Here is a 440,099-nt window from a genome sequence, read left to right as displayed (position 1 = left end):
CCTTTGCCAGAGGCGCTTCGGGAAAACTTAGAGGAGGTTAGTTGCTTCCCCTGGTGAGCACGCGACCTGGCTGCAACCAGCTCCGGGTTCCAGGGGTCGTGCAGTGAGAAAACGTCCTACCAGCCTGGCTTCCTCTAAGCCACGACGAGGATGGACGTGAAGTGCGCGCGCAGAGCGCTCCACGCCACAGTTCGCCCACTCCGCCTTGCCCACCTACGTCACGCTCCGCGGGCCCTCCCAAATCCTCCTGATTGGTGGAGAGCAAGCACGAGCGCTCCCGCCCCGCTCCCGGGCCCGCCCTCCTGCGGCACTGCCCCGCCCCCTGGCATACTGGTCTTCCAGCTCCCCGTCCAAGTTCCAAGGCGAAGGCGCGGGAGCGAGAAGGCCCTCGGGCCCTCCAAGTGTGACGGGGCCTTTGCCTTCATGCCAGCGCTCTGGCCCTCGCCCCAGGCCTGACAGTGGCTGCCTGCTCTTCAGAAGTACAGTCCCTGCTCAGCTCGGCAGCCACAGGCCCATTCCTCTCCTTAGCCCTCCACTCGCTCCCCAGGCCGGGCCCCTTATTGCAGAGCACCCGGAAATGCCCACTGCCCAGGTCCCGCTTGACGCCTACACCGCTCCCCCCTCCACGTGCCAGGAGGTTGGTCCCCGAAGACCCACAGTCCAGCACGCGGGCTCTCGAGGCCGATGCTGAAGTGGGTTCCTCAGGCATCCCACGCCTGGAGCCTCCAGCCCTGTCCGCGGACCCTTCCCCCACCCAACTCCTACTCTCCGGACCCTTCGGAATTCCCCACACTCTGGGACCTTCACCCCCGACCCGCGCACTCTTGCGTCCCCCTGAACCTTCCTCACACTCCCGAGTTCTCCCTCGCACTAGCGCCCCGAACGTCTCCGCGGGGCCGCCTCGCTGTAAGGGACCACTCTTAGCAGCCTCTATTCGCAAACCGCTGCCCTCCGCTCCACGTGACTGAGCACTCGCTTCCCGTGCCGGGATGCTCCTCACCCAGCACCTCCCCCAAGACACCCTCACGGGACCCTCCTCCCCATCCCTCGCATCTACCTCCTATTCTTCCTTCCTCCTCCGGGTAAACATCCTTCCGAGGGCCCTCCTCACTCTCCCACGCGTGCAATCTCGCCTCCGACCCCAGGGCCCTACCCGCACCCCCGCGGGCCTCTGCCTAGCCCCCGACACCCCTCAGCGCACTCATCTGCCAGACTCCTCACGGCCTTCGCACCCCAGGCCGCTCACCCCACTCATCTTCCCAGGCCTCCTGACACCCCCACACACCTCGGCCCTCACATCTACCGCCAAGACCCCTCTAGAATCCCCTACACCCCAAGCCCGTCCCCCGCACCGCGTCTGCCCAAGAACCCCTCCCGCCCTCCACCTAGCGCTTCGGTCTCACCCCGCACCCCTCTCCCCCCGGGGCTGGCGGGCAGCGCCGGCGCCGGCGGCGGCGGAGGCCGGTCCCCCGGCCGGGACACACCCACCCGCCCGCCCTCCCGCTTTCCCTCGTTCCCTCCCTCATTCCCTCCCTCTCTCCCGCCCGCCCTCGCTCCTCGCTTGCTCCTTCCCCCTCGCCCTCTCCCGCTTCCCGCGGCGCCCGGCCTCCCGCTCCGCCTCCCCTTGCGCGGCTCTCCCGGGCGCGGCTCCGGGGTTCATGGTGACGAGGCGGCGGCCGCTCCAGCCCAGAGGCGGCGGCGGCGGCGGGAGCGGGGGCGCGAGCCCGGGCCGCCTCTTACAGAGCGCGGGGCCGGGCGGCGGGCGCGCCCCGGCGGCGGCGGCGAGCGCCCCCCCGGCCCGCGGCCCCGCGCGCCCCCCGCGCCGCGCGCCCGTGCGCCTGGCTGCCGGGGGGCCGGGCCGGCGGGCGGCCGCCGCGCCGCGCACCCATGGACGGCCCGGCCATCATCACCCAGGTGACCAACCCCAAGGAGGACGAGGGCCGGGCCCCGGGCGCCGGCGAGAAAGGTAAGGAGGGGCGCAGGCCGGGGGCGTGGGCGCTCCCCGCGCGGCCGGAGTTAGCTGCCGGGCGCTGGCGCGGGCTGGGGGAGGGGTGCGTGGGTGCGGGGTGCGCAGCAGGGAGGCGAGCGGGCGGGAGGGTGAGTGTGCCCGCGCCGCTCGGGGCGCAGGAGGGGGCGTGCGCCTTTCCCCGGGTGGCGGCGATGTGGGGGTGACCCTGCGGGCCAAGAGTTTGTGTGTGCGCTCACGCCGACGGAGAAGTTGTGAGCCCGCGTGTGTTTCTGGCAGGTTGGAAGTGTGTGTGTCGTGTGTATGCAGTGGGCAGAGGTTGGAAGGCTATGTGTGCCCTTAACGGATAGGTTGTGAGTGTATGTGTCTATAGGATTCCGTGTGTGTGCACTTGTGTGTGTATACTTGCATGCTGTGGGTATGCACGGGCCAACTGAGAGATGGTAAAGGTGTGTGAGCACCGGTTTTCCTGACAGGATGTGAGTGTGCGTGTGTACATTATGTAGAGGTTTGTGTGTACCTGACTAGGAGGTTGTAGAGTTGTGTGTGTGTGTGAGTTTGTATGTGTTCATTCCCTACAGAGTTTCTGTGTGAACATGTGTGTGCTTAAAGCACTGAACTGGCAGGTTGAGTATGCTGTGCCCGTGGACTGGCAGGGTGTTATGTGTGTGTGTGCAGTTATACCTAGGAAGACTGAGTGTGTGCTGTGCCAGATCATGAACCTATGTGTGTGCCCAACAGTGAGGCTGTGTGCTTGGGTATGTTTAGTTGGTTGCGCAAGTAGGATTGGGGGGAGCATTGCTGAGCTAGCCCCCTGCTTGACTCTGCTGTCTCAGTGGCACCTGTTGGGTGCATCTGCAGGGTTTGGTGGCCCTTTTAGGGCCCAGCTCTAACGGACCCTCGGAGGAGCCCTTGGGTGCCAGGTGTGTCCCTCCCGGGAGAGCCGGCACGGTGCTGAAGCACCTGGTTTGATTCCAGCACATTTTGGCCCCATCACCCACCCCTCATTGCTCTTTTCCTTTGTGTCCCTGCCCTTCTTGGAGACCTGTTGTCCCCCTCTCTCACGTGCCCTGGTTACTGTCCCTCTAGTAAGCTGGCCTGAGTTTTGGACAGTTTTGAAGGGCCAAGGAATCTGGCTTGTTTTGTTCTGGTGACTAAATCTTCCTGCTGTGTGCCTGGCAAACACCTGCACCGAGGTCAGGAGCAGCCCACTGGGATGCTCCCCCCTCCCCTCTCCAAGCCTGGCCTTTGACTTTGGCAGAGAGTCAGATTTCTTAACATGTGTTACTAACCTTGCTGTGCCAGTCGGGTGAGGTGTGCAGCTCTACTGAGGAGTGGCATGGGGGTGGGGGAAGCACTCCATTACCTCTCCCCAAGCAGGAATCCCTGGGCAAGCCCACGAGGAAAACGCCAGAACCCACCAGAGTCACCCTTCAGATTGGCGATTTGTCAATTCATTTGCACTTTCCATAGACCGTAAACACTGTGTGTCTGCAGACTTGTTTTCTTTTGTGTAAAATTAGAAATCAGACTCCCCCAGGGATTTTTCTGTGCCTTACAGAGGGGCTGAAAAACTGGAGGAGGCTGCTCCAGATGAATCTCCATGTCTCTTTGGGGCCCAAGTGGGCAGCGCCTTGCTTGGTCTGACCTTCCTGCTCCTGGGGCTGTCAGTTCCTGGGGCCCTGGCCTGCTGTCCCAGCGCTGGGCATGTTCCCTCAGGGACAGTTTGCTTGGAGGCATCGAGGAGATTTGATGCCTCTGCTTCTCCTCCAGTCTGGATTGAGTGCTTTGTGTGATGCACAGCTCTTGTGAGGAGAGGTGTGGCAGAAAACAGGAAAATATTTGTCAGGACTTCAGCCTTACTACTGCTCCCCACCTGATTGCAGGCAGGAACAGGCGCCTCCCCAACTTTCTCTTTTCCTCTAGCTCCTAAACTTTTAAAAGTGGAGACAGTTATCCAAAATTCAAACCATGTACAAATATTCAAGGATGGTGCTTGTTCTATTCAACTTGTTTGTGTTTCTTTTCATGACAATCTTGTATTATCTTTAACTGCTTATTTTGTTTGTTTTCTAGTATCAGATTGGTTGGTTGATAACTGATTAGAGGAATTCCTTACCTGCCTCTCTGGGGTGGGGTCGGTGGCTTCTTGTAGTCAGTGCTTCTTGTTGAAGCATTAAAATCCTACCCAATTTAGTTTCTCAGTTTAAAACAAAATAATTTGGGTTAACTATAGTGTGGCAGTAAACTGTAGAACATAGCTTTGGGATACTTTCCTCAGATTCATAAACCACTAAACATGTTTAGCAATGTTTCCTGCTTAAGCATGTTGATATATTTAGACAGGCACAATGGATTTTGTATCACTCAAGTTTTAGGTGAACTCTTAATCGTTTTGGTTTTAATTATGCTACCTGAAATGTAAGATTTTGCGATAGGAAAGAAATTCTTGGTTTTAAAAGTTTGCTTTTATTTTTTGTTCTTAAAATTGGATTAATGATGACTGCCTTTGGGTTTGATTTGGATTGAATGAGATGACCTATGTTAGACTCTGCCCGGTTCACCGGTGTGTTTCGTTAGGTGGAGGTTTGCAGAGGAAGTAGTAAGCGTGGGCTGGGGCCCGGGTTGTTTGCCCAAGTTGAATTACTTTTTGACACTTTGCCACCTGGTAGTGCAGCACTCAGAGATGATTGTCCCTGTCAGAGGTGTGGCCTGTCACCAAAGATTTATTTTGTAATCTTGTTTGACTTGACTGATAGGATAAAGATACGGAGGCAGTTTTCAGTGTGAGTTTAGCCCAGGCTGCTTTACTATCTGGAAATTTACAAATCAATAAGAAAAAGTCTAACAACACAGTAGAAAAGTGGTCAAGAGATATGAACAAGAAAAATTGTAGAAGAGGAAATTTGAATGTCCCAAAAATGTATGAAATGACGCTTTACTTCCTGTGAAATTTTTCTCCTCTGTCAGCTTGTTTAAACGTTTAAATGACTGACAACATTCAAAGTAAACAGAAGTTTTGGGAAAGGAATGCTGTTAGAAACCTTTGTGAGAGAATGAAGTGAGTACAGACTTTTTAGAGAATATTTGAGTCCTGAATCTCTTAGAAGCATATTTGGCTGCAAGTAACAGAAAACCAGACTTACACTGCAGCTTAACCTGACAGAGGTTTATTCTTGTCACATAGCAAGCAGTCTGGAGGTAATTGTCGACAGCTTTAGTTCAGCAACTCATTAGTATCACAGCTGACATCACTGTGATTCCCTTAACTTTCCTACGTGTTGTAATGTGGCTGCCACCCCTCCAAACACCATAGCCACCTTCAGGGAAGGAAAAAGGTCCAGCTGTTTTTAATTGGAAACCAAAAATATTGCTAGGGACCACCCGGCAAACTTTCGGTGGTGTTTAATCGGCCAGAACTGGGTCACATAGTCACTCCAACCGTTGTTTTGGAGGCAGGAAAGAAGATGATTGGGAATAGGTGGGAACAGGTGTAGTCTCAGCCAATCAACAATATTGGTCATACCTGTAAAGCCAGGTCTACCTCTGGTTTCTGTCCTAGAGGAACAGCCTTGTATGTGCTCCAGGAGACACAAGATTTTCACCAATGTCTACATTGCTTGCAATACAAAATATCAGAGACATTGTAAGTGCCAAAGGATTAGACTGTAGTACGTCAATACCACAAAAGAGTGTAAGGCACTTAGAAAGAATGAATTAAATTAGATCTAAGGATACTAACGTGCACATTTCCAAGAGATTTTAAAGCAGAGTGGGGGTAAAGTAATTGAATAATATAAACAGTGTGATCCTGTCTATATTTTAAAAAATATCAGACACACAGACATAAAACTGTACATATGTCTAGAGACACACAAAAAATAATCTGAAAAAATACTTCAAACAAACAACAGTGATTTTCCCTGGGGAAAAGACTGAGATGGAAAGTGAGGGAACTTCGCCTTTTTGTTTAAATATTAATGAAAATATCCTTGTGTTTTACAGATGAATTTTTTTAACAAAAGAAAAGAAATTTCCCATAGCTATTTGGAGGAAAATAAGTAATTTAAGGGAGTTGAATAATAATAAAACAAAAGCCCCTCAATTAATATGCAACACTAGCAAGCACATATCAGTTCTTGCTGAATAATTATTCTGTAAGCTAATACATGTCTCTTGATGAGATTTCTGTAGGCAGGTTTGTTTTGGCAGATTTTTGGCCCAGGATACTAGGTATATTTCCTCCACATGTTTGCGACACTTAAGCTTAACTCAGAAACCTTTAACCTTTGGGCTGCTAACAAAATTACAGCAAGGAGAAGATTCTTGGAAGCAGTAGTTATTTCAGATGCTGGAACAAATTTGAAGTAGATTCAGTTTGATTAACTTTTTAATATTAAACTTTTTATTCAGAAATGACTCTTAAGTTTACATGCAGCTGTAAGCAGTCACACTGACCTCCCTACCTAGTTCCCGCTAATGTTAGCATCTTGCCAAACCTTTGTACAAAATCACTGGCATGGTCAGGACACAGAAAAATTCCATCAGCTCAAAGATCCCTCGTGGTGCTGCTTTATAACTACACCTAGTTCTCTTCCATTCCCACTCCTTCTCAGCCTATTGGAAACCACTCGTCTGTTCTTCATTTCTGAAATTTTGTCATTTTAGGAATGTGTATACATGGAATCAAACAGTGTGTGCTCTTTTGGAGTTGACTTTTTTCATTCAGCATAATTCTCTGGATTTTCAGCCAGGTTGTTGCTTATATCAGTATTTTCTTCTTTTTTATTGCAGAATAGTATTCCATGACATGAATATACCACAGTTTAACCAGTCACTCTTTGAAGAACATCTGATCATTTCTGAATTGGGGCTATTACACATAAAACTGCTATAACCATTAGTGGACAGGTTTTTGGGTAAAGAGAAGTCGTCATTTGTCCAGGAAAAGTACCCAGGCATGCAATTGTTGGATCATATGGTAGTTGCATATTTGCTTTTTAAAGAAACTGCCAAACTGTTTTCCAGATTAAATGTACCAGTTTATAATGTCACCAGCAATCCATGAAAGATCTAATTTCTCCACATCCTCACCAGCATTCGATATCACTTTTTTGTATTAATCATTCTGATATGTGTGTAGTGGTATCTCATTGTGGTTTTAATTTGGATTTCGCTGATGGCTAATGATGTTGAACTTCTTTCCATGTGCTTTTTCCTTCTGTATATCTTCTTTGATGAGATGTTCCTTCTTGTCTTTGTTCATGTTCTAATTGGATATTTCTTTCACTGTTGAGTTTTGAGAATTCTTTTCATATTCTCGATGTTAGTCCTTCATCAGTTACGTGGTTTGAAAATATTTCCTCCTTATCTGTAGCTTGTTTTTTCATCCTCTTTACACAGTCTTTTGCAGAACAAAAGTTTTTAATGTATCAATTTTTCCTTGTATTGATTGTGCTTTTGAGGTCAAGTCTAAGAACTCTTTATCTCACACTAGACCTGAGTGTTTTGTCATGTGCCCTTCCCAAAAGTTTTGTAGTTTTATGTTTTACATTTAATACCATTATCTATTGTGATTTAGTTTTTGTAAGGTGAAAGTGAAAGTGTTAGTTGCTCAGTTGTGTCTGACTTTTTTGACCACATAGACCGTAGCTTACCAGGCTCCTCTGTTCGTGGAATTCTCCAGGCAGGAATACTGGAGATCCCCCTTCTCCAGGGGATCTTCCCGACGCAGGGATCAAACCTGAGTCTCCTGCGTTGCAAGCAGTTTCTTTATCATCTGAGCTGTCAGGGAACCACAACTAGATTAAGTTTTTTTGTCTCTGTCTAATCACTTTAGCCACATTTGTTGAAAAGGCTTTCCTTCCTCTTTTGAGTTTCTTTTGCATTTAAAATCAGTGTATCAGTCAAAAACCAGTGCATCATATTTGTGTAGGTCTCTGAGTTTTCTATTTTATTCCACTGATTTATGTGTCTGTCCCTCTGCCTATACCACTGTCTTGGTTATTGTAGCTGTATCTTAAGTCTTGAGAGAGAATGGCCTGATTCTGATTCCTTCAGGTTTTATCTTTTGTTTTAGCAGTTCTAGTTCCTTTCTGTATATATTCTATATATGCGTATATGTTACAGTAATCTTGTCTATATCTACAGAAAGCTTGCTGAGACTTGATAGGAATCAAATTAAACCTGTGTGTCAGTTTGGGGAGAATTAACATCTTCACTATATTGAATCTTCCAGTTCATGACCATGGTCTTTCCATTTATTGAGATATGGTGTTCTTTGATTCTTTCATCAGGGTTGTGTAAGTTTTCAGCATACAAGTCCTATTAATGTTTTTATTAGAGACATATCTAAGTGGTTATGTGTTTCTTTTTTTTTTTTTTTTGAGTGATCTTAGTTATGTTTTTAATTTTGGTATTCACATGGTCGGTACTAGTATATAGGAATGCAGTTGCTTTTTGTATGTCCTTCTTATGTCGTCTAACTATACTGAACTCACTTATTAGTTATAAGAGACTTTGTCTATTTCTTGGGGCTTTTAACATAGAAGCCTTTTAAGATGTCGTCACATAAGAACATTTCTATTTCTTCCTTTCTGATTTGTATGCCTTTTATTTCTTTTTCCTTATTGTGTCAATGAAAACTTAGAGAAGTATGTTGAATAAGAGTTGTGAGAATGGACATCCTTACCCTGTTCCCATTTCAGTCTATTACTGTTAAGTATATTGTTGGCTGTGTGTGTGTGTGTGTGTGTGTGTGTGTGTGTGTATGTCTTTATTAAAAGGTTGAGGAAGTTCTCCTGTATTCCAGTTTTTCTGAGAGTTTTTATCAGAGATGGATGTTGAATTTTGTCTTATGTTTTTCCTATATCAATTGATATGATGATGTGAGTCTTCATCTTTGGTCTATTAATATGGTAGATTACACTGATGGATTTTAAAGTATTGAACCATCCTGTATGCCTAGAGTAAGCCTCATGATTTTGTATGTAATTCTTTTTATGTATTAATGAATTCTCATTGCCACCATTTTGTTAAGGATTTTTGCATCTGTATTCATGAGTGATATTGGTCTATGCTTTTCATTTTGAGTATGGTCTTTATCTAATTTGGTGCCAGCTTTGTAAAGTAAATTGGAAAGTATTCTCTTCTCTTTTCTGGAAGAGATTGTGTAACACTGGTGTTCATTCCCAGTGAAATCGTCTAAACCTGGAGATTTCTTTGGGGGGAATTTTTAAATGACAAATTCAGTTTCTCTAATAGTTATAGAGCTATTCAGATCATCTCTTTCACATGGGATAAGTTGTGTCATTTTTGTTTTTTGAGATTTGATCCATTTCATCCAAGTTGTCATATTTGTGTGTAGAGTTGTCCATAGTATTATTCCCTCATTATCTATTCGATGCTTGCAGGGGTTGAAGAGACAGCCCGTGTTTCTAACATCCCCACTTTCATTTGTAATATTGGTGATTTGTGTCTTCCATCTTATTTTTTGGTGAGACTTGATAGAGGTTTCTCAATTTTCTTGATCTTTAAAAAAAAAAGAGACCCATTTTGTATTTCACTGATTTTTCTCTACCACTTTTAATGTTTTCAACTCAACTGATATCTGTTCTGTTCTTTATTATTTTTCTTCCTTATGCTTGATTTGGGTTTAGTTTGCTCTCTTTCTAGGTTCTTGGAAGGGAACTTAGATTATTGATTTGAGACATTTCCTTTTCCTAACATATGCATATTGCGCCACACATTTTTCTCTTCGTATTATTTTTGCAGTCGCTCACAAATTCTGATGTTATATTTTCATCTTCATTCAGCTCCATGTATTATTTTAGAGAAAACTTCTTTTTAAATTTAGTTATTTTGTTTAATGTTGTCTGTGCTGGGTCTTGGTTTCTGCGAGTGGGGGCTGCTCTCTCGTTGTGGCGTGCAGGCTTCTCATTGAGGCGTGCAGGCTTCTCATTGAGGCGTGCAGGCTTCAGGAGCTGCGGCCCCCCAGCTCTGGAGCACAGGCTCACTAGCTGTGATGCACAGGCTTAGTTGCCCCACAGCACGTGGGATCTTCCTGGACCAGGGGTTGAACTCATGTCCTCCACACTGGCAGGCTGATTCTTAACCACTCGACCACCAGGGAAGTCCTCAGTGTTTTTTGTTGTTGTTTTTTTTTAATATAGACTTTATTTTTTAGGATAGTTCTAAGTTCACAGCAAAGCTGAGCAGAAAGTGTTCCCGTGTACCACTGACCCCACGCGGCTTCAGCTCATTTGGGTAAATACTAAGGAGCACTGTTGCTGTACTATATGGTGAGAACGCTTTTTGTTTCGTAAGAAACTGTCAAACTGTCTTCCAAAGTGTCTGTATCATCTTTAGTGTCCAGAAGTTTAGTTATGATATGTCTCAACATGGATTCCTCAGGTTTATCCTATTGGGGATTCACTTAGCTTCTTGAATTTGTAAAGTTGTCTCAGAAAATTTGGGACGTTTTCAGCCTTTATTTTCTGAAGTACTTTTTTAGCCCTGCTCTTTTCTCTTCTTCTCCTGGGACTCTGATGACACAAATATGAGGTCCTTTGTTATAGGCCCACAGGTTTATCAATACCAACTACTCTTAAAAAAAAAACCAAAAAAACACTTTTCTGTCTGCTGATCCAGATTGGGTAATTTCTTTTGTTCTATCTCCAATTTCAGTGATTTGCTCCTAGTCCCCTCCATTCTACTATTGAGCCTATCCACAAGAGTTTTATTTCAACTTTTGTTTCATCCTAGTGGCTCAGATGGTAAAGCGTCTGCCTGCAATGCGGGAGACCTGAGTTCAATCCCTGGGTCAGGAAGATCCCCTGGAGAAGGAAATGGCCACCCACTCCAGTATTCTTGCCTAGAAAATTCCATGGATGGAGGAGCCTGGTGGGCTACAGTCCATGGGGTCACAAAGAGTCAGACACGACTGAGTGACTTCACTTTCTTTCTTTCACTTTTGTTTCATTTAAAATTTGCCATTCAGGATAAGAAAGCTGTGGTACATATACACAATGGAGTATTACTCAGCCATTAAAAAGAATACATTTGAATCAGTTCTAATGAGATGGATGAAACTGGAGCCAATTATACAGAGTGAAGTAAGCCAGAAAGAAAAACACCAATACAGTATACTAACACATATATATGGAATTTAGAAAGATGGTAATGATGACCCTGTATGCAAGACAGCAAAAGAGACACAGATGTGTAGAGCGGACTTTTGGACTCTGAGGAAGAGGGTGGGATGATTTGGGAGAATGGCATTGAAACATGTATACTATCATGTAAGAAACGAATCGCCAGTCTGTGTTCGATGCTGGATGCTTGGGGCTGTTGCACGGGGATGATCCGGAGGGATGATGTGGGGTGGGAGGTGGGAGGGGGGTTCATGTTTGGGAACTCATGTACACCCGTGGTGGATTCATGTCAATGTATGGCAAAACCAATACAGTATTGTAAAGTAAAATAAAGTAAAACTAAAAATTTAAAATAAATAAATAAAATAAAATTTGCCATTCAGTTTTTTATGTCTTGTTTTTCTTTGCTAAGACTTGCTGTGTCTTTGCTGAGGCTTTCTATTTCCATTTGTTTTCAGTATCTTCCTAATTGCTTTTACCATAGCTGCTTGAAAATTTTTGTCAGGTAATTGTAATAGTTTTCTTGGTATTGGCCTCGATTGCCTTTTTTTCGTTCAGTTTGAGATCTTCTGGCTCTTGGTGTAACAAGTGAATTTGCAGTTGAAATCTGGACTTTTTCTTATCATGTTATGAGAGTCTGGGTCTTATTTAAAGCTTCAGTTTTAGTTGGTTTTCTCTGACACTGCTCCAACAGAGAAGGGGAAACACTGCCCCATTATTGCCAGGGACAGGTAGAAGTCCAGAATCTCCACTTGACCTCTCCTGACAAACTGATGGGCAGGGAAGGGAGTTTCAGCTCCCACATGATCTCTGCAGTGGGAGCGGGTGAGGGTGAAAACCCTGAATCTTCCTGTGCCTCCTCTGACACCTGGGTAGGAATGGAAGTCCAGGCTAGCCACACGGTCTTCACTGGCACCGCTGGGACAGGGTGGGACCCATTACCAGCAGTTAGGAATGAACGTCACTTCTCCCTCCATGGCTTTCTCAGCCACTGCCCCAGCAGGGTGATGGGGTGCCTCCTTACAGCCTGATCGGGGTGGAAATCTACGTACTCTTTGGATTTTGCTGACCTTGGTGGGGTTGGGGCCACAGTGTGTGTGTGAGTGGTGTTCTCTGCAGTAGAGCAGTTTTACTATCTGAAAGTTTCCTGTCTTGCCAGACTGTCCCTTTTCTGGTCCTTTGGTTACAAAGAATAGGCTTCTGAAAGTTTTTTTTTTTGTCAGCAGCTGTTGATTTTTGCCCATATGCAGCTCCTTCGGCTCTGAGTTTGGGTTATATGATGCAAAAGAAAACCCAGGGGTCACCAGCCTTGGTTTAAGCTCTCAGCTCGCTCCCTGCTCTGCCTTCTTCCCTCCACCGTTCAGTCAGCTTGTGTTTGCTCTATAAACTGGGCTTTTAGTTGTACTAGTGGACAGATTAGGAAGAATTATGTTTACTCCATCTTCTTGGAAGTAGAAGTCCCCTGATTAATTTTTAGACCTATCCAAATTGTTTTAAGGAAGACTGGAATTGCAGAGTTGTGCCTTTAAATGTTTATTTCAGCAAAGTGCTAGTGACTGATGTAAAAGTCAGATCGGGTTAGTGCTTTGAGAATCTTGATTGTCCCTGAAAAAGAGAAATGATAATGAATTCAGTGTGAAATCAAGTCTAGATCAGTGGGGCTTCAGTGACAACTGTTGTTGAGCCAGCCTTCAAAGGATGCATTCTTAAGCTTTCGTCTTAACACCAGAATTTAGATCAGCATTCTTGAGTATCCTGAGTTAGATGTATTTTTGATCTAATATTCTGTTTGATTGGCAAGCAGGTTTAAACCTGTATCTTATCTTTTATTTTGTTTCTCAATTGAGAAAGCATCCATTTAAGTAGATAGAAGTGTCTTCCTGGGGTAAGCACAATGGAGCTTATCTCTGGTTTTAGCACTGCTGGTTACTATTAGACAGAGCTCTCTGGCCAGTGTCTGTGCTGCCCTGGAGGTAGGTTTGGGGGCTTCCAAAATTTGGCTCAGACTGCACTTGACTGGAGTGGCCCATGTCATAGGGGAAGTCCATATGCAGGCGTAGGACTGGGTTTTCAGGAGGAACTACACAGCTTCAAGTTAAACTCTGAAGTATTTGTTTATTTTCAGTCCAGTTTTGTTGAGATGCAGTTGACGTGTGACACTATTGAAGTTTAAGGTATACAGTATAATGACTTGACAGACATACGTATACATATATAGTGTGAAATGATTACTACAGTAAGTTTGAACATCCATGACCTCATAGTTACCAGGTTTTTTTCTTATGATTACAATTTTTAGGATTCACTTTCTTGGCGACTTATAAATATACCACCCAGCATTCTGAACTGTAGTGAACGTGTTGCTCATTACATGCCTCTTGCTTGTTATCTTGTAATTAGAGCTTTGTACCTTATGACCACCTTCACCCAATTCCTTTGCCCCTCACCCTCTGCCAACCTCAAATCTGATCTCTTTTTCTGTGACTTTGGTTTTGTTTCAGAATCCACATATAAATGAGATCATAAAGTTTTTGTCTGTCTCTGACTTATTTCATTTACCATACTTGCCCCCAAGGTCCATCCATGTTGTTACAACTTATTTTTATGATAGAATAATATTCCTTTATATAATATATATATATGTGTGTGTGTGTGTATAAAGAGTCTTCTTTATCCATTCATCTGACAGTGGACACTTAGGTTGTTTCCATGTCTTGACTATTATAAATAATGTTGTAATGAATGTGGGAGTACAGATACCTCTTTGGGATCGTGATTTTGCTTTCTTTGGATGTATACCCAAAGTGAAGCCAATGGCTTTTTCTCTTTCAGTGAAATTCAGTGACTTTTTCTCTTTCAGCGGTTGGGGAAGGGGAATACATGATAGGGCCAATGGGTTCATTAAGTCCTTTCAGCCAGGAATTGGCAGAGGTCAAGAAACACTCTGGCCACAAACAGTTCTAGATTTACATATACGTATATAATATGTTTTTCACTTGCTTTGGCAGTAATATACGATGGTAAGGTCACTAGTGTATAACTACTGGAAAAGGGAAATGTCAGGATTCTCTTGGGAAATATTGAGGTATAATATTTCCCTTGGAACTTATTTTCCAGATTTTAAATCATGATTTATCATACATTTGAAGTTCAATATTTTTTAATGACCCAGATTTCTTTTCAAAAATCTACTTTCATTAAATAGTGTCTTTTCCTTTACTCTTTTAACATTTATTTTCCTATTTTTAAAATGAGAATGTATAGTCAATGCTTTATTTAAAGTTAACTTAGGCAAATGTTTGCATTTATGACCTTGAAGTAACACATAATGGAGCAAAGGCTTAGGAACCTTGCAGCGCTGGGTTAGGATGTGGACGTTTTTGTATTTGGGGTCAGCACAGAAACACTGGTGGCACAGCTCTCTGAAACCAGGGCCTGCTAAACAGTGGTCTTTGTGGATGCTGAGGGTGGTGTGACCACCAAAGTAATCACTCATTTTGATTCTGAGTTAAAACCTGCTTCAAGTTAAAAACTGAAAGATTTCTTTGTAATTGTAACTTGTATTAAGGCTGCTGCTGCTAAGTCACTTCAGTCGTGTCCGACTCTGTGTGACCCCATAGACGGCAGCCCACCAGGCTCCCCTGTCCCTGAGATTCTCCAGGCAAGAACACTGGAGTGGGCTGTATTAAGGCTACTTGCCCAAGATGTTTTAAAATCCTGGTACTCAAAGTGCTTTAAAAAGTGAAGAGAAGTAGCTTAGTATGTGATGGCTGATAACTGTTCTTACCTTTCATAATTAGTGTTTAACCTAAGCTTTCAGTGTTCCAGGGTATCTGGAAGAACAAACCACACTCCTTCGTCAACACAACTTGAATAAATGTCGCCTTTCGGTGTCAGAGTGAAGTCAGTGTTCCAGTAAACATGCATCCTGTAGTCAGCGTTCTGTAGATGTCTCCCTCTGTGTCCTGTCCAGGAGCCAGCTTCCATGCTCAGCGTACCACAGATCTGTTCTGAGTATTTGACTCAGTCATGTCCAGATCAGAAACCAATGACTTCAGTTCCACAGACCTCCATCAGAGCCGTATTTTCTTACCCCTTTTTTGAGGAAACAGTTCAACAGATTTAATTTTTGCTTTGGTTAAAACAAACACATTTCATGTTAGTCATCCACCAGGCATATACAGTTGGAGGAGCTGAAACTGTCAAGGGTGTGAGCACTTACTGGCGAGCATGAATTTTTCTGTCCCACAGGATACTCTGTTTCACTGCACAGGCTTGACTTCTTGAAGTTTTTAAAGTTTTTTAATAACTTTTTAAATAAGGTAAACTTATATAATAAAAATCATTCTTTTTGATGTAACCCAACGATGCTTTTCAGAGAAGGCAATGGCAAGCCACTCCAGTACTCTTGCCTAGGAAATCCCATGGACAGAGGACCCTGGTAGGCTGCAGTCCATGGGGTCGTGAAGAGTTGGACACGACTGAGCGACTTCACTTTCACTTTTCACTTTGGTACATTGGAGAAGGAAATGGCGACCCACTCCAGTGCTCTTGCCTGGAGAATCCCGGGGACAGGGGAGGCTGGTGGGCTGCCATCTATGGGGTCACACAGAGTCGGACACGACTGAAGCGGCTTAGCAGCAGCAGCAGCAACGATGCTTTTGAACTGTGGTGTTGGAGAAGACTCTTGAGAGTCCCTTGGACTGCAAGGAGATTCAACCAGTCCAATCTGAAGGAGATCAGCCCTGGGATTTCTTTGGAAGGAATGATGCTAAAGCTGAAACTCCAGTACTTTGGCCACCTCATGCGAAGAGTTGACTCATTGGAAAAGACTCTGATGCTGGGAGGGATTGGGGGCAGGAGGAGAAGGGGACGACAGAGGATAAGATGGCTGGATATCATCACTGGCTCGATGGATGTGAGTCTGAGTGAACTCTGGGAGTTGGTGATGGACAGGGAGGCCTGGCATGCTGCGATTCATGGGGTCGCAGAGTCGGACACGACTGAGCGCCTGAACTAAACTGAACTGAAAGTTAGAAAGCTTCCTAGGTGGCTCAGTGATAAAGAATCCACCGTCAATGCAGGAAATGAAGTTCAATCCTTGGGTCAGGAAGATCCCCTGGAGAAGGGAATGGCTACCCACTGCAGCATCCTTACATGGGAAGTCACGTGGACAGAAAAGCCTGGTGGGCTTACAGTCCATGAGGTTGCAAAAGAGCTTGACTCGAAGAGCTACTTAGCAATAACGACAAAGATTAGAAAGTTCTGTGAGCTCTGACAAACTCATACAGCTATGTAACCACCTCCGTAATCAAGATAGAGAACATTTCCATGATTCACAAAGTAACCCCTGTGCCCCTTAGCCATTACCTGCCTTCCACACTCAGCCCAGAACAGCTCTCTCTCCTCTCCTCTTCCTTCCATTTTCTGAAACTTCAGCTAAACAGAATCATGCAGTCTGGAGCCTTTGGCGTTTGGTTTCTTTCACTTAGCAAAATGCTTTTGAAATTCCTCCAGGTGGTTTCCTATATCAGTTGTTTGTTGGTATTTCTTGCTGAATAGTATTTGATTGTATGCATGTGCCAGTTTGAAAGTGTATGTTTAACTTTATTGTTAAAAAAACCTGCCAAGCAGTTCTCCAGAGCAGCGGTGCTATTTTGCATCTCCACCGATCGTGTCTGTCTCTTCTGGTGGCGCTGTATCCTTCTCAGCGCCTGCTTAGCGTCGTCAGTTTTTAAATTTTAGCCATTCTGACAGACAGCTAGTGGTATTTTGTTGGGGTTTTCATTTCTAGTCCCTTAACAACTGATAATGCTGATATTCTTTTTATGTGCCATTCAGATATGTGCCATTCACATTTTGGCAAGGTGTCTGTTCATACTGTTACCAATTTTTAAAAATAGTAGATTGTTTGATTTCTCATTATTGAGTTTGAAAGCTATTTTTGGTATATTCTGGATACAAGTACTTCGTTGAATATGTGTTTTGCAAATATTTTATCCTAGTCTGTGATGTGTCTTTTCATCCTCTAAGCAATGTCTTTGACTTCCCAATTTTTTTGTGGTTAAACACACTTTACATTAAATTTACTGTCTTACAATTTACTTAATAATTGTATATTCTAAAGCATATACAATTCAGTGAAAATAACTACAATAACTACCATCCGTCTTCAGAACTCTTTTCACCTTGAAACCTCTGAAGTCCTGTACCTGTTAAATAATAACTCCCCATTCCCCCGCTCCCCAGCCACTGGCAACCATCTTTCTGCTTTCTGTCTCTTGTTTTGACTACCCTACTCATATAAGTGGAATCATACAGTATTTGTCTTTACATGAGTGACTTATGTCACTCAGTATAAAGTCCTCAAGGTGGGTCCATTTGTAGCGTGCCAGAATCCATTTGCAGCATTCCTTTTTAAGGTTATGTTGAGAGAGAAGGAGGGAGAGAAAAATGCATATGTATTAGATATCTTCTTATAGATGTGGTATGTAAAGCATACCGCATTTTGTGTATTTATTCGTATGTCAGTGAACACTTGGATTGCTTCCATGTGGTAGCCATTGTGAATCCTGCTGCTGTGGATGTGGAGATGCAGTTGCTTGTTTGAGTCCCTGCTGTCAGTGCTTTGGGATGTATATTCAGGAGTGGAATTGTGGCATCACACGGTAACTGTATATTTAAATTTTTGAGGAACCACCATACCTGCTGTCCCACAACAGCTGTACCATTTTGTGTTCAAGCCCAGTACAACAAGGATGCCAGTTTCTCCACATCCTCACCAGTGCTGTTATTTTCTTTACTGATAGTAGCTGTCCTAAAGGGTTCGAGGTGTTGATGACGTCATTTGAAGAGCAGAAATTGAAGTTTGTTTGCATGTGAATGTTCAATTGTTTCCACCTCAGCTATTGAAGAAACCATCCTTTTTCTATTGTATTGCCTTTGAATCTTTATCAAAAAATCAGATGACTGTATGTGTGTAGGTCTATTTCTGGACTCTGTTCTCTCCTTAAATTTTGATCAGCCTCCTTAATGTGAAGCAGCGTTAAGCTTAATATAGTACCAGCCCTCCCTCAGAAGTAAATTTTTGGTCATGATTTAAGCAGAAGAGAAGACCAAGACATTTTACAATCTGGCCAGGCAGATTTACTCTGCATTTTGCAGTGAAGGGTGTTCTGAAAGACAAAACCTATGACTTTCTCCACGCTTTTTTAGGACCTTACCCAAACAGACTGTACATTATATCTTTTTCCAGGTTTAAAATTGGAACTGAGAATTTCTTCTATCTTGAATATCCTTCTGCAGAAAGCTAATACAAAAGTACAAGATAAGATAAACAAGCATTTGAGTTTAAAATATAGTCTCCCATAGTTATACAATAGTGTAAAAATAGTGACTATCTTGATGGAATCCAAGAAACAGAAGCATATAATGTCACCAGCACAGAAACAAATGTGCTAAGCCTCAGCTCTGCCAAGAGTACCTAGGCTCCAGAGAACATGGGGAACACCTTTCAGGCTGTGCACAGGTACCTGACCAGTCCCACACACACAAAATAAGGAAGTGTTTCTATTATCTAAACAAAAGAGAAGAGCTTGGCAGTCAGTGGGTAGCTTGAGTTCTTTTGCCACCAGGTAAATCAGGTGAATCCTACCTGAGCAAAATCTTCATCCAGGTGGTATGACCCAGTTTGTATAGAGAGCACCATCTGTTTGCCACTGATGTTAAGACATCTCTTAGAAAATGATGTTGAGATGATCAGCATCTCAGAGGTGGAAGACCAGTTCAGTTCAGCCGTTCAGTCATGTCCAACTCTTTGCGACCCCATGGACTGCAGCATGCCAGGCTTCCCTGTCCATTACCAACTCCCAGAGCTTGCTGAAATTCATGTCCATCGAGTCAGTGAAGCCATCTAACTATCTTATCCTCTGTCGTCCCCTTCTCCTTCTGCCTTCAATCTTTTGAAGCATTAGGGTCTTTTCCAACAAGTCAGTTCTTTGCATCGGGTAGCCAGAGTATTGGAGTTTCAGCTTCAGCATCAGTCCTTCCAATGGATATTCAGGACTGATTTCCTTTAGGATGGATTAGTTGGATCTCCTTGCAGTCCAAGGGACTCTCAAGAGTCTTCTCCAACACCTCAGTTCAAAAGCATCAATTCTTCGGTGCTCAGCGTTCTTTATGGTCCAACTCTCACATCCATACATGACTACTGGAAAAACCATAGCTTTGACTAGATGGACTTTTGTCAGCAAAGTAACATCTCTGCTTTTTAATATGCTGTCTAGGTTGGTCATAACTTTCCTTCCAAGGAGTAAGCGTCTTTTAATTTCATGGCTGCAGTCACCATCTGCAGTGATTTTGGAGCCCCCCCCCCCCCCCAAATAAAGCCTGACACTGTTTCCACTGTTTCCCCATCTATTTTCCATGAAGTGATGGGACAGGATACCATGATCTTAGTTTTCTGAATGTTGAGTTTTAAGCCAGCTTTTTCACTTTCCTCTTTCACTTTCATCAAGAGGCTGTTTAATTCTTCTTTGCTTTCTGCCATAAGGGTGGTGTCATCTGTATATCTCAGGTTATTGATATTTCTCCTGGCAGTCTTGATTCCAGCTTGTGCTTCATCCAGCCTGCAATTCGCCTGATGTACTCTGCATAGAAGTTAAATAAGCAGGGTGACAACATATAGCCTTGATGCACTCCTTTCGCAATTTGGAACCAGTTCCATGTCTGGTTCTAACTGTTGCTTCTTGACCTGCAGACAGATTTCTCAGGAGGCAGGTAAGGTGGTCTGGTATTCCTGTCTCTTGAAGAATTTTCCAGTTTGTTGTGATCCACACAGTCAAAGGCTTTGGCATAGTCAATAAAGCAGAAACAGATGTTTTTCTGGAACTCTCTTGCTTTTTTGATGATCCAATAGATGGCAATTTGATTCCTGGTTCCTCTGCCTTTTCTAAAACCAGCTTGAATGTCTGGAAGTTCTCGGTTCGTGTACTGTTGCAACCTGGCTTGGAGAATTTTGACTATTACTTTGCTAGCATGTGAGATGAGTGAGTTGTGTGGTAGTTTGAAGACCAGGTCAGTGGCTAAACTTCTTTTCTATCTTCCTGTCTTCTATCTGGGCCCTTGTTCAGTTCTTTCTCCACAAGCCTGCTGGATGTAAATTACCAAAGGACAGCTCTGATCATGCTCAAAGGTGTTTCTCACTGGCCTTAAGATAAAAACATGGTGTTTCACAGCCCGTAGTCCTTCACAGACTGACCCTGGGCCACCTTTACTGACTCCTGTCCAGGGATCCCCTTCCACATGGTGATGATGTGAACCCAAACTCGCTGTGCATTTTTACTCCATTGTGCACGTGCTGGTTTCTCGTATCAGATGCCTTTTCCTTTATATGCCTGATGGATTCTTCTTATCCTCCCAGATCCATCTCAAATGCAACCTTCTCTTGTCACCTTCCTGCACTGTCTGAGCAGGGTACAGGAAACACAGTATAATGTTCAAGAACACAGACTTGGGTTTGAATTCCAGCTCTATCACTTTTGAGTTGTGTGAACAAGTTGTTAATCTCTCTGCTCCTTCATTTCATAGTGGTACGTACCTAATAGGGTGATTATGAGGATTAAATATTAATAATATGTATGTGTGTATATAGTACATATCAAAATGCATAAGTATTTAATAAACATGTCATTATTATTATTATCTCCAGTTCGTTTAGTCAGCAAACATTTATTGAGCACCCACTGTATGCTGTTCACCTGTACCAGGGACTTGGGATGCACAGATAAGTGAGCCCTGGCTGTGCTTGAAGAGGAGGATATTCAGAGCCATGGAAGCTGCCACTTATTTTATGATGACTGTCAAGTACTGTACATGTGGATCTCAGTTCATTAAGATACAGGTACTGTACTCCCCACTGAGGCTCAGAGAAGTTAATAAGTAACTTGCCTGTATGATCTAGAACGTGTTGATATGTGCCTGCCAAACAGTGGAGCCAGGTGTTAAACCACTGGCTGACTCCGTTCAAAGGAAACTTAGGAAGTGCTTGGAGAATATCATAAGCCCTTTGAGATTTACACTTGAAAGACAGCAACCATATTTTTCTGAAAGATGCTTCTTTCTGCTTCTGCCAGAGGCGGCATATTTAACAGGATAAATTCTAGAGCTCACCCAAGTTGACAGGCCACATTTTCTTACAATTCATCTTCTGTTATTTATATAATAAATTCTGTTTCCTTGAGTCTCACTATTAACTCTTAAATCTCATCAACACTCTTATATTTAGATGTGAATTGTGAATAGTAGAAATGAGGAGAGTTAAAGTTTATAGTAAAGGTTAAGAATCCAGTCCATGGGGTTCTTGAGGCAAGAATAGCTTTTATCTCTTAAGATTCTGGCAGAAGTGATAGGCTTCACTATTAACACTTACACACTATGTCTAAGTGTGTAACTAAATAAAAGTGGAATGTTGAGATATTTTAGAGGGATGGGATGCTAAGAAGGCTCTTAAAGATTCTTGAATCCCGTTGTATTGGTCAGACTTCTAAATGGCAAAACACAGAATCCACCCAAACTATTCTAGACAGAAAGGAATTAGTCAGAAGAGTTTAGTGGCTTGTAGACCCTCTGGTAAGGCCAAAGAATTAGATTTGGCTGTTTCACAGCCAGAAAAGACAGTGAACTATATCTTAGAGCTACCTTGCCCTCACTTGTTGCTGGTTCAGCTCAGAAGCATCACCGCAGCCGTGCTTGTTCTCCCTGAAACTTGGTGATCATTTTCTAAGAATTATTAGAAATAAAAGGAAGCCACTGCCTGTAGGGCCACTTGATTCTCTTGAGGTATATGCTCATTTGAGGCGCTGGCCTGAGATCTAGTTAGAAAAGATCTTATAAAAACAAAATCCCAGATAAATAAATAGAGTCCTGTTCAGACAGTGAAATAATATACAGCAATTAAAGGGGATGAGCCAGAGACGCATCTTTTCACAAGGCTGAGATTTTAGAATGTGACGTTGAACAAAAATGCCGGCTCCATAATAACACATAGAGAGTGATAGCGTTCCAGAAACCTTTGAGAGCATGCAAAAATAGCCTCTATAGCGTATGCATGTATGTAAAACTACAGAAACATCCCCAGGAATGAACTCAAAATTAGTGGTGGTTTCTGGAGATGGGGAACAGGGAGTGGGACCAGGAAAGGGTACACAGGTAGCTTCCATTGTATCTTTAATGGTTTGTTTCTTATGGACTATTTTCTTGAGAGAGATACAAGCAAAATGTTAAGCAATCCCAGATCTGAGTAGTTGGCTAGCCCAATATATAGCTGTCTGCTATATTTATTCTCTCTGCTGCTAAGCTGCTGCTGCTGCTGCTAAGTCGCTTCAGTCGTGTCCGACTCTGTGCGACCCCATAGACGGCAGCCCACCAGGCTCCTCGTCCCTGGGATTCTCCAGGCAAGAACACTGGAGTGGGTTGCCATTTCCTTCTCCAATGCATGAAAGTGAAAAGTGAAAGTGAAGTCTCTGAGTTGTGTCCAACTCTCAGCAACCCCATGGACTGCAGCCCACCACACTCCTCCATCCATGGGATTTTCCAGGCAAGAGTACTGGAGTGGGGTGCCATTGCCTTCTCCGATTTAGTCTCTCTACTTCTCTGTATATTTATTCTCTCTACTTCTCGTATATCCAAGGGTTTCATAATTTAAAATGTTAATCCTTGGCTTCAGTTGTGTATTGAGGTAAATTTAAAAAAAAATACTGCCTCCTCTCCATAGAGATAAATTCAACAGAAACAGTAAAACTGCAGTTGTTGAATTTAGCTGGTTCCCTTCCTGAAAGAAGGGAGTTCAGGAAGGTATCTGAAACGTTTGGTCACTGAGCTTTCCAGAGGGAGTGAGCGGCCCTCAGCTGCAGCTCCGGCTATGCCCGGTGTGCGAGCTGGAGCTGAGTTGCACCCCAGTCCTGCCTCGTCTCTCTCAGGTGGCCTTCCGCTGGGTGTCATGAGTGCTGGGCCTGGAGCCAAGCTGGCTTTGTGCAGCATGCTGGCCACAAAAGTCCATGTTGGTTTAAAATGCTCTATTTAGAAATGCGTAGTCAGATAGCCAGGGTGTCATCAGAGGAATCATTTGCTTGACTTGCCAGCTCTACCCTGTTACTGTGGGAGTTTATTTTGAGGATAAAGGAGCTGAAATGTTGAGTCAAGTCCTTCATATTAACCAAAGGAAAATCATATTGGAAGGAGAACAAAGAAATACGTGAAACGCAAAATCAAGAGGAGTCATCTTAAAAGAAATCATTTGAAAAAGTGTTTGAAGACCCGCGCCATCCCTGGCACACACAGGCCCTCACGAAGGCTCTGAACTGATGGGATTTCAATCTGGATGGAGTGCTGGTTCCCCCATGGTCTAGGCTACTTCCAACACTGGTTTTTTAGTGCAGGGATTTCTCCTTGAGTGGTCCATGAGTAGAATTGAGGGAGTCCATCAACTTGATTAGGAAAAAATATTACATCTTAACTTTCTTTGACCTCTAACCAAAATTTACCATTCTCTTAGTTATGAAATAATTGGCAGTAAACCTGTTAATATTAACAGTGCCTGTAACTTTATCATCATACCCCCAAACAGATTGGCTTGTGATTTTTTTTCTCCTTAAATGTCCTTGTGAGGTTTTGATATCAAGGTTATACTGGCCTCAAAAAACAAATTGGAGAATTTTATTCTCTGGAAGAAATTGTGTAAGGTTGGTGTTATTTCTTCCTTAAATATTTAGTAGATTACAGTGGTGAAGCCCTTCGAGGTCTGAAATTTCTTGTTGGGAAGCTTTTTAAATATAGATTTAACTTACTTAATCTATACCTGACTATTCAGATACTCTATTTCTTCTCATTTAAGTTTTGGGAAGCTTCTTTTTCTTAGGAATTTATCTATTGCCTATGCTTTCGAAATACTAGGCGAAAGTTGTACAAAATATCCTTGTATGTTTTTAACATCGGTAGGTCATGCTCTCCTCTTTTTCATCCTTTATATTAGGAAAAAATTTTTAAACATTAACACAACTCAGAGTTCTTAAGCATTTAGGGAAATGACAACCATTGATCAATGTTTAAATTAGTACACCCTTTCTGGAAGACTGTTTTGTAGACTAGTATATTTTGATATATGAAATGTGAGTGTATTTTATCCAACTACCTGTTTTAAAGAATTTTCCATAAATAAATAATTTCACAAGTGCAAAAATACTCACCACAGCATTATCTATAACAGCCAGAAAAAAAAAGGAAAGGGAAGGGAAGGGAAGGGTCAGGGAAGTAATTGTGCTATTTACATTTGCTAGAGTACATTTGTTTTATCTTATTTTAGATTTTTTTTTTTTAACTTGATGGCACCACACAGCATGCGAAATCTTAGTTCCTCAACTAGGGATTGAACTCATATACCCTGCGACTGGAAGCAGAGAGTCTTAACCACTGGACCACCCTAGAGTACCTTTTGTAGTTACAAAACATATGACGTAGACATGGGAATGTGCTAGGGAGATATTGTTAGTTACAAAAAGCAGTCACAGAAGAATGTGTACAACATAACCTCTTCTGTGCTGAATATATAATTCTTTTTTAAAATGCATACTTCTATATGTGAATGCGTATGTAGAAGATAATTTGGAGGCATGGTCACCAGGTTTCTAACAACGATATATGTGCGTGGTAGGATGTTGGATAGCAGTTATTTTCTTTTTTGCTCTTCGGTGTTGTTTAAAATGTTTGTATGGACATGCATCACTTCTACAAAAATAGCAAAACTTTCTAAAGAGCTTGGCTGTAACAAGAAGATGAGAGGGTGGTAGGGGAGGGGAATGTCTAAGCATTTTTCTTGACTGATGGAAAACAGCCAGAGAAGAAAGAGAGCTTGAAGCTACAATAAAGAAGCGATAGTCAGTTGAAAGACAGGAGGGCCTGGACTCAGACACAGAAGTCAACCCTCAAGGGGCAGTACAACATTCCTTCCAGAAAGAAGGGAAAGATAAGAGAAGATATGGAAGAGTTCCGAGCCAAAAGAAAGGGAAAATAATGTTCATAATTAACTCACAGCTGCCAATTTCTTAGTGAAATTGGAGGTGAAACTATTTGAGTAGAGTCAGGGTCTTGAGGATAGTGGTGAGGGTCTCCAACAGGATTGACTGTAGAAGAGAGTCACTGGGGTGTGGGCAGTTGAGCCCACCTGGGGGCCTTAATAAAACTTTGGTTTAAGGGAACCCAGTGGTGTGGCTGGGCAGCTCTTCTCTAGGAGAAAAGCACAGTTGGTACCAGGCTAGGGGGTGGCTTGGGAGGCATCGTAGCACTTCAGAGGATGAGAAAATTCAGGATACTGATTGACCTTAATCCAGGATGCCTGGGAGGAAAGTGAATTACAAAGAGGACCAAGGGCTGGGGATTTATTTGGAATTTGGACATCCAAGAAGCCAGAAGACAGATGCTCAGGGTCAGGGTGGGTTTTCGGAGCTTGACATCTTATGGAAGGTCTGCTCAGTGGCCATGGGAGGACAGGAATGGTCACAGACGTTGGGAAGGTCCGAAGGTTGTGAAACTGGGAGGTCCAGTGGTCTTGCTCATGGATGTGAGCATTTCCCAGGATAATGACAGGAATTCTTTCAGAGAAGATTTTGAGACAGGTGCTAAGAGATTGGGTTCATGGACAGAAAGACTCCTCAGAGCAGGCTTGAGGGAGGGAGCTGGTAGAGCCCTGGTCTGGAGCAGCTGTGGGCCCACAGGGAGCTGATTGACCTGCTCTCCTAAGACCAGGAGACTGAACCCCAAGAGAAGCCTCCCTTCATGACTGTGGGGCTTTGCAGTCCAAAACTGGCAGAAGGAATGCTCCAGAAAAGGAGAAGGAATGCTCTGCAGACATTGCTTAGCGAAGGGACAAGATCATGGGGTACAGGTAAGTGGGTAAAGATATGAGAATTAGGGTTCTAATGAGAACGGGATCAAAAGAGAAGCAGGCTAGAAAGAGGAAGGCTGAGCTGCAAAGGGGTGGTGATTTGTTTGCTGGTTTCCCAAAGGAAATGCTGAACTATATGTTTCTTTTTCTTATCACAAAGCAATATCTGCTCACGGCTGAGAGAATAGAAACTACAGATAAGCAAAAAGTAAAAATGAGTAAAGAATCATAAGGGCCACTCACAACCCCTGGGTCCTGGAGCTTTTTCCGTTGACATGTTCTCTCCTCCTGTTCCTGCTGCCGCAGATCCAGGTCAAGGCCTCACAGGCTCTAGAACAAGCTTGTCCTCAGGGTCAGATTTCTCTTCCTAGCAGAGCTCCCAGGCCGGCCTCCTCCGGACTCCCAGCCCTCCCGTCCTGCAGCCACAGCCATCTTCCCCAAACACCCCATTCCCGCTTCCCTTTTCAGGTTCCATCATATACCATGCCCCGCTCTGGCTTTCCAGGGCTTCTATAACCTGGAGCCATCTTACCTCCCTGACTCGTTTCCAAACCCTGCCCTTTACTTAGACCTGCTTTGCTTCCCTCCCAGCTCCCTTCCCCAGCCTCCTCAACATCCAGGTCTTCATGATACCCGCCCTGTCGGGCTGGCCGCCCCCAGATTCTCCCAGTTGTCAAGGCCCAGTGCCCTGCTCCAGCCCAGACTGACTGATCTTCGCCTTTTGGATGCTTGACTGACTGCTCCTCCTAGGGCCTCGTTGGTTCTTTGTCAGTTCACGCTCAGGTATGACAAGTACACTCAGATATACTTAGAAGGAAGCACAGGATATACAGCTGGGAGGATCCTCAGTTCAAGGGAGGCCAAGAGACAGGCCCCCCAAAGTCAACCAGCAAGTTGTTCATGGAGCTGAGACTGGAACCCTGATTCTCAGACATGAACATTCCTCATTGAATTAAATATTGCTTTCTAAATAAAGCTTTTCTCTGATGCCTGGACATGAAGCCCCAGAGACGCAAAGCAGTGGTTATCAGTGATGAGAATATATCAGGCTGCTCAAAACCCAGACTGCTGCGCCTGATAGGGGGAGACGCTGATTCAGTAGGTACAGGATCGGCTCTGAGTATCTGCATTAACCAAATAAACAAAACTCTCTGGCTGATCCTGATGTAGAGAGCCCTCAGCTCACCCTTTGAGAAACAGAGCTCGCTCTTGTCTTTGGTTTTTCTTTCTTTGTTAAGTTCTCTGACATTTGCTTGTGGACACGGTTAAGCTCTCCCGAAGCTTCCCATCTCGGGAGCAGGCTTGGGTAGCCAGCCCCACACCCCATCCAGCACGTGACAGCAGGAGTCTGGTGCTACGACCTGTTCATCTTCTCAGGCCCCAAACTGGCCTGGGCCCAAGTGCCTGTCTTCCTGATGTGCACGGCCATTTGGCCTCAAGAGCCAAGTTATTTTTCAAAGTCCTTGGAGGCAATACCTTGGCAAAAGGTTGAGTGTAGTGGAATTCTTTGGAAAACATCCCCCTGGCCCAGGGTGTTTCTGAGCACCTTCTGTAGCGTGGATGCCCGGGCTCTGGGGGCTGCCAACTGTCTGTGTCACAAGGCATCCATGTAAACCAAACCCATGCTTGGGCCCGGGCTCTCCAAGCCCTGGCACATGCAGCCGGGCCAGGCTGGCAGGAGGAGGAGCCATCTGCGCGGTGATGAGGGCCAGGCTCTGGGCATGCCGCCTGCCTGGGTCTGTGCCTTGTATCTACCATTTCTAGCCACGTGACCTTTGACATCCCTTTGCTGCTGTTTCTTCATCTATAGAGAGTATAAATTACTATAATTATAATTGTATTACAAAAAAATGAATTCCTACCCCACAGGATAGGTGATGAAGGTAACAATGCATAAAAAGCTCTTGAAACAGCATTTGGCACATAGTGAGTGTTCAGTAAGGGACTGCGGTTATTATAATTATCTCATGAAAACTATGATGAAATAATGAGACTCACTGCTCTCCACCATTATCAGTCCAAGAGTTACCAGTTGCCCCTTGTTGCATGAGCGTAGATTAAAGGAATGACTAATAACATAGTAATTGCTCTTCAAAATGCTGCCTGGGCCCTCCAAGACAATTAAAATATGCTAGGTATTTCCTAGCAATAAGGTCAAGCCTTGCATAATTTAACAGCTCTACAGCAGTTCAGCATTTTGGTGCTTTGGTAAGGTGGCAGTTATATAACAGGCTGCAACCACGCACATGAGCAGAGCCAGAGGTGGGGGAGAGGGTGCTTTGAAAAGATGTGTTAAGCACAGGAATGAAGGGTGTGATAGATGAAGGACCTGGCAACAGCTGCAAGCTTCAGAAAGTTTGAGTCTGGGGGAATGCATACATGCCCTGTGCCATTTTGGCACATGTTGGCTTGAAAAACATCTCCCAATGTTAACTATCAACCTACTGCCATTCGGAGGTATGAAGTTTTGTCTTGTATTAGCCATATTTCAGGTGTTTTCTCACTCCTTGGTAATATTTCAAGCTAAAAGTATGATTGCATCAATCTCTAAAGTGACACAAAGCTGAATCAGTCTCTGAAATCATGTCTTCATCAAATTTTTATGTAAAAACTCAACTTATATTGTTGCCAAAGTATCCCCTTCCTGTATCCGATTGCCATTCTAACCTTCTTTGGTACTTCAGACGTAGTGGTTCCATCCTTCAGATTCTAAGTACAGGAGAGCCTAGGAGGGTGTTAGAAAGCAGATGCCAGTGGCTTGTTTCTGTTTTGGGGTGAGAGATGCTAGTCTTATGAGTCCTTCGCACGTGATCTCATGTGCTAACCACTAAAATACTTCTTAGACTGCCCTGTTTGAGTTGTGCAGTATTTCTTTAAAAGAAGACTGACATTTAAATAGACTGCTTGATGCTTGTCATGACATAAGGCCCAGAACCTCTAGCGACCAGAAAGTCAGTTTGTTTCTGGAACCGTCTTTAGACAAAGGTCATCCTCATCTCCTCTAAGGACCCAGAATTGGTTGCCCACATTTTTCAGAAATAATGCTCAAACCAGGGTCTTTAGAGTCATGGATGAGGAGAGAGCTATGGGGATTGCTGTCAGCTAGGCCAGGCTGAAAGCGTGCCTTAGTGGGGCTCACTGGAGAGCCTGCTATTCGCCTTAGTAAGGAGCTGCTGTAGAGTAAGTTCCTGGGAATGAGTGAGGCCCAGGAAAGCCTTGTTGGATGGCAGTCTGTAACTTTACCTGAAGTCTTTTAAAATAAATAATTTTTAACATTTACAAATAAGAGCAAAATTTTATATGAATATATTCTTTTTTATTGCTGCCTGTCCAAGCATTGTGGGAGGTCAGAGTGCTAACTTGATGACCAGGTGGCTGGCAGTAGCTTGGAGGCCTTAGCCAGCTCTAACTTTCATTTATTCACTGAATACCAGCTTAGTGCAGGCCCTGGACTACACTGTGCTGTAGAGGAAGGATGATGGCTGGAAAGTCACTGAGCATGTATATGTAAGGCGTTATTTTGAACTCCAAACTATTTGATATTTTTCATAATAAAGTTTTTTAAAAGTGAGCTAGCATATTTGATAATAAGGAGACCTTGAAAAATGAAAAAAAGAACTAGCTTAAATGCTTTTTAAATATAATAGAAAAGCTAGAAAACAAAATCAGGATGCTTCCAAAAGGCAAAGTGAAAAGATGAAGAGAGAAAATAGGGGAGAAATAGTAAATTAAAAATTTTGGTGATGCATCCAGGAGTTTGAATATCTGAATAGGAGTTCCAAGGCGAGAGAAGGAAATTATCGAAGAAGTAATACAAGAAAAATTTCAGAACTGAAGGTCAAGGAACTTTCAATCCGGAGCCCAGCACAATGAATGAAAAAAATTACCCTTCTCTGGACACACTGTCATCAACATTCACAACTCCAGGAACAATGAATTGTAACAGCTTTGGGGGCAAATGAGTCACAAATAATAGAAGGAAATCAGAATGCCATCAGAGCGCTTAACGTCAGCACTGAAAGCCAGGCTGCAAGACAAGAGAGTAAAGGTGCCAAAATGCTGCGGGAAGATCATTCTGCAGCTAGAATGTTATGCTCAGCCGAATTCTCAATAAAATCTCAGGACAGAACGAAGACATTTTAAAATCTGCCAGGATTTTAAGTTTTGCTTCCTGTGGGTCCTTTTTTAGGAAACAACCAGAATACTTCACCAAAATGAGAAAATGAAAAGGAAGGAGAACTAGAACCCAGAAGGCAAGGAACCGACACAGGGAAACAACCCAGGGGGGCCCAGCATACATGAAATAGGCCCAGCTGCTTTGAAATTCAGATTATCTGATGGACTTGACTGTGTGGAAAATAATATTTTTATATATATTGATAGTTCAGTTAGAGGGTCTGAAAAAGCCTGAATGCATAGAAAATTAAGCAAGCAAAACAAAGAGGGAAGTGTTAACTCCAAGGAAAAAAATTTACAAGGGGGAAAAAATAAACTCCTTGGCTTTTCAGTAAGCAGTTCCTTGTCACGATAATGTAAAGGAAGAAGAACTGTGGTAGGTGGCACAGAAGAGCTAAGACCTAGGCAATTATAACAGGAAGTTAATAGGTGAAGGGTAAATAGATAAACCAAGAAATGGCCATATTAACATATTACTTGAGTTTTTAAAAAAGCTAAAAGCATTAACTCGCCTCAAGGTACTGTGTTTTGGTTTCAGCATTTTTGAGCAGTTTGATTTAAACCATGTGTTTTTGTTTGCTCTGAGAAAAATGAAAATGAATGAAAAGGAGAAAAAAGTTGAAAGTTTGACCATCAGTGGGAAATTTCAAGCCTACATCATCCAAGCATTTGTCACCACAGGCATCAAGTGGCGTGGTGGATGGGAGCACACAGACAGTCTCTGTCGGATCCAGCCTCTCTGTCTCCATGTTTCTTAGCATGGGACAACCTTCCTGTCCTTTGGCAGGTGACTGGACCATCTCCTGCCAGAGTCATACCAAGTTTCAGATGCGGTTATGAGGCTGAGCAGGAGTGTGTGCATCATAACAGGAAGGGAGGAAAGAGGAAGGAAGGAAGGAGAAAATCCCCTTCATAGATGGATTTAGAAAATGATTTGCCACTTTACTGTTGAGCCAGCTTCAGGGAAATTCTATCTGAAATGCACCAACCAGCTGAATACAGCATCAGATGGCAGTTCCACTTCTTGACCATGTGAAGCTGCTGGTGTGACTCAACATGTGTCTGTTGGCCAGCTCCAGGGAGCAGTGGGTACACCTGGATATCCCATTCCCACCCCGGATCCAGGTTGGAGTTGGAGTGTGATGCTGAGGGTTCCTTATGGCCTGATCCAGTGATCTGTCCAGAGAATATAGAATGGACCAGGTTCCCCCCAACCCACACCCCTCATCCAGGGGGCACCTCTCCATCCATCATCACTGCTGCCCACAGGTAGCTTTTCGTAAGTCTGAGGCCTATCCCAGTCCAGACTAATCCATATCTGGGCCCTCTGCCTGAGTCTCGTTAGAACTGGACCTCTGAGACTATAGTGATGTTAGCGATCATCAGGCAGCTGTCCGCTTCTTATACCCTACTACTCCTGTTGAGCAGCCCTGTCTGAAAGAAGTGGTTGCTTTTTCTACTCCTACACCAGGGCAGCAGGCCAGCCATAAGCAAGGACACAGCTGTCTGTGTTGACTGGTCTGCACTGAAACCCAGTGCCTCCTCTTCTGCTCCAGGCCTGGAGGCCATTTTATAGGGGAGCCATTGTACCAGAGTCCTAGTTGGGAGGACCCCTTGCACTCTCAGTTAGTTGTGGTTTAACCTGTTTGTGGAAGTGTTTTCCTTTGAACAAAAAGAACATCTTTCTTTTACCTTCCAGGTAGTGAGCCATTTTTAAAAATCTTGATTGTTTATTATAGAAGTAACGCATGCTTGTAATAAGATTGAATCAGTATAAAACTATGTTAGGAAAAGGATGATACATATGTATGTACAACTTTGAACAACATACATGTATGTTCATAGACAACTATGATTGCACATATATGGTTATTCAGTAAAAATGAGATCTTATGCAATGCAACTTGTTTATTACTGTGACATAACTTATAGACACCTTTTAAAATTTTTTAATTTATTTTAATTGAAGGATAATTGCTTTACAGAATTTTATTTTCTGCCAGATACCAACATGAATCAGCCATAGGTATACATATGTCCCCTGCCTCTTGCATCTCCCTCCCATCTCCCTCCCCATCCCACTCCTGTTGGTTGTCACAGAGCCCTTGTTTGAGTTCCCTGAGCCATACAGCAAATTCCCATTGGCTGTTTTACCTGTGGTATTGTAAGTTTCCATGTTACTCTCTCCATACATCTCACCCTCTCCTTCCTCCCCTACCCCTGTCCAGTGTCCATAAATCTGTTCTCTATGTAGACACCTTTTTATGTCCTATAATTCTGCCTCTTTCTCAGAAATATTCTTTATACTGATGTACCCTGATTTATCCAAGTCCCTTATTGATGAACATTTATTTAAATCCCCCCCGACTTTTGATGTTAATATTAGTGTTGCAATAGCAGCCTTAACCTTGAAGTCAGACCACCTTATTTGGATCCTAGATACTCCCATTTACTTACTTTATAATCTTTAGCAAGTTATTTAAACTCTTTAAGTCTCAGTTTCGTAATCTGTAAAATGGGAATAAAGTTATCCTCCCTACCCTAAAAAAAAAAAAAAGCTAAGTGAGATAATATGTATACAACTACTTAGCATATCATAATAATGATAACTAACATTTATTGAGCACTTACTGTCAGCCAAGCACTGTGTGGGTAAACAAATACTATACTATTTCACACATGAGCCTTATAACAAGTATCTTAATATCTGAAAAGGCAAGTCCTTCATTATTATTACTAAAATGACATTAACTATTCCTCTGCATTTACTCCTCCAGGTAATTTTTTTAAATCAACTTTCCACCTACCTCCCATCAATATGACAAGCTTTTTTTTTTTTAATCCAGTTGGAATTTTGAAGGGTATCTCTACTTTTGAAGGTTGCCAGAGTAGAAAGACCCCTGGGCTATGTCAGAAGGAACTGGGTGGTCTTGTGGTGGCCCTCCAAAGCCACATGACCATGGGCAGTTCATTTAAATGCTCAGCTTCCCTACCTATAAAATGGGAGGGATGATCCTTACAGGGTGAAGGGGGAGGATATTGTAAGAAAGTGCTGGAACAGGGCCTGACACTTCATAAATATGTAACAAACGTACTTGCGGCTGAGGTAGATATTTGTACTTTATCTTCTGGCCCTTTGTCATCAGCACCATTTTCAGTGGCAGCTCAAAGACAATCTGCAGTGAAAAGAGTTTGTGTGAGAACAAGAGCAGCAGTGAGCAGGCAGGATGAAGTCTCAGGCCCCCGCTTCCTGTGCAGGGCGAGCTGAACATTTACGACCCGTTGAAGATTAGCCAAAAGGGAGGAAAGGGAATTGGGACAAACAGGCTGTTCCGCCGCGCCGGCATGTGCCACCGACCGTGGAGGGGACTTCCTGCTGCAGGACACATCTGACCTTTGGAGAGGCACTGTCCGGGTGAGGCTGCCCTTTAGCAGGACAGAACACAGCTGTTGTTTAGATATCAGAGGCTAGTTAATAACTGTGTTTGGCAGTCAGCTTGGGAAGTTAACAGTGTGAGAAACAGTCCGGTTCTAGGTTTAAGTACGGCCAGCATAAGGGAATCTTTGTGTTACCAACAGGTTGTTTGGTAATCCTTTGAACAAAAACGAACATTTAGCAGCTTTAAAAAATATGAAGGGAACTCATAAAAGCCGGAGCAGATGTGCAGGCAAGGGTCACACTTCCAGTGCCCTCTGGGGAATGGTTTCTGGACTAACACGTCCAACAAATGTGTTAATTCAGGTTGAGATTTCTAAGGCAAATATTGACTCAGTCACAGCATTTGCAGTTAATTCTCAACTTGAATGTGTCCTTTCAGAATGCCTTTGCCTGGCTGTTTTCTTTGCTCGTGTGTGTTAGTTTGCCCACCCTTCACTTTGAACCTTAGCAGGTGAGTTTTTAATGACCAGCTCTGCATTCTTTCTCTAGGCTTTGAATAATGTGTAGAGGAATAAATATAACTATTTCTTCATTTCCCTAGTGGCATAACTGTGGGGAAAGAGGGAAGAGAAGAGACAGTTTAGACCAGGAGATCCTGGCGGAATGTAAATGATTCTCAGTCTTAGGTCACATTACATAAAAATAACTTCTTACCCACGATTCAGTATTAAAGGAAAAACTGAGGTGGTTTTGTTTTTTTTCTCCCTCTTCTCAGTTCACTTGATACTTTAATTCCTGTTAATTTAGAAACATGTATCTTACAGTTTCTTTGAATTGGTGTGCAAACTGCTGCATGGTTAACCAACTTCTAGTGTAAAATAGAAAGTGTTGACTAAAAGATACAACAAATATACCATATACTTATTTTACCTTAGTGTTGGAAGATATTTTCACTGGATATAGAATTCCAGATTGAAGGTTTTTTTCCCCAGATGCTGCTATACCATCTTTGGGCTTCCTTGGTTTCTGATAAAAATCCAGTGGTTTCTGGAATCATTGTTACCTTTATATAATGTAGCATCTTTCTCTGGCTACAGTCAAGATTTTTTGTTTATCTTTTGTTTTCTTTACATTTATCCTGCTTGGTGTTCATGGAGCTTTTTGGATCTGTAAATTTAGGTTTTACAACAAATTTGGAGAATTTTCAGCCATTATTTCTTCAAATATTTTCCTATCCTATTCTTTCTTATTTTTCCTTCTGAAACTGCAGTTATACATGTGGCAGACTTTTTCATGTTGTCCTGCAGGTTTGATGTTCCTTTTCTTATTCAGTCTTTTTTTCTCTTCTTTAGGTTGGGTCATTTCTGTCAGTCTATCTTCAGATTCACTGACTCTTTAATTTTCTCCATTCTGTAAGCTCATCCAATGCTTTTTTAAAAAATATTTATATATTATATTCTTTAGTTCTAGAACTTCCAGCTTGTTCTCTTTTGTTGTTTCTTTTTCTCTGCCACAGTTTCCTATATATTTCATTTATTCTTTTAGGCCATTGAGCATAATTGTGATAGTGCTTAAAAATTCCTCTCTGTTCATTGTGACATCTGGGTTATCTTGGGACCACTATTGATTGTCTTTTTTTCTTGAGGTCGGGTTGCATCTTGCTTTATTTTTGTATACGTAATAATTTTAGAGTATATTTTGAACACTGTGCTAGTATGAATACCGTGGCTTCCCCTACATTCTGAAGAAGTTTATGGGGTGGGGAGATTGTTGTTTATTTTGGGTTTTGCGTTAGCTCTCAATTAATTGGTTGAACTAAAGCCAAAAACTTGGTCTCTTGGCTCATAACTGAGGAGTACCTCAGTTCTTGGCTCAATAATTTTATCTTTAACCAGGTTGCTTAGAGTCTGCTCTATACATGCCAGGCTCAGGAGTCAGCCAGAAATGGGGCAGAGTTTCAGCACTGAACTTGAGTCCCTCTTTGGCTCTATACTTTCTGTGATTTTCTCTTTACTTTCCAGCATCTGTAGTTGTCTCGAAATCTCTCCCCACAGGACTACATGCTTTCTGTTGGCGTTTAGCCATCTATCAGGGCATTGACTGCAGCCTGCCACCAGGCTCAGAGCCATAAAACTGAGAAACACATGTGAATCTTTTCCCTTCGTCCAGGCGTTAGCCTTCCTCTAGAATACGCCTGCTTTTTTGTCTTTCCACAGTGCCTTCAGATAGTTGTTTTTTGTATATTTTTCTCTAGAGTTTGTAGTTATTTTCTCTAGGGAAACTAGTCCAGTAGGAGCTTACTTGGCCGTATCAGAAGTAGAACCAAAAATATACTTTCTAAAGAACATTTAAATGCAAGCTGCTCCATCCCATAATTAGTTCAGATTAGCAAGTTTGAAAAATATAAGTAGAGAAAAACATGGAACTGGAAAACTTCTAGAGGAAACTGTTATTAATAGGGTCTTGGTAAACAGCAAACTACTATTAATATGCAAAGAAGCAACATAGTTCATTGTAGACTTCAGCATATTAATGAGGTACCAAAAGCTGCTTTGTAAATCTTTTCATCAGAACTTATTATTTCATTCTGGTGAAGTAAAAGTTGCCATGCAGTAACTTATTGTACATACCAAGTCCATTATTAAAGGAAGAAACAAATTTCTCTGTCAGAGTTGGAGATTTGTCCAGTCAGCAAATGATAGAAAAATTATACAAAAAAAAAAAAATCAGTAAAGGTATAGATGAATGCATAAACAAAATTGATATAGAATACTACATCCAACAGCAACAAAATGCACATTCTTTTAAAATGCACGTGGTGTGTTTACCAAGTTGGTCAAAGTAGTGGGCTGTAAAATAAATCTCTATAAAGTTTAAAAGTTTGAAATATATAGAGAATATGGGATATCCTCTGACCACAATGGAATTAAATTAGAAGTCTATAACAGAAATTTATCTAGGGAAATGCCCAAATACTTGGTAATGCAACAACACACCATACATATATATAATCCATGGTTTTTATTTCAAAGAAGAAATCACAAGGTATTAGAAACTGTTTGTAACTAAATGATAATGAAAATACAGCACATCAGAATTTGTAGGATGTGGCTAATGGAGCATATAGAGGGAATTTTATAGTTTTAAATATTTGTATCAGAAAAAAGAAAGGTCTTAAATGTGCTGTCCAATAGCACTTTGTGTGAGGATGGAAATGTTCTGTATGTTGTCTAATCTGGTAGCCACTCACCATGTGTGACTATTAAGTACCTGAAATGTAATTAGTATAACTAGGGAGTTAAATTTTTAATGTATTAGTTTAATTTAGATTTAGATATTCATATGTGGTTATTGGCTACCGTGTTGGACAACACTGGTTTAAAAATCAGTAACTGAAGGTTTCCTCTTAAGAAAAGTACACAATATAAGTAATAAGAAGAATACAATAAAGATAAGCACATGAATCAGTGAAGTAGAAAGTAGATCAAGAATAAAGAGAAAATCCATAAATCCAAATACTTGGTCTTATAAAAGATCAATAAAATTTGCTAAGGATAGAGAAAACACAGATTACCAATATCCAGGATAATAGAGGAACTACAAACACTGGGAAAATAATGGACTATTATGAACAACTGTGTGCTGAAACAGTAAACGATTGAGATGAGCTATACAAATTCTTAAAAGTACAGCTCATCAAAACTAACACAAGATGACACAGAAAGTCTGAATAATCCTGTGTCTATTTTTAAAAAAAGTCTAATTCAGCATCAAAAACCTTCCCACAACAATTTGGAACTCTCAGACAATATTGGTAGGAATATAAAATGGTATAGTCACTTTGGAAGAAAGTCTGGCATTTCTTATAAAACTAAATATATACCTCTTTGACTCAGCAATGCTATTAATAGCTTTGTCTGCAAGGGAAATTGAAACATATATTAACAAACACAAGTAAAGCCTAGGTATGCCCATCAATAGGAAAATGAATAAGCAAACAATAGGATATTTATACAATAGAATACAACTTAGCAATATTAAGAAGAAAAGTACATTCATAAGATGCAAGAACACTTATGAAACTAAAAAAATGCTGAGTGAAATTGTTAAACAGGCAGAACTAATCCATGATGGAAAAAAAGTCAAAACAGTGATTCTTTATGGAGGAGTAAGGGGGTTTTAGTCAGGTTTATATATTTGTCTAAACTCAGTGAATGTACACCTCCCACTTGGTTACATCACTGAATGTAAATTTTACCTCAAAAAAGTTATATTGAACTGAATTTTTTAGGGAAAGTCTGACATCTGTAGTTCACTTTGAAATACATCAGAAAGATTAGATGGATTGATGGATAGACAACAAAATGAATGTATACATACATATATTATAAAGCAAGTATAGTAAAATGTTAGTGGTAGAATCTAGGTGGCTGACTGTATTTATAAGTATTTAAGTATTTATTTAAACATACTTCATTGTCTATATGAAATTTTTCCTAATGTTAAGGAGAAAAAGTAAAGAAAAAGTATGCTTCCCTTGTGGCTCAGCTGGTAAAGAACCTGCCTGCGGTGTGGGAAACCTGGGTTCAGTCCCTTGGTTGGGAAGATCCCCTGGAGAAGGGAAAGGCTACCCACTCTAGCATTCTGGCCTGGAGAAATTCCATGGACTGTATAGTCCATGGGGTCTCAAAGACTTGGACACTGCTGAGAGACCCTCACTTCATTTCACGCAGAATTACTGAAATTCAGTGAGTTGAACCTTCACTGGGATCTGCTTTTTTTTTTTTTTTAATGTTTATTTATTTATTTGGCTGTGCCGGGTTGTAGTTGCAGCATGTGGAATCTTTCGTTGTGGTATTTGGGATCTAGTTTCCTGACCAGGGATTGAAGCCAGGCCCCCTACACCGGGAGCTCAGAGTCTTAGCCGCTGGACCACCAGGGAAATCCCAGGACCTGCTTTTATAGACAAGAAAACTGTGTTATGAACACATTTTTTCTGAATTTCTTGAGAGCTACTATAAACAAAGGACCATGGAATAATGAATTAATATGACTCAGGTGTTTTCCCTGTCCTCTGGAAACTTGCAATCTAATAAAGCCTGTAAAACAAACATACAAGTAATAGAGTACAGAAGGCCATACTTTCTCTAAAGAAGGTAAGGACAGGCTTGGTGTGGTTGTCCAGCAGAGTGAGAGTGTATTAGGTTGGAGAAGCCATGGCGGCTGCATGAAGGAGGGGATGTTTTACATACTAAGAGCACAGATGACTTCAGTAGGGAGGACAGTATCCCAGGTACAGAAAGGAGCCTGTGCAGATGTTTGGAAGGATGTGAAATAAAGCTGGAAAAATGGGACCAGGGCCTTGAATACCAGGGTTGGGTTTTTTTCAGTAGATAGAAAGGAGACATACGTAGGTAGCGTGTTTGGGTGAGGGAGAGAGGTGAATACTACATTGTAAATGTTCTGTATCGGTACCCAGAAATGGAGGAAGTGCAGATGAGAACCCCTCCCCCCACCTCCCACTGTCACACCTCCTTAGAGGGGTGCCGCCAAGGCCCCTGCTTCAACTTGAAGCAGTTCGATTAGAGGATCTCCAGGGTCCATCAAATTCTGTGATCTAATGACTGGAAAAAATTGTTGCATGAACAGATAAAATATTTCCTCTTGCCATGTTATATTGCTGTGTTAGCCAACTCTTTCTTCATAAAGAGTTGGATTGTACTGTTACATAACTCTCTTATATTACAGTGCCCATATTCTGGGTGTCAGAACTGTGAGCTGTTGCTGTGTGGTAATGTTGCTTTTCACAGACTGGTAACATTTCAGGCTCTTAAACTTTAATGTTGTGGGAAGAAAAATGATTGAGTCTTTAAACTGGATGGAAGTTACAGGGGAAACCTCCTGTGTATGTCACAGATGGGTCTGAGTCATCCAGACGTGCTTGCATCATTCTGATAATTCCCAAATGCAAGGAAACAAAATCTTAAAGTTTTATGTGTGTCTGTGTGTGTACTAAGTCGCTTCAGTTGTGTCCCACTCTTTGAGATTCCTTGGACTATAGCCCGCCAGGCTCCTCTGTCCATGGGATTCCCCAGGCAAGAATACTGGAGTGGGTTGTCATGCCCTCCTCCAGGGGATCTCCCTGACCCAAGGGTTGAACCCGCATCGCTTCTGTCTCCTGCACTGGCAGACGGGCTCTTTACCACTAGCGCCACCTGGGAAGCCCAGTTTCTTGTGTTGAAAGAAAATCTACTGCTGCATGAGTTTTTAATAATGGCTTTCTTGTCATCTCTTATATGTTTTGATCTTTTGGCTCAGGGGAAATAAATGTCCCCAATATATCGAACCATTGGGTAGGTGATGAGAAACTTTCATCTCGAAGCATCCAGGTCTGGATGGATATCTGTTTGTGTCGAGAATGAAGGAAAGATGCTGAGAAGAGTAACTTTCAGACCACTGGGTTCTAACGTTTGATATGAGGAAAGAAATGATATTCTGAAAAAGTGTGAGATGGGAACATAGACTCTTTGGTAGGGAAAACAGGAAGGTAACTCAGAGCCCTCTCCTTGGTATGTTTGCCTTTGCTGGCTTGATGACCGGCTTAGACCCCATTCCAGAAACACAAGTTTGATCTTTGATGGAGTGCTAGTTACACTGAGAGCTCTGTTGCAGAGACAGCATGCTTCTTAGCATTCATTCACTTTTCTTCTTATTAGGGAGAGAAACCATGCCCTGACCTCAAATGCTTCAAAACCATTTGAACACCACGCCACACCTCTCCAAAGGTCTTGTATATTTGTGCTCTGTGAACAGGGCAGAGATGGTCAGTATTCCTATTTATTGATGGAATCAGTCCAGAGAATTCCTAAGGTCTTTTAGAAAGAGGGTGTTCTCTCTGGGGACCCAGTGAGCAGCAGGGTCTCAGTTCAGAGCTGCTTCAAAGACCTATGGACTGTGGCTTCAGACCCAGCCCCAATTTAAGGGGAGGAAGCTGCTTTTCCTCTGCTGGAAACTAGAGACTACCACATCAAGACTCCTCCATTTTTAAACACTTCACTGAAATGTGCGCTCTTTGTTAGCAAACAGCATGTTTTGAGGCCAGATATCCTGTCCAAGTAATAATAATGCCACAGCTTCTATCATTAACATGCTTTCCCTTCCTCAACTTGTAAGGATTTTTCATCCAGTTGTAAAACAAACTGTTAAACCTTTTGAAAATACAGAGGAATGTAAGCCATTAAAGTCATCCATAATGCCACAACTGAAAGGTGTTAATCATTGTTAACATTTTAAGATTCTTTTTCTTCCTTTAAACTTTCTGTTACATATGTATCTACATAAATGTCATAAGGAGATCATGGGAAATATGCCAGCTGTTTTTCACATACATGAGAATTTTTCTCATGTTATAAAAAAATCCTTAGAGAATATACTTAATGACTACAGAATATTCATTCCATTTTGTGAACACAGCATCATTTTAATAGAGCCTCACTATTAGACATTTAGATTCTTTGTAATGTTCCTTTGGAAAAGTGGCAATATCCTTGGTTTCTTCTTCTGGGGAAGGAGGAGAAATATGTGGGTTTGCCTAAGTGCCTGGTGCCACAGACTAAACCTGTTTGGACCCCTTCTTGGGGCCCTGTCTGGCTTTCTGTGCGTCCAGATGGAAGGACCGGGCAGGGTGACCTCAGAGCCGCTGATCATGGCCAGGGTCACTCTATTTGTGCTCTTCTTCCTGGGGACAAGCAGGCTGTGGGCATGGGAGCCCATCCCAGTGGACAGCTCCTCTGCTTCCAGTAGTCCTGGGAGGCCAGAGGACCCACCCCTTCCACGCTCTGTCTTCCTCAAGAGAGATGCCAGTCTGAGTCCCACATGGCTGTGGTCTTAGATCTAAAACAGAGAAGCTGTACGTGGCTTGGAGCCCGCTGGGCCTAGTAATAGTGGCACTAACTGCGGCTAGTATTTAGTGGACGTTTGCTATGATGCTTCAGGTGCTCTGCACACAGCAGCTTGTTCATCTGCAGACCTCCTGCTCTGAGAGCAGGCAGTAGTGTCTCCCAGTGAAAATAAGTAGGGGGCTCAGAGCCACACAAACCTGCTTGGGGGCCCGGCTCCCTCCGTTGACCAGGAGCTCCGTGACTTGGGCAGGTGCAGTTGTTAGGCATGAATTCAGCTACAGAGATCAGAAAACTTAACCAAGAGTAACTTAGACAGGCAGGTAGTTATTTTTCTGGAGGGAGCCAGCCCAGGGCTCATGCAGTATCTTCAGGGATCTAGCCTCTTTTTTTCCCACCTCCACTATCTCCGGCTAGTGGCTTTCGCCCTTGTGCTTATGAGACGGCTGCATCTGAGGCAGGAAGAAGCAAAGAAGGAGAAAGCGAGGCAAGCCCTGGACCAAGAAAGCGGAAGCTTTCTTGGAAACGCTCAGCTTTATGTCTCAGTGGCCAGGACGCTATCACATGGCCACCTGGCTGAAAGGGACTCTGTGGGGGAAGGTTTAGCTGGGCACATTGCTGTCCTAAAGAAACCAGGGTTTGGTTAGAAAGGGAGATGAATATTTGATGGGTCAGCAGCCATCCATGTCTATGTCAGCAAGTCACTCCGTCTCTCTGGCACTCACTGCTTCCTCCTCCCTAGTCTGGTCAGGCTCTCTCAACTGACAGGAGGTGTGCCCAGTTTGCCTTGGGCTTTGGGAGATCCCCAGGGACGGGGAGACCCGGGCATGGGTTCCAGCAGCACCCTGTCCATTCCCTGTGGGTCTCTGTGCCTCCCAGCAGGCCCGCGGGCCCCTTGTTCATGAGGTCTGGCTTACTCTGTCCTGCCATCACTTCAGAATCTGGCGTCTGTGACTCTGCACCACACCCCAGGATTCTTCGTGGTGTGGAAAGCTGACCTTTCTGCCCTCTGCTTTCCCTTGCTCTCCTCCTCCCTCCACTGACTCAAGCCAGCTGCCGCCTCTGCTCCCGTGGCTGCATCTTACATTCAAACCCCCAGAAAGACAGCGTCCGGGGTGAGGAGCATCACAGTCAGGCGGAAGCTTCCTGCCCAGTGGTTCCCCCATCACTCTTTAACCACTGGACACAGTGTGGCTTCTTTCCTCACCAGAGAGAGCCCTGTAGCTGGGGCAGGTGCTGGGGGAGCCCCGGCCTCACCCCGACCCGCTACCTCAGGGAATCTCAGGGCACAGCTGCATAGCTCTTGGGTTGCCGTGCACATTGAATCCGCAGGAGTTGTTTTCCAGGAAACACTGCCTCTGGGTGGGCCTCAGTTGTTGTCTGAGACCATTTGAGATGGGGGTAAGCTTCCTGTTGTCTGGCTGTTGGAGAGACAGCCAGAGCCCCCTCATGCAGACTCCAGGGCACAGTGGAGAGTGTGGGTTTCGTGAAAAAGGTGGAGGAGAGAGTCGGGGAAAGGGGGCTGATCTGACTGCAGGCATCCCCAGGGAGGCCCTTGTGGTCCACAAGGAAGACGCCATCAGCCAGGCCCCTCATCCCAGGCTGCTGAGGGGTGAGGGCCAGTTGTCAGCACAAAAGAGGGAATGTGTGTGCACATTCTTTGAAGCTGTGACTCACTCCAGAGGCTCCTTGTGGCTGTTATTACAGCTGCTGCCGCTGCAAAACAGCTTTGAACCCTAAGGTGTGAGACCGCCTTTGGAGGTGGGGGCAGAGAGCAGGGAGGGTTGTTTGGCAACACAGGAGGTGAGCGACACGTTCCACGATCCAGGGACGGGAGGAGCGTGGGTGAGTAAGGCTCCTCTGTCTCTTGAATAGCACTTTTAGGTGGTCTGTGTGATTCTGGATGCAAGGAGAGTGCACACACCTGGGCCCTGAGGATCAAAGGCAAGATTCAGGCCAGGAGGCCCTGTTATCACGAGGCTGTCCAGGTGCACAGGGGGCAGAGGTGTGCCACACCCCCACCAGCCTGTGCTCAACCCGGCCTCTGAGCCGGCCTAGTGGCGTCAGCTTGGGGGCCCCTGGCAGAAGCCTAGGAGGCCCTCTTCTCTCATTTGCCGCGCGGTCGAACTCTGGCCCAGAGATGCTCTGGCGGGTCGAATGCTGGGCCAGCACTCGCCCAGTTCACGTGTAATTGGTTCTGACGGCTCCCAGGCTGGCCCGTCACTGCCGCTGCCACTTGGGAACTGGTTTATTCAAGCAGCACCCACCTGGACTCTAATGGTTGAAACAGAAAATCACTGGACGGCACTGCCTTCCTCCCCAGATCCCCGGCACACACTCTCATGGCCTGAGGAGCTCCCCTCCAGACTATCTGGGGCTGGAGGGCCATGGAGTCAACCTCCTCAACCTGAAGAATTCTGTAGAAGAAGCGTTGGCTCCGTGGGCTGGCTGCCTGTTGGACTGCCAGCAGAACAGCCCTTCGCTGAAACTTTGAACTTGGTCCTGTGACATTTGCATTTTAAGCTGAAAAGAAAGCCAGATTGCAGAGCAGAGCCAAACTGGTTATGTTTCTTCCTTTTTTTTTTTTTTTTTTTTGGCCGTTGAGCAAATTCTTTTGGGGGAGGGTCCTCACTTGGTTCCTTTCAGACACCTCTGTCAGAATTCAGAGCAAAGAATCCACATTAGTGAGTAGAGGAGCCCAGGTCCTGACCTCACCTGAGCTGAGAGAGCACCTCACAGCCTGATGAGCTGTGCCGAGGGAGAACCCGCTCACAAGGAGCGGTGACTCCTGGGAACAGGGCTGGGAGCCAGGGGCCCATCAACGGCAGGAGGAATCCTTCCAGCTCCCCAGCCAGAGCACTACTGCACCCCAGGCTCCCGAGAGTCAGCACCTAGGGGACCCGGGGCTCCAAGACTGGGCCCCAGGGATGGCCCTGCTCACCCTCATCTGGGCACTCAGCCTGTAGCTCTGCACACCGCCGCCTTGTGCAGAAAGCATGGGCGTGGTCCTGAGTCCCCTTCCATCCCTCTCATCTAGGACACACCTCCCGGCTGCATCACACGGGACTGGTCCCAGCCTCTGCTTCTTCCTTCCCCACATCTCTGGTCTGGAGAAGCAGTGTTCTGCCCATCCTTCCATCCTGCCTGCAGTGTGGCAGCCGCCTCCTGCCTCTGGGGCTCATTCAGCGGCATCCTGTGCATCTTTCTGGCTCAGCTTGCCAAGACACAGTGCGCTCTAGTCAGGCCCCTGTGTGGCCGCTTTCAGCACCTCCTCGCTGCCTACCAGAGGCTGGGCCGGGGGGGGGGGGCTGGCGGGGGGGAACCTTGCTTTGTGATTTGGTCGCCCTCTGCCTCTCTGAGTCGTCTTACACTGTTCTGCCCACAGCTCCAAACATAGGCACTCAGGAAACACTTAGAGATGGAATGACTGAATATAAAAACTTGAAAGCCAAACAAATTCTCTGATGTTTTTGATTTCGTAGTTACAGAATTGCCACGTTCGTATCTGCAGGAGATATTGCAAGAGTATCATTGTGATAGTCTTTTCCTGGTTTTCTTTAAATAAGTCTGTTATCCAAAGACTTGAGAAGCCGGTCTTATTTCATAAAGGGGGTGAGGTTTGTAGAATATGTAAGGAAACTTGAGAGTCAAATGACATTTTGATCTCTTGTTTTGAATTTGTAGCTCAGATAATGCCTACCAAAAGCATCTCAATGATTCACTCTTTTTTAGCCAGCCAGTTCTTCAGTCAAGTTTAAAAAGGCTTGGAAGAACATGTGATTTTTAAAATATCCTGGAGGATTTTTCCAGGCCTGGGCAGCTCTCATGGGTCAATGCACAGCTATTTCTGTGTGTGTGTAGAGTGGGCGGTGCCCTGCCTGTTCACAGAGGGGCCAGGGCCTGGCTGTCTGGCCAGTGGGGGGAGAGGGGGAGGGGGTTGGATGCAGGACTCTCTTCTTGCCTCCTCATACCACAGCTGGGCTCCACTGCAGACCCACAGGCCTGCCCTCCCCACCCCTGGTGTTTGTGTACCGGCATCTGCTGAAAGGTGTTTATTCTTATTATCTGGTCCCTTTATTCATTTTTTAAAATAATTTATTTATGTACTTGGCTGCGCTGGGTCTTAGTTGCAATATGCAGGATCTGCCGTCTTCTTTGCAGCCTGTGAGATCTAGTTCCCTGACCAGGGACTGAACCCGATCCCCATGCATTGGAAGCATGGAGTCTTAGCCACTGGACCACGATGGAAGTCCCTGAGCTGGGCCCTTTAAACTGTGGGAACCCCAACTCTGGGTCAGGCATAGCACCCAGGTATGGGCCAGATAGGTGTTGTGAGGAGTCGCTTGGGGCAAGTGTAGACTGTCCCACATAGGGGTGGCTTTGGAGTACACCATCCATACCTGTGAAACAGACACACCCCAGCTGCTTTGAAGGCCTGTTATTTTTCAAGAGTTGAGTCATGCTTAAAGGAAGAAGAGTCCTCAAGTCAAATGGGAAGCAAAGGAGTGTGGCCCAGCACCCAGGGATGGAGTGCCCAGCCCAGCCCTGAACTCAGCCTCTGGTTTTCTGGGCCAGGCCACTCCCCGGGGCACACCACCTCTCAGCTGGGAGGCTGGCTCAGCCCTGTCTCGTGCTGGATTTGCCCCTCGGACCCACTCTTTGCCCTCCTCCGCCCTGCCCTGTGCCCTGGAAGCTGATCGTGGGGACTGTATGGACGGGCCCCTGGCTTCCTGTCCCCTATCGTGCTCTTTACCCAGTGGGGCGAACCCACGGGAGATTTGAGGGGTGGGTGAAGGGGGCTGGGGGAAAGGGGGGTAGTGAGGCCAAAGTATTGACTCTCCCGACTCCTCCCTGAGGCGTCACCAGGTCTGGGCCCCTGGTAGGCAGCCCTCTACACAGGGCGCTTCTTCTCAGGTTCCATAGCCTCCTCCCTCACCCCTGTGGTCCTGGCGGTACCTGTGGCGCTGTTTCTGCTCCCAGAACACTGGGCTGTGGTTCCCCTACCCCTGCCCGCCCCTCTGTAAACGGTCCCTTTATTAAACTCTCCTCGGATTACCCAGCCTGAGAGTGCCATCTGTTTCCTGCCAGAACCCTGGCGGATATGGTTCCTAAGATCTTTTCCAGCTCTGAAAAAAGATGCCTGTAAGCAAGGGAGAGCTGGCCCTTTGGGGTTCCCATTTTTCACTGGTGCCTCCCTGCCTGGTTCCCTGGGATCATGGGAGAGAAGGCCTGGCAGGAATGTGATCCCTACAACACAGAGTCGCTAGGACAAGGATCCCAGGGGCCCTGGCAGACACAGACTGTAGGAACGCCGACTTCCAAAGAGTGGGCAGGTGTGCCGTCCGCTGTGTGGAGGGGAGAGGGCAAGGGATAATCAGAACAACTGAGGCTGGACTGTCACTCCCACCCCTCTGTGCCTCTGTGACTCTGGGCAGGTGGCCCCAAACTCAGAGCCTTGGCTCCTTCCCTGCCAGCCCCGTGTGGACTGCACCAGCCTTGGCCCACACATGATGGTTATGCAGTGCAGAGGAAGGAGTCTGTGTGGACTAACGAGCTGCTGTCATAAACAGCTTTTATTGTGATAGGGTCACAGGCAGGGCACAGAGCCCCGTGGGGACATCCCCACTACTCGTGTCCCAGCTAAACTCGCTTCATTTCATCCTTCCCTATTGTGCGCGCTTGTGGAGACGAACGTGGCTCCCAGAGTGTCAATTTCAGGATCAAAGCTTGACCTCAGAGACACCAGGTTACAGAATCATGCCATCAAAGAGCCGTGGCCGACTCCAGCCATCTCTGGAATTCAGATCTAGACCTTGAGAGGTCTTAGGCAGCCCCTGTGGCCTTTCTCAGAGCAGCTGCTTCAAAGTAGGTCTGAGAGGGGATAAGGGAAATCAAGAATATACTTTTTTAAATATGCTGCTGTTTCTGCTCAGTCACTTCAGTTGTGTCTGACTCTTTACGACCCCATGGACCACTGCCCACCAGGCTCCTCTGTCCATGGGATTCTCCAGGCAAGAATGTTGGAGTGGATTGTCATGCCCTCCTCTGGGGGATCTTCCCGACGCAGGGATTGAGCCCTTGTCTGTTACATTGCAGGCCGATTCACCACTGAACCACTGGGGAAGCCTACTTTTATTTTTTTTGATCGAATAATGTTTAATTTATGGGACTTCCTTTATTCTTTCCAAATTTCTTACAAAGAGCATGTTATACTTTTTTTTTTAATTTTTATTTTTACTTTATTTTACTTTACAATACTGCATTGGTTTTGCCATACATTGACATGAATCCACCACAGGTGTACATGAGTTCCCAAACATGAACCCCCCTCCCACCTCCCACCCCATATCATCTCTCTGGATCATCCCCGTGCACCAGCCCCAAGCATCCTGTATCCTGCGTCAAACATAGACTGGCGATTCGTTTCTTACATGATAGTATACATGTTTCAATGCCATTCTCCCAAATCATCCCACCCTCTCCCTCTCCCTCAGAGTCAAAATGTATCTAGTCTTAATTATTAAAGTTATCACAGAGTGCTTGACATACAAGAAAAATACATTCTTGTTAAAATCTGTCTTTACTTCTGGCTGCGCTCGGTCTTTGTGGCTGCACGCGGGCTTTCTCTAGTGCGGTGCACGGGCTTCTCCTTGCAGCGTCCTCTCTCGCTGCAAAGCACGTCCTCTGCGGTGCGCTGGCTCAGTAGTCGTGGCACACGGGCTTAGTTGCTCCACAGCAGGTGGAGTCTTCCTGGACCAGGGATGGAACCCATGTCCCCAGCACTGGCAGGCGGATTCCCAGCCACTGGACCACCAGGGAAGTCTGAAAGATACTTTCTTGGAAACTACCAATGTCAAGTACAGTTTTCTCTTTAAAAAAAAATAAAGACCCTTAAAGAAATGCCATCATGCTCACTTGGCACTGTGGACATTGTGTCATGCCATGTGTCAGCCAGAGGGGAGTCAAAGAAGAAGAAAAGGGCGAAGGAACGAAGGGCCAAGAGAGGGCGCAACACTGCGTGCCCTGTGGACACGCACCCCACTGTGCGGATGACACCGCCATTGGGAACTGTGCACACAGCAGCGTGGGTGATCTTAGGAACATGGTGCTCAGGGGAAAATCGAAATGAGATACGCAAACCAATATTTCCATGAGCTAAAAATAAGCACACAAGAAAGCCCATCCCACATGCACAAAGTTTGCGAGCACACATAGATACACCTCACACACGTTAAAGAATCTGACTCTGGGGCAAGGGGCATGGAAAACCAGGCACGAGAGAGAAATGGGCGCACAGAAACCCGACACTTTCGCCTTTTTGTTGTTTAGCTGCTGATTCGTGTCCAGCTCTTTGCAACCCCATGGACTGTAGCTCCCCCAGGCTTCTCTGTCCATGGGATTCTCCAGGCAAGAGCACTGCAGTGAGTTGCCATTTCCTTCTCCAGGGGATCTTCCCAACCCAGGGATCAAACCCACGTCTCCTGCATTGGCAAGTGGATTCTTTACCACTGAGCCACCTGAAAGCCCCAGAGCTTCCGCCTAATGCAGGGAAACCCGGTGCTCCTGAGGTGCAAGGCAAGTGGAAAGACAGCCCCCAGTGTTTCTTTTTAAGGTTGGAAAGAAACTTTAAAAAGCTTTTACTGTTCGATTTGCCTACTCTTCCCCACTCTAGCCCTCAGTGTAACCCCTAAACCACACTGGTTAATGGATCAAAAGTGACCTTTGTAGGGTCAGAATGCAAACACCACACAGATGCAGCCCAGAAACCACTTGAAAGAAGGGATGCTGTGAGCCGCCCTTCAGGCTCCCTTCTGGAAACAGCCCCCTGCAGTGCCTGCCAGGCGGATGAGTGTCCATCACAGCAGGCAAGAGTACCACCCTACCTGTGGTCTCTTTTGTTTCAAAAGTGCCTCCTGGAAGGTAGGTAAGTGTGTGTGAAAGATAGGGTGGGATGATTTGGGAGAATGGCATTGAAACATGTATAGTATCATATATGAAACGAATTGCCAGTCCAGGTTTGATACAGGATGCTCAGGGCTGGTGCACTGGGATGACCCAGAGGGATGGTACAGGGAGGGAGGTGGGAGGAGGGTTCAGGATGGGGAACACGTGTACACCGGTGGCGGATTCATGTCAATGTATGGCAAAACCAATACAATATTGTAAAGTAATTAGCCTCCCATTAAAATAAATAAATTTAAATTTAAAAAAAAGAAAGATAGGTAAATGCATGCGAACCCGTCAGAAGAGTCTGCTTAAAATACTTGAAACTTTACGCCCGCTCTTCTCTTGTTGGTATGTTTCCTCTTGTCATATCATGGGTAATTTTTTTGCCAAAGTGACGATCACAAATGTACATAATCACGTGTTACATAAATTGCATTTTTACATCTTTATTCCAGTTATTCTGTCCTCAGTGTTTGCATTTGGCAGTATTTTTCCATTTTGCCACATAGACTCTGTTACATCATTTTTAATGGCTAATATTTTATTAACTAAATACCCCAACACTTATCACAGTGACATTTAGGCTGCATTCCACTTATCCTCCACTTCTGAGTGATACTGAAGAGAAGGTGTCTATGCTGCATATAACTTCCTCATATTTTAGAAGAATCCCTTAGGATAGACTCAGGAAATGAAATTATTGGATGAAGGAGTGAACAAAAGCATTTACGACTCTTGGTACAAATTACTAAATTGCTTTCCAGAAGAATAGTAGCAGTTTATACCACCATAGCACGTTCTTGTACCAACATTATGCTTCATAAGTTCTTAATTGCTGATTTAATAGCTTATATACATTGATTGCATTTATTTGATTAACAGTGAACTGAAAGTCTCTCAGTTGTGTCTGACTCTGTGCAATCCCATGGACTATATAGTCCATGGAATTCTTCAGGCCAGAATACTGAAGTGGGTGGCCTTTCTCTTCTCCAGGGGATCTTCCAAATCCGGGTATCAGACCCAGGTCTCCCACATTCCAGGTGGATTCTTTACAAGCTGAGCCACAAGGGAAGCCCTATTTGATTAATACAGAGGTTGAAATTTTTCCAAGTTTGCGTTTCTGTTTATATATTATTGTACTATTGAGGGGTGATTGTTTGTTTGTTTTTTAAAAATTTTATTGGAGTATAGTTGATTTACAATGTTGTGTGTAGTTTTGGGTGTATAGCAAAGTAATTCAGCTACACATATACATATATTCATTCTTTTTCAGATTGTTTACCCATATGTTATTACAAAATATTGAGCACAGTTCCCTGTGTTATATACAGCAGGTTCTTGTGATTCAGTTCAGTTCAGTCGCTCAGTCATGTCTGACTCTTTGCGACCCCATGAACCACAGCACACAAGGCCTCCCTGTCCATCACCAACTCCCAGAGTCCACCCAAACTCATGTATATTGAGTCGGTGATCCCATCCAACCATCTCATCCTCTGTCATCCCCTTCTCCTCCTGCCCTCAATCTTTCCCAGCATCAGGGTCTTTTCAAATGAGTCAGCTCTTCACATCAGGTGGCCAAAGTATTGGAGTTTCAGCTTCAACATCAGTCCTTCCAGTGAACACCCAGGACTGATCTCCTTTAGGATGGACGGGTTGGATCTCCTTGCAGTCCAAGGGGCTCTCAAAAGTCTCCTCCAACACCACAGTTCGAAAGCATCAATGCTTCTGTGCTCAGCCTTCTTCACAGTCCAACTCTCACATCTATACATGACCACTGGAAAAACCATAGCCTTGACTACACGGACCCTTGTTGACAAAGTAATATCTCTGCTTTTCAATATGCTATCTAGGTTGGTCATAACTTTCCTTCCAAAGAGCAAGCATCTTTTAATTTCATGGCTGCAGTCACCATCTGCAGTGATTTTAGAGCCCCCCAAAATAAAGTCTGACGCTGTTTCCACTGTTTCCCCATCTATTTCCCATGAAGTGATGGGACCAGATGCCATGATCTTTGTTTTCTGAATGTTGAGCTTTAAGCCAACTTTTTCACTCTCCTCTTTCACTTTCATCAAGAGGCTCTTTAGTTCTTCTTCACTTTCTGCCATAAGGGTGGTGTCATCTGCATATCTGAGGTTATTGATATTTCTCCTGGCAATCTTGATTCCAGCCTGTGCTTTTTCCAGCCCAGCATTTTTCATGATGTACTCTGCATAGAAGTTAAATAAGCAGGGTGACAATATACAGCCTTGACGTACTCCTTTTCCTATTTGGAACCAGTCTGTTGTTCCATGTCCAGTTCTAACTGTTGCTTCCTGACCTGCATACAGGTTTCTCAAGAGGCAGGTCAGGTGGTCTGGTATTCCCATCTCTTTCAGAATTTTCCACAGTTTATTGTGATCCACACAATCAAAGGCTTTGGCATAGTCAATAAAGCAGAAATAGATGTTTTTCTGGAACTTTTGCTTTTTCCATGATCCAGCGGATGTTGGCAATTTGATCTCTGGTTCCTCTGCCTTTTCTAAAACCAGCTTGAACATCTGAAAGTTCACAGCTCACGTATTGCTAAAGCCTGGCTTGGAGAATTTTGAGCATTACCTTACTAGCATGTGAGATGAGTGCAATTGTGCGGTAATTTGAGCATTCTTTGGCATTGCTTTTCTTTGAAATTAGAATGAAAGCTGACCCTTTCCAGTCCCGTGGCCACTGCTGAGTTTTCCAAATTTGCTGGCATATTGAGTGTAGCACTTTCACAGCATCATCTTTCAGGATTTGAAACAGCTCAACTGGAATTCCATCACCTCCACTAGCTTTGTTCGTAGTGATGCTTCCTAAGGCCGTCTTGACTTCACATTCCAGGATGTCTGGCTCTAGGTGAGTGATCACACCATCGTGATTATCTGGGTCGTGAAGATCTTTTTTGTACAGTGCTTCTGTGTATTCTTGCCACCTCTTAATATCTTCTTCTGTTAGGTCCCTACCATTTCTGTCCTTTATTGAGCCCATCTTTGCATGAAATGTTCCCTTGGTATCTCTGATTTTCTTGAAGAAATCTCTAGTCTTACCCATTCTGTTGTTTTCCTCTATTTCTTTGCATTGATCGCTGAGGATGGCTTTCTTATCTCTCCTTGCTATTCTTTGGAACTCTGCATTTAAATGGGTATATCTTTCCTGTTCTCCTTTGCTTTTCGCTTCCCTTCTTTTCACAGCTATTTGTAAGGCCTCCTCAGACAGCCATTTTGCTTTTTTGCACTTCTTTTTCTTGGGGATGGTCTTGATCCCTGTCTCCTATACAATGTCACGAACCTCCATCCATAGTTCATCAGGCACTCTATCAGATCTAGTCCCTTAAATCTATTTCTCACTTCCACTATATAGTCATAAGGGATTTGATTTAGGTCATACCTGAATGGTCTAGTGATTTTCTCCACCTTTTTCAATTTCAGTCTGAATTTGGCAATAAGGGGCTCATGATCTGAGCCACAGTCAGCTCCTGGTCTTGTTTGTGCTGACTGTATAAAGCTTGTGATTAAGTATTTTATATATAGTAGGATATGGATTGGGGGTGATCTTGGGCTGTTCTTTTTAATTTGCATGTAGCCTTTGTGTGTGCATGTGTGTGGTAAGTCGCTTCAGTAGCATCCAACTCTGTGCAACGCTATGGACCGTAGCCTACCAAGTTCTCTGCTCATGGGATTCTCCAGGCAAGAGTACTGGAGTGGGTTGCCATGCCCTGCTCCTGGGGATCTTCCCAACTGAGGGATCGAACCCGAGTCTCTTATGTCTCCTATTGGCAGGCAGGTTCTTTACCACTCGCACCACCTGGGAAGCCTGTATGTAGCCTTTACCCAGTATTTAATCTTTTTCACAATTCTAGAACTCTTTCGTTTGCCCTTTAAAACTTTTTGAAATTTTACATAAAAAATTTTTAGAGAAACTGATACTGAGTCACTGGTGTTTTAATTTTGTTGAGTAAGTAAAACTCAGGATACCCTGTTGGATAAATTTGAGAAAGAATTTTTACAATATGGCAGGATGAAAAATACATCCAGTTGATGCCTTGGAAGATAGACAAAGCCAGGTTCCCATCCCTGCCTGTGATGTCCCAGCTGACCAAACCAGTCAAGCTCTGTGAGCCTCACTGCCTTCACTGATGCCAGGAAATGACCAGACCCACCTTGCAGGTGTGGACCAGGGTCATGAGCAAACACTGGCACAGAGGAAGCCCAGAAAATGTGGAGCCCTTTCCTCCCCTTGCCCTGCAGAAGCAAGTGGTTTAGGAGGACCACGCCGCAGGTCTTACCCGGCACTGCCCCTGGCCATGCTTCTTGCCAGTTGCTGGGAACAGTGGACTTGTTGTTCTGGCGTATCTGCTCACCAGCTTCCTGTTTTTCCTGGTGTGGTCATGTTCTTTTAGTCAGCAGCAGGACAGAGAGAACTAGGCTGGAATGGGTAACCTCAGTTCTCAAATTCCTCTCACAGTGAGAAAGTCTAGTCCTTTCCACCAGGGATTCTGTGATGGTGATCGTGGGGCTGTGTGAACTTGAGCGGGGCTGTGTGAACTTGAGCAGGGCTGTGATGCTGAGCCCCCAGTGTGGGGAGGTGAAAAAAGAATGACAAGTCACCCTTGCTGGGAATTCAGGACCCATGAACTCACGCTAATGGATTTTAAACATAAGCTGATTAAACTTTAAACTTTTATTTCCCACAAGGTGAATGTCTCACCCATTCCCATGCTCTTCACATTCTGGGAAGAACGGTTAAGACGTGAGCACTGGGGCCAGACTGCCTGGATTCAGGTCCCATCTCTACCGCATGCTAGCTCTGCGTGTGATGTTTGGCCCATGACTTCACCTCTCTGTACTGCAGCTTCCTCATCCGAGGAGAACGGGAGGCTCAGAGTAACTGCATCGTAGGGGTGTTGTGAGGCTCGAATGAGGTCACGTGAGTGAAGTATTAACAGAATTCGGTAGCCCGTGGTAACCTTACAGTAGTTAGCAAAAGGTCCTAAGGTTTTACTTGCTTAACTCCATCGGAATCTCTGATTCTCACAGGCTAGGCTGGATGCTTTTAGTCAAAGATCTGGAAGTTGAATTTAAAGGTAATTTTGTGAAATTCTCGGCCCATTAGGAGTAGATAGTATTTATGAAGAATATGCATCAACAGTATAGCAGATATATTCAAAAAATTAGTTGTAAAATATTATATTTTTATTGGCTTTGATTTTTTTTTTTAAATTCAGGGCTCTTTTCCTATGGAAGAAGTTTGCTTGCTGCTGAAATAGATGTCCCTTTGTCCCAGGAAAACACACTGAGACTGAATTCCGGGACCCAGGGCTGATGGGAGAGGTGTGAGCTCACCACGGGTGAATGTGGACCTGGGTGTCTGGGGGAGGTGAGGCGGGCGGGTTACAGCCCTTCTCAGGCTCCAGTGCTTCCAAGGTCAGGGCTCCTGCTGTGTGTGCCAAGTCCAGGCCTCTGCCCTGTGCCATGGCTGTACTAAGAGGTGTGCTAGATGATGGTCTGTGTCCCTCAAGGTGCTAGGGCCGTGCAGAAGTTACAGTGAGCGTGTGGGTCATTCCAGCCACTTAATGCTCCTGCTTCTTTCAGAACAGCTTGCCACAGAAGACTGACTTGGTTAATTGCTGTTCTCAGGAAATCTCAGCGAAGGTTGAGCTCCAGAGGGGTTTACACCGCTGCCACCTTCACTTTTCCACATTATGCTCTGTTGAGATGAGTGAATATTAAGTCAGAGTGTAATATTCCCTGGGGTTTACAAATTGGGGAGATGACAACCTTTGGTAGCAATTTTGAGGGTATTTGGAACTTGAGGACCGAGTCAACGATGCAGAATGACAGGTCCCCTCTTGTTGCTCAGCAAGATCTGGGAGGGAAGACCCTGGAGGGAAGTACTGCTGTGTGCCTGGAGCCCAGACGGCTTGGGGGTGGAGGGACGGTGAGTTCTTCTTCACCTGCGGTGCAGGTGGGCTCTTGCTAGTTCCGCTGAATACCCAACCAGAAGAACCTTTTCACAAGCAACAGGGATTTCAACAGAGAAAAAAATTTTAACGTTTTGGTGGATTTCCAAGATAGGTTTCAGACTCTCTTCTTGGAAGCGTTGCAGCAAGAATCAGGGTGCTGTTCAGATACCTGGGTGGCAGGTGGAACCCTCTCTACAGAGAGGGAGGAGCAGGAGTCTGATATACTTACAAGTCAAAAACTGTCCTTAGAGAAACCTCTTCAGTTTGTTGCAGTTCAGGATATTCATCTGTGACTTTGAGAACACCTTGGTTTATGGTATCTTGGGAGTGAGGTTCAGCGGTGATATAACTGTTCCAGCAGGAAAGCACCAAGAGGGCTGCAGCCACTCCTGCAGTCAGCACAGTCGGTTCCTCCCTTCCCGGCAAATGTTTTCAGGCCAGAGTCTTAAGTTCTAGAAAAGGGTTTTGTAATCCCCAGCTTCTTGTTGGTTTTGAAATATTTCCTTTATAGGGATTTTTGCATTAGTAGTCTCTCAGTACGGTGGACCCTCAGTAAATCAACTAGTTGTTAGCCTGACTGCAGGCTACTCAGGTACGAGTTGACTACACAAGGCAGAGGAGCCCTCATATACTCAGGATAGGAAGAAAGGAAAAGATCTTCACTGAGGCTAGGGGTGTGTGTGTGTGTGTGTGTGTGTGTGCTGGGGACATGGGAGCAAGCCTAGTCTTCAGGAGTGATGAAAGGCAGAAATGTATTAGGAATCTAGTTATCATTTCAGAGGGAGTCTGACACTTTAAACAGGAGTTTATGAGAGCCCAGGAATTTCCTGACTTCCCCATACCACACACACTTATTGAATACTAGCCATAGTTTAGGCACTGTGTGATTTGTAGCTGTTGTTCAGTTGCTGAGTCTTGTCCAGTTTATTGCAACCGCATGGACTGTAGCCTGCTGGGCTCCTCTGTTCATGCAATTTTCTGGACAAAAATACTAGAGTGGGTTGCCGTTTTTGTCATCCTGTGTTCATCATCACCACAGCCCCAGCACCCAGCCCCAGTATATTTTCAACAAAAACTTCCACTTAATTGTTTACTATGTACTGCACACCTTCCTAAGTACTTTATGGGCATTATTCAATTTGATCTTCACCATAACTGTCCTTTTGCCGATGAGGATAACTGAGGTTCAAAGGAGAGTTTAAGTAGTTTAATTAGAAACTTTGATAGGTATATAATGAAAATCAGCATTTTTAAACCAAGATCTGCCCATTTATCCACTACCTTGTACACCTTTGAAATGAATAAACAGTGCAAGACTCAGAGGGCTGTATTCTTTATATTCAACTGCCTGGAATCTTCTGGACTGAAATCTGTAGGTGGCAGGACACTGAGCTTAAATCACTTCTTTTGCTTTTTTCCCCAGAAAGCAGAGAGAGGATGGCTTCATGGCATACTGTCTTGCTTTCAGATGGAAGTAAGGACTGAGGACATCCTGCTAACTGGACATGCTTATTCCATCTGTTTGTTTCAACAGAATTTTGTGGCCTTGTCCAAAGAGATGTTATAGATGAAGAAACTGAGATCCAGAGAGGGGAAGAGTCTTGCCCAGGAGCAGAGCTGTTGTCCCAGGAGTCTAGCAACTTTGGTCGCTCTGAGTGTGACCATATGTACATCTGAGACTGTCTCAGCACTTTCTATTCTTGCATTGGTTTTTTTGTCTATTCTTTTGCCAACATTACCATTTCTTACTTACTGTTGCTCAGTAATGTTTCAGTATCCAGTGAGCAAGTCTGTTATCAGACTTTTACATTTCCACATAAATCTTAGGATCAGATGATCTGTTTCCATTTTCACAAAAATGCACAAACAAGAACTGCTGTGGTTTTCATGCATAGTGCATGGAATCTATAGACCAGTTTGGGGAGAATTGACATCTTTACAATACTGAATCTTCAAAACCATGAACATGGTATGTCCCTCATTTTCTATGGACTTGAAAATTTTCTTCAAATCACGTTTTAAAATTTTCTAAATACAGGTCTTGCCTTTTTCTCTGCTTATTTCTAAATATTTTATTTGGATGTTAGTATAAGTCATACCTTAAATTTTTTTTCCTTTGCTAAAGATTTATTTTTAGTGTTGTGAAATATAAGAAATATTTTCAGACCAACCTTCTTTCTTCCAACTAATTGTTGATGGTAGAAATGTGTCTGAAGATTCTTTTGGATTATTTCTGCACACAGTCACAACATCGGTGAATGAGATGTTTTCCCTATTTCTTTACCTCTCTTTTTCCACTGTGATGTTGAATAGAGGTGGTGATTCAAGCCTTTTTGTCTTGTCCTTGATCTCAGCAGGAAGCTTTCAGCATTTCACCATCAAGTATAATGAGCGCTAGAGTTATTTATAAATACCATTTAACAGATTCAGGAAGTCTCTATCTTGTCCTAGTTTGCAGGGAGTTTTATCATAAACAGATGTTGAATTTCATCAAATTATTTTTCTTAATCTATTGATATGATTTTCCCCTTTGTTCTGTTAATGTGATGAGTTGCATTCCTACATTATTAAGCTCATTTGCTTGTGACGTACTGTTACCATTTTTATTCATTACTGGCTTCATTTTGCTAATATTTTGTTGAGGATTTTTATATCTATGCTCACAACAAAGATTGCCTCTAGTTTTGCTCTTTTATAATGTCTTTGCCAGATGTTTATGTCACCGTTTAATGAGTCTCATAAAGTGAATCGGGACATGCCATAATTTTTGTTCTCGGAAATAATTTGTATAAGACTGATATTATTTCTGTGTTGAGCTTGTTTAAGATTGGTTATTTGTTCTTTAAACATGTGGATATTTTCCTTTAGTACTTTGACAATATTCCAGAGTCTTTTGGTTTTCGATATTTTTGTTAAGAAATTAAAATTCCATCTTATGGCTTCTCCTTTGATAATAGTATTTTCTCTCTCTGTCTGCTTTTAAGATTTTTCACAGCAGTTTACTATGATATACCTAAATATAGTTTTCTTTTTGTTTATCCTGTGCAGGGCTCATTTAAGATCTTATATCTGTGCTTGATGTCTTTCTTCAGTTGTGAACATTCTTGGCTGTTATTTCTTCTGCCCAGTTCTCTCTCTCCTCTCCTGTGACTCTGATTGCATATCTGTCAGTCCTTCTTGTTGCTTCCCCAAGAATCTCTTACCCTCTCATCTTTCTTTTCTATCCTTTTGTCTTGACGTTTCAAACTAGGTATTTTCTTCGGCCCTATCATTTAGTTCACTAATTGTCTCTTCAAGCTGTGTTTAAGCTGCTGTTAGACCCACTTATTGAATTCTTAATTTTAGTTATTTTTAAGTTACAGAATTTCAATGTGTTCTTTTTATTTTGTTTCCAATTCTCAGAGAAACTTTTCAATTTTATCTTTTAACTCTTTGAACAGATTAAGCATAGTATTTTTTAAAATTCCACTTCTGATAACACCTTTTTTTTTTTTTTTCGGCACTTGTGAATTTGTTTCTATAGCGTGGTGGGTTTTTTAACTTGGAATCCATTCATATTGCCTCATATTTTCATATACCTGGTTAGTTTTGATTGAGTGCCAGACATCAAAGACAGAAACTTACAGAAATAACTGGAGGATGTCCTCTTCCTGTAGGGAGAGTTTCTCTTTCCCCTGGCAGGCCCTGGGGCACCTGTGGTCTGTTGTACCGGTAACCCAGTTCCGGGGACTGAGAGGGCTCTGTCCCCATGAGGACCAGTCTGCTTGTCGTTCATCTCTCCTCTTAGGGTGGAGCACTTTGGGGATGAGACTCCAATTTTAGTGTCTCTGGTTCCACAAAGTGTCCAGAGAGACGCTGAGCGTTTCAGCCTCTTAACTAACGCTTCCAGAAGGGGCAAGCATTCTTAGAGGAAACTCATCCCACAGTGCTGGGATCACCTCTCAGAATTTCTCTCTTCTCTGAAATCTTGGCTCCGTTCTTCACTGCTTGCTAATCCTCTGTAACTTCAGGCAGAATTTTTAAAATATTTTTCTAGCTTTTCTTGTTCTCAGCAGGCAGATCAGTCCAAATTACCTAGTCTAACATTATTTCAGTGCCTTTAAATGTGGTGCTCTTATTCGCATGATGTTTGTTGTGGATTAAATTGTGTCCCGCCAAAAAATATGTTGCAGTCCTAACCCCCAGTTTCTCAGAATGTGACCTTATTTGGAAATGTTGTTGTTTAGTCGCTCAGTCGTGTCCAACTCTTTTGTGACCGCCTAGACCGTAGCCCCCCAGGCTCCTCTGTCCATGGTAAAAATACTGGAGTGGGTTGCCATTCCTCCTCCAGAGGGTCTTCCCAGTGGTCGAACCCACATCTCCTGCTTGGCAGTTGGATTCTTTACCTCTGAGCCACCTGGGAAACCCTTATTTGGTAATAGGGTCACTGCAAATATAATCAGTTAGAATGAAGTCATGCTGGAGTAGTGTGGGCCTTTGAGGCAGTGTGACTTGCATCCTTATGAAAAGAGGAGAAGAACCGCAGAGACAGAGACACACAGGGAGAAAATGGCCGTGTGATGGCTGGGGGCAGAGATTGAGTGATTCACCTACACGCCAAGAAAAGCCAAGGATTACCAGCAGACCCCCAGAAGTAGCAAAGAATTCTGCCTGCAGGTTTCAGAGGGCACATGGCTCTGCCACCACCTTGAATTCAGACTCCAAAACTGTGAGACAGTACATTTCTGTTGTGATAAGCCACCCAGGTTGCGGTACTTTGATATGATAGCCCTAAGGAAACTAATACAGCGCCTTATAGTATACAGAGTACTTTCCCATAAATATCTTGTTTGTTCCGACAGGAAAGCGGAGGGACAGGTGACGTTGAACGAGGTCAGAGTCAGAGAGGCTGAGGCCCAGAGAGGAAGCATCAACATTCTGGGTACCACAAGCCACAGGCGACGTCTGGGCGTGCCTGGGCTGCCTGCTTCTTTCTGTCCCACTGGAGATGCCATAATTCTCCAGCTTCATCACATCTTTCCAGGGTCCTGGGTGTGGAGAGGTTCCCACGTGACCATGCGCCAGTGCCCATTTCCTTGTGTGAAAAGGACAGGCACTTACTTGACTGGGCAGCACACACATTTATTTGTCCATTCATTTGTTCAGTTCAGTCGCTCAGTCACGTCCAGCTCTTTGCGACCCCATGAACCGCAGCACATAAGGCCTCCCTGTCCATCACCAACTCCCGGAGTCTACCCAAACCCATGTCCATTGAGTCGGTGATGCCATCCAACCATCTCATCCTCTATCTTCCCCTTCTCCTCCCACCCTCAATCTTTCCCAGCATCAGGGTCTTTTCAAATGAGTCAGCTCTTCACATCAGGTGGCCACAGTATTGGAGTTTCAGCTTCAACATCAGTCCTTCCAATGAACACCCAGGACTGATCTCCTTTAGGATGCACTGGTTGGGTCTCCTTGTAGTCCAAGGGACTCTCAAGAGTCTTCTCCAACACCTCAGTTCAAAAGCATCAATTCTTCAGCACTCAGCTTCCTTCACAGTCCAACCCTCACATCCACATGACCACTGGAAGAACCATAGCCTTGACTAGATGGACCTTTGTTGACAAAGTAATGTCTCTGCTTTTTAATATGCTGTCTACGTTGGTCATAACTTTCCTTCCAAGGAGCAAGTGTCTTTTAATTTTATGGCTGCAGTCACCATCTGCAGTGATTTTGGAGCCCAAAAAAATAAAGTCAGCCACTGTGTCCCCTGTTTCCCATCTATTTCCCATGAAGTGATGGGACCAGATGCCATGATCTTTGTTTTCTGAATGTTGAGCTTTAAGCCAACTTTTGCACTCTCCACGTTCACTTTCATTTGTTCAGCATGCACTTAACCAAGTTATCACCTGGTCCTGTTGAGTGAATAGTAGAGACATACAGTTCAGGGAAAGACAGATTGGAGAGGAACAGGACAAGCACTCAGTCCCTTTCCCGAGGAGCTCACAGTCCAATGGCAGAGAAGTTTCACACTTAGACTGTTGTAGCTTTTCTGCTGGAACTTTGCAGGATGTGAATTGTCTTACAGGGGTAAAATGAATTTACCACTGTGCTTTATATCAAATGAAACAGAAGAAAGTATTTGTATAGCCTATTTAATATTTATGATACATCTTTTGCCCTAAAGTGTTAGACACTCTTATTGTAATTATTTAGAAAATTATATGCTGATAAATTGTCCTAAATTGTATCCCAATATAGCTGAATAAATTTAGACCTTATTAGGTAGATGTCATCCAGTTGAAAATGTAGCCTGACAGCAAATGCCAGACCACAGTGTACTAGATACAGTTTTACTGTTAAATGTTTCTGTTTGGTACACCCTGTAACTCAGCCGTCAGAGTTTTATGTAGAACTTTGAAAGACACTTAAAGGAAGCATCAGGCAGTTTCTCTCCTCAGCCAGAGACAAACTGTAAGCGATGAAACCTTCATTCTTCCGTTCGTTCATCCTTATTAGTACGAGTGTTGAGGCACTGGGGATATGGTGTTGAATACAACATGAACAAACCAAGTATAACATTGACAGCAGAAATTCCAGAAAAGAGCTGGATGAGCCAAGAGCCCCAAAGGCATAGTTGGAATTAGAACAGAGGAGTGTGAGTTGGAGTTTTTAGAGAAGAATTTCAGAAAGTTTTTCGGAATTGGCCTTTTTAGTATGAAAGAGGAGGAGCTAGAGGAAGGCCTGGGAGTCATCTCAGGTGAGGGGAGATGGGAGCAGAGGTGGGGCAGGGAAGACACCAGAAGCTCCAGGAGAGGCCTGTGCTCCATAGACTCACTTACATGCACACTTGCTTTGTGGAATAAGAAAACAACCCTCAGGGCCCGGGGGTTCGGTACAGCCTCTCGCCTCTAACAGACTGACTTTGTGCAGGTCACTTCATTCCCCTGTGCATTTATTAAGGAACCCAAAAGTCCACCAGGTATGGAGTACATTCCTCCATGTCTGGTTTGTTAGAGTCCCTTCCGTCCCTGCCAACCTGCCCCTGCCACTTGCCTTGTCAGGCTTCGGAAGGCCCTGTCTGATTGGGCCACCTGGGTCCTTGTGGTCCTCCCTCCCCTCCTCCCGTCACGTGCTTGCTCTTCTCTCCGCTCCCTGCCCCTGCTCCAGATTGGCTCAGTACCTTCAGGGACACACGGGGATCATTCCAAGCCTTCTGGCATTTGATGTACTTCTTGGAGCCCTCCAGCATGTGAACATGGTCCATCTTTCTGTAGGAATGTCATCTGGGTTCACATTTCTAGAAGACTACAGCCCCTGCCCTGCTAGTCAAATGCTGTTTCCTTATCAGTCGGTCCTCTTAATAGTTCCCCGTCACACGTTCTCTTGATTTGATGTGGTCGCAGACTGGGTAGAGTGAAGCTTGCATTGCCTTGTGATGACACTAAGGGTGTTCTTTCATTGTGATCCAGTTGGGTTTTTTTTTTTTTTTTTTTTTTGTCTTTTTGCATCTCATTGATAGAATCTTAAATAAAGAACAGTGCCTGGAGCTTGGAAACAGTTCAGTTCATTCACCCAGCATACTTAGCTGGTTAGAATCGTGAAGAAAACACTGTTACCTTCCCCCAAGGAGCTCCCAACTCTAGAAGGGGCTTGAGCCCTAAAGAATGACGAGAATGGAACACTAGTAGAGCATCTTTTATTATAGTAGGATTTGTGTCTGTGGAAATGTTTATTATTAAAAGGAGTATATGTAATATGAACAGTAGATTGTAACACTAGTGGCTTTTCAGGTGGCCCTAAAATCCCTCTTGGGTTGAGTGAATCAGATACAGTTCTTCCTGCTTCCCTCCCTCCACATCCCCGCTTTTTCCTTTCTCTCTCCCACTTTGCCCCTTTCCTCCTCCCCTTTCCTCCTCCCCTTTCCTCCTCCCCTTTCCTCCTCCCCTTTCCTCCTCCCCTTTCCTCCTCCCCTTTCCTCCTCCCCTTTCCTCCTCCCCTTTCCTCCTCCCCTTTCCTCCTCCCCTTTCCTCCTCCCCTTTCCTCCTCCCCTTTCCTCCTCCCCTTTCCTCCTCCCCCTCCCTTCTTCCCCCCAGAGCAGCTCCTCTCAGCTTTTAGTGTTTTAGATTAGGGGTCCTTGTAACAGTTACGATTTTTCGCTGAATATCTATTGATATTTGAAAGTTTGAAAACTACGCTTCTTTCTATAAGTCACTTCACCATGGACTCCTGGACTCTTGGGAAAGTACACACTTACGGATCTTGAGAGCAGAGGATCCTTGAATCTCGGCTCCTCCAAGATAAGACCTTTCACCTTAGGACATGCCAAACAGTACCCTCAGTATAGAATTTAAAGCTTTTCCCTTTTCTGGGAAAACAGCATTGGAATTTTGCCTCATGTTGATAATTAACACAGCATGACAGGGCAGATTCTCTGAATATATTTTCACCTCCATCTTTATTTTAAAAAGTGAAGTGTGAGGTAGAAACTGGGATAGGAAATAGATGGGACAGGTGTTGAGGACCTCTTCCAGGAAGGGTTATTTAATGACAGTAGGTATTTTTCTAATTCAAAACCAGGTCCTGGAGAAGTTGAGAAATTGCTGGGTGGCTGCAGTTTCAGGAGCTGGAGAGTTAGTTAGTAGCTAGGAAGGAGGAGCCTGCAGCTAGGGAGGGGTCAGCAAGGATGGAATAGGAGGGGGGCCAGAGCTCTGCTTCCTCACGATGATGGGGTCTCCATCACCATCTGCCCCAGGTCCCCTCCTGGGTTCCGGAGCTGTGTTTGTCTGGGCCCCAGAGGCGCGCGAGAAGGAAGCTGGGTTTGCAGTGCCTTCTGCTCGGTGAGGAAGCCAAGGAAGATGCCCACAGTACGGCTGGAAAGGGAGGCTGGTGGAGTGATCAGGGGCCAGGGAGCTAAGTTAAGAGGATGGAGAGTCACGGAAGCCCTGTGGGTCCACCCTCTCTGATGGGGGCTGTATTGGTTTCCTGGGGCTGCTGTAACAAATAACCACAAAAGTGTGGCTTGAACACACACATGTGTTCTCCTACAGTTTCTGGAGGTCAGAAACCAGTTTCACTGGGGTAAAGTCACGGTCTTGGCAGGGTGGGTTCCTTCTGGAGGTTCTGGGGGAGAATTGGCTTCCTTACCTTTTCTGGCTTCTACAGGCACCTGCGTTCTTTGTCTTATGACTCCTCCCTCATAACCTCTCACTTTCATCTCACAGCTTCTACTGCTTGGCCTTCTTGGCATCCTCCAACAGCCCTGGGATTGGATTACACGTAGGGCCCATCTGGACAATCTAGGCTCTTCCCACTCCAGACCCTAACTTAACCAAATTGACATGTTCCCTTTGCCATGGATGGTAATGTTCATGGGTCCAGGGATGGGTATGTGGCTCCCTTTGGGGAGGAGCATTGTTCGGCCCTCCACAGGGCAGAGGGATTTAGCTAAAGAGTGAGGAACAATTTCTGGAATTCATGATCTGTGCTCGAGCTCTTTGAAGAAGTGCCGCAGTATCCTGTGTTGGGGGCCGGACTGGCCTAGCTGCCAGAATTGAGCTCCATCCACCTTCCTTCCAGCCAATGGAATGTTCCCTAGCATGCACAGGTCTTGGCGAGGCTGAGGACCGCGGGGGCAGCTGTCTCCAGAGACGACTCATCTGGTGCTGGAGCTGCTTAAGGAGGGAGAAGCTGCTTCTCCTAATTGGCAGCTTGCTTCGCTCCATAGCCCTGCTCCATCTCAGAGCTGCTGTGTTTCCCAGGCTGTGGAGCATCTGCCCTGCAGGGTACTATCAGAGGTGGGGGCCAGAGCAGCCCTGGCAGGAGGGGTGGGTGTCCCCAGCTCTTCTGGTCCATGGGTGGTGAAGGGCCAGGCCCTGGTGGCCATCTCGGTTTGGAAACGTCCTTGGGAGTGACATTTTCCAAACAGTGACCTTTCATGGGGGAAAAACAGCATCTGGTTTAAGATCCCACATCCTCTTGGACCCCAGGACTGTAGGGCTTTTGGTAACCCCAGGGGATTTACTGAGGGTGCGTTGCACTTGCTGTATGGAATGGAGCAGATGTTTGGGCTTGAGTGCTCGCTTGGGTTGAGAGGACCTAGTCCTTCAGGGTCTTCTGGTCTGTCTCCACCCCCAGCCCTCCTGACCTCCCTGGGCCTTCTGCACTTCCTCAGCCCCATGGGCCTGGGTCCAGCCTGTCCTGAGTTCTCTCCTCCACCCATGGCTTTTGATCAGTGCCCATTGGGCCTCTTTGAGCCAAGGAGCCAGAGCCCTCCCACCCAGACAAAGAGAGGGGTGAGAAAGTGGAGGGGCAAGGACCATCCTCCCTGCCTGTGCCTCAGACACTTGTCCCAGGACTTTGTTATCTGTTGTGTCATTTTTTCTCACAGCATCTTCTGCACGTGGCCAACACAGGACCACGTTGTTGTTGTTTTTTTCCAGATAACAAAGTTTAACTTCTGGTCGGCTAAATGCCTTGCCTGAGACAAAGGCTCTGGAGACTGGCTGCAGTCCAGGATTCTTATCACTCCCATGCCCAGGGTGGCACCCTGTCTGTGCCAGGCTGACCGTCACACCAGGGGACCCTTTTGCACTGTCTTCTCCACAGTCAAGGCAGAGGATATGCGGACCCAGTCTGCTCTGCAGGCATGTTTGACCTGGGTCCTGTTCAGTACCCTCCAGTTCAGAGATACTGTGACAGGTATTGGATATATACCTTTCTCCTCCACTGGTTTAGGAGTTTCTCAAGGACAGAAACATTCTTTTAACTATTTTTGATCTCTTAGTGTCTAATCAATATGTGGTACCTAGCTGTTACGAGAAGGCACTCCCAGGCACCACCACTTACACACACCCACATCTGCACACACATGGAGTATTTGTAGATTTCGTGCTGATGTAGACTTCCTTTCTGGGGCCTGTGCAGTCTCACGATGGTAAGGGGATATACCCCTCTACGAGAGTGGTCATTTCAACCTCTGGTCATCCCAGGGCATCCTGTGTCTTTCCTCCGTGCCCTCTTGTCTTGGGCCTTTCCTCTGGAGAATTGAAATATGCTTGAGGACTTTTCCCCAGGTGGCAAAGAAGGCAGGCTTCTGCCTGGGGGAGCAGAGGCAGCCAGGGTCCCGTGGGGAGGAGCCTGAGGGTGGCCATCCCTAGTAGCCCCTGGAAGTTACTGAGTTTGGCTCTTGAATGTTGTCCTCAGACTGAGGGCTTGCAGTGCTGGCATCATGAAGGCCTGGGTCTGTCCCCAGGCTGGGCCATGGTGGTGCAGGAAGCAGTATCCTGAGGCTCCTGAAGCAGGGGCAGCGGTGGCCAGTCGGATCCCCAGAGTGAAAGTGGATCTCAGGATGAGCATTAGCCCATGGGGAGGTTCTCCCTCCTCCACCCAGCCTGGGAGGATTGGGGTGTTATTTTATTAAAGGAGCTAGCAGGCTTCCTTACATTCAGTGTCAGATAAATCTTCTCTAAATACATCGCTCCTGTTTTTCCTTGCAAATGTGGCCATGTTGAGTTATGGGTTAAATCAGTCCTTCTGGACTAGCGTGGGCAACTTATCTCCTTATTACGTAGTATTTATGGGAAATGGTCTGCCAGGTTCCAGACAAGTAATTGGCAAGTGAGTCTTGTGAACAGGACCAGCTCACTAGCTGGGGCCTTGCCACCTCCTGGCCTGAAGCACTAAGTCTGTGTGTGTGTTTCTGCGTCAGGGCCATCTTCAAGGCTGGAGCCCAGCCCAGGCTCAGAGCCCACTGGCCTGGCAGCACTGTTCTAGTGTGTGGGTATTTGACAAGCCAGGGCAGTGTGACCCTCATGGACAGTGGAGTGTGAGTTCACCAGGCATCCTTGCTTCCCTGTGTTGCCTTATCTCATCTCACGTTGCGGCAACCCAGTGCGAGCCAGTCAGGCCGCCGAGGGGCTGCACTGGAGGAAAGATGACTCTAAAAGAGTGGGTGGGGAGAGACCTGTCATCATCAGACTTTGCAGAGATCCTAGGGGGAGGGATGATGGCATGGGCCAGGGTGATGTCCCAGGGAGAGGGGTGATGGTGTGGGCCAGGGTGATGACTCCATAGATGGGGAGAGAGCCCTCGCCTGGTGGCTGACTGACTGTGGGGGGTGCCGGAGGAAAGCTGAGCTTGGCGTCCACTTCTCTGGTGTTCTTGAAGTGACATGGAAGCAGTCCCTCGGAGGAAGGAACCCTGAGCTCTTTTGTGGGGGAACCTTAAAGATGAGGTGAAGACTTCAGGGGAGGCTGCCAGCCCAACTGATAGTTCAAGTGGATTCTTAAAATATCCCATCTTGGCAGAGTGGAACTCTGTGTAGGAAGAATCACATGGTGCTTCTTATTCCATGTGCAGTCCCAAAAATGTGATGTTTATTTAGAAATATGTGGTTTATGCTTTTTTATCTAGAAAGGTTTCTTGGGATCATTTGTTACTATTTTTCCATTTGTAAAGTTTCATACCCTAGAAAATTCCTGGTTAAGGAACAAATAACCAAAAACACTTCTTACAAAGCCATGCTTTTATAGGAATTCAGATTGTACAGTTGAAAACTCTAGGCTGTCAGCAGTGATTAGAATGTGCATATTTCCATCTGAATCATTAAACTGGTAGCTAGTTGATACCAACAAGTCTTCTAAGTATTCCTTGATTTTCTCGGTTTTTTAAAAATGAAGCAACACACTTACAAACAAATTCAAAACCCAAACAGTATTAAATCACTCACTCAGGCTGTCAGAAAAGTATGATCGTAGGAAAGAAACAAGATAAACACACGATTTGATAGAATTTTCAAAATTAACATGAGAACATCTGTCCTATCTGTGAGAAAGGTTGCCTGTTTAATCAGAGTGTTGTATGGATAAACTCTCATAGTTCACTGTTGTTAAAAGGGAAGAGTTTCTGTGTTTAAAAACCAGGGACGAAAAAAAAAAAAAACAGGGACGAGAACAAGCCTCTTGCCATATAGTCCAGGGTGAGATTTTCTTTGCCTTAAAATCCTTGAGGTAAGAATTTTCCAAGTTCATTTGGATTCAAATGAAAGCTGTTTCCATGCTGTTGCCTAAAGAGAGAGAAGGAGCACTGTGTGTCCTGTTTATATGATGAAAATAAATATTGCTAGTTGCTCTCTTGTCCCTTTTGGTTGCTGTCACAGGATTGGAAAGCTTGTTTATCCATGTGAAAAAGGAATTCAAAAGGGCTATGAAGTCCAGAGTTGACATTTGAGAGGCTGAAAAACAGAGAGGAAGGACCCAATGCCAGCAACTTTTCCTTGTCCTTGGAGACCCCCAGGGCTATGACTGCCAGCTTTTCCAACAAGGCTACCCTGGTGGGCAACGTGTCAAATGTCCCAAAGCTCTCACAGATCCTCCTGGCTCCGCAATTGCAAAATAACGACAAAAGTAAATATTTGGGGCCAGGTTTATTTTGGTCAGACAAGTTCCAGTCTGGTTTCTAAAATTAGGAATTCTGCGGGATGCACGTGGTTTGGGCATCCGGCCAGAGAACTCGGTCTCAGGGATGTGCTGTGCTCTTTGTTGTTGCTTGCTTGGAAATGCGCATCCAAACCTTCTCTGGTGTCTGTCCATCTGTGCAGACCCACTGTCCATGCTAAGAATGCTCTGTCCAGCTCACGCGGATAGGCACCCACCCCCCTGCCCTGACTGGCAGGATTCCCACTTACATAAGGCTCAGACCCCGCTGTCCGTCCCTCACAGACTGCCAGCCAAGCCTTCTAAGAGCTCAGCTCTCATCCTGTCCTTCTCCTTCTTCAGAACATTCTCTTAATCCCTGCCTCCACTGCCTTCAGGGTAAAGCCCTCCCGGCTCTGGTCCCACCTCATGGTTCCTCATCTGCCACCAGCCAAACTGGCCTCCTCATTGCCCCTCAAGCACACTGGCTGCTTGCTTGCCTTTGTAACTTGTAACTTTCCATTTCCCCCGTATAAACACCCCTACCCCTGCCTTCTGTCTATCCTTCCGGACTCAGCTGCAGACCCACCTCCCCAGGTGGACTGCCCTGCCCTGCCCAGGGGAAGCCTTGGCCAGTCACCGAGCACATTTGCCAGCATCATCTGGCATGGCTTCTTCCCCTCGAAGCCCAGAGCAAAGGAGGTACTCGGGAAACATCTCTGTTCAGCCTTGGCTTGTAGCGTCGCCTCCTGGAAGCTTTCCTTACGCTGGAGGAGGCTGCCCTCCCCACAGTGGCTCCTGGGATTATCTTTCTCCTCCTCTCAGACTCATGGAGCTCTCTCTAGAATGTAGCAAAGGCTGCTGTCACCGTAAACCTCTGACTGGGGCTGGGGTGGAGTGGCTGGGGCCTGCATTCCCAGGGCCCTCTTTGTCTTCATTTGCCCTGTTGGGTCGAATAGGAATAAGCAAGGCCAGCTTCATAGGCACGCAGCCTGTGTCCCAGAAAGGAGCTACATTTGGTTAAATGCTCTGCTGTTAATGTCTTAAACTTCTTACTTTTTTGAACAAGGGCCCCTGCGTTTGCATTCTGCACCAGGTCTTGCACAGTATGTATCTGGTCCTGGGCACAGGACAGGTGTTAACACGCAGGTCGAGGTGGGGTCACAGTCCAGGAGGAATGCTGGCTGAGGTCTGCGTGGAGGCCAGTGGAGGGCCAGGAGACTGGAGGAGATACTCAGCTCTTTGCTTGGAGGAGTCGCAGCTCTTTAAGGCAGGAGTGTTCCACGGAGGTGCTGACTTCACAGGACCTCACTTTGGCCCTAAATAGCCTTATTCAGGTCCTGTCATAAGCCTGTCATTTTTATAGTGCTGTTCCAACAACTTTCACATCTTAATCAGAGGAAGAGCCAAGTCCTTCCAGTGGCTTGCAGGCCCCCTGACCTAGTCCTTCATCACTGACCTTCTCCCCTATCGCTGTCTCCTCAATTCTGTTTCAGCCACACTCACCCCCTTGCTATTCTTGAACATGTCAAGAATGCCCCCACCTGAGGCCATTTGCACCTGCTGTGCTCTGAGCCCAGAAGGCTCACCCTCACCTCCTTCAGGCCTTTGCTCATAGACACGTAATCAGTATAGTCTTCCCCAAATATCCTATTTAAAATAAAACACACACACACACACCACTCTTTAACCTCTTTCTTCCTTTACTTTGATCTACAGTACTTATCACCAGCTTACTTACTCTCTTTTACACGTTTATTGATTTATGGTCTGTTTCTCCCCCTGGAAGGTAAGTTCAGTGAGGGCAGGGATTTTTGTAAGCTTTGTTCGCTGCTCTCTTCCTGGAACACTACCTGACGCATAGCAGGCGCTCAATAGACATGTGCTGGGCGGATTCGCTGTCCTTGGCGGCTGACAGTCCTACTTGACCCCACAAGGATGACCAGCAGTAGGTGGGGAGAGGTGTGTGAGGCCACAGGAAGTCAGAGAGGTGATGGCAGGCTGGCTGGCAAAAAGGAAGTTAAAATGTACCACACAAATAAGTAGAGATAAGGCTTAGAAAAGCCAAAGTGAGCAGAGCAGCAGGAGCTAGGAAGAGACCCTCGTTGAAGCTATTAAGGAATTAATTTTTGTTCTCATTTGTTAATAGAGACATATTTGTTAATAGAGACAACAGATGCCCTTCGACACTGTAAATAAGTCACCACCACATGGGCCTGCATCTTCTCAGCAGCTACAGAACTGGCATCTCCGTGTGAGTCCGTGCAGCCGTGTCACTGCCTGGGTTCCCTGAAACACCGACCCGTAACTTACATCCCGGCCCTTACTTAGGAACTACCCACTTCAGTGCCTTTGGAGAGCCCTCCAGCTCCAAAAACCAGATCATCACAGGAGATCCCTCAGTGATGTCCCTGGGCAGGTGGAGGCCCAGGTATGTCAGTGGGACCGACTTAGAAATGTCAGTTCCTGTTATCAGATGCACGGGCCTGACGTGCAAGTGTGGGAGGGACCTCTGATCAAGGGAAACCCCCTTGTCAGAATAACCAGATATCTTGGTCTTGCCTCATAGAGAACAGAGACTCTGGCAACAAATGACATATGTACAGAGTTGATCATTAGCAAAACTGAGGTCAGGATTGAAAACTGACTGACTGGCGGACTTGAGCTTTATTGTCTTAATTTTTTGGCCTTGGAAGTGTCTGTGCTGTGAGGGGGATAATTGAGGGCTCTTGAGGCATTATTTGAGGTGATTATCCCTTTTCTTGGGCTTCCCTGATAGGTCAGTTGGTAAAGAATCTGCCTACAATGTAGGAGACCCTGGTTCAATTCCTGGGTCAGGAAGATCTGCTGGAGAAGGGATAGGCTACCCATTCCAGTATCCTTGGGCTCCTTGTGGCTCAGCTGGTAAAGAATCCTCCTGCAATGCGGGAGACCTAGGTGCAGTCCCTGGGTTGGGAAGTCAGTTCAGTTTAGTTACTCAGTCGTGTCCGACTCTTTGCAAGCCCATGGACTGCAGCACGCCAGGCCTCCCTATCCATCTCCAACACCTGGAGCCTGCTCAAGCTCATGTCCATTGCGTTGGTGATACCATACAATTATTTCATCCTCTGTCGCCCCCTTCTTCTCCTGCCCTCAGTCTTTCCTAGCGTCAGGATCTTTTCCAACGAGTCAGTTCTTCACATCATGTGGCTAAACAATTGGAGTTTCAGCTTCAGCATCAGTCCTTCCAATGAATATTCAGGACTGATTTCCTTTAGGATTGACTGGTTGGATCTCCTTGCAGTCCAAGGGACTCTCAAGAGTCTTCTCCAATACCACACTTTAAAAGCATCAATCTTCGACGCTCAGCTTTCTTTATAGTCCAACTCTCACATCCATTCATGACTACTGGAAAAACCATAGCTTTGACTAAACAGACCTTTGTTGGTAAAGTAGTATCTCTGCTTTTTAATATGTTGTCTAGGTTGGTCACAGCTTTTCTTCCAAGGAGCAAGCGTCTTTTAATTTTATGGCTCTAGTCACCATCTGCAGTGATTTTGGAGCCCCAAAAAATAAAGTCTGCCACTGTTTCCATTGTTTCCCCATCTCTTTGCCATGAAGTGATGGGACTGGATGCCATGATCTTAGTTTTCTGAATGTTGAGTTTTAAGCCAACTTTTTCACTCTCCTCTTTCACTTTCATCAAGAGGCTCTTTAGTTCTTCTTCACCTTCTGCCGTAAGGGTGGTGTCATCCTCATATCTGAGGTTATTGATATTTCTCCTGGCAATCTTGATTCCAGCTTGTGCTTCATCCAGCCTGGCATTTTGCATGATGTACTCTGCATATAAGTCAAATAAGCAGGGTGACAACATACAGCCTTGATGTATTCCTTTCCCAATTTGGAACCAGTCTGTTGTTCCATGTCTGGTTCTAACTGTTGCTTCTTAACCTGCATACAGATTTCTCAAGAGGTAGGTCAAGTGGTCTGGTATTCCCATCACTTTCAGAATTTTCCAGTTTATTGTGATCCACACAGTCAAAGGCTTTGGCATAGTCAATAAAGCAAAAGTAGATGTTTTTCTGACCCTCTTGCTTTTTGATGATCCAGCAGATGTTGGCAATTTGATTTCTGGTTCCTCTGCCTTTTCTAAATCCAGCTTGAACATCTGGTAGTTCATGGTTCACATACTGCTGAAGCCTGACTTGGAGAATTTTGAGCACTACTTTACTAGCGTGTGAGATGAGTGCAATTGTACAGTAGTTTGAGCATTCTTTGGCATTGCCTTTCTTTGGGATTGGGATGAAGACTGACCTTTTCCAGTCCTGTGGCTGCTGCAGAGTTTTCCAAATTTGCTGGCTTATTGAGTGCAGCACTGTCACAGCATCATCTTTCAGGATTTGAAACAGCTCAACTGGAATTCCATCACCTTATGTAAGATGGCGGAGGAATAGGACAGGGAGACCACTTTATCCCCCACAAATTAATCAACGGGTCATTTGAATGCTGAGCCACTTCCACAAAACAACTTCTGAACACTGGTGGAGGATACCAGGCACCCAGAAAGACAGCCCACTCTCTCTGAAAGGAGGTAGGACAAAGTATAAAAGACAAAAAGAGAGACAGAAGAGTTAGGGCTGGAGGCCTGTCCTGGGGAGGGAGTCGTGAAGGAGAAGTTTCCACACAGTAGGAAACCCTCTCTCAGGTGGGTCTTTAGGGAGTTTTGGAACCTAACCGGGAGAGGAAAAAAACCCACAGAAGACATGCCTAACCACAACTGCAGAAAACAGAACTTTCCCATGAAAGGCTCTAACCTAACAGCCTAATGCGAAGCCTGGCCCTCTCACAGAACAAAGGATTGAGTGAATACCAAAGGAGAGCCAGCCTGTTGCTTCGAACCGGCCCCTCCCTGCCCAGAGGCAGAGAGGCAGGCTTGAAGGCAAGGGGCTGCTACAGTCTCAGCCCCAGAGATGGCATCTTCCACCAAACTGTGAGCAGGCTCCCAGGTGCTAACCCCGTCTTCCTGAGATCCCAGATGGTGGACACCCACCATAGGATCACAGCCTGAGATCATCTCTCCAGAGGAGACACCCGGCACGCCTGAGACGGTGCATAGCCAGAAAACCTAGCGGCCAGGACGGGGGAGGTGATTAAGAGGCATGATCCACCTGGGACAGTGCACTCACTAAGCACCTGGTCGCCTGAGCTGCTCAGACCTGGGAAGGGCACAAAACACATGTGCAACCCACAGAGACTGAGCCAGAACCGGGTCTGAGTGTCTCATGTGAAGGTACAGGTCAGCAGTGGCCTGCCACAGGGGCTCTGGGTGCAGCAGACCTGGGTATGGCATAGGCCCTCTCAGAGGAGGTCGCCATTAACCCCACCATAGAGCCGCCAGAACTTACACAGGACTGGAAACAGACTCTTGGAGGGCACAAACAAAACCTTGTGTGCACCAGGACCCAGAAGAAGGGAGCAGTGACCCCACAAGAAACTGACCCAGACATGCCCAGGAGTATTCAGGAGTCTCCAGCGGAGGCATGGGTTGGCGGTGGCCTGCTGCATGGTCGGCGGCACCGAGCACAGCAGTGCGTGCATGGGACCTTTTCAAGGTGGTTGCCATTATCTTCGTTACCTGCACCACAGTTTGGCCTCAGGTCAAATGAGACCAAACTCAATGAAACTGTGAGCCATGCCGTATAGGGCCACCCAAGACGGAAGGGTCATGGTGGAGAGTTCTGACAGAATGTGGTCCACTGGAGAAGGGAATGGCAAACCACTTCAGTATTCCTGCCTTGAGAACCCCATGAACAGTATGGAAAGGCAAAAAGATAGGATACTGAAAGATGAACTCCCCAGGTCAGTAGGTGCCCAATATGCTACTGGAGATCAGTGGAGAAATAATTCCAGAAAGAATGAAGGGATGGAGCCAAAGCGAAAACAAGACCCAGTTGTGGATGTGACTGGTGATAGAAGCAAGGTCCAATGCTGTAAAGATTAATATTGCATAGGAACCTGGAATGTTAGGTCCATGAATCAGGGCAAAGTGGAAGTGGTCAAACGGGAGATGGCAAGAGTGAACGTTGACATTCTAGAAATCAGCAAACTAAAATGGACTAGAATGGGTGAATTAACTCAGATGACCATTATATCTACTACTGTGGGCAAGAATCCCTTAGAAGAAATGGAGTAGCCATCATAGTCAACAAAAGGGTCTGAAATGCAGACTTGGATGCAATCTCAAAAACGACAGAATAATCGCTGTTTGTTTCCAAGGCAAACCATTCAATATCATGGTAATCCAAGCCTATGCCCCAACCAGTAATGCTGAAGAAGCTGAAGTTGAACAGTTCTATGAAGACCTACAAGACCTTTTAGAACTAACACCCAAAAATGATGTCCTTTTCATTATAGGGGACTGGAATGCAAAAGTAGGAAGTCAAGAAACACCTGGAGTAACAGGCTAATTTGGCCTTGGAATATGGAATGAAGCAGGGCAAAGGCTAATAGAATTTTGCCAAGAGAATGCACTGGTCATAGTAAACACCCTCTTCCAGCAACACAAGAGAAGACTCTATACATGGACATCACCAGATGGTCAACACCGAAATCAGATTGATTATATTCTTTGCAGCCAAAGATAGAGAAGCTCTATACAGTCAGCAAAAACAAGACCAGGAGCTGACTGTGGCTCAGATCATGAACTCCGTATTGCCAAATTCAGACTTAAATTGAAGAAAGTAGGGAAAACCACTAGACCATTCAGGTATGACCTAAATCAAATCCCTAACGATTATACAGTGGAGGTGAGAAATAGATTTAAGGGACTAGATGTGATAGACAGAGTGCCTGATTACTGTGGTTGGAGGTTCATGACATTGTGCAGGAGACAGGGATCAAGACCATCCCCAAGAAAAAGAAATTCAGAAAAGCAAAATGGCTGTCTGAGGAGGCCTTACAAATAGCTGTGAAAAGAAGAGAGGACAGGGAGGCCTGGCGTGCTGCAGTCCATGGGGTCGCAAAGAGTCGGACACAGCTGAGTGACTGAACTGAACAAGCAACAGGGAGGGAACACAGTCTTGCCCATCAACAGAAAATCGGATTAAAGATTTACTGAGCACGGCCCCAACCATCAGAACAAGACCCAGTTTCCCCCTCAGTCAGTCTCTCCCATCAGGAAGCTTCCATAAGCCTCTTATCCTTCTCCATCAGAGGGCAGACAGACTGAAAACTACAATCACAGAAAACTAACCAACCTGATCACATGGACCACAGCCTTGTCTAGCTCAATGAAACTATGAGCCATGCTGTGTAGGACTACCCACAACAGACGGGTCATGGTGGAGCTGCTGCTGCTGCTAAGTCACGTCAGTCATGTCCTACTCTGTGCAACCCCACAGACAGGAGCCCACCAGGCTCCTCTGTCCCTGGGATTCTCCAGGCAAGAATACTGAAATGGGTTGCCATTTCCTTCTCCATCATGGCAGAGAGTTCTGACAAAATGTGGTCCACTGAAGAAGGGAATGGCAAACTACTTCAGTATTCTTGCCTTGAGAACCCCATGAACAATATAAAAAGGGTTGGGAAGATCCCCTGGAAAAGGGAAAGGCTACCCACTCCAGTTTTCTGGCCTGGAGAATTCCATGGACTCTATAGTCCATGGGGTTTCAAAGAGTCGGACATGACTGAGCGACTTTCACTTTCATCCCTTTTCTCAGGTGTGAACCACTGTCTAGTGTGACTGGATAGAGATCAAATGTAGATATGATTACATTTTAATTGTAGAACCAACATAGAAGAAGCATATTCCGGGTGAACTGGTTTGCTCCTCTGACTAGTAATTCTTCTGGAAGAAGTTTGACTCAATAATAGCAGTTTTTAGTGGAATTTTATCAATGCATTGTGGCCCTTGTCCACAAGAAGAAGCAAATGCATTCATTACCTAGAAGACACTTGCACTGTTAGGCTGTGGCGGTGATGCACCAGGAGTGGACAAGCCCCACCACTGCACTTGGGTCACTCACAGGCCAGGGGAAAAAGAGAGAGAGCCCGTGGTATGCTGGTCGCAATAACAGTGGGCAGAAAGGTGTAGGCTTTGCAGTCTAACAAGCTGAGTATAAATTGCGCTTCTACCACTTGGTACCTAACTTTGCATTCTTGGGCCAAGCCTAGGTGCCTGGCTTCTAGGCCATTCAAAGGAGGGTGGTGATACCTATGTGAGGGGAAGATTGTGTCAGGCTGAGCATGTAAATTGCTCACCCAGTACAGGAGGTGTTCCTTCCATCAGTGGGAGCTGTGGCTTCCTCCCAAACCCTGTGGTTAGAAAAAAAACACATGACATGAAATCTATTCCTTAATGAATTTTTAAGCATACAGCACAGTACTGTTAACCGTATGAACGTTGCTGTACATCGCGTCTCCAACTTTTTCATCTTGCCTGATGACCTCAAGGTGCATTCATGTATAGCATATGACAGTGTTTTCTTCTTTTTTTAATCACTGAGTAGTATTCCACTACACATATGCACACACACTGCAGTTTCTTTATCCATTCATCCATTGATGGACGTTTTAGTTGCTTCTGCTGCTGCTGCCAAGTCACTTCAGTTGTGTCCGACTCTGCGATCCCATAGACGGCAGCCCACCAGGCTCCCCCGTCCCTGGGATTCTCCAGGCAAGAACACTGGAGTGGGTTGCCATTTCCTTCTCCGATGCAGGAAAGTGAAAAGTGAAAGTGAAGTCGCTCAGTCGTGTCTGACACTTCATGACCCCATGGACTGCAGCCCACCAGGCTCCTCCATCCATGGGGTTTTCCAGGCAAGAACACTGCAGTGGGGTGCCATCGCCTTCCCCACTTCTCAGCTAGTGTGAATGGTACTGCAGTGAACACGAGAGTGCAAATCTCTCTTTGAGACCCTGTTTTCATTTGGATGAATACCCGGAAGTGAGATTATTGTATCATATGGTGGTGATACTTCTAATATTAAAAATGTGGGATTTTTCATTTTTGAGGGGCCTCCACGTTGTTTTCCACAGCAGCCGCCACATTTTAAATTCCCACCAACAGAGCACAAACGTTCCACTTTTCTCCATACCCTCACCAGCACTTGGATCCTTACAGGTATGAGGTGATACTCATTGTAGTTTTAATTTCCGTTTCCCTGGTGATTAGTGATATTGAACATCTTTTCATATACTTGTTGGCCCTAGCGTGTATTCTTTAAGAGAAATGTCAGTTTATTAATCTGATTGTTTGGGGTTTCTTGCTGTTGACTTAGAGTACTTTATGTATTTTGGATATTAACCTCTTACTAAAAATATGATTTGCAGATATTTCCTCCCATTCTGTTGGTTGCCTTTTATTCTGTTGATTGTTTTCTTTGCTGTGCAGAAGCTTTTTAGTTTAATGTTATCTATTTTTGCTTTCGTTACCTGTGCTTTTGGTATCATATCTAAAAACATCATTGCCGAGAGCAGTGTTATAAAGCTTTCCCTTTTGTTTTCTTCTAGTTTTATAGTTTTAGGTCTTAACATTTAAAATCTTTAATCCATTTTGAGTTGATTTTTGTCTATGGTATAATATAAAGGTCCGATCATATTGCTTGGTGTGTGGATGTCTAGTTTTCAGAAATACCATTTGTTAAAGAGACTGTACTTTCTCCACTGTGTAGTCTTGGCTGACTCCCATGTTGAAGATCATTTGACTATGTATGCATGGGTTTATTTCTGGGCTTTCTATTTTGTTCATTTGGTCTGTATATCTGTCTTTATGCCAGTACAACACTTTTGTAATCTCTAATATGTTGTGAAGTCAGGAAATATGAGGCCTCCAGTTTTATTCTTCTTTCTCAAAATTGTTTTAACTATTTGGCATCCTCTGTGATTTCTTATGAATCCTAGGATTGTTTTTTCTAATATTTCTGCAAAAAAAAAAGCCTTTGGGAGTTTGATCGGGATTATTGATGTTGTAGATTGCTTTGGGTAGTGTGGACATTTTATCAGTAGAGTCTTCTAATCCATTAATACAGGCTATCTTACCTTTTGTTCTGTCTAATTTATTTCACCAGTCTTTTGTAGTTTTCGATGTAGAAGTTTTTTGCCACCTTGGCTAACGACCCTGTGCACTGTAGCCCACCAGGCTCCTCTGTCCATGGGATTCTCCAGGCAAGAATACTGGAGTGGGTTGCCATTTCCTTCTCCGTTTTATTCTTTTTGATGCTATTATAAATCCAATTGTTTTCTTAATTTCCCTTTTGGATTGTTCATTATAAGTGGATAGAAAAGCGACTGATTTTTATACACTGCTTTTGTGTCCAACAAGTTTGCCGAATTCATTTATTAATTATAATAGTTCTTTTGTGGAATCCTTAGTTTTCTATTATACTATAAAATCACGTCATCTGTGAGCTGAGATAATCTTACTTCTTCCTTTCTGATTTGGATGCCTTTTATCTCTTTTTCTTACCCAGTTGCTCCCATTTCCGGTACTATATTGAATAGAAGTGGTCAGAGTGGGCGTCTTGGCCTGGTCCACATCTTAGAGGAAGAGCTTGCTGTTGTTTACCTTTAGTATGATGTCAACTGTGAGATATTTCATATCGCCTTTATTACGTTAAAGTATTTTTCTTTCAATCCTAGTTTTTAAATTATTTTTTATCGTGATTCAGTGTTGAATTTTGTCAAGCGTCTCTTCTGTATCTGTTGATGATCATGTGATCTTTGTATTTCACTCTGTTATGGTGTATCACATTGATTCGCTTTTGTGTGCTGAACCATCCTTGCATCCCAGGGACACATCCCACTTGGTCATGGCATGTGATCCTTTTAATGTGCTATTAATTTTGGTTTGCTAGTATTTTGTTGAGGACTTTTACATCTATATTCATCAGGGCTGTTGGCCTGAGGTTTTCTTTTCTTGTGGTGTCTTTGTCTGGCTTTGGTGTTAGGATAATGCTGGCCTCATAAAATGAGTTTGAAGTATTACTGTCCTTCTGTTTACCTTTCGGAAAAAGTTTGAAAAGGACTGGCTTTAATGATTTCTTAAATGTTTGGTAGAATTCTCCAGTGTAGCCATTTGGCCCTGGGGTTTTCTTTATTGAGAGATTTTTAATAATTGATTCAGAGTCCTAATTCATTATTGGATTGTTTGTATTTCCTATTTCTTCTTAACTCATTCTTGGTAGGTTGTATGTTTCTAGGAGTCTGTCTGTTTCTTCTAGATTTCCAACTTGTTGGCATATAATGGTTTATTTTTTTATTTATTTTATTTTTGGCTGTGCTGGGTCTTCATTGCTGTGCATGAGCTTTCTATAGTTGCAGCAAGCAGGGGCTACTCTTTGTTGTGGTGTGCGAGCTTCTCACTGAGGTGGTTTCTCAGTGAGGAGCACAGGCTCTCGGCTCATCAGCTTCAGTCGTTGCAGAGCGTGGGCTCAGTCGTTGCAGAGCGTGGGCTCAGTAGTTGTGGCACATGGGTTTAGTTGCTCCACAGCATGCAGGATCTTCCCAGACCAAGGAAGGGACCCCTGCCTTGGCAGGTGGATTCTTAACCACTGGACCACCAGGGAAGTCTTGGCGTATAATTGCTCATAGTTCTCTCTTATAATCCTTTCTACTTCTGTGACATCAGTTGTAGTGTCTCCTGTTTCATTACAGATTTTACTTATTTCAGTCTTCTCTCTTTTTCTGTTAGTCTAGCTAAACATTTGTTAATTTTGTTGGTCTTATTAAAAAACCAGCTCAGTTTCACTAATTTTTAAAATTGTTTTTCTGTTCTCTATTTTGTTTATTTCTACTCTAATTGAGGCTGCATCACCAACTCAATGGACTAGAGTTTGAGCAAGCTCTGGGAGGCGGTGAAGAACAGGGAAGCCTGGTGTGCTGCAGTCCGTGGGGTTACAAAGAGTCAGACATAACTGAACAGCTGAACAATAGCACCTCTAATCTTTATCGTCTCCATTCTTCTTTTAACTCTGTTGTTTATTTGTTCTTCTTTTTCTTATTTCTTGAAGTGTAAAGTTAGGTTATTTACTTGAGACCTTTCTTCTTTTTTAATGTAGGTATTTACTACTATAAAATCCCTTCTTCATACTCCTTTTTCTACATCCCATAAGTTTGGGTATGTTGTGTTTTCATTTTTATTTGCCTCAAGATATTTTCTAATTCCTTCTAATTTCTTCTCTGACCTGTTGATCATTCAAGAATATGTAGTTTAATTTCCACATAATGGTGAATTTTCCAGTTTTTCTTCTGCTCTTGATTTCCAGTTTAATTCCATTGTGGTAAGAAAAGATGCTAGGTATGATATTAGCCTTAAATTTGTTAAGGCTTGTTTTGTGACTTAATCCATGATCTGTCCTAGAGCACGTTCCCTGTGCACTTGAGAAGTATATATGTTGTTCTCTTGCTGGATGGGATGTTCTGAATATGTCTGCTAGGTCCATTTGAAATAAAGTGTTGTTCAAGCCCTCTGTTTCTTTACTTGGCTTCTCTAGATGTTATCCGTTACTGGTGGGTTATTGAAACCTCCCACTGTTACCGTGTTGCTGTCTGTTTCTCACTTAAGTTCTGTCTGTTTTTTCATGCTCTCGTGTTTTTGCATGTATATGTATAATTGTTACATCTTCCTGGTGGGTTGACCCTTTTACCATTAGATAATGTTCTTTTTTGTCTCTTACGACAGCTTTTGACTTAAAGTCTACTTTGTCTGTATAAGTAAAACTCTCCTTTATCTTGGTTACCATTTGCAAAGATTATCTTTTTCTAGTCTTTCACTTTCAGCCTATGTGTGTTCTCAAATCTAAAGTGAGTCTCTTGTAGAAAGTGTATAGTTGGATCTTATTTTTTTTAATCCACTCGGTCAATCTGTGTCTTTTGATTGGGGAGTTTAATCTGTTTATGTTTATAGTAATTACTGATAAGTTAAGTGAAGTGAAGTTGCTCAGTTGTGTTCGACTCTTTGCAACCCCATGGACAGTAGCCTACCAGGTTCCACCATCCATGGGATTTTCCAGGCAAGAATACTGGAGTGGGGTGCCACTGCCTTCTCCAGGAGATCTTCCCGACCTGGGGATTGAACCCCAGTGTCTCACATGGTAGGCATGGTAGGCAGACACTTAACCGTCTGAGCCATCAGGGAAGATCAGGGAAGGTCTTACATTTTGTTAATTGTTTTCTGTCAGTCTTGTTACATTTTTGGCCCTCTTTTTCCTAGCTTTCTTCTTTGTGTTTTGTTGGAGGTTTTTTAATAGTGACATGAACTTATTCCTTCTCATTTGTGTGTGCGTGTGTCTCTTCCATAGGTGTTTTCTTTGTTGTTGTTGTTAATCCCATAGGTTGTTACCAGGGGACTTTACATAAAACATAGTTTTAACAACCTATTTTTAAGCTAATAGGTAAAGCTACTTTTAATCTTGGCACAGTTTTTATGACTAAGGTACAACAGATGGATTTTTTTAACTTTTTAATTTTAACCTTCCTTTAATTACTTTAATGAAATTAACTAAAATTAGTGGGTGTATATTTTATGAGCCTGATGTGAGTAAATCCCAGTTGTATCTTTTTTAGAACTTGGTAAAGTGATTCTGACGTTCATCTAGAAGCATAAAGGATTAGACTATCCAAGAAGTTTTTGAAAAAATAATAAATGGGGACTGATAGTATTAAATATAAAACAATAAATCTACAGTAGCAAGGCTGTATATTACTGGCACAAGTAAAGGAGTGGAGTGGGATCAGATGGAATGAGATAGGGTAGAACAGAATCCCCAAATCATTGTATAAGGATGAATTATTCAGTAAATATTATTAGTATATTTGGCTAGTCTTTTGAGGGGAAGGTAGGTTCGTATAGCCTATTGTATACCAGAATAAACTCCAAACAGATAAAATATTTAAAGAAGAACTAGAAGAAAATAGAAGTGAATAGTATATAATAGGCTGGGAAGGAATCAGGTGAAAAATATTTAGATTTGATTTCCTTAAAACTTCTGCACATATGTAACTGCTGTTTTAAAAAGTAGGAGACGGAAAGCAGAGACAATTTCCAATGTACAGATTAGTCCAAGGATTTTGTGTCTGATATATGGCAAAGAAACCTTTGTAAGTCAAAATATAAAAATAATAGGCAAAAAAAATGTATAAGCAGTTTTCGAAAGAAGAGATAGAAATGACCAAAAAGTATAGGGAAGATTGTGGAACTCAGATGGCAGCCTGAGAAATGCAAATTAAAGCAACAGCAAGTTGCCGTTTTCACCTTTCAGCTTGGCAAAGGCTGTTTCAGTGTTTGCACAGCCTACGTGGAACCCCCATGAGGGGGTGGGTGCGCATCAACACCACCTCTCTAGGTGGCAGATTGTCCATAGTTATCTAGAGGCTTGACATTTTTTTTTTCTCAAAGACTTTGGCCTTTGAAAAGCAATTATACTTCTAGGAATTTCTTCTAAGGGGATAAGTCAGATGTGCACATAAAACTATGTACGCTATGCTCCCTGCATATTATTTTTGATGGTTTAGTTTTTTACTTCTTATAATGCATGATGCACAGTATGCCATTATTATTTTAATACATGATGCAAAATCCAAAGGATACTAAAGTAAGTCTTCCTCCTTTCTGGTGAGCTCTACATTCCTCTCCCATGGGGCAACCAGTTACTTACATTAGTAAATCCTAGAGACACTCTTTCCATCAATAAGAATATGCACATGCTTGTGCTTTTTATTTTGTTAATTTATTTGATTTTGTATTTGAAGGTTGATTGTAGCACGCTGTATGTTTCAGTGTACCTTGCTTCTCTTATTTACTGTATCTCAGAATGTGCTCCGTTATCAGTAGGCTGTATAGTACGGAGGTTAAGAGCCCAGACCAGTTGGATTTGAATAAAGCCTAGTACTTACTAGCTTTGTCATCTTGAGCAAGTTTCTTAACTTCTCTGGGCCTCGTCTAGAAAATGAATATAATAATAGTCCTTACCTCATAAGATAACTGAAAGGATTGAGTGAGTCAAGATATATATAAAGTGCATGGAACACCGCCTGGTGCATCTTACATAAGAAGTGTTAGCTGTTATCAGTGCACACGGAACTGCAGCCTTCTCCTTGACAACTGTGTAATATTGCACATCTGGGATGTATTATATTTTGTCCCACATTGATAAACAACTAGACTGTTCCCAGCATTACTGTTGCAAACAAACTGCAGCATTTATTATGACACATTTTTAAAGGAAACAACACAAATATGCAAAGTTAGTGTAATTGTGGCACAGTGCACATCCATTCAGTGGAATCCAATACAACCAATCAAACTGAGGTTGTAGAAGGATATCTCATGAAATGTAGAAACTTTCAAATATATTTTTTAAGCAGAAATAAGCATTTTAAATATTTACTCAGTTTTTTCCACTATACATATAAGTAGATTATAGAAATTGAGAAGCGATACAAAAATATAAAGAAAAATTATAATTAAGCTAGTCATAGTATCCAGAGATTGCTGTGCTTACTTAGAGTGAAGTCACTCAGTCGTGTCCAGCTCTTTGTGACCCCATGGACTGTAGCCCACCAGGCTCCTCTGTCCACGGAATTTTCCAGGCCGGAGTACTGAAGTGGGTTGCCATTTCCTTCTCCACTGGTGAATCTCATATGATCTGTCTGATTTCGGAAAATGTGCACTATGTATTTTATAGAAAGCAGGAGTTGTGACCTTTACTAAACACAGCCCGGAGCCATGCGTTAGCTTCTGTGGCCGCCGCGTGTGGGCGGTATAGATTGAAACTGCTTGGAGGAGGGAGACTTGTTGTGGGCAAGAGCACTTCCCAGGAAAGGCATGCTGCAGGGATGAGCGTGCCCCTAAAGAATCTCAGAAGCTGTTCCTTAACAAATCAGTCATTTTCATTGTTCTGTGTTACCTTTCACACATTCGCTTGTTCAGTAAACATCCATTATGACAGGCCTATTTTGCACCAACGTATTTCTAGGCTTAGGAACTCAGACATGAACAACATGTGTTCCAAGCAGGTAGCTGCTTGGAACCTTCTGGAAGCTGCCTTCCCCAGCTTGTCCAGAGCAGAAGACAAAGTCACAAGCGCTGGACAGCTCAGCATCTAAGATGCCCTGCCTGACACTGAGCACATGTGCCTCCCCACGTGTCTTCACAATGGTCAGTTCTTGTGGCTGCACGACATTCGCTCCGGTTGCTGTGCGCTGATTTAATTAAGCATCCCTGCTCTGCTGGATGGTCAGACCGCTGGTGTGAGTGCAGCACGGTCTTTGACACATCACTCACCTGCTTTTCATATGACTTGTTCCAGATAATAGAGTTACCAGCAACGTGTGAGTAAATGGGCCCAGGCCATCAAAACCTTACCACCATTGGCTATCTGTTTTTATTTTTATCATTTCTGCTCATTTATTAGATCCACAACTGGGCCTTGTTGTTTAAACATTTCATTAATTTGATTACTGTTAAATGTCAACCTTTGCTTCCTCGAGATAAGTGTGTTATCTGTTTATATCCTTTGTTCCGCTACTGATTTTGGCTTTCAGTATGAAAAACAGACTCTGTACAGTGATGGTTAAGAGTTCATATTCTAGACCCACACAGACCCGGTGTATCTCCAGCCCTGCAACAGGAGCTGCATCACGTGGGCACAGGGTTTTGCAGAAGCACTGAGGCCAGGAAAGGCATTCCCAGCTGAGAGGCTTCCTAGGAAGCTGTCACAGAGTTTGATGGCCCATTCAGGGGCCAGTAGCACATCCTGTGTGTCTGGCTTCATCTAATAGGGCTGCTGGGAGTGTTACAGGTTCATTTTGGGCCTTTCAGAGTACAGTGTTTGGAGTGAAGGCAGGTGGTCCAAAGCCTCATATTCAGAGCTTCTCCCTGGAAATAAAACCCAAATCCATCAAGTGCTGGGGAGAGACATGGAAACAGGTGGGGAGGCCAGGAGCCCTACAGCCGGCTGCTCTGGCTTTGAACCCCAGAACCCTCCCTGCATACTCGTATGGACTCTGAGCCTTGATTTTCTCATCGGAAAATGGGGTGATGGTATGGGCAACTGCACATCATGAAGGCCACAGGTGAGCTGTGTCAGGGGCTCACAGAAACAAGGCACTCAGCTGATGTGGGCTATTAGGAACCAACTGTGAACAGGGGAAGCACATCCTCCCATCTCTGGAGGATGACACCAGGGTTTCTCCTGCCCAGTTCTTAGCCATCAGCCCTTGCCGGCCCCCCGCCTTGATTTCTCACTGCTAGAGGAACCACTGCCAGTTCCAGGTTGCAGCAGGAAAAAGAGCTTCCAAAGGCACGTTTCTTTCAGAGAGTGGCGGGTGTAATTCCCTGGGCAAATCGATCCTTTGCAGATAGAGTCGGGACTGATGGAACATCTCGAAAAGTGACTCAAGTCCTTTTTCTAGGAGCGAGAGATGTTTGAATTCTCAGCAGCCACATCTGCTTTTGAACCCTGCACAGTCTGTGCCCTGGCCTCTCCCCACCCCCACACCTCCCATTTTATTCCAACAGAGGAAAATTGTGTTTGTTGACGACTCGTTCAGGGTGGGAAAGGAATGTAATGTATGCATAGACTGCCCAGAATTTCCTGTTAGACACTCATTCCAAACCACGGCCCTGGGATGCATTCCGGAGATTGCAGCCCAATTCTGGAAGAGAAGAAATGGTGCATTCATTTAAAAGCCGACCCTTGAGAGGAACTCCCCCTCTTTCCTTAAAAAAGTGTGTTTAGTTTTTTCCGTGGTAAGGTGGTTGTAAATCCAGTCGTGTGGCCTCTTCAGGGTTGTAATGCTCTGACATCCACAGGGGCAGAGAAATAACCTTACTTTGGGAAACTCTGGTGTCCAGTTTTCCAGCTCTGATAACATTGGTGTCTGCATATTTTTAATATTCTGCTGTAAATAATGTGGATGACAGGAATCTACTGTGCAGTACCTTTCCCGGTTCTGCTTGAGACATGGAAGAAACTGGTTCTGAGGGCAGGTTTCGATGCTTTGACACCTTAGCCGTAGACTTTGTGTGTTAAGTCAGTTTTCTCCTAGAAATTCTGTTACACTGGGTCTTTGGCAGTCTGGACCCCGTGCCAGCACTCAGGCTGTCTTGGCACCGTGGGAATGAAAGGTGAACCTTGACCCCTGTAGCTGCCAAGGTGCAGTTTCTTCTCTTGGGGAGACACTTGAATGACTGGGGATGAATTCACAGGCCTTGGAGAAGGAAATGGCAACCCACTCCAGTGTTCTTGCCTGGAGAATCCCAGGGACAGAGGAGCCTGGTGGGCTGCCGTCTCTGGGGTTGCACAGAGTCGAACACAACTGAAGTGACTTAGCAGCAGCAGCAGCAGCAGCAAACATTCCCACCCATGTCAGCTACTTTCGTCTTGACCCTGAATCACTCTTTTGATCATATAGAGATGGGGGTGGCGGGCCGACGCTGGGAGTTATAGACCAGATCAGAGACAAGGATGGTTGGTGGGATGCTCACAGAGGATGGTATACAAAGCCCTGATCCTGGGTAGACTCTAGAGATTCTGGTTCTGCAGCCAGGGGTTCGGGATGGTTCCTAAGCCCCTCTACATCTGGAACTGAAACCAGGTCAGAACGTAAGAATTGTCAAAGGGCAGTGGTGGTGCGGCGTGGGCAACTACCACAGTACCTAGGAAACGCTGGCTTTGGGGTCTGGATACAGAAGGGAGCCAGTCAGGTCAGGAAGTAGAACAGGATGATCAGAAGAAACGCCCTTTTCGGCCTCTTACGCCCACCGGTTGTGGGTTCAGTGGTGCATTCTGCCTCTCGTCCCAGTGACGGACCAAACCCCACCATCAGCCTCGGTGGACTTTCCCCATGGCATTCCATGCTTTTAACTACGACACTTTATTTCTGATCATATTTCATGTAAGACTTCCTTGAAAAGGCCTGAATTCTAGGGCTTATTTTAAGTTTCACGTGTGGACCTGGTTCTTACTTGTTTACTTTCTAACATCATTATTATTATACAAAGAAACCTTCACTAGATAGGAGGTAGAGTTCTAAAGAGCTTCTTCACGTTCTAAGTTTAGAATTCACATAACCAAAAACAAAATGGGTCTGCCTACGTGTTTTCTCCTAAAGCCAGGCTGTCTTTGTGAGTACTGTCGTCTGGGTACAAGCTACCTTCTGTTCATAGTGCAACAATGCACTGGGCTTAGACCGAAAGTTTTTGTTGCTGTATCTTAAGGCACTGGTAGACTTTCTCTCATATACAAACATATCCTGTTTTCACTGCGTCCATGCAACAACCCTGGGAGGGTAGGTATACCCATGTTACTGGTGTGGGTTAGGTAGATGAATTCACACTGACAAACAAAATGCAGGGCTGAGACTTGAACCCAAATGTCCCTCTAAAGCCCATTTTCTTTCCATGTAACTTGTATTTAAAGTCGATTTTTAAATAAGTTCCATTCTAGGTGCACAGAAAGAGTCCACATCTGTGATTTTTAAATATCCTGGAAATCTTCTCTATGGATGGATAGCCTACATCAGTCATAATCTAAAATTTAAACTCAGTAGTTCCAATTACGGAAGTCAAAGCCATGACGTGTGGTACAGATCTGGTCACTCTCCGTGTTCATAGGATCAAATCCAGACTCATCACCGTGGTTTACAAGGGCCTTGCTGACCTCACCCCTGTCTCATACTCCTCACCACATTGATTTCTCAGATTTCATGCTCCTCTCACTTCAGGGCCTTAACACCCTGCTGTTTCCCTGCTTCCCTGCCCCCTCCAACAATTTTATGAAGCTGTTAGCCTAGTTCTCAGACTTTTTTCTCCTAAGAAATCACTCCTACTCTCCCTGCCCCAAATCTAGACCATGAGCCCTTCTCCAGGCCCCAGCCACACCCTGGGCTACCCCACTGTAACAACAGTCAATGTTCTGTGTCAGAATTGCTTATTCCCGTGTCTCTCCTCCTGGGCGTGTGTATTGTGAGGTTAGGACGGTGCCTGTGTGATTCATCAGTGTCTCTACATTGCCATGCCTAGGAGCCCACATCTTCAGGGGATAATCCTTTCCATTCCAAATAACATAAACCCAATCCATACTGGCTTAAGAGAAAAAGAGAGTGTATTCTTTCATGTAGCTTAAAATGCCAGAAAGTTCTGGTGTATTGAAACCAGGTCCACAGATGATGTTGTCTGAGGTCTCTCCCTTCTCCACACCTCAGTTACTTTCTCCCCAGTGTTGGCTCATGTGATCAGGTAGGTACTTCTCACTTGGTGGCCAAGATGGCCCTAGTGGCTCCAGGCTTATATCCTGCCAGTTTCGCAAACCAGCAAAGAAAGAACATCTCCTTCAGTAGCTGTAGCGTTGAGTCCCCGGGCTAACGTTCATTGGCCCAGCTTGGGTCACGTGCCCACCCCTAAGCCTATCACATAGCTCTGATTGGCCGGGCTGTGGCGATGCACTGAGAGTTGGCTGGGGGGAGAGTGGTGGAACTTTAACCAGAAGGACAGATGGTGGATCCTGACAAGCAAAAATGTTGCGTTTCTACTACACGCCCTGTCGGCAGCTGGTGCTTTGAAGATACTGGTTCTTGCTGCTGGGCCAGCACTCTTCCCAGAGGGATTGGGGAGGTATTTTGGATGATCCCTGTCTTACCGTGAGGACTGAAGACTCAAAGGAGGCAGCCATCTCTGCTCCCACGTCAGCTGCCCCATCTGTAGGCACTCTCAAAGCCCCTCGTCTGCTCTGCTGGAGGGTGGAAGCTCCCCAGCCCTTGGCGGAGAAAGAGAAAGCTGTGTCTGAGTGGGAAGCAGGGTCTTCATCTTCTCGGCTGCGGTGATACCAAGTCCAGCGGTGAAGAGGGAAGCGTTTGCTCTCAAAATGTGTCCCGGAAAACAGAGCCCCATGCCTGTTTGTCCTCAAGGTCACACACTCCCCATATGGTCAGAGGGCACTGGACAGGTGAGTGAGGCCCGTACCCAACATCTCCAGCTCTTTACAGCCTTTCTCAGGATTTCTCAGAGAAGCATTTCCTACCCAGGGCTGCTCAGAGAAATGGAGACGTCTTAGGATCACCCCATCTGTCCCTGCCAGGGATCTCCCAGTCCTACCCTAGGGGAGTCCATTTTCAGGGGCCAAACACCTGTATGGAGAGAAGGACAGCTGCTGGGAGCAACCGTGAGCACATCTTCCTTAGCAGAACCAAGGGAGAAAGCGGGGCAGTCCTTCTGACAGACCAGCACGCCAGGGCCTGAGGAAGACCGTCCTTCTGACAGACCAGCACGCCCAGGGCCTGAGGGAGATGGCAGAATAGACGGGCTCAGGAGGGGAGCCTGCAGGAGAGACGTGTTGGGGCTGTTGGCCTCCTCACCTGGGAGGGTGCACCTTTTGATGCACAGTGAGGGGCAAGGAGCTCCTGGGTGAGAAGCAGACGGGCAGGCGCAGAGCCCATCGGAGGAGAGCTGAGCCAGTGGGTGCTTGGACACCTCATCTTGAAAGCACTGTTCTTTTCCTAAGGGAAAGCAGGTGAACAGCCACCAACAATATTCATCTGGACACTTCACCCCTCCTTTTCTTCCTTTTTCTTTTCTCATCTCTGCCTCTCCAGTTGAGTAAACTCACTTCTGAGATTTTTCTAGTTTTGCATTTCTAAATTACAGTGTAGGTGACCAAGATCTGTCATAGTATGTTGGGCCTCCTAATTGTCAGGTGCCAGGGAACAATGTGTACCCACGGAATCCAGCCTGTGATCCAAGGTTTACCTGCAGAACCCCCACTCCTGTATGAAGCAAAAGCTTTTAGGAGACTCATGGTAATAATAAGAGCTAACATTTATGAAGCGCTTACCCTGTGATAGGCATCATTCCGAGTGCTTGGTAAGAACTCATTTAACTCTCACAATAAGCCTAAGTCTTATAACTTGGGTCCCATACCTACATTTGCTAGTCGAGGCAGTACCTGGGAAGCTGACTGCAGAGGCCACACTTAGGACCACCAGACTGTCTCCTCACTTGCTGGGCTACATCTCAGTGGGTCCTGTCAGTAGTTACTATGGGACACAGAATCGGCAGCAGTGAAACAAGCTTCACAGCTGTCGTAGTGGTCCAGAGACAGAAGGTGAGGGCCCTAGCTGGGATATGACAGAGCCGGGGCATTGTTGCGGACAGGTTTAAGAGCTGCTAAGAATATCAACGGACATGAGTTTGGGTGAACTCCAGGAGTTGGTGATGGACAAGGAAGCCTGGCATGCTGCAATTCATGGGGTCGCAAAGAGTTGGACACAACTGAGCAGCTGAACTGAACTGAAGAATATCAAAACCAGTGACTTAATGAGGGGGATAAGCATAAATGTTTATACCAGGAGATTGGTGCTCCAGCTGAAGAGGGGACCTGCTGGGTGAGGGGCTCATAGGAGGCATCCAGAGACGACATCTGTCTGGCGGGCAGGTGGATAAAGTGGCCTGGAAGTGGGGAGAGAGGAATGGGCTGAAGATGTAGCCTAGACATACACATGTTTATTGGGTAACTCAGTGGCAGAGGAATAAACCCCTTCTACTGGAACGGGCTTCTTCCAAGAGGTAGGCTTTGAACCAGCCCCTGAAGAACAGGGATGTTCTTAGGAAGTGGGGAATGAGGAAAGGAGGAGCAGAAGGTAGGGTGTGAGTGTGATGAAGAGTCTGCCTGAGAGAAACCAGAAGTCAGGCGCACATGTGGGCATGGAGAGGAGCAGGAAGATGATCCAGGGAAAAGCAGCAGAAAGCTTTGGAATGATTTTTGATGATGTTTGCCTCCTAAACTGATAAAACATGGGTATCTTTATGAAATGTTTGAGACTGATGTTTGAAGTTCCTATCCCTTTACTCCTCCAAAATGTTCTTAAACTCAGTGTGTGTATTAAACTGTCTTTTTTTAATATCTTACTGTTAACAGTCTGATACAGACCATCTTCTGGCCCCCTGGGCCACCACGAGACCTCTCCTGTTATCAGTAGGGACATTCAGAGGGGCGAGTGAAGACAGGTGGTGAGAGGCCGAGTCTTGACTAAGCAAAGAGAAGGAGCAGGGCTGCCTGTGTGTCCAGGGACGGTGAGAGGCCAGGTGGGCTGCCAGGTGAGAAAGGCAGTGGAAGCGCTCTGCTGGGGCAGGCCACGGACTTGGCGCCTTCTTTTCACACGGCCTCATCTGGTGTGGTAGGTGCGCTCCTTGCTGGCGATGTCGCCGTCTGGGGGTGAGTGTGGGCCGCCACAGCCAGGCCATTTGCCTCCTGCAGGGCTTACGGTGCTGCCCTCTCCTGCCTTTCCCTTCAAACCTCCCAGAATGGAAAGCAGAGGAATAAGTCTAAAGGGTTAAGTTTAGGAGTAGGATGTGGTTTCTCCTGAGCTTTACAAAGTTGCTGAAAGAAAGCTTAACAAGACGATTTTCTTTCTAATACGTTAGAGTAAAATATAATAACTATCAAGCATTTAGAAAAACAGAAGGAAGAAATGTAAATACTCATATCTAACAATTTCCATTAACATTGATATATATATTTTGCCAGGCTTTTCTCTATTGTAATCTCTTCGTTTGTTTTGCACAACTATGATCAAGTCATATATACAGTTATCTTGCTTTTTCGACCTAATGTTGTAAACATTTTTCCATGGCAACATAGATTTTGATTTCATACATCAACTGTGAAAGCCTTTTAGCAGAGGCTTATGAGTAAATCAAGGGCTTCTGGATTGTAGCCAGTGGAGAGGCGGCCACTGGGGTGGAAGGCAGCAGGGTCTGCCTTGACCTTTTCAGGGAAGCAAGGGTCACGGGCGGGGTGATGCTCATACTGGTCCTCAGGAAATCCATCCATTTCCCCCGCTAGCCTGCTTTTGAGAGTACCAGCCCAGCCCAAGAGTGATTAGACGATTCAGAACCCCCAGCTTCCAGGTGGTTCCTGCAGGCCCTGACGTTGACCTTATTTAGCAGGAAGATGCCCAGACCCTCCCACAGCCCTGGACGTGAGACCACTTGAGCTGCTTCACCTCTTCCTATACCGATCAGGGAGCAGAGTGAGCTGCCATTTCCCCATCGGGGGCAATGGTTTACCAAGTGACCCGAGCAAATAGTAACCCCGCAGTCCTGGTTGTGGCTGCCAAACGGGCAAGTAATCATATGGTGAAAGTTATAAGTAGCTCATGATCTCCAGAGTCAGGAATTTTTTTAATATATAGGTTAGCTTGTTAGTTTGTTAGTTATGGGGAAGATTTATGTGATCTGTTGATGAAAACAGGATCCAGGAAAGTGGGTTTTACAGAGCTATTTACTGCCCAGCCTGGGTGTTAACAGCTCATTGTCTCCAAGATAGGAACAAACAGCTTGTTTATCTGTAGAGAAATGTACTATCAACCAGAGAAGAGACAGTTTTTTCTTCCTCTGACTAAGTTATTTGAGTGAGCCATAAAAACTAAAACACCCGTAGTAACAACAGAACAGCTTAAGCAATCATTTATATTAAATATGAGTTTATGGCCATGCTTTTCTCCCCATTTGGCGTGTTCCCTCTGTCTTAATCTGACCCGAGCTGTTACAGGATTGTCTTTGGCGTGGTGCATGGGGAAAGCACGTGCTCTGGAAACAGGCCCACTTGTGTTTGAGTCCCAGCACAAGCACTTCCTAGCTGCAGTGAGGTAGAGGCGGTCACCTGTCTCCTTGAGTAGCTAGGAGGGTGGTTTGAGATAAGAATTGTGACGTGCTCGGCCCAGCGGGCCAGCCCTGGGGATAGTGGTCACTGTTGCTGCCACCTCTGCTGCGCGGGAGGTCCCTGTGCCTGGTGGTCCCCGTGGCCTGGTCTGGTTGGGCCAGGCGTGTGGAGCCTGAAATGAGAAAATGGATGCCCTTTTCCATGGGGTTGCAAAGAGTTGGACACGACTGAGCGACTTCACTTCACTTCACTTCACTCTGACATACACCTAAGGGTTCATAAGGAAAAAAAAATAGCCAGGTGTTCCAAAGATTCATGGTTCTCAAGTTCATCTTGAGTGAATGAAAATCTTTTTTTTTCCCCCGGCCACACCTTGTGGCTTGCAGAATCTTGGTTCCCAGACCAGGGATTGAAACCAGTTGCCCGCAGTGAAAGCTCCCAAGTCCTGACCCCTGGACCACCAGGGGATTCCCACTGAGGATCTTACGTTCACACTTCCTAGGCCATTTGCCCAACCCCTGGCTAGAAACCATCCAGGCCTGTCGAGCTGCTGGCAAAACAGCCTTTCTGTCCTTTTTCAGAATTTCCACCTGAATGCATTTGGTTTTACTGCTGGCAGAAGTGTGCCTGTAGACTTCCAGCAAAGATTTTGTGATCTCTTGAGAGGGTGGGTACTATACAAATCCCTCGGGTGTACAAAGAGGCATCATGCCAGAATCCCTTTGTGGGAGAGATGGACACCCAGTTACAATAGCACGTGTTCTAAACAGTTTCCTGCAGTGGTGATTTTCCCGCCAGCCCCCAGCACGGGCCCTGTGCCGGTAGCCTGTGTGCAGCGCTGCTGACCCACCCAGATGTGGCATGTGGTGGGACTGCATTCCCAGGCAAAACGCTCCTGCACCTCCAAGTTGTCAGCGTCCCTCCCGGAGGCGTGTTTCTCATCAGCACTAATTTTTGCCTTTTATTTCTGACTTGTGGCGGCTTGTCTTGTGAGCCCTGGATAACAGAAAGGACCCATCCCTCCCTCTGGAGCCCAGTCCATTGCAGGCCAGGGACTGAGTGGGTGGCACAGTGTTGCCCTGGGTCTCATGAAGATGGACTCTGTCCTGGCCAACCCTTGCATCTGTGCCATCTCTCCTGCAGTTTCTGTTTTAAGTGTGACGGAAGCGTCCACCCCTAGGCTCTCTAGGTCCAGGCTCTTATCAGCTTCTTGGCAAGTGGCAGAATTTAAGAAGAGGACTGCTTCGTGCCCTCACACATGTTATTTCTTTACCCATGAAGTTAGTCTTTCTGTGGTGAGCAGGGAGCATCCAGGAACCCAGTTTCCAAGTGAGTCTTTCTTCACACTTCACAGAGAACTGCTTCTCAGCGAGGATCAGGTCTGATTTGTGCCTGCAAGGACCTGTGTTTCGAAGTAGAGCTTGTGCGAAGGCTGAAGGACTTTATCTGCTGGGCTCAGGAATGCAGATGGCACCTGACACTGGGGATGGCTCGGCTAATGAGCACACAGCCCCCACTGGGCCAAGGTCAGGGGAGTTCTGTCCAGCCAGCAGGACTGGACTTCATCAGCCGTCCGGCCCTCTAGGAGTCACACAGCAGTCTCTCAGAGGGACGTCCTGGTACCTTTCATCTTCCAGTTGTGACTTGATCTCGGGTATCATCGCATTACAGTTGACCACACTGTGCCCTGCTTCTCTTTCGCAGCCTCCCAGTGCAACGTTAGTCTGAAGAAGCAGAGGAGCCGCAGCATCCTCAGCTCCTTCTTCTGCTGCTTCCGTGATTACAATGTGGAGGCCCCGCCAGGCAGCAGCCCCGGCGTGCTTCCGCCACTGGTGGAGGAGAACGGTGGGCTCCAGAAGGTCAGTGCAAATGCTCAACTGCCGCCACGGGGTCTCTGTCCCATCCTTGATGAACATCCTTAGGAAGACTCTCTGACAGTATGTGTACAGCCATTAACTTAAAGATTTGAAATTGCCAAAAAAGTTCATCATTTTGTTACAGGATATGTCAGTCATTCCCATTTCACAACGAAAGAACATATTTGATGCGAGTTAGAAGAGTCACTTCACATTTTTATCACATTCTGTTGTGGGAGGTTGGACGTATGAAATAGAGAGTTAAAGAACCAGGAACAGACAAAGAAATGGAAAGTCCAGAGGAGAAACAGAAACTTGGAAAAAAGCAGATAATAAATTTAAGTGGATTTAACTACCCTGTTTAGTCATAAACATTTGTTATATATTCTTTTATACATATCAAATAAAACATTTTATGTCAGATCATCACAATAGGTAAAAACAAGTTCTACCCACATGCTGTCTAACAGACATCATATTCAAAACCAAATGATTCAGAACAGTTCAAGGTAAGAGAATGAGCAAAAAAAAAAAAAATTTACAGAAGTATAAGCCAAAAGGAAGCAGGGATAACAATAGTAATCTCATGTCACGTCAGGAAAAAAAGGAATATGTAAATCACACTGGCTCTTAAAGTTTTCACTCAAAGGTAACAAGACTCATTTCAGCTTACTTTTATTGGCCAAAGCAATTCCCATGATTATACTTAACTTGAAAGAGCATGAAAGAATAATCCTACCATGTGCCCAGAAAGAGAGCTAGAATTATTTGGTAAACAGTGCTAATGACTTACAGAGCAGGTGGCTACTAGTTTCTGACCCAGCATCCAACATAAAGTAATATCAAAAAAAAAAAAGGTAGAAAATAAAGAGATGGGCAAAGTATACAAAGCAAATCAAATAAATAGAAAGCAAAAGTGGCGATGTTAAAATCAGACAAATAGAATTCAAGGCCAAAAGCATTAAACAAGAGAAAGAGGGACATTTTATGTTACAGCATCTAATACATGACATACATAGCAGCCATAAACCTTTACATACCAATCAACAGTACAGCCAGATACATAGTAGAATATCATTTGAGCATCATGAAAAGCTGACTTCTAAAAATAAACAGCCAACAACATAGGAAAATCATTGGCAGTTCTGGCTAATATATGTAATAAGATTTAAAAAATGAAACGATTGATACAAATATGGAAAAGATAGGAAGCCAGTTTTATTTGCAGATGACGTGATTATTTGCATTGAAAACCCAAAATACTACCAAAAAAGGAGAGTTCACTAAAAGCTTTTGATATGGTGGCTCTTATTTATTGAGAAATGTGCTGTGTTTCTGAATAGGAAGACTTAAAATTGACATAGAAGAAAAACTATCTAAGAATAGCTGAGAAATTTTTGGAAAAATATAATGAAAGATAACTTGCCTCAAGAGATATTAAACCTTACCCTCTGTTGATGTGGAAAAATATGTCAGTAGAATTTGTATAATGAAATTTGCCTGTAAACCCTGTCACAGCCCTGTATTCTGATATCTCCCCTCAGTGTACTTTCCTTAAACTATCAACTTGTACAGTTTGAAAGTCATTGCTGTAGAGAGTTCCTGTTAATGAAGGGAACATAGTTTGTATCCTAGGCCTGTAGAGGATTAAAAAAAACGAAAGGAGAAGAATTAGCCCAACTGGGCCAGCGCCCTTGAAGTTGGACCTGCCCCGGCCTGGGTCAGGTCACGGAAGTGACAGACCTCTGCTGGCCCAGTGACAATGGCCGTGTTTCATGACAAGGTGAAGATTGAGGACTTCCAATACGACAAGGACTCTGGGACGTGTTTCTACTCCTGCCCATGTGGGGGTAATTTCTGCATCATCAAGGAAGGTTTGAAGAACAGGGAAGACATGGCAACGTGGCCTAGCTGCTCTCTCCTTGTGAACGTGATTTATGTCAAAGATCAGTTCACGTGTGGAGAGACAGTCCCAGCCCCTTCTGCTGACAAAGAACTAGTTAAACGCTGAAGAAGACATGTTAGATTCCGAAGCCTGAACTTTGGGAAATGAGCCAAGCTGGAAAAATCCAATGCAAAGTCAATAGCTTCTTCATGGTTACAGTCATTTTGTAGAGAGAGTGAGAGAAGTCACTGCTGTCATAGTAAGTTTTGTTTAATGAATACCTGCCTAGATGAATGGCTTGAGAAGGTGGTGTCGAAGAACCTTCCTCCTTGGAAGGTTTCCTGGAACCCTTAGCTGTATCTACCAGAGAATAAAGGTCTTTAAAGGCATCTCCTGCAGCAGAGCTGGACTTACCTGGACCTAGTGTTTGTTCATGGAAATGTCCTTCAGTTGACACTTGTCAGCGTGGCTTTTTAAAGCATTCACCCTGAATAGTGCATCACTTGCATAATCCATGACCCTTCAGTGTGTGAGACCAGACCCTGTAGAAAGAGCCCATGTCAAAGTGGGGCAGCTCTGCCCTTTGCACTTGCCTAATCAGGACACTGTAACGTAAAGCCCAGGCTCAATAGATGTGGAGGCCAGTTGCAGGCCTGTCTCTACCACTGCCTCCCAGGCAGTCTCTGCCTCTTTGAGCTCAGCCTGCTGGAGGAGGAGAGAACGATTCCGTGCACCCTGTGTATTTACTGTGTCCTCGAGAAAAGCTTCTGAGCAGTGGCCTGGTGTGACAGCCATTGCAACTGTCCCGATTTCAGCCTGGACTGAAGACCAGTTGCCCCAAAATGAAAGTATGAAAGTGCCTGCAGCCCCTGGCCAGAGGCGAGGAGGAGTTGGCACTCTGAAGACTCCAATGGCAGAGACCAGGGAGGACTACTGAGGGTGAGGCAGAGTGAATGCCATTGCTAGATGCTTATTCATCCATGCACGCCCCGTGATCACACACACACGTAGACCTCTAGGGTCATTCTCAAGCTCAGATACCTGTCTAAGGTAGCAGCTTTGGTCATGGTCTGTGTTTCCTCAAGCCCTTCCAAAGTAACCTTAGTGGTGTTACCTCTCACCTCACTGATGCGTTCACTTAGTCTAAAGACGCACTTGTGTTCAGGAGCTGTTTGCCATCTCCCCAGTAGCACTTTGGTTCTCAACTGGAGATGACTGTTTCCCCTAGTAAACATTTGACAGTGTCTGGTGACATTGTGGGGCTTCCCTGGTGGGTCAGTGGTAAAGAACCCACCTGCCAGTATAGGAGATAGCAGGTTCAATCCCTGAGTCAGGAGGATCCCCAGGAGGAGGAAATGGCAATTCACTCCAGTATTCTTGCCTGGAGAATCCCCATGGACACAGGAGCCTGGTGGGCGACCATCTATGTGATCACAAAGCGTCAGATGCAACTTCAAGACTGAGCACGCACACGCACACGCTCAGAGACATTTCTGTCGACGCTCCAGGGTTTCTACTGGCATCTAGTGCCTGGGCCAGGGATACTGCTGAGCACCCTACAGAGCACAGGGCAGCCCCGAATGTCAGCAGTGCAGGGTTGAGAGGGCCCACAGTGACCCAATGGGCTTGTGAGCCTCTGGTTAGAATCTGTCCCACCAATCTCCAGATGTTAGGACCCTAGTATTTAAAAGCTTCTGAAATGTACTTCTCTGCATAAGTTCTTGAAAACTGAGACTTTATTTGATTGCACTGTTATGTTGGAGAATAGCACACCTCTGCCCTTGATGATGACAGAGGCAGTTGTGAATCCTTAAGACAAGCCCCCAGTGTCCTGAGGAAGGAAAGAACCGTCAAGAGTACGTCAGGAGGAAACAAGAGCAACTGTCACACTGCAGAGGTGATGACGAGGGGCTGGAGATAATCCAAAAGTTGCTAAATGGTTCTTGGAGCAGAGATCAGAAAGGTACCAGCCATCTGCCACTGTGTCAGTCAGGTTTGACTTCTTCTCATGAGACCCCTGTCCCCAGTGACCCCCCCTGAATAAAGAAGGATAGAAGTGAAAGTGAGTCGCTCAGTCGTGTCTGACTCTTTGCGACCCCCTGGACTGTAGCCTACCAGGCTCCTCCAGGCAAGAGTACTGGAGTGGGTTGCCATTTCCTTCTCCAGAGGATCTTCCCAACCCAGGGATCGAACCTGGGTCTCCCGCATTGTAGGCAGACACTTTACCGTCTGAGCCACAGGAAAATCCATCCCATAATATATAAATAAATCCATCCCATAATTCTGGGAGATTTTTTTCCTCCTTTGCTGAAACTTTTCTTGTTGCTCTGACTGAGCTTGAGTAATAGAAAAAAGCTCAAATTTATGGCCAGAGTCAGAGCAGGCATTATTAATTGGCCCGGTGAGGCGATAAAGAAGGATACTTTCACAAATCCTTCCATGTTGGAAGACTGCAAACGATGCACCTCCTTATCAGGGACCATGATGCTGTGACTCATTGCCTCCCATCCCATCAGCTGAAAAACAAGAAGAAACACAGAAACTGGAAATTCTCAGTGGAGATAAATTTGATTTTTTATTAGCTTTTCTCAATGATGCTGATATGAAGTGTTTCCATGGACCAAGTTTAGAGTGACTGGCATTCTGGGGATAAGGAATGGTTGAGGCCCTTTCTTGGGACCTGAATTTTCTGAACACTCCCCACCAATACAGGTTCTGTTCCCTTTCATGGGAAAGCTGTCCCCCTTGCCTGTGTCCTTGGAGGGTATTCCTTGCACCATGCCTGTCCCATCTGCCCAGTCCTCCCCTAGAAGAGGGCCAGAAGTGGCCAGGGGATCCTCAGAATCTGGTTAAACTGTCTCCATTTCCCTGTGTATCATATTGACTTGAGGCTTTAGTCTTCGGAGAAAAACTTACTTACAAGAAGCAACAAGTGAGTTATTAGAGAGATTTATGGATCAAAGTAAAGTATGGGTTTTCCTTTTTCCTTTTCAATTAAGGATTAAATTCCTGGGAGTAAAGAAGGCACTATTTAAATAAACAGGATGACTTATGAGCCTCAGGAACCTGGCCTGGTTTGTCAGGGGAAGGAGTGGCTGGGAGGCAGAGGGGAGCCTAGTAACTGAGGACTATTCTTGGGTTCCTCCTGCTCATTAAATCCCACCAAGGTGCAGCGAACAGGAGGTCATATGGCTGCAGTACTCAAGGGTACTTTGAAGTTTCTTTTGAGAATATGATCTATTTCTCTTTAAACCTGACAATGATTTTGTTTTTTCTTTCTCCTTAGGGTGACCAGAGGCAGATCATTCCCATACCAAGTGTATGTATATTTATCCAATTTTATTTAAACACTCATAGAATCTTGTAGCTTTGGGCCTACTAATATAAAAGACTTTTTTTAATATTTGACTTATATTGAGCTTTTTAATCGTGGTATAAAGAGCTCTGTTGTGTTTGGGGGGGCAGGGGAGTGAAGCTACATTTTAAACTGTTAGCAGGAAGTCCTGAGAACTTTCTCAAGAACAGCAAGGCAACCAGCATCTATTAACCAAACTCTGACCTTTCTCTCTGAGAAGGGCCTCCTGAATAAGTTTAAGGCAGCACTTCCTTCTCCCCCACACCCCATAGACTGGGAGACCATACTTTTGTCCCAAAGAGGTTCTTTGCAACAGGTTCTGTCTCAGTGGTACCAGGTTCCCAAGACCCCCCCTCCCAGGGGAGCAGGCCATTTCTGATTGCTCACGTGTCGGTAGCTTGGCTATGGCTCCATCAGAAAAATCAGCCCAGTCATATTCACAGACCTTGCAGGACCACCCCCGCCCCATTCCCTGCTTCCGCCCTGACTCTCCCAGGCTGGCTGTCCTGCAGCTCTGCTGCAGCTGGGTATTCCCTTGAGCCACCAACTTCTGTCCTGGAGTTCAGGAGACTGACCAGAGTCTGAGCCCAGCACAGGCTGTCCCCACCGCGCCTCCTCTTCCTTCTGCTCTTGCCAGCTGAGCCAGGTAGCCTGAGGCCAGCCAGCAGGAAGCATTGATCTTCAGTCAATGATCAACTCCCAAAAGAAACTTGCAGTTGAGATGCCAGTACCAAACAAGATCTTTCAAACAGTCTGTGTCCTTAGAGAAGGACTTAGGTGGGTTTTTTTTCAGATGTCCTGAAACTGGTATCCTAATCCATAAAGATTCTGATTCAGATTGTCTGATTGAAGTCTGTTCATCTGTCTTTCCTTGGGCTTTTTAACATTATTTTCTGGGAGCATCCAAGAGATACTGATCTTACATTGAAAGAAACGATGGATTTCATTAGTACAGGTTGACTCCAAATTTGGTAGTGGATATCACTTGTGAATTTTTTCCCTGAACTTTAACTCTGCATTGATTTGCAGACTGCATGAGTTTGTGGAGTGATTGTGACTTTGCCAGCATGCCTAGGGTTTAGGCTTTGTTGGGAACTGACTTGGATCAAAAAGATGGATCAGTCAGTATAGCTTCTAATCCAGTGTTTGAGTAGGGTACCCAGTGGGATTGCTACCAGGCGTCTCTTTTTAATCTTTATAACAGAGTAGTTTTCTGTATTTTCCCTGCAAGCATGTCTACATTCAACAGATGACAACAGGTGGCCTCTGTCCCCCTACCTCTGGTACTCTGATAGCTCTGTGTTTTTTTCCAGAGTTCATTCACAGCTATCTATAAAGTTAAGTGCTGAATCAAAGTATTTCTCAGGGCAAACACTCTACTGAGACAAATGACCCTTTCTCCACAAATCTCTTTCTAGAGTCCCAGAATAAAATAGCCAAGAGGGAAAAGACATCTTCTGTAATTTAGCTCAGTGTTAGGTCAGTAAACTGCAGACTGTTCCCTACATGTGAGACACTGGGTCAGGCTTTAAGAATCTGACATACTTTGCAGGAAAACAAAGCCTACCCAAAGTAACTCACATCTTTGAATGATGACCTCCAGAAAAGCAGGTCTACTGATGGAGACCATGTGACCTCCGCTGGCTGTGTAGCAGGCAAGACTGAACCCAGGCCCATCTGGAGGCCAGCTTTGCCAGAGGATTTGAGCCTTGGGGTCCCGTGCAAAATCTGCACCTACTTGTCAAAGTTTCAGGTCACATAAACAGTAACACTGCCCTGTGGTCCAGGAAGGGCAGTGGTTAGTACTGAGAGCCCCTGAGAGCTTGAAGCACTGCCCCGCAGGATCAGAAGTCCAGGTTTGTACTGAGCCTCCAAACCAAGTTCTGATACCCTGTAAAAACTTTGTCCAGCCCATGAAGACAAAGGTGCCCCCTGAGCCTATAGGTGCCCACAGGAGGTCCAGCTGGAGGCCCATCACTGCTGCTCACCTCACAAGTCCCCCTTTTGTTATTCACATGCTGTAGTTTACATGTGCAGGTTGGGTCTTTTGATTTTGTTTTTGTTTTTTACTAAGCTCGTTTTTTCATTATTCAATTTTTCATTAGCAGCTTTTAATTTTTATTTATTTGTTTGTGCAGACTTCTCTCTACTTGCAGCAAGCAGTGCTGCTCTCTGTTTTCAGTGTGCAGGCTTCTCGCTGCTGTGGCTTCTCTTGTTTCAGAGCACGGGCACTGGAACACAGGCTCAGTAGTTGCGGTAGACAGGGTTAGTTGCTCCACAGCGTAAGGAATCATCCCAGATCAGGGATCAAACCCATGTCTCCTGCGTTGGCAAGCAGATTCTTTACCACTGAGCCCCTAAGGAAGCCCTCATTCATATTTTTTCATTATTCAGAGTCATGGTTTAAAAAAAATACTAAAAGATTAAAATAGAAAAGAAAATCCCCCAACTTGATCTCACTCCTTAGAATACCCTTCTAGTATTTGTTATATATCCTTCCAAAAACTTTCTAAATCAACACAAGCATCTTTAAACAAGCAAGAGTATTACAAATTGTTTTTCGCTTTTAGCAGGATACCTTGAATGTCTTTCCAGATATTAGTCCTCAGCAAGCTGCCTCATTGTTTTACATGTGGTTGATGGCATTTACTTGGTTTCCACTTCTGTGCTCTTAAAAATAAATATTCTTGTGCTTGTGTGTTTGTGCACCTGAGTGATAGTATCTAGGTGATCGGTTCCTAGTTGTGGAAATGCTAGGTCAAAGGGTATACTGTATATTTTGGTAGATTAAAGGCAAGTTATCCTCTAAAAACCTAATTTAAATTCCCACCAAGAGTCCATCCCCTTATCAAAAATGGTAGTTAGGAAATATTTTAATCTTTGCTAATCTAAAAGTAAAGAATGGTATTGATTTATTGCTTTGTTTTTTCCTGAATGAATATGAACATATTTTCACAAGTTTATTGTACATATGTATTTCTCCTTCCCTATTCGTTTATACTGTTATCTTTTCAAATTTCAAGGAAATTAGCACTCTCCCCTAAATTTATGATATATCTTTCTGCCTTGTCCACATCATTTTGGCCACAAAGAAGTTTAATTTTGTATAGGGAAATGTGTTCATCTTATCTTTTATGGCTTCTGAACTTTACATCATGCTTAGAAAGATCTCCCCACTCTATGACTGTGACGCACATCTTCTCCTAATATTTTAACAATTTCATAATCACACTTAAATCTTTGATCCATCTGGATTATGTTGATGTAGGGTGTGAAGTCGAAATTCACCCTTGTTTGCTTTTCCAGGTAACCCAGATCCAGCTTTATTTGCTTTTCCAAATGGCTAGTCAGTTGTCCCAGCATCATGTACTGAGTAACCCATCTTTTATACACCTATTGGAAGTGACATCTCTACCTGGACTTGGTTTTAAGTGTACCACTTAGTAACATTTGTCTCCCAATTGGGAGCTGGGGCTTGCGGCCCTCTGTACATCTAATCAGAAGCCTCATGGTCTGTCTGGTACAAGTCAGGTACCGAAGGGTAAGGAAAAAGACAGAGGAACAGTTTGGAAACAGTAATGTTTGGTGGTAAGGCTGAACGTGAGCACTCAGTGCTTTGGCCCCAGTGTAGACCTAACCCCGTAGTTCCACACTCTTGCTGGAATAACAGACAACCTGGTGCTCCTAGCACCAGTGAGACAGTGCAGCTGAGCCATAAACATGTTGAAAGACAAGAGGAGAAAATTGTTTTCTAACAGTTATATTTCTGTGCTGTTGGCTTACTAAGCCTTTTATAAACAGCAAGCCTTATGAAAAGCATCTAAGCAGAGCAGCTCCTCTCACTAGAGGTGGTGCCGAGTCCGCTTTGCCCACAGCCCTGAGACTCTGCCCTTAGCTCGGAGGCGTGGGGATGGTGGGGGACAGTGTGCAGACTCAGCGCCCAAAACCTCAAGTGCACAGACCACCATCCGTGTCCCAAGAAGAGCACTGCATTTGTAAGGTTTGCGAGTGTGCTATGGGGTGAGCGCCTTAGATCAACTATTCCTGGCTGCCAGTTCATGACCAAACAGGACTTTCACTTCCACTCCCAGGAAGATCACTGGTGTGAGCGCCCTCCCCAGACCTGCCCCCTCCCTCACCCCCCATGATTTCTTGCCCCCATTCCCACCCCCTGGCCATGCCCACCCATGCTTTGGAATAAATCATCGTGTTCAGAAAAAGCTCTTTTTTTATATACTTGGTGTTTCTCCTATTCTTCAGCTTTATGATGGCCTGAGAGAAAATTTGCCTCAGGACATTTTTTAGTTAATGATTCAAGCATCACCTGAGCAGATCACTGAAGTCACAAAACACTACTGCAATTATGTAGTGTCCTTGCATGTTCCAAGGACACAGCAGCTGTCCAGAAGAATTCTTACCCTCAGTCTGAAGAATTTGCATTAATCTAAAGCTGAGCTTTCTGGGAAGCTGCGTGCATTTAGGAACCAGGCTAAGGATTAACGAAACTCCACCCACCCGCCCCCCCCCCCCTGCCCCCCCCCCCCCCGCCCCCTGCACAGTGCATGGCCCCAGCCTGGCCTAGTTCTCTGCAGCACAAATGATAAATCAATAGCTTGCTTATTATGCCTCTCACCCCACTCACTCTTTTCTCTCTTAAAATAATATGGGAAGGCTTCTTCCTTACTGGTAACTCAGAGAATGCTTGTAAAGTGTGGGTTAAATCTGCAAAGAAAGTAATTTTTATTCTTGAGCTTGGAAAATAACTGAGCCACTTTTGGCAGATCTTTGATGTTTTCAGATATGCTCGGGATAGAAGTTCTAGATCTTTATTTTCCAGGCTGGCAATTACATAAAGTTAAAATGTTGTTTTAGTCTATAAATGCATAGAAAAAGGTCTAGGCAGATACACACCAAACTAAAAACGGGGGCACCTGGGGAAGGGAATGGGGGATATGGAAGAGGGAATACTTGCGTTTTATATGTCTATATTCTTTACAATCAGAATGTGTTTTCATTACATAATTGTGAAATAGAAAAATTTTTTAAATTTTTTATTTTAGTTGCAAGTATGTTTTCTGCTATGGTCCACACAACAGAATAACCCAGTTCTGTATGTTGCGTTCATTTATTGGGCTCATTACACTATGCCTTTTTAAATCTCTTTTTGATACAGAACCTCTTGCAGGTTTTGCAGGGTTTTTGTTTGTTTGTTTCTTTGCTTTTGGCCATGCCACACAACATACAGGCTCTTAGTTACCTGACCGGGGATTGAACCCAGGCCCCAGCAATGAAAGCACTGAGTCTTAACCACTGGACTTCCAAGAAATTCCCATGGTTTATTTTCATTTTTTGAAATATAAAACTCGCTTACTGGTTTGAAATGAAGGGCAAAGTCCTTTCCATGACCCTGGATCCCACACCCAGGGTCTAAGACATGTCTTTCCCAGAGCCACACCGTCCAGGATTCTGCCTGTGAACATTCGTTAAAGCCAAGGGAGTTGGGAGGCCATAAGGGCCTTTTCTCCTGGGTGATGTTGGAGAGAATGAAACACACACGCTCGCTCGAGAGAGCCCCTGGCATTAGAAACGCGCCTGTCTCCACCTGGGGCTCATCCTGCTCAACCCCACCAGCCCTCCAGCCAAGATAATCATTGCATTTGCAAATTTACCTAACCTGTTGTCCGCCTGTGTTACATTCACTATTGAACTAGCTTAAGTCCAAAATTAAATTCCTTGACTAATGTTCAACTTAAACCAAAAAGAGAGAAAGAAAGAAAGAGCCATTTGGAAGGAAATACTTCTAGATTTCTTTTTTTTCTTCTTGTTTTATTTGATAAGCTGATTTGTCCATTCTTCAGTGGTTCGGGGCAGATAGAGATTTTCCTGTTGATTTGTTTTGCATTAACTCCAGAACAGAGATTGACCTTCCTCCAGGACAGAAAATTAGCTAGTTAATATTGGCTAGTGAATATGCCACAGAGTAAACTGAAGTGCTTAGAATCATTTCTAAAATGAAGCAAGGCCCAAGAAATAAATACTCTAAGTCAAAAATTGAGATTGGCTGAAGATATGCAGTATTTTCTTAACTCTTTATGACCTGTTTATCGTAAGATTGTCAACTACTACAAAGGTACATAAATGGGTTTTCTGGTTAACACACGGCATGTGAATTCAAGTGTGACTGCCAGGGACAGAGACTCTAAAAGGATAAGAGCGTCGCTTTCACCCAGTATTGTACCGAGTGGGGCATGCACAGCAGAGGACACTGTATGTGGGCCAGTCTTATTTCTGTTTCCTATTATTGGAGGTCACTCTGGATTGCTGGGCTCCCCTGGTAGCTCAGCTGGTAAAGAATCCGCCTGCAATGCAGGAGACCTGGGTTCGATCCCTGGGTTGGGAAGATCCACTGGAGAAGGGAATGGCTACCCACTCCAGTATTCTGGCCTGGAGAGTTCCATGGATTGTATAGTCCATGGGTAGGCTCGCAAAGAGTTGGACACAACCGAGCGACTTTCACTTTTCACTTTGGATTGCATTTTGCTGGTGGTTCTATAGTTCCTTTTAAAGGTTTTTCAGAATTTCAGTCACTTAAAAAAATACTATGGTCCAGTATAGCTCTAAAATATACTTACATACCATACTGAGTTTAAAATGAAATAGGACCCCAGAACATGGGTTGCATGGTTAGAATAGCTGTTATAATTGAACATTAATTTTCATATTGTCCATTTTAATAATAGCAATAGCTACCACACATGTTCCAGGCAGAATGCTGGATGTTTTACTTCAATTATAGCTGATAACGACCTTTTATGGTAAGTATTATTCTCCCAACTCAGAGCCAAGAAACAGAGCTGATGAAACAGAGCTGATATTCCAGCCAAACTTTGTCTGGTTCCAAAGCCCAGGCCCTCATCATAGCTTTTCAGACAGTGGCACAGTATTTGTTTGGTAAAACTTTGGTAAGCTACTTCTTCCTATTGTTTTTAATAAAATTCCATGATGCACCTAACCAGGCATTTAAATGTTTGGTTTCATTTCTAACCTCATTGACATAGTGTAACACAATAATAAGGAAATTGGTTGATCTTTTATATAAATGTAATAATATTGTTTTTTTTTCCCCCCGCTTTAGCCACCAGCTAAATACCTCCTTCCAGAGGTAACGGTGCTTGACTATGGAAAGAAATGTGTGGTCATCGATTTAGATGAAACATTGGTGCACAGTTCATTTAAGGTAAATCAACATAAAAAATGATCAATGATCTTTGTGATTTGGCCACAATTGTATTGGAAAATGGAAAACTAAAAACATGAAAGCTTGTGGTTTGTTGGCATATGACTTCACTGTTCATAAAATCCCAGTAACTGTTGGTTATTAACTCAGGTAAACATTAACTCGAGTAGTTGAATATTAACATAATTAGTTTGGGAGAAAAAAACCCACTGGGCTGCCAATATCCCTGAGACCTCATTCTTATACAATTTAAGTTTTCCAGCACTCTGCCCCCTGCAGAAATATTTTCCAGGTGGCACAAGGCAGTCAGTGCCCCAGGACACTGCTGTGTGTTTGTCTAGGTAACTGAGCACTGCATAAGCTGCAGGTTATATGGGGAAGGACAAGGGGAGGCACAGTTGAAAACTAGCAAGCAACTGACTGTCCTGGAAATTTTCCCAGACCAAGTTTTGGAAGATGCCCAACTCTGAAGAAGACTCTCAGAGTTACGGCATCTGAACAGACTCAGTCATTCATCTCAACAGCTTTCATGACAAGAGCTTGCTGGAGTTTTTCCTGAGCTTCATGGCTAAGTGTGTATCCCCCTGCATGCCCTCCCTCCTGAAGGCCAGGGGCTGCAGTACTCTCTGCGTGAGCATCACAGTCTGACTTCCATCTCCTCCCTCACGCCTCCCTCTCCATCTCCCCACCAGAAGAGCAGCCAAAATTACAAACTACCCAAGGGCCTCCATGTATGTGTGTGTGTGCTCAGTCCTGTCTCTCTGCAGCTGCAGGAACTGTAGCCCACCAGACTCTTCTGTCCGTGGAATTCTCCAGGCAAGAATACTGGACTGGGTTACCATTTCCTCCTCCAGGGGATCTTCCCGACCCAGGGATCGAATCAGTGTCTCTTAGGCCTCCTCCATTGCAGGCGGATTCTTTACTGCTGTGCCACCTGGGAAGCCTGGGCCTCCAGGGGGAACTGCAATGGCTGTACTCCTAAGAAATGAGTTAATTGATCATTTTTCCAATTTTTGAAGTTGTTTGAAACAAGCAAATGATGAAAAAGTTTGGAAATAGGGGATTGGTGTGTTGGGGGAGAAGCAGAAGGCATATAGGGTCCTGGTCCTGTTTTCCTTGGGGTGTTTCCGGTAATGGAACTGCCCTACTGTTGCTGGCCAGTTAGACCATTTTCCTCTGTTTACCACCAGCCCATGACCCTGCTTACTTTGCTGGAAGATATAAAAGCACCACCTGAGATGAAGGGTGTTTCTGACACCAGCCAGTCACTCCTTGATGGCTGTATGGGAAGTGGGAGAGAGCTATCAAATTTTCCTGCAGACCTTTCTGCCAGAAACATCCCTCTTTGGGCCTGCTTCTCACTAAACAGAATCCTCCTTAACAGGTCAGGGCCAGGCAGTTGTCCTGGAGTCCTTGGGAGTGTGGAGGAGGGGCCACACACCCTCCTGGCAGGGAGAAATGGCCTGGCTGACCACTGGAGCATATGGGTACCACTCATTCCACAGCCCCACATGGGCCTTCCCAGGATTGATCCCAGGGATTCAGTGACCTCATATCCCAACTCAACTGTGAACTGCATTGGAAGCCTTTCCTCCCCTGTGGGCAGGATGCTCAGGACTTTTTCACATCCCTGAGGAGCAAAGGCCTTTAGGGCAAAGGTCAGTTGTCATCACAGCATAGCCAGCTTCCTTGCAAGCAGCTCTGGCAGCGTGGGCATCACCAGCCAGACTGCACAAGGTTACTGAGGGCTCGTGGCTCCAGGGAGGGAGCCTTGGGAGCCCCTGGTGTCTCCAGGGCCTGCTCAGAGGGCGATTGATAACACCGGTGATGTGAATAACATGTCTTCATTTCTTCCCTCCCTGAGCTGCCTGCATTTTCAAGCAGAATATTGTATGATTTTTAGGGTTCTGGGCATCTCAAAGCCCTTTGAGAATCCGAAAGCTAAGAACTTCTCTCCTTGAAACTACAGAGCACGCAGACCCAGAGACACATGTACACAGCCCTGGCTTTGGCCCCCTTGTTGTATGTACTTTGTGGAATAGAATGTCACAATCTAACGCCTTACGAGAACTTTTTCCTTCAGCCTTTTGTTTTCTCGCCTCATTCTATATTTTAGTTGTGAAGTGATAAAGTACCAAGCTCAGCCTTGACCTTCCGACCAAAGCAGTGAAGAAGCTGTAAGCTTAAGGCTCAAGTGCTCTACTGAATGCTTAGTACTGGTTCTGTGACCCAGTATTCGCCACAGTTTTCCAGTGTATGTCTCAAAGAACAATGTGTGTGTACAGTAATGGACTTGAAGGCAGACTTTAGTTCAGATTCTTACCAGCGACTCTACCCCATGCCCCTGCCCAGGGACCATCACACCCAGTCTCCCTCCTTCTGCTCCTCTCTTCCTCATCCCAAGTGTTTGTGATCTCATGATTCTCTTGGGCCTGTTCGTTTCCACTTGATTTGTGGAATTCATTTAGAACTGTATGCGAGTCCGTCGTTGAGAATATAGCGACTGTTGAAGAATCACGTTTGAGTTTTAAGTGTCACTAATTGTGGGGTTACTTTAAATATGTAGATGTTTATATATCTGTTTGTGAGTGTGCTCGGTATTGTACCACGCAGTGCAGAACAGTCTAAGGTGTGGTGGCTCTCCCACCCACTCCACCCCTCCCCCCTCCAGGGCAGGAGACGGTGCCAGGCAAGGCTGGAAATCACTGACGCACAGGGCTGGATGCAGCCATGGGCACTTATCAGACCCATTGCTCTAACTGTCTAAGATGGGAGAAACCAAGGTCCAGAGGGGAAAGAGCCTGCCCAAGGTCGTGGTCTGTGGCCTCTGACCTCACCCCATATATCCAGTGGCCCCCATGTCTGTATTTGTGCAACTTACCAGATGGCTCCGTGGTAAAGGATCCGCCTGCAGTGCAGGAGATGCAGGTTCTATCCCTGAGTCGAGAAGATCCCCTAAAGAAGGAAATGGCACCCACTCCAGTATTCTTGCCTGGGAAATCCCATGGACAGAGGAGCCTGGCAGGCTGCAGTCCATATAACCGCAAGGAGTCTGACACAACATAGCAACTCAACAAGCACTGTCCTCTAGGGCTGTCAGGCCCTCGCCGCCTCCCCCTGGTGGCCAGCAGTGGTTCCTGCCGCTCTAGGCAAGCGCCAAGAGTTGGAGGAGCCCTGTTTCCAAGCCAGGTGCAGATGCTGAAAATGTAACAATATTCAGAACAGAAAATAACATGCTTTCCTGCTTATGTTTATTTTGAGGAACCAAAGCATGCTCCAATGTCCCCTTCTAGTCCAGGCAAGCTTTTTTGGTGCTAAAGTTTCCAGTTTTATTTTGTTCTGTCAGACATATTAATTATAGTTTCTTCTTTCTCCAGCCTATTAGTAATGCTGATTTTATTGTTCCTGTTGAAATTGATGGAACTATACATCAGGTAAGAAATCAAAGCTAAATCTGAGTTTCAGTAAGCATTTTTTTTTTAGTAATTACATTTTCTATGAACTGTATTTCTAAATTCCCCTTTCAGTAATCATTTGTTCCTGAATCAGGAGGAGGCAGACTTTATTAAAAATTTAGTGATTTTCTGCCTTTTTTTTTCACTCAGATGAATTTTGTGCTTCATTTATAAGGGAAGCTATAATCTATTTGTAAATATTAGATGTGGTTGCAAGTTCGAATAGTTCTTTGATTTGATGCAGACTTTTAGAAGTTTCCATATCCCCCACTGGCCTAGCTTGATGGTCTAATTAACTTCCCTATGTAATTGCTTCAGCTACTCTCCTAGCAGGCAACAGGGAAATGTTACAAGTCACTGACTTGCGGTAGATTCTCAGCAAAGATTGTCAAAGCTTGCCAGCCACTCCAGACTGACCTTGTCACTCCCGCATCGTGTTCTGTGAATATTTAGGAAAGCCCAACCCAAAAGGGAAAGGAGGAAGGGTGTACATTTTTGGATCAGCAGGAAGCTTTGAATAAAGATGCCCTAGTCAGTTGCCATGCATCTTTTGTTCTGATATTTTTTCCCCTTATATTCCTTTTTATTGCATGAAGCTCCTCTAGGAGTAGCTTCACTTATGAAATATTGGAAACACTATGGGAAGACATTGCAGGCTTTCCACAGGAACGCCCCAGCGTCTTCCTCGTCAGCCCCAGGCTGTAAAAGGAGAGCCTGTGGCCTCGTGTGTTCATATCCCGGGATGGCCTGGTGTGTTTATATCCCGGGATGGCCTGGCGTGTTTATATCCCGGGAGGAAAACCCCCTTGGTGCTTGAGCCGTAACGGGGTGTCTTTCCTTGGAGATGCCGGTAGTCTCTTTGGCCCTTGAATGCAGGGTGTCAGAGCTGGTGGGGCCTTGGGAGTCAACAGGTCCAGCTGCCTCACTGTCCACATGGGGGACGTGAGGCTCAGCCAGGGAGAGGCTTGGTTCAAGGTCATACAATAGGACGAGTTGACATGAGAGCGCCAGTCTCCTGTTCCTGACACAGGGCTCTTTGCCGGGTACTTGAGTGCCCCCTCCCCCACCGCTAGGAGGTCCTGCCAGCAGCCCACCCCTGGTGTTTCCACGCTTCATGCTTTGGAAAGCCATCAGGGAGCCAGAATGGCAGGCACTTGGGCATTTAACACTTGCTGAAGCATCCACAGAATTAACTCCGCATCTGAGAAGCAGTTAAGGCTTTTGCGTTTAATATCTTGGCTCGTGTGACAAGATAATGGGATGAAGGAGAAGCTGCCCACTGGCATGACAGAAATTAGGAGAGAAATTAATCCCTTCGTTCCTCATGACTGTGAGCATGGCCCTCAGGACCTGACTTGCTGTAGCCAGCCTGTTCTCAAAGGAGCTGCCCAGCTCCCCCAACCCTCCAGACTGTGCTATGATTCACCTGGTGGTACACACTCCAGAGCTGGGATCAGAAACTCTTTCTCCTGAGGGAATGAAGCCACAGGCGCCCACAGGAGGACCAAGGCCCTGGCGAAGGCCGTGGCCTCGTTCAAGTAATCCAGGATAGGCTGTGCAGGTCCCAAGGGGCCTATTCTCGGTTACTTGCACGCGGACGCGGGCCTGGACGCCAGCCTCTGGGCCCAGGACCCTCCTGTCTGTCAGAGGCACCAACGCCATAGTCCCCAGACCAGTCTCCTGCCCTTCGCATGTAGCAACGCTTGCTTTCCAAGCAGCATCCCAAAGGAAGGACCACAGGCCGCACCCATTCCTAGCACCTAGCAGCCTCCTGAGCAGAGTGTAGGCCTGGAGCTACTGCAGCCACACCCCATCCCGAGGCCTCTCCACTCCGCAGAGCCCTAGGGGCACCCATCCTGGCCATCCTGCTCCTCTGGCCCTCCCTCCACACGCCCTTTCACTCAGCCACAGGTTTCCCACCAAGACCTTCACCTGTGTGAACTCCTCTGTCAGCAGCTCTTCCTCTGTATGGAGCAGAGCCCCGTTCCCCTCTGCCCCTCCTCCTGTAGGGCATCCAGCCCGCTCCATCTGCCGTTCACAACCCATGCATACTCACCTCGACCTGCCTTTCACACTGACTCCAGCCTTTCCTATCCCCATCTCCCCCGCCTTCATCTTGGCCTCTGAAGGGCTGGTCAGCAGAGCTCTGGCCATTCTCCAATACCCCAAGTGTTTCCAGGCAGGGTCTCATGCTCAGACTAATTTCTCATCCTTATCAGCCTGGTGAACTCCTCCTATTCACCCTTCAAGGTCCAGGCCAAATGTTCCCTTTTGTGAGTCCCCCCCCTTAAGAGGGCGGTTTATCATCGTTAATTTATCCTTATGCTGCAGCTTTCATTATGCATGTTCGTTTTGATCTATTTTGCTGAATGTCTGCTCTAGACTGTGAGCTCCTCAAGGGCAAGGCCTGTGTTTCCCTCACCTTTGTAACCACTTCAGGCTGAGGCCAGAGCTGGAACTGAACGAACATGAGTCGAACTGAATTTTAACAAGTTTGAATTATTTTAGGGAAATGGCTAATTTCAAGTGAAATTTATTCAAGTTTTAATTAGTTCTTCCCTCCTCCCACCTTCTCTGCCTCCTCTTGCCAGCTCTGCCTTCTTTCCCCGCGCCCATGTTCCCTCAGATCTGTTCAGGCTTCCAGTTGGGGGCAGAGCCCAGCCACTCTAGGAAAGGCGGTTCTTTGCCCCCCGTGCTTGGCCGCTTCTGATGCCTGGTTTCTGGGGTCGAGAGTAGGCTGGCCTCACATCCCCTGAAGTATCTGTTTCTGGAGCAGACCGAAGCAGAGTTAATGTTGTGTGTCAAGTAGACCGTTTCCCACACCGACAAGGAAGGCCTTCATGCAGCTTTACTGCTCCTGTGCCTCCACCCCAGGCCTTCTGAGCAGGGGAAGGGTTCCAATCAAGTAGACAACCACCAGAGCAATCCCAGACCTGCCGGGCAGTGGGCCATGCCCTGACCTCCACCAGAAGGACCACCCCAGACCACGGCCTCTGTCCAGAAACGGCCTGACCCAGAGCATGTCCCATGAAACACACGTGAAATGAAGGCTCTGGGTCACCCGAACGTGGCCCAACCTGTCCACTCGCTGGTTCTGAAAATCCCCAGAACCTTCCACACCAGGTCAGCTTCCCTTTTCCCCTGGGCGAGGAGTCTGCTCCAAACTCAGATCTGGAGCGCACCGTGAGGGGTATCTGGTCCTAAGCGCCATGTCAGATTACACAGCCCCTCGTTCAGTCCTCCTGGGGGCAGGAGGCAGGAACCGGCTTAGGAACTCTTCCTCCCCGGGGCTCTCGGGGCCCCAGGCCTTCCTCGGTGGCAGCTGCGACTGACCTGCATGCTGTCCCTGCCGTTGCAGGTGTATGTGCTGAAGCGGCCACACGTGGACGAGTTCCTCCAGAGAATGGGACAGCTGTTCGAATGTGTGCTCTTTACTGCCAGCCTGGCCAAGGTGGGTCGTGCCCCCAGCCCTCAGAGCCCAGCCCCTCCAGCCCTGCCTCCTGTCTTCAAGCGGCCCTTTGTTAAGGTGGGGGAAGCAGTTTCCATGGTGACAGGTTCCCACCCCAGATGGGGTAGATGCAGGCCCTGTGCACAGCACCAGCCTGAGAGGCTTTTGGGTTACCATAGTGACAGGAGCATTGGGAACAAACGCTCCATAAAGCTGCTGCGTGCCGCCAGTGAAGCTGCTTGTCCACAGACCAGGAAACCACAGGCGTGTCCCGTGTGGCTGAGACAGGCGTCTGCATCTCATCTGGTGACTGGCTGAGGCCTCTGTACACTTGGGTTAGCAGCTCACCTGGGTTTCAGGGAAGGATAAGCATCGAAGGTTCATCCACCCGCGAAGGCTGAATGAGCATTCTGACTGCCCTAAAGAGCCCCAGGACCTCAAGCCAGTCACTTCACTTCTCTTGCCTCCGTTTCTTCTATGAGATAGGGATAATCCCATCTACTTCGTGGGGTGGATCAAATGAAATAACGCCCAGAAGGAGCTCAGCACAGGCCCCGACTCCTGTTCAGCAAGGGCCTGTGGAGCCCCTGCTGGGTCTCCCATGTGCTGTGCTGGGCACTGTCACATGGTCACTGCTCCTGGTGTTCATTCTTTATTATGATTATTCATGATGATAAAATAAGCCACGCATGTTTTGGCCCCGTGGTTTGATTTGAATCTCTGACCCAGCATCTACAGTGGCCCTGACCAAAGAAAGTGGTTTCTTTGCCCTTACCCACTGTTTGAGGGACCTGGCCAGTTGACAGCACTGCCTCCCACCATGTGCATGAGTCTGTCCTTTCGCAGGTGAAATGAGGTGCCTGCACTGTGTGGAAGGCCTGCCTCGCTCCTCGAAAGAGCTCTTTGGCATGTCTGTGTCTCCAACCCTGGCCCTGACGGCCAATGCCATCCATTTGTTGATGGCACCAAGAGTGTCTCCACGGGCACCTCAGGGACCCTCAGTAGCCCCAAGATGAGCTCTGCAGAGTCCAGGCTAGACGTCTGCCTGTCTGCAGACCTGCTCCAAGGATGCACAGGCAGCTTCCTCCCCGTGTTCCATCTCTGTGCAGGCTCCCTTCTCTGAATGTTGGGGACTCTGACCCTGAGTTCCCAGATGTGCTGTGCTGCTTTGCTGGGCTGGGCATTTCTGGTTTGGGCCATCTCTCTGCCATTCCATCAGTCTCATCACCGGGCCATAAAGCTTGAGCCAATGGGGAGGGAATCAAGAGCCCCAGGCTGTCTTCTTTGTGCTGAAAATAGAATGCGGCCTCAGGAAGAACATCATCTTCCCCAGTGGGTACCCTTTCAGATGAGCAGTACCCACGACTGCTGTAGTCCCGATGGCTCTTCTGACAGTGCTCTCGGCTGCTGAGGCGCCTGAAGTGATAACCAAAGAAATAACAAACAGGAAGGTTGCACTGTGCTGGGGGATTGAGAGCTGTTTTATTCCTTTGGCAAAATTGAAAGCACTCTTTCTTGGCATCATCCCCAGCCTTGCTTAAACATCCTTGTTCGGTCTCTCTTCCTGGACGGCTCCCACCTGCCCCTCCATCTGTCTCTCCAGCCCTTCTCTCACTGCTACCCCGGGCTGCCTTTGCTGAGTCAGCCCCCACGTGCTTCCTTCCAGGGACTTCAGTGTGGTCCAGTGGATTGGACTCCACACTTGACTGCAGGGGGCACAGGTTCCATCCCTGGTCAGGGAAGTTCCACATGCCATGCAGTGCATGTGGCAAAAAAAAAAGAATGTGCAGCCTTCCAGCTTCTCTCCTCCCTAGTGCCCAGCTCTGCTGACAGGGAGCCATTCCCCAGGGCTTGGCCCTGAGCTCAGCCCCCAGCCAGCACCGTTGGTGTGCAGGACCTCCTGGCCTGCTTCCCTGGGGCCTGAACAACCTCTGCTGACAGAACCTCACAGTGTTTACTTCCCCATCTCACGTCCTTCCTTCATTCACTCACCCAGCAAGTATGTCCTTTATACCTGCTGTGTGTCAGGCACTGTCCTAGGCATTAGGCATACTGCAGAGAACACGAGATGGTCCCTGCCCACGTGAAGCTTACATCCCCACGGTTGGGACTCCCAGACTAGGACACTCCCTTGAAAGATGTATGCCACCACCGTTGTTAGTGATAATGAAGAAATTAGCTAGAGTCAGCCGCTTAAAAATGACCCACATGGCACTTCTCTACCCTCACCTGGAGCCCTGAGCTCACCTCCCTTGGTCAACAGGAAACCCAGCCTCCTCCTGCACTCTCTCCATCAGGACGTCTCTGGAGAGAGGACTCACCTATGGAGCCAGGATGCTGCTTGTAGCCCTGCATCCGGCAGCCATGACGGCCTTTGCTCTGCACTCGGGGTGCTGTGCGTTCCACCACTGGCCTTCCCACTACCACCAGCCTCGGGTGCTTCCCACTCCCCCAGCAGAGCCTCTGGGCCCCTAAGGACCTCTGACTGTGCCCCTCACTTGGGTCTTGGTGCTGAGGCCTGGCCTCATGTGGCCTGGAGCTGCCACTCTTTTGCCTCCAGCCCGAGCTACTCAGTCTGGATGAAGATTTTCCCTCAGACACAACCCCTTTATTTCTTCATCCCTTTCAGTGTTCTTTGGGGAAAATTCCCCAGGCCACGGAAGATGGCCAAGCAGGATGAACCCCAGCTGTGATTGGGGCTCTAATTCCCTCCCTTAAAAGTCCTGGGCTCCAAGTCAGTGGCTGTGCTGTCTGGGCACATTCTATGACAGTCAGGGGCTGGGCTGGCCGTGCTGCTCAGAGCTCCTCTAGGGGGCAGTGTGGCCCCGTGCACACCAGCCAAATCCAAAGTCCGCACTTCCCTTTGCTGATGCAACTAGTATTTACCGAGCCCTACCAAGAGGTGGCGCTAGTGCTGAAGAGCCCATCTGCCAAGACATAAACTAGGTTGGGAAGATCCCCTGGAGAAGAGAATGCCTACCCACTCCAGTATTCTTGCCTGGAGAATCCCATGGACAGGGGAGCCTGGCAGGCTGCAGTCCATAGGGTCGCAGAGAGTCAGACCAGACTGAAGCAACTTAGCACATGCAAGGTGCTGGTGATGTCGTGGGGAACACGGCAGACAAGGCCAGGGCCCCTGACAAGATGACGGATCCGTCAGGTGGTCCCGGGTAGTGGTGAGCTCTGTGGAGGCGATGGCAGCTGTGAGGCCAGAGAGTTTCTGCAGAGGAAGGTGCAGGAGGGCTGGGAAGGTTGTGAGGAAAGCCGAGCGCTGAAAACTATCTCCACAGTTTCCGGAGAAAGTGTGTGCAGAGAAGGAGAAGTGTGTGCAGAGAGTGGGGAAGAGAGTATTCCAGCAGAGGGGACACTGATGCACAGGTCTCAACCATGTGCAAAGCCAGCATGGCTCAAGGGACTTGTGGTGGAGCTGAGAGGCAGCCCTGTGGGATCTGCCAGGGACCTGGGGCTTCATTCCAAGTGTGGCAGGAAGCCAGTGCAGGGTCTGACGGGTGTTTTCCAGCGGCCGTTCTGACAGCTACAAGGTGAGTGAGTGAGTGGAAAAGAGGCCCCAGGGGAAGTGGGAGGCTCCTCTGCAGGCCAGAGATGACAGAGGCCCGGACAAGGGAGTGACAGTATAAACAGAGAGATGCGGGCGGTTTCGAGATATTTTTGGAGAGGGAACTGACAGGAATTTCTGATGGATTCGATATGAGAAGTGAGAGAAATGGAAGAATCCAGGGTGTCAGGGAATTACCCAGGATCTTGAAACACCTGCCGTTATATAAGTCCCTTTTTAGATGAGTAGTATGGCTCTTGCTACAGGAGGTCAGGGCTCCTGAGCTCTTCCAGGCCCCCACCATTCACTGTGACGCCTGCTTCCCAGTACGCAGACCCTGTGGCCGACCTGCTGGACCGCTGGGGTGTGTTCCGGGCCCGGCTCTTCCGGGAATCGTGTGTTTTCCATCGTGGGAACTATGTGAAAGACCTGAGTCGCCTTGGGCGGGAGCTGAGCAAAGTGATCATCGTGGACAATTCTCCTGCCTCCTACATCTTCCATCCTGAGAATGCAGTAAGTAGCCCCAGACCAAAGGGACTCAGGGCTCCAGCTAAGCTCTCTTGCCAGGTAGAGCGGCTCTCTTGCCACTTCCGCACCTTCAAGAACCTGTGTGGGGGTTTCGTGGCCTTTTCCTTAGTGAAAGCCCAGCTTTGCATTGAGCAGTTACATGACATTGACCGTTATTTATGCTCACTGAGCCTCTCTGCCAAAGTTGCCCTCTCTGTCAAATGGGCATTCTAGGCATGCTGATTCGTGGGATTGTTGGAGTATCAAGTGTGGCAGTGCTTGTGTTGGGTACATGTTCAGTGAGCCTGTTACCTTCTCAGCATCTTTGGGATCATGACTGAGAAGGTTTTTGTCTGTCATCAGCCTCCTGGCTATTGCCCAGGACTTCGTGACCCCTGTAAATTCAGAAGGTCTGGGTGACCTCTTCAACAGAAGTATGAAGAATCAATAAAACACTTTAGTGAGGTCTTCAAATGAGACTACCAGGCTTTACCACCTCCTAATGATGTTTAAAAAGTAGACAATGGGAACATTTCCTGCATAAAACTCCCCAGAGCGTGGCAGCTCCCAGTGCCAAGTCCCTGGGTGCAGCACATCTCAGAGCAGGAGAGGCGCCCTCCTGCCGCTGGCCCTTCATTTCCAGGAGGCAAGGGCAGCCCTACTGGAGACTGCTCACCCTTCCACAGTGGCTGCCACACCGGACCTCAGCTCAGGCCCTGGAGAGGATGCTTCTCCCAAGACCAGGCTTCCCAGTCTCAACGAAAGCCCATACAGGATCTTTTCCTTGAGACCATAACCGCATTGCTCCTCTTACAACCAAAAACCAAGTTCAAGCTAGGTTCCCTTAGTGTATAATCATTAACTGAACAAACATTCAAAATATATTAAAGTATGCTCCTTTTGATGAGTTAAATTCAATATAATGCATTTTGTAATGTGTCTAACAGATAAGGATTCTTTTTATCATCTCAATTCCAGGCACTTCCCTGGCGGTCCAGTGGTTAGGACTCTGTGCTTCCATTGTAGGGGTCACGAGTTCAATCCCTGGTCAGGGAACTAAGATCCCACAGGCCATGCAGCACAGCCCCTTCTACCACCACCAAAAAAATAAATCCTAATCCCATTATCACGTCTGATAATACTAGCAGTTTCTTGATATTATCACTAACGTCCAGTCTGTATTCATCTTTTCCCTATCATCTAGAAATATTTTTTTATTTGGATTGTTTGAGTCAGAATCCAAACAAGGTAGGTACATACATTGCTTCGGTATTGAGTTCTTACTGTGACGTCACATCAGAAGGTATATAACATCAGATTGTCCCACTTCTAAAGACTTTAAATTGCCCTTTGGATTCAGGTGTTATCAGCCTGATCCATCCATTTTCAAATTTTCGATTGACTTTTCACCTAAAACTGTGAGCAGTTGTTGATAATCTTTGCCTACATCCACTATTTTATTAGAAATTACAAAATGGCATCTTTCTTTTGCATCTGTTGGCATCTTTCTGCATCTGTTGGCTGGAATTCTTTTTTCTTTTAATTGAACTTGTTGATTACTTGATTACCCTAAAATTCAGTTTGAACAGGGAAATCAGAGTAAAGTCTTGGTTCTTTTTCTTTATTTTTTCTGTTTTGAGAGTTATGAGATGGTGCTCTAGCAACCTCTAGAAGTAACCAATTTTTTTAGGTACCATTATGAAGCTATGGATTTCTTTATGTTATAATTTAATCTATTATCCTTTTTATGCTCAAATGTTCACCTATAGCCAGTGGATGCTCCTTCAAATAACAATAGTCTTTGATCACTTCCTGCTTTCTGGTCCAACAAGATATTCCAAGCTCATCTTGTCCATTTCTTGCTCCAGCCCTATAATCAGCCATTTTTCTATGCAACCTGGTTCCTGTGAGTGAAAATAGTATTTAGAGACCACAGTTTGGGTGGGTTCTCATTGTTATTAGGATGTCGTTTGCTTCCAGTCCTTTGTACTGGACAGAGCGAACATGCATTTATTTTTATTTATAGAATGAAGACAAAATCATAAATTCACATTGGTTTTTCCAATTCAATTGTAACAGTTTTTATTTAATTTCCTTTTGTTTTTGTATTTATGTCTCCTCTTACACTGAAACTCATGATTCCTTATTAACATCATTACAGATTTCATTCATCCTATAGTATAGTTTAACAGTTTCAAATTGCATTGTTTTAATATTATTACTAACAATAAAACAATTGAGTGCATTTAGGAATTTTTTTGAGCAATTCTACAAACAGAAAACTATGTTTCAAAATCACCTGAAATAATCCTTTCTATGGTTATGTCACCAAACTTATATACATGAAGGTTCATTTTTTTGGTTGCTTTTTTCCCTTACTGATTTAATTGCATTTCAATCATGTAACACATGTACATGGTTTAGCATCAAAACTGTCACCGAAGGTTCTCCCCTTGGCAGTCTAGTGCTTAGGACTCCACAAGCGCTTGCACCATAGGAAGGCTTGGACTTAACCCCTGCTCGGGGAAAGAAGACTCCGCATGACTCTCTGTGCGGCCAAAACTTTTTTAAAAATTAAAAACAGAACTGTCAACAAAGATACATTCAGAGAAATCTTGTGTCCATTCCTGCCCTCTCCCCTATTCCCACCCCTTCCCCTAGGAGTGGTCATTTTTTGCTCACTCCTTAGCTTGTTGATTTTTTTTTATTACGTAATGAATTGTTGGCTTCCCCGGTGACTCCGTCGGTAAAGAATCCACCAGCAATGCAGGAGATGCAGGTTCGATCCCTAGGTCGGGCAGATCCCCTAGAAAAGGAAATGGCAACCCGCTCCGGTATTCTTGCCTGGAGAATCGTGTGGACAGAGGAGTCTGGAGGGCTACAGTCCATGGGGTCGCAAAGAGTTGGACGCAACTTAGTGACTAAACCACCACCACCAGTGAACTGTTACATTTCTAAACAGTCTTTAGATTCGTAAAAGGGTCAAAAATCTTAGTTTTAAAAACATTTTTGGCTTCCCCAAATTTGTTTTTATGTCTCTTCTTTGCACCTCTTGCTACCACCCTCTAGCAGCCCTCCCCACCTCTCTATCTAAAACTGAAGGAGACTCTGTCTTTTTCTGTGGCTCAGAATGTCCTGAGATGTTATACTTCCCCTATTAACTGAACTCTGTGAAGCATGGGAGGCAATAATCCACGTCTCCATGCTGTGCAGTGACACTAAGTAGAAGCCCTCGGATACTCTCTACAAAGATGTCAGTGGCTGGTGACCTCTGACTTCAAGTGCTCTGAGGTGCAAGGAGTGGTTTGATGCAATAGAAAGAGTGTCTGATGGACCAAGGAAGCTGGCAGGCTACACAGTCCGTAGGGTCGCAAAGAGTCGGGAAGACTGAAGCAACTTAGCATGCACAGACACAAGGTAGTTATATATTCTGCGTTCTGGCTACCTTTTATGCAGCAGGAAAACAAAACAGGAAAGTGCATACCGACTGGATACACTTAACTTTGCCTTCCTGAACCACCTCCCAAACCAGACAGATTCAGGTTGATTTTAGCTGGGACGGGAGAAGAAGCAAGATGGTGATGGTGCTGGTGATTACTAGATACCTATCCTCCTTACCAAAGAAAACACTGAAGTGTGGGGACCCAGTCAGGCTGGAAGTGGCCCCCAGGCCCGATACAGCTCTGCTGCCTGCTGCACGCACTGTCTTCCAGGTGCCTGTGCAGTCCTGGTTCGACGACATGACGGACACGGAACTGCTGGACCTCATCCCCTTCTTCGAGGGCCTGAGCCAGGAGGACGACGTGTACAGCATGCTGCACAGACTCTGCAGTAGGTAGCCCCGGCCTCCGCCCGCCTCCTGCCTGCGCACCCTGGAACCTCAGCCTCGGGACCCGCCTGGCCTCTGCTCCCCCGGGAGCTGAGAGTGAGGACACGCCATGCTCCCGGCCACGGGGCGAATGTGGCCATACCTACCTGGTTTATTTTTTAAGAACAGAAACAACTATTTTAAAATGAACTCTTTTAATGAATTTCATAAAGGGACATGCATTTTACTGGATTTCCTTTTCTTAAAACATACCAAAAAGGAAAAAAAATGGGAAAAAAAAAAGCTTGGTATCTATCAGACTTCCTTTTACAACTGTCCTCCCCTCCAAGCAGACAGCCTGTCCCCTTCTACCCCAGCTCAGAGGAGCTGACCCAACTCAGAATCTTTTCCTACAGGATGAAGTGCCTTTTTGAATGTTATTTTAAGCTGAGAGTTAATTTTTCTATGCGACATATTTCCAGACATCTTTTAGTCTTTTATTGTCTTAGATTCTCTAAGAAGATGAATATGACAATTTTGTAAAACCTGGGAGGTGGGGGGGGGGTGGCAGGGGATGGGGGTGAGTCACAGGAGCCTGTCTCCCAGCAGGTGCGCTGCTCTGACCGCCTGTGGCATGCCACACGGCCAGGCTCCTGTGAGGAGATTCTGTGACTGTGTCAGTGTGTTTCTTCATTTCTGACCCAGTTTGGAATGTATCCGCAATCGCGTGGCTCAATGCTTTAGGCAACGATAGATCCTATTGTATTCTCCTTATTATTTCTGATGGTGACAGATTTGTCTTGAGGTCACATTCTTCCCCTTGAACAGTGGCATCGTGTCACTTCGGCTTTCACACGACTGCCATACTTCTGTATCTTGTTGGTTTGGTTATTGTTGTCGTTGGGGGTAGATCAGTTACAGACAACTCTCAAACCCTTGGATAGTTAAAAAAGGAATTCTGTTTATTGGTTTTTTTTTAATCTGTCCTTTTCAAAAGCTGGATACCCATGGAGCTGTTCGGGAATTTTCTTTGCTGCTACCGCGCTGCCACCAAATGGAATTGACCAGCGGCTGTTCCACTGTTCTTTGCCACTGTGCCTACGCTCAGAATCTGCTCACTGCTAAGCTGCAGACTTGGACAGGGTCAGAAACCTAGGTGTCCCACCTCACTGAGGACTGCAGACTGCGTCCCTTCTCTGGCACCAGCCTCACAGGTTCAGGAGGGAACAAAGACCAAAGGGCCGACGCACCTCATCGGTGTGGCGTTCCTTTTCAAACTGCAGTCAGCCTCAGAGCTTGCGCTAAGCTGACTGTTCTCTCAGGAGAACCTGTGGCCTCAAGCTGCCACCACGCTGATGTGGCCCGAGTCCATTTCTTGGGCTTCTCTTTTGAAGCACAGCCTGTTTCTGAGCTGAGGGTGGGGGAGATGTATCGGGATATGGGACCCATTACCCAGAGCCAGGGAAAGAAAGGGCCCCCTCCCTGAGCTGGGGCTCCTTTTGCAGCCTTTTCCAGTGAGATCTTTTAAGCAGTGCCATGATCCTCGTTTGACAATAAGACGGTCTATATAAAGTATTGCTCTTAAAGATAATTAAAAAGAACCCTTTCACGTTGGCACCATTGCCTTAGTCCTCTATGGGTCAGGCCGGAGTTCTGGTGGGAGCCACCAGCACCAAGAAGGTTGGAAAACAGTCAGGGTGGGTGGGGGGGGGGGGTGTCAAAGTAAAATTTCTTTTCTGCTTTCATTCACAAAATAGTGAAGCCAGCTGCCAATCACGTCCTCCCAACAGCACTTTGGTCTGCGGACTGCTGTGCTTTCAGGAGAGAAGTAAGTATTTAGGGGCAACCAGGTCTCCCCACACTGAGCATTCCAAATGCAGTCATCCACATGCCACTTAAAATAGAAACAGCCCCTTGCTCAGTGTGACCACAGAAAATGACAGTTATATGGCAGGTCTGTACACGCCATGCACCTTGATTTGGAAAACTAGTCATTAAATGAACCCACTGCCTTAAATGTCTTGAATGTTGCAGCCAAGTGTCTGTCACGTGTTGACATCCACACAGAAGTCAGTCCTGATGAGAGCCTTAGGCCCCTCACCTGTGCTTCCTGCTTTGTTGGCATCCCAAGGTCTTACTTGGAACAGGGGGCAGCAAGGAAATTCTAGAATATTCCAGGGGCATCAAACCTAGGAATCGTGCCCCTCTTCTGATGGAGTGAAGACACTTGGCAGGCTTGAGCCAGATCCTTCACCTGGTCGTTCCCGAGGCCGTGAGTGCCATTGCACTGGGCCGGTGCAGAGCTGGCAGGGGTGGAGCCCAGTTCCTGCCACCACAGACACAGAGTGTCTCGGGAGGGCAGCAGGCCCTCCGGGGAGTTCTGGATTCTGTGCACCTTATTCAACCACACTCCAAAATTCCGTTCTTATTTTAACCCTTGATTCTGCTTTATGTATATAATCAAAATATCTATATTGATATATATATTTTTAATCATCTACATGTAAATGAAGCAATAGAATTCTAACATAAGGCCAAGAAATGAGATGAATGTTTGGGGTTTATGTTTTTAAGGTAAATACGGGTATTGTTTTTACTTATTACCTTTTATGAGATTATGGGCTTTAAAACCTAAGGAAACCTATCTCTGTGCCATATACTTCCCATGTTACCAAAACACCCCCAACTCTTTCGCCAAATGAAAAATCTGACCTCCTGAGTTTCCATGGTCCTTTTGGTACCAGGTTAAAATACAGTCTCCTGGACAATTATTTTTCACTTTAATATCTGGAACAGGATGCCGTGGGTCATGGACTCTGGCTGGGCCTCGAGTGGAGGCGCCCAGGCACAGTGGAGGTTGTTACTGCTCTGTCTTCCATTGCTCTGGAATCCCACATGTTGGTCCATGGTCTCACCCATTAGCTGTTTGTAAACAATGCATCTGTATCCTAGAAAGAAACACCACCCGTTGTAGCTGACGGCTGGTGGGGAAGCTCCTCTGACGTGGCACCATCTTGATGAGATGATCTTGGAGACAGGAGGATGCCATAATGACCCTGCCTTGTCATGGTTGCAGCATGTGAACGCATGGTATGGAAAGGAAGTCTGTAAGTCTAGAACCTGGCAACATTCCACAGCCCTGTGGATTCAAGATGGCTGTCTCATGAAATCCAGAACCACACAGCCCTATGGTCAAACACTAGTGACGTTTGTGCCTCGCCTTTTAAAGGTGCTGTGATGGACAGTGGGCCCGCCAGGGTTCGAGAAGAATGGATGGTTTGAAGTGCTTGCCTTTACCTGTGCACAACCCACTGGCTGCCGCTGTTCCTATTTTACTGTAAATGTGATGGTGTCTGCTGCTGTTCATTCTCCAAAGAGCTTCTAACACCCCTGCCCAAGGGGTGGAGATGCTGGTGTCTGGGTAGTCATGGATTTCTGGTGGACATTTGAATGTGATAAACATCACTGGGGAAATACTACATGTGGAATGCGCACGTTTCCAGGGGCGAGCGTTGTCAGTGAAGAGATTTGCAATGATTTCCTTCCTGCCAAAAATAAAATACGTGAAACCGCGCTCTCCTGTGGGTGGACTGCTTCTTGGCGCCTCTCCTCACCGTGTTCTCTGTTCTCTCCCAGCTGTACAGCCTCACATCAGCACCTTGGGTCTCTGAAGAGCAGGGGCCAATGAGAGCAGGACAGCCAGGATCTCAAGAGCTGTGGACCTTGACTCCAAGGGAGCTAGAAAACCACTCTGCCCAGGGTTAGGACCAGACAGAAGCAATCTGGCTCACCATCCTCCCCCAAGGATTCCAGCCCTACCCTCAGGCTTCCAGGTTCAGCCTGAGGAAACCACAGCCCTCACCCCGCTCCCTCAGAGCCACAGGCATTGTGGTACCTAAACCCACAGCCCTTGCGTACGCTGGCTGAGGTTCTCTGGTGACCAGGTGAAGCATGGCAAAGGACCGGGAGGAGAATAAGGATACCCAAGACAGCTTCTCGCACTGGGACATCCAGGAAACACGGCCCTCAACCCAGCCCCTCTATACAGGAAGGTAAGGGGCTGCAAGGGTCCCCCCTCACCCCCTCCACACACACACTAGGAAGTACAGGCAGAGCCCTGGACACAGCCTCACCACTCTCAGCAATGTCTCTTCATAAAGATACCTAATTCAGATAGCGAAAAAACACTAGGGTCAACAACCTCAGCAGATCGGTCTTATCCTCGTTTTGTGGATGAGAAAACCGAGGCCTGGGCGACAATGCTCTGAAGTCTCAGAGGGTACAGGGTTCTACCAGGCATGCCTGTTCATCTGTAAGAACACAGGGCACAGTGTGCACCAGCCCAGGGAACCTAGTGTTTACTCAGAGGCAAGCCCATCCCCCCCAGATAGTCTGTGCCGGCCCCTAGGTGCCCTCTCCACTCTAGAGCACCCAGCCAGCCAGGGCAGCCCAACTGCCTCCCTGGTTCTGGATTCCTAGGCTGAGTCCCTTCCCTTGCCTTCTCTGGCATTGTCCCCATGCCCCCACCTTCGCATACAGGCAAACAAAAGGTTGAGAACTGTGGCTGCCCCTGAAGCTGGGGTGTCCCAGGGAGTGTCCACAGGTCCTCTGAATAGGCAAGAAGGGGACAGGTCATCACGAGGTCACTTGCTTGGGACCTGGCATACTGAGCCTTGACCTGCTGATGTTTTCTCGTTGGAGCACCTATCACCTCTGTATTGTAGGACCAGGGCAGGAAGCCAAGGAGGGTGGGGGAGGAGTGGCTGGGAAAGAAGACAGTCGCTGCGCTTACCAACTGTCGAGCCACTGGGTTGCATTAGGAGGCTGGCCGCACAGTCTGCATAACCTGAGATGTTTGAGTGGCACACATCTGTGCCAGTGCTGCCTGGGGATCAACAGGCTGCTCAAGGCCCATGAGCCACCAACTGGCATGGCCACCAGCCTGATCAGCAAGGGGAGCACGCTGGACCCTCAGGCCTTCAGGAGCAGGCTATGTGGGCTCTGGGTGTTCCACCCCACACCGCTCTTTCCCAGTGCCCTCTCCTTCCTCAGTGATCCTGTTCTGGCTGCCCATTAGAATCACCTGAGGGCCCTTTAGAATACAGATCCCCAAGTCCACCCCAGACCACTTAAACCTCAGTCTCTGAGGGTGGACATTCTGTTTTTAAGTGCCTAGATGACTCAAAAGTCATCTACCAGAACTGAGAACCGCCACTCCGACTAGTTGTGGAGGAAAAGTCACCCCAAACTGTTCCAGGCCTGACACGCAGGTATGGCAGACAAGCTATGGGCAGGGCTTAGGAGGAATGACATGCATTGTTCCATCTGAAAGATCAGGCATGGGTTCATTGCAAAAGAAAAAAATTCAGGAAACCAAGAAAAGTACACAGAAAACAGGATACACCAGGAGCCTTTCCCCAGGCAGGGATGAGGAAGGAGCCCCAGTAAGAGCCCCAGCTAGTTGATAGCTCCCTGCTTTTATACTGAGGTAGGGAGCAGAGTGGCTACCCCACTTCACATCAGAGCAGTAGGCCAGGCAGGTCACCAGCAACACCTCTCCTGGCCAGAGGAGTGGCGAGGGGTGGCGCCTTCCCGGCCTCTCATGTCTAACTGGCATGGGTGCTCCCACAGGGCAGGGCCAGACTTCCCCCGCCGCTGAGACGCAAGACGGCAGCCCCTTCTGGTTCTCAGCAACCTAGGCCTGTTCTCTGGGCTGCCATCGGGCTTGGACCCTCCTCCACACGGCCCGTGGGCACAGGGCTAGCTCCATCTCCTCCGGCCCTGGAGGTTCCCTTGGTGCCCGTGGGGAGTCGCTCTCCGACCATGCGCGTCCCCGTGGCCAGGGACCCTGTCACTGCTCTTCCGCGGCCTGCAGCCAGGTTTGGGGGGGCGATGTCAGGAGGAGAGGCCCCACGCGGGCCCAAGGCTACTCTCCTCAAGGGCGTGGGGCCGGACATGTCCAGACCGTGGGACCCAGGACCCGAGTGAGGCCGCCCCATCCTGGGTGCAGGTCCTGTACGCTCCCCGGAGGGGCGCACCACCAGCCCCCGCCGCGGGACTTGGTCCTCAGGAGAGGTGACATCTTGCATCTGTGGGGGAGGGACTCAAGTGAGGCCCGGGGCCCCAGGACAAGGAGCGGGGAACCAGAGAGCAGGTAACCTAGGGGCGGGGCTTGGAGCAGGCCGGCCTCCATCGCCTCCTTCCCCGCCCACTAGGCCTAAGTCAACACCGAGGCAGAGCTGGCGGGCTGGGCCTTAGGAGATAAGCCCAGGGAGTGGGGCGGGAGCACCACGTACTGCTGAGAACCCTCGGACCCTGCAGGGCGAGGGCGGAGGCAGTCAAGGCCAGAGCGGTGCTGGCCAAGGCAAACCAGGCTCAGTGTCCTTCAGACTCCAAGCCCGGATGTGTGGGAGGGTGACCGAGCAGGAGGAAGGGGTGGCAGAGCCCCCTCCTTGTTCTGGGTAGGAGGAAGAGAGAGGCCGGTACCGCCTCCTTGTAGCATACTAGCTGCCTGTGAGCACTGCTCAGGACCTCGGTGTCCTCTCCGTGTGTCAAGGGCCTGATCCCATGGAGCTTGTCCACACCAGACACAACACAGTGCTGCTCATCTAGGCCCCAGGCCAGGCCCTGGGCCCACTGCCATCTCTCTCGGCTCGCAGGTTACAGGGGAGGCTGTTCTGGAGTAGGGCAGTTATGCCCACCCAAGTTTTTCTAGGTCCCAGAGACCCAGAGATTTCTAAGGGGAGGGGTCTTGGGGAGGTCCTTGTGCCTCCCCAAGCTAAACTGCTGAGGCTGCATGGTGCCAGGTGGGCTGTCCTACCCTGCCTACAACAGGCATGGAAGGAGGTGTCATTTTGGTTGAGTCCAGAACGTGGAAAAGGAACGACGAGCAGATCAAGGAGAGAGGCCTATCGGCAAAAGAAACAAGTGCAAAGATCCAGAGACTAGAATGAGGTTGGCATAAGAGACACAGGAATTCCGTAGCTGTGGAGAGAATAGAACTGGGGAGAGAGATAGGAGATGCAGCCAAACGGACAGGCAACTAGGGATATTATTTTAGGGATGCCAGTGGAAGATCTGAAGCAGGGGAGTCGCATGATCTGATTTATGACTGAACCGTCTCTCTGGCTATGGTGGGAAGATGGACATAGGGGCCAGAGAGACTGATGGGCAGGAGCTCAGGGTACCAACTAGTGTGAGAGGCTGCCTCCCAGAGCAGGCTGGCCAGGCCCAGGAGCCCAGATGAACCAACCACTGGCCAGCCTGGTGGGTGTGAGGGAAGAAGAGGAACTTGGGATGGCTCCCAGGTTTGGGGCCTGGAGCAACCAACTAGATGTTTCTGCCCTTTTCAGAGGTTGTGAGGAGGTAGATCTGAATGAGGCCTGATGTGGATGTCCAGCGTGAAGGCGACGTGCCAGGAGAAGCGTGACCAGATGAAGGAGACGGATGGAGGCTGAGGGGGGTTGGGAAGACCGGGAGCTGGGGTCAGAAGGGACACTGGCGTTTCCATGGTGTTTGAAGCCTGGGGACAGGAACTTGGGAAGAAAATAGAAAGGCGACAAGAGCGAAGGCCTGAGCTCTGCTCCTGACACTGAGAGGCCCCAAAGGAGACTGTGGAGCAGCCGGTGCAGTGGGGAAAAAACTTGGGCTGGGGGCTGATTCAAGGGGAAGGGGTGGTCAGCAAGTCTCTGGCTGTAGGGCCCGGTGGTAAGGTGAAGACAGGGAGTCAACCCCCAGCTTTCGGACTCTGGCACCTAGGAAAGAAACATTTCCAGGGAATGAGGAACAAAGACCAACCACAATGAGCAGAGAAGTTGAGATGAGATGGGGAGAAGTGAGTGCACAGCATTTCGCTGGACACTGGACAAAAGGGGCCAGAAAACAGGTGCTCAGGTAGGCATAGCCACACTCACACATGAATGCGCTGTGCAGGTCCCAAAAGGGAACGGAGGCTCAAAAAGGCATTCTCTCACACACGGGGTCAGACACGCACAGGTATTGGCCAAGTGCCCTGTGACACAGGCCTCCATTCATACACAGGGACCCAGTAACTCTATCTGTTAAACAGTCACACACTGGCAGTACGTCCTCCCAGGCACAGTTGGGCCTAGATGTCCTGGAGTCGCCCCAACCTGTGACAGGGAGCAGTGGCAGTGAGCGCTGAATATGGAGAAAGGGTCTTGGGGTCAATGGCAGCTTTCAGCAGTGCTTCTGCATTGGAAGGGGAGTCCACGCTGGCTGCACTGTAGCTGGGACTGAGGCCACGATGACCCTGGAGTTTGTGGAAGGCTCTATTTCCACCTCCTCCCCCACCCCACAATCAGGAAGGAAAGGAAGGGGCAGCAGAGACGTGGGAGAGGCATCTTTCCTGGCAAGGGCTGGACTGGCCTCTCCCACGATGGGTATCAGGGCTCCCTGGGGAGGGCTGTGCCAGGCAGTGAGCCCAACTTAGGCTGTGAAGGACAGCGGAGGTGCAGGAGTGAGCCCTGGCCCCCTTCCCCACCTTCTGAAGTGGCCTGGGTCTCACAAAGCCAGACTGCCAACCCACCCTGCAATAAATAGCCTTGGTCCCGCTTCCTCTTTAAGTTTCCTGGGGTGGCCTGGCCTACTGGAAGTCGGGATCAGGGGCTGTCAGAAGGGAAGTCACGGTGGCTTCCACAGCCCACATCTCAGCAGAGCCCAGGCCTCCGCCCCCTGCTCTCTCTGGCCACCAGTCCAGCCGTGGCCCTGGGGGCAGGGCTGGCTCCTCTCAGAGAGCTGGGTCAATATTTGTTGACTGACTGACTGACTGACTCAGCGTGAATGCCCCCGCCCGCCAAGCACTGAGGTATGTTCTGCTGGGCCAGGCGGGGACAGGGATTGAGTTACAGTGGCGATGGGCAGAGCCGGGCCCCATGCCAAGCCCAGCACTGCCCACAGGCAGGGTGAAGGCAGGAGCAGTTTCCAGCAGGTAGGCTGGGTAGGGAGGAGACTCCCGGGGCCAGGGTGGGAGGGCTGCTCCGAATCTGGAGCACACCACGTGGGGTCACTGGGCTCAGGGTTGCCCAGGGGCCGGCAGAGCTGGGGAGGCAGCGGAGCTGGCCAGCAGGTGAGAACACTGGCCGGGGCAGGGAGGCTGCAACCAGAGCAGCTCTGGGTGGAGCGGGGTCGGGGCGGGGCTGAGGGGGGAGGGGAGAAAGTGGCAGATTTTCTGCAGGATGGGGGTGTCTGTCTCCCAGAGTCCATACCCTGAGGGCCCCAGGCCTTCCCCCGCCTCCCACTCCAGCAGGCAGCGCCCCCCCTCCTCGCTTCCTGGAAGTCAGGCAAAGTGACCTCGGAGTCCGCCCCTTCACAGGTGCCTCAGGAGGAGGAAGTTCACACCCCGGGGAGACAAGGGGCAGCAGACCCAGAGGAGGCTCTGGGTAAAGATGGGCGGGGGGCAGGAGTAAGGGGGGGATGAGGGGACCCCAGGGAGAGAAGGGGGCACCTGAATGGGAGGAGAACCCACGGGACAGACAGGGGCGTCTGGAGGGAGAAGCATACACAGTGGGGCGGGGGAGTCACGAGAGAAGGGGGCACAGAGGAGAGAGGATGTGTGGGGGATGGTGGGGCACCCAGGGAAGGAGGGGGCACCAGGAGAGAAGAGCAAGTCAGAGGAGGAACTGGGCATCTGAGAGAGAACGAGGGCCATGGGGGGACAGAGTGAGCCCCCAGGGAAGAGAACAGGGCTTCCAGCAGTAGAGGGCACTGAGTGGGGGGGGGGGGGGGGGAGAGGGTGTGTCCCCACTCAAGGCAGGTGATGGAAGGGGAAGAAGGGACATGCTTGGGTGCGAGAGCCTGTGAGTCCGAAGGGGCACCCTAGGGAGGAAGGGACCACCTGGGGGAAGAAGAAGAGGGTGCTGGGGGGAGAGAGCCCCCACCCTTTGAGCACCCCTTCTCCACCCCCCAGCACCCACGTGGAAGACAGGTGACATGGATGAAGCCTCAGGCCCTGGGAGCCTGAGAGTGTGACTCCCCAGGCTAGCATTGGATATCGGGGCACCCTGCGAGCCCCTTGGGGGTGATGCTGTCCCCCAACAGTGAAACCAGCCCGGTCCCAACTTTCTCCCCACAGGAAGCCCTGGTGACCCCTCTGCTGAGCCAGCCAGGCTTCCTGTCCCTCTGTCGCTGCTTCCCAGTTACAGTTCCTGGTCTGTCCCTCTCGTCACTGCCTGCCTGTGCCCTGGTCGCTGTCAGCAGTCACTGCTTCTGCCCGTCACCGCCGAATGTCACTGTGCCTGTCACTTGACCTCACTGCGTGTTTCCCTTTGCTTGAGACCACCGTTACACGGTCACCAAGTCTGCACCGAAACTGCCGGCACTGCCACTTTCCCCTCCGCAGTCATGGGCTGATGGACCTTCAGGGTGTCAGGCAGTGGGAGCCGGCAGTAGATGAGAAGCCCCTGACCCCGGAATCCTGTGCTCTAGAGAGGGAGACCAGGCCGTGAGCACTCAGGGACTCCAACTCGGGTTGAGGAGGCAGCTCTAGCCCCACAGGAACCCCCTTCCCCCTCCCGCCACCCCCCTTCTCCTGGGCGGCTCCCTCCTCCACCCCTCCCCACCCCACACACATCCACGGCCGCCTTGGCCCTCTTTGAGAGTGTTGGTTGTTTCCCGGTGTGAGCTCACCAGGGCCTGGGTCCGGCCCGGATAAAGACCTAAGAATGTGGGCCGCTCTCGGTGGCCCCCATCACACTATGCCTCTGATTCTGTAACTCGGTCTTCCCTGCCACTTCCTTTCCCCCTGGTCATGCTGAGTCAAGGCTGTACCTCCTGCGATATAACACGCTGGAGTGGAGCAGGGAGGGGAAGGGAGAGAGTGAACACCACACCAGGGCCATGAGAGGGGAGAAGTTCAGAAAGAAGGGACTTCTGGATCTATGAGGCAAAGCAGCAGCAAGAAGGAAGAGTTGCAGCTGGTGGGATTTAGAGGTCAAAAGAACTTCCACCAGTGAAGCAATGACAAATCTCAGGCAGGGGATTCTGAAGGAGGGGTGCAGGGAAGCCTGAGGTCATTGAGAATCACCTGCAGACATGCAACAAGATCCAGAGCTGCCTTCTTCCCCAGATCCTTCTCATTCCCCTCCTCTCTCCTGTGCGCACTGGGAACCATGGAGCACAACAAAGTTGCTGTTTGGAGAGCCAGTGGCTGTTGCAGTCTGTTTGCAAGGCTTGTTTGTAAGCGTTCAGCTGTGTATCAAGAATGTGAGAGTGTCTGGGCCTGATTTAGCCAAGCTGCTTGTGTTGGCTAAGCCTATCACTTGCTGCAGAGTCTGTCACCTTCTTCAGAGTCAGGCTGTACGTTCAGAGTCTGTCCTGGGTTTGCAGAATCTTCATCTACCCTGCCAAGCCTCTTTCTATCCTAAGCCTGTTTGGAGAATCTGAGTCTTTTTAAACAGTCTGTCCCTCTTTCCTCATGGACAAGATACTTTTTTTTTTTTTTTTTAAATTGCAAAAGCTGCCCTGCATGCAAACCTCTCCCTGTCTACAGAGCTGGTCTTACATCCTTGGCTGGGACATCTCTTTCTGCTTAAAGATACTATCCTTGTTTTCCAAGATTTGTCTGTTTTCAGCACCTGTCCGAGTCAGCAGAACCTGTTCCCTTGGCAGGAAGTATCTCTGTCTCTAGACTGTGTCCTGCTCGCAGTCTTTTCCTCTTTCAGAGCCAGGTTCTGTCTGCAGAACCTGAGCCCCGTTTGTACGGTCTGGGGTGTTTTTCAGGGCCTTTGCCTATTTGCACAGCCTATCTGAACTTGCCTGGATAGGAACTCTGTCTGCAGGCTTTACTCCTACAGAGTTCTCAGCACCAGGGGGCCCTGTGTCTGTGAACACCTCTGTCTTTCTGTAGAGCCCATCCCTGTTGGCAGAGCCCATGTCAGCCTGCACAGCCTATTCCTAATAATTGCATGTGAACTTTTTTAACAGGACCTGTTCCTATTCATGGAGTCTTTACCTGTTTCTAGAACTCATCCTTTTCTAAAGCCTGTCCCTGTTTGCAGAACCTGGGCTCTCTACAGAACCCAGCCCTGTTTCAATATCTTGCCCACGTCTGGAGCATCTGTGCTGGACCACAGAGCTGATTTCCCAGCTGGCTCCTTTCTAAAGACGTCACTGTTAACAGAGGCTGTCTGTTTGCAGAGCCTGAGTGGGCTTGCAAGACCTCTCCCTGTCTGCCAAGACTCTGTCTCTAGCAGCCTTGTCTACAGAGCCTGTGTCTTTTCACAGAGCCTAAGTCTCTCAGCAGAGCTCAGCTTGCCCAGCCTGTTTCCATCTCCCTGTGTGCAGGATTTGAGGCTGTTTCCCACAGCTGTCACTGCATGCTGAGCCTGACCATGCCTAGAGAGCTTTGGCCTGTTTCAGAGTTGCCTCTGTCTGAGAAGCACATCTCTGACTGGTAACTCTGGGCCTGTTTGCAGAGCCTTGCCTATCTGTGTGCCTGTTCATATCTGCAGAGTCTGTCCTTTCTGCAAAAAGTCCCTGTCTTAAGAGTTCGTCCCCATCCACAAAGATTTGCAAAGCCTTCCCCATTTCTGAAAAGCTCCTCCATACCAGCAGAACCCAGGACTGTTCATAGAGCCTTTCTCAGCATTCACAGCCTTTGCTTGTTTGCCCAGCCTATCTGAATTTCCCCAGGTACAGTCTGTGTCTCTTCACACAGGTCATCCTTTCAAAGTTGGTGTCTGTCGACAGAACTCATCTTTGTCAGGAGAACCTGTGCCTGTTCCATACCTTTCTTGGGTCTCAGGAAGCTGTCCCTGTTTGCAGAGCCTGTGCTTGTACACAGAGCCTTTTCTCTGCAGGTGCTGTGTCTCTGCACAGCCACCTTCCAGGTGTCCGAAAGACCTTCGCTTATTTGCCTTATGTGCAAAGCCTATCTATCTTGCCTACAGGATTCTGTCTTAATTCAAGAGCTGTGTCCCTGTTGGCAGAGCCTGTCCCTGCCCGCAGCACCTGTTGTTACTGAGCAGAGCCCTCGCCCTCTGCAAGCCTATCAGCATCCACAGTGCCTGTCTCTGGCTGCAGATCCTACAGCTGTCTGTTTTGAACTGTCTGTTGGCAGAGGTGGTCCATAGACTCAAAGCCTATCACTGTCTACCAAGCTCAGCCTTTTTTCAAGAGCACAAACACAGACCACAAGCTAGGTCCCTGTTTGCAAAGCCTCTGTGCTGACATCTGCAGTACCTGTCCTGGTTTTCTGGCACTTGTGTTTATGCAGCCCTCGTCATAAGGGGCACAGGCCATGATGAAGGGGCTTTGGAGAGCTGTGGGTGGGGAGAGCTCCTGCTTGGAGCCCAGAGGGAACGGGGGGGGGGGGGGGGGGGGGGGGGGGGGGCGGCAACCCGGGCCGGAGGACTCCAGCTCGTGTTTCCTCTCTCACTCCCTCCTGATCTAGGATGGACCCCAGGAGGGGCCTCCCTAACACTGAGAGTCACAGGGGCCTCCACATATGGATCATTGAGGTGAGCACCACAACCAGACAGAAGAGCTGGTGGCAGAGAGGGTTCGGGTCTCCGAGACTAGGCTTCCCCCACCCCAGAGGGTCATGGTTGCGGGAGGGGCTCTCCTGAGTCCTCACGAGGCACCCTCCTCTCCCAGAACCTGCAGATGGTGCCAGTCCCCGAGCCGGCTTATGGGAACTTCTTCGAGAAGCACTGCTATGTCGTTCTGCACGTGAGCACTTGAGCCTTTTGGGGGACCGAGCAGGGGGAGGGGCACAGCCCACTGGGGGCTCCGATGATGCAGATTAAGCTCCACCCTGGGAAGAGGCAGGCTGGGAGCCCAGGAATCGCACCCCACAAGGAGGCTGCTGCGCCGTTGAGACCTGTTTGCCCTTCCTTCCTCATTTTCCCTCTCTTACCTGTGGAAGCACCTGACCAGTCTCCCCACAGCCCTTGCTACCTCCTCCCCCTTGGGCCCCAGCCCACCCCGCCGGCCCCTGGGGCCTCAGCCCCCTGCCACACACACACAGACTCTCGGGCCCTAGGTCCCCCAGAGCCTGAAGGCCACGCCGGGGGCGCCCAAAGACCTGCACTACTGGATCGGCAAGATGGCGGGAGCGGGGGCGGAGGGCGCGCCGGGCTCCTTCCTGCAGCACCTGAAGGAGGCGCTGGGCGGCGCCGCCGTGCAGCACCGCGAGGTGCAAGGCCACGAGTCCGCCTGTTTTCGAAGCTACTTCCGCTCGGGAATCATGTGAGTGAGACGGGCAGGGGGCTGAAAGGGCCAGAAGCTGTGGGGTGGCTGGCAGCTGGGGCAACTGGCTTCCTCATCACAGTGTGTGGGGTGTGTTGGGGTGTGTTTGCTTTTTTTATATATATAGAAATCATACCATACAACCTACCCATATAAAATACACAATTCAGTATTTATAGTATATCCACAGACTTGTGTGATCCATCACCACAGTTTTAGAACACTTTCGTCACCCCGGGAAGAATATCCCTACCCTTTAGCATCACTCCCCGCTTCCTCCCATACTCCCTTCCCTCCGTCTGTTTAGATTTATCTCTTCTGGACATTTTACTTAAATAGAATTAGACAATGCCATGGGTGCCTCTACCACATTTTATTTGTTTTCATCACTTAATGGATATTTGGCTTGTTTCTACTTTTTAGCTGTTACGGGTAATACTGTTGTAGGTATGGGCTAGTTTTTGCCCCCATTTTTATTGAGATATACAGTACTGTATCAGTTTAAGGTGTACAGCATAATGGCTTTACTTGCATATATCGTGAAGTGATTACTGCAGTAAGTTTACTCACCATCCATTATTGTTTATAAATCTTTGTGTGGACATTTGTTTTTCATTTCTCTGGGGTGTATACCCAGGAGTGGATCCCAGTTTTGTTTTGAGTTCGCTTTTGTGTTACCATGCCCAGTATAAATATGTCTTTTGTTGTAAATTGCTTCAAAGATGTTTTTAATTACCAAATGCATTGAACCATAGGAAACTGCCAGTATTTGATCATTCTGTTGAACCAAATACATGTAAATACTGTGTACATAAATGCATGCACACATGTATACATGCACATGCAGAAAACATGCCAGCCCATATATGTCGACCTACCGTTGGGCACACATCAGTGAATATGCATGTCCACCTACACATACATACACAGTTATGTGAATTCCATGCATACACATCTATTCTCACACAGATACATACCCACATGCATACATGCATGTGTCCACATATCTGCACATGGATAAGCACATGCACAGTCCTGTCCCATATGGTTGCACACACATGTTCATACATGTTAAACAGCATGTGTGTCCCCACACGTGTGCGTGCCCATGTTCGTGTCTGCACGCACTGCCACTCGTGGTGGTCTGTGGTCTCACGTGGGACCCTGTGCTCTCCTCAGCTATAGGAAGGGAGGCCTGGCCTCTGCCCGCAAGCATGTGGAGACCAACGTGTACAACATCCAGCGACTGCTGCGCATCCGAGGGGGGAAGCACGTGTCGGCCACTGAGGTGAGAGCTGCGAGGGATGCCGCCTGACCTTGGATTCAGCTGGACTGCATGTCCTGGAGTGTCGGGAGGTGTGGGAGGGCAGTGGGGCAGTGAGGGGAACGTGGGCGGTCAGCATTCCCCAATGGCCCATCCTGATGAGGAGAGAGAAGGCAGAGCCCAGCTTCCAGCCCCACCTCTGCTGTGTCTCCTCTGACCCTTGGTCTCCTCGTCTGTCCCGGAGCACATTAAGACCTAGGACAGTGAGGCGGACGAGATGATGCACCTGGGTGGCCCCGGTAAGCAGCACCATGAGAGAGAGGATGATCTGGGGAGGTGCACGGCCCCACACTCTCATACACATCATCATTGCCACCCATAGGCACACACAGCCTCTCCCGCTGCTACCCCAGAGCCACTCGGCCTATTGAGAGCCTTTGTGCAAATTAGACCTGAGTGCTCCTTACTTCCGTCAGGATATTGATGGAAAATACTGATCTTGTGAGAACAAGATGGCCTCCTGCCATCCAGTGTGATGAAGTCAGGGGTCTGACAACTGCAATATAAACGGCGCTCCCGAATTGTGCACATTACTGTCTGCACAGTTCCGGACTCACAGGCAGTCCCGCCCAGGCTCATGCAGGGCCACCCACTGATTCAGTGACCGAACATCTGGTTCATGCAGGGCCACCATGCAGCCCGAGGTTTTGCCTGTTAGCCTGCCATAATTATTCAGAGCCCCCACTTTTACTCTCAAAAGTGCCTCTGTTGGGGTGACAACTGCCCTCAGCCCCAGATCACACTGTCCCCTACACAGGCACACAAGCACTGTCACCCAGGAGCACACACAGCTACACACATGGAGAAACGGATGCGTGAGCCCCACTCGTATCCATATGTCCACGTACACACGCACTGCTGTGGACTCGCGCCGAGAAGTGTCAGATTCAGTCATGGACACCCTGTGAAAGGAAGCATATTGTAGTCACAGACACCCAGAGACGCACCCAGCCACACCCACGCAGTGACCCTCGAGGTCTCACGATTACACCGATGCGTGTCTACATGCAGCTCACACCTACACCACACACACCACACCACACTCATGCATACTGCTAGCTGCACACAAGTGACACACCTGAGCTTTGCTCACATGGGCAGGGGCTGGCTGCGGGCCCTTCCCAGGGTCCAGGCAGTACGACCCCCTGTCTCCTCCCTGACCCTGGCCCTCGCAGGTGGAGCTCTCCTGGCACAGCTTCAACAAGAGTGACATCTTCCTGCTGGACCTGGGGAGGCTGATGATCCAGTGGAATGGGCCCAAGGCCAGCGCAGCCAAGAAGGCACGGGTCAGTGTCCACCCCAGGAACGAAGGGCTGCAGGGCTTGGGGAGAGGGACGGTCCTCCATGGGCCCATCCTCCATCCACCCCAAGAAGTGGGCATGGCTCTCTGCCCGAGAAGCGGAGAAGCACCTACAAGCTGAGTCCAGATTCCGCACTGGGGGTACCCCTGGATGCCAGGATCAGGGGGTACCTCCCCAGGCCCCCCACCTCTGGGAGCTGAGCAGTGACAGGAAGGGTCTGGGCTGGAATGTCTGAGAGGTGAAGGGGCCATGCTGGGGAGGCCCTGACTTCCAGCTCTGGTCCTGCAGGGCCTGTTCCTCACCCACAGCCTCCGGGACAGGGAGCGTGGTGGTCGTGCACAGGTCAGTGTGGTGGATGATGAGGCTGAAGCCACTGACCTCATGGAGATCATGGAAGCTGTGCTGGGCCACAGAGTGCGCAACCTGCATGCCGCCATGCCCAGCAAAAGGATGAGTGAGCTGCAGAAGGCCAATGTCCACCTCTACCAGTGAGCAGACCTTGGGAGTGGGTAGGGTGGGTGTGTCCATCGTTACTGCAGTAACATGGTGCCTCTAGGAAGGCCTCTAGGAAAGGTTCTTGGCTGTCTGGAGCAGGCCATGAGGCACCTTAGACTCAGCCTGTACTCTTGCATGGCTACCTTCCTGAGAAACTCATTGTACAGACAAGGCTACTGAGGCCCTGAAAAGGCCAGGGCACTGCCTAAGGCTTCACAGCAAGGCTGCGGAGAACCCAGCCCCCAAGCCTTCTGCCTCTGGACACAGGAGGGGCGGTGGCGGCTGGAGTAGAGCCAGGCCAGGAAGGGGCTAAGCTGCCCACATCTGCATGCCTGTCCCCTAGAATCTGCCAGAAGAGCAAGGATCTGGTGGTCCAGGAGTTGTCGACCTGCCCGCTGACCCAAGACCTACTTCAGGAGGAGGTGAGGCAGGCTTGGTCCCAGCCATCCCCACCCACTCCGTAACTCCAGCCCAGTCCGGACCACACACTGACCAGCTCCACTTCTGATCCCAGAACTGCTACATGCTGGACCAGGGCAGCTTCAAGATCTACGTGTGGCAGGGACGCCTGGCCAGCCTCCAGGAGAGAGGGGCTGCCTTTAGGAGGGCTCTGGTGAGGCTGGGGCCCTGTCTCAGAGGGTCGTTGTGCCGCCCTGGGGTCTGAGGATGGGAGACATCTGTGTCTTGGGGTCTAAAGGGAGGGGTAGTCCTGCCCTGGGACCAGGAGGGGGATACCTCGTGCCCTTGGAGCCCTGTCTGATGGAGAAGACTATAACCCGGTCCCGGGGTCCAAGCCTGGAGACCCACTGCCCTATCTGAGGGAGGAGACACTCTGACCAAAGATCCCAGGGAAACACACGGCCCCTCTCTGGGGTGCCACAGGCTTGTGGTGCCCTGGAGGCCCTGGCAGGGAAAGACCAGAGAGCATCCAAGAAGCCTTGTGTAAAAGGGAGCATGGGGGACCTACCTTGAGGTCTGAGGATTCTCCAGCACTGGGCCCGCCTTTTTTTTCCAGGAGGGGAGGCAGGGTTCTGCCTGGGGTCTGAAGGCAGTCATAGCCCGCCCTTCCGGAGGCCCGCAGTAAGGGGAACCTGGGTGTCCTCGGGGACCTAGGGGAAGTCGGTAGTGTCGTAGTGTCGGAGCCAGCTCCTTATGCGGGTCACGAGCTCAGTTAATTAATGCTGCTCAGTGCACAGCTGGCCCCGCGGATCCCGCGGGGTAGAGTAGAGCAGTGGGCCCCTGGGCCACATGCCTCACCCAACTCCCGCCCCAGAGCTTCATCCAGGCCAAGGGCTACCCGAGCTACACCAGCGTGGAGGTGATGGACGACGGCGCCGAGTCGGCCGGGTTCAAGCAGCTCTTCCAGTCATGGTCTGGGCAGCAGCGCAAGAACAAGAACCTTAGTGGGATGGGTGAGAGGGCGTGGCCAGAGAGGGGGCGGAGCTCCGAGCTGCAGTGGGCGGGGCAGGGCATAGACTATCCCAGAGAAGAGTGAGGGGTGTGGCTGGAGGGGGCTTTTTGCGTGATGAGCGGGGCAAGACACCCTCTGTCCCACCCTCAGGTAAACTGCTTCAGGTGAAGCTAGACGTGGGCAAGCTGCACAGCCAGCCTGAGCTAGCTGCCCAGCTCAGGATGGTGGACGACGCTTCTGGGAGCGTACAGGTGAGGGGCACTGGCTTGGCTGGGTGAAGATGTCTTCAGGTGAACCATGTGGCTGCTAAAGAGTCGCAGGTATGCCCTGGTGCACGTCCGCACACAATCAGGGACCCTCGGGGGCATGTGTACATATACCCACACCGCCCCTGAGCCAGCTCATACTGTGTGTGACAGTATTGTCACACACAACACACAACAATGGCCACTTGCTGGGTAACGCTCATGGCAGTCAGCACAGTAACATCTGGACAATTAATTGTGCCCTTTTGTCGTATGTTTGACACAACCGTACCTATTATATTATAGACACATACACCTTTGTCATTGCACTTATTCACAGCGAGGTACACAGTTGCAAACATGCAGCTGTACAGACTCTACATCACACGTGATCACACCCCCACACATCCAGCCTTCAACACAGTCACACCCTGGGCTCAGACAGATGTCCTGGGAGATGCAGGGTTTGGGGGCTACTTCCAGGCTCTGTACAGGGCAGGGTTGCCTCTTGACTTCCTGGGTCACCCCTGGTCAGGGCCCTTAATTTCTTCAGGACTCAGTATTTTAGAAGACTCCTTTTTTTAATTTGCAAAATGGGGCTAGATCTGTGGTACTACCTGGACCCCAGGCTGGTGTGGGGGTGCTGTGAGATGATGGGAACAGGACAGCTGGCCCTGTTTGAGGGGGTGCTAGTTCTCAAGGTTGGCCAAGGTCAGAGAAAATACTGTTGCTCCAAGGTTCCCTCCAACTTTTGCCCTGATATGGACAGACAGTGGCAATGAGCGGGGAAGAGGCTGAGAATAGGAGGACGGGGAGCAGGGAGAGAGGATGATAGGTTGGAGGACAGGGAGAGACTGAGGGAGAGGGGGGAGAAGACAGAGGAAGAAGACAGAAGCTAGAGGGAGGAGGGGATAGGGCAGAGCGGGAGGGGTGAAGGCCCAGGAGAGGAGAAAGGGAGTCAGGGAGAGGTGGGGTACCCCGGGAGAGACGGGCAGCCAGGAGAGAGAAAAGGAGAAACAGGAAAATGGAGATAAGGGCAAGGAAGGCAGGAAGGAGGGGTCTGTAGCCCAGACCCCAAGTACCAAGGCAGAGAGCGAACCCACCCACCCCAGCAGTCGGGGGACAGGCAGCCAGGGGGAGGGTCCAAGCCGGGAGGCCTGGCTGCCAGGTGAGTGCAGCTCCCGGAGGCACGGGACGGGAGTCAGCCTGTTCTGCAAGAAGCAGGATGCTGGGTGCTCTAGTCTTTTCCAGAGACTGCTGTCAGGCCTCAGAATGCCCTGATATTGTTTCTTACTACATCAAAGTGAGCACTGTTACCCCCACTTTACAGGTGGGAAAAGATTTACACTTTACAGATTCACTTCACAGGTGAATCTCAGCGTGGACTCACTGCCCATGTGGGTGACCAGGATTCGACCGAGGTCTCCCTGGCTTGGCTCCCCACAGGAAAAAGAAATCACGCTAAGTGTGACAGACTGTTTCCCTTTCAGTCTTAAAACAGGCTTTGCTTTTCTAAATGACACTTGAGAACAGGAAAATTTTCCAAGAACCCCTGGGCCTTGCTTCCGCCCAGCTTCTGCTCCCCTGGCCTGAGCAGCGAGCAGCAGTGCAGAACCTGTCTGGCCCTCGTCCGGCTGTGGCTGGCGGGCTCAGGCTGGGGTGGCCTGAAGCAGCCGGGGCAGCCTCTGGAGTCCTCCCTACTTGTTTGTCGCAGGCGCTCCACACCAACTCAGAGTCCTGGCTGTGAGCAGATGTAGGCCCCAGGGGTCCGTGGGGGGAGCACAGAGCCTAGGGTGGGTGCGCACCTCGGGGGGAGCCCCTTGCTGCACAGGTGCGGCCAGCCTCTGGCCGCAGAGAGCTTCCTGGCTGGACAGGTGGGTGGGCTGGTTTAGGTGGAGGCACCACCCGTGCCTGTCGGTCCCCTGTTCCCCAGGTATGGTGCGTCCAGGACTCATGCAGGCGGCCTGTGGACCCCAAGCGTCACGGACAGTTGTGCGCTGACTGCTGCTATCTTGTCCTGTACACCTACCGGAGGATGGGCCTCACCCAGCACGTCTTGTACCTGTGGCAGGTGTGCCGGCCTGAGTCGGGTGGCGGGCACCCTCAACCCCTGAAGCTGAGGAGCCGAGGACGGGGCCTGCGACCTGTGCTGAGCCCTCACCACTCCTGCCCACAGGGCCTCCAGGCCACGGCACACGAGATCAGCGCCCTAAGGGCCAACGCCGAGGAGCTGGACCTGTGGTACCGTGGAGCCCTGGTGCAGGAGCACGTGACCATGGGCAGCGAGCCCCCGCACTTCCTCGCCATCTTCCAGGGCCAGCTCATGATCTTCCAGGTAGGGCTCCAGGTAGGGCCTTTCCATGCCCGGGCTGCACACTTCCTCTGCAGGCCAGGGGCCAGCCTACTGCCCCTCAGCTTCCTGGTGTTTCTCTGAGGCCCAGGCGCTCCGAGGGTGACCCCTGCCTGCCCCAGTTTCCTCCCCCGTCCCCAGAGCCAACCACAGAACAGGGGCACAATGAGGAAGCCAAACAGAAGGGGAGCCTGGGCCTTGTCCAGGGTCACACACAGACCCAGCTGCTCCCCACTTTCCACCTTTAAGGCCTGGGGGATCCTTGCTCTGACCTCTCCGAGATGGGGTGAGGGATCCATTTAGAAAGGCCCTGGCCCCCTATTCCACATGGAGGGGATTTTCCCACTACACACTCACAGGGTCCTGAAAACAGAGGCAGCTTTAAGAGGGGGGCCCTGGGTGCCGAGGCAGTGCAGCCCCCACTGGGAGAGGGAGGCAGCCCAGGAGCCCTTACCTCAGCCTGAGGCCCAGTCCTCTCGTAGGGGCGCCCCAGCCACAGCAGGAAGGAGCACCCGGCACCCGCCGTCAGCCTCTTCCACATCCAAGGCACCGACAGCTACAACACCCGGACTGTGGAGGTGCCAGCCCGCGCCTCAGCCCTCAACTCCAATGACGTCTTCCTGCTGGTGACAGCCAACCTCTGCTACCTCTGGTTTGGAAAGGTAGCCCACGCCCGGGGCAGGGGCACCAGCCCAGGGAAGTCCACTCCTCAGCGGAGGCTGACTGCAAGCCCAGCCTCGGACAGGCCAGGAGGGAGGCGGCGGAGAGCCGCCTGTGCTTTCTGGAACCTGGGGGAAGTTATAACGTGACAGGTGGACAGGGGCGTCCACAGGTCAGAGCCAGGCCAGGCCCGGGCCGCCTCCCCTCCTTCTGGCCTCGTTCAGGGATCACGTCCCTCCCCAAGTGTCTTGGGGATCTTCAGCTGATCTTCAGCATAAAACCTCAATGATCTGCAAGTCTAGAGGTCTCCATCCTGTGCTCCAACCTGGAGAGGGTCCCTGTGACCTTGATCTCCTGAGGAGACAGAAGCCGGGGGCGGGGGTGCAGGGAGGAAGGGAGACACTTCTTCACGTGTGGTGGGCCACGAGCCCAGGCCTCCCGGCCCCCATTAGCGGGGGATGAGGGGCTGGAGGTGAGGCCCTCTCCCGCTGCAGGGCCTGACCCAGCTTCCTGCCTTCCAGGGCTGCAGCGGTGACCAGCGTGAGATGGCGCGGACAGTGGTCACCATCATCTCCAGGGAAGACATGGAGATAGTGCTGGAGGGTCAGGAGCCTCCCGACTTCTGGGAGGCTCTGGGGGGCCAGGCGCCCTACCCCAGCAACAAGAGGTGACAAGGCTGGGAAGAGGGGAGGAAACTGAGGCCCAAGAGGGTGGGTGATTAGTTACTGATCACACAGGGAACTAGACAGAGCCCAGGAGCCCACCCCACCCTTCCCTCTCCACTGACTTGTAGCGGGAAGATGCTGGGGAGAGCGATGCAGTGGCGCCCTCTGCTGGAGAAATGTGCTCCCTGCACGGTCCCGTCCTGGACCCTCCCGTTCGCAGAGGGCCTGGGGGCAAAGCGCCGTCCCCCAACCCTGCACTTCCCACAGGTGGTGTCCCCAGGGTACTGGGACATACGGGGAAACAGCGTGTGAGCAGTGTGCCAGAATAGTGTGCGTGTAGTGTGTAAATGGGTAAGGAAGGGCAGAGTGAGGTCTCTCAGGGCTCTGGAAGCAGAGTGCCGGTCTCTGTGTCTGTGGGACCTGGCTATTCCCCACACGTGTCCTGAGCGCCTACATTCTGCAGTCCCTTCTCTCAGTCTGGGTTCCCTCCTCGTACTCCTCTCACCTTTGGCCTGAGGCGCAGCTCCTGGGCTTCCAGCCTGGGGTGGTGCCAGCGGCTTCTCCCTCCCGGGGCAGCAGGACTCCCCCGGGCCCTCCCTGCCCTCCCGGCCTCCACACTCAGCCCGCTGCCCCCCTCCTTCCTGGTGCTCCTTCCCCGGAAAGTTCACAGGGCAGCTTGTGCTTCGGCTGCCTGTGGGTAGACAGATCACCTAGCTTCCTCCACTGAGACACGGAGGCCTGAAGAAGGGCAGGCATTTTGGGAGTGGACCCTGAGACAGGGGGAGCTCAGAGGAGGGCCAGCACCTCCTGCCCCAGGAGGCGTCATGTCCCAGCCCTGGAGGGGTGGTGGAGGAGTGCTGTGCGGAGGGCTGGCTTGGCCCAGGCTGCCAGAGGCCCGGGGGCCCCTCACAGCCTTGTGCCATGCTGGCCAGGCCCCCTGAGGACGTGTGCGACTTCCAGCCACGACTGTTTGAGTGCTCCTGCCAGACAGGGCCCCTGGTCCTCACAGAAGTAGTGTTCTTCAGCCAAGAGGACCTGGACAAGTATGACGTCATGCTGCTGGACGCCTGGCAGGAGGTGCGGTCACCTGGGTGCCCGGGTGGGGTGTGAGTGGGATGGGTCTGCGCCTGTCTGACTGAGGGAGAGTGTGTGTGGCTTTGTGTTTCTGGCCACGTGACTGCATATAAGGCTGCGGGTGAGTGAGCACCTGTGACACTGAGACCCTGAGACCCCGAGGACTGTGACCCTGTGGCTGTGGGTGAGACACCAGGGGTGACTCTGTCCCGGGCAGCCTGTGGGAGACTGTGCCTGTGTGTCTAGCACTCACATGCGGTGGAGCTGGGTGCAGGGGAGCTGGGTGCAGGGGAGCTGGGTGCCTTCCGACCGCGGGAGTCCAGGCAGCCAAGTGCCTGTGGCTGACATGTCAGTGCAGAGTGGGTGTCCATAAAGTGACTGTGTGTGTGTATACGTATGTGTGTGTAGTGGCCAGAAAGTGACAGTGTGCATATGTATGTGTGTAGTGTCCATAAAGTGATTTTGTGTGTGTGTCTGTGTGTATGTGTATGTGTGTGTAGTGTCCATAAAGTGATTGTGTGTGTATATGTATATGTGTGTAGTGGCCATAAAGTGATTGTGTGTGTGTATATGTATATGTGTATATGTGTATGTGTGTATAGTGCCCATAAAGGGATTGTGTTTGTATATGTATATGTGTATTTGTCCATAAAGTGATCGTGTGTGTGTGTGTCTGTGTGTGTGTGTAGTGGCCATAGAGTGATTGTCTATGTGTATATGTATATGTGTGTGGTGTCCATAAAGTGATTCTCTGTGTGTGTATGTGTGTGTAGTGGCCATAAAGTGATTGTCTGTGTATATGAAGAGGTGGCAAGAATACACAGAAGAACTGTGCTGTACAAAAAAGAGCTTCATGACCCAGATAATCACAATGGTGTGATCACTCACCTAGAGCCAGACATCCTGGAATGTGAAGTCAAGTGGACCTTAGAAAGCATCACTACTAACAAAGCTAGTGGAGGTGATGGAATTCCATTGAGCTCTTTCAAATCCTGAAAGATGATGCTGTGAAAGTGCTGCACTCAATATGCCAGCAAATTTGGAAAACTCACCAGTGGTCACAGGACTGGAAAAGGTCAGTTTTCATTCCAATCCCCAAAAAAGGCAATGCCAAAGAATGCTCAAACTACCGCACAATTGCACTCATCTCACACGCTAGTAAAGTAGTGCTCAAAATTCTCCAAGCCAGGCTTCAGCAATATGTGAACCGTGAACTTCCAGATGTTCAAGCTGGTTTTAGAAAAGGCAGAGGAACCAGAGATCAAATTGCCAACATCCGCTGGATCATCGAAAAAGCAAGAGTTCCAGAGAAACATCTCTTTCTGCTTTATTGACTATGCCAAAGCCTTTGACTGTGTGGATCACAAGAAACTGTGGAAAATTCTGAAAGAGATGGGAATACCAGACCACCTGACCTGCCTCTTGAGAAACCTATGTGCAGGTCAGGAAGCAACAGTTAGAACTGGACATGGAACAACAGACTGGTTCCAAATAGGAAAAGGAGTACGTCAAGGCTGTATATTGTCACCCTGCTTATTTAACGTATATGCAGAGTACATCATGAGAAATGCTGGGCTGGAAGAAGCACAAGCTGGAATCAAGATTGCTGGGAGAAATATCAATAACCTCAGATATGCAGATGACACCACCCTTATGGCAGAAAGTGAAGAGGAACTAAAAAGCCTCTTGATGAAAGTGAAAGAGGAGAGTGAAAAAGTTGGCTTAAAGCTCAACATTCAGAAAACAAAGATCATGGCATCTGGTCCCATTACTTCATGGGAAATAGATGGGGAAACAGTGGAAACAGTGTCAGACTTTATTTCTGGGGGCTCCAAAATCACTGAAGATGGTGATTGCAGCCATGAAATTAAAAGATGCTTGCTCCTTGGAAGGAAAGTCATGACCAACCTAGATAGCATATTGAAAAGCAGAGATATTACTTTGCCGACAAAGGTCTGTCTAGTCAAGGCTATGGTTTTTCCTGTGGTCATGTATGGATGTGAGAGTTGGACTGTGAAGAAGGCTGAGCGCTGAAGAATTGGTGCTTTTGAACTGTAGTGCTGGAGAAGACTCTTGAGAGTCCCTTGGACTGCACGGAGATCCAACCAGTCCATCCTAAAGGAGATCAGTCCTGGGTGTTCATTGGAAGAACTGATGCTGAAGCTGAAACTCCAGTACTTTGGCCACCTCATGCGAAGGATTGACTCATTGGAAAAGACTCTGATGCTGGGAGGGATTGGGGGCAGGAGGAGAAGAGGACGACAGAGGATGAGATGGCTGGATGGCATCACCGACTCAATGGACATGAGTTTGAGTGAACTCTGGGAGTTGGTGATGGACAGGGAGGCCTGGCGTGCTGTGATTCATGGGGTTGGAAAGAGTCGGACACGACTGAGCGACTGAACTGAACTGAACTGAACTGTGTGTGGTGTCCATAAAGTGATTGTGTGTTTATATGTGTGTGTGTGTATGGATGTGTGTGTCGTGGCCATAAAGTGATAGCTTCTGTGTATATATATGTGTGTGTAGTGTCTTCGTGTACCTGCATTTGATCTCTATATTTATTTCCTCTCTGATCTTCACTATTTCCTTGCTGGTGGTGACTTCAGATTTTGTTCTTTTTCTAGTACTTGTAGATAATAAGTTAGGCTGTTTGTTCCAGAGTTTCTGGCTTTCTTGAGGCTGGCCTGCATCACCATGGATCTCCCTCTGAGGACTGCTTTGGGTGCATCCCATAGGTTTTTGTATGGTCGCGTTTTCATTGTCATTTGTTGGTGTGCGTGCATTTGCCTGTGTTCAGACAGCTGTGTGTAATGGCTGTGTGGTCAAGGAACTGGCTGTAAGTGGCCAGACCAGCCAGGAGCAATGATGCTGTGCAAGAGAGACTGTGAAACTGGCTGACGGTATGGGTGCCTGAGTGAATGTATTCATGCGACTGTGCGATCACGTCTCAGTATGGCCGGATGCAGTGGTGTTTCCGGCCACTGTTTTCCAGGCTGTGCCATCCGGTATGACTGTGTTTAGGTGCAGCTGTGTCTGTGTGTGGGTGATTGTGTGTGGCTGTGATTTGCCCTTCTGGCTGAGTGGTGATGGACAGTTGTGTCTGTGTAGCTGTGGCCATGTGTGTGTGTGTCTGGGATGCCGTGTGAGTGTGGCAGGGAGGCCTTTGGGATCCCATCCCACTCAGAGCACAAGCAAAGCCCTGTGCCCAGCAGCCCAGATTCTCCCTCCCTCTCACTCTGCTCTGGCCGCCATGTCTTTCCGGCTGCTCCTTGAGCACGCCAGCACGCTCAGGGCCTTTGCGCTGCGTGTCTCCTCTGCACAGAGCATCCCCCACCCCCACTCCCTCAGATCTTGGCTCAAACGTCATCTTTTCGGTAAGGCTTTCCCTGACTCAGCGACCGTGTCTGCCACTTCACCACCACGACCACCACTCCTCTCCCTGCCTTGTTTTTCTCCATCTGATACTCTACATAATTTACTTATTTTTGTGCTTCCCCCAGCCAAATGAAAGCTCTGCAAGGGCAGGGATTTTGTCTGTGTCTTTTCCATGGTTGAGTCCCTCATCCCAAGACAGTGTCTTGCACACCACTGGGACTCAGTAAATACGTGTGGATTGACCGCACACATGCATGCCTGCGAACCTCCTGGCATGTTTCCGGGTGTGTGGGTGTGTGGCCGGCCTGCTGGGTGGGTCTGGTTGGCTGGGATGTGTGTGGGGAGCTCTGAGACCACCTGATGGACAGGGCTGGGAGGGAAGAGGTCAGCTCCACCCACCCAAGGCCAGGCCCACTCTGTGGCCCAGATCTTCCTGTGGTTGGGGGCAGCTGCCAGCGAGTGGAAGCAGAAGGCTGTGGCCTGGGGCCAGGAGTACCTGAAGACCCACCCAGCAGGGAGGAGCCTGGCCACGCCCATCATGCTGGTCAAGCAGGGCCACGAGCCTCCCACCTTCACTGGATGGTTCTGCAGCTGGGACCCCTACAAATGGAGTGTGAGTGACACCTGGACTCCCCATCCCCACCCTAATCCACGAGGAGGGGGCCACCCTGATACACTGAGGGGAATCATCACTCTGCCCAGGGACCTCCAGTCTGTGGAGGGAACTTGATCCCTTTGTTGCCCCTCCATCGAGCTCCCATCCTGATTCTTGCCCCTAGAGCACCCAGTCCTACAAGGAGGTGGTGGAGGGTGACCTGGGAGCAGTTTCTACCATCTCTGAGATAACAGCCGTGAGTATTAGGGCCCCCCTCCCCTGGTGGCTCAGATACTGAAGAATCTGCCTGCAATGCAGGAGACCTGGGTTCAGTCCCTGGGTTGGGAAGATGCCCTGGAGGAGGGCATGGCAACCCACTCCAGTAGTCTTGCCTGGAGAATCCCCATGGACAGAAGAGCCTGGTGGGCTACAGTCCATGGGATCACAAAGAGTTGGACCCAACTGAGCAACTAACACGCACACACACACACACACACACACACACACACACACACACACACTCATGGGTTCTGGGCTGGCATGGCCCAGCAGCCAGAATGAGCAGGGAAGGAGCCAGGTGCCGGAAGGGGCAGGAATGGCGTTGGGGGCAAGAGGACCAGGCAGCTCAGTGCAGCCTCCCGAGGGAGCCTATCCCCCAGCTTCCTAAGCCTGAGCCCCCTCTCCTGGCAGGAGATCGTCAACTTCCAGCTGTCCAGATGGCCAGGCAATGACAGGGCAGGCCCTTTGGCCCTGCGGGCCCTCAAGAGCTCCGAGGACAGCTCCGAGAGCTGGAGCTCGCTCTCAGAGCTGGGCCCTCGCGCGGGCACCGGTAGCCGGAGCACCATCAGCCGGAGCACCGTCAGCACCGTCAGCAGCGCCAGCAGCAGCAGCTACCAGAGCAGCCCCCGATCCCTGGGCAGCGGGGGCCTGCCCCAGGAACAGCTGAGGCACCGGGCTGCCAAGGACCTGCCGGAGGGCGTGGACCCAGCCCACAAGGAGGTGAGTGCTCAGAACCCCTGCTGCTGCTAGTCCCCACACTCGTGCAGGGAAAGCTGAGCTGCAGGCACCCAGGGCATGACCCACAGGTGGTAGGCCATGGGCAGCTGCCCTGGGAGATGAGTGTTCCAGATGGGGTGATGGGCAAAGAGACAGGGGAGAGGATGGCACATCGGGGTGGGTGGGACAGGGTTGTGGGCTCAGCTGACACCCTGCCTCTGCATCCACTCTCTCCTGCCCCCGCCCTGCCCCAGGCCTATCTCTCAGACTCTGATTTCCAAGATATCTTTGGGAAGTCCAAGGAGGAGTTCTACAGCATGGCCAAGTGGAGGCAGCAGCAGGAGAAGAAGCAGCTCGGCTTCTTCTGAACCCAGGCCCTGCCCTGCCGGTGCCACCCAGATGGCCCGGGCGTGGGTACCCGCCTGTGGGCACCTCCCTACAAATACCTGAGCCTGAGGAGGCCCTCCTGGCACTCCCTCCTTGGAGACTCCTGGTCCCTAAAATAAAAGCCAGTGGCTCTGACAAGGTGTGGTGAGTCAGCTTTCAGGGCTGGGTCACTCAGGTCCGCCTCTTAGGGGAGTGGGCCTCTGGGACTGGGGGGCGGGGGGGCTGTGACATTCCAAAGCCTGAGCCCTCCATGCCCTCCACCTTGAGTGGGTTTGTTTTGTACTGGTCCGTCCTGCCCAGGGGAACAGACACTCCCCACCCCCATCTTGCTCCACTGTGAAGGTAGAGAGGAGAAGAGAATGAGGTGCTGGGGCTCCAGGACTCTGCGACACACATGCACACGCATATACACACACATGCTTTACAGGGATTTTTCTGGTATCCAGGTAAAGAGACCACAGTACTTAGTTTGACGACTTTTATAAAAACCCTCAACCCAGGGCCGGGCCGGAGGATGGACAGAGGGCTGCATGTGGCCCCTAACGGAAGTGAGGGCAGCACCAGGGACTGGGCCAGCACCTGGGCTCCTGAGAGGCAGCAGCAGACAGGAGGCTGGAGCTGAAGGCGGTGCGGGGCTGCCGGCTCTGAGCGAGTGGCTGGGACAGCCCCCATCGGGCCCCCAGACATAGACAGAGGGTCCAGTCTGCTCAGGGCAGCCCTCACCAGACCCGAGCCTAGTCCCGGAGGGCCACCTTCACAAAGAGGGTGGCAGACGGGTGCTGGTCTCCGTTCTTGGAGAGGAGGTGGATGTGGCGGTATCCTGGCAGGCAGATGGGTGGAGAGGGGTGCACCAGGAGAGTTGTGTTCACTCCGGGAGGATGCTTCGAGGGACAGCCAGCCCCCACCCAAGAAATGCCTCCCGTCCCACCCCACCACCCGAATCGTTCCCCTTCCTCACAGACACTCACCCTGCTTGAGGCTTTTCAAGGGGATGGTGCTCTGGCCAATGAAGTCGTTCTTGGAGGAGGCATCATAGTCCTCCACCACAAAGCGCACGAGGGCAAGCTCAGGCACAGCCACCTCAAACTCAAACTCCATGTCCCACCATGGGTTGAAACCTAGGGGGTGCAGGCACCGTGTCAACAGCACAGACATCAGCTCTGGGAGCCAGGCTCAGCCCGGGCCCAGCACGTACCATTATTGGTGACCACAGCAGTCTGGCGGCTGGCCATGTCCCGGCTCACGCCATGGATCTCCACTGTCACCTTGGGGTCCACGATTGAATTCTTATTCTTGTTGACTTTTGGCAGCTGCTGCCCTGAGATGACCTGAGGAGAGGCAGGGGATAATTAAGCGTTCAGGATGGTAGTGAGGGGGAAAGGAGGCCCAGGGCACCTGTCCCCCGCTGTGGCTGGCCATACCCTGACATTGAGTCGTTTTGGAGTCCACCAGGGGCCCTGGGCCAGGGCACGGGAGTTGAAGGTGGAGTTAGGGTCTCGCAGGAAGGCAGGCTTCAGCACGTACCCACAGGCCCCATTGTCCAGGAAGCGGCCCTGGTATACATCCATCTCTGACCCAGGAGTCTGGAAGTTCAGGGCCACTGCAGGCAGGACAGAGTAGTCACAGGCTGTGTGTGTGTCAGGGGAGGGGGGTGTTTCAGGGGTACCAGAGCCCAGCTGGCTTGGGGTACACTGGGGCTCAGAGTCACATAGGCAGAAGCAGGGTTCAGGATCACCCCAATGCATACTGCCCTCCTGCTGCCCTAACTGGCCCCCCACACCAACCTTACATTCCATTTCTGGTGCCAGAATTCAAAGGACAAGTGCGTTAATGATGAAATTTCAGAGGCTGTATTTGCTGCCAGATTATTTCCAAACTGAGATTACCAGCTCTGAAGCCCACAAATCCGTGAATCTGGCTCTGCCTGGGTCCCCAGAGTCCCCTGGCCCTCCAGACAGAAACCCTCATCCAGGGCTCCTCCAAGCCCCAGCCAGCCCATACCGATTTGGCAGCCCCCATTCCACATCTCCACGGGGCTGTAGTTTGAGGAGTCTGTTCTCCACCCAGCGGGGTAGATCCTGCTCAGGTGATCCACGTTGTGGCGGACAAAGCTGTTTCCTGAGGCAGGGTATGAGTTGATCAGAAGCAGAGGCCTTCTGAGTGAGCCCAGGCCCCTCCCTAACATCGTGGAGTGCCGGCTCTGTGAAATGTCTGGAGGGGTGGGAGCTAGTTCTGGCCCTGGCCAGCTCAAATGGTCAGACAGATGGGCAGCAATCTAGGGGGTGGGGAGGCAGGGCCAGGTTCACCTGATTCTTGGAGCAGTCGGAGGGCGCGGTTCTCAGAGAAGGATGACATCTCATAGAAAGCCTGCCCAGAGGTGCCAGGGCTGGGGAAGCCCCGAAAGTGGACGCTCTTGCAGTAAATGACCATGTCGGAGAGTTCCTTTGCTAGCCTGAGCTTGTCCTCCTGGGGGCCATGGGGAGGCCCAGGTTAGATTCAGAGATTGGGGCAGGCGGCCACTGAGAGAGCCAGAAACCCAGACAGAGGCAGAGAGAGGGGCAGAGGGTCTGAGTGGCAGCCACAGAGCACCCGGACAAGGCAAACATCCCACAGGGCGATGGAGGGTGACGATGGGCGAAGGCCCCAGGGCTGCCCCCGTGCCCCCACAGCTCCCCCTCGAACCTTGGACTTGTGCTGCACTTGGCTCCTCACCGCCTCGTCCTCCATCTCAGCAGCCTCATCCTCGTCTGACACCACAGTGGCCTCTGGGCCGCCTTCTCCTCCAGGTGGGAAGAGCCCGCCAAGCTTCTTCCCCTTGAGCAAGATCTTCCCCCTCAGTTGCTAAGGGTGGAGGAGGCAGTTGATCAAGATCCAGCTGGCCTCCCGGCCAGTCCCCTGCCCTCTCCTCTGGGCACCGGGTCCCCATGGGGCACCTCAGGGGAAGGCAGGCTGGTGACAACCCCATCCAATGGCCGATCCAATAGCATGGGCCCCAAGAGGACGCGCAGGTGTCGTGCCATCACGCGCTGCTGCTCCAGGCTGCAGTGGTTCTCCAAGGACAGGATGACGGGGTAGGGGGATGCCTGGAGGCCCAGGAGTAGATTAAGAGGAGTCAGTGGCCCCCAAGTATCTCCCTCCTCACCCCCAGGGGCGCGCCCACCTTGAAGGCGTAGTCCCGGATGGCCCTGACCACGTCGCAGAAGAGGATCTTGGAGGTGAAGGTGTAGCCATGATAGATGATCGGCTCCTGGTTGGGCCCATCCCAGCAGTCGAGCTCCAGGCAGCGGCAGCCTTTGCACAGCGCCCTGCAGGTGGGGTGTGGGCTAGGCCCTTGGTCCCGCCCAGGTCAAGCCCGGCCCCGCCCCGCCCCGTCACGCCCCGCCCCGCCCTGTCACGCCCAAGTTGCCCTGCCCCACCGGATGTAGGCTTCTGTGCTGCTGGGACCGGTGAGCTGGTCTTCCAGCAGGTAGGTGTTGTGCGAGGACGACACCAGGTAGTGGCTGAGCGGCTGGTCCATGTCCTGGTAGACGCGCCGGTGCGCCAGGTCGAAGGCGCTGCCGTCAGCCGAGAGCAGGTACATGAGAAAGCCGTCCTTGGTCATCTGACGCTGCGCCTTGGCTGGAAGGCGGGAGGCGGGAGGGCGACTGCCGGTCAGAGCGCCCTGGGAGCAGGGCCCCCACAGCCCCGCCTCCCATCCTGAGCTGGTGCAGGGATCTCTTGGAAGGGCGTAAGTTTGAGTCTCTTGACCAAACCGTGACTATACCCCAGCATGGAGCTCTGTCTCCTCCTCTTCTGTCCCCCACTCGGTGAGGCCCCCCGAGGACAGGACCTCATCACCTCCTTCTCCAGGATTGGGCCGCCATCTAACGTCTTAAAGCGTTGTGCCCAGCATGGGCTGGGAAATATTGCCCAGGGGCCCTGGGAATGGCTGAGGCGTCCCCTGCCCTCCAGCTCCCTACTCGGGCTGCCGTCTCCGCAGGGGTCTTCCCTCCGTGTGGGGCCCGGGGACTGCAGGTCACAGGCCCTCACCCGTCTCGCTGGGTTCATAGCGCTCAATGAGGGAGAGAGCCAGTGCAGGCCCCGCCGCCTCCTCCCGCTGCTGGTGCTGCAAGAAGGTCACCAACTGATCGACCGACAGGGTCTCCTTGGAGCCCGTGGCCTCCTCGAAGGTGCGGTCAATCTCCTTCCTCTGGGTCAGTATCTTGTAGAAGGTCTCGATCTCCTCATCCTCCAGCGAGTCTGTCTGAGAGTGGTCACATTCCTGCAGAGCCAGGATGTCAGGTAGGCAGGGCTCAGAGCAGGTCCCGAGCTGTGTTCCAGACACACTGCCAGGCAGACCCAGCCCGCACTTCCTCGCTTCCTCACCTTGAAGATCTTTCGGGCATAGCTGTCGTCCACCTGGATGTTGAGCTCCTTCAGAAAGTTTTGTAGCTCTTTGAAGCTCATCTTGTTGTCCTTGTTTTTGTCAGCTTTTCGCAAGCAGGAATGAATCCAGCTGGGCAGGAAGTAAGGAAAGAACCCCAGGAGCCGTGGTACCCACTAGGTCCCAGCCAGAGCCATGGTTCAAGCTCAGGATCAGCTCCTAGGCCCAGGTGGACTGAGGGCCCCTATAGACCCAGCTCCCCCCAGGCCTGGCTGCTGGCACATCTGCATTTCAGGGGAAGACCTGGTAGCCTTTATGGAGGAAATATGACGTCCAATGAAAGAGCCTTTTTCCTACTTGCTGGCTTTGAACCCTTTCAAAACTTCAAAAATATTTATTTCCTCACTCTAAAAGGTTCATTACAGACAGCTGAGAAAATTAAGAAAAGTAAACAAAGGCCCAATAGTTCTATCAGCCAGGGGTAACTACTGTTAACATTTCAAGGTATGTCTTTTTGGTTTTCAATATATAATTATTACTCAACTTGACTAAAGCCTTTAAGGCTTATTTAGTAGGAAACAGCAAATTTCAAGCCACTGATCAAAGGTGGGGACATCACGTGCAAAAACAAAGCCTGGATCATGGTGTCATGATTGCAGTGCTTTGGTCCCCACTTCTTTCCCTCTATCTCTCCCATCAGCCTTGAACTTGAGAACTAGAGGAGAGGCTCCATACTACATTCCACAGAAAACAGAGAGCTAATTATAGAACAAGAAAATGGGAACTCATGAGCACAATGAAAACATGATAGCAGGTTTTTGAGAGAAATCAGAAAGGAAACAGCAGTATAAATCACACCATATAAACATTTTTTAAATTCTGAGGCTCAAATAAAGAAAAAACAAAGTCATCTGTCTGACAGACTGGAGGAAGCATTTGCAGCAAAGTTTTTGAAGAATTAATTAAAAAGAAGAGTATGATGACCCTAAAAACTAAAGGAGGAAGGGATGTAAACCAAACTTTTACAAACAGTGATAGTAATCAAAGATATTAACAATTTGGAAATAAGATGCAATTTCTTAGACGATAAAATTAGCAACTTAAAAGTATATTCCCAGTGCAAAGAAGGGTGAGGTGAAATGGACACTCTCATCCATCAGTTGGACAATGTAAACTGGTACAACCCTTAGGAAGGTAATGTAGAGATATCAACCTGTTTCACCAGTTGACTCAGTAATTCCACTTCTCGGAGTCCATTGATAAGGAAATACTTCGAATACTGCAAGGTTTTATGAACGTAGTCCTTGACAGTGTTATTTATAGAGGTAAAAGAATAAAAACAAATGAAACGTCTGAGAGTGAAAGAATGGATCACTAGTTTATAGTACATCCACTCAGTGGAACAGTACAGTCATTACAGCCAAGACTATGCTAACACGGGGAAATAATTATGACATAATGTTACATAATAAATGACACACATATATTAACCTTCATTATTTTTGGCAAATGCATCATTAGACGAAATGAAATGTGGCAAGAAAAGATTAAAGGGAGAACTCAAATGTCAGTAGTTTCTGGAGGAGGCAGGTTTTCTGGGCCTTAAAGCTTCATTCTAACATACCCAGATAGTTAAATTTGTATATATATATATATGTATGTTTTATGTAAAGATATGGATACATTTACATAAAAAAACATTATGGTAGAATTCCAGGTTAAAAAAAATACAAGTTCACAGTGGTCCACGCAAGCATAAGGTCCCAGTGCTGATTGCTCTTCAGCAGACTGGAATGACTTTTAAGACCTCAAGGTCTAGGCAGCAGAGGGCATGAGATTGTCCAAGCACAAGCCTGTGCAAAAGGAGTGACTATCAGAAAAGCGCCATAGAACTGGGCTGTCAGGAAAACTCAAAATTGGGCTTCCCTGGTAGAGAATCGGCCTGCCAGTGCAGGAGACACGGGCTCAATCCCTGGTCTGGGAAGATCCCACATGCCTCAGAGCAACTAAGCCTGTGATCCACAGCTACTGAGTCTGCAAACCTAGGCCCCATGCTCAGCAACCAGAGAAGCCACTGCAATGAGGACCTGCACATTGCAACTAGAGAAATGCCCCTGCAGCAATAAAGACCCAGCACAACCAAAAATAAATAAATAGATAAAATTATTTATTTAAAAAATAAAGTTCAAAGTCAGGCAGACAAAGCCTTGAGAAAAACACTTAAAAGTCCCTGAAATGCTGAAAAGCACACAATCAAGGGAATCGACAGAGTTCAAAATGTGTCCCCCAAAGGAGCTGGATATACAGTAGCAATGAGTAATCAGAAAATGAGATTAAGAAAATAATTCCTTATAGTAGCATCGAAAGGAATAAAAATACAAATTCTTTTAATGCATCCTGTATACTCTGAAAGCCACAAAACACTGTTGAAAGAAATTAAAGATCTAGATAAATGGAAAGATACCCCGTATTTGCAGATCAGAAAGAAGACTTGATACTGTTAAATGAGGAATACTCTCCAAATTAATCTACAGATTCAACACAGTACCTGTCACAGTCATTCTGGCTACTTTGCAGAAACTTAACCCCATCCTCAAATTCGTACGGAAATTCAAGGTGCCTAAAATAGGTAAAACATTCTTGAAAAAAATAAATTCGGAAGACTCACACTTCAGGATTTCAAAGGTTCCTACAAAGTTACAGTAACTAAAACGTTGTGCTGTTGGTGCAAGAATAGACATTTAGATAAATGGAATTTAGATAAATGGAACAGAGGACTTCCCCAATGGCCCAGTGGTTAGAACTCCATGCTTCCAATGCAGGGCTTATGGATTCAGATCCCTGTTGTCCCCCTGTGTGGCGTGGCCAAAAAAAAAAGGACAAATGGAGTAGAACTGAGAGTCATGCAGTAAACCCTCATATTTATGGTCAATTGATATTTGACAAGGGTAGAAAGATAATTCAGTGAAGAAAGAATAGTCTTTTCAACAACTGGATGTCTACATGCAAAAGAAATATGAAGTTGGATCTCTCATATCACACCATACACAGAATTTACAGAAACAAACTCAGAGTGGATCAGAGACCTAAATGCAAGCACTAAAACTATAAGAAAAAATATGAGTAAATGTTTGTGACTTTGAGTTAGGCTAAGCCTTCTTAGATATGACAACAAAAAACACAGGCAACAAAAGCAAAAGGTAAATGTGTTAGAGCTCACTGAAACAAAAAATTCTGTGCTTCAGAGAAACCCACCAAAATAAGAACAGAACCCACAGAATGGTAGAAATTAATTGCAAAGCATATATATGATAAGAGACTTGTGCTTATAATATTTTAAAAAAAAAACTCTCACAACTAAATAATAGAAAGGTAACTCAATTAAAAAATAAGCCAGAGATCTGAATAAACATGTCTCCAGAGGAGATACACAAAAGCACATAAAAATGGTCAATATCATTAATTGTAAAATGCAAATCAAAACCACAGTAAGATACTTACTTTAAAAAGAAAATAACAAGAGTTGGTAAGGATGTGGAGAAATCGGAAGCCTTGAGCACTGTTGGTGGAGACGTAAAGTGGTACTTGCTATGGAAAACAGTTGAGTGGGTCCTCAAAAAGCTGAAAATAGGATTACCAGATGACCTCACATTCCACTCCTGGGTATGTACCCCAAAGAATTGAAAACAAGGTCTCAGATACTCGTACACCCATGTTCACAGCAGCATTATTCACAGTAGACACAAAGTGGAAGCAACCCAAGTGTCCATGTGTGGGCGAATGAATCAAGTGTGGTGCACACACACAATGGAATATTGTTCATATTAAAAGGATGGAAATTCTAACGTGTGACAACATGGAAGAAACTTGAGGACATTGTGCTAAGTGAAATAAGCCAATGGCAAAATGACAAATACTGTATGAGTCCACTTAATAGACCCATTAAAAAGAACAACAAATGGGCAAAGGATCTGTTGAATAGCTGTTTCTCCAAAGAGATATACAAATGTCCAGTAACCACATATAAAGATGTTCAGCCTATTAGCTACCAAGGAAATGCAAATCAAAACCACAGTGAAATGCTACAGGATAGCTGTCATAAAAAAAGGCAGACAAGGATTAGTGAAGATGTGAAAAGTCAGAACCCTCATACACTGCTGGTGGGAGTATAAATTTCCTCTCTGGAAAATAGGTAGTTCTTCAGAAGTCTAAATATATAGTTACCACAAGACTCAGAAATTCTAGGTATGTATCCAAGAGAAATGAGAACGTACGTCCACACAAAAACTTATACACGAATGTTTGGAGCAGCATTATTCAGAGAAGCAGAAACACAAATGGCCATCACCTGCTGATCGGATAAATAAAATGTGGACTAGCCAGACAATGGAATATTAGGGACACAGAAGGAATAAAGTACCGATACAGGCTATGACATGGACAAACCCTGTTGTTTACCCGCTACATTGCAGCCCCATGGACTATGTAAGCCCACTAGGCTCCTCTGTCCATGGGATTTTCCAGGCAAGAATACCGGAGTGGGTTGCCATTTTCTCTTCCAGAGGATCTAAATTCCCTACCCAGCGATTGAACCCATGTCTCCCGTGTTGGCAGGCAGATTTTTTTTTATCACTGAGCCACTAGTGTGTCTCCGTAACATTATGCTAAGTGAAAGAAGCCATTCACAAAAGACTGTAGAATTCCATTTATCTAATATGTCCAGAAAGACAGAGTATCAACAGATTGGTGAGACAGAAAGCAGATTAGTAGTTGTCTAGGCCTTGGGGGTTGTGGGGAAATGGGAACTGCTAAAGAGGATGGGTTTCTTCTTAGGATGATGAGGATATCCTAAAATTCATTGGGTGATGGGTTGCGTAACTGAACACACTAAAAAGCATGGACTTGTACACTTTTACTGGATGACTTATGTGGTAAGTGAATTCTATCTCAATAAAGCTGTCATAAAAAAAGGAGTTGGTACTGGTTCCACCCTAATCCTATACACCAGAAGCCTGATTTTTTTGAGCCATAGACTAGGGCATTGTAGTGCACCTAGGTTTTGAAGTGAATTTGTTTCTAGCCCCCTGGCTGGCCTGCATACCAGGCCTGGGAGAACTTGATCACTCCCCAAAGAATGGCATAGGGGATCGGGGTAAGTGGGAGTGGACCATGGCCTCCCAAACTCCCAGAGGAAAAAAAAATGCAGTAACTCTAGGAAACATTAAAATGTCTAAGACTAGGGGACTTCCCTTGTGGTTCAGTGGTTAAAAGTCAGCTTCTAATGCAGGGGGTTCAGGTTTGATCCCCAGTCAGGGAACTGCCCACATGCTGAACAGCATGACCGAAAAAAAATCTTTAATAGATAACATTTAAAAAGAAAAAGAAAACTAAGACTGTTTTTTAAAAAGATACATAATATTTTTTTTTAAGTCCAAGATTAGGTCTCCCATTGAAGCAGGCAGCTCCCCTCAGCCTCCCCAGTCTCCCAGCTCTATGCTGGTTACAGTGAGGGGACAGGGGACATCGCGGAGCTGCCTGCTGTCTGGCCCTTGGGTCAGAGTAGACAAAAAAGGGCCCAAGTACCTTCCCTGCTTCCCCCAATTGTGTTCTCTCAATGTGATGTACTTGGAGACAGGACCTTGAGAGACTTAGATAAGACCATGAGTGGGGCCCTCGTGATGGGATCAGTGCCCATATAAGAAGACACCAGAGGTCGTGCTCACTGTCTCTTCCTGCCTCCCCCCATCCCACACCCCACCCGCCCCCTCCGTGTTAAGACAGAAGCCAGCCATCTACAAGCCAGGAAGAGAGCTCCCACCAGAACCTGCCTCTGCTGGGCACCCTGATCTTGGATTTCCAGCCTCCAGAACTGTGAGCAAATTATTTTCTGTTGTTTAAGCCACCCAGTCTATGGTATATTGGTTATGATGGCCCAAGCCAGGTGTCTTCCATACCGAGGCTGCCCTGGGGACAACCATAGCCAGTAGCCGCAGGCTGGATCTGGGTCCACTGCCCTCAAAAGGATACTGTCGCAGCTTCTGCCGCTGGTCCATGGAGCCCGAGTGGTGGATAATCTTGCCCAGGCCCTGCACCCAGTGCTGGGCATCGGCTGGTGATGGGGCAATGAGGTCTAGAGTACTGCGCTGGTCCTTGAAGACGATGGAGAAGCAGCGGTTCTCAGGCACATCCCGAGCAAACTTCTCCAGGCCCTCTGTGCGGTGCCCCATCCGCACCTCCTGGATGTCCTCGATGGAGACTGCGGGAAGGGGGCGGGGGCACAGAGAAAGCCGTGAGGGGCAGGAGGATGGTCAGAGTGGGGACAGAAAGAGGCTGGCATGGAGGAGGAAAGGGGGACACAGCTGCCGCAGGCAGAGTGGAAATGCCCGGGGAGAGGGAGGTTGACTTTAGGGCGGGAAGGGCTCCTATGGTCCCAGGCCCCCTGTTTCTATGCTAGGAGGAAGTGGGGCCCCTGGGAGAGGATCGGGGCAGGGCAGGGCTCTCAGACAGTGACTGGGAGGGGCCGCTCTGGAGCTTGGGGCCTGTGACGGAGGGGTGGCCACGTGCTTTCCTGGTGTACTTGACTTTGGGCCCTTTCCCTCCCTCCAAGACAGCCATGAGAGCCTCCAGGCTCTTCTGACCACTCAGGAGCCTGGAGCCACCCTCAGTCAGCCCTGGCCCTGGGGTGTGGAGATGGAGGTCCAACGACAGGGAAAAGTGCTTGTGTGGGGGGGGCAGCCAGGGCCTTGCCTGCATGCATCTGTGGCTCCTGATCTCAGGGAGCCCCTGGGGAGGGCTGGCGCTCCAGGATCCCGAGAGGTGGACTGGAGGGTGCCCCTGGGGATCTGAGACAACATCATTCTATCCTTGGGGACAGCAGAGGGCCCTCCTGGGGCAGCCCAGCTTTCCTAGCTTCAGGGAGCAGCAAGGCCCTGCTTGCCCCGCTTCAACCCCAAGGTGCTCTCCTGACCTGGCTGGGAGCCAGTCCCTAGAGCTGGGCTCGTGCTGGGCCTCCCATCATCTGGAGCCAGGTTCTGCCCCTGCCCCAACACCATCCTGAGCCATCCACATCCATCTTCCCTGGTTTGAGACCAGCTCTGGCCAACAGCCTGCCTGTCCTTCCTGGTGAGTGCCCAAAGGCCTCCCGGTCACCTGCAGGCCCCATGTGTGAGGCATATGCCATTCCGGGCAGCAGGCTCTGAGGTGTGAGACACACAGACCCTGGGCTGTCTGGGGTGCAGAGGATATCCCTGTTTAATCCCTCTCTAATCCCTCTCTGCAGCCTCCCCAGCCCTGCCAGGCCCCACACTGGCTGCAGCTACCCCAGACTGGGAGTGAAAACAGGAAGCCTGGGTGGTGGGGGCCAGCTCCCCACCCACTCCAGAGAGAAAGTCCAGATGCCTTCCTGACTGATAACCCTTGTCTGCCTGCGGTAACCAAAGCGGAGGGAGGCTAGTGGGGTCGGGATCAGGGAGGCAGTGGAGACTTGGGGAGCAGGAAGCAGAGACACAGAGCACTGGGAGACTGCCCCCCCTCCACTGCTCCTGGCCTCAGTTTCCCTGGGGGTGGAGCACAGGCTCACTGCTCACCAGGAAGAGGGAAGCAGATGACAGGCATGCCCAGCCCAGAGCTGTCTCTGTGTCTCAGACACTCCTCACCTGAGTGCACCTGATGCCCAACCCCCAGGCTATCACCCCTGTGGCCCTCCCTGTCAGGATGCAGGCCCTTCACCCACAGCCCTTCTGCGTTCGTATCCCTGCACCTCTGCTCATGCTGGGTCTCTGGCCTGGGAACTCCCTCCTGCCCTTCTGCCCACAGCTGTCCCAGTACAAGGTCCCCATCTTACCAGCCCAGGTCTAGCAAGGCCCAGCTCGCCTACTCCTCCGTCTGCCCCCCACCCAACCCCGCCAAGTGCTTGGCACACACTGGGAACCATGCACATGTCCTGGCTGGGAGCTGGGCTTCCAGGAGTCCCCAGGGCTTGAAGAGTATGATGCCCCGTTCCCACGGTGCCGCCAACTACCAGCATCTAACAGGAAACCCCGTATCAGGGCAGAGGTCTGTGAAGGAGCCTGGCTGGAGCCACAGACAGAGGCAAGGGCTGGGTCACTACTATCTTATGTGACCAACATGTGTACAGTGTCATTTTCTGAGAGCCCTTCTGGCTCCATCCCCTCCGACCCTGCCCTCCCCTGCTCAGACCTCCCAGGCACACAGGTCCCAGGACCCAGCCAGGCTCCCTCCATCTGACCCTGCTGCAGGCCTGCAGGTCACACCTTTTCAGGATTCTATCCAGTGTCCTGGGGCCTGGCGGACCCTCCCTTTCCTCCTCCCACCTGAGCCTCTGTCTGGTCTCATTCCCCAGAGACCTGCTTAGTGGGCTCACCCAGCCTGCACCCCCTCCACAGCCAAGGGCAGGTGATTGGGTGATGAATTTCCAGGGACTTGGACTGTGAGAGAACTCCAGCTGCAGTGAGCTTTCCGTACTACCAGCCACATGTGGCTATTCACATATAAATTAGTTAAAATTCAGTGAAATTAGGGATTCAGCTCCTTGAGTACAGTAGCCATGGTTCAAGTGCTCGAGGGCCACAGGTGGCTAGTAGCTGACATATTGGACAGCACAGATACAGAACATGTCCATTATCATAGAAAGTTCTTTTGGTTAGCTTTGGTCTAAACTTTTCCCACCAAGATTGCCGGGAGAAATATCAATAACCTTAGATATGCAGATGACACCACCCTTATGGCAGAAAGTGAAGAGGAACTAAAAAGCCTCTTGATGAAAGTGAAAGAGGAGAGTGAAAAAGTTGGCTTAAAGCTCAACATTCAGAAAACGAAGATCATGGCATCTGGTCCCAACACTTCATGGGAAATAGATGGGGAAACAGTGGAAACAGTGTCAGACTTTATTTTTTTGGACTCCAAAATCACTGCAGATGGTGACTGCAGCCATGAAATTAAAAGACGCTTACTCCTTGGAAGAGAAGTTATGACCAACCTAGATAGCATACTGAAAAGCAGAGACATTACTTTGCCAACAAAGGTCCATCTAGTCAAGGCTATGGGTTTTCCAGTAGTCATGTATGGATGTGAGAGTTGGACTGTGAAGAAGGCTGAGTGCCGAAGAATTGGTGCTTTTGAACTGTGGTGTTGGAGAAGACTCTTGAGAGTCCCTTGGACTGCAAGGAGATCAGCCTTGGGATTTCTTTGGAAGGAATGATGCTAAAGCTGAAACTCCAGTACTTTGGCCACCTCATGTGAAGAGTTGACTCATTGGAAAAGACTCTGATGCTGGGAGGGATTGGGGGCAGGAGGAGAAGGGGACGACAGAGGATGAGATGGCTGGATGGCATCACCGACTCAATGGGCGTGAGTCTGAGTGAACTCCGGGAGTTGGTGATGGACAGGGAGGCCTGGCGTGCTGTGATTCATGGGGTCGCGAAGAGTCGGACAAGACTGAGCGACTGAACTGAACTGAACTGAAAGGTGCAGAGGGAACCTCTCATTTTGCAAAATGTTTGGGGCATTCTGTGTTGGCAGAACTTGCTTTCTAAGACCTTGCAGGAGGCACTCTCCATCTACAGGCTTGAGCTCTGAATTCCTAGACCTTTTCTGAAGCTTCCAGAAAGCCCTCAGGCCCACAGCCTCGAGGGAGCTGCCCAGCCAAAGCCTCTCTATGCAAGTCCCAGCCATGCTCCACCCCAACCTGCCTGTCCTGGCTCCAGCCCAGGGAGGAGCTGCCTCCTGTGGCCCCACCTCTCATCCTGTCCACCAATACCCAGAAGGGCCTTATCTGCCCTTGGACTTTGGGCCTTACCACACCTGAGTCCTGATCCATCCGCCCAACTTCCCTCCCTCCCGCAAATGTCTGGGTGGATACCTGTGAGTGCTGGTAACATAGTTCCATTCCCTCCTTACTTGGGAGCCTGACGTTGCCCATCTGTGGCTATGGCTGTGTATCCCCACTTCGAAAAAGCATGAGCATCTCCATCTGTGGTCCATGACTGCCCTCTCAAGCCCAGACTAGGCCTCAGTTTCCCTATCAGTGATCTAACTGACTCCCTTCCCCGAGCCTGGCCATCTCAGATACCCTATACCTGATATCCTGGTTGCATGACTGACCGCTGCCCCGCCAGGCCAGGCCTCAGTTTCCCTACCTTTGGTCGTGGTCCACGATTGACCTCCAGCCCCGCCCCACCGCACCCCAGCCAGTGTCAGTTTCCCCATCAGAGCGCAGGAGCAGCACCCTGCCCCTCCCCGCGCAGCCCGGGGCACTCACACAGCTGGGATTCCGGGGTCCTCATGACCTTGCGGGACTCCTGCCAGATGGTCTTGCAGTCTTCTTGCAGCTTGTAGAAGCGTTCTCTCCGCCATGAGCTGGACTTCACCTTCAAGAGCTGGCCACCCTTCAGCAGTGCCTGTAGGTCCTTGTCATCCTGTAGGCCTAGGGGACAGAGCTGGTAAGATGCCACCTCCTCTAGGGTACCTGCTGCTCCAGGCCCCATGCCGGCTCCTTTTTCAGCAGCCTCATCCTCAGCTCTCTATTCACTTCTCCCTCCATCACCCTTGCTCCAACCTGATTCAGGAGCCCCACCTTCAGGCATCTCCGACTCCAGCTGAGGCTGTGCAAACCTTAGGACACCCACCTGTTCAAGGCCACACTTTATATGTAATGACCTGCAACCCACAGCTGAGTGGACAAAGAACACATGGTTCCTGGGTGACCAGACCCCTAGAAAATGGCCTGGCTCCAAAAGACTTAGTACGCTCCTCGCTATCACACCTAGGGGTCAGAGTGACCTGAAGGAAGCTAGGACCAAATGATCAGGCAGAGCAGGAAAGAAGAGGGGTAAACACAGGTGGAAATGGATCCCAGAGTACCATGAGTATCATGAGCCCAACAGCCTCCCAAGTCTACTGGCTTTGGAATCGTGTATTGGGCCCAGGCTAGGCCTGCTGAGATGCCTCATCCCTCCCTGTCTACCCCTTCTCTGAGTGGCCTGGGTCTGGGCCCTCTCAGGGTAGAGCAGCCCAAAGGCATAGTGCAGGCCTTTCCAAGGCTGAGGCAGCACCTGGCCTGAGGCCCCGCAGTAGAGGAGCCCTAACTGCCTGGCCCCCTCCCACCCGGCTCCTTTCAGAGATGCAGGCTGGCCTGGGGCGTGGGCTCCCACAGAGACAGTGTCCTTCATCCCACCAGACCCAAGCAGGAGACACCAAAGGGGCACCAGGCCTAGTTTCATAGCATCCCTCATCCCAAGCAGGCCCTGTGCCAACTGTGATCAAAGAGGGACCCCACACCACCATAATGACCCATCAGTGTAACTAACGGTGAAAGGGATGTCTAAATGCACATCTCAAGCCAAGCCCCATGGAGCCCAGCAGCCAGCACTATTCAGAGCCAAGAGACCACCTCACCTCCCTGCTGTCCCCCAAATGAAAATTCTGTGGCTTTTCAGCAGTCTTTATCCCGCTCTAGCAGAGTGGAGGCTTCAGAAGCCGTGCGTGTCCAGTGTGAGGGGCCTGTGCCTAGGCCTACAGGCTTTTATCTCAACCCAGATGCCCAACCCCAGATAGGTTCCCCCACTTTATCCATGACCCCACTCCCTACCCCCCAGCCAGCCTGCTCCAGATGCACACAGGACCTACAGAATCTTCTGGACCACTTCCCCAGGCCTCAGCCTCTATCCCTCCCTAGTCACCTCTTCCAGTGGGAACATAGCCCCATGCTAACACTTCCCCCTCCATGATTTTAGGCAACTTCCTTCCCTCTCTGAACGTCTATTCCGCCATGAGCACTGGGTAATGTCTGATGTGACCTTCCCTCACCTTTGTTCCAAGTCTCTCCACCCCTCTGCGTTAGTGGCAGCAGTTCCCCTTCAGCCCCAGGGGAGGCCCAGTGGAGGAGAAGGCTCCTACGGAATGTCCTCAACTGGTGGCTATGTGTGGGGGGCTCAAGAAAGAGGACGGAGAGAAGGTTGTTCCCACTACCTTCCAGAGGAGAGCGCCGCCTCAGCTCAGCTAGGGGATCCCACTGTCCCTCCTGAGGCTGAGGTCAGCTGAGAGGGACATCCCCTTGCCCTCTGCTTGCACTCCCCTCCCCCACCCCCGCCCAACTGGGGCATCTGGGGGTGCACACGCATGGCACAGATGAGAGTAGGGACACAAGGTCGGAAGCCTGTGGGAGCTCCACCCTCCAGTTCTGGAAAACACCGTAAGCAGACGACATTCATCCTGTCCTGGAGCCAGACTGCGGCCCTGTCGGCGGTCACGCAGAGATAAGTCCCTTGGCTGCCTATATGGCTTCTGGAACACAGACCTTGGTCCCAAAGGGGGTCTTGATAATAGTGGCCCTCCAGGCTGCTGGGAAACCTAAGCAGATACCTCCTTCTCTGAGCTTCATTTGAGGCCCTTTTGTTTCTGAGGCTTTTGGTCTGCCCCCAGCCCTTGCTCCCGTAGCACCCAGCAGGTCCATAGGCACCCCTTCATCCAGCCCCACTCACTCCACTATATAGCATCTTCTCCTGTGGGAAGGTGGCAAAGAGGGGCCTCTGAGCTCAGGGACTCCTGGGTTGACCTTGCAGCCTCATCAGTCTGCCCAGGCTAGTCACAATGAGGTGGCTATATGGGGAATGCAGAGAGGCTGCAGTGCTAATAGGAGGGGTGTACGATGCCAAGAGCCCTGCCCATGTACATGGGGTGATGCCTGATGAAGACAAACTGAGTCTGGGATGCAAAGCAGTGCACAGCTACACAGATACAGCCACACACACAATCACACAGTCCACCATACCCATCATATACTGCCATACACAACCAGGAAGAGACAATGGGCCACACACAGTGACACACATTTACATGGAGTCACACACAGCCAAACAAGGTACCGTGCCAGAACATCGTCATTGTCATAATAACAGTAGCCACCATAATAATAGTTCACATTTAAGTAAGATCCTGTTCTTAGCACATGTGTTTAATCACCCCAACAACCCTATGAGGAAGGCAATACTGTTCCCATTTTACAGATGATGAAACTGAGGGTCAAGGAAGTTACACGGTGGAGTTGGGACTCAGAAGCCTGCCCACAGCATCAGTGCTAGGAAACGTTACCTTATGCAGCCACCACCTGGGCATGCTGCCACAAAGAGCAACAGCAGAAAATCTATAGAACACACACAGCATAACACAGATGACAGAATCACCCAGTTGTCTGGGTCACCCGCTGTCACATCTGTCACCCACAGTCAAACATGGTGTGCAGCATCACAGTGGATCACACACTGTCACACTGGTGCCATTTGATTACACAGCATTGCATATCCTCATTGCTGCACAGTGGCCTCAAGTACCATACAAGGGACAGAATTACCACTAGGCGTGTAAGCAAGATGGTTTGAGAGTGGCAAGGGGCAGGGTAACCAATCCCCCCAGTACATGGCAACCCTGCAAAAACAGCCCCTGCGAGTCATACACTCACAGAAGTACTAAACAGGTCCAGGCCCCAAGACACACAGTCTGCGTCCTGCCCCAGCTGCCTTCCCAGCCTCCCCTGATCTCGGGGCCCCTGAATCCCTTACCCAGCTTCTGCCCATTGAGCGCTGCCACCTTGAGGCTCTGTTCCTGCAAGTAGAGCTCTCTGGAGCGGCTCAGTCTCCGGCTCGGCCTCCGGACCCCAAAGCACTGCATGACGTTCCGAAGTGCCCCTGCCGCCCAGCAAACCTGGCCCGGGACAGTGTGGCGTCCAGAAGGCGGCCGCGGACCTGGGGGCGGAACCACCTCCTTGGAGGACAGCAGGGGCGGAACCTGGAGTAGGTGGGCGGGGCTAGAACCAATGGGGCGGGGCCTGGGTGGGTGGGTGGGGCCTTGAGTCTAGAGGCGGGGCGATACAGACATCAGCGCTGAAGGGGCGGAGGCATATCCTAGGAGGCGGGGCCAATTCCAGAAGTGTAGAACCGATGCCTACGAGATGAGGGGAGAGTGGAATCAAGGCGGGGAGAGGAGGGGCCAGAGCTCAGAAGGCGGGACGCTCCGAAGGAGGAGCCGGGGCCAGGAGGCGGAGTGGAACAAATCCATAACCCAGGAAGCAGATGAGTGGCGAAAGTCAAGAGTCCAGAAAGCGGATTAGGGCGGAGCCAGAGCCAAAGCGGCGGGAAGAGGGAGGAGCCAGGTCTGGGAGGCGACGTGGGGCAGAATCAGACTCAGGAAGACGGCGGGGGGCGGAGCCAGAGTCCAGGGGACGAACCGGGGGAGGGTACAGCGATGGAAAGCAAGGCTGTTTGGGGGCACGGAGGGCGGTACCTCGATTTTGGAGGCAGTGTGGGGGCGGAGTCCGACCAAGGGGCGGAGACTGAGCCGGGAATCCTAAACACTCAGCTGGAGACTTGGCGGAGAACCAGAGGGCTGGGCGAGATTGAGCCGAGGAGGGAAGCCCGGCCCGACGGGGGCCTGGGCTGCAGGGTCTAGCGGACAGCCGGGTGGGGCCAGGCCAGGCAGAGTTGAGGATGGAGCTCCGCCGGACACCGGAGCCCGCCAAATATTTTACCTCAGTTACTCAACGAATCCATTGTGACTGAGTGGGCCGTTGCTTCACATATGAATCCCAGGTAGGCCTGTTTCCTTCTGAGGGAGTTTCTCTACCTGAGTGGAATAATCTTCAAGATGCCAAATGCGAATGGAATTCTTGAAAAAATGCCGATCTTAAAAATGAATCTATTGACACAGGCTTGCTTTGATAAATAGGTGAGGACTCCAACTCTATACGAAACTGTGCTACCAGTGTGCTCGGGAACAGTGGGATCTTTCATGTAAGTTACCACCCCACTTTCATTCATCCAGCGATTATTTATTGAGCCCCTACGGTATGCCAAGGTCAGGACATCACCCAGAGGCCTGACTCACTCCTCTATTTTACTGTCTGCCTCTGAATAGTTCCTTCATTTGCCTCACTGCAGCTCCAGTCACCAGCACTGACAGTGAGTCACTCGCAAAGCCAGTTATTAGCACAGACAAGCATGGCAATAATAACGATAAACTGAAGTGCAGAGTGACTTGCCTAAGGTCTCACCTTGGAGAATAATAACGCATGGGAACGTGTGTTAGTGAAGGTGAGCTGGAATATGGGCACAGACAAGTTGTTCTTCATTTGCAGTGAAGGGAGCTGAGGGTAAGGGGAAGCCTCTGTTTTAGAGAAACCACACAATGGTTTTCAACCAGAAGGCCAAAGACTCCTCGAGGACCTATGGATAGAACCACATCTCAATATAATTTGCTTCCTTTGAATTCTTATGTATTTTACTTTATACATTTAAAAACTTGATCCTGAAAAGGGGTCCACAGGCTTCATCTGACTGCTAAAGTGGTCCATGGCACAAAAAAGTTAAGATCAGTGTGGATTGGTGTGTGTCTGTGTTGTGTGGGCCTGGAATCCCAGGGACAGACATGTTGGAAACAAGGTGGGTAGGGGGTTGCAGAGGGGACAAAGGCAGTTAAGGGAGGTAATTTGGGGTGATGAGCTAGAAGCAGCCGGGCCTCCAGGGGAATAGCTTTGGATTGCAGGGTTCGTGCCAGCTCCGCAGGAAGGGCTGGGCAGTCAGGCACTTGAAAGGCAGGTCTCAGACAGGATGGGCCAGGGCTGCCAAGCCCATGCCACAAGACTGGGAGGTGCTGACTGAGACTCTGCATGCTCCCTCTCCAGGCAAGATACTAGGGCTGCCTAGAAACAGAGACTCCTGGAGAAGGGAACGGCAACCCACTCCAGTATTCTTGCCTGGAGAATTCCGTGGACAGAGGAGTCTAGTGGGCTACAGTCCATGGGGTCACAAAGAATTGGACACGACTGAGTGACTAAGCACACACACACACACACGCAGCGAGAGACGGGACAAAGGCACAGAGGCCACAGAGGCCCAAGGCTGGAGCCCATCCCATGATCTGAGGCTGCAGCTGTGTCAGAGGCCACCAGAGGGCTTATAGGACGTCTGAGTGTGAAACAGGCATGGAGAAGGTGGCAGTCTGCAGGACAGACAGCACTAGCTAAGGGACGATGAGAGAGAGAGGTCTCTTCTGTGATCCTCTGAGCTGCCCAGCCTCCCTGCCAGTCTGGAGGAGCACTAGGGATACCTCTGTCCTGAGGGGAGAAGAGGGGGCACTGGAAAAGGCAGGGATCCCGTGACCCAGCTGGAAGAGTTTGCCTTGAGAGCCCAGACAACTGGTATGAGGGTAACAGCTCTGGGCACTGGGCAAGGCCTCTCTGGGCCATGGGGCCCAGGTCTGAGCCAACCAGGAAACGTGAGACAGACTGGGCACTGGCTGAAAGGAACATCTGAGTCTTCCCTGAGTTCCAGGGGGTCTCTAGTGGACAGCTGGAGGGCTCTGCCTTTCCCCTTCCCATCTATTACCTCCACTGCTAGCACAGAAATCATGGTCTAGATGGACAGTTTAGATTATCCATGATTTAGACCACACAGCATGATTTAGATGGATAGGTGGTGGGCACACGTCTCGGACTCCAGGGGTACTAGAAAACAGAGGGAGATGGACTTAAGCAGTGATCAGAGTGAGAGAGGCAGGTTTGCTGAGCTGGCAGATGACCTAGGGGGCTACAGTGCAAAGCCCTTTAAGAGTGGGTAAGCCCCCAGGCTGGCGCAAAGAGATGCCAGGTGCAGGTTGGGGATCCCCTGCAGCTAGGAGACCCCCCTCCCCTCAGTCCCTGCAGTCCGGAGCCCACGGCTACTCTCTCTCCTGGAGAGGCTGCGATAGGACAAGGAGCTGGTCCAAACTGTTTCCCGGTCTTTCGGAAGAGACAGAGCTCGGGTGGACAAAGCTGAGAGCCACAGGCAGTTAGAGTAGAGACAGGAGCCTGTCTGGCCAGGAGGGTGCGCAAATGGGGGCGATCGGGCTGCTCCTCCCAGCCCCGGCGTCGCTGACCATGATTTCTGCACTGGGCAGTTACTGCGGCACGGCCCACCTCACCTCGCACACCTCCTCGCCCCACTCTTTCCAGCCCGCAACACTCACGCGCCCAGACGCGGTCCAGGCACGCCTGTGCTCTGGGGAGCCTCTCCCGGCGGCCCGGACCGGGCGGAGAGAACTTGGTTATTCGTGGATGCTGGTTCCTTCCCTCCTCGGCCCCTGCGAGCGCACCAGACCCTGGAGCCTAGCCTTCTGTGACCAGGATAAAGGAGGGCGGTCGACCCCAAGGCGGCGGGGCCGGGGGTCGTCTTTAGGGAAGTCTTCAGGCTCGCACACCCGTTTTCTCCCTACCCTCCGGGTCTGCGGGACAAGCCTGGAAACGCCCAGGGTCGCGCCCGGCAGTCGGGTCGAGATTTCCTCAATGCGACAAAAGGGCCGAGGGGTGGGCCCGGGGCGGGGCGGAGGGCGGCCGGAGGAGCAGGGGGTCCCCCGCCCTGGGCCGGGGACGGCTTTACGCGGGTGGGCCCAGGAGGGGACCCCCCCCCCCATTCCCCTCGAGAGGGCCGAGCACTCACCGTGCAGGGTCAGGAAGTCCCGGCCCGAGTCCATGCCCGACGGACGGCGTGGCGGGAGGGGTGCGCCGCGGGACACTCGTCCGCGGCGACAGCGCGGCGGCCTCGGGTCCGAGCGGAGTGTGGTGGAGGGACCCGAATGGACTGCGGGGGGCAGGAGGCCGGAGGTGGGCCCGGGACTCCGCTCCGCCCCCCGCCCGCCCGCGCCCCCGCCCCCTGGGCCCTCCAACCCGCGCCTCTCCCCGCCCCTCCTGGGGTTTGGCTGGGAGGGCAGAGGTGGGGGCCTGGAAGCCCGGCCATCCCTGGCCCAGGCCTGTGGGCGCGTCCCGGACAGAAATAGCCAGATCCCTCTGGCTTCCTCCGCCGCCGCCACCCACAGGCCGCGGGCCCTGTCATTAGCGCCGGCGACCGGGCCCCACGCCCTGCCTGTGGGCGCTTCGCCGGGTTACAGTGATGCGCGAAAGAATCTGCGTTGGGACCAGGACCGGTAACGTTCGACGCCCAGCCCGCTGGTGCAGAAGGCAGCCTTGGAGTCCAGCCGCGGCTCTCCGGATGTCTACTTTCTCTTCTGCAGAATGGGTGCATGGGCTCGAGTTAGAAGGTCCTCGGAGAGGCATGCTTGGATCTAGTCTGAAGAAGGGTCCCCTTCCCTCTCTCTGGGAAGTTTCTAACCCTGGAAGTGCCTTTGGCGGAGCCTGGGGCAGAAGCCATAAAACTTAGAGTCGGTAGTTGCAGAGAACTTTCCCTTGAGCCCCTCACACCCCAAACGCCTGGCGATCTGTACAACAAAGTGGGGGACAGAATCTAGGACATCTCCAAGGTTCCTTTTTTGGGTGGCATCCCAAGGGACTGTCTGGACAAGGGATGCCCTTGCTGCTACTCCCACAATCAACTCTTGCAGTCCTGACACACTTTTTATAAGTACCCAGAGACCCCACCCCCACCCCCAAGTCCCAGAATCCTACTGCCCACCAACTTTTGGGAAAGGGCCTTGAGAGAGCCCCAAGAAGACCTTCCAGGATGGGGGTGGTGATGGTGCTGAGCCCACCAGTGAATCCCCCAGGCTTCCTGGGCTGATGAAGCCAACAGTGAGAGTCTAGCGGAACCAGTTGGACCCCAGCCCCTCCCCCTCCCAGCAGAGGCAGGTCTGGGTGGCCTTGAATACCTCAGGAAGGGATGTAAGCCAGCCAGAGGCCAAGTCTTCCCATCCTGATGATTGAGGCTGGGTCAGGACTTTGGAGAGCCCCCCTCTGTCTGCACACCTCTCCTGCACAGAGAGGGCTAGCCCTTAATCCTGCACTCTCCCCAAATGGCCTGCCCTCAGGCCTGTCCAAGCCCTCCTTGCTTTCCCTTCTGCTCAACAAGCAAGTCCACACAAGGCCTCCCTTTGGAGCTCCAGCCTGGGGTCAGGGAGGCTGAGGGGTCCTTCTCTGTCCTCACTCTCTACCCCAGGCCAGGATGCCTGCCTCCGGACCTGCCCTCTGGGGGTCTCTGCTGGCCTTGGGGCGAGTCCTGGGACCTCTGACTTCCCCAGAGGACTTTAAGCCTCTCTGCTCAGTAGGTTAGGCCTTCCCCAAACCCTGCTTTTCCCAGGTAGCCACACCACAAAACTTAACACCAGCAGTTGGCTCGGCTTCATCTTAAGCATCATTCCTGTTTATTCATGTCACTTCCCAGCTCTGAGCCCCAAGCCTGAAACCAGGGCATGACCTGTCACCTCTCCCTCTGATGCCCTGGTGGGGGCTGCAGCCTGGCTTTTCCTTTGCACACAGCAAACCTGTCGCACGCAGGCCCTCTTCTGGCCTCTGGCTCAGGCCAGAGAAGCTGAGGCCTTCTCTGGAGCCTGGAGTTGCTGGGCTGGATGGGCATGGCTGACTCAGAGTTGGCACATGCAGCCAGGTTCAGTCAGAAAAGAGGGCTGGGCCACGCCCTGCTCAGAGAAGCCAGGCTGCTGCTCTGACCTGTAGGTCAGCAGCTCCCCAAGACTCTTCTCTCCTCTGCTGTCTGCCACTCCCTTCTACTGGGTGGGAGGCCCTCTACTTGATTACTTCTGCTGTGTGTAAGCGTGTTCAGTGTGTCTGTGTGTGGAGGGGCTGGGGGAGCCAAGCAAGAGGCTTTGCATTGAATTGCAGTTGCTGGAATCTGTTCCCTCTGCCCTAAACAACCAGGGACCTCTGTGTGCCCAGCCCTGGCCAGGTGCCCAAACTGCCCCCCTAAAATCCAGCTCTCAGTTAGTTACCTCTGCAGGATGCCCCTGAGATCCAGGGGCCATGCCTGCCCAGAGACAAGTTGTCTAATGGTGGACTTTCAGGCGTCTCACACCCCCAGCTGACCTTCCTGTCCCCAACGTGTGAGTGAGGGTGGGTGTAGGGGGAAGTTTCTGGGACGACTTGGAGACAGGCCAGACCTACCTTCCGAGCTGGTGCCCACCTTAAGTCACTTCCCTTGGCCCCTCCCACCACTACCCTGGGGAGGCAAGAGATTAACCCAAGAATGCCAACTTTCCAGACATGCTTCAGAGTCAGCCCTGCCCAATCCCTCCCCCAGAAACACAAACTTGGGTAGGTGAGGTGTGGCGGCAGCAGAGAGAGGCGGGGAGAGAAGAGTGAGACAGGCCAGAGAAGTAATGGGAGCCAAGTCCCGACGGGCCTGCTAAGGGCTGCCATTTTAACTCTGGGGAAAATGGGGAGCACTTGGACATTTTCAAGTAAAAAAGGGATGTGTTGTGATTCATATTTTTTTATTTGTATTTTAAAAATTTAAAAATGTTTTATTGGAGTATAGTTGATTTACAATGTTGTATTAGTTTCAGGTATTCAGCACAAGTGAATCAATATTATATATACTCTTTGAGTCTTTTCCCATATAAGTCATTACAGAGTGCTGAATAGAGTTCCTTGTGTTATACAGTGGGTCCTTATTAAGTTATCTATTTTATATCTATGCTGTTTATATATATATGTAGTGTGTATGTTAGTCCCAATGTTTCAATTTACCCTGCCCCCACCCCACCTTTCCCCACTGGTAAGCATGTTTGTTTTTTACACCTGTGATTCTATTTCTGTTTTGTAAATCCGTTCATTTGTACTATTTTTTTTTTTAATTTTTGCCAATATATTTGAGCACTTCTTGGATTTACAGAATATATTAGATAACTAGAGGTCTTAGAATTTGATATATTAATTATATAAAATTTCAAATGAACTGTTTAACTCTCTGCCTAAGTAGACTGTATGCATAGGGGAACATTAATCCACAGGAGCATTTGTACTATTTTTTAAGATTACTTTTTAAAATTTTTTCTTTCTCTCCACCCCACAGCTTGTAGGATCCTAGTTCCCTGACTGGGGATTGAATCCTAGTCAGCAGCAGAAGTGTGGACTCCTAATCACTGGAACTCCAGGGAGGTCCCTGATTCATATTTTAAAAGAATCACTCTGGCTGCTGGTCGGGGAGTATTGTGGAGGAAAAGGGCTGAAGCAAGGAGGCCAGGGAAGGGGCTCTTGCAATAATTCAGGTGAGAGTGAATGGTGGGTCAGCCACCAGTGGTGGGGGCGGAGGTCATGAGAAATGGGAGGAGTCTGGATACTTTCTGATGGGAGAGCCAGCAGGACTGAACAGTAGGGGCTGTGAAAAGAAGAAAAGAGTCAGGGAGGACTCTAGGTTTTTGGTCTGGACCGTTGCAAGCAGGTGGTTCCCAGAAGCTGAAATGGGGATAGCTGAGGAAGAGCGGGTGCTCTGTTGTGGACACATTACATTTGAGGTAACTGCAGACAGCCAAGGTGAGATGTCAGGTACAAGATGGATGTACAAGTCTGGAGTTTTAGAGGGGGAGGTGGGCTGGAGCTAAACTCTGGGCTATGGTTCAAAGCATGTTGAAAATGCCCATAAGCCTTCACATAGTTCTCAACTCTGGCTAATCTTTCTGAGAGGCAATTTGACAATATCTCAAATATTTAAAAATATATATGCTTTGGCCAAGCAATTTTATTTTTATAATTTTTTAAGGTTCGTATTTTCTAGTAAAAAAATATATTTATTTATTTGGCTGCTCTGGGCCTTAATTGTGGCATGCAGACTCTTAGTTGCAGCCTGTGGGATCTAGTTCCCTGACCAGGGATCGAATCTGGACCCCCTGCCTTGGAGCATGGAGCCTTAGCCATTGGACCACCAGGGAAGTTCTTGGCCAAGAAATTTTAATTCTGTATCATCTGTATATTATGTATGTAAACATTATATAAGGTAAAGTTCACTAGCAGGGACCCAGTTAACTCCTGCTTAACCAGGACTTATGCTCTCAAGTACACAGTCTAGAATAACTTGATATTTCCATGACAGTGTGTTCCCCTCCACCTTTTAAACATAAAACAAAACAAAACAATCCATCATCTTTGAGTTGCAGTGAAAAAAAGCAAATTGCAGGACAATATATATAATGTCTAATATCATTGGTGCTTTTTAAAAATTAAAAAAATCTTTATAAGTATTTCATTTGTATAGGCAGAAGCAATAGCTAGAATGATATAGAAATAACCCAAGTAAAGAGATTGAGAGGAAGATACTTTTTATTTTTTATGTATTATTTGAATTTTTACCATACTGATATATAATTTTTGAAATTTAAAAGTAAAAAAGAATTTTTATTGACATAGAGTTGATTTACAATGTTAATTTTTGCTGTTTAGCAAATTGACTCAGTTATACACATGTACACATTTTTTTGTATTCTTTTCCATTATGGTTTTATAGAATATTGACTATAATTCCCTATGCAATACAGTAGGACCTTGTTATTTATCCATTCTACATATAATAGTTTGCATCTGCTTACCCTAAACTTCCAGTCCATCACTCTCTGACCCCCTCCCCTGCCACCCCTTGGCAACCACAGGTCTTTTCTCTACATCTATGAGTCTGTTTCTTTTTTGTGGATAAGTTCATTTGTGTAATATTTTAGACTCCACATACAAGTGATAATCATATGGTATTTGTCTTTCTCTTTCTGACTTTAAAGGTAAAAAATATGTAAAAGGTCAAAGACGTGTGGGAACCCAGAGATAAACAAACACAAATTCTGGTCGGCAGAACAGGTTGTAAAGTGAAGAAGGGAAGTTCCCGTTGTGCTGGCCAAGTTCTCATAGATGAGGGGGCTGGCGCCCTTTACTACTGGTGCAGGGTTGGGACCATTCAGTTAGTCACAGAGCAAACAGAAAGTGGTTGCTGGGCACAGCAACAGGAATGAATCAGGCTTATCAGGCAGGGAGATTCAAGTAAAAGGGCGAGAAGAGGGTGGAGATGGGGAAGCACAGAAGAAAGTGGGGAGTGAGGGAACAGATTTATTGAGAGGGACCAGGCAGCCAAATACTGCTGAAAAGTCAAGGACGATGAGCACAGAGGAGTAACTGGAGCTTTCCTGGAGATCTTGGCCTGGAAAGAGCTGAGGGGGGCTGAAGCCAGAGGGTGGGAAGGTCAGAGAAAAAGGGGAGGCCTCTCTCAGGCTGGGCCAGACTCTCTGTGACCTTCTCAGAGGCTATTTGGAGGCAGGATGTAAAGGTAATGGCGAGAATCCATTGTCCTGTCATTCCCAGGGCAGGGAAGGGGGGTGGGGAGACCACCCGGTTTGGGCAGGCCCACTTCTAACACTAGAACAACAGAGTCCCCACCACCACCCAGATGGTTCTACGAGCTCCTTACTGCACAGTGGGGGCAGGAGGAGGCTCACATGTTTGTGAACAATTGGACAAACCAGCCCATTTGCCTGTGCCCTCTCCACTTCCACCCCTCCCAGCACTACCACTTACTGTAGCTACCAGTCAGCCAGGAGAGGAAGGCCTTAAAGAAAGAGCCTGCACAGGCCCTGCTGGTGGGCTCACAATGTTTGCACAGGCATGGGGCACATCATGTTGACTTCGTGGCCTCCTCACTCGGGCGAGGGTGCAGCTCCAGGAGAGTGAGAGCAGGATGCTCTCAAGTACACAGTCTAGAACAGGGGCCCTGGCTTCCCAGCTCTGAGGATGGAAGCGATACCAGAAATTAGAGGTGAAAGAGACAGGCCCAACCACGAGAACAGGAAGTAGCCCAGATACATGGGCAAGCATCCTGGGCCTCATCTCAGGAAGTGGGTTTCAGGCTGTAGGACACACAGTAGTAAGAAGAGGACGTTTGTACCACTTGTGAGCAGCAGTAGCGCCGTGGCGAGGATGAGTCACTGTGATGTCAAAGCTGCTGCCCTGGCAAGTGCAGGCTCTCCCCATCTCGGTGGATGATCTCATAACCCACCTGATCGCACACACAGGATAGCTGGGAGTCGTCCTTGGCCCCTCTTCTCTGTCACTCCCATTACACCTATCCTTGAGTCTTAAGTCCATCTTTTAGCTCCATCTCCAATCTGTTCCTCTCACCTGAATCCCAGCATCTTTCCCCTCTTTCCTGACCCCAGTGGGAGATTCCTGATCGAGCTCCCTGTTGCCTCCTATTTCCACCAGTCTTTTGCGTCCTAGCAACCACAGTGATCTCAGTACAACATACAGCTGATCACCACACACCCAGCTTCAGACCCTTGATGGCCTTCTCCTGTCCTCAGAAGAAAGGTTAAATTCCCTAACGTTGCCTGCAAACCCACTTATGATCCTTTGCCTAGGAGTTTTCCTCCACTTTCTGAGTTCCACCCCTGAACTTCTTTCATTTCCACCCATACGTGTGGCCCTCTCCTGGCTTTAGCTCAACGGGGTCCTTCTACATGGTATGCCTTTTTTCCTTCTCTCCTGGCTTACTCCTACTTGTTTACTTTTTCACTGAAAAAATTGAAATATAACTTACATACAGTAAAATTTACCCTTTTTGGTGAATAGTTCCATCCCCCCAAGAAATTCCCTCATTCTCCTTGGAGCCAACATTAGCTCCCATCACCAACTCTTGGTAACCACTGATGTGTTTTCTGGCTTGCATTTTCTATAAGTGGGTATCCTATAAATGGACTCATTCAGTATATATGTGTAGCCTTTTTGAGAATGGTTTCTTTTACTCAGCATAATGAATTTGACATTCTTCTATGCTGTCACGTGTATCTCTAGTCTGTTTCATATTTGTTGTTGAGAGTATTCCATTGCATAGATGTACAACAATTTTTATTTTTTTTCACCAGTAGAAAGAACATTTGGTTTTTTCCCACTTTGGGGAGATCATGAATATTGCTGCTATAAACATCTTTGTACAGGGTTTTGTAGGCACAAACTTTCTCATTTCACTTGGAAAAACACCTAGTTGTGTGGGACTGTTGTGTCACTTTATAAGAAACTGCCAAACTGTTTTTCAAAGTTGCTATACTAGTTTATAGGCTTCCTGGTAGCTCAGCTGGTAAAGAATCCACCTGCAATGCAGGAGACCGCAGTTTGATTTCTGGGTCAGGAAGAGCCCCCTGGAGAAGGGATAGGCTACCCACTCCAGTATTCCTGGGCTTCCTTGGTGGCTCAGATGGTAAAGAATCAGGCTGCAATACGGGAAACCTGGGTTCGATCCCTAGGTGGGGAAGATCTCTTGAAGGAGAGCAGGGCAACCCATTCCAGTATTCTTGCCCGGAGAATCCCCATGAACAGAGGGCCTGGTGGGCTACATTTGAGCAACCATGCACAGCACAGCATACTAGTTTTTATTCCTGTCACAATATATGACATTGAGTTGCCTCACCAGCACTCAGTTGGTTTGTTCACCTGTTTGTTCATTCAGTTTCTTGACATTCTACTAAGCACGTAGAGGTACTGCATTGGAGGCTTTTTTTTTTTTTTTAGTTCTTTATTGAATTTGTTACAGTATTGTTTCTGTTTTGATTTTTTTGGCCACCAGGCATGGGGGATCTTAGCTTCCAGACCAGGGATCCAGTCTGCACACCCAGCACTGGAAGGCGAAGTCTTAACCGCTGGACTTCCAGGGAAGTCCCTGCATTGTAGTTTTAATTTACACTTTCTTGATCACTAATGATGGTGAATCTACTCATTCTTCTAAATCTCTGCTTGTTATTCACTTCTACCCAAAACCCACTACTATACTTGCTTTCTCTGTAGACTGATTACTTTCCTGTCCTTTGTGGTTCCATGACAACAAACATTTTCTCCACCTTGACCATAACCCACTAAACTGCAACTGTTTACCTGTTCCCACCTACTCAACACCCTGGAGAAACACACACACACTTCCCCATACCTCACAAACCTACACACCCACTTCCCCACACTTCACACACGCATTCAGGCCACCAACTTCCCCACCCTGCCTCAAACCCCTGAGCTCTGCAAGTGTGGAAGCAGCATCTTCCTTTGGTACCTCCAGCTCCCAGCACAGACCTGAAACAGAATCCTTACACAATAAATATTAAATGAATGAATGAATAAATGCTGAACAAATTTGAGAATGGGCAGATGAAAAAGGGAGACGCTTTGCAACCAGAAGGACCTGGATGTGCCAATTAACCCTTACTCTGTTGGTCCTCAACCTAAGCTCATCTTCAGTTCAGTGGCTCAGTCGTGTCCAACTCTTTGTGACTCCATGAATTGCAGCACGCCAGGCCTCCCTGTCCATCACCAACTTCTGGAGTTCACTCAAATTCATGTCTATCGAGTCGGTGATGCCATCCAGCCATCTCATCCTCTGTCGTCCCCTTCTCCTCCTGCCCCCAATCCCTCCCAGCATCAGGGTCTTTTCCAATGAGCCAACTCTTCCCATGAGGTGGCCAAAGTATTGGAGTTTCAGCTTTAGCATCAGTCCTTCCAAAGAACACCCAGGACTGATCTCCTTTAGAATGGACTGGTTGGATCTCCTTACAGTCCATGGGACTCTCAAGAGTCTTGTCCAACACCACAGTTCAAAAGCATCAATTCTTCGGTGCTCAGCTTTCTTCACAGTCCAACTCTCCCATCCATACATGATTACTGGAAAAACCATAGCCTTGACTAGACGGACCTTTGTTGGCAAAGTAATATCTCTGCTTTTTAATATGCTGTCTAGGTTGGTCATGACTTTCCTTCCAAGGAATAAGTGTCTTTTCATTTCATGACTGCAGTCACCATCTTCAGTGATTTTGGAGCCCAGAAAAATAAAGTCTGACACTGTTTCCACTGTTTCCCCATCTATTTCCCATGAAGTGATGGGACCAGATGCCATGATCTTCGTTTTCTGAATGTTGAGCTTTAAGCCAACTTTTTCACTCTCCTCTTTCACTTTCATCAAGAGGCTTTTTAGTTCCTCTTCACTTTCTGCCATAAGGGTGGTGTCATCAGCATATCTGAGGTTATTGATATTTCTCCCGGCAATCTTGATTCCAGCTTGTGTTTCTTCCAGCCCAGCGTTGCTCATGATGTACTTTGCAACACAAGAGAAGACTCTACACATGGACATCACCAGATGGTCAACACCGAAATCAGACTGATTATATTCTTTGCAGCCAAAGATGGAGAAGCTCTATACAGTCAGCAAAAACAAGACCAGGAGTGGACTGTGGCTCTGATCATGAGCTCCTTATTGCCAAATTCAGACTTAAATTGAAGAAAGTAGGGAAAACCACTAGACCATTCAGGTATGACCTAAATCAAATCCCTTATGATTATACAGTGGAAATGAGAAATAGATTTAAGGGACTAGATCTGATAGAGTGCCTGATAAACTATGGAATGAGGTTCATGACATTGTACAGGAGACAGGGATCAAGACCATCCCCATGGAAAAGAAATGCAAAAAAGCAAAATGGCTGTCTGAGGAGCCCTTACAAATAGCTGTGAAAAAAAGAGAAGTGAAAAGCAAAGGAGAAAAGGAAAGATGCAAGCATCTAAATGCAGAGTTCCAAAGAACAGCAAGAAGAGATAAGAAAGCCTTCTTCAGCGATCAATGCAAAGAAATAGAGGAAAACTACAGAATGGGAAAGACTAGAGATCTCAAGAAAATTAAAGATACCAAGGGAACATTTCATGCAAAGATGGGCACAATAAAGGACAGAAATGGTATGGACCTAACAGAAGCAGAAGATATTAAGAAGAGGTGGCAAGAATACACAGAAGAACTGTACAAAAAAGAGCTTCATGACCCAGATAATCACGATGGTGTGATCAATCACCTACAGCCAGACATCCTGGAATGTGAAGTCAAGTGGGCCTTAGAAAGCATCACTATGAACAAAGCTAGTGGAGGTGATGGAATTTCAGTTGAGCTATTTCAAATCCTGAAAGATGATGCTGTGAAAGTGCTACACTCAATATGCCAGCAAATTTGGAAAACTCAGCAGTGGCCACAGGACTGGAAAAGGTCAGTTTTCATTCCAATCCCAAAGAAAGGCAATGCCAAAGAATGCTCAAACTACTGCACAATTGCACTCATTTCACATGCTGGTAAAGTAATACTCAAAATTTTTCAAGCCAGGCTTCAGCAATGTGTGAACCGTGAACTTCCAGATGTTCAAGCTGGTTTTAGAAAAGGCAGAGGAACCAGAGATCAAATTGCCAACATCTGCTGGATCATGGAAAAAGCAAGAGAGTTCCAGAAAAACATCTATTTCTGCTTTATTGACTATGCCAGAGCCTTTGACTGTGTGGATCATGATAAACTGGAAAATTCTAAAAGAGATGGGAATACCAGACCACCTGACCAGCCTCTTGAGAAACCTGTATGCAGGTCAAGAAGCAACAGTTAGAACTGGACAGGGAACAACAGACTGGTTCCAAATAGGAAAAGGAGTACATCAAAGCTGTATATTGTCACCCTGCTTATTTAACTTATTTAAGCTCATCTTAGTAAAGGCGATACCGCTGTGCGCATATTTGAGGATGACGGCTTCATGGCACCCTCAAACAAACGGAAAGCGGAAGAGGCAGGCCGGAAGTGGGAGTGGGGCAGGTAGTTAGCGGCGTCTCAGTTGCCATGGAGACTGGAAAGCGAGAGCGGCAGTCGGCTGAGTCTGGATCTTACGCTTTCGCTGGGGCAACGTGGACGCCCAGCCCGCGTCTGGCCCGGATCCGCAGCCCCAGCCAGTCCACCTGGCTCTCCTCCCTCGCCTACTCCGAGTCCTTCCACCATGGCTTCGGGGGTCGGCGCCACCTCGTCGCGCAGCTCTCGCTCCCGCCGCTCCCCGAGCCGCAACTGCTGCGCTTGCGCCCCACCTCTCTGCGCACCCAAGACATCTCGTACTTGCTCACCGGCGTCTTCCGCAACTTGTACACCGCCGAGGTGATAGGGGAGGAGGTGAGCTCGAATTTGATCAAGGCCCGCGGCAGCGAGGATGCGCGGCACGAGGAGTTCGTGGACCAGCTGCAGCAGGTAACAGGGTACCGCGCCCCTTTCGCTTCTCCGCGTGCTCACCCAGGGGATGGCGGGGTCGCATCTGCGGCCGTGCTGGGGACCCAGGGCGCGACTCAGCCACTCGGCAAGTGTCAGCCCCTGTCGGGTGCAGCCGCTTTTCCAGGCACGGGGTACGCAGCTGGGAAAGAGCAGACCAAGTCCGTTCCGCCCTATATCCTACGTTGTAGTGGAAGGACACTCTATACGCGCTCTTAGGCAAATACACACACTCCACACATAAGGTGTATATCTGTAGCACCTATCTCTTTACATCTCTACACAGACAATTGCACACATAAGTGAAACGACAGAAAGCAGAATAGTTGTTTTCCTGGAGATGATAAAGCTGAAAGTCACGTCCGCTCTGGGGTGCCTGTCTTTGTGTCACAAACCACAATCTTAACCACTGAGAGGCATCCATGCCCAGATTTTAGGAAGCATGCCCAGTCTCTGGAACACCAGCTCTGCTTCCTTATCTGTATAAGGAGGAGAGCAGCTGTCCTGAGTCCTCTCTGATAAGGCTGACTGCTGGCCACGCTGCCCACGACTTTCTTAAAGGAGTCTCAGCTGAATGCTTTCAAGCGGCTGAGGTGAATTCTGAAGGGGTCGACAGCTGGAGGCTTTCGACCTATCACCAGTTCACTATGCTCCCTGCAGCTGGGCAGCAAGTCCTTCTATCCTGAGTGACACAACCCTCTGTCTACCACAGGTGGTGTGTTAACTCGCATTTGGTATTTCAGAGTTTGGATGACAGACCTCTTTACTGAGAAGCCAGTAGTCAGGAGGCAGGATTTGAGACTTGGCACTGTTCCTGACTTTACTGTAAAAGCTTTGAGCCATTTCCCTCTGTGGGTCTTAGAGTTCAGATCTGTCTGGTTAGACCAGGTGGTCTTTGCAGTTCTGTGATTGTTCTGTGCTTCATGGGAAACAATGGTGCTCGGGTGAGGTTGAGTCATCTCACTGTATTTCTGTGCATCTGATCACCCACCTGCCAGATTCGGGAGCTCTATAAGCAGCGGCTGGATGAAGTTGAAATGTTGGAGAGACACATCATTCAGGCCTGTGCACGGGCCCTTGCGGAGAAAGAGCGGGCCATGCACCAGGCCAAAGTACAGTTCCTTGAGCCCTTTATCAAGATGCCTCCAGGTATGTATGATGAGCTGCTCTATGCCCTTCACCCTAACCCCCCAGTTGTTAATATATTACTGTGTTACCTCATTGAAAGAATGTGAAGTCGCTCAGTCGTGTGCGGCTCTTTGCGACCCCATGACGGTAGCCTACCAGGCTCCTCCCGTCCATGGGATTTTCCAGGCAAGAGTACTGGAGTGGGTTGCTGTTTCCTTCTCCAGGGGATCTTCCCAACCCAGGGATCAAACCCGGCTCTCCCGCATTGTAGGCAGACACTTTACTGTCTGAGCCACCAGGTAATGGATGTCATGAAAATGAGAAATTGTGCATCAAAACACACTTACCAACAAAGTAAAAATGCAACCCACAGAACCTCTCTAGTCTTTTTAAAAATGTTTGGAGAGTGGGTGGCACCAGTGTTGTTTCATTATCAGAATACTCCAGTGTGCGTGTCTCCAGAGCAGGGAATCTCACCTACATCGCCAGCACCCAGCCCCCTAAGCCAGGGAGTCAGCATTGAGGCAGTGTTATCCTCCAGTGCACAGATGGCCCGCAGGTGTTCCCTGCTGCTCGACAGCGCCCGCTTCTCCTCTGTGGTCTAGCATCCTGTCTAGGGAGCCGTGCTGCATGCCACTGTCATTGCTCATTTTTAGACTTTTCATTTGGGACCCTTCTTTGAACTTTTCCTGTCTTTTATGTTCTTGACCATTGAGTTTTCCCCCAGGTTTTAAAGTTTGTGGTAAAATGCACATAACATAAAATTTACCCTCTTAACTATTTTTAAGAGTACAGTTCAGTGGTATTAAATACATTCATTATCTTATACAAACATCATCACCATCCATCTCCATAACTCTTCATCTCACACAACTGATATGCCCATTAAAAATACCCTCACAGTCCCTCCGTCCCTCCAGCCCCTGGCAACCACCATTCTACTTTGTGTCTCTGTAATTTTGACTACTCTAAGTAGTATTCATATAAGTGGAGTCATGCAGTGTTTGTCTTTTTGCGGCTAGCGTGTTTCACTTAGTGTAATGCCCTCAAGGTTCATCCATATTGTCGCCTGTGTCAGAATTTCCTTCCTTCATACGTTAATATTGTGCTTATATATTACATTTTGCTTATCCATTCATCAGCTGATGAACTCTTGGGTTGCTTCCAGGTGTTAGCTGTTGTGAATAATGCTGCTCTGAATATGGACGTACAAATACCCCTTTGAGATCCCACTTTCAGTTCTTTGGTTTTGTGTCTAGAAGGGGAATTGTTAGATCATATAGTAGTACTATTTTAATTTTTTGAGGAACCACCATACTGGTTTTCACAGTGCCTGTACCATTTTTACTTTCCCACCAACAGTATACAAGATTCCCATTTCTCCATACCCTCACCAACACTTATTTTTCAGTTTTTTGATGGGGGGGGGGGTGTGTAGCCATCCTGATCGGTGTGAGGGGGTACCTCATTCTGGTTTTAATTTTGCATTTCCCTAATGATGAGTGATTTTGAGTATCTTTTCATGTGCTTATTTACCATTTGTGTATCTTCTTTGGAGAAATGTCTCTTCAAGCCCATTTTTTTGGGGGGTTTCACATTTCACATATTTATTGGGAGCCATTGGGGAGGGGACCTCTCCCTGTCAATGGAGGAGCTCACAGTTTCTTCAGCCACTCCAGGCTTGGGCCCCGGGGGTCCTGAGGGTAGCTGGGCATGTTGCCATCGTCTTAGAGGGGCACTGGGAACTTTTAGGGTATGGCCCATTGATCAGGACCGAGTACTTGGTGTTGGGGCTGAGTGTGGGCAGAATTACAGGGAGACCCCCACTGGTGAAGGATGCCACCAGCACCAGTTCCTTGGCACAGACATTCTTGAGGAAGGCTGCGATTCTCTCGGCCAGCCTGATCTTAGCGGCAGCGAGGGCGTGCAGAGCACTCCTCAAGCCCGTTCTTGATCCATCGTATTGTTGTTGAGTTTTAGGAATTCTCTGTATATCCTGGTTATTAATCCCTTACCAGATATATGACTTGAAAAGATTTCTCTCATTTTGTGAGTTGCGCTTTTCCTCTGATGCACAATTTTTAATTTTCATGAAGTCCAATTTGTTGATTTTTCTTTTGTTTTCTGTGCCTTTGGTGTTGTAGCTAAGAGATCATTGCTAAATGCAGTGTTGTGAAGTTTTGGCCCTGTGTTTTCTCCTAGAGTTTATTAAGTGTTGGTCTTGGATTTTAGATCTTGGATTTAGGTCTTTGATTAATTTTGAGTTACATAGTGTTACAGAATGATCCAACTTCATTCTTATAGATAAAGATGTCCAGTTTTCCTGGTATCGTTGAAAAGACTGTCCTTTCCCTATTGATTGCCTTTGACACCATTGTCAAAAATCATTTGACCATGTGTATGAGGGTTTATTTCTGGGCTTTCTATTCTATTCCATTGGTTTCTGTGTCCACTTATGCTAGTACTGTGTTCTTATTACTGTAGCTTTCTTGTAAGTTTTGAAATCAGCAAGTGTGGGTGGGTCCTCCCGCTTTGTTTGTTCAAGACTGTTTTGACTACCGGATATTCCTTGAGATTCCATAATGGATTTTAGGATGGGTTTTACTATTTCTGTCATTAAAAATGTCATTGGGATTTTGATAGAGATTTCATTGAATCCATATTTTGCTTTGGGTAGTATTGACACTTTTAAAAGAATATTTTGGCTATACTGGGTCTTTGTCCTGGCGCTCAGGCTCTTCATTGCTGTGCACCGACTTTTTCTAGCCGCAGTGAACAGAGGCTGCTCTCTAATTGTAGAGAGGCTCCTTGCATGGGCTTCTCCTTGCAGTGGCTTCTCTTGTGAGCACAGGAACTCTAGAGCGCTGGCTCAGCAGTTGTGACTCATGGGCTTAGTTGCCCTGTGGCGTGTGGAATCTTCCCGAAGCAAGAGTCAAACCTGTGTCCCCTGCATTGGCAGGTGGATTCTCAAGCACTAGGGAAGTCCCAGTATTGGCATTTTTAACAATATGAATTCTTCTAATCCATGAACATGGAATGTGTTTCCATTTATGTCCTCTTTCACTTTTTTTTCAGCCAAGTTTTGTATTTTTTGTTATTTAAGTCTTTGATCTCCATGGTTAATTCTCAAGTATCGTATCCTTTTTGATGCGTTTGGGAATGGAGTTGTTTTCATAATTTCCCTTTCAGATTGTTCATTTTAGTGTATAAAAATGCATCAGATTTTTGTGTGCTTACTTTATGTCCTGCCACTTTGCTGAATTCACTTCTTAGTTCTAAAGAGGATTTTTGTGTATGAAATCTTTAGTGTTTTCTGTGTATGTGCCTGCTCAGTCACTCAGTCATGTTCGACTCTTTGAGACCCTATGGACTGTAGCCCACCAGGCTCCTCTGTCTTTGGGATTCTCCAGGCAAGAATACTGGAGTGGGGGTTCCTTGGTGGTCCAGGGGTTAAGACTCCAGGCTTGCAATGCAGGGGCCCCTGGGTTCGATCCCTGGTCAGAGAACTAGATCCCACATGATGCAACTACTATATTCCACAGTGAAGATTGAAGATCAGACCTGGCACAGCCAAACAAGTAAAAATGAATTTTTTAAAAAATAGAATACTGGAGTGGGTTGCCTGCCCTCCTCCAGGGGATCTTCCTGACCTAGGGATCAAACTTACGTTTCCTGCATTATAGAAAGATTCTTTACTTCTGAGCCACTGGAGAATCCCACTGTTTTCAACTTATAAGATCATATCATCCACACACAGTAATAATTTTACTTCTTCCTTTCCAGTTTGGATGCCTTTTAATTCTCGCCTCGTTCTGGTTAGAACTTCTCGTATTATGTTTACTACAAATGGTGAAAGCAGGCATTCCTGCCTTGTTCCTGATCTTAGAGGAAAAGCTTTAAGTCTTTCACCACGGAGTATGACATTCGCTATGGGTTCTCATCCATGATTTTCATTATGTTGAAATAGTTTCTGGTTGTCCCTAGTTCTTTGTGTTTATTTTTTTATTCATGAAAGGATGCTGAAGTTTTTCATACAATTTTCTGTATCAGTTGAGGTGATCATGGGACTCTTTCCCCTTCGTTCTATTACTGTGGTGTATTACATTGATCGAGTTTTGTATGTTGAACCATCCCTGCATCACAGGAACAGATCGCACTTGATATTGGTGAACTGTCCTTTCAGTATGTTGCTGATATTTTGTGAGGATTTTTGCATCAGTGTTCATAATGGCTGTAATCTTCTTGTAGTGTCTTTATCTGGCTTTATATCAGGGTAATGCTGGCCTCTTGAATGAGATAAGAAGGGTTCCATCCTCTTCAGTTTTTTTTGTGGAAAATTTGAGGATTGATATTCATTCTTTAAATGCACTTGAGAAGAATGTGTATGCCATTATTGTTCGATAGAGTGTTCTATATGTCTGTTAGATCTAGTTAATCTATTGGGTTCTTTAAATCCTCTGTTTTGTTACTTGTCTTTGGCCTGTTAACTCTTTCTATTATTATAAATGGGTACTGTAGTGTCCAACTAGTATTATCATAGAACTATCTGTTTCTCCCATCAGATCTGTCATTTTTTGCTTCATTATTTTGATTATCTGTCATGAGACGTGTAAATGTTGATGCTTATTATATATCCTTGCTCTATTGGATCTTTTATTAGTATGTAATGTCCTTCTTTGCTTTCTTTGCTTCTTGTAACCTTTTTTGATTAAAAAGTCTTTTTTTTTCCTCTATTAGTATAGCCACTTCCTCTCCTGATTACTATTTGCATGGAAATCTTTTTTCATCTTTTCATTTCCAATCTATTTGAGTCATTGGATCTAAAGTGAGTCTCCTGTAGACAGCAATCTAGTTGGATCATGTATTTTTATCTATTCTGCCAGTTTTTGTCTTTGACTGGAGAGTTGAATGTATGTACCTTTAAAGTGAAAGAAAGTGTTAGTCGCTCAGTCGTGTCCGACTCTTTGCAACCCCATGAACTGTAGCCCACCAGGTTCCTCTGTCCATGGAATTCTCCAGGCAAGAATACTGGAATGGGTTGCCATTTTCTCCTCCAGGGATCTTCTTGAACCAGGGATCGAACCCGGGTCTCCTGCACTGCCTGCATATTATTTACCATCTGAGCCACCAGGAAAGCCAAAATTACATTTAAAGCAATTACTCATAAGGAGGAACTTCTGTCACTTTGCCATTTTTTTGTCTTGTATCTGTTTTGTCCCTCATCTCCTGCATTAGTTCAGTTCAATTCAGTCATGCAGTTGTGTCTGACTCTTTGCAACCCTGTGGACTGCAGCACGCCAGGCCTCCCTGTCCATCACTAACTCCCAGAGTTCACCCAAACTCATTTCCATTGAGTCAGTGATGCCATCCAACCATCTCATCCTCTGTCGTCCCCTTCTCCTCCTGCCTCAATCTTTCCCAGCGTCAGGATCTTCTCAAATGAGTCAGCTGTTCACATGAGGTGGCCAAAGTATTGGAGTTTCAGCTTCAGCATCAGTCCTTTTAATGAACACCCAGGACTGATTTCCTTTTAGGATGGACTGGTTGGATCTTCTTGCAGTCCAAGGGACCCTCAAGAGTCTTCTCCAACAGCACAGTTCAAAAGCATCAGTTCTTCAGTGTTACTGTCTTATTTTGTATTTAGTCAGTTTTTGTAGTGAAATGTTTAAATTTCCTTTTTTAAATTTTCTTTTGAGTATATTCTACAGCTATTTTCTTTGTGGTTGCCTTAGGGATTACATTTAAAAGCCCCAAATTATAACATTCTCATTTGAATTTATACCAGCGTAACTTCAATAAATACAAAATTCTTTGTTTCTTTACATCTCCATCCCCACCCCTATTGGTTGTTGATGTCACAGAATTACATCTTTATACATTGTGTGCCCAGAAATACCAACTAATCCATTAGTCTTGTAAATTATGTAGAAAATAAAGACTTGGAGTTACAAACCAAAGTCACTATAATACTAACTTTTGTGATAATACTAGCTTAATATAATACTAACTTTTTATACTACTGTATGCTTGGGGGGCTTCCCAAGTGGCAGTAGCGATAAAGAACCTGCCTGCCAGTGCAGGAGACATAGGAGACTCAGGTTCAATCCTTGGGTTGGGAAGATACCTGGAGAAGGGAGGGCATGGCAGCCTGCTGCAGTGTTCTTGCCTGGAGAATCCCATGGACAGAGGAGCCTGGCGGGCTGCAGTCCATGGGCTATAGTCACAAAGAGTCATGACTGAAGCAACTTAGCACATAACTTTGAACTTGTTTTTTTTTTTGTTTTAGCTTTAATAGTTTTTTTTTCTTTAAATATATTAGTCTCTTAAATCATGTAGAAAATTTTTATGATTATCCATGTATTTACCTTTACTGACATCTTTATTTCTTCATGTGGCTTGAAGTTACTGTCCAGTGTCCTTTCATTTCACATTACAGAACTCCTTTGAGCATTGCCGGTCAGGTCTAGTGGTAACAAACACCCTCAGCTTCTGTTTATCAGGAAATGTCTTAATTTCTCTATCCCTTTGAAGGACAGTTTTTACTGGATATAGGATTCTTGGTTAATAGTTTTCCCTTTTAGCACTTTGAATATATTGACCCACTGCCTTCTGGCTTCCAAATTTTCAGATGAAAAGCCTACTGACAACTTTATTGAGGATCTCTGAATGTGATGAGTCACTACTGTCTTGCTACTTTCAAGACTCTCTTTGTCTTTCAAATGATTAATTATAAAGTGTCAATATGAGTCTTTGAGTTCATCTTATAATTCATGAGCTTCTTGGATCTTTATATTCATGTATTGCATTAAATCTGGGCCATTTTCAGCCATTATTTCTTTAGATATACCCTCTCTGCCCCTTTCCCCTTTCTTTTCCTTCTAGGACTCCCACGGTGGGTATGTTAGTCACTTGCTGATGTCCCACAGGCCTCTTAGGCTCTCTTTACTTTTCCTCAATCTTTTTTTCGTTTTCGTTTGACTCAATAATTTCCTTTTTTTGTATCTTCAGGTTCACTGATTCTCTCTCATGCCTGCTCAGATATGCTTTTGAATCCCTTTAATAATTAGCTTTTCATTTCAGTTAGTGTTCTTTTCAGTTCCAACATGTCTTTTTAGCTTCCTTATAGGTTTTCTGCCTGTTGATATTTACGTTTTTTTTGGTACATCATTTTCTTGATATTCTCCACATGTTCTTTTATTAATAGCTCTATGAGCGTCTTCAAGAGAGTTGTTCTAAGCCTTTGCCTAGTATAACTGCGGTCAGTTTTCTCAAGGACAGTTGCTGTTGATTTAATTTTTTCCTTTGAATGGGCCATACTTTCTCATTTCTTTGTATGTTTTCAATTTTTTTTTGTTAGAAACTAATCATTGAATCTAATAATTATGTGACTTTAGAAATCAGATTCTCCCCCTTCCACAGAGCTTGCTGGTTATTTTGTAATTGTTTTTGGTTTTGTTTGTTAGTTACTGTTGGGTGTCTGTGCTGAGGTTCCGCCTGAGCAATAATCTTAAGGTTCTTTTCTGAACCCTTCCCTGAGTGTATGTGGTCATGTTCTGATTTCTCCCTAATCTGCAGTTGTTTTTGAATGTCTTAGTCTTTAATATCTGGCTTTCAAAAGAGGGAAAAGAGAAAGATGAAGGAGGGGGTGCCAGCCACTTGAAGTCCCTAGAAGTCGCTTCCACCTGGAGGAGCAGGGGCATGCCACAGTGTGGGAGGCGGTTGGTTCTTCGCCTGCACCTGTGTGGTGATTGGCAGTCAGAGCCCAGATCCCAGGTACGTGGAGGACAGGCTTTTTGGGTCAGCCAGGCTGTCACGGGTTGTGTGTAGGTTGCCCCAGAAACACATGCACAGATGCCTGCCCTGGGACTGAGAGTGAGGGGTGGGAGCTGCTCCTATGCTAATTTCACTGCAATTGCCTGTCCAGGCTTCCCCCTGGAAGTACAAGTCTTCAATAGACGCCATAGTTACAGAGTAGTTCAATTAGACTGATTCTACTAGAGCAATCTACGCCTGGGTGGAGAGACAGAGTCCCCGTGCTTTGTACGCCCATCTCCCCAGGATCCTCTCTTTTGACAGTGTTTGTTTTTTTTTAATTAGTTGTTTTGGCTGTACTTGGTCTTAGTTGCAGCATGTGGGATCTAATTCCCTGACCAGGGATCAATCGAACGCTGGCCCCTTGCGTTGGGCGCTCAGAGTGTTAGCCACTGGACCACCAGGGAAGTCCCTCCTGACAGTTCTTGAGAAGCCTTTCACTCTGTAAGGTGGTTCTAATGTTTCCTCGTGACCAAACTCCAATTAACGCTTGGCAGCAGCACCATACAGATGATGCTGGCTGCTCCAGCCCCCCAGCACTTGGCTCCTCTCACTACCGCACATCAGGAGGCACAAGTGATGTTAGCCCTGATCACCTGGTCACCTTCGTGTCTCCACGTTAAGTTCTCCATGTTAGATTGTAACTGACTAGTGTTTTGTGGAGAGGTATTCTCAGATTTGACCAGTATGTGTTTTCCTCATCAAATCCCCACACCAGCGGTGCTAAGAACTCTTTTCAGTCTACCATCTCTCTGACGATACTTGGTAAATTTTTTTTGTCAAAGAAACTGGGTCATTTTTTTCTATGCATTTGTCTATAGTCTGGATTTTGCTGATTTCACCATTGTGGTATCATTTAACCTGTTCTTATGATCCCTGTATTCCTTGCAGTTCACTAGTTATTTCTAGAGGCTTTATGAGATTTAAGTTCAACTTTTGAGAGGAGACGGGGAGAGCCCAGTTCATAGATGGTGCTGTGTGCTCCCTTCAGGAGATGCATAGTGTTTGATATCTCTTTGATATTTCATGATGCTGCCAGTTTTTGCCTCGATATATTGTTTCATTAGGGGTTACAAATTATAAAGCTAATGGTACTGCAATACTGTAAAGAGAAACTTTTCTGTGATGAGTCTGATTACCCCAAGATAGGAGCAGAATTAATTCTCTCCCTTTATCTGCCAGTTTTTAAAAATAATGAGTTGATTTCCATAACATCTTCCAAAGATGAGTAAAAAGGTTTGGTTGGTTGGTTTTTCCTCATGGATTTCATAACTAGTTATGTTTATTGTCCTGTTGATGCTCAGATTGTCCCATCTTTAGCCACTTGGGGCCTTTTCAAGCTGATGCCTGACTATTGGCATAACATTGGTTGCCTATGGTAAACTTCCTTACTTTCTGGAATGATCGGATGTTCCAGGTTCATCTTGTGTGTTTATTGCTCCAGACCTGGAATCGGCCATTTCTCCAAGAAGTCCTGGTACCTTATATTCCCCCCAAAGACTTTGATCTGTCATCCTGCATCCCTGAAAATCATCATTTCCAGGGCAGCAGAGACAGTGCTTTTAGGGTGAGGAGACCTGGCATGTCTGTGGCCTGCAGGGAGGGAGAAGTAGAAGATACAGTGGCTTCAGAAAGCTCTACACTTATGGGGTCCTGCTGGGGACCAGATGATGTAAGATGCTTCACAGATGTTATTCCACGGAATCCTTCCAACAGCCCTGTGAGATAGGTTTTCTCTCCATTTACAGGTGTAGGAATTGAGAGAGGAGCTCAGATGATTCCCTAAATTCCCACAGCTCAAAAGGGCTGGGACCCAGCTTTGAACTTGTGTCTGCTGTCAAAGCCCGTGTCTGTCTTCTGTCAGGAGGAGGGGGAAGGCCAATTTTCCATGCACAGTGTCACACGGTTGTAGATGGCTTCCCCTAGGGTGTGTGGGGCCCTGTCCCCTGGCAGGTCTGCCCTCGCTGAAGCTTAGCCCCATGAGACAGTGAGCACCCCGTGCAGATTCGATGTCTCCTGTCCCCCCTTCTCCGCAGCAGTCGTGTAGCTGCCAGACCCCATCCCTCAGTCGTGGATTCAGGCAGAGATGACTGGTGGTGGATTCTCGGGAGGATTTATTGGTTGCCTGCTGTCTGGCAAGTCCCCAGAGTCAGGTCCTATCCCTGTCTTTGGCAGGATTCTTCTGGCTAGAGATCAGGGGAGGTTACATAATTATTTGTTTGTTTGCTTTTAAGGAAAGTGGAATAAAACATTGAGAACTGGGAAATAAACATCAGCCAAGAGCATTTCCCAGTGACCTTCATTTTATTTTTTTACCCAAGATAATATTAAGTTATGGGCTTCTTAGGTGGTGCTAGTCGTAAAGAACCCCTCTGCCAATACAGATTTTAAGAGACGTGGGTTTGATCCCTGGGTTAGGAAATTCTCCAGTGGGAAATGGCAACCCACTCCAGTATTCTTGCCTGGAGAATCTCCATGGACAGAGGAGCCTGGCAGGCTGAAGTCCATGGGATCGCAGAGTCGGACACGACTGAGTGACTTAGTACGCAATATTAGGTCATAAGCAGACGTTATCCACCCTGGTTTCTCAGCCTTCTGCTGGGAAGGTTTCTCTTTTTTATTTCAGAAATAGCAGAAGTAGAGACCTCAATCCAGTTCCCTGGACACCTTTCTGGTTCTGCTTCTCAGGGTAGAGAGTGGTGTCTCAAGAACCTCTTTTGTAACTTGGATGATTGCTCTTGAAGGTGATTGTTATTTGAGGTACTGAAGTAACCTTTCTCTCTTTGCTAATACAAATGTCACAAGGTGGAAAACGTGTAAATTCTCCAGACAGAGGGAGAAAGATCAGAGTTTTGCATAATGTTCTGTGCTTTCATTCCCTTTCCTTGCTGGTGTCTTATCTGAATTATCTTTTGGGAAAGGGAGCAGCCAGTGCCTTGCAGTCCCATGCTCAGGGGCAGGGTCCATGTAGGAAGCCCACCCTTCCTACAAGAGGTCATAAGGCCAGTGCAGGGAGTCCAAGGCTCACCTGGTCCACTGTCCACGCCTGATGTGGAGAGAGATTTCCCAAAGCCCTGATAATAAGCTGCGCCCCACCAGCCCGCTCATGCAGACACGGAACTGTCCACGGCCTAGGGGAGGACCTTGGAGGGAATGGTATCAGGAGAGAGAGGATACATCTCCTTGCCACATGGCCTTTGCCGTTTTTCTGGAAGCTTTATCTTATCTTTTAATATTTCAGATAGGCCATTGCCAAGTCCTTGGGAACTGGGCTGGACTGGGTCAGTTTGGCATTGCTGCCACTCCCTGCTGAGGGCTCTGTATTGCAGAGGAGAGGCCTGGGATCCACATTTGCCCAGAATGACCCTTTCAGCTGTGGTTCTGGGATGGATCAATGAGAGGCTCTTGGTGAATTTTGGAAGGAAGCCTCTGTTCTCCAGAAACAGGAGCGGGCGGATGACTGAGCAGTTTTGAGTTTCATAGCAAGAGTCCAGATCATGTCCTAAGAGCCCCTTGCTTCAGTGCTGTGGGCTAAAGTTCTTCATGATGAACTAATTCCCTGACCTCTCTCCCACTCCGTAATCCCCTACATTCAAACAGCCTCCCCTTTATTTGGCTGCAGCAGCTTGTGCGATCCTAGTTCCCCAGGGAGGGATTGAACCTGCCTCCCCTGCAGTGGAAGCATAACCTGTGCCCCCTGCAGTCCACATAACCCCTGGGCCATCAGGAGAATCTCAGCAAGTCCTCTTAAAGCACCATGTTTGTTAACGGAACAAGCAACAAAGCTTGAAAACTTTCAAGTCTTCCATTCACCCTATTTAGTCCTTAATTTTTGTCAAAGTAGTAGTGCACATGATTCTTTTCTTTTCTTTTTGGGGTTTTTGTTTTTGTTTTGGCTGTTCAGTTCAGTTGCCCAGTCATGTCCGACTCTTGGCAACCCCATGGACTGCAGCACGCCAGGCCTCCCTGTCCATTGCCAACTCCCAGAGTTTATTCAAACTCGTGTCCATTGAAACGGTGATGTCATCCAACCGTCTCATTCTCTGTCGTCCCCTTCTCCTTCCTCCTTCAATCTTTCCCAGCATCAGGGTCTTTTCAAATGAGTCAGTTCTTTGCATCAGATGGCCAAAGTATTGGAGTTTCAGCTTCAGCATCAGTCCTTCCAATGAATATTCAGGACTGATTTCCTTTAGAATGGACTGGTTGGATCTCCTTGCAGTCCAAGGAGCTCTCAAGAGTCTTCTCCAACACCACAGTTCAAAAGCATCAGTTCTTCAGCACTCAGCTTTCTTTATGTTCCAACTCTCACATCCATAAATGACCACTGGAAAAACCAAAGCTTTGACTAGACGGACCTTAGTCGGCAAAGTAACATCTCTGCTTTTGAATATGCTGTCTAGGTTGGTCATAACTTTTCTTCCAAGGAGCAAGCGTCTTTTAATTTCATGGCTGCAGTCACCACCTGCAGTGACTTTGGAACCCAAGGAAATAAAGTCTGTCCCTGTTTCCACTGTTCCCCCACCTGTTTGCTGGGGGGTTCTGGCTGTGCTGCGTCTTTGTTGGTGCACTCGGACTTTCTCTAGTTGGAGTGAGCAGCGACTGCTCTCTAGTTGCAGTGCCACGGGCTTCTCCGTGTTGTGCATTCTGTTACGCAGCACGAGCTCTAGGCATGCGGGCTTCAGTAGTTGTGGCTCGCGGGCTCTAGAGTGCAGGCTAAGTAGTTTTGGTGCACCAGCTTAGTTGCCTCATCGTCTGTGGAATCTTGCTGGGCCAGGGATTGAACTCATGTTCCCTGCGTCAGCAGGCAGAATCTTAACCACTGGACTACCAGGGAAGTCCTGTGTACATGGTTTTAAAAAATCAAATAGTTTAGAAACACTTCTAATAAAATAGAAAAAAATCCTCACCTACATATGTCAATACACATTTGTCCAAACCCATAGACTGTAGAATACCAAGAGTGAATCCTAATAGAAACTTCAGGGTTCGTGTGATAATGGTGTGTAGTGTCGGGATCTTCAGTTGTAAGGGGTGTTGATAAAGGGGGAGGCTGTACATGTGTGGAGGCAGAGAATGCATGGGGAACCTCTGTACCTTCTTCTCAGTTTTGCTACAAATCTAACACTGCTCAAGAAGTCTGTTGGAAAAAATCCTCCACCTCACCTTTCCCAACTTCAGGCCACTTGCCAGACATGGCCATTTTTAACTCTAATTCTTCTGGAAGCCTCTCAATAATATACCTTTTCTACTGTTTCCGTGCTCATCAACCCAAGATGTTATTTATCAACTTCCCATTCTATTAAATGAGATCTCCTCTCCTGTCTGCTGGTCGGTTGGTGGTTGGCTGATCTAGCTGGGCTTAGCTGGCTAGACCAACGTCCAGCTGCACGTCCAGCTGCACGTCCAGCTGAACGTGGTTTCCTGCTGCATGTTGGGCTCAGGTCAGCTCCACGTGGATTCCTGCTGGGGTCCGGGGTGAAGGGCCAGGAGCTCTTCTCATACCGATGGCAAAGACACAAGAGGGAAGGCTCAGCTGCACAAGCACCTTTCAAAATCCTGCCAGTATCTCATGGTCAAAGCACATCATACGGCCAACATCAAGGGTGAAGAAGTGGGCTCTGTCTCTAGTAATAAGAACTGCACACTCACATGGATACAGGGAAGAGTGAAAAATTGGGGCCACCCATCAATCTACTCTATTTCTCCTAACGCTTTTTTATTGATCTCTCTGCGAGTAACCATATTTTGGCTTAAATAATACCACAACACAGCCTTGCCCAGTGGTTGGCCTCTTGTAAGTGACCAACTAAAATACTCACTGATGAGTTTCTTAAATCTCAAAATCACCACTGAAGAATTCTGTTAGGTGGTTTAGGCTGGGAGGATGAAGAAAGCTTGAGTGTAGTTTCTTTGACATCGATCTGCCTCGAAACAGCTTTTCTCTTTCCCTTCTGTGTAGTGAAGACCATCTTCAGATGGTGTGTGGACAACGAGTTGCTACGGAAGCACCATTTGATCTGCCCAAATGATTACTACAGTGATTCAGTGCCATTTTGCTCTGCACCTAAAGGTAATGCGTCTGTACTGCCTTCAAGCCTCTGACACCATTCCAGGGAAGTTCTTTAGTAGCAGGACCACAGCAGCCACCTTTGTGCCATTTCCTTGTTCATAGATCTTTTGATCGTGGCTATTGGGAGGGCCAGCTCTGAGCATGCCACTTCCTCACTAGCTTACTAACTCCTACGAGATAAAAGTCTCAGATTCTCAAAGTGATGATATCCTAGTCAGTTGCCCAACGACAAGATGTGAAATTATTTTAAAATGTAGTTGAATGAATCACGAGAGGGCAGATCTGCAGACAGACGAGCAAGGGAGCAAGTGTCTCATGGGCTCAGAACACAGACCTACGGGTTCTGCATACCCCTTACAGGCCAGGAGCGACTTTGAGTGTGGAGAGAAGGTTGGGAGCAGCGAAGGCTGTGTGTGTGTGAATGTGATACGGAGCTAGTTTCCTGCGCTGTGGGAGGCAAGACCCTCTGAGAATGAGTGGGGTGGGAAGCTGTCTTGTGGGCTAAAGCAGGAAGGTAATGTTTTGGAAGCGCCACTGGGTAGATGCTGTGACCAAACATCTGGATGGCAGCCTGGTGGTGCCAGGCTCCAAAGATAAGCTCGTCAGCAGCCCCAGTCAGTGGAACTCTGATGATCTCTTGGGGGTTTGGAGCTGAGAAAGCCTTTGGGGTAGGAGGATGGGGGTCCAGAGAATTGAGGATGTAGATGAAGAGAGAGTTTAACTGACGGCCTGGGCCATGCTGACAGGTGAGGCCAGAAAGAGGAAGCAAAACCAAGTACCTGGGATACTCAGCCACTTAGTTTCCAACCAACTTTCAAATACTATCTTAGGCAGGTAAATAAGGATGGAGTTCACATGTACTGAGGATTTCTTTTTCCCCTCTGTGAGATCTGGTTCTATTTCTTTTTCAGATCAATTTTATTGGAGTATGGTTGGTTGACAGTGTTGGGTTATTTTTAGGCATATGGTAAGGTGCGTCTATACACATACATATAGTCCACTCTTTTCTAGATTCTGTTCCCATATAGGTCATTGCAGAGTACTGAGTAGATGTTATTGAGCACTCACCTGGCACTGTGCTCGGGGACGTGATGGTACCAGTTTCACTCCTGGCAACGTTGAATATCCTCATTTAACCTTTTGGAGATGATTTTGCAGTCTACAAAGCTAATACAAGCTTTGATTTCTCATGTGAGCCTTTTAAAAGGCATGTTCGCGTGTGCGGTATGTGTCCATGTGTATGTGTGACCGTGGTCCTCTCCTGTTCCTGGCCATGTTGGACAAGTGAACAGATAATACAGTATGAACCCTAGAGTCTCAAGGATGCAGAGTAAGTTCCAGGAGTAACTGAGTTGCTGAAGGGCGATTATTTAATACATCTGGTGTGGGAAATATAAACATTTAGAAAAAGGAAGCTGGCGGTGCCTTTGATAATTTCACTTAGTCATCTTGGATGGGTCACCTCTTCCCCTGGGTCTGGTAACTTCATGTTTTTCCTGGTGCCACAGGTGTCTCTGTCCCTGGATATTCAAAACTGACATTTAGTTCTGAGAAACGTTCCATCCCAAAGAACGAGCTGACCAAGAAGCCCACGTGCAGGAAGATGTCCTCTCCGTCTGCGGAGGAGACGGACTATACTATGGAAAGCCTCACATGGGACTCGTCTTTTAAGGCCAAACTCAGATCCAGAGCAGCCATCAAGGTGAGTTTGAAGCCAGGGTGTGGTGGTGGGGGGGGAGGGCAGGGCCATGATGAGGGGGAAGGGGCTCCAGGTTATACACGTCATAATGAAGCCACAGCAAAACAGGAGAGTGTCCTTGGCCATCCGGGGTCACGGGATCAGCAAGAGGTCAACGCACGCACCCCCTCAGCCTCTCATTGACTCTATCCTTTTCTCACATTTCAAAGAAAACAGGTTTACCGAAGAATAAAAACTGGATGAACCATTTGCGGGTGCCCCAGAGGCAGCAGGAACGGCTTCGGCTTGCCAGGATGGAGAGTCGGAACCGCTTCCTGAGAAACCCTCGCTTTTTCCCTCCTAACACTCCGTGGGGAGGCAAGTCTCTTCTCTTTGCTCCCAAGAAGCCAGCACGGGTAGGAGACTTCCAGGACAGAGAGCTGGAGGAGAGGTGCGTCTTCTCCTGACTCTTCAGAGACTCGGACCCTGTACAGGAAAGCACAGAAAGAAGGTTGTGGGTCTGCTTTGGCTTCTGGAGGGTCCTCGAGGTTTGGGGCCCCAGGGTCAGGATCCAAGTCGAGCAGGGCTTCAGGGCTGCCCGCGGGTGTGGCCTCAGGACATCCCCAGAGTCCTGGCTTTGTGCTTTTCTGATCTTTTCTTGAGGAATAGGGGTTCGTGTTGGCCCTTTGCTTATATCTGAACAGCCTGGGTCAGATGGGAGGCATCTCTATAGCTGTGTGCTCCTGCCGTTACATTCATGTGTCTTGGATAATAAAAACGTTCAAATCTGCTTAATGACAAGTAACTAGTACAGATAGTGATTTTTCTTTAAAAGAGTGTGTGCGCTCAGTTACTCAGTCGTGTCCGACTCTTTGGGACCCTGTGGACTATAGCCCACCAGGCTGCTCTGCCCATGGAATTTTCCAGGCAAGAATACTAGAGTCGGTTGCCATTTCCTACTCCAGGGGATCTTCCTGTCCCAGAGGATCGAACCTGCATCTCCTTACCCACTGAGCCACCTGGGCAGCCGTTTGGCTATGTTTCAATAAGTGTCCATACAAAGGGAATGATTTGCTTCACGGGTTCATGATGTTAATGGACTTAAAATGATTAGTGTGGGACTTCCCTAATGGTCAGGGGAATAAGACTCTGTGCTCCCCAGTTCTGGGGCTCAGGTTCGATCCCTTGTCTGGGACCTAAATCCCACCTGCCACAAGTAAAGATCCTGCCTGCTGCAACAAAGACTTGGTGCAGCCAAATAAATTGAAAAGAAAAAAACACTATTAATGTTTATTTATTAGAGAAATAATATGCTTTTATTAAAAAAAAAAACAGAAAATATTTACTTAGGCTTCACTGGTGGTCCAGTGAGGAAGATTCTGTGTTCCTAATGCAGGGGGCCTGGATTTGATCCCTAGTTGAGGAACTTAAATCCCAGAGGCCCCTTGGTCCTGCCAAAAAGAAAAGAGAAAAACCAAAAATGAAAAGATTTGCTGAGAAAAAATAGCACCTATATAAACCATGCAATTAACATATTGGTGTTCGGGATTTTGTATGTAGCAGAGCAGCTCCTCGCTGTGGTCTGTTGAAAGTCAGCCCTCGACACAAGGGTTTGTAAAAGTAAAATAAATTTAAAAAAAATATTGGTGTTTAAGCTTCCAGAGTTTTCCCTGTGCTATGTGTAGCTATATATATCTTCACAAAGATTCAATCTTGCTGTAAAATTGTTTTGTGACCTGCTTTGCCAACAATAAAACCCAAAGGATGATGCGTTGCCAATCTCTTTGATGGCTTGAATGTATTTATTTTCCATGAATCACTTACAGGGATGAAACTAACAGCCTCTCTCACCCTCCCTTTCCCTCCCACAGTTGTGCTGATACTCCAGTGTTTCTAGCTAAGCCCTCCATCGGATTTTTCACAGACTATGAAATTGGACCAGTTTATGAGGTAGGAATCTGGTTTCTTTACATATCCCACTCTGCTTCCTTATTTTTAAAAAGTCTTTGCCATGGAAATTTAAAAACATGCACACACATGCAGGCCATACACAAAACTAGGGAGAAAACTGTCATGTTCCCTCTGTGCCCATCACCCAGTTTCAGTAGTTGCCTGCATCCAGCAAATCTCGTTTCATCTGTTGCCCCACTTTTTCAGGTGTGTGCATCTGTGTGCACATGCGTACATTGGAGTATTTTAAGGGAAAGCTTAGACAGCGTGTCATTCTTCAGTTAATACTTTAGTGAGTGTCTCTTAACAGGTAAGGACTTTTAAAGAGTAACCATCATCACACCCAGCAATATTAGCAGTGATTCCTTAATATCAGCTAATATCCACTCATGTCTGATTTTTATCCATTTATTTTTTTTAAGTCAATTTATAATTGGTTTCTTTAAATCAGAAATCAAATATTGCATTTGGTTAGAGTATCTCTTATTTTGCCCACATTTAAAAAAAAATAATTCCTCCATCCTTTTATTTTTTAAAATGCTGTTTGTTTGTAGAAGAAACTGTAATTTCTTACAGCCTAAATCTGGCTCATTGCTTTATTTCTCTATTTTTGGCTGTGCTGGGTCTTTGTTGCTGCGCAGACTTCTTTCTAACTGGAAAGTAGAGGCAACTTTCTCGTTGCAGTGTACTGGCTTCCCCTTGGGATGGCAGCACAGGCTCTAGGGCGCCAGGGGGGCTCAGGGCTCTAGTTGCAGCGGGGAGGCTCAGTAGTTGTGGCTCGCAAGCTGTGGCGCACAAGCTCAATAGCTGTGGTGCGCAGGCTTAGTTGCTTCATGGCATGTGGAAGCATCCTGGATCAGGGATCAAACCCGTGTCTCCCACATTGGCAGGTGGGTTCTTTACCACTGAGCCACCGGGGAAGCCCCGGCTTTACTTTTATTTTCCAGTGTTGTGTTAGCTTCAGGTGTACAGCAAAGTGATTCAGTGATACGTATACATGTATCCTTTTTCAAATTCTTTTCCTATTTCGGTTATTATAGAATTATAATATTGAGTAGAGTCCACTGTGCGATACAGTAGGTCCATATTGATTATCTTTTTTATATAAATGTGTATATGTTAATGCCAAATCCCTAATTTATCCCTCCCCACCTTTTTCTTTGATAACTGTAAGTTTGTTTTTGAAGTCTGAGTCTGTTTCTGTTTTGTAAATAAGTTCATCTCTGTAATTGTTTAGAAATCCACCTATAAATGATATGCTATTTGTCATATTTGTCTGACTTACTTAAGAGAATAATCTCTAGGTCCATCCAGGTTGCTGAAATGGCATTATTTCATTCTTTTTTCTGGTTGAGTCATATGCCATTGTATTAATACATAGGTGTCTTTGTCTTCTTTATCTGTTCATCTGTTATGGACATTTAGGTTGCTTTCATGTCTTGGCTATTGCAAGCTATACTGCAGTAAACGCTGGGGTGCATGTATCTTTTCGAATTACATTTTTTCTAGATGTATGCCCTGCAGAGGGATTGCTGGATCATGTGGTGGTTCTACATTTAGCTTTAAGGAACCTCAATACTGTTCTCCATAATGGTGTTCCCAGTTTACATTCCCACCAATGGAGTAGGAGGGTTCTGTTTTTTCTGCACTCTCTCTGGCATTTATTGTTTGTAGAGGTTTTCTGTTTTCTTTCTTTATGGGTGCGCTAGGTCTTTTTTGTTGTGTGCAGTCTTTCTCTAGTTACGGCCAGTGGGGGCTGCTCTGTCCCAGGCCAGGGGTCAAACCCATATCCCCTGCAGTGGCAGGGGGACTCTTCACCGCTGGACCGCCAGGGAAGTCCTTGTAGTTTTCGATGAAGGCCATTCTGATCGGTGAGGTGATGCCTTCTGGTAGTTTTGTTCTGCATTTCCCTAATTAGTGATCTTGAATATCTTTTCATGTGCTTTTTGACCATCTGTGTGTCTTCTTTGGGAAAATGTCTATTTAGATCATCCACCCATTTTTTGGTTTGGTTGTTTCTTTGATATTGAGCTGAATGAGTATATTTTAGGGATTAACCTCTTGTCAGTTGCTTCATTAGCAAATATTTTTTCCCATTTTGTAGGGTGTCTTTTTTTTATGGTTTCCTTTGCTCCGCAAATGCTTTTAAATTTAATTAGATCCCATTTGTTTATTTTTGTTTTTATTTTCATTACTGTAGGAGGTGGATTGGAAAAGGTATTGCTGCAATTTATGTCAAAGAGGGTTCTGCCCATGTTTTCCTCTAAGAGATTTATAGTATCTAACCTTAAATTTAGATCTTTAATCCATTTTGAGTTTATTTTTGTTTATGGTATTAGAGATTGTTCTAGTTTCATTCTTTTACATGTAGGTGTTCAGTTTTCCCAGCATCACTTATTGAAGAGACTGTTTTTTCTCCATTGTATATTCTATTAAAAAAAAAATTGTTAGACTGCACTGGGTCTTAGTTGTGGTTTGAGGGCTCTAGTTCCCTGACTAGGGGTTGAACCCAGCCCCCCTGCCTTGGGATCATAGAGCCCTAACCACTGGACCACCAGGGAGGTCCCTCCATTGTGTATTCTTACCTTCTTTGTCATAGAGTAATTGACCATAGGTGCATGAGCTTGTTTCTGGGCTTTCTATCCTGTTCAATTGATTATTTCAGTTTTTGTTCCAGTACCATATTGTTTTGATTACTGTAGCTTTGTATTCTAGTCTGAAGTCAGGGAGCCTGATTCCTCCAGCTCTGTTTTTCTTTGTCAGAACTGCTTTAACTGTTCAGTGTTTTTGTGTTTCCATACACAGTTAAACATTTTTTGTTCTAATTCTGTGAAAAATTCCATTGGTAATTTAATAAGAATTGCATTGACTCTGTAGATTGCCTTAAGTAATACAGTCATTTTGATAGTATTGATTCTTCCAATTCAAGGATATACATGGAATATTTTTCCATCTGTGTCATCTGCAGTTTGTTTCATTAGCATCCTATAGTTTTCAAAGTAGAGGTCTTTTGCTTCCTTCGGTAGGTTTATTCCTAGGTAATTTATTCTTTTGGATGCTATGGTAAATGGGGTTGTTTCCTTAATTTTTCTTTCTCATCTTTCATTGTTAGTATATAGAAATGCAAGAGATTTCTGTGTATTAATTTTGTATCCTACAACCTTACGGTATTCACTGATAAGCTCTAGTAGTTTTCAAGTAGAGTCTTTAGGATTTTGTATGTATAGTATCATGTCATCTGCAAACAGTGATAGTTTTACTTCTTTTCCAATTTGGATTCCTTTCATTTCTTTTTCTTCTCTGATTGCCGTGGGGTTAGGACTTCTAACTCTGTTGAATAAATGATGACTGTGGGTATCCTTACCTTGTTCCTGATCTTGGAGGAAATCCTTTCCGTGTTTTCCTTTCAGCAGTTTCCCCTCTATGTCCACTTAATGGAAACACTTTCATAAGTGGGTGTTCACTTTTGTCAGAAGCGTTTCTGCATCTGTTGTGAAGAGTGTATGTTTTTTATTCCTCAGTTTGTGTCTGTGATGTATCACACTGCCTAGTTTGTGGATATTGAAAAATCCCTGCACGCTTGGGATAAAGCCTCCTTTTGATCATGATGTATGATCCTTTTAATGTATTGTTGGATTTGGTTTGCTAGCATTTTGTTGAGGATGTTTGCATCTATGATCACCAGTTATGTTGGCCTGGACTTTTCTTTTTTTGTGGTATCTTTGTCTGGTTTTGGTACCAGAGTGATGGTGGCCTCATAGAATGAGTTTAGGTGGCTTTGTTCCTCTGCAACTTTTTGAAAGAGTTTTGGAAGGACAGGTGTTGACTCTTCTCTAAAGGTTTGATAGAATTTGCCTGTGAAGTCATCTAGTCCTGGACTTTCGTTTGTTGGGAGTTTTAAAATCACTGTTTCAATTTCAGTGCCTATGATTTGTCTGTCCATCTTTTCCATTTCTCCCTGGTTCGGTCTTGGAAGGTTGTATATTTCTAAGAATTTGTCCATTTCTTCTAGGTTGCCCAGTTTCTTGGCCTAGAGTTGCTTGTGGTAGTTGCTGCGTTTCTCTGCTGTCTCATTTTGTCTGACTGTCTGTGTTTCCAGTCCTTGTTGCTCAAGCTGCAGGGCTCCATCTCTCCCTGCCTCTGGTGTCTGTCCCCTGGCGTGTGAGGTGGGTCCACGGGCTTGGGCAGGCCTCCTGGGGGGAGGGACTGGTGCCTGCCCTCCGGTGGGTGTAGCTGGGTCCCGTCGCTATGACGGGCAGGCCCGTGTCAGGAGCTGTGTTTAAGGCAGCCGTGTGGTCAGGACGTCTTTCGGCGGCCTGTCTTCTGATGGGCGGGGCCGTGTTTCCATCCTGTTTTGTTGAGGGGTCCCAGCACTGGGGTCTGCAGCCTGTTGGGTGGTGTCAGGTCTCAGTGCCAAAGTGTCACGCTCCGGGAGAGATCACACCAACGGGTGTTCCCTGGGGTGTCCACCGCCACTGTCCTGGCCCCTATAATGAGCCACCGCTGACCCCCGCCTCCCCGGGGGACCCTCCGAGACATACAGGTAGGTCTGGCCCAGGCTCCTAGGCGTTGTTGCCTTGTTCTGAGTTCCAGTGCTCGCATCACATTGGTTTGTGCCCTCCAGCAGTCCTGTGTGGCTTCTGCTCTCGAGCCCCGCTGACCTTCAAAGCCAGGTGCTCTGGGAGCTATTCCTCCAGATGTCAGACCCCCAGGCTGGGGAGTCTGATGGGGGGGCGGGTGTCAGAACTCTCACTCAATTGCAATGTAATTATTTTCCAGTTTGTGGTCACCCATTCGGCGGGTATAGGATTTGATTATTATGGTGGAAGTGCCCTTCCTACCATCTTGTTGTGGCTTCTTTCTTTGGGTGGTAGAACATCTTTTTTGGTAGGTTCAAATCTTTTTTGTTGATGGTTGTTCAGTGGTTAGTTGTGATTCTGATGTTTTGTAAGATGAGTTGACCTCAAGTCCTTCTTTGCTTTCTGTCTCAGTTTGACTCTTGCTGATTGCTTTATTATGGAGATGTTCAACATATTCTTTTATCCTCCATATTTTCTGTAAACTTGTTAGACGTAGAGGCTTGATTAAATTCATGTTCAAGATTTTTATTCATTTTTTGGCAAGAATACTTCTTTGGTGGGAGTGTATATTTCTTACTGTATCCCATCAGGAAGAGTGTGATACATGGTTTTCCCGTTATCAGTGATGAATGACTTCAGGTGTTATGAGCCTGATTTACCCTTTATAAAGGTCTTACCAACCTCTCATTTAATGCTTTAGTAGCATTAGATGGCTGTTGCCTAGATCAATTTTTTTTAAATTAAGGGTTATAAAATGGTGACTTCAAATTCTACTATTCTTTCTGCATTTATTATCTGTGATTTTCTGTTTTTTAAAAAAGCCTTCCCTCAAACTTCCCTTTATTTCCCCTCTTCCTTTTACTCTCCTTACTCCTGGAGATAACTATTTCTGTTAGTTTGGGGTCTTCCATTGTTTGTTTTTGAAACCATAGGCAAATATGTAGGTATATTTGAACGCTGTCTTCTACTTACTGTCCTCAGTTCAATTCAGTCGCTCAGTCGTGTCAGACTTTGTGACCCTATGGGAGGCAGCATGCCAGGCCTCCCTGTCCATCACCAACTCCTGGAGTTTACTCACACTCATGTCCGTTGAGTCGGTGATGCCATCCAGCCATCTCATCCTCTGTCGTCCCCTTCTCCTCCTGCCCCCAATCTTTCCCAACATCACGGTCTTTTCAAACGAGTCAGTTCTTTGCATCAGGTGGCCAAAGTATTGGAGTTTCAGCTTCAGCATCAGTCCTCACTCTCCTCTGCACCTTGCTTTTTTCACTTAACAGTATATCCAGTGAGCTTCAAGAGCTGTGTATAGAGACTTTCCTCGTTCCTTTTCCCAGCTTCGCTCTTGATGCTTGCCTTCCTCCATCCTGGAGAATCAGGTCAAGACCAAGCTTGGGAGTCACCAGTTCTGTTCATTAGGTATAAGTGTAGCTGTGTTTAATGGTGACAATCCCTTCACACACATATGCACTGTACTTTGCAGTTTAAAGAGCACTTGCAAATCCATAATTCTTTAGGAGCTCTTATCCACTCTCATCCAGTGTGCAAAAGCACACTGATATGTCAGTCATTTAGGCTACATGTTAAAGAAAGCATTTGTCTACTTGAACATAACAGTTACTCTCTTTTGGACTTCTGTGTTTGGGACTTCTGTGTCTAGTCATCACATTTCAAAGATGGTGAGGTTGGCAGACTAAGAGAAAGAGAGCTAAAATTATTTCACTTTGGGCATGGAATGGGAAAGGGAGAGCTGCCAGGGGACAGACAAAAGGCATTTCTGTAGGACCTGCAGGTGCCCACTGTGGAGCCTGGAGATGAAGCAAGCACCGGCTGTGTAGGACCGTCTTCCCCTCCTGTCTTTATTCTTTCATGGCACACTTTTCTTTATCTTTCCCACCAGGTTGAAACCCATGTGGGCAGGGGTTAATTCTAGGCTTGTTTAAACCATTTTGGTATTAGTGCTCACAGATGGTAGGTCTGTTGACTGAATTACCTGAATACTGGTCTACCACTTAGCCTTGCTTACTCATAGTACAGAGTAAATCAAGAACAAAGGAAACGAGCCCCATTTTTCTGTATAAAAATATAACGTGTGTGTATGTGTGTGTGTGTGTACCTCCCAAGGGCTTTGTTTGTGGGTCGCCCACCCAGCAGGTATGGGACTTAATTTTATCGTGATTGCATTCCTCCTCCCGTCTCATTGTGGGTTTCTTTGTCTTTGGATACCTTTTTTGGTAGGTTCTAGCTTTTTCTAATAATTGTTGAGCAGTTAGTTATAATTTGGGTGTTTTTGTGAGAGGGGCTGAGCTTGCATCCTTCTCTTCCCTTTTGTCTACCATCTTCCCCAGGGGTTTGGATAAGGTGGTGAGTGACAGCTTATAAGCGGTTTTAAAGATATCTGTTCCTTTAAAAGGTTGCTAAATATGCAGATTGTTTAAATATATAGGCAAGTATATGTAAAAGAATGTTAAAATTAAAGTACAGTGTAATGATTATGAGTAGGATCTTTGAGTCCATATGGTTGGAAGAAACCACTCATTGCACAGAGAATCATATATAATTAACACATTTCAGGGAAGGACATACAGTATCATTTTTTCATAAACTTTTGTTGACACTGATGAAAACTTTTATTAATTTTCTTATTTGGGGGATTTTTTAATTGAATTATAGTTGACTTATATTGTTGTGTTAATGTCTGCTAGCAAGGTGGTTCAGTTAAACATACATGAACGTTCTTTTTGTTTTAAATACTCTGTAGCATTAAGGTTTGGAGCAGGCGATGGCACCCCACTCCAGTACGCTTGCCTGGAAAATCCCATGGACAGAGGAGCCTGGTGGGCTGCAGTCCATGGGGTCGCTAGAGTCAGACACGACTGAGCAACTTCACTTTCACTTTTCACTTTTATGCATTGGAGAAGGAAATGGCAACCCACTCCAGTGTTCTTGCCTGGAGAATCCCAGGGACAGGGGAGCCTGGTGGGCTGCCGTCTATGGGATCGCACAGAGTCTGACACAACTGAAGCGACTTAGCAGCAGCAGCAGCAGCATTAAGGTTTATCATAGGATACTGAAGATCGTTCTCTGTGCTATACAGTAGGACCTGTTGTCTGTCCATTCTGTCTGTAATAGTTTACATCTGCTAACCCCAATCTCCAACTCCATCCTTCCCCCAACCCCCTTGGCAACCAGGTCTGTTCTTTATGTCCATGACTCTCTTTCTGTTTCATAGACAGGTTCACTTGTGGTATATTTTAGATTTCATGTGTAAGTTAGATCATATGGTATTTGTCTTTCTCTAACTTACTTCACTTAGTATGATAATCCCTAGTTGCATCCATGCTGCTGCAGATGACATTATTTTTTTTTTTTTTATTGCTGAGTAGTATTTCATTGTATATAAGCACCACAGCTTCTTTATTGATTCCTTTGTTGATGGACATTTAGGTCGTTTCCCTGTATTGGCATTATTCCCTGTTGTGAATAGTGCTGCTGTGAACATAGGGGTGTACTCATCTTTTTGGATTAGAGTTTTATTTGGATATGTGCCCAGGAGTTGGATTGCTGGTAATTCTGTTTTTAGTTTTCTGAGGAACATTCCATACTGTTTTCCACAGTGGCTGTACCAACTCACATTCCCACCCACCAACAACGTAGGAGAGTTCCCTTTTCTGCCAGTGGCAGAGAGTTGCCCACATCCTCTCCAGCATTTGTTATTTGTAGAGTTTTTAATGATAACCATTCTGACTGCTGTGAGGTGGTACCTCATTGTAGTTTTGATTTGCATTTTTCTGATAATTAGTGATGTTGAGCCTATTGACCATTTGCATTTCTTCCTTGGAGAGATGTCTGTTTAGATCTGCTCATTTTTCAATTAGGTTCCTTATTTTTTTATTGTTGAGTTGTTTGAGCTCTTTGTATATTTTGAAAATTAAGTCCTTAATGGTCCTATGGTTTGCAAATATTTTCTCCCATTCTGTGGGTTGTCTATTCAAAAAAAAATTTTTTTTTAAGTTTTCCTTTGCTGTGCAAAAACTTGCAAGTTTGATTAGGTCCCACTCAGTTATGTTTGGTCTTATTTATGTTGCCTTGAAAGACTTACCTTAGAAAATGTCGATATGGTTTATGTCAGAGAATATTTTGCCTATGAGCTTTTCTAGGAGTTTTATGTTTGTTAATGTTTGTTTTATGTATTTGGGTATTCCTGTATTAGGCGCATTTATGTTGACGAGTATAAAATCCTCCTCCTGTCTTTTTTCTTCATATGGTATCTTTCTTTATGGCCTTTGTTTTAAAGTCTGTTTTCTCTGAAATGCCTTTTCTGTCCCCTTACTTTCAATCTGTGTGTTTCCTTTGCTCTAAAGTGGGTCTCCCTGGGGCAGCATATTGTAGGCTCTTTTTTTTAAATTTTAAATCCAGTCTGCCACTCTGTGTCTTTTGATTGGAGCATTTAGTCTGTTGACATTTAAGGTAATAACTGATAGACATGTATATTGCCATTTTAAACCTTATTTTCCAGTTGATTTTATGTTTCTTCTTTGTCCCTTTCTTTTTCTCTTGTAGTTTGATTTTCTTTTGGACTATACTTATGTTCTCTTCTTTTTGTTTTTGTTAACCTATTTTATGTTTCTGATTTGTGATTACCCTGTTTTTAAGTCCATTCTATATCTACTTACCTTAGACTGGGAGTCATACAGGCTCAAACACATCCTAGGAAAGGAAAAAAATCTACATTTTCTTACTGTCCTCCCCCAGATTTTATGATTCTGATGTCCTCTTTTACATCTTCCTGTTCATCCTTTTGCTGTTCATTGTGGTTTCATCACTTTCACCAAAATACTTTTATTTTTTTAAAAATCTGTGTTTTGGGCTTCCCAGGTGGTGCTAGGGATAAAGAACCCGCCTGCCAATGCAGGAGAGAGACATATTGGACGCAAATTTGATCCCTGGGTCGGAAGTTCGCCTGGAGGAGGGCATGGCAACCCACTCCAGTATCCTTGCCTGGAGGATCCCATGGACAGAGGAGCCTGGAGGGCTAGAGTCCATGGGTCACAAACAGCTGGACACAACTGAAGTGATTTAGCATGCATGTACTGGTTCATTTAGGTGATTTGCTTTCCAGTTGTGATTTTCTCTTTCCTATAGATTCTTTCTTCTTTTTTATTTAGGGAAGACCTTTCAATATTTCCTTTAGGATAGGTTTACTATTGCTGTATTCTTTTAGTTTTTGCTTGTCTGAGAAATTCTCTCTCCCCTCGTATTCTAAATGATAATCTTGCTGGGTAGAGTATCCTAGGTCGCAGATTTTTCCCTTTCAGGACTTTGAATATATCTTGCCATTTCCTTCTGGCCTGCAGCTTTTCTGTAGAGGAATGAGCTGATAGCCTTACGGGGGTTCCCTTGTAATTAGCTCTTTGTTTTTCTCTTGCTACCTTTATAACCCTCCTTATCTTTTACTTTTGCCATTTTTATTATGTCTTGGTGTAGTTCTGTTTGGGTTTACCTTGTTTGGGACTCTGTGCTTCCTGTACGTGGGTATCTGTTTCCTTCTTTAGATTTGGGAAGTTTTCAGCCATAGTTCCTTCAAATACTTTTTCGATCCCTTTTTCTCTTTCTTGCCCTTCTGAAATCCCAATTATGCATAGATGGGCCCACTTTCAGTTCAGTTCAGTCGCTCAGTCGTGTCCAACTCTTTGTGACCCCATGAACCGCAGCACGCCAGGCCTCCCTGACCATTACCAACTCCCGAAGTTTACCCAAACTCATATCCACTGAGTCAGTGATGCCATCTAACTATCACATCCTCTGTTGTCCCCTGCTCCTCCTGCCCTCAATCTTTCCCAACATCGGGGTCTTTTCAAATGAGTCAGCTGTTTGTATCAGTTGGCCAAAATATTGGAGTTTCAGCTTCAACATCAGTCCTTCCAATGATCATCCAGTACTGATTTCCTTCAGAATGGACTGGTTGGATCTCCTTGCAGTCCAAGGGACTCTCAAGAGTCTTCTCCAACACCACAGTTCAAAAGCATCAATTCTTCAGTGTTCAGCTTTCTTTATGGTCCAGCTCTCACATCAATACATGACCTCTGGAAAAACCATAGCTTGGACTAGACAGACCTTTGATGACAATGTAAAGTCTCTGCTTTTTAATATGCTTTCTAGGTTGGTCTTAACTTTTCTTCCAAGGAGTAAGCGTCTTTTAATTTCATGGCTGCTGTTGCCATCTGCAGTGATTTTGGAGTCCAAAAAATTAAAGTCAGCCACTGTTTCCCCATCTATTTGCCATGAAGTGATGGGACCGGATGCCATGATCTTAGTTTTCTGAATGTTGAGTATTAAGCCAACTTTTTCACTCTCCTCTTTCACTTTCATCAAGAGGCTCTTTAGTTCTTCTTCACTTTCTGCCATAAGGGTGGTGTCATCTGCATATCTGAGGTTATTGAGATTTCTCCTGGCAATCTTGATTCCAGCTTCTGATTCCTCCAGCCCAGAGTTTCTCATGATGTACTCTGCATATAAGTTAAATAAGCAGGGTGACAATACACAGCCTTGACGTACTCCTTTTCCTATTTGGAACCAGTCTGTTGTTCCATGTCCAGTTCTAACTGTTGCTTCCTGACCTGCACATAAGTTTCTCAAGAGGCAGGTCAGGTGGTCTGGTATTCCCATCTCTTTCAGAATTTTCCACAGTTTATTGTGAGCCACACAGTCAGAGGCTTTGGCACAGTCAGTCAAGCAGAAGTAGATGGCATGCTTTAGATTATCCCATAGAGCTCCTGTTTTCATTTTTTTCATTTGGCTTTCTGTCTGCCATCCTGATTGGGTGATTTCCCTTATTCTAGCCTCAAGATCACTTATTCGTTCTTCTGCATTATTTGTTCTGCTGTTCATTGTCGTTAGTTCAGTTTTAGCCTCGGAAATGAGTTTTATAATTTTTCTTGGTTCCTCTTTATAGTTTCTAGTTCCTCTTTACAATGTACTGTGCATTTCTGTTGATACCCTTTCTTAATTTGTTCAGTATTTTCATTATTTCCTTTTTGAAATTGGTGTTTGTTAGACTGAAGAGGTCTGTTTCATTGTTTATCCTTTCAGGGGAATTCTCTCGGTCTTATAACTGGGAGTGGTTCCCCTGCTTCTTCATTTTACTCATGTTTCTCTTGCTCTCTGAGTTTATGAAAAGCAGTTATTTACTGTGGTCTTGGAAGGCCATTTGTCTGTGGGAGCATTCCAGTGTGGCTTGTGTGGGTTTAGTATTTTTTTGGTGCAAGGACTGTTTTCAGTATGGATGGCTGTCGCCTTTTCTCAGCCTGTGTTGGCCACTATGATGCCGCAGCTGGTGCCTGGGCCTGGAGCTCTCAGAGGCAGTGGCTGCTCACATGTGCCCCCGGAACACACAGTGGGAGTGGACTCACAACGCCTGCTGGAGTTTGCAAGGGTTGTGGCAGCAGTTAGTGGCTGCTCCGGAGTCTAGGACCGATGGAGCGGGCAGCTCAAGACCGCTCCTGAAGCCCAGGGGCAGCAGCAGGAGGGGGAGGCTCAGGACCACACTCCTGTTCTGCTTCTTGAGGACTCCTGCAAGGAAAAAGGCTGCAGCGATGGGTTCCGTCCCTCCCCTCATAGTGGTGCCCGGCTTCTGATGCTGCCCAGGCTTCCTTCTCTGAGGTGCAGTTGCATCGGATTCCAGCCTCTTCAGACTGTTTCCACACAGTCCACCCCTAACCCCCTCTCTGGGTCTGATCTCTGAAACCCAAGCTTCCCCACCCAGCCCCCGTCCCAAGCAGACATGCATCTGAGACTGAGGAGTACGGGCAGAGGTACTGGCCGTCTGTGCAGGTCTCTCTCCGTTCTAGCTGCTGCAAACAAGCTGTGTTCTCATCCGAGGCCCTGAAGCGCCCCCTCTTGTCCAGACTGATCTCCCCGCCAGCAGGCGGACTTCCCAGCAGGCAGGAAGCTTTCCTCTTTCACAGCTCCCTCCCATGGCCGCACGTTCCATTCCGATTCCTCTCTCTCTCTTTTTTTTTCCCTTGCCTTTTCTTTTGTCATACCCAGTTCCATGGAGATTTTCTTGCCCTTTCAGAGGTCCGAGGTCTTCTGCCAGTGTCCCATAGATATTCTGTGAGAATCCTTCCACATGTAGATTATTTTTGATGTATCTGAAAGGAGGTGAGCTTCACGTCCTTCTACTCCGCTGTCTTGATCCTGGACCTAATGAAACCTTTTAAATTAAAAAATATACATGAGTGAGAATTAGGTTTTTCACTGTTGCAAAAAGAAGTTACACATAAGGAAAGGAGGAATGCTAGAATGAACTCTATGCTGCTGGATTGTATTTGGAAGTATAAATATGAATTCATGATTTAAAAATATGGGTGTATATGTGTGGGGAGTGTAACACACACATAATTGGATAAATACAAGAGTAAATAGAGATGGATGTCAGTGTGTTGGTTAGTACACGTATTTCCTTGCTGTATCCATTGACGGATAGAAACAACGACACCCTAGTAACATTTAGCATGCCTGCTGTCTCCAGATCTTGGTTTCTACATACTGTTCTCCCAAAACAAAAGAACACCCGGCTCCTTGGGAAACTGATTCCAGGGTTGAGGTAGAGGAAAGAGGAGATGAATGCAGAGCATCTTTTGGTGCCAGAAAGTAAGGAAATCTTAGAGGGAGAGAAAAGTCGGGGAGAGGGCATGTCAACAGGGCACAGAGCTCCCACTGGCCAGAAGAGAATCAACTCAAGCAACTAAACACATAATAACGGTATTAGATTATAACTCGAAGAATTAAATAGATATCCATGAATCCATACTAATATAAGTAAATATCGGAATAAATAAATGGAAGAAAAGGGACTTTTTGTCTGAAAGGATTATAATTAATGTAGAATGATAATTTAAAAATTGCCAGTAATTATCACACTATAAAATCTATAGACAAGACATACTAATAAATTCTAAAATTACTAGGTAGAATGTGAGCAGCAACAGATAATTTCATAGTCTCTGCCCAAATATTTAGTAGTTACAAAGGAAAAATAATAACTGTACAGTAGAGAACTCTGGAAGACACCACTCTAAGCAAGTGGTTATGGTTAACATCACCACTAATAAAACCAGTAGCATATAACCTTGATATGATATACTGGGAAGGACACATCAGCTCTGTGATATTCCTGTAAGTAAAACATAATCTCAGTCCAGTCAGGAGTAATCATCAGAGAACTCAAAACTGAAGGACATTCTAGAAAAACATTCTACAAAATAACTGACCTGTACTCTTTAAAAGGTTCAAGGTCATGGAAGGTTATGGATAACAAGGAAATATTGAGGAGCTGTCACAGGTTGGAGATGACTAAGAAGATATGACAGTCTGATGCAACTCGAGCTCCTGGGTTAGATCCAGGAGCAGAGAAAGGATGTTAGTGGACAAACTGGAAAAGTCCACATAAATTGTGTGGTCTCATTAATATATTGTACCAAGCTTAATTTCTGAATAGTCTTGGTTATTGTTCTGTTATCTAAGATGGTCACGTAAGAGGAAGCTGGGTGAAGAGTGTATGGGAGCTCTCTGGATTGTTTCTGTAACTCTTATAAGTCTAATGTCCCAAAATAAAGCATTAACAACTATCTGTGTTCTGGGGTGATGCTGTTAAAGTGCTGTACTCAATATGCCAGCAAATTTGAAAAATCAGCAGTGGCCACAGGACTGGAAAAGGTCAGTTTTCATTCCAATCCCAAAGAAAGGCAATGCCAAAGAATGTTAAGACTACCGCACAATTGCACTCATCTCACACACTAGCAAACGAATGCTCAAAATTCTCCAAGCCAGGCTTCAACAGTACATGAACCGTGAACTTTCAGATGTTCAAGCTGGATTGAGAAAAGCCAGAGGAACCAGAGATCAAATTGCCAACATTCGTTGGATCATAGATAAAGCAAGAGAGTTCCAGAAAAACATCTGCTTTATTGACTACGCCAAAGCCTTTTACTGTGTGGATCACAACAAACTGTGGAAAATTCTTAAAGAGATGGGAATACTAGACCACCTGACAGGCCTCCTAAGAAATCTGTGTGCAGGTCAAGAAGCAACAGCTAGAACCGGACATGGAACAACAGATTGGTTCCAAATTGGGAAAGGAGTACGTCAAGGCTGTATATTGTCACCCTACTTATTTAACTTCTATGCAGAGTACATCATGAGAAACGCTGGGCTGGATGAAGCACAAGCTGGACTCAAGATTGCCGGGAGAAATATCAATAACCTCAGATATGCAGATGATACCAACCTAATGGCAGAAAGCGAAGAACTAAAAAGCCTCTTGATGAAAGTGAAAGAAGAGAGTGAAAAAGTTGGCTTAATACTCAACATTCAAAAAACTAATAAGATCATGGCCTCGGGTCCCATCACCTCATGGCAAATAGATGGGGAAACAATGGAAACAGTAACAGACTTTATTTTCTTGGGCTCTAAGATGGTGACTGCAGCCATGAAATCAAAAGACGCTTGCTCCTTGGAAGAAAAGTTAAGAACAACATAGACAGCATATTAAAAAGCAGAGACATTACATTGCCATCAAAGTTCCATCTAGTCAAAGCTATGGTTTTTCCAGTAGTCATGTATGGATGTGAGAGTGAGACCATAAAGAAAGCTGAGCACAGAAGAATTGATGCTTTTGAACTGTGGTGTTGGAGAAGACTCTTGAGAGTCCCTTGGAAAGCAAGGAGATCAAACCAGTCCATTTTAAAGGAAATCAGTCCTGAATATTCATTGGAAGGACTGATGCAGAAGCGGAAACTCCAATACTTTGGATGTAAAGTATTGGATGTGAAGATGTGAAGAACTGACTCATTGGAAAAGACCCTGATGCTGGGAGAGATTGAGGGCAGGAGGAGAAGGGGACGACAGAGGATGAGACGTTTGGATGGCATCACCGACTTTATGGACATGAGTTTGAGCAAGCTCTGGGGGTTGATGATGGACAGGGAAGCCTGGCGTGCTGAAGTCCATGAAGTCTCAAAGAGTCGGACACGACTGAGCAACTGAATTGAACTGTGTTCTCGGGTGACTTCCAGTTATGGTAATGTTGCAATTAGATAGCCTGAGTAATCTACAGGAAAAAAAAAAGAACATTCTAAAACTGAAATTACTCCAGAGAAAGGCTTAATAGCAAATTAGACACAGACGAAGGGAAGACGTGCAGATACGTCAGTGGAAATGATTAGACTGAAGCAGAAAGAAAATGAAGGAGTATAGAAAATCACTTTAAAAACTATGGGACATAGTAAACAGGTCTGTGACATGATTGAAGCCCTAGAAAAAGAGAGAGAGATGTGACAAAAGCAGTACTTGAAGAAATGATAGATGAGGATGATCCAAAAGTAATGAAGACTTCACGCCATAGAGTAAAGCACTAACCACCCTAAGCAGGATAAGATAAAGAAAACTGTACCTTGCACCTATACTTATATGTTTACACATTATAATAAAGTTCTGCTCTAAACTGAAGACAGGGTTTGGGGGGAACTTAAAGCATCTAGAGGGAAAAGACTCACTGCCTTCTAACAGAAATGATAGACGCTAGAAAGTATTGGAATGGAAGCTTCAAAGCAATGAAAGACGGTAACTTGCAATCTAGAATTCTAAACCTAGTGAAAATATTCTTTAAAGATGAAGATAGGGACTTCCCTGGCCATCCAGTGGTTAGGGCCCCAGACTTTCACTGCCGAGGGCCCGGGTTCAATCCCTGGTGGGGGAACTAAGAGCTTGCAAGCTGCATAGCATCGCCAAAAAATCTCAGACAAATAAAAACTGATACTTCATTATCAGCAGTAATAATTCATCACCAGAAGACCTGAATCAAAGGAATTCTCCAGTCAGAAGGAAATTATGCCACATGGGAGTAGGGAAATGCAAGAAGAAATGCAACAGTAAGGGCAAATTTGTGGAGACATCTAAATTAATATTCAATGTAATATAACCATAATAATGTAGTTATTATTAGTAATAATATGTGTTGTTTTAAATATATGTAGGGACTTCTAATAAAAACTCAGAGGGGTAAGTGGATTTAAAGTGTTCCAAGACCCTTGGATTGTCTTACAGATGTGTAAGTGATAATTAATATGGAAACTTTAGTAATTCAAGGCTGCTTGTTGTAGTCTCTGAACTAATCATTATTCAAATAGTAAAATGTTATAAAAGTAACAAGGTAATAGAAGGAGAAATGGACATTTTTTTTTAATTTTTCAATTAATAGGAGACAAAGGAAAAAGGAACATGGTGGATGGTGTTGTTCAAGTTAAAAATAAAAACATGGTAGATTTAAACTTAAATTTGTTGATAATTGCATGAAGTAATTAAATGGACCAAGTACTTCAATTGAAAGAGAAAGATCAGGGAGTTCCGTGGCAGTTCCAAGGTTAGGATTCCTGCTTTCACTACCAAGGGCATGGTTTTGGTCTCCGGTTGGGCAGCTAAGACCCCACAAGCTTCATGGCATGGCCCCCCTCCCCAAAACAGAAAAGATAGAGAGGGATCATCGGACTGGATAGAAAAACCAAAACCAACTAAATGCTGCTGATATCAGCTAACCTTTAGAAATATGAACACAAATCTCCACTGTGATGTCTGTTATACCCAAACTGTTAGGAGTTCCTGCCAGGCTTGAAGAAAATGTTCTGAATTTCTTCCCCCTGAAAAATAAGAAAGATACTAAAGTATTGAAAATATAAGGATGGAAAAAGATATTAGACTTCAACAAAATAAATAAAAAAATAAACTGGTATGGCTATGCTAACATTAGAGAAAGTAGATGTTAAGGCAAGAAGTATTAGTAGAAGTAAAAGGGACATTTCATACTGATCAAAGGTTTAAAAAAATATTTTTCCAAAAGATACAGGTATTTAAAATCTACATATATTAATAACTCAGCCTCAAAATACATAAGCAAAATTTTATATGTCTAGAAGAAAAACAGAATCAATAACAAACATGAGGAGATTTAACATTTTCTCAGAAACTTAAAGGGCAAGTAGACAAAAATAACAGTAAGGACATAGAAGAATTGAACAATATAGTTAACAAACTATATCTAATTGAGTTATATATCACACTGCAACCAGCAATTGCAGTGTACAGTTTCTTTAAAAGTATACTTGGAACATGTTACCAAAATTGTCTTACGTGCTGGATCATAAAGGAAATAAATTTCAATGGACTGAAAATGTAGTGTTTGGACCAAGTAGACTGAACAATAAAAATATAACTAGAAACCCCCCTACATATTTGAAGATGAAGCAGTTTATTACTAGACTATGAGTCAAAGAAGTTATAATATAAATTAGAAAATAATGATCATTTTTAAATGGAACACCAAAGCTTCTGGGATGTAGCTAAAGGTATTCTTAGAAGAAAATGTATAGACTTATGTTCATATATTAGAAAAGAGACAGTCTGAAAATCAGTGATCAATGTACACATCTCAAAAATTAGAAAAAAAAAACAGCAAATTTTGCCCAAAGAAGCTGGAAGGGAGGAAATAATTTAAAAAGCATTTTAATTAAACAGAAAACAGATATAGTGAGGATCAGCAAAGCTAAAAGTCAATTCTTTGAAAAGATTAATAAAACTGAGAAGGTACAAATTAACCAATATTGGGGAAATGAAGACATCATTATGAATCCTACAGACGTTAGAAAGATAATGAGGTTTATGAACAACTTTATGCCTAGAAATTTGAAAATATATTTGAGATAGTCATAATTTTAAAAATTTTGTGAAAGTGATAACTACAATGAACAGCAGAAGGATAAAAATGAAGATGTGAAAGAAGACATCAACAAAATTTGAAGAGGGAAGTAAGAAAGTGTAGAACTAACAGCCCATGTCTCTGAGATGCGCCTGTTCCCCGTGGCGTGCTGGAGCCAGGTCACACTAGCTCATGAGGGCTGACCGTGCACTTCTCGTCCCAACTCCCTGCTCAGTGATGTCCCATTGGTCTTGAAATTGACCATATTGGGAGTTTTTACACTACTGAAATCAGCAAACACTACCAAATCAGGGCTCTCCCCACCCCAGGAACTGGCTATTAAGCACTTGCCAGCACACTACAGGGTATACTATACTCATAAATTGAAAACTCATTGACAGAGGAGTTAGTGGTCTGCACACTTATTTGATCAATAACAGCTGATACATTGTTGTTAGTGAACAAAGGCAAAGAGAGCGCTTATAACTGAGAGGGGGGAGAAAAGGACTCTAGTCTGAGAGCCCTGAATCTTTGTTGAAACTTCTGTTTATTTCTCTGGCTGCTTGCTTTTTTATGTTCGGCTGTGCTGGGTCTCCGATGCTGCTCGCGGGCTTTCTCTAGCTGCAGCGCGCAGGCTTCCCATTGCGTGGCTTCTCCTGGTGCAGACCATGCGCTTTAGGGTGCATGGGCTCAGTAGTTGCCGCGCATGGGCTTCGTTGCCCTGCAGCTTGTGGGGTCTTAGTTCTCGGGCCAAGGATAGAACTGGTGTTTCCTGCATTGGCAGGCGAATTCTTAACCTCTGGACCACGAGAGAAGTCCTGGGAACAGTGAATATTTTGCATATTTTGATGCAAAATATGCATATTTTGGTGGCAAGAAAGAGGCCAGTTGGACAGTCTGTTCTTAAGTAGTCTGAATGATGGTATCAAAACAGTTTCAGAATTTTTAAAATGAATTTCCCAGAAAATCTTGTGAAATTAATTGTGGAATATATGTGACAGGCTGCCCTTTATTGTTGTCTTTATCTTAGGTCAGGTCTGCACCGTTTTCCTCATTAAAAACTTCTCAGTTCTCCCCATTTTGGTCAGAAGTTCCTAGAGGAGAGGATTTAACCCTGAGGGCTTTAGTCTCTGATGCAGAATCGTTGTTGAATGTCAGTTTGATCTTGAGGGCACAGCAGCACTTGAACACCCGAGTGTCAGATACAATGTAAATCTTACAAGAGACATTTGGAACCTATTCTGTATCCAGTTTTTGGGTCAGTGTAGGTCCAATCAAGAGAATAAGATCGGTCAGTTTTAGTTAAGTAATTGGTTTCCCCCCCATGATTAATCAATTATTTCATTTTTTTTTTCGAAGTACATAGCCATACTGTGAAGCGTGTTGGCTGTTGTATTGTGTTTATTTTGTCGGTGCAGGCACATCTACTTAGAGCCATTGAAATTAATGAAGCTTATGTTAATCTAGCCAAAAATGAATCATTTCATTTAAAGTCAGTATCCATCTTGCCTCTGAAAGAATCCCAGATTTGTCCAGTGGGAGCCTTCTAAGTTGTCTCTGTGTTCTTTTAATGTGACCTAGCAGTTTCTTGAGCACTTCCTTGCATTCTGGAACAAGATGTTCCAGGGCTGATTTTGTACTCTGTTTTTCCCAGTTCTGGCATCAATTCCAGAAGCTCTGGTTGCTTTTAGTGGAGAATGGTGTTTAGAAACCAAGATCTAAGCACTAGATCTGCTATTTGCTACTGGGGTGTCATTGCTTCTAAGTCCTCTAAATGTTTAGAGGTGAAAATACAGCAATTTCATAGGTCTAACCACACATACACATACACACACACACATATATATAGAGAGAGGTGTATATATATATATATATGCATATATACATGCATATTTCTATATCTGCAGGCTTATATATTTAAAATCATGACTTCATGATGATACCTCTAATTCAGTCTAATTCCATCGTGCCTCCTCTCATTCCACGCCTGTAGCTCCCTCCACCCACAGTCATCTAAAGAATCTTGGAATAACATTCTATTTGTGAAAGTTTCTGCATCTAATAGTTTACTGAGCCTCCAGTTCAGATCACCACAGTGGCTATATCTCCAGTTGCAGGATTCTGAGTACTTATACAGTGGGAGTCATACAGCTCAGGTGTATTACATTCTGGGGCTTCAGAACAGCATTTGTGGTTAAAAGTACTTGATAGAAGAAAGCAGAGAAAGAGAGTACTTGAAGTCGTCTCTTCTGACATGGTTTTAAAGGGCAACTTTCATTGTAGTCTCTCTTAATATGTCCAGCGTTCCACTCTCTGTGACCACGCAGCAAATTGTCCTGACTTCACAGTGTGGAATAGCAGTTTGCTGTCTGATCAGGGGGACACAGAGAGGAGAGTTTATCTCTTCTGCGCGATGTCTGGGGACTCAGCCAAGAGACCGGAGCCGAAGTCTCCTTCACTCACGTGTGGTGGTTAATGCTGGCTTTTGGCTGAGACCTCAGCTCTTCTCCCCGAGGCTTCTCCACAGCAGCTAGGTCCTTTACGTCCTCTTCCCTTCCCCAGAGCGCAGTGGCCAGTTTCCCCAGAGCACACCCCCCAAAAGAGAGACGCAGTCCTCCACAGTCTGCTTATAGATGGAATTGTTTCTGGTGACATCTCTTAGAAATTTGCACCTTGCATCTCTTGGGCAGTAAGACTGTGTACCTAAGTTGTTTACCTTGTTTAACTATACAGTTTAAGGATAAAAACATTTTCAAATTTTCCAAGTCTTTAAAAATATGTCTCATGCACCCTTTCTCAGGAAACTTGAGGGGAGCATGCTTCCCTATATAGGTGAGTAAACCAAGGAAGAGGAAGGCTTGGTATGTGGGAAACGAGAGATCCAACATAGGAGGCCGGTGAAGGAAAGGCCCAGCTTAATAATGGTTAAGGGGCTTTTCTGTTAGTGCTGTTGCAAAACTTACCAACATTTTCTTTTTTAATATTTATCTATTTGGCTGTGCCAGGTCTTAGTTATGGCATGCAGAGTCTTCTCTCTTCTTTAAGTTGTGGCATGTGGAGTCTTTAGTTGCAGCAGGCAAGGTCTTTTAGTTGCGACATGTGAGATCTAGTTCCCTAAGCCAGGATCGAACCTGGGCCGCTTGCACTGGGAGTGCGAAGTCTTAGCCACTGGGCCACCAGAGAATTCCCAACGCTTAACAACTTAAAACAACCATTTTTATCATGCCTGTAGATTTTAGAAATTCTGACAGGGCCCAATGGGAAAGGCTTGTTCCATGGTGTTTGAGGCCTTAGCTAGAAAAAGTTAGTGCCTGTGGGTAACCTGAAAGGTGGGACTGGAGCCACCTGAGACATTTTCAGTCACAGAGTAGTTGATGTTGGCTGTCAGCTGAGTCTGTGCGTGAATTCTCTGCGTGGCCTGGGCTTCCGCCTCAGGGTAATCAGGCAGCTCAAAGTGAATGATCAGAGCTTTGAAGTGAGTTCCCTACCAGCAAGAGGGAGGCTGCATCACTTCTTATGATCTAACCTTGAAGGTTCCCTTGCAGTAGGAGAGGAAGTCATTGCATCCTCTGATTGCTATAGGGTACAAGTGAGTCTCTAAGGTTGGCCCCGATTTGAGGGGAAGCTACATAGACCTCACCTCTCAATGGGAGGAGAACTTGTGGGCATGTCTGAAACCTGCTACAGGGGTTGACCTGTCCTGGGTGACAGCAGTAGGCATAACAGGTGACCAGTCCAGATTAGCAGAGGCCAGAAAGCTCTTGTGGAGTTGACCTATGGGGGTGACACTGATCAGAGTCCCTGATACATCCAGGACATCATGAGAAGAGCCTTGTAGGGTAGTGGAAAGAGATTAAATTATTGATAAGGGAGACTTTCCAGTGGTTAAGACTGTGCCTTCCAAATCAGTAGGCATGGGTTTGATCCTTGGTTGGGGCACTAAGATCCCACATGCAGTGTGGCCAAAAAAATTAAAATAAAATTTAAAAAATTATTGATAAGTACATGGCAAACAAAATAATTGGTTGATTAACTCCAGAAGAAACAAAAATTGTTCAAGGGAGAATTTCATGCTCAGCTGTGACTATTTTTTACATAGCAACCAATAACATAAACATTAATTACTGATCTAACCATGAAAGAAAGTGATAGTCGCTCAGTTGTGTCCGACTCTTTGGGACCCCATGGACTGTATAGTCCATGGGATTCTCCAGGCCAGAATACTGGAGTGGGTAGCCTTTCCCTTCTCCAGGGGATCTTCCCAACCCAGGGATCGAACCCAGGTCTCCTGCACTGCAGGCGGATTCTTTACCAGCTGAGCCACAAGGAAAGCCCAGGAATACTAGAGTGGGTAGCCTGTCCATTCTCCAGGGGATCTTCCTGACCTAGGGATTGAACCTGAGTCTCCCACATTGGAGGCAGATTCTTTACCATCTGAGCCACCAGGAAAGCTGATTTAACCATGAGTATGACATAATTTGCATCAGGAAGATAAGGGTAGGAAGGATAGGTAGGATGGCATACGGTAAGCTGGTTATGGGCGAGGAAAGAGAATATCCGTATCATCCATAATTAATACCTAAAACCAAAAAAAAATTAGCATGCCATCTGGAGACATGGAAGTAATTTCCAAAATAATCAGCTAAAGGAGGAAAAAGTGTTTTCATCTGGTTGTGGGAAATGGTGGGCGTGGAGGCAGAGGAAGAGGGCAGGATTTCTATTTTCAGAGCTTTGTAGAACCCTTTGACTCTCTTAACTATGTGGCTGTGCAATTTGATGAAAATACCTTAAAAAGAAAACCTATCGAAAGAAACGCCATGCCCAGATCATTTTACAGGTATAGACCACCAAACACTCAAGCTAATCCCTATCTTATATAAGCTTTTAGAGACTAGAGAAAGGAGCATACCCTGATCCTTAGGTAATGAGCCTGCTATGGTCTGAATGTTTGTGTCCCTCCAAAATTCATTTGTTGAAGTTCTAACTGTCAAAGATGATGGTATTAGAAGGTGGGGTCTTGGGGAGGTGCTTAGGGCATGAGCATGAAGCCTTCGTGAATGGGACTAGAGCCTTTCTGAAGAGGCTCTGGAGAGATCCCTTGCCCCTCCCACCCCTTGAGGGCACAGTGAGAAGTTGCCAGCTGTGAATGGAAGAGGGCCTTCATCAAAACACATCCATGCTGGCCACTTGATCTTGGACTTTCCAGCCTCCAGAATTGTGAGAAATACATTCCTGTTGTTTATGATAAGCCACCCAGTTTATGATGTTTTAGACTAAGACAGCCTAGTACTACCTTGAACCAAAGCCAAATAAGGAAGTATGACAGCGAGAGCCATAGCCAGTCTTGCTTAAGAACATAGACTCAGGCACTTTGGTGGCCCAGTGGTTAGGGCTCCATGCTCTCACTGCTGAGGGTGTGGGTTCAGTCCTTGGTTGGGAAACTAAGATCCCACAAGCTGCATGGCATAAATAAACAAATAATGTATTATTGGGGTGGTGAGGGGAGAGCATGGGCCATCCCATCCTCTGTCCTTTGGAGCTGTGAGAGGACTTACCTGTCCTGAGTTAAGGAGCAGACTGGGATGTGGGCTGCAAGTGCTGGAGGCTAAGGAGTTGCGGTAGGAGTGGAGATCTATATACCTTGTAAGCCAGGAGCTTATTATGTTTCACATACTTTCCCTTTTGTTTTCTTTCCATATTTTGGTAACTTTGAAAGACGTTTGAAAGAAAAAAAAAGAGCATAGGTTCAGAAATACTAAGTAGAAAACGAAGTAAGAAAACACACATACACACGCACACACATACCCCAGGAGCAAATTGCGTGTAACCCAGGAAGGCAAGGAGTGTCTTCATGGTGGCCCTTGAACTGGCTGCCCTAAGCCCATCATTTTTTTTCCTCTGTGGCTTCCAGTGCATTTAAGGAAAGCCAGTCCCCTTCACAATCCTTGTAATTACTGTTTGCGCAGACCTTGCAACCATGCTGTAGCTACCACAGTTCAGTGCCTGACCTCCCTCCGCCTGCACCTCCTCATTTCAGTTGCCCATGGGGAAGAAACCTTAGTAATTGTGATGTATCCCAGGGGTCATCGCACCCTGCTTCCCAGCAGCTAGAGTTCTGCTCGCCGTCAGACAAGAGAACATCAACTCCAGAGTCACATCCTCGGAATCTGCTGCTTTCAGACTCTTCTGATGGCAAGCGTCACAGCCCAGATTCCCCATAAGGTAGAGTCTGAGGTGGTGAGAGTACGTGCTTTTGTTTACAGTTCCAGGGAGGACGAGGAGAGGGGGTGGAAGGAGGCAGAGCCAACACGAGAATGTGTCACTGCCCTGAACTCTGGTCAGTGCAATTGATTATTCTGTCCCACGGGACATCCCTTCATAAACTGCTCTCTCATTCGGTCAGGGGTTTGGCTGGGAGCAAGCCTCTCTAGAGACATGCCTCCGTGAACACGAAGGGCAGCTGCTGTCATGAACACCTCGATTCGTGGTGAGCTAGCCCTGTATTTGGGAAAACAGCAGATTGAGGGAACAGTTCCCAGGGCTGTCTATGCACCTATGCAGATCTGAAAAGGCAAAATGGAATTAGTGTCCTTGCCCTATGGAAAATAATTTAATCCCTACCTCACTCCATAGCCTCAACAAAATGCTTTCCAGCAAAGATCTCAAGCAAAAAGGTAGGAAGGAAATATAGGAGATATAAGGTTTCTTGACACTAAAGTCTAAACCTTGAACTGAAAGATTGATAAATGTTATGTTAAAATTTTAAAGCTGATACAAGACTCCACTTTATGGGGAACCTGGGCTGTGACATGTGGCCTCAGAAGGGCCTGAAAACAGCAGACCCTTAGGATGTGATTCTGGAGTTGACTCCCCTCCCCGCCAAATCTGACAGCAATCAAAGCTCTAGAAGGTGGGAAGTAGGGTGTGATGACCTCTAGTATAGTAAAATTTTAAAGATAATACAAGTTATAAACTTGTGGTTGTTTATAACGTATACCTTATAAAATGTTAGTGCCCAGAAAATATAAAGAATTTCTGCAAGTCAATTAAAAAAAAGTACACAATGGCAGATGGACACTGTGATCAGACATAGCACACAAGAGAACACCTAAATAACAAACAAACTTATGAAAAGATGCTCATCATCACTAATATTGGAGAAATAAAAATTATAATGTGGGTCTCTCTGATCTGGTTCAGAGCATGTGTGGATCTGGTTCACAGGTGGATTGAGGCAGTATGTTGTGCTGGCCAAAAATGGACTTAAATGTTGATTTAGGAAAAGTAAATTCACTCAGTCGTGTCTGAGTCTTTGTGACCCCATGGACTGTAGCCTACCAGGCTCCTCTGTCCGTGGAATTTTCCAGGCAAGAGTCCTGGAGTGGGTTGCCATTTCCTTCTCCAGAGGATCTTCTCAACCCAGGGATCGAACTCGAGTCTCCCGCATTGAAGGCAGAGGCTTTACCGTCTGAAGCACCAGAGAAGTCTGATTTAGGAAAGCACCCCTCTGAATAAAAGTATGAAGACATGCTTCAAATTTATGGGGCTGTTATCTGGTGTGGGGCTGGGGCCAGGCTTCATCTGTGTTTTTCATGTTTTACTTTTTAAGCTGGAAAAATGGCTTGTCATGTTATAATTCATATGTTTTTCCCAGTGTAATATTTCACAAAATAGGAGCCAAAGGTGTGTGCATGTGTGGAGTTCTTCTTCCGTGCTGAGCATTGTGCTGAGTGCTGTTGGGGGTCAGCACTGTGTGAGTTCAGTTCTAGGTGCTGAGACCTTAGGGGTCTCCCGATCTAAGGGGGAACAGAAGGCAGGGTTCAATGAGGGGGATGGGCTGAGTGATGGAGAGAGGCCCCGTTACAACCCTGAATGCAGGTAGCACCCCTGGCTGGGCCCTTGAGAAAAAGTGGCTCAAAGGGTTATGTCGGGGGACTTCCTTGGTGGTCTAGTGGCTCTGAGACACCTAGCTTCCTCTGCAAGGGGCGCAGGTTCGATCCCTGGTTGTTGGAGAACTGAGATCCTGCATGCTATGTGGTGTGGTCAAAAAAATGGATTATGTGGAGAAAGAACAGTGAGTGAGAGGCAAGGAGGCAGAGCTTCAGGGTCCCGGGCTCAGTCTCTCCACTGTTACTTTCAGTGAAGGAGGCTCTCTGAACTTTAGTTTATTTGCCCTAAAATAGAGGTAGTTCTCACCTTCCAAGAGAGTCAGACATGACTGAGCGACTTCCACTTCACTTCTTCACTTCACTTCCCTGGTCATTGGAAGTCGAGAAACTCAGTAAACAATAGCTGTGATTTTGGGGACTTGCCTGGTGGTCCAGTGGCTGGGACCCAGCACACCCAGTGTGGGGGTCCCGCATCCAATCCTTGGTCAGAAAGCTAAGATCCCACATGCCGCAACGGAGACCTGGCTCAGCCAAATAAATAAAAATAAAACAAACATTGCTGTGGTTTTAAACAGGCCAGAGGCCAGGTCAGATCTACTCCCACCTCTGTTTACCTTGTAGTTCTTTTTTTTCTAAAACCAAACAAAAGTGGGTAGAACAGTTACCTAAAATCCCACGGGCCCCTCACCAGCTCGACAGTTACCGACACAGGGCCAAGCTCATTTCATTCATCCCCCACCCCATTCCCATATTATTATGCAAGCCCCAGGTTTCACAACCCCTGTGTGCACACGTGTCGCTTTGTCTCTGCACAGACGGTGATCTCCCTGCAGAACACCACATCCACCAGCCGCCACCTTCGAGTCCTCCCTCCGTCCACGCCCTACTTCGCCCTGGGACTGGGTAAGCTCAGGGTGGCAGTGGCCTGCCCATCCTCGAAATTGTCTGCTGGCCTTGCCCGAGGTTGTGTCCCCACGGGACTCTGGGTGGCTCCTGAGGCTGCACCCTTTGTGCTCCAAGGCGGCCTCCCACAGAGCCCCCCCCGCCTGACAGTTCCTCGTTGGATCGCACCCCCAAGCTCAGTTCAGCCCTCTCCTTGCTCTGCGCAGCGTCACTGCACCCTGGCTCCTCACTTAGGCCATGGCACCGGCCTCCCAGCCAGCCTTCCTGCTCCCGTGACTCAGGTTCTCCTTAAGCACAGCTCTGATCGTGTCCCCTCTGCTCCCTAGAAATCTCAAGTGTCTATCTGCTGCCCACAAAGTGACTGCTAAGCCACAGGGCCAGGCATGGCCTCCCTGACGTCCCAGGTGGCACTGTCACTGCCCTCCCCACCTTAGGTCCTGGGATTTTGACCTGGTCTCCAGAATCTCATTGTCGCTTTTGGCACCCGCAGGGATGTTCCCAGGAGAAGGTGGAATGGTGGCTCCTGGAATGACCTGCCAGTACATTGTCCAGTTTTTTCCCAACTGCCTTGGGGATTTTGATGACTTTATTTTAGTGGAGACCCAGTCAGCGCACACGCTCCTGATCCCCCTGCAGGCCCGGAGGCCGCCCCCGGTGCTGACGTGTAAGTACCTGCTGCCCTCCAGGGGTCGGTAAGGGCTGGTGCCCCTCTAAAGGACCACCTGCCCACAGGGCCCCGCGGTGGCAGCACACAGCCTGACCCCTTGGGCAGGGGCTTCTGAGTCCTGAGGAGGACCTGCCCGAAGATCCCTCATTCTTCCAGAGTTAGGCCCTGACTGTCCTACTTCCCCAGGGGGAGGCAGACACTGAGCGACACATATCAGGAAAGCAGGCCCCGGCCCAGGTGACCCCAGCCTAGGCGGCACTGGCTCGGGGCATCCTGAGGCCCACGCACGTGGTGTCCTGGGGCACCAACCACTGCCAGGTGGAAGCAGGGGCGGGGCTTGTCCCAGTCCATCCGTCCCCCGCCCCGCCCCGCCCATCCCGCCCCAGCCCCGCCCCCGCCCCCCCCCGCAACAGCCACTCTCAGCTTGGGCCACGCCTTGGGAGAGCCCGGGTTGTTTCTCTTGCCCATCTTCCCCTGTGGCTGCAGTGTCACCTGTGCTGGACTGCGGCTACTGCCTCATTGGGGGCATGAAGATAACCAGATTCATCTGCAAAAACGTGGGCTTCAGCGTGGGCAAGTTCTGTATCATGCCTAAGAAGAGCTGGCCACCGCCCAGCTTCAGGGTGAGTGCTCACAGCACCTCCTGGAAAAAAAGCAAGTCCATCGAATGCAGTAACCCCCGAGAGGGACTTGCTCGAGTGCCCCTGGGGCTGGAAACGTAGGGACAGAATTGTAGAGCCGCAGTCCCCTAAGAACCAAGAGGTACAGAGTATACCACTGTAATTCTTGTTATACTCCTAATACCTGTGTGACCCCGGGCAGGTCCCATCACCTCTCCTGTCCTTCAAGGCCTGAACAGGTCTCATCACCTCTTCCGTCCTTCAAGGCCTGTCTTGGATGTCACTATACCCATTCATTCATTCACTGAGTCATTCAGTCAGTCATTATTGTGGCAAATGTTTGACTATAGCAGAGGTCACAAGTTGGAAACTCTTTGGTTGAATTTTGTGGTCGTGTTTATTTGGCACAGGGCCTCAAAACATTTTTGAGCTAACATTGCTTGAAACTGAAAGTGTTAGTCACTCAGTCATGTCTGACTCTTTGCGACCCCAAGGAGCTCATGTGGCTCCTCTGTCCATGGGATTCTCCAGACAAGAATACGGGAGTGGGTTGCCATGCCCTCCTCCAGGGGATCTTCCTGACCCAGGGACTGAACCCGGGTCTCCCACATTGCAGGCAGATTCTTCACCATCTGAGTCAGTAGAGAAATCCAGCATTGCTTAAAAACATATCTTGAGTCAACAATTAAAGATACAGAGATTTCAGGAAGCTCCCTGGCTATCCCGTGGGTAGGGCTCTGCACTTCCACTGCGGGGGCTTGGGTTCGATCCCTGGCGAATCAAGATCCCGCATGCTATGCGGAAAACACACAAAAAAATAGATAACATATAAAAATGTGCGTTTGCACTTTCTCTGAAACACTGGAAGATGTGCAGCCCTGGGCCAGGATCCACTGTGGCCCTGTCAGCTGGAGCTGAGAAGCAGGGCATGTGCACATGCCCGCCCCCGCCCCACCGTTTGCCCAGGCTCCCGCCCAGCCCGCATGCCCCATGGCAGCCCCGTGCTGACAGCACTGACCGTCACGCTCGTGCACACCGTTACCTTTCTCAGAGGAGAGATGCCTTGCTTTCTGTGCATCTCTGGAAACAAGCGATAGATCCAGGAGACCACATGTTCCCTGAGACATTTCACTCATAGCTGCCACGTGCCAGGGACCTGGAGGCACGGGCTTGTGTCCCTGCATGCTCGTGGCTTCCTGTGTAGGCATCGGGGCTGCAGCTCTGCTAACAAGTCAGCAGCTTGCTTCAGGAGCTCACGGCCAGGGCTGGGTTGGGAATGAAGGCAGACGCAGAAGCTGGCACGAGCCACACATTCCCTGGTGCTGCAGTAGGGAAAGGACCGTGCTAGGGAGCCCGCCTCCTGGGGGAGACCTTCCCACACGCCTCCTGCTTTGCGTCTGAAACCCTTGTCAGTGGTCTTGTACCTCCGACCGATAGGCAGCTCTTTGCAGACGCTCTGTGATGTACTCGTCTTTCAACGTCAGAACCCCGTCTGGTGCAGGTTGAGTAAGTGCTTGCTGAATGGCTGCGTCTCAGTTTCTTCATGAACAGGGGACTGGATGATCCATAAGAGCCTTCAAATCACAGCATGGATGTTTGGAGGAGAGACATGGGCCATCTGAGCAAGAGACTTTACGGTTTCTTCCATACTGTTGGGTCATCTTCTGCTTTTCTTTAAGGCCGTTGTCACTATCGGCTTTGTTGAGCAGCCTCCCTTTGGGATCCTGCCGTCGGTGTTTGAGCTGGCTCCAGGGCAGGCCATATTCATGGAGGTAGGTGATGGGACAGTAGCAGGTACTCCCACCTCGTTATGATCGGTTGCCGCTTCCTCATTTGCTTGCTTGATTTCCTTTGCCTCTGTGGGGTTCTTTGTTTTGTTTTGTCTTGTTGGGCTGTGCTGCATGGCTTCTGAGATCTTAGTTCCCCAACCAGGGATTGAACCCAGGCCTTTGGCAGTCAGTGCTGAGTCCTAATCACTGGCCCGCCAGGGAATTCCCACCTTTGTGTTTTCATGACCCAGGTGTCCACTCCCAGGTCCAAGCCTCGGTGGTTTCTATAAATTTTGTTTACTGATTGGGATGTTGTTTGTTAGAAAACTTATTCATACTTCCAAATAAATAGATTCACATGATTAAAAATACAAAATATGCAAATAGATGCATGGTGAAATGTTCCCTCTCCCCCCACTTCCTTGGCCACCCAGAGGCCACAGCCTTACCAGGTCTGGGTGCCCTTGCGAGCGTATGTGATGACTACATAAACACGTGATTGTTTCTTTTCTATGTTTCCATTTCTTCTTCACACAAATCGTTGCCCACTCTATACTCTGTTCCACACCAGGTACTTCCCACACCTCATTTTTTCTAGCTGCATAGTATTCCACTGTGTGTGTGAACTGTAATTAGGTCAGCCATCTCCTGCTGATGGATATGAAGATTATTTCTGATCTCTGGCCATCTCAGGGAATAGCTTATACATACATCACTCTGTCCTACCTGCAGGATACAGTCCTTGTTGTGCATTTGCTGACTTAGGGCCTCTGCCCTTCTAAGTATGGTACATGTTGCCAAAATCCCCACCATTTGGATTAGATTATTTTATGCTTCCAACAATAGTATATGAAGGTGCCTGTTTTCTCATATCTTTGCCAACATAATATGTTATCAAACTTTTAAAAAAATCTGTCATCATGGACGTTTTAAAACATATACAGGGAATTCCTTGGTGGTCCAGTAGTTAGGAGGCTGTGCTTACCTTGCAGGGAGCATGGCTTTGATCCCTGGTTGGGAAACTTAAGGTTCCGCCAGCTTTATGGCTCAGTCAAAATAATAATCATCATAATACTAATAATCTGAAAATGAATAGATATATATGTATATATGTGTGTGTGTGTGTATGTATATATGTTATACACACACACATGTATAACAGAATTATCTTGCCGTACACTTGAAACTAACCTAACATTGTAAGTCAGCTATACTTAAAAGGACAGAAGTCCAACTGGCCAAGCCCCCGCTCCAAAAAAACACCCATATAAAAAAACAGAAGAGTTTAAGGATCACCCAGGTACTCATTACCCAGCTTCAACTTTTCTCAACTCTTGGCCAACCTCATTGCCTTTATATTCCTCCGTCTCTTCCCACCAAACCCTACCCCACTCCTTTAGAGTAGTTTGAAGAAAATTAAGACATCCTGTCACTGCGTTCAAGATCGCTAACTTTCTGCTCTTTGCCAGTAGGAGTCGTGAAACTTTTTCTGGCTGGTTTGCATTTCCATTTTTGATCATGAATGAGGTTAAACATGTTATTTCAGAGCCATTTTTATTTCCGTCTCTGAATTCTCTCCTTATCCCAGAGCCTGGGCTGGACCCCAGGGAGAAGGCCAGGAGGGGAGGCCCAAGGCAGAGGGTGTGGCCGAGGGGAGGAGGTGATGGGGAAGAAGCCCCTTCACGGGAGGCTGCAGGACAATCCTTTCCTCCCCAGGTCCTGTTCCTCCCAACCAGCCTGGGAAAAGCAGAGCAGACCTTTGTCATCGTGTGTGACAACTGCCAGATAAAGGAGCTGGTGACCACAGGTGGGCGTGGTGCGCTCCCGGGGAGGGGAGCGGTGGTGGACTCGGAATGCTGCAGCCTCCGGGCACTGGGCTCCGGTTTGGGGCCTCTTGCTCTGGCCAGACTTTAGAGACCCACGGCAGTGTGGCCCACAGGCCTGTCCCAAGGGGCCCTCTAGTGTGACAGAGATGGAAACCTGGAGGACAATCTTTCATCACGTCACTTTGAAACTCACCTAGACCTTGGGGACCTGCCGGTGACTCACACAGAAACAGCCAGGGCGCCCCTAGGTTTCTGCTGTTAGAAGGGGCATCCTCCTGCGTTTCCTCGGGCGCCCCGTTCCTTCCCGGCACCTGTCTGTCTACCATCCACCCAGTTCACCCAGCAGGCATTAATTGAATGCCCATCACGTGCTAGGTTAGCAGAATCACTTCCTGTTGGTCTGTGACAACGTGACAGTGTGAGTCTGTATGCTGTTGGCTCCGTGTGTGTGCACTTCCTGGGGTCAAGATCGTGGCCAGTCAGTTGCATGTGGATGGTGACCTCGGTCATGTGACAGCCTTCAGCCAGAGTCCTGACTTCAGCCCTCGTGAAACTTTGCTTCCCTAACCTTGTCAGGAGTTGGGCAGCTGGTTGCTCTGGATCTGATCTATATTTCTGGTGAGAAAAGTCAGCCGGAGCCTGGAGAGCTCACAGACTTAACAGCCCAGTACTTCATACGCTTTGAACCTGAAAACCTCCAGTCCACTGCCAGCAAACTGCTGATTATTAGAAACGCCACGTGAGTGATGCCTGTGCGGGACCCCAGGACACACCCTGCTCCCTCCTCACCTGGCCTGACATCCTGAATCTGAGCACAGGATGGGAGGATGCGGATGAGCACTGTGCATCATGGTACTTGCTAGCCACACATGACCATTTAAATGGAAATGAACTAAAATAAAGTGAAACGCTCGCTTCTTCAGTGGCGCCAGCCACACTTGAAGTGCTCAGTGCATGGGTAGCTAGCGGCTGTCGTATTGGAGAGTGTAGATCTGTAAGATCTCCAGCAGTGCAGGGGGTCACACTGAGCAGTGTTGCTCTCGATCCTTGCGTGTTAAGTCACTTCAGTCATGTCCGACTGCAGCCCTAGGGACTGTAGCCTACCAGGCTGCTGTGTCCATGGGACTCTCCAGGCAAGAATACTGGGGTGGGTTGTCGAGCCCATGTCTCTTATGTCTCCTGCATGGGCAGGCAGGTCTTTTACCATTAGCGTCACCTGGGAAGCCCCTCTAGTCTATCCTTAACCAGGAACAGTTTTCCAGAGAATTCCTGCCCGGCCCATGACGGGAACTCTCTCACGTCCCAGGGTCAGACAGCTGAAGGTCTGTGGGTTCAGCTGTCACTGCCATTTATTCTCTGAGCACCCTCTCAGCCTCGCCATTATGCCAGGGCAGACCGCAGGGTGCCTCCTGGCTTACTGTCCTCATGACCCTGGACTTACACAGGCTCTGTTACCTGGCACAAGGAGCAGTTCTCGCCTGCCATCTCCCGCCCCACCCACACCTGCCATCAGCAGCAGGGGGTGGGAGGGCTGGTCGGCAGAGTTGGGCCACGGCCTTGGCTCCACTGCCTACTGTCAGGGTCGCCCCCGCAGGCACGTGGAGCTGGCCTTCCACTGGCAGATCATGAAGCCAAACCTGCGGTCCCTGATGCCCGGAGAAACCTACAGCACAGACAGCATCAAGTACCACCCAGACAGGGAGACGGCCTTCTGCATCACCCCCAAGATGGGCGTCCTCAGCCCCCACACGGACCACGAGTTCATCCTGAGCTTCTCCCCTCAAGAGGTTCAAATGGGGCCATCCTGGTGGCTGCACACGATTGGGTCATGCAGGTTTCACCCTCCGTCCCTGTTCTCTGGTGATGTCGAAGCCACAGCTGTGGAGATCCCCGGTGTCCTGCCAAGGCCAGCGCCTAGCCAAGAGTGGGGCTAGCGGACAGGCTTGGTGTGTGCAGGACGAAGCAGCTCGTCTTGCCTGGCCCCATCCCGCACACCCTGTCCTGAGCAAGTCTGGCCTCACTTCGACTCTAGTGTCTTCCATGTTTCTACTCCATCAAAGGTGTTAGCATTCCTGCCCAGCTCACAGCAGCTTCCAGAAAGTGAGGTGGGGTCCCCCAGGGCAAGGCTCACACAGCCCTCGATTCCCAAAGTGAAGCCCTGTATGTAACAGGCGAGGATGGAGCAGGAGGGGAGTTCCCAGCGGCCCTTGTTGGTAAGACAGCAGGTCTGCCTCTCAGCCTGCCATTCAGCTCCTGATACTGTCTGTCCCAGGAAGGCTTGATGCTTCAGACACATTGAGGGCACTGCCAAGGGCCTTCCCGTCCCCCAGGCCCAGCTGAGGTGGGCATGCCAGTCTTGAGACTGCAGTGGCCCCCAGTCCCTGAGTCAAGGCTCACGTTCTGGCAGCCGCCGTTTCCCCCAGTGTGGGGAGAGGCTGCAGGGAAGCAGTGTTGTGTCTCAGCAAGGTGTCTGTGGCGGCCGGCCCACGGGGAGGATTGCCGCTGTGACTTGACACTTCCCTGGGGCGGGCTTTCGTCTTCAGGGTGCTGTGTTTGTCTTGCAGCCAAGGGATTTTCACAGTGTGCTCCAGATGGTGCTGGAGGAAGTCCCAGAGCCTGTTAGGTGAGCAGGACCCAGGCCCTTGGCTGAGGGGTGGGCACCAGGCCTGCCCTCCCATGGAGGATGCTGGAGGGGGAGGCACCAGGACTGAGTGGATGAGCCCCTGACCCCCAGCAGGCTTTGGCAGGTGAGAGCTCCTTACCTTGCCCTGGCACCAGGCTTGGAGCGGGCTCCACATGCAGGGAACAGCTCTCTGATTGTGCACCCTGGGACCTGGAAACGGTGCCCCGTGCTCACAGTTGCTACCAGTGGCCCCTGGGGGGTGGTGCTAATGGAGGAAGGAGTTGGTGACACCTCTGCCAACTCTTCCCTAAGTGGGCTGTCGCTGGGGGCGGGGGGGGCGGTCCCTGGTCAGCTGCTGGGGAGTTCCAGGCTGGTGCGGCGGCACTGTGGTCCCTGGAAACACAAGGAGGGAGCTTGGTCCTGGCCTGCAGTTGAGCTGCCAGCACAGCTGCTGGCATTCGCTTGTTTCAGGGCATTGCTGACACCTCCAATTTCAGGGGGCTCAGTAGCTGTGGGCAGGGTGTGCTTTCCTTTCACAGGACCAGAGATAGGGGACACGATGACTCTTAGCTCATGGTGGGTTTGTGTTCAGTTTGGACTTGGAAAACCCCAAGGACCCCTCGTACTGCATGGATGATGTGATCGTCCTGGAAATCGAGGTGAAGGGCTCAGTGGAACCTTTCCAGGTTCTCCTAGAACCGTATGCCCTCATCATCCCTGGGGAGAACTATATTGGCATAAACGTGAAGAAGAATTTTAAGGTAGGTGGTTGTCTCTCCCCAGCCTGGACTGGTTGAGATGGTGCTGAACTCGGCACAAGTTCCTGGGCTCAGAGGTCTTTGGCCTGATATGTTACCCACAAACCCTGCTGGTGCTGTCTAGTGGCCAGGAATTAGCTGGGAGGGTTTGGAGAGGACCTTTTGTGAGCCCCAAACCCCTCAATCCTTTAGCAAGTACAGTCTCGCAGGGAGCCCGGCTTGGGGTGTGTCTTTCAGATGTGGAACAACAGCAAGTCAGCCATCACGTACACTTGGGGGAAGATCAGCGACTGTCACATCATTGAGGTGGAGCCCTGCACGGGGACCATCGGTACTTCAGGGACCACAGGGGCGGGCTGGCGGGGGAGCAACAGCTCGTGGTCACAGGAGCCTAGGCAGGAGTTCGAGGCCCTGTGATCAGCTCCAGCCACAGCTCAGCCCTGGCCACGACATGAGGAGGGGCCCGACATCTGGGCCAGCCGCAGAGGGAGCCTGCCGCCCCTGCGCATCTTCCCCCCTCACCTCACCCTTCTTCTCCCAGAGCCCAGCGAGGTCGAAGACTTTGAGTTGAACTTTACCGGGGGTGTCCCTGGCCCGACGAGCCAGAACCTGCTGTGTGAAATCAAAGATTCACCCACGCCCGTGGTGTTGCACATTGAGGCAGCCTTTAAGGTGCCTGTGATGGGGCTGGGTGGCTAGGCGGGCTGGAAACAGGGGCGCCGGGGTAGGGCACCAAGCCCACACCCAGGTGGCCCAGTGACCGGCCCCTCTGGGTGCCTCAGGGGCCGGCCCTGGTCATCGATGTCTCAGCCCTTCAGTTTGGTTTGCTGCGCCTGGGACAGAAGGCCACCAACTTTATCCAGATCCGGAACCTCAGCCAGCTCCCGGCCACATGGGCCATGAAGGAGAGCCAGGTCTCCCTGCAAGAAAGGCAAGAGGACGTAAGTGCTGTGGTGCCACCCCGCCCCCAGGCACAGATTAACCCATGTGATGTGTGAGCCGTGACGCCTTGACTCTGAAGCTGGCACGCTCAGGCTGGGAGAGGAAAAGCCTGCCTGGTGACCTTTGCCTGGCAGTGTCCCCCGACTCCCCATCCTTTCTACCGCAGAGCGGAACCCCAGAGACTGGATTTTCCTGTTCGTCTCTCTGCCTTCTGACACAGAACTAGGACAAGGGTTTCTCCCTCTGTCAGAGTAGCCGGAGTCAGGAAGAAAGTGGGCAGCTGAGTTGGGAGGGAAGCTTCCAAGGCCTCAGGGAAAGGGCAGGCACGCTGCTGGGAGTCCAAGCCTCCCAAGGATCATGCTTGCAGTTCTGAGGACCTGCCACCAGGCGGTGAGCGTGTGACCCAAACCAGAAAGTCTCCGAAAGGAAAATCACGGCCACTAAAATGGCACGCTTCCTTTTTCTCTAAAAATAGAAAATATTAAAAGTGACTAAGTATTTACTGTCAACTTCTAAATTAGGGCATCATGTCTAAATACCGCATTCAGTCCTGAGCAAGCCCAGGCCACACCACCAGCAGGCCCAGGAAATCACTGGCTCACCACAGCCACTCTTCACACGTGGGCGCGGTCGCTGCCTGTGTGAGCCTCTGGCCAGGTTAAGAGGGCCTGACCCTCCCTCTAGCTGCAGCTCACCCAGGGTCCCCTGCTGCCGGCTTTCTTTCCCCTTGAAAGCTATTCCTCTTCACCTGGTAGCCCTGCTTCGCCCCTGCGCACTCTGAAACTGAGAAGTGAAGACAGTTTTGTATCGAGTGGCCGAAACCATTGCCACGGGATCTGCTCCACAGGCTTGGCGTTAATGCTGGATACCCCCAGGGCTCACTGGTCACCCCACCTGGCTCGGGAAACCAGAGGCTGAAACTGGCACAGCGGGGGGCAGGTGTTCTCAGTAACCTTTTATTCAAATGAAACCTTGAACAGAAACCCAAGATGTAGAGTCGAGTATGAACCAGAGGCCCCCTGATCAGGCATCCTGCCTCTCCCCACATCCTACCCCCCAACTCTAGGACTTCTGGGGAGTCCCTGGGATTTCCCAGAGCACAGCTGGAAACTTATGGACCTCAGCCAGCCGCCTCATTGGATAGATATAGAGAGGGTTGGGGGCTTCCCCAGGGCCACACCACTTCTAGGTGGCAGAATCATATCAGATCCCATTTCCCTGATTCCCAGTCTGTGTTTTTCCTCCCACTGGGAAGAATAACTACATTTTATAATTGAAGTAATTATCAATTTCACGGTGTATTGATTTATGTCCAAATTGAAGCTGGTCGCAATCTCTGTATTCTTGTGAGCTCTCCAAATATTGAGAATTGAGGTTTGTTGGCTGTGCCCAAGTCAGGATCCAGAAACCTACCCCCAGACCAAAGCCTGCCCCCACTACATGCACACATGCCTTGGGCTCCATGTGAAAAACAATGAGCAAAGAACGCAAAGGAGCGCTTCCCTTCCCAGCTCTGCTTGGAACCAATGCTCAGGAGAGACAGCTACTTTTCCTGAGGTGTAGGCCAGCCCTTCTCCCCACCCGCCAGTGCCTGGGCAGTGAAACCTCTGCAGCGAGAAAGCACAGGGCCCAAGACAGCACAGCACCGCTGCCCGGGCGGGAGGTGGGCTGGCTCAGGGCAGGGGCTGCCAGGTCACCCTGCAGGCAGGTGCCTTGCGCTCATTCATGGTCTTGGTCTCAAGGAAGAAAGAGACGACAGAGGAGTTATGTTGTTCCTGGTTGTGATCTTTCAATGCCCAGTGATACCGTGCTAGTCACTGTGACCCATCTAGGGGGCCTGGGGCATACAGTCAGGGGCACTGTCGTCCCCGAGCCTTCTCCCTTCCCTTTTAGTGCCTGGTACGGGGCAGGAGGTAGACATGTCAGCTAAACGTGAACTCACTGCAGTGGGGGATTAGGTGAGGGGGTGACCATGTGGGAAAGGGATCACCCAAGTTTACCAAAACCAGACTTGGGTCCTGATCATCCACGTGCAGGAAAGCCGATCTACTGACACTGGGTTGTGGTGAAGGGAAGTGTAGCGTTTATTGTAAGGCGCCAGACAAGGAGAATGTGTGGCTCATGCTCAAAAAGCCCGGAACTCCTGAAGGGTTTCAGCCAAACGTTTTTAAAGACCAGGTGAGGAAAGGGGGTTATAGCATCTGTGGTCAGCTCGTGCACAGTTCTCTGGTTGGTTGATGACAAGGTAGTGTCACAGCGATTAACGTCATCAATTCCCAGGCTCCAGTACATCGAGGGACTATGCGCTCATGGTCTTCAAGTAGTTAACTTCTTCCATTTGGTGGTGGTTTAAGCATCTGTAAAACAACTTAGGAAACGTGCACCAGTTACTCTTTTCTAGGTGTTTCAGAGAGGAACTAAAGCAGAGGATATGAGGGAGGGGTCTGTCCCGAGAAGACACAGTTATAAGCGCAAGGACACATCTGTGGCCACATGGCAGCTTGGGCCCTGCCGCGGTCTGGGGGCTTATCCTTCCTTCCTTGGAGCCGCAGCTCCTGACCCGCACCTGCGCAGTGGGGCGGGCAGACCGCTCAGAGCCACCACTCGGAAGGCGCCTCCCTCTGCCTTCCACCTCCTTTCCTTGGAGACTCACTTTTCATCGACTTCTCATTCTGAGCACTTGCTCACCTGTGCTCCCCTGTCCGCTGTCTTCTTCCGACCCTGGAAGTGCTCAGGGGGCTGGGGGCGCAGCTTGGGGGTGATGCTGGTTGGTCATGGCCAGCCCCCAATTCTGCAGTTCCAAGGGTCCCCACTGCTCACCCTTCTCCGCATCAGGTGTCTCCCTTCGACATCGAGCCATCGAGCGGCCAAGTACAGCCGCTGGGGGAGTGCAGAGTGAGCATCACCTTGGAGGCCCGGCGCTGCCAGCGTCTGCAGACCGTCCTGGAGCTGGAGGTGGTAGACGGGGCCTGGAGGTAAGGGGATGCAGGGAGCCTGTACAACACACGCTGCATATTCACGGCATATTTATTTATATCACGTGTAGTTTCGTGTTTGTAGACGTTTTGGAATTTAAAGGTATTGATAAGACGTTTATAGTATAAAGTTCAGAAATTACAAAAAAGGAAATGAAAATGATCCATAATCTATTACCTGGACATCATTCACTAGTAATATTATGGAGTGTATGTATCCTTCTAGTGTATGTGTGCTAAAGGGATGAAGGGATGTACAGTAATGCAGCCACCTGGGACAGCGTTTTGTTACCTGGTAGAAGGGTGACAGTACTCTCGGTCCAGCATTAGTCCTGGATATAGTTGCAGAGAAACTTAGACGTGTGCAGTGGGAGCCCTGTGCTCATCCTGGAAGGCTCATAGCTGGACTGTTAATGATAGGGAAAAGCTGGAAACAAGAATGTTCATCAGCAGGAGAATGGATGCGAAATAACTGGCAGATTTTTTCTTTTGTTGAGATTCAGTTGACTCGTTACATTGTGTAAGCTTAAGGTGTACAATGTACTGACCTGAGGCTTCCCTGAGGGTCCAGTGGTTAAGACTCCGCACTTGCACTGCCTGGGGCACGAGTTCCATCCCTGGTTGGGGAACTGAGATATCCCACAAGCTGCACAGTGCAGCCAAAAAAAAGAAAAGAAAAAGAAAATACTGACCTGATCCATTTATATGTTTCGGCACGATTGCCACTGAAGTATTAGCTTATACTTCCATCACTTTATGTAATTACATTTTCCTTTTTGTGGTGAGAATAACCAAGTCTCCCAGCAGGTTTGATGTATATAATACAGTATTGTACATAGTCACCATACTTCACATTAGGTCCCCAGGACTTGTTCACATATTAGTTGGAGATTTGTACCCTTAAACAGCATCTCTCCTATTGACCCTGGCCCAGCCCCAGCTGCTGGAAACCACCAGCTCTTTCTTTTGGCTTTTTTAGATTCTAGATATAAGTGAGATTATAGAGAATTTGTCTTTCTCAGACTTACCTCACTTAGCACAATGTCCTCAAGGTCCATCCAGGTTGTTGCAAATGGCAGAATTTCCCTCTTTGTCATGGCTGAATAATATTCCATTGTATGCAAAAACCACTTCATCTTTACCATTCATCTGTTGACAGACACTTAGGGTGCTTCTATACCTTGGCTATTGTGAATAATGCTGCAGTAAACATGGAGTTGCAAATATCTCTTTGATATCCTGTTTTCATTCGCTTTGGATATATACTCAAAAGTGGAATTGCTGGGTCAGATGGTAGTTTGATTTTTAATACTTTGAGGATCCTTCATACCTTTTCTGTTGTGACTGAACCAATTTACATTCCTACCAGTGGTGAACAAGGGTTCCCTTTTCCCCACTTCCTCAGCAACATTTGTTATCTCTTGTCTTACTAAAGATAGCAGTTCTAACAGGTGTGAAGTCAATCTCATTGTGATTTTGATTTGCATTTCCCTGATGCTTAGTGATACTGAGCATCTCTTCATATACCTGTTGGCTATTTGGATGCCTTCTTTCTGAAAATGTCTAGTTCCTCTGCCCATTTTTAAGTTTGAGTTCTTTACCACTGTGCTACCTGGCCTTGGGAAGACACAAAGGTCTAGGCTTATTGAAATAATTTCTTTGATATGCATCTTAATGAATGCAGGAATTCTATCCTGAATCCCACTCAGGATGCACTGTTGGGAACAGGTACAGTGGCTGCTGGCTTGATGGTTGCCACATCCTTTGTTTACTGAAATGGCAGACTGCATTCTTTGTCTTCCACAGTGTACAAATACTTCTCTCACTTGGTAGGTTGCATTTTCATTTCGTTCACTGTTTCTTTTGCTGTGCAGGAGCTTTTTAGTTTGATGTCGTCTCACCTGTCTGTTGGTTTTTATAGGCTATCTGTTTTATTTATTTTGGTGGGGATGCACAGCACGGCCTGTGGTGTGCAGGAGCTTAGGTCCCAAACAGAGGTCGAGCCTGCGCCCCTTGCAGTGGAAGCACAGTCTTCACTGCTGGACTGCTAGGGAAGCCCCTCCCTTGCTCCCTTTTGCTCTTACTGTTTTTTGCTCTTCTTGTTTTTTGTTTGCTCATTTTTGCTCTTACTGTTTTCTGGTACTTTCAGTGTCAGATCCAAAAAAACATTCCTCAAGATGTTGAGGAACTTCTTCCCTGTGTTTTCTTCCAGGTGTTTTATAGTATAAGGATCAGGTCTTATGTTTAAATCTTTGATCAATTTCAAGTTAGTTTTTGTGAGTGGTATAAGATGAGGGTTCAGTTTCATTTTTCTACATGTGGTTATCCACTTTTCCCAGTACCATTTGTTGAAGACAGTGTCCTTTCCCCATTAGGTGTTTTTTTTAAATTGAAGTAATAGTTAATTTACACTGTTGTGTTAATTTCAAGTGTATAGCAAAGTGACTCAGTTATATATATACATATATGTGTGTGTGTATTCTTTTATATATATATATTCTTTTTCAGATTCTTTTCCATTATAGTTTACTACAGAATATTGAGTATAGTTCCTTGTGCTATATATTAGATCCTTGCTGTTTACCTGTTTAATATATAGTACTGTGTATGACCAACCTAGACAGCATATTATAAAGCAGAGACATTACTTTCCCAACAAAGGTCCGTCTAGTCAAGGCTATGATTTTTCCCGTGGTCATGCATGGATGTGAGAGTTGGACTATAAAGAAAGCTGAGTGCTGAAGAATTGATGCTTTTGAACTGTTGTGTTGGAGAAGACTCTTGAGAGTCCCTTGGACTGCAGGAGATCCAACCAGTCCATCCTAAAGGAGGTCAGTCCTGGGTGTTCATTGGAAGGACTAATGTCGAAGCTGAAACTCCAATACTTTGGCCACCTGATGCGAAGAGCTGACTCATTGGAAGAGACCCTGATGCTGGGAAAGATTGAGGGCAAGAGGAGAAGGGGACAACAGAGGATGAGATGGTTGGATGACATCACCAACTCAATGGACATGGGTTTGGGTGGACTCCGGGAGTTGGTGATGGACAGGGAGGCCTGGCGTGCTGCGGTTCATGGGGTCACAAAGAGTCGGGCACGACTGAGCGACTGAACTGAACTGAATTTATCCTCCTCCCCACGCTCCACCCCCACTATCATCTTTGGGAACCATAAATTTGTTTCCTATCTCTGTAAGTCTATTTCTGATTTTATAAGTTCATTTGTATCTTTTTTTTTTTAGATTTTACATATAGGTGATATCATATATTTGTCTTCCTCTGACTGACTTCTCTTAGTGTAATCATCTCTAGGTCCGTCCACATTGTTGCAGATGGCATGCTTTAATTCTTTTACGGCTGAGTAATAGTCCATTGCGTATATACAGCACATCTTCTTCATCCATTCATCTGCCGATGGACATTTACCTTGCCTATTGTAAATGGTGCTGCAGTGAATGTTGGGGGTGCGTGTATCTTTTCAGGTAAGACTTTTCTCAAGATACGTGTCCAGGAGTGGGATTGCTGAATCATATGGTAGCCCTATTTTTATTCTTTAAAGAACCTTCATAATATTTTCCATTGTGGCTACAGCAATTTACATTTCCACCAACGGTATAGGAAGGTTCCCTTTTCTCTACACACTTCCTAGCACTTACTGTTTGTAGACTTTTTGATGATAGCCGTTCTGATGTGAGGTAATACCTCATTGCGGTTTTGATTAGCATTTCTCTAATAATTAGCAACATTGAGCAGCTTTTCATGTACCTGTTGGCCATCTCTGTCTTCCCTGGAGAAATGTCTGTTTAGGGTGTTCTTGGCTTTCTTGTCAAATGTTAGTTGAGTGTATATGTGGTCCCCTTCATGGATCACAGCCTTGTCACACCAAAGGGGCTTGCATAACTCAGTGAAGCTATGAGCCATGCTGTGCAGGGCCACCCAAGACAAGATGTGGCCCCCTGGAGAAGGGAATGGCAAACCACTGCAGTATTAGAGACATAAGAACCCCATGAGCAGATGAAAAGACAAAAAGATACGACACTGAAAGATGAGCCCCTGCGGTTAGAAGGTATCCAGTATGCTATTGGGGAAGATCAGACAGCAATTACTAATAACTTCAAAAAGAATGAAGCAGCTGGGCCAAAGCAGAAGCGACGCTCAGTTGTGAATGTGTGCGGTAGTGAAAGTGAAGTCCAATGCTGTAGAGAACAGTGTTCATAGGAACTTGGAATGTTAGGTCCATAAATCAAGGTAAACTGGATGTCGTCAAGCAGGAGATGGCAAGAGTGAACATCGATATCTTAGGCGTCAGCGAACTAAAATGCGCAGGAATGGGCGAATTTAATTCAGGTAAGCACTTTATCTACTATTGTGGGCAAGAATCCCGTAGGAGAAATGGAGTAGCCCTCATAGTCAACCAAAGAGTCCTAAATTCAGTACTTGGGTGCAGTCTCAGAAACGACAGAATGATCTTGCTTCCTTTCCAAGGCAAATCATTCAGTATCACAGTAATCCAAGTCTGTGCCCCAACCACTAATGCCAAAGAAGCTGAAGTTGAACAGTTCCATGAAGACCTCCTAGAACTAACACCAAAAAAAAGATATCCTCTTCATCATAGGGGATTGAAATGCAAGAGAAGATACCTGGAGTAATAGACACATTTGGCCTTGGAGTACAAAGTGAAGCAGGTTAACGGCTAACAGAGTTTTGTCAAGGGAACATGCTGGTCATAGCAAACACCCTCTTCCAACAATACAAGAGATGACTCTACACGTGGACACCATCAGATGGTCAATACCAAAATCAGATTGATTTTGTTCTTTGCAGTCGAAGATGGAGACGCCCTATACAGTCAGTGAGAAGAAGACCTGGAGCTTCAGATCCAGGTGGCTCAGATCATGTGGCTCAGAGCATGAACTCTTCATTGCAAAATTCAGGCTTAAATTGAAGCATGTAGGGAAAACCACCAGGCCATTCAGGTACGACCTAAATGAGACCCCTTACAATTATACAGTGGAGGTGATGGATAAATTCAAGGAATTAGATCTGGTAGACAGAGTGCCTGAAGAACTATGGATGAAGGTACATACAAGAGGCAGTGACCAAAACCATCCCCAAGAAAAGCAAGAAGCCAAAGTGATTGTCTGAGAAGGCTTTACAGATAGATAAGGAAAGAAGAGAAGCAAAAGGCAAGGGAGAAAGGGAAAGATAAATCTAACTGAATGCAGAGTTCCAGAGAATAGCAAGGAGAGATAAGAAGTCCTTTTTAAATGAACAATGCAAAAAAAAAAAAAAAATAGAGGTAAACAATAGAATAGAAGGGAAAGACTAGAGATCTCGTCAAGAAAATCGGAGAGGTCAAGGGAACATTTCACACAAGAATGGGCACGATAAAGGATAGAAATGGTAAGGATCTAACAGAAGCAGAAGAGGTTAAGAAGAGGTGGCAAGAATATATAGAAAAACTATATAACGATAACCCTTATGCGAGACAGCAAGAGACACAGATGTATAGAACAGTCTTCTGGACTCTGTGGTAGAGGGCGAGGGTGGGATGATTTGCGAGAATGGCATTGAAACATGTGTAATATCATATAAGAAACGAATCGCCAGACCAGGTTTGACACATGAGATGGGAGCTCAGGGCTGGTGCACTGGGATTACCCAGAGGGATGGGATGGGGAGGGAGGTGGGAGGGGGGTTCAGGATGGGGAACACGTGTACACCTGTGGCGGATTCATGTCAATGTATGACAAAACCTATACAATATTGTAAAATAAAGCAACTAAAAAAAAAACTACATAAAAAAGGTCTTAATGACCCAAATAACCACAGTGATGTAGTCACTCACCTAGAGCTGTACTTCCTGGAGTGTGAAGTTCATTGGGCCTTAGGAAGCATTACTACAGACAAAGCTAGTGGAGGGGATGGAATTCCAGCTGAGCTATTTAAAATCCTAAAAAAATGGTGCTGTTAAAGTGCTGCACTCAATATGCCAGCAAATTTGGAAAACTCAGTGACCACAAGACTGGAAAAGGTCAGTTTTCTTTCCATTCCCAAAGAAGGGCAATGCCAAAGAATGTTCAGACTACCATACAAGTGTACTCATTTCACATGCTAGTAAGGTTATGCTCAAAATCCTTCAAGCTAGGCATCAGCAGTACATGAACTGAGAACTTCCACATGTTCAAGCTGGATTTAGAAAAGGCAGAGGAACCAGAGATCCAATTGCCAACATTCATTGGCTCATAGAGAAAACAAGGGAATTCCAGAAAAACATCTGTTTCTGCTTCACTGACTATATGAAAGCCTTTAACTGTGGGTCACAACAAACTGGAAAATTCTTAGAGATGGAAATACCTTACTTGGAGATGCCACCTTACTTGTCTCCTGAGAAACCTGTCTGCTGTTAGAACAGCAGTTAGAACTGGACTTGGAACAACAGAGTGGTTCAAAATTGGGAAAGGAGTATGCCAAGGCTGTATATTGCCACCCTGCCTATTTAACTTCTATGCAGAATACATCATATGAAATGCTGGGCTGGATGAATCACAAGCTGGAGTCAAGATTTCCAGGCAGAATATCAACAACCTCAGATATGTGGATGATACTACTCTAATGGTAGAAAGTGAAGAGGATCTAAAGAGCCTCTTGATGAGGGTGAGAGTAGAGTGAAAATGCTGGCTTGAAACTCAACAAAATCTAAGATCATGGTATCCAGTCTCACCACTTCATGGCAAATAGAAGAGAAAATAGTGGAATGAGTAACAGATTTTATTTTCTTCGTGTCCAAAATCACTGTGGATGGTGACTGCAGCCATGAAATTAAACGACATTTTTCTCCTTGGAAGGAAAACTATGAGAAACCTAGACATCATATTAAAAAGCAGAGACATCACTTTGCCAACAAACGTCCATATAGTCAAAGCTATGGTTTTTCCAGTAGTCATGTAGCCATGTGAGAGTTGGACTATAAAGAAGGGTGAGCACTGAAGAATTGCTGCTTTCCAATTGTGGTGCTGGAGAAGACGCTTGAGATATCAAACCAGTCAATCCTAAAGGGAATCTACCCTCAGTATTCATTGGAAGGATTGATGCTGAAGCTCCAACACTTTGGCTGCCTGATGCGATGAGCCAACTCATTGAAAAAGACCCTGATGCTGGGAAAGATTGAAGGCAAAAGGAGAAGCGGGTGACAGAGGAAGAGATGGTTAGATAGCGTCATTGACTCAGTGGACATGAATTTGAGCAAACTTCAGGAGATAATGAAGTACAGGGGAGCCTGGCGTGCTACACAGTACATGGGGTTGCAAAGAGTTGGACACAACTTAGTGGCTGAACAACAGCAACAGAAATAGGTGGCATTTTTAAATGAATGAAATACCATAGTATTCTGGGTGGAACACACTGGAGGTTTTGAAGGCTAGTAATGATATTCCCTCCCTCATGCTCTTCTTCCCTCCCTCCTTCCTTCTTTTCTGATGGAAAATTTCTTATATAAAAATATTAATGATAGTATAATTGAACACTGGTGACCTTGGTCTGGAACGAGTTGTAACGGGGCTTGGGTTCCCAGCCGGAGACTGAGCCCAGGTTGCACTGGTGAAAGCCCCAGATCCTAGCCACTAGAGTGACAAGGGCCCTGGTCCTTCATTTTTGGGAAAAGAATTTCCGCAAAGATGGAAAGTAGTGAAGCAAGTAAAGTATTTAGTAAAAGTACAGTAACTGTACTTACTTACTCCTTGGAAGAAAAGTTATGACCAACCCAGATAGCATATTCAAAAGCAGAGACATTACTTTGCCGACTAAGGTCCATCTAGTCAAGGCTATGGTTTTTCCTGTGGTCATGTATGGATGTGAGAGCTGGACTGTGAAGAAGGCTGAGCACCAAAGAATTGATGCTTTTGAACTGTGGTGTTGGAGAAGACTCTTGAGAGTCCCTTGGACTGCAAGGAGATCCAACCAGTCCATTCTGAAGGAGATCAGCCCTGGGATTTCTTTGGAAGGGATGATGCTAAAGCTGAAAACTCCAGTACTTTGGCCACCTCATGCGAAGAGTTGACTCATTGGAAAAGACTTTGATGCTGGGAGGGATTGGGGGCAGGAGGAGAAGGGGACGACCGAGGATGAGATGGCTGGATGGCATCACTGACTGGATGGATGTGAGTCTGAGTGAACTCCGGGAGCTGGTGATGGACAGGGAGGCCTGGTGTGCTGTGATCCATGGGGTCTCAAAGAGTCGGACACGACTGAGCGACAGAACTGAACTGACAGTTCGTGTGGATAGACACAAGGGCAGACTCAGAGGGAGAGTCCCGAGTTGCTGAGTCGTGCCCTCATGATGACTTGAGTTACTTTTATGGGGCGTTTCTTCTGGGTTTCCTGGGGCCGATCATGCTGATGTGCCTGGTTCACATCTGCTGTATCTCAGGACCCTTCCATGTGCCTGCACACAACTCTTTGACCTTCAAGGAGCCTTTCTGTGCATGTGTGGCCAGGGAGGTCTCCTGACTTCAGGAATGAGAAATATGTGCTCCGGGCAGGGCTCAATGGTAGCTTAGCATCATTCCCCTTTGACCTTCAAGGAGCCTTTCTGCGCATGTGTGGTCAGGGAGGTCTCCTGACTTCAGGAATGAAAAGTATGTGGTCTGGGCAGGGCCCAGCCTCCTCCCTTAATTGTCATGCTAGTCTTGTCTTGGAGTTTCAGTCCATAGGGAATAAATCTCCAGTTGCTTTACCCTCAGAGGGGCCTATCCACCTCCTGTCTGATAATGAGCCCCTGTGTATCCATCATCTACCTTCAACAGTTATCAAATCATTGCAAATACTGTATCATCCACATGCTTCGCCCACTTCTTCCCACCCCTTCTCAAACTATTTTGAAGCAAAACATTTATTTTCTTTAATTGACTGGTGGTAATATTTTGCTTCTTAAGCTGGACAAGGGTGGAACACAGATGTTCTTTTCATTATTACTGTTTTAATCGTATATATATATATATATATATATATTTAAACTGTGTGTTTGTTTTGTACTTGTTTCACCATGTATTTTGTTATAAAAACACCTAACTGCTTGTTTTAGATCCTCATGAGTTCTTAATGTATCCTCCAAAGAGAATGTGCCAGTTTATACTTTCACCTCCAGGCAATGAGACTACCCATCACCCCAGACCCTCACAGTCAGATATCTTCAGGCTGTACTTGAACCAGCAACAGGGGGAAAGTCCCAGCAGAGTCTCGTTCAAACGTGCTTTCCCACAACTACTGTCGTGGGCCTCAGGATGAGTCCCTTCACACTCAGCTATAACTGCATGGTTCCTCCTGGCCCTTACACACGGTTAAGTCTGTTTTCTCCTCAGGGAGAGTCAGTGCCTTTTCTTCAGTCTTTTCTTATTTCCTTTCTTATCTGTATTCTTTCTTCATAAAGGGCCTTGTATTAGTCAGAATATTTACAGTTGCAAGTGATGGAAATATAACAGTTTAGGCAGGAAAGGGGAACCGTTGGCTCACATACCTGGGCATTCCTGCCCTGCCCAATCCAGGGGCTCCAGCCTCTTGTCTGGGCTTCTACTTCTTGCCCCTTCTCCACCCTCCATCCCTCTTCTGACATCCATCCTTCCACACAGCTACTCTCCCTTTGTTGGCCTTTCTCTCCCCTATTGGCAGGGGCCCTTGGCCACAATGCCCCAGGGAAGGAGGCCACTTAGAACTCCAAGCTCAAAGACTTCCAACTTAATAACTACTCCATGAAGAATGAAAATGCTTTCTCCAGAGATATAATCCGATTGGATCTCTTTGGTCCCTGCCCCCTCCATACACCGCAGTGGGGAGAATCTGGCTCCAAAAGAAGCACTGGGAAAGCTTGCCAGACAGTAAAAACAGTAGCTACCATAGCCCAGCACAAATCTGCTGGATCTGTAGTGCATGGAGTTAAGCATTTTCCTTGTATACTCTATCTCTTGGGGTTTTTCTCCTCGCAGGGATATGTCCTTGGCCCTGCAGATCACTAACTTGGTCTCTGATGGATGCACCTGTTCCAACCTCTTTTGTTTGTGACGTGTTCCTTTTCTGTAGCTATCTGTTCAGTTCAGTCGCTCGGTTGTATCTGACTCTTTGTGACCCCATGGACTGCAGCATGCCAGGCTTCCCTGTCCATCTCCAACTCCTGGGGCTTACTCAAACTCATGTCCATTGAGTCAGTGATGCCATCCAAGCATCTCATCCTCTGTCGTCCCCTTCTCCTCCCAACTTCAATCATTCCCAGCATCAGGGTGTTTTCAAATGAGTCAGTTCTTCACATCAGTTGGCCAAAGTATTGGAGTTTCAGCTTCAGCATCATTCCTTCTAAAGAATATTCAGGACTGATTTCCTTTAGGATGGACTGGTTGAATCTCCTTGCTGTCCAAGGGACTCTCAAGAGTCTTCTCCAACACCACAGTTCAAAAGCATCAATTCTTCAGCACTCAGCTTTCTTCACAGTCCAACTCTCACATCCATACATGACTACTGGAAAAGCCAAAGCTTTGACTAGATGGACCTTTGTTGGCAAAGTAATGTCTCTGCTTTTTAATATGCTGTCTAGGTTGGTCATAGCTTTTCTTCCAAGGAGCAAATGTCTTTTAATTTCATGGCTGTGGTCACCAGCTGCAGTGATTTTGGAGGCCAAAGAATAAAGTCTTTCACTGTTTCCGTTGTTTCCTCATCTGTTTGCCATGAAGTGATGGGACCAGATGCCATGATCTTAGTTTTCTGAATGTCGAGTTTTAAGCCAACTTTTTCACTCTCCTCTTTCACTTTCATCAAGAGGCTTTTTAGTTCTTTGCTTTCTGCCATAAGGGTGGTATCATCAGCATATCTGAGATTATTGATGTTTCTCCCAGAACTTTTGATTCCAGCTTGTGCTTCATCCAACCCAGCATTCCTCATGATGTGGTCTGCATATAAGGTAAATAACCAGGGTGACAATATACAGCCTTGACGGACTCCTTTCCCGATTTGGAACCAGTCTATTGTTCAAAGTCCAGTTCTAGCTGTTGCTTCCTGACCTGCATACAGATTTCTCAGAAGGCAGGTTAGGTGGTCTGGTATTCCCATCTCTTTCAGAATTTTCCACAGGTTATTGTGATCCACACAGTCAAAGGCTTTGGCATAGTCAATAAAGCAGAAGTAGATGTTTTTCTGGAACTCTCTTGCTTTTTTGGTGATCCAGTGGATGTTGGCAATTTGATCTCTGGTTCTTCTGCCTTTTCTAAAACCAGCTTGGACATCTGGAATTTCATGGTTCACATATTGCTGAAGCCTGGCTTGGAGAAATTTGAGCATTACTTTACTAGCTTGTGAGATGAGTGCAATTGTGCGGTAGTTTGAGCATTCTTTGGCATTGCCTTTCTTTGGGATTGGAATGAAAACTGACCTTTTCCAGTCCTGTGGCCACTGCTGAGTTTTCCAAATTTGCTGACATATTGAGTGCAACACTTTCACAGCATCATCTTTTAGGATTTGAAATAGCTCAACTGGAATTCCATCACCTCCACTAGCTTTGTTCATAGTGATGCTTCCTAAGGTCGACTTTACTTTGTATTCCAGGATGTCTGGCTTTAGGTGAGTGATCACACCATCATGGTTATCTGGGTCATGAAGATGTTTTTTGTATAGTTCTGTTCATTCTTGCCACCTCCTCTTAATATCTTCTGCTTCTGTTAGGTCCCTACCATTTCTGTCCTTTATCGAGCCCATCTTTGCATGAAATGTTCCCTTGGTATCTCTGATTTTCTTGAAGAGATCTCTAGTCTTTCCCATTCTGTTCTTTTCCTCTATTTCTTTGCACTGATCACCGGGGAAGACTTTCTTATCTCTCCTTGCTATTCTTTGGAACTCTGCATTCAAGTGGATATATCTCTCTGTCTGTCAGTGTCTTACAAAGCCCTCTTTTTGTGTTTCCTCACATTTTGGTTTGGAATCCTTTGGTTTTGGGTTTTTCTTCTACATCTGAGAATCCTTGGCTGCCCACTCCTGCCTTTCTGGAGGAGGAAGTTGGTTTGCATAAGGAGCTGGTGGTATCAGATTCCTCTGGGTAAGTGGGTATAGGAGTGGAAGGCGTCCTCCTCCCAGGACTGAAGTGTGTGTGTGAGTAGCCTCAGGGCTTCCGGAATAACCTTAGAGGAAGGGGCCTTTGAGAAAGACAACGCAGGACAAGCAGTCAGGGAAACCCACACTGGCCAGCTTCACAAGTCAGCCCCTTCCTTCCTTCATAAACAAGATCTCTTTGGGTGGTTTTCTGTGTAAAACAGGTTGGAACCCCAGTGTTACCGCAGGATCTGCAGGGACCTCTCTCCAGGGCCACATCTACCTTCTTCATCGAGGGTGGGGGTGGGGGAAATCCTGCTGCAGGATTTACCAGTCTGCCACAGCATAATGCCTGAACTCTGGGAGCTAACCTGGCCGAACCAGCTGCACTGATCTCCCAGCACGCCTGTAGTTATACCTCCCGGCTCTCTCCCCTCAGCCCACCCTGCCCTGCGTGCTGCATCAAGGGATCTCTGCTTGGCCTTCTCCAGGGGTCTTAAGTAATAGTTTTGTTCTCTGTTTTATCACTTAACCTTTCTTTTAGTTTTTTTTCCTCATTGGAATAGCATATTTGCTTCCTTGTTCTTTGTTCAGAATTTTCCACAAGTAGGTCATGATGTTAACATTATAATATATCTCATTATAATAATGATACACGGGGCAAATATGATAGCTGCCAATCCCAACCCACTGTCCCTCCTTCTCCACTCTGCTCTCGTACTCCTTCTCTTCCTCAGCCATACTTGTGACCATCTCTCCTTTAATGGTGGACTGCCCTGGTGGCTCAGTGGTAAAGAATCCGCCTGCCAGTGTAGGAGACGTGGGTTCGATTCCTGGGTCAGGAGGATCCCCTGGAGAAAGAAATGGCAATCCACCGTAGTATTCTTGCCTGGAAAATCTCATGGACAGAGGAGTATGGTGAGCTGCAGTCCTTGGGGTTGCAAAAGACACAACTTAGCGACTAAACAACAACAGTTCTTTAATGGTACTCATCCCGTGTGTGAAGTGATATTTCACTGAGGATTTGATTTGAATTTCCCTTATGGCACATAATGCTTAGCATCTTTCAGGAGCTTACTGGCCACTTGTAGATCCTCTTTGGAGAACTATCTCTTGAGTTCTTTGCTCATTTTTTAAAAATAGGGTTCTTTGTCTTTTTGTTATTGAGATAAAGGTATTCTTTTTCTTTTTTTTAGGTTAAGTGTTCTCTTTATATACATGTCTCTTATTCAGTTCAGTTCAGTCGCTCAGTCGTGTCCGACTCTTTGAGACCCCATGAATCACAGCACGCCAGGCCTCCCTGTCCACCAACTCTGGGAGTTCACTCAGACTCACGTCCATCAAGTCAGTGATGCCATCCAGCCATCTCATCCTCGGTCGTCCCCTTCTCCTCCTGCCCCCAATCCCTCCCAGCATCAGAGTCTTTTCAGTGAGTCAACTCTTCGCGTGAGGTGGCCAAAGTACTGGAGTTTCAGCTTTAGAATCATTCCCTCCAAAGAAATCCCAGGGCTGATCTCCTTCAGAATGGACTGGTTGGATCTCCTTGCAGTCCAAGGGACTCTCAAGAGTCTTCTCCAACACCACAGTTCAAAAGCATCAATTCTTTGGCGCTCAGCCTTCTTCACAGTCCAACTCTGACATCCATACATGACCACTGGAAAACCCATATCCTTGACTAGACGGACCTTAGTCGGCAAAGTAGTGTCTCTGCTTTTGAATATGCTATCTAGGTTGGTCATCACTTTTCTTCCAAGGAGTAAGCGTCTTTTAATTTCATGGCTGCAGTCACCATCTGCAGTGATTTTGGAGCCCCCCAAAATAAAGTCTGACACTGTTTCCACTGTTTCCCCATCTATTTCCCACGAAGTGATGGGATCGGATGCCATGATCTTCATTTTCTGAATGTTGAGCTTTAAGCCAACTTTTTCACTCTCCTCTTTCACTTTCATCAAGAGGCTTTTTAGCTCCTCTTCACTTTCTGCCGTAAGGGTGGTGTCATCTGCATATCTGAGGTTATTGAGATTTCTCCCGGCAATCTTGATTCCAGCTTGTGCTTCTTCCAGCCCAGCATTTCTCATGATGTACTCTGCATATAAGTTAAGTAAGCAGGGTGACAATATACAGCCTTGACGTACTCCTTTTCCTATTTGGAACCAGTCTGTTGTTCCATGTCCAGTTCTAACTGGTGCTTCCTGACCTTCATACAGGTTTCTCAAGAGGCAGGTCAGGTGGTCTGGTATTCCCATCTCTTTCAGAATTTTCTACAGCTTATTGTGATCTACACAGTCAAAGGCTTTGACATAGTCAATAAAGCAGAAATAGATGTTTTTCTGGAACTCTCTTGCTTTTTCCATGATCCAGCAGATGTTGGCAGTTTGATCTCTGGTTCCTCTGCCTTTTCTAAAACCAGCTTGAACATCAGGAAGTTCATGGTTCAAGTATTGCTGAAGCCTGGCTTGGTCTCTTATTAGATATATGATTTTCAAGTCTCTTCTCCCATTCTGAGAATTGTCTTTTCACTTGTTTGTGTGTGTGTGTGTGTGTGTGTGTGTGTGTGTGTGATATATTAGCTTATTTTCAGGTGTGCTGGGTCTCCGTTGCTGTGCGCGGGTTTCCTCTAGTCACAGCGGGCGGGGGCTGCTCGCTGTTGCAGGGCTCAGGCCCCTTGCAGCAGCGGCTTCTCTCGCTGTGGAGCACGGGCTCTGGGCACATGAGCTTGCAGGGGCCTGGTTGCCCCACGGCATGTGGGATTTTCCCAAACCAGGGAGTGAATCTATGTCCCCTGCATCGGCAGGCAGAGTCTTAACCAGTAGACGACCAGGCATGTCCCTCTTTTCACTTTCTTGATGGTGTACTTGGAAGCACGGAAGGTTTTAATTTTGGTGAATTCCCAGTTTATGAACTTTTCTCTTTTGTGGCTTATGCTTTTGGTGTTATACCTGTGAAACCACCGCCTAATGTCCGAAAGATTTACTCACATGTTTTCTTCTAAGAGTTTTATAGTTTTAGCTCTTATTTTTAGGTCTCTGATCCATTTTGAGTTAGTTTTGAAATCAAGAAGTATGAATTTTGCAACTTCATTTCTCTTTCTCAAGATTGTTTTGGCTATTCTGGGTCCTTTGAATTTCTGTATGCATTTTAGAAGCAGTTTATCAGTGTCTACAAAGACCTAGCTGGGATTTTAATAGGGAGTACATTGAATCTGCATGTCTGATCTGGGAAGTATTGCCCTCCTGACAATATTAAGTCTTCCCATCCTTTAACAGGAAAATGTCTTTCCATTTATTTAGGTTTTTCATTTCTTTCAGTGATGTTTTGTAATTTTCAGTGTATAAGTCTTATACTTTTTTGTTAAAATTATTTCTAAGGATTGTGTCATTTTTGATGCTTTTGGATATGGAGCCTTCTTAATCATACTTTATGATTATTCATTGCTAGTGTGTAGAAATACAAATAGTTTTTTGTATTTTGACCTTGTACCCTATAACCTTGCTGATATGTTACTTCTAATGGTTTTCTAAATAGAAGATTGTGTCATCTGCATTTAGAGATAATTTTACATCTGCATTTCTTTTCTTTTTCCTGCCTAATGGACCTAATAATATTCCAGTTCAGTGGGCTTCCCTGGTGGCTCAGAGGTTAAAGCATCTGCCTGGAATGCGGGAGACCCGGGTTTGATCCCTGGGTTGGGAAGATTCCCTGGAGAAGGAAATGGCAATCCACTCTAGTACTCTTGCCTGGAGAATCCCATGGAGGGAGGAGCCTGGTAGGCTACAGTCCATGGACTCACAAAGAGTCGGACATGACTGAGTGACTTCACTTTCACTTTCAGTGTTGAATGGAAGAGGCAAGAGTGGGAATCTTCACCCTAGTTCTAAAATACACAGATGAAGTCAGTGTCTGGACATCCTTACCTTGTTCCTTATCTTAAAAGGAAAACAGTCTTTACCTTTAAGTCCAATATTAACTGTAGGCTTTTTGTAGGTATCCTTTTTCAGGTTGAGGAAGTTTCCTTCTAGTTTGCTGGTTTTCCTCATGAAAGAATGTTAGATTTCATTGACTGTATTTTCTGCATTGTTTGAAATGACCATGTCCTTTGTCCTTTTTGTAAATTAATGTAGTATTTTACGCTGATTTTTGTATTTTAAACCCAAATTTTATTTCTTATTTGACTTCGTGCTTATTTGGGAGTGTGTTGTTTAATTTACACATATTTTCATTTATTTATTTATTGTTGGCCACACCGTGCAATTTGTGGGATCTAATTTCCCCATCCAGGTATTGAACCTGAGCCCTCAGCAGTGAAAGCACAGAGTCCTAACCACTCGACCACTAAGGAGCTCCCTGTTCTGTCCACTGTTTAAAATGACGTTTTGAAATCTCTGATCTTTATTGTTTTGAATTTTTATTGGAATATTCACATTTACAGTGTTGTGTTAATTTCAGGTATACAGCAAAGTGAATCAGTTATACATATGTCCACTCTTCCCTTTGTAGGCTCTTTCCCCGTGTAGGCTATTACAGAGTACTGAGTAGAGGTCCCTGTGCTGTACAGCAGGTCTTACCAGTTACCTGTTTTATCCATAGTAGTCGCAGTCTCCCAGTTATCCCCCACCCCTTATCCCCTGCTAACCTTGCTTCCTACGTTTGTGACTCTACTTTTGTTCTGTAAATAAATTCGTTTGTAGTCTATTTTTTTAGATTTCACCTGTAAGCAATGTCATGTATTCTTCCTTCACTGTCTGCCTTACTTCACTCGGTAGGACCGTCTCTCGCATCCGTGTTGCTGCAGACGGCACGACTTCGTCCTTTCTGTGGCTGAGTACCATTGTCCTGTGTACGTGGGCTGCATTGCCATCACTCCTCTTGACAGACATCTAGTTCACTTCCATGTCCTTCCTGTTGCGTGTATCTTTCTGAATCACGGTTTTCTGCAGCCCTAGTGGGATTGCAGGATCATGTGGCCGTTCTGTTTTTAGTTTCTTAAGTGGCCTCCCCCATGGCTCTGCCAGGCTCCATTCCTATCGACAGCATACCCTTTTCTCCACGCCCTCTCTAGCAATTTACTGTTTGTAGACTTTTTGACCTTTCTGACTGGTGATACCTTATTGTAGTTTTGATTTGCATTTCCCTAATAATTAGTGAGTTATTTTTCATGTGCTTTTTGCCCGGCCATCTAACCATTATTTTTGAATGGTCAATTTCTCCCTTCAGTGCTGTCATTTTTTGCTTCATGTATTTTGGGACTCTGTAGTTAGATGTTTGTATTTATAACTGCAGTTAAGCCTCATTTTCAAAGATATTTTACAGCTTTTACAGGGACAAATTTTTTCTTATTTGATATTCTTTTCTTCTGATTTTTTTTTTTTTTTTTTTTTCACTTTTTGGCTGCACCTTGCAGCATGTAGGATCTTCCCCAATGAGGACTGAACCTGTGCCCTCTGCATTGGAAATGTGGAGTCTTCAAGTCCATTCTTATCTGATACTCTTGAAGATTGCCAGGGTGACTTAGATGGCAGAGGCTTTTTTGTCCTTAATTATTGAACAAAGTGAACAAAACTCAGGAACTTACGGCAAAAAAATGGATCTGGGGAGAAAGTTAAGAAAAGAAAAGATAGCATGAAGACATCCTTGTGACAGAACTATTCTATGTCTCGACTGTGGTGGTGTCACGGGTATCTACATGTGATAAAATTGTGCAGAGGCAAATACAGATTAGTGCATGTCAGCTTCGTGGGGTCCGAATAAGACTGCTGGACTGGATCCATCTCGGTCTCCGTCTCCTGCTTGTGACGTGGTGCCGTCATTATGCAAGCTGTTACTGTTGGGAAGTCGGGTGAAGCGTATACTTGGATCCCTTTGTGTTGTTGTTGCTGTTGTTACACCTGTATGGGAATATACAGTTATTTCAAAATAAAAAATTAAAAGAAAAATACATGTTATCCCCATTCCTTACATAAGGAAAAAAACACCCTCAGACATATTTGGGCAGGTCTGTTTCTAGGTTTTTTAACATTGTTCCATTGATTTGCTCTGTATCTCCCTACCAGCAACACAGTCCCTTGATTGATATAGCTGTAGAGGAAGTCTTACTATCCAGTAGACTAATTTCCTACTCTATTAATCTTCAGTCTGTATCCTTTATCTTTCTGTATAAATTTTCAAATAAACTTGTCTATATCTACAAAAATCATGGCTAGGAGTTTGATAAGAACTGTGTTAAACCTAATAGATCATTTTTGGGAGAACGGACATATATGTTGAGTCTGTTAATATGTGATTGTGATTTATGCCTCTCTGTTTATTGTCATCTTCGCTTTCTTTCATCAGCATTTCGTAGTTTTCAGCACACAAGTTCTGTATGTGTTTAATTAGAGATTTGGCTGTTTCACTTTTTTGAGTAATTGTCAGTGGGATTATACTTTTAACTTCTGTTTCTACATATTCCTTGTTAGCTTGTAAACATGTGATCGAGTTTGGAATTCCTTGCGGTCCGGTAGTTAAAACTCTACACTGTTTCACTGCTGGGGGCTCAGCAGGTTCTATCCCTGGTCGGGGAACTACAAAATCTCACAAGCCGCCTGATGCAGCCAAAAAAAATGTCATTGATTTTTATATGTTGATTTTTAGCCCGTCACTTTGCTGACTCACTCATTAGTTCCAAGAGTTTTTATTATAGATTCTTTGGGATTTTCTACAAAGACGGTCATGTCATATGCATATGGGTAGGTTTTACTTCTTTTCTGATGAGTATGCCTTTTATCCCCCGTGTTCCAGCCACCTTCCCGTGTATGCTGAGGTGCAGGAGCCCTACGTGTACCTGCAGAGCAGCCAGGCGGAGGTCCCCAACCTCTACCTGGGCGTGCCCACCAAGATGGCCATCACACTCATCAATGGCACGCTCCTGCCCACCCACTTCCACTGGGGCAAGGTACACGAGCCCACTCTGTTGGGCCCCACCCTTGCAGCTCTCAACCCCAGAGGCCCATGTTGAGGGGCATCCTGCCCCCCAGACACCACCCAGAACAGATCACTGCCTCCGGGGGCCGACTCTGTAGCCTGCCCCGTGTGCCAGGGGAGATGAGGCCATGTCTCCATGCATCAGAACTAGCTACCCACTGTTCCCCATCACCCTGGGCCTCCAAGGGCAGCCTTTTGTTAAGTCCAGGGAACCTCCTGACAGGTGTGAGGTCCATCTAGCATGGGCAAGGAGAGGAGAAGGGACCTGTGGTTTATCCCCACCTGGGAGCACCATGCCCTGCTGGGCTCACTGAGGGACCCTAGTCAGCAGCGTCCCCAAAGCATGCAGCGGTCCTGATCCCTCTGTCAGGACCCAGGTCCATCCTGGAAGCCCAGCCCCTGACCTGCCTGTGTGTCTGCCAGCTCCTGGGGCTCCAAGCAGATGTCTGCACAGTGAAAGTCTCCCCGAGACGTGGCACGCTGGGCCCCAGCGAGGAGCGCCAGCTCAGCCTGGAGTTGACTGCGCATACCCTGGTGAGTGTGAAGCCAGGGGCTGCATTGCCTGGGGAGGCCCCCGGCTGTCTACATCCATGCCAGCCGGGAGGTCTGCCTCAGACCCCTGTCCTGGGCCAAGCAGGGAACAGATTTCTTGCATTGGGGTCTGGGGCTCCATTCCTGCTGGGCCTGCTCTCTAGGAACACAGGGTCAGGAAGGCTGGAGCAGGCTGGGATGGGCCCTGAAACTCTTGAGCACCACCCTTAGCCCTCGCCAGCCATCCTCTGTGGCACAGGTGGGCCCACCTTTCCACCTGCCCAGAGATGCCCCTGTGCTGGGTACCCCAGGGGCATCTGAGCAGTGCCCCGGTTCCTCAGAAGAAGGACACAGCTTCTCCTGGGTTCAGCCCACAGGAAGGCCATCGGGCAGAACGTGCTCCGTCCTTGGAGGGTTACCAGCTATCCGTTTGTAGTTCTTGTGGAAAAAGAAGCTTCTTCCTCACAGGGACTCACAGACCCAGGTCCCAGTACCTCTGTGGGGAGCATGGAGACGTAGGCTTTCTTGCACAGCTGAGTCTGCGCTCGAGGGTCACAGATGAGTAGGCCCTGGGCTGACCCAGAGCACACCTCACGCAGGAAGGGTTTGACTTCTGTGATAGCAGCTTCATTGGAATAAATGTGCAGCTTCTCACGAGATCCGCTTGGCGGGGGTCTCCTTCAGGCGAGCATGCCCAGATGTTGGGAGCCAAGTCACAGCCAGGAGCATTGAGGAAGGGGCCAGGCCTCCTGAGGGTCTGGGGATGGTGGCCCATTGGAGGGGTTGGGAGCCCTTCCACAGAGATGAGCCTGGACAAAGCCTTTGGGTTGAACCCTCCCGGCTGCCTCCTGTGCTGCAGGAGGCCATCTGAGGCCCTTCTGCCAAGGCCCACCCTGGGTCTTACCCACAGTGACACGCCCCTGGTGACCTTTCCTACAGGAAGCGGTGACCGACCTGGCCCTCCCTTGTGATGTGTCAGGCATGAGGGAGCCACTGGTTCTGGGCATCTCAGGGAGACCCCGGGGACTGCAGGTAGCCATCGGCGTCTCTAAGGAGGAGAGTGATGACAGGTGAGCCCAGGGCTGGGCCTGGGGGCTGGGGCAGCCATTCAGAGGAGCGGCCTCGCTGTCGGACCAGCCTCGCTGTCGGACCAGCCTCTCTCAGTTGATTCCCACAGCCAGGAGAAGACCCCTCACAGACTCTGTGGGGAGAGACCCCTCCCCGCCCCATCCCTGCCCTCTGGGTGGTCGTTCTCCGTATGCCAGAGGCCAGGCGTCCATGGTGTGGGGAACAGCAAGGGAGAGGGCTGTGGGCAGCTGGGAGACACGCCAGCCTGCCCCTGGCCTGGGAGAGCTGGTGGTGGGGGACACGCGTCTTGGCATGGAGGGTGCATCTGTGGGGTGGCTGGCTTCGCGAGGAGGGCTTAAAGCCTGGTTTTGGGTCAGCTGGGCACCTCCAGCCCGAGGTGGCCGGCCGGGCAGGGCTGAGGGTGGCATGTAACTGGTGCCCACGGGCTTGGGCAGTGCTCCCAGCACAGAGCTGTGGCCGGGCCACCCCGAGACACTCCACCTGGACTTCGGCTCATCAGTGCCACTGCGGACCCACGTGAACCGCCAGCTCTTCCTGACCAACTGCTCCCCAATACAGACCCCTTTCACTCTCGAGTTTGAGTACTTCGGGAGCCCTGTGAACAGCCTGAGCCAGAAACCCAGTCCGTGAGTCCAGTTGTTTTCAGTGACTGTTCTCGGGGAGGACGCAGCCCGGGGTTGCCCCGCTGGGCCTCCTTATGGCTTCGGCAGGTGTGAGTCGCCGGAGGAGGGTGTCCGCAGGTAGACGTGGAGAAACACAAGGAGTAGGGGGCCCTGCCTGCCCGCCTCCCAGGCCTTGAGACGAAAGCGGGGCGTGTGGCCCCTTCTAGTAGCCTGGGCTGCCAAGGCAAGGGCTTTGGATAGATCAGGCGGTCCTGCGCCCTCAGATGAGGAAGTTACTGTAGGTGGAGGCAACCGTGGCCAGAGGGGGAGTGAGGCACGCTGCAAAGCTGTAGCTTGCAATCAATCCCATTGGGAGTATTTATATCCCAGAAGTTAGCTCAGCTTGCCAGCACCGCACTGTAGACACCTCCCCTCAGGTCTCCTAAGGTAGGGAGAGTGGGGGGCAACTTCGGACTGCTGGGGGTGGGGGCTGCCACAAACAGTTCCTTAGCCATGAATTTGTCAACTGCAGAAAGTTAGCATGTGCAGTGGCGGGATAGATGTCCGCAGGAGACTGGAGACGGCCTATTGCAGAAGGCTGGGCAAAGGCTGGGAGTCTGGACTGGGTCTGCATCCTGGGGTCACCAGGGCACAGAGCCTGCGGGTCAGGGGTCCCTGCCCTCGAGCACTCCTGATTTTGTTAAGACTGGCAGGCAGCCTGCCGCTGAGATGCTTCAGCTGGTGGGGTGCCGAGGGATCGAAGACCACGGGTGGAGGTGAAGAGGAGCCCTGACCGGCTCTCCATGGGAGGAGAAGCAGGGCCACCTTCCTCTGTTGGAAAGCCGGGGGGGGGGCGGGGGGAGGGGGATGCTGGTTGCCTGGGGAGATGGCTGAGGTCTGGTTGAGGGCCTAGATGGCTTGATGCGATTTCCGTACCCCTCTTGTCAAGCCCCGACATGCCTCCCGCCCTGCTGAAGACGGCACGGATGCGAGAGCTCTTGGCCAAGCGTGAGCAGTGGGGTAAGAGCCCAGGCCCGGCCAGAGCAGGGTTTTGTGGGGCCTTTGAGGATGTGGGCCACCTGCTGCAGGAAGGGGACCCTGGCCAGAGTCACTCCTCAGCGTCCTTTCTAGCCAGGTCCCTGAGGTGGCCATGGCTTCCACCGAACAGCCCCCGCTCTTTAGAACATGGCCACCTTCTTGCTAAGGAAGAGGGTCTATGCACAGGGTCTGGCTTTGATTTGGGATGGATGGTGGCTGGTGGCTTAGGAGTGAGGGCTCCTACTTGGCCTCATGGCGGTGAGAGAGCTGGACCCTGGACCCCAGGCTTGCAGGAGGGTCTCTTTAGGTGGACCAGGGAGAGACTGCAGGTGGCTTGTCTGGTTCAGTGCTTTGCTGACACTTAAGGGTTGGGACCTCTTTCCTGCCCGGGGGGGGCTTCCTCACCATTCCTGGGTCTCATTGCAGAGTTTATGGAAAGCATGCTGTCCCACGGAAAAGGAGCAGCCTTCTTCCCCCACCTCTCCCGGGGCGTGCTGGGCGCCCACCAGAAGCTCAGCATCGACCTCACTGCCTGTGCCAACATGTGGGGGGAGTACTGGGATAGTCTCGTCTGCACGGTAAGTGTGGGCGGGCGGGCAGGCAGGCAGCCTGGGGCACAGGGACCCCCACCCTGGCCCCCACCTGCAGGCTCTCTCTCCTCTGACACCCAGCCCTCAGCCTCACAGGTCTCACCAAGTAGAAAGGTGATGCCTGCTGAGCCCAGGATGGGCCTCTGCATTGACCAGCAGCCCTGGGATTCCTGCAGGAAGGGTCCCGTGAGCAGAAGCACCCACGTCTTTGCCCATGAGGCCCTCCTGAGGCTGGGACCATACTTAGGAGGGCTGAGGAGTCAGATGGGCTGCCTGCCCTGGCCAGAGTCTGAGACCCAGAGTGGGCAGTACGCGTGGAGGCAGCATGGCCTCCCAGAGCCACAGCCTCACCCAGGCCTTGGTGAGGGCATCGCTCATTCCGTCAGCCCATTCACTGACTCCGTCGTTCAGCATGAACTGAGACCTTCTATGTACAGGTTCCTGTGTGGGCCCCCGGACTGGTACAGGGGTGACGAAGACAGCAGACCACCCCAGTAGGGAGCGCCTAGTTTAGGATGAAGGGGTGAAACAGGTTCCACGTCCTATGTCGTTTAATTATTGCACAGATTTTCAACTATTTAGTAAATTGGACAGGTGAGTTATGGTAGTTATTTGCTTTAAATTGTGCTCTATCCAATGACCAAGTGGTGATCACCTTAATATACGAAGAGTTCTTAACTAACAATAAGAGTGGATGGCACAAGCATCTCAAGGGGCAGAGGGTCATAATAGGCTGTTCAAGAATGACAGCTGGAGATGGCCAGTGAACATGAAAAGTATTTCATCAGCACTGCTAACTAAAGAAGGGGAAGACCCTGGTGGTCCAGTGGTTAGGACTTGGCATTTCCATAGCAGGGGGCCTGAGTTCAGTCCCTGCTCTGGGAACTAAGATCCATAAGCTGCATGACATGGCCAAGGAAAAAGAAGTGAGAATGAAAGGCACCCGGAAATACTGGATTTGTGAGATGAGCAAGGTTTAAAATTGTCGATGGAGGTGCAGGGATGGGGGCCCATGGGCACAGTGGGGCTGCTGGGAAATGTGTGCCCTTCAGAGGCACTTGTGCAGGGCGCTGGGGATGCACATTTAAAGTTGCCCCAAGGAAAGAAGTGGATACATGAACAAACAAGTTTCATACCAGGCTTTTCTTCTCAGCATTGTTTATAATAGAGGAGGAGAAAAAGGAGACAGTGTAGACATGTGTCCACCAGGAGAAGATCAGATAAAATGTTAGGCTACATCCATACCCTGGGATTCCCATAGCCAGTTCAACAATGCCGTAAACCTTCATCAGTACAATTATCGTATGTGGTTAAAAGGAAAAAAAAAGATTACCAAAATGAAAGCATGCCCAGAATGCCCCTCATTTATATCGGTTTTATGCACACAAGTCTGTCTAGACAGTTCTAACTGAAATACTAACAGTGAGTCATGCTGTGGCGTGGGATAGGATTATGGGTGAAATATAGTCTATGTTAAATTTTTAAAAATAAGTGATTTTGACTAGCAAAGAAAATGATCACTATTTCCATTTACAAGATGAAGAAATTTCATCCAAAGAGCCATAAGAGGCCAAAGGCCATCAGGCTGGGAGACAGTGGTCACACGTGGAGACCCTGGGCTGGCTGGAGGAGGGGATGAGGCGCCTTGGGGACATGGCGGCAGCAGGGGATGACAGAGGATTGGTGTGCGTCTGCAGGTGGGAGACTTGCCTCCAGCAGTCATCCCGGTGCACATGGCGGTGGTGGGCTGCCCCATCAGCTCCCAGAGGACCTCCCACTACACCACTGACCAGACCCAGAGGGAGCCCATCATCAGGTACCGCTCCTTCCCCACCTCCCCTCCGCTAACCCTGGAACCCTCTGGCCTCCATCCCGGCTGGCCACACCAGCTCGTTGCTGCCCAGCTGGCCCAGTGCCACCTGGTGTCACCCAGCATGAAAGCCCTGGGCCAGCACTACCCCGGAGGAGAGAGGCCTCAGGGGCATGGCCGTGATCTGCACGTCTCAGAGGGCTCTGGGGGGACAGGAGTGAGCAGCCGGTGGCGCCCGAGGTCAGGGCCGTGCTTGGGGCCCCTCACTGGGGTTTCTGTGGTTGGTCAGGGTGGTTGGAGAGTGGGGAGGCGGGTGACTGGGCCAGTGAGCAGCCCTGGGTCACAGTTCACTGGGGGGTCATGTTGGGGTTGGCCTCCAGCCCTGGGGCTCTGTGACTCCGGGGTGCAGACAGACCACTATGGGCCTCCTCCCTGCCCAAGCCCCGGCCCTCCTCTCTGAGGTGAATCGGCCTGTGAGGTGTGTGCTGATCCTGGTCCCCTGCCTCCAGGTTTGGCACCCGGGTCTCTGGAGGAGACCAAGTCACCCGGATCCTTCGCCTGAATAATTCCAGCTCCTGTGGTGAGATGCTCATGAGAGAAATTGGGGCTCTTGCTTCAGGCTGTGCCAGGTGGGGGCCAGGATGGGAGGGCAGCCGATGGCCCACAGCCTGGACCCTGGAGTCCAGCGGGCCTGAGGTACGGAGAGAGGACTTCAAGGGGAGTGGCCAAGCCAGTCGGGGGTCGTCAGAGCCACTTCCACCGTGAGGCCAGCACTTGCCCTTGCCTGTAGAACCTGGTGTCTTGCACTGTGCCCGGGCCAGACGCCCGCCCTGGCCACATTCACCTGGTGCTGGACAGAACTTGCAGAGCACACCTTTTCCTTTCAGCCAGCAGCCGCTGTGCCGCTTGCTGGGAGCTAAAGGATGGAGGGGAGAAGGCAGGGGCTGTATGGGTGGGAGGAGCCGGGAAGTCAGCAAATAAGCAGAAGGAAAAGCAGCTGTAGGGAGAGCCCAGGGGGGCCTGGATTTGTGCACTTGGACATGAAAGCTGGTCTTGGAATCCGGAAGACAAAGGGTGATGGAGCCGATGGCATAAGCCTGTAGACTTGAAACAAGAATTGCCTGGAAGTGACAATGATAAACAAGGCCCCCACCAGCCTGTCTGGGAGAACTGGTGGCCTCTGGAGCCCCAGGCAGGAGTCATCTGCTCTTTGCTTACTCCTCACGCCTTTCTCCTGCATCTGCCCCAGACATCCGCCTGGACTGGGAGACCTACACTCCAGAGGATAGGGAGGACCGACTGCTGGAGCTGCTGGTGTTCTATGGGCCGCCCTTCCCGCTACGTGACCATGCTGGGAACGACCTCCTATACCCCGAGACCCCAGAAAGCAGCGGCTCCTTCTGGTCCCCAAGTCCCTCTGAGTCAAGCCGTGAAGCCACCCCATCTGTGAGCAGGAGTGGTGGGTGGGCCGCTGGGCCGGGTCAGTGGGTCTCAGACTGAGCCTCGGCAACTCCCTTGACTCAAACTGAGCCTCGGCGACTCCCTTAACCATAGGCCGAGGGCAGCTCCAGTGCCGGCACCCCCCAGAAGATCATCTCGGTCATCCTGCAAGGGCATGAGGGGGTGCCCTCTGACCACCTGTTCTCCATCAGCCCCAAGCAGGTGGTGAGTGGGTGGGGCTGGGAGCTTCGGGGAGCCGTCCCCCTGACCGAGGCTGGCTGGGGTGCGGTCGTCCAGCGCTGAGGCTGCTGTGCCTGCCAGGTGGTCCCTGCGTGGGGCAGCAGCACCATCCACATCTCCTTCACACCTGTGGTGCTGGGCCCCGACGTCCTGCACAAGGTGGAGTGTGTCGGCTATGCCCTGGGCTTCTTGAGCTTGGACGATGAGGTGAGCGCTCTGGGCCTGGGGAGGGCTTCCCCCGACCCCACCCCACCTCTCAGGAAGGACTCCAGTGATGGGGCCTGGGCTTGGTAGGTGGAGAGGGAGCTTCCGGGCCGGAGGCGCCGCCTGCAGGACTTTGCCGTGGGACCCATGAGGCTGGACCTGCACGGCTACGTCAGGCCGGCGCAGTGAGTCCACAGGGCCACCTGGCCCGCCTCCTTCCCCTGGTGGGGAGCAGCCTCCTTGGGCGCTGCTGGGGACCATCCCGGGCCTTGGGAACAAGAGGATGGGCACGGGAGGGTGGGGCCGGCCAGGGGCAGGTGAGGCCCCAAGGCCCATCCCAGGCTGTCGCCGGCAGGCTGAGCGTGGAGTGGGACTACGGTGGCAGTGTGGTGTTCTGGCAGCAGGCCAGTGACCTCATCCCCAAGCAGCCCTGCGCTGGGGTGAGTGTGTGGCCGCCCTGCCCTCCCGTGTCACCCGGGTGCCCCCCACCGGCCCTCTGGGGGCAGAGCCTAGCAGTCTGAGTCCCCCCTTCCTGTGGTTGCCAGGTGCTGAGTGAGCTGGTGACCACCCGCCACCTGAAGTTGACCAACACCACGGAAATCCCTCACTACTTCCGGCTCCTGGTCTCCAAGCCCTTCTCCGTTTCTCAAGAGGGGGCAAGCCGCAGCCACCGGGCCCTCGGCCGGAAGCAGGAGGGTGAGCAGGAGATGGCAGCGAGGGGCAAGCAGCTGGTGCTCCACCCACAGGAGAACACACTGGTCAGTGGCAGCGTCTGCGGTCCCCGCCGGGGGACACACACTCCTGGGCCGGGGGCCACCCTCCTCTCACGTTCCCGCACGTTTATGTACAGACAGCCCGGCCACACGGCACCCTCCCAGGGCTGCACTCAGACACAGACAGTGGTGGTATCCAGGCCCCGCCGCGCCCTAAGCACTCAGGGGCCAACTCCCCAGACAGACAAGACTAGCCAGCGCACGCACACACACACAGCCACACACATCCACAGTCCCACACCCCCCCAACCCCCATCATCTCACACACACACACCCCCACTCACCGTCCCACACACACACCGTCCAGCACATATACACCGTCCCCCACACACACACCCCCACCGTCCCACACACACACACACTCTCCCACACACACACCGTCCAGCACACTTTCTGCACAGGGGTCTCCACATGTAGATATGCCCTGACCTATCAGAGCGCACACTCAGGAGCCCTAGACACACCAGTCTGCCTTCATCCCCTCTGCCCGCGTCCTGGTCCTGAGAGCACCTCCACGTGGCACAGACCCTCCCCACTCACCTGCCCTCTTGCAGAGTTTCATCACCGTCTTTCCATAAACATAAGGCACACTGTTCCCAGGCCCTCCCTCCAGAGATGAGAAGGCTAGGGCCGAGGCCTAGGAATCTGTATTCCTAACAGGTCCCTTGAGTAAACTTGTGGAGTTAGGTCCACAGACCTGGGTTTGGGAGCCACATGTCCAAGGCCCCTCCCATGAGGCCTCAGTGATACCTTTGCCCTCTCCCCACAATCACCAGGATGACCCCTGAGCAAGGGTAAGCTGACTCTGTGCCCCACAGCCACCAGGGTGACCCCTGAACAAGGCTAAGCTGACTCCGTGTCCCATGCTTGAAACTCAGCTGGGGCCCCTCACTGCCCTCAGGACAGACACAGGCCTGCCCTGGGCCTGCGGGCTTGCACACAGCCCTGGTCACCCGAGGGGAGGACAGCTCCATTCCTCGGGCCCCTCAGCTCCTGATGCCTGCTGGGCACAGAGCAGGATCTGCAGGCCATGCTGGGTCACAGGCTGAGTGGGCAGCAGGCCGATCCTGCAGGAAGGAAGGGTGGAGCCCCAGATGGGCAAGCTGCTGCCTGCCTCCAGCAGCCTCAGGTGACGGCTCGCCCACAATCTACTCAGGTAAACGTGTCCTTCTCGCTCTCCCTGGAGCTGCTCTCCTATCAAAAGCTCCCGGCTGACCAGATGCTGCCCGGAGTGGACATTCAGCAGAGCCCGAGTGGAGAGAAGCAGATGGTGTTCACACAGAACCTGCTGCTGGAGTACAGCAACCGGACCTCCCAGGTGAGTCCCCAGCCTGGCTCACATGGTAAAGAGGGGCACCAGGCTGAGCTCTGCTCAGGTGGAGTCCCGACCCCGATCGTCTGGCACGTGGAGAGATGGGGTCATCTCCATCCTTACCAGCCTCAGGAGCTCAGAGCCAGGTGGGGTGCTGGAGTGTGGAATATCAGGGAAGGCTTCCTAGAGGAGGTGGCACGTGAAGCCTGCACATTGTTTAATGGAGAAAGAAGGGGCCAGTCCAAGGGAATGGCCTGACAGTGCCGACAGTGAGCAGCTGAGGGACGCCTCTGGGGCTTGTCTGGGACTGTGTGTGCACCAGGTGAGAAAGCCATGGGCCTTGTTCTGTGGGCTGTGACAGGCTCCACACCCCAGCCCCGCAAGCTTCTGAGGGGAGAGGCCAGGGGGAAAGGTGAGGGGGCCCAGAGCCCAGGAGGAGCAGAGGGCTGGATAAGGGGGACGGGTAGGCAGGGAGGGGACCCGGGCAGGGAGCGCAAACCACAGCACTGGATCAGGGGAGAAGGGAGCAGACGGCGCCTCCCTGGTCGCTTTCCTGCTGGAACCCCCCCCCAGCAGCCTCCCACCAGTGGCGGTGCTGCCTGTGGGCTCCTCAGAAGCTGCTGCACGGAGGGCTAGCAGGGTCCCATGTCCCTGCTGCTCCCCTGGGTGGCCGGCTCTGTCCCTAGGTGGTGCCCCTGCGGGCCGTGGTGGCCGTGCCTGAGCTGCAGCTCTCCACCAGCTGGGTGGACTTTGGCACCTGCTTCGTGAACCGGGGCCGGGTCCGGGAGGTCTACCTCATGAACCTGAGTGGCTGCCGAAGCTACTGGGCCGTGCTGACAGGTGTGTTAGGCCCTCCTCCCTAACTCCGCCAGACCGAGACCCCCCAGGAAGGGGCCTGTGGCCCTGTGCTGATGGGCTGGACCCCCTGGGAATTGCTGCGCTGACGGCCACATCCCCCATCCTGCAGGCCAGCAGGAGCCAGATAGGGCCCCCGTGGCCTTCAAGGTCTCCCCAAGCAGTGGGCTGCTGGAGGCACGACCGATCAACGCACCCCCCACCTCTGTCACCCTCCAAGTTTCCTTCACCGCCAGGTATGGCCCCCCCACGGCCTGGCTGGCACTGCCCCCCCCGGAGCCCTGGGCCAGCACCCCTCCTGATTTGAGCCCTGGCTTCCCATAGGAGCTGTGAGCTGTACGAGTCCACGCTGGTGGTGGAAGGCGTGCTCGGGGAGAAGCCGTGCACCCTGCGGCTCCGGGGCTGCGGCTCGTATGACGAGAGACACTCTTCACCCCTGCACCAGCTCTGAGGCTCTGCCCTCAGCCCCCAGTCCTGGAAATAAACATGGCCCAGAGCTCTGGAGCGGTTTACTGGGCACGGGCCTCTGCTGGGGGACCTCTGAACAGCTCCTGGGACGGAGGGACCCCTCCAGGCCTGCGCCTTGTGTCCTCAGGGCTCAGCCGAGGGTGGGTCCGCTGGGCGGAGACCAGGGCACTTAGTGTTCAGATGGAGCAGAGGCAGGACCAGCCTAGTGAGAACTGGCCCTGCAGAAGAACCACAGGCACCGAGGTTAAGACCGCCCATTTACTGTTGCGGCACTCCCCATCCACAGGGCCTGCCCCCAGGGATCACGTGGTGGCCTTGTGGGCTGGGTGTGTCTTAGCCGGAGGGGCCTGACTCTGCATCTGCTCCTGTGCTGGGGCATCTGTTCACGTTGTGTGTGCTCACATCAGCTCAGGTGTCTTGACTTGCCATCCCTCCCATGCTGCAGCGCTGCGGCGCCTCCGCCCTGGGCCGCCGTCAGTTTCCGGGGTATTCAAAGACAGCGGCAGCTCCCATGCCAGTCCCCATGCACATGGACACCACCCCGTAGGCCCTGGGGAAGAAGACACACAGGTGGGGTGGAAGCATGGCCACCAAGCTCTCGCCAGGAAGGCTGAGCTGGGCGCACTAGGGCCCAGAGGACGCCAGACCTCAGGGCGTGTGGGCCCCAGGTGCACACACAGGGTGACGGATGCCTGCTGCAGGCCAGGATCCCCTGTCTCCTCAGCTTGGAGCATGTGGGCGTACGTACACCTCCCCCAGACACCCCCACGGGGTCAGCCTCACCTCTTCCCGCGGCGCTTCAGCTCGTTGAGCAGCGTGATGACCTGTCGAGCCCCCGTGCAGCCCAGCGGGTGGCCCAAGGCCACTGCACCCCCGAGAGGGTTCACCTTCTCAAGGGGGAGTTTCAGCTTCTCCACACAGTACACAGCCTGGGGGGAGGTGGAGCATCAGCTGCGGATCCCTCTCTGGTCCCCTTTGCCCCTCGCCCCCTGGCTCCAACTGGGGGCCCCAGGCCATACTGCAAAACAAAGGCTCACCTGACTGGCGAAGGCCTCGTTGATCTCAAAGATGTCCACATCGTCCACTGTCAGCCCTGCAGGCCCAGGGGAAAGACCTGAACTGACCCAGCGGCCCCCTTAGCGGGATCCTCAGTCTCCCCGGGGGCCCTGCCCCATCCATGGGCTGTAGGCTGCCTGCTATGTCTGCCTTTGTTCAAGATGGGTGTGTGGAGCCTGGCTGGGGGTCGGGGTGCTGGTCTTCACCCCCTCTTCACTCTGCAGCACCCATAGGACCACCCCAGGCACCTGTCCCCCACCTGCCTCAGGCAGCAACAGCACAAGAAACAGGAACTGGATCTGAATCTTGGGGGTGAAGGAGCCACCTTACCTGCTTTCTGCAAAGCCACAGGGATGGCGTAGGCAGGGCCAACGCCCATGATGTCAGGCGGAACCCCAACCACTGCATAGGACCTCAGGACCCCAAGGATGGGAAGGCCCAGCTCTTCTGCCTTGGACCTCCTGGCCAGCAGGATGGCAGCAGCTCCATCACTCACCTGGCTAGAGTTTCCTGGAGGCAAAGCACAGGGTTAGGGAGGCCTGGGGGCCGTGCTGAGGTGGTCCACACCTTCCCCATCCACCCTGCCTGGTGGCTCCAGCACCCAGAGGAGGACACCCAGCGTGCAGCAGCCCCATCTCACCAGCCGTGGTAGAGCCCCCCTCCTTAAAGGCGGGCTTCAGCTTGGCCAGGCCCTCCATGGTGGTGCTGGGGCGGATGCCCTCGTCCTGGGCCACGGTGACGCTTTCCTCTGTGCCCTTGTCGTCACGGACCGTGGTGGTGACAGGCACGATCTCAGCCTGGAAACAGCCCTGGCTCTGGGCTCTGGCTGCCCTGCCAGCACCGTGGACAGCCAGGCTCAGGCTCACATGGGGTTACTTTCTTTCCTGGGGTCCCTCCCTGACGCCCCCACCCACTGCCCTTTGGGACAGAAGTGCAAGCTGAGGCTGCTAAAGGCAGGGACACGCTTGCCTCAGGGGAGTATGGAGAGGGCCTGGTGTGGGCCCCTACTATCTGGGCAGCGGGAGCCCAGGCTTCACAGGGTCTTTCTGGTCATCGGCCTTACCAGCTCCTCAAAGGGGAAGGTTTGAGCAGGAGGCTCCCCTCTGAGCCCTTCACCCAAGAGGGATTAAGCCAACTGAGGCTGGAGCCCCAGGAATATTCGTGCTGGCTTCCATGGACTTTCCGTTCCCTCCCACCAGCCCAATCCCCTCTGTTTCCTGTGATTCCATGTATTTATAAATGACAGGGACTTCCCTGTGGTCCAGCTGCTACAACTCTGTGCCCCCACTGCAGGGGGCCCAGGTTCGATCCCTGGTCAGTACCTCCCACATACCACAACTGAAACCCAGCACAGCCAAATAAACATTTAAAAAATAATAAAAATGACATACACTAAAATACTGGATGAACCTTAGAATTTAAACAGTGTAAAAGCATAAGGCATTTTAGGGTGATTATTGCAATCATATGCAAAGGCCCAGCGGCATTCCCAGGGGAAGAAGCCACAGCTTTTACCCGACTCTATAGTGAGAGTTTGAACCCAAGTGGCTAAAAACCACTGCCTCAGAGAGGCCCACCTGGCTGGAGACCACTGCCTCCACAGCCACACACACCAGGGGGAAAGACACTCAGACTATAATGGGACGTAGGGCTAAGTGCGCAGTGGCACCATCCCTGGTCCACCTCCCTACCTGGGAGGCAAAGGCTTGGAAACCACTTGCTGCCCAGCAGTAGCCTAGGGCAGCTCCATCTGACACCACTTACGCGCTGAGTTGCTTCAGTCGTGTCTGACTCTGCAAGCACACGGACTGTAGCCTGCCGGGCTCCTCTGTCCATAGAATTCTCGAGGCAAGAATACTGGAGTAGGTTGCCATTTCCTCCTCCAGGGCATCTTCCTGACCCAGGGATCGAACCCGTGTCTCTTATGTCTCCTGCATTGGCAGGCAGGTCCTTTACCACTAGCGCCACCTGGGGAGCACACTTAGAACAGCCTCAAAAGCTCACTCTCCAGCCCTTGCAGCATGTCACCCAGACAGCACTCACTTTTGCTGGGAAGCCAGTGCAAAGGTGTCCTGCTTCTCCCGCGAAATGCCAAACCGCTCAGCCACATTCTCTGAGGTTATCCTAGAACACAGATGGGGAACACTGAGTCTGTGTGGGGCCCAGGGCTGCACACGGGGCGGGGACGGGGAGACCTGTGTCTCAGTGACACCAGGCGCACAGGCAGAGGCACCGTAGTTGGGCCTCTAAGCGTGCACACAGGAGGGTTTGGGTGGGGCACCAACTGGCCTGGCCAGCTTCTCCTGCGGCTCAAGGGAAACTGCTTTCCTGTGAGGAGACGAGGACTCCCAGGCCCCCATGGGAGGCCACACCCAGCTTTCTGCTCCCCGGAGCTGCAGCCTCCCACAGGCCAGTGCCACAGCAGGGCCTCTGGCCCAGCCTTCTGGCTTTCCAGGCTTCCTGCAGAAAGCCTTCCCTCGGAGATGGTCCCCAGCTGTGGAGGCAGCCGCGTCCCTTAGCACGTGCTGTGGAGCCAGGACTCCCTGCCCACGGCCCGCGGTGGCGCTGGCCGCAGTGCTCAGCAGCTCTGCAACGACGGCACCTTCGATGCCGCCCTGTCAGGGCCCAGTGCCCTCACCGGCATGGCTGCTGGGCAAATACCTACCGCTTCCTCAACTTTTGAGGCCAAGGTTTTGGGGTGCAGCTGCCCTCAGGCCTTTGTTAATGAGCCCCTTAGGGTGGGAGTGATAGGCTGGGCCATGCTTGGAAACCCAGGGGCACAGATGCACTGGGGGCCTCAGGAAGTCCCATCCCCAGAGGCTGGGCCATGCTTGGAAACCCACGGGCACAGACGCACTGGGAGCCTCAGGAAGTCCCATCCCCAGAGGCCCTGCAGAGCAAGCCAGGCCTGAGGCGGGGGGCCACAAGGGGACCCAAGCTCCTGAAGCCCTGCTCCGGGCTAGGCAGGGAGCTGAGGCCGGTGCTCACCCCATAGGAATCAGGCAGTCTCTGGCCTTCTCATTCTTCACCAGGCGTGAAGTAACATTTCCAGGATTCCCTCTGTCAGCCAGGGACATGGACTCCACCCTGAGGAGGAGGAGGTGATTAGCAGGCTCCCCGCAGACAGCTGGGTGCCAGCAAGTGCTGGTAAATAGCCAGGGAGCCCCGGGCCAGCCAGGCAGAGCTGGGGGTGCAGGGCTGCTGAGCCCTACCTCCACCCCGACCACCGCACAGTCCACGTGCCCGGGCAGGGCCTCACTTCCCTAAGACAACTGCGCCTTCAGCCAGCGGCAGTTCCCAAGGAAAGTGGCCTAGCGTTGGCCACAGTGGGGAAAACATGTCTCACAAGCCCAGGCCCTGCCCTCAGGGGCCACAGATCCGGAAGAGAGAAGAGACCAATATTCTAAAAGCCAGATGTCAAAGAGCAAGCTGAACCTGTGTGGTCAAGGAGGTGCTAGGAGCCGAAGGGAAGGCTGAGATCTGGAGTTGGTGTGGTCACAAAGGGCTTTCAGGAGGTGGCAGGATATAAGGCTTCAGAGGGTGGTAACACGTAACTCTGCATGCTTCTCATGCACCCAGCACTATTTGAAAAATCCTCCCAAGTATTAAGAACGCTGTGAGCAATGCCAGGCCCAGAGAAGCTGAGTTAACTTGTCAGTGGGGACCAAGTTTAGGTAGTCGGGCTCCAGAGCCCACTGCCACCTACAATATCCTGAGCCACTCGTCATGAGCAAAGTCTGAGGAAGAGTCAACCTGTGACACGGGGGACTGTCCTGGCCCAAACCCTCAAACCCTGTAATTTGGTCTTTCACGTGCTTGGGGACTCAAATTCCCCGTCAAACCCATGAAGGCTCCAACCCTCTCCTCAGTCCACACACACCCCCATCCATCGTCCAGTGAGAGTGAGAAGCCCGGGCGCAGCCTGGTCAGTGGCCTTTGCCCGGCCAAAGTCCCTGCGGTGTGGTCTCTGGGTTTATCTACAATTGCTGACACGGGCAGTACAGCCAGCGCCAACTGGCACAGCTCCGAGATGGCCCAGCAGGGCTCCGATGAAGAAATGCTCTGGAGAGGAACTGAGAGGCAGAGGGCGCGGGTCAGGATCCTGGGGCTGCCGGGCCCCCAAGCCTGCCGAAGGCCTGAAGGGGCCTGCGCTCCCAGCACCAGATGCCACCCAGCCTCCCCTGCCTGGAGTGCTGCCCAGCACTCGTGGGGCTCCGTGGACTGCAGCTGAAGAGGGAGTCACAGCTGTCAGAGACCAAAGCACCAGAGATCTGACCGTGTCCCTCAGCCCAGGAGGCAGCGGAAGTTTCCACCTCGGACAGGGCGAGGGGGCAGACAGCCTGTCAGATGAACAAACTAGTCCTGGAGCAGGCAGCTGCCCTGGGCTTTGGGAACCAAAACTGCTTTTTCCACTTTCAGCAACCATCATGAATCAACAAGGGTTGTCACAGACGGGAACCCAGGGCTGCATTTTCTCAAAATGCTTGCCCACATCTCCAGCCTGACAGATTTCCAAGAAAAGAAAGCTCTTTAAAGCCAGTTTCCTCTGGTGTTGAGAGGTGTGAGTGGTTCCCAAACAGCCAGGGCTGGGGGCTGATTCTAAGCAGAATTTGTAGGAACCACTCGCCCCCAGCTGCCTGAAAGGGCTGCAGGGAGAAGCATGAAATCATAGCCTCTGAGAATCAGGAGAGGAACATTAGTTTCATTGTAACAAGTTGGTTAATAAGCTCTGGCAGAAAGAAATTCTTACCCACAAGCCATGCCAATGTCATAAGACCCATTTCTGATGCCACCTGCAACAAAAGCATTTTATAAACATCCTTCCCCAGAGTCCATCTGTCTTGGGAACAGGGGAGCCTCTTCCCCACCTGGTCTCTAAGGGGGACTCAGCCCCAGCCTCTGAGATGGAGACCCAGGAGTGCTCAGAAAAGGCTGGGGGGCTGCCCAGGGAGGAGGGGGGCGCTCCTCCACGCTTTCTGTGGGTACAGTCCTCTCAGAAATTACTGCTTGCCCCTCAGGCAAGGATGACCCAAACCCATGGAGCCAGGACTAAGGCCAGGTCGTAGCCAGGGGTGCCCACCCAGTCACAACTTACCAGCTATGTTGGCTACCGCCTGGAGCCCCGACGAGCACTGCCTATTGACAGCTGACAAAGGCACAGTCTCCGGGATGCCACTGAAACAGGAAGCAAGAGAGTCAGCCCCCTCTCTCTGCCAGTGCTCAGGGAAAGCAAGCCTGGGCTCCTGGCCAGCCTGACTGCCCCTTTGTGGGGGAGGTGGGGGGAGGTCAGACAGAAAGACCAGGGGAACAAACAGGCAGCCCTGCCCGCACTCCAGGCGATTCACACTGGGCAAATCCATTTCTGCAGGCGCTTGCGCCCCAGGCCCTGCAAGCACATGCCCTTCCATCCCGTGATTCTCCTCAACCAAGGCCAAGCACGGCCCAAAGGCAAGAGAAGACTGGTTGGGTCTCGTCTTGCCTTTGAAGGTTCAAAAGTGAAACTGTACAACCCTCTTTCTCCTAGAGCCAGGGTCTCCAACCCTCAGAGCGTGGGTGAGTACCGGTCCCTGACCTGTTAGGAATCGGGCACCGCAGGAGGCGGGTGACAGCTGGTAGCGAGTGACGCTTCATTTGTCCTTACAGCCGCTCCCCATTGCCTGCACTACCGCCTGAGCTCTGCCTCCTGTCAGATCAGCGGCAGCCTTAGATTCTCATAGGAGCTCAAACCCTTCTGTGAAGTGGGCATGCGAGGGATCTAGGCTGTGCGCTCCTTCTAAGAATCTAATGGCTGACAATTCGAGGTGGAGCGAGGCAGTGAGGCTAGGGTGGGGAGTGGCTGCAAATACACATCTATCATTAGCAGAGAGGTCTGACCACACAGACCATAACAAATCAGCTGTAGAGCCATATCAGAGCCCTGTCAGTGAGGGGCAAGCGGCAGTTAAGCTGCGTCTGGTGGCAGGCTTTAAGTCAGAATCTGACGCTTCAGTCCGCCTGTGGCTTGCCCATTATTTTATTGACCACTTCCGTCTGGGCCTCTTTCCCACACCATGCACCTGTCTCCGTTTTCGTAAGCCCACAAGCTAACCCTAGCCAAAAAGAGTAGAAAACAAACGTCGCCGGGGAGCTTCTTTAAAAGGTGGGAAGACCCCATGATGAGAGAGCAGAAGATGCTTAAGACTGCCAACAAAAAAGAAAGCTGCATTTAAAAGAAAATGCCAAGAGTCCTAATTATGGGTTCATCACAACGAGTGACTCACATTTTCCAAGCCTGCTTTGTAACTGTGTGGTGACCAGCTATCCAACAAAGCTAAAAACCCTTCAAAACTGCTTCACCACGTGGGGACCAAGCACCCTGCATGAGAAGACAAGCCTTGGGACTTCCCTGGTGGTACAGCGGGGAGGAATTTGCCTAACAATGCAGGGAGCACGGGTCTGCTCCCTGGTCCAGGAGCATTCCACATGCCTCAGAGCAGCCAAGCCCGAGCGCCACAGCTACTGAAGCCCACGTGCCTAGAGCCCCTGCTCCACAACAGAGTAGCCCCCGTTCGCCACAATTAGAGAAAGCCTGGGTGCAACAGCGAAGACCCAGCGCAGCCAGAAGGACAGACAGACAGACAGACAGGCCTTTGGCATTTCTACAAAGAAAAAACTCAAACATGAAGAACAGAAGCAATTGCTGAAGGCTACCACTCACTTCATCAAATGGACCTGTACTGAGAGCATCATTTGTAGTGCTAACCTTATAGCTAAAGTTAAGAAGCCCTTCTCTATTGGTAAAGAGTTGATCCTGCCTGACATCTGCTGTGAACTTTTAGAGGAGAGGCTGCAGTGTAAATGGTGGCACGTGTTCCTCTTTCAGACAGCACCGTAACTAGACAAACTGATGAGAAGATTAATAGCAGCGGACATTGTGCTGTGCGCCGTGCTGAGTCGCTCAGTCGTGTCTGCCTCTTTGCAAACCCACGGACTGCAGCCCGCCAGGCTCCGCTGCCCATGGGATTCTCCAGGCAAGAATACTGGAGTGGGTTGCCATGCCCTCCTCCAGGGGACTCTTTCGAACCCAGGGATCGAACCCAGGTCTCCCACCTTGCAGGTGGATTCTTTACCATCTGAGCCACCAGGAGAGCCCAACACAGCTGTTAGAGAGGATAAACGACTCACCGTGGTACACAGACCAGGGTGGTAAGTCTATCGAATTGGACAAGGCAACAGTGCCTGTCTGCGCAATCTACTTTGGAGGAGGATGTGTATGAGCGTATGTTGTGTGCCCTTTTGTTGCCAGCCACACTACAGTTGCAGAAAGATTCCATTCTCTGGATGATCACACACCAGGAAAACTGAATTGGTCTTTTTGTGTCACGCATGAAAGGAGTAGCTGCCATGGCTGGACGGCTTTCTGGTTTCACTACTCACGGCAAAGAGGTAGCTTCTGAATGTGAGTCCACACACCGCATCATCCACAGGGAAATGCCGGCTATCTGAAAAAGTCACCCCAACTTAACAGTGTTCTGCAGGATGGGGTTATAGTTATCAGACAGACTAAGGTACTTGCCCACAACTCATGTCTGTTCACATAACTCTCTGAGGAGATGGACTCAGAGCACACATGTCTTATACACAAGATCACTGGCCAGAGTCACAAGAGCCGCTCCAGAAATTGCTTTTAGGAAAAGTCACCACATTTCAGTGATGCAGAATGGATCACAAAACTTGCCTACTTGAGTGACACACTTGACCTCCTCAAGGAATTCAACCTGTCATTTTAGGGTAGAATGACAACTGTGTTCAAGTTGGCAGATAAAGTGGCTGTATTCAAAGCCAAACTGGAGTTGTGCGGGCAGTGGGTAAACGCTGGGACTTTTCAAACATCAGCAGAGATTCTGAAATAGACTGAGCCCGTGCCTTCTTTCTCCCAGCTGTTGCATGATCACCTACCTCAGCTTTCAGTAGAGCCTGAGCATTGCTTCCCGACCACAGAAGACCCCCGACCCGGGAAGGAATGGATCCGCAACCCGTTTGTGAATGAGCCAGGGAAGTTGACTTTGGCTGTGCTAGAAGAGGATCACTGCTTTAGACTGAAAATGACGGTGGCCTTAAAAGTCATGCTTCAGACAATGTCAAATCTCCACACTTTCTGGGTTCAAATCAAGGCGGAATATCCTGAGATTTCCACAAAAGCACTGAGAAACCTGCTTCCATTTCCAACAGCTAATCTTCATGAGGCAGGGTTTTCTGCAGTGACAGCAACCTACCTGAGATCATGGAGTAGGCACTTTTTTCCCACCACCCCCAGATGGGACTGTCTAGCTGTAAGAAAACAAGCTCAGGGCTCCCACTGATTCACTATGGTGAGTTGTATAATTGTCTCATTATACAACACAGTGTAATAATAATAGAAACAGTGTGTACTGTAAATTTAATGGGCTTGAATGATCCTGAAACCATCCCCCCACCATACACCAGTTCGTGGAAAAACTGGCTTCCACAAAACTGATCCCTGGTGCCGAAAGGATTGGAGACTGCTGCCCTAAAGAACACAGAAGAGGGCCTGTGGCCAGGACAGAGAGCTAGCGCAAAAGAAATGTCTAAAGTGTGACAGAGGGCTAACAGGCCCAGGAAAAGAGGCTCGACATTGCTGACCATTAGAGAAATGCAAGTCAGAAGTATAATGAGGTGTCACTCCACACCAGTCAGAATGGCCATCGTTTAAAAGTCTACAAATAACAAGTACTACAGAGGGTGTACAGAAAAGGGAACCCTCCTACAATGCTGGTGGGAAGGTAAGCTGGTGTAGCTACTATGGAGAACAGTATGGAGGGGCCTCAAAAAGCTAAGAGTAGAGCTGCCATCCGATCCAAGAACCCCGCTCCTTGGTGCACATCCAGACAAAACTCGAATTCAAAACGACACGTGGATGAGAGGCAAGACAGATCCCCCACATAACCAGGTAGGGAGAAAGAAAGAAGGGAAAAGGAAGGGGAGGTGGGATGGAACCGAGACCCCCGAGGTGGAGCTGAAAGAGAGAAGGTTCCTGCATGTAGGGAAGCCCTCTCACTGGCAGGGAGATCAGCTGGGCAGAAGAGGATCTTCGGAAACTCGGAGAATACAGCAACCGGCAGGCAGGACGGAGAGACCCGCACAGGTGGTCCGGCCCCAGCCCTCCACACCCCGGCCTGAGACACGTGCCCGCTGGTGCACATCGGCTGGGTTTTCAAAGCAGACCTGGGGAGAGGGCTGCCGCTGGCTGCCACGAGACAGCCTGAGGTGGCGGGAGTGAGGAGCTCTGCAGCCGAGAACGCTCACGGAGGAAGCCGGGACCACTATACACGCGGAGCCCCACTGCTAAGTGATGTGCAAAGGGTGGGGTCACCATTGGGCCTTTCTCCCAAGTGGCCACCCTACCTTCCTAGACACCCGGAAGGGCTCCAGCCAGGACAGGCTCTCACGCCCCTCCCTTCCAGAGTGGGCTGATGCACTCTGGGGCAGACTTGGGAGCAGGGACCAGAGGGTGACCCACATGCAGAGGTGGGGCTGAAACCACGGCTGAGCCTCAGAGGCGGTGCAACTAAGGAAGAAGAGCTGCAATCTCTCCTCCCAGCTGCATGAACAACAGATTTACACCCCACGATGGGATTATTTAACTTATATGCAGAGTACATCATGTGAAATGCCAGGCTAGATGAAGCTCAAGCTGGAATCAAGATTGCCAGGAGAAATATCAATAACCTCAGATACACAGACGATACCTCCCTTATTGCAGAAAGTGAAGAGGAACTAAAGAACCTCTTGATTAAGGTGAAAGAGGACAGTGAAAAAGCTGGCTTAAAACTCAACATTTAAAAAAATAAGATCATGGCATTCAAACCCATCACTTCATGGCAAATAGATAGGGAAAAAAATGGAAACAGTGACAGACTTTATTTTCCTGGGCTCCGAAATCACTACAGACAGTGACGGCAGCCATGAAATTAAAAGACACCTGTTGTTCCTTGGAAGAAAGACTATGCAAACCTAGACAACATATTAAAAAGCAGAGACATCATTCTGTTGACAAAGATTCGTATAATCAGAGCTATGGTTTTCCCAGTAGTCATGTACAGTTGTGAGAATTGGACCATAAAGAAGGCTGGGGAGCAAAGAATTGATGCCTTTAAACTGTGGTGCTGGAGAAGACTCTTGAGAGAGTCTCTTGCACAACAAGGAGATTAAACCAGTCAGTCCTAAAGGAAATCAACCCTGAATACTCATTAGAAGGGCTGATGCTGAAGATGATGGCCAAAATGAGCAGACTCATTGGAAAAGACCGTGATGCTGGGAAAGAGTAAAGGCGGGAAGAGAAGGGGGTGACAGATGATGAGACGGTTGGACGGCATCACCAACTCAACGGACATTGAGTTTGAGCAAGCTCCGGGAGATAGCAGAGGACAGCAAAGCCTGGTGTGGTGCAGTCATGGGGTCGCAAAGAGTGGGACACGACTGAGCGACTGAACAACAGTGGGCTTTGTGAAGTCAGTGTCTGCAGAACATCTCCTGCAGCCCAGACAGGTCTAGCTTTCTCAGCTGAGAACTTCGTGGACATGCACACGCTGAGGTGGGGCCAGGGCAGAGTCTGAGCTGCTCCACAGCACCCCAGGGGGTCCAGATCCATAATTACCAGGCCATGACTTCAGTGGGTGGACGCTGGTGGCCTGGTGAAAACAACACCTAAGAGACGCCAGGGCCAACTGCGGCATCCCCACACTTAGGATGGGGCTGAGAGAGGCACCGATGGCGTCATCTGAGAGCTCACACACGGGTGAAAGGCGACAACAGAGCACACCCATGGTGTGTGAACAGCTCCGGAGTGGGAATACTCACTGGTTTCTAGGTGTGTGAATAGCTCCGGAGTGGGAATACTCACTGGTTTCTCTCTGAGTGGGAGTGCTCCCTCCCCGCCTCCCTCATACCGCATATCACACACACAGTTAAGGAAGTGATCTGAGGGCCTCTACTCCAACACCTAGGGAGCAGACTGCGCCTTGACAGGCCACTGCAACCACAGAGCAGAGTGGAGGCCCTGATCAATACCCAGCGCAGGCTTTGCTCACTGCATCAGTCACACCCCCTGTCAGAGGGGACAGTGGCCAGCACACACTAGGGAAAGAGGTGGCAGACATACTGTGAAGAGTTCTCGCACCAACAAATATTAAACACACGCAGACTACACAGGATGTTCCCACATAAAAAGAGCCCTCCAAGACAGTCTGAGGGGCTGGCCTTAGAAGGAAGAACCCCCAGATCATTGAGCCTTGAAGGCCAGCAGGGCTTGAGTGCAGGAGCTCCACAGGGCTGGGGGAACAGAGACCCCCTCTGTGAGGGCACACAGCCGGTTTCATGCACACTGGGGCCCGGCTTAAAGCAGCACCTTTACAGGAACCTGGGCGAGGCCCACCTAGTGGTCTTAGAGGGTCTCCTGGGCAGGCAAAGGGCGGCTGCAGCTCACCAGCTGAGGTTCAGGACAAGCACAAGGATAGTGGCGCCTCCAGGGAATATGACTGGTGTGAGTTCTCCTGGAGGCCCCCATTTCGGCACCAAGACCAGGGCCCACCCAACAACCTGCAGGCTCCAGTGCTGGAAAGCCTCAGGCCAAACAACCAACTCTATAGGAACACAGCCCCACCCACCCATCAGAAGACAGCCTGCCTGGGCTTCCCAGGGGGCCCAGTGATTGGGAATCCGCCTGCCAATGCAGGGGACACGGGTTCCCATCCCGAGTCTGGGAAGATCCCACATGCTGTGGAGCAACTGAAGCTGTGTGCCACAACTACTGAAGCCCGCAGCCTGAGCCCGTGCTCCCCAGCAAGAGACGCCTGTGCGCTGCAGCTGGAGAGCAGCCCCCACTCGCCGCAGAGAGAAAGCAGCAACGAAGGCTCAGCACCCGACACAGTAACAAATAAAAAAGCAACAAATAACATACAAGGAATCCCCAGAAGGTTATCAACTGATTCAAGGTTATTTCATTAGCAGCAATGCAGATCTGAGGAGAGGGAGTGGCTCAACATATTTAAAGTGATGAAAAGGAAAAACCGACAACCAAGAATTCCCAGCAAAGTTTTCATTCAGATTCAACGGAGAAATCAAAAGCTTTACAGCCCAGCAAAAGCTAAGAGAACTCAGCACCACAAAACCAACTAATTCCCTAATAAGAAAATTTAAAAAATGGGAAAGCTCTCCAATAAAAGCAAACAAAGTAACAGGAAACCATCCACACACAAACAGGATGGCAAAACCAGCAAGCATGACGGTCCAGTGGCTGGAGAGCCGCCTCGCAGCGCAGGGGATGCGACCTCGATCTGTGGCGCCGGAACTAAGATCCACATGCGATGGAGCGACTGGGCCCACGCAGCCCAGCTATGGAGCCTGAGCACCACAGCAAGAAACCCCCCATGCCACAGCTAGGACCGACACTGCCAAATAAACAAAACAAATTTTTAAAAAGTCAGCACTCATGAGCAGAAGAGAGTACAACCGAAGGAAATGGGAACCACATTTGAAATTAAGAACCAGCAACTTAACCTTGTCCATATATAGATCGCTGTATCGAAACCTCATGGGAACTGCAAACCAAAACTATGATAGATTCACATACGGAAAAAGCAACCCAAACACAACACTAAAGACAGTCCTCAAACCACCGGAGAAGAGAATGGAAGAAAGGAAGACCAACAAAAACAAATCCAAAACAATGACAAAAATGGCAATAAGGTGGCGGTGCGGAACTTCCCTGGTGGTCCAGGGGTTGAGAATTCACCGTCCAGTGCAGGGGAGTGGGGGTGATCCCTGATCAGGGAACTAAGATCCCACAGGGCACCTAAGCCCATGCACCACAACTAGAGAGAAGCCCTCGAGTCACAATGAAGATTCCATGTGCCAAGACGGAGACCTGATGTAGCCAAAAATAAATAAAAATATTTAAAAAAGAAAACGGCAATAGGAACACACATATGGATAACTACCTCAAATGTAAAGATTTAAATGCTGCAACCAAAAGACACAGACTGGCTGAATGGATACAAAAACAAGACCCATATACATGCTATCTATAAGAGACCCATTTCAGACCGAGGGACACATACAGCCTCAAAGTGAGGGCGTGGAAAAAGATATTCCATGCAAATGGAAATCAAAAGAAAGCTGGAGTAGCAATACTCATATCAGATAAACTAGACTTTTAAGAAAAGACTGTTACAAGAGACAAGGAAAGACAGTATATAACAACTGAGGGATCAATCCAAGAAGACGACATAACAATGTAAATATAGACGCACCCAACACAGGAGGACTTCAACGTTTACAGCAAATGCTAACAGCCATAAAAGTGAAAACGGGGCGTGAAAACATGCTCACCTCGGTCACGGCCGCTGTGGGAGGCGGGAGGGGCCTGCCAGGGGCTGGGCAGCCTCAGCCTGACCTGACCCTGCGGACAGTCCATCACCAGACTGCACACTCACACAGAGCTTAGCACCTCTCACAGGAGGACAGATCCTCCCTATGATTCCTGAGGGTCCTCTTGACCCTGCTTGTGAGAGGCACCGTGGTACAGGCATGGTACCAGAGAGTCTCAGGTTTGAACCTCACCTCCATCAGTGCCACTACTGTGAAGCCCTGGCCAAGTCACTTAACCTCTCTGAGCCTCATCTGCAGGCTTTCAAGAAACAGCAACTGCTCTGGTAGGTCAAGTCAGCCAAAGCACTTCCACCCTCACCCTCCTCCCCACATGGCCCACTCCAAAGCCAGACAGGATATGGAGGGTACCCTGCCACTCTCAACCCTCAGGGCATCACAGCCAGCTTCTCCATTTTATAGCCATGCAGCCGAGGCCCAGAGAGGCAAAGGGACTTCTGCAAGTCACACAGCCAGTGAATGTGGGATGGAATCAGGACTGACCCCAGATTGGGCAACAATTCTCACATGAAGCCACGAACAGTTCTTCCGCAGAGATTGGTGACACCTCAAGAACAGAATTATACGTGCAAATCAGAGAGGACTGGGGCAGGATGACCAAGGCTGATACAATTCACAGCTGGAGATTCCACAACACTGGTTCCAGCCAGGAGTCTCCTGGCATACGACTGCTAAATACTGGCTTCAAACAAACCAATGGGAGCCACAGACCAGACACTGCAATAAGACAAGATCACCTTTCTCCAGTTGTGGAATGTGGGTTCAGTAACACTGCACACTCAAAGGCCTTTTTTTATGAAATGTCCTGACACACACAGAAGTAGGGAGAATACTATAATGAACTCCCACATGCGAATCACCCAGCTTCCTCTATTGTCAACACTAGTCAACAGTGCTTCCTTTCTCCCCCTCCCACATCTTTCCCAAGGCTGTAGTGCTTAAAGCAAATCTCAGATGCAATGTCCTCTCACTAGCAACCCGTTCAACCTGCCAAGCCAATGAATGACATTGTTTTTACATAACTGGCATGCCAATGTCACACCTAACAAAAAATAACAATAACCCTTAAATAATCTAATATTTAGTCCATGTTAAAGTTTCCCAGATTGTGTCAAAGATGTCTGTTTGCAATTAGAAGAGTGTTCACAAAATTTATTTTGCTCCAAATTCTACAACTATGGCACTTCACATGTTCTACTTCCAAGAAGGGCTGTACGAGGCACAGAGATAGGAAATGCATCAATGCCACCTCTGAAAAGCTCCACCTGTGTGCTGGACACAAACTAGCTCACAGTAGGCCCTCAAGATGAGGCCAGGTTCCCTCTTAACCTCTGTACCCAGTCCAGCAGCCCTGGGGAGGGTGGGCCCCACCTGTGCACCATGGACTATTACTCAGCAATGAAAAGGAACACGCTGCTGATACAACAATCTGAATGAAATCTACAAAGAATTATGCTGAGTGAAAAAAGCCAATTCCAAAAGGTTACAATCGGTATGGTTCCCTTTATATACCTTTCTTGAAATAAAATTACAGAAATAGAGAAGAGATTAGTGGTTGCCAGGGATCAGGGAGCGGAGGAGTGAGAAGGAAAGTGGGTGTGACTGTAAAATGGTCCTTGTGGTAGTGGAAATGTTCTGTAATTTGATGGTATCAATGTCAACATCATGGTTGGGAAATTGTACAATAGTTTTTCAAGATGTTCCCACTGGGTGAAACTAGGGAAAAAGTACATGAGGGTCTCTGTATTCTTTCTTAAAATTGCATATGATTATCTCAAATATACTATCTCAAAATAAAAAGTTTAAGAAAAAAAGGGGAGAAATTGAGAGTAATACAATAATAGTAGGGGACTTTAACACCCACTTACACTAATGGGACAGACGACCCCGATAGAAAATCAGTAAGGAAACATAAGCTTTAAATGATACATTAAACCAGATGGACTTAATTGATATTTATAGAGCATTCCATCCAAAAACAGCAGAATATACTTTATTCCCAAGTGCATATGGAACATTCTCTAGGACAGATCACATCTGGGGCCACGAATCAAGCCTTGGTAAATTTAATAAAATTGAAATCATATCAAGCATCTTTTCCAGCCACAATGCTATGATATTAGAAACCAATTACAGGGAAAAACTGAAAAACACGAACACATAGAGACTAAACAACATGTTACTAAACAACCAACAGATAACTAAAGAGATCAAGGAGGAAATTTTAAAAATACCTAGAAACAAATGACCATCAAAACACAGCAATCCAAAACCTATGCAGTGCAGCAAAAGCACTTAAAAGAGGGAAGTTTACAGTGATAGTCTTATCTCAGAAAACAAGAAAAATCTCAATTAAACAACCTAACCTTATGCCTAAAGCACCTAGAGAAAGAAAAGCACATAAAACACAAACTTAGTGGAAGGAAAGAAATCGTAAACCTCAGAGGAGAAACAGAGATGAAGAAAACAATACAAAAGGTCAATGGGAGTGGCAGCTGGTTCTTTCAAGATACACAAAATCGACAAAACTGATAAATCTTTAGCTAGACTCAGCAGAAAAAAAAGGGAGTGGGCTCAAATCAATAAAGTTAGAAATGAAAAAAGTTACAACTGATGTCAAAGAAATACAAAAGATCATAAGAGACTACTACAAGCAATTATACACCAATAAAATGGACAACCTAGAAGAAACGGACAAATTCTTAGAAAAGGTACTACCTTCCAGCTGAACCAGGGAGAAATGAGAAATACAAACAGACCAGTTACAAGCACTGAAATTGAAACTGTGATTAAAAAAAAATTCCAACAAACAGAAGTGAATTCTTCACAGGTGAATTCTATCAAACATTAAGAGCTAGCACCTATCCTTCTGAAACTCTTGCAAAAAATTACAGAGGAAGGAACACTCCCACGTTTATTCTATGAGACCACCATCAGTCTGATACTAAAACCAGACAAATACCAACAAAAAAAAGAAAATTACAGGAATTCCCTGGTGGTCCAGTGGTTAAAAATCAATCCACCTGCCAATGCAGGGGACACGGGCTCGATCCCTGGTTCGGGAAGATTCTGCACGCAGGGGGCAGTTAAGCCCGTGGGCCACACCTGCCGAGCCCTCTCTCTGGGATCTGCAAGTCTCAACAACTGAAGCCACCACAGTGAGAAGCCCACGATGAAGAGCAGCTCCTGCCCACTACAACCACCAAAAATCCTGCACGCAGCAATGAACGCACAGTGCAGCCCAAACTAACATTCTTTAAAAGTGTATGATCTATCTTAAATGTTTTACTTAATTTATTTTTGGCTGTGCTGGGTCTTTGTTGCTGTGCAGGGGCTTCTTCTGGTTGCAGCGCGCCGGCTCCTCATTGCCATGGCTTCTCCTGTTGCAGAGCAGTGGCTCTAGACACGTGGGCTCAGTACTTGCAGCGTTCAGGCTTAGTTCCTCCGCAGCATATGGAATCCTCCCGAATTAGGGATTGAACCTGTGTCCCCTACCTTGGTGGCAGATTCTTAACCACTGGACCAGCAGGGAAGTCCAATAATAAATAAATTTTTAAAGAAAAGAATAAACTGGAGAGAGAGAATATTTAAAGAAAAAAGGAAAGAAAATTACAAGCCAATATCACTGATGAACACAGACACAAAAATCCTCAACAAAATACTAGCAAACCGAATCCACCAACATACTAAAAGGATCATAAATCCACGATCAAATGGAATTTATCCCAGGGATGCAAAGGATTCTTCAATATATGCAAATGAATCAATGTGACATACCACATTAACAATCTAAAGAATAAAAACCATTATGATCATCTTGATAGATCCAAAAGAAGCTTCTGAGAAAATTCAATACCCATTTATGATAAAAACTCTCCAAAAAGTAGGCTTGGGGGAACCTACTTCAACATAATAAAGGCCATATATAACAAACCCACAGCTAACATTATTCTCAACAGTGAAAAACTGAATGAATTTTCTCTAAGATCAGGAACAAAATAAGTAGCTCACTCTTGCCACTTTTATTCAACATAGTTTTGGAAGTTCTAGCCACGTCATCACAGAAGAAAAAGAAATAAAAAGAATCCAAGTTGGAAAAGAAGAAGTAAAACTATCACTGTTTGCAGATGACTTGATACTATACACAGAAAATCCTGAATACTCTACCGGAAAACTACTAGAGCTCATCAATGAATCAGTAATTACACAGTATACATAATTAATACACAGAAATCTCTTGCATTCCTATACACTAACAATAAAAAATCAGGAAGAGAAATTAAGGAAATAATCCCATATACCATCACATCAAAAAGAATAAAATACCTAGGATTAAACTTACCTAAGAAGGCAAAAGACCTATACTGTACTTAGAAAACTGTGAGATGCTGATGAAAGAAATTAAGGATAACACAGACAGAAGAGAGATATACTTTGTTTTTGGATTAGAAGACTCAATATTATCAAAATGACTATACTACCCAAAGCAATCTACATATTCAATGCAATCTCTGTCAAATTACCAATGGCATTTTTCACAAATTAGGGAAAAAAAAATCTACAATTTGTATGAAAACACAAAAGATCCTGAATACCCAAAGCAATCTTGAGGAAGAAAAACGAACCTGGACCCAGTGCAGGGGTCCTAGGTGCGATTCCTGGTCGGGGAACTAGACTCCACCTGCCATGACTGGGAGTTCACGTGAGGCAACTAAAGATCCCATGTGCCACAACTAAGACCCAGTGCAGCCAAACAAATACATAAATGTGCAGTGCATCACCAGCCACAAAATGATTTTTTTAAAAAATAGAAAAATGGAGCTGGGGGAATCAGGCTCCCTGACTTCAGACTAAACTACAAAACTATAATAATCAAAACAGTTTTGGTACTGGCACAAAAACAGAAATACAAATCAATGGCACAGGATAGAAAACCCAGAGATAAACCCACGCACCTATGGTCACCTCATCTATGACAAAGGAGGCAAGGACACACAATGGAGAAAACACAGACTTCAATACATGGTTCTTGGAAAACTGGACAGCTCCATGTGTTAATAAAAAAATGAAATTAGAATGCTCTTTAACACCATACACAAAAATAAATACAAATGGATTAAAGACTTAATTGTAAGGCCAGATGCTACAGAACTCTTAGAGGAAAATATAGCCAGAACACTCTCTGACATAGATCGCAGCAATATCTTTCTTTGATTCACTTCCCAGAGTAGTAAAAATAGAAAAAAAAGAAAGAGAGAGAGAGACCAAATTAAACTTAAAAAGCTTTTTGCACAGCAAAGGAAACCATAAACAAAATGAAAGACAACCCACAGAATGGCTGAAAATATTTGCAAAGTGACCAATAAGAAATTTATCTTCAAAATACAAAAACAGCTCCATGCAGTTCAGTATAAAAAAAAAAAAAAAAAAAAACAATCAAAAACTGGGCAGAAGATCTAAACAAACATTTCTCCAGAGAAGGCATTACAGATGGCCAAGAGGCACATGAAAGGCTGCTCAACCTCACTACTTATTATAGAGTAATGTAAATCAAAACTACAACGAGGTATCATTTCACACTAGTCACAATGGCCATCATCAAAAAGTCTACAAACAATAAATGCTGGAGAGGGCATGGAGCAAAGCAAACCCTCCTACACCACTGATGGGAATGAAAACTGGTGCAACCACTATGGAAAATAGTATAGTGGTTTCTTAAAAAACTAAATATAAAGCTAACAATGATCTGGCAATCCCACTTCTGGGCATATATTTGGAGAAAGCCATAACTCTAAAAGATACATGTATCCAATGTTGACTGCAGCACTATTTACACTTAGCCAAAACATGGAGGCTACCAAAATGTCCATCATCAGAGGAGTGAGTGAAGAGGTGGTACATATATATGATGGAATACTGTTCAGCCACAAAAAAGAACAAAGTAATCCCATTTGCAGCAGCACGGACAGACCTAGAGATGATCATACGATTTAAGTCAGAGAAAGACAAATATATGCTATCACTTGTATGTGGGACCTAAAACAATGATACAAATGAACCTATTTACAAAACAGAAATGTACTTAGAAAACAGATTTATGGCTACCGAAGGGGAAACGTGGGCGGAGGGATAAATTAGGGGTTTGGGATTAACATATACACACTACTATATATAAAATAGATACATCATCAAAGACCTACTATATATAGCACAGGGCACTTGACTCAATAATCTGTAATAACCTATATGGGAAAAGAATGAATATATTTACATGTATAACTGAATAACTTTGCTGTACACCTGAAATGAGCACAACATTGTAAATCAACTGTACTCCAATATAAAATACAAACTGTAAATTTAAGACTCTACAAATAACAAATCCTGGCTAGGGCGTGCAGAAAACAGAACCCTCCTACATGGTTCACGGGAATGTAAATTGGTGCAGCCACTAGGGAAAACAGTATGGAGGGGACTCAAAAAGCTAAAATTAGCCTTGCCGTGTGACTGAGCGACCCAACTCCTGGGCCTATATCCATTCAAAACTATAATTCAAAAATATGCATGTATCCCAGTGTTCACTGCAGCACCATTTACAATAGCCAAGACATGAGAGCGATGCAAATATCCATCAACAGAGGAGTAGATAAAGAAAATGTGATGGGTGTATACAGTGGAATATCACTCAGTCATAAAAGGAGTGAAATAATGCCATATGCAGCAACACGGATGGGCCTAAATAGAGACTGTCACACTGAGTGAAGTCAGCCAGACAGAGAAGGCCAAATATATGCTATCGCTTACATGTGCAATATAAAATATGACACAAATGAGCTTATCTTCAAAACAGAAATGGACTCGCAGAAAACAGACTTGTGATGGGGGCAGTGATTAGGGGAAGGATGGCATGGGAGTTCGGGGCTGACAGATCCAAACTACTATATAAAAATGGATCAACAACAAGGTCCTGCTGTGTAGCACAGGGAATTACAGTCACTATCCTGTGATGAACCATAATGGAGGATATTTTTTTAAAAAGAATGTATATAAATGTATGTGTAACTGAATCATTTCGCTATACAGTAGAAATACAACATTGTAAATCAACTATGCTTCAATTAAAAAAAAAAAGAATGCCTAAAATATAAGGCCAGAAACCATCCCTACTCTCAGCCTTTATGTTCCCACCATTCTCTGTGGAAAGCCTGTTCCCAGCTGGACAAAGAACCCTGACAGGTACTAGGTATTCTAACATCCCTCCTTCGGGTGGGTTCCCCCAGGCTTTCACATGGGTTTCAGCCCTAGAAGCTGGTAGAGCCACCTCTGCCAATGTAATCTGAGCTGGCCATGGGCACAAAGTCCTGCACAAATCCCGAGACCTACAGACTCAGAACCTCGGGGTGAAACCTGCTGATTCTAGCACATAACCCGAGTTGGGAACCTCTGGACTCGAGGCCAGGCCAGGTTTTGCTGAAACCTTCTTGGGTGGAGAATGTCCTAGGCACCTGTGGCCTGTTTACCCTTCCCAGGTCCCCTAACACCCTACTACTTAATTACTGCCCCTTCACCCAATCCACCCAGTGATCAGTGAACACTGACTCTGTGTGAGGGACGCTGACATGCAGGGAAATACAGCGCCCGAGAGGACGCCCAACCACACGCAGAAAGTGAATTAACTAGCCACATCTACAGCAACAGAGCAAGACAGCAAAGCACATCAAAAGGAAGCACGTAGCCAGCGACTGGAAAAGAAGGGGCCCTCTTGCTAAGCCTTGGGTGCTCAGCAAAGTCTGGTGAAAGTGGTGACACTGTTTGGTCAGAGTTTAACTAGCGAGAAGGGAGGCAGGGACAGTAGACTGACCAGCTTAGGGAAAGCAGTGGGCAGACAGGGTGGCTTAAAGCAGCAGCAGCAGGCAGGTAAGACTGGCAGGCAAATCCGGAGCCGGACCGAGGAACCTTCTGAACTCTAGGCTAAGCAGTCTGAATGTCTCCTAGTCGCCACATCTTTTCTCATTTTCCTGTGCCTTCACTAGTTCATGTTCCTATTATTGCTTCTCCATCCAACTGGGATTATAGAGCTAAGTGGTTCTTAAATCTACACATGAAAATAATTTAAAGCTCCTCCCCCATCTTAGGATAAGAGGTACAGGGCAATTCACCAGGGTACCTTCTGGGCGACCCCTGGATTCTGGCCCATTCCCAAGTCTCTGTGGATGAGCTCTGCTTTGGAGGCGCCAGCTTACCCAACTAGCATTTAAAAAGCTCTCTTCAATGTGCCTGCCTGGATATTTACAGGTAAATATTTACAGAGTTCACACTTACAAAATCCAAAGCAACAAGCTGACTTAGGCTTAAGAAAGATTGGGCCACAGTGGACTTTCTGCTCAGGCCCAAAGGCTGTTTGTCCCGGCTCTGCACGAGTAACACATCCTCCTTTCAAAGTAGGGGAAAGGTAGCATCCAGAAAAACAGGGTGCCGAGCACCCTGGCTGTGTCGGGGTCTGGAGTCCACCAGACCCTGATCTTCTCCCACCAGCAGGCTGAGTTCTCTGGGGCCGGAGCCCAAGCAAGAGTCCGAATAGCCAACCCAGAGCAAGAACTAGAAAAGTTTACCTCAGAAACTGGGCGATTCGGGCCATCATCGCTCCGGCCCCGGGCTGAAGCACATTTCCTGTGGAGAGCAAACCTCCAGTCAGTGCCAGGTGGTGCTCTGGGCACTAAGGTACGGCTGTGATGACCAGACAGGGGGCGTTCCAAATCCTCCTTCAGAACCACTGGAATGTCAAGGTCTGGAGCAGAGTGAGCCAGCTACACAGCAGCGTGTGCTGGTCAGACACTAGATCCAGTCCCTGAGAGGCCCATGATCCCCTGCCCATGCACCCTGCTTTTCCAAATCGGCACACTCTGGGCAGGTCGCCTGCCTTTAAAGGTAACACAGAAAGAATGTAGTGCAAAGCTTGAAGTCGGAGGAGGCAGTCCTGTCAGTTAGCAAAGTGTTTCTGAAAATGCACACCTCCTTGATTGTCCTCCACCTACTCACACTCCAGGGGTTGAACTGTGATCCCCCACCTAGGGGTGGCACCTCTGTGATGAGACTCTTACCATACAATGTTAGGTGGGGGAAAAAGATTAGACTAAAGGTCAAGAGGTCCTAGATTCAGGTCCAAGCTCTGCCGCAAATCCCCCGGGCAGTTTCTCCATTATTAACTGTAAAGCTGGACTTTGATGGTTTTTCGATGCTCCCTCTGTTCTACCCTGGCAATAGACAGGACATCAGGATGGGTAGAGAAACCCAGACTCCTGTCCCTTAGAGTGTTCTCAAACCCTGGCACCAAGACTCTGGCGTGGAAATGTTTGTCCCTTGCGATTCCTACTTCCTATCATACTTAATATGAAGAATGTGCTTGGAGCCGGCACAGAAAGTGCCTGGACGCGGGGGTGGGAGGGGTGGTGGAGTCTATAGCCCTAAAAAGATGATTACACTTATCTGCGTGCAGTCTGTCGCCATTCCCCTCACTGAAGACGCCTGGAAAGCGCCTGAACGGAGGGAGGTGTTTGAGGAGCGCTTTGACGGGATGAGAAGGCGAGGATCGAGCGCAGGGCCAGGGTGGTCCACTCACCCACGCAGATATCTCCCAGCTGGGCCGGGCTCAGCTTGACGTCCTGGAGAACCGCGGTCATGACGGCGGAGAGAAGCTCGTCGGGGGTGGTGTCCTACAGCCGAAAGAGCGACCGCTAGGATCCCAAGTCCGTATCCCAGCTCCCAAAGCCTCGCCCTCCCCCAAAGGGGCAGAGCGGTCACAGATCGGGCGCAAAGCCACCACCGACGCCGAAGGGAAACGAACGGAGGAGCCAGACCCCAGCCCACCCCGGGCCTCCATCTCACACCTGGCTCTCGAGCCCAGGTGCCTCACCTTAAAGCCGCCGCGGCCCGACCGGCCAATGGCTGTGCGCCGCCCGTGCACCACCACGACATCCTCTGCGGACGCCCGCCGCGCGCCGCTCCAACACGGGGCGGCCTGCGGCTCCGGGTCCGAAGCGGGCCGGCCCTTCAGGTGACCCAGCACCACCTGCAGCCTCCGCATTGCGCAGCTCGGCCGGGTAAACCCTCAACCAGCCAGGAGGAGAGGGCAGCAACCAACAGACCGTGGCCCACGCAGGCGCGGAACCTTACCTCTGACCCACAGAAACCTAAGTCCCACCCACAGACCTACTGGTCTGACTGGCCTTTCCCTCTAAAAGTCCCGCCCACCTCCCCGCCTCAGCCAAGCTCTGGTTGGCGAGCCTGCCTGAGGTCCCGCCCCAAGCCGCAAACCGAGCCTCCCAAAGTTAGACATCAGAGCGTCTTTTCACTCAAAGCCCCGCCCACAGTAGCCTACGCCTGCCAACCGAGGTGGACTCTTCTGAAGCCTCGCGCAGAAACGCGGACAGGAATCCTTTCCACTTGCAGCCCCGCCTACTGCCAAACCGCTGGCCGGTTTGCAAGAGCACCTTTCGTTGCTTGAAGAAAATTTCACCATTGCCAGGGGTCCCTTTCCCTACAACCCTGCCCACTGCCGGCCACCAAACAGATGGCGAATTGTCAGGAGCGCTGCCTACAGTTTCTTACCCGGGAAAGAGGCGCCGGGGCCTCTCATTCCTCTTCTCCCTTCCTAACCTTCTCTGCTGTCTTCCCCAGGCTGGGAGACCGAGATAATTCCGAGATGCCCCAGAGCCTACCTTGACGCGTTTGGGCTCTCCTGGGAAGTCTTTCGAGAAGACTGAGGGAATCTGGGATTCTGGGGAGGCAGGAGAATGGATTGTACAAAGTTGCCGAGATGTGACGGGACTCCCTATCTGGAGAAAGAGCCATATACATACATACACATATTTTTTAAAAACAAATTTTACAGTCAATTTGGGATTAGTGCCCACCTACCCCACTAGGTTGAGGTCTCCACCAAGGCAGGGAAAGACTTTGTATCCGGGGTGCTTGAAATATACTTGACACTTAATAGGTGATCAATAAATACCTACTGAATGAGTGAAAGAACCAAAGCTCCCCAGGTGAGGAGGTGTCACCTGCCCTCTAAAGAGCGAAGCCAGGTGCCGGCTTGACTCCCAACATCAATGATTTCCCCTAGACCCCAGAGGGTAGTACTGGGATTCTCTCAGACACATAAGGTCGGGGTGTCCTGTTACCCTCAAACACGGAGGGAGGGGTTGTGCTCCCCACTTTTGAAGGGCATGGCCGTGGTCTGCCTCTGGCGCCAAAAGGCAATATGCCCTCTCCCTCCTCCATGTCCGAGTGTACAGCCAGGGAGTCCCCAAAGCCCTACGGGCAGGAGTGCTCCCCCAGATTGCGGGGGAGCGCAATTTGCTCCTCGAGCGCAATTGCTCCTCGAGCGCAGCACCGCCTGAATCCCTCAGATCCCCAGTGGAAAGAAGGTAACTCCCCCACTTCCCAAAGATTAAGTCCCGTCTTTCCTGTAAACGCGGAAGTAAGGTCATCGTCCCACCGCCGCGCCAGACCCTAGTGGACAGATGGGTGGAGCTCAGAACACCTCAAAAGGCGGGCTCCGGGTCCCCACATCCCCAGCCCCCCCGAGATCTCGAAGGCAGTGATGGGGCGCCCCCCGCCTCCGCACATCTACTGGGGCTCCAGATTGTAGGGCAGGGCGGCGCTTCTCGGAAAGAGACCGGCGGGGCGGGATCAGGTGGGCGGGGTGGCCGAAGGGGAAGGAGGAAGCGCAGGCCAACGACGCGACTCGACTGCGCGGCGGCTCCCGGGGCACCCCGCCATGACTGAAGGAGTCCCCAGCGCGGGGTCCGCGCTCCCCACGCCTGCCATGTCCTCCCTACCGCTGGCAGCGCTCAACGTGCGAGTGCGGCGCCGCCTGTCGCTCTTCCTAAACGTGCGGGCGCCGGTGGCGGCCGACTGGACCGTGCTGGCGGAGGCGATGGACTTCGAGTACTTGGAGATCCAGCAGCTGGAGAAGTACGCCGACCCCACGAGCAGGCTGCTGGACGACTGGCAGCGACGTCCGGGCGCCTCAGTGGGCCGCCTGCTCGAGCTGCTCGCCAAGCTCGGTCGCGAGGACGTGCTGATGGAACTGGGACCCAGCATCGGTGAGGAAGCCCCTCTTCCGGCCTCACATCCGATGTGGGAGCGGGAGATGAAAGACCCGACCTTCACTGGTCCCTCCTCGGAGGCGGCGGGGTGGCGGGGTACTTTGGGGGTAGCAAGGGAGACGTTGGAGACAGCCCGCAGAGGGGAAACCGCGCAAGACTAGTTCCCTCTTTCAATACCGGGGATGATGGGGCCTGGAGAAAGGAGGCGAAGGCCCCGAAAGGCACAAGGAAACCACTAAGGCCAAAGCTTTCACATCGGACCAGGAGTCAGAATCCGGGTCCTCTGTTGGGGTGCTTGGGATTGCTTCAAGTAGAGCAATAGGCAGGGAAGGGGCTGAAAGCTGACAGTCTTGGAAATCTCAGGTCCCTAGAAAATGCACCCTTTCCTGCCACCTTCTGACACACGATATACTTGCACAGGCATGGGGACAGTGGCCCACCTCGTTTGGTTGGGGCTGCTGCCCTTGCTGCATATAAGCACCAGGTCTCCTGAGTGCTTTCATGCTCTGCCCGCATCAGCAGTGGATCCTAGAGGACACCTTGGGTTTAATTCTCAGGAGCCTTAAAAGGCAGGCTGGGCGGGGGGACGGTGAGGAAAGGGGCAGAGGCACAAGCCTGACCTCGATGGCTTCTCTCATAACCAGAACATCACTGATATCCTCTTAGGATGGCCAGAGCCAGGTGGGAGCTCTGGCCATCCTAACAAAGCTGTTGAACTGTGGATGGCACCAGTGGGCTGGAGAAGCCCTGGGGCACAACACAGCCAGGAAGGTGGGGCCGGGGCTGGATCCTGACTGTGGGTAAAGGCATGGGGTACCCCTGGGGAGCTGGCCACACCTTGTCTCTTCCCTACAGAGGAGGACTGCCAAAAGTATATTCTGAAGCAGCAGCAGGAGGCATCTGAGAAGCCTTTACAGGTGGACTCTATAGACAGCAGCATCCCTCGGATAAATGACATGGCAGGCATCACTATTCGCGATGACCCCCTAGGTAAGGGCCCAGTCCTGCCCCTCTGGGCCATAGCACATTGTGGAGTTAAGAGCATGAGTGTTGGAAGCAGATGGGTTGTGCTTGGGCAAGTCAATCTGTCTGAGCTTCAGTTTCCTAAGAAATGGGAATAATAATAGTCCAACCTCTGGTTTCGAGTATGAGAAGTGATGTTTAGCTCATGGCTAACCTAGGCCTTGGCCTGGGGTGGAGAGGAGGTACTCGTTCGATTGTGTGGGATCCAGGACCAGGGTCGCTTAGGCTGGGGGCACCTGTCTGGGCTCATCCCCAGCCTTCCTGGAGGGCTCTGACCATCCGCATTGTGCTCGCACCCAGGGCAAAAGCCTGAGTATTTTGATGCCTTCATCTGCTACTGCCCCAGCGATATTGAGTTTGTCCACGAGATGATCCGGCAGCTGGAACAGACAAACTATCGGCTGAAGTTGTGCGTGTCTGACCGTGACGTCCTGCCTGGCACCTGTGTCTGGTCCATCGCCAGTGAACTCATTGAGAAGAGGTTGGCTACGTGGCCGCAGGGCAAGTGGGTGGGTGTGCAAAGCCCTGCCAGGGATCCCCATGCTGGGGCCCTCCCAGTCAGCCCCTATCTAGCCTGGCACACTGGGATCCTCCCAAGGCTGTCCCGTGGTGAGTCACCATAGTGCCTGTAGCCTGCCCACTCTCCCCTAGGTGCCGTCGGATGGTGGTGGTTGTCTCTGACGAATACCTGCAAAGCAAGGAATGTGATTTCCAGACTAAGTTTGCACTCAGCCTCTCTCCAGGTGAGCTCAGCCCTGCCCTTGCCATGGAGCAGTGGGCAGGGCCTCAAGATGCCAGCCGTCCCTCCTTAAGGGCCATGGATATAGCATCAGGGAACTCAGGCAGGTCTCTACACACCTAAGTGTGTGTGCACAGGAGTGCCCTTTGCATGGGTAAATAGGCACCGGGGGTGCTTATTGGGAAAGGGCTGTTGTTAACCCCTGACTGGAGGACTGGTCCAGCCCTGTGATGGCAGAGAGCCTGGAGCAAGCTCTGCCCCCTCTGGCTTGCAGGTGCCCATCAGAAGCGACTGATCCCCATCAAGTACAAGCCAATGAAGAAAGAGTTCCCCAGCATCCTGCGCTTCATCACTGTCTGTGACTACACCAACCCCTGCACCCAGAACTGGTTCTGGACTCGCCTCGCCAAGGCCCTGTCCATGCCCTGAACTGCCCGAGCCCCTGGGAGCGCGTGCCTCTGTGTGCCTGTACATGTCCTTCTACCCCTGCCTCCACCCGCGGTTGTAGGGGGATCTGTGCTCTGCTGGCCTCTCAATCCCTGGACATGCCTGCTCCACGGACACAGCTGCAGCCATGGTCCATATCTGGACAGCACCTCTCATGTCCTCCATAGAACATGGGGCACGCCCACTTGCTGAGTTATCAGCCAGGATGGTGGAAACCAGAGGCAGCTAGGACTAAGCGGAAGACCAGAAGAGCCAGCTCTGACCCCTCCATCCGTCTTGGGCCTCAGTTTCTCTGCCTGAGAACTAAGCGGGGTGTGGGGAACAGGCAGTTGCTGTGTTTGAATCATCGTGGGAAATGGTGAAGCACTGTTCTGAGTCTCCTGGTTGAGGGCCAGCTGGCCACTGCGGGGACCAGGTGCTGTGCAGCTGCTTCCACAGTGCTTCAGGGCCCCACACCTCACACCCCACTTCCCCCTGCACCAGGGGACAGAGGGTGAAGCAGGCTGGCCCAGCACAGGGGGATCCTGCATGGAGCCTGATCCCCCATGGCCCACCTCTCATCTGCCTTTTTGACTCCTCCCAGCCTCTGCTCATCTTCAGCGTGGTAAGTCCCCAAGAGTGTGGCCTGCATAAGTCCCCAAGAGTCTGGCCTGCACTCCTGGGGCTGTCTTTCACTTCCACCTGTCGAGTGCCTATGGTTCTCTCAGCTCTGCCCTGCACGATACAAGATCCCAACTTCTGGCCTCTCCGTCAGATTTGGTTTCTGGGGCTAGGTCAGCATGGTGGTTTGGGCAGGAAGTCTCTTTCCGGGGCCCACTCACAGGGAGAACTTTCCCACCAGTCTTCTGTTGCTTAGCTGCCTTACCAAGTTGTTTGCTGGAACTAGTTTACAGGGACCACACAAGAGCCTCCTGCCCCGAAGCTTGTGGGCACATGGACACATACAAGCCCACTCGCCGAGACACAGGGATACACGCACTAGAACCCTCACGCACAGACATACAGGCATCTTCGTGCACACATTCCCCTGGGTACAGCTCCCAGAAACAGCTGGTGGGATAGTCCCACCACAAGGGGATCCTAACCCTGGACACGATGGGACACTCTTGTATTCTTCTTCTGTTTTCCTTTTTCACTGGAACCAGATTCTGGAAAGGACCCACTGTACCAGCATTTACACCTTCAGTGAAGCGCAGAGCAAGGAAAAGAGCTGTTGAACTCACACAACAGGTTAGCTGCGACAGCTGGTTTTCTCTCCTCAGGAGAGTTGTATGTTCTTTTCTCTTCACCTCTCCTTCAAGGAGAAATGGTCATGATCTCAGACCTCTGTCCCAGCATGGAGCCCAGGACCCTAAATCTAAAAGCAAATATATGTCTTCTCTCCTCTACCTTCAGTGAGGGCTGGGGGCAAAGCACCTTCCCTCGGGGTCTCAGGAGGGTCTGGAGGCCCCACTCTGCCTGATTCTCATGAAGCACTTAGCTACCAGGTGCCTATCCCCTTTGATATTGGGAAATATTTTACAACAATTTCAAAAAGGTTCTTTCAAACCTGTTTCTATTCATTGTAAGAAGGTCAAAGAGAGCTGAGAAAGGCCTCTGTTTGTAGTTGCCCCCTTCTGTATCCTAGGTTTATAATAAAGTCTCTACTTCGGGAGCAGCAGGTTTCATTGGTGTCTGGAAAGAGTATGGAAGCAGTAACCTGGGTGTGAAAAACTGGCCCCTTGGGGAGGTTCAAGTGGGTCTGGCAGGGGCTTCCTGAAGGCTGGGGCTCCACCCCCGGCCTCTCTAGGGCTGCAGACAAAGTTAGAAACAGCAGCTCAGCTCCTGATGCTGGGGATACTGCTTACCTCTGCCAAGCTGGGTCTTCCGGGGAATCAACCACGCGCCTGGGTGGGACAGGGCTGCTCTTCCAGGCCCCAAGAAGAATTTGGATAAGATCCCCATTCTAGATCACAGATCCCTGGAGAACTCAGTTGTTAAGAATGGCCATCCTGGGGCATGTCTATGTTAACCCTAAAGGAGTTGATCTGTTTTTAAATAGAATGCACCACTTTTTTACTGTTCCCTTGAGAAAAATTGGAAAATATAAACAAACAAACAAAAAAACACCCATAATCCTAATCCCGGAGACGAGTCCAGTGATTTTTTAGAGTGCCCAGAGATTATCAGCAACCTCAGCTATTCTCTCCCTGGTCTCTGTTACCATGTCCTGGCTCCTGAGCCTTGTGGATGCTGGAGGCATCCCAGCCTGGCCCCTAGCACTCCTAGAAACCCCTCTGTGTTCAGAGCAGCCCCGAGGCCAGACCTTCCTCTCTAGTGGCCCCTTGGAAACACAGCCTCAGTGTGGTCCCAGCAGGGCCCCCAGGATCTGCCTGAAACCCCCATGGCTGTGGCGGGGGCACAATCTTTGGGTCTGCTCCTGGTCATGGCGAGGGGTTTCTGGGTAACACGTTACATCATGGGGAAAGCCTCCATTCTCTCAGGTCATGATGGTGACCCGAATGTGCTCACCTCACTCTCATCTGATCCTCACACCCGTCCCACCTTCCTCCAGTGCCCACCTCCCCACAGGCAGGTTCCCAGATACTGAGAAAGCTTCCTCTTCTCACTTTTGGTTTAGTCCTCTAAGAACTTTTGACAGAGAAATCCTCTTTTTTTGAAAGAGAAACTTCACTGCCGCAATTGTCCAAGGCAAGTTTTGGAGGGCAGCAGCAGAGATTAAATACAAGGTTACAAATCTACATGACGATGGACCTGGATTCAACGGAATCAAGCGAGAGAAAGAAACAGGGAGAGGGAGCTCCTCCAGATTGGACAATAAACTATACCTACGGTGTGGCTTTGTTCAATCCTAGTTCAAACATATTAATTATAGAGAGCTTCTGGAGGACTTCCCAGAGGCTAAGACCCCATACTCCCAACGCAGGGAGCCCCACGTTTGATTTCTAGTCAGGGAACTGTTAATAGATCCCACACGCCGCACATCGTTATCTTGCCTGATGCGACTAAAAAAGATCCTGCAAATCGCAGCCAAGACCTGGCACAGCAGCCAAATAAATAAATACTTAAAAAAAAAAAAAGATGTTTTTGGGTGATAGAGGACAATATACAAAATATATGAGAACTCTTAACAACAGAAAAAACAAACAACCCAATTAGAACATGAGCACACCATCCCTGGTGGTGCAGTGGTTGGGAGTCCACCTGCCAATGAAGGGGGACATAGGTTCGAGCCCTGGTCTGGGAAGATCCCTCATGCCACGAGGCAGCTAGGCCTGGGCGCCACAACTCCTGAGCCTGCATGCCCTAGAGTCCACGAGCTGTAACTACGGAAGCCTGGGTGCCTAGAGCCTGCACTCTGCAACAAGAGAAGCCACCGCAGTGAGAAGCCCAAGCACTGCTCCTAGAGAGGAGCCCCTGCTCCCTGCAACTAGGGGATAGCCTACGCACAGCAACCAAGACAGCACAGCCAAAAATAAATTTTAAAAAATAGTTTAAAAAGCTGCAACAAAACGATCACGTTTAAAAAAAAAAATGGCCAAGGGTCTTGAATAGACATCTCTCCAAAGAAGATATACAAGTGACTAAGAAAATACATGAAAAGATGCTATCATTAGGGAAATGCAATTCAAAACCACAATGAAATACCATTTCATTCCCATTAGGATGGCTACTATCAAAAACTCAGAAAATAACAAGTGTTGATGAGGATGCAGAGAAATTAGAACCTTTGTGCACTGTTGACAGGAATGTAAAATGGTACAGTTGCTGTGGTATGCCAATTTCCAAAAAAATTAAAAATAGAAATACCATATGATTCAGCAATTCCACTTCTGTGTATAAACCCCAATGAATGGAAAGCAGGGTGCTAATATCAGAGACGTGTACACCCATATTCATAGGAGCATTATTCACAACAGCTAAAATGAGTAAGCAAGTCAGGTATCCCCTGACAGATGAATGGATAAACAAAAGGTAGTATATACATATAACAGAATAGTATTCATCCTTAAAAGGAATGACATTCTGACACACGCTACAATACGAGGACATTATGCTAAGTGAAATGAGCCAGTTACAAAAAGACAAATGCTATATAATTCCACCTATATAAGGTATCTAGACCAGGCAAGTTCTTAGAGATAGAAAATAGAATGGTGGTTTCCAGGGCCTGTGGAAAGGAGAGAATGAAGGGTTGTTGTTTAAAGAATCTGAAAAGAATAAACACACACATAAAACTGAATCACCCCACTATACTTGAAACAAATACAACATTGTAAATTAACTTTATTTCAATTTTCTTAAAAGGCAATTTCAAATATTATTTGAAAAAAAGTTATTTAAAGGGTACAAGTTTCAGTTTTGCACAATGAAGTGTTCTGGAGATGGGGAAATCTGGGTATTAGATGATGCTAGAGAATTATCACTATTTGTTTTAGATGTGATACAGCATTGTGGTTACATAAAGGAAATGAACATTTGTTAACTAATTCTGAGCATATTGTTATGAAATGAGTAATGTCTTGGATTCGCCTTTAAATAATTGAGAGGAAAAATAACAAAAGCTATATGAAGCAAATGTGACCATAGAGCAGTTATGAAACTGGAGGAGCATTTCTTCTCTCTGCTTGTGTGTCCAAAATTTTTCATAATTAAAAAAAAATTTTTTAAGTTAAAAAGTACAAGCATCGCTGCTACTCCACTTGCACAAAAGTCTCTCTTCCTGCATCTCCCTAAGGTGGGTATTTCAAAATCATTCATTAGGAATGACTGAAACAGAAAGAAAATAATTGTTTCGTGCCTCAGTGGGCAAGTGGAGGAAAAGTTTGATAAAATATTCCCAGATATCTGAAAATCTCATCTTGGATAGTTGGCTTTTTAAAAATTATTCACTAATTTTGAGTCTTAATAGAAATATACTGAAAATACTTTCTTCAACTCAAAAATATTTTTCCTTAACTTAAAAGAGATTCTCAGGAACTCCATGACATTTGAGACAGAAGGACCAGATTACTGATCCTGTAAAAAGGGAGACGCAACATGGCTGCTCAGCAGTCGCCCTGCAAGCCTTGCTCTGTAGCAAAGGGGATAATGTCTCCAGCTTGGGAGGCACAAATAAAGTTCTCGCCCTCAAGACAGCAGAAGCAGCCCTTGTGGGCCTCTGGCTGACAGGGAATTCTGAGTGGTTGGGCCAGGAACTGGCAAGTGGTAGAAAACTGGAGAATGCCTGTTCAAACCAGGCTGGAAGGATCTCAGATTCCAGAGGGTGAATTCAGAATCACAGAGTAGAACACAAGCAGAGCTGCTGAGCCGGTAGGGAGGTGCGGGAGGAGGGAGTCACCATCATTTCAGGTGAACACTGTCCCCACTGGCTGCTGTTCACCAGGTGAGACAGAAGAGATGGTCCCTAAGTCCCCGGGGACTTCTGGTACCGGGGAAGTACCAGATATGAAATAAACACACCTCTCCCCAGTCCCTCTGTTAAGTACAGCTCAACCCGCCCTGGGAGATATAGACAGATAACTAGAAAGAAAGTGAAAGTGTTAGTTACTCAGTCAAGTCCAGCTCTTCGCAACTCCATGGACTATAGCCCGCCAGGCTCCTCTGTCCACATGGAATTCCCCAGGCAAGAATACTGGAGTGGGTTGCCATTTCTTTCTCCAAGATAGAGATATATAAATAAATAAAGACTTCAAAGGACAGAGAGGAAGATAAACAGGCTAGTGGCCTCAGGACTCAGAGAAAGACGTGGCAAGGATTCCCAGGTTTTTCTTTTTGCTTCGAATATCTCAGGCTGAGCATTGGAGAAGCTAATAACCTAGAAACAAATGGGTACAGACAAAAAAAAAAAAAAAAGAAGTCCTGCTCTTTTTAGCCAGGAAGGAGCAGCCCAACAAGAAAGAATACTTTCAGACAATAATACTCTACTCCAGCCAAACCACAGGAAAACTGTCCTGCACCCTGCCAGCTGAGGCAAACTGGGAGCCTGGCCCCCACTCCTGTCTGCAGGGAGCTGTCAGGATGCCTAGCAGACAGTCAGGGTTGTCATCAGTACCAGCAGCAATGTCCTCCTCCACTGTCGGTGCAAGCCATCAGGGCATCCTGCCCTCCCACCAGAGTGGTCTACGCACAGGCTTAGTGGACAGCCTGAACTCCTGCACTAGCCCAGCAGTAATTAGGCACCAACTCTGCCTCCCTGCGGGCTTCCCACGTGGCTCAGTGGTAACAAGATCACCTGCCAAGGCAGGAGACTTGGGTTCAGTCCCTGGGTTGGGAAGATCCCCTGGAGAAGGAAAAGGCAACCCACTCCAATATTCTTGCCTGGAGGATCGCATGAACAGAGGAGCCTGGCGGGCTACAGATCACAGGGTTGCACAGAGTAAGACCCAACTGAGAGACTAAGCACCCTCGCCTACCTCCCTGCTTCCCAGGACGGCAACAGGGGCTGAGCTGGGAACCTGGACTTTGACCTCTTTCTGACAGCATCGGTGTGGAGACAGTGAGCCTGCTAAAACAGATCTATTTATGTTTTTTCTCTTTGAGACGCTCATTTTAATTTTGGGGGTAAGTAAACAGAAGTGGAATTACTGCATTTCGCTTTTTTTTTGTAGCTATATTCTGCTACTATTTTATTTTTTTATATTGGTTTTGCCATACATTGACATGAATCAGCAATGGGTGTACATGTGTTCCCCATCATGAACCCCCCCACACCTCCCGCCCCATCCCATCCCTCTGGGTCATCCCAGTGCACCAGCCCTGAGCACCCAGTATCATGCATTGAACCTGGACTGGCGATTTGTTTCACATATGATAATTCACATGTTTCAATGCCATTCTCCCATATCATCCCGCCCTCGCCCTCTCCCACAGAGTCCAAAAGACTGTTCTATACATCTGTGTCTCTTTCGCTGTCTCACATACAGGGTTATCGTTACCATCTTTCTAAATTCCATATATATGCATTAGTATACTGTCTTGGTGTTTTCCTTTCTGCCTTACTTCACTCTGTAGAATAGGCTCCAGTTTCATCCACCTCATTAGAACTGATTCAAATGTACGGAGCACTGTTTATAATAGCCAGGACATGGAAGCAACCTAGATGTCCATCAGCAGATGGATGGATAAGAAAGCTATGGTACATATACACAATGGAGTATTATTCAGCCATTAAAAACAGAAGATTTAAATATCTATCCAGAGTCCCATAATACTCGAAATGTCCAGGACTGAGAGTCACTCTCTATACTGAGAACCAGGAAAATCTCAACTTAAGCAAGAAAGGATAACCAACAGTTATTAATCCCAAGATGACACAGATGTTAAAATTATCTGACAATGATTTTTAAGCAGCCAGTGTAAAAATGCTTCAGTGAGCTATTACAGACATACTTCAAACAAATGAAAAGCATCTCAGCAAAGAAACAAAACAGATGAAGAGCTAAACTGAAGTTTTAAAACTGAAAAAAAAAATCCCACTTGAAATAAAAATCTTACTAGATGAGTCCTATAATAAAATGAACTATGTCCGATTCATGTTGAGGTTTGACAGAAAACAACAAAATTCTGTGAAGCAATTATCCTTCAATTAAAAAATAAATAAATTTTAGAGCCGCGGAGCTTCCCCGGAAGAGATCGAAGCCAGGTCACCTTTAAGGGGCCCGGAAGGGAGTGTTTGGGCTTGGGAACGGTGTCGCGATGTGGTCGAGGTTCTCCCCGGGATCGCCCTCAGGGCCATGTGCTTGTTCATCCCAGGAATGGCCACCGCGCGCGTTCACAGGTTCAGTAACCGGGGCAAGGAATAAAGGGTTGCCCATTATTCATGTCAGTGGTATCTGATGGAAAGAGAGAGGCCCGTCTCTGGAGTAAACCGTTACTATGTGTCAGAGGGTTTGGAGAACATTGATTAAGGAAAGGTTTCCTGGTTGATGAAGAACAACTCAGTCGTGCTCTTCTAACCCTGCTAGTAGATTATGCGGCATGTTGTGTAGCATGCATTGTATTTTGTAGTGTGTAATAAAAATAAAAAAATTTAAAAATAATAATAAATAAATAAAATAAAATAAAGAATAATAGAAATCACCTAATCTGAACAAGAGATGACAGAAAAAAATTCACATTCCCAGAAATCTGTGGCACTATAAGAAAATATCTAGTATTTATGTCATTGGAGTCTCAAAAGTAGAGGAGGAAGAAAGTGGAGCTTAAAAAAATACTCAAATAAATATGACTAAAATTTTACAAAGACGGCAAAGACATAAACCTATAAATTCAAGAAGGTTATAAAATCCCAAACAGGATAACCCAAAGAAATCCATGTCAAGATACACGTAGTTAAACTTCTGAAAACTGAAGACAAAGAAAAGATGTTGAAAGTAGCTAGAGAAATGACAACTTCCCTATAATGAGAAAAAAAAAAATGAATGAGGTCAAATTTCTCATCAGAAGCCAAGGAAGTCAGAGGAAGTGGCACAACGTTTTCCACGTGCTGAAAGAAAAGAACTGTCAACTCAAAATCCTATATGCAGAGAAAATCAGAAATGAAGAGGAAATTAAGACATGCTGAGATGAAGAAAAACTGCGAGAATTTGTCATCAGCAGTTCTTGAAAAATAGCTAACAGAAGTTTATGAAGCACAAAATAAATGATCGGAAAAGGAGGAAGAACAAAAGAGTAAAAATATTTTAATACAATGTTTTCCGTTTCCTCTTCAGTTTTCTAAATCGTATCTGATGGTTTAACCAAAAGGTTAGTAGTTGTGTGCAGGGCAGATTACAGAAGGTGATAAGCACTTCGGTAATCTCTATTTCAAGTATTTACATCTGCTCAAACCTGGGAGGAGGGACACTGTGGTCCCTTCTATTTCCTCTTTCCTAAAAAGATCAAAGCCCACTAGGTCCTGTCCAGCGCCCTCTATCTTGAGTACACACGTATCATCTGATGTGATTCTCAGTCTTTTATTATTTTTTTCCCCTTCTTTGTCACTCTGCATAGCATGCGGAACCTCCCCAACCAGGGGTGGAATCCATGCCCTCTGCGTGGACCACCATGGAAGACCTTGATTTGCACAGAGAAGATATTTGAGACAGTTATAACCCAGGGAGAGTAAAGGGAGTTGAAGAAAGTTTCCTTTCCCTCTCTGAAACTGGTCAGGTCAACACAGGCAGAACTGAGGTGAAGTGAAGTGAAGTGAAGTCGCTCAGTCGTGTCCGACTCTTTGCGACCCTGTGGACTGTAGCCTACCAGGCTTCTCCGTCCATGGGATTCTCCAGGCAAGAATACTGGAGTGGGTTGCCATTTCCTTCTCCAGGGTTATGTATATACAGTGCCACATCTAAATATCTACACAAAGAGAGACTCTCCAAAAACTATCAATATATCAAAATGAAATTCTACTGGAAATGGACGAGATGCAGAACCGATTAGTGGTTGTCAGGAGTCAGGCATAGTCGCAGGGGAAGGGGATGGGTGTGCTATAAAGAAGTAGCAGAGGGAGGTTTTAAGGTGTTGTAATAGTTCTATATCTTGATTGTGCTGCTGGTTACACAGACCTGCACATAATAAAATGGCAAAGTACTGCACATACACAATTATACCTGTGTCTAGTTTCTCGTTTTGATACTGTACTCTAGTTACATAAGATGCATCCACTGAGGGAAGTTGTGTGAAGGGTTCAGAAACTTCTCTGTGCTATTCTTGCAACTTCCTGTGAGTCTATAATTATCTCAAGATTAAAAACTTAACAAATTTTAACATAAAAATGAAGTAAAAAACAAAAGCCCCTGGGTGCTTATGCAATGCCTAAAGCTTAACTTTCCATCTTGTTCCCTGCCTCCCTCAGTTTTATTAAGATGTAACTGACATATAGCACTATGTAAGTTGAAGGTGCACAATTTGACCTGCATATATTTTGTGAAATGATTACCACAGTAACTTTAGTTAATATCCATAATTTTGTATAGATCAAAAGAGAAATGATTTTCTCTTTGTGATGAGAATTCTTAGCATACACTCTCTTTCAACTTTTCTGTATATCACACTGTTAACTACCGTCATCATGCTATATATTATAACCTCAATAGCTATTTATCTTATAACTGGAAGTCTGTACATTCTAACCACTTTAATTCCCCCTCCCCTCAACATTCACCTCTGGTAACCACAAATCTGATCTCTCCGAGTCTGGTTTTTTGTTTAGATTCCACATATAATTGAGATCATAAATAATCTTTTTCTGTCTGACTTATTTCCCTTAGCATAATGCCCTCAAGGTCCATTCATGTTGTTCCAAATGGCAGAATTTCCTTCTTTTTTAATGGATGACAGTGTTAGTCACTCAGTTGTGTCTGACTCATTGCAACCCCCTATAGCCCACCAGGCTCCTCTGTCCATGGAATTCTCCAGGCAAGAATACTGGAATGGATAGCCATCCTCTTCTCCAGGGGATCTTCCCAATCCAGGGATCGAACCCAGATCTCCTGCATTGCAGGCAGATTCTTTACCGTCTGAGCCACCACAGCAGCACTTTAATGGATGAAACGTGTGTATACACACACACACATACACCACACATAAACACACTTGTACAGCCATTGATGGACACTTAGGTTGTTCCCACATCTTGGTTATTGCAAATAATGCTGCTATGAGCATGGCGGTGCAGGTATCTCTTTGACAGAGTGTTTTCATTTGCTTTGGATATATACCCGGAAGTGGAACTGCTGGACCATATGGCAGTTCTATTTTTAATCTTTTGAGGAACCTCCATACTGTTCTTCGTAGTGGCTGCACCGGTTTACTTTCCAGCATTGCACAAGTTTTCTTTTTCCACATCCTCATCAGCATCTAGCTACCATCCTGCTTTTTAAAAAGAACTATTTTCAATATAAAAATGATCACTGGCAACATATATTCATGCATATGTAAAAATATGTGCATTTTCAATCAGCATTCTTTGTTGAGAAAATGAACCAAATTTTGTTTTTGAGGACCTGCTTATTATCTTGCTCCAGGTCAAAACCAGAATATAAACAGAAACTACCCAGGGCTCTTGCCTCAGGGAACTTAAAGCCCAGGCCATGAATCAAGACAAAAATGCAGGGAAACCCAAATAACTGAAGAATTAGACCACACAGCCTTCCATAGCACATATGCTGACATGTGCCAAAGGCAATGTGTCCTGTAAGACCTGAAGACAGGCCTCTGTAAGAGGCAGGTAACCTTGAAGTTGGCTTTGAAAGGTGGCGAAACTGGTGGAGTAGAGACCCGGCAGAGGAGGAGATTCAAGCAGTAAGGGAATGATACAGACAGATGGGAAAAGTGAGGGGCACATCTAGGGGCGAGCAGACTGATAGGATGAGATCCCTCCAGGTTCAGTACGGAGCCCCCGAAATGCAGGCTGCAACAGGGTACATGTGTCTGGGCAGGAAAGGACTGGTAAACCCAGAGGGTAGAGAAGATTAGCTTAGTGGCTACCGTGCAGGATAGATTTGAGAAATTGATAAGCATGCTGAAAATTTCTGCTATAGGCAAGTGCACAAGTAAGATTGAGAAAAGAAGTAACTGCTGGCTACAGGAGAGATTCTGGGATCCCCAGAATTTCCTGTTTCCTCAGATCAAACCCTGCCTGGCCCATTCTAGTGTCCCGTGTCCTAAGCACTTATGCATCAGTTGAATCTGCGAATTCCTAACTCTGAGGTCACGAGATCCTGAGGGTGCACCAAGTCCAAGTACCCACGAGGTTAATTCTCATGAGCTGTCTGCTTTATGAGGCTCTTCTGACTTGAGTATCATCAGTGAGAGTGTTTCAAGGACCCCCAACTTCATCTAATTTTGAGAATTACCACCTTCAGGAGTTGGATAACGAACACAGTATTATTCAACAGAACTAGGTGAACCACATATGTATTTTTATATTTTCTAGTAGCCATGCTAAAAAAGTAAAAAAGAAACAGACGACATTAATTTTAACATTTTATTTAACCCAATCTATCTAAAATATAATTTCAACATGTAATCTGTATAAAGACTATTGATGACATTTTAGGTGGTTTTTCTCATATTAAGTCTTTAAAATCCAGTGTGTATTTCACACTTACAGCACATCTCAAATTAGACTAGCCGCATTTATAGTGCTCTGCAGCTACATGGAGACAGTGGCTACCCCATTATACAGTGCAGCTGTGGAATCTTGCTACTTAAAATGTGGTCCCTGGACTGGCAGCATCATACCATCTGCTAGAAATAAGGAATCTCAGGCCCCACTGCAGGCCTAATTCATAAAATTCTGCAGGTGATTCATAGGTACATCTGGGAAGAGAGATATAGGGTAATCAGTGTTTTCACTACCTAACATCAACATTGGTTCTCTTCATTCAGGCTCCATGCCATGCTTTTGCTTCGTGCTTTTTCAACACCAGTTCCAGACACAGATCTAAACCAAGCAACACCTCTCCTTGATGCTGAGCATCAGAATGGGTTCAGGCATGCCAAATGTTTTAGCCAGATTCAATGAGATCCAGTGAATTCTTTGAGAAATCCCACTGTCCTTGAATGAAAAAGGTCAGCTTTAGCGCCAGCGTGGAGCATGATGGGAGAGCCTGCCTTTATATGAAGCCTGTGAATGGAGGGAAAAAACTGATGGCCTCATTTGAGCCCCTGCTCTAAGTCTTACAGCTTGACTTTTCAGATAGGTTGTTGCTCAGTCACTACGTTGTGTCCGACTCTTTTGTAACCCCATGGACTACAGCACGCCAGGCTCCTCTGCCCTTCACAATCTCCTGGAGTTTGCTTAAATATAAGTCCGTTGAGTTGCTGATGTTATCTAACCATCTCATCCTCTGCCGCCCGCTTCTCCTTACGCCTTCAATCTTTCCCAGCATCAGTGTCTTTTCCAATGAGTCGGCTCTTCACATCAGGTAGCCGAAGTATTGGAGCTTGAGCATCAGTCCTTCCAGTGAATATTCAGGATTTATTTCCTTTAGGACTGACTGGTTTGATCTTCTTGCAGTTATATGAGCCAGTAAACTGTTTGTTTAAACTAGTTTGGATTGTGTTCTAGATGGTTATTATCTGTTTTCTCCTCCCCTTGTTCTCTGCAAGGCTCTGTGTCCCTGGATATTGATCTTCAAGAATTATATCAATAGGCCCCCCTTACCTTCTGGTTTTCTGTTGGGATTGGTTAATTGTCAGCACAAGTGGAAGGTGGAAGCACAGGAAGTAATAAGGTCGGGATATTTATTCCCTTGCCTCCTTTCTTGTGGGGCTGCCGAGGGCTGACTTCTTTCTACCACAGGCCACAACTATTTTCAGGTAGATCTCTCCTTTACCTACCCTCTCTCATTCCAGCAGTCCTCTGCGTGCTTGCCCCTTCAGGCCTCGGGGTGGTTGGTTTCCTGAGGCTGACAACACAGGACTATTGCACATTCCTTTTGGTTTCCCAGTCCATGCCTTAGCAAACAGCTCCTTTATTAAACTCTCCTCAAATAATCCACTTTGAGCATGCCCCTTACTTCCTTTGGGGACCTGATTAGTACCATAATTGGTGTCAGCAATGGCCTTAAAATAGGATTCTGGAATTGAGTTGCTCACATATATGAGGAAGGCACTGAGTTTGGGATTACCAGATGCAAACTATTATATATAGGACCGATAAACAGCCAGGTCCTATTGTATAACACAAGGAACTATAGTCAATATCCTGTAATAAACCATAACAGAAAAATATATGAAAAAGAATATGCATATATATATAACTGAATCACTTTGCATATGCATATATAAACTGAATCACTTAGCCATACATCAGAAACTAACACATTGAAAATCAACTATACTTCAATAAAATATTTTAAAAAAGAGAAAGTGATATATGCAACTTATAATTCATGACCTTAACAAAATTGTGTGCCCTCTACTTTCCCTCCCCTTCATGCTGCAGAAATGTGGGTACAGTGGTGGAAGTTAGAAGCTCTGTTTTTTTTTTAAATATTTGGCTGCAGCAGGTCTCAGTTGAGGCATGTAGGACCTAGTTCCCTGACTGGGGATGGAACCCGGGCCCCTAACATTGGGAGGTCAGTCTTAACCACTGACCACCAGGGAAGTCCCTTAGAAGCTCCATGTTGAGGACAGCAGACACAGCATAGGAAGGGCCTGGGATCTTGATTACTGGGTTGAACTATCAGCTCAAATTGTCTATACTCGACTTTTAGGTACGGGAGAAATAGATTTCTACTTTCGCTACTGTTGCAGCAGGAGTGCTAGCATCCTTAATGCATCCTTAATCCTGTCACCAGCAACCAAGAGGTCCTAAGTGACAAAACAGGTTTGTTGCAAGCCCACTGCCGCGCTCAGCCAACCACAGTCCCACCATGCCCACTCAGGTCTCCTCCTTGCTCTGCTGTGGGTCCTGCCCACTCTTCAGATGAACACTGGGCCCACGAGCTGATTCAAATCACTCCTGCTCCTCAACAAAGGCTCCCCTTTCCTGGCCCCATGCTGGCTGTGAGGATCTGTGTGCTCCACCAAAAGGCTGGCCTTAACTGGACAATTCCTATGCAGGGATGCGTATTAACTCACATTCTAACTGAGAGGTGCAAAGACAATGTGGTTTGTTTTCTGTAGTCTAATCTTTCCTATAAGCCCCTGTCCTGCTAGGTGGCAAGGGGAGACTTAGGCTTGCTGGTGAATATTAGATGATTAACAGTATGTTTCAGAGTAACTTGGTCTCTCTGAAGTAAATGCTGCTTCTCGGGTCTCTTTCTCTCCCCCTGCCCCCCTCACCTTACCAAGAAGGTCTGGGAGACAGAGGAGAACTATCATATGATATCCCCTATATGTGAAATCTAAAAAGAAAGTATACAAATGAACCTATTTACAAACAAAAACAGACTCACAGACGTAGAGAATGAACTTATGGTTGCCAGCGGGAAAGAGGTAGGGAGTTTGGGATCGACATGTACACACTGCTGTATTTAAAACGGATAACAAACAAGGACCCATGTATAGCTCAGGGAACTTTGCTCAATGTTATGTGGCAGCCTGGATGGCACTGGGTTTGGGAGAGAATGGATACATCTGGATGTATAGCTAGGTTCCTCTGCTGTTTTACCTGAAACTATCACAACGTTGCTAATTGGCTATACTCTGATATAAAAGAAATAGCTTAAAAAAAATAACTAAGGCCTTGGAGCTCAGGAAATCAGAGGTTCAAATGTGAACTCACAGCAGAAGGAAAGTGTTGCTTTGGATTTCTGTGAGGTCTTCTAGCTCTGCCATGAAACACCTGGCTTCCTTCCTGAACTTCCATAATTACCCAGATGCACTGCACCTCATCTGGCCTCTAGAGTGAGATGCCAGCCCTCAGAGCTGGAGGCCATGGTCCCAACCACTGGCCTTTTGCCATAAAACCCCCCTCCGCAGGCCTTTTCACGGCCAGTCTCTACACCAGCCTCTACGGCACTTCCAAGTGCTGTCATGGGGCACAGGGAAGCTTCTGATTCCCTGTGGACCGAGCACAAGCTGTGAGGGACTGGATATGGTACGCTGGTGTTCAGGGCCTAGGCTCTGCCCTCTGTCACACTGTTCCTACAGTATACTGGACATGATGCAAAGCCAAGTGGGAGGCTTCTCTTGGCAGCTTGCAGCCTCTCCCAAGCCTTACCCAGGGAAGCAGCCCACAAGCCTCCGACATTCTGAATTCCTCAAGTTGCCCTATCTGTCTTAGATGTTTCTACAGTTTCTCCTATTCAAGACTGGGGGTGGGGGTGCTGGGGAGAATGGACGGCAGAGATGAGGACCCTGGAGCATGCCTGCCTGCTTGTTCTTCCTCTTCCACTTCTCTGCTCACATACCTGCAGGCAGTGCTACTTTTGTTTCCTCTTCCTTTTTCCCCTCATGGTCTGGACATCACAGGTAGGGAAGTTTTCACCCCTACAGTATACAAGGAACACCATGATCTGAGCAAGTAAGAACCAGCTTTTGACATAAGGGCTGCAGGAAAACTGAATTTGGGCCCCTCCAGGGACAATTATATTAACAATCCATCCCTCAAATTTTATGTTAAAAAAAAAAATTTGTTGTTTTAAGTTTTGGCCACACCACACGGCATGTGGGATCTTAGTTCCCTGACAAAGGATCAAACCCGCACCCCCTGCTGTGAGGTGCAGAGTCTTAACCACTGGACAGCCAGCAAAGTCTCTCTGCTGAAAAATTAAGACCCTTTTGCTGGGGTGCTTTGTACCAACATGTCAGTTGCAGGTTCTACTCTGTGGCCTTCAAGTCTGCCCACCCCTCTAAATCTTTGCCATGCAAATTCCTTCCCTAGCCTTTCTATATCCAGGGGTCGTGGTCCTAAGATCCATTCCTTTTCCCTAGGCAGTTTGAGGGCACATGCACCTCCTGGTCATATAGCTCCTCCTACTACTATTACTACTACTAAGTCACTTCAGTCGTGTCCGACTCTGTGCGACCCCATAGATGGCAGCCCACCAGGCTCCCCCATCCCTGGGATTCTCCAGGCAAGAACACTGGAGTGGGTTGCCATTTCCTTCTCCAATGCATGAAAGTGAAAAGTCAAAGTGAAGTCGCTCAGTCGTGTCCAACTCTTAGTGACCTCATGGACTGCAGCCCACCAGGCTCCTCCATCCATTGGGTTTTCCAGGCAAGAGTACTGGAGTGGGGTGCCATCGCCTTCTCCATATATAGCTCCTACAGACTGGTAACTTATACTCAGTGTAGAATGCCATGTTTGAATATGCCCATACAAACGCACAAGCTTTTCCAGGACCTTCCAAGGAGTCCTTGACACTCCAAATTTGCTTCTTTCCTGGGTCTCCCTGCCAGGTGAAATGTGAACAACACACCACGTGTACATACGTTACAAGGTGAAGTTACCCAACTCCATATTGAGAAAGGCTTTTTCTTCACAGACGCAACAGCTTTCCATTCTGACGACAAACTCGGTGTTTGTGCAACATGCAGTTAGTTCTGCTTTGTGCTCCTGCTTTCGGGCTGGGTCCCAGGGTTTGTCAAGTGCATAAGAAGGCCCATCACAGCACCAGCTATTCTACAGCGCTTACCACGAAGCAACCAAATCTTTAATTATTTTTTTCTCTCAGATTTGAGTGAGTTACAACTAAGTGAGAACAAGTCACCTCCCCCAAAAGACTGAAGCAGAAGAATCTGAGTTAACAGAAGAATCTGCTAAAACTTTCTGTCTGCTGGATGGGGTGGATAGAGCTTAGATTCCGCTCGAAGAGCATGGAGAGCCCTCCCTCTGTCACCATCTGCTGCCATTCACCAGGGAAGTAACATCAGTTTGGGGGCCCAGGCCCCTTTGGATGACAGAAGACAGTCCCATTTTCTGGCAGACTGCTCACAGCTGAGCACGTGGAGAACCGTCCGTAAATGCATGCGCACTACACCTGAGAGGGTGCTTTTGTCCCCATTTCTTGATGTCCTGAAATTTCCAACTCCACATTCAGTCCAGCAGAACCCCACTTTTGGGACGCCTGAACCCCAAATTCTCTCATTCAGGTTGGATGCTAAAGGCAAACAAGGCTTCACAATCCACTGAGCATCAAAGAGAAAGCCTTTATTTTCTTCCCCAGACATTACAATAAGGAATTAGGTAGTGCTGGGGCTTCCCTGGTGGCTCAGTGGCAAAGAATCCAACTGTTAATGCAGGGGACACGGGTTCCATCCTTGATGCGGGAAGATCCCATGTGCCATGGGGTAACTGAGCCCGTGCGCCACAGCTACTGGGCCTGTGCTCCTGAGCCTGGGAGCTGCAGCTACTGAGTCTGAGAACCTGAGAGCCTGTGCTGCACAAGAGAAGCCGCTGTGATGAGAAGCCCGTGCTCCGCCACTGGAGAGTAGCCCCGATCACCGCAGCTAGAGAAAGTCCACCCAACAGCCACGACCCAGAGCAGCCAAAAATAAATGAGCAAAACACAGTTTTTAAAAAGATTAAAAAAAATAAACGAGGTCATGCTATGATATGAATGACATCACACAGTGGTGGCTGAAACCTGTTTTTCCTGAGCAAGCAAACCTGAGTCAAGACACACGGCTGGAATTGTTGCTCAACCCCACGTTCCAGAAAGCTTTCTCACTCTAGTCCCACCAACAGGAGCAGCAGCTATACTGAGCATTTACAAGCCAGGTTCTGTGCTAAGCATTTCCAGGAATATCTGGAGGCAAGTTTTCTCAGGCTTTCTGAGTTCATTTCCTCATCTGTAAAATTGGCATAGACACCTCACAAGGCTCTATTACTGACCACATGAAGTATACATTCATAATCCTTTAGCGCACTACCCGGCACATTACAGGCACTTTAACTGTTGTGGTGAATATTCTCCTAGGCTTTTGATATGAATTTGTATGAATTTGATGAACCAAGCTGTCCAAATCTACCCTAAGTTCAGAGAGCATGGGACACCAAATTATCAGAAGATAAATCTGATCATTCAGTTCCTGAGCTTAGTGAGAGATACTTATATTTTTCAGTGTTGTGACTAGAGCTGTGACTCAGAGATTCTGAAACTCCTGTCTAAGGTGGAGTATTGAATGGTACATATATTTTTGAAAATTTTCCTTAAAAGGCAAGAAATGCAGCTCTTTATACATTTCTAGATTCTTACCATGCTGGCAAGGCTTAAGGTGGGCAATCCACCACCACTGCCAAGGTCAAAACTCCACACAAATCCTTTACTTCTGTTGGTGAGATAGGGTATCCCCCACTCCTCATGGGTGATCTACAACCCAATTTGAAATACAGAATATTCACAAAAAGAGAAGTCTATGGTTACCTGGCAGTACAGGCTAAGTGCCCAGAAATGGTCTGGATGAGGTAATAAGTGCACATGACTTCCCTCAGGCCTGGAACAATCTCAGAAAACAGCGGTCCGAGTAGGGGGGCAGGGAGGGCTGACCATCATCAGCTGAACCTGGCAGACCAGTAAGACCTGGATGGGTGGAGCAGAAGAAAGGTGGCATTCCTGGAAGGAGGAAGGGTGAACAAAGGGAGGTACAGTGAAACCAGGCTGAGAAGAGTGTCGGACATTCCCTTCAGCTCAGAAGAAGGGACAGGCAGATCGTCGAGTAGCACGTATATTATTAGCTGAGCCATGTGAGACCAAACTTTGAAATTATGAAATATACTCTAAAAGGACATGTGGACATCTAGGGATAGTTGATGAGAACTACTGACGAGCGCGTCTGTCCTCATCACCAAGTTAAGAAACAGCACTAAATGAATCCTGGAAGTGTTCCGTGCCCTATCCTACTTGTATCCCTTTCCTTTCCCCCAGTCACCAAACTGAACTGTTTTGTTTCCCTGAAACTGAATTGTTCTGTATCCAACTGTGCCTACTTTTGCCCTCTTCCTGAATGCCATCACTCTGGTATGTACACTTCTGTTACTTTGTTTCTGTCATCAAATATGTACTGCTTTGCATACATTGTTTGAACTGTAAGGAGAAAACAATATAATATTGTGTAACACTAGCAATGTAATTCTCTAAAGCAATTCATTAAGGTCTGTTTCACAAAAGTATTCTGGAGACCCACGAACATAACACCCAGCTTAGTTAATAATTAAGAAAATGCAAATTAAAACTAAAATGAGCTATCATTTCACTCTCACCAGACAGGTAAAATTTTAGAGCCAAATTTGAATTTGGGGGTGACACATTCAGTCTATAACCTTCATGCATCTTCCAGCCCTTATTCCATATATTTATATATGTGTAAATTACAGACTGAATGTTTGTGTTTGCCCCAAACATATGTTGAATCCTAACCCTCAATGTGATAATAAATATTAGAAGGTGGAGCTTTGGGGAAGTAAATAGGTCACGAAGGTGGAATGCTCGTGAATGAGATTAGTGCCCTCCTAAGCTGAGACGAGAGCTTGCTCCTGCCTTTGCCATATGCAATACAAGAGGAGATGGCTGTCTACAAACCAGGAAGCAGGGCTTTGCTAAACATCAGATCTGCCAGTAGCCTCATCTTTGATTTCCCAGACCCCAGAACTGTGAGAAAAGAATTTTATTTAAGCCACCCATTCTGTGGTAATTTGTTATCCTGGCCCAAACTAAATCAATGCAGAAATTTATCTACAACTTGTTTACCTTGATTATAGATCATTCCACTCCAGTATGTATAGACCTCCTTCATTCTTTCCAACTGCTATGTAATATTTCACAGCATGGATGAATCATAGTTTTACCAGTCCTCCGTTAACTTCTTTTGAACAGTTGAAATATTTGGATTTACAAAATTCAAAATGTGCAGAAGAGAACATCCCTTCTACGTGTCAGTAGCTCTGGTCTGGCGGCAACCAAAGTTACCAGTTGTAGCAGAGAGTGGCTAGATGCCGACCAATCCCATTGCTTCTTCCTTGATTTCAGTCGTGGTGAGTTAACTGGCTGTGTTTGACCAACACAACCTGGGAAGAAGTAACAAACACAACTTCCAGAGCTGGCCAGCTTCTGTGGTGTTCCGCCTCTCAGATAACGAGCTGGCTGAATGCAGAGGGTCCAGAGGAAGTCTGTGCAGACGCTAGGAGACGGTGATGCCACAGGACTGAAGGAGGCAAACTTTAACTGTCAACTTGGGCCAAAGGGACCAAGGACATACGTACTGGACTATATGTGTGTCAGAAATAAGCTTTTGGGTTAAACCAGCCAGTTTAGTGTAGTTTGGGGTTGCTACTTCAGCTAGCATTAACACATGAGCTTCTTATTTATCCTGAGATGTTCCACATATGTGCTCAGTCACTAAGTTGTGTCTGACTCTTTGTGACCCCGTGGACTGCAGCCCACCAGGCTCCTCTGTCCATGGATTCCCCAGGCAAGAATTATTAGAGCAGGTTGCCATTTCCTACACCAGGGGATCTTCCCAACCCAAGGACTGAACCCATGTTTCTGGCATCTCCTGCATTGGCTGGTGGGTTCTTTACCACTGTGCCACCTGAGAAGCCCTTCACACAATATACACAAGCAATTACCATTCCTGTATGAATAGATATCTTCCTTCAAGGTTGTTTCCAGTTTCTTCCTATTTCAATAACACTACAATAAACATTTTAATGAAGGCTTCTAGACATATTCCACCTTTAAGAGATCGTGTTACAAATAGTAGGTACCTAGGAACCTGCTCCAGCTCAGTCAACTACTTCCCATCTTTTGCTGAATTCAGCTTGAGTTCAAGTTGGCATGGTGCCAGCCTGGGCAAATGTGAAGTTACTCTCTGGCTCAGAATTCAGTTTGATGTTGAGACTCTACTTTCTGCATGGGCTGATTCCCCCCTCCCCCACAATAACCTCTTACTTACCTATTTTTTTCCACGCTCTGAGACTCTGTCATCATAGTCCAGTATGTGTGCCCTTGGTCCCTTTCCTGGATTTGCGAAGATGTCAGATTCTCCCCAGGCTCCAGACTCCTAGCTTGCGCATGTCTTCTCTACTCACGAACTCCACTGATTTAATCAACACCATGCCTGAATATGTGTCTGTGCAGGGACCATTCCAAGTGCAGAGGTGGGAAGCACTTCCATGTGAGGAATGGGTGAAATGCCCTCTCACAAGAGATGACTTTATACTACATCTGAGGTGTGATAATGGAGAGAGGGGCCTAGGGGGAGAGAAAGATTCCATGGGTTTATAGTTGGTACTGGCACTGACAAGGAACTGCTGAGAAAATCAACTTAGGAGACCTAAATTTGTGCTTTTCTTTACATTCAGGTTTTTCACATATGGTACACATTCATTTATAGATTTCAACTCTCTCATTTAAGAAGTCTATAAAACTTGAACTATTAAAGCTGTAATTACCACTTCAGGGCATCACTAGTCTTGAAATTAGTCCTTTTTCCTCTACCCTGTAGGTGCTAAAAGCAAAGCACGATGCAGGTAAGCTGCTTAAAGGCAACAGAGAAAGAAGAGGAAGTATGAACATAATTTCCCTCCCAGCTTCTCAGCCCAGACAGTGATTTTCATCTTCTGATTTTACACATTGTACTTGATGCTGTCTACAGGGCTTCCCTCGTGGGTCAGTGGTAAAGAATCCACCTTCCAATGCAGGAGATGTGGGTTCAATCCCTGGGTGGGAAGATCCCCTGGAGGAGGAAATGGCAACCCACTTCAGTATTCTTGCTGGGGAAATCCCATGAACAGAGGAGCCTAATGGGCCACAGTCCATTGGGTCACAAAGAGTTAGACAAGACCGAGTGACTCAGCACACAGCACACATTGCTGTTTCTCTACTAGACTATACTCCATGAAAACAGGAACTAAGTCACCTTGTTCATCACTATACACCCAATATTTATGATAAGTGTTCTCACATGGAACATACTTCATAAGCTGAGATTCTGGCCTCCAACAGCCACCAATTCCTTGCTCATTAAAAACATGAGATCTTAACAACTAACAGGCCACATGGAGAAAGTCCAGGAGATAGAGGAAATAAAATGACCAGATCTGCAGAGCAGGTTCTGGCTCAACTAAACCATCAAGCTTTCTACTTTGGAAGAAGTAGAGAACAACCCATCAACAAATGTATAGTACCCTGATCAACAAAAACGTGGGTCAATAAACATCTTGGATTTTCACTTTTAAGTCAGTAGCTCCTTCTCACTGGGGAAAAAGAGAAGGGGAAAAGGTGGTCAAATTTCTCCCTGAAGGAGAAATTATTCTGCATTCAAGTTAAAGGTGTGAAAAAAACACAAAACCCCCACAAACTTTCTGAAGGCTGTTCATGGTCCATAAGACCAATAAACCCAAGTTAAGAATCACTGACTTATGGATCTTTCTATTAGACAAATCTTGAGATCTCTAATCTTTATCATCATATTTAGCTCCTGATAGATCTGATCCCCATCCTTCAGTTCAGTTCAGTTCAGTTGCTCAGTCGAGTCTGACTCTTTGTGACCCCATTAATCACAGCACACCAGGCCTCCCTGTCCATCACCAACTCCCGGAGTTCACTCAAACTCATGTCCATCAGGTCAGTGATGCCATCCAGCCATCTCATCCTCTGTCGTCCCCTTCTCCTCCTGCCCCCAATCCCTCCTAGCACCCGGGTCTTTTCCAATGAGTCAACTCTTCGCATGAGGTGGCCAAAGTATCGGAGTTTCAGCTTCAGCATCAGTCCTTCCAATGAACATCCAGAACTGATCTCCTTTAGGATGGACTGGTTGGATCTCCTTGCAGTCCAAGGGACTCTCAAGAGTCTTCTCCAACACCACAGTTCAAATGCATCAATTCTTCGGCGCTCAGCTTTCTTCACAGTCCAACTCTCAGACATACATGACCACTGCAAAAACCATAGCCTTGACTAGATGGACCTTTGTTGACAAAGTAATGTCTCTGCTTTTCAATATGCTATCTAGGTTGGTCATAGCTTTTCTTCCAAGGAGTAAGCCTCTTTTAATCTCATGGCTGCAATCACCATCTGCAGTGATTTTGGAGCCCCCCAAAATAAAGTCTGACACTGTTTCCCTATCTATTTGCCATGAAGTGATGGGACCAGATGCCACGATCTTAGTTTTCTGAATGTTGAGCTTTAAGCCAAATTTTTTACACTCTTCTTTCACTCCCATCCTTCTTCTCTCTGCCAAAAGAAAAATGCAACACACGGCAATAAAGGTGTCAGTAGTCAATGGCTGAAACGAATCTTTATAGGAATGCCTGTGCTATGCTTTCAAACTTGGAAACTCTGGCACTTCTCTGCGACTGGGATATGCGAGCCTCTCAATTTACACCTGTTTTATATCATATTAACTTTGCAGGATCCCCTCCCGAAACATTCTCTAATCCCTCCAAGAATGTGGAAACGTGCTAACGTGGTGGCCGCAGCTCATAGCTGACTGCTTTGGCTTCGTGGTTGCTGGATTTCCTGCACAGGGCTTCCGGTGCCTGGAAGGGCTTGGGTGAAGATGTCTTTCATGACAGCTATTGATCTGAAAGACATCCAACTGAGAAGACTTTCAAACCTAGCCCAATCCACGTGGCTACTCTTCACTCCATTTTACCAAAGGCTTTCAGTTTCATCTTATTGACTTCCCCAAATGACCTAAGTGGACAATCTGAGAAAAACTGAAGTTCAATGACGTCACACAAAAGCCAAGGCTTTGACGTGACCTCAAATCTGCTGGGCCAAATAGCACTAGCTTAATGGCTCCAGTTGCCTCAGGGGAAAAACTGCAACCTTTCAAGGCCCCGAGACAGGTGATCATTTGAGCTTCAAAGCTGAGAATGGATAGAACACCTTCCCTATCCTGTAAGGTTACAGGGAAGGCCGAGCCGGGCGCTGTAGAAATAACTTCCGCCTAGAAAAAAATTGTCGTCACGGGGCGAGCTTCCGGTTCCACTCTGTCCCGTAGACCGAGACTTTTTATTCCAATTGGCAGTCGTCCACACCCCAAGGCTACCCCACCCAGCTGCTCCCTCGGCTTTCTCCACACCCTGCGGGGCCGTGTGCACGTCTCGAGGGTGTGACGGTTACGTGGCGACGTCACTTCGGAGAACGGTGCAAAGCGAGTAGCGTAACCGTGATCTTGCAGGACCGGAGCCTGGTCGCGGAACAGCGCGCCTAGCGCGTGGAGGCGGGACTAACTTATGACTGACGTCCACACACACTTACTGCCTTTCTGATTCCTTCTCAAATAAGCCAATGAATGCGACGACGGAGACGGCAACGTGCCCTCGCCGCCAGAAGTGGCTCCGCCCCCTCCACTAGGCTGCCCTTTGGTCGCCATGTTTAGTGTGGCTACTGCCTCTGCTACTTTCGGCTCTTTTCTGGCTTTCCGATGCCCTTGCTGAACTTCTTTCAAAGTATTTCTTCCCTTCCACCATCAAATTCGTCTTCCTCGGGCTTTCGTCTTGCTCGCTGTTTATCCAGCCACACTTAAAATGGCAGCTGGAGGCGGGGCCGAGGTGGGGGCATGCCCGACGCGGTGACGTCAGTGCGCTGCGTGTCGGCAGGTGGAGGGAGAAGGGAAAGTTTGGCCAGTGCGTGGGGCTGAGGTGGAGGGCGGGACAGAGGGGCTGGGCCCAGGCGAAGCCCTCGTCGCTGCTGCTGTGGAGGCCGACGCCGGGACCTGGGCCGGGGAGGGGTGTGCCGGCCGCAGAGGAGCAAAGAGGCGAGGTTCGCGGGTGCTTCGAGCCCCCCACCGCTCTGCCGCGCGGCCACCCAGCGCCAGGCGCCGTCCGACCCGTGGCTGTTCGCTAGGCGGTTGGTGGGGGCGCGGCGGCAGCGGTTGGGGGTGGGGAGAGGCGCGGCGAGGAGAAGAGAGAGGTCAGTGAGTTTGCGGGAAGACCGAGTGTCGTGCCGCCGTCATGACCGAGGACTCCAGTGCCCTGCCCTGGTCCATCAACAGGGACGATTACGAGCTGCAGGAGGTGATAGGTGAGAGCTGGCGCCGCGGAGGAGGGAGGCGCCGCGCTGGGCGGCGGGTGACGCGCCGGAACGTGGGGTCCCGCGGGAGCTCGGGGAGCGCAGGACTCTCAGATATTCGTGGGCGCTCGAGTGGCCCGGGGGTTGGTAGGGCGCGTGGTGAGGCTCGGGGTTTGTGCAGCTCCTGCAAGGCGTGGAGGGGATTTTGAGAGGCGCGCCTGTGCGGCGAGGTGGGGTGGGGTCTGGGAGGCTCGTCAGAGATTTGTGTGGCGACAGATGTTTGAACCTGAGCCACAGATGTGTCTGAGACAAAAAAGAAAAGTGAAGATGTGGGACAGCTTTACAAGGCTTTGCGAGGAATGGGGTATTGCAGTTGGGGGCTAGGTCATCTATTTGTGGGGTGATAGGTTAGGGTGTTTCTGTTCAGTCCTGCATCCGCGTGAGAACCCGCACGAAGTGCCAGGCATGGCTCGGGTGGAACTGGGGAGCCTCTCCAGGTGAAGCTGCAGGTAAGGCACTGAGCGACGTAGACCAACTTACGACTGCTTGGAATTGACTTGCCAGCCAGGGAGGTAGATCTAAGTAGGCAAATAAAAAGAATTACAGGTTTTGGCAGGTGCTAGCAAGGGAACAAGCAAGATGTTCTGAGAGACCTAGTTGGGGCCATTTCAAGGAAGATGCTTTCTCTGAGGTGTTCACATGTAAGGTGAGCTCTGAAGGATGAGAAAGAGTCTTGAGGGCCAAGGGAAGATTGTTCCTTACTGAGAAATGAGGAAATGCAAAGGCCCCAGAGAAGGGAAGAAGCTTGATGTGTTTTAGGACCCGAAAGAAGACTGGTAAGGTTAGGAAGGTAAGAGAGGAGCCAGATTTTAGGGACCTTCTTAGCCAAAGTGAGTGTTTTGAAATTTTAAGTGTCTTTGGAGGGCTTCAAGCAGAGACGTGATAAGATCCAACGGTGGTTGTGTGTGGAATGGATTTGAAGGGGGTCTGGGAATACCAGCTGGCAGAGATCACAGCTTGCACAAACATGAATAGTAATTATCAGAGAGGCACAGTGACTGGGGGAGGGTGGGGACTGGGGATAAGGGGAGTATTTGTCGGACAACAATAATCTAGTGATCTTAGAAATCAAAAGGGAGTGGGTTTAGCTAAACAGAAGCTCGAGCCAGCGAACATCAGCAGACCCCTGTGTATTGGAGGAAGAAGATTGTCTGCTCTGCTAGATCAGCATCCTGTCCTAAATTAGTTTTATAACAAAGAGTGGCTGAAAACTCCTTAGCTGTCTTGGGGGTTGAGGGGAGTGAGTGTTTATTGCATTGTGTCAGTGTTTAGAGAAACTTTGTCACATTTCTTTCTTTTTTTTTTCCCACTTGCTTCTTGTATCAAAACAAATCTGGGGTAAGATTTATGTGAAGACATCCAGTCTTTTTCCTTAAGCCGCTTCATGGATCTGGTCCTTACTGTGTGCCGCATCTTTGGTGTGTACTGGTTCATTCTAAAAACTGTTTCTGAGTACCTCCATTAGAGTTTCATATTGAAAAAAGGGATTAAGTGGGAGATTCCAAAACGATGTCTAAAAAAGCAAGGGAAAGGGGGTCTCTGTCATTTTAGAAGAGGAATTTTGCTTTACCTTTCCAGTAAGGTGTACATCTTTCTAGGGTGGAGAGTAGCATTGTGGTTGTTAATGCTTTTGGTATTCAGGTGGCACAAGGCTCTAGAGCTTTAGAAACTTATTGATTTGCTATTCTCAGACCAATAGGGTGTCTGTGAGTGAGCAGAAGGGAGGCTCAGCCTCTGGGGTAGGGTTAGTCATCATCTCACTCCAAAAGTTAAGAACTCTCAGGTGATTTGACCACTTTATTTTTAAAAACAACTTTACTCTGAGATATAATTTCACCCATTTTTTTTTAGTATAAAATTAGCCCATTTTAAAGTGTAAAATTAAATGATTTGAGTAAATGTATTGTGGTGCACCAATCAGTATAATCCAGTTTTAGAATATTTTCATCACCCCATTGAGATCCCTCATGCCTGTTTACAGTTAATCCCTGTTCCTACCCCCAATTTCAGGCAATCGCAAACCTTTCCAACTCCATAGATTTGCCTTTTCTGGACATGTCATGTAGATGGGATTGTATAATATATAGTGTTTTGTGTTTTGCTTCATTCACATAGCATAACATTTTTTCATTTTAACAACAATTTATATACCATAAAATCCACCTGTTTTAACTGTACAGTACTATCGTTTTTGTTTTTTTTTTTTTAGTAAATTTACAGAGTTGTTCAGTCATCACCACAATCCAATTTTAGAACATTTCCATCATTCCAAAAAGATGCCTCATGTCCATTTGCAGTCACTCCCTGTTTCCACCCCCTGCCGAAGGCAACCACAAATCTACTTTCTGTCTCTATAGATTTGTCTTTCCTGGACATTTTCCCATAAATATGATCATATAATACGTGATCTTTTGTGTTTGGTTTCTTTTACTTGGTGTAATGTTTTTTGAGGTTCATCGATATTGCTGCCCGTGTTAGTACATTATTCCCTTTTATTGGATACCTTTTGATGGACACTGGATTGCTCCCGCCTTTTGCCTATTTTGAATAATATTGCTGTGAGCATTTTGTATCAAATCTTCAGGTGAACATGTTACATTTTTCTTGAGTGGAATTGCTGGGTCGTATGATAGATTTATTATATGTTTAACTTTTTAAGGAACAAATTTTAAAGTGACTGTGCCATTTTACATTCCCTTCAGCTGTGAATGAAGATCCCTTTTCTCTGCATCTTTGCCAGCATTTGTTGTCTGTCTTTTTGATTAAAGCCGTCTTAGTGGATGTGAAGTATATCTGATTGTGGTTTTGTTTTGCATTTCCCTACTGACTAATGATGGAGAGCATCTTTTCATGTGCTGATTTATTAGCTTTTCATGTCTCTTCTTTGGTGAAACATCTATTCCAATTTCCCGCTTGGGTTGTCCACTGGGTTCTCTTCTCATTAAATTATAGAGGCGAGTGTGAGTGTTAAATGTCTATTCATTCTGGATATGAGTTCTTCACCTGATACACGATTTCAGATATTTACTCTCAGTCTTTCCATTTCTTTGGTAAGGTGGGACAGCAGGGGGTCGGGACTTGCTGGATCTTAGTTCTCTGACCAGAGATCGAACGCTGCCCATGGCAGTGAAAGAGCCAAGTCCTAACCCCTGGACCACCTGGGAATTCCCTTATTACAGCATTTCCCACCCCCCCACCCCCCCAATTTTATCATTTTCTTAATGGTGTCTGCTAAAGCATGAAAGTTTTGAATTTTGATAGAGATTACTGTTTGTGCTTTTGGTCTTGTATCTAAGAAATCTTAACTAGCCCAACATCACAAACATTTTTTCCCTGTGTTTTCTTCTAAGTGTTATAGTTCTAGCCCTTAAATTTAGTCCTCTGATGTATTTTGAGTTAAGTGTTTCGTAAGGCATGAGGTAAGGCTTTGCAGATACAGATGCGTGCACGCATGCTCGATCACTCAGTCGTGTGACCCCAGGGACTGTAGCCCCGCAGGCTCCTCTGTCCATGGTGTTCTCCAGGCAAGAATACTGGAGTGGGTTGCCATTTCTTCCTCCAGGGGATCTTCCCAACCCAGAGATCAAATCCAGGTCTCCCACATGGCAGGCAGATTTGTTACAGTATGAGCCACAATGGAAGACTTAGAGATATTATAAAAGTGCAGGAGATGCAGGAATTGAACCTGCATCTCCTGCATTGGCAGGCAGATTCTTTAACCACTGAGCCACCTGGGAAGCCCAAAGACACAGACATAGAAAGGTAAAATGGCCTGTCCAAAGTTAGAACTAGTTAGGGGCACAGTCAGTACTGGTGTCCAGCTATTGCCTAATCCAGGATTCTTGTCCTTGCATCTGCATTTTGATTGATTTTTGGAAGTAACTGAAAGATGGTGGTCATCGTCCCACCTTAAAGGAAATATCCTTATAATGGGGAAAAAAAAAACAAACTTGGAGCAGATTTTTTTGTAGATAACCCTTTTAGTTAGATGTATTCTCTTTTGCGTATCCTTTTGTCATTTTTAAAGTGTTCTTTTTCTTGCTAATAAGTTCCTGCTACTGCTAAGTCGCTTCAGTCGTGTCCGACTCTGTGCGACCCCATAGACGGCAGCCCACCAGGCTCCTCCATCCATGGGATTTTCCAGGCAAGAGTACTGGAGTGGGGTGCCATCGCCTTTTCCGAATAAGTTTCTAGAAGCTCCTAATGTACTTCCACTCTACTCTTCACACACTGTGTCTCACTTCATCTTCTCAAAAGGGAGGAAAAAAAGTTTTTCCTTGAACTACAGCTTAGTGCAAGCAGCAGGGGCCAGTAAAGCTGTACAGTTATTCTAACTTTGCTTCATGCTGAAATGTTTGAAACACAGTATTTTGTAATAAGCTGTAAGTAGTTTTCAAAATGAATTTTTGTAATTTCTCCAGATTATACTCTTTTTTTTTTCAGGAAACAAATGATCAAAGTCTGGAAAAAAAGGCTTGAGGGAATCTTTTGAATATCTGTTTTCAAAGATTGTATTTTAAGGAAATAATATAATGGTATCTCCTTTCTTATCAAAATATATATTTATTTGAACTATATATATTTTTTTGCATGTGCTTCTTAGAGCTGTATTTGTGGGCTTAGTTTCTCGTGCTGTTTTGTTCTCTAATTTTTTAGCAAAATCCTATAGAGCAAAGAAAATTCCCTTCCTAGAACATAATAAAAAAGTATAGGTTGGGAATTCAAAGGACTTCCTTTTAAAAAATTCTGTTATCTTAAGCATGTTTTGGCAAGGGTCTGAAGTTCTTTAAGTATGATTACTGGTAAAAGATGTGGCATTGGTCTCACAGTAGTCGTTCACCTTGTCAGTGTTTCTGCGCTCCTTCCTGGTCTCTACTGTTGCATTAGAATTTCTGGCCAGGTGTTCTTGATGTGTGTTGAAGCAACTGAAGAGTATGGACTTTGGGGTTAGACTGACCTGGAATTCAAATCCTGGGTTTAGCTCTTGTCACCTATCTGATCTTGGGCAATTTATTGGTTTTAGTTTCCGGTTTTTGTCTGTAAAATGGGGATAGTAGTACATTTGTCATTGGGGCTGTTGTATGGAATTACAAGTGTAATTGTTTATAGGAAGCTTTTAGCTCGTATTTATTACTCCATACTGATGATTGTTATCCCTTTGTTTTTTTCTCCTTCTTCTATTTCCTACTTTTGGTACTGCCATAAAATGTGAAATATCTCATGATTTGAAATCCTCTAACACTTGTAATTTTGTAGTATTTTGAATCTGTTGTCATGTTTATTGGAACATCACTGCATCTTTTTTTTCTTGCTTCCAGATCTCATTCAAGTTTAGATCGCTTTGGGGATTTATTCTGGACATGGTAGTACAGCTGTGTAAGGCCCTGGATTGCCCACAGTACAATATAGTGGCAAAGTGGGAAATCATTCTGACAAGGGCTTTGCCATGTTGCTTTTGTTATCATGCATTTTGAAAAACCTCAATAAACATTTAGTGTTTACCTCAGCCTAGGTTCAGAAAATTGTTCTTTAAGATCTGTTTTTAGTAAGGTGTGATTCACCAACCTCTGATACTTTGGTGAAGGCATCCCACTTAAGTTTATTCTCTAATACCTCCCCCGCCTTTTAAATTTTCACCAGTTGTTCACTAGCTACACATTTGATGTCTAAAGTATCAGTTACCAAGTACAGATTGCAGGATCCCACCCCTAGCTCCTCCATTAATGTGAAAGACATTATGTTCTATTGATAGAGTGATGTTTAATGGTTAGTGTATTTTCTCCCCTGATTGGAAGACTTCACTATGATAACATTGTCAGGAAGCCACATTGAGCTAACAACCTCATAGGGTTGTTTCAAACAGGGATTGCATTTGACTCTCTGTAATGGAAAACAAATAATAGTGGCTTAGTAAAATACTTTTTCGACTCCTTTATATGACAAGAAAACTGAAGTGGCAGCCTGGGTACTATGAGGCACCCAGACTCCTGGTTTTTCACTCCACTTCACTTAGCACTGGACTTGCATTCTCAGAATTGCAAGATAGTTGTTCCACCCCTAGCCTGTGCTTGTGTTCCAGACCAGAAGAATATGGAGAAAGGACAGAGTCACGTGACAGCTCAGGTGGTTCCCTTTCAAAGGGCTTTCTTTCCTGGAAGCCTTACTCAGTGACTTACATTTCCATTTTATTGGACAGACTGTGTCATTTGGCCATTTGCAAATGAAATGATGCTTTTTATCCAAGCACATTATTAATTCAGACAAAGTAGGTCAAAGTTCTGTTATTAAAGAAGGGAAAATTGTATGTTGGATAGGCAACTAAAAGTGTTGGCCTCGTGTTTTTTTGTTTTTGGTTTTTTCAAATTAAAATAGTTAAATAAGACATTGCAAGTAAATAATTTAACCTGACACATAATAATCAGTTAATAAATGTTAGCTTTAATCTGAAGAGACAGTTGCCTACCAGTTAAGAGCATGGTGTTGAAACATCATGTAGTTCTGGTTTCTAGGCCCTTCTGTGCCCCTCAGTAATTAATGACCTGTCTTACCTTTGTTTGCCTTGCTTTGTAAGATCAATAATACCTAACTCATGGAATTATTGTGAGAATTAGATGGGAAAAAAATGCAAGTAAAGAGAGTGCTCAGCATAGTATTTGGCACACAGAGTAAGAGCTCAGTAAACGTTAACCAGTGCTTATGACGGTAATGATGAGGTAACAGCCCTGAAATCTTTGTATGGAGAACGAGCATGATTTTTATGATATTTTTGTGTTTATTCTGCCTCAAGTGAGCAGATTTTTTTTCTTTAAAGTGTATGCTACTACTCAATTGACTAATCCATTCACCAAATATTTACTGACTTCCTTTTGTGTGTTAGACACTATTTTGGATGCTAGAGATAACAGCAGCAAAGCAGACAGAAATCCCTTCTTTTATGGACTTTATAATCTGGTGATGATGAAGAACAAATAAAAGTAGGGGAAGGGATGGGAACCCCTGGGGATAGAGATGAGTTTTAAGTAGGTCAAGGAAAGCTTTCCTGAGACAGTGACATTTGCAGAAAGACGTGAAGGAGGTGGCGAAGCAAGCGTTGTGATTATCTGCAGGAAGTTTGTTGCAAGCAGAGGGAACAGCAGGAGCCAAGTCTTGGAGAAGGAGCACGCTTCTGTGACTAAGGAGTAAGGAGACAAGGGTTGCTGGAGCAGAGGGGAACAAGGCTGAAGGGATCAGGAGAGTAAGGTGGTAGGAATGGGTGGTCCTGGCTGTCAGATGGTGTGAAGCCTAGTAAGTCCTGGCTTTTGCTTCACATAAAGTTTTAAAAGGATTACCTAGGCTGCGAGGTGGAAAATAGTTTTGTGAGGGTATAGGAGTGGAAGGGGAGGTTATCTGGGGGAGAGAGGTAGTAATGGAGGTGATGAGAAGCGGTAAGATGCTGGTATAATATATTTTGAAGTTAGAGATATGCCTTTGAATTAGATATGAGAAGTATCCAAGATTTTTTGGCGGGAGCATCCGGCGAGATGGGGTTACTATCCATTGAGATAGAGATCACCAGAGTAAACAAGAGAGATGAGTCATTGTAAAACCATCAGGCTTCTTGAATAATTACTCAGAGCATATGGCAAAGCGACTTTATTTTTATCTTTGTATGGAGGACAAACATGATTTTTATGATAATGACTGCCCTTACAGGTGTTTCTGTAAAGGAGTTTTAATTTTCACTATGACTCTGACAAGAGGGCTAATTGAGAAAAAAGCTTACAAAATTGTATATTCTTGTGCTTCCCATGGTTCAGGTGAAAACGCCTTAGTCATCTTTCAGAATGACCAGCCTGGACTAGCTCTTTAGTGGCTGTGTAAACCCTTACTAAAAAATACTTAAAATCTTTATAATACATATCTGTTATAGTAATGGTTGGTCAGAGTTTTGGGGGGAAAATATCTGCAGTTGATTTGGTTCATTTGATTTATTTTTTCCTCACAGGTAGGAATAAATCCATATTTTCGCTTACTCTTTTATTTCAGGATCTAGTTAAGTGGAGCGAGACTGGAACTAAATTTTTTTAGTTCCCCTCATGCCTTTGGGCACCTCCTTTTCTGTCTCAAGGGATAACAGTACCCAGTTTGAAGGATTTCAGAAGAAAGCTAGTCATGATTTTGCACTCTGATCCATTCTGGTATGTAACGTACACTAATGCAGCAGGTAAAGAGTCAGCTCGGAGAGGATGGAAGAGTGGAAGAATGGGGACCTGGGGGATGGTGTGTGGAGGGTGGGCAATATATAGAAATAGTCAACTTCTGAATTAGGATGCTTTATTGGAAATGGTGTTACATTGTTTTACAATTATTTTCCGTTATATTATTCTTCATATTAGGCCATTCCTTTTTGAGGGCATTAGAACAGTAACTTTCACACATTGGCTAAACCATTCCTAACAGATAGCATGTACATATTTGCGTGTGTATTTACACTGAGACAAAAGTTTTACAAGATGATATTTGCGTTTTAATTTTATTGAAGTATAGTTGATAGATGATATTTACTTTTATTATGTGCAATATGGACTTCCCTGGTAGCTCTGCTGGTAAAGAATCCACCTGCAATACAGGGGACCCCGGTTCAATTCCTGGGTTGGGAAGATCCCGTGAAGAAGGGATAGGCTATGCATTCCAGTATTCTTGGGCTTCCCTGGTGGCTCAGATTGTAAAGCATCCGCCTGTGATGTGGGAGACCTGGGTTTGATCCTGGGTTGGGAAGATGCCCTGGAGGAGGGCATGGCAACCCACTCCAGTATTCTTGCCTGGAGAATCCGCACTGACAGAGGAGCCTGGCGGGCTACAGGCCATGGGGTCGGCAAGAGTCGGACACAGCTGAGTGCCTAAGCACACACATGTGCAGTATGTCCTGGTGGTTTCTAATTTGATTCTGTTTAAGAAAAAATGATGGTTGAAATCCAGTAAGTTGACTTAAGGTTTGAAAAATGAAGGAACCTGCTCTAAAGAAGAGAAACAGAACATATGTATCGCACGGTACTTACATTACGAAAATGCAAATTTGAGTAGAATGTGTCTTATAAAATTCAACATGCTTTCAATATTTTTCTTCCCTATGCCTTCTTTTGTCAACATTTTGGTGAAATTACCTTTTTATTTGGAAAGAAGATGAGAGAATGGAGAGGAAGGAGGAAAGGTTTAATGATTTGCACAGTTTTTCTTTTTATTGTTTACAGTTCATCTCTATCCAAGGCTGTATGTGCAGGAGAACTGGTGATTAAAACATGGAAAAAACCCTACAATTTAAATGGTATGGGTGAAAATGGGGAGTTGGTGAGGATAATTTATCCTCACATGTTTTGGTAAAGATTCACGTACTTTAGAAGCATAATAAACCTTCCCTATGCCAAATTCTCAGGGGGACACAGCTGTGTTTTTTGACAGTTAAACATCTAAGATGATAGGTAAATAAATGAATGATAATGACATTTATTGAACATTGCTTCACTTCATGCTTGCTAAGTCACTTCAGTCGTGTCTAACTCTTTGCAACCACATGGACTGGAGCCCACCAGGCTCCTGTGTCCATGGGATTCTCCAGGCAAGAACACTGGAGGGGGTTGCCTTGCCTTCTCCAGGGGATCTTCCCCTCCCAGGGATCAAACCTGTGTCTCTTAGGTTTCCTGAATCAGCAGACAGGCAGGTTCTTTACCACTAGCATTTCCAAGCATGTAGTCAGAGAACCCAGTTATTGTGCTAATGGCAGTGGAGCTAAAGTTTGAATCTAAGTGTGTTTTTCATGGAGCTTCCTGAAGTTCGGTGAGTTTTGAATTGTGCTTTAAAAGGAGGGGGAGGTATGGATTAATATGTAGGGAACAAGGTGGATGACTTGCCCAGAGGCATGGAGATGGGGATAAACTAAATTGCATCTGGGATATGGAAAGTAAATTAAAGTGTTGAACTGTCAGGAAGTATAGTATCAAGTAGTGGCTATGGTTTAGTAATCTGAGGGGTGATATTGTGCAAATGGAGTATGAAGATTATTAAGATTAACAGATGGATTGAAGCTTAGGCAGGTCTTTTTCTGCTATCTGTGGAACTTACTCATAGCTAACTATATGTGTACTGTACTCGTTTGTGTGCATGCGTGTATGGTTCTGTGCAGTTTTATTACAGATGTATGGTTGTGTAACTACCACTAAATTCAAGATACAGAACTGTATTCCACCACACAGTCTCTCAGGCTACCCCTTTAGGGCCATCCTAACTGTCTACTCAGGCTTCCCAGGTGGAGCTAGTGGTAAAGAACCTGCATGCCAGTGCAGGAGATCGGAGAGACCTGTGTTCGATCCCTGGGTTGGGAACATCCCCTGGAAGAGGTAATGGCAACCCACTCCACTGTTCTTGCCTAGAGAATCCTTATAGACAGAGGAGCCTGGCAGGCTACAGTCGATAGGGTCGCAAAGGGTCAGACACACGGAAGCAGGCACGCATGCACAACCTGTCTACCCACATCCCTTATCCCTGACAACCACTAATCTATTCTCCATTGCTGATACTTTTGTTATTTCAAGAGTGTCATATAAATTGAGTCATAAAATATGTAACTTTGAGGTTGGCTTCTTTCACTCAGTGTAATGCCCTTGAGGTCATCCAAGTAATTGTGCATATCAACAGTTTGTTCATTTTTATTACTGAGTGGTATTCCTCTGTGTGAATGCACCATATGTTTAACCATTCTCCTATTAAAGGATATTTAGGTAGTTTCCAGTTTTTAGCTATTGTGAGTAAAGCTGCTGTGAATATTTATAAGCAAGTTTCTGTGTGAACATATTTTAATTTATCTCAGATAAATACCAGGCATATAAATGCCAAATTGTACAAATTCTTTTTTTTTTTTAGTTTTAAAAGAAATGGTCAAACTGTTTTCCAGAGTGGCTATACCATATTTTATATTTCTACCTAAAATGCATGAATGATGCAGTTTTGCCACGTCATCAGCATTTGGTGTTATCACTTAGAAAAATTTTTTTAGGGCCTCCCTGGTAAAGAATTCACCTGCCAATGCAGGAAATACCTGATTCCTAATCAGGTTCGATCACTGATCTGGGAAGATCCCACATGCTGCAGAGCACCTAAGCCGATATGCCACAGCTGCTGAACTTGTGCTCTAGAGCCTGGGAGCCGGAACTCCCGAGCCCACGTGCCACAGCTGCTGCAGCCCAAACGCCCCAGAGCCCATGCTCCGCAACAAGAGAGGCCGCTGCAGCGGGAAGTCTGTGTACCACGGTGCACGGAATAGTGAAGAAAATGTAAAGTTGAGGTGGTAAAGAACCTGCGTGCCAATGCAGGAGATGTGAGAGACCTGGGTTTGTTCATGGGTCGGGAAGACCCCCTGGAAGGGGACCTTTACTTGCCGCAACTAGGGAAAAGCCCGAGCAGCAGTGACGATCCAGCACACCCAAAAGTAAATTGATGAAACATTTTAAGAAATTTTACTTTAGCCATTCTGTTAGGTTATCCCATCTCTGTTGAATTGCTTGTGTACCTTTGTCAAAAATCACTGTGTTACATTTGTGGGAATCTATTTCTGGGTTCTCTGCTCTGACGTGTATGTGTGTCTGTATCTGTCCCTCTTCTTATACCAGACTATCTTGATTACTGTAACTATAGAATATGTCTTTAAATTGGTTTGTATGAATACTTCAACTTCATTCATCTTCTTTACTATTGTTAATTATTTGAGGGCCTTCCTTTTTCATATACATTTTAAAATGGGGAAAAAAAAAAAAAAACCCCTTGGAGTAAGCTTGTCTGTGTGTACAGAATACCTTGTGAGGATTTTAATAGGAATTTCATTAAACCTGTCAATTAGGAGAGTACTGACATCTTTACTACACTGATTTTTCTAACTCATGAACATGGTGTCTCTCCCAATTATTTAGGTCTTTTTGTTTTCTTTGGTGTTTTATGATTTTCGGCCTACAGATCTTGTCCTTGTTTCATTTTGGGGGAACTTGTAAATGAGTCTGTATTTTAAAATTTTGGTTTTTACTTTGTTGTTAGTATCTAGAAATGCAGTTGATTTTTGTGGGTTGATCTTTTATCTTACAACTTTGTTAAGCCCTCTTATTAGTTCCAGAAGCTTTTCTTATGTGGACAGTCATGACCTCTACAAACAGGGACAGATTTATTTTTTTCTCATCTGAAAGTGAAAGTGAAAGTGAAAGTGTTAGTCACTTAGTTGTATGTAACTCTTTGTGACCTCATGGACTGAGACTCTCCAGACTTCTCTGTCCATGGAATTCTCCGGGCAAGAATACTAGAGTGGGTTGCCATTTTCTTCTCCAGGTGATCTTCTGGACCCAGGGATTGAACTTGGGTCTCCTGCATTGCAGGCAGATTCTTTACCATCTGAGCCATCAGGGAAACCCAATCTAATCTGAATACCTTTTATTTCTTTTTCATGCTTTATTGTGTTGTCTAGGACTTCCAGATATATTAAATAAAAGTGATAAGAATGAACATCCTTGGGTTTTTCTCAATCTTAGAGGGAAGCCAGTCTTTCATCAGTATGTGTTAGCTGTAACTTTTTTCTGTAGGTGTTCTCTTTTTTTTTAACTTTATTTTACTTTACAATACTGTATTGGTTTTGCCATACATCAACATGAATCCGCCACAGGTGTACATGAGTTCCCAATCCTGAACCCCCCGCCCACCTCCCTCCCTGTACCATCTGTAGGTGTTCTTTATGAGACTGAAGAAATTCCCCTCTATTCCTTGTTTACTGAGAGCTTTTTTTTAAAAATCATGAATGCTCTTGGATTTTTAAAAAATGTTTTTTGCGTCAGTGGATATGCTCTTATGACTTCTTCTCTAGCCTGTTGATGTAGTGTATTACACTGTGTGCTTTTTGTTTTTAATATTACACCTAAGTAGCATACCTGGAATACATAATACTCTATTGCTGGATTCAATTAGCTGATCTTTTCTTAAGGATTTTGCAGCTAAATTCATGAAAGGTATTTGTCTGAAGGTTTTTTTTTTTTTTTCTTGTGACGTCTTTGTTTAGTTTTGGTGTTTGTAATACTGGCTTCATTAAATAAGCTGGAAAATATTCCTGCTGCTTCTAATTTTTCTAAGTTGTTGAATTATGAGTTAAAGTTGTTAGTAGTTGTTCTTTTTAAGAGAGATCAAGATATGTCACATAACATAAAACTAACCATTTTACTTCAAATGACCATTATATCTACTACTGTGGGCAAGAATCCCTTAGAAGAAATGGAGTAGCTCTTAGAGTCAACAAGAGTCGGAAATGCAGTACTTAGGTGCAGTCTCAAAAATGACAGAAACATCTTTGTTCATTTCCAAGGCAAACCATTCAATATCACAGTAATCCAGGTCTATCCCCCAACTGCTAATGCTGAAGAAGATGAAGTTCAATGGTTCTTTGAAAACCTACAAGACCTAGAACTAACATCAAAAAAAGATGTCCTTTTCATCATAGGAACCTGGAATACAAAAGTAGGAAGATAAGGGATACCTCGAGTAACAGGCAAGTTTGGCCTTGGAATACAAAATAGAGCAGGGTAAAGTCTAACAGAGTTTTTCCAAGAGAACTCACTGGTCATTGCAAACACCTTCTTCCGGCAACACAAGAGACAACTCTACACGTGGACGTCACTAGATGGTCAGTACTGAAATCAGATTGATTATATTCTTTGCAGCCAAAGATAGAGAAGCTCTATACAGTCAGCAAAAACAAGACTTGGAGCGACTGTGGCTCAGATCGTGAGCTCCTTATTGCAAAATTCAGACTTAACTTGAAGAAAGTAGGGGAAACCACTGGACAATTCAGGTATGACCTAAATCAAATCCCTTATGATTATACAGTGGAAATGACAGATAGATTCAAGGGATTAGATCTGATAGATAGAGTGCCTGAAGAACTATGGATGGAGGTTCATGACATTGTACAGGAAGCAGTGATCAAGACCATCCCCGAGAAAAAGAAATGCAAAAAGGCAAAATGGTTGTCAGGAGATCTTACAAATAGCTGAGAAAAGAGAAGTGAAAGGCAAAGGAGAAAAGGAAAGATAAACCCATCTGAATGCAGAGTTCCAAAGAATAGCAAGGAGAGATAAGAAAGCCTTTCTTGTGATCAGTGCAAAGAAATAGAGGAAAACAACAGAATGGGAAAGACTAGAGATCTCTTCAAGGAAATAAGAGATACCAAGGGAACATTTCATGCAAAGATGGGCTCGATAAAGGACAGAAATGGTATGGACTTAACAGAAGCAGAAGATATTAAGAAGAGGTGACAAGAATACACAGAAGAACTATACAAAACAGGTCAGGACCCAGATAACCACGATGGTGTGATCACTCACCTACAGTCAGGCATCCTGGAATGCGAAGTCAAGTGGGCCTTAGGAAGCATCTCTACGAACAAAGCTAGTGGAAGTGATGGAATTTCAGTTGAGCTATTTTATATCCTGAAAGATGATGCTGTTAAAGGGCTGCACTCAATATGCCAGCAGATTTGGAAAACTCAGCAGTGGCCACAGGACTGGAAAAGGTCAGTTTTTAATTCCAATCCCAAAGAAAGTCAGTGCCAAAGAATGTTCAAACTACTGCACAATTGCACTCATCTCACACACCAGCAAAGTAATGCTAAAAATTCTCCAAGCCAGGTTTCAACACTATGTGAACTGTGAACTTCCAGATGTTCAAGCTGGATTTAGAAAAGGCAGGGGACCAATTAAGATAAATAATTAAAAAAAAAAAGGCAGGGGAATCAGAGATCAGATTGCCATCATCTATTGGATCACTGGAAAAGAAGAGAGTTCCAGGAAAACGTCTACATCTGCTTTATTGACTGTGCCAAAGCCTTTGACTGTGTGGATCACAACAAACTCTGGAAAAATTCTTCAAGAGATGGGAATCCCAGACCACCTGACCTGCCTCCTCACAAATCTGTATGCAGGTCAAGAAGCAACAGTTAGAACCGGACATGGAACAATGAACTGGTTCCAGATTGGGAAAAGAGTACTGTCACCCTGCTTATTTAACTTATATGCAGAGTACATCATGCGAAATGCTGAGCTGGATGAAGCACAAGCTGGAATCAGGATTATCAGGAGAAATATCAATAACCTCAGATATGCAGATGACACCACCCTTATGGCAGAAAGTGAAGAAGAACTAAAGAGCCTCTTGATGAAAGTGAAAGAGGAGAGTGAAAAAGCTGGCTTAAAACTCAGCATTCAAAAAAACGAAGGTCATTGCATCCAGTCAATGAAAACAATGACAGACTATTTTCTTGGGCTCCAAAATCACTGAAGATAGTGACTGCAGCCATGAAATTAAAAGATGCTTGCACCTTGGAAGAAAAGCTATGACCAACCTAGAGAGCGTATTAAAAAGCAGAGACATTACTTTGACAACAAAGGTCCGTCTAGTCAAAGCTATGGTTTTTCCAGTAGTCCTGTATGGATGTGAGAGTTGGAATGTAAAGACAGGTAAGTACCGAAGAATTGATGCTTTTAAACTGTGGTGTTGGAGAAGACTCTTGAGAGTCCCTTGGATAGCAAGGAGATCAAACCAATCAATCCTAAAGGAAATCAGTCCTGAATATTCATTGGAAGGACTGATGCTGAAGCTGAAACTCCAGTATTTTGGCCGCCTGATGCAAAGAACTGACTCATTGGAAAAGACCCTGCCTGAATTTGGGAAAGATTGAAGGCAGGAGGAGAAGGGGATGACAGAGGATAAGACGGATAGCATCACTGACCTGATGGACATGAGTTTGATCAAGCTCCAGGGATTGGTGATGGACAGGGAAGCCTGGTGTGCTGCAGTCCATGGGGTCGCAAAGAGTTGAACACAACTGAGCAGATGAACTGACTGAACCATTTCTAAGTGTAAAATTTAGTGTTTTTTTCTTTTTTAGTATATTTGCAGTGTTTTGCATTCATCTTCATTGTTTTATTCCAGATCATTTTCCTCACCTAGAAAGAAATCGTACCCAGTAAGCAGTAACCTCCCATTCTCCTCTTCTCCTAACCTTTGGTAACCACTAATCTGTTTTCTGTGTTTATGGATTTGCCTGTTCTGGATATTTCATAGATACAGAGTCATAGAATATGTGGTTTTGTGGTTGCTTGTGTCACATGGTGTGTTTCCAGTGTCCGTGCCTGCTCCTTGGCTTACGGCTCCGTTACTCTGACCTTTGCTTTCATTGCTTCACCTCTGACTTGACACTCCTGTGCCTCTTCAGTAAAGACCCTTGTGATTACAGTGGGCTCACTCAGATTATCTGGGATCATCTTTCCACCTTTATTTTAATTTAATAACATTTGCAAAGCCTTTTTGCCATTTATGGTAACATTTACTAGTCTCAAGGATTAGAATGTGGTTATCTTTGGAGAGGGGGTTGGTTAATTATTCTACCTACCACAGGGATTTTAGAGTTTTTACTATTATCCCACTTCTCCCTGAGGCGCTGTTCTTTTTTTTTTTTTTCAGTCTCTCTGTTTTAAATTGAATAAAACTATTGACTTTATCCTCAAGTTCACTAAATTTATCCTATGTTATCTTTATTTTTTTATTGAGCTTCTCCAGCAAGGTTTTTTTTTTTTTAATTTTGGAAATTATGTTTCAGTTGTGTAATTTCCAGTTGGTACTTAAAAAAAAAACAAACTTCTCTTTTTTTGTAGAGATTTTTATATTTTTAATATTTGTTTTCAGATAATTCTTAACTGTTTATTGAAGCATTTGTGTGATGGCGGCTTTAAAATTCTTGTCAGAAATTCCAGCTAGTGATTCATTTTAGTGTTTGCATCAGTGTGATTGTCTTCTCATTCAAGTGTGCTTTTCCTGGCTCTTGCTGTGACAGTGTGATTTTCTTTTTTTAAATTATATTCTGGACGTTTAGGATATTAATGTTAGGAGACTCCTGATCCTATTTAAAATTTCTATTTTAGTAGGCAGCTACTCTGCTTGGGTTTAGAGTGTAAGTCCTGGCCTACTTTTGTGAGCTCTGTAATTCCTGTGATAATTGAGTTTTCAGAGTTCTGGCAGTGCTGTTCTCCTCTGCCTTATTCTTCTGGCCCCGCAGGGACTCCTGTTTAATCTCTACAGGAGTTACCTGGACTGACGTGTGGGTGTCTGTTCAGTTCCCCCAGCCCCCCAGCCCCCACCCCAGGTGTGGGGCAGGGAGCTAGTTGTCCCTTTGGTGAATCTGGTCTATTGTTCTCCGGGTGTGGGGTGCAGACGCTGCTGATGCTGATGGTGTGGACTGGCTGGGTTGTCCCGATGGGGATTGAGAAATATATCTTCTAGATCGCTACTGAGCTTCCCCTTTCACAGTACTTTATCCAGAAAGGATGTTTCACATTTGTTTGTTTATATGTCTTTCTATCCTGTTTGGTGGTTCTGGGAGGCAGGCTCTTCTGGTGTCCACTCGTACATGGATAGGTAGGAGATAAAAACCCAGGGAACTCACAATAATGCTTTTCTGCACATCCTGAGGGTCCTAGCCAGTCCATCGACTTCTTTCTACCTCTCTGATTGTCTGTTTCAGATTATCTTTATGATTGTCTGTTGAATTATTTCTACAATATTTAATTGTATTTAGAAGAGAAGAGCAGGGAAATGTGAGCCTATACTAAAATATTCTAGAACTTCTAGAAGTCTAACGATTTTTATTTCGGTGTGTGTGTGCTGGTATTTATTGATAGTTCTATGAATGGTCAAGGCTTTTGCTTTTACTGACACCCTACTTTTCAGAGTGTTTCTCTACATCTGTTGTTGAGTGTCAAGAACAAGTTAAGAATTATTCTTTTGTTTAAATTGTGTGCCCTTAAATTGTGTAGGAGTCAGAAATGTCTTGTTTTAATCACTGCCTCTTTTTATTTACTCATTTTATTTATTTATCTTTAGGGAGTGGAGCAACGGCTGTGGTCCAAGCAGCGTATTGTGCCCCTAAAAAGGAGAAAGTGGCAATCAAACGGATAAACCTTGAGAAATGTCAGACTAGCATGGATGAACTCCTGGTATGCACTTCTTATATTTCTTGTACATTCCTGTTAGAGTGGGAAATAGCTTGAAGTTTTTTACTTTTTTCAAAATAAACTTGTGATTTCTTCATTAATAAGTATTGCTCATTGTAAAATTCATAAAAGCCAAGTAACTAGAGAGGAAGAAAGGTAGCTACAGTTCTCTCATTCTGAGATTGACACTGCATGTGTTATAAGTGCTCATTTAGTCATCTTTGTATTTTTATGATGATAATATCATATACTTTTTCTTGTCTTTAAAAAATTTATCATAGAATTCTATGTCTATAAATATGAATATGGTTTTCAGTAGGTATGTAGTGTTCTGTTGCATATTTCATCTAACCTGTTCTCTGGTATTGAATGATTTTCGTGTCCTCTTTATTGTTATAAACAATGCTTGCTTGCTTCTTTCTCTCTTTAAAATAGTATCATGCAGTTGTGATTCCTGGGTCAAATGGAGCATCCTTTAAAAGGCTTTGGCCTTCTAGGAACGAATCTGCATTCTGACCATTGATGCAGGATGAGAGATAGAATGACCCAGCAGCACTGGCTCCTCAGAGGATCAGGGAGAAGAAAGGGGGCCCCAAGAATCTAGAGCTGTATGAGATCTCTGCAGTGTTAAGAACCATCAACACAGGGATTGTTTTGCAGTTCTTTTATACTCCATGACATCTAGAGTAGTTTGAAGTATGTAGTAAGTATTCAGCAAGCGAAATAAGATAGTTTTTCCACATCATTTGATTTTTCAAATCCTCAACTTCTTTGGCTTAAAATGCAAATATATCTATCTGCTTCTGCTTTGTATACCTCATGAGGTTTTTCTTGAAGATCAAATGATATAGTACTGGAAACCATAAACCACCATTCAAATGTGAACTAATATTGTTAAATTGTTAAATAATTTCTCTAAGATCATGCACAGTTATAGTAGAAAGGGCAGAAACTAGGACTGGGATGATTTGTCAGTCCAGAATTTTTTTCCATTGTCCCAGATTGGGTTTAATTTGTAGTATAACTGTGATATAGAGATAATATAATTGTATATTGAACTTTCAGCAGATGAGGCAGATGTATTTCATCAGGAATGGTAATGCATGTGCAGAAGCTGAAGAATTGGGTTGCTAGAGTGATCTTGAGCCGTTTGGTGAGAGAACACATACTTGGGAGGAGATGCTGATTGAAACACTATGTGGTGTACTTGGGTTTACAGCTGCCAGCAAGGACCTTAGAGCACCACTTGGACATGTGAACTACAGTGATCATAAAAGATGCCTAAATTGTAAACTAATTCTTCTTACAGAAAAATGGTATTTTTAATCCATATATTAACACTGGAATTTGAGAAGTCCAGTATGAATTCCTATCATTTGCCAGTTACTTTTCATAATCCATAAGGATGGTATAAAGAAAATGAAAGTCTTATTATTTACTACTTTATGACTAAAGCAGCTAAGGCTCAAAGTTTAAATAACTTGACTAAGTTCATATGACGGTAACAACACTTTTTCAGTACTAGGCGTTAAAGTGTACTTTAACCTCATAAACATCTCTGAGATAGGTAGTAGCTCTACTCTGTAGATGAGGGAATTAAATCATAATAAGCAACAGAGTCTGGACTAAAAAACCAGGTTTTTATGACTCAAGTCTACTATTTTTTTTAACTTCTAATAAAATGATTAAATGTTAGTTCAAAAGTGTAAAGAGCATCTCTTCTCAAATATCGTTTGACATTCTTGAAAGTAATATTTGTGTTATTACACTAGGGCCTTACTTTCAGAGGAATGCACATTTGGTATAGCTTAGTGAAAGGAAAGAAATTGGTTAGACCTTTATAAAATTTGTCCACATATTCCAGAAATCTTTACATTGCATATATAATATTTGCAAATCGACAAATAATAAAGATTGGGGAAAGTGATTTAAAGTGACTTTAAAATAATTGGCTTTCTTAAAATAATTGGTGCATATGCAGGTAGGATTCCACTCAACCCTGAACAAGCATCAGAAATAAAAAGAATGCCTGATTTGTGGTATTTGTGGTAGTGTTAGGACTTGAGATCTAAGTGCCAGTGGCTCTGTATCTAAAAGATACAAAGGCCTTCAATTTATCTTAAAAAAATTATCAGCTCAGCGTACTCAACTTTTGATGTTGTGATTGTAAGATTTTTTTTCAAAACTGTCTTCATTATAATGCAGAAAGGATGCTCTGGGTTCTCCGGAGAGTACTGATGTAAACCAATTACAGGTGTGTATTGTGCGTGACGGTTACTAGTGAGGAGGCAGTATATTATTCCTTTCTCTTGTCAAAATGTTTTCTTGTCTGACAATCTTTGCAAAAAGCGTGATCACAAAATCAGCTGTCAGATAGTAGTACATTTATTTTCTCCAGAGATTTTACTCACAGACTCTAGGAAAGGCATAGAATGCAGATGATTGAGATTTTTCTCTGCTCTGATAAATGCTTGGACTAGATTCATTGGACAAACATCTGAGGGGACCATTAAGAGGCTTAAAATGTCTTTTCTTCTATCATAAAGCTCACAATCTGGTTGAAGAGTTAAGGTTCTTGTCTGCTGTACAAGGCAGAGTGTGACAACGCCTCGGAAAAGTTTGAATACTACGTTGAAGTACAAGGTAGAAGCAAACTCCCAGTTATGAAGGTGGAGACCTTTGTGGAGATGTTTGTGTCCTGGGCCACCCGGGCTGGGAAGACTTTGAAGAGGCAGAGATGGAGACCCTGCTGGTCAAGGGTTTAAAATCAGCAAAGGATAGCATATTATCTAATAATGTTATGAATATGTTGATAAAATATATATTATATATATTAATGTAACTGAGATGTTTTCATAAAACAGTTCTTAATTATATGGAACGCACTCTGATTTTTTATCCTATTTTTGTCTATTTTTTAATGTGATCTACTAAGTTTGTTTCATGACCCATATGAGTTGCATCTCATAGGTTGAGGAACACTGGATTGCACGAAAAGATATTGAGACTCTAAATTCAGGGAATGACAACAGAAAGAAAGACACAAATTCTGTCAAAATTTTATAGATTGAAAAGTTGTTAGTTCTAGAATGAGCACTTCATGATGGCAGAGACTGTTCACTCTGAATGGATGAATGAATGAATAAGTCAACATTACTTGGGGAATGACTCAGTAGTGTGAAGTGAAGGAAAATCAACTATGTTGGAGTAATTAGAAAACCAGGGGGATTGCAACACTATTTACAGTAGTTAGAACATGGATGCAACCTAGTGTTCATCAACAGATGAATGGATAAAGAAGCTGTGGTACGTATATGCGATGGAATATTACTCAGCCATGAAAAGGAATGCATTTGAGTCAGTTCTAATGAGGTGGACGAACCTAGAGCCTGTTATACAGAGTGAAGTAAGTCAGAGAAAGATAAATATCTTGTGTACTAACACATATATATGGAATCTAGAAAGGTGGCACTGAATAATTTATTTGCAGGGCAGCAGTGGAGAAGGAAATGGCACCCCACTCCAGTGTTCTTGCCTGGAGAATCCCATGGATGGAGGAGCCTGGTGGGCTGCCATCTATGGGGTCACACAGAGTCAGACACAACTGAAGCGACTTAGCAGCAGCAGTGGAGAAACAGACCTAGAGAACAGACTGATGGGTGTGGTAGGGGTGGGGGAGATGGAGAGGGTGGGATGTATGGAGAGAGTAACATGAAAACTTACAATACCATAGGTAAAATAGATAGCCAGTGGGAATTTGCTATATGACTCGGGGAACTCAAACGGGCTCTGTGACAATCTAGAGGGGTGGGATGGGGAGGGAAGTTCAAGAGGGAGGGGACATATATATACCTATGGCTGATTCTTGTTGATATTTGACAGAAAACAACAAAATTCTGTAAAGCAATTACCTTCAATTAAGAAATAAAGAAAAAACAAAGCCAGAGGGCAAAGAATAGAAATCGCGATGAATGAGTTTTAAAAAGGAGTGAACAATGGTCATTAAAACATGGCTTTAGAAAGCCTGAGGTGGAGCACTAAAAATTCCAGACAAAGATCTGGTCCTAGCAGACATATAGGACTGTCAGGAAAGCATTTTCATAGGAGTGGAAGCACTTAGGAGTGTTGAGGAAGCTGCTGGGAAATTTGAGTCAGAATGAGGCCTGTGGGATCTTTGTTGCAGTGTTGCAGGCTTAATTACCCTGTGGCATATGGCATCTTAGTTACCTGCCCAGGGATTGAACCCATGTCCCCTGCATTGGAAGGCAGGTTCTTAACCACTGGACCACCAGGGAAGGCCTGCCACAGTTTCTTCATCTATTCATCTGTCAGTGGACATCTAGGTTGCTTCCATGTCCTGGCTATTATAAATAGTGGTACAGTAAACATTGGGGTGTGTGGTGAATCCTAAATTCTTGAACACGGTTATAATTACCTGAGACTTAAGATATGGTCCCAGGTAATTAAACAATGAAAAACATTTATTTTTCCTATTTTAATGTCGGCCTTTCCTATGGCTCAGTGGTAAAGAATCCTCCTTCAGTGCAGAAGAGGTGGGTTCCATCCCTGAGTTGGGAAGATCCCCTGGAGTAGGAAATGGCAACCCACTCAAGTGTTCTTCACAGGAAATCCCATGGACAGAGGAGCCTGGTGGGCTATGGTCCATGGAGTCACAAAGAATTGGACACAGTTGAGCACTTAAGTTGTATATTGTCACCCTGCTTATTTAACTTATATGCAGAGTACATCATGAGAAATGCTGGGCTGGAAGAAGCACAAGCTTGAATCAAGATTGCCGGGAGAAATATCAATAACCTCAGATATGCAGATGATACCACCCTTATGGCAGAAAGCGAAGAGGAGCTAAAAAAAAGCCTGATGAAAGTGAAAGTGGAGAGTGAAAAGGTTGGCTTAAAGCTCAACATTCAGAAAATGAAGATCATGACATCCGATCCCATCACTTCATGGGAAATAGATGGGGAAACAGTGGAAACAGTGTCAGACTTTGCAGATGGTGACTGCAGCCATGAAATTAAAAGAGGCTTACTCCTTGGAAGAAAAGTTAAGACCAACCTAGATAGCATATTCAAAAGCAGAGACATTACTTTGCCAACAAAGGTCCGTCTAGTCAAGGCTGTGGTTTTTTCAGTAGTCATATATGGATGTGAGAGTTGGATTGTGAATAATGTTAAGCGCCGAAGAATTGATTCTTTTGAACTGTGGTGTTGGAGAAGACTCTTGAGAGTCCCTTGGACTGCAAGGAGATCCAGCCAGTCCATTCTGAAGGAGATCAGCCCTGGGATTTCTTTGGAAGGAATGATGCTAAAGCTGAAACTCTAGTACTTTGGCCACCTCATGTGAAGAGTTGACTCATTGGAAAAGACTCTGATGCTGGGAGGGATTGGGGGCAGGAGGAGAAGGGGACGACAGAGGATGAGACGGCTGGATGGCATCACTGACTCGATGGACGTGAGTCTGAGTGAACTCTGGTTGCTGGTGATGGACAGGGAGGCCTGGCATGCTGCGATTCATGGGGTCGCAAGGAGTCGGACACAACTGAGTGACTGAACTGAACTGAACTGACCGCTTAAGCACGCAACAGGATTGTAATGTCAGTGTAGTAAAACTTTTTATAGGAAGGTTTCCCTGATTGTCACTCCTAATTTTGGATGATTCACCTCTTCAGTGAAATCATATAGTATTTAGTACTTCTCCTATCAGACTTTATTCATATGTATCATAAATTAGTATTTGTCTAACTTCTTCACCATACTGTAAGTTTCGTGAACGTTCATCATTATACTAGTATTGCACCTGGCATAAAGTAGGCACTTGGTAAATTTCTGTTGAAAGCATGACCTGTGTTTAGACAGGTCTACTCCTGTGTCTAAAATCTGTCTTGCATATTTCATCCTTTTCTTTTTTCTGTAATTTTATGTGCTTTGCACCTTGTACTGCTATAATATCCCACATCTTATAAAACACATAGTTCCCGCCCACTCTATGAAGACTTCTTGCCTTAACTGTTCTTTCCTCTGGAATTCTTGTAACATTTTCCTCATTTGGCATGTATATGCTGTCCTGTACATTACCTCTTATGTGTACATATCTTATCTATTCAAGTCCTATATAACTGTGCCAGTAGGCAGGTGTTTATTACTTTAGTTCCTCTTCCTTATCCTCTGTGTTTACTTAGCTTGGAAGACTGTGCTAATACTTAGTGGGTAGCAAAAATGCACACAACAAGCCCTCGCCATAAAAGAACTTGCGTCCGAGTAGCGAACATGAGAAGAGAAGGAGCACCTTTCGTGAACACTTCTTATGAATCAGGGATTTGGAGCAGCTTTTACACAGTTGATCTTACTGAACAAATACCAAGGGTATAGGGCAAGTATATCAAGAAGTAAAAAGCTGTATAAAGTGCTGTAGGATTTCATTCATTCAGCAAATATTTATTGAGGGTAGACTGTGTGCCAAGCACAATGATGAGTGCTAGTAATACAGAGTCTGATCTCTCATTGAGCTTACAGTTTTGTGAGGGATGCAGAAAAATAAACAGGCAACTACATATGGTATGATAATTCCCACCATGTGTAGGAATCCACTTCTAAGTACTTGCTTGGTTGAAGTTCTCAGTTCCACAGGGGAGGACAGGCACATAAGCATCCAACTTTCTATCCAGACATATGTGCTATAATGTAAGGAGATGTGCACAGAGCTTAGAAGCTAAGAGAAGGGACATGTCACTAAACCTGGGAAGCTGGGTGGAAGTGGTATTTTGGCTGAGATTGGCAGGGTGATTTGGTGTTTTTAGCTGGATGAAAATGAGGGAAGTGTACTTTAGGCAGAGGGAACAATAAGGTTAAGTGTGCACAATTAGAAGCAGCATGGGTCACTTCAAGTTACTATGGTAGGACTCGGGTGTGTGAGGGTAGTTTCAGTGAAGGCAGTGGGAATAATGGAGAGATAAGCAGGGCCCTGACCACAAGACTTCGATAAGGCAGCTTATCACACCAGATCTAATTTAAATTCACAACTGAGAATAGTGTAAGCTTCGACTTTGGGCTCAGGTTTCTACTTTTGATTTAGTTTATGACTTCTTTAAAGTGAGAATTGTTAAGCATTTCACAAAAATGAGATGAAACTATTTTGGGGGAAAAAAGTGCCAAACAAGAAACCACTCTCCATTTATTAGTAATTATCCTCTGTGACTGTAAAACCTGATTTCCCAAGATTTCTTCAGGGACACCTTGAAGTAAAAAATGTGTCCCAGTGGAGGCCTCTGTGGTACTGTGCCAAGGTGTGATAAATAGTATGTTTCTGGTTTCAGAGATTACTGGTTTAATGAGTGAAAGGAGTAGGAATCAGAATGGACTGAGGGAAACCAAGTGGTTTTTTGGTTTAACCATTCTTGAAGAGATCAGAACCATGAAAATCCTAAAAATGTTGTGACATCGTCTTTGAAATTCATTCTAATGTTGTTTTAGGCTTGCATATAATGAATTACCATGTTTTCTCTTCTTTGTAGAAAGAAATTCAAGCCATGAGTCAGTGCCATCATCCTAATATTGTGTCTTACTACACATCTTTTGTGGTAAAAGATGAGCTGTGGCTAGTCATGAAGCTGTTAAGTGGAGGTGAGTAGAGTACAATGAAATGCCAATTTCATGGTTTGGAAAGTAAATACAAATGTTTTCTTTGGTTTGGTTTTCATGGACATGCATTTGAGGAGATACTGAGATTACAGTATCTAACAATACTAGTGTACAAGGTGAGACAAGTCACATATTGCATTTGGTTGTCATGCTTCTTCAATTTCTCTCAATCTAGGATGGTTCCCTCCTACTTCCTCTCTTCCATTTCACAAATTTATGAAAGGTCTGGTTTGAAGGGTCTGTCTTGTAGGATGTTCCACATTCTGGATTTATGTGGTTATTTCTTCCTGGTGATGTTTAACTTGATTTATATTCCTCTGTTTCCTACAAATTAAAAATTAGACCTAAAGGGTTATTTGGACAGAGTATTTTGTAGGTGGTGCTTTGTACTTTATATTGCATCACGTAAAGAAGTAGTATTTGCTGTCTGGTTGTATCTTTAATAGTGATGTTGATTTTGATTGCTGAAAATTACGACAGCCAGGCCTCTCCATGGAAAAGTTGGCTTTATTTCCCTTTGCAGCTAGCAAGAAGTCTTTGGGATGATACTGTGGCACTGTGAGTATCCAGTTCCCCAAGTCTTTGATCTAATGATTTTTGATATCCATTAACAATCCTTGTTTGAGTCAGTTATTTTGTCAGAGGTTGCAGAATGGTAATTTTTTCTTTTTCTTTTTATTAACATTTATAAAGTGGCATTCTTCGCTGTGAAGGAACTTTCCTTTATTAACTGGGACTTTTTGATTACTCTGTACTGTAATTCCTACTGAAAGAAAGTGAAGTCGCTCAGTTGTGTCATGTCTGACTCTTTGCGGCCCCATGGACTGTAGTCTACTAGGGTCCCGTGTCCATGGGATTTTCCAGACAAGAATACTGGAGTGTGTTGCCATTTCCTTCTCCAGGGGATCTTCCCAACCCAGGGGTCGAACCCGGGTCTCACGCATTGCGGGCAGACACTTTAGACAGGATAAGTGTGTTTTTTTAAGGACCAATTTTCACAGTAAAGAATTAGTTTAATAATCACTGCCAGTGACTTTTTTCTTTTTTCCCACTGAGTGATGCTTTCTTTTTTGAAGTATTACTATATAAACTCAAGGATTTTTTTTCATATATTCAGTGCCTTTCAATCAGTTACACTCTTTTTTTTTTCTTTTTGATGCTCAAGTTATCCAAATTTTGTTAGTGGAAGTCTCTTCAAACGTACTGTGGTGTCCTTTTGACATGATCCATCAATCTTTGATAACCTTGAATTTTGGTTCTGTATAAATGATTCACAGTTATTTTGCTTTTCTCAGAATTGGCGAATATTCTAAGGAGCCTGATCCTTTTTATGGGGAATGGTATTCAGAAAGGATAACTTGGATATCTGAGTACTGCTACTATTTTGTCCTTGCTTCTGTTTGGAAGAGCTTGGAAATATAGCATATTAAAACAAATCATAATTTGACATTAGTATTTCCAATTCAGATTTAACATTGCAGACCTTTAAAACTTTAAAAATTATACTCGCATCTCTTTTCTCTTACACAGAAAAATCTTGGTCCCCCATATTAACATAATTATGTACTGTATCCTGCACTATTGTGTATACAGTTATTTCTGCTTTAGTCCTTAGAATAAAATGTAAATATTGCTAATTGCAAACAGTGGACCCTTAGTATGTATAGATTGACAATTTTGTTATGGTTACCCAGAAGTCCATGCCATATAATAAATTAGACATTTTGCTACACCATGGATTTGAATGATGTGGCAAGATAGGACAAGTGAGTGATGGAGCTGCCCAACTTTCCCATCACTTTGCTGCTTGTTTGCATATATATTTAACATGGGAGCATTATTTTTCATTTTCAGTTTTAGTGTAGGATTACAGGAAAGAGAATCCATGTTTGTTATTTTAATACCATTACTCATTGAATACCTTACTTCCCCAGAGAAGCTTTAAAGAAAAGTCTGTAGGCTTTAGAATTAAATTCTAGATTTTCTACTTAGTGGTTATATCCCTAGGCGAACTCTTTGAACCTATTAACTTGTCTGTTAAATGGGGATGCCTTTCCTGCGTTTCGGGGTATTGGTGAGGAGTAAGTGAGATGACTGTGTAGAGCATCCACCACTGTGCTGACATGTAGTAGGTGCACAAGAAATTTTAGTCATTAATGTTAATGATCCCTTGTTATTTGATGCTTTTCAGTGTAGCCAGAATCACCTTTTTGTTTCAATCCCATTAGTGACACACTGGAGAAACTGGATTGCTTTGTTAAAGGCCCTGTTCATATGATGGTTGGAAGCCTTGCTAACACCAACCACCTTTCAAGATGGTGGTCAAGCATGGTTCTTTCAGTATGGACAGATTTGGGAATATTAGGTAATACTGTATCTTTCGTTATTGATCACCTACAGCATAATTTTCTTTATATGTAATTTGCAAAATGTGTAATACAGAGTTTTTAATGTTTTGCTAAAAAGTCCTCTGATGAATAGGAATAAATTGCTTGATTCTCTGATCCACAGCTGTATGCCAGTCCATCCTTTCTGCTACTTATAAGCAGAATGCCTTTAAAAAATTTATTTTTGTTGCCTTTAAAGAATTCCCATTCCTCTCTCAGTGAGTATATGTCCTGATCACAAGGCAGGATATGGTATATATAGCTGGGTGGGATGTCTTTGAAATGTACCTTTCTGTTCTTCCAGGTCTTAAGTTTCCTGGGATGGTGCCCAGTTTTTCCAGCATAGAACTCGGGAAATTTCCTGGGCAATCATTTTCAAATATGTTCCAAGCATTAATTCTTTTAAAGATTACTTTTAATTTTATGAGTCAACATAATCTTATATCTAAATGTTTACTTTTAGAATATTAAAAATTTTGCACCTTTTTTAGTGTAATCTTTTGTAGTTTTAAAGTGAACACATTTAAACTGAAGAGATACATTAAGCAATATGTAGAAAACAAAAAATAGAACTAAGCACAGCAAAAAAACTTTTTTAAATAGGAGGGAACTGTCAAGATAGCTCAGTTAAAATGGCTTTCATCAAATACTTATTGATTACCAATACTTTGGTGAATCAGTCAGTCAGTTCCTTGCTCTTATGGGTCTTATAACTAATAAGAAAAAGTTGGAATTAAATAATTATAAGTGTGTCGAGTGCCATGAGGAAGTATCAGGTATCATGGGAACAAGTATTAGCAGAACCTAACTATTGAGGGGGAATGGCTGTGATGGGATAGAGACCGCCTTCAGGAGGTGATGTTCTTCAGGAGACTCGAAGAATAGGTAATAACTAGCCAGGTGACATGGATGTGGAGGTGGTATCAGGGGAAAAATGGGAGAAAGACCCACGGATAGAGGGAACACTGTATTGAGGGTGAGTGGAGGCAAGATGGAGGAGAGTGGTGTGCCTTGGGATCTGATAAGGAAATCACAGCTAGAGCAGAGAGAGCGAGAGATGGGGACCATTGAGAAGCAGGGGCTCCATCTGAATAATTTGAAAATATAAATAGCCAGAATTAACACAAATATGTATAGGCTACATTCTTTGATATTAACTTTTCCTTTCATACTAACTTTTCCAACCAAAATATTTAAAATGCATATTTTTGATTTAGCAACATTGTACTGATACAGAATTTCATAATCTAATTAAATTGTAAAATGAACTGCAACTGGCACTCTTAAGCCCATGGACCAGGAGGACATCATGGTTAAAATAAGTTAAATTGTGCCTATTATAATTATTTTATAATGCTTTCTTATAACTATGATATTCTTATCTTTTATAAATTAAATAATTGGAACTCATGTTGAGTGTTGAAATTTATTAGTATAGAAGGTTAATCTTTAGAAATTAGAACCACTTTCTATCTAAATAGCTACTTCTACCATTTATTAGCACCAAACTGCAATGTAAGATTTTTAGAAATCAAAGTAATTAAGAAAGCTTCTGAAAGGAAAAGATAGAGAAGAATCTGTAGGCTTTAAAGGGAGGAACTGTAGAAATGCGGAAATCTAATTTAAATTCACTGTCTTAGTGAATTACTTTGTGATTTAAGGATACTCTCATCTTTGTCATCTTCTGAGAGAGAAAAGGTATGGGACTTCTTTGACCTTGAGCATGACCCAGGTAAAAAATACATGGTATTGTGAGTGACAGATTTTGGATAATCAAGCAACAGTGAGGGTATGTCTGCTGATTTGAAATGAAATACTCAGAGCAAGCAAATTTTGGCTCCTTTTAAAACTTATATGGCTTAGGAAGACGTAAGCAGCACCCAGTGGCTAAAGATTGATTAAAACTTGGTAAAAATACTGGTATCTAAAATGGGTGAATTAATTTTGGACTCAGAGTGTTTATTCATAAAACTAAACTGAGGAAATAAACATGTTGACTGAGTGATTAATTTGATTGAGCTATAATTGTCAGATTTAACAAATGTCTTGAACCAGCAACTGCTTCACCACTTTTTCAATATCATTTTAATGTTTAGTAATGATTTTCTTGTACAGTAAAAGTTTTTCACTTTTTTTAAATGTTCTGTGCCATGGACTATGGAGGCAGATGTGAGATAGTTTGGAGAGTAGATGATCTACACTTTAATTTTTTGCTTCATTAAAAAATTTATACCAAATTCCTCTTGTTTTCCATTATTTAATTTACTTGCATTTACTTTAAAAAATTCATGGGTTTCAGTGGACAGTCTAGGTTGTTAAAGTGCAACTTCTTGGGCGCTATGTCAGATCTCTTGAATGGCAATCTTTAAGATCTGGGAATCAGCATTTTTAGCTAGTTTGCTAAGTAATTTCTTAATGTTTGAGGACAGATTATCCCTATAGAACACTTCTTCCAGATTACGCCCAAGGACATACTATTTTATATGCCGATACAGGCTTCCTTCATTGTTCCTTTTCTTTAAATCTTAATTTGAATCATTCAGTGATAGTTTTCTTTTGCTTAGCATATTTTACCTTCATCTTTCTCTTAGTTTATATGAAGAATTGTATAGAATTTTGATATTTCAAGAGGGGGGATTGTAGGCATTGTGTGAGATGCTGCAAGATGAGGAAATCGTTTGGGAAAGAAGGGGGACCCTTCCAGGACCAGTATTTGTCAGTTAAGGATGCAGATCTTAGTGGCATGACCACCCCTTCACCTATGAAAGCCATATTCTTGGGAGACTAAACCTGAAAAGACAGCTTATCCCAGGGAAGAAGGGGCTTCTTAGATAGCCTTGTTTGGGTATATCCATTCTGGGCATAATCTGAGGATGTGCATTGCTTTAATTTCCCTATTAACCACTGGGTGATGTGAAATTAATAGAAATCTAAGATTTTCGAAAAGGAGTTCCTGCTTCAGACTCATTTAAAATGCATATCTGGTAACTTTGCTGTGCCCTAGGGTCTTTGTTGCCCATTTCTTTGACCTCTCAGACTAGAAGGTCCCTGAAAGTCAGCAGTCATGCTCTATGGATCTGGACATACTCTGTGGCACCTAGTTCTAGATCTCATATACTATGACTTAACTATTGAATGAAAAAATTGTGATTTAAATTCCTAGTAGGAGTTTTCCCCTTTGCCTTCCTTATTTTAGATATTCTTTACATTACAGTCATTTAACTCAGTTGACATTTATATATATATATGTTTTCTTACTGAACAGTTCTTAACGTGGCCTGGATTTCTAAGAAGAATGAAATACCTGGCCAGTTGGTATAGTCACTTAGCTCTGGGGGTCAATGTGTGATTGGTTAAACTAAACAGAACAAAACTTGTTCCTTAGTTCCCCTCCTTGTGGATCATAGTCTTATGAATCCCAGAAATAAAGAGGGAGAAAATCTTTAAAAAGTTACCAAGAATCTGAAGTCTCCCATTATTTGTCTACAGAGAAGAAACAGCCTGTCTCCTGCTAGAGGTGGGGCGTGGTAGTTGCCTTGCTTTCTAGGATGGGGAGGGTGGGATCTGGGAATCTTATTCTGCTTTATATGACTTTCAACCAGTTTTCCTGTGTTCAAACCTTTCCATCAGTAACCCCTCACATCCTTCTACGTGGTCTAAGGTGTTTGTGTTCTGAGCCTTTCTGGAACTCAAGGGAAGAGATCTATGTTTTCCTAACTGATACACCTTCTCTGCAGGCACTGAAGTTTCCAATTTTTCCCCTCTGCATACTCAAAGTTACTTTTTCTGCTTTCTCTCTTTCAGAAAATTAATGATGTATCTCTTTTGTTATCTTCTTGTTTTCTTTTTTATTCTGGATTTATGCCCTTTTTGTCAGGCTTATCAAGTTAGTGAATTTCCAGTGGGAGCTGAAGTAAATGTGTTCTGTTCTCTCATGTTTTCAAGGATTTCATCTAGACCACTTCTTTCTCTGTTGGAAATATATATTTTTCTCTTTAAGTGTGTGCAATAAAAAACACCCACCAGGGCAAGTTTTCAACAGAAACATTTGCCAAGAAATGGACATGCAATCTTTTCAGTGTACTTTATGTTATATTTCAGACTCCTTGGCACAATTTTTAATATTGGAGATTATTTTGTTTTGGTTCTCTGATCTTTATGGGCCATTGTACTGCCAGAAATCCTACTGATCTCTAGCAAGCTTTATTTTTTTTTTTATGGTAGATAACATTCTGTGATTCTAATTATTATGTACTTAGTTGCTCAGTCATGTCTGACTCTTTGTGACGCTAAGGACTATAGCCTGCCAGACTCCTCTGTCCATGGGGATTTTTCAGGCAAGAATACTGGAGTGGGTTGCTATGCCCTCCCCCATGGAATCTTCTCAACCCAGGGATCGTACCCAGGTCTCCCACATTGCAGGCAGATTCTTTACCAGCTGAACCACCGGAGAAGCCCTAAATTATTATATTGGTGTGTTTTCCCTCCCTCTGATTTTTAGTAGGAGTATTATTTCCTATCCTGGGAAGAATGAGATTGATTAATACATCTAGGCTGTTACTTAAAGAGAACTGCTACTTTTATTCCTTGCATATTTTTCTTTGTCTTAACCTGTTTTATTTCTATTACTTATTAACCTGAAATATAATTTTAACCTTTAAATTAGTTTGCATACACATGTGATATTTGACCTGAATTTCATATGTATTTTATATCTTTATTTAAACAATGTTGCATACTCTAAGCTGATGTTAGAAACCTAAATTGGTTTGTTACATCTTTTGCTAAAGTGTTATTGACCAATATGGTTTACCTAGGGATTCTTCAGAGGTGATTTTAAAAATCTCTATTACCTTTTTCAAATTCTCATTAGATGCCTAAAGAAGATGCTGGTGTAACACTTCTATTTGGATATTAGGTTGCTTTCTGTTTTAGAGTAGAATTAATATATTATTAATTTTAAACTTTTATATTTCCTTATATTGCTATTTTTTCCTTCCTTTCCTACACAGCTAAATTTACGAGAAGATTTACATGTGTTTTGATTTTTAAATGGCCCTGAATTATATTGAATGAGTTAAAAAATTATTGAAAACTTTATTCTCTTTTCAGGTTCTGTTCTAGATATTATTAAGCACATTGTGGCAAAGGGGGAACATAAAAATGGAGTCCTGGATGAAGCTACCATTGCTACAATACTCAAAGAAGTGCTGGAGGGTTTGGAATACCTGCATAAAAATGGACAGATTCACAGGTATGTGAAAGATAGCACTCCTCTCTTTTGGATGAGTGCAGCAGTAGGTATGCTGTTTCATTTCATTGAGGCTATTCCTTGTTCTTTGGCACAGTTACTCATAATCTCTGAGTGTTAGCGAGGCTCTTGGTATTATATTATTAGTTCCAATACACTGTGGTTACACAGCTAGTAAACATTTAAAAAAATAACAAACGCTCTAGTCAAATTAGAAACTTCAAAAATAAATTCCCAATTTCCTACCAGGAGTCAATTGCCTTAATCAACTGATAACAGTTTGGAATATTCCTTTCTAGTTTGTTTTATATCTTGAGTATTTTCTGAAATTATTAAAAGCTTTGTAAAATAACTTTTTAAATTAAACATTGTTTTCTTTTTTAATAAAATAACATTTGAAGAGCCATGTAGCATTTCATGGCTCAAGTATTTCTGGCTCTTTATATCTATTCAGTCCCTGTGTACGGATAACAAGAATTATTATTTGTACAAATGGTGGTAGATTCTGTTAGTACAAATTTGTTTAATCCCTGGATTTGGTTTTCCTTCATTTGAAGATATATTTATTTCCCCATCATTTCTTAAGGATAGTTTCCCTGGATATAAGAATTTGTAGTTTACATTTCTTTTCTTTGAACACTTGAAAGATATGTTACTTAATTCTGGCCATCATGGTTGCAGATGAGAAATCTGTCATGTGAATTGGTACAAATATGTTGCTTTCCTCTGCCTATTTTCAAGATTGTTTCTTTGTGGGACTTCCTGGTGGTTCAGTGGTTTAGGACTGTGCTCCCAATGCAGAAGGCACAGATTCAATATCTAGACTGGGAACTAAGATCCCCCCATGCTGCACAGCATAGCAAAAAAAATAAAGCAATTGTTTTCTTTATCTTTGGTTTTCAGAGGTTTAATTATGATGTGTCTTAGTGTGGATTTCTTTAGGTCTATCCAGTTTGGGGTTCCCAAATTTCTTAAATCTAGGTTTTTGACGTCACCAATTTTGAGAAGTTTTCAGCCATTATGTCTTTGAATACCTTTGTAAGCTATTTTCCTTCCTTTTTTTCTGGGACTCTAATGGTGGAAATGTTAGATCTTTTGTTGTTGAACCATATTGTACCATCATCCTTCTGGCTCAGTTTTCAACCTACTTTTTTCTGAGTTCAAATTGAGTAAATGTTCTTGATTTGCTTTTAAGTTTGCTGATTCTATCCTCTGTCCTCTCCATTCTACTCTGGAACCCATTCCTGGAGCTTTTATTTCTATTAGTGTAGATTTTCCATTAAATAATTTTTCTTTGGTTCTTTCTACATTTTTTATTTTTTTGCTGAGATTTTCTGTTTTTCATTTAATAATTTCAAATTGCATGTTAGAAGCATTTTTATGGTGGCTGGTTTAAAATTCTTGTCAAATAGTTCCAACATCTGATTCTTCTTCATGTTGATATCAGTCTTTCTGTTCCTGTTTCTTTTTGGCCATGCCATGTGGCATGCAGGGGCTTAGATCCCCGCCAGGGATTGAATTCAGAGTACAGAGTCTTAACCGCTGAACCGTCAGAAAAGTCCCTTAGATGTCTTTTCTTATGAATTTTTTCTGGTTCTTGGTATGTTGAATAATTTTTTTAAATTGTATCATGGATATTTTGGATATTATGTTAGAAGACTTTTGATCCTATTGAGATAATGAAATATTGAAGCAATATATTTTAGCAGGTAATTTTCCTGATTTTGAGAGCCCTCGCAGTGGTGTTCTGGTTTGTTTTGTGTATGTAGCACTGCTGAGGCTCTCTTCTTGATTCCTGCTGATGCCACCCATGGGAGTAGCGTGCACTTGCCCAGGCCTGGTGCTGCTAGGTGGAAGGTGGGAGATAGTGGCTGTGCCTGTGAGTCTGTGCACACTTCCTTGGGCTCATCTTGTGGCCTTCCACCTGATGCTAGTTGGGCTCTCGTTCATTCTCTGGTATTGCCTGTGGACTTGAAAGGCACATTTTCTAGGTCCCCTTTTGCTACTGGGTGACGAGTTGGGTCTGAGTCATCTGAGTCTGGGTCATCTATTGCCACTGTGTAGAGGAGCAAAAGGTACCAGACCTGGGTCACTCTCAGCTGCTGCGTGGAAGAATGGGAGGTATTGGCTGGGCCTGTCAGCGGTGCTGGTATAGGCAGCATGGACCTATCTACACTAGATGTAGACTGGACAGTGAGTAAAGATTCCTGTCTGGTCTTCATTGGCACCTCTGGTTCGGGCCTAGCTGGTCAGCCTGAGACTCTATAGTCCAGCTATGTAATCAGGGATGAGGTCCCTGCTAGGTTTGGTGCCTCTTTGGCCACAGAGAGCAGGCTTAGAGCTTTTTTTTTTTTTTTTGGATCTGTACTTGTTGACAGTTCTGGGTTGCAAGACTATAATACCCATTCCAGGGTATATGAGATTGAAAGAAAACTCAGGGAAGTGGTATAGTACTATGTGACAGTGGACTTGAATTCATTGTAAATGTGTAGTGCAGACTCTAGGGAAACCACTAAAAAAGGGAAAGAAGAATATGCTAAGAGAGGAGAGAAAAATAGAATTACGTAAAATGCTCAATTAAAATCAAAGAAGACAGAAAGAGTGGAAGAACACAGCAAGATACAGATATAGATATATATCTTTAAAATCCCCTACTTTTAAGGAACTACAGAAAGAACAGACTAAGCCCAGAGTTAGCAGAAGGAAATTAAATAAAAACATCAAGAGTGAAAATATATGAAAGACTAAAGAGACAGTTGAAGAGATCATTGAAACTAAGAACTGGTTTCTTAAAAAGACAAATAGATTGTTAGCTAGACTCAACAAGAGAAAGAGAGGACTCCAATTGAGAAGTCAAAGAGGAAACATTGCAGCTGACACCACAGAAATAGGAGGTCGTTAAGAGACTACTGTGAACAGGTGAAGTGAAGTGAAGTAAAAGTCACTCAGTCGTGTCCAGCTCTTCGTGACCCCATTCTCCAGGCCAGAATACTGGAGTAGGTAGCCTTTCCCTTCTCCAGGGGATCTTCCCAACCCAGGGATTGAACCCAGCTCTCACGAATTGCAGGCGATTCTTTACCAGCTGAGCCACAAAGGAAGCCCAAGAACACTGGAGTGGGTAGCCTATCCCTTCTCCAGGGGATCTTCCTGACCCAGGAATCGAACCGGGGTCTCCTACATTGCATTACCAACTGAGCTATCAGGGGTCTCCTACATTCTTTACCAACTGAGCTATCAGGGAAGCCCACTATGAACAGGTATATACCAACAAATTGTAGCACCTAGAAGAAATGGATAACTTCCTAGAAACATAGAATCTACTAAGACTGAATCATGAAGATACAGAAAATCTAAACAGACCAGTTACTACTAAGGTGATCAAGTCAATAATCGAAAACTTCCTAACAAAAGTCAAGGACCAATAATTTCACTGGTGAATTTTACCAAACATTCAAACAGGAACTTAGATAATCCTTCTCACATTCTTCCAAAAACTCAAAGAAAAGGAAACATTACAAACTAATTTTACAAGGCCACCATAACCCTGATACCAAAGCCAGACAGACTCTATAAGAAAACTATAAGGTAAACTTATATGCAAAGGTCCTCAACAAAACATTAGCAAACCAAAATCAGCAATACATTAAAAGGATCGTGCACCATGATTAAGTGGGCTTCATCCTAAAGATGCGGGAATGGTCCAGCATACTCAAGTCAATGGGTATAGTACCCCACTTTAACAGAATGAATGATAAAATCTTGGTCATCTCAGTGTTGTTTTTTAGTTGCTAAGTCGTATCCAATTCTTTTGCTACCCTGTGAACTATATATAGTGTGCCACACTCCTGTGTCCATGGGATTTCCTAGGAAGAACATTGGAAGGGTTGCCATTTCCTTCTCCAGGTAATCTTCCTGACCCAAGGATCAACCTGTCTCTTGTATCTCCAGCATTGGCTGGCAGACTTTTTACCACTGCACCACCTGGGAAGCCCTCCAAGGCTTACTGCTCTACTCTTGTCCTTTTCATTTCTGAAGCCTGAAGATTTCCATTTTTTATTTCATGTTGAGTTCTGTGGCAGTATTCTCCCCTAATTTATCCAGCATTTTTCTTTGTGTTTGGTGCAGAGAAATGGTGTGTCTTAGGGCCAAGGCCTGTGTAGTAAGTGATGAAAATCTGTTTATTGTGTTGTTGCAATAGAAATTCTCTTATACATTAAATAAGAGGCCCTCAACATTGGCCTCATATTGGAATCACCTGGGAAAGTTTACTAAGTACTGATTACTAGATCCACTGCCAGAAATTCATTTAAGTGATTTGTGATGAGGCCTTGGCATTGGGACTTTTGAAAGTTTCCCAAGAGATCCTAGTATGCAGCCAAGGCTAAGAACCCTACTTACACTTTAGCTTAGCTGCACTGAGACTTCAATAGGAGAAAGTTGGGAGAAAGTTGTTTTACTGGGAAGCAGACATGGATGTTTTCAGTAGATGTTGTTACTTCTCATATCTTTAGAATCCAGTTATTTCAGATAGATTTGTATCAGTCCGCTGGATTAGGTCAAATAATGTTACTCTGCCTCTACTGTGTTTTCTCCTTGACCCCTGAGGCTTCAGAGGTTTCTACTAGAGGGAACAGGTCTCTAAATTAGAGTTACACTTTTCTCTCTGTATCTATGTACCCAAATATTTTTTTCTATTTAAAGGGGTTAGCTTTAACAGAAATGGTAGATATTTAGTTAGTTTAAGATGCATAAATGTAGTGTATTTTTCAGCTTTGTTATGATTCATTTCTTCTCTTGAACTGTGCCTATTATTGGGCTTCCCAGGTGGCACTAGTGGTGAAGAACCAGCCTGCCACTGCAGCAGACGTAAGAGACATGGGTTTAATCCCTGGGTTGGGAAGAGCCACTGGAGGAGGAAATGGCAAAACGTGCCAGTATTCTTGCTTGGAGAATCTCATGGGCCAAGGAGCCTGGTGGGCTCCAGTCCACAGGGACACAAACAGTCAGAGATGACTGAAGTGACTTAGCACGTAGCACATGACATGCTGTTTGTTGAGTCATGGAAATGTAATGGGGAGAAACTTGTTCTGTACTTTTAATTTTAAATTTAATTTTAAAAGGAATTTGCAACTTTGGTGTAATAGTGACATGTGAGAAATGGCATCAAGCTGTGAAAAACAGAACTTACTGTTCTTGCTATTTAAGAGTGGTTGGAGGATATAACTGGGGGCTGCTGGGTTGCTTGATATTCTTTGAGATGAAGTTTTTTTTTTTTTTAAAAAAAGGACTGTTATATTGATTTCCAGATATTTAGTTACAAATCTTTTCCCTCAAGTTCAATTTGTCCTGTTGTGTGTGAGGACAGACTGGTGTTTAATTATCCAGTGAGCCATTTAGCTTCATGGTATTCCTCTGCTTTCACTCTTGGAAGCTGTTCAGTAGATTGCAACTTTGGTCTGAAGAGGGAAACATGAATTTATTATCTTAATTGATCAGGAAAAGTAGTCATCCAAAGTATAGGTTCTGCTGGCAAGAGATTGCTGTTTCTTCACTTAAGACAAAAGCTTAGGGACTATTCTGGTGGTCCAGAGATTAAGAATCTGCCTTGCAATGCAGGGACTCAGGTTCAATCCTTGGTCAGAGAACTAAGATCCCACAGGCGTCAGAGCAACTAAGCCCATGCACCACAACTACTGAGTCCGTATGTGTGCTCGGAGCCTGCGCGCCACAACCAGAGAATGAATTGTCACAATGGAAGATCCTGCCTGCCACAGCCGAGAGCTGACACAACAAAACAAAGAAATGTTTTTCAAAAGGACAGAAGCTTAGAAAACAGTTTTTGAATGCATAACACCAATATTTAACTCAGATAACCATTATATCTACTGTGGTGGGGAAAAGTCCCTTAGAAGAAATGGAGTAGCCATCATAGTCAACAAAAGAGTTTGAAATGCAGTACCGGGTGCAATCTCAAAAGTGACAGAATGGCCTCAGTTCCTTCCCAAGGCAACCCATTCGGTATCACAGTAATCAAACTCGATGCCCCAACCACTAATGCTGAAGAAGATTAAGTTGAATGGTTCTATGAAGACCACCTACAAAACCTGCTAGAACTAACACCAAAAAAAGATGTCTTTTTCATCATAGGGGACTGGAATGCAAAAGTAGGAAGTTAAGAAATAACTTCTGGAGTAACCTGGAGTAACAGGCAAGTTTGGCTTTGGAGTACAAAATAAAGCAGGGCAAACGCTAATAGTTTTGCCAAGAGAACACACTGGTCATAGCAAACACCCTCTTAAAACAACACAAGAGATGACTCTACACAAGGATATCACCAAATGGTCAATACCAAAATCGGATTGATTATGTTCCTTACAGCTGAAGATGAAGAAGCTGTATGCAAGCAAAAACAAGGCTTGGAGCTGACTGTGGCTCAGATTATGAGCTCCCTATTGCAAAATTCAGACTTAAATTTAAGAAAGTAGGGAAAACCACTAGGCCATTCAGGTATGACCTAAATAAATCCCTTACGATTATATAGTGGAGCTGATGAATAGATAGATCTGGAACACAGAGTGCCTGAAGAACTGTGGATGGAGGTTCATAACACTGTACAGAAAGTGGTGACCAAAACCATTTGTAAGAAAAAGAAAGGCAAAATGGTTGTCTGAGGAGGCCTTACAAATAGCTGAGAAAAGAAGAGAAGCAAAGAGCAAAGGAGAAAGGGAAAGTTATACCCAACTGAATGCAGAGTTCCAGAAAATAGCAAGGAGAGATAAGAAAGCCTTCTTAAATGAACAGTGCAAAGAAATAGAGGGAAACGGTACAATGGGAAAGACTAAATCTCTTCAAGAAAACTAGAGATAACCAAGGGGACATTTCATGCAAAGATGGGTACAATAAAGGACAGGAATGGCAAGGACCTAACAGAAGCAGAGGCGATTAAGAAGAGGTGGCAAGACTACAAAGAACTGTACAGAAAAGGTCTTAATGACCAGGATAACCAGGATGGTGTGGTCACTCACCTAGAGCCAGACATTCTGGAATGTGAAGTCAAGTGGGCTTTAGGAAGCGTTACTGAGAACAAAGCCTGTGGAGGTTATGAATTTCAGCTGAACCATTTCAAATCCTAAAAGATGATGCTGTGAATGTGCTGCACTCAGTATGTCAGCAAATTTGGTAAACTTAGCAGTGGCCACAGGACTGGAAAAGGTCAGTTTTCATTCCTATCCCAAAGAAAGGCGGTGTTAAAGAATGTTCAAACTACTGTACAATTGTGCTCATTTCACATGCTAGCAAAGTCATGCTCAAAATCCTTCAAACTAGGCTTCAGCAATACATGAACTGAGAACTTATAGATGTACGATTTAGAAAAGGATTTTCTGGATTTAGAAAAGACAGAGGAACCAGAGATCAAATTGCCAGCATATGTTGGATTGCAGAAAAAGCAAGGGAATTCCGAAACATCTACTTCTGCTTCATTGACTGCACTAAAACCTTTCACTGTGTGGATCCCAACAAACTGGAAGTTTCTTAAATAGATGGGAGTATCAGACCACCTTACCTGTCTCCTGAGAAACTTGTATGCAAGGCAAGAAGTAACAGTTAGAACCAGACATTGAACAACAGACTGGTTCAGAATTGAGAAAGGAGTACATCAAGGCTGTATATTGTTGCCCTGCTTATTTAATGTATATGCAGAGTATGTCATGCAAAATTTGGGGCTGGATGAATCACAGGCTGGAATCAAGATTGCTGAAAGAAATATCAGTAACCTCAGAAATGCAAATGACACCACCCTAATGACAGAAAGTGAAGAGGAACTGAAGAGCATCTTGATGAAAGTCAAAGAGGAGAGTGAAAAAGCTGGCTTAAAACTCATTGTTCTGAAAACTAAGATCATGGCCTTCAGTCCCATCACTTGATGGGAAATAGAAGGGGAAAAAGTGGAAACAGTGACAGATTTTATTTTCTTGAGCTCCAAAATCTCTGTAAACAGTGACCACAGCCACAAAATTAAAAGCCACTTGCTCCTTGGAAGAAAAGCTTTGACAATCTAGACAGTGTATTAGAAATAAAAAGCAGAGACATTGCTGACAAAGGTCCGTATAGTTAAAGCTATGGTTTTTCCAGTAGTCATGCATGGATGTGAGAGGTACCATAAGGAAGGGTGAGCACCAAAGAATTTATGCTTTCGAATTGTGGTGCTGGAGAAGACTCTTGAGAGTCTCTTGGACTGCACGGAGATCAAACCTGTCAATGAGAAAGGAGATCAGCCCTGAATATTCACTGCAAGGACTGATGCTGAAGCTTCACCTGATGGGAAGAGCCAACTCATTGGAAGAGACCCTGATGCTGGGGAAGATCGAAGGGAATGACAGAGGGTGAGATGGTTGGATGGCATCACCAACTCAATGGACATGAGTTTGAGCAAACTCTGAAGATAGTGAAAGACAGGGAAGCCTGATGTGCTGCACTTCATGGGGTTGCAAAGAGTCGGACACAACTAGGTGACTGAACAACAGCAACAATGCCAATACATGGCTTAAAAGTTCAAATGGTACAAAATGGTAAAGGATAAAAAAGCAGGTCTTCTCCGTATCAATGGTGCTGACTCGTGGTAATGTGGTAATGCTATGTACTCTAGATACAATGTGATGAAAATGACACTTCCCCGGTTTTCTTTCCCCAAACTCTTAACACCAATCTAATCATGAGGAAAACATCCTACAAATTCCATTAGAAGGACATCCTGTTAATAGCAGTGTATCAGTACTGACTGATTAATGTGGTGAAAGAACCATACTAATGCACAGTGCTAATAATAGGGCAGACTAAGCGACAGCTGTATGGGGACTCCTCTGCACCATCTGCTCAACTTTCATGCAAATCTAAACTTGTTCTAAAAAATAAAGCATTTTAAAAAAGAGTCTCCTTCCTCCATTGAACTTCTAGTGAAAGTGAAAGTGAAGTCCCTCAGTCATGTCCGACTCTTTGCGACTCCATGGACTGTAGCTCGCCAGGCTTCTCTGTCCATGGGATTCTCCAGGCAAGAATACTGGAGTGGATTGCCATTTCCTTCTCCAGGGGGTCTTCCCAACCCAGGGATTGAACCCTGGTCTCCTGCATTGGATACAGACGCTTTAACCTCTGAGCCCCCAGGGTTCCAGTGAAACAAGCCCCTAAAGGACAGCTTCCTCCTATCTCTTGTGACAAGAGTGACAAGGCCCCATCCAAGATCCTTTCCTGAGCCGGAACTTCTAGTACCCTGCTCTAAAAGGAACTACTTGCCATTTTCTTGTGATTCCTGTGAGAAAGATTTATGCCAAAATAAACATATTACCACATATGTTTGTTAGTATTTGTAGTATTTCGTTTATATAATATGTCATAGTTTAACTGGTCTCCTATATAGATGGATAGTTAGTTGCCTTATTTTGTTACAGCATACTAATTTATAAGTGTGATATTTGGAACAGAGTTAAGAGGTGGCAGTTGGGAGCTGGGATAGCAGGAGGGAACAATTGATTTTATTTTGGTATGTAGTTGAATTGATTGATTTGCTGCTCCACATCTCTTCAGAGATAACCAAGTTTTATTTTAGTGTTTAGTTGGATGGATGGATGGATTTAGTGATTCATTTATCTCCATAAGTTGATTTAAAGCAGGTTGTCTTTTATTTAGTTATTTAAATCTGTTTGATGAGTAGATGAGAGTTGCCCTCTGTGCACTATTAGGTTGGTGCAGATATAATTGTGGCTTCAGACCATGAATTTTAAATCATTATAACTAGGCTCCCACACATCCCACACATGCCTATCTTCCCTGGTGGCTCAGACGGTAAAAGTGTCTGCCTACAATGTGGGAGACCCAGGTTCAATCCCTGGGTCGGGAGGATTCCCTGGAGAAGGAAATGGCAACCCACTCCAGTACTCTTGCCTGGAAAATCCCATGGACAGAGGAGCTTGGTGGGTTGCAGTCCGTGGGGTTGCAAATAGTCAGGCACCACAGAGGAACTTCACAACTTCACTCCCACATCTTTATTAATCAAAGTAGGAACCATTACAATCAACACATTTTTGCCAACAAGAAATAAGTTTGTTTATTCCTATAATAAAAATCTGTGCTTTGGGATTCCACAGACTCTTGGAAAGCATTTTCCCTGCAAAAAATTATCAAGATGCTTGAAGAAGTAGTAGTTGGTTGGCAAGAGGTCAGGTGAATATAGCACATAAGGCAAAACTTTGTAGCCCAGTTCGTTCAACTTTTGAGGTATTGGTTGCGCAGTATGCAATTGGGCATTGTCTTGGAGCAGAATTGGGCCTACTCTGTTGACCAATGCAGGCTGCAGGCATTGCATTTTTTGGTGCATCTCAGGTGTAATCATTTCACCAGGATTCAGAAAGCTGTAGTGCATCAGACCAGCAGACAGCCACCATGACCTTTTTTTGTTACAGGTTTGGCTTTGGGGAGTACTTTGGAGCTTCTCCTCAGTCCAACCACTGAGCTAGTCATCTCTGGTTGTTCTATAAAACCCACTTTTTATCATGTCACAGTCTGATCAAGAAATGGTTCGTTGTTGGGTAGAGCAAGAGAAGACACTTTAAAACGATAATTGTTTTGATTTGCAGTCAGCTCATAAGGCACCTGCTTATCAAGCCTTTTCACCTTTTCAATTGCTTCAAATGATGAACATCTGTAGAATAGTTGACGTTGAGTTCTTCAGCAACTTCTCATGTCGTTGTAAGAGGATCAGCTTCTGTACTAACACTATAAGTTGCAACCTGCTGCAAAAATCAGAGGAGGACGTCACTAAACTGTATGCTGTTTTTTTCCATTAAGTTTTAGATGTCATTCAGAAAAAGGAGTTGAAGGTTCATGGTTGGCTTAGTTGAATGGTCTTTGTCACCACAGGAAGGAAATATCCTCAGTTCTCTCCTGTTCATTGTGTAGGCTTTAGGTTTGTAGGACAAAGTGAGCCAGCCTTTACTGTAAGTCAGCCTCTGGGAAGAAGTCCTATAATTTCCTTGCATTTATAAGCAGAAAAAAATACTGAGTAACATGATTTCTTTATGCTTCAGTATATATTCAGGAAAAGTGTTGTGTACTCTTGGTATGGTGATGCTGCTACATAACATTTGTGAAACTGTTGTTCATTATTTGCCAAGGAATGGTTATCTAAGTATGGGGAAAAGAAGATGGAAAGACAGGAAAGCGATGATGTGCGTCTTTTCACTGGTTCCTTTTCCTGACAGATGTGGCCTCTTCCATGACCTAGCCTCACTTTTCTTTCGGTCTAACTTCAAGCTCTGGCTCTCTTGTGTTTGTTTAATTATATTTATTTTTAATTATGAAATAAATAGGTGAGTCCACTCTCACAGAACAGTCAAACACTGTTTCCCTTGACTCTGGTCCTACTCCTCTCCTTAAAAAAAACTAAATTGATTGCTCTCCTTTTGGTGTGTGTGGAAAGATGTGTTCATGCCTGTGTGTGTAACTAATGGTGGCATACCCAATGCACTGTCCTGTTCGAAGTGTTCACTGGCGGTATGCATTATGTTCTAGAGGGCACTTGAAGTCATAACAGGTTGATTGACTTTAATAAATTTCATGGGTGTAACAGATTTAATTTAACCTTCTTGCTACTGTTGACTTTCTAGATTGTTGCCATTTTTGATTTGTTACTTCAGACAGTGCTATAGACAACCCCCTTGTACATTCTGTGTGCCTTGTGAGAGTTTCTCTAGGTTATCAAAGAAATGGATTACTCAGAGGGGTTGAGGAATGTAAATTTTGCAGATTCTACTGACACATTATTGCATGAGAAAAACATGTAGATTTGAATGGATAGTACAATATCATTTATGTTGGAAGAAAAGCCTTGATATGTCACAGGAACATATTCTGTTAACTAGACTGATAATGGTTGGAAACTGTGTAGAGAATATTAGACCTGAGAACAGTGGTCAAAAGGGACTTTGACCTTTTCAGTGAAGTTTAGGTTTTTATAACAGGAATGTATTTACGTATTACTTGAGTTGTTTTAGTTACTAATAAGAATATAGATATGTTTGAACAATTTATATATCTTTATGCTACAAGCATAGAATAGTCCCTGTTATCAGCCACATACTGATCATTGTAAAATTTTGTTCATAGAGTGTAGAAAAGTCAGTGAATTTTAAAAAGTAGATAGGTGAGAGTGAGGGTCACATTCTTTAGCCACTGTTATCTCAGTCAAATGTTTAATAATCTTGAGTTTTTTCAGATTTACTAGTAAAAGCTATATGTTACTATAGCTTTCTATTTACTGTGTTTGGATTTTAGTACAAGTGACTACAGTTTTTAACATTCTGCTATTGGCTCTAATACTCTTTAATGCAATTTTGTATTAAAGCATTTAAATATTACCAGTGTTGTGGTGAATATATTGAACTTCTTAAATTATGTAACTCCAAAGAATAAGTGTTTTTTAATAAGTAAGTTTTTTTTTTCCTTACAGAGATGTGAAAGCTGGCAATATTCTTCTTGGAGAAGATGGCTCAGTACAGATTGCAGGTACTGATTAGCATTTCTTTTTATTTTAGCTTAATGGCTAATAGAACAGCATTACTTATCTTCTATGTTTTCTTAGTCAGTTTTCTCTTCTGTACCATGGACCATCTCTGGTCACACATACTATGTTGATATGTCCCTGCTGACTCAAGGTATCTTCCACTACTCATCCTTCATTTTCGGTCTTAGGCATTTTCTAACCACTACTTATTATGGTTATCTATTCCTAACTCCCGTTAGAGTCATCTTCTGTGGGTTCTTATAGCATTCTTTAACTTTCCTCTAAAGGAGAAATAGTCAAGAAACTTCATTGTGTTTAATAAATGTGCTTTAGGGAAGTTATACTTCTCTTCTGGGAGAAATGGGTTATTTGCCAGTTAGGAAGACACATCTGAGAGGTGGAAGTATACTTTTGGTAGATTCAGAGTTGAAGAGATAAGAGTTAGAGTCCAAGGCCTTCCAGTGTTGGTATCTTGGTGAAATGCCCCCTCCCCCAGGGTGAGACTCCAGAATGGCTGAACTGCAGGACTGTTGAGCAAGCAGATCATCTGAGAAAATCTCAGCTTGGTCCCACACTGCTGGAACAGTCAGGTGTTTGGCAGGAGGAAGATAACTACCCAAACCTTGAATTATTTCTTCAGCTTTAGAAGAAAATTTAGGCACACATCTTCATGTCCTCAGGTAAGGGAATATTTTAACTAAGCCATATAATGTTCTAACATAAAGAAAAAGGTTGATAAATTTAACTCCTATAAAATTAGCAACTACTGTTCATCAAAAGAAGAACAGTTTGTCACCATTAATAAGTAAAAAGCAAAACCACAGAATAGATAAGTTATTTGCAGCATGAATAACTTGACAAGGGGCTCAAATTTAGAATATACGAAGAACTAATTAAGGAAAAGTCAACCTCAAATGAAGACATCAAAACATAAATATAGTAAAAGGTATACAACCTCAACTAGTTAGCAATTAATGCACAATAAAATAACATTGGGAAATCACATTGTATTGACTGATGTAGCAAACACATCTGACAGTACTAGTTATCAGTATAAAACAAGAGAGAATCTCACCTTCTGATGGTGAGAATATAAGCTAGTAGGAACACTTCAGTAAGTTGAAGATATGCATACCCAGAGACTTTAGCTTCTAGATGTATGGTGTAGAGAAACTCATACTTCAGTGTGCCATAATGCTAATAAGCATTGAAAGTTTGGCACATTACCAAGCCTTTTGTTAGTAGAATGTATGAGTAAATAGTTGATTTATACTTTAGAATACTATACAATGGGCTTCTCTGGTGGCTCAGTAGCAAAGAATCTGCCTGCCAATGCAGGAGACACCAGAGACGTGGGTTCGATCTGATCCCTAGGTTGGGAAGATTCCCTAGAGGAGGAAATGGCAACCCACTCCAATATTCTTGCCAAGAAAATCCCAGGGACAAAGGAGCCTGGCAGGCTACAGTCCATGAGCTCACGAAGAGTCGGACAAAGCTGTGCACACACACACTTGAACTTGATACTATATAGTGATGAAAATGAGTAAACTCCAGCTGGATACAGAAGCATTAAATAAATTATAAAACACAGGGTGAATGAAGCTAGTCAAAATAGAATATATAGCTTGTGATTCCATTTATATAAGTTCAAAACCAGGCACAATTATGCTGTATTGAATAGAGAAGCAAAATCAAGTGCTAAGGAACAAAAAAGAAAGAATTCTAGGAAAATGGTAGAGTAGGAAGCACCAAGAATCTTCTCCCCACCTAAACAACAGCTGAATTGGCAGAATCTGTCTAGTGTAACTATTTTGAAATTCTCCATCTCTGATTGCTTGAAACTTTTAGGACAAGACTTGGAAGGTAAATTGCAGTTAATTTTGGTCGGTTTCAGAGCTGCTCATTTCTTACTCATCAGCCACATGGCAGGCAGCTATGCATGTATTTTTGGAGCAACTTGCACACAACTTGCAGGAACTATGGTGGGGAGAAAGGACCCTGTCCTTCGAATATCCTAGCATCTGCTCTGATTACTAATTGCAGCTTCTGATCACAGAGATGCAGACAAAGAGACAGGCAGCCATTGTTACAGCTCCTCTTTTCCACATGATTTCCAGGGCACTTGAACAGGTCATTGCCTTTTTTTCCTTCCTTCATTTCTCTCCTCTTCCCCTTTTTGAAGCCAAACCTTAAAGACTAGGACAATAAAAAATAACTACAGGGACTTTGCTGTGGGTCCAGTTGTTAGGATTCTGCACTTTCACTGCCAAGGCACTAGATTCCATCCCTCATCAGGGAATTAAGATCCCACAAAGCATGTGATGTGGCCACAAAACCAAAACAAAAGCAACGTTTGCAGGGAAAGTTGAAAAGTGAATGTTTGTTCTCAGGAGAAGGTCCAGAAAAGATCTGAGAAGGCCTTAAGTTTACATTTCAGGCCAGTGCTTGACACAGACACAGCCTACAACAACTACAAAAAACAAAACAACAACATGAAACAGCAAATCCCAGGGAAGGGGAAGAATCTGATTTCCAGAGTTAGCACATTATTAGATTCAAATGTCCATCTTCAATAACAACAACAACAACAACAACAAAATCACAAGACATTCAGTGAAACAGGAAAGTATGATCTATTCAAAGGAGACCATCACTGGAAAAGGCTTGATGGCAGATATATTAGACTTTAAAACAACCATCTTAAAGATGTTGAGAGAGTTAAAAGATAAAGAATACTCAAAACAATTGTTAATAAAATCTAAATATCAATAAGGAGAGAAGACTTGAAAAGAAAGAAATTCTGGAGCTAAAAAGTACAATAACTTGAATTGTGAAATGAAAAACTTATTAGAAGGATTTAAATGCACATTTGATCTGGTTGAAAAAATAATTGGTGAACTTGAATATGGAAATTATCAAGTCTAAGGAACAGATTTATGGGTTGCCATTTCCTTCTCCAAGGAACAGAAAGGAAAATGATTGAACAAAGTGAATAGAGCCTGATGGGTCTGTTTGGATATCATTAAGTAGACCAACATCCACATTATGTGAGGCCTCGATGGAGAAGAAAGGGGCAGAGAGAGAAATTGAAGAAATAATGGCTGAAAACATCTCAAACTTGATGAAAAACATGAATATAAACGTCTGAGAAGCTCAGTGATCTCCAGCTAAAGTGACCTCTGAGAGACTCACAGAGACACATTATAATCAAACTTAAGAAAGACAAAGAAAAAGAATCGTAAAAACAGCAGGAGACAAGTGACTCATCACATACAAGGCGTCCTAAACAAGATTGTCAGCAGACTTCTCATCAGAAACTTGGGAGGCCAGAGGCAGAGGGACAATGCATTCAAAGTTCTGAAAGAAAAAAAGTGTCAACCAAAGATCGTTTTAAAAGTAAGGGAGAAATTAAGACATTTCCAGATAAACAAAAGTGGAGGGAATATGTTTCCCCTAGACTTGCCCTGAAGGAAATACTCAAGGGAATTTTGCAAGGTAAAATGAGAGGACCCTAGATAATAACTCCAAGCAGTATGAAGAAATAAAGAACTCAATAAAGGTAAATACATGGGTATATAAAAACACTACTGTTATTGTAACCGCACTTTTTGTTTTCTGCATAATTTAAGAGACTAACACGTTACAGGAAACAGTTATTGGTCTAAAACTTGATATTACAATAGCATTGGTTTGTAACACCACATCTTTTCTACATAATTTAAGAGACTGATGCATTTAAAATGATTAGTTTATGTTTTTGAGCACACAGTTTATGAGGATGTAATTCTGTGATAAGAACAACCCGAAGAGATGAGAATAGTGCTGTAAAGAAAAAGGTTTTTGTATGTTATTGAAGTTAAGCCGGTGTAAATGCAAATTAAGAGTGGTAAGTGTAGCCCCCATGGTAACCATAAAGAAAATAGCTATAGAATATAAATTTTTTAAATGAGGAAAAATTTTAGGCACTTTACAACAAAAAGTTAAGCACAAAATAAGTAATATAGGAAATGAGGAACAAGTTTTTTTTTTGTTTTGTTTTTAATTTGCATGTAGCAACTTAACATGCGTGCTAAGTTGTTTCTAGTTGTTTCTTTGTTACCCTATGTACTGTAGCCCACCAGGCTTCTCTGTCCATGGGATTCTCCAGGCAGGAATACTGGAGTGGGGACTTCCCTGGTGGTCAAGGGTAAGAATCCACTTTCCAATGCAGAGGATGTAGGTTTGATCCCTGGTCGGGGAACTAAGATCCCATATGCCTCCAGCCCATATACAGCAACTAGAGGAGCCAGGAGCACATAAGACCCAATACAGACAAATAAACAAACAAATACATTAAAAAAAAAAAAAAAAAGAATCCTGGAGTGGGTTGCCATGCCCTCCTCCAGGAGATCTTCCCGACTCAGGGCTCGAACCCATGTCTCTTATGGCTCCTGCATTAGCAGGGCAGTTCTTTACCACCCGTGCCTCCTGGGAAGCCCCCCAAAAGCTTTAAATCATATGAAAAAAATAACACAATGGTAGAAGTAAGTCCCTCTTTATCAGTAATTGCTTTAAATGTAAGTAAATTTACTATCCAATTAAAAGAATGGTTAAAAACATGATCCAACTTTAGATCCAAAGATACAAAGAGATTAGAAGCAAAAGGATGGGAAAATATATTCTATGCAAATAGTGACCAAAGAGAACAGAGTAGCTACTCTAATATCAGACAAAATAAACTATATTTAAAAGGTTGTAAGAGACAATACATTATATATTAATAAAAGATTAAATAGATATAATAAATAGATAAACAGTTATAAACATTCATGCACATATTAACATACCAGCAAAATATATGAAGCAAACAGTAACACAATTGAAGGGTACTGTAGATAGCTCTGTAATACTAAAAGGAGCTCTGTAGTAATGGTTGGGGACTTTAGTACTCTGGTCTTAATAATGGGTAGAACAGACAGAATGTAAGGAAATAGAAGACTTAAACAACACATTGACTGACTAGATCTAACAGGCATATACCAAGCACTCTACCCAATAAGAACAGTGTACACATTCTTCTGAAGTGTCCAAGGGGCATTTTCTAGGATAGACCATTTTTTAGGCCACAGATTAAGTAATAATTATATAAAGTATTTTCTCTTATCACAATGAGGTAAAGCTAGAAACCAACCACAGAAGACTTGAAAATTCACAAATTTGTGGAAACTAAACAAAAATAGATTGACAAATAGATTTTGACAACCGGTGGATGAAAGAAGACATCACACAGGAAACTAGAAAATACTTAGAGATTAATGAAAACAAAATCACAACCATACCAGAACTCATGGGATGCAGTGAAAGTGTTGCCAAGGGGCAAATTTGTAGCTTTAGATGCTTTATTTATTTATTTTTTTTAAAAAGCTAGCAAATCAACAACTTAACTTCACAGCTTTAGGAACCAGAAAAAGAAGAAACTGAACCCTCAGTTAGCAGAAGGAAATAAATAATAAAATTTAGAGTTGAGAAAAGGATATAGAAAACGGAAGAGCAATAGAGGAAATTGATGAAACCGAAAGTTGATTCTTTGAGAAGATCACCAAAATTGACATACCTTTAGCTAGGTAGACTAAGAAAAAAAAAGACTCAACTTACTAAAATCATAACCAAAAATGTGGATATTGCTACCAATTCTACCAAAATAAAAAGGATTGTAAGATGTATTATGAACAATTCTACTCCAGCAAATTGGATAACCTAGATGGGCAAATTTTTTGAAACATAAAACCTAATAAGATGGAAAAAAAAAAAAACCTAACAAGATGAAATCATGAATAAATAGAAAGTCTGAAATGACCTATATATAGCTTGTAAGGAGATTGAATCAATAATCAAAAATTTCCTGACACAGAAAAGCCCTGGACTCAGTGGTTTAACTGGTAAATTCTGTCAGACATTTATAGAAGAACTAATAACAGCCTTCCTCAAAGTTTTCCAAAAATTTGAAAAGGAAGAAACACTTTCTGACTCATTTTATTGAGTCCAAAATTACCCTATTCCCAAAGTCAGGCAGAGATACTAACCCAAGAAAAGAAGACTATGGGCCAGTATCTATTATACTCATTGAAGTAAATATTTTCAGCAAAATACTAGTAGCAAATCCAATTCATATCAAATGGATGATACACTACCTCCATATGCTGGATGACACAGCATATTACATGGATGATATACCATGACCAAGCAGGATTTCTTTGGAATGCAAGAGTGGTTCAACATGTGAAAATCAGTGTTACACGTGAGATTACCAGAACAAAGAGAAAAAGAAAACCCACATGATCATCTTAGTGCACCACAAACATATGAGAAAATTTAACACCCTTTCATGGGCTTCCCTCGTAGTCAGTTGGTAAAGAATCTGCCTGCAGTGCAGGAGACCTGGGTTTGATTCCTGGGTCGGGAAGATCCCCTGGAGAAGGAAACGGCAACCTGCTCCAGTAATCCTACTCAGTGATGAAAGACTTGAAAGCTGTTGCTCTGAGTTCAGCAACACGGGAAGAATGTGTTAGTTCTGTTCAGCATAGTACTACTGGAAGTTCTAAGCTGAACAATTGAGCAAGAAAAATAATAAAAGACATTCGGACTAAAAAGAAAGAAGTAAACTTATCTCTGCAGATTCTATGATCTTACATGCAGAAAACCCTAAGCATAACATTATGTTAAAAAAAAAAAACTGCTTGAACTAATAAATGAACTTTGCAAAGTAGGATAAAAAGTCAGCACTTAAAAATCAGCTGCATTTTCTACACTAACAGTGAACAATCTGAGAAAAATACTACAAACAATTCTGTATATCAGTAGCATCAAAAATAATTAAAATACCTAGAAGTTAACATAACCAAGGAGGTGAAATACTTGTACAATGAAAACTATAAAACATTGCTGAAAGAAATTAAAGAGGATGTAAATAAATGGAAACACATCCCCCTGTTCATGGATTGGAAAGCTTATCATTGTTTAAAAAAGTTAGTACTACTGAAAGTAATCTACAGATTCAATGCAATGCCTGTCAAAACCCCAACAACTTTTTTTGGGGGGACAGATACAGAAAAAAATCCTAAAATGCATATGGAAGCTTAAGGAACCTCAAGTAGCCAAAACAGTCTTTTAAAAAATGAACAAAGTAGGAGGATTCATACTTCCTGATTTCAAAACTTACTGCAAAGCAGTAGTAATAGAAACAGTATGTTGTTGGTATAAAAATTGGCATAAAGACCAGTGGAATAGAATAGAAAACCCAAAAATAAACCCTTGTACAATATGATCAAATGATTTTTGACAGGGGTATCAAGGCCATTCAGTGGGGAAAGGAGTCTTCAACAAATGGTTCTGGGAAAACTAAATATCCCAATGCGAAAAAATGAATTTGGACCCTTATCTAACACAATATTCAAAAATTAACTGAAAATGGACTCTGATATAAAGACCTAAAACAGTAAAACTCTTAGGAAAAAACAGGGCACATGTTTCATGACATTGGATTTGGTAGTGATTTCTTAGATGTGACACCAAAGGTACAGGCAACAGAAGACAAAAAAATAGATTGAATTTCGGGAAAATTTTAAAAATTTGTGCACTTAAAGACACTATCCACAGAGGAAGAAGGCAACCCACAGAGTGGGAGAAAATATTTGCAAATCATGTATCTGACAAGAGACTTACAATATCCAGAATATACGGAGAACTTCTTGAAGTCAACAGCAACAACAAAGTCAATTTAAAAATGGATTTGAATAGACATTTCTCCAAAGAAGATACGCAGATGTTCAGAAAGCACATGAAAAGATGCTCAGTATCACTAATCATCAGGGAAAAAAATACAAGTCAAAACTAGAAGGAGATAATAACACACCCATTAGGGTGGCTATTTATCAAAAAAAATACAAAATAGCAAGGATGTGGAGAAATCAGAATCCTTGTTCACTATTGGTAGGGACATAAAATGGTAGAGTTCTTGTGGAAAACAGTATGGCAGTTCCTTAAATCAATTAAAAATAAAAATTCTGTATGATCTACCAGTTCCACTTCTGAATATATAAGCCCAAAGAACCTAAAGCAGGAATTGAAACAGCTTTCTGTACACTCATTTTCATAGCAGCATTACTTACAATGGCTAAAATAGGGAAGCAACTTAAGTGTCCATCAGTGGATGAATGTATACACAAAATGTGGTATGTACATACAATAAAATATCATTCAGCCTCCAAAGGAAGGAAATTCTGACACGTGCTAGAACATGAGTGAACCTTGAAGATCTTGTGCTAAATAAAATAACTCTGTTATAGAAAGATAAATACTGTAGGTTCCACTTATATGGAATGCTTAGAGTAGTCAAAATTTTAGAGATAGAAAGTAGAATGGTTGTTGCCAGGGTCTGAGGAGAAGGGGCAATAAGAGTTATTGTTTAATTGATACAGAGTTTCAGTTTGGGAAGATGAAAAGAATGGATTGGAGCAAGGAGGAAAATCTGGGGAGATGGTGTGTGGAGGTGGAGAGGAATAGAATGAGGAACCCATTAAGCGATGTGTTAATTTAGTCAAGAAGTTCAGCAGAAAGACGAGAAAAGGTCATACTATGTATGTAGGACCAGAACTACGTTATATTATTTTCCTATGTATATATGTTAGTTACTGTACTTTTAATCCCCTGCTGTTATATTCTGTTTTAGACTTTGGAGTTAGTGCTTTTTTAGCAACTGGTGGTGACATTACTCGAAATAAAGTGAGAAAAACCTTTGTTGGAACCCCTTGTTGGATGGCGCCTGAAGTTATGGAACAGGTACTGGGTCTTTTGTCTTTTTACAGTGATTTGAATTATTTTACAAAATTAAAAAAACTGAGCAGTGTTTGCTTTCGAGTGGTCTGCTAGGTTAGCTTTGGGAAACATGCCTCTGTTCCTTGTTTAAGACTTGGCATCATGCTTAAAAATAAACCCCAAACTCTAGAACTTAGCAAAAGACAAATTAATCTCAAGATTTATACAAAGGCGACCTAAGGAATAGTATAATTAAGATTGATTTAATGGCAGTATCCTTAGTACAAGTTAAATGACCTGATCTTTCTACACATGGCTGTTGAAGGACTAGTTTTCCCCACATCCCTATTTCCTGGTTGTGTCAAACAGACTGCAGTTTATGTCGCTCATCCCATCAACCTTATGGAAGAAAACTCTGCTAATTCTAGAATCCAGAGCTCATATTTTGCTCCTTGTTTATTCTCTTTGTGGCATTTGAAACTGTTGACCTTTTCCCCTTTACTCACATCTTTTTTTTTTTTTAATTGGAGGCTAATTACTTTACAGTATTGTAGTGGTTTTTGCCATACATTGACATGAATCAGCCATGGGTATACATGTGTCTCCCATCCTGAACCCTTCCTTCCCCATCCCATCCCTCAGGATCATCCCAGTGCACCAGCCCTGGGCACCCTGTCTCATGCATCAAACCTGGGCTGGCGATCTGTTTCACATATAACATACATGTTTCAATGCTATTCTCTCAAATCATCCCACCCTCACCTTCTCCCACAGAGTCCAAAAGTCTGTTCTTTATATCTGTGTCTCTTTTGCTGTCTCGCATATAGGGTTACTGTTACCATCTTTCTAAATTCCATATATATGCGTTAGTATACTGTATTGGTGTTTTTCTTTCCGACTTACTTCACTCCGTATAATAGGCTCCAGTTTCATCCACCTCATTAGAACTGATTCAAATGTATTCTTTTTAATGGCTGAGTAATACTCCATTGTGTATATGTACCACAGCTTTCTTATCCATTCGTCTGCCGATGGACATCTAGGTTGCTTCCATGTCCTGGCTATTATAAACAGTGCTGCGATAAACATTGGGGTACACGTGTCTCTTTCAGTTCTGGTTTCCTCGGTGTGTATACCCAGCGGTGGGATTGCTGGTTCATATGACAATTCTGTTTCCAGTTTTTTAAGGAATCTTCACACTGTTCTCCATAGTGGCTGTACTCGTTTGCGTTCCCACCAACAGTGTAAGAGGGTTCCCTTTTCTCCACACCCTCTCCAGCATTTATTGTTTGTAGGCTTTTTGATAGCAGCCATTCTGACTGGCATGCCCTTTACTCACATCTTTAGCTTCCTCGTTCTCCTACTTATTAGGCCATTTTTCTGACTTCTCTCTGGCTTTCCTTCTACTGCTAAGCAACACTGCTTCCCAGCACCTCATCTCTAACTACACATACTCGCTGTTTCTGTCTCTACTTCCCACCTGTTCATTGTTCATTATTTATGAATTATATCCAGTTGAGTCTTGTTTTTTAAAATTGGGTAGGTATTCCAATTCCCTGTAGATGAGTTACATAAATGTCTTATGTCAAACTCCGTATGTAGAACCGAATCTACTTTTCACTCTGTTGCAATGCCTGTATTGACCCTAGTGTGGGTCAAGACTTCCCACACTAGGGTTATGGAGATGGCTGAGCATGCAGGTACCTGACACTGGGCCTGATGAGATTGGCCGCAATTTATTATTTGCTTGTACGCGTACCTGGAGGCAGAGGATGCTGCATGCCTTACGGGTTTGCACTTAGGAAGGGAATGAACAGTTGCTACAGGAGACAGGCTTTGTAGTATCAAGAAAGTGATGTGCCCTTTGGTTTCCTTGTGAAGGTAAGGCTGGCAGGGAGCAGAAACCTGCTACTCAGGAATAAACAGGAACTGCACCTGATCGTTTGATAAGCAGGGCTTAGGGCCTAGGGCACATTCTCCTTGGGAGGACAGTGGGGTAGGGAACTTTCACTTAGGTCATTACAGGGCCTTCTGTTTACCCCATGTTGAGGCAGTATGTAACATGGAGCTTTAATTTTAGGTTTCAAACCATACACTCCCAAATCCTGTTTCTGCTCCTAGATTGCTTAGAATAGAAAGTTAAAATATTTAGTTTTATAACATGCTGGTGACAGTATAAAGGAGAGAAATTTGGCAACATATTCACACTAGCAACTTTAAAAATATTTTTACCCTTGTAATTTTTTTCACTCCAGAAATTAAGGTGATAAAATAATATTATAACATAGGAAATTTGGAAAACAAAAGACTGCCAAACTTTTATTTTTGTTCTAGGTCTTTCTGGTTTTTTCTTTAATAGATTGTATACCTGTTTGTAATAGTATCAAAACTTTTGAAGAATTTTATAATCCTCTTTCTTAAGTGCTTTCTCATATTATATCATAAAGTGGTTTTCCATATTTTCACATAGGATTCATTAATATTGCTTTTAGTTGAATGTATGTTTCTCTAAGTGAATATACAATACTTAACCATTTCCCCAATGATGCTGGACATTCATTCCATTTTTTCTTTTTTCCTCTTACCAAGTAAATTTAGCTTTTGCCAACTTTAGATTATATTTTATCGGCTTAAAGTCTGTGGTTCTTGATACATATTAGAAGCTATCTTGAAAGTGCTCCTGGGTGGTGAAAGTAATCTTGTGCATCTCTCTGTTCTGTCCAGGTTCGTGGTTATGATTTCAAAGCTGACATCTGGAGTTTTGGGATCACAGCCATTGAACTGGCCACGGGGGCAGCTCCTTATCATAAGTACCCGCCGATGAAGGTGAGGCTTCTATCCATAATACTCTCCCAGCTTATGTCTCAGTTCTCTGTCAGAGGCTTACCTCATTTGACTTTATTTTTTTTAAGAATTACGTAGATTTATTAGTATATGAACAAGTATTTTTGTATTAAAAAGCACTATATGAATGTAAGAGTTTATAAAAATAGTAATTGTCCTCATTTACAGTAACTCAGCCATTCATATTAGCAATTTATCCTCCACTTGCATGTAAGTAACACACATAGCTGGAGCTCTTGTGTTTGTGGGATCACTTGACATTCTTATCCATTGCATTCTGCCCTGCATTCCTTCTAACTTCTTTAGCAGTTAGAATCTCTTCTAGATATTTGGTACGTGACACTGGGTAGCTAGCTTTACATTGTAGCTGACCTTCTTATTTGATGACCCACCATCTCCTGACTGTGTAACTAGTTTAATGTTTGGATCTAATCTGTCTCGTTTTGGTATGTGTTCCCCACAGTCACCTGTGTAGAGCAGCCGCAGTGGGGATGATGATCATTTCTACCTCTTAAGGTTGTTGGAACAGTTCCATGTTAATAGTAATTATTGTTAACATTCATTGAGCACTCATCTGTGTCAGCCACTATTTTTAAGTGCTTTTTATCTGTTTGATCCATGCAAATTGTTCATGTGCCATACATATGTATTATTTTCTTTGTTATTGAATAGAAGTTTGCTTTGTGGTAAGACATTAAGCATCTTTTATTTAAAGGCCTGTTACATCCTGAAGAAGTGTGTGTGTGCTTAGTTGCTCAGTCATGTCTGACTCTTTATGATGCTATGGACTGTAGCACACCAGGTTCCTCTGTAGGATTATCCAGGCATGAATACTGGAGCGGGTTGCCATTTCCTACTCCAGGGGATCTTTCTGACCCGGGGACTGAAACTGTGTCTCTCGCATCTCCTGCATTGGCAGGCAGGTTCTTTACCAGTAGCGCCACCTGGGAAGCCCCCATCCTGAGGGCAACCATTTTCATCTGTGTGACCCCTAAGTGAGAATATGCACATGAATTCTATTTGTCTATTTGTAGCTCTAGCCGTTGTTTACAGTTTTGCTTGCCCGCTTTACAAAATGCCTTAAAATGGTGAGTACCATGTGAATTTTTGTCATAGTGATATTCATGTATCTATGTTCTTAGAGCACTTTAGAACCTTTAAAATGTTACTCTGTCCCCTTTAAGGCACTAAAAACATAGAGACAAAATCAGTAAGGATAGTATGAAAAACCTCTCTGTATGTCCATATTCAAAACATGTGTATATATTTTTTAACCTATATGTTTGATGGGTGAAAGGTTAGTTATACTTTAAGGCCTTGGTTTTTTCCTAAAGGTCAAGATTGCTAGGTGTAAATGAATATTCACAAGGCTTTGAAAAGGATTACTCTTTATAACTGTTAGGTGGGAGGCTAGTTTGAGGCCCAAGAAATGGCTTATTTTTGAAAAGAGGTCAGGGAGAAAGATAAGGTTTGCTTTCTGTTATTGTAGGCAGTGACTCCTGAAATTGTAGCCAGACATACACATGTTAATAACCTATTTGCTCAAAATGAGAAATACTTACAACCTTAGTAATCCCCTTTTAGTAAATATAAATTAAATCTGAATAGCAAATAATAATTCTGACGATAGCCTTTTAATTTTGGTGTTAACTTTGTGCTTAGAAAAATGGGTTATGCTTTTATTGAAAAGTCAAACAGTATAGAAAATCACCCCAAATTGCATCATATTAATAGGATAGGATGACTTCATATCCTATTCATATCTTTCATATCCTTTGTTACTTATGTCTCTATGCATCAAGATAGTGTGTTGCCATGTAAGTCAAAGAAGGAAGAGATTCAGGATGGACAGTTGCTGCAGGGAAGGTAGGAAGAGTGCAAACTAAAACACTTATAGCTTTGTCAACTAGGACATCATCAGTGATTTCTGTGATCGAAGTTTTTGACGAGTTCTGGGAAGAGAAGGCCAGGTTACAAGGGGTCAAGTTGAAACAGAGCTATGAATAGGTAAAGTTGGCAAAGTCACACTCTTTAATTTTGCCATTTTTTTTTTAAGTTTGCTGGTGTAAGAATTGGACAGAAGACATGAAGGCAAGATTTCAACTAAAGGACATACAATACAGTGCTGATACAGTTGAGCCTTTGCAGGCACATTGCCTGGGAAGCCAACTGTCTATAGGATATTATTTATCTGGAAAACACCTAAATAGCTCTAGTTTCCAAACAACTGATCTAGATGTGAACTTTCAGATAATAAAATCTGCTCAGATGTTTGGAGGTTGTCTATATTGAAAAATTGTGGCCACAACATTTGATTACTGAATCTTCAGAAGTTTACATTATATTGAAAATTCTCACAGGTTTTAATGCTGACACTGCAGAATGATCCTCCTTCTTTGGAAACTGGTGTTCAAGATAAAGAAATGCTGAAAAAATACGGAAAATCATTTAGAAAAATGATTTCATTGTGCCTTCAAAAAGATCCAGAAAAAAGGTAAAATATGAGATAAAACTTATCCTCTTCATCTAATATATAAACCATTGGGGAAGGCTATGAATCACATGCATACATACATACATGTCCAGAGAATTCAAAAGAACTAAACTTAAACATTAGAAAAAATATACACTGACCATTATACTAAATTGAAAATGAGTGAATTATATACTTTCTCCCTTCTTTTTAGTATACAGTACACCCTAAATAGTTAAGCTGTTTCTTGGTTAATTTCTTTGAGTTATAAATGTATTTGTTAATGAGCTGCCAAGTTAGTGGGAGGGCTTATTTTTAATTTGCATTTAAGAGTTATAAATAAACCAGTATCTTAATGCTCTTTATGATTTTATTAACAGGAGAAATAGCAAATACTATATTTAATGTCAGATAGTCATACTTTCTTCCTTATTGGAAAGGTGTTTTAGTTAAGTAGACCAAAAAATCAAAGAGCTTATTAACACTAGAAAGATTGAATGGCAGGTGAGTTAAAGAAACATGATCATCTAATGTGTGTATCTATGAATTAAACAGAAGCATAGAAGTTAAAGATTATTGCATATAATCTTTTATCTTTGAGGTCAGTCAAAACTCCTGATTTCTAACCTTGGGTCCTGTTCTCACTCTGTCTTATTTTTCTGTTTCACGTGGTATATAGACCACTCAGTTTTGTAGCACTAAAAGATTTTTAATTTTTATTTTTCTAAAGCTCAACAAAACTAAAAGGTTTGAATTGACTTCCTTGATCATGTCTTTAGTATATTTAATGGGCTTCAAAATTTACTGTTGGAAATATTGGAAAGGGTAAGAAAAATAGGCAGCAAAGTTCAAACCTGTCGTTTTAGAACATTTTTCCTCTTTCTTAATACACTGGTATTAAAACATAGGGAACAGTTTTGCTTCTGCCAGATTAGTTGACTGAAATTCTGAATTCTGTTACAAACACCTAGAAATTCTGGATAAATCTGTCAAACTTAAAATCACAAGAATAGAGATGAGCTTGTAATAAAGGGAGGTCTTCAGATGCCAAAATTAACAAGGAAGCCATAAATGCAAGAATTATAAACTCATCCTGTGGCTGCCTTCAGTGCGACACTGTTCAGTCTAGTAACCTACTGGTTTGGAGTTTTAACTTCCAAGTGGGGACTAAAAATGAGATACAGGGCCTACCCATATGGGGATTTTGAACTGAGATTTCTGCTTAAAGCTAGAACATTGATAAGTATGCATCCTGAGTGGAAGATTAGATCAGAGAACAATAACAACAATAAAAATCTGTCATCACAGAAACACAACAGAAATCTTTCCGGAATAATCAAGTCCTCTGACTTGGACACTCCGCAGGTTTACAGTCTGAATTTATACCCATATTATCCGGGAACCCACAGGATTAGAGAGTAATACAGTTATTACTAAGCCAGTTTTATTTCTGGCGGAAGCAATCAGAAACTGCACTGTTAGACTACTTCCAAAACCCAGGTCCCTGCAATTCTTGCATTGAAGAGATCACAGTCCAGAATTACAAAACACACAGTGAAACCCCACACTGTGAACTGGAAGCAACATTCAAAGAAATAATGGCCAAGAATTTTCTGAATTGATGAACTATCTGTATTTTCAGGCTAAGGAATTATTGTCCTAGATTCCAAGCAGTATCCCTCTTTTTCCACTTGTATACATTGTCATGAAACTACTGGACACAAATACAAAGAGAAGGTCTTAAATGTGGCCTGAGAGAACAGATTACCTAACTGAGGAATAGCAGGCAGATGGACAAACCCCTTCCCCAGTAACAGCAGTTAAGGCCAGACACTATAGTGGAACAATGCTGAGAGAAAATAACTGTTAACCCAGAATTCCCTAATTCTCTAAATCTAGTCAAACTCATTCACCAGTAAGCATGAAATAATTTTAGTCAAAAATTGAGTTTTCCAGTCATGTTTTATCACATAAAGAACTCCTCTGGAGTGTATTTTAGAAAGAAGGAAGTGAGCCCATAAGAAAGGAACAAATCATAAGAAACAGTGTTGGACAAACTGTTAAACATACTGAAATTGTGACTGAATGGAAAGTAGGAATGGTGACGTCTACTCTGAGTTTGCATAGCACTTCCACATTTATTCTGTCTTTTGATTTCTATGAGAATCCTCTGAGGCCCTGGTCCTCAGGCTTGAGTGCACTTTGGTATCACCTGGAGAGTTTTAGAAACTGCACCCAGGTTTGCCCCCACGGATTTTGCTGTAACTGTTACAGGGAACAGCCTGGGATTTTTTATATTTGTAAGATAGTTTATTTCTCTCTTGTGTGACAGTTCCCGTCTGGTATGCCAATTGTATTCCAGGAGGGCAATACAAAAGCCAGGCTACCTGCTGCCTTGTTCTTATATAGCTAGATTATGACCCTCATCTCTTCAGTTGAAAGACTAAGTTTTTTTTAAACTCCCAGATATTATAATGCACAGCCATGTTTAAGAACCACTGCTTTTAGGGATTTAGCCAGGTAATACTGAACCTTAGAGAAGTGACTTGTTCAGCGTTACATGGTAGGTATATGGTGTCAGTCAGGTCCAATTTCTTAAGTGTAGCATTGTTTATTCTTTATTCTCATACTAGTTTGTGAAGTTGACAACAATGCCTTTACTCAAATGAAGTAAGACTGCACAGTTAAGTTAAAAACTACGTGTAGATTAAATTTGGAAACTATACATTACTCTTAGAATCTTCAGTTTTTTAAAGGAAATTGTGAAATTATTTTTTAAGAATATGTAATTACCTAAGTTGAACACTTACAGATGGTTATGTGGCAAGAAGCACAGTTCTTGATTTGTCAGTTTAAATGTATATTTTTTGCTTCTTTAAAGTAGATAAAGCCAACTTCGTGGGAAATAATATTAAATAGCAAATATATTGAAAGCCATTAAGAAATCATGCTTCTAAAAGAAACATTTCACTAATGAATTTTTGCAAGAGCCTACAATAATTGTTATCAGAAAACTTCTTTTTGAGTTTTTAATTCTGTTCGGTGCTTGTACTGAGCTTTTCCTTTTTGGTTTTTAGCAGGTGAAGGACAGTGGCGTACACTGAGTTTTTATCTTGATGCTCAAGAAATCATGTTTTCATTTTTGAAGATGAAAACCCACATTCCACTTCAATTAACTATAAAAACTTTCTTTTCTGGTTTTAGACCAACAGCAGCAGAACTGTTAAGGCACAAGTTTTTCCAGAAAGCCAAGGTAGGACATTCTAACTTGGTTTCATGTATTCAGATGATCCTCCTCAAACACCTACATTAGGTTCACTGTTCAGAGGTTGCATTACCTTCAGATGATTATTTCTGGAAGAATGATGGTAGGTCAGATAATTGCTGGGGCCATTATTTGGACAGTCAATATATAAGATAAATATATTATTCTATAAATTAATTTAAGTGTCAGGTAAAACTTAAAACAGGAAAAATTAATATTACCACTATAAATAAAATCTGTGGAAAATTCTGTGAAATATACTGAACTCTCATTTTAGGGTTTACTACTGAATTAGTAAACATCTCATTTCCCAAAGATATGGGATAAATAGGATATTATTATAGTTGGGAAATGTGGGACCACAACCCCAAAGAATGTATGTTAAAGCAAACTTTTCATAGATGGTGGTTCATGCAATACATTAAAGCTTTGTCTCAATTTATAAAGTCATGATAGTATTATACTAAAGGATCTTCAGAATGAAAGAATAGAAGCTTTTCTCAGACTTTATAAAAACAGTTACTATATCACATTAATTGTGGTGAATATTTCTGTGTCAATTTTTTTGTTCAGTAAAAACTTCTTATGAAAAGAAAACTTATTTTTCCTCTCCAGAATAAAGAGTTTCTTCAAGAAAAAATATTGCAGAGAGCACCAACCATTTCTGAAAGAGCTAAAAAGGTAAATGTGGATTTAACTCAGTTTTTCTGAGAAGTTTTACTTTTACGTTTTGAAAGTGTATTTGACTAATACTGTGTTAACAGTATGAATATTACTCATTTTCTTTCAGTCTTTTCTTCAGCATGCTTGATATATTCTTTTAGCAATAGTCTGTGCCTCAGTAGTACTCTGCTTTCAACTGGAATGAAAAAGTATGGTACATAATTAATTAATTCTAAATTGTATTAATCACTGTTTGCAACTCCCAGAGTGAGTTGGGAAGTTGGGAAGTTTCTTTCCACCGTATAGAAACAGTGAAGACACCACTTCACACCCACCTGAATAACTATAACAAAAAAGACAGACAACAACAAGTATTGATAGAGATGTGGAGAAACTGGAATCCTCACACATTACTGATGGAAATGGAAGATGGTGTGGTCACTTTTGTGGCAGTTACTGAGCAAAGTTACTGTATGACCCAGCCAAGTCTACTCCTAGCCATACCCAAGAGAATTGAAGATCTGTACACATAAAAACATGTACATGAATGTTCATAGAAGTATTATCCATAGCTAAAGTGTGGAAACAAACTGAAGGTCCATCTACTGATAAATGGATATATAAAATGTCATGAACCGATAGAATGGACTATTATCCAGCATTAATAAGGAATGAAGTACTGATACGTGCCATAACATGGATGTTCCTTTAGAACATTGTGCTAACTGAAAGAGATATTCTGTGATTCTGCTTATGTGAAATATCCTTCTGGAAGCAAACGTAGAGAGACAGAAAGTAGATTACTGATTGCCTGGGACTTGAGCAGATTGTAAGGGAGTGGGTAGGACTTCTAATGGGTATGGGATGTTTTGTGGGAAGTGGAGAGAGTGATAAAAATGATTGAAATTTGTTTGTATAGATGGTTTTTCAACTCTGAACATACTAAAAATCATTGGATTGTAATACCTTGAATGGATCAATGTTATATGAATTATGTCTTAGCTGTTAATTTAAGAAAAGAAGCATTTAGAGAATGGCACTACCACCAGCAAAAAGCTCTTGGGACTTGAAAACATTATAGAAAAAATGAAAAAATTCATTACAAAGATTTTAGGGTAAAGTTGAGGACATTTTCCAGAAAACAGAGCCAAAAAGCCAAGATACAGAAAACATTAGAGGATTAGTTGAAAAGGCTCAACGTTTAAGTAAAAGGAGTTCCAGAAAAGGAAAACTGAGAAAAACAAGAAACGATATCACTGAAAAATTATTCAAGAAAAATTTCATGAATTTCCAGTTTGAAAGAGCTCAAGTAGCCAGCATAATGAATGGAAATAGATCACCACTAAAGCACATTACCACGGTAGCTCAGAGTGTTGTTGCTGTTGTTCAGTCACCCAGTTACGTCCAACTCTTTACGACCCTGTGGGCTGCAGCACACCAGGCCTCCCTGTCCCTCACCATCTCCTGAAGTTTGCCCTAGTTCATGTTCATTGCATTGGCTCAGAATACTGGAGGTGAAAAGATCCTGTAGCTTTCCAGACAACAGGGAAAGGTTACAGTTAGAATCAACAGTCATAAGGACCTCAGTAGCATCTCTGGAAGCCACATCACAATGGAGCTTTATGTTGAACATTAGGGGAAAAAAATGTTTTCTAACCCAAAATTGTTTTCTTTTTTTACTAGGCAAACTATTAAGTGGAGTGTGGGAATGGAATCAAATTACGTTCAGAAATGCACAGCTTTAGTAAATAGACCAGGCTAATAGTAGAGGAAGTGCTTAAAGTAAGAATAGGGGAGTCATGTGATTGAGGAAGCATAGTGTCAGTCTGATGGAACAGATCGCGGGGCTCTGGTGAGAGGCTTCCTCGAGAAGATGACACTGATGAATACCTAATGTATATGAATATGGTGAGAGGAGGTTTACATAACAGAGAATCTGGGGATAAATATGACAAGTAAGAAATAAACAGGACTTCCCTAGTAGTCCAGTGATGAAGAATCCACCTACCAATGCAGGGGACAGAGTTTGATCCCTGGTCCAGGAAGATTCCAGATGCCATGGGCCACCTAAGCTCACGTGCTGCACCTACTCAGCCCACACTTCAGAGCCTGTGCTCCGCATCAGAAGTCCACACACTGCAACTAGGGAATATCCCCCCTCTTCGCTGCAATTTGAGAAAGGCCACATGCAGCAACAGAGACCCAAAAATAAGTAACTTTTTTTAAAGAAAGAAAGCAAATGTTAACTCCAGGGGAAATAAAAAGGTTCTGCAGGAAAGAAAAGTAATTGTAATATATATGGTTCCACCATATAGTTTATATAATAATGTTATATAAACAATTGATTTACCCAGAATTACAGTGTATCTTAAAAAAAGAGTAGGGAATTAACAATAAGGTTAAATTCTCATCTTTTGTAGCAAGAAGTCAATAGATAATTTCTAAAACCAGGAAATCAAGGGTTAATAATAAGAACAGATTACTCAGAGAGATGAATATATATACATTCTAAAAGAATAAGCTAAAATGAATTGAAAGTGGTTGCCTGTGGGGAAGAAGATGAAAGTTAGGGGACTGCTCTTTTTCTTAATATTTGCACAGCTGTAGTCCTCTTGAACCAGCATAAATTGTGATTCTAAAAGTTAAAATTAAAAAAAAAACCCATAATCTTCTTTATCTTGAACTTATTTATTTGGGGCTTAAACTGCCCCCATTTTTTCTTGATGTCTGAAGATATGAAGCCATTCCTCAGATTTCATCTGACTTCACATAAGAGGGATTTGGATGATGTGCAGGCTCAGACTATCAAAGTACAGGGAAAGTCAGTGGTTGTGAGTAAAGACAAATAGTGGAGATTAGGAACAGAAAGCAAGTGAAGCATGGTGGATGTGACTTTATATGGGAAAACTTATTTATGGGGAAAATTATTATCTACTTACGGTGTTGAAGTAATAGAAAGAGAGAGAAATATGACTGACTTTTCTATACCATAAGTGTCAAACACTCCCACAGTCCATGTCTCTCTTCCTAATGAGCAGGTTCGGAGAGTACCAGGCTCCAGTGGCCGTCTTCACAAGACGGAAGACGGTGGCTGGGAGTGGAGTGATGATGAATTTGATGAAGAAAGTGAGGAAGGAAAAGCAGCAATTTCACAACTCAGGGTATGTTTTGTTAAACTATATGCTTTAACTATAGAGTTCTGTCTTACTGTCTGAAGCCTCTTAGATAATACTATATTCTGTGGTTCTGTTCAGCTTAACCAGATAAAATATAAAAAAACACAGACAGAATATTTTGAACACTTTATTAACAACAGGAGCCCAAATAAATCTCCATGGAGAGGGGGACTGAAATATCAGTTTTACTGTGATAATATTTAGGGTATATAAAACTGAACTAAATTGAGAAGTGAGGACTATAATGTCTGAGATGAAAGTACGCTAGATTGGATTAATGGCTGATTAGACATTTCAGAAGAAAAGATTAGTGAACTTGAAAGCCTAACAGTTGAAACCTAGTCCCTAAAATTTGTTAACCTTCTATCTGAAGAGGAACAGTTTACCTTATTTTCGTTTTGTATATCCTGGATAGTGTGTGAGTGTGTTAGTTTTTGCTGGAAAAAGACACCAAGACATGAAGTGAGCAAATAACGTTTGAAAAATGGCACTGATAGACTTGCTAAATTCAGGGTTGCCACAAATCTTCAGTTTGTAAAACAAACTATGATATCTACAAAGTGCAGTAAAGAAAGCATAGTGCAATAAAATGAGATGGGCTAACTTTGACTGATTTTAAGATTATTTTCTTTATGAATGGTTTTGAGCAATTTGATTATGATATACCTAGATTTTTCCCCCCCACGTTTCATATTTAGGGTTTATTGAGCTTCTTGAATCTTTGGGTTTACAGTGTTTTTTAAGTTTGGAAAGTTCTCAGCTATCGTATTTTCAAATAGTTTTTTCTGTCCTTCCATCTTGAAGAGTCAGATAACATGTGTATTAGGCTTAAAGTTGTCTGACTGTTCACTGATCTTTTCACTTTTAAAAATTCTTTTTCTCTCAGTTTCATTTTGCATAGTTTCTATTGCTAGCCTGTTCATTATTCTTTCCTTCTGCAGTGTTAATCTGCTACTAATGCCATGCAATCTCTTTTTCATCTCAGACATAATGCTAGAATTGTGATTTGGTGTTTGGTTTGGTTGTTAGATACTTAAAATTTGATTTAAGTGTTTGATTTTGCATCTTCCATGTCTCTGCTTAACTTTTTGAAGTTACATAATATAATTATTTTAATGTCCTTCTCAGCTGATTCTAACATCCAGGTCAGTTTGGGGGCAGCTTTCATTGATTATTCTTTTCATTGTGGCTTGAAAGTGTTTTCCCAAGTTGAGTAAATAAAAGTAAAAAATGAAATCAGATAAAATTTGATAGAGTACCAGGAAGGAGACAGTTATCCAGAGAAAGAAGCTTAGAGCTTCCCTTTTGAGTACTTAACAGAATACTTATCGATTACTGTATGTGAAAAAACTACCCATGTGGAAAACAGTACCCAGCACTCACACAGCCAGAAACAGCAGCCAGACTGGAGAAATTTAAAATTCACAGGGCATTCAGTAGACTTCTCAGTAATGGGGTATAATATATTGCCCTAGATACTGAACACTGCTCCAGACCCAACTAAAACGCATCAAAGCAGGATACAGAAGGATTAAACTGTTTCCAGCCGCTTAACTGTATTCTAGAACAAAGCGTCAAGATTCATAGAAATACAAAATTAGCATCATGCAACAAGGTGAAATTCAGTGTCTGGCGTCTAATCGAAGATTACAAGTATGCAGTGTGCCAGGAAAACAGTAGGAGTAAGCACGCTTTATGCTCAGCTCTTGGTTTTAAACCCTATGCCCTACTAAAAGAACAGAGGCTCACTGGAGAAATGGCTGATTCCACAGCTTACACAGGGAAAATATAAGATAAATCTGGGATATCTTGCTTTGACAGAAAAGGTTTTTTTATTTTTAATATAAGAGCCAAGTTGAAGGAGCTCCCACTAGCCAAATTAGGGAGAATTTAACCATCAACATCATAAAGTATAGAAATAATTATAAATCATTAAAAGAATAGGAGTCAGTAGGCCCATACAAATAATACTTAGATATAAACAAATGGGGAGAAAATGATGATTTTTCATTAAATGTAGGAGTGGATGGGGAAATTCATCCTTTTATAGCCATCATAAAGCAATCATAAAGATCATCAGTGGGTGCTAAATATATGGGAAATCTTTGATGAACAGGCTATTTACATGGTCTTCTAGTATCTCTCCATAGATTGCCTATTAGTTGCAAGGGGAAAAATAGCTACTGCCTACCTGAGAAATCAGAAAATGCCTTGACTCAGTGATAAAAATTAACATCACTAATAAGGATCACAGGGTACATGAGAGTCTCTAAAACACAATACCATAAGAAGATAATCACTATGTAGAATTGATTTCAGTCTAAATCATGAAGAAAGATCAGAGCACAAATTAGGAGCAGTCTATTTAGAATATGTACTAGGCAGGGGAAATGATTATGTGTCAGATAAAATCTAGAGAGACACGATGACCGACTGCAGTACATGATCCTAGACAGAATCTTATACTAGAAAAACAAAGGCCCTAAAGGACAGTAGGAAGTCTTTGGAAAAGCTGTATTATGTGTAGTTAATTAAAGCATTATTATTAAATTTACTGAAATTGATAATTTTAGTAGAGTGAAGTTGTGTAATAGAATATTCCTGTTCTTAAGTACACAACTATTCAGTTGTAAAGAGCCACGATTATATACAACTTATTCTCAAATGGTGCAGGATTGATTAAATATATATAGAAAGAAAGAAAGTGAACACTAATAAAGCACATAAGGAGAAAGGCTAATATTGGATGAGTCTGGGTAAAGGGTATGGCAGTGTTCTTTGTATTATTCTTATTCTTAACAGTTTTTCTGTAAGTTTGAATTATTTCCAAACTAAGGTTTTTGTTGTTGTTGTTGTTGGCATATACTTGCTGTGATACCTTAGGTATTGCATGAACCTTGATTCTCATTAATGGTAATGAAAAATTTTAAAACCTATAAATTGACCTTATAAGAAGTCCACATTCACATTTAGTAGAATTTAACATAAATTGAATTTGTTTAGAGATATGTTGTTGTTTTTTGTATTTTCCAGTGCTTGCATCCAGAATTACTGCTAACTTATGATTTACTAAATCAATTTAACTTTAAATTTTCATATGGCAGGTTATAATTGGAATTTCAGTTTTGGCTCAAGTTTTCTTTACTGAAGTCCATAATCAGAATTATTCTGCCTTAAAAATATATTGGATAATTAGCTTGACTGTTCACATTTAGTATGAGAAATTATGCCTGTAATATGTGGATGATTAGTAGAAAGGATTGCACTTTGAAGAATGTGACCTCCCTGCTACCTGATAGTCCCTATATGTTTGCTGTAAACTTCTGCTATAAAGTTCTGAACTCTTAAAATACTATGAATATATTGATACATTACAGGCTAGCTGGACAAAGAATACAGTAATATCATTTTAGTTTTCTTTTTCCAGAAAACTCACTAGAGTTACCGATGATTTAATTATGGATCAGAATGAAATGGAGTTGACTTGCATTTCACCATTCCGTGCAGTTTTGGAACTGACTACAAGTAACCTGAGTTTTCAGTTAACAAGCCTCCTTTTTTTGTATTTCTTTTAGTCTCCCAGAGTGAAAGAATCATTAACAAATTCTGAGGTAAGTAGTTGTGATTGTTGAGTCATTAAAGTATATGTGCTTTTGTTTTGGTTTAAATGTTAAACACATTTTTTTGTATGTGCTTAAATAGGAATTGGGATTTATACTAGTCAAATGGTGTGAAAAGAAATCCTACTAAACAGACTCCTGTTAGGCTGACCTGCCTTATGCTCATTGCATACTCAGTCAAGTCTGACTCTTTGTTCCTTCAAGGACTGTGGCCTGCTAGGCTCAGGAGGAAATGACAACCCACTCCAGTATTCTTGCCTGGAAAATTCCATGGCCAGAGGAGCCTGTTGTTGTTGTGTCAGACTCCTGTCGACCCCGTGGACTGCAGCATACCAGATTTCCCTGTCCTCCGCTGTCCCCAGGTGTTTATTCAGATTCATGTCCATGGAGTCAGTGATGCTATCTATCCATCTCATCCTCTGCTGGTCTCTTTTCTTTTTGCCTTCAATCTTTACCAGCATCAGGGTCTTTTCCAATGAGTGGGCTCTTTGCATCAGGTAGCCAAAGTATTGGAACTTCAGCAACCGTCCTTCCATATTAATAAAGTGTTAGTCACTCAGTCATGTCTGACTCTTTGAGACCCTATGGACAGTAGCCTGCCAAGCAAGAATACTGGATTGGGTTGTCATTCCCTTCTCCAGGGGATCTTCCCAACCCAGGGATCAGACCCAGGTCTCCTGCATTGGAGGCAGATTCTTTACCATCTGAGCCACCAGAGAAGTCTTTATTAATAATAATTGGCATTTTCAAAACTAATCTTAAAGTTCTATTTTTCTATCAAAAATTAGAACCAGTAGGTAACTTGGTTTCCTCTCTGTGAAGTGCAGTGGACACAAAATTTTAATGCTTCCTTGTCTCCTTGATTTTGCTTATATAATAACAGCTATTAGATCTCTCATTGCCCTTTTAACTTTTTTCTCTTTTAACTCAAAATTTTGGCCATTGCATTGATACCTTTTTCCCTACTAATTTATAATTTTGAATATGTTTAACTTGATTTTGTGTTCAACATTGGTCTTTTTTCCCTGAGTTACATAACTAAAATTTGTGAAATTTTCAAACATGCAAAATAATGTCTAATGTTATAAAGCTTCACATTCATTTTGAAATGCATTTCAGATAGGTTAAGGAACCATTGGTTGATTTTCTTTCTTTATAAGTAAAGGAGGGTCCCCAATATAGGAAAATGTCACTTCTAGAATTTCATAGTATATACTTAAGTCTGTATATTGTGGTGCTATTTTGCTGGGCAAAGGAGATGGCATAGATACAGTTAAAAATAATATGATACAAACAATTACTGTTCTGAAGAAGGAAAAAAAAAAAAGAACTACTGATACTTGCTACAACATGACTGACAGAAAAAACTGTGCTAAGAAGCCAGACACAAAAAGAGTGCATATTGTAAGATTTGGGCTATATGAAATGTCCACAAAAGACAAATTGATAGGAGGCTGAAAGTAGATCAGTGGTTGCCTAAGGCTAGATGTGGGAGCAAGAGTTCACTGTAAATGGACACAGGAGAATTTTTTGAGTTGATGGAAGTGCTGAAACCTGATTGTAGAGATATTTATACAAGTATAAATTTTCTAAAAATCATTTGAATTGTAGACCTAAATAGGTGGATTTAGTGGGACATAAATTTACACCTCAACTCATAAATTTCTCCAAGCCAGGCTTCAGCAATACATGAACCATGAACTTCCAGATGTTCAAGCTGGTTTTAGAAAAGGCAGAGGAACCAGAAAAATATCTATTTCTTCTTTACTGACTAAGCCAAAGCGTTTGACTGTGTGGATCACAATAAACTGTGGAAAATTCTGAAAGAGATGGGAATACCAGACCACCTGACCTGCCTCTTGAGAAGCCTGTATGCAGGTCAGGAAGCAACAGTTAGAACTGGACATGGAACATCAGACTGTTTCCAAATAGGAAAAGGAGTCCGTCAAGGCTGTATATTGTCACCGTGCTTATTTAACTTACATGCAGAGTACATCATAAGAAACGCTGGGCTGGAGGAATCAGAAGCTGGAATCAAGATTGCCAGGAGAAATCTCAATAACCTCAGATATGTAGATGACACCACCCTTATGGCAGAAAGTGAAGAAGAACCAAAGAGCCTCTTGATGATAGTGAAAAAGAAGAGTGAAAAAGTTGGCTTACAGCTCAACATTCAGAAAACTAAGATCATGGCATCCAGTCCCATCACTTCATGGGAAATAGATGAGGAAACAGTGGTTGACTTTATTTTTCTGGGCTCCAAAATCACTGCAGATGGTGATTGCAGCCATGAAATGAAAAGACGCTTACTCCTTGGAAGTTAAGTTATGACCAACCTAGACAGCATATTAAAAAGCAGAGACATGACTTTGTCAACAAAGGTCCGTCCAGTCAAGGCTATGGTTTTTCCAGTGGTCATTTATGGATGTGAGAGTTGGACTATAAAGAAACCTGAGCGCCGAAGAATTGATGCTTTTGAACTGCGGTGTTGAAGAAGACTCTTGAGAGTCCCTTGGACTGGAACGAGATCCAACCAGTCCATCTTAAAGGAGATCAGTCCTGGGTGTTCATTGGTAGGATTGATGTTGAAGCTGAAACTTCAATACTTTGGCCACCTGATGTGGAGAGCTGACTCATTTGAAAAGACACTGATGCTGGGAAAGATTGAGGGCAGGAGGAGAAGGGGACGACAGAGGGTGAGATGGCTGGATGGCATCACCGACTCGATGGACATGGGTTTGGTTGGACTCCGGGAGTTGGTGATGGACAGGGAGGCCTGACATGCTGTGGTTCATGGGGTCACAAAGAGTCGGACACAACTGAGCGACTGAACTGACTGAAATTTACACCTCAAAAGTTCTTAAAAACAGAAAAGCATAGACATATTTGACTTCCATTTGAAAGAGGTGTATGAGGTTGCAGAGATGGGCCAGTTCATACATAAGAACTGCTTTGAAAAGGTTGCCCCTCCTACACTGCTTGCCCATCAGCAGGCCCACCTCCCTCTCCTCTAAGCTTACACAGCGCTGCTTGTGTTTTGTTACAGCTATTTTCCACAACTGATCCTGTGGGTACTTTACTCCAAGTTCCAGAACAGGTTTCTGCTCATCTACCTCAGCCAGCAGGGCCGACGGCTGCGCAACCCACTCAAGTCTCCCTGCCACCCACTGCAGAGCCAGCGATAGCAGCTCAGGTACAGCAGGGCCCGCTTTCTTCCATGGTCAGCCTTCTGGGTGGAGGAAGAAGGCGGAGGCTGGCGTGCAACACCGCCTTGTGCACTAAGGATGATGTCCTGGTAGATTTTGAGACAAGTTAGAAATTCTGTTCTCACAGTTTCACATGTATGCAGATAAGAGAGTTTAGCAAGGATCACACGGTTCGTTTTTTGAGCACCAGAATAAGTTAATGATGGAAATATCCCAAACAGCAATAGTTTGGGGGATTGAAATTTCTTGTCAGCTTCCTTCCTGTCTTCCGGTCTCAATGCCTGCCCCCACCCCCAAAGGGAGCCACTCACAGGATATGCCACTGCTCGGCCTTGCACACCTGAGGGACCACCTAGAGAGCTCCAGGAGTGCCACAGGAGGCTGGGCAAGACGCTTGCACACTGTCATGGCGAGACCTTCTCGTAACAGTGTCTGCTACTTGGACAGTGGACCGAATGAGAAGGGCTCCCCTGTCTTGTCAGCTTTTTGTTATATCCTTATTCTGCTCAAGGTTAGAATGCAGCTGCCACTGAGGAGCACTGCCAGCTCTTCTGTCGTCTTTGTTAATACTGTCTCCAAACCGTGGTTTTCCTGCGCTGTGCTTTTTAAGATACCTGTCAGTTTTGTGGGGTTGATTTTATTAAAATGCCATAAAGTGATGTGTGAATCCACCCAGTCAGGCGCACATGACCTTATTGAATCAGAAGGCGCTGCGGGTGCTGAGGGAGTGAAGGCCCCCGGAGAACCGCCCCGCTGCTGCTGTGCAGCCACCACTCTTCCCCTGGGAAAGCACAGCACTGTCTGCAACATACGCCTGTGCTCCATGGTGAGAGTACCAGTTCAGAGTCCACGTGTTTATTAAACAGTAGCAGTGTTTTTATTTTGTTTTTTCCTAAAATTCAGGTAGGAAAAAATAAAAATAGAAGGTCAGATGTTTTCATCTGCATCCCAGCAGTACTCTGCCTTTGGAGACCACTGCTCTGAGTGCTTCCAGACTAGAGTCCTGACTACATTTAACCTTTCCTTTGCCTAAGCTTTCCATTTCTGCCCATCATATGGGAAAGGAGATAGTCATCTTATGAAAACTGATGAAAAGATTGGATTCATTTTATAAACAGCCTAAATAGAATGTACATCCTCCAGTAAGCAAGGGACAGCTCTATGGTTTTCAGAGGATTAAAGATCTGGAACCTCCAGGTTGGGTGGTTTCCTGAGCAGCAGCCAGTTTAGGCCTTACTACAGATGTGTGGCCAATGGCAGGTTTTTTAAAGGGAAAATCCAGTGTCTTGTTCTTCACTCTTACAGAGGGGAACAGAGGTCTGAAAAACACAAAATTGAAATGTGACTGTGTATGGCATTTCATGTAGGTTTGACAATGATCTTTCCAATTGTGTTTGACTCAGACTGACATTCAGCTATTGCTGCTGCCTTAGGGTGCATGTCCTCCCACAGCAGGGAGTCCTGGGGACTAGGATGCCCACACCTGGAGATGAAGAAAATTGCTGCCACGTGGACGATTCATCTCTTAGACGAGCATCAGTCATCACCACACTCAGTACTCCAGGCAATGACTTTATACCTTTCAATGCTTTTTAGGCTCTGTCTTCAGGAGCAGGTTCACAAGAAACCAAGATCCCAATCAGTCTAGTACTAAGATTACGGTAAGTAAGACATTTTGTTGTTGTTCTTTTCTGAATACTCTGAATGTGCTGATTTCTCTTTGGAAGTTACTCCTCCTTCTCATAGTGCATGCCTGAGAGTAACTGGATAGAACTGTGTGTGTTTGCTCTCGGGTGTATTATTTCCCTCAGATATAATAGCAGTAGTGTGAGGATCTGAGTTACCATTGACTCATTCCTCTTTCCACATGTGAATTCCTAGTCATCTCAGTATGACCATAATTAGAGCAGAGGCAGCAAGTCCTATTTGGGGAATGTTCTGGGGGTTTTTTGAACTAGTTATTTATTTTTTGGAGAGGTGGTTAAAATTCAGATTTTTATTTATTTTTTTGAACTTTTTTTGTATTGGGGTATATAGCCAATTAACAATGTTGTGATAATTTCAGATGAACAGCAAAGGGACTCAGCCATATGTATACATGGACATGCTCTTTCCCCAAACCACCCTCTCCCATGCAGGCTGCTACATGACATTGAACAGAGTTCCCTATGCTATACAATAAGTCCTTGTTGGTTATCCATTTTAAATATAGCAGTATGTCCATGTCAGTCCCAAACTCTGTTAATTGTCCCTTTGGAAAATGTTTTGATTTTACCACTAGGAGCAATGAAATTATGCCATAAACCTGAAGAAAGCAGATTTGGCTACCTTTTCTTTACCGGGACCCAAATAGTTCTGAATCATACAGTGTCTTGGTAATTTCATCCTATTTTAATTGTGTACAAAGAATACTACGTGTCTGTTTTAAAAATTTTGTTTTAAAATCTTAGATCAGTTAATAGAGAGTATGAAATATTACTTGACATATGCTTCAGAAGGGGAGAGGATGCTTGTAAGTGGTGCAGTTAGCTTTTTGAAGGGTGGTTTTTAATGGACTGTATTCCAGACTTGTTTATGGAAGAGGAGACTGGAGTCTTATTCTCATTGATGAAGATTTTGAAGTTCAGTTTAGCATATTGTTATCTTTGAAGGTGTTTGTACTTGGCATTACAGTCACATCACAAAAGTGATACTGAACATTTGACCTTAATTTTACTCATCTTTCAGAAAGAATAGATTGAACAATTACATATTAAGCAGACTAAGTACAGCACTATTAGCTATTGTGCTAAGATACTGAGAAAGGAGAAAATGAAATGCAATAATCAAGTCTGTTAGAAGTTGATTTTTATTATGTACTTAACTGAACTAGCATAGCTAAAAGCAAGTTTTAGTAGTAGATATGCAGCGAAGTATAAGTCCATGTAGACAAGTGCAGAGAGGCAGTGAGAGGGAGAAAATCCCTGTTGGGCAGGTTGTGCTGGATTTGGGGAGCTGTGCTTTAAGCACGATTTCAGTAGCATCAAGCATGTGTCAGATAGACCTAAGCCCTCCACATCATTTAGATAAAATGGATTTGGGTCCTAAGTGATCAGGCACGTCTGCCTTTATACATGGTATTCTAATTTCTCCATCTTTAATCAGAACCTCCAGGGAGCTTGGTTAATCTCAGTACTTGGTGTGGTGAGCGATCACTGTAACTATCCCTTGTCAGTCACATTTTAATCTCTGGAGCCTTCTACTAACTCTTCTGCCAGTATGGACCCCATTCCTGTCCCCGTCTTCTCTCCATTCCCAAAGCCTTCCTGTCCATTGCTATTGCTAAGTCACTTCAGTCGTGTCCGACTCCATGCAACCCCACAGACGGCAGCCCACCAGGCTCCCCCATCCCTGGAATTCTCCATTACATCCTATCTAAAAAAACTACTAGTATTTCTAAAGTTTCTCCTCATTATCCCAATCTGTATATTCTTTATCCTACTCCTCTGAACCCCTGTGGAATTGAGGGCACATCACGTATTTCATTCTATGAGTCTGCTCAGACTGATCCCTAGTAGTGGGCAAGGGGCTGTCCTCAGCAGAGGGCTGTGGGGGGCAGGAGTGGAGATAAGGAAGAAAAGAGCCGCCTCTGTCATTTTAGTCACACCTCCCTGTGCTCTTCCGTAGATTCCTCTTAGTTTAATAGGTCATCTTGTTGGGTGTAAGGATGAGAGTGGGCGTGTATTGACCAGTGAAGGACATAGATTAAACGAGTTGTAGAACAGCTATTAATAAATGATCACTCTGAGTCATTTGCTCTGAGCCCTCGGTGTGAGCTCATTAGGACAGATCATCTGGTCTTTGAGACAGAAAGATCTTTCTCTTGGCATAGCTTTCCTGGTACATGTAGGCAGACTCTGAATGTATAAATTCAGAAATTTATTTTGCACATTTTGTTTTTTTTCATAGGAATTCAAAAAAAGAACTAAATGATATTCGATTTGAATTTACTCCTGGGAGAGGTGAGGCATCAAAATCAAAACATTGAAAACAAAATAACCGCTCATTTGTCATTTGAAGAAAATGTGTGTGAATTTTCTGTCCTTGAGGTATATTTTCCTCTTAAAGGGTGATAAAAATGTTCCTGGCCTAAAGGTTGAGGGTACGTGTGAATAAACTAGAAACGCAGCTTTTTGTTTTTGCTGCACAGCTGCCTAATTTAGAAAGCATAGCACAAGCAGTAGTGTATGTAGCTCCAGTTTACTGTGGCAGACGCTCTACTAAGCAGCATCTCATTAGATTTTCAAAATGGCCCCTCAGGAAAGGTGGTTGTCCCCATTGCACAGATGATGAAATTGAGGTTTAGAGAGAGTAAAGTAACTGGTTACAGTTCCCACAGCTGAGAAGAGGTGTAGTTGGACTTCAGACTCGGATCCGCCAGTGTGCCGAGTTCCGTCTCTTATTACTGAGCATGTTTGTACTTGACAGTAAGGAAACAGCAAGGCTTCCAGTCCCCTCCCTCCCAGCTGAAGCCGAGCCCCGTCACGCATAGTTTCTGTCCATGAACTTCTCCCAGGGACAAGGTTTATAATTTTCTTTCTTACCTTTGTTACTCAGAACTCGTATTTGCAAAATGGCTCACAGCTATTGGGTATCTGTCCTGTGTGCCAGGCTCAGTCTGTCCGCTGCCTCGGTCTCATGAGCAGCTCACTGAAGTGCCGAGAACGTGAGGACAAATGCACATGTACAGAGATGTATCTGATTTCTGTCCTAAAGCCAGACAGAGTCACTCTTTAAGGTCCTCAGTCACATCACTGGTCCTCGGCACAGCCCCTCCCCAGAGGCCCCCTCGTTCCCTCTGAGGCCTTAGTGCTCAGGCCTTGGGAAGGAGTCAGTTAGAGACGAGGTTAATTGATGGGCCTCTCTCCTCCTCTGTTTAGTTTCTAGTTGTATGCCCACAGGCTGTATGTACTCAGATAGTAAAACCTGGGATGACTGGGTGTGAAGGAAAGCCTAGCAGAATACAGAAGAAAGTCATTTTAGGGGAAAAAAAAAAAATTAAAAAAAAAACTAGGAGTGTGATCCCCAAAGAAAAGTGATTAAAATTTGTTTTCTTGAGGTTTAATTGAAGGGAATATCCTAGTGATCCAGTGGTTCAGATTCAACACTTTTACCCCCAGGGGCACACATTCAGTCCCTGGTCAGGGAAATAAGAACCCACAAACCTCTCAGTCTGGCCAAAAAAAAAAGATTTAATTGGGACTGAATCATTCTGTGTTACTATCCCAGGAGATGTGCCACACGCCGTCCCGTCCCCAAGCTCACAGGGCTGGGTCCAAGGTTGCCTTCAGCCTAGCAGTTTCTCCTGCAGCATCACTGTCAGGCGCTCTGCTGACAAAGGCAAGATCCCGTCTAAGGCATGCCATCATTAGAATGTTATCTTTACACTGAGCTGATACTTGCCATCTGGTTGATGGATCCAGGTTCCGTCCTCTAGCTCGACCTCTGATAGTCCCCTCACTTGAGGTAATCCTAGTGGTCGGAAAAATCTTTGTGTGGAAGAAGGCACCCCCCACCCCCCCCCACCACCACCTTGGGTCTCTGGATTTAGCAGCGAGCTTTAGTCTGGCCGTGCCGGCACCTGCTTTGAAAGTTAGCAGGGACATGCATGCACAAGAAAATGGAGCACTTTCTTCTTTGTCTTTGCAGATACAGCAGAGGGTGTCTCTCAGGAGCTCATTTCTGCCGGCCTCGTCGATGGAAGGGATTTAGTCATAGGTAACTACTTTGTGCTTTGCCCTTGTGCCCTTGTCTCTCTGCCTATATCCTTAGGATATAGAAAATGAGGCCTTGATTCTACTGAATAGGTCAAATGGATCTAGGAATGGTTCTTGGCTTTGTTGAAATAGGAGGTGTTGGGGGATAGTTCCTTCCTACAAAAAAGAAAAATCTCACTTCTGAATTTGCTTTGTTACCCCCAATGATAGTGAGTGAAAGCTTATCCAGGTCTCTGGGAGATCATAGAAATGATGACAGAAGTCACAAGTTAGAGTAAGCTTGGCCATATCTAATCCATTATGGAGGATGCACTCTCTCCTTGGGCAGCCAAGAGGTAAGAAAAAAATCATCACAGATTTAGTCCTAAAAAAGGCAGGAAGTAAGAACAGGCACAGTCAGGCCACGGTACATGTTTCTGAAGGAAAAGACTATGATGTAGGACAAGTCAGCAGACTTTTAAAGGGCTAGGTAATAAATAGCTTAGGCCTTGTGAACCATGATTACTTTACAGTATGGTAGCGGTTTTTGCCATACATTGGCATGAGTCAGCCATGGGTGTACATGTGTTCCCCATCCTGAACCCACCTCCCTCCCCATCCCATCCCTCAGGGTCATCCCAGTGCACCAGCCCTGGGCACCCTGTCTCATGCATCGAACCTGGACTGGCCATCTATTTCACATATGATAATATACATGTTTCAGTGCTATTCTCTCAAATCATCCCACTCTCCCCTTCTCCCACAAAGTCCAAAAGTCTGTTCTTAACATCTGTGTATCTTTTGCTGTCTCACATATAGGGTCATTGTTACCATCTTTCTAAATTCCATATATATGCGTTAGTATACTGTATTGGTGTTTTTCTTTCTGGCTTACTTTACTCTGTATAATAGGCTCCAGTTTCATCCACCTCATTAGAACTGATTCAAATGCATTCTTTTTAATAGCTGAGTAATATTCCTTTGTGTATATGTACCACAGCTTTCTAATCCATTCGTCTGCCGATGGACATCTAGGTTGCTTCCATGTCCTGGCTATTAAAAACAGTGCTGCGATGAACATTGGGGTACACGTGTCTCTGTCATTTTTACACATAGTTGGCTGATTCCTATTCTAGGGCTTTCTGGCCCGTGAATAGGCAAGTCCTATCTCTTAAACTAGAGTGTTGTTCCTTAGTTAATACGGCATCTTAAAGAAAGTTAATCTGGGGACTTCCCTGGTGGTCCGGTGGTTAAGACTCTGCACTGCTGCTGCAGGGAGCAAGGGTTCAAGCCCTGGCCTGGGAACTGAGATCCCACATGCCGCACAGTGCAGTCAGAAGAGGTGAATAAATACAATAAAGCAAAATAAACTTTAAAAAAAAAAAAAAGAAAGTTAATTTGACAATGGTAAGATTTATTTGTGCTACTTGGACTTGTATTTTAAAACACCTCTTGTTTAGGGAGCGATTTACCTTTCTGCTTACATTTGGATTGTATGTAGGAGATTGTGAACTACGGTTTAAGTTGTTAACATATGGTTAAAATGTGGATTTACATAAATTCTCATTGTTTTTATGATTATAGTGGCAGCTAATTTGCAGAAGATTGTGGAAGAACCCCAGTCAAATCGATCTGTCACCTTCAAACTGGTATTCATCCCTTCTTTTCTTGTTAAACTGTCTCACTTTTACATACCAGCAGCCTCTGCAGACCAGCTTCCATATTCCCTGAGTGATGAGAATAATCAAGTCTGGTGATTGTTTAGCCTCCCCATGTCCTGGGCTGATGTCTCTCTTCATTGGCCTCCCTTCCCCCCTCCCTTCCAGGAAGCCTCCTACCCGAGGCCCTCAACTGTTTATTCTCAAAACAGATTGTCAGGCTGATTCCCCCTTTGTACCTAGACTCCACCTGCACCTTTATCTGCCTCCTGTTTGTATCCCAGGGACCTTTCCCCAGCTTCCCTCTCTCCCACAATCCCCATGTAAGTTTTAATTATTACCTGCAGTTTTGTTTTGTGAATAACCACAGCTTCTCATTTTGTTTGGTTCTTAGGCATCCGGTGTCGAAGGCTCAGATATTCCTGATGATGGTAAACTAATAGGATTTGCCCAGCTCAGCATCAGCTAAAACACAGCCCTGGAAGAGGCAGCCGAAGGAGATTCCACACATTCGTGTCTCTGTTGCTTCTGTTGGCCTAAACCCAGTACTGCCAAAGAACCCAGCAACAAACCTCCCAGCTAGGAGCTTTAGAGGTCTTTCTTTTATGTTTTTCCTGCCATCATCCCTGCTTTTTCCCACAGGGAAAGAAAAGTTGGATCACCAGTGGCCAGCATCCCTTTTAAAGAGTTCCGTTAGTAAACTTACTGCACGCATCCCCTGTCTTCCTCCATCTAAGAAGTGGCCCGGGTGCCTCAAGGCCCAGGAGGGAGGTCTGTCAGCTCATCTTGCCTTACTCCAGTGATGGCGCTGGGTGGAAAGTAGCAGCTCTGTTGGGCTTCCTCATCCTGCTTGTTCTCCCACACCGGACGGGACGTGGGCATCTTGGGATATCTCTTTACCACTGAAGTAGCAATTAAAAGTTGATTGTTCAGCTGGAGCCCAGAGAATTTAGTTTAGTGATTTTTTTTTTTGTTTTGTATCTGATATGAATTCTAGCAACCTTCGTTAGGAAAAAGCACAGCCTCAGAAGGAGGCAACCTAAACTATGTTCTTGTTTTGTTGATGATGTTTCTAAGCGTTTTGCTGAAGCTGCTCTCAGGCACCCCTCTTCATTACTTGCTCCAGAAAGGGTTGCTCGCCTTAACTTCAGCTGGTGCAAAACATCTGACTGTAATCGAACTTCAGCCATCGGACCCTTCAAAGCGGAACTTTGGACTGTTTTTAGGGGAAAAAATCACGTAACGGCTTATAAACAAGAGTTACCCCAGCAGTGGTGTTTTGAACAGGAAAGAATCATAACTCATATCAGTGTGGAAGTATTTATTTCAAATCTTAAACAACTGAAGAAAAACTGCTCCTTGATCCTCCCATGAAAATCAATTTGCCTGGCCTCCGAGTCATGAGGAAATGCAAGGCTGAGATTTCTACAGCAATAAAGGAGACTTGCCCTAGGCCAAAGAGGCCTGCCTTCTGACCCCTCTCCTGCACTGACCCTTAGGAGGGGCTCCGCACTTCTGTGTGCTGAACCTGACCCAAGATGGAACGTGAAACCACATGTGCCGTGACTTTTAGGATTTATGAGTAGACAGTGTTCATTTGATTTTCTACAGAAATAATATAAATTATTCTTTAGGTTTAAAAAAGAGCACTCGTAATGCAATATGTGAATCACCAGTGGGGTTGATTTTTTTTTTCCTACTGTTTCACAGTCAGCCTTTATCTAACTGCAGATTATCCCTAACAAGTTTTACAAATGAAAGAGATCCTCAATCTGGCCTTAAAACAACACAAAAACATGGGCTTTGACCCCATGGAAAGAGGAGAGCTGCCTCTTACAGAATCAGTTGATCCCTTTCTATCTTTGTTGGTCTGTGAATAACAAGATTGCTTTACCTAGTTTTATTTTGGAGCACCTCTGAAAGCTTTCCCCACAACTAACTTGTTACAGTTTTAATTTCATTCTGAGCTCGTAGTTTTAACCTTGGGCTTTCTTCACTGGCCCTGGATACAAAGGCATGTTGGGAAAGGGGTGGGTGTTGGAGAGGAAGGGAGGGGATGGTTTGGGGTGAGAGGGTTGAGAAGAAAGTAGATCAGAGGATCAGATGCCAGAGTCCTGGCAGGATTGGTGAAAGGAGGGAGCCTGTTGAGCCTGGAGACAGAAGATTGATCAGCTTGATGGACAGATACTTAGCTTTTCTTTTTTCTTTTCTTAGAAGAGAGTTGAGGGGGAAAGGACAGGAAGGTAGGAAAAAGTTTATGGAAAAGATGTAGTGTCCCCTTTGGCACAAGACTAGGGCTTACCTTAGAGTCTGTATTTTCGTTTCAAGTAAGCCCTTCATAGTCTGCTTATTTCTGAATCCAGAGGGTAGTGGCATCACTCTATTCTAGTTTTATTTGGAGGTGATCAAAAGCCCAGGCTGGAAGTAAGCAGCAGCCCATCTCCTTGTTCAGTTTCTCCTGCTGGCCATTACCTGTGAGCTACAGTGGGACAGGCATGACCTTTGAACTGAAGTGGGCTGGGGCTTTCTCTTTCTTTTCCATTCCTCTTTTGCCCTGCTGGGAGTTAGGAGCCAGACACCAAGCCCCAGGACGTGTAAGTTCCTCTGCATGATGTATGGTGGACTCCCTTTGCTGGCATGCGCAGTGATGCTGAAAAGAAATGAGTGAACAGAAACTTCGCCGGTGAGACAGCACGGGACCTAGTGAGCAGTCTCGCTCCTTCCTGGGAGTGGCGGTCCAGGATACACCTCTCTCCCTAGATCCCTAGGATCTCCTGGGTCCTGGGGTAGGGACTAACTTAGCACAAGGTAACATGTGCCAATGCTATTTGTAAAACGTATGGTCTTTCTAAATGATTCATGGATTTGTTTGGGATTTTTTGCTTAAGTTGTGAACCAAATCCTAGAGCCAGCTGACACTCTTAATAATCTGGAGGACAGAATAATGGTGTATCAATAAATGGAGGTTCCTCCTTATGACATATGCTAGATTATGGAAGATGTAAAATATTTGACTTCCCCTCCCCCCCCCCTTTTTTTTTGGACTTTGTACTTTGCTGCATGTTTCATTCATTTTTAATCAATAAAGAATAAATTGTCTGTGGTGGTGTAAGGATGCTTCACTTTGGTGACTGTTGATGGGAGCAGCAGGAAGTGAAAAGGTGTATTAATAAACAACGTAAAGCCATTGTACAAGTAGGGAAGCTGAAATCCCCAGAGAGAGCGATCTGCTCAGGGAAATTTGTTAGGGTGGCATAAAGAACTCCTCTCTTTGACCTTTTCTGTTTACCTCTGCCCATGCTTATTGGGCAAGCTAAAAATACCAGATTCAAGTCCTTGGGAGTCCCTTTTGGAAAGTTCAGAGCAAGGCTGAACTTGTTCCCATTTCTCAGCCCTTCTTCGCCTGCTGGGTAAGTAACTCCTGCCCCAGAGGTGGTGTTTGAGCCTTGACAGGACTGCTTTGGGGTAGGTCCTGGTAATTCAGGGCTCAGGTCCTGGGACCTTGGGAATTGATGGTATCACAGCTGATTGAATTTCCTTTTAAGGTAAACGGGTTGTGGATACAGAGGAGGAGGTGCTGACTACTCAGAAGTGACCATGGTGTATGTGGGGGTCAGGGCAGGGGCAAGAGTAAACAAAGCCTCTCCACTTGCCCATCATCTTTAGCAGGATCAGGTCTTGTCCAGAAGCCAGGTTCCTCACCTCTGCCTACCCGTGTTAGCAATGCTCAGCACCACAGTTCATGGATTCCTCCTGTGGATCAGCTCACCTACCCTACACGTTTTGTAGTTTTGTTTTTTTAAAGTAGACTTTTCTCTTTCAGAGTAGTTTAATTTCACAGAAAAACTGAGCAGAAATTATACAGCATTTCCATATACCCCGTGGCCCCATGCAGGCACAGCCTCTCCCACTGTCAGCATCCTGCCGCAGAGTGGTACATGTGTTGAATTGGTAAGCTTACGTTGGCTCTTCGTTATCACCCAAAATCCATAGTATACCTTCCAGTTCTCTTGCTGTTGTGTATTTTATGGGTTTGGACAAATGGATAATATGTACCCATCGTTATGATCTCACAGAGAATAGTCTTCCTGTCCTACAAGTATGCAGCCTCTTCAGAACAGGTTTTTTTCACACAGTTATATGCATTTAAGGCCTCTCCATGCCTTTTTGTGGTTTGATGGCTCATTTCCTTTCAGTGCTGACTAGTATTCCATGTCTGGATATACCACGGTTTATTAAGCCATTCACTTGCTCTGTGCAAGTTTTGACAGTTATGAGTAAAACTGCACTAAGCACCTTTGTGCATGTTTTTGTTAATATGTGTATATGAGTTTCAGCTCGGTTGAGGAAGTACCAAGGAGCCCCCTGGTGGATTTTATGGTAAAAGGAGTCTTTTTCTAGGAAACCGCCTACCATCCCAGGCGGCTATGGCGTTTTGCGTTCCCACCAGTGACAGAGTCGCTTTTGGTGCGCGTGCTCACAGGCACTGGACGTTTTCACAGTTTGGGGTTTGGGCCATTCCACTAGATGTGTGGTGGTGTCTCGCTTTCATTTCTGATTCCCTGATGACTGTGTTGAGTATCTATGCCCCTTTGCCATCTGTGAATACTCTTCGATGAGGTGTCTGTTAGGTCTTTTGCCCACTTTTTTTTAAGATTTTTTTTTTTTATGAGGATCATTTTTTAAAAGTCTTTATTGAATTTGTTGCAATATAGCTTCTGTTTTAGGTTTTGGATTTTTTTTTTTTTTTTGGCCTCAGGGCATGTGAGATCTTAAACCTTCCTGACCAGGGATCAAACCCACACCCCTTGCATTGGAAGGCAAAGACTTAACCACTGGACCACTAGGGAAGTCCCTAAAGTACTTTTGAATAAAGGTATGTATATTTTTTTTAGAACACTATTGCACACTTAAGAGACTATAATATAAATACAACTTTCGTACTAGAAAACAAACTCACTGTATTGTGTCTAGGTGTCCCAGCAGCGTTTGTTGAAGAGACCGTCTTTACTCCATTGTATTGCCAGGGATCTTTTGTCAAAGATCTGTTGAATCTGTTTTTTCTGGGCTGTCTGTTCTGCTGGTCTATGTGTGTGATCTTTTGCCAGTACCACACAGTGAAGTCAGATGTTCTCAGTCCTGCATCTCTGTTCTCAAATACTGTGTTGACTGTCCTCAGACTTACTGCCCTGAGCCTCCAAGCAGTCTGTCAATTACAGTCAGATTTTCTTACTTTGGTGCTGATTCTTGTGGAGTCTGAGTTTGTGGATTTCTGCTCCAAGAAGTTATAATTCTCTGTATTTAACTTTCTGGCTCCAATTTGAGGGATAGCAGTTTGCCCTGTGACCTCATCTCTGATGGATCTAAAAAGAATTGTTGATTTTTCAGTTTGTCCAGCTTTCTACCAGAAACAAAGTGACAACTCTAAGCTGTTTACATCCTGGACAGGAAACCAGAACTCCTACCACATGTTTTTATTTACTAGAGTCGTTCTTAGCACTTCCCTGGTGGTCCAGTGGCTAAAACTCTGAGCTCCTAATGCAAGGGGCCCAGGTTCCATCCCTGGTCAGGGACCTAGATCCCACATGCTGCAACCAAAGCTGTGTGCTGCAAGACATGGCACAGCCAAGTAAATATTCAGAATCATTCTCTAATTTGGAAGAGATTTGAGACACCCTCCAGTGCATCCCTATCGGTGATGTCTGGGGAGTATTTTCCCCTCCTGCACCATATGTACAAACACCACCCTCTTCCCCACGGGCAGATGATTGCCAATGACTGTGTATCCGTTCAAGTTACGCTACTCCAGTGATCAGAACGCTCTTCTCTCTGGTCTTAGCAGTGCCATTGACTGAAGACAGATGCAAGGAGAGGAAGAGGAGAGAGACAGGCTGCAGGTTCTCCCGTAAGGGCTAGAAGCAGTCCTGTCCTACTCCACAGCCTCCCAGAAGACAGTGAGGGTGGCCAGACTGCTGGAGACGCCAGAGAGCGGCACATGTGCTATCTGGGAGCTCATCCTCCCAGGTCAGCGAGACCACAGGTCCCTGGGGCTACAGTGTTCCTGGGAGGACTCCCAGCTGTGGGCTTTGAAGCATCGTGGGGAGCCTTTGGCAGACTGGGGTGGGAGAGGGGCAGGGTTAAGAGAATAAGTAATGTAATCAAAAACTTAGAACTGGGGGAACTGGGAGTGCAGTGAAACCGATAGAGTTTGGGGACCTGTAGTTATAACTGTGGAAGGTCTTTGGTTGAATCTCACTCTTGTGTCAGAGCATCCTCATCTCATCATCTATCTGTCTCTAGTTTAGAATCCTACACTAGGAAATGGAACACTCCTTAGAGACCATCTAGTTCGAGCTTTCCTTTTACACAAATGCGGAAATTGAGGCCAGAGGGCTAGAAGGGGCAGACGGCGGATCACAATGAATCACTGGTGGAGCCCAAACTGCTACCTCCTAACCCCAGTCCCTTTGGAGCCTTAGAGCTGAAAGGACCACAAAATCCTTTCCCTGATCAGACAGAAGAGATGATGACTGAGCACAGGCTGCTCCTATCTCCACCTCAGTTTCCCCCACAAAGGCTGAGCCCCGAAGTGAGTAGTGGCAGCTGGTAGCATCTGCTTTCTTGGCAGTTCATTCAAGGCTGTGCTGAGGACAAGAACTTGCAAGGGAGCTAGGTGAGGAAGCAAGAGGTGGGGCTGGCGACAGTGGGGAGCCTGGCGGGAAGTTTAGGGTGGAGGAGGGGGCAGAGAGACGTGTCCTCTTATGCAGGGTTGTGGACGCTTGCCTCTGCCCTCCAGCATCTGCCCTGCCTGGACCCTCCCTTCATACGGACTGAATCACAGGCCACAGGTACGGGCACATTATAGCCAGGGGTGCTCTGCACAACCTTACTGCCTCACATTCTCTTTACCCCTGCACCTCTGCTCATCTCTTTTCTTAAAATAATTTAAAACAGACTTTCCAAGGGCTACACAAACAAATAGGTGAATGTGAGTATGACACCCAAGCATGTATTTTCCCCTAATGGTCTATTTTGCCCCATCATTCTGATCCTCCCATAATTAGATGCCTTCCAAGCCCAGGGTCTACCTGCAGTAAGACCCCCAGGGTAGAAAAGAGATGGGGCCATTCATCTGTGAGAGGTTCCTATAAGAATCCTGACCTGCCACCTCCTATGCTGTGCCCCGTCCTAACCTAGACTCCAGCAAGGTTATAGGAATGACCCCCAGATGGGGGCTCCCCAACTGGGGTGGGGCTTTGTCCTTTGATGCTCACCAAGATTGCCTGGGGTGGTTGGGGCTACTCTGGGGCCGCCTGCATTTGTTTTTTATTGTGGGAAGGTGTTAATGGTTTCTTCCTTGATTAGGTAGAGATGAAGATGCACGTGTTAGCTGTGCTGCTGAAGGGAAAGGCATGTGTGCCCTTGGTGGGTCTCCTGGCCTTACTGTTACCCTTGGGATGACTGGTGTTGCATACCACCACGTGCTAGGGACCCTGCAGGAGACAGTAAGGTCAGGGTCATGAGACCAGGGTGGTTGTACTCCTGGCCGAGTTAACATGCAGTCTGGTCCTTGCTGCTCTACTGCCATGTCCCCCTCTGTCAAGTAGAGTAGCAACTGCCCGGCAGCGTTGAAATTACGCTCAGAATTTGGATTCTTTCACAATGGGAGGGGTTTGCACTGGAGTGAGTTGTAGAGGATGGTGCAGCTAGAAGGAGTGTGGTCCTTGCACACCATGAAATATCTGACTAGAGCGCGCTGCTGTGTGCTAGGCCTGAGAAGTTCCTTCGGTATTGCCTTGTCCCACAGTCCGTCAAACATCCTCAGATCCTCCAAGCCAGAGTGGACTGTTTTTTCATCATATTCTGTCATTCCTAGACCTGAGCTCAGGAGCAGAGGTGTGACAGGTGGAGCCACACAAGGCTGGATTAAACATTAACACAGCTGCCACCATTACCCCAAGCGAGCTGCAAAGCTAGCTGGTAGCCCCAGCTAAGGAGCTGGTGCCCAGTGACCATGGCTCCCTTTGCCCAGGTCTTGGCTGAACTGGGCAGCTTTGGTCACTTCCAGGTGCAGCTGCTGATACTGCTGAGTGTGCCCAGCTTCCTGACCGCCTTCTACATGTTCACCCAGGTCTTCATGGTCCTGGACGAGGCCCACTATTGTTCAGTGACCTGTGTCAGGAACCAGACTCTGAACCTGAGCGCGGCTGAGCAGCTGGCCCTGGGCTTGCCCCTGGATGCTGCAGGCAGTCCCGAGCCCTGCCTCTTGTTCCAGCTGCCCCCGACGGTGCCAGCCTGGAGTACATCCTCAGCCACAGCTTCAGTGAGACGCAGCTTTGCGAGGCGGGCTGGGTCTATCCCGAAGGCAGGCCCTTGTCCGTAGAGAATGAGGTAAGGCCGCACGCCAGTCTGACTTTCTAAGTGTTTTGAGCCAGTCAGCCGCTCTGCCTGCTGCCCCGCCCTCAGTCTCTGGTGTGACTGCCTCTGAAGCTGCCCCTTCACCCCAGGCCTGAAGGACCATTGTCACGCCTGTTCTGCTTTCTGTCCTCTGCCTGCCGGCCCATCTAATTCTCCATCCATTCCCTTTGCCTGGGATGTTTGCCCATCTGTCCATTCATCTCTGTTTTTATCTGCCCCTCTGCCTGTCTGCCCCATGGCCTTCTTTCCTGCCGCTCCTGTCCAACTGTTCTGATGCCTTTCTCTTTCCTAGGTTTGCATCTGCCTTCCCATTTGCCTTTTTCTTCCAGTCCACCCCCTGTGTGTCTGCCCACTTACCTGTCTTCCTTGTTTAACGAATCTTGCAGTCCTACCCCTTCCCTGCCCAGTCGTCTACCTTCCTGCTTGCTTGCCTTGGAGTCCCTGCCTTCAGCCTTTCTCTCTCAATCTTTTCCTGCCTGCCTGCCTGCCTCTGAGATGCTGGAGGCTACGAGGAACTCTAGGACTTGTCCTACACATACCTGAGCAATTGCTGATGCTAACTCTGTTCTCTTAGGAGGGGCCCCAGCAGAACAGTAGAAAGACTTTCCCCCTCCACCCACCTCAGAGCAGGAAGGGTTGCTTCCCAGACAGTAGGGCGGAGCACAGAATAGGGAGATGACTTGACAAGGGCAGCACACATGCTTCCCAGTGAACCTGGGACTCATTCAGGGCACCCAGCAGCCTGAGGTCTGTCCTCCTGCCTTCTTCCTGATCCTCCCGCTCAGTCCACTCACAGGGGGAGTAGGTCACCTTGAACTCCGCTAGCCCCTGGATCTAGCCCAGCCTGGGTTTGTCTGATCCTCAGTGCCCCTTCCTTCATCTCCTCAGTGTCTCACCGATGGTAGATCTGATCTTCATCATCCTAAGATGCTGTGTCTGCCTCGACAGGTGCTCATAAACTCGCTGCCCATCTAGCCAAGTGTCACCATCCTTATAGCTCAGGCAGGCTTCCAGAGTGCTCAGAGCCAACCCTAGCTCTTGTTCACAAACTTTGCTGGACTGTTCATGGAATTGTCATCCAACCAACAGCTCCTGAGTTAGTATGTGAGGCGCCGTCAGAACAGAGGCACCATCAGAACAGAGGCGCCCTATTCACCTCTGAGAAGACCTGGACTCCTAGTAGAGGGACAGAGGCTCAATGAACTCTGAGGCTAGAATTTGCTTCTTCCTGGGGAGAGAATGGGCAGGCAGCTCCCTGAAGGAGTTGGTGTGTGAGCTGGGTGCCCAGGGACCAGAAGAAGGTTAATAGGGAAAAGGAGAAAGCCTTCGTAGACAGGGAATAGAAAAAGAAAGGCCTGGTAACAGGAAGAAGGTGGTGTCAGGAACTTGGTTTGCCTGGGCTAGGGGTGGGCAGGTTTCATGGGACGAAAGGGATGTTCTCAAGGACTAAGAGCCTCTCTCTCCTCAGTCACCAACTTAGTCTTTGCTGACCCTGGTGTTGGACCTTGGCCCTCTGGCCCTTCCCTGACATGTTTCCACAGACCCACCCTCCCAAGGATTGCAACTCCCAAGTGAATGTACGCTTTGGGTACTTTGTGCCTCCAACTACTTGACAACCTCAAACTCGGGCCCAGAGTGGAGCTACCTTGTGTGAGGTGTCCATCCTGGCTTCCAGTCTACAAGCAGGGGTAGAAGCTATAGTACAAGCTACGCTGACTCTGGGGACTTCTCTGAGCTGATATCCCAAGTCTCCTTTATAACCAGCAGCATCACATGCAAAGTGAAATACAGATAATCCAGATTTGAGAAGGAAAAAAAAAAACATTTCCGTATAAGCTGTGTGCTCGTGAACGACAGAGTACATTTCTCCTTCTCAGCCTACCTGTCCAACATTTCCTGGGTGCCCATCCTTGGTAAAAGAGAAAATGACTCCCAGCCCTGTTCACACAAACCTCTGAACACAGAGGTCACTGGACCATCAGTGAATAGGAAAAACAGTGAGGTCTGTCCTCGAACCACAGAAGGAAGGTGTGCAGAGCAGAGAGAATAGCCATTTCTACGGTCTGGAGCATGAAAGCCCCTGGCCTGTGTGAGCAATGCTAACATACAAAGAGGACTGGGAAAAGACAAGAGCCAACTCTTAAAGAGTCTCAGATACCAGTGCTAAGGAATTGGGACTTTCTTCCAGAGACCAGTGGGAGCCATTGATGGTTTGGAACAGTGGAAATGAGACTTGATGGGTTGTGCTCCAAGAAATGGGGTGGGATTCTGCAGTCCACCATGGCAGGCCCCAGACAGAACTGTCCACCATAGGCATTAGGGCTGGGGAGGTTGACACCTGGTGTCCCAAGTTGGAGCCCTCTTCGTCTCGTTTCCATCTGCAACATGACACCAGCACATGAACTGGGGTTGGTCTTGGCACCTCTCCAGGCCTCTCTCTTCTGCAAAACAGAGGGAATAAGAAGCCTACATGGGAGTTAGAGAATTTGATAAGATAGGATTAATGAATGGTGTCCACTGAGCAGAGGAGGCAGCCTTGGTGGAGTCCCATGGCTTGGCACGCGCGTCTTCAGAGCATGAAGGCCCCTTGTATCCGAGATGCCTATGTCACCAGCTGTGTGCTTCTTGGGCCTCACGAAGCTGTGTTAGTACAGCCTCAGCTGAACTGACTTAGCACAGCCACTTTGCTACCTATGTTGTACGTGTTCATTCCTTTTATCCTATCAGGTGGTACTAAGGAGCCTGTTTCATCTTCATTTGTACATGGGAAACTCAAGACACCAGCAGATCAGCTAACAAAGTCACACAGAATGACTCAGCAGACCTTTATTCATAATTTTTTATTTTAAACAATATCTAACTACAGAGGCGATCTGTGGTGGCAAGACAAAAAAGCAAACAGGATAGAACTGGGTGGAACACCAAGTTCCAAGTACCCGGTCCTGCCACACTTCACTCTCAGGAGCAATCCATTCATCATTTGATGATCACTTAAAGCTCTTACAAAATTAACAGTTGTCCTTCAAGACAGATGTAGGAGCAAAATACTATCTCCTGAATTGGTTAATTTTTGGCTAAAGATTAGGTAACTCATGGAGATTGGCTTCTCAGCTAACTGAAGGTATTGATTGGTTCCTTCCTTCCTTCATTCACTCATCCTTTCATTCAGGAAACATTACCTTAGCTTTCCCTTAGTTTCACTTCCTGTCCAGGGCAGCAAAGATGTCTGAACTCACTGCCATCCAGCTGTCCAACTCTAGGACCTAGGACTAGCTGCTGAAGCTATGTATAGTAAGTCAAGGATTGTTGCTAGAATTATGTGAGATGATGCATGTGAAACATTTGGCATAGTACCCAATCCAGAGAAACCACTCAGCACACATTAATATTGTGAAGTTGTCTCCGTGAGCTCTGGAGGAGAACTCACCTGTCATGATCCCCCTGCGCACACTTGAGTATGGAGCTGAGAGGTGTGCAGAGGGCACAGAACTTCCTTGAGGGGCACACAAACGGGGGTCAGTCACATGCCATTGTTGTGTGTGCACATGCAGTGGACGTGTGTACAGATCTATATGGACGCCCGTATGTTCTTCACTTGGACTTCCAATCTGTCCGTCAGGTTCTGTGAGTCTCCAGGTAGGCTGTCTCCCCTCCATCACCATGTGTGTGCAGGGTTCATGTTCCTGCATCCTAATCTCTTTCCTTAAGGGATGTGTGAGGGCTCCTTAGGATTCTGATTGCCCGAGAATGGTGGGAGTTTCAGGGGGATTTTGCAGTCAGTTGGGAAAAGTCTGAAAGGCCCAAGCAGGTCACAGGGGTGCCGTAGTTACAGGGAAGAGGCCCCATTTGTCAGGAAGAAGCAGTTAGTGACTGTCGGGGGTTCCCAAACCGTGCATCCATAATTTTATATGGTATCTCCAGGCCAAAAAAAATGCCTAGACGATTCATATAATAAGTAATTTGATCCAAACAACTTAAGAAGAGGGACTTCCCCGGCGGTCCAGTGGTCAAGACTCTGCACTTCCAATGTGACCCTTGGTTGAAGAACTAAGATGCCTCATGCCGTGCAGTGGGGTAAACAAACAAACAAAAACCATCAACAGCAAAAATAAAACAGAAACAAAACTTCAGAATTTATATACTAATAACTCAGTAGCTGTTTAAAAAAATACACAAAAGAAAACATTTGAATTTCATCCTCAGGTAAGTGCAGTTACTTCCTAATAGGATATATTGGCAACCACACATCGCAGTCCTTGAGCCCTGTGGGTTTCACGTGGTTTTTGCTTTTTCCACAGCACTTGCCAAAAACACAGCTTCACACCGATCACTGAAAAGAATTGCGTGAACCATCCGGAGCTGGTAGTTTGATATGAAACAGATGTTGACTGTCACTGTATTTCCTCTTACACTTCTAAGTATCGTGTCGTGCACTCAGTTCACAAAGCTGGTGCCCTGGGGTACCTTGATACACAGTTTGGGAACCTGCCCCACTTCTGTCCTGAGAGGTTTGTCATGCATGGTCTAGCTGATAAAAGGACTAGCCTTAGCTGCCCCTGAGCTCACATCTGCCTGTGTCTACCTCATTTTAACATGGTCTATGGTTGGAAGCATCTGAAGGAAACATCAGTGTATGTGGCTGGGCTCCTCACTGGGGTGCTCACCTTCGGGCCCCTCTGCGACTGCTAAGAACCTTGACCAGTTCCCCCGACCCAGCATGCTCTTGGGCTCCTGGCCCAGAGTTTTGTTCTCCCCAGGGCCCCTCTCACCAGTCTCTGGGTAAGGCCCTGTCTACCTGCAATGGGACTCCCAGCTGGGGCCATGCACCCTCCCACAGACAGAGCACCCAGCAAAGGGCTTGGGGCTGGGTCTCCCTTCCTCTTTCCCCTCAGAGAGATTGACTCCTCTACCTGCCCCTTTGCAACCCCAGGATTGGCCACAAGGCCACTCTCCTGGTGCCGCTGCTCCTCTTCGCCATCCTCGGCATGAGGACTGCCTTCATGCCCAGCTTTGAGCTCTACATGGTCCTGTGCTTTTCTGTGGCCACAGCCGTCGCTGGATATACCTTCAGCAATGTCACCCTACGTGAGTATCTGGGCCCTGAAGCCATCAGCTGCAGAGCAAGGGCATGGGGCCTGCGTGGCCACACTCCCACACTGCCTGGGGGGCCCAGTCAGCTCCATGCACCTAAGGTGATGGCACTGGCACGCCCTGAACTGGACCAGGACCACAGCCCCTGACCTGGTGGCATCTCACGATGGCAGGGAGTGACAGGGTGGGGTCCAGCCCAGCCTCAGCCTCTGCCTGCTTCCAGTTACAGAGTGGGTGGGGCCCTCGTGGAGGATCCAGGCTGTGGTCCTGGCACAGTGCGCCTTCTCCCTGGGGCAGATGGCTCTTGCAGGACTTGCCTGCGACATCCGGAACTGGAGACTCTTCCAGATTGCTGGCACGGCACCTGTCTTTCTGCCCTTCTGCTTCTGGTGAGGAGATATTTCCCAGGCAAACTACCTCTTGGCTGGTGGTGCATGCAGAGAGGTGTCTGGGAGAGGGAGTCTGTGAGGCCTGTAGGGTGTATGTGTGCTAGGACAGCGGGGAAGTTCAGGCCCCAAGGTCACAGCCATTCCTGACCCACAGGGCCCTGCCAGAATCTGCACGGTGGCTCCTTACCTGGGGGAGGGGAGAGGAGGCCAAACAATTGATCCAGAAAGTGGCCTTGATCAACAGGCACAAACTCTCCTCCCAGCTCCTGAGCCAGGTACTTGCAGCACTGGGCCAGCCCTGCCTGATGGGACCACACAGACCGGCCTGCCTGGCCCCTCACTCTGCACATCCCTCCCAGCTGGCCCTAGAGAAGACCAGCCCCTCAGGGAATGCCCTAGATCTGTTCCAACACCCCAGCTCCGGAAGGAGACCCTGATTCTCTTCTACATCTGGTGAGTGGACTCAGGGTCCACAGCCCTCGCTGAGGCCTAAACTAAAGGGCTGCCATGTCTCTGTGGGAGGTGGCTGTCTGGGTACCACTGGGTCGCTTGCTGGCTGTGCTTCTGTCTCCTGTAGTGGCTCCTGGCCAAGGCAGTCTCTCTTTCTGAGTGTGATGGGGTCTCATCACCTGGCACTGAGAGGGACTCTTGAACTCTGCAGGTTTGTGGACAGCCTGGTGTTCTGTGAACGGGGAGGCCTGGCATGCTGTGATTTATGGGGTTGCAAACAGTTGGACGCGACTGAGCGACTGAACTGAACTGAACTGAACTGATGTTCTATGGCCTGGGCCTCAAGGTGGGGCACTTTGGCCTGAACATCTACCTGACACAGTTAATCTTCAGAGCAGTCGAGGTGCTGCTGCAGCATTTTATAATGGAATGGATGGGCCGCAGGTAGAGTCAGTCGGGGACCCTGGTTCTGGGTGGCCTCACGTGTATCACCATCATCTTCATCCCAGCAGATACCAGGGCCTCTGCCCACACCCACCCCTGCTACCGAGACCCCTTGTTTCCTTTTCAGGAGTGAGGGCTTCTCTGGGGCTTGGGTGCACAAGGGGTGAGGAGTTTGGGAGGCAGGGACAGGGCCCAGGGGGTGGGCTGGCCACTCTCCCTGTGGCTGATGGGCAGCTTCCACCAGATCTGCCTGTGGTGGTCACTGTGCTGGCTCTGGTGGGGAAGTTTGCCTTGGTGGCTGGATTTACCATCTTCTACGTGGACTCTGCTGAGCTCCTCCCCACTGTCATCAGGTAAGGGTGGCGGGTGCAACCCTGGCTCCTCTGCTCCCAAGACCCTCATTTTGACCATCTCTCTTCTGCCCTCCCTGGTGTTCCCCACAGAACTTACAGGACTGGCTCTGGGGCAGCAGGGCTGGATGAGGTCAGGGGAGTGCAGAGGAGGGCAGTGGAGGACAGATACATCAGGGGCCATAGCCTGGCCTTGTCAGGACTAAATACGGTGTGAGTCCAGGTTTGATGAATGGCTCAGAAGGAAGTCTGCAGTGGGAGTGGGGGGTGGTCAGGAGGTGCAACCTTTGATCGGAGACTCGATAGGTGGGCAGGAGTGCAGCCGGCAAACAGAAGGCCTGGAGGTGGGAGAAGCAGGCCACATCGTAGGACCAGGAGAAGTGCAGGTTGATGGGGCGGGAAGGCTGGGTGGACTTGAGGAAGCCTGGGACCGCGCACGTCTGGGGAGACCAGATGAGACATTGGGGCTTTCCAAGGACATGAGCTGGGGTGGAACTGTGGGTGAAGCTGGGGTGGACCCAGGGGAGGCCAGGTCCGCTCAGCGTCTGCCAGCCTTCCCGCAGGCAGACGGGCATGGCGCTGGTGGACATCTTTTCAAGGATCAGGGGCATCCTCATGCCACTCATGATCCTGCTGGGCGAGCATCACGTGTCCCTCCTCGTGCTCATCTACGGCAGCCTCCCCATCGGGGCCGGCTTACTCGGCCCTGCTGACAGAGACATGTGGCCAGACCCTGAAGGACACTGTCGAAGACCTGGAGCAAGAATCCTGACCACAGTGAGGTGCTTGCTCTCTCTGAAGCCCAGGACATCACATCAGTGGCCCCTCTTCCAGAAGGCCAGGTCCCTACTTTACCACTTGTCCATTGTTGCAGAGGGAGCCCTCACAATTCCCATACTTTGAGGAGGAGGTGGCGAGGAATGAGGACAGTTCCTAGATAGCCAATGATGACCTTCTGCTTCCTCCAGCTCTCTGAAGGCAGTGCTCTCAGAAAAGGGTTTGGAGGCCTCGGGAAGTATTTCCAGCCTAGGGTAGCCTTTAGAGCGGCACTTAGCTGTATGACTGTGTCTCCAAAGCTAGACCTGCAGCAGCAGAGAGCTGCCTAAACACTCCCCTATAAATAGCTGGACCTGTGAGCACCACCAGCCTTGCTAATGGAGGCAGTACCCTGTGAGCTGGCCCCCGAGCCAGCCACCCACTGCCTGGCCCAATCTCAGAAGCATCCTAGATGGGCCTCCCTCCTTTCAAAACCATGCTCATCCCCAAAACCCCATCCCCAGTACCCTGTTCTGAATTAGAATCTTGGGTGTGTCTTGGGTTTAACTTGTTTTCTGACACTCTTTGGGGATATGGCTCCTCGGATCCCCTCCACCTGGGATTCCCCGTTCTGAAGACATAGTCAGGCCCAGAACAGGACAGCCGAGTAGGGCCTCTCCCAGCCCTCGAAGTCATGGGCCCATCCAGGCAGGTGGACAAAGGGAAGTTTGCAGTTCCTCCAGTGGCTGAACCAGGCCTGAATGGATAAGGTGGGACCCACAAGACATTTGGTCTAGCTGAGAGGAGACTGATTCAGTCAGAGTCAAAGCTTCAGGGCTGCCTTCTCTTCAGAGATTCTCCTTCACCTGCCCTTCACTCAGGACCAGTGGCGGGGAGAGGCAGGACGTGGTTCTGTCCCTCTCTAGGCCCCTCTTTCCTTTCATTCTCTGATGCTCTGGCTCTTGCAGGGCCCATGCAGGGTAGGAGAAGGGGGCAGAAGTCTTCTTACTTGGTGGCCACTAGTGTTGGTTCTTTGGGGACTTGCAGTGAGTAATCATCAGTCAGTGGCCCTGGGAGGCTCCTACAATTAGGCTTTCTTCAAGAATATTCAGGGGTTCTCAGTGATCACCCCAGGACCTCTGCGTTGCTCCTTAGTATGAACAAGATGCTGGCAAATGACTCCTTGGAACCCTACTTCATCTCCTGCCCCTCCCGGTGGATCCCCACATTGTATCTCTTGGGCTGGCCTCCCTTACAAGACAGTCCAACTAGCACAACCATAGCAGCACGTTAGCCCAACTGTCCACCTTCTTTCTGCTTGCATCCCAACAGCTGGGCACAGCTAGAGAGCATCATACTCGCGGCTCTCTTCTCTGAACCCACGGTCACCAGCACTTCCTGAGTCTTCAGCAGCACCTTGTATTCCTACCAGCTTTTCAAGTCAGCTTGTTTTCCAATTCTCACTGGTGGCTATTTCTCAGGTCCACTCTGCTTGTCCCCCTTCCTCTTACCCCCTACCAGATAGCTTCTCATCCTCCTCTCAGAGGAAGAAAAAGCCATCCTATGGCCACTCCTCAAGTTTCCCACCAAGAAAACTTTAACCTACACTCCCTCCTCCCCTGGGTGGGGATCTGGGAGCAGCTGAGCAGAGCATCTGTTCCTCCCTTGACTTTCCTCTCCATTCTTCCTCCCTAGGCCTGGGGATTGGGGGTGAGCAAGTGGTGCCTGGAAGGATGGGAGGATTTCCCACAATGGAGGTGGAACCATCATGGGGGAGGCAGGTGCTCTGGGTGTTGGACACAGTCTGCATGAAGGCATGGGGCTGGCTTATGTGGAGATTTTCCCAGTCTGCCTTGCCCCTTCTGTCCCTAGGGCCTATGGCCAGTTGTGCCCCAGTGGTGGAATGCTGCTCCCCTTCATCCTACCCAATCCCAGGACCTCCCCACCCCATTGTGACAGTGCTCCCTAGACACCATGGAACCCAAGGGTTCTGCTTCCAAGGATCTGGCTGGGCCTGGACTGTGGTCAAGTGGGCCCTGGCTTTGGCTTGTGGTCCTGTCTCTAGGGAGGAAGGGCTGGGAGGGTGTTGAGGGTTTCGACTATGATGACACCTAGCAATTGTGGGGCCGCATTCTCAGTATAGATGTTGACAGGAGCCTGCCGGACCTTGACTGACTGTGGGAAGTCTGTGGAAGGAGCAGGCTGCCCTCCCAGGAAGCGTGAGTTCTAAGATGTGGCATCTGGCCATTTCCTGTCCTCAGAAAGGGGGCTGCTCCTGGCTGTACCTCCCTTGTCCCAGGCCTCAGTTTCCTCTTTTTATATCAGGAACCAGTTGCTGGGGCCTGTCCACCTGGTGGGGGACCTTTGGGAACAAGTGCTTCAGGTTCTTGCAGACTGTCAGGCCCCTGTTGGGCATTCAGGTGATGCTCGGGGGACACTGAAGGTCACTCTACCAGAGAAGCTGGCTCCAGGCCCCAAACCAAATCTTTGTGAGCAAAACAAAAGTTCTCTCCATCCCTCCCTCCTTCACTCCCCTCTTTCCCTCCCTCCCTAGGAAGTCTCCTCTATTGCGTGACACCCTCTCCAACCTTACACATGTACACACTCTGCTAGTTTCCTGTTGCTGTTGTGACAGATTACCACAAACTTACTGGCTTTCAACAACACAGATGTATTATAGTCTTGCAGGTCAGAGGCCAAAATGGGCCTCACTTGGCTAAAATTAGGTGTCACAGGGCTGTATTCCTTTCTGGAGGCTCTAGTGGGGAATGTAGTTCCTTGCCTTTTCTAGCCTCTTGAGACTGCCCACACTTCCTTGGCTAATGCTCCCTTGTATCTGCAAATCTTGAGAGATATGACTGAAGTTTATTCATTTTCACTGCTGCATTGTATGCTATTAGAGAAAGATACCACAGTTTATCCATTCTTCTCTTGATGGGGTTTTTGGGCTCTTTTCCCCACCTCCCATATTTGGAATGTATTGTCATGAATGTTTTGATACTCTTCTTGGATCATGTGTACAAATGTTTACCCAGAGTATACAAGTGGGAATAGAATTGCTGGGTCATAAGGTGTGAGGCTGGGCCTTCCCTAGTGGCTCTGCAGTAAAGAATCTGCCTGCCAATATAAGAGACGCAGGAGACACCGGTTTGATCCCTGGGTGGGGAAGATCCCCTGGAGGAGGAAATAGCAACCCATTCCAGTATTCTTGCTGGGAAATCCCATGGACAGAGGAACCTGGAGGGCTACAGTCCATGGGGTCACAAAGAGTTGGACACAGCACACACACACTCAAGGTGTGAGGATATTCACCTCTACGAGACAATGCCTAATTGTTTTCCAAAATGGAACCATGAATACTCCTGCCTGAAATGTGTGAAAAATGGATATTGGGTATTGTCAAACTTCTTAAATTTTCTCAAGCAAAGTGTAAATTATGGTCTTGATCTGCATTTCCCTTATTATTAAAGAGATTGAGCATCTCTTCATATGTTTGTTTATATTTTCTCTTATTGAAAAGCCCATTCATGTCTTTTGGCCATTTCTCTATTGTCTTATTATTGATTTGTGGCCTCTTTATACATTCTTGATCCTTTTTATCCCCCCACTGATGCATGTTTGTTATATATTCTCCCAGTTGTGTGATTTTTTTTTTAACTTTACGATGTTCATTTTTGAGTAGTCCAATTTATAATTTAAAGGCTTTTTAAAATTATTTTATTTTTTTATTTTTGGCTCTGCTGGGTCTCTGTTGCTACATACGAGCTTTCTGTAGTTGTGGAGAATGGGGGCTACTCTCTAATTGCAGTGTATGGGATTCTCATTTTGGTGGCTTCTCTTGTGGAGCACAGGCTCTGGGCACATGGACTTCAGCAGTTGCAGCCCAGGGGCTCATTAGTTGTGGCCCAAGGGCTGTCAAGTATATTTGCTTGTTGCTCTTCAGTCACTAAGTCATGAGAAATTTAAGAAGCAATTCCATTTACCACTGCATCAAAAAGAACAAAATATCTAGGAATAAACCTACCTAAGGAGACAAAAGACCTGTACTCTGAAAACTATAAGATGCTGATGAAAAAAATCAAAGACGACACACACAGATGGAAAGATAGATCATGTTCATGGTTTGGAAGAATCAGTATTGTCAAAAATGAGTATACTATCCAAGGCAAACTACAGATTCAATAGAATCCCTATCAAATTACCAATGGCATTTTTCACAGAACTAGAACAAAAATATCTTAAAATTTGTACGGAGACACAAAAGACCCCACCAAATAACCAAAGCAATCTTGAAAATGAAAAATGGAGCTAGAGGAATAAGGCTTCCTGACTTCAGACTGTACTACAAAGCTACAGTCATCAAAACAGTATGATACTGGCACAAAAATAGAAATATAAATCAATGGAACAGGATAGAAAACTCAAATATATATATGTGTGTGTGTATGTGTGTGTGTGTATATATATATATGTATATATAGGACTCCATCTAGTTAGTTTACACATCCATTACCTACCTATTTATTATGATTTTTGGTGAGATATTTATGTTCTTCTGTCTTAGCATTGGAGAAGGAATTGGCAGCCCACTCCAGTGTTCTTGCCTGGAAAATCCCAGGGACAGGGGAGTCTGGTGGGCTGCTGTCTATGGGGTCACACAGAGTCAGACACGACTGAAGTGACTTAGCAGTAGCAGCAGTCTTAGCAGATTTCAGTTATGCAATGTAGTGTTATCCACTGTAGTCACAAGTTTTTACACTATATCCTCAGGTCTATTCATCTTATAGTAGAAAGTAATTATTCTTTTACCAACCTCTTTCTTTTTCCCACTCCCAGAAATCACTTTCACTTTAGTTTTCACCAGTCTGATTCTTTTTTTAAAAAAAAATCTGCATATAAGTGATAACCCTGCAGTATTTGTCCTTCTCTATCTGTCGACTAGTGTTAATGCCCCTGAGATCCATGATGTTGTCACAAATGACAGGATTTCCCTTTTTTCTCATGGCTAAGTAGTATTTCACTATGCGAAATGAAGTATACCACGTTATCTGTATCCATTCATCCACCGATGGACACAGTGTTGTTTCCATATCTGGCTGTTTTTGTTCACTGTTTCCATTTCTGTCTTAACTTTATAATCTTTTTCCTTTATTTGGGTTTGTTCTTTTGTTCTTTTTTCTCTTATGATGAGCATTTAGTTCTTTTATGTTCAGTCTTTCTGATTTTCTATTATAAAGCAAGTTAAAACTATAAATTTTCCAGAGTACCACTTTTTATATCACCTATAAGTTTGATATGAATGGTATAAAGTTTTATAATTTTCACTTATAAACATTTGTGTTATCACTCAATTTTTTCATATTGTAAAATTTTTCATTATGACCTCTTCTTTGATGTCTGAGATATTCAAAGTTTTATTAACTTAAAATATATATTCATAAAATTTTAGAAAAATATATGTACATTACATGTTCATGGATTAGAAGACTCAATATTGTTAAGATGTCAGTTCTTCCCAAACTAATCTATAGATTCAATATAATCTCAATCAAAAGCACAGCAAGCTGTTTTACAGATATCAGCAAACTGATTCTAAAGTTCAGATGGAAAGACAAAAGACCTATTAATAGATATTCAACACAGTAATAAGAAAGAACAAAGTTGGAGGCTTTTAAGACCTGATTTTAAGACTTCCTGTAAAGTTTTCCATAATTACAATACATAGTATTGGCAAATAGAATAGACACACAGAAACATGAAAGAGAATAGATGACTCCAGAAATAGACCTGCATAAATATAGCTAACTGGTCAAAGGAAAAAAAGGCAATCCAATGGAGAAAGGATGGTCTTTTCAACAATGGTATTGGAATAACTGGATGACCATATGCAAAAATACAATGTAAAAAATATTAATGTAAACACAGATCTTATACTCTTTATAAAAATTAATTCAAAATGGTCATAGACACAAAACTATATAAAACTTCTAGAAGACAAACTAGGGGAAAATCTAAAAGGTTTGGCAGTGAATTGCTAGATACAACAGCAAAAGCAAAATCAGTGAAAGAAAAAAAATGATAAGTTGGATTTTATTAAAACAAACTTCTGCTCTGCAAAAGATGCTGTTAAGAGAATAAAAAGGCAAGCCACAAGCCACAGAAAATATTTGCAAAACATATCTAATAAAAGGTTTGTATCCAAAATATACAAATAACCCAAAGCTCAACAATGAGGAAGTAAACATTCCATTTTTTTTTTAATGGGCAAAGAAGATACATGATGGCAAATAAGCATATGAAAAGATACTCAACATTATTTGACATTGTGCATACCTGCTAAGTTGTTTCCATCATGTCAGATTCTTTGTGATGCCAGGCTCCTCTGTCCATGGAATTCTCCAGGCAAGAATACTGGAGTGGGTTGCCATGCCCTCCTCCAGGGGATCTTGCTGACCCACTGGCAGGCAGGATCTTTACCACTAGCGCCACCAGAGAAGCCCTATTTGTCATTAGGGAATTGCAGTTTAAAGAATGAAAAAAAGAACACATCTGTTATTATGGCTAAGGTCCAATAAGCCATTATCAGGTGCTGGCAAGAATGCAGTACAACAAGAATTTTCATTCATTGCTGATAGGAGTGCAAAATAGTACAGCCACATTGGAACAGTTTCCAATTTCTTACAAAGCTAAACATAGTTTTACCATATGACCCAACATTTGTGTTCCTAGGTATTTACACAACCTATTTGAAAATTATGTCCACAGAAAAACCTGCATGCAAATATTTATAGCAGCTTTATTCACAACTGCCAAACACTGGAAACAACTGAGATATCCCTCAATAACAGATAAATGGAAAAAAAAAACCATAGTACATGCATACACTGAAAAATAATATTCAAGGATTTAAAAAAAACAAGCTATTAGGCCATGAAAAGGTGTGAATGACCCTTCAGTGCATACTGCTGAGTGAAAGAAGCCAGTCTGTAAAGGCTATATAATTCCACATCTATGATACTGCAGAAAAAGCAAGATATACCGTAAAAAAGATCAGTCATTGTGAGGGGTTTGAGAGGAGGGAGCAGGGTTTAATAAGTGGAGAACAGGTTCTTTTAGGGCAGTGAGACATCTGTCTGATACTCGTGGTAGATACATGACTCCACACATTTGTCAAAACCCACAGAATTTTACAGCCCAAAGAATGAACTATACCATATACAAATTTTTAAAAAAATTATTTAAAAGCTGGAGGGATCCCTGGATGGAATGCAGACTGTGATGGATTAATGTAACTATATTACACCTGTATGAAATATATATTTTAAATTAACTGTTTGTTAGTGATTTCTAATTTAATTACATCGTAGTCAGAAGATGGGGCTTCCCTGGTGGCTCAACAGTAAAGAATCCGCCTGCCAAGGCAGGCGAGGCAGGTTTGATCCCTGGGTCAGGAAGAGCCCCTGGAGAAGGAAATGCCAACCCATTTGAGTATTCTTGCCTGGGAAATCCATGGACAGAGGAGCCTGGAGGGCTACAGTTCATGGGGTTGCAAAGAGAGACACAATTTAGTGACTAAAACAACAGCAGTCAGAAGATAGGTCTAGAACTTCCCTGGCGATCCGGTGGCTAAGACTCCGCTCTCCCACTGCAGGGGACCGGGGTTCAAGCCCTGATCCTGGTCGGGACGATCCCGTATGCTGCACAGCTGGCTAAAAAGAAAAAAAAAAAAGATCTCTATGATGTCTATTCTTTGAAAATGTGTAGAAGCTCTATACAGTGAACAAAAACAAGACCGGGAGCTGACTGTGGCTCAGATCATGAGCTCCTTCTTGCCAAATTCAGCCTTAAATTGAAGAAAGTAGTGAAAACCACTAGACGATTCAGGTATAACCTAAATCAAATCTCTTACAATTATACAGTGGAAGTGCCAAATAGACTCAAGGGATTAGATCTGATAGACAGATTGCCTGAAGAACAGGCAAAGTTTTGTGACATTGTACAGGAGACAGTGAGCAAGACCATCCCCAAGAAAAAGAAATGCAAAAAGGCAAAATGGTTGTCTGAAGACGCCTTACAAATAGCTGAGAAAAGAAGAGAAGCAAAAGGCAAAGGAGAAAAGGAAAGATTATACCCATTTGAATGCAGAGTTCCAAAGAATAGCAAGGAGAGATAAGAAAGCCTTCCTCAGTGATCAATGCAAAGAAATAGAGGAAAACCATAGAATGGGAAAGACTAGAGATCTCTTCAAGAAAATCAGAGATACCAAGGGAACATTTCATGCAAAGATGGGCACAATAAAGGACAGAAATGGTATGGACCTAACAGAAGCAGAAGATATTAAGCAGAAGTGGCAAGAGTACACAGAAGAACTATACAAAACAGACCTTCATGACCCAGATAACCACAATAGTGTAATCACTCACCTACAGCCAGACATCCTGGAATGCAAAGTCATGTGGGCCTTAGGAAGCATCACTATGAAAAAAGCTAGTGGAAGTGAAGGAATTCCAGGTGAGCTATTTCATATCCTAAAAGATGATGCTGTTAAAGGGCTGCACTCAATATGCCAGCACATTTGGAAAACTCTGGAGTGACCACAGGACTGGAAAATGTGTTTTCATTCCATTCCCAAAGAAGGGCAATGCCAAAGAATGTTCAAATCACCGCACAATTGCACTCATCTCACACGCTAGCTAAGTAATGCTCAAAATTCTCCAAGCCAGGCTTCAGCAGTACGTGAACTGTAAACTTCCAGATGTTCAAGCTGGATTTAGAAAAGGCAGAGGAACCAGAGATCAAATTGCCAACATCTGTTGGATCATAGAAAAAGCAAGAGAATTCCAGAGAAACATCTACTTCTGCTTTTCTGATTATGCCAAAGCCATTGACTATGTAGATTACAACAAACTGTGGAAAATTCTGAAAGAGATGGGAATACCAGACCACCTTACCTGCCTCCTGAGAAATCTGTGTGCAGGTCAAGAAGCAACAGATGGAATCGGACATGGAACAACAGACTGGTTCCAAATCAGGAAAGGAGTACATCAAGGCTGTATATTGTCACTGTGCTTATTTAACTTATAGGTAGAGTACATCATGCGAAATGCTGGACTGGATGAAGCACAAGCTGGAACCAAGATTGCCAGGAGAAATATCAATAACCTCAGATATGCAGAGGATACCACCCTAATGGCAGAAAGTGAAGAGGAACTAAAGAGCCTCTTGATGAAAGTGAAAGAGGAGAGTGAAAAAGCTGGCTTAAAACTCAACTCAGAAATTCAGAAAACTAAGATCATGGCATCTAGTTCCATAACTTCATGGCAAATAGATGGAGAAACAATGGAAATAGTGACAGACTTAATTTTCTTGGGCTCCAAAATCACTGCAGATGGTGACTGCAGCCATGAAATTAGAAGATGCTTGCTCCTTGGAAGAAAAGCTATGACCAACCTAGACAGCATATTGAAAAGCAGAGACATTACTTTGCCAACAAAGGTCTGTCTAGTCAAAGCTATGGTTTTTCCTGTAGTCATGTATGGATGGGAGAGTTGGACTATAAAGAAAGCTGAGCACCAAAGAATTGATGCTTTTGAACTGTGAGAGAGTTCCTCGGACAGCAAGGATATCAAACCAGTCAATCCTAAAGGAAATCAGTCCTGAATATTCATTGGAAGAACTAATGCTGAAGCTGAAACTCCAATACTTTGGCCGCCTGATGTGAAGAGCTGACTCACTGGAAAAGACTCTGATGCTGGGAGGGATTGGGGGCAGGAGGAGAAGGGGACAACAGAGGATGAGATGGTTGGATGGCATCACCGACTCAATGGACATGAGTTTGAGTAAACTCCAGGAGTTGGCGATGGACAGGGAGGCCTGGCGTGCTGCAATTCATGGGGTCGCAAAGAGTCGGACATGACTGAGTGACTGAACTGAACTGAATATAACTTTTACATCCTTTTACTCTCAGCCTTTCGTGACCGTATGCTTTAAGTGTACCTTCTTACACAGTGGGCTTCCCTTGTAGCTCAGCGGGCAAAGAATCCACCTGCAATGCAGGATACCCAGGTTCGATCCCTGGGTTGGAAAGATCCCCTGGAGTGGAAACAGCTACCCACTCCAGTATTCTTGCCTGGAGAATTGCATGGACAGAGGAGCCTGAAGGACTACAGTCCATAGGGTCACAAAGAGTCGGACACAACTGAGCAACTCTCACTTTTGCAGAGTGACCATTTGTCATCAAAATCAGGACACCTGTGGGAGGGAAAGGGGGCACTATGATTTATTACAGAAGCATAAAAGACAGAAAATGGGTATGTTCTGGGAAAACGGGGAAATATTGGCTGCCCAAGATTGCAGGGAGAAATAACAATAACCTCAGATATGCAGATGACACCACCCTTATGACAGAAAGTGAAGAAGAACTAAAGAGCCTCTCGATGAAAGTGAAAGAGGAGAGTGAAAAAGTTGGCTTAAAGCTCAATATTCAGAAAACTAAGATCATGGCCTCCGGTCCCATCACCTTATGGCAAATAGATGGGGAAACAGTGGAAACAGTGGCTGACTTTATTTTTCTGGGCTCCAAAATCACTGCAGATGGTGATTGCAGCCATGAAATGAAAAGACACTTACTCCTTGGAAGGAAAGTTATGACCAACCTAGATAGCATATTCAAAAAGCAGAGACATTACTTTGCCAACAAAGGTCTGTCTAGTCAAGGCTATGGTTTTTCCAGTAGTCATGTATGGATGTGAGATTTGGACTATAAAGAAAGCTGAGTGCCAAAGAGTTGATGCTTTTGAACTGTGGTGTTGGAGAAGACTCTTGAGAGTCCCTTGGACTGCAAGGAGATCCAACCAGTCCATCCTAAAGGAGATCAGTCCTGGGTGTTCATTGGAAGGACTAATGTTGAAGCTGAAACTCCAATACTTTGGCCACCTGATGTGGAGAGCTGACTCATTTGAAAAGACCCTGATTCTGGGAAAGATTGAGGGCAGGAGGAGAAGGGGATAACAGAGGATGAGATGGTTGGATGGCATCACCGACTCAATGGACATGGGTTTGGGTGGACTCCAGGAGTTGGTGATGGACAGGGAGGCCTGGTGTGCTGTGGTTCATAGGGTCGCAAAAAGTTGGACATGACTGAGCGACTGAACTGAACTAAACTGTTTAAAAACAGCATATTAATTTGATTTTTAGAAAGGTGAAACCAACTATCTTTTTTTAAAAGATGACCATTCTTTTTGGACTTTGTGGTTTTCATTATTTATTTACTTGGCTATGTCAGTTCTTAGTTGCGTCATGTGGGGTCTCTGTTATAGCCCTTGAGGGCTTCTCTTGTTCTGGTGGCATGTGGGCTCAGTTGCTCCACAGCATGTGGGATCCTAGTTCCCCAACCAGGGATTGAACCCATGGAACCCATGTCTCTGCATTACTAACCGGCGATAATCAATGTACTTTGATTCATTCTTCCAATCATAGTTATTGAATTCCACTTTTTCTACATTTCTTTTTTCTTTTCTTCACTTTTTCTGGACTGAGGTTTGGGTTTTGTTTTTCCCTTTGGTCTATCTTTTTCCACTACTCTTTCCTAGCTATACTATTATAGTGCTCATCCTTAAAATTTTTATCAAATGCAAATGTAACTTTGAGGCACTTCCCTGACAGTCCAGTGGTTAAGACTCTGCGATTCCACTACAGGGGACATGGGTTTGATTCCTGGTTGGGGAACTAAGATCTTGCAAGCCAGGAAGCACAGCCAAAAAAAAAAAGCAACTTTGAAATTTTGGCATCTTTCTCCTGTACCTTGAACAATAGAAAGATTTTAAGATAACCCAGGCTCTGATCATACCTATCCTAACATATATTATTGCTACCCACCATTTTATCTTGTTTTTTTAATTCCACAATTGAACAGAGCTTTTATTACTTAATGCAATGAATATTTGATTGCTTACAACTGCATCTCAGGTTGTCCTGACATAATTTTCTTCCTCCTAATCCTTTATTTTTTTCCCAATGGTTTCAGTTCAGTTCAGTTCAGTCGCTCAGTCGTGTCCAACTCTTTGCGACCCCATGAATCGCAGCATGCCAGGCCTCCCTGTCCATCACCAACTCCCAGAGTTCACTCAGACTCACGTCCATCGAGTCAGTGATGCCATCCAGCCATCTCATCCTCTGTCGTCCCCTTCTCCTCCTGCCCCCAATCCCTCCCAGCATCAGAGTCTTTTCCAATGAGTCAGCTCTTCGCATGAGGTGGCCAAAGTACAGGAGTTTCAGCTTTAGCATCATTCCTTCCAAAGAAATCCCAGGGCTGATCTCCTTCAGAATGGACTGGTTGGATCTCCTTGCAGTCCAAGGGACTCTCAAGAGTCTTCTCCAACACCACAGGTCAAAAGCATCAGTTCTTCGGCACTCAGCCTTCTTCACAGTCCAACTCTCACATCCATACATGACTACTGGAAAAACCATAGCCTTGACTAGATGGGGACCCATTTATTAATGAGTTCCTCTTTTACACAGTTTCTGAACTCCTTTTTCACTACTCTGTATATCCCTGATCCAAATTATTCTCTTTTTTTGGCCATGCTACACAGCTTTCGGGATGTTAGTTCCCAGATCAGGGACTGAACCCAGGTTCTTGGTAGTGAACACTCAAGAATGTTAACCACTAGGCTGCCTGGGAATTCCCACCAAAACCATTTGCTTGACTTTTGTGTTATTTTAGGATTTTGCATTTTCGCATACATTTTGTTTTATTTGGTGCATCCTCCTCCTTATCCTTTATAAGTGCCGTCAGATGTGTTGCTGCCTCAACATTTGACTATAACTGTATTTTACTCTAATTCTTGACAGATAATTTTGTTGAGTAAGCAGTTTTAGGTTGGCTGTTATTTCCTGTCAAAATGTTGAAGATACTCTTCACTCTTCCTGGTTTCCTTGTTGCTTAACAACTTCTGTTTCTTTTTAAAAAAAGAAGAGTCAAAAATCTTAAACAGTGATTCTTCAACATTATAAAGCTATTTATAACAGTAATTAAAGTAGTGGTAACATTTCACCCTTATAAAAAATGTAACAGGCAGATATACACTAAGCTTAGCAGCTAAGAAGAAGAGCAGGAATGTAAACATGAAACTGCATAGTGTTTTGTTAGGTAACCCAGAGTGACCACAACCCTCTGTAGATGGAATCAAGTAACTACAAATGAAGCTGGGAGAGTAGGCTGTGAAAAAAGGAAAAAAAAATGTAACAAGCTTAAAATCACAACTTGGATCTCAATGGTTCAAATATCTTATCTTACACAAAAAGGATTTGGTCAGTTTTAGTATAAAATTCCTCCAAAAAGAAAGTAAAAAAAAATTATCCAAATATATTGTCCACAACTTTTGTTTCTTAACAAAAGATTGCATTTGTCCATGATCTCTCTTCTGTTGTTCACTATGAGGGCTACTCCATTTCTTCTAAGGGATTCTTACCCACAGTAGTAGATATAATGGTCATTTGAGTTAAATTCGCCCATTCCAGTGCATTTTAGTTCACTGATTCCTAAAAGGTCAGTGTTCACTCTTGCCATCTCTTGTTTGACCACTTCTAATTTACCTTGATTCATGGACCTAACATTCCAGGTTCCTATGCAATATTGTTCTTTTTAGCATCGGACTTTACTTCCATCACCAGTCACATCCACAACTGGGCATTGTTTTTGCTTTGGCTCCATCTCTTCATTCTTTCTGCAGTTATTTCTCCACTCTTCTCCAGTAGCATACTGGACAGCTACCAACCTGGGAGTTCATCTTTCAGTGTCATATCTTTTTGCCTTTTCATACTGTTCATGGGCTTCTCAAGGCAAGAATACTGAAGTGGTTTGCTGGGAGAAATATCAATAACCTTACATACGCAGATGACCACCCTTATGGCTGAAAGTGAAGAACAACTAAAGATCCTCTTGATGAAAGAGGAGAGTGAAAAAGTTGGCTTAAAACTCAACATTCAGAAAAACTAAGATCATAGCATCTGGTCCCATCACTTCATAGCAAATAGATGGCAAAACAATGGAAACAGTGACAGATTTTATTTTGGAGGGCTCCAAAATCACTGCAGATGGTGACTGCAGCCATGAAATTAAAAGACATTTGTTCCTTGGAAGAAAAGCTATGACGAACCTAGAAAGCATATTAAAAAGCAGAGACATTACTTTGCCGACAAAGGTCTGTTTAGTTAAAGCTATTGTTTTTCCTATAGTCACGTATGGATGTGAGTTGGACTATAAAGAAAGCTGAGCGTCGAAGAATTGATGCTTTTGAACTGTGGTTTTGGAAAAGACTCTTAAGTGTTCCTTGGACAGCAAGGAGATCAAACCAGTCAATCCTAAAGGAAATCAGTCCTGAATATTCATTGGAAGGATGGATGCTGAAGCTGAAACTCCAATATTTGGCCACCTGATACGAGGAGCCAACTCCTTTGAAAAGACCCTGATAATGGGAAAGATTGAAGGCAGGAGGAGAAGGGAACGATAGAGGATGAGATGACTGGATGGCATCATTGACTCGATGGAGATGAGTTCGAACTCTGGGAGTTGGTGATGGACAGGGAGGCCTGTCATGCTGCAGTCCATGGGGTCGCAAAGACTCGGACACAACTGAGCGACTGAACGAGCTATCTTCTCTCTAGATGTTTTTGAAGATCTTTTCTTTGTCACTGGTGTTCTGCAGCTGTGTTACAGTGGGTTTCTCTTTTATTTATCCTGAGTGGGATATGCTGTTTCCGGAGTCTAAGGATTTGTGTTTTTCAAGTTTTAGAAAATGATTGCTTTTATCTCCTTAAATATCAATTCTCTCTTTCTCCCACTGAGCCTGCAACTGGATGCATGTTAAATCTTCTATCTTCTTCTTCTTTTTTTTAAATTTTCTTTTTTGGCTGCGCTGGGTCTTCATTGCTGCACAGGCATCTCTAGTTACAAAGAGTGGGAATACTCTGTAGCTGCGGTGCACAGGGTTTTCCTTGTTGTGGCTTCTCTTGCTGCGGAGCACGGGCGCTAGAGCACAGGCCCAATAACTGTGCACAGGTTTAGTTTCTCCATGGCATGTGCAGTCTTCCCAGACCAGGGATTGAACCTGTGTCCCCTGCATTGACAGGCACAATCTTAACCACTCTACCACCAGGAAAGTCCTCTTCTATTGTCTCATTCATCTTTGTGTTGAATCTATTTAATCTTCCCTTTAGGGTGTTTATTTGAACAAAAACTTGTTATTCAGTAGTTTTTAACTTTACAAGTAGTGTGTTCACTCCAAAGGTATCTGCTATTTGCCTCTGATTGTTAAGTCCGTCTCCATAATTATACCTTCCACCTCCTACTCTCAGAATGACCTAACTTCTCAAGGATTTGATAATATTTGTTTCGAGTCCTTGGCTTGATCTTAATCTGTGAGAGCCTTGCCAGCTTAGTGTGGAGAAACTTCCCTTCCGAGTAGACGTGCACTACTTGTGCTGATAGCCAAGTGGTTCCCCAACCCAAGATCTCTTCACCTCTGCTCAAAACAGAGTTTTAAGCTTAGGTCCCCCCACTCCCTTGTTCCAAGGTAATATCCTTACAGTCTGTTTTGCTACCTCACTCCTCCCCTTTGCCTGCCTTTCCAGCTCGGCATGCTACTGCTGTCCATTACCCTAACATTTTGGCACGCCATGGCACCATTCCTGGCTCCCCACCTCTGCAGCCAAGGCTTTTGCCACCCACCTTGGCCTCAGTTCATGGCCACTTCTAAGCCAAAAAAAATTTTTTTTAAGCAATGATCCCCGGAGACCTCTCCTATCTTTTGCAAGACTGGTGGTGCCTCAGCTTGTGTGTGTGTGTTTGTGT

At 46.0% G+C, this 440,099-nt stretch overlaps 8 protein-coding genes across 10 annotated transcripts; 6 read left to right on the top strand and 2 right to left on the bottom strand.

Moving 5' to 3' along the window:
* The first annotated feature begins 1,887 nt into the window (after positions 1–1,887).
* On the top strand, positions 1,888–123,055 carry CTDSPL (CTD small phosphatase like). Its single transcript, XM_052635870.1, has 8 exons — positions 1,888–1,966; positions 95,170–95,324; positions 100,493–100,525; positions 107,697–107,798; positions 111,176–111,232; positions 114,612–114,704; positions 118,585–118,770; positions 122,478–123,055. The coding sequence occupies exons 1-8, from the start codon at positions 1,888–1,890 to the stop codon at positions 122,601–122,603; spliced, it is 831 nt and encodes a 276-aa protein (XP_052491830.1). The 3' UTR covers positions 122,604–123,055.
* A 9,887-nt stretch (positions 123,056–132,942) lies between these two features.
* Positions 132,943–151,642, top strand: VILL (villin like). Its single transcript, XM_052643599.1, has 20 exons — positions 132,943–133,034; positions 135,984–136,050; positions 136,187–136,261; positions 136,575–136,780; positions 137,960–138,068; positions 139,280–139,390; positions 139,694–139,893; positions 140,244–140,322; positions 140,415–140,513; positions 141,174–141,312; positions 141,462–141,562; positions 143,490–143,627; positions 143,733–143,891; positions 144,389–144,568; positions 145,088–145,233; positions 146,164–146,308; positions 150,111–150,296; positions 150,463–150,534; positions 150,969–151,277; positions 151,529–151,642. The coding sequence occupies exons 1-20, from the start codon at positions 132,943–132,945 to the stop codon at positions 151,640–151,642; spliced, it is 2,727 nt and encodes a 908-aa protein (XP_052499559.1).
* Positions 151,643–152,139: 497 nt separating this feature from the next.
* Positions 152,140–173,664, bottom strand: PLCD1 (phospholipase C delta 1). Its single transcript, XM_052638419.1, has 15 exons — positions 173,511–173,664; positions 166,304–166,468; positions 162,052–162,280; positions 156,027–156,156; positions 155,691–155,922; positions 155,078–155,279; positions 154,822–154,966; positions 154,595–154,744; positions 154,344–154,502; positions 153,968–154,127; positions 153,663–153,779; positions 153,083–153,261; positions 152,857–152,989; positions 152,630–152,779; positions 152,140–152,481 (listed from the first exon to the last, which is right to left on the bottom strand). The coding sequence occupies exons 1-15, from the start codon at positions 173,542–173,544 to the stop codon at positions 152,396–152,398; spliced, it is 2,271 nt and encodes a 756-aa protein (XP_052494379.1). The 5' UTR covers positions 173,545–173,664; the 3' UTR covers positions 152,140–152,395.
* A 10,745-nt stretch (positions 173,665–184,409) lies between these two features.
* DLEC1 (DLEC1 cilia and flagella associated protein) lies at positions 184,410–272,721 on the top strand. Its single transcript, XM_052641560.1, has 37 exons — positions 184,410–184,805; positions 185,822–185,972; positions 199,723–199,833; positions 201,342–201,535; positions 201,742–201,962; positions 203,383–203,461; positions 230,496–230,583; positions 231,074–231,247; positions 231,737–231,873; positions 233,550–233,642; positions 235,356–235,446; positions 236,042–236,204; positions 237,060–237,252; positions 238,030–238,088; positions 238,681–238,849; positions 239,084–239,177; positions 239,388–239,518; positions 239,629–239,787; positions 242,624–242,763; positions 261,604–261,757; positions 262,210–262,320; positions 263,257–263,387; positions 263,841–264,032; positions 264,958–265,028; positions 265,473–265,624; positions 267,334–267,452; positions 267,956–268,026; positions 268,696–268,892; positions 269,001–269,111; positions 269,208–269,333; positions 269,421–269,515; positions 269,686–269,770; positions 269,876–270,088; positions 271,260–271,421; positions 272,102–272,255; positions 272,383–272,506; positions 272,595–272,721. Exons 1-37 carry the CDS (start codon positions 184,410–184,412, stop codon positions 272,719–272,721), a joined length of 5,238 nt encoding a protein of 1,745 aa, XP_052497520.1.
* A 24-nt stretch (positions 272,722–272,745) lies between these two features.
* On the bottom strand, positions 272,746–297,402 carry ACAA1 (acetyl-CoA acyltransferase 1). The gene is made up of 12 exons (XM_052641551.1): positions 297,154–297,402; positions 296,860–296,953; positions 295,853–295,910; positions 278,890–278,969; positions 278,545–278,587; positions 276,783–276,881; positions 275,838–275,918; positions 274,435–274,625; positions 274,125–274,304; positions 273,776–273,831; positions 273,522–273,667; positions 272,746–273,288 (listed from the first exon to the last, which is right to left on the bottom strand). Exons 1-12 carry the CDS (start codon positions 297,322–297,324, stop codon positions 273,213–273,215), a joined length of 1,275 nt encoding a protein of 424 aa, XP_052497511.1. The 5' UTR covers positions 297,325–297,402; the 3' UTR covers positions 272,746–273,212.
* Positions 297,403–298,964: 1,562 nt separating this feature from the next.
* On the top strand, positions 298,965–303,206 carry MYD88 (MYD88 innate immune signal transduction adaptor). Its single transcript, XM_052641559.1, has 5 exons — positions 298,965–299,347; positions 300,206–300,340; positions 300,674–300,854; positions 301,025–301,116; positions 301,387–303,206. The coding sequence occupies exons 1-5, from the start codon at positions 299,020–299,022 to the stop codon at positions 301,539–301,541; spliced, it is 891 nt and encodes a 296-aa protein (XP_052497519.1). The 5' UTR covers positions 298,965–299,019; the 3' UTR covers positions 301,542–303,206.
* Positions 303,207–326,608: 23,402 nt separating this feature from the next.
* Positions 326,609–411,447, top strand: OXSR1 (oxidative stress responsive kinase 1). Of its 3 annotated transcripts, none has more exons than XM_052641532.1 (18): positions 326,609–326,971; positions 344,957–345,069; positions 352,595–352,703; positions 360,221–360,362; positions 372,862–372,917; positions 381,623–381,732; positions 384,433–384,534; positions 386,934–387,046; positions 390,230–390,278; positions 390,906–390,971; positions 393,992–394,114; positions 397,705–397,740; positions 400,796–400,942; positions 402,552–402,616; positions 404,904–404,956; positions 406,644–406,712; positions 408,275–408,339; positions 408,743–411,447. In XM_052641532.1, exons 1-18 carry the CDS (start codon positions 326,902–326,904, stop codon positions 408,815–408,817), a joined length of 1,563 nt encoding a protein of 520 aa, XP_052497492.1. In that variant the 5' UTR covers positions 326,609–326,901; the 3' UTR covers positions 408,818–411,447. The 3 variants fall into 3 exon arrangements, with proteins under 3 accessions (XP_052497492.1, XP_052497484.1, XP_052497499.1); XM_052641524.1 differs by having other exon boundaries at positions 386,913–387,046; XM_052641539.1 differs by lacking the exons at positions 402,552–402,616; positions 404,904–404,956; positions 406,644–406,712; positions 408,275–408,339; positions 408,743–411,447 and adding an exon at positions 402,389–402,487 and having other exon boundaries at positions 386,913–387,046.
* Positions 411,448–416,362: 4,915 nt separating this feature from the next.
* Positions 416,363–424,262, top strand: SLC22A13 (solute carrier family 22 member 13). Its single transcript, XM_052644450.1, is given in 12 exon segments — positions 416,363–416,630; positions 416,633–416,739; positions 421,354–421,448; positions 421,694–421,851; positions 422,081–422,246; positions 422,401–422,521; positions 422,606–422,660; positions 422,663–422,711; positions 423,015–423,205; positions 423,382–423,493; positions 424,054–424,191; positions 424,193–424,262. Coding segments are annotated over 12 exon segments (1,530 nt in total).
* The last annotated feature ends 15,837 nt before the right edge of the window (positions 424,263–440,099 follow it).

Source organism: Budorcas taxicolor, chromosome 1 (assembly GCF_023091745.1).
Source record: "Budorcas taxicolor isolate Tak-1 chromosome 1, Takin1.1, whole genome shotgun sequence".
NCBI classification, from domain to species: Eukaryota; Metazoa; Chordata; class Mammalia; order Artiodactyla; family Bovidae; genus Budorcas; species Budorcas taxicolor.
This window is presented reverse-complemented; position numbering and strand designations above follow the sequence as displayed.

What these genes read in the sequence shown, in the direction of transcription:
- CTDSPL (XM_052635870.1), top strand. Translation starts at nt 1,888, where the DNA reads ATGGACGGCCCGGCCATCATCACCCAGGTGACCAACCCCAAGGAGGAC. An exon ending in CCCGGGCGCCGGCGAGAAAG is followed by an intron (nt 1,967 to 95,169) that starts GTAAGGAGGGGC and finishes TCTCTTTCGCAG; the next exon opens with CCTCCCAGTGCAACGTTAGT. An exon ending in TTACTGCCAGCCTGGCCAAG is followed by an intron (nt 114,705 to 118,584) that starts GTGGGTCGTGCC and finishes CCTGCTTCCCAG; the next exon opens with TACGCAGACCCTGTGGCCGA.
- VILL (XM_052643599.1), top strand. Translation starts at nt 132,943, where the DNA reads ATGGACCTTCAGGGTGTCAGGCAGTGGGAGCCGGCAGTAGATGAGAAG. An exon ending in ACTGCTATGTCGTTCTGCAC is followed by an intron (nt 136,262 to 136,574) that starts GTGAGCACTTGA and finishes CTCGGGCCCTAG; the next exon opens with GTCCCCCAGAGCCTGAAGGC. An exon ending in ACGTCTTGTACCTGTGGCAG is followed by an intron (nt 143,628 to 143,732) that starts GTGTGCCGGCCT and finishes TCCTGCCCACAG; the next exon opens with GGCCTCCAGGCCACGGCACA.
- PLCD1 (XM_052638419.1), bottom strand. Translation starts at nt 173,544, where the DNA reads ATGGACTCGGGCCGGGACTTCCTGACCCTGCACG. An exon ending in GAATGGGGGCTGCCAAATCG is followed by an intron (nt 153,262 to 153,662) that starts GTATGGGCTGGC and finishes TCCTGCCTGCAG; the next exon opens with TGGCCCTGAACTTCCAGACT. An exon ending in CAAAACGACTCAATGTCAGG is followed by an intron (nt 152,990 to 153,082) that starts GTATGGCCAGCC and finishes GCCTCTCCTCAG; the next exon opens with GTCATCTCAGGGCAGCAGCT.
- DLEC1 (XM_052641560.1), top strand. Translation starts at nt 184,410, where the DNA reads ATGGAGACTGGAAAGCGAGAGCGGCAGTCGGCTGAGTCTGGATCTTAC. An exon ending in GAAGTCCCAGAGCCTGTTAG is followed by an intron (nt 238,089 to 238,680) that starts GTGAGCAGGACC and finishes GTTTGTGTTCAG; the next exon opens with TTTGGACTTGGAAAACCCCA. An exon ending in CAGAGGGAGCCCATCATCAG is followed by an intron (nt 267,453 to 267,955) that starts GTACCGCTCCTT and finishes CCCTGCCTCCAG; the next exon opens with GTTTGGCACCCGGGTCTCTG.
- ACAA1 (XM_052641551.1), bottom strand. Translation starts at nt 297,324, where the DNA reads ATGCGGAGGCTGCAGGTGGTGCTGGGTCACCTGAAGGGCCGGCCCGCT. An exon ending in GCTGGGAGATATCTGCGTGG is followed by an intron (nt 295,911 to 296,859) that starts GTGAGTGGACCA and finishes TGCTCTCCACAG; the next exon opens with GAAATGTGCTTCAGCCCGGG. An exon ending in TGTGGCTTTGCAGAAAGCAG is followed by an intron (nt 273,832 to 274,124) that starts GTAAGGTGGCTC and finishes CTGGGCCTGCAG; the next exon opens with GGCTGACAGTGGACGATGTG.
- MYD88 (XM_052641559.1), top strand. Translation starts at nt 299,020, where the DNA reads ATGACTGAAGGAGTCCCCAGCGCGGGGTCCGCGCTCCCCACGCCTGCC. An exon ending in TATTCGCGATGACCCCCTAG is followed by an intron (nt 300,341 to 300,673) that starts GTAAGGGCCCAG and finishes GCTCGCACCCAG; the next exon opens with GGCAAAAGCCTGAGTATTTT. An exon ending in TGCACTCAGCCTCTCTCCAG is followed by an intron (nt 301,117 to 301,386) that starts GTGAGCTCAGCC and finishes TCTGGCTTGCAG; the next exon opens with GTGCCCATCAGAAGCGACTG.
- OXSR1 (XM_052641524.1), top strand. Translation starts at nt 326,902, where the DNA reads ATGACCGAGGACTCCAGTGCCCTGCCCTGGTCCATCAACAGGGACGAT. An exon ending in AAAAATGGACAGATTCACAG is followed by an intron (nt 360,363 to 372,861) that starts GTATGTGAAAGA and finishes TTTTCCTTACAG; the next exon opens with AGATGTGAAAGCTGGCAATA. An exon ending in AGCCAGCGATAGCAGCTCAG is followed by an intron (nt 400,943 to 402,551) that starts GTACAGCAGGGC and finishes AATGCTTTTTAG; the next exon opens with GCTCTGTCTTCAGGAGCAGG.